Source organism: Myripristis murdjan, chromosome 17 (genome assembly GCF_902150065.1).
Source record: "Myripristis murdjan chromosome 17, fMyrMur1.1, whole genome shotgun sequence".
NCBI classification, from domain to species: domain Eukaryota; kingdom Metazoa; phylum Chordata; class Actinopteri; order Holocentriformes; family Holocentridae; genus Myripristis; species Myripristis murdjan.
The window spans coordinates 30,569,281-31,087,636 of record NC_043996.1 but is presented as its reverse complement, the minus strand read 5'-3'; the positions used below and the strand labels follow the sequence as shown (position 1 = coordinate 31,087,636).

At 41.8% G+C, this 518,356-nt stretch overlaps 3 protein-coding genes across 4 annotated transcripts in view; 2 read left to right on the top strand and 1 right to left on the bottom strand.

Annotated features, from left to right (window-relative positions):
• The window catches only part of kcnq3 (potassium voltage-gated channel, KQT-like subfamily, member 3), a 135,754-nt gene extending 35,176 nt beyond the window's left edge, over nt 1-100,578 (top strand). Inside the window, exons 2-15 of the mRNA XM_030074565.1 lie at nt 75,183-75,273; nt 76,484-76,610; nt 78,183-78,355; nt 80,342-80,515; nt 82,581-82,691; nt 83,314-83,409; nt 84,463-84,561; nt 86,767-86,789; nt 92,802-93,004; nt 94,071-94,176; nt 97,848-97,979; nt 98,097-98,192; nt 99,107-99,191; nt 99,793-100,578. Of these exons, the coding sequence (XP_029930425.1) occupies nt 75,183-75,273; nt 76,484-76,610; nt 78,183-78,355; nt 80,342-80,515; nt 82,581-82,691; nt 83,314-83,409; nt 84,463-84,561; nt 86,767-86,789; nt 92,802-93,004; nt 94,071-94,176; nt 97,848-97,979; nt 98,097-98,192; nt 99,107-99,191; nt 99,793-100,578 (2,302 nt within the window). The remainder of the gene's footprint in view (nt 1-75,182; nt 75,274-76,483; nt 76,611-78,182; nt 78,356-80,341; nt 80,516-82,580; nt 82,692-83,313; nt 83,410-84,462; nt 84,562-86,766; nt 86,790-92,801; nt 93,005-94,070; nt 94,177-97,847; nt 97,980-98,096; nt 98,193-99,106; nt 99,192-99,792) is intronic.
• Nucleotides 100,579-147,532: 46,954 nt separating this feature from the next.
• oc90 (otoconin 90) lies at nt 147,533-176,632 on the top strand. Its single transcript, XM_030074767.1, has 22 exons — nt 147,533-147,656; nt 148,759-148,827; nt 152,296-152,470; nt 153,040-153,146; nt 154,371-154,502; nt 155,981-156,028; nt 158,902-158,967; nt 161,471-161,581; nt 162,333-162,416; nt 162,672-162,767; nt 163,688-163,828; nt 163,901-163,951; nt 165,235-165,411; nt 167,333-167,449; nt 168,349-168,462; nt 168,569-168,736; nt 170,073-170,333; nt 170,781-170,900; nt 173,353-173,527; nt 174,534-174,640; nt 175,138-175,381; nt 176,162-176,632. Exons 1-22 carry the CDS (start codon nt 147,533-147,535, stop codon nt 176,418-176,420), a joined length of 2,946 nt encoding a protein of 981 aa, XP_029930627.1. The 3' UTR covers nt 176,421-176,632.
• A 53-nt stretch (nt 176,633-176,685) lies between these two features.
• On the bottom strand, nt 176,686-393,653 carry efr3a (EFR3 homolog A (S. cerevisiae)). 2 transcript variants are annotated; one of them, XM_030073685.1, is made up of 24 exons: nt 393,149-393,653; nt 314,423-314,499; nt 311,862-311,989; nt 307,783-307,933; nt 292,441-292,562; nt 282,882-283,031; nt 261,769-261,909; nt 238,340-238,418; nt 232,561-232,696; nt 227,626-227,793; nt 226,158-226,272; nt 219,140-219,191; nt 213,761-213,933; nt 212,469-212,544; nt 207,472-207,633; nt 203,612-203,743; nt 202,582-202,649; nt 199,655-199,782; nt 198,760-198,810; nt 189,002-189,081; nt 187,787-187,835; nt 185,959-186,062; nt 185,819-185,868; nt 176,686-184,788 (listed from the first exon to the last, which is right to left on the bottom strand). In XM_030073685.1, exons 1-24 carry the CDS (start codon nt 393,156-393,158, stop codon nt 184,683-184,685), a joined length of 2,508 nt encoding a protein of 835 aa, XP_029929545.1. In that variant the 5' UTR covers nt 393,159-393,653; the 3' UTR covers nt 176,686-184,682. The 2 variants fall into 2 exon arrangements, with proteins under 2 accessions (XP_029929545.1, XP_029929546.1); XM_030073686.1 differs by lacking the exon at nt 198,760-198,810 and having other exon boundaries at nt 189,002-189,087; nt 393,149-393,652.
• Nucleotides 393,654-518,356: the final 124,703 nt, after the last annotated feature.

Sequence of the window (518,356 nt, the reverse complement as noted above, 5' to 3'; positions counted from 1 at the left end):
GATTTTAAGCTTCATTGACTATTAAATATTATTTTTTCTTCATGTATGTTTTACAGTTTCTACTTTGGTCTGTTTATTGTCATTCATTTGGGTTTTTCTTTCCTCTGTCAGTGCGACGCCTCCTCTAGGCCTTGCATTTTTCTTTATTTATACTTTGTTTTCATTATAACTGATGTGCCCTCCAAACAGAGCTTTATGGTTATGTTGTGATTCTGGCCGTCCTGCTTTTACCTTGGAGCTCGTGGGGAAGGTGAGCCTCGGCTGCCCCGGGACCCAGGAGGCGTCGCGTTAGCGTGGAAATAGGGATCCTAAGTGGATCAGCGGTGGCAGGGAGGCTATATCCGGTAATATTTAACACATATTGAAGCCAAATCGCCGGCAAAGATGCTGGGCGGCGTGCGGCGCCTGAAGGGCGGCAGAGGACACAGCGGGAGGCGGGGAGAGGGATTGGGAGGATTGCTGACTTGACAAGTTGGATTTCTCAACTCCCAGCGTTCCTAAAGGGCAGCAGCAGCCGCGCTTTAGCAGGGAAACGGCTTTTAGAGAGGATCTGCTCTCCTCTGGTCTCTGGGATCAGGGCTGACGGTCTGAAGTTTGAGCCATCAGACGTGCGTGTCCTTCACTGAGGTCTGAAGTCCATGACGCCTCCTGCTTTTTCTTGTTTTTCGGCTGCAGCTGAACGTTTTGAGCGATGTTCCCCCCAAAAAACCAGCCAATCGAGCCCCAGCAGCACCCCGAGTCCCACCCAGCAGGTTTATCTGACTGATTATGAACGTCAGCAGAGGAGAGGAGCAGCGACGGCAGAGACGCTCAGTATCAATCATAAAAAGTTCAACCTTAACCTTCCTATTATGTTTGGGGAAAATTTGACCCCATTCACTGTTTAACGTCTCTAAATAAATGATTAACATCTTTTTTTTTTTTTTTTTGCTTCATATTTAATGAGTGTTCCTAATGTAATGGGCACTACCGGGTAAACATGAAATTCACATGATGATATGTTTTCAATGTCCTGTACACACTTTGTAACTCATCGGTTATAAATAACAAAAATCTGTACTTAGAAATAATATAAAGCCATTAAAACACCAAAAATTAATATTTCTTTCCAGTTTTAGGTCAATCAGTGAGATTTTATGGTGATTTGCATATTTTTCCATAGTGGCGTATAATAGGAATACTGGATGTATAAGTGGGGGTGGGGGGAGTTATGTTTTATTTAAACAAAGAAGCATAAAGTACCTGACACATAAACTTTGGTCACAATTTTAGTTATAATAATTTAGTGGAGGTTTAAACTGCTGGGATCAAATTGAGCCCAAACATAAAAGATGTTGGTAAATTTGATATAATTTTGAGATAACAGGAGGGTTCATGTTCGTTTCCGCCGTGCAGCGTTTGGTTCATCACTCGCCTCCCGCTCCATCTCAGCTGAGGATCAGCAGCAAATCATTTTAGTGTCCTCCTTCTCAGCTCCGTCCTCCTCCGCCGTGCGAGCCGCGCCTCCTCACGGCGTCCGGCCCGCCCGGCCCGTGATGGACGAGGGGCTCCAGGCGAGGCCGAGCACCCGTCCCGCTCCTGAGCCTTTAAGGGAGAATTTAAGGGATAATCAGATCTGAGGAACATGCAGACGTCCTCTTGTTTTTCTCACTCACATAATGAAATCTGCAGGACGGATGGTGGCTGCCTGTTTGTGCAGGTCAGCGAGGGTAGAAGAAGGAGAAGAAGAGGAAGAAGAGGAAGAAGGAGAAGAGGAGGAAGAATAAGAAGAGGAAGGAGAAGAAGAAGAAGAAGAAGAAGGAGAAGAAGAAGAGGAAGAAGAGGAAGGAGAAGAGGAAAGAGAAGAAGAAGAAGGAGAAGAAGAAGAAGAGGAAGGAGAAGAAGAAGAAGATGATGGAGAAGTTTTCTGTCAGTTGACTAAACAGTTAATTGGCTGATCATATTCAGTTATATTTTTACTTTCTTCAAGGTTCAAGTTGGAGATAAGAAGATAAACGAAGAAGGAGAATAAGAAGATGAAAGAAGGAGAAGAAGAAGATAACAGAAGGAGAAGAAAATGAAAGGAGAAGAGGAGGACAAAGATGATGATGAAGAAGAACAAGAAGTAGATGATGAAGAAAAGCAAAAGAAGACAAAGGAGAAGAATAAAAAGACAAATGATGGAGAAGAAAGAAGGAGGAGGAGACGCAGGAGGAGGAGGAGAAGAAGAAAAGGAGGAAGAGATGAAGGGAAGAAGGAGGAGGAGAAGACGAAGGTGTAGGAGGAGGAGGAGGAGGAGAAGAAGCAGAAGAGGAGGAAGAAGAAAAAGAAGAAGGAGGCTCCCGAGAGCAGAAAATTTGTGAATCCTGTTTTTCAGAGTTTTAATCTCAAATCCGCCTCAGACTCAGATCTGTGCAGATTATCGGTACCTGGCAGGGGCTTGTGGGTAAAGCCTCGTGACACGCCGCATCACCTGCTTATTGCCCCGCCCCCTTTCCCTCTGACAGGTGATTGATGGGAAACGAGCGGCGCCGTTACAACTCGTTTATCTCGTCCAATCAGAGCGAGGACGAGAACACCTCCGCTGCCAAGCCCTGTTCTCTCTCTCTCTGTGTGTGTGTGTGTGTGTGAGTGTGTGTGTGAGTGTGTGTGTGTGTGTGAGGCGCTGTGCTCTGAGCATGTGCAGAGCGCGCTGACATTTTGCAGGCTGCCCAGGCTCCTGAATAATTGATCACAGGCCTCACCTCTTCTGAGTCTGTCTGTGCTGGTAGCCCTCGAACGCTCTCTCTCTCTCTCTCTCCCTCTCTCTCTCTCTCTCTCTCTCTCTCTCTCATGGCCCACGCTCTGTGTGTTGCTCCCTGTGGGGAAACATTTTTATTTGACTGCATTTTCCTCTGAGCGTTTCTTCCTTTCCTCGTTTAGCCTCTTCTTAATTTACTTCTTTTTCTTTCTTTCTTTCTTTCTTTCTTTGTGTCTCCTGGTTCTCTCGGGGCTTTCTGAATTTCTCCAGGAGCCTCTGAAAGGTCATCTTCTGTGTCTGTCTGCTCTTTTATCAGCCGTCTGTTCCCCCTCTCTGCTCACTTTCTGCCACCAGCTGTCAAACGTCTCTCTCTCTCTCTCTCTCTCTCTCTCTCTCTCTCTCTCTCTCTCTGCCACCAGCCTCACATTTCTGCATCTCTTTCTTCTCCTCTGGCGTCTCACCACTCCCCGTGTTTGTTTTCTCTTCTTATTTCTCTGGCGGCTTCGCCCCCTCGTCTCCTGAAACCCCTAAATTCTGTCTTTGCTCCGTCGCCTTTCTCCGTTTTTCAGCCACGAGACATCAGACATGAACTCCTCCTCTTCCTCTCTCTCTGCTCTTCATCTTATTTTCTCTCTGTGTGGTTTTTGTTTGGTTTTTTTGGTTTTTTCTCGTCCACTCTCTCTCTCTCTCTTTAACTCGCCCTGTCATTAAGACGCCCGTGACCTCCTGCTGGTTTTCATGCTGATCGAGAGAGATGCTGAAAGTTTTGTCAGATTTCTGCGGTGATGCCCACACAGCATTATCACAGTTAAAGGACTCAAACTGCATTAAAAAGTCCCCGTCATTTCTAACCGTACAGCCAAACCCCAGTGTTATAGCTTTATTGCTGCAGCTTCTTCAATAAAGGCCCTGTGTTCCCTTCAGCTTTGGCGTCAGTATTCAGGTACGTTTTGAACCACGACGGCGTTTACGATGTCAGCTCGGGGAAAATCACATGCTTGTTTCGTTTGTATTTGCATGGAGGAACATTCAGAGTTTCGTGTTCGTTTGTGCATTTATTTCCCCCCCAGCTGACACTGTGAGCAGCGTGCTGTCGGAAATGGAAATGGGAATTACAAAGGCTGCGTGCAAGACGACGCATTACCATATATTATTTGCAAATATTCGCGGGGTGGACGACCTCGAGACGTGTTGGACATCCTGCCCCGGGCGAGAATTATCCACCTCCAAACCAAAACCCAAACACATCCGCCGAGCTTCATTTTCACGTTCCACAGCTTCATCAGGACTCTGCAGTAGGGATGGGCGTATCGACTCTGTGGTATCGATATATCGATACTCACACGCTACTCATTTGGCATCAATTTCCTTAAACAAATATCGATACTAACAAATAAGAATTGGGGGTGCGTGCATAACTTTCAGCTGTTTTCGATAGCTTCCTTCACTTCCTATGTGCCGACACACCCCTGAGCCTGGCGGCGTGTTGAGCCGGCCCGTGTCACGTGACGGCCCGTCAGCACAGCCAGCAAGAGCGGCTCGAATGCGGGAGCCAGAACACACAGAAAATAATGGCTGATCGGTCTTTTTTTCTTTGACAAGAAAAGTGCAAGAAAACAACAGTAACAGTGAAAATGTGCAATTTTTTTTCCATATTTAATTAATTTCATTCATATTTATGTTATTTATTTCAATTTTAGTTTTATTATGTATTGACCATAATAAATATGGTATAAATGGTCTGTATTTGTCATGTAATTTGTCTTAAATGTAATAATATTTTGAATGAAAAAAATTGCCAGTAACAAATTATCGGTATCGGTATCAGTATCAGTGAAAATACAAGAAAAAGTATCGGTATCGTATCGAATCCTAAAAGTGTGCTATCGCCCATCCCTACTCTGCAGGAGGATTTCAGAGGCTCACAGAATGTCGTGAAGCTCAAGAAGAAAAACATAAAAAAAAAAAAAAAAATTCCCAAACGTCGCTGCTTAAATCCACATGACTGACTGAACATGGAGCGTGATATTTCCTGTAATGTCTCTGAAAACACCGACACCAACACTGACTCCTGTGTCTCTGCTGTGATCATGATTGAAAATTTGAAAATTGCTCATATTGAACGGGTCTGTGATGGTTCTCTGCCCGTTATAATCCACTCATAAGCATTCCAGCTCCTCTCTCCTTTGTTCCTGCACATCAAGCACACCAGGTTTTTTTTTTTTTTTTTTTTTTTGGATTCTCTGGTTGATTCTGCTTGGCTGAACATCATGGCCGCCAGTTGGAGAGATGATGGAAAACACCAGACTCTGGTTTTCTCTGGTTTTTTCCATCTTCCGCCTGGCAGGGTGGCACAGGGTTTAGAGTTTGATTCCTGCAAGAGGGATTTTTTTTTTTTTTTTTTTAGGACCAATCAGAACGAGGCTGAGCTCCTCCTGAAGGTCACAGATGGAGACGAGTTGTTGAAAACTGCAGGATCAGAAAACGTGCAAAGAAGCAAAGCGGCGCGGCTGACATCACGGTTATTTTATTTATTTATTTTTAGTTTAGTGAATTTATTTCTGTCATTTTCAACTTGCAGAAATCAAATACACATATAAATAAACAATATCTTATACACATATTTTAAAACAATAAATAAATAATATTTAATTTCATTTCAGCACTAAAAAACCAAAACAAATCTATGATATATACAAATAAACACTGGCCGAAAAGGTACAGGCTGAAGCCTTAGCTTATGTTGCCTCTCCTTCTTACATTAATAAGCTTTCGTCAGCTCACTTAAAATAATAAAATAAAATAAAATGACCAAATTATCAAAGTTATCAGTCTGCTTCCTGCTTCCAGCCGCCGTCTCCTGCTCAAAGTCCAGAATCTTCCTTCTGGACGTCCCGCCTGAGAGCAGACGAGGACGAGGCTCCTCCTGTCTCTGCAGCATCAAACTGATGAGAGAACAGCCTGATGTGGACGTGTTAATCCTGGCGTACTGTGGATGCACACACACACACACACACACACACACACACGTGAAACAGTTGCTAAATTTTGCCGTGCATCGCACCGTGAAACTGCTAATTTCAACAGGAACTCACACTCACAATAATGAGGACGGCCGCGTGTCGGAGGCTGCGTGTCGGAGGCTGCGTGTCGGAGGCTGCGTGCGCTCAGGCAGGTTTTCAGCCGCCAAACTTTAAAGAGGAGAAACAATTTAGAAAAGCTTCTCAACACACCACAGGTAAACTGACTGATTTTGTCGTAGCTGATCCTGCCTTCATGAGCGGAGCTGGGCTCAAACACTCGGCCCTGTTGATGTTGAACGCCGTGTTTGCTGTCTAAGGTGTTTCAGCTTGTTAGACGTATTTCCTCCTTTACACTTTATTTCTGCCCTGCAAAAATGGCAGGCTGCAAAATTGCTGTCTTTTTTTAGTAAATAGTAGCCATGCTTTCGTCCGCTCTTGTCCGTGGCAGTTCTGGTTGAAAAGGTCCTTTATGTTAAATTTGTGGGACGCGGGAATATGAGGAATCGTTAAAGGAACTGATAATGATTCCGATGGATCGAGTCATTCTGGACCGGTTCTCGATTCCCAACCCTGGTCCCTAGCACACTACCTGACCCAGGACTCTGCTGTGGGGATAGAAACACAAGTAGATAGATAGATAGATAGATACTTTATTCATCCCGAAGGAAATTCACAGTTTTCAGCAGTATCCACAGAGTACAAGATTAAATAAATAAAAAATAAAGAATAAAAGATGACACTCGAGATCTAAAGATCTAAGTACCCAATGTGCAAAAAACAATGTGCAAAAAACCAAAAAAAACCAGTGTGCATCGATGTATACAATGTGCAAAGATGTGGGCAATGTGCAAATTTACAGTATAAACAGATGATAAATAGCAGCAAGCAGTATATACAACAAAAAGTTGGTAAATCTGAGAAAGTACCAGGAGGAAGAGAGGGACGAGGAGAGGAAGGCTTGTAAAAAAGATTTACGCGACCGTCTGGAAAACTGTAAATTTCCCGGTGTAACGGAGCGGCCACCACGCACGCATGAATCAGGGCCAGATCAAGCAGAGACGACAAAAAAACGACGGTGGCTGTGGTCGGGGCTGATTTTGTGCTTCTGACCAATTACAGAGCTGACTTGTGTCCCAGCAGAGAGCGAGGTGCAGCAAACACCTTAAAGCAGCCATGAACTCTGGTGTCGTGTTGCGCCGCCTGGCTCCCTGGGCGGCACGCCAGCCCGCACGGCGGCCAAACAACCTCATTAGCTGGCAACTGGGACTTTTTTTTTTGCTTTTAATATTGTCATAATCCGCTTTGTTCACCTTCATTTATGCGCTAAAAAGTGTTATTTGGGGAGCTGCTTTGCTGTGGAAGTGAATGGAGAGATGGAAATCCAGTGTTGTGGCTCAGCAGCCCAGGGGAGCGCGGAGCAGCTAATGAGGAGGTTTCAGCAGCATGTGGACTCACATCACAGCCAGGGAGCCAGACAGCACACACACACACACACACACACACACACACACACTACACCAGAGGACAGGTTTAGTTTTAGTTTTGGTTCTTTCTGCTTTATGTGCAACTTTAATTTCCAAGGAAAAAGAGAGAATTTCTTTATTCATTTATGAACATCTTGCACACTGCCACCTCGGTTTGAATCTGGCAACATGGCCGCTAAAGGGCTCAGTTTGAGAATGTGTGTGTGTGTGTGTGTGTGCAAAGAGCCTGAGACTGGATCTGGACTGGCGACTGGCATTTGAGCTGCTAGTCCAGATCGGTCCACATGTAACCAGATTTGCTGGGTTTGATCAAACGCGGCAGTCCAGACCGCAGATTTGCTGGAGCCTCACATTCTCTCTGCAGCCTGATGAAGTGTTTTTTTTAAATTCACAGAATGAAGGTTTTAACACGGTTACCAGCAGAGCCTTTTCATCCCAACGCTCATCCGCCGCCCCCTTGTGTTTTCATGCCAGAGGCTCCACCTGCCCGGCTCTCTTTTCATTATCCCGCCCTTTCACCTCTGTCCGCCGCTCTTCCAAAGCCTGCCTCCCCTCCTGCGAGCTCCCCACTGGCATCTGGACCAGCAGCGCCGGTTGCCAAGGGGAACCATGTGACTCGTTGCCACGGTAACCCCACTGGATGGCCAGGCGGGGGGCCTCGCTCCTCTCTCTCTGTGTGCTCTTCCTCTTGTTGAGGTTTGGTTTCGTTGGTTGGGTAGAGAAATGCTCCTCTTTGTGTTTGAAGTTTGGGTTTTTTTGTTTGTTTTTTTGGGACTTGTGAAAGGCGGTGGATGCCAGCAGCCGCCACGCAGGAAGGCGGGCGAAGCTGGCAGAGCATGTTTACACGTGATGCTGCTGCAAACAACAGAACCTGAAGAGGAAGTGGGGCAGCGGCGACGTGTTCATGCATAAAACACGTCGCTGTAACCCTCGGCTGCGCTTCCCCCGAGACAAAAAGAGTATGCTGACTCCATCAATGGTCGGCTATATTTAGCGTGTTGGTGGGTGTGCTTGCTTGCTCAGATTAGGGAGGGAGCGTGTGTGTGTGTGTGTCCATGTGTGTGTGTGTGCATTTGCTACAACACGATGACACAGCCATGTGCAACAAAGAGTCTCAGTTGCTAGGCGACGCCATCTAAAAACGCTCACTAACCAAAATGCAGCGTGCATGCGAGCAGCAGCGATCCGCTTCTCAGCTGGAAGGTTTTTGTCGAAGCCACAGACTGAATCTGTTTCTCGGCTCGGCTGTTTTGTCGACTTGAGACAGGTTGCCAGATATGGATATTTCTGAAAACCTAACGCTGCGTTTGCAAGCATATGTAAATGACGGAGTAATGGATGCCAACGGTCTGACTGTCAGGCGAACAAAACCTGATAAATGACTTGTACGTGCATGTCGAACCCACATTTACAGGCTATAGTCCAGTCATTTTAAGACTCAAGGTCGAACAAATTGCAACAGAAACAAACTCAACTGATTTTGTATCCTCAGTTTGTCCTGAGTGAGGGAAAAAAGCCCCGAAGAATCCCACTGGGGGAAAGTTTCAAAAAAGACCAAAATTTAGCCCATTCAAAAGCCTATTAACTTTTTTTCTCATGTCTATAGGGTAAAAATTTTAACCTTTAGGTATCACCATGAAAATTGCTGAGTTGATTACTTACCTTAAGACAAATAAAAAATGTATTGCAAGTTTGTTGAAATTTTTTATTGACATGAGCAAATGGTGCATATTTGAATTATGTACACACTAATTTGCATAAATGCTACAACAGATATAAACCTTGGGTGAAAATCTCATAATCAGTCCTGTTGACATGTAACAGTCAAATACTAAACATTAAGATCTGAATGGAACCCATTTAGGCTACCAATGAACATTAAGGAAGAAGGAGCTTACAACCAGTCTTTAGCAATTATCATTGCAGCATGTCATAACTGCTCCACTAAGGTGGTAGCAATCTTGAAAAATGGCAGCCATTTTGAAATTTCTAAGTGCTTACTTGTCAAGTGGCCCATGGAGACAGCTCATCCCAATTTTCATGCTAGTGTCATAAGAAGACCACTGTATATGCCCTCTGTAGTAAAGCTGTGGAGTTTATGCAAATTTATGCAAATTAGCTCATGTTACTAAACAATTTCAAAAAACTTGCAATACATTTTTTATTTGTCTTAAGGTAAGTAATCAACTCAGCAATTTTCATGGTGATACCTAGAGGTTAAAATTTTTACCCTATTCACATGAGAAAAAAAGTTAATAGGCGTTTGAATGGGCTATATTTTGGTCTTTTTTGAAACTTTCCCCCAGTGGGATTCTTTGGGGTTTTTTTTTCCCCTCACTCAGGACATGTCGAGGATACAAAATCAGTTGAGTTTGTTTCTGTTGCAATTTGTTTGACGTTGACCCCTTATTTGGCTTAAAATTACTGGACTAATGTCGAACCCAGATTTACAGGCTGTAGACTGATGCAAAAAGACATTAGATATATGGAAGTGTGCAGGCAGTGCAGGAAAATAAACTTTAAATGTACATTTTCCAACTGTAAACCAGAGAATGTAAGAAAGTGTTCACCTGGCAGCGACGAGGCATGTTAAGGCTGAGACACACAGGCTCAGATGATTCCTCAACGGCCTTGTTTGCATCTTGGAACGAAATGGATTTCTCTCTCTTCCTCTAATTTGCTGATAGTGTGCGAGTCTCCTGCCACCTCCTCTCTCTGCCGTCAGCTGAGACCCGCCTGCACGGCTTCATCTCACCCATTTATCTCTCATCTTACCCGGCGCCTAATGAGGCGCAGCACAGTAAAGCCATGAGGAAACATCATGTGTTCACCGCCACGCTAACTTTCTACTTTGTTCTTAATCTGGTTGGAGTGGCAGCAGAAACGCACTAACATTCCCTCCATTATGCTGTAAGTAACCGGTGAAGGTGAATTTACTGAGATAAAAGTGTCCTCGGTGGCTCTGATGCTCATGGCAGTGAGAAACGTTCAATCCTGAGGAAAGATTAAAAAGGAAAACGAGATCCGGTTTAATTACGCGTTCTCACCGTCTTCCTGCACATCAGAGTCGATGCACGGCTTTCAACATTTTCTCCTCAACGTGACCCGGTTAACCCCGGCAGACTGAATCAGTTCTGCAGAAAGGTGCTTCCTGTTATGTTCAAATTTACTAACTACTTACTAAACTTACTTACTGGCCAACAGAAAATCAAAAATCAAGGGTATATGACAAGCATATTTAATTAAGTAGTCTAATACACGTCAGAACCAACAATCATACACCAAATAATCCTAATAATCACACTCCAAATGCACTTAGTAAGTAGCACAAAATGCATATCGTCATTAAGAAAGCTGCTATTGCCAGGATGATGATTATCATAAATTCAATATATATACTAATGTGTTATTTAGCCTTCCTGTTCTGTTCAAATTTGTCTGCGGTCAATTTCATCCCAGCAGTTTAAACCTCCACAAAATTATTATAATTAAAATTGTTACCAAAGTTTATGTGTCAGGTACTTTATGTTTCTTTATTGACGACCTAAATAGCCCTTTAAATAAAACATAACCCCCCCCCCAGCCCCACTTATACATCCAGTATTCCTGTTACGCCACTATAGAAAAATATGCAAATCACCATAAAATCTCTCTGATTTACCTAAAATTGGAAAGAAATATAAATTTTTGGTGTTATAATGGCTTTATATTATTTCTAAGTACAGATTTTTGTTATTTATAACCGATGTGTTACAAAGTGTGTGCAGGACATTGAAAACATATCATCATGTGAATTTCATGTTTACCCGGTAGTGCCCATTACATTAGGCACACTCATTAAATATGAAGCAAAAAAAAAAAAAAAAAAAAAAAAAAAAGATGTTAATCATTTATTTAGAGACGTTAAACATTGACAAACATAATAGGAGGGTTAAAAAGTGTAGGGAAGTTTTATACAAGGAAAGAATAAAAATTGGGACCCGGCCCCCCATCCACAGAGCATGAGGGGCTCACTGAATGGTTTTATTTATTTATTTATTTATTCTTTATTTCATTCATTTATAAAAGAAAAGAGCAATTTAATATAAATACAAACGTTCCCAGATCTTGAATGAAAGGGAGCAGAAAGAAGAATAATCTTATTTAATCTGCCCCTTTATCCCAAGATGATGACGATGAGATGATGATGATGATGTAAATCCACCTGTGGGAGACTGTTGGACACCACCACCACCATCATCATCATCATCATCATCATCATCATCATCAAAACAACAAATGAGGGGAAATCCTCGGGAGGAATGGAGCTCCAGACACTTGGAGAATCTCTGGAGCTCTTTCTAGACCTTACTAAGACAATTTATGTTTGTTTTTTGTTTTTTTTTTTCCCTTTCATTTATCCCCCATCTGGATACATGTGCCATAAAACTCGTCATGGAGAACACGCTGAGAAAGTGAGGGCACTTTTAGGAGGTGAAACGTGGCTCCTGTCTCTCAGATGACCTCCAGAGGCTGGTGGCAGGAGTTCAAGTCATCCTCTGCCCCCAGAAGCTCTCCAGTTCCTCCCTGCGCCGCAGTTTGGGCCAAGTTGAGTAATTAGGCAGGGGAGGATGACCTTGGTTAATTACATAACTGGGAGCAGCGCAGCCGAGAAACTGCCTGTCCAGCGCTTCAGCATGCAGATCTGCCCTCAGAAGACGCCGCTTTCAGCTCTGAGAGGCTTCGAGCTGAATTTTTATGGGTGAAGATGACAGCAGACGGGTCAGATATCGCCACATGAATATTGATTAGTCACGGATTCTTTTTGAGTTTAACTCCTGGTGGTAAAGCAGAGGAGGCAAACGCAGCACACACATTTATAAAGCACTGACAGATGCATTTTAACACACAAAACCACACTTTTCCAGGGACATGAGCATATAAAGTGCGACTATACAGAAGCAAATGCAGGACAAATTAAATCAGTATTAAACACAGCACATGAACAACAGGCCAGTGGAGGAAAAATGCAATAAAATGGCTCGATACAGGCCTGGGAAGCAGAGTCCAGGTAAGCAGATTTGGACCCTGGAGGAAAAGGCCAAGGTTTTCCAAGAGGACAAACCTATCGGCGAGGAGGAGAACGCTGCCTGCTCTGGGAACCAAGAGACTCGAGGAAAGAGAGGGCAGAGGTCACCGGGTGGAGGAAATGGACCAGATGAGCGAGGACGCACGCGGGACAGAAGGATGATGCAGGCGTCCGGGGATTGAAATGGAAAAGAGCGGAAATGCAGGAGGACGTTTGGAGGCGAACGATGGAGATTTAAGCAGCTGAGAGTGAGTGCAAGTGGAGACGAGGGCTTTCGGAGGAACACGAGGATCAAGGCTTTGAGAGGAGAGAAAATTAGAAAGTAAAGCTCAAGCTCAAGGACAAAGAAAAATTTAAGAGAAAAGGCTGTCTTACCCTTTATAATGATAGGATTATGCAAAAACAACCACAGGGAAGTATTTGAGAGTTTAATTTGATTGAGTTTGACGGCCGTAACCCTCACAAACCCAGTGTTCTGTGAAAGGTGCCGGCGTCGTAGGTGTCTCGAAGCTGGCCGCGGTCCTCCGCTCGATAATGACAATGATAAGTCAACACTTCTGCCGTCAAATGATACAGTGCTCCGTCTAATCTACTGCTTATGTGGAGCTGACACGATCCTCCCCCCGCTGACACCCTCCTGACTCAGAGACTCTCCTCTCTCGCTGCCTCCTGCCCTTCAAAACCACACCGCTCTCACCTGCAGCAGCCTGCGCTTTGGAAAGGCTAGAGCAGACACTGAAGCCTCTGTCCGTGGATGTTTTTGCATCCATGTTCAGTTTCTGTACATTTTTATGCCAGTGAATGAATGAACGCATTAAATACATGTGTTACAGCACACAGAAGGCTTGAATAGATGGTAAGAGTCCAGATCCATGTGAGTCGCTGAGCTGCCTGTGTGTTTTCTCCATTTTTCAAACAAAACTCTCCTCCAGCAGAAAAACGACCCCCTACATCGTTTCTTCAGAAGCTTATTACAACCTTTAGTTTTGTTTTAAAGTGAAGCGACCTGGTGGACGGGACATTCAGAACGCGCTTCCCTCAGCCGACCCAAGTTCACATCCAAGCCACAGCAGTGATGGTTTTTACGTCTACAGGCAATATTAGGAAACGTTTGCTCATAATAGATAGATAACACGAGGTTACATTTTGAACCCTTAACCCTGACCTTTCCCTTACCTTAACCATTACGACAAACTGACCTTAATAACCATTTCCCTAACCCTAACCGAGTATTTTTCAACTTTAAATAACTCTGTGAATTTTATAGCCGCCAAAAAGAGCTTCTCCTGCACTGTGGTTGATTTTCAACAACAAAATGACGCCAACACGTTGAAAAAGCTGAACTGGTTTCTGCTCTCTCACATTGCGATTGTGATATGATGAGCGACTTTACTAGGAGTGGTAGTTTTTGGATCATATTTTTAATTTGCATAGAAAAACCACTGTCAGAACAATAACAACATGACTTTTTCTGGGGTGTATATCAAACGAGCATGCTTTCTTACACCTGGAAAATATAATTTGTGCATCAGGGCATCTCTGTAGCAGCATAATACTGTCACACATTTGACTTCAGTCAAACACCTGCATGTGATTATTAATGTGATTAACTGCTCAACCCCACCGCCGGCCTGCATGAGCACACATGACGCATCTGCAGGAGAAATCTGAGTGGCACATTTACCATCTGTTAAACTCTCAATAAGCAATTTACACACAGACTATATCTATTTCTGTCTATCTATCTGTCTAAAGCTATAGATATAGATATAGACATATCCATACAATCGTTCATACAAACATAATATGTGCTCACAATCATTTCAGGTTAAGATCTTACAATAGACAGTATTTTTTATATCTACTCAGTGATGTGGAGCAACTAGTTACATCTAATTAAACTACAAAATCAATGTAATCAGTTACAGTCACTGAGGAAAAAAAAGTAATTAAACAAATCTGAGCTTTGTTTATCTAGAAGTATGAACCCAAATTTTTAGTAATGTTTCTGATTGGTTCTCTCGTTTGAATTTGCCCCACCTCTCTCTCGTCAGCCAATCAAATCAAAGCGTGTGGCTCTAAACAGCCCGTCTGCCAGGTCTGAGACCAGCCGACCGCGTGAAGACGGCTTGTTGTTGTTTGTGATCTACAGACGTGGGATTTGTTTCAAAATCAATTTAAGTTTAGCTGAAGAACCTTGAATAAAAGTTTGACACTCTTTACACCGTTCAGCTTTATTGTCAGAAAAGTCAGCAAAAATTAATCAAATGTAATAAGTTACATTACATTGATGAAGTAATTACGATAGTTACATTGCTTATTCCATTTTTAACAGTAATCTGTAACTTATTACATTTCAACAGTAACCTTCCCAACACTGGCTCCACATTAAATAGCCCACTGTGTAATCAATCAAACAGCAGATCCATCATATCCATCATGTCTGAGGTAGACGGCGCCGACTGGACCAGATCTAATTCTTATTAAAAAGTCAGCATTTGCCTCATAAATCAGCTCTATGGATTAAAATTAAACTCTTTTGCTCTTTTCTCCATTTCCATGCATTGCAGGTTCTCGCACTGCCTCCCCTTTATGTTTCGCTCACTGTAAGAGCTCACACACACACACACACACACACACCACTCAGTCTCGTCTGACATCTCCATTTTCCTGTTCAGTCATTTGGATCGCGAGCAGCCCTGGCGAGAGTGGAAAAGATTAGCGCGGCGTATTGATGGCAGTGGAAACGCCGGGCGATCGCCTTGATGAGAGAAAGAAGACCTCCGTTAAGCCCCGGAGAGCTGCAGCTGACATCACTGTGAAGCTCCCCGTGGGCTCTGCACTGCAAAAAAAAAAAATGTCCACATTAAACAGCAATTTCATCCAATATTCAGATTTGCAATTTTATTTAACGACGGCAGAAAACCCCGGCAACTTAAGGGGTTTTACCAGAAAAGAAAAAGTCACCTGCCTTACATTGGACCAGCTGTCGGTTCCAAGATAGTAGTTTGCAAAATCACATTTAACGCTCATGTTTAAGGTGAGCTAGAGAGTCTTTACATCAGGAAACAGCTTGATTTGGTCATTTTAATCAGCTGTAGGCGCGCATGAGATGAATTCTGCCCTTTTTCATCTGTATAAAAGACCCACACGATGACATGATATACCGCTTTTTGAATTTATTTAATTTTTTTTTCAGATAAAGTAAATTTCTATGGGAATCCGAGATGTGATTATGTACGATCACAGCTCGGTGCTTTAAAAGTCACAAGAGTGCAATAAATAAGGTTAGAGAAGTAACCTGAGGGAATTCACTTGATTCCTTTAAAAAAAATATATGGCACAAAGGCGATGAGAAAACTGGCAAGAAATGATCCAGAATTTAGCAAGAAATTTGTTTAAAAATAAGAAAGAAAACATAAAACACACAATTAATAAAATATTTTAACCTAGATTCTTGTCTGTATGCTTGTGACATTCAAAGGGTTAATCCCCCCGCTATGCCTCTGGACTCTCAAGGCTGACAAGTACAAAGCTGCTGTGGTTTTGTCTCGTTTGCAAGAAGAAAAACGCTTTGAAGAAAAGAAAAGAAAAGAAAAGAAAAGAAAATGTTTTTGTCTCTGGCATCTGAAAGGAGCACTCTGGCATTGGTTGACAGTCTCAGTCTGTTATCAGCCTGTAGGCCACTGGGGGGCGCTCTGCAGGTGCAGCTCACCTGCATGAAGGAGAACTCCCTCCATGGTTACCGCTGCACGCTCGAACAAAATCAAATCAAGGCCAAAATCTGATCGAATGTCTTTACTGCTCTTTTTTTTTTTTTTGCAGAGCAGCGCTTCCAGGAGCCGCCCACGCCTCCTGAAGGCGGCGGCTGGAAGCGCGGTGGCGTCAGCGCGGCAGGAAGCAGTCAAACATGATAATGTATTCTGCTGTGACATTGGCCAAAGCCAGAAGGAAAAGCGGAACATATGGAGCCGTAGCAGAGATCAAGGCCGCTTTACGCTGGAGCTGCTGCAGCGGTGTGTGTGTGTGAGTGTGTGTGTGTGTGTGTCAAGAGGTCAGGATTTCCAGGCGTGAGGAAAATAGTGCTCGTTTTGTCACTCGTTCCCATGTATTTTCTGAAATTCCATAATGTGTTCTCACATCACATGTGTGTGGAAAGTGGGGCTGCAGCTCATGATTATTTTTATTGTCAGTGAAATGATAAAAATGATCAATTCAATTACAAATCAACAGAGCCCGAAATAATGTGTTCAGATGTTTCTTAATCTGATCAGACGCCAAAAAACCCAAAGAGTTCATTTTATAAAGACATCAACAGAGAAAAGGAAGACAGTCTGAGCACCTAGGTGATGTTTTTTTACTTTAGTACAATTGATTCAATTACTATTGATTGGCTAATTGATTAATCAACTAAAACTTTACAAGTAAAGGAAAATGAAATTGTCATTACAAGTTTTTTTTTTTTTTTTTTTTTTTTTTTTTTTTAACTAAAAGCCATGATACAGTGGGTGGCTATATGGCAGCGTGTGTGTGTGTGTGTGTGTGAGCTCCTGTGAGGAAGCCCGTGCTGCATCACGGTGTTTTTTATTCGGGGTTGAAGTGACTGAGCGATCAGACTCATCTCCTCCACCATCTGTTTGTCTCTGCAGCAGCCAGACTGCGTTTCTCTCCGAGCAGGTAACCTCTCCATCCCACACTCCCCACCTTCCCCGCTGATTCACTTTGATTTTCTTCCCACCGTTTTCATCTCAATTTGTCTCGTATGTCCCTCTATGGTTTTTTTCATGCTGTGTGTGTGCGTGTGTATGTGTATGTGCGCTTTCTTTGTGCGTCTCGCTGTAAAACTCGCCGTCATAAAGCCTTGAACTCGACAGAGAGAGATCGCAGTCGTCAGCAAAGAGTCGCATTAGCCTCCTCAATCTCACTTCTCCATCTGCCAGCTCAGCGCCGTGTGATGTCTGAGTTTTTCCTCCCTACCTGCCAGAGATGCTCCAGTACCTTTTTTTAAAATCTTCCCAATACCGATTCCAATACCTGGACCTGCATATCAGTCGATATCGAGTACCGATCCAATGCCGCTGCGTTAAAAAAAATTTATTTGTGTACGACCAACCCTGTATGGCTGTGATGGGACTGACTCTAAAACCTTGCATATCGTACACATTTCTTTTTTCCTGGTTGCACTTTCCAGTGTAAAATATTGCACAGTGAAAGCTGTTTTAGTCGTCTTTTTTTTTTTTTTTTACAGTGGTGAAAAATGAAAAATATGAAAAATGTAAGTGATTTCAGCCCCGTCACTCCCACATTTTTTGCAGTGTTGTGTTTCTCGTGTGTCAGATCTGCCGGCTGTTGACTTGCAGTGGGTAAACTTACAAAAAAAAAAAAAAAAAAAAAACAAAAAGGGTAAATAACGAGTGAGCTACACAGTGACTGAGGTAAGAAAGTGACTCACTGATACCCAATCCAGCATTTTAGGCATTTTGTATGGGAGGCATTTCTGATATTGGTGCCAGTATCGTAACAGACTGCTGCCGAGGCTCCAACACACAACAGTGAGACTGGAGGACAAGGAGAACGAGGCTCTCCCGGTTTGAAAATCTGCCGTTTGGTTTCTGTTCCAGCTAAAATGGACCGCGATCCAATTTTTGAACCTTTAAACCTTTCCCAGATTTGCCCCATTTGTACAGTACTACAGGCTCATTTTAAAGTGAATGTTGTAGAGGGTTGGATAGAGATTTTAAAGGGGTGGAGGCATTACAGAAGACAGTTTTTTTTTTCCCTCTAGTTTTGCAGTCTGGGTGTAATTTAAATGATGTTAAAAGATGGTGCTGGTACTCCTTGCTATTTAACGAGGTCAGAGGCAGGAAGGAAGGGAGACGCTTCATTTCACAGTCTGCTTCCCTAAGTATTTTTTTTTTTTTTTTTGGATAAAATAAGGACACTTCAACACTGAAACTTAATTAGACTGAATGGATTTTTTTTTTTTTTCCAGTTCAAGTCCATGAGTCTCATGTTTGAGCAAAATAATGTCTGATCTCAGCAACGTTGTGGCGTGTTAGATTCTGTCGTGTTGTAGATGTTTTAAAAAAACTATTTTCAACCTGTTGAACTCCGTCCCTCCCACAGGTGGCTTCATCATCGCTGCACAGCCGAGTTTTGTTCAAAGCCGCAGAACTTAATTTCAAATTCTAGCAGAGATCCTGAGGTTTCTAGAGATGCCAAAATGTGCTGCTGAATTGCAGGGAAATGTGTCTGAAATGATGCACAAGACATGCAGATATATTTTCTATTTGATGTGATGCTGCAGCCATAAAACAGCGGCATCTCGGTTTTGAATATCTCAGTAAAGTTACCACCAGTGGGGGTGTCTGCATTCGAAAGTGCGTCCTGTGTGGTCATGGCCTCCGTCCTTGCAGCGGTTAGCAGTTTTTCCATCTCTGGCTGTGACTTCCTCCTGCAGATGTTTGCACCTGTCGAGATTTGGTGGCTCTCCCTTGTGATTCGGTACAACCCTGAAGTGCTGTCGTGTGTTGGGACGCTCCTCCTGTCGCTATGACCTCAGGTGCACCGGGTCGTAAAATATAATCTGGACTTGGATTCTCTTTCCAGTGAACAATCTGATCATTTACAGCCGGTGTTCATATGCAAAATGTCTGTTCCCTGATGTTTCTCATTCAGTATTCACATATAAATCTTAAAAATATATTCAGTATCAACCTTAATTTAAACTTAAATAACAGTGGAGTTATTCAGGGCCCAACGATAATGAAATCCTCTCTGAATTTCTCTCAATGATGGAAACTTTGATCAAAAGACAGACTGGCACTGAAACACTTGGAGCCATCAGCCGCGCGACGCCTCAATAAACTCAACCCGAGCTAATCAATCGATCAGATGGTAATGGGACTGGAGCGTATGGATCCTGGATGATGAATCTGTCGGCCGAGCTGTGTTTGGCTCAGGGGTCGGGGGGTCGGGGCGGGCCGACGGCAAGTCGATGGGGTCGGGAGCGAAGTGTCTTCCCGTCCGGTGCTGCCTCTCTGACGGCTCATCCGGTTACCGGTCCTCTAAAATCATCAGGTTTTCAGCTCAGAAATAGAAGTATTTTATTTCTGACCACTATTTGCATGCAGGGAAGGCCTTTCCTCAGATTAGCGCCTCGTTCCAGGTCACAGCTGCTGGGCAGGAAGAATGTCAGTTCTGCTTAACAGTGAATTTATTCCAGTCCATTAGCCTGCCTGTTAGCGTAGAAACGTGTTGAAAGAACTCAAATACCCTGTGTACAACCTCATTTTCAATGAAATGTGATAGGACCGAGGACATTTTGATGCAGCTCACATTCACAGGTCGCTGTAGTGCTGCTCGTTTCTCACATTTAGCTCTTCTGTCCCGTTGTGGAGCGCAACATGAGGACGGAGATGTATGGAATAACCTCCTAACCCTAACTGGATAAGGATATTCATATTTATTCAAAATGAGAGTGGAAACTGTTTGAAAAATGAGTCGTCTGACAGACGATTAGCAGCATAAAACTGAAGTAATACTGAGGTCATCAGCCAGCCTGGCCTCTGCTTTTACCGAGGAAGTTTGACTTAATCTCAATTTTTTTTTTAATCGTGATTTTTCTCTTATTTAAATCTTTTTTGTTTTTTGTGTCAAAACCATCGCATTTTAATTTACAGAATTTGCTGTATTTAGACATTTTCCTGTTGCTCTGTCTTCCAGCAGCGTCTCTGTGCTGCTCAGATCTGCATGAAGCCGGTGGGAAGGAGGGTCATGTGACAGCGGAGAGGCGATTAACTTTCCAGACCAATCGACCTCAAGAGGGCGTGGCAGTGGGCAATGGGCGGGGCTTAACACAATCATGACATCACAAAACTCAGTCGGGATACTGGTCATGGGTCAACATTACATTCTTATTGGCGTCTTCGATGACAACAGTTTTGCCAAAACATGTTGTGGCTGTAACTGTGAGTTGTGACTTTGGCAGAGCTCTGATTTCCACTTCTGGGATTTAATGCATTGATTTGCCTATGAAACAAGAGCAAAGGCTGCAGTTTTACTTTTGCGAGAACTGTCCGTAATGCTGCCTTGTGGTTGGAGATACTTTGAGTGATGCAATGCAGAAAGAAAAGGGCAGGTAAACCAGGAGCTTCAGTAGACACACACACACACACATAAAAACACACCCATGTCAACAAGAATCAGTCATATTTTTAGAAAAGAAAAAAAAAAAGCATAACTCTATAAGCATCAGTGCGCTGTCACTTTAGGTGGTAAAGTTTCTGTCAGGCTGGAAGAAAGAAACAAACAAACCTGTGAACTCTTTTCCACAATTAAAAACTGCGATAACTGGCTTTTACCTTCCACTACATCTCTGATCTCAGCCAATCGGATCTCCCACTTCTTCTTCTTCTATAGTTTGAGTTTGTGCAGAGAGGCAATCCTCCAAAAGATCCAAACACTGAGAGAAAACTGCAGTCTCTCCAGTTCCGGTCGACTAAAAGCACTAATTACCATATTTACTCCCCGCCTGGCGAGCAGGTTGGTGCTCCAAAAATGACTGTGCTGCAGAGGCATAATGGGCAAAATGTTATTTCAGCCTGCCGAGTTTCCGTCGCCATGGAAACTGAAATGCCAAGCGCGCCGGCGCCTCGCTCCCAAGAAACGGCACACATCAGGAGGAGAAGAAAAAGACAACATTCCACTCAGAGGAGAGGAGCGCTGGCTTTTCAAAATAAAAGATCCGGGGACTGTCAAAGTGATTAGGATTCCAGGTGATGACTGATGGTTTTGTTACTTCCTCTGACGCAGGGTTTCCATAGTGATGGTAATGCAGACCAGGCAAAGTCAGCCACAACACAGTCACACACATTATGGACTTATTATTATGGACTCCAGAGCTGAGTCTGCATGGTTCTCATGCCGGGGTCTGCCGACTGACCATTAACATCCATCTTCAGGACGTTTAACTTTATCGAGGCTGAAGCTTCATGGCACATCACAGTTTCACCGGCTGCAGCTGTGAGCACTGCACTTTGATTTAGTTGCATCTGTTCAACACAACTGTGAACCAGTCAGTCAGCAGTAAACAGTCAGTCATCTTTATTTAAACATCCAGAATTTCCCTGGTTGGGATCAATAAAGTATATCTATCTATCTATCTATCTACAGGGTGACCAAAAAAAACGGGAATTTCTGAAGTGCGTATTGGCAGACATGAGCAAGTGGCAGCACAATTTTTAAAAAATGAAAATTCCATCATTGTTTCTTAAATGGCATGTTTTAAGGTTTCAATTACTATGAATAAAATATTTTTCTTCCATCACTCTTGGTTTTATTGGATTGCTAAAAAGTTCCCATTTTTTTGGGTCATCCTGTATCTATCTATCTATCTACATGGAGCCTGAAGAGCAACCAGCCGTCCAGCACAGAGGAAGCGTCCTGTTGAACTGAAACCAGCACCGCAACAACATGTTAGCTAAGGTTCTCCTATAGCTAACAGCAGGTCAGCTAATGTTGTCCTAGCTGACATAGCTGGAAACACATTAGTTTGCAGAAAGTTGACAGAACAGACTGACATCACGAGTGTCTCAGCTACGACCTGGAAGCACCTTGCCAGCCTTCACCTCCTCTGATAGAGTGACAGATTGTAAAATAATCCTCGGGGGGGGGGTTCTGCTCTCAATGGCAGTAAGAGCATTTGAATGTCTAGTTACAGATGTTAGACCTTCCCTTAAATGGACCTTTATTGATCTCTGTTGGTAGCTATCAGGAATCACAGCAACATGGACTGAGTCTCCACTGCTGCTGATCAAACCCTCTGACCTCCTGCAGGGATGTTATTGTCTCTTTGTCAAATCTTACGTAATGCCCCTTTAATTAAAGGGCAGGCAAACTGTGTTTCTACTTCAGGTGGACATTTCATGGCTCTGTCTCCGTCAACGCTCCCTCTCTCCATCCTCTGCTCCTTCGTTGCTCTTCATCGGCGTGTTGCCTTCACTGGCCCACCGCCAGTGGTCCGCCCGCCGCCGGCCGCCCCGTGTCTGCAGAGGTCAGGCGGGCCTGGAGCCGGGCGGCCGGCCAGGCGGTCTGAACGCTCCAGAGCCCAACAAGGTCCTGTTATCAGTGACGAGCCACGGCCAGTTCCCCTCCAAGAGCCGTGAGAAGTCGCCGCATCTCAATCAGCTGTGTGGCGAGGCGAGGCGAGGGGGGGCAAGGCGAGGCGAGGGGGGGGCGAGGCGAGGCTGTTTCTCTAGCGAGCGCTGAGCACGTGCAGCTCGCCCCGCCGCTCAGACCTAAAGCCTGGACTCCAGCAGAGCGGCCTAATTATGGGAAGAGCTCAGAGCCTCGGAGTGAGCTCTGATGTGGAGCCTTTTCATTTGTGATTATTACTTTACATTACATTTTTGCATTGCCATACACTGAATTTCAATACATCGCCCCATGCCTGCTGGAGACATTTCTAGGTTACTGGAAAGTGAAACCTTTGTGGCAAAAATCACAAATTCAGCAGGTGAAAAAAGGCTGATTTCTGTCTTGAGAGAAATGCACATCACAGATTACTGTTACAGCTCTGAGATCCTGAGAGATTTGATTTTGAAAACAGATTTAAATGTGCGTGTCGCTGCTGCTGGCAAGAAAGCAAAGCCTATAATCAAAGCAAACCATGAGTTATTACTCTCTACAAACAGGGGACATAACTCACTCACATTTACTTGTTACTGTAACTGAGTGGCTTTTTTTTTATATACATGTGCACTTTTGAGTATTTTTGAAGTGATTTTTCTTCAGTATACATGTCAAATCCCATCCATCAGAGTAGAGTGTGTGCAGATTGTGTAGGCCGTCCAAATTAAATTGTGGAGGCACCCACTATCAGCTGGCAGAGACGAGAGGAGGAATCTGGCTTCATTTTGTTGGACGTCTTTGTAATTTTCAATTAAACGGATCGACTTTCAAGTTTGGACTCTCGTCCGTTTAGAATTACACAGAGAAGATCACAACTCCTGAAAAGCAGCTTACGCTCTGAGTAATATTTTAAAGGGGGCGTATGCTTTTCCTTATTTTCTGTCATCTATGTAATGTTACAAAGTCAGGTGTTATTATACATGGCTGGAATAATAATAATAATAATAATGATGATGACGAGGTAAATAGAAGAAGCTCCGCCTTCACTCTGTGACTTCCAGAGAGAGAGAGAGAGAGCAGCGGTGGTCGAGCGAGCTAGAGAACAAACTGTAACGAGAACAAACCAGTGAATCAGAGAAATAAAATGTTGTTATTATTTATTATTTTGTGATTGTCTCATTGCAGTTACATTACATTTTTAATTACGTTCGTTCTCTCCAGCTTCTCCCTAACCCTAACCTTAACCAGAAGGTCAAAGCGACCAAACAAAACGTAAAAAATTCCTTCGTCCACCTCAGAAACTTTGGCGTGCCTTTCCTGAAGTTGACCAATCAGAAGAAAGTGGGCTTCCAGGGAGGCGGGCCTTAAAGAGACAGGCTTGTTTCAGACAGCGGCTGCACATAAACAAGTCCCAGAATAAAAATATAGATCTGGAAATGAATAAAATAGGCCTCATTTAAATGAGCTACTTTCACTTTCACTTGTTATTATTTTGCAGTACTGCTTCCAATGCTGCTGTAAAATATCAGCAAAGTACCAATACTTCTACTTAAGGAGCGATTTGTAATACTCTTCCCACTGCTGCCCAAAAGTCATTTTCAGACCTTTTCCTTTCACATTAAGAGCCTTTCATTTGGCAAAACAGAATTATAACACTTGGAAATGTTGACCAGTGGCTTTCAGGCATTCTGAAACAACAATAAAGTATTATTTATGACTGTCTGCACATATTCCTACATGATTAATGTCACTTGATGAAAGCAGTGTTTCTCATTCAGGACGGCGTCTGAGCTCCACTGAGTCCCATTAAAAAAACAAAAAAAAAACAACAACTCAGATTTTTATTTTTCAGCGTCGCCCCCCCGCTGCCGGCCTGCTGCTGCTGTGAAGTCAGCAGTTTCAGTCTCGAGGGTGAAAAAAAAATTTAAAAAAAAAGAGAAGCAAACCAACACCAGCCCAAAGGTGTGACTTTACGGAGCCACACCTGCGACGATGAAGCGTAAATGAAACGGCGTCGCTTCAGGATTTATTCTCCTTGTCTTCAGTCGTTCATTATTCCAAGTCGTCTCTCATCTTTTGTTGTTTGAACACATAAAAAAAAAAAAAAAAAATGGTTACTGGTGCAATCAGGAGCTCGTTTGTGTGTCAGTGACCCGGCGTTGATGTGGACGCTCAGGAGGGAGACGCGTGGCGAGCTGGAGGCCGGGCCTGTTGTTTTTCGGCGTCGGCGCGGCAGACTCGCTTCTTTCGCGTTGCATTATTTACGCCGGGAGCGTCCTCAGAGCGGCGCCGGGTGAACCATCAGCGCCCCGCTCACATTTTTGAGAGATTGGGGTCTGCTCCGGCTCCACTGAAGTGCTTAAGCATCACATGTGCCAGCGAACCTGTGCTGCTGCACTGTCAGGAATACAGACGATGAAAGCTGCAGCCCGTCTTTTGCTGAAAACACACTCTGGGTTTGATTCAGTTCATTATTCCAGACTGCTATTAGGTGGCTTTTTTTTTTTTTTTCCGGGCAGGGGAGTCGGCTTATTTTTATCTCCAGCATAATGCTCTTCTTGTGGAGTTACGCTCCTGGGCTTTTTTGATTTCTATCTATCGGGGTCAGACATTTTGGCAGAGAAAAAGCTCTCGACGTCAGCCTCCCTGAGGAATCCGATTTCCATGCGGGCAGAGCGGGAGCCGCTCGTGGCGGCGGCGGCGGCGGCGGCGGCTATGAATCACCACCCCATGTGTTATGCTAATCATCTGAGTCTAATGTGAGATCAATTAACTGTTTGCGGCGCCATTAACGCGCGAGGGGCGTTTATTTACGAGATGACACGATTTAGCCTGCGCCGCTCGCCTCTGAACTCTCATATCCAGAGCCATTTACAGCTGAATAATCTGTGCTCGCGGCGTGCTGCGCTCTTGTCCTGTTTTTGACATCAAAAGGCGACGCACGGCACCGAAAGCTGCAGCTGCAAAGATTGTAATTACTCACTAACAATTCATAAGACAGAGGAAGTCGAGACACGGCCGCACCTCAGCTCCCCGACACCAGAGGCTCGGGGGGGGGGTCTAGTTTTTTTTCTTCTTCCAGATCCAGAGCTGCATCTTCAAATCCAATATTAGTTTAAACTGGTTAGATTTCTTTTTTCCATCACCAGTGCAGGACAGATGCAGGGTAAAATGTATGAACGTGGACTTCAACACAACTGAAGCAGGATTATAAAGTCCAACATGTCACATGAAAACAGCAAAACCCCAGTCGGCAGATTGTCTCCTAATCTGAGCAGAATGAGCTGCTGATGAATATTTTCACCCACAGGAGGAGACAGGATCCCTTCATTTAAATGAAAAAAAAACAAAAAAACAACAACACATGGATTAAGAAAATTTTAAAATTAAATACAATAAATATGAATATAGTTTTCCTGTAATTTTAGATTAAGGTTCTTGTATTATTTTTTGCCATTTTTCAGGTAATTTTTTCCTTATTGTCTGGCGATCTGGTAATGTACTTATTTACATTTTCAGTTGTAATTATTTTATATTTTTTACTTTTTTGGGGGTTTTTTTTTGTATGTTTGTTTGTTTGTTTGTTTGTTTGTTTGTTTTTGGTAATTTGGTAATGTTTTGGGAGGAAATGAAGGGAATTTGTTCCGTTTCAGAGATTTTGTTCATGAAAACACATGAATCTGAGTTTTGACATTCAATTTTTTCAGCTGCTGAAAAACTGAAGTGAATACGACATTTTTAGGTGCATCATCTCAGGTTGCTGCTTAATTTTAAGTAGAAACATGGAGTTTAGTCCTGAAATACAAAACTCGAGGAGGGGTGTGTGTGTGTGTGTGTGTGTGTGTGTGTGTGTGTGTGTGTGTGTGTGTGTGATGAGGGGGAATATAAAGCAAAACAGAGGATGTATGAAGCGCTGTGTGTGTCGCAGTGATAGCTCCGTACTGCAGTTGTTACTAACTGGATAAATACACAGCAGATCCAACAGGAATAAGAACAGACCTTACTGGAAGCTGCTGTCTCACACACACACACACACACACACACAGCTGCACGTTAAGAGCAGCAGCCTCTTAAACTCCTGCTAAACAAGGCCGGGGTGAGAGGCTGAAGTGGGAAACATTAATTTGCAGTGAGGCTCCCAGTCGCTGTGCTGCTGGAACATGTAATTTATTACTAATACAACACTTAATAAATAATATAATAGAGGCCCACTGCTACTTGTGAATTACATTCCCAAAGACTCCCCTCCCCTCTGGTTTTGTTCCTAAGAGACGCCGAGAGCTGATCATCTCATCGCTGATCCAACTGACTGATTGTGTGTTTAGATCAGGATGAACAGGCGTCCCGGGACAGTTCCAGATTCAGATTCAGATTCAGATTCAGATTTATTACTCAAAGACCACATTTGTGGTGTGGAGTACAAGTTACATTATGTCTCAACAACCTAGTGGTAAAGACAAGAAAAAAGAAAAAAAAAAGCAATGGGCATATTCATTTGACCAATGGAAATACATTACAGAGAAAAGAGCCAAGTTTATACAATAGTTGTTGTTTGTTTGTAAAAGATCTACACATTTGACCATAGAAGGGTATTTAACATAATACTTAGGCAGGAATATTTTTCTGTAAGAGGAAATGGTTGGATGTTTACATTCAAAAAGTAAATGGAGTTCATCTCCTAGAAGGTTCCCTGTACACAAACTGCAGAACCGCCTGTTTCTCTCTATACCTTTATACCTCCCAGTTACCTTTGGTATTCTGTTGTTTGAGAGTCTGAGGTTACAAAAAGCTTGCCGGAGCTTCTGCTGGTTTGAGGCTTTGTCCCGGTCAGATCTGCTCCCTGTGACGTAAAGCCCTGCTGAGCTGTCGGACACGGCCGCTCAGCAAAACGTCTGTCTGAGGCTCTTTGTCTAAATCAAACGGAGCGACGCTGCATCTCACTGATTGATGCCGGAACAGGGAGCGTCCAGAGGAGCCGGGGGGTTTTACGACGTGCTGGAAATGTTGTGAGCAAATTTACATATCGCATTCCCTTTCCAAAAAGTCATTCATCATCCAGCATCACTGAAAAAATCCACTGTAGACTCAGCCAAGGTCCAGGCTGTCACTCTTTCAAAAGACCTGTTATCACTTAGTGTTGGATTCTTAGGTGTGTGTGTTGCATCCTCAGGTGTGTGTTTTGGATTCTCAGGTGTGTGTGTTGCATTCTCAGGTGTGTGTGTTGCATCCTCAGGTGTGTGTGTTGGATTCTCAGGTGTGTGTGTTGCATCCTCAGGTGTGTGTGTTGCATCCTCAGGTGTGTGTGTTGGATTCTCAGGTGTGTGTGTTGCATCCTCAGGTGTGTGTGTTGGATTCTCAGGTGTGTGTGTTGCATTCTCAGGTGTGTGTGTTGCATCCTCAGGTGTGTGTGTTGGATCCTGAATGTAATGTGTAGGGAAAGTTTATTTTGAGCTGGTTTAATGCTCTTCATAATCTCCACTTCTTTAACTCAGTTTCCATAAAATATACAAATTAATTGCAACTAAAAAAAAAAAAACTATGCTAAAAACTAAATTATTAGACTAAATTGTAAAAAATAATAAAAATACTTAAAAAAATTAAACAAAATTAATAAACACGCAAAAAAAATATGATAAATAAAAAATAAAATTAAGAAATAAAATAATAGGTATAAACACAGTAAAATAAAATTAAACAAATAAAAATCAAATAAATTAGGTTGTTCACCTGTCCGCTGCCTGCTGAGGTCAGAGGTCAAACTGCAGCTGCTCATGGGATTAAATCCTTTGTGCATTTTCTGTCAAATGTGTTTCTATCCCAAATTATCATATTTATTTTTTATTGGATTAAAAAGTTCCTCCACCTTAAGTGAGTGTATAAACTTGAAGTTGCATTTTGGGGTTTTATTCAACATTTGCTGTTTTTATCCAGCACACAGAGAGTTCATAGAAATGTTTTTCTTTTTTTTTCCTGAAGGTTAACAAACCCTCTGAGCTCTTCCTCATCTTCATCTTGAGTTTGTGCATTTCTTCCTTCCCCAGTTTTGGGTTTGGATAAAAAAAAGAAAAAAAAAACAACAACTAAAAACTAAAATCATGAGTCATGAGTCTGACACGACTCGTGTGTTTTGGCTCTGAGGACAGCTCAGTGTGTTTTTTCTATTCCCCTGATCCCTAAAACATCCAGACAGTGCTGTTGTTCTTCACCCAGGACACACACACACACACATAAACACACACACACACACACACACACTTAACACAACATCTATGAATTGGTTCCACCGCTGTGCCAAAACAACTGGCTGAGAGCTTTTCCAAGTCAGTCCTGCAGTCCCAGGGAGGAGGCTTACCACACGGGGACAACACACACACACACACACAGGGACAACACACACACACACACACACACACACACACACACACACATGGTGGTCTGCACATTCTGCCAGTCATTGCTGTGTCCCTCAGTGAAGTGAGTTCAGCCTCTTAGTAGCATAAAAACCCAAATGGCACATCAAACCTTATTTAACAAGCATTTATTAATATTGAATGGATAACATCTACTTGATTATTACTACAGACTGAGACCAGATGTTGGACACCAAGTCCACCTCTGGACGTCCAGTGGTTCACTTCCTATGGGTAGCATTTTATGTTAGCTTAGCATAAAGACTTGAAGTCTATGGGAGTCGTTAGCCTGTCAGATTTACACAGTGGATCAAGTGGATTTGAAATACACAGTTTGGGATTAAAAAACAAAACAAAACAAAACAAAAAACATGTCTTGGAATAAAAATAAATAAATAAAATGAATAAAAACTGGAATTGTTTGGGAAGTTAATTAGTGGTGGATCTTCCTCTACCTTCAGGATAAATGTGTTCAGTGGTTTCAGCTCCACCATCTAACTTTAAAAGAAATGGAGCTGTAAGGTTTAATTTTTCACTTTGACGGAGCCAGGCTAACAACTCCCATAGACTTCAAGTCTTTATGCTAAGCTAACAAGAAATGCTACCCATAAGAACTGAACCACTGGACGCCCAGAGGTGGAAATGGTGTCCAACATCTGGTCTCAGACTGGGAAAGTCGGGAAAAGGGGATTTTCCCCAAAATGTTGGAATATTCCTTTAAGGAGGAGGCTAAGGAACGATGCCTGGTGGGAGAGGATCCCACCGCAGTCATTAGGGGAGGTCACCTGCTTGACCACCTCAGAAGCTCTTTGAAATTTTGTAGGAACATAGAAGGATATTGAAGCTTTGCACACAAGTAGATAGATAGATAGATAGATAGATAGATAGATAGATAGATAGATAGATAGATGGATAGATAGATAGACTTTATTGATCCCAACCAGGGAAATTCTGGTGTTCCAGCAGCAACAGTAGAACATACAGTAAAGTTCAACCCACCCATGATTCAAGATGTCCATCTGGCCGTTTGGAAATTAATTACTTTTTTTTTACCTGTGTCAACTTTGATTGTCCATAACTCCCATTTCTACCAACATATGAACGCTTTCTAAGCATCGGTAATGTCATCAGATATTATTCTCACCAGTGCCGGCTTTACCTGTGTTGGCGCTCTAGACAAAATTACTCCCTTGCGCCCTTCCATGCCTATCCCCCCCCCCAACGCCAACAATATACCCCGACAATGTCGCGCCGGTCAACAATCCCGCTGTCGGCGCCCCTCTGCCCGCTAGCGGCGCCCCTCCAGCAGATGGCGCCCTAGGCAATTGCCTATATCACCTATGCCAAAAGCCGGCCCTGATTCTCACAATAACACGGATCAAACAGATCCTATCCTTTTTGAACAAAGCCTGAATTTGAGAAGTCTTAAGCAAAAAACTGAGGCTTGACTGCCAGAATTTGCTGCATTTTCTCCGTTGACCAGAACCTTCTGAACACCTCCTGAACATGTGATGAATGAGACTCTTCAAGAGATGTGGACATCTGAGAGTGGCATCTCGTTGAATTTCCTACTTGCAAGTGATTAATTTAAAAATTTGTATTGGGTAAAAAAATCCTGAAAATGTTGGGATTTCGGCTAAAAAATTGGCAGATGTCAGTCGTGATGCTTGTACACTGTGGACACACGGCACGTTTGATGACCTCCACACGCCCGTCAGTGTGTGTGAGCTGTGTGTGACGTCCAGATCCAGACTCCAGTTGAGCGTTGGGGGTGTAAACGGAGTCGGTAGTGTCAGTCGGGAGTCACATGGGAGTCACAGTTCAGCGGGCAGAGTGTGACGCCCAACGCCAACGTCGCCGCCAAACGCTGAATGGCAGCGACAGACTCTCCACGCTGAGGAGGTGGCGATGAAAACCAGAGGCAATGACGAAATGTCACGCTAGTCAAACATATTTTATCACCATATTTGCTGTGACCTACTTGAGGCATTGTGTGTTCTTTTCAAACTGCCGGCATGCTAATCTGCGAGCCCCTGGTGCGCCGCGAGCACGCCGGGAGGTGTCAGTCAAAATGCGACGCCCCCGATCTCAGGTGAGTCATCAGAACGTTCAGGCCGCTCCTCGTCACGGTGCATCACACGTTCAGCTCCACCACTTCAAATGAGAGGAGATCCGACTCACCTTTTTTTTTTTTTAATTTTGCAACATGATGAGCTCTTATCACTGTGGGGTCCCCAGAGAGCACCTGCCAATCAAACAGAGAGGGCGGGACTGAGACAGGGTTTTCTGCTGCGGCTGCATCAACAAGGAGATTTTTTTTTCTTTTTCTGTCCACATGAAGACAGTCGCTCTGGTCACCGATGAAGCAGCTTTTGGAAAATGTTCTGCGTTTTGAAGCGGCTTGGCTCTCACATTTTGTAGCTAAACTTTAACAAACTGCCGCTTCTCTGCACACGCTCAGATTAAAAAATAATAATAATAAATAAATAAATAAAAAGGGTGAAGTTGTGTTTTCCAAAAAGAATCTGTATCCATGTGGACTAGAGCGCGGATCGGGCTGCTTATTTTTATTTTTTTTTTATCCGAGCCCGACCCGAGCCCCAGATTTTGCTCGTCCTCCATCTCTAGGTTACGTTCACCGCCTGAAATAGCCTATTTGTTGCCTTCAGCGTCATCACGTAAACTCCAGCACTGTACAGAAAGCTGCCCAGAACAGACAGTAGATCCATTATTTTTTACTAAAATAACACTGACGTGACCGAACCCGACCTGCACCGGAACATGATCTCTAGATTTTTGTCCAATCTCGGCCCGACCCATCAATCAATCAGTCAATCAATCAAATTTTATTTATATAGCACCTTTCAAACAAATGCATGATATTCAAGGTGCTTTACATCTTGATTGACAAATAAGCATAAAATAAGAAGTGAAAGGACAAGGAGACCGATGCACGCTCATAAAATATGGTTAACTTAAAAAATAATAATAATAAAAAATAAAAAATAAATAAAAAAAATAATAAATAATAAAAATAAATAATAATAATAATAATAATAATAATAATAATAATAATAAATAAATAAATAAATCAATAAATCAATAAATAAATAAATCAATAAAATACTGAATAAAATAAAAAAAACAATATGGAACGATTTAAGGTCCCGTCAGGTTCAGGTCGGGCGTCTGTACTTTAATGTGGACCTGAGTTTCGAGTAGGTGGCGCTCTTTCCTCTCTCCGTTCAGCCACGTCCAGCCGAGTCACCCAGCTCTTCTTCTTCTTCTGTTTATTCCGAACAAACCAAAAACATAAAATGCATCACTTCCTGTGCAGCAGAGGATTTTTCGGATGTTTGGAGGAGGGAAAGAAAAAGATCTCAGGATGATGCAAAATAGACTTTTAATTATATGACAGAGTCGCAGATCACAACATCACAACATCTGGGCTCTTCAGAATAAAGCAACATGTGTGTTTTCATGTGTGTTTTCACCTTTTGCCACCTGATGAGTTAGATTTCTATGTGACTGTATGTCCCTGTGGTCAGCGGGCAGACCTGTCTGTCTCTCTGAGGTCCCGTGAGCCCGTCTGAGCCTCCCGCCGCCGCCTCGCCGGCCGCTACACGACTCCTGCATTAGGACGCGACGCTCACTCACACACGTCTGATGTGAGGCAGCCGCTGAGGGAACTCGACGGGCCGCACGCCTCGTGTGCACAGGAACATTTTCCAAGGCTGTCCCAGATTCTGGTGAAATATTTTACAAGCCTGAATAAAACTCACAGTTTTAACTGTTGATGGCAGTTCTCATCCCAAAAAGGCGTGGAACATTTTTACAATCTAACAAGCAGCTGTTTTCTGCTCTGTTAGTCGTTCATTTGGACTGAGAGCTGCAAACAGAACTGAAATCTGTGACCCCTGATCATTCAATAACAATAACAACAACAATACTAATAATACTAACGATAACGGTTACGACAACAGGAATAATGGTAATAATAACAATAATAATAATAATAATAATACGGTATTTAAAGTGCTTTACATACATAATATAGTTTAAATAATTAAAGATATGAGAAAATAGACAAAAATTGTGTCACAGAGGCAATTACAAATATAAATATAAAAACAAAAAATGAATAAAAAAATAAAAATTGAGGTTAAGATTAAATTAAAAATAAGAATAAGAATAAAAAAGAAAAATAAAAGCATCAGAATTGAGAATTAAAGGCAGTTTTGCACAAGTGTGTGTGTGTGTGAGCAGTAAGTCCCCATGCAATGACCTCACATGACCTCGACAGTGATGTCATCATCCTGCACCAGTGGCTGGAAATTTAAAATTTGAATCAATAAAATGTTCACAAATCTTTAGACACCCTCTCTCATCCGCCTCATCCCCTTCAAAATAAAAGCATGTTTCTCTCCCAGACTGAGAGGCTGTTGGTTTGCTCTTGTGAATGATGGTTTCAACAGGAAATACATCACATCTACAAAGTAAAAGTCCCTCTAAAAGAGATTCAGAAGGATTTAAACTGGAGCCAGGTGAGAGCCACGGCGGGCCGACTCTGTCCAGGTGTCCAGGTGTTTTAGCCGTCGCCCCGCCTCAGTCCGTCTGAACACAGGAAGTGGAGCTGGCGGCGGCGGCTCACGGCTCCGGCGCTCCGGTTTGGGCGGGGAGGAGAAAGCGATGTGAGATATCGCTGCCGTCACCGTTATTAGGAATTCTCTTTGATGAATTTTTAGAGCACTTCAAACAGCATTATCACACACACACACACTGCAATTAGGGATTTATTTCTTTGCGTGTTGGTGGGAGACACACGGCGGGGCGGCGGCGGCGGCGGGGGGTGAGGGGGCGGAGCCTGCGGCCGTCTGCGTGCAGGGTGGGGCCTGCAGCCTCCAGGCCTCCTGACCGCCTCGCTCCGGGTGTGTGTGTGTGTGTGTGTGTGTGTGTGTGTGTGATCCTCCTGCTGTGTGAGCGCTTCCCGGCGGGACGCGGGGCGCCAGGCCAGGATCTGAACCCGCATCTGATTAACCCAGATTCTCAGCCTGAGACGCAGCACTTGTCTTTTTTTGTTTTTTGTTTTGTGTTTTTGTGTTTTTGTCTCAGATGTGTGGAGATCCTCCCTGCAGGTCAAGCAGGAGACGAGTGAAGCAGCTTCACATCTCAGGCAGGACTCGCTCACAGGACTCGCTCACGGCCCCCAGCAGCGTCATGATGAACTCTGCAGGCCAAATTAAAACTCTGTCCTCAGATTTTCATGCACGTGTTGTTTTGAAGAACGCTCCACCATTCTCCTATGATAAAACAGTATTTATGGTTTGTGTCGTCTAGTGGTGCCAAGTGTTCTTCTACTTGGCATATCCTCCCCATCAGCATCAGACGGACTGAATGTAGATTTTGTTTAAAAAGCGACTAGAAGAAAATCTGATGAATTTCTCATGGATATTATTGAGTTTTTTTCTGTTTCAGAATTTTTTATTTCATTTTCTTCTAATTTTTTGCTTTTTCTTGTTGCTTATGTGACAATTTTGTTTTTGTTTTTGTATTGCATTGCAGCTCCCACTGTAGGTGACTATTTTTGTTTCATACATAGAGTTATTTTATTTTTGTAAAATAATTCAGGGAATTGGGTTAGGGCGAGGTTAGCGCTGCTGCCTCACAGCACGAAGGTCCTGGGTTTGATTCCCTGCCAGTCGGCCAAGGGAAGTCCTCTCTGTGTGGAGTGTGTTCACTGGGAGTTTTGGTTTCCTCCCACAGTGCAAACACAGACAGGTGAGCTGACAGGTGAGCTGACAGGTGAGCTGGAGAGACTAAACTGCCCCTCGGTGTGAATGTGTCTGTCCTGTGATGGACCAGTGACCTGTCCAGTGCCGTCCGCCCAGTGAGCACTGGGATGGGCTCCAGTATGTTTGGAAAATGACTGAATGAGTGTGTGTCCTTACCATCGCAACCAAACCCGTTTCCTGTCGCTGCTCCTCGTCTGTCTCTCGTCCTAACCCCGCTGCCTCGGCTCTTCAGATGTAAATCCTCCTCCAAACCAAACCCCACTGCTCCGTCTCAGGTCCTGTTTGTAGGAGACAAAGCGCCGCCTCAGGACACTCCGGCCGGTTAACTGGACTGTGGCGGTGAGGCGGGGGGAGGAGATCACAGCACAGATGACAGTGAGTGGCAGCGCCGCCGCCGCCGCCACACAGAGTCCGCTCAAACTTCAGAGGATGATGAGTCAGAGGTGGAGAGGAAGACTGAGAGATCTCACTGCAGACATACAGCCCTTTTCCATCACATCCCCTCTGCTCGCTGCCACGGCGCAGCGGGAGGGAGGACAAAATACACAGCCGGGAGGGGGGGGTATCCCAAGACAAGACCTTTCAAAATGCAAAAATATATTGATTTTTTTGATTTGATTGATTTTTTTGAAGTGTCATGCACCTTCTAGTGCCCAGCCCATATGGGCTTACAAGACACTAGATAACACAGAAACAAAGATGACCATATAACACATACTATTGTGGATACAATGTTCTCTGTCTTCGATGCCAGGCATCCTCCACAAAATTCACCAAAACAAAAATCTCCACATTAAAAAACCAACTCATCATATCAGCTTCGGACAGCCAAAACAAATCAGGATTTTTCATCTGGGCCCTTTCAAACAAAACATTTCTCAGATCACAGTATAAGGGGCAATGAAATACAAAATGAAATACATCCTCAACAACATTGAGATCACATGAAACACACAAACGTTGCTCCTCAGAAACACCTTTATATCTGCCTACCTCGATTGCCAGTGGTAAAGTCTCAGTTCTCAGCTGAGCACACAGGGATCTTTGCCTTCTTTGTAAATTTAATTTTACATATAATTCTGTGTGATAATCATCTTTAATTTGAATGTAATTCGTAAGTTTTGGTTTCATACAAATTTCCTTCTTCCATTGCTCTTTATAAATCTCAAATAGTTTTTGTTTTACTGTATTTATATTATACTGCAAGTTATTCCTATAAATATAATTCAAATCAGAGAGAGAAAATATTTCTCTCGACCAGGGATAGCTGTGTGCTTGATCCCAGTTAAAGATCTTTTTGGTCAGTCTCTCCTCTGGCAATTGAACAAGGCGGTTCCATAGTCTCAACATCTCACATCTCTGTTTTATCAGACATGGCAAAAATATAACTTCGAACAGCAATGCATTGCCAAAAAAAAAAAAAAAAAAAGGGAAGTCAAACAAAAAAAAAGGCCATGATCTCAGCAGCAGATATTCCAGGGAGTGGAGGAGGGGATGAAAGTCGATGCTGTAGGAAACAGCGTTCACTCTTGATCGGAGGTGTTCAGCGCAGAGGAACCTATCCCTTGGACCTGACTTTTCCTCCTACTAATTTAATACATTTTAAATTTTTTCCCCCGCCCCAAACATTCCTTCAGTTTCAAACAAGAAGTTTGAAGTATATGGGGGAAAGGTTAGGAAAAGTTAGTAATTTTTTTTTTTTTTTTTTCATGGGGCCCAAAATTCGTGGCGGCGCCCCTGAGCCCCACCCACAAAGGAAACCACCAGTCAACACAGACATGACCATAAACACATCTGCATAGGTTAGATTAGATTAGATTAGATGTTTATTGCCATTTGCACAAACACAAGAAAGCATATGTACGCTGGAATTTTTGTGCATTGCTCTTAGAGTCAGCTTTACAGATAAAAAAAAAAAAAAAATCAAAAAAATATCTCAAGTAGCTATATACAGAAGTAGAAAGAAGTGAAACAAGAAAAATAAATGCACATGAAAAAAAAGGATAAGGCATCTGAGAGAACATACTAATAAATAATGAATAAATAAACAAATATGTAACCAAGGTGACTTCAGTTACATGTCCTGAGAGAGTGGTTGAAGAGTAAGAATAAAAAAAGGTGTCAGTGTGTTTAGGTGAAAAGGCTGTTGGGATATCTGGAATATCTGGATAAAAAAATGACAAATGTAGGAAAATAATTGCAGCTTGTTGGGGTGATGCTTTGGTGCTGAATGAAGTCCCCGCCTCGGTGAACTCTGGGTAACCGCCGCTCTTTGGTTTGTCTTTAAACGCCAAGAGCAGCTCAATTAAAAACTGAAAAAACGCATGTCATGTGTCTCCACCAGGGTTGCCAAGTCCGCGTTTTTTCCGCCAAATTGGGCTACTTTTTAAGTGTTGCAGCGGGTAACAAATTTTGTCCGCAGGTTGGGCTTGGGCAGACATGAATAAAGATTCATATTTTGAATGCCCAATGTTTATACCCAAATCCTGTCAAACTGACTCCGGGCCAGATCAGCATATAAACTATCCACATATGTCACCTGCTCCACAGACAAATAATATGCCAATGCTGTGTGAGGCCACTCAGCACATGTCCAATCACATCATCAGCACCATATTATATTTTAAGTTCTGATATACTGTAAATTAAATAGGTGAAAGAACTGTTTCGGGAAATTGCCTTCAATGTTTATGGTGTTATTTTATGGATATTATAGTGCATTTTGCAATTATAGCAATGCTGTTGGACTTTAAAAGCAACATATATGGATTTTTATGGGCATATTTTGAGTTCTGGTGTTGGGCTGATTTTTGGGCCCTTTTTATACCAGGTTGGGCGGGTTTTGAGTTGCTGTTTGGCTGCTTTTGTCTCACAAACCTGGCAACCCTGGTGTCCACCGTGTCGCAGCTTTCACACCAGCTCTGACTCTGCAAGACTGACCGAGGAGGAGGTGTGCATCCCGCGGCTCGGACAGGTAGATCACAGAGCGAGTTCGTCTCTCAGAAAAGATGTGAGGACGTCAACGGAGCGCTCGCTCTCGTTTCCTCTGGGGAGGAAATTAGTGAGAGGAGGAGGCTGTAAGAGCGGCGGCGTGCTGCTTCAGGAGGTTATGCAGAGGAAGAAAGGTCTTCTCGGGTAAAAAAATAAAAAAAATAAAAAAGAGATGAGAGTAAATTGGGACAAAGATGAAAGCGCGTTCGCATCTGATTCAAGTCAGCGGGTCCACAGTTTTGAATGTTTCCTCACGTCTGCGGCCGCCTCACCGCTGCACATTAATCCGTGCAGCTCCAGCCGACCCAAACGCCGTCTTCTGCAGGAAGAAAAGGATCTACCAGCTGACTGTGCGCCATATTATTGTCAAACTAGCAACATCATAACCCTAACACAGTCATCTGCTTAAAAAAAAAAACATTAAAAGCAAAATTAAATTCGGGTCGTGTGCTCCGCAGGCTGAAATACCCTCACGTCTCGCTAATCCACAGCTGTATTTGTGTCGCTGCATTCACTCCTGTAGTGCCTTGCAGCTTCCACAGTCACACTTTAAGCACAGAAACCAACAGCAACAAAGAGGATTAGGACAATATAAAAAAAAAAACAACTAGTCCTGGTGCCAATTCTTTGAGGAGGTTAACCCTCTTCTGGTGATTTTCCTTTTTTTGAATTGGAAAGTAGCTCCACAGCTGCATGTAGCATCAGAAAGAACAACATAATCCACATGATATCCACATCCACATAATAACTTTGTGCCAGGAAGAAACAAGTTTATAATAGGAAATGTAATAAGTAAATAAGTAAATAATGGTAATTACCAGTAGGCTACTTGTTTTCTGTAAAATTACAGAATTAGATTCAGAAGAAGATGCTGAAAAACTGTATGTAAATCATGTTTGTTTCAAAATGTGGGAGCGAATACGAATTAAGCTCCAAGCTAAACCCACCTTGAACTTGACATTGCCGGTTTCCGAGGGTCGTATCGTCAAAAATAGAGGCCAGTTTGCTTAAACCTTGGCATTGTTTGATTCAGCAGAAAACGGTGAACAGTTTGAGGTACAACATGTCTGTGTTTGTGTAAAATTATGGGACTGAAAGCTGAAGTTTCTGCTGGTTTTGACATGGCAGACATGGCCTCGCTTAAGAAGCCTGTCAGGGGAAAAGCAGATGTCAGATTGCGTCGACCCGGGCATCATTAGATTCAGCAGATAACAGCGAACATTTTTGATGTGTAAGGTTTACATTTGCGGGATCAAACAGAAATAAAGAGCCACTCACGTCAAGGCTCTTCAAGGAACGCCTGATGATGTTGACATGGCAGAGCCGCCGTTTCGAAGCTTTTCACAGGAAAACTAAAGATGCAGTTGCTTGGACCCTGGCATCACTAGATTCAGTAGAAAATGTGGGAACGACCACAGACACAAAGTGTTTGTAGGACGTTCCTGAGGACGTAGTAGCTGCTAGCAAAACCTGTGAGCATGGCATCACCGGGTTTGGACGGTGCCAGCGCCCAAAGTAGGCGTCACTTTGTTTTGGACTTGGCCTGGCTAGCTTCAGAAGAAGACACCGATCGGTTTAATGTATGATATGTGCACGTTGGGTTCATATATCATGTGTACTGGCCATTTCTCGTTTGCAGTTGTTGTTCATTTGGCTAACTAACAAGCTAGCTGAGTCGCTGAAGTCTCTGCCTCGTTGCCTGAGATGTGAGGTGCCGTCGACCCCGAGTCGCGTGTCAGGAGTGGATCAACACACTCCTGCAAGAGAAATGTGTGTGTCTGATGTCATTTTGTGAGTCAAGTGATTTCTGGTTCCTTTTCTGAATGAGTGAAGCGGGACAATCGTCTTCCTCCGCCGGTCCCTGCTCTGAGCCGATCGAGGCGATACGATCTGCTGAAGGAGCTCACCTGGCGGCCCGCTCTGATCCCACCTGACGAAAACAGCTGTTTCCTCGGCTGAGCGACGAGCGAGGAATGTGTTCGCATACTGATTGATTATTATTTCAATTAATGGACTTAGTCATTTGTCAAGTAAAAAAAAAACCCAAAACAAAGTCTGATTCCAGCTTCACTAAGATCACTAAGACGCCGAGGCTGTCCTCCTTTTCTGCGTTCAGATCTTTATAAAATGAATACTTTGGGTCTTTTTGGCAGCTGGTTAGACTGAGGGAGACTTTTAAAGACTCGGATCACTTCCCATCACAGTTTGGCTTCATCATCCACACTTTAGTCACTACATTACTGTCAAAAGAGGAAAAGCAAAGAAAAAAATTGTTAGTTGCTGTTTACACGGGTCAAATTAGGACTGATCATAGTATTTTCCTCTGTTTTCACTCACAGTTTATGTCTCATGTTATAAGATTTCCATGCTTTTATATGGGTTTTCCCAAAGCGTGGTGTGCCTGAATGGTGTCCACAGTCTTACACCAGTGTTACCAGTTACCTGTTCAGCTGCTGTTTGGTTCCACCGTTCCTCCGCCCGCCGTGCCTTGCTCAGGGCGTTTTGCTGACATACATAAGACATACATACACAGATAACGTGAGCAGTCAGAGGTCATTACAAGCGACGGTTTTCACTGTGTTTACCTGCCGCTGCCCTTTCAAAGTGCAAATTTACACAGGCGGTCATCAGGAGGTTGGCTGCCATTTAGAAACAGACAGTTATAGACGTGTGAGGCGGCTGTTTGTCGAGTTAAAGCCGATAGGCAGCGCTCAGGTCGATGCTGCTGCCGCCACCACCATCACCACCGCGCCGACCGGAGGAGAAAACGTCGTTTGAAGGATGAGGCTGAAGAGGGAAGGTTGCTCTCGGTCGGCAGGGTTTTGAACACCTTTGCTCGGTGAGTAACGTCCAGCTGTCGAGGAATCTCTGAACGCTGTCGTTGTTTTTCCTCAGCGAAGTCCCCGCAGCACATCCCTGCACCTTCAGTGGACGCCGCTGCTTCAAGTCTCTGAAACCCAGGAGCCTGCCAGCCTTTTATTTTGAAAGGTTTCACTTAACCCCCTGGGAAAAAAAGACTTACTTTGGTGGATTTTTTTTTTTTTTTTTTTTTTTCACACAAAATTTTTCAGTAAGTTCTATAGTGTTTCTCTTGATATAATATTTCATTTCATTTTATTTATTACAAATGATGCGGTTATTTTGTGGTAAATTCATTGTAAATATATAATTACAATAATAATTTTTATTGTAATTTTTAAAACTTATTTTCTGCTAATTTGCCCTTTTTTCTTATGGTATAATATTTCATTTCATTTTATTTATTAAAAATGATGGGGTAATTTTGTAGTAAATTCTTTGTAAATATATAATTATAATAATTTTATTGTAATTTTTTAAAACTTATTTTCTGCTGATTTGCCCTTTTTTCATGTTTTTGAAAGACACAGTGCATCTGCTCGGGTTTCAGAGGGTTAAATGATGAAATCGCAGCTTCAGTCGAGGTTGATAGCAGAAAATGTGTCGGCGATCTAAAACAAAAGCCTCAAACGTCGCGTTTTGGTGTCGCTTCTTCAGAAAACAGGCAGGAAAACAAAAACGTGAATGACTGATTGATGAGGATCTGAGTTTTGTCACAGATGATATTACATGTCGTCCTGTCGGAAACAACCGCGTTTTATCGATTATTACAAAACAAACGATGCACCATTTATTAACAAACTCAGAGGTCTGCTGATAAATGTAATCCTGTCTGGATGGAAACGTCTCTAAGGATTTTCACAAACATTTTGAAAGCTAGAGATGCCAGTCTTTGTTTATTTAGCGTTGAATCGTCCTCGAGCAGGGCGGTCGGTACGGGACATTACACAGGTTTGAATCCCGTCCAGATGATTAACACTCCCAAAAATCCCATGTGAGCAGGGCTGTTTGTAACGTACACATGCAAGAGTAACATACATAACACAGCAGCGACACACCCACACCACCAGCATAAAAACACAAATCACACACACACACACACACACACACGGTAAAAAACCACTCCAGCAAATTTGACCTATTATAGATATTTCTTTTTATACTTGTTTCTCCTCCCTCGTCCTCCTCTCTTTTCTCTTCCCTTCTTTGAATTCCTAAGATAACCAACACGTGTAGACGCCCACATCCCGAAACATGAAAACACCCACATCCAGCTCCATCACGAGAGCAACCACAGGCTCAAAACACAGCCAACACGAGCAAAGAAAGGTGTGTGTGTGTGTGTGTGTGTGTTATTGCACAAGGTGAATAAAGCGATTCCAGTCTCAGGAGTGTGTGAGGCGAACACTCGATCTGCGACTGCCGACACGGATGTTTGGTGGCGCAGACGTGGGAATCATTTTGGGGAAAAAAAAAAAATAAATAAATAAAATCAGTGAGGAAGGCCATGAGGAGACACGGCTGCAGCCCGGGCTTGTGTTATTGATATCGATGCTTTCATTACTGCAATGAGATGACCATCGATTGGCCTGCTGACGCTGGGAAAGACGAACCTGTGTGGTCAACTGCTAATGCTGGGTACTGTCTTTTTTTATTGGTGGTTCCCAAGCTGTGGTGCGGGGACCTCCTGGGTCCCTCAGAGGGTCCAGCAGCCGCTCAGGGAAACAAGGAGGAGCAGAGTAATCTGATTACTCCAATCTGAGGAATGAACTGGAAGAAGGCGTTGCAGGAATGACTCAGTGGTTTGATTTTCTCTGCTGGTTTCTCCAACAGACGCAGCATTAAAGGTGCACTACGTACAAATGCCGAGGGTTGATTTAAATCAAACCTGTACTCTGCTGTAGTGTGTGTGTGTGTGTGTGTGTGTGTTGTCTGGCTCCCTGGCTGTGATGTGAGTCCACATGGAGGTGAAATCTCCTCATTAGCTGCAACACTGGATTTCTATCTCTCCATTCATTTCCACAGTAAAACAGCTCCCAAAATAAATAAATAAATATACATAAATGAAGGTGAACAAAGCAGATTATGACAATATAAAAAAAACAACAAATCCCGGTTCCTATTTTTTAGATTAAATTAAACCACTCTTGTCTTGTTAATTTCCTGTTTGAACTGGAAGGTAGATCCAGTCGGCAGCATCTGCAGGAAACTTCCAGACAGATAGACAGATAGATAGCTCTATAGATGGATAGATGGACTTATTGATCTCAAATCTGTAAATTTTTGTGTTCCAGCAGCAGGTTGTCCAGACATTGCACAGGAAGTAGTCGACACCAACCTCTCAACACTGGGAAAGAAATATATCTTTAGAAAAATAAAACACAAAAAGTGACAAAATAAAGTGGAAAAACTTTGCATATCCTATAAGAGTAATAAAACAGGAAGAACTGACCTGATGGGACTTTCACGGCTCCCAAAGTAACAGCAACAAACAGGATTATGACGTTTTAATAAACAAAAAGTCCTGGTTCCCATTTTTTTTTTTTTCATGTAATTACAGTTATTGGTGATGACGATGCTCTGATGAAGGTGTGATATCAAAACACATCAGCATTTTGGCCCCAAAAATTAAACTGGTGCCAAAGAAATGAACTGTCTCATTTCTTATTTATGATGTGTTGCTTTTTTTGGCTTTTTGATGGTCAGAATTTCAAAGTTCAGCATTCAAAGATATCGTAGCCTTTGGTGAGGAAGTGCACCTGCAAACGCTCCTACCATTTTCCAAAGTACTGTCGGGGTATTACTTCCTGGTACAAGGTTACCCTGTTTTCCATTGCCAAACAGCTCCAAAAATAGCATTTATAGCACAGAAATGATGACAATATAAGAAACAACAAGTCTTAGTATGATTTTTCCCCCGTGCAGTTATATTTATTTGTGAAAGTAATATTAGCTCATATCTTCCTGGCACAAGGTTATCATGTGGAAGTTTCTTGCAGATGCTACTTGCCGGATCTACTTTCCAACTTAAACAGGACGTTAACAAAACAAGAGTGGCTTAATCTCTTTAAAAAATGGGAACCGGGACTTGTTGTTTTTTATATTGTCATAATTTGTTGGTTTTGGTTTATGCACTGAAAGTGATATTGTGGGAGCTGCTCTGCTGTGGAAGTGAGATTTCACCACCATGTGGACTCACAACACACCCAGAGAACAAAACAACACACACACACACACGCACACACACACACACACACTGCAGCAGAGGGCAGGTGGGCTCTAAGTGAGGAACTTTTAGACTCAACTGACCAAAAACCTGCAATAAACATGAGCAGGGCTGATGATCAGAGGCATTTACACAAAAAAAACCTTCACGTAATTCAGTCTTCATCAGTTTTGCGTAGTGCACCTTTAACAGCAGTCACTCCATGTCTTCTTAAGCATTTTCCCAACTGGAAAATGTCTGCAAAATTCATTAAAGATGGAAAATAAGTTGCACTTTGACAGATTTTATGCTCCATATGAGATGCAGAACAGGCTCCCAGAGGGGAAAACCTCCGCTTGAAACAACTTGAAAACATGACTTTACATTTTTTTTAATGAATATTTAATTTACTTCAAGGTTGTCTGAGCCACAGATCTTTTTTTATGCTCGTGTTCAGATGAATTACCGCTCTACAAAATGAACGATACGACTAACTGTAAAGCAAGCTCGGCCGCGGCTAATATATGGCGTGCATGAGGCTGTTTCCTGGTGTAAATCAAAGCGAGGGCTGTGAAATGCTGCGATGGAGGTTTTATTGCAACACGCTTGTTACTTTCTGGCAGCGCTGCACTCCCTGAACTCAACACAGATTTACTGGTTTTACTTGGTTAACTCTAATCCTAAACTCAGGCCTGATTCCTAATCCTGACCTCACAGATGTGAAGGTTTGAAGATACACACTTTTTTAAAATTTTTATTTTGGCTGGGAAGTTAAAAACCGCAGCCCTCAGTGTAAAAACTTGACCTCAGCAGGCATTTGCATTTTCCTGCAGCGTATCAGGCGCTCAGCCGACCTTCTTATCTGAAGAGGCTGACAAGCAGGAGGCAAGTGGAGCAAATTTAAATCCCACCAACATCCAACATTACAAACGACCAGCCGTCAGAGGGGTGGAGGTGCAAGCCACGCTGCCACGGCGCCTCACGATAACACTTTGAAAAACCCACTGGGGCTGTGAGTGTGTGTGTGTGTGTGTGTGTGTGTGTGTGTGTGCGTGCGTGTGTGTGTACGAGTCAGGCCTGCACACAGGAGCTCCTCCTCTGTCTTCGCTGTTTTTCCCTCGACGTGTGGAAGAAGCTAATCCCATGTAGTTTCTGTGTGTGAGTTTGCACTTTGGAGTGTGTTTTGTAAAAGTCAGAAAGTGTGGTGTGTTTTTGCTGCAGCGTCACGCCTCACGCTCCGTGGTGAAGTCCCTCCACTCCAGAGGAGAGACTGAAGCATCTCAAAGTGACAAAATGTGTTTCCATCACCATGTAAACGTCACGTCATGTCTCACTCAGTGTGTTTACATGCATGGTTTTCCACTATTATTCCAAATATGATGATGTTCCTAATTTGTTACAGGTGTTTTCCGAATGCATTTTTCCCATTGAGACATGTGGGATATGGAGATATTACTCAGGTTTAGGGTGCATTCTCTGGTCATGTACGCAGCACATTCAGACTGTGTGTCTCAGTCATGTAACAGTGAATTAGGACCACTGCACTGCAAAAACTCAAAATCTTACCAAGATTATTTGTCTTATTTCAAGTCAAAAATGTCTTATTCCTAGTCAAAATATCTCATTACACTTAAAATAAGACATGATCACCTCAGAAGTAACTTGTTTTTAGACAACTGTCTCTTGTTCCAAGTGAAAATTTGCTTATTTCATTGGCAAAATCTGTTTCTTGTTTCTAGCTAATTTTCACTTATTTCAAGTGAATTTTCACTTTTTCCACTGGCAAATTTTGCCAATGAAACAAGCAAATTTTGCAAAAATTGTCTAAAAATTGTCTAAAAACAATTTACTTCCAAGGTGATCATGTCTTATTTTAAGTGTAATGAGATATTTTGACTAGAAATAAGACATTTTTGACTTGAAATAACACAAATAATCTTGGTAAGATTTTGCGTTTTTGCAGTGTGAAGAAGAAAAAAAAATGACGGAGCAAGAGGAGGGAGAGTAATTTTCTGAGAAAAAAAAAAATTCGGAATTTAAATCTGTGAAATTTACGAGAAAAAACTTGGATATTCTCTGAGATGAAAGTGGTTTGTGACTTTATAATCTCAGAATTTTTTTGTTTTTTTCTCATAAATTTGTGAGTTGCATCTTGTAAATTTATGACTTTATTCTTGGAATATTATGCCATGATTTTTTTCTCCCTACAGTGGCCCTAATGTGCCGTCATACGTTATGGGATTTATACCCCAGTTTGCCACACACGGCCTCTTGCCTGTCTTCTGTCATGTTAACGGACCGTTCCAGTTATTCTGAAGGCTTGGCCTGTTTACTGCAATTTCCACAGTGTTGGAAATGGCTGGCTGTGTAGTTTCTGAAAGTCTGAAGTCTCTGAAAGTTCATTTTCATGTCACAGTGGAATGAATGGAAACCAACGGCTGGAGGAAAAGGGAGGAAAAATGATATCTGAATTCTAAAATACCCGCTGCTCGCTTTGGGAGGCGATCAGCAGGAACCAAGTGAAGTTTATACATTTTGTGGATATTCCACTAAACATGCAAAATCACTGGGTCACTGGGTTATTTCTGCAACAGAGCCCCAGGACGTTTACTTTTACTTTTTTTACTGAAGAAAAACACCAGCAAAGCGGCAGAGCTTCAACTTGAGTGGGAGGTTTTAGTCTCCCTCCCCCCCGCCTCCACCTCCACCTCCGCCTGCTGAGCATCGGCGGCAGGAGAAATAAACCCTTTGCCGTTTCCTTTCCAACATATTCCTCCTGTCACCATGAAAATGAGCCCCCTCACCACACACACACACACACACAGAGAGAGAGAGAGAGAAACCCCCCCCCCCACATGCCAAAACACACCCGGTGGCGTCTTGGCTGCTGTGATATATGTGTGTGGATATCATGGGAAATAAACTGTTAAAAGCGGCAGAAATAGCTTTTTTCACAGACTGGATGTCGACTCATAAATCTGAGGCGTCGAGGTGAAGGCGAAGGCGAGGCGGAGGCGTCGCCGGGTCGCCAGCGAAGGTCTCACCGCGGCAGGAGCAGTTGGGTTTTTTATTTATGTGCGATGACACTCGAAAAATCCGACAGCCAAAATCAGGCCGAGCGGCTCGGCGGCCCGCTGGAGCAACACGCAAAATGAATATATTATCTCTCACCCCGGGATATTTTAAGTCTCTCGGTCAAATGAATCACACTTGATGAGAGCCTGGTTTGTGCTGCAGGGGAGCGTCGACACAAACAAACAGCTCATTTATAGTTTTCCGCCGAGATTTATTGTCTCGGGTTATTGTGCCGCGCGTCTCGTTGCTGATTTTAACGCAGACATAAAGGAGTGGAATTGTGATTTGCAGAGGCTTTTTATTTCCATCGGAGTTCAGAGTGAGGTAACGCACGCAAACGCAATTCAAGGCGGAGTATGAAAAGATGATTTTGTGTTGCGATGAAATGCCGTTTGATACGTATCGCAGGATGACCCGAGGCAAAGAGGTTTCCACGGATGCAGGAAAACAGGACAGAGCGTTTCTCCATTATGTTTTGATTATAAAATGTGATTTTGTGATGTGCAGAACTGACAGTTTGATATTCTCTGTAATGGACGTAATGGAGGATAATGGAAAAACATTCAGCCGTGTGCTGGAAGGGTACACTAAAAAAAAAAACAGACACTTTCTTCAGTGTTTTCCGCCTCACTCAGGCCGAGCCCAGCCTCCTCGTCGTCACGGCGACGCCGGCGGGGGAGACTCAGCACCTCTCGCCTCATTTTCCCAGAGTTCAGTTCAATAAGCTGGCAGGCCGAGGCGCTGAGAGCCCAGACTGCATCTGTCAGGGACGGAGACGTGGAGCTGGCGCGTCTGTGTCGCCACACACACACACACACACACACACACACACACACACACACAGACACACACACACACTCTGCAGCAGCAATGGCTTCTTTGGCCAAGAACAATGAACGTCCAGTAATGTGTCTCGGTCCCATCTTGACATTTGCGCAGACATATTGGAAATTAGCATAGTGAGATGAATAAATATGATTCACTGTAGCCAGAGCTAATAAAAAAAAAAAAAAAAAAAAAAAAAAATGAGTTTGCAGAAGCAGCATCACACACAACAGGGGACAAGATTCAGCATTAACAGCAGCACTGCGGGACGTCCCGCTGCCTCGGCCGGGACGGGACGGGGGGCCTCTCATTAAGGCAGGATCCTTAAAGCTGAGAGATGCAGCCTCCTTGTTTGTCCTCTGCTGCCACTGGGACGCATGTGTCATCATGTGACATCAGTCTGTTAAAATGAGTCTGTGTCTGATCAGGAATCTGGATTCACACGATATAATCCAGGAAATTTCAGAAGCTGTTTCCATAAGTCTTGTTGGAAGTGTTTTAACTTTTAATCCGCGGACACGGTGCAGACACCTGGGGTCCGAGGATAAAAATAGACTCTCCAGAATTAGAAGCACGGCCAGTCAAATTACTGCGAAAGAGCAGAGACAGCTGGGATGTATAAAATATCAAATGCAGGTGAAACAAAACGCCGGACAAACTGTGTGTGACCCTGTTCATCCCTCAGGAGGGCGCTACAGAGCCACTACAGCAACCAAGAACATTTACAACAAGTCTTTTATACCAAATGCAAGAATTTAACTAAACTCTGCTGAACTGGTGAACATTAGCCACACTGGAGCTGTGTCCGTCACTGTTGTCTGGACTCTGCAGGTTGTGTTCTTATGTATTTATGTATTATGATTTACTGTGATGTGAATGTGGCAAAGTTCCACATCTGCAGACAGTAACGTTTATCTTTTCTTACTGATCAGAAAAAAAATAGGGAATTAGTTAAAGGTTTGTATTCGACGATGAAGCCAATCCCAAATGAGCTTGTACTGACCCACAGAATAGAATAGAATAGCCTTTATTGTCATTGTACTACAAGTAGTTCCAACGAAATTGCATTAGCTATATGCGCCATATAAAACCATCAATAACAAAAAAAAAACAAAAAAAAACATCAATAACAAAAATTTGAGACGTATTTCTACTTGTGTTTGTGTTTCCAGTCGCTGGACTAACGCTGGAATATCTTATTTCTAGTCAAAATATCTCATTACACTTAAAATAAGACATGATCACCTCAGACGTAAATTGTTTTTAGACAATTGTCTCTTGTTTCGAGTGAAAATTTGCTTGTTTCATTGGCGAAATTTGTCTCTTGTTTCTAGCTAATTTTCACTTATTTCAAGTGAATTTTCACTTTTTCCACTGGCAAATTTTGCCAATAAAACAAGCAAATTTTCACGTGAAACAAGTGAAAATTGTCTAAAAACAAGTTACTTTTGAGGTGATCATGTCTTATTTTAAGTGTAATGAGATATTTTGACTAGAAATAAGACATTTTTGACTTGAAATAAGACAAATAATCTTGGTAAGATTTTGCCTTTTTGCAGTGCAAACCCTGGACCAAAAATCTGTCTCGTATTGTCCTTAGAGACTGAAGACAGAAAATAGAAAGTTTCTTACATTTTCCCCCGGACAACAATAAACACAAACAACAAAACTATATTTTCTGATCCGATTGGGTTGTCTGCTCTTTCGGCAGTGACGTGGTCGTGTCGGGACGCCGGCACAGAGTCGACTGCTCCTGTATTGATCACTGATATCTTTGACGAGGCAGTGATGGTTAGCTGGGCAGACGGCTAGCTAGCTAACACGCTGACGTCGAAACACAAAATCAATGAGGTGGACCGGGCACCAGCACTGTGATGAGTCAAACCCCCGGAGCACATGCAGCCCCCGGTGATCAGGTTCCCCCCCGACACCCCTCCAGCCGACTGGCAGCCGGCGGCCTCTCCAGGGGGTTTCCCTGACGGTGGCAGCAGATGTGTTTTCACGTTTCGTTCAGATGTAACCTCGACATAAAATTATGAAGCATTCCTCAATGACCATGGAGGGGCTGTAGCTCTTCTCCTCTGAGTTTTTTTTATTGTCTCCTCTCTCCCCTCACACATGCGCACACCTAAAAAGCCGATCAGAAATCAGTGTGAGGGTTAAAACGCCACAATAATCCGGTTTCTCCAGGAGGAGTCTCGCTGCCGTACTCGGGTTTCTCTTAATTCCTCACCCCGATTATGGAAATCGGCATATTGTTGACATGGAAATCAGATGAGTGCTCGAACGAGGCCGACTCACCCGGTTATGAAGGTGCGTTTAAACACAGCGAGCGGGGAAGTGATCAGTTCCAGACGTTTAGAAACACAGTCAGCGGGTTTCAGCCGGAGGATTTTCCACCTCTGGACGTAACACAGAGAGACAGGAGGCTGCACACACACACACACACACACACACGTACACACAGAGAGTTTACAGTACATCCGCCTGCTAACGTACAGTCAGCACTCCGTCTCTGGGGCTTTACGGTCTGCCCGCGGAGACGCCGTGACGACCGGTGACACCACGACAAAACCAGCCAATCACATCACCACCGTGGAGCTTGAACTCGTTGACTGCTTTTGGCCCCGGGGCACGGCTGTCAGGTGCATCGCCATGGAAACACAGATGGGATATGAGTGGTTTTCCCTGACAGGATTATGACAAGGAGAAAGAGTGGAAGGGGGGGGGGGGGGTGGCGAGGGAAGCGAGCAGGTGTCGCCATGGTGACGTGGAGACGGAGGGAAGCTCCGGCAGGAGCTGTTGTCATGGAGACACACAATGCATGTCATCAGCAGGGAAGGGCTCAGGGAAACCATGGAAGTGCAGTTTGGTGGTTTGTGTTATTTTTCTGTTCCAGACGAGTCAGTGTGACGGCCCTCAGAGCTGCTGAAACCTCACGGTGTCACTTCTGTTTTCTTTATATGTTTTATAAATCCATTCTAATGTTGTTGTCCTCCTCTGATGTGAGGCTCTAAGGACAGAGGATGTTGTCCTGCTGTAAAGCCCCTTGAGGCAAAATTGTAATTTGTGATCCTGGACAATACAAATGAAATTGGCTCGACTTGATTCCTGATAGATGCCCGTTGCAGAAACATGGGTTCAGTCCAACAACCACAGCGCTAGACGGGGGAGCCACGGCTGGCTGCACCATCAGATAAAGGACTTGTTTAGTCTCCCTGCTCTGTGGCCGAGCGGCTTCAGGTGTGTTTGACTGCATGAGAGCCGGCGTCGCTGGGAAAGAGCATGCACGCTCAGCAGGCCTCTGCCGGACCGATGAAGCTTGACATCTTCTGTCGTTCAACACAACACACCCTGACATTACGGCCCGTGTGTGTGTGTGTGTGTTCACAACCAACCCACATTTGACCGGTCGCCATGGCGACAGAGCTCGCTCACCGCGCTGAATGCCGAAACCACACGCCTGTGTTTCAAGTTGGTTAAGGACGACACAGTTTCAGTTCGTTTGTAAAAATCCTGAAATCCTCCAGAGTGAAAAGCTGCTGCTCGGGGAGATCATGTCACTGGCCACACTTAAATACCTCTCGAATGACATTATCCTTAAATAAATTGACTGTTTTTGTTTTTTCTTGCTTTAACTGCAGGTTTAAAGCTCACTTGAAGGTCTGTGAAATGCGTTCAGAATTTGATTTTTTTTTTTATTTGCCAGAGTTATTGCTTGCAGATGAACTTTTTTAATCGGATTATGTAGGTAAAGGTAGCACACCTGAGCCAACATGAGCCAGAAATTTTGCAGTAAACTAGTGAAAAAGTTACAAGAAAACAACCAGAAAATTAGCAAACAATAAGCAAAAATAAAGTGATTTTTATTCAGGGGGGTGAAATAAAACCTTTCAAAATAAAAGCCCATCTGCAGGCCGTTCAGTTCCAGAGGATTTAGAAAAATTATCTGTACCACAAAGGAAAAATTCAGTTCAGCTAGCTTTCTTTCATTGTATGCACTGACTGCACTGACTTCTCCCATGATTTTCTTTAAAATGTACAGTTTATCACAATTTATTTTATGGCTCTTTTTGTACTTTTTTGAACTGTAATGTCTTCCCCTGTAGTTTACGATTTGCAGTCCAGAGCGTGATTACATTATTTGATTCAGTGCACCAGTTCGTCATGTTTTCCACTTCTGTGTTAATCATCACCGTATTTCACAGTTGTTTTTTAGTCAAGATCATCTTCATTTCTGAGTCAAACACTTCAGAATGAATGAACCTCATCCCTTTTTTGGGGGGAGGCGGGGTTCTGGCCGTTTCCTCTGGGTGCAGCCGGCTCATCCCTCTCCACTGTACTCCATCAGAACAGGACTGCATGTCCACTGTGCCAGGATTAATGAGGTTGCCTCAGAGCGTCACCCATCCTGACCAGCCAAGGTCACAGCACGCTGATTTCCAGCACAATAAAGTGGAGTTGTTGCCTCTCTGATGTATAACGAGCCTCTGCTGTGCCAGAGTAAAACCTGGAAGGACTCAGCTTCTCACTGACATCAGCAGCTGCTGGCAGGAAATGTGGCTTCACTGATATTTTGCCCGTTAATGAGCCAATCTGAGTTTGCAGAGCCGGTGCCTCCTGAGGAAACGCTGCCCGCCGCCAACTTTATTCACATGGTGGTTTGTTGGAATCAAGACATTTTTCCACTGTGAAATCTACTGCCTGGGAGTTTGGCTCAAAGAAAGGCAGTGATAAAAGGGAACAGAAACACTAAAACATGTTTGCTGAGGTGAAAACTCATATCAAGGTGATGTTTGAGATAAAAGCAGTGATACTTTACCCCAACATCATCAGTTGAACTAATGATGCTGAAAGTGCTAAGTAAGTTCTTTTTTTCTGCCCAGGGTTAAAAAGTTAAAAGTAGGTGGATGTCATTGGATGATTGGCAGCCTAACTTTTTTTTAAAGATTATTTTTGGGGAATTTCTGCTTCATTAGGCAGTCACAGTGGACAGAGACAGGAAAGACAGGACAGAGAGAGGCAGTAAAGGGTCAAACTCAAGCTGCTTCGTCTTAGCCTCAGTATTACATGGTACACAGTCAACACAGTGAGCCACCGGGGCGCCGCTGGCAGTCCAACTTTTAATAAATGCGATCCACAGTTCAGCCCCGGGCATCAAAACAACTCAAGCAGTGACATTTCCGGGGAAAAGTCTGTCTGCTCAGAAACGCTTGTATGAATACGAGTTGGTGGAAATCCTTGAGGCAAGCGTGACCATTAACGATCCACTGCCTGTGTGTTTTTGGATTGTTAATGTTTGATTTGTCACTGCCTGATTTCCAGTCGGTGTTCAGGGCAACATTTCAAACTGTCCTGATAATTGCCAAACACCTTGTCCTAACAGGAAGTGTTACAGAACAGAAAGCTCCCATTAGGTTTAATAGACAGGTTGCAATTGTCAGCAGAAGCCAGGTGTCTGTTTCGATGTCTTGCATCACCTTTTTTCCATTACCACTCACCCATTTTGCCTTTGCGAAAGTCATTTAAATGGGATCTGCAGTCTGTTTTTGTCTTGACTTGACGCATGGACTTAATGTTTGTAGTTTCCACTGCTTTGGGTATATTTCAATAAAAACTAGTAATTGCTGCACTCTAATGACATCTTGTTAAGCCAGGTATATGCTGTGTGATTTCGGGCTGTCCCAGATGAGAGATGAAGACCAACCAATAGAAATGCAGCATAAAATGACACACTGATCAACACGACACTGGCGCTAAGCCCAGTGATGGAGGTCAAATAAATAAGAACAAATAGTTGGGATTTTAACAAAGAAGAAAACAACCAGTTCCACATTCTCCTACTCTTCCTCTTCTTTGGATTTTTGTCCAAACACATTGCTATCACCTAATATTAATAATTAATATTAATCCATTAACATCACTATTGCAAGGCTCCATTCTTGCTGAGCTTCACTGGTTACCTCTACAGATGGATGCAGATGGATCACGTACGCCGATGATGTTTTCTTGTATATTGATGTGCGTCGTAGCCCATAAGATTCAGGCGGTGTGATCATCGCACAGTCGACATACATCAAACTTGATGTCGTACCCAAGTTTATTAGATCCGTGTCGCACAGTGAAGCTTGCAATAAATCTCAGTCTGTAGGCAACATTACTGTCCGTCTCCAAGCTTTGCACTGAACTTGGCAAACGGGACTTTATGTTCTCTGTCTCTGCAGCCTGGAACCACTTGCAGACAGATTAGCAGATTAGCAGCTAGATGATCTGATCCTGATTAGTGCTTTTAAAGGAATACTCCAATGTCTCGGGTGAAATCCCAGAGACTTGAAGTTTATGGGAGTTGTTTGCCTGGCTCTGTCAAAGTGAAAAAATAAACTCTACAGCAACTCCAAAACTGTGTCAGTCTGGGTAATTCAGAAAAAGGGGATTTCGCCCAAAACATTGAACTATTCCTTTAATGTATTTTTTGTTTTTAATGTTGTATTGTTGCTGTCTTGGTCAGGGTTCCTTCAAAAAAAGAGATCTTGTAATCCCAACGGGACTCGTCTGATTAACTAAAGGTTAATTGTTGTGAGTTGCTAGGCTTGTAACACAAGTGTACTGTCAGTATACCAGTCACGTATTCCGGGTCATGAATGAATAGATATAATAATTTTCCAATCTGAGCACATATCCACATCCAGGACTGTAGTTTTGATGAGAGGAACGTGCCAACAAACTGTCATGTAACCTGACAGAGTGCAGGTCCTGATGTAGGCCGATCGATCTCTGATATGTTGCTGCTGCGCTCGCTGTGGTTTGGACACACATGATTACTCAGTACATTAGTGTGCTGGCTTGACGGCGGCGTCCCCATCCTCCATTAAAATAAACAGCATCTGTTTGCGTGAACATTATTTATTGGGATGATAGTAGAATCTATATGTTGCATCGGGGAAGAGGCTCTAATTTATCCGTGTAAGCCCCAAAAAATCAATATGTCGTATAAATAGACCATCATCCGTTGTTCTGCTGCTGATCTGGTCTTCCTGGAAACTACAGGAGCCTGACTCATTCCACGACTATTAACATCTGTCTCTACAGATGGACACGAGCTCCTCACACATTTTTATTTGCTCCGTTTTTTTTTTTATGTAATACAACTCATCAAATATAGGCTGCCTCTTGTTTTTGTTCATCTTGTAGCATTCAGCCAGAGTGCAACAGCTGTGGCTTAGTTTTGAATTAAATACTGCAAACTGGAAAAGTAATGTGGGCGAGTCTTCACCAGCAAAATGTTCTGCTGTGGATTTTTCCTGTGTTCCCTCAGCTTTATGTCTCTTACATTACCATTCACAGGAAAAAAAAGAAAAAAAAAAGTTTTTCGTTTTTTTTTTTGTTTTTGTTTTTTGGTTAAAGTTTGTTGAAGTACCATTTCTTCGTCATCAAATAACTTTTTTGATGGGTTTTTGAAGCACCTTTGGAGATTCTTTGAAGAACTAGAAATGGTCTGAAATGTTCTCGGTGGAACCAGAAATGGTGCTCCTGAAGCACTATTATAAAAAGCATGGGAAGAAATTGGCAAAAAATCATCACAACAAACAAAAACAAAAACAACAAAACAAAAATTTTCATATATGTAAATAAGAGCTCAGTGTGGCATTATATTTTTGTTGATGCCTTTCACGAGCATTTAAACTTCTCCTCATTTTGTTGAGGACCTCCTGGAAGCCCCTCAAGGACCCCTGATAGTGCCGGGACCACGTTTTGAAAACCACGGTCCCATGGCACCACTCTGAAGAGCTATTTTCAGTCCCAGCTGGCAGCTTCATTTTGCTGTGTGTGTGTTAAAGAGTAAGTTGAGGTGATACTCCGCGGCGGACACTCTTGTCTGTTTTGTCGGTCCTGGCCCCCCCCGGAGGCTCGGCGCTCGGCTCTGCCGCTGAAAACAGAGGCGTTTATCCTGCGACCGGAGCCGGCGAGCCGAGGCGTAGCACTGCTAATGAACACGGCGGCTGCCGGCGGGGTGACACTGATTGCTTCCCCCTCCTGTTGCCAGCGGCGTAATGGCTTCCCCGGCCTCAAGGGCACTCAGGTGACAAATTACAGTGTTTGGCAGGCGAAGCCCTCCGAGACCCGGCGGCTCTTTCTGCTGATCAGACGCAGCGAGGGAGAAGGTTCTGCCTCATTTGGGTTCAGCCCGCTCACACCGCTGTACTCTGGTGAAAACACACAGGACAGGTGGACTGTGATCTGGAAAAAAACCATGACACCTCCTCATGTGCGACTCCAGGCAGGAGAATAACAAAATAAAGTGCAATGAGTGAATGATAAAACGCAGACTTAAGTGCTTTTAGCCCTGTGCGACGTTTTTTGCTTCAAAAGCGTGTTTCCGTCGTGGCGTCTTGACGGTATCGTGATGAAAAGACGCCTCAGTGTCACACTTCACCGGCTGCTTTAAGGGGGAACGTGCACTCGAGAATACAAATCACCGCACGGCATCCCACTGTGAATGATACACTTGGAAGACAGCGAGAGAAAACAAAAGTCTTCCTGTTGATAAATGTGAATGTGTGTCTTTAATCCGCGGGATTTATCCGCAGCAATATGATTATATGAGGAGCTTTGATGCAAAATGAGAGGAAAATGACTGGGAGTAAAACCACTACCGACTGCTGCTGCAGATGTAAGCCATATTAAGACTTCTGCTTACAATACAGCAGCATTTGTGAGGATTGAATCAGCTGCATGTTTGATTTATCCGTGAATAACATGCGGCGTGTTCGCTCCGAAACGAAAGCCGCAGCACTTTGTTACGAAGCGCCTCAGCTGATGTGAGCTCCTCCAAGCTGAGGTCGCACTGCAAAAACGCAAAAACTCCAAGAATATTTGTCTTATTTCAAGTCAAAAATGTCTTATTTCTAGTCAAAATATCTCATCACACTTAAAATAAGACATGATCACCTCAGAAGTAAATTGTTTTTAGACAATTTTCACTTGTTTCAAGTGAAAATTCACTTGAAACAAGTGAAAATTAGCTAGAAACAAGAAACAAATTTTGCCAATGAAACAAGCAAATTTTCACTTGTTTCAAGCAAATTTTCACTTGAAACAAGAGAAAATTGTCTAAAAACAAGTTACTTCTGAGGTGATCATGTCTTATTTTAAGTGTAATGAGATATTTTGACTAGAAATAAGACATTTTTGACTTGAAATAAGACAAAAAATCTTGGTAAGATTTTGAGTTTTTGCAGTCCGAGGTAAGTCCGCACAGGCCGATCAGCGCCCACCACATCACATCCATTTCCATTTGCCTCACATGTGTGAAGAGGCAGCTGCCGGCGGTGACGCTCCCTCCATCCGGCAACAACGGCGGCGGATAATGATAATTCATTGTTCTGGAATTGGGTCAATAAGTCTGGTTTCGTAATGCCGAGTAAACAAACAAATGGCTGCTCATTAAAAGCGGCGTGAACGAGCGAGGACCTCTGCAGCTTCCCACAGGACGCCTAATAGCGTGATTTTTCATCATCAAGCCATTTTCCCCTTTAATAACTCCAAACAGGCCGCGGCGGTGACAGCCAGCCGCTGACTGATGAGCTGATGAAGGAGCCGCGCTGTCATCAGGAAAGTATTGATTGATGAGCGACTTCTGTCTTTCAGGCCTCAGCTCACGCTCGTCTCGACTTTATGGAGGTACGACCTCGGCGGCCATGTTTGTCCCGGCCTCGTCCGTCCTCTCTGTCCGTCACCGGAGGGGCAGAGACTGAGGCATTACTGGAACTCATTTCCTTTGGAATGACCCTAATTAGACGGCGAGGAAATTCGAGGTAATTAGCAGTCAGGATTTGAGATTCGGTTCCGCAACTCCCCGAAGACGAGGTCAGCGAGGTGCGTCCGGTTTCCCTGCAGCGCGAACTTGGGGGAGAGGTTCGTGTTCGGTTTGAGAGAAAAACAGCTGAGCGTCCTGAGTCACTTCATCGCCGCTGGAATCTGAAGCCGTTTGAGCTCCGAGCGTCGGTGACAGCAAACAGAGCAACCTGAGCTTAAAGACACTCCTCTGAAACAAAAAAAAAATCTCTCCATCATGACTTGTGAGCCACTGGCAGTGTGTGTTGGTGTGTGTGTGTGTGTGTGTGTGTGTGTTGGTGTGTCAGACCCTGCCCTCTGCCTGGGTTTTCTTGTTTTGCTGAGCTTGGGAATCTTGTACACCGCAAAAACTCCAAATCTTGCCAAGAATATTTGTCTTATTATTAAGTCAAAATGTCGTATTTCTAGTCAAAATGCCTCATTAGACACAAAAAATAAGACATGATCACCTCAGAAATAACTTGTTTTTAGACAATTTTCACTTGTTTCAAGATAAAATTTGCTTGAAAGAAGTGAAAATTGTCTAAAAACAAGTTACTTCTGAGGTGATCATGTCTTATTTTAAGTGTAATGAGATATTTTGATTAGAAATAAGACATTTTAACTTGAAATAAGACAAATATTCTTGTTAAGATTTGGAGTTTTTGCAGTGCAGCTCCCAGCCAATCACAGCGCAGGGCGGAATAAAGGAAAAAAAAGTGAATCAGGGGCTGAGGTTTCACCCGCTGGCACTGAGGGAGAGGAGGAGGATGAAGAGCGACGAGCTGCTGGCCTGGTTTGTGTTTTGTCTTTTTTTTTTTTTCTCAGAATAGTGAGGAAAATATTTTACGTTTCATTCCGTCGCCATCCTAGGAAACAAAAGCTGAAGCTGAAGAACGACTCAGAACCACTTTTTTTTTTAGCCCTTCATTTGAAAAAATTAAATTATAATGGTTGTCCATCGAAATAAATGACTATTCGGAAAAGTTCTTCACTTTCAAACTTTTTTAGAAACTTTCTTTCTTTCTTTCTTTCTTTTTCTTTCTGCATGACTGTCACCCTGTTTTATTACCTTCATTTTATCGTTCCATTTTCATTTTATTGATTTTTCTTGACCTTTATTCTTGATTGTGAGGTATTCTGTACCTCGGCAACTCCGTTTTGAACAGTGCCCTATAAATAAAGAATTTTATTTTTATTATTAGTTTGAGAATCCAGCACTTTTTTTTTTTTTTTTTGAGCCAGATATATTTTAAATGAAGAAAAAAAATCATTTAAAAGCTCTTCGACAGGCGTAGATCTCTGACATGTAGATTTAAGGTAAATTCCAGTCGACTTGCCGGTTGTGTTTGTGCCTTCAGCTCAACGTCTGTTACAGTTTTACCACAACACACACACACACACACACACACGCACACACGCACACACACACACTTTAATTGGATATATTTGATGTTTCTATAGGTTAATGCATACAGAAATGTCAAAAAATGTTGGAGGTGAGTGGTGGAGCTCGTACGTGATGATGAAGTGTGTGTGTGTGTGTGTGTGTGTGTGTGTGTGTGTGTGCACGCGTGTGCACCACCTGCTGCTGTGACTGCTGGAGCCTGATCAGCTCGATCGCAGACAGAAGCTGCAGCTCTGATTGATCTGTGTGTGCTGCTTCCATTTCGCCGGCTGTCACCTGCCCTCATCAGCAGGATGAAGTGAGGGGCCATGCAGAGACTCACACACACACACACGCACACACACACACACACACACACACACACACTCTTTCTGTCACAGTTCCACTTTAACACAGCCTCTGTCAGATGTGATCAGAGTGACGCTCAGCAGGTTCCAGCTCTTATTTAGTTAGAAAGTGATTTAATTCACTTTCTTCTTCCTTCATTTTCTGTCTTTCTGTCCAGATGAGGACAGATGTGGGTCCATATCAGATGTTAGACGTGCAAACAGATCAGGACTCACGCTTTAGAGTCAGGGATCAGATCGGTGTATGTTACACAGCGTGGATTATTACCTCAACATGCTCCTTAACTCACACACAGGAAAATAAAGGTGACAGTGGTTTTCAAAGTGCAGTCCGGGGACCCTCAGGGGTCCTTGAGGGGCCTCCAGGAGGTCCTCCTTAAATGAGGAGCAGTTTGAATGCCTGTGAAAGGCGTCTGAACGCAGCCTCTCGAGCTTTTAAACACCATGTAAATGCAGCCTCACTGATCACATGTTTAACTATATTAATTAATAATTATAACTTTCTTGTACATGGCAACAAGAACAAACAGGAGACTAATTGCCTGCAGCCTGAGGACAGTTTGTCTGTCAGTCGTTTATTTCCAGGCTCATGGCCTCGTCACCGCATGTCTGCACTGTTTTGTTTAGGAATTGGAACATATTGGATTGTAATGCAGTGACGATAAGAAATTTCTTTGGCATCTTCCTCTCTGTTGTAAAAATGTTTTTTTTTTTTTTTCTATTTTTTTTTTTCTATTTTGAGTTTCCATCATCATCAGTTTCTTTCTTTTCCTCATCAGCTGAAATCGCCACGGTAACAAGAGCAGCAGTGCATCGAAACTTCAACATCGTGAATTAGGGATTTACTTAAAATATACTACTTAAAATAAATAAATAAAATAAAATAATAATAATAATAATAATCCAGAAGATCAGGGAAAAAAAAGTGAAAATTTATTTCACCTCTATGTTGACACACACACACACACACACACACACACACACTACAGCAGAGGACAGGTTTGATCACTGTGGGAAAAAAAAAAAAAAAAAAACAGACAGAATGCCCCTTTAACACGATCAGCAACATGAGTCCAGATTGACCTCTGCATGTACCGATGAAGCTGTCAGCTGGTATGATGCCGACGTCAGACGTGGGAATACCCCCTCCCCCTCCCCCTCACACACACACACACACACGCACACACACACACACACACAGCTAGGGGTCAGGATGTGTTCGTCCGTTTTCTGCCTAATCAGCAAATCTCCGATCGCAGCCACAGCCTCCCACTGCCCCGCCCGCCTGGGGGGAGCTGGAGGAGATATCCATCACTCCCAACGCGCCTTCCTGCCCCGAGCGCTGCAAACGGCTGCAAATCTGAGCTCCTGTGGGACGGGAGGTCGGCTGTGTGTGTGTGTGTGTGTGTGTGTGTGTGTGTGGGGTTTCCTCAAGAGGCCGAGCAGAGGGAGAATTACCAGGAAGCTGACAGGGTGAGGGCGCCGCGCTCCGCCGTGTCGACTCATCAATAAAAGGTGAACCCCCCCCCCCCCACGCTGCGCCGCGAGTGTTTCTGCAGCGTCAGACAGGAGGCGCTCACGTCTTTGTCCTGCAACTGACAGGCCGCTTCGCAGGCCTCCGCTTCCTGTGTGTGTGTGTGTGTGTGTGTGTGTATCTGAGATGACAGGTGATAATCATCTGCTGAGGCGGCTACATGGTTTCATCAGCAGCTCGTGTGTGTGTGCTTACACACCGCAGCTCCAGCACCTCCCTCCGCCGCTCGCCACCGCTCGGCCTCCACGTCCCGAGCGCTTCAGAGTTTCTGCAAAAATACACGAGATGATAAGAAAGCTTTTTGTCACGGCCGGGCCCCCCCACACACAGCAGCTGATGCACAGAAAACAAGAAAACATAAAGCATCCCAGAGAGCAAAATGACTGAATTAATGTTGAAATGTGAAGCCCAACATTGAAATGATACAGAAAGTATTAACTCGCCTAGTCAAATAAAGGTTGATGATGATGATGATGATGACATGGGAATCGACATTAAAATTTTAGTTCATTATACATTGAAACAATGTTACTGAATCAATATGGATTCAACCATCATCTGATAGTAATCTACATTTTAGCTGATCAAATGTAAATGGACTGCATTTCTATAGCACTTTTCTAGTCTAGCTGTCCATCAGGAGCATGAGGGGTTCAGTGTCTTGCTCAAGGACACTTTGACACACTCTGGAGGAGCCGGGGATTGAACCGGGAACCACTCTACCTCCTGAGCCACGCCTCACCCAGAGCCCGCCCCCTGGCCAACGCCCCCCCAAGGCTATTTACTATACAGACTCAGCATTGATTCAGTGTTGTCCATTCAATCATTAAATTCAACCATAACTCAATGTTGATTCAACAACATCTGTTCAACCTGTCATCTTCTCAATGATTGATCCACCACTGATCTGTAACCCAAACCAAAAGTCAACCAAAAATCAACATTTCTGACCATAAATCAGTGTTGATTCAACAACTTTTGCTACCTGGGATCTTTACGTCTGTCATGGTCAGTGTTGGGACCAATTACTCACAAAACTAATAAGTTACAATTACTAATTACTTCTGTAAAAAAGTAATTTTGATTACTACTCAATTACTGCTGCAGAAGAGTAATTCAATTACTGGGGAAAGTAATTTTTATGATTACTTTTTTTCTTTTCTTAAATCCTCTTATTAATGCACATATTTTTGCGTTGCTGTTGCAGTGTGGACATTGCTGTCAAATTTCATCTCTCATTGTCAGTGTTGGGCACGTTACTTTGAAAAAGTCATTCATTATAGTTTAAAGTAGTGATGCCAGCTTGTCCAGGTGGGGAAAACTGCAAAGTCTGACCGGTTTGAAAATTGACACACCGCTTTCTCTCCACAAGACGCACATTTTTTGAAAAGGATAATAAAATAATAATAATTATTAGTAGTAAGTAACGGCTAGTAACAGCGCATTTTATTGTCAGTAACGGTAACGGCGTTATAACGGGGGAAACAGTCATTTCTTTGATTACTCGTTACTGATTAAAGTAACACCGTTAGTAACGTTGTTTCTTTGTAACGCCGTTACTCCCATCACTGGTCATGGTACGACGGAATTTGAGGGCCATTTTAGGGAGAGGAAAAAAATTACAGAGCCGGTGGAAGGTTGGAGAAAAAAACATATTTATGAGAGAAAAACTCGGAAATTGTAGTTTGACTTGATCCCCTCAGCAGATTCTACTCTGACATGGGATTCAGGAACAAGGAGATCCTGCTGATCTGAGCCCAGAATCAGCAGATTGTTTTCTTCTGAATCGGCCCAAGTCACAGCAACGTCTCTTCAGAGTCCAGATGCTGAGGAGGAGATTGGGGTTCTGGACTCAAACCAGCAGGATTTCCTTCTGACTGGATCCCACAGGAGGAGAAAAAATAGTTTTCAGTTTTTTCTTATAAATTTCTTGAAAATCCCATGTTTTTTTTCTCTGAACATTACACCCCCTCTCACAGCTTCATAATTTTTCTCCCCTAAAATGGCCCTAATGTGCCGTCATATCATCACTGCAAAAACTCAAAATCTTACCAAGAATATTTGTCTCGTTTCAAGTCAAAATGTCTTATTTCTAGTCAAAATATCTCATTACACTTAAAATAAGACATGATCACCTAAGAAATAACTTGCTTTTAGACAATCTTCACTTGTTTCAAGTGAATTTTCACTTGTTCCACTGACAAATTTTGCCAATGAAACAAGCGAATATTGTCTAAAATTGTCTAAAAACAAGTTTCTTCTGAGGTGATCATGATCATGAGGTGATCAGACAAATATTCTTGGTAAAATTTTGAATTTTTGCAGTGATGAGAGATGTAAGGATGCTTTATGTTTTCTTGTTTTCTGTGCAAATGTTTGTTTGACTCCTATTGGTTGGATCAAGTTTTACACCTGAGAAAAAAAAAAAATCAGAACCCAACCTGATCGCTTTTTGATGATACTGGACCTTTAAAAGGCGATGAAAAGACTTTCACAAGCTTCAAAACTCTGGCACGCGCCTCGTTGTCTTTTTGGTTTCTGATTTTTCTGTCTGATGATTATGATCGCACTTTATTATTAAGTCATTTTCCACTGATGTGAAGCTGCCGTGAAGCGAACGGCTCACTTTAATGTGACATCCGCCGTGATTTCTTCATCCCTCACATGTTTTAGAAGTCGTGAGTGTGTTCACATCATCAAGCCACGCCACAGATGTGTTTTGGCATGTTTTGATCAGGTTGACAGGCCTGATTTAAAGTGGCTCTCAGACCCAGGAGAGGGGGCGGTCGGTAACTTTTCGTGGCTCATGTTTTATCTCCACTTAGCGCTTTCACTTGCAAAAAAAGAAAATTCTGATTTGTCCCTGACAGACGTTGATTTCATCTTCAAATCAGCCGTCACAGAGTTGTCGTACAGTTTGGTTTGAGCGCGTTCAGGATTCCTGCGTCCATGTGCGGTTCGCCGTGACATCGCCGCAGCGTCAGTGCGGTGCGTCACACTCTCACACTCCTCTCCTGCGCCTGCCCGCTGGAAGCTGAAGAAACACTCAGAGACTCCTCTCATCTCGTCCTTGTGGCTGCGGTCGTTACGGCACGCCGGCGGTGTCCGCTCCATTCAGTGTTTGCATATCTCCGGGCAAATTAACAGTCAGAATTGCATCGTCTGCACTCCGGTTATTGAATCTTTCCGGCAAATTGGTTGTTAGGAAATCCCAGGGGGGGTTTCAGCAGCAGGGAGCCTGGCAGGGCCGAGCTTCCTCAGGACGGAGCGACGGAAAGTGGATTAGAGGAGAGAGACGAGGGTTTCCAGTCGGGAGGAACGGGCCAGAAGTTGCAGGTGACCTTCAGTTCAGGGTGAAACAACAAAAACAAAAAAAACAAACTAAGAAGAACATGAGGACGGCTCAGGTTCAGCTCAGTGTTGAGCTGTGTGGAGAAAACAAACACAAAAACAACAACAAAAAAGGATTTTGTGCACATGTTCTGATGTGTGACTGCAGGAGTCCACATCCAGCATCGTGTTCACTTTCTTTTTAATATAAAAGTCACTTAACAAACGACTCTGAAACACATTTCGGGTGAGAATCTCGACTTTGTGCCCCTGGCTGTCGGACGTGGTGAAGCCCAGCCGGCCTGCACCTCAGGCTAAACAAACTCACAAAAATAATTCATGGTTTATCTGTTCAGAAACAAAACCAAATGTTGTTTCGAGCTCGTGTTCTTGGGCTTGCTGTCGGTGGCTCTTCAGTGAATCACAGCTGCACTGGAGTGAAGGGGCCAGCTGGTGGAAACTGGTGTGCAGCTGCACGTTACTGAGGGTTTATCAGCTGATGTTTGCTCAGGACTCAGCAGACGTCCTCACCGTGTCGGGCGAACATACACGAGGAAGACCGCTCAGTAAGACGAGATGATAATTTTCCTGCTCCGCTGCTGGTCTCCAGGAAGATTTTATTTTATTTTATTTTACTATTTTTTTTTTTTATTTATAATTTATTTGATTTATTCTATTATTTTATTATTGTCTTTATTTTATTTTATTTTACTTTTTTTTAAATTTATAATTGATTTCATTTATTATATTATTTTATTGATGTCTTTTATTTTATTTTATTTTTTAATTATTTTCCTGCTCTGCTGTTGGCTGTTAGTCGCAATGCACCAGTATTTCATTTTATTTTATTTTTATTTTTATTGTTTTAATTTATTTCATTTTGCCTTTTTAAATTAATTGATTTAATATTTTATTTTATTATTTCAATTTATTTATTTTGTTAGTTTTACTTGTTTATTGTCCGTTTGGTTATTATTGTTTGTTTATTACTTTTTGTTCATTTTGTTCATTTTATTTATTTATTTATTTATGAGGATGATACCAATATCTGGAATCTTCCCATCATGGCCAGTATCTTGTGCGTTGTGGTGAACAGGTTCAGCTTTTCAGATGAGCCTGTCAACATTATTAAGTGTTCGTTTGTGGTTGTTTTTATTTATTTTACTCTGCTACTCCCGTTTGACAGTTATGATACTGGAAAGTGATGATAAGTGGTAAAAATACGGTAAAAATCCCACCCTCTGCCAAACACAAAGTGTCAAACTGGTGTTATACTGGTGCTGGTTTAGGGTGTGGGCTGACCCTGAGTCGGCCAGCCTCGCTGCAGCGGCCCTCAGACAAAGTCGTGCACATTTCGCCCGGTTGTGCCGTGACTGTCTCGACGGCTCGGAGGAGGCCCTGCTTCTTGTTTCTGATGATGTTTCTCTCCGAGTGTCTTCCTCTGGGAAGAGCCGGCAGACGCCGAGGGGAGCGAGTGGGTGTGAAACTGTGCTAGCTGCTCTCAGAAGTTGGCCGGGTTATTGGGTCAGCGGCACTCGCACAAAGATTGAAAGCTTTCATTCCCAAATGCTGTTTATCCACTTTGCAAAGAACATAGCTGCTGGGAATCATGACTCAGAGTTTCAGCACCAGGAATAATTACATGCAGTGAGCTGCCGACTCTGCTCAGCTCGCTGTGGAAACCTGCAGCGTTCTCCGAGCTGCACTTCAGCATCTGAAACCTGTCCTGAATCCACACAAAACCACGTTTATATCATGTTATCATGTTAGAAAAACCTTTAATGTTCCCACTGTCCGAGGATCCGACATGGAGACAGCTGCAGAACATAAATATCTCGGGATTTGCTTAGATGCCAAACTCACCCTCAGACTTCAGGTAGAGGGCCGTGGTTCGTAGGAAAAGGACTGTTGAAGCTGTTGTTCTCTGTTATGGATCATGGTGATGTCATTTATAGACATTTATAGACTTGTTGTCATCAGAAACTTTGGAATCTGCGCTGCCCTCTAGTGGATTTACTGTTGAACATCCATGCCGACGTAAAGGACACATGGAAGCATGTGGGCAGTGATGGTTACATCCTTTGAAATTTATTTTCACATGCAAAGGGAGTATAAAACAGCCGTAACAAAAAATACATGTGTTCTTATCTCATTTAAAAAAAAAAATTAATTCTTGCCTCGGGCGTCTTTAACGTTGATCTGCGATGTTTGTCATCAGTTTCCCAGCTTCCTCAGGAGTTTCCACCGGGACTGATGTGACATCATGTTGGGGAATCACTTCAGATGGAAATAATTAACAGTGGGTGCCAGAGTGTCAAGGTTTCCTGTTAGAATATAGACATGGCAGGACTCTGGGCACATGTATGTGTGTGTATGTGTGTGTGTGTGTGTGTGTGTGTGTGTGTGTGTGTGTGTGTGATCTGCTGCTGGTTCAGACAGAAACACCTCTCCCTGCTTCAAACCAAACACCAAACACTCCGGGCTGCTTTTCTGGCTCGATCCTGCAGCCAAAGCAGCCAGAAGCCTCTGAGCCGCTGCTCACTAGCAGCTACCGAACGGGATTCAAACCCACCGCAAACAAAGCTACCATCTCCAACAGCGAGTCCCACCGCTGTGAAGCCCCCTCTCTGCTAAAGACTCCTATTACCTTGGACAATTTTGCCCCAGACACGAGGTGCAATCCTGGAACCCGAGTGCTCTCCCTCGGCGGCCAATCGCCTTTTCCTTCACTCAGAGAAAATGGATTTCTGCTCTCCGGTGCGTCTCCAGAATCAGGTGGCCGTCTCTTACGAATTCCATGATTGCCAATCACGGCCGAGATTGCATTGCACGCCTCATTTATTTTGTCGAAGTTGCAGGTAATGGAGCGTTACAGCGGTGGCATCCGCCGGCGCTGCTCTGTGTCCAGACGCAGCACGTTGACACAGGACCCCCCCCCCCACCACCACCACCACCACCCCCACCCCCCCACGCAGGAGGGAGTCAGGTAACTTCAGGACAGGTTCCTGTGGATCACCTAACCTGACCAGACCGACTGAAAACGTACAGTTATTCTGTTGTTATGGGATGAAAATGGTTTAGCACAAACAGTTTCTCCGGTATTGATTTTAAAAAAAAATGCTAGGACGCTATACCGTTTGGTATTAACCTGTGTCTCAGGTGATCAGACAGCAATCAGATAGCACTTGCCCACATAAAAAATACACGTGCAAATTCACCGAAGATGCATTGAAGACAGATTTTCTGTCCAGCTGGCACACTGGTACACACCGTTATCACATTTAACAGAAGTACATTCGTTATATATTCTTTATTCTTTATTTGGATCCCAATTAGCTTCTGGAAAGTGGTCGCCAGTCCTCCTGGGGTCCCATGCTAAAACAGCAACAATAAAAAGAAGCTATAATTAAAATCAGTTCTGTATCAATAACACACAAAGACAAAAACACACAATAATAGTCCATTTACGTCAAGAAACCATTCAGCAAATCATGATTTCACAACGTGTAATCAAAATACCCTCAATTTACAAATTTGAGTTATTGGTTGAAACAGACACCTTATAATGTTCTGCATCTGCGGCTAAAGAGAGTCGTCAACATTCACAAACCACACAGCTGATAATTGCACATGTTTGCCCGGGGACTATTTTCCCTGGAGGATGAGGAGGAGGAGGAGGGAGCGTTTCAGTTTGAAAAAGTCCTGAAAAGCCAACAGTGCTGTTGCTTTTAGGAAAACTCCTGTGGAGGACTTTATTCCGCTGATGGAAAACTGGAGTGAAGAAAGTGTGAAGGCTCTGAAAGTTCATGTTCATATCGTCGTGGAATGAATGGAAACCAGCGGCTGGAGGAAAGGGAGGAGGAGTGATGTGGCAGCTCTGAAACCCCACTGCTCGCTCTGGGAGGAGATCAGCAGGAACATGACGTTTATATATTTTATAGATATTAGGCTAAACATGCAGAATCACCAGTGTGCTCTTTGAAAGCTGTGCTTGAGCCTGTATTTGGATTCTTGCTGTATTTGAGGGCATGAGCCCCGTTAATTCATGCACTAATTGATGAGTCTCACGTTTTGTTTTTTGGTTTTGTTTTTTTTTTCATTTGTTTGTTGTTGGTGATCGTGTGTTTGATGCGTCCACTCTTTGATTTCTGCCGGCTCCTATTGACGTGTCAGTTCTAATGGGCATCGACGTCGCTCTGTGTGTCTTATTGAACAAACTGTGTCAAGCCAAACAGGCAGCTGACCGGCTCGCAGATCAGTATCTGCTGTATTATATCGAATTAGGATCGACCTCGCCGCTCGCTCCGGGATTACCGCTGTCCTCTGGATAACTTTCAGGAGAAAATGTTGCTCTCACCCTGTGGAGCCCGAGAGGCCGTGGCTATTTTGAAATATTTTTTTTCACCTTTTTAAGAAAATTCACTTTATTTCTTTTTATTGTTAATTTTTGGGGGGGATTTTTTTTTGGTAGTTTTTTTTCCCTCATTAACTTTTTTTTGTGGTAATTTTGTGGAAATTTTCCTCTTTATTTTATTTTATTTTATTATTTTTTTTCTAGCTAATTTTCTTATTTATTTATTTATTTACTTACTTATTTACTTACTTACTAATTTCTTGCAAAGTTTTCGCTTAATTCAGCTTAATAGTTATTTTGCTCATCTTGTTTTGTTTCCCATGTTTTATGAGAACTCTCAATCCAGCTTCACTATGTATTTAATAATTATAATATAGTTTTAATTTAATTAATTAATTTATTTATTTATTTCAAATTTTTAGGTAAAAATGTGTGTGTGCTAATTTTCCAGTAATTTTGTGGCAATGTTTTGGGGTATTTTTATGGCAATTTTCTTTCTTTTCTTTCTTTTTAATTTTTTTTTAAAATTTTTTTTACTAATGTTCCAGTAATTTTTTTGCTGATTTCTTAATCGCTATTTTTCCCCTTTTTTTTTTTTTTTTTTTTTTTTTTTTTGGAAAGAAATCCAGTGAATTTTCTCAGGCTTCAAAGGGTTAAGGTGAAGGCATGACAATGTACCGTTTAGTGTCAATATACACAAAATACAAATACATATATGCATGTAACAAACCCAAAACACACAGCAGAGCCACGGTGCACACACACCGTCAGTCAAGCATTCTGCCAACCCGATCGTTTCCTAAAGGTGAATTATGTAAAACTCCCCGTCTGTTTGTGTGTGAAATATTCATGCTGTTATGGTTTCTCAGCACTTCAGAAACTTATCAGGGACGTCAACACCGCCTAATGGCAAGACAACAGGCCATGAATGATTTAGGCTCTGGAATCGGGAAGGAAAGCGCCGAGCATTAGAGAATTAGGCTGCAAGACGGAGCTCTCAGCTGAGGGCGGCCTCGCTGGAACCCGAGCCGTCTGGAGCGCGGTATCCAAAAACACACGCTCCATGTTGCTGTCCGGCACAATAAACAGACAGGGATTTGTCTTGCTGGCGTTGGTGGACGGAGATATGGACGGCCTGCTGAGGTTCACAGCAGAAAACAGACGGAGGAGACAGGACAGTGCGCTCCGGACGAGGACTGAGGAGTCGCATGGGACAGAAATGAAACCACAGCCTGCATGTGGCTCTCTGTCTCTGGGTGTAAAGAGGCTTTGGATCACAAAACCAGAAGCCACGTCTGGGGCCAGCATGGAGGTCCACTGCAGAAACGGCTCAACTAATGTCCACATACAGTAGATAACACCCAGGCTGGAGAAGCAGCTGTGTTAGGAAGCCTGCTGTGATGTGGCTGCAGATGAATGAAGTCACCGCTGGTTGATGGTCTTTCCCAGCAGGGGACTGTCACAGGAAGCCAGCTTATCCTCAGACTACAGCTGGACCGTCTCTATATTATATTGTTATTGTGATACATGACTAGATCTTGTTGGGGATTTTGGATATCGTCATCATAACATGGCATGAATGTTGTCTTTTCCTGAGTTTAGAGGTTGTTTTACAGTGAAGGGATGCAGTTTTCTGAACCTACCAGTCGGTTGTAGCTGTTGTGTTGTTTGCTTCAACCTGCTTGGTCATCATATCCACTTTACAATGACTGATCATCAAAAGTCTCATTGGGTAAATATTTAGTGAAAGGACCAATGGCCATCGCTGCAATATCGATATTGGAGTTATTCAGTCAAAGACAAATTTATTTGGATATTTCATTTGAGGCTTAGTGCCTTTCATCCTGGTAACTGCTCAAATGATCAGTAGTCATGGGGGTGGGGGTCGGGGGGCTTGCTGGGTAGAGTATGGATACCCGTCAGGTACAGTCAGGCTGGTTTTGGACAAAAATTATGCTTGGTTATGCTTGGGTTCAGGACGGACTCGGTCACCTCTGTTTTATTTTAGTGAAACTGTGAAATAAATAAAAAATATTGGATCTACTGTCTGTTCTGGGAAACTTCCTGAATAGTGCTGGAGTTTTCGTGACGACACTGAAGGCAACATGCAGGCTGTTTCAGGTGGTAAATGTTGATGGAGGACAGGCAAAATCTCGGACAAAAACATGTGGCCGGGTTCACACTCTTAGTCCGACGCCCGTTGTCTTTCATTCTTTCATTTCATTCATTCATTCATTTCATTCTTTAATAATTTCCCAGGTTGGGATCAGTAAAGTAAATCTATCTATCTTTCAGCGGCTGTGGCAGGCTCACTACTTAAGCCAGAAGAAAAAACTATACATCACATGAAACTACATGACCTAGGGAATCCTTTGTTGTCAGGTAAATCATGGTTTTCAGTGAGGCAGCTAAATATCACTCTAAATTTTGTCTATATTTTGGAGAGAGAAAACCTTATGTGTTCATTTCCAGCGGGGTCCCTTGACCTCTGACCTCCAGGTCTCTGAATGAAAATGGGTTCTCTGGGCAGCCACGGCTCTCCCCTTTGCAGACACGCCCACCTTCTGCTAATCCCATGCAGTTTGGGCCCCAAAGCCTGCAGTCCACATGTGTTCTTGTGGCCTGTTGTAAAATGGTGTGTGTGTGCAGACTGGGGCCTCAACAGTCTTGGAGCTGCATCAGTTGGCTTTGACTGGAAAGCTGAGACTCTTGTGGATTCAATGAGCCACATTTGATTCCTGTGTGATGATGTTGGCCCCCATAGTAGCCATTTCACTGCAGGCAGAGACTTTTGTCAAACTGGACGTCGCTGGAGAAAATGACCTCTAGTGACCTCTAGGAGAATCACAGCCTCATCAAACTTTACACACACAAACTAGAGAGCGAGGCCGTTCAGAGGAGCTCTGGGTTTCCAGGACGACTGACAATAAAGAACGAGTTTCTGAGCAATTTCCACAACAGAATGCTCGCCATCCAACCGTGGAAAAATACTGTTATAATTTGACTAAATGTTCTTCTGTTGGCCTAATATTCAATTCAATTGCCACTCTTGCTCAGCCATGGTGGCTCTTGCTGCTCATGCCATCAACCCAGCTCTTCTTCTTCTGTTTATTTCAATATAAATATCTATATATCCCCCTTCGATGCTTTAATAAGAGCTGCTTCCTGCCTTGCAGCTGATTTCCAGTCAGGTGTATCTGGTCCTTTAAAATCCACCACAGGTTGGGACTAGATGTGTGTCCTGGTGCTGATGAATGGGGTGTGGCTGCACACCAACCAAACAACCTTTCCAGAAAGGTGGTGGTGCAGAATACTGGGCAGGCGGTGTTGGATAAATGTTAATTGGCAGCGTCTGTGTGTGTGTGTGTGTGTGTGTGTGTGTGTGTGTGTGTGTGTGTGTGTGTGTGTGCCTGCGGGTGGTGGAGCTTATTCACTTTGGTTCTGGGTAATTTATCAGAGATGGGCAGTTTGGTTTAGATGGTCTGGAATAAGGCCAGGGTCTAATTTAGTGCACGGAGAAATGTAAGCGGGCAATTACATGAGCATGTCCACATGACTTAATTTCCAACAAGGCTGTATTTCCACTATAGAGGAGTAATTGCCTTAAGCTGGACTTTAAAATATCTTTAAAATATTACAGTAGATTTTTAAAAAATGCTGGAAACACCACATGGTTGTTAATGAACACACACTGCCTGTTACTGTGCTGTTTTTGACGGGGAACTCAGATCTCACCACCACTTAAATCTGATTTATTTTGCATTTAGACAATGTGTTGGGCAATATATCGATATCGGATCAGTATTGTGATATAAGAATAGATATCATAATATCGTGATATGACGTTAATGTTGTCTCTTCCTGGTTTTGAAGGCTGCTTTACGGTAAAGAGATGCAGTTTTCTGAACTTATCAGCTCTTCTATTATCTACTTAACATCCACATTAAAACTGTTTATCAAAAATATCAGTGTGTAGTATTTCGTTTTGTCATCACGACAATATCATTACAATATTGATATTGAGGTATTTGCTCAAAAATATTATGATTCTCAGTTTCTCCCAGGCCTTTTCACTTTTCACATTCATCACTGAACAGATCCAACATCACAGCACATGAAAAACTTTTTTCAGATGCTCCATTCATCTGTCTGCAGGGTCCATATCAGAGGTGGAAGTAACTAATTACATTTATCCATGTTACTGTAACATGAGTAGTGTACTTTGTGTACTTGGTACTTTTGAGTATTTTTAAAGTCAGAACTTTCCCTTTTACTTCAGTACATTTCCTGCTTGAGTTTTGTCCTTCACTTTATTTTAAATCAGGTCCATTACAGAGGACAAATCATCAATGACAGACTGGATTTCACAATAAAAGCTCAGTCAGCAAAGATGAGAAGAGTTACCGGTCCTACTTTGGTGGTTCCCCTTTGTGTCATTTCCAAATTTCACAATAAAATCTGATCAAAATCATGACCACTGAGACTCAACTGGCAAAAAAATGTGGAATAAATGTGGGGGGAAAGGGCAAAAATATCAGCAAGTTTGCCTGACGATGAGAACCATGTAGACTCAGCTATCAGATTATGTGCTTACTCCACATTTTGCCAGTTGAGTCTACAGGGTCCTCACTTCAGTTGAGTGTAATGCCCCTTTAAAAGCATGTAGTGTGCAGCGTGTTCTCTACTATATTACTTCTACTTCTACTGCAGTCACATACCAGCAGGGGAACAGTACTTCTACTTCTACTGCAGTCAGATACCAGCAGAGGAACAGTACTTCTACTTCTACTGCAGTCACATACCAGCAGGGGAACAGTACTTCTACTTCTACTGCAGTCACATACCAGCACAGTAACAGTACTTGTCCTGGAGGAGTAGTTTGCAGTACTCTTTCCACCTCTGTAGACAGTTTTTGATGACTTGAGGAAAGGTGAGCTGTGGCTGCTGGGAGATTCGTGACGCAGTAGGGAAGCCTCTGTGCTCTTGCTGTGCTGTAAACGACCGAACCGTGAAAAGAGAAAACCAAACGGGTCGCGGCAGAAAGATGCACGACCAGTCCTACAGTCTGCAGCACTAATTTTTTGCTATAATTAGTTATGAGCTGAGCAGATATGATGCATGAGTCAGCGCTAACCAGGCGCTCAGCCACAGCCTCCACCAGAGACGAGAGCAAACAACAACAGGGAGGCTAGTAAGCATGACTTTACATAATGTGACTTTTAAAAAATAGGATCTTCCTAAAAAAAAAAAATCGAAAAATACTTTCTTAAAACATCATTTAGTGTCTTTAACTTACAGAGGATAGAGACGGTTTAAGTTTCTTCATATTGCCAACAAGGGATCACAGCTATGCTTTCAAAAGTACCTAAATTTGTATTTTTTGTGAATTTTCTCAACATCAGGTGATATTTTATTTCCGTGACAGTGCACTAGGGCCGCTGCAGGGAGAAGAAAAAGTGGGTAATATTCCGAGAAAAGGAATTTTTGAGATTAAAGTCATAAATTTCAGAGAAAAAAAAAAAAGCTCGGTGCAGTGTTGATCCAAACTGGAGCAATGTGGGTCCTCTGTAATCATAAGTATACGAGTAGATATATGAAAAAAAAAAAAAAAAATCCTTATAAGACAGTAGTTTTCTAAGTTTTTTCTCATACTTTAATCTCAGAATTTTTTTCTTTTTTTGTTTTTAAGTATTACCACCCTTTTTTTTTTTTCGATCCACAATGGCACCAACATGCCGTCATATATTTCCTTGTTGCTCAGATGTCATTTTTTTAATTAAACCTTTTGCGTTCTGTGTTTAGTTTCATTGAGCTCCATTACAGGGGAGCGGGGGTGGAGGGGGGGAGGCTTCACCACAAGCAAGAATCCAAAGCTAATTTAATCCAAAGCTATTTAATTTTATAAAGCGGATAATCTCACGTAAAACCCCAGAACCTGCGGCCGGCGCTGCGTGGCGCTCCGTCGGGCCGCAGGCCTCCTGGATCCTGTTATCCTCTGTGGAATAATTTAACCTGCCGACTCCAAGTGCGCACACACACACGCACACACACACATCAGCCACACGTCTGGAAAGCTGTCTAGTGAAAGTGATAAATGGGTTATGTGGCTTTTTAATTTCCCTCTATGATGCATTATCCCTGTTAGCGGGCGATGTTTCCAGTGTTTTTGTTTGTTTTTTCATGGAGCCAGAGTGTTTAAGGAAATTGCTATTGATTCCGATATGAAGTAATACCAATTAATGTTTGATTTCTTTCAGCTTGATAATTCAGATGGAGCACAATGTTTACTTTAGTCTCCCAGCGCCTGGAGATCTGTTCTACAAAACAAAAGATATGAAGTGACATCAATAAACGGCTGATTTGTTGTGTATCCGTGTTTCCCGTGTGGTCCCGTGTTTAATGTTGGAGACTTTTGTTTGTTTGTTTGTTTGTTTTTGTTTTGCTTCAGCCTTTTGAGGCCACAGACATTTTGTTTCATGTGTGTGTTACTGTTCCCCAGAAGAGAGGAGGAACAGATTTCTAGATGTGATCACTGGAGGAAACTTGGCCTTGGCAGGCTCTCTGTTCACAGCAGAGGCGTGGCTCCACCTAGTGGCAGCTTCAGCACACTGCACTGAGCTGGAGCATGAGCAGGGCTGTGTGAGGTGTATTTATGTTCATTTGTGTTCATTCAGCTCCTGTCAGTGTCACCCACACAAACTGTCCTCTCCTCTTGCTGTGTTTAATCCTGGTAACCTGGACTTGTGCAGATAGGGATTCATTTCCTGTTTCTCTGTGTTTTGTGTCTGTGCAGGTTTTTAATCGTGCTGGGCTGTCTGATACTGGCCATACTGACAACATTCAAGGAGCATGAAAAAGTGTCTGCACACTGGCTTGTTATACTGGTAAGATGAGCGGGATGTATTTGTTGTGTAACAGTGTCTTTTCTGCTGAGCCCTTTGTCTTGTTGTTGCCCTTGTAAAGGACATTTGAGACAAATGTGGTGTAAAATAATGCTTTCGAATGAAATCAATCGATCAAGTTTGTTTCTGTATCAAATTCACCTCACTCACGGTGACTGGGGCTGTGCAATATGGCAATATATGATCGTGGAGTAGAGAAAAATATTTATCTATAGAGATTTCCCTGAGTCGTTTCTATTGCTGTTGTTGCAAAAGACGCTCCTAGTTGTCTTAAATGAAACATTTCGACAAACTGAACAATAAATATGGAGGAGAATGACGCAGAGTGAAACGTCCCACAGCAGGAGTCAGCCCGTCCAGACGAGGACGAAGACAAGGAACTTGCACCTAAAAATGAAATTACTTCTGTTGATGGGACGTTTGATTTGGTTTGATTTGGTTTGATTTGGTTCGATTGGGTTATTTACACGTATAAGAAACTTTGCAAACGATACAAAATATAATGAACAGAGAAATGTGAGGCAGAATTGCCTAAAAACCCTCAAGAGCCTTCACTGGAAATAAGTTTACAGAGTTTGTATGTGCCATACCAATCTTTAAAAGGAAATAAAAGAAAAAGAAACATAAAATAGCATAGCACTTTGACAACAATACATTCCACAAATAGGCCTACCTGTGTGTTACACAAAATACACACACACACGTACACACACATGAAGAACACACACTCATAAGACATGCAGGTATACCCAGCCGATCACTAACAAAGAACATGGCTTAGAGTTTCCATATGACAAGAAAGATAAAAGAAAGTAAACACAAACCATTTAAAAAAAAAAAAAAAAAAGATAGAACAAAGAAAAAAAACCTACTGGGAAAAAGATGCGAGGCAATGGAAGGCGAGCAAACCTCAGCTCTGTTCAGTGTCGCTTCCAAACAGAAAAGAAGAGAAAGAGCCTTTCATTTGTATTTAGGTCAAGTCATGACGTGTGTGGTTGTTTTGTCACGTACAGAAACACAGTGTATCGTGATGAGCATCGTTATCCAGGTATGAGATTATCCACGCTGTGATAGATGATGATGATTGTGTCCGTATCGCACAGCCCTGCTGGTCGTGATGAGAGTTTGTTGCTGCCGAGTGTCTCTAACCCTGCCTTTCTCCATTTGTTATATTCACGTTTTGTTTGCACAGGAAACCTTCACCATCTTCATCTTCGGAGCAGAGTTTGCACTGAGGATCTGGGCGGCCGGATGCTGCTGTCGCTACAAAGGATGGAGGGGGAGGCTCAAATTCGCCCGCAAACCCCTGTGTATTTTAGGTATGGAGGAGGAGCACCGTAAACGATAGGAACATTTAGCAAAATATGGCAGGACTGCAAAGTTAGGGCTCCTTTTTCCTGCAAAGCTGAACGGGTCATCCATCAAAATGCAAGCAGCATTTTAAACACCGGATCTGTGACTGGATTAAAGATACAGATGTGCATCTCATCCACTAAGACAGATCCAATACACATCTTGATACCTGATCAATGATTCAATGCATCTACATACATTTTAAGCCGCCAGTGATAATCCATAAACTTTACTTTATTCTTACCTTATTGTTCATAGTTATTCTTGAGGCTGGAGGTGGTGTCGCTCTCTCCTGAAGTGACTCCACGGCGTCTCTGGATTCAGGTCGGGAGATTTGTGGCTCCACCTGTGGCTCAAGACGTTTTGCAGCCACCTTTCTTAACTTATTCCACATTTGCGCTTCATGAACGTTTGGCGGTGCGATGTAAATTTCTTCATTCTGTCACCATGTTTGAGGAAATGAAGAGGAAAGACAGGAGAGGGCGAGAGGAGCGCTCCTGTTTGAGTGAAAAACAGCGGCAGTTAGTTGATGCCAAAGATAAAACATGGGCGTCATATCGAGATGCATTAGATTTGACTGATTAATTTTCATGCAGTTCACTTCCAACTTTTTACAGATAGAGGCTGTTTGAAGTGATGCAGCCACATCTTACACATTAAGCCCAACACATCTCGATGCACTGGTGAATCGTCACACCCCGAATTAAAGGAGAGCAGCACGCAGCTTGGCAAAGAAATACTGTACACAACACCTGCAAGGACACTGAATAATAATAAGGCACCAGGGCACCTAGTTAGGATCCGTTGGCAACCAGCAGGTGTTGCAGCAACATCGATCGAACTTGGCACGGCCCTACCAGTGACGGAAGCCAGTGAATGACAAAAATAATTAAATCCAGTTCAATAAAGTAGCTAAACAGAGTCGAGATCCAACAGAAATTGATCACAGAAATGCTGGAATAGCAACAGTTTGTTTTTTTTTTTGTTTTGTTTTGTTTTTTTGTAATAGCTTGAGGACAAGTTTTTTAGTCCTTGTAGCCGATGTGTTGAGATGTCTGTGGCTCGCTCGTATTGCTGGAAAAGACAGAAGCAGAGGGAGACTGGGATTGTCTTGAACCTCCAGTAGGCGAGCAGTTTTTGTTTTCATACCATTTTGAAACACAAATCTTAGCAGTGAGCCAAGGAGTCTCTCAGTTATTAGTGTTTCTTGTTATTTTGTGCTTTGGGACAGCAAACGTCTTCCTTGTTGCCTCTTTAAGTATGTACACTGCTGAGGGATTTGGATGAAAGCATCCACCAAATTGTGCTTGACGTGTTGCAGCCAAATCTCATTAACAGTACATTAACAATGTCCTCATGTGTAGTCAGCCCTCGTTAGGGCCTAATTCCATAACTCTTACAGACTTGTTCATCATCTCACAAAGCGCCTGATAACTTCTTGGGTCAGACTCATTACAGATAAGATGTAAGCCTCACAGCGCTGAGGAGTGATGCCACCCTGAATGCTCTGCTCTGTGTTTTTTTCTGCTGCGTGTCAGACATCTTTGTGCTGATTGCCTCGGTGCCGGTGGTGGCGGTGCGGAACCAGGGCAACGTGCTGGCCACGTCGCTGCGCAGCCTGCGCTTCCTGCAGATCCTGCGGATGCTGCGCATGGACCGGCGAGGAGGGACCTGGAAACTTCTGGGCTCCGCCATCTACGCACACAGCAAGGTAGGAACACATTAATTAATACCAGTGCTACTATGACTGGCACTGCTACTACTACAACACACCCAGCAAGGTAGGAGCTCATTTAAAACTGCTCCATGTAGCTCAACAGATGGTCCAAATGCAGGAGACTTGAAGCAGGCGGCTTGAAGTGATGAATATTTATTTCAGGTAACTGGAACTCAGGCAAACAGGATTCAGACATGAGGAACAAACAGGCAGAACTACAGTACAATGAGCCAACAAAGACAGAACTGCAAATAGGACTTAAATACTAACATGGAAAGACTAAGAAACTAATTAACAAAGACTAAAAAGGAAACAAGACACAACAAGACTGGAGAAAACAGAGGACTGGCTGAGTGAAACACTGGGGAGAGAACCCAACAATCTAATGAGTCTAAAGCCGGGTACACACTGTGCAATATAGGGCTGTCCCAGACGAAAGATGAGCAATGTGGAAGAAACGTGGTGATATCTTTGGTCATGGCTCCAAAACGGCAGTCCTGTCTTGCACTGCGAGAGAGGTTCAAAGATGGCCGTCGTCATGGTCTTGCAACCAAAGATAGCCCGGGGCGAAATTCTCAGAAATTTAGGAGAACCGTCTCTCTGTGACGTTTAGTAACCAACCAATAGCAATGCAGCATAACATGACACACTGATCAACACGCCACTGGCGCTCAACCCAGTGATGGAGGTAAAACGAGCAAAATGGCATGTTTGGGATTTGAACAAAGAAGGAAACGACCAGGTCCACATTCTCCTCCTCCTCTTCATTGGATTTTTGACGAAACACATATCACTTTACATTAACAATTAATATTAATACATTAATATCACTATTGCAAGGCTTCGCTTATTGCTTTACTTCATTGTTTACCAATGCAGCGGCACAGATGGATCATGTATGCTGATGATGTTTTCTTGTATATTGACTTGCGTTGTAGCTAATTAGATTCAGTCAGTGTGATTACTGTACAGTCGACATACATCAAACTTGATGTCGTACTCCAGTTTACGAGATCCATGTCGCACAGTGTGGCTTGCAATAAACTTACAAGGTTGCTGGGATCTCGCAGTCTGTAGGCGCCATAACTCGGAGGAGCTGTGGAGGGAAACAAGCTGGGCTGGTTTCCACACTGTAGACAAGATATTTTTTATACGCAAGTAGTCTTAAATTTCAATTAATAACGTCTTTGTTTCAAGAAATGTGTCTGTATAGTGTCATTTATCCAGCCATGCATCACATTTCTGCTGTTTTAAAACTCTCAGCCCACTGAACCTCATACTGTCTTAAATAACTGTTGCAGATAAAGCCAAGAAATCCAAGAAAGTCCTTGCACTCAGCTTTCACAAAAGTCAAAGTTATTGTGGACAACTGTGGAGTCCCTGTTAGATTTATTACACTTCATAGAGCCATCTTGTTAAGAATCAGTTGTATTCCTGACATCTGCACTGAACCAAATATATACTAATTGCCTTTACACTTAATGGTTAAGCTTATTTGAAGAAGTAAAATATTACTTGTCCAAAACTCATCTTTACATTTCATTACAGTTAGTCTTAAAAGTGTTTAATTTAACCTAGATACCTGTCATTTTTTGGATTATTTTAGGGATTTGGAGTGCTAAATTTGCCATATTACACACTTTGTTTTGTTTGTTTCGTCTGCAAGTCTGAAACACACAGGCATATGAAAATTCAACGGAGCGTCAGTCAGCACAATATTACAGCCATTAAAGGGAGGCAGGTATCATTTGTTTAAAAGTCACTCAACGAAAGGAAGCATCAATTCCTATCAGAGCACTATTGATCTCACTAATCTCTACTGGAAGTGTGTGTGTGTGTGTGTGTGTGTGTGTGTGTGTTTCCGGATGCATATGTGTGCATTTGTAATAATAATATAATACCATTTGGTTGCCATAGGCATTTGTAATGCAGTTCATTTAAGGGGAAGCAAATGAGACCTTTGATTGTGTGTTTGTGAAGGAGCTGATCACTGCTTGGTACATTGGCTTCCTGTCGCTGATCCTGGCTTCCTTCCTGGTCTACCTGGTGGAGAAGGACGATGTCTCCATGGACGTGTCCGACTCCGACAACCCCACGGCTCAGCCCAAGCCGCAGGACTTCGACACGTACGCAGACGCTCTGTGGTGGGGGCTGGTAAGTACACCAAGGACTTAGCGGGCACTACTGCTCTCAGACAGTGCTCTGACACAGCTGCAGACACCAGGAGGTAACACAAAGGCTGAAGAAATCCCAGACACTTCTGAACCACCAGGGCTTCTGCAGGTCAAAGTCAAAGTCTAAAATCCAATAATCTGAATTTTAGGGCTTTAAATGTCTTAAATACAATTTTGACAGGTATTAAAAACTTATTGGATTATGAAGTTAATGTTACTTTTATGAAGCTGCATTAACGTCAACCACTGCTTCTGTGGTTCAACATGGAGCCAATAACCGCTGATGCAAACTGGGCAGCCCAGTCAAACTGAACAGCCAGTGTGTCCTAATGTGGTGTGTGGGATAACGTGGTGTCTCAGAGGAATTTAGCCTACTTCTTGTACACACACACACACACATTACTCTAGTGTACACACAGTTCTGTAAAGTGTAAAGTCATGTTCAATTGAATGTTCATGTTGAATGTGAATAAATTAATTTACTTTGCAAGTCATTTCTGGGACTCTGGGATTTTCCGTCATATTCTTCATACTTTTTTGCCGATATGGACGTGAAATAGATCTTTAATTGCATCGAGGAAGGTCTTAAAATGGTCTTTAAAAGTCTTAAATTTATCTTGTTGAAACCTGCAGAGATCCTCAATACTGTCAACTGCAGTATGTGCAATTAGCACAGCCTGATGAGGGCCAGGAAACACATTTTTATTGATAAATCTGTAGGAAACTGGAAAGGTCCCAGTTTCCTAAAGGCACTGCAGCACAGACAGAGCATGAGCTGATCTTTCCCTTCATGTTTTCTCCGTTTTCAACCTTCCTGCTCCTTCATATCCTCTGCAGGCCCAGTAACAATAACATAAGCAATAACAAGGCTGAGCCGCAGAGTGTTGCAGAGTGTCTGCTCTTTGCCTCTTAACGAGTCACTGAAAAAGACAAAGATGGATGACTGGCGCCAAAAAGTCAACAACTTTGCCTGTCTGTCTCCTTCACACAACAGTTCCTCACAGCAGACGAGACAGAGATGTAGCTAAAGAAACAGTGGGCTTTATGAAGGAGTGAAACCAGTCCATATGGAGCATTTACAGCACTATTTTTGCTAGAGAAAAATGAATCTGAATGATGAGGTTTGGGAATCTAAGTCATCTCACAGTTCGATTTGATTTGATTTCATTCAGATAGCTACGATTTGATAACAAAGTGATTATCGATGTATTTCAATTGCTGATTAAAATAAATTATATGTTTTATCTGCTTTCCTCTTCCAATGTTGCAATGTCCAAATTCCCTGTACTATACTAAGTCCCCTTTGTCAATCAAATAAATACAAACAATCAGGTGAATTAACTCTCTTTGATACTATGGCCTCAGTGAATACTTAATTCTGATTGGTTGGAAGGTGTCCATTAAAACTTGATAACGGACTCAACTGCATAATTCCAACCAAACTGTCTGATCACCATTCTAAATTAAACTACTTAGGGAACTACATACTGCGGACTCACTCCGTAATATCCTTGGAACCAGCAGACAGGAGGGTCAGAGCTGAGGTGATTTGAAGACCAGCTCTACATCAGCGATATTGACATTAAACTGCCAGGCCTCTATTCAGCGCATCCTGATTCTAGTGACTTTCAATCAAACAAACAGTCTACTTAAATAAACCACTGAGGGGCGAACGGGTGAACTTGTTCTGACGCATGTTCTGCGGCTAAAAATAAACCAATGTCCAGGGTATATCTTTGGATTCGAGATCCATTTATTCACAGTGACGAATAAACATGCTCACCTTTGCACAGGTATAACGTAAGTCCATATCCAGTCCAAACATGAGAGCAAAAAACACAGAGATAATAAAAAAAAAAACCTGTCATCATCCAGAGCTTAACCGTATGCACTTCCTTAATTAATTCTCCCCGCTTGCATTCAATGTAGGAACTGCATGTACACACTTGTGGTCAGTGTTTCAGATGGATAAAGGAAGAGACAATTAGACAAACACAACACTACATTATGGCTCCAACACTGATCTTTGTCTGTCCTGCTTGCAGATCACGCTGACCACCATCGGTTACGGGGACAAAACCCCGAAGACGTGGGCGGGGAGACTGTTAGCCGGCACTTTTGCTCTGATCGGAGTGTCCTTCTTCGCTTTGCCTGCAGTGGGTATACTCCCGTCCTCACAGCACCACTGACTTCAGAATAAAACTCACATGCACTGACATTGTTTAGCAGTTTTTCAAAGCGGGCGTGATTGTAACTTTAAGGCCCGTGTCTGTGTGATTTGTCTGCCTCTTGTGGCTGTAAATTAAATCCTGGGTTCGGGTTGCTCAGGAAAAACTCCCTTCAGTCTTTATATACAGCAAAACTAGAATATACTAGAAGAGTAATGGTATCAAATGCTGACATCACCATAGATTCCGTTGATGTAAATATCATGAGGATTAAATTAACTAATGATTAACTAATGTGCATGCTGTTTGAAATACCTGTGTTTCAAACTATTATTGTGACTCTCATAACATAATGTGCTGCTTCCACCATCATCATCCCTCACTTCTGTTTTTAAACCAAGGACAGCACAAAATCAGCTGTGTGTATTAAATATGTGAGTTGTGACTTTACTAATACAGTGTAGCTACTCTCAGACGTCATGAGTATGTCCAACATGGCTGCCAGAGGGCACATTACGTCTCCTGAAGGCCTCTGTGACCCCAGGTGGCGTGCACAGTGTGTAATAACTGAGTGTAAGCGGTGGTGTCTGATGGCTGTTTGTGGCTGCAGGGGATTCTGGGTTCAGGCTTGGCTCTGAAGGTCCAGGAGCAGCACAGACAGAAGCACTTTGAGAAGCGTAGACATCCGGCCGCCGGGCTCATCCAGGTGACACATTCCTCAAAATATAAATATATTTGTCATGTTTTTTTTTTTAAGGGAACAATACTTACTGTAGTTGTAGTGCAAAAAAAAAAAAAAATGTGAATTTCCCAGTCTGGGATCAAGTATATCTATCTATCTATCTATCTATCTATCATCACCTTTTGTCTCCCCACTAGGTTTATTTACTTTTCAATTTATTGAATTAAAGACAGTATTCACCCTCAAATTGCCTTTCTCAGGCATTGATACAACGACTGATGGTTTGTGCCTGGCAGGAAAACATGCAGTAAGTCTATCTTGGAGATGTAAAGATTCACATGAGATCTTAAAGTGATAGTTTGGTTTCTGACCCATGTAGTGGTGTTTAATACTCGATATGAGTGTAATGGATCCTCCAAGTTTGACCCGTCAGTTCTGTGGCGAGAACGAGTATTTCACCAGGACGGTTCTTCTCCGACTTGAAAGAAGTGGATCTGGGCAAATAGACAGCACAATTTTGACCTGAAAACAATAATTTGAAGGATGCACAAACATTTTTTTCAGATCAAAACCGTGTTGTTTGTTGGTCCAAAATGTTTTAAAGGATACACAAACTGTTTTTCAGCTGTTTGCTGGTGAGAGCTGACAGCTGAATTAACAGAAACATAAGAATTTCAGGGGGGCAAGGACGGAGCCCTGTGGGACTCCTGTCAGGTTGAGGCATTATGTGAATACAAACACATCATTCATTCATTAATTTCCAAACTGCTGATCGTTATTAGGATTGTGGGTGAAAATTAAATTAAATCAAATTACAATTTACAGTTTTCCTCCTGTCTCCCTAAAATGACAATGTGAGATTTCTGTATTTAAACCAAGAGTCACACACAGACAGGAAGCTTGCTAGTTTTTTTCTGTTTATCTCAGCAACAAAGTCATGGAGATTTTGATTGTTTCTCCGTTAAAGAAACAACTGTATGGTACAATGTCAAAGCAGCCACCCAGCATTTCACTGCAATAACATTATTTGCTATGTTGCTGCCATCTGACCAGCATTTTTTTTTTTTCTTCTCACAGTCTGCATGGCGATACTATGCCACCAATCCAATCAGGGAAGATCTTATTGCCACATGGAGATTTTATGAAACAGTCATCTCCCTTCCCTGTTTCAGGCAAGTACCTCAAGATGGAAACTATACTGTATAAACCCCTTCTGCTGTGTCATGCCAGATGCCTCACTTTCACAGTTCCTCTGCATTGCATTTCTATAAGCTAGCTATACATGAATTATGATGGTTTGCGTTTGCTCTTTTGTTCTGTTATCCATTTACGTTGGTGCCAATCATGTTTGTTTCCAACTTTTTATTTGTTTTCTTTAGTTTGCATGCTTTTCATTAACGTGAACCGAAGTCATTTCCATGGAAAACTGGATGCTGGGAACCAAAACAGCATTTTATCTATGAGGTATAACTCATGTCATATGTTCATACCCGCTCCTGGTCTCCCAAAAGCATCTCAGGGGAAAAAAGAAATTCTTAACCTGCTGATTCAGCAGTGGACTGAGAGGCTTTTGGGAAACTGGACTTTGTCTTGTTTAGGCCAGTGGTTCACAACCTGAGGTCCTAGGACACCCTGCGGTCCTTGAGGAGGTTCCAGGGGGTCCAAAGAAAAATGGGGAATAATTTGATTTCACTATTATTTCACTGACTAGATTTTCGCCCAATGAGAGAATGTATAAGAATGACTATTCAGTTCAGAGGTTTCACACTCTTCACTGTTCGACAGTACAGACGGTCATGGAATAACTAAATCTCATCAGATGGAGATCCTAGCAAATACGTGTCCACGGCCTGATGTGTATTAATTTGGGGTCCTTGACACCAAAAAGGTTGAGAGCCACTGGTTTACATTGTAAATGTGTGATGTCGATGCAGATCTTTAATTTGGCGGGCTGGTCAAAAACTAATGAGCCAGTCACCGTAATTCATTTTAAGAGCTGCATTTCAAAACGAGATATCTGAACTGAAACAGTGTCCTTGTGTGAAATGTGTCAGTGTTGTCAAAATGGGTGACAACCACAGAACCTGAATGCAGTAGAACAGTCATTCCCATTCAAATCCCAATTCACCGTCCCGGGATGCTCGGAGTGTGGCGGCTATTTTTTTGTGTACCGTTGCCATCGTACCTTTGGGCTAATTTCCAAATAAACCGACGTGCAGCCAAGAACCGAAGCAGTGGAAGGACGCTTGTCTTTGTCACTTCTTCTTTTACAAGCTGCTGCTGCCTTTTTACGCAGGGTAGATTAGACGTTTTGACGTCTTTGACTGCTGAGTAGAAGTGGTTCTGGTTTGTTGCTGTTACTGTTGAGTTGATCTTCATTTCGAGAAATTGTACTTTACCCAATTAAACTCTTCTTCTTCACTGAAGTTGGGCTAACCTCCGACAGTTTGCGTCATGTCAGAGTTTATATTCAGTGACAGGTGTGTATGATGACGCTGAGCAGCAGGTTTGCTGGTTTGCAGATGTTTGACTGGAGGAGCAAACATGAGAAGCTCAGACTTTGATTGTTAGAGCCACTGTCAGGGCCGCGAGGTCAATAGGGCAGCTTAGGCAAATACTATAAGCACCATCATACCAGAGGACGCCAGGGAGTGAGGTTCTTTTTTTTTTCCATTGTGTTTAAACAAATTAGACAAGCACCGTGGTCCCTCACTTTTTTTTTTTTTTTTTTTTTTTTTTGGAGTCTCTTCGGGCTGCAGACTCAAAAGTCAGTGTATAATTTAGGACTCCAGGTGGAGACACTTTTTGCTTTGTATTTTGGCAGTTTATAAGATAAAAACCTGTGTATTTCTGCCTTGTTTATGCCGCATGGATGTTAATTAGTCTAGTTTGCAAGCTGTGGACGGCATGTGGAGTATTGGAGTCTTGGCAACACCATGAGTCAGCAAATTTACTTCCTGCTAAAATGGCAAAGAAGAAGGTTTTACTAGGATTATGTCACTACATTGATGATGTTCTGCTCATCTTGTCACTACACAGGACTTCTACTCATTTCTGCTGTAAATTGTCAACCAACAATAACTAACCCATAATCCCAATTTTATTCTGTAGCAGCCGAGCGACGACACCAAACTGTGCAATGACCGTTCTGCTCCATTCAAGTTCTGTGGCGACAACACAGCACCGAAATACATCGCAGTACTTTTTACAGGACAGTATGTGATGTAAATACTCAGCTGATCACAAAGACACCAGTAACCGTTTGAAGCGTGGCCGCCATCGAGTCAGTGGTTTTGACTTTTAGAGATTGCGGATTGCTCACTGCTTTGCCCTGTAAACTTTTAATTTTGTGTTTTTCTGTCTCCCTGCATCCAAAGGAAGGATAATTTGGAGGGTATGGCAAGGTGGGTCACTGTTCTTTGATCTCCAGCAGAGATAAATCACACCGCTCTGCCCAGGCTAAAGGCTTTCTGATGGCGTTGTAATTAGCTGCACAAGCTCAAAAGACTAATGAAGGTTTCCCAGAATATCCCCCATCCGCTTTTAAATAGCTTCCAGTATTAATTCACAACTCAAATAAATCTCTTGGCGAGGCGCGGCCTAATGGCTGTGGTAAATATGCGTTTCGTGATATAAAACTCCCACGTCTTGCTCTTTTATCCCGCTGCCTTTCGAATCAGCCACTTCCATGACATTTAGGTTGAGAGGTTTTTTTTAGAAACCTATTAGCAAGTCCATTAGTTATATTTCAATTATGAATGACAGTTTAGTGCGGGTAATTAGGATCCGAGATGAGGTCTTTTGAGTTGGTGATTTACTTTCGTCCATTGTGGCGAGGGATATTAATGTGTCTCTACATCAAATTATGTCATTAAAATCTGCAAGATGGATGATTGATTTGATAGCAGTTTATTTCATCTTCATGGGCTTCCGGGACGATGTGACTGGTCATCGCCTTCATTTTCACATTGGCCGCTGCAGGAACTGAACCGGCGAGAGGCAAACTTTCGAAATGCCGAGATGAATAAATGATTAAGATGTGTGCCCGCTGTGTTTTATTCAGCCGGGCTGGCGTGAAGGCGCTGTAAGGGGCTTTGTCGGTCGAGCTGAGCCGCGGGCGATCGAGGTAAAGCCTCAGCTGTCGCTCTCGTCGTCAGAGCCGCTCTGCTCCGACGCCTCGCCGAGCCACCGAGCCGTGCTCACCTGTTCAGCTCGCAGGATCCAGTTACTGCCGCTAAATGCTACTGAGCAGCAACAACAGAGAGCCTGAGTCTGATCCTGAGAGAGAGAGAGAGAGAGAGAGAGAGAGAGAGAGAGAGAGAGCTGATTACCTTCACTTACATGCTTTGGTAATGTTTGTTTTTTGAACTGCCAATGAAGCAAAGAAAGAAAGAAAGAAAGAAAGAAAGAAAGAGAGACAGCAAGGGAGAGAGTGAGGGAGGACAAAGCGAAGTAGAAAGAGAGAGAAAAGGAGAGAAAGCCCGAGGCAGAGAGTGACAGACAGTGAAGAAGAGAAAGAGTCAAAAGCACAAAAAGAGAGGAAGATAGCCAAGAGGCAGAACGGAAGACAGAGAGAGAGAGAGAGGGGGTAAGAAAGAAAAAGAGAATGAGAACGACAGAGAGAGAAACGGAAAGAAGAAGATGGAGAGAGGGAAAAAGAGGAAGTGACAGTGAGAGACACAGCAACAGAAGGAGAGGGAGAAAAATTACAAAGGGAAGACTAGAGCAACACAAGGACAGAGGAGAAGAGAAGAGTGAAAAACAGTGAAAAAGAAAAGGGGGGTGGGAGAAAAGGAGCGGATAGAGCAAGAGAGGACAGGAGAGAGAGAGAGAGAGAGAGAGAGAGAGAGAGAGAACTGATTACCTTCACTTACATCCTTTGGTAATGTTTGTTTTTTAAACTGCCAGTGAAGCAAAGAAAGAAAGAAAGAAAGGAGTGACAGTGAGAGAGAGAAAGGCAGAGAAAGCCCAAGGGAGAGAGTGACAGAGAAGAAGAGGAAGAGTCAAAAGCAGAAAAAGAGAAAGAAGGTAAGAAAAGCAAGAGGCAGAAAGGAAGACAGAGAGAAGACCGGTGAAAGAAAAGGGGGATGAGAAGGATGAGAAGGAAAAAATACAGAGAGGAAGAGGAAGTGACAGTGAGAGAAGAGGGAGAGAGAAAAAAATGACAAAGGAAAGAAAGAAAGCAAAGAGCAAGACAAGGACAGAGAGAGGAGGGAGCGAGAGAAACAGAGCGAGAAAGAAAAAGAGAGGGTGGGAGAAAAAGGAGAGATGATAGAAATACACAGAGCAAGAGAGGACAAGAGAGAGAGAGGGAGAGAGAGAGAGAGAGAGAGAGAGAGAGAGGGAGAGAGAGAGGGCATTCATACGATCAGAGGCTGGGAAATTAGCGGCCTGACATTATGTTGTTGGCTCTGAGCGACGCCGTGGACCCACGCCAGGAACAAGCACAGCTCTCATGTCCAACCAGAGGCCCATAACACACTCACACAGCATCGGGGTGTGTGTGTGTGTGTGTGTGTGTGTGTGTGTGTGTGAGTGTGTGTGTGTGTCCATTTTCCAACAACCAATCAGCATCGATTTCCACTCAAATGTGCAATTTTGGACCTTTTATCTAAACTCTCCACCGTTACTGTGAGCTCCGTGTGTGTGTGTGTGTGTGTGTGTGTGTGTGTGTGTGTGTGTGTCCCTTTGCAAGAGCCGGTTTTGAGTTTTGACATATGTAGCGAGAATATTTTTTTCACAAAGTCAGCTCAGATTCAGATTCGGGTTTAACTTTGAAATGCTGGAGCTCACGGACGGGCTTTTATTCTGAAAGGTTTTGTTTCACCCCCCCCTGAACAAAATTCACATTTTCATTGGTCATTTAATTTAAAATATATAATTGTAAATACAGTTTTTGTTGTTTGTTTGTTTGTTTGTTTGTTTTTTACCTTTTTTACAGACGTTTTCTTTTTTCTTTTCACTTTTTCTTCTTTTTTCTTCTTTCTTTTTTACTTTCCTGTTGTGTTTAGTTCATTTTCTTTGGATTATTTTGTAATTTTGTGGCAATTATAGCATTTTCATTTTAAAGATATAATGTTTTTTTTAAAGAAGTCAAGTGAATTTGCTCAGTTTTCAAGGAGTTACAGTCAATTAGAATTAGAATTAGCCATGTAATTACAAATATATACAAATAAAAATGAAAATGTAAAATGAACACAGAGAGTTCACTGGCTGCTGATTATACTGAGGAAGCGATCTGAGGATATCACTCTGTGTTAGTTTAGTTGTTAGGTGTTCAAATTTGGATTGAAAGTCAGGATTAGATGTGGGATTAAGTTTAGATCAGGGTAAATTTAGGTCTGTAATCTGAGTCCAGATAGAATAAAGGTAAGGGCAAAAGTCATAGTGAGAATAGGATTGGGGTTTGGGTTAAAGTTAAGGTAAAAAGTTAAAGTAAGGTAAGTGTTAACTGTGTGGTACGTGGGGTATTTAAAGATATACATCAGTGGCAGGTCCTCACATGGATAGTGAGCCAAGTGTGTGTGTGTGTGTGAGTGTGTGTGTTTTGGCAAGGCAGCGCTGTGGGAGTTAAGGAGCATTTTGTTTTTTCTCCTCCGTTGTGTTGCCTGGTTGACCGAGAGCCGCGGGATAATCGCGTCTAATTTTCTCGTCTTTATCCCATCTGAGGAGCGGTCCGAAAGAGATTCTCTCTCCTCTTAAAGCTTCCTATTCTCCGGGCTCTCAGCGCCGTAATCTGCCGTCCCATTCTGCCCCGAGACCACATAGAGGATCATATTGTCCTTCTGCTGTGGGAGCAAAGTCGCCGAGACCGCTCCACGTTTCAGAGGCCTTGTTCGGGCTGTTGTCGGCTCCAATTACCCCAGCGCTCTCCCTCTTCCAAGGCACACAGGAGTCTTATTTTACTCAGGGAGATCTCTCTTTGTGCCGCCAAATATTGTCAGCCATTGGACAATAATGGAGACCAATCTCCTCGCAGTTCTTTGAGGCCTCCTTACACTGGGGCGGTAGGATGGTGATTGTTTCCTCACAGCGGATTGTGAAGACTGTAACTCCTCAGGGAAGCCAGAACAAAGGCCAGTTGGGACTGAGACAAGGACGATTCCTGTATGGGATGCTGGTGTCATTTTGGCGTCCTTTTAAAATACAAGACAACCTGGGGGGAAAAAAAACAGGAAACTATATGCCTTCCATATATTTAATGCACATAAAGACATATAGGGAAAAAATCTAAAGAAAATGTCAAGCAGTTTGAAGCAGCGCTGCAAAATGTGCCACTCAGCTGCGTATTTTTACTTGCATGATGAAAAAAGGTAAGCTTCAGGAACAGGACTTGGCAAATCTAGTTTACCCGGACTGCCACTACAATATACATCACTGAAACTGAACATTTTATTGTCAGCAATGCCATGTTCTTAGAGTGTGTTTGTGTCTATGTGCACCACCACCAAATGGCATGAGGTCGAGCACGGGGCAGAGGCGACAGTTTCCTACCATCTGCTCTGATCAGGTTTATTTAAGCCCAGCAGACAGCCTCTCTGCAGCTCGGTGGCCTCCCTGCAGGACAGCAGAGGCCGGCATTGCTCGGTACATTCGGTTTGGTCAGAACCAGCAGTACAGTTGCGCTGGATCGAGGGCTGCAGGGCTGCAGGGCTCGCTTCGCCAAGCCGAGGCCACTGAGCTGCTGAGGTTTCCCCCCTGGAGCCGTGCAACCCTCCGTCCACCACACCTTCCATCTTCTCCCGGATCCCAGAACCCGAGTTTTATAGGAGCTTTTTAGTTTGGATGACTTGGCCTTGAGATCCTTCAAATCCTTCCCTGTCACAGGAACGAGAGCCTCACCAGGACTGTTCTGCTACAAAATGAACGAAGTAGAAAAATGAGATTATTTTGAGCGGTGCACTGCAAAAACTCAAAATCTTACCAAGAATATTTGTCTTATTTCTAGTCAAAATATCTCATTACACTTAAAATAAGACTTGATCACCTAAGAAATAACTTGTTTTTCGATAGTTTTCACTTGTTTCAAGTGAATTTTCACTTGAAAATTTGCTTGTTTCATTGGTAAATTTTGCCAATGAAACAAGCAAATTTTCAAGTGAAAATTGTCTAAAAACAAGTTACTTCTGAGGTGATCATGTCTTATTTTAAGTGTAATGAGATATTTTGACTAGAAATAAGACAAATATTCTTGGTAAGATTTTGAGTTTTTGCAGTGTGACACCAAGCTGAAAAACTGATTTAAAGGACATACAACAACACTCGATTGTTTTGGTTTCACTTTCATTTCTCTTTTCAGGCTCCCGGCTTCGGATATAGCAGAGTCGTAGCACTGCCGCTGTACCAGCATGTAGACTGACCGTGGGAGCAGAGCGCCGCTGTGTGGTGATACAGTGGCAGCGCTACGGCACAAAACAGTTCCACTATTTTAGAAGTCAGGGGGCTGAGAAGAGTGTTGAAAGTGAAATAAGTGTGTTGTTGTTGTTGTGCACCCTTCACAACAATTTTTCAGCTTTGTCTTGGCACCCAAAATCATTTTTTCTGTATGCACTTCATTCATTTTGGACCAGCACTGACACAGTGATTATGATGCCAATAATCATTTCAGTCATTTAGCTATTAAAATCCCAAGCATTTCACTAAAGTTAACACTAAACTAAGATTATCTTCCTCTTCTCAGCTCATATTATTATAAACTTAACACTGATACATCTGTAAAGTGGTGTGCTGATGAGAAAACTACGTAGAAGCAGCATCAAGACAGTCGAAACCCATGTTCAGACCAGAGACTCAGGACGAGACCAAACTGTTTTAGAACGATGCAGGGAGATTTTGCAGCGATGTGAACCGGCCCATCTCAGCCGGACTCAAGCCGGCTGGTGTTGCCGCCTGCGACTTGGCTTGTCGGGTCGCCAACGCTTTGTTTTAGAGCGAAAAGCACGTCACCTGTTTGAACAGCCAATGGAGTCGTAGCAAAGTCAGCTGTCAAGTCAGTTACGATGACGGAGCTGTTCCAGGAATAGACGGGATTAACTAACAAAAGAGAGGAGAGCTCGACCTAAATTCACATAAGCCCACTCGATATTCTGTTTAAGCGGCCATGGACAGCTCTAAATTCTCAACCCTCTCATTTTTATTTAAATGTTTTTGTTGTTTCATCAATACTTAAAATGCAACTGCAGCAAGTATCTCACTATCACTGTCCTCATTCATATTTAAAGACACTACAAATTATATTCAGCTACAAAAAACCCTGGAAAGCTGGCAGTTAAAGCAGAAGTACAGAGAGTTGTTGCGATACGTGCAAACTGACAGCTTCTAGATCGTTGCAGGTCTCTTTCTTTTGCAAATAGCTGCAAGTTTCAACTAAATCACCTGACCTCCACTTCCTGTCTTTCCTGTCTTTACCACTTCAGCCAAAAACTGAGTTTACTAGAGCGTGTTCGCCTTCCCAACACGCGGCCGTTGGTCGGGACGGGGAAGAAGCTCACTCCAGGAAACGCCGACTCCATCGAGGAAAGCCCCTCGAAGGACCCCAAACCTGCCGGCTTCAGTAACCGCGAACGCTTCCGCACCGCCTTCCGCATGAAGGCCTACACTCTCCGCCAGAGCTCTGAAGGTACGGAGGGGAACTCGCCCTCGGTTCTAGCCGGACTGCAGGGTTCGGCTTGTCTTACAGTAAATGTCTGTTATAGAGAAGATGTGTGATGCTGAGAACATTTTTAATCTTAAAGGTTTACCTGTGAGCCTGTATTTTCTGTGTAATAATGACTCTGTTCTGTGGATTTTTATTTTCTTCTTTCATAAATGTATACTGTTATACTGAAAGAGCATGCTGACAACATCCTGGCCGCTTAATGTGATGTGTTTTCTGGTAAAACCACAGTATGTGCAGGACATACTGGGAGGAGGGACCAAAATGCTGACCAATGGCATTTTTTAAAGAATTTGGTACTTTGGCATTTTCATGACTCACAGTGAAACTACAAAGTGTAGTTACCACTAAATATTTATTCTGTACAATTAGGACAAGAGTTAAAATCACAATTACTTTGGTTAACAGTGAAATCATGATTGTTTAACATAATTGTTTGTTTATTTTGGGAACTAACATTTTATTTTACTTTTCTAACAAACTGGTCCTTGTTAACAGTGAATGTCCAAGAACTTTAAAGTGTGTTTCTTGCTGCTCCATGTGAGTGTAATACATCCACCAAATTTGGTCCATTAACTTATTTTTTTTGGTTTTACTTTGAGAGCTCATTCAGCTGGTTTCATTAATTTTGGACCAAACTGGACCAAACTTAGTGGATGTATTACACTTACATGTACAAGCAAATACCACTATGAGTAAGTATCCAAACTATTACTTTAAATACAATCAGTTAGAGAAGTTATTTGTGTTTCCTTGGGGTGCAAACATGACCACACAAAAATAATTTTGTGATCCTCTGGTTTTCATGATTGCGGGAAGCCAAAATTGTAATTGAAAATAAAATTTGACACATTGGGCGGCCATATTGGTTCATGAATTGTTGAATTAGTGAGTGCCATAACAGGCAGAACGAGCTCCAAAAGTCATTTCAGTGCCATTTTCAACACAAGTAAGGATCTTGTTGGGAACACCACATGTTTCTCCTGGAAAGTGGGATCCCATGTCTTACGTTGGTGTGTTTTCCTGACAGATGCCGGAGCCCTGGCAGATCCAGCCTTAGAGGAGAGAGGTTTTCCCGCAGACATCCTGATGGAGGAGATGATCCCCACGCTGAAACTGGTCATCAGGGCAGTCAGGTCAGCAGCCTGAGGGCACACCTCGATACTAAGAGAAAATATCGATCCATATCATTCATCTTAGAGATACGCCTTTGTTTTGAAATCCCCGTGGCACGTCTGTGTCACCATTTCCATCCAAGCTCACCACCTTCTTAAACGTTCAGACAGAGCCAGGCAGAAAACTGCAGCAAGAAAAAGACGATCTAGTCCCTTCTCAGGAATAAATCAGCAGAGAAAAGACAGAACAGCTGACAAATTAAAAATGCCATGGGCAAACAATGCCAGCATCTCATATCAGTCGTGGGCCCTTCAATTAAATGGCATCAAAATCATAAAGTGACTGACTTTATGATATCGGTAAATATTGTATCTTTTACCAAAGGTTATTACGAGCTGTGGTTATGTTTTAAGGTTGAACGCCCTCTAGTGGTCCTGTAAAGAACAACACTGTGGTGTAGGGAGTGAAAAACTATGCATAAGAAGGTTAGCGGGGTGCTGGACGGGTAAATCAACATGACCTTCGCTCAGGTGACCTGGGTTTGATTCCAGGCTCAACAGTGTTTACTTTAAGGTAGCTAACGTTAGCCAGCTAATATTAGCAAATGCTCGTTAATGTTTGCTAGTTGTACTTGCACAAGTGTCAGTTTTAGTTAAACATTAAGCTGCTTAATATCACTTTTTCCCCAACCCTAAACCCTAACCTTGACAATAACATTTTCCTGCCCTTAAGCAAGTATTTTTAATGGCTTTTTTTTTAGTAGTTCAGGAAACACTGCTGTTGGTCATGTTAGATGGTGGGAACCCGTGTGGTCGTCTGGGTTGGAGGCTCTTTCTCTTCCTTTATACGATGTTATGTTACTGCTCTTTCATAAAACCCTGCATTTTTCACATCTCGGCAACACAAAACGTGACACTGACGCGCTTTCCTATGTTGGACTAGCAGGTCTACTACACGCTTTGCCTTGATGCCGGCCTGCACTGTCAAATCTGATCGTACTTATTCTTTCCCAGGCCCTGGAAAGTGTTGCTTATACACTTTTCCTGCCCTGTGCTCAAGCCTCATTTCAGTCACAAGTCTGTTTCTTTAACCTTTAGGCTACTTACACCCAGCAATACCGCTGAAGATAGATAAGAGGGTAAATCTTTGTACCCACTAATGGACTTGTTGAAACGAGCCCACTAAACTCGGTGGCTGGCTGAAACCTCATGAAAAACTTGGAAAAGCAGTTACTCTCTTATTTACAATCTGGACAATAAAAAAGTGTATAATAAAGTATCAGAGCACTGCATCAAGGTGATAGTCGAGGCTGTTTGTGAAAAAGCGTTTCCTAAATTTTCCCAGTTATTTCAGGGTTGAGAATAATTTTTTGTGGTATTCATTTCTAGGTCGCAAATTAAAACTGTCACTTGAAAATGGGTTGGTGAATTATCACTAATTTGGTCACAAATGAATGAAAAGTGAATGAGTTCTGGCTGAACACCTGAAGCAACCAGTTTGAATGTAAAGTGAATGGACTGGTAAGACGACTTAAACTCCTGTGCTGAAGCTAAGAAAATAAGCCAGCCAGCCATTTTCACCGAGTTGCTATGACATTATAGGCAGTGAACTGTTACTGCAGAAGCACATGTGATGTTGCTTGGTGAAGGGCAGCGGAAACCAGAGACTGGGAACGGCACTGTGCAGCCACACACACCCTGACAGTGTGCCGGTAAATCTATATGCCACACCTCTGACATAAAGCAGGAATCCAATCTGGCATGAGGGCCGACGAGATGAGTGACTGACCCTGTGAGAGTGTCGATCCGCTCCACGCCTTTATTTTGGACGTGAATGGATCTCTGAATGGGGATGCCCGCTTCTGGAGGGGTTTTTCTTTCAGGACAGAGCTCTCTCTGCGTCAGGAAGAGGCCGACGCCATGGGGGAGAGTCGAGCTCAAGTCGGCTAAGAGTAGGGCTCAGTGTCAAAGTGGACAAAAGAGCTGGCAGGCCGGCCGGTTAGAGGGACTTTCGCATCATCGAGATGTCAGGTTCGATCGCTGCATGAGTCCTGAGTGGAGTGTGTGTCCACCCGGCTGTCTAACCTCGCTGTCAAACAGTCCTTTAGCAGAGCGCTGTACCCCTGCTGGCTCAGTGGTTGTAGGTCACTGTGGCCAAGCTAAATAGAGCCACTCAAGGTACACGCTCTTCACTTCATCTTAAGTAGCTTTGATGTGGTGAAGCCGACCAGGAGCAGCTCAACCTCCTCCTCTGTCCATATGAACCTCTTGTTTTTATCCTTCCACTTCCTTCTCCCTACAGTTTTGGACGTTGTTAAGATGTTTGGAACCGGATTTGCTCTTGGAAGTAACTAATTACATTGACTCGCGCCACTGTAATTGAGTGGCTTTTTCATGTACTTGTACTTTAAGTCAGTCATTTTGCTTTTACCTCTAGTCCATTTTTTGCTTGAGGTTTGTCCTTCAGTGCATTTTAAATCAGATCCATCACAGAGAACAAATGATCACTGACAGATTGTGGAACCTTTCACAATAAAAGCTCAGTCAGCAACGATGAGAAGAGGAACCTGCTTCTATTTTGTTGGTTCCACTTTTTGTCACTTCCAAATTTTACAGCCACTCAACCATCACATCATATGCTTACTCCACATTTTGTCAGTTGAGTCTACAGGGTCCTCACTTCAGTTTGAGTGTAATGCCCCTTTAAAAGCATGTAGTGTGCAGCGTGTTCTCTCCTCCTTTTCTAACTGCATGGAAAAGATCCCAGCTAACACAGTTACTGTTTGGAAAAAGGAGCTCAGTCACTTTTACTGCCAGGACATTTGAAATGAGACACTTTGGACTTTTACTGCAGGACATTTTTACTGCACTACTTCTACTTCTACTGCAGTCACATACCAGCAGAGGAACAGTACTTCTACTTCTACTGCAGTCACATACCAGCAGAGGAACAGTACTTCTACTTCTACTGCAGTCAAAAACCAGCAGAGGAACAGTACTTCTACTTCTACTGCAGTCAGATACCAGCAGAGGAACAGTACTTCTACTTCTACTGCAGTCAGATACCAAGGCATTTTTGAGTTCTCGTTTACAGAGAAATTTTTGAAAGCATTCACATTTCCAGAAATATGAAAATATCTGTGTTTTAATTTATTATTGTTTTATACGTCATGTCACTGAAGATGCTTGAATGAATTTCCCAGGATAAATGAAGGTTAAACAGGGAAATGAATAAACGGTGGTGCTGGTGCCCGCATGAATGAATTGAAAAGTGCAACCTGTTATTCATAAATATCTTATCTTTTCTTACGTTGCATTAATTTTTGTTGACATTTCGGTCAGAAAGGCCTTTGAGAATCAGGCTTTAATGACAAAGATGTTGTGTAAATGCTCATATATTCCATTCATAACAGTAACCAACCACCTTGTATTTTACCACTGTGTGTGCAGCGCCTTTTCATTGTGGCTGTGCATCAGTTCCTGTGTGTTTATTGCACTTTGCTAATGATGAGATTATGGTTGTCCACTGATCTGTTTGTGCATCATTTAGCTGCCAGAATGCACCAGGTGATGAGCCAGCGATGAGAGGTTAAATTAGTTTAAATGTGAAAATTGATTGTGATGATGCTTTCCACTCCTGATTCTCTCGCTTTAAAGGCCAAAGTGCTGAATCTCGGTCCTCTGTCTCACAGGATCATGAAATTCCTCTTGAACAAGAAGCGGTTCAAGGAAACTCTGAGGCCTTATGATGTCAAGGACGTGATCGAGCAGTACTCTGCTGGCCACCTGGACATGCTCTGCAGAATCAAATACCTCCAGACGAGGTGAGCAGGGACAGCCGGGACCAGACGAGCGGGATCAGATTACCATCAGAGGGTGTAAAAACAAGCCGAGCAAAGTTTGGCTCATTCTTGTGTCTTTTGTGCTTCTTGCTTTTACAGAATCGACATGATTCTGGCCCCTGGACCCCCCCTCACCCCCAAACACAAGAAAACTCAGAAAACGCCCTTTGCCTATCCGCCCAATCAGTCACCCAGGTACCGTGAGCCGCCCGCAGAAACACACCATCCAAATAACACAGTAACTAACTACTTCTCACTACAGGAGGTGGAGCAGCTAGAGCAAAAAGTTAACTCTCTGAAAGGAACCGTTCTTCAAAATCACTACTTTTTTACACTGCCATAGTTTATTGAAGGAATCAATTTTGAATGCAGCACTTTCACTTTAAATGCATATTTTTTTTTACACTTGATACTTTTGCTTAAATAAAGGATTTGAGTGCCTTTTCCACACTGCAAAAAGTCCAAATCTTACCAAGATTATTTGTCTTATTTCAAGTAAAAATGTCTTATTTCATGACATGACATGATCAGCACAGAAATAACTTGTTTTTAGACGATTTTCACTTGTTTCGAGTGAAATTTTACTTGAAACAAGTGAAAATTAGCTTGAAACAAGAAACAAATGTTGCCAATGAAACAAGCAAATTTTCACTTGTTCACTTGTGTCACTAGTAAAAATTTGCTTGTTTCATTGGCAACATTTGTCCAAAGACAAGTTACTTCTGAGGTGATCATGTCTTATTTTAAGTGTAATGAGATATTTTGACTAGAAATAAGACATTTTTACTTGAAATAAGACAAATAATCTTGGTAAGATTTTCACTTTTTGCAGTGCACCAGTTTATTATGCACTACAACACTGCTAGAAATAATACTGCTAATAATATCCTCACACTTTACTGTTAATTTTTCTCCTTGTTATGGTATAAGTATTAGCATTACCGACACCATTAGCATTGTTGTATTGTATGTTTTATTTATTCCATAATATATTCTGTTACTGTTAATAAATAATTCAGGACTAACTGGCATCATTTCGTTCCAAAGCATTTTGTCTGTCCAGGTTAAATTTTTGCAGTCCAACGCTACTCAGTGTCGCTGTGTTGCAGGCATGAGTCCTACCTTGCCAAAGCCTCCATGCCAGATGCTGAAGACCAAAGCATGATGGGTAGATTTGTCAGAGTGGAGAGACAGGTGAGGACTGAGCGCGCTCACTGTGAGCCGCCGGCGCCGGCGTCGGTTTGTTTGTTCAGTTTGGTTCAGTCACGACGAACAACAGGGCAGCAAATGTTCACGTTTTCACATCTTCATCAGCGCCAGTGTACAGATAATAACGTCCATGGGTTGTTTAGGCTGCTGCAGTGTTTAATGTGTGATTTTTACCATTTGGGAGGCAATACAGTGATTACAAAAAAATATTTAATGGTTAGTTTTCTGTGTTTTTCTGACACAACAAACCTGAAATAAAATGAATACTTAATGCATCAATCATTTAACTCTCTGAAAGGAGTGTTACATTTTACATTTGATACTTTTGCTTAAATAAAGGAGTATTTTTACCACCAGTGTGTCATGCAGTGTAGCACTGGAAGAAATAATAATACTAATGACAATACTAATAACAATAAATTACCCAATTTCCCCTTTGGGATCAATATTTCTGATTCTGATGGTGTTACTGCCTAAAGTGAACGCAGTAAGCTCCACCCCTCTGACAGTGGAGGCCTCACACGCCAGCAGGTCGCCGCCTGCTGTGTCTGATCAGCTGTTCTGACGTAATGCGTCTGTCCTCTAGGTGGAGGACATGGAGAAGAAGCTGGACTTCCTGGTGGACATGCACATCCAGCACACCGAGCACCTGCAGGTGGACTCCGCCGGCGCCGCACACATGACCATGGAGCCCTGCGACCCCACGGTGGGCGCCGACATCCGCCGCGTCTTCTTCAACTACGCCGAGGCGTTTCCGCACATGACCTTCCAGGTGCCTGTCAGCAAGATGGGCTCCTACTACAGCTTCCACAAGGAGCCGGGCGCCGCCGCGAGAGGGGGAGGGGGAGGAGGAGGAGGAGAGGGGGCGGGGCTTCCAGGGGGAGGACGCGTACTTCCAGACCATCAGCTCCCACCATCGCACCTCCACCAGCCCATCCCCACCTACATGGAGCGTCCCACGGTGCTGCCGATCAGCTCGCTGCAGGACTTCCGGGCGGCCGGGTGCGGGGATGCGGGGGGGCGAGGCTACCTGGAGCACCTGGGGGTCGGGCCGGGCAGGACCACAGGGGGGCAGGGCGCTGACACGCCGCTCTCCATGCTCTCGGTGAACCACGAGGAGCTGGAGCGCTCGCCCAGCGGCTTCAGCATCTCCGGGGAGCGGGAGGGCGAGGGAGGGGGGCAGCTGTCCGCGGGGCCGGGCGGGGGGGCGATGGGCGAGGCCAGCTGGACGCGGGACAAAGCCAGGCCGAGCTACCTGGCGGAGGGGGAGACGGACACGGACACGGACCCGTTCACGCCCAGCGGGGGGGCGCTGCCGCTCTCGTCCACGGGGGAGGGATTCGCCGACGCCGTGTGGAACACGCCGCCCTGAACGCCCCGTCGCCGCGCAGAAAACCCCCGACTCTGAATTAATTTGAGCCCTTAAATCCGACACATGCCTCTAAGCCCAACTCGATTTGGGTCAAAGCAACGCCTCTGGACTGAAATAACAATTCTGAGGGGTCAAACCCGCCTCCATGTGCGGAGACGCTGCGAGGCCGCGACCCTCGGAGGCCGACTGTACGTATGTTCGCTTTCCACCACCGACCCACTGGCACCCAGAGAGAGAGCCATGGCACCAAGACTGCCCAGCACACACAGAAAAAAAAAGGGAAACCAGACAGACAGTTTGTATAGTAAAACTCTGTACAGCGCACTCTTCGCAAAAACTTAGCTAAAATACAAACATTAATATACATATATACACCCAAAAGCTTTATCGCTGCAAAGCAAACCGCACTGCATGTGACGCATGCGATTTTTAGTGTAGACACTGCAAAGGTCAGGATTATCAGGAAACGGAGAAGAGATTGAATGGATACATATAATTGCTATGCCATTTTTGTAACACTTATTTTTTTATATGAATACATTTTTATTGTTTTTTGCATGGTTTGCATGATAATGCACCATTTCGGGGTGGGGGGCGGGGGGGTCGGAGATGGATTTTGGAACCAAAAGTCTCCTGTCTCATTGTTTTGTATGCTGCGTGTCTCGTGTTGTCTGGTGTGTGTCGAGTGTGTGTTTCTGTGTGTGTGTGTGTGTGTGTGTGTTAGTGTGTGAAAGTGTGTGAGGAAGAGACAAAACAGTGCAGAGAGAAACACCGGGCGCTTGCTGGTTGTCGTTTCACCATCTTCTGCTTCTTCCATCTTGTTTGTTTTTTTAGAAGATTCGCCCTCAGATCAGCGTACCGATATTCCACTGTACATTTCTTAATTTTGCATATCGCTGTGTTTTTTGGGGCTTGTATGTCACAAATTTATGCATCGTAACTTTCCACTCCCACTGAACAAAAGCCAGAATTTGAAACACTAAATCTTGACTGTTTTGTCGGCACATGAATTCAGGGATATAAGACATAAACCACTGATGAAGTTATTTAATTTGTGATTTAATTGCTGCACAACAGATGCAACTCTTGAGTCCAGGTTAGCAGTCTCTTTAGCTCCTTGGATTTTACAAAAAGCAAATAGCAGCTAAAATTTTGTGCAAATGCTATTCTTTTTTTCTTTTTCTTTTTTTTTTAATGTATTTTCCTACATTCCTCAGCTGGACCGGGGTCAAAGAGTGTGCACAAATATCCTTTTGGGAATGAATTTAACCTGATTGTGCTGAATGGGTGGGATTTGCCACATCTGGAGTTTGATACGTATTGTACCTGTTGTCCTGTGTGCCAAACCCCGCCCACCTGGCACCTGTGGAGCTTACAACAGTCCATAAAAATATTTGAGAACACTGTTTGACCCATGTGTGCTCAAAAAAGAAAAAAAAAAAAAACTTAATGACAATGAAGTCTTATTGTAATCTCAAGTCAACAATCTCAATCCTTCACTATATTTTACAAAGCCTGACTCAAAGGTACAGCAAGGTTTCAAAAGTTCATAAATTTAACATGTAAACCTACAGGATATTTTGTTTTTCCTGCGAGAATGAATCCTGTTCAGTCCGAGTCTGTTTGAAAAAAATGCCTCAAAGCCGATCTGATGTTTCCTCGTCAGCGTGAAGCCGTGAAGCCACTGTACGCAGTGAAACGCTGCAGGGAGGGACATTTTGTCCAGACAAATCAGATGTACGGAGGCCTGGAGAGGACACGGCAACTTCTTGTTTTGTTTTTGTGCGCTCAAAACTCTGAATCGCACAGACCAAATACTTCATCGAGGTCACAAAATCGTAATTTGTGCTCATGATTTACTTTTTTTGCGCTCTTGATTTGACTTTTCATTTTGTTCTTTTCATAAAATCGGGCCCATGGTTTGGTTTGGTTTGGTGAGGCTGTATCCTGCTCTAAAGAAAACATGTCCATGATCTAAAGGACCGTCTGTGGTTCTGACTGTGGTGAAGGTGGATTTTGACATGTGACTGTTATCAGTGTCAGTACACACTGATTTGGATTCACCGTAAACTGCAATGCACACGGAGTTTAAAGGATGCTATCCAAATTTAATACCTTTAACTATCATTCTTATTGTCATGCAAATTCAAGTTAAATCCTCTCATTTCTTGTTAATTTAATTTAAAGAAAACAAATTTAGTGTCACAAAAAAAAAAGTAAATTGTGTGCACATTTTGAAATAACATGACCTCGATTTAGGATTTCATGAAATGAAAATTACAAAATTTCACAAAACAAATATATAAGCATTTCTGTGGGCTGTCTTACCACGGATAGTGTACTAGGAAAAAATTACAAAGCCGGGGGAGCAGTAATGTTCAGGGGGGGAAAAGTCAGAATTTCTGAGATTAAAGTCATAAATTTACAAGAAAAAAACTCAAAAATTCTGAGAGTAAAAAGTCACAAATTCATGAGAAAGAACTGCGAAAAATAGTTTATCTTTTACTTTTTTTTTTTTTTTTTTTTTTGGTCTAGGAACTGGATTCAGCAAAGTAAAGCAAAGTGGTTACTTGACAAAACTTTTTTTGAGTTTTTTTCTCATAAATTGGTGAGTTTTCTCTCCCGGCTCTGTAATGTTTTCCCTCCTACAGTGGCCCTAATATGCCGCCGTACTTTCTAGGACTCAAATGTGAGCAGCAAAGTCGATTAAAACATGACAGCCTGCACCCTAGATTATTTTTTTTTTTTTTTTAAGTATAAGATCTGCTGACGAGACTTGAAAAAGAGGTTTTAGTGGTGAGGGACGAAGCAGACGATACAGCTTCACTTCAGGCAGATGAAAACCGGTGAGGCAATTCTCTCTCATCTAAATTCCACGTAAACGTCTGTACTGTTCACCGCTGAGCTGCAAACCACTTTGAATGTCCGTCAATGTGCACAGACTCTGTTCACTCCGATAGCAACCACATGCTGCAGCGAGAGGCGGGACATGCAGCAGCGCCGGCACGTGATTGGCCGCTAATAGGCAATGTCACCTACAACCGCAATATGAATGGCCCTTACTTTGTATTCTTTTTATTTTCTATTTTTTCCTGTAGGATCCACAGTTGTAGCCTGAGCACCACTTCCTTTAGAGAAAAAGCTTTACAGATGATCACATATAGGCCTGAACAGCATTTACTACTTTAGAATTAGTACAACACTGATACTGAATGTAATATCTGACAACAAACTATATCTATACACATGAAATATTACACAATTATCGCATGTTAAGACACCTTCCAAGTCACGGAAATTTTAAAGTGGAGCAGCCGTGCCTGAGTTAAAGGGTAATCGCAGCAAAAGCTTGTATGGTTTGTTTTAGCCTGCGGAGGGCGCTGTCAACCTTTGTCTTGTGTTGATTTGAACCAGAGTTTTATTTGTTATGGATCACACTGCAAGCAAACCAAATCTAACGAGTCACAAGCAGCTCGCTCATTAAGACATCCTGATAGGAAACAGCATCAGCCCTTCACCGCGACAAAAAGCTGGCAATCAGGTGTCAGAGTTATTTTCCTTAAACCCATCATCCTTTGAATTCGAGGAACTTTGCTCCAGTTGTTTTGGATTCTGTTCTTGCAGACAGGAACATAAACTTACAAGCTACAGCACAGTTCTCATGTTGTGTTTACAGGCATCTCTGTATTTGCTGCCACCGGGGTTCAAATGACGGTCACTACGTTTGCATGCACAGCAGAAACCAGACTATCGTGAGTGACCGAGTTATGGCAGGAAATCGGGTAATGCGTTTACATGTGTTACCTTACTCTGATTAACCCCAGTTTACAGCAGAGAGCGGCGGACAGCCGGTGGTGGAAGGCAGCAGGGGCAGATGCCTTTTCTTGTCCTTGGAATTTCATCTGGGATTATGCTGACATTAAATTATGACCCATTCTTCAACAGGCGAAGTTATTCCTCTCCTAGCCGCTGTTGTACAGCAATGTCAGTTTCCTTATCTACTTTCTTTTCCTGCACATGCTCACGCGTAAAAAGCTGCAAAGAAACGATCAGGTTTCTCCAGCACAAATCCACCTGTGCTAACCGGCTTTCTCTTAATCTCTTAACCTGATTATGGAAGCCGGCTTTCTGTTTACACAGCAGTACAGATAACTTCCTGTATCTGGTGAATAATCTGATGACTACTGAGAGAATAAATCCTGTTTGATAAAAGTAGATGGCTTGTTCACACTGCAGCTAGAGATGTCACAAAGCCAATCTGATGTTTTCTCATCGGCGTGAATGCCACCTATCTGGGTTTATTGTGTTTATCCTGTCAGTTTCCTTATCCGCTCTGTTTTCCTGCACATGCTCACATGGAAAAAGCCACTCAGAAATGCTAGTAAAGGTTTCCACAATCCAGTGATCAGGTTTCTCCTGCAGAAATCCACCTGTGCTGACCAGCTTTCTCTTAATGCTTTAACCTGATTATGGAAACCGTCTTTCTGTTTACACGGAAATCAGATAATTGCCTGTGCAAAGCAAATAACCTGATCACTAAAGTGCATGTAAACGCAGTGATTGCTCTCATTTGGACAAAAACAAGCAAACTAACGGAGACTATAAAACGCTGCAACTGCGCTGCTCTGCTCATGCTGGCTGTGAATGCACCCTCACGTTCCAGGTGGGTGGGGTTTACCAGATTAGATTAACTTTCAGGCAGAAAAAAATATTCAAAATAAATTCAGTGTACATAGATATGTAATGGAAGTCCACCCACCTGACACGCGGACCAGGTTAAAACAAACAGCTTGGAGTTGAGTGTGGTGTGGAGAGATGAGCGAGGGGAAGCAAACAGTTATCTTATGATCTATTTATCTTAACGTATTACAGGAATTAGCGCTTAACTTAACTATTAATGAATCCCACACAATAATATATCTTGCAATGCAGACACAAATTGCCACAAACGATATGTTAGGAAACATGAAGATATCCCTGTCCTCATTCATTCATTCATTCATTGTGCCTCTGGAGCAAAAAGAAGAAGAAAAAACATACAAAAAAACAGTCCGCGACATCCAGAATGACATCACTCCTCCGTCATTCTCTGTTTAGTGTTTCAGTGCCAGAACATCTCAGTGCATACCAAACTGCTGGGGATTTATGAATGTGAATCCAGCTCCTTTCTGTAGTATATTGCCTTTTAAACTGACATACAGTTTTGCTTTTGTAACCTGCTGTTTGTAGCTGCGTCACGTGGAACAATGCTTTGGCTCACTGCAAAGAAATATAAGGGGTCGTACGTTTTTCATTGATATTTATCTATATATTTTTTTCTCTCCATCGCCAAAGTTTAAGTTTTGCATCCATCCACTGAGGAATTGTTCAGTGTTTTGCTTTTGCTCACGTTTGACGTCACTACAACACTTCCTTGTCGATGTGCACTGACCGTGCCGCCAGTTTTCCTGTTGACTTGCACTCACAAATCAAGTTCGATTTGCTCAAACGCGTTCCAACTCCTCTCATTGAATTCCTGTTGCATTGCTTCCTTTCTAAATTTACACACTCCTATCAGTTTAACAGTGCTGGTACTTTGGGAACCGTATGAGAAATGATCAAATAACTCTAGGACAATATTGGTACATTTATATTTGCACGGCGAATTACTGTTAAAACTAAGAGTTACCGATTTTTAAATTGTGAAATGCAGTTGTCTTCCAAGGGCAGTGCGATACACTGGAGAAAAAAAAATGCTAGCAGGCAGAAAGTTCCATCAGCCTTTGGTTAATTATTTCCACACACGAACCCCCAACACAATTTTCTCAGGAATTTAAGAAATGGTTATTTTGCCGTTGACACCCATGTATTTCTTACAATTTTACAATTATTCAGGCCTCACCAGGATAAAATATCACTGACATCTGGATTTACTTAAACAGCGTCACTCAAACTGTTCCCTCAAGATTTTAAAAGGAGCTAGCATTACTTTTTACAGTGTATACAGAATATTTCCTCTTTAAATACCTGTCCATGCAAATTATGTTAAAGAAATTAATAATTTGTCCTGTAAAGGTATCATTTGAGATTATGTTTTTATTATAACTGGCCAGCCATGACTGTATTATTGTCCTGTTCATGTTTTGTGTGATTTGTGGTCATGTCTTAATCCAGATTCTGTTCTTCAAGGCTTCTTCCAGTTGTGTCTTTATGTCAGCCTCTGACGCTGTAAGACGGGGAAAAAAATCTGTCAACACAGTTTCATTTGTTTGAAGCAAAAGTTTCACTTGCCTCTGATGTGAACCAGCTTGCTTGAAGAAAAAGGTGTAATCAGGTCACTTCAACCATCGTTTTTTTTTTTTTTCTTTCACTTGTTTGAAGTAAAATAACATTTAAGACCTAAGCTACAAATCCTGAATCGGTCACTTTAATCAAATGTGAAGAGAGGACTGACACAAGATTATGTCGCAGATGATTCTACACAGTGTACATGCTGGTGTTTTACAGAGCAGTATGTTAAAGGGCAAGTTCACTGTTTGGAAAAACCTAGGCCCTGTTTTCAGATGATCAGACATCAGCCTCAGACACAGAGACCGGGCCAGCAGAGCTTGGCTGCATAGGACTCTGCCGGCTGGGCAGGGTCTAGCTACAGCGCGGAAGGTTACAGATTGAAGGGTAGTGCGTTGGTTTGTGAAATAAAGTAGTCCTGTTCCAAAGGGAGCAGGTCTGTTGATTTAATAATCAGTTTGTGAACACACTGAGAGTATAAAACAAAGATTTCTATTTTGAAAAAGCAACGTTACCTTAATTTTTCAAAGACATTTATGATCGCCTCAGTGCAAGAAGAGCCTGCAGAGCCTGCAGTGCATCGATATCAGCATCAACACTGAAGCGACCGGACCAAAATGATGCTCTCTACGTCTGAGGATGCCAGATAATCTGTAAATAGGGCTGAGCTTCCAAAATAGCGAATTGCCCTTTAAGTGACTGTAGACAACAGGCAGAGATGTTCAGCTTCCGATGAGCTGGAAGAAGTTTTTCCACCTGTGTTGCCTTGTGAATCAGTATTCCTCTTCCAAGGTAAAACACTGACCAGCAGAGATCAGCAGCGACTGAGCACAAAACCTCCTCGTCTTGTTTGAATGAGCCGTTGAAACTGTACTGAGAGGCCGCCAGGTTTGGTTGAACATGCGGTTCTCTGCCTTTTTGGGGGGGCTCTGGATGTGATTCAGTGCTGCCTCTGTGATGGGAGCCAATAGAAATGAAGCGATGCCCTCTTGCGACCACCCGACCCTGCAGCCGTCACCACCATGGAAGAATTGATTTTTGCCATTTACAGTTTGAAATTTGATTAATTCATGTAAATAGAAATTGCAGAGGCTTTCCCCTTAGAGAACTACTGTATCAATGTAGTATTATACTTCCACTTCAGAGTTTTATTTCACTTTGACCCTTCAAATGCATCTCATGACCCTTGCAGAGGTTCCAGCCCCTAGGCTGAGAACTACGGGTCTCCTTGAGCCCTGTTTTTTTTTGGGATTGACCCTGAGCGAAACTTAATTTGACAATCAGTGGTTTGCTCTTTAGCTCACCATGCTCATATCCATGCGTTTGGACCTGATGTCCTGTTGCTGTCTATGTGCTGGTGGATTCATGCATTTGGTTTCCCATCACAAAAAAGGCCTGATCCTTTCTTCAGAGGTTTTTGGAGGTGTTTCGTCTAATTGTATCGTAGCAGCTGTGTTTGGTGGTTTGGTTCCACGTCCATTGATAATTAGCTCTTTGTTTTTGCTCTGGCGCGGGCTGCAGGTTCCTCAGAAACTCGACTCTGATGAAAAGCACTGTTTCTAAACACCCGTCTGTGCTTCTCCAAAAGGAAATCGAGCTAAAACATCAGTATTTGTTCATGTCACGTGTTCTCAGTCAGCGGTGGTGTTGTGTTGGCGGCGGCAACCCGACTGCTGCTGAATAAACAAAGAGGAAATCGCTGGTTCAGAGCTGCCGTATGCAGTGGAGGTCACCGTGCAGCCCGTTCATGCGTCTGTCCCGCAGGCTGCTCTTTCTTGAATGTAGAGCCAAATTAGTGTAATGGCAAAACAACACTTGAAGGTCACGCAGCCAGCCAGTCGCAACAGGTGGAGCACGCTCTTTTCCACTCCCACTTATCAGAACTAATTTCAGTTTTAATTTTCTCTAGATGGCTTACAGAAAAAAAACATTTTAAAGTCTTTAAAAGCCATAATCTGACCCTGAAGCCAAACATGCGTCTGAACAAAAACTAGCATCTCCATCACCTTCCTGCCCTCTGACGGGAAACACGTCTCTGTGTTTGGTTTACTTTCCCCCGGCATGCTGTGTGATGTGTCTGTATGTGCATCGATGCTTTCACATGAAAAGGAGCACTTTATGGCATCCACGGAGTCAGGAGGGCAGTACTGCTTGCTGTGATTAATCTTTCGTTATCCATCTGAAGTACGGTTGTATTCACTGTAACTGCATACCAAGCAATGCACTGATCCACACATTCTGCATAATCTGTAATTTTATGGACATTTTAACTGCTACAAATTATTTGTGCCTTGGCCTTTTACAGTACAATTTTCTTTTTTTTGTTTGTTTTTCTCAGTGTAATGGATCTGTTGTTTTTTTGGTCATGCTTTTCTTGCTGTAGCTGTCAAAGTGCAACTCAACACTGTCGGTAATACCGCCCTTTACACAGGCACAGATCATCTGACTTTTAACCCTGTGACAGATTTGACCTTTGCATGAATGTTGAAAAAAGAGAAGAAAAAACATCAGTGTTTACTGAATGAAATTACATTTTAGGAGTGTAGTTGCAGATGTTTTTTGTTGAATCTCAGATCTCGGAAAAAAAAAAACAAACCCTCACATCTGGTGCTGTAATGGAGGTCCACTGTGGATTTTTTAATGCCAATCATGCTAATTGAATAACAAAAGGAAGTGAAATATCAGGTAGGAAAACTGTAACGGTTTAAAAGTGAACAGTGTGATAAGATTTGCTTCCAAATGTCACTCACTGTGACCCAGGAAACTGCCCTGTCCTGAACACTGGAAGCTGTGAACCTGAACTATTTTTTATTTGGCTCATGAGGCTAATTTATTAATACAAATGATTCACTTTCACAGCAAAACAACTCCCAAAATAACACTTTTAGCACATAAATGAAGGTGAACAAAGTGGATTATGAACATATAAAAAACAACAAGTCCCGGTTCCCATTTTTTTTTTCCTGTGTAATTATGATTATTTGTGAACGATCATTTCTTCCTGGTGCAAGGTTACTCTGTGGAACAGACTCTACCTGCTGGATCTACTTTCCAATTCAAATGGGAAAATAACAATAGAGACACATTTAATTTTAATAATATTAACAGGGAAAACATTTTGGGAGCTTTTTTGCTATGGAAGTGTATAGAGAAATACAAATCCAGTGTTGTGGGTTAGCTACTGCTAACGCTAATTATGTTAACAAGGGTTAGGGTTATTCTAGGAAACTTCGGTCTAAATCCAGACACACACACACACACATTCTCTCTTTGGTAAGCAGTTTAATTTTCAACTTCTTCAACATGTGAAATTTAATTCCACTTGCTTTTTGGCAGGAAACCTAATCCGAAATGGGTATGTTAGCTAGCTAAGAAGCTGAAACACGACATCAATCAGATGTTTTAATGACAAATCGATCAGTTCCCGGTGTGAGACAGCACATAAATCAACCACACCTACACCTGTGGACCTGTGGACCTCCAACATTGCCACCGGAGAGGAAGTTACCTCACCTAAAGCACTGTAGAGGGGAAAAAATAAGAGCCAGGTTTGGACAGATGGAAACAAAACAAAAAAGGAGCATTTTTAGGGCAAGTTGAGAAAGAAAACCAGGAGCTCAGGTGTTAAAAGTCAGATGTGCTGTTCCTGTGGAAATGCAGTTGTTATATTTGGAGATGAAACTAATAAAAAAAAAAAAATAGTGACAGTGCTGTGTGAGCACGGAGACAGCAGCTTATTTGAGGTCAAAAACAGTTTTTGTGTTCTTGTGTTTTTTTGTTTATGGGAAGTTTGGACAAATTTACACTAGTGGCCTTCAGAGCTGTGCATCATTTTTCTCATTCCGATTTGAAAATAAAAAAAATGTCATTTCTATTCTGTACTAGACCACTTTGAATATTTTGATTTGATGATATAATATGCAAATGGTATTCTTACTTGATTTTTATTTTTGTCTTTTCAATTGCACCAGTTATTAATAAAGTATTGAACTGGAGAACGTATGCATGGACTTTGTTTGCCGTATGATATTGATGACGACTGATCGTGTGATATGAAGTGATTACAGTGATGCTTTCATTGATCTGACAGCAGCTTTAGAGGAGAAGACCTCAAAAGGCTTACAGTGCTGCAGTTTGACAGACGGTGGCAGCAAAGTTCAACATGAACCCACATGAGCTCAACATTTTCACAATACGCTGTCGCCGTAATGGGAAAAATTCAACCGAATGCAGCTTTGGAAATCTTTGGAACACAATATGTACGGTGGAATATCAGGGCCAAAAAAATTATTGAGCTGGGGAAGGGAGGCAGGTAATATTCAGGTAATTTCTTAGATTAAAGTCATAAATTTATGAGGAAAAAAATCACAAATTTATGAGAAAAAATTCTTATAAAGCCATAATATTGAATCACAGTCACAGTAATGTCTCTTCAAAGTCCAGATACTGATGAGAAGATTGTGATAATGATTCTGGGCTCAAATCACAAGGATCCCAGAACACTTCCATGATTTTTGTTGTCAGTTTGTGACTTTATAATCTCAGAAGTTTGTGATTTATATCTCGTAAATTTACCACTTTGTTCTCAGATAATATTCAAGTTTTTTCTCATAAAATTACAACTTTAATCTTGGAAAATCTGAGTTTGTTTCTCAGAATATTTACCCCCTTCCTCCAGCTCCAGATTTTTTCCTCTAGCTATAGTGGCCCTAATACGCCGTCATAGAATCAGATTTATTTAGATCCTGATTTTCAGGCAGCTGATGGATGAATATGAACCGTGCCTCAGCCTCTGCTGCTCCAAGATTGGTCCAACATCTAAACGTTCACCAAATTGATGCAATTCACAATCCTCAGGTGCCAAATCAGTGTGTATTCTGTAAGCGTTTCGATTTTGTTATATTTATTGATTGTTATGACGGTGTATTAGTGTCATTGCGGGAGAAAAATTCACACAACTGGGGAGGGGAGTAATGTTCCAAGAAAAAGTTTCTGAGATTAAAATTGAGGAAAAAAAATCTCACAAATTTATAAGAAAAAAAACCCTGAAAATTCTAAGATTTGTGAGACACAAATTTGTGAGAAAAAAACCTGAAATCCTGAGATTAAAATTGTAAATTTATAAGAAAAAAAACTCAGAACTTAATGGAAAAAAATACAAATTCAGAAATCATAAAGTGACAGATTTATGAGGAGAAAAACTCTGAAAAATAGTTATACTATCTATAACCTCATCAGATTCTACGTTGCAATCACATCTAGTAACAAGGAAATCACAGTGTGAGGTGAGGACTTGTGGCGTTAAGGTCCCTTAAAGAAAACAATTATTCATCTAATCTAATCAGGTATTATGAAATTTGCAGGGTTTGGTTGCCTTTACTTTATTTGTTTTTCTGAATTATTCATGCCTTTTATTGTATTTCTGTCCATTTTGAATTCTGAATATTGGCTCGGTAGAGATGTAAACCTTGTCCTGCAAAGTTTTGCCAGCAGCGATGTGGAACTGAGCGTGAAAGGCTGCAGGGATTGTTTTTTTTTTTTTTTTGTTTTTTTTTAAAAAGGAAGAATAGCCATAATCCATTTCAGTTTTGATGTGTTTGTGTTTCTGCAGTATTTTGGATTTCCTCTGCTGTGTGTTGTCAGAAATATACGTTAAATCGCCGTCTGCCGTTCCTCTGGGGAAGCCTTTCCCAGGCCCTCCCCGGCCTGGTTTCCCCGGCTGCCAGTTGCCTCCGTGTGAATGCCAGCTGACTTTAGTGCCCGCCGATCCCCCGTCATTAAAGACTCTCATTCACTCCCCTTATTCACTTGCTCTTCCCCGTGGCTCATATGTCACACCGGCAGCTTATTACCGCCATTTATTGCCACTGCAAAAAATGTCCCTGGACAAGTCACCTCCTGTGTTGCACTCTTTGCATCAGTTTCTTTAAAATATATATATATAAATATGTAAGAGAAAAAACGCCATCAAGGTGAGGTCATTTCACTTGTTTCCAATGAAAATTAACCGGCTTACTGTAATTTCACTGAAACTTAAACACAAGAAAGGCCGATGGGTTTGGGACGGGTATGTTTCATTCAACAGAGATAATAAAAATACATGCAGACGCAGATCAAGACTATGAGACCTATGCACCGGAAGCAGCTGGAAACAGACACATGGCTCAGAGGGAACGGAAGTGGATAAGTAATGTGAGAAAACACAAAAGTTATTATGAGGTAATGCAAAAAAAAAAAAAAAAAACTCACCATGACCCCTCAGGGGGTTCAGTAGCTTTACAATGAGACTAAAATAGAAAACGTGTAAAAAGGAAAAAGGTTAAACCAAGTATTAAATTCAAGATGAAATTAAGAAGTTAAGAGGAAATAAATAAAACCAGTAAAAACCGAATAAAACCATCAACAGCTTAAAACTCAATAAGAGGAGTTAGAGATGAATTAAGAATGGACTTGAGAAAAAAAAAACTTAAATTAACTAAAAGTGAGAGAAAAAAAAGTGTGTATTTAAATTTGATTTGAGAGGGTCCGCGGTGGGACGGGACAGACTTCAGGCCTGTGCTTCCACAAAGAAAAGATCCTCACCTGTAAATACCTGTACAACAAACAGCAGAAAGTCCCGCCCACGCTGTTTGATTGACAGGTGATCTCGGTTGCTAGGCGCTGTCGGCTGCAGTGTCTCCACTCTGCACCTCCCAGCGGTGCAGACAACAGGCGACCGCACGGCACCGGATCCACGTTGTTAGTTTTCCACTGGGCAAACAGTGGAACCATTTTTTTTTTTTTTTTTTTGGGTACCACCTCTGTTGACACTAAAATGTGACGTGGAAACAAAGCAGCTCACTGATTGGTTGGGGAGAGTGTGAACAGCTCTGCTTACAACCAGGAAATACCAAGGTGAGACTCGTGAAAATTGCATCGTAGTTGATTAATTTTTTCATCAAATATAGATTTTTTTTTTGTTTTAAGATTATTTTTGGGCATTTTTTTGCTTCATTTGACAGTTACAGCAGAGACAGACAGGAAAGACAGGAGAGAGTTAGTGGACGACCAGCTGCGAAGGCCCAGGTTTGGATTTGAACTCAGGAAACAGGCGTTGATTTTTGTGGAAATAAAATGCTCATGTGGGACTCTGGTAGAGAAAGAGAAGGGAGGAAAAACTATCCAACACGCCCACAAGTGACCGTCTGGGCCTCGCCGTGAGGAGATACCATCTCTCCTCTATCTGCAGTGGAAAACCAAACGCAGAAAAGCAAAGCGAGCAGAGTCGAGTTGAGTCGAGCAAAGTTGAGTCGAGCCGGTGCCTCGCAGTGGAAAAGCAAGAACGGCGCAACAATAAAGAAGCACAGGATCGTCTTCCTCATGATGTCAGATAAGAAGCAGCAAACAAAGAAAAAAATGCATTGCATGTTAGTTTTTCTGAGTTATTTTTGCACAAATTCTTTGAGTGAGTGACTTGCACACATGGACATTTTTTGCAGTGCAGCCGGCGGAGCGGGTTCAGGGATCAGTGCCCACCCTGCAGCCACACACACTGTTTTCCTCAGAGCTCAATAAGGTGCCAGTCTCCTGCCAGCCTCTGCTATTCTGTGGGGAAAACAGGCATCCAGGCCGGGCTGCAGGGCTTTAACCCAGCAGGTGACACCGGATGCGGCTGCAGGATTTCTTGTGTGGCTGAATTTGCAGCAGGATTCAAGGTAAGCTCTGATCTGCTGGGCTCTCTGAGAGGTAGAGGAGGCGAAAAAACAGCAAAATCATCATGAAATGAATGAAAGGTTTATATTTGTGTTATGGATAAAAGAGTGAAGTAAAGCTAAATCTATTTTTATAACACATTTAAAAAAAAAAAGAAGCAGCAAACAGAATGGATTAGTCAGGAGAATATGTGTTGATGCTGTAGCTTCATTTTGCTTTGACCCAACAAGCGATTTTCAGTTTTGTCATTAATGCATTAGAGGATTAGAGGATACACTGAAGGTTTTATTTACATTCAGAACAAAACTGAACAAAACATATTATTGCAGGAGGTATTTCTTACTCATCCCCCACCCCCCAAAAAAACAAAAAGGTAAAATTTAAAAAAAGGTATTTAAAAAAAAGAAAGAGAAAGAAAAACAAAAAGAGAAAGAAAACAGGGGCGTCCTCTACTCCCAACACTGTTCTGCTGTGTTGTGAATGCAGAGCTTTATACCAAAGGTGTGTATGTGTGTGTGTTTGTGTGTGTGTGTGTGTGTGTGTGTGTGTGTGGTGTGTGATAGACAGAGAAAGGCTGTTTGCTCTCTTTATCTGTTTTAGGATACAGGCAAGTGTTTGTGTATGTGTGTGTGTGTGTGTGTGTGCAGAGCTCCATTGATTTTGAGTGGTAGGGGACACATCCTGATGACATCATTGCATAAAGACCACAAAATGCTTCACACACACACACACACACACACACACACACACACACACACACACTACAATATCCTCTGAAGCCGTCCAATGACAGCATGTTTTCCTGCAACACAAAAACACCAGAGTCTGAGCCGAGAGCTGCGGCGCGGCCAGAAACAAGGAAAAACAAAAGAGGGCAGAGTGTGTGGAGCCGGTGTGTGTGTCGTGGCAGCAGCGAGCTCTCAGTGCCATGGCCGGCGTGTGGAGATCCAGACAGCGACTCTGCCTCTCCGTCTCCATCTGGGCCGCTTCGGCTCTGCTCCTGCTGCTGCTCAGCCAGGGTAGGTCCACTTTAACACAGCACACAGTGAGATGTCTCAAACATCTACTGAATCTAGTGTGCAAAACTGATTTAAATTAGCTTCTTTTACATGTGCAGTCATTAGTGAGGAGGTGTCATGTCTTTCAAAGGTGGGTTTCATTTCGCTTTGGATCATAATAGCAGGAGAAATCTGTGATTCTAAGTCTTCATACGTCCATGTGTTTCACAGCAGCTGCCAGGTGTCTGAGTGGAGCTTTGAATCTCACTCCTGAAGAGAGTTTGGATGCTCGTTCTGCTGGTCCAGACTCCTCTCAGACGCCTGTTTTTACCTCAACCTGCCCAAGCTGCTGTGTACTCTCTCTTCTCTCTCTCTGGTCTGTCGGTCTGCAAAATATCTCAAAAAGTTCCCAACAAATTTGGCTGAGATTGGGCAGACAGAATGCTCTCGGCCAGCCATCGATCAGCAGATTGGGGTTTCGGGTTGCGAGCCAGATCTGGGATTAATGTCCTTAAGATGATTTTTTGGGTTTTAATTGCAACAGTTATGATGCCTTCCCATGCTGGGTGTGAAGAATGAGACTTCATGACTTTCATCTTAGCTGCTAAACAGTGTGTGGTTCATGCTCCATCATTTCGAGAGGGTAAAACCAAACTCACCTGTTTTGGAGGCTGCAGCTTGAAGAGCTGTCCAGCGTACAGATTAGATCTCCGGTTTAACATAATGTTTAGGAATGAAAATTATGACTCTCGCCCCGTGTTGCAGTTGCAGATCTAATTGAAACGTCATTTTCCCTGCAGCGTTCAGACACAGGACGCAGGAGGTGAGGCAGCGACGAGATGTCATGGCCTCAACAGGTATTTCACCGCCGCTTGTTTCATGTTAGCGTGATGACATGTTTTATTTTAGGTTTCATTTTCAATCCGAACATGTATACAGCAACTCAGAGTGCATTCAGTAATCTTAATAATCTTACTTCCCTCCGAACATTAACAATAATACACAGATTTTTACAGAAATGTTCAAAAGTCACAGAAATGTGTTGAAAATGTTGTTTTAACAGTGTAACAGTTCTCGACGTCACTGGTTTGCCTACAGCACAGTTTACTACTTAATATTATGATATTACTCTATGAATTTTAAGTTGCTGTCACTATATAATTGTAAATTTTCAAGTTGCTGATTTTTGAAGTTTTGAAGGCCATTGCTGATGTTTTTGTACAGAAAGTGCAAATTCTTTATTTATTTAGAATAATTAATAACAGGCCAGTATCAGCACCTGTTACCACTCTGATCCTCATATTAACTAACACTGCAGCACACTGGGCTATTTTTACATCTACACTTTTTTTCATTATGATATATCCTGCATGCATTAGATATTATACATTGCGTTTTGCTGATGCTGCTAATAAATAAAGGTAATAATGGCAGGATCAGCTTCCAGTGACATTACTGTCTGCTTTTATTTCCCAGAAATCCCAGCAGAGTACATCGATCCAGCTGCCATAGATCTCACTCCCCTGGTCAATACTCTAATAAATTCAAGCCAAACGGGTACGTTGTCATAATATCATTCATGCAAAGATCAATTCTGAGCCGTAAATCTTTAATGGCTTCCGTCAAGTGCCTGCCGTGATTACAGCGCAGCAGATCTCATTTTGTGTTGAGCAAGAAAATCAGATCAAAGGTCTGGTAGAAGAGGCGAGATTAGAGGAGCCAGTTTTAAAAGTTTGAATGTCATTGACGAAAGGGGGATTAAATTAGCCGCGGACTCTCATTATTCTGCCTCTGGGCCTTTTCAGATTAGGTACATTTGCTTCGTTCCATGCCTGAGTCTGATTGCCTCTGCTCTGCCTTCCCCCGCTGTTCAGTTTTCACATTACCACTCGACCACAAGCATATCAGCTGTGTTCTTTAGTTGCATGCATCTTTTTTAAATTTATTTATTTGTATTTTAACTTCTGCAGCTGTCTGCACCGGCTCCGTGCATCCTTGCATTTCAATGACGTAACGATGACTTGAATTTAACACATTTACTCTTCAAGTTTATTTCCCTCTGTTTTACCTGCACAAAAACAGTCACTGTGGTTTGGGCTTCAAGTGTTTCCAAAATCCAGGTGACCTATACTCAACAGTGTACCTGAACGCCTCCTACTGCCCTTGCTAAATGTGCTGCTGTGTTAGATCTTCAATCTAGACACAAAGTAGTGATATCTGTGAAGGTTCTCAGTCACTCGGGTCACGGTTCTCCACACAGAGCTGAACCGAGGTCAGCTGGACTGTTTGCAGGTTCTTGAAGACGTTTTGCTTCTCATCCAAGAAGCTTCTTCAGTCCTGAAGCTTCTGAAGAGGCTTCAAGAATCTACAAACCGTCCAGCTGACCTTGATTCAGCTCGATGTGGAGAACAGGGTAGTACTGTTGTTCCGTACCCGAGTGCACTGCGTATCTCACACATACAGAGGGAGAGAGAGAGAGAGCAGCAGTGGACGAGCGAGCTAGAAGCTGAATGGGAGAGGGAACGGTCCACTCTTGTGTTTTGGTGCAGTCGTTTTGACACCTGATGTGAACCGTACCCGAGTGCACATGAAACGTGCTCGAGACCGAGGCTGCCTGTTGAAGTGGACGGTACACGGCGTTCACACCGATCAAACACACTGGACTTTGAGGTCAAGTGAACTCAGATCCAGGTCCGGGTCCCTGATGTGACTGATGTGGTGCTGTGTGCCTGTTTACTGGCAGTTAGAAACAGAGAGAGTGAATGTATACCTGTATTATTGTCATAGACAGTTGATGGGGTGTCTGAACCAAAGAAACCCTTGTGGCGGTTTCCTGCAGCCCTCTGTTTTTCCACATCTTCATCAAAGATTAATTGTTATACCATGGTCTGGGTGAATACTCGATTCTGATTGGCTGCAGGGTGTCCATTACAATGTGTTGTAGGACACTTATAAAAAATTTCAGGTCAAATAGCCTGATTGTTCTAAATTATTGCGCTGGCTCACACGCTAGTTGGTAACCGTGGCAACAGAAACTCAGAACATACGTTAACATACGTTATTTCACAGTTTATTTATCACAACGGCAAGACAGTAGACAAAACATGTGTGATTTTATAGTTTCCTTTAACCTATTTGGTGAATTTGATCATTTTGAAGACTGGGATGCAGAAGAAAAGAAAGAGAGAAGAGAATATAAGAAGAAGGAGATGCGACACAAGGAGGTGACACCGGAGGAATTGAACAATTTAGAGGATGACAAGGACGAGGTAAACACAAAGAAAACCACGATATGGGCAGTTAAAACATTAAGAGACTTCCTGGCTCAGAAAAACATGGACATCAACTTTGAGAGCTACACTGCCACTACCCTCAATGACATTTTGCGACTGTTTTTATGCGTCTGTCCAGTCGACTAAGGAAGGAGGAGAATACAGTGTTGCCAGTTTGAGGAGTTTGAGAGCCGGCATTAATCGCCACTTAAGAGACGTCAGCATCATTAGCGACACAGTGTTCAAGAGCAGTAATGCGGTTTTTAAGGCGATACTGAAGCGTTACAGAAAGAGTGGGAAAGACACCAGCTTCCACCATCCTCGTATCCCTGAGTCGGACCTTGAGATTATCAGATGTTCATCCGCGCTGTCTCCCGATGCGCCCCTCGGCCTCGTCAGAAAGGTGTGGCTTGACATCCAGCTGTGTTGGGCTCGGCGTGGCAGGGAGGGGAACCGTGAGCCGACCATGACATCTATTCAGCATCCAGAGAGACGAGGATGGCGTTGGATACGTCAGCCGAGCGCATAAACCTGACACTAAAAATCATAACGATCCAAACGACCCACACAAGCAAAATCTAAAAGATTTTATGTTCGCAAGGCCCGGGGATCCCCTGTGCCCAGTAAAAAAAAGTTTCAAGAAGTGTCCCCCAGACGCAAAATCTTTTTATCTGACTCCATCACCATGTGGTTACCTGGGAGACATGCTAAAAAAAAAAAAAAAAAAAAAAACGTTAAATCTCCGTCCTTCAAATGCCACTATGATGGACATGCCTTTTTGTCGTGCTTACCTTACTTACTTAGCCTACTTGTTTGATACACATTCAATGATCAGAGTGAATGGTGGATAATATTTATAAAAACGATTTAGGATAGACTTACTTGCTTGATACACATTTAGCCTAATGATCAGAGTGAATGGTGGATAATAGCCTATTTCTTGCAATAAAAACGATTTAGGAAACTATCTGTGGACTTGGATTCTTTGAAACAAAATTTCGCATCATCCTCTGGACACACACAAGTGGTAAAAGGTGCACTTGCCCTCTGAAATGATACTGTGTATCAGGTAACATAACGTTAAGCAGTCATCTCACTTCCCTCCACTGATTAGGCCTAATATAACAGCTGCGGCCGGCAGAGCTGCAGGTGCTGTGGCCAGAGCCGGTTACCTTGGCAACGCGTCACAACTAGAGATGTTAAATAGTCCACTCAGCCTCTTCTTATGAAAAACTTACGATTTTAACGGTAAAAAAAAAAAAAACAACATTAACGTATTAATAATTGATTTAATATTAAGTAAGTGACCATGGTATAAGCGGGATAATGCCCTTCGAGGTGTCCATTATCAGAAATGATAATGGACACCTCGTCGGGCATTAGGCTATCCCTTACTTGTAGCCTATTCCACATTGTTGTGCAGATTTCATTTTGATTGTACAAACTCGAGCTGAAACAATTAGTCAGTGAATCGTTTTGTGATTTATCCTCAGTTCATATCATTGAAATATTAATTTTTATTTTATTTATGCATTTTTTGGCCGTTGGTTAGACTAAAGAATCAATTTCGAGGCCTCCCTTTGGACTCTGTTGATGATTTAATCAGCCTCTTCATGAAACTACAGTATATTCTGCACACCTCTGCCTAATTATGAGAAGTTGAGGTTTAAATGCTACTGCAAACAAAAACAGCAGTGAAGCATCAAGCCTGCGCGCTGTCATGTTTTTCTGTCTCATTGTCTGACATTTTGTTTAAGGAACCTGGTCAGGATGTCAGCTGTGTGTCACATCTGATTAAATCAATAATATGCTTTCATTTAACAAAAAATAAGGGATATGGAGAAATTTCTGAGGCAGTGCTAAATGTGGAGGTTCAGATCCAAGTTGGCTGAAAAAAAAAAAAAAAAAAAAAATTCCAACAATGATTCCATGAAATGTCTTCTGCTTTCAGGCTCCCGGCAGCTGTTCTCTCTGCTGAGCGTGACGTCGCACAGCTCCCTGTCGCTCCACAAGCTCACCCTGCTCGTCTACAACAGTAAACACACTCTTACTGTACACACCTTTACATCCACATCCACATACCAGAGAGCTGATATGACGGCCTGCACCAGAAAACCACAACCATCATCATCATCATCATCATCATCATTTTATTTATCTGAAACCCCAGAAAACATAGACAGAACTAAAATCAAACAGCAGTAAAAGAAAAATACATGGCTATATCAATTACAAAAAAAGGTAAAATTAGCAACGCTGAGAAGTAAAAGTGTAGGAACTGATGATGAGATAAATAAATAACACAATAAGAACAATAAGAATAAGAAAAATGTAGAAAAACAAAGCACAGCTCCAGATTTAACAGCTTGTCATGTCGGTGTTTGTGCAGAGCTGCAACCTGCATCTCTTTCAAGCCAGTTATATTTTAAATGAATTTTTACTAGGCTGTAATATATTATGGATATTATGTGCTTGTTTTCTTGGTTGCTGTTAGCTGTCAGATGTGTGATGGGTTGAATCAACAGCATAGAAAAGAACAGACACTAAAAAAAATCTACATCTGAACATGTTAATGTTTTGTTTTTCTTCGAACAAGGCGAAAAATAGTATACATATAGTATAAATGTGTTGAAACAAGGCAGAATAAGGCAGATCAGCCCCACTGGGATCAAGAAAACGACACTTGACTCAAGAAAATTCTGGAAACAACTTGATTAGCTTTGGAAACAGGGATTATCTCATCCCGCTGGTGGATTTTTTTTTTTACTTTGTTTGAAGAAAACAAGATTTGAACGCTGGAGATGAGGCTGAGTGACTTGTTAAAATGACTTGTTGGTTGACCCAATGATGTGTGTGTCACAGCCCCAGGTCTCCTCAGCTGGCCAAAGCCCTGCTATAAACTTTGACTTCCTGCAGTTTGGGCTTTTCTCTCTTTCTTTCTGTCCTCTCGGTAAAAAGAAATCATACAGAAACCAAACTTCTGTTTTTCATCACTGAGCATTTGAAGAATCAGCACTGTTTCCCCCCTACTGACAGAGTCCTGTCAGTAGGGGGGAATCAGTTTAATATCTATATCATAACCTGTGGCAGTGCCTCCATCTAGTGGCTCAGATATGCAATTGCCTGTTACAGATATTTATGGTATTTCTCTCCTCTGGCTTCATTTCAGTGCATGAGGCTGTGTCTGTGCAGTCAGAGTGCGACAAGGACACAGTAATACTATTAAGGTTAACTGAATGGTTGAAAGACTGAAATTGAAAGGTTAATTAAAAGGTTAAATGTGATGAGATTCCAGGTTGTGGATCCAAAGTGCAGCTGCAAATTACAGACACAGTGTTACTGTGAATTAACATCACTTTCCGTGGGTCAGTACACTGGGAAGAGGCCGCTGTAAGTGAGACTGTACTGTATTCAGTTTTCCCGTGGGACATCAGGAGGTTTCAGAGGCAAACCCTGAAGTCTGGAGGAGCCTTAAGATGGCTGAGCTGAGGTGGAACATGTATTATTCTGTTAACTACAAAATACTAATCTTTCCCCAAAGCGAGCAGTGGGATTTCAGAGCTGCCACATCACTCCTCCTCCCTTTCCTCCAGCCGCTGGTTTCCATTCATTCCACGACGATATGAACATGAACTTTCAGAGCCTTCACACTTTCTTCACTCCAGTTTTCCATCAGCGGAATAAAGTCCTCCACATGAGTTTTCCTAAAAGCAGCAGCACTGTTGGCTTTTCAGGACTTTTTCACACTGAAACGCTCCCTCCTCCTCCTCCAGGGAAAATAGTCCCCTAGGAAACATTTTGCTTTCCACAGCCAATCATCAGCTGTGTGGTTTCTGACTTTATTAGCCGCAGAAGCAGAATATTATAAGGCGGCTGCTTCAACCGAAAATTCATACATAAAATTCAAGAAATTTTGATAATACTTTGGGAAATTGCCCGTGTGATTTACAGTTTGAAGCTGTGATGTGGTTTGTTTTCATTTTCTGAATAAAAGAAATAAAAGCTATGGTTTTGGTGAAAAGCATGGATTTCAGTCAGTTAGCTATTACTTTAAGTGACAGGCCTGGTGAGCGTTATACACACTGAATACAGCTGTACTCTTTATGTATGAGTGTGTATGTTATATGGAGTTTAGCTGTGGAAATAAGTGGAGCTGTGCCTTGGAGACAAAAAAGTTTGAAACCCGCTGTTTAGATATAACACCAAATATGACAGATCACCGGGTTGGTGCTGTGAAGTGTCAATGTTTTCCTATTACGCCGTGTCTGTGCTGTGTTTTGTAGTTTCCAGCATTAAGAGCATAGAGAGCAGCATGTTTCGGAGGAAGTACTGCTACTGCGTGACCAACGACACCAACGACCTCACAGGTGGGAAAACACAAATATCTGATCAAGTTGTCCATTGTGCGTGATGATACACATATTTATATATTTGACATCAGCTCAGTTTGCAGTACCTGAACAATCTCAGTCTTCACCTCAGCTTCGTAACGTTTCTGTCATTAGTGCCACTGCAGGAGAAAAGCAGGTCAACTTACTGAGCAAAAATGTCAAAAATAAAACTCCTCGACAGCTACTTTTCGAAATAACGTGAAATAAAATAAAATGAATGGAGCCGACATCAAGTGATTTGGCTGCGGCTGTCAGTAACCAGCTCCGTCGGCAGGAAAAAATGATGGTATTTTGCATTTCTGTGCTCCAAAAATATGCTAAAATTTAATTTTTTGTGATGTAGGTTAGTACAAAGTGAGCGAAAAACACAGCATTAAAAGGCAGGTGGACTGGTGGATGGAAAAATCAACTGTGCTTGATTACCATGTCAAGCGACAGCCATGTTTGTCTTTAGCTAATATTAATTAATATTAGTTAGCGTTTCAGAAGTTAACCACGACCCTTTCCTAACCTTAACCAAGTAGCTTTGGTGGCTAACAAAGCTGAGAGCAAATGAAAGTGGTTAAGTGGCTAACAAGCTAACGTTAGCTAGCGTTCAGGTGTGCGTGAACGTTTCCAGTCAGGTAATTTTGCTGCAGACTCCAGCACGTTGGCTCTAAGTCTAAATGTTGATATGCAACTGTAGGAAAAATAAAAATTATGGAATTGGGGAAGGGGGTGATTTTCCAAGACAAAAACTCAGCATTTATGAGATTAAAGTTGTAATTTAAGAGGAAGAAGCTCACAAATTTATGACAAAAGAAATTTGAAAATTCTGAGATTAGAAAGTTTTAAATTTATGAGAAAAAAAGCAATGTCTCCTCAAAGTCCGGATACAGTGCATCCGGAAAGTATTCACAGCGCTTCACTTTTTCCACATTATGTTATGTTACAGTCTTATTCCAAAATGGATTAAATTCATTTTTTTCCTCAAAATTCTACACACAACACCCCATAATGACAATGTGAAAAAAGTTTTTTTTTTTTTTTTTGAAATTTTTGTGAGGAACAGCTGTCACAAAGGTAAATCCAGTTTGCTTGACGGAGCTGTTGAGCAAATTGAGCTCCATAATTAACCCGAGCGCTGAGAGGTTTTTAACTCACTTATTTCTGATGTCTCCTCATGTGTCTGGTTTTCCACTCTCAGTCTTTTCTCTGTTTCTGTATTTCACCTTCATAAACTCCGCTCCAAATCTGTTTGATTGGGTTTTCCGTCAGACTTCACGGCCATCCTGCTGGATGAGATGGGAAACTCGACGACTTACCTCCACGAGCTCTTCAAGTCCTCCTCTATATTATCAGGTAGGTACAGCAGACTGACAGTGTTAGTCTTTAGAGTTATGTAACGATAAACACGTCTGACATCACAGCAGCACCATAAAAATGTTTGTCTTCCTCTCAGTGAGCCAGAGGAATAACTCGGGCTGCATTTACATCTGTGTGATGGCCGGCAGAATGGGTGAGTAGAGCTCGTCTGCAGCGGATCTGCTCTAAACAGATCTACACAGAGCAGATCTACAAACACATGTGCTTTAGCAGGAAGTTTGGATTTCTTGTTCAAATATTCAAATATTTGTAACCTTTAATTTTTTTCATCACCTCAAGTTTTCTGGTAACACTTTACTATAACAGTACAGCAATTAACGTTAGTTAATGCCGTAATAAACATTAAGTAACAGGTAATAAACATTAAGTAACAGTTAACTAACCGTTAACTAATGTGTCTAAGAATCATGTACTAATGCTGTTCATGCTAAGGTATTAATTTATATGTTATTTAAGGGTTATTGTAGATATTATTAACATTAGTAAATGTCATAATAATCATTAAATAACAGTTAATTAACCACTATGGCATTAACTAACATTAACTAACATTAACTAACGTTAATTGTTGTACTGTTATTGTTAAGTGTTACCAGTTTTCTTTCTGTAAGTATAATTTTCACTCCTCAGTCAAAGTAAGACAAAACATCTTTATTCATTTTTCCTTCATAATGTATGATTTTATTTATTTATATGCCATATATTGTAACTAACTATATATTTAATGAAGTTTACCCTTCTTTGATCCTGTCTCTGACAGTGATAATAATAACAATAATCTTTATTTATACGGCAGCTGTATAAATAAAGTGTACAAAGTGCTTTGACAGATGCAGCAGAGCAGAATAATAAGAAAGCAAAATAACAACAGAAGTCAAACAAGAGCAAAATAAAAATAAAATAAAAATAAGATTTAAGGTTAAAACAGGAAAACAAAAGATGCAAAACACAGCAGAGAGAAAACAGAGGGATTTTGAAAGATAAAGACGGTAAAACAGATAAGAGACAGTGTTTTTTATTCATATCTATCAGTCTATCTATGTGTACATGCATATATATAAAATAAAATAATTAAAAATAAAAAATAAAAATAGATAATTAATACTACAACTACAAGAATAAAAGCAACAACAAAGAAAGAAAAGAAAAAGATGATTAAAAGAGAATTAAAAGACAACATCACATAAAGGCAACTCATGAAATTCAAAAATAAAAGTAAAAATTTGTTTAAAGAAGTGATTTAAAAGAAGTGGCTGACTGTGTGTTTTCCCTCCTCAGGCGGGTCATTCTGGCTCTCCTTCTCTATAAACTTGCACTGTAAAATTACAACGTGTGTATTTGTACCTACAGATAGTAATACACTTGAAATTCAAAATTTAAAAACTTGTTAAGCTTTTTACCCGACAAGCATTTTGAAATAGCTGCATCAAGGCTGAAAAGCAGGGACATCGTCCTGGGCCGCCCAGCACTGTGCACCTGTGACAGAGTTCAGTTTTACAGGTGTGTTTGGTCAGGTCGGTGCAGGTGAGTGTGTGTGTGTGTGTGACGGTGGGTGTGTCTCCTGGCTGCAGGTAAAGAGCTGCCCCAGCTGTGGGAGGCCGGCTCCATCACGCCGCTCTTCAACCAGACCATCGTGGAGAGCCCACACCGAGGTTCGTCCTTCACCTTCAGCTCTCAGAGGAAAGAAAACCTCTGAGTGATGTCATGTGATCATGTGATCAGAGCGGGGAACGTGATCTCAGTTGAATAGAGCTGATGCCTGGAGGGGTCGTCCTTCTCTCTGGTGCCCTCCAAGATTTCCTCTTTTTTTTTTTTTTTTTTTTACCTTTTTTGGCTCTTTTTTTGGTGGGGGTAGGTTCAGGTCAAGGAGTGTAAAGGGCTCTATACAAACTTCAACTTCAACATGAACAGCATCACAGAATTTGACATAAATACCAATGGCATTCTCTGAAAAAACAGAAATCCTATTCAACGCACGTCTTTATTCAAATAGAAGTTTTTGAGGTGCTCCGCCGAGTGAAAGGCAGATTTGCAGATTTGCTTTATGAGGATTGACACGCTGTTATCATCTGAAGTATATCCAGATGTTTTGGTTTCCATTCCTCTTCTCAGAGAATCTTAGCAGAGGCCAAGGAGCAACTCTTCCAGCTGTAGTTTTGTTCTGCCGGTGCATCACATGACCGCAGAGTGACGAGTCAAGTTACAGATGTTGTCAAAATGCCAGTATTGGTGCTGTTTTACTTCAAAATGTTGGTACTGATTCTGGTGACATCCCTCGATTGGACTTCATGATTCTTGTGAGTCCACATGACGATGAAAATATCCCTTTTAGCACAGAAAACGAATGCAAACAAAGCAGGCTGTGACAAGCCTGATAATTGTTTTTTGTGTATAATTTCAATCATTAGTGAAATTAGCTAATGTCAGCTTTTTTTCCTGGTGCAAGGTTACTGTGTGCAACCTTCTTGCAGATGCTACCTGCCGGATCTACTTTCCAATTCAAATAGAAAAAATAACAAGAAAAGAAATGTTTAAATTCTTCAAAAAATGGGAACCGGGGCTTTCTGTTGTTCATGCTGGCAGTATCCACTTTGTCTGCATTCATTTGTGCACTAAAAGTGTTATTTTATTTTGGGAGTTGTTTTGCTGTGGAAATGAATGCAGCAAAACAAATCCACTGTTGTGGATTAGCAGCCCAGGGAAGTAGAAGTGGTTTCTGGGAGATCTGAGATGCAACTATAGAGCCTCTGCAACATTATCAGTAGCTTATAATTGGTATAAAAATCAACATTTGTGTCGGCAAAATACCTAAAATGTCATTTATCATATCAATTTATAGTAGTAAGTAAGTATAGTAAGTATCAGCTGTTGTTGTATCACATTTTTCTGAAATACTGACTTTTTTTCCCTCTTTTTTCTACTTTCATGAAAAGGTCAAATCTGTCACGGAGTTAAAAATCACGCGTTTTTTGTGTAAATGATGATATTACCAACAGTTTTGTTTTGCACTTTGAAGATCTTTGAAGGATATTTCACCACCATGCCAACTCATATCACACCCAGGGAGCCAGACAAGCACACAGCGCTAAACCAAAGTTCACTGTTCAAGTCCGGTGGTGTCAGGCTTTTTGCCTTAATTAGAGTTAATCTGTGATCAGCAGCTGGTCAGAAGTCAGCAGACTGTGTGTTCACATTTAGTCTGAGCACTGAGAGGAAACTGAAGAGACCTGAGACAGAATCTCAATCCAAACCCGGAGCTCAGAGGAGTAATGAGCTTCGAAAGCTTCTTGAGGTTGCTTGTGATAACCACAGTCCTCACCCAAAGTTATTTTATTTACCCAGAAGCTCAGAGGCTGAGACACATGGAGATAAGTGGAGACACAAAGTTGTCGAGGTTCTGCCTTTGATATCAGAAAGATTAAAAAAAGCCCTCGAGCTCAGAGGCGATACGACCTGGGGGCTCAAGTCGCTCAGACGGGGCGGTCTGTCTGCACGCTGTCCTGATCTGGTCTGAAACGTTAAAATATTTGTATCCAGGGCAGAGGAGTCGGAGTAATATTACATTTTATTTTTCAGAATGAAAAAAAAGGAAAATTCTGAGATCAGTGTTATCCACTAGTTAAATGCACTTTAAAATGTGTTACACAAATATTTTAAATTATAAATATTTTAAATTATAAATCACTGTTGTGCACATGTATTTATTTAATAGACTTTAGCAAAAGGGATGAAAATAATCAGCCTAAATTACTGAAAAATACATTAAATCTGACACGGGTCATTGTGTAGAGTTCACTTGTGCATCTAAGGGTTAAGAAGAGCCATTTTAGAGAGAGCTAGAAAGAGGTGTCGGATGTGAAAAAAGCCTTTTTCCTAGTTTGAAAAAAAAAACAAAACATGAAATGATGTGATGCTTTTGTCCCCGTCAGCTCCTGTCTCACCTCTCCCCTGTCTTCCCTCTTCAAGCAGGCAACATCTCCTCTGACAAAGTGCCTCTTGGTGAGTAAGTAAGCACCGACAAAACGCTCACTCCAGCATCTGTTGTAACCTTCAAGGCACTAACAGCGCCATTCGATTCTCCTCTACAAAAAAAAAAAAAAAAAAAAAAAATCTCTTCTGAAACGCAGGATGGCCGCAGGACGGCGGTCTGAGTCACATGTCGCCGTCTGGGACGAGCGGCGTCCTCACCAGCCGGGTCCTTCCTGCTGCTCATGGTGAGTCGCAGCAGGTGGTCACCTCCTTTCACTGGAGCCAGACACTCGCTGTTCAGTCTCACAAGTGAAATACAGTTTCTAATATTATCCAGAGTGACTTGTCGAGGTAAAGTATTACAAGCCAGCAGCAATAAGGAAATGAATGCACCCTGAATCTTCAGAGGAGACAGGCCTGTGGCAATTTTTGAATAACTAAAAAGCAACGCTATTGATTGTCAAGCAATAAATTGCATCAGGTAATCTGGGTGTGACTTTTACTGCAAAACAAGAGATGGAGCTGCCAGCCTATGCAAACAAAAGAGGGATTTATTTTGGTTGTTCCATAAAAAGAAACAGCCTGAGAATGGAACAACACGTTTCGCCTGAAGGATTTCTGACGCCTGAGGGAGCCTGTCAGCTGAAATGTGTTGTTCGTCTTTTGTGTATCACTTCCCAAGCCTTTTTCCTCATGCCTTTGGATTTTTGGGGACTTTAGGGGCTCTATTTTAATGATCTAACCGCATTATCTGCAGAGCACGGTGCAGGAGCATTCAGGGCGTGTCCAAGTCCACTTTTTCTATTTAAAGAAAACGCTGGTTGTTCAGGCTCCTGGTTCTAGAGGCTTGTACTGAGTCTCTTCATTAATCCTGGCTGTGTTTTGGGTGTAACATGCAGTAAACCAATCAGAGCGCCGTCTCCCGTCCCCTTTAAAAGCCAGGTGTGTCACACCTTGGTGGGCTGCTGTTCTAATGGAGGATTCTCCAGGTAAGAAGGAAGGCTTCTCTGCAGGTACTGCATTCGGTTAAAAATCAGTCTATCACAAAAAGCCCCAGTATTATCTCAATTAAATTTGTTTCACTTGATACTGACAAAAACTACTGTGATTTTCATGTATCCTTCGTTATAGGATCGTGTGTGCTAAATGCAATTCTTGAGTGTTACAGAAATAAACTGGAAGATTCATTCATTCATTCATTTTCTAAACCGCTTATCCTCACAAGGGTCGCGGGGTAAACTGGAAGATAATTTCTGAATTTACACGAGCTGCAGTTTTCTGCCAGCACTCTTCTCTGGCCTTATTTTCAGCCACAGTCATATTTTTTTGTCCTCCTCGTAGCTCTCCATGATGACACTTTGTCCCTCCTGAGTGAAGTAGGTTGCACGCGATTGGTCCATTTTGTGAAGGACAAGAGTCACATGACCAAACACCTCTTTTTATGTGAAGGTGCACAGAGCTCAGAGTGGAGAGCCGAGCTTCACAAAACGACTTGATAACCACCGTCCTGATAGCAGTGAACTCTAATCAGACTTCAGGTTTTGTCGTCAGGCCTCAGAGGCAGCTCGCTCAGTGAAGCTGGCCTTTCTCCAGACTGTAAAACCTTTTTTTTTTTTTTTAAGATAATTTATTTTGTTTGGTTTCAGTTTCTTCTACAGCCGTGGCAGGAACAACCGCAACAACACCAACGACCTCCGCCGCCCAGACACCAGCCACATCTCGACCACCCACAACCCCCGAGCCGCCGAGCCGAACAACGACCGGACACACACCGGCCACAACGGCACACACACACACACCGCCGGCCCACATGTCCACAAGAGCAAAACCAAGGACGTCAGCTGCGTTTCAGCCAATCACAGCCTCACGCCAGCCCGTCCCAACGACTGTGCCGGCTACTACAGCTGGATCTCCAACCACGGCGACCGTCCAATCAGCTGCAAGCACGGCAGTGACCACGGCAACGACCACAGCGTCAGTCACACCCACCATGTTCACACCAACACACCAAGCCACGCCCCGACCGACCGCAGCCACGACCCGACCGACCGTAGCCACGCCCCGACCGACCGCAGCCACGCCCCGACCGACCGTAGCCACGCCCCGACCGACCGCAGCCACGCCCCGACCGACCGCAGCCACATCCCGACCGACCGCAGCCACGCCCCGACCGACCATAGCCACGCCCCGACCGACCGCAGCCACGCCCCGACCAACTGTAGCCACGCCCCGACCGACCGCAGCCACACCCCGACCGACCGTAGCCACGCCCCGACCGACCGCAGCCACACCCCGACCGACCGTAGCCACGCCCCGACCGACCGCAGCCACACCCCGACCGACCGTAGCCACGCCCCGACCGACCACAAGCCAAACCACCGCAGCCACGCCCCGACTGACCACAGCCACGCCCCGACCAACTGTAGCCACGCCCCGACCAACTGTAGCCACGCCCCGTCCGACCACAGCCACGCCCCGACCGACCACAGCCACGCCCCGACCGACCACGACTGCAGCTCATCCAACCCTGATCCCACCGGCCCACCTGACCTTGCAGCCTCACCTGGTCACCTGGACCGCCAGGCCCTCCAGCACCTCCACTACCACCACCACCACCGAGTCTCCACTCACTGAGAAAGCAGGTAAACAAGGAGAATTTCCTCTTTAGCAAAGGGTCAGGGTTAGGTAGAGGTTAAAAAATATTTTATTCCATGAGTGCAGAGGCTGTGCTGCTGCATCCCAAACCTCCAGGTGAGTCTGGCTCCATCATGGACTTTTTGTTCTCAATTTCAGTTTAGTCTTAAATAGTTTCTGAAGCAGGATTCTTTTCTTCTTTGACATTTTTATTTCTTGAAGTTTATTTTAGTTTTTAATAGTTTCGATGTTAGTTGTTTTTTTGTTTGTTTGTTTTTTTGTAACATGGGGTAGAATCCAAAAAAGTCAGAAAAGTATTGTGTAATAAAAACTCTATACAAAATGAATTCACTGAGGACAGATGAACAACCAAATAACTTTACAAAAAACTAAAGATATTTTGTCAGTAATTTTCGTTTTGTTTAGTTAGTTTTATTAAACACAACACAGTTTCAGATAGTTATTGTTAAATTTTCTTTTTTTAATTTCAGTTAATGAAAAAGTCATCTAGTTTTTGTTAATTCTTTTAGTTTTTGTTAGTGTAGTGCTGGCTGAATAATGTATAAGCTGAAGAGGCTTGTTGTGTCACTGCTGTGGATCCACTCAGTAACGTTCCTACTAAAAGTGAACGGTGTGATGTGGAAGATGTGTTTCTAAATCTACAGACGAGTGACAAATTCAAGGAAAAAAGCCAACATAAAGTGTGATAGTGAGGTGATGAACAGCCTCAGAGATTCTCCAAGTGACTGGAACTCTCCTGGAGGGACGGAGCTCCGTTCTTCCAGAAGCTTTTCCCTCATTGATGATGATGATGATGATGGTGATGATGATGGTGATGGTGGTGGAGAGTCCAAAATCTCCGGCTCTGGCTTCTCGTGGTGGGCCGACACCTCACTAAGACACTTCATGTTGGTTTGTCTAATTTTTCACTCGTGTGTATCAGTTTCTTTATGTCCGACACAAGTTAAGCTATTATTAGAATCAGAATTATTGATGGGAGTCAAACCCATCAATGTGCTTGCTAGCAAAATGGATCAATAGTAAGGGCCATACATCATTATCAGCCGTATGTGATGACTGTGATAGCCAGCATACTCAGGTTTAGGTTGGAATTGAGTGTCGAAATTAATTTTAAGACAAAAAAAAAAAAAAAATCAGTGTAGAATGTAAAACTGTCTGAAGCAAAAGCCATACAGGACATCGGGATCCAGAGGAAAGTAAAAAAGCTTTCTCTCACACACGAGGCAGCTGGTATGAAAAAGACACAAACATGGGCTATAAATAAATCATTCATGGAGCTGTAAAAACTGTCTGCTCCAGCTACCACAGCGACTCTGCTGTAATTGGCTCCATTTCAGCATCAAGTCTCTCGAAACACTTCAGGTTTAGGTGTTAATGCGTTTTTAGATTTAGAGAGCGGAAAAAAAACAGTGGTAATGATGAAAATGAAACGACAACTAATAACTGATAGGATTTCTGGATTCATGGCAAATAATTGGAGTCGTTTGCTGAGCAACTGCTGTGCCTGGATCAGTGCAGCCGGGAGGAGCGCCGCCTCCTCGGCTCCGCTCTGACCGGCCGCAGACTGCAGCTCTAATCACATCAGCTCCGTTCTGTGTATCTCTGGATCGACCACGGCTAGTGATTCAATTTTAGCTTGGGGAAAGGTGTGTGTATATGTGTGTGTGTGTGTGTGAGAGAGAGAGGACAGGAGGCCGAGCGAGCCATGCAGAAGACTGAGATAGTAGCCATGGTAACCCAGGCACAGCCCCCGTTATGTGAGAGCGTTGATGGTTTTGAGCCACAAAGGTTAAAAGCAAATTAAGGCCATAGAGACACCGGACATATAGAGCCACGACTGTGTTCCTGCTGCGGCCAGCGGGAGGCGCCGCCGAGCCACCTGGCCGCAGGGCTGCAGGGGCTCACACTGCCTCGCACAGAGAAGTGAACCTCTGATCAAACTGTTGAAGGGCGAGGAAAACCTGAGAGCAAAAATACGCAAATATGTATAAACCCTAAACGAGCTCAATCAGTCCAGCTGAATTATCTAAACATCAAAAAGAGAAAGGGTTAATGGAGACGATTCATAATCTATTTTTGTTCACGTATGAAACAAGAAACATTACTAAAACGAAAACAAGAAAACAACTGCATGCTTTAACCCTTTGAAAACAGAGAGAATTCAACAAAACATTCATGGAAATAAATAAATAAATATAGATAAAAAATGTAAGTAAATAAATTTACAAGAGCATTGAATATATTGTATATATGAATATTATATATATTGAATATATTTAAGTACATTATATATAGAGAGAGAGAGTATGAAAGAGTCAGTGAGAAAGAAAAAGAGAGGGAGAGATTCATTTGTATTCAGTATAATCAGTGTTATAGTGTTATTGAATGGCTACTGTTGATTAACTATTAATTCATTTTTTTAATTAATAAAAAATGAATGCTTGTTATACCTGTGAAAGGTATCTGAATGCAGAATGAAGTGTGTGTGTGTGTGTGTGTGTGTGTGTGTGTGTGTTTTGGGGTGGTTGGGGGGACATTACATGGTCATTTGTAAAAGTGGTGTGTGTGTGTCCTCGGTCCCCCTCTGGGCTGTGATGCTGGTCCAGATTCGGTGTAACTCACATCAACAGGCCGTGCAGCGTTTCCACAGCAACACACTGCAGCGCTGCAGTGAACAGGACCGCCACTGGATGGCAGTGACATCTCAGTGTTGAAACGCGGACGCCGGCTCCTCCAGGAGTTCTGCCTGGCAACAAGCAGAGGGCCTGGCGGTGCCGAGCCGTTTGTCACCGAGTCATTAGCGTGCGCCGCCGACGCCCAGATCAACGAGCACAGCTGCACATTCACTATTTATGGTCAACTCTGCACTGAGCATCACGGCTGTGCCATCCCCGTGGCATTTCATAGATGGCCAGTGATGTTTCTCACACACACACACACACACACACACTGCTGGTGATAACCTGTGTTTCAGGTGGTGCAAATTGATTACCCGTGTCAGGTGTGTGCACACTTCACTTGCATGTCGGAGCTGAACAGCAGCATCACTGCGTCTGCGTCCCCTTTTGTTCAACTGGAGTCGCTCCACATTTACATGCTAATTTACCGCCGGTGAACCTGCCACCTGTTCTGCTGTGATTATAATCATGTATCATGTCTAATAAACACCAGTGTGTTTATTGGACATGTGTGAGAGGAATAAACCAGTTTGGAGGTGAAGATAAAGACCAGCATCTTCCTCTGGGAAACTCTAAACATCACAGGAGCTGCAAATGACCGGCAGCCACCAGGCAAACTCCCCCTCCTCCCTTCAGCCGGTGAGGTCGTCTGCTGCACTTTGACAGGGAACCAGCTGTTGTTGGGAAGTCATGCACTCATGCAAATCATCTTTTTGTGGTGAAATGGTGATTGTTGAAATCATCATCATCAGCCGTTGGAGGTGATGGAAAGGAAAGTGAGGAGAGAACTTTTAAATAAATAAGTGAAACAGCCTAACTGGGCACTGAATTTCTTACATGAATATGTATTTTATGTTAATTAGGGGCACCATGTACCTGCACTGCATTAATTAGAATTAGAATTCATCAGGGGATTTCATGTAATTTTTGCTATGTTTTTCTTTTCTTTTCATTTTTATATTATTTATATTTTTACATTATTATTTATTTTATTTTTTGTGGTAATTTTGTGGTCCTATTGTACCTTTTTTGGTAATTTTATTCATTATAAACTTTCTTGGAATTTAATTTAAAATTAATTCTGGTGTTTTTTTTGTTTGTTTGTTTTTACATTTTGCTAATTTTCAGGCACCTTTTTTGCTGATTTTTATTCAACTGTTTGGCTAATCTGATTATTTTTTTTTATTTTTATTTTTTTTACTGTCTTGCAGGTCATTTTCTTGTCTTTCATTTTATTTGGTGGTGATTTTCAATTTTCTACCAGTTTGTTGCTCATCTTCAGGTCATTTCTTGTTAATTTGCTCATCACCTGTAATGTGTTGCTGTCAGCAGTGCAGGTTTACTCCATAATTCAACTCAGGAGTGTTTTTGCTTTTTAATTATAATATCTCCTGGCTTATTTTAGCATAACTCTCCCTCTATAATTCTCTTCTTTCACCTCAAATGACTTGGTACTTCCTCTGGCTATGAGACAGAGCTCGTGTCTGCCTATGCCAAGTTTTATTGCTGTGCCCCAACAGGCGGCCAGTGTAAAGCTCCCTGCAGAAAGTGCTTGTTTATGACCAAAATGTCCTCCCTGTGTTGAGAGGTTGTCCTTGGAGAAGGCCGGAGCTGAGTGACAACTCCATTAGCAGCAGCAGCACCACCACCGTCAGCGCTCACAAGTTGCAACCCTGCGTCCTCGAGCTCTGCAAGTTCTACTCACAGTGCCTCTGTCGACCCTACAGCCACAGGACCCGCATGAAACGGTAAAACATCGTACACCTTCAACAGCTTAAAAAGGTTTAGTCTTAGGTTCAAGTAGATGATGTAAGATGACAAATAGGCAGGGTTTGAAATTAACTGCTTGTATCAGCAGCCAATGTGGCTACTAGATTTTAAAGTGATATTTGGGCTTCTTCCCCATACATAGTGGTATTTTTTCCTCCGTATGAGTGAACTAGATGCTCCGAGCTTGACCGTTCAGCTCCCTCCCTGCAGCGAGAAGGCTTCTCCAGGAGTGTTCTTCTCCAAAATGAATGATGTGTGATGCGATGTGGATCTAGCCCAGCAAAAAAATGAAAAAAGAAAAAAAAACTGGGGCAAAAGTCAGAAGAGACACAGCAGCCAGCCTGAAATTCTCCATTCACTCTTTTTGGAAGCGGCTGAGACTGTCACTGAAATAAGAATAGCTGGTCCACCTTAAGGGTCAGTCCACCTTAAGCGAGCCTGGTCAGGTTAGGCTAACCGAGTGTCATTAACCTCAAGGGTAACGCCCTTCACTTTAAGTCAAAAAAGCGTGACGTTAGCTTGGGTCTTGAGGAGCTGTAGCATTTATTCACTGACAGACAGAATCACCTGTACACATATTGCTATCTCCGCACTGAGCTATCCCTTATGGCATCTACAGACTGTGAGATTTCATCTTGTAAGTTTATTGCAAGCTACACTGTGCAACATGGATCTAATAATCCTGACTATGACATCAAGTTTGATGTTTGTTGACTCTACGATGCTCCCACCGACTGAATCTTATTGACTATGGTGCACGTCAGTATACAAGAAAACATCATCGGCGTACGTGATCCATCTGTAGTCGTAAACAATGAAGCTCAGTAAGAATGGAGTCTTGCAATAGTGATATTAATGTGTTAATATTAATTGTTAATGTTCAGTGATATTAATGTTTGGACAAGAAGAGGAGGAGGAGAATGTACACCTGGTCATTTCTTTGCTGGAATCCCAAACATTTCATTTTGCTCATTTTACCTCCATCTTTGGGTTTAGCACCAGCATCATGTTAATCAGTCATTTTAGGCTGTGATTTTATTGGTTGGTTAGTAGACGTACATCACAGCAGTGGTCACATTGTGAGACAGTTGTCCTAAATTTCTGAAACTGTCAGAATATTGTCCCACAGAGCGATGTAGGACCGCTGTTTTGTAGCTACGACTAAAGCTAATATTTCTTGCACGATGGTCCTTTTTAATCTGGGACAGCCCGAAATCACACAGCGTATACCAAGCTTTAAAGGTGCTATACCGCTTTCTCCCCCTACCCCCCACTTGCTAAAATATATAGTTGTCCAGACTCCCAAGCCTAGATCATACATGCTTTCTACAGTTTAGATTGTGACGGAAATGAAAGGTATTATATGGAGTTTCAAACAGGGGAAAGGGGAAACCAGGGGAAAGCTCAGTTTTTTGTTTGTTTTTTGTTTTTTAAGAGCATGGCGTAATTGCAGTTGTAACCAAAAGCAAAATACACTTCACTGAATCTCTACTTCAAAAATCACAGCGAGGAAAAATACAGAACAGGCGTCTGAGACAGAAATAACTGAAGGGACAGTTCCCGGTTCAGCTGGGGGACATGCCCCCTGTCTCGGCCCAAATATATGCTGATGTTTTGACACATGTGGCGTTTGATTGACATGGTGTTGCCTCACTCTGACCTTCCTGTTACAAAATGATCTGCCTAAACGCTTAGACCACCCTGCCGCTCCTGAGCCCATCATGAAAACCGTGTACTTCGTTTATAAAAAGGTTCTCACAGGAGATTTGAGCGCTAAAAGCCAAACCAAGCCGAAACAGGACGAGGTTATCTTGAAGTCAAGGGCAGCGGGTCGCAGTAATTTTCTTTATCTTGCAGATACTGCGATGACAGCCACCTCTGGTATGAAAAACACACTTCTGAGGTCTGCCGGCGGGTGAGGAGACTCTCCTTCTCAAGAAGTAAGTTGGACTAGAGGAAGGTACAATCGATAACAGCCGAGGTGAGGAACGCGGCTCCTCTGAAAGCGCTGTCAAAGCAAATCCACATCACCTGCCAGACAGTCTTTGCACTGGAGTCTTTCCATTTTTTGAAGCTGAACCCTCACTGAGGCTTCACAGATCAATGAGCTTTCTGAGAGCCTCGGGCTTCGGTCTCCAAGACAATCCACTGCAGTCGTAATTTGGGTTGAGAGACGTACAAGCGAGGTCAGACACAACACTGCATCACTGCTTCCCAGACTCTGCTCAAAGAGTGTTTCCAAACAGATCTCACTGTGTGTGTGTGTGTGTGTGTGTTTTCTTGTTTTGTGCATTGAGGCAGTGACGACAAGTGAGTAGACAACTCAGATCGTGTCTTGCAAGTCGCCAGTGAGAGAATTAATGAGATATGAAATTTACTCTGAAATGACTGTCTAGCCCTAAACACACCTCATCATGCACAATAAAATTAAGTATTGATGGACACTTTTAGAACAGAACAGCACAAGAATTGTGTGTGTGTGTGTGTGTGTGTGTGTGTGTGTGTGTGTGTGTGTGTGTGTGTGTGGGTGTGGGTGGGTGTGTGTGGAGTAAAAGTACTCTAGTACAAATTTAAATGAGAAACGTCTGAGAGAGAGAGAGTTACTGGTCAGTGTGAAATGCAGTAATATATGACGGCATATTATAAACTTGAATAATAATCTGAGATTAAAGTGGTAAATTTACAAGAAAAAAAAAACTTTTTCTTAAGTAAAACCACTACTGCTTCCCTTGGTTGCCTCTTGTTGACCTCTTCAAATTCTACTTTGCAATGGGATCCAGTCTGAAGGAAATCCTGATGGTTTGAGTCCAGAATCCCAATCTCCTCCTCAGCATCTGGACTCTGAAGAGACGTTGCTGTGACTTGGGCCGATTCAGAAGAAAACAACACACTAATGTTAAAGTTTTTTTCTCATAAATTTGTTAGTTTTGTTGTCATAAGTGTATTACTTTTATCACAGAGGATTTCTGAGATTTTTCCCCAAAAACTGTGACTTTATAATCTCAGAATTTGAGTTTTTTCTCAAAGAATATCCAAGTGTTATCTTGTAAATCTAAGACTTGAATCTCTGAATTGAATTTTTTCACTGAATTTAACCCCCCCCTCTACTGTTTTACCCTAAACTAGCCCTAATACACTGTCATATTGTCCACACAGACGTTTTTTTTTTAAATTGCAACTTTCAAACTCCTCCATCCTCCCTAAACAGGCAGTTCACTGTGTGTGAGGCAGGAATAACTGGGTGGTGTGGTTCATCCTCCACCTAATCCTGAGGAGGTCTTGTCACGCCACCCCCCCCTCACCGCACGCCGGTGTTTCTGCCGCTCACCATCAGAGCTCATTAGAGCAGCAGCTCTGCAGGAGCCGAGCGGCGGCGCTGAAACCTCCAGACTAATGGGCAGCAGAGGTCGAGAGGAGCCACCCCCCATGAGCCCCCACACAACCGGGCCGGGATGCCGCCGGGACCCCCTCTGGTCCCCCTGACCCCCCTCTGGCCCCAATTAGCCCCCATGTATTTTTAGACTGCATTTTGTTAGCAGTATTTCTGAAATGTATATAAAAAAGCAATGAGTGAGTGAATTAAGCTCAAAAGGTGAGCATGCAGGTGAGGCTGAAGCCCAGTAAGGTTTATTAAAGATCTCCTCCTTGGCAACAACACATTAAACAATATCTATGGACAAGAATTTACAGAAGAAACTAAATGAAGGACCAGATGGAGAGGATGGGAAAACCTTTTGCAGAGCTGCCAGATCTCAGATACTGTCGACATTCATCCCTCAGCAGGGCCTCTGGTGAAGCCCAGGGAGGCCATGTTGGGCAAACTCCCCTATCACACAGAAACAAGGTTAAAAATAAATGGTTCTACAAAGGCCATAAGCAAAAAAAAAGGTTCTTTAAAGAACCATATCTAAGAGAGTTCTTTGTGGGTCCAGCTGGTTCAGTAGAGAACAGTTTTTTAAAATGGTTCTTTAGTAATTTTACTAACAAAACCCTTTTCTCGTGACCCCGTCCCTCCCCTCCCCCACAGGTCTGAAACAGAGATGCCTTGCAAAGATGTGCAACAAACTGTGACCAGCAGCAGGATCCAGACACAAAGAGCTGTTCATCATCATCATCATCATCATCATCATCATCATGTGACAGCACGTGAGCCACACAACAACGGCCACTTACAGGTTTTCTTATGCAGGTCTGGAGTGTACGGCGGCATGTTAGGGCCATTGTAGGAAAAAAAAACTATAGGTAATATCCTGAGAAAAAAAAGTCAGAATTTTTGACATTAAAGACGTAAATTTATGAGGAAAAAAAGTCTGAATTTCTCTAGATTGAAGTGATACATTTCTGACAACAAAAAGCCTCGGACAGAAAGGAGAAGAAACTTTTTCAGAGTTTTTTTCTTCGTAAATTTGTGACTATAGTTTCAGACTTTTCAGGTTTTCCTCATAAATTTGTGAGTTTTTTCTTGTAAATCTACAGTTTTAATCTAGGAAATTCAGAGTTTTTTCCCTCAGAATATTGCCCCCTCCCCCGGCTCGATAATTTTTTTCCCCTACAGAGGCCTTAATGCACTGTCATATGAATGTCTGTAAAACAAAGAAGCTGATTGGGTAGAACCGGCATGGGCATTTGGTTCACAGCAAATCAGAGTGTTTCCAGGTGGTTCACGTTGCCATGGCAACAGCTGAAGGCATTCAGCTGTCGGCAGAAGAACCGATCACACCGTTAACAGAAACATGTTCTGTTTTCACAAGAAAATGAAAAAAAGTTGTGGAAATAAGCTCTTGAAAAAAACAACATTAGTTTTTGGAGGAGACGAGTCTTACCTGGTCGGTTGTTGGTGGTTTTGCCCAAACATTATTCAACAACTCTGTTTCCAACACAGCTAATTAGGATTAATTTAGCTCACATCTAATTAGCTAATATTAATAATAGCCTGAGAGGCTGTTAATTGGCTTAATAACTTTCTCAGCACACCGATGACTTTAACCCTCCTGTCACCTCCAGGGTCGACTGGACCCCATTAAGTGTTTTAACATCCCTAAATACAGGGTTAACATCGGGGTTTTGCTTCATATTTAATGACTTTTCTCTAATTTAACAGCTATAACTGGGTAAACATTGTTAAAAATGAACTTGATGACATGTTTTCAGTGTCCTGGACACAGTTTGTCTCCATCAGTGTTTGTATGGAGGTTATCTGACTCCAGCCTGGAGCTTGGCTTTGTCATGATGGAAGTTTCAATGAAGTTATACAAACAAACTCATCTGCCGACGTGGTGACATCAGTGAACGCTTCAGCTGTAGCCATGGCAACATGAATGACCAGGAAATATCGAGAAACACAGGCCCGGGGCGGTTCTGCCCAATTCAGTTTCCACAGTGGAAATAAACAGGAAGCTTTTGGTGATTCCCAAATGTTGGTAAGTTTGGAAACGGCACAAAGAGTTTGGAAAAGTACTGAAAAATGTTGTATTTTCACTTTATACAAACGACTGTACATTGTCTGTGGGTTTAGACGCCTTTCATCTGATATTATCTGATATTTATATGTGCTACGTATCTGATATTTGTGGGTGTGACAAATAATCCTGTGTACAGTGACACGATGTAGTTAGGAGGGGTGAGGCGACACCAAATCAAATAAAGAAATGTATTTCTGTAAAAAAGTAAAGACTTTTCAAGCTGAAACCGTCTCCGCGTTCACATTTCTTTTATTGAGTCTCATTTGATTTTTGTCTCATTTCAGTAAATATGTGTTTATCACCCCAGCGGTCCGTTCTCCATCCTCTGATCCTCCTGTGTGTTTGTACCCTCAAAGAAACGAGGATCACCACAGTAAAGCAGAGAGAAGGCGTTCACCAGAAAAGTTACCAGTCCTTTAATTAGACCCAAAGGAAAGCAGTGTCTTCAACATTATGCAACAGTTGCAATAACTACATGTTGGACCCAAAATCCATTACATTTTTTTAGTGTTAATTTTCAACAATATTGTTATTTTTACTGATTTCCATCTGATGACACTGATCCCTGCCACTGCTCTCCAATGGCAAATATGGCTGCAGCTAATGATTATTTTCATTGTCAGTTAATCTACTGATTATTTTTCAGATGGATTCAGGGATGCACCAACCTGTAATTTCGTTGCTGATTACAATAACCAATAATTACCTGTTTGCTTTGGTCAATACAGATCAAATTAAAACCCATAGAGAATCATGTAAATACTCCAAGTAAGCTAAGAAATAAAAATCACCAAGACTGGAAATTGAAGTTGATATCAAATGAATGTCCTCAGATTAGATATTTTTGTAGTACATTATTTGTGAATTTCCTTCGGGATGAATAAAGTATCTATCTATCTATTACTGGTTTGTGGCCACGCCATCCCGATACGCAGCTCCGCTCATGGTCTCTAAGTAAAACATCAGCTTGTCCGCCCCGTGCTCCTCCCCGGGAGATGAAGCTGTGCAGCTGTCCCACACAATACCCCGCTCTCTTCCCTTCACCCTCTTTCATTAAACTCACGGCCGCCGTGCTTCATTGACTCTCCACTGTTGGCAGCTCATTGATCTAAACTCCTGCGAGGATCAGATAAGGGTGGGTCGAACCCTCAGGTCATTGATCCGGCCCGGGCGGGACAAAGGCGACTCTGTGGGTCCCCTCGTCAGGAATCTGCCTCACCTGAACACTCCTGCCCGGTAGCTATGATGTGACCCCAGCAAGCACTAACCAAATACCTGGACAGGAACCAAACGATGATAAGCTCTTGTTCAGGCGTCACCTGATAGCCAGTGAGACATGCACTTAAGGGTCTGAAGGCAGGACCCCCCGAGCCAAAGGACTCAATAAAACAGAGGACTGTGAGGAGCTGGACACAAATACATTTCGGCCTCTGAGCGCCACTGAAAAGGCTTCCCTCTGTCTCCGTTCGCCGTGTGTGTGCACGCCGGCGAGGGCCAATCAGAGCCGAGCCTGGGTCACATACAATGCCACATGGTCCTCTTTCCAAAGTGTCAGTAAGGAGTGAAACCACACGACCGCAGCCGCAGCACCGCAGACAACAAGGTAAGATCTCCTTCACCGCTCACCGCCTTGACCAGCATTTTACCGCTTACCGTCTGCTGCCGCACTCGCAGCAAAATTCATATTTGCACCTAAACTTACAAACAGTAATGCACCATAACTTTGTGTGACGTTTCACGGTGCAAAGTAAAGGGAAAAAGGAGGCAGAGCTGATGTGACAAGGACTTTGACTTTGAAGCGGCCATGGCAGAATATACAGAAAGTCTGTGAAGTTTTTCTGATTTAACCAAAATGTTTTAGTTGTTTAAACCTTACCTTAAACCAAACCTGTCCTCTGGTGTAGTGTGTGTGTGTGTGTGTGTGTGTGTATGTGTGTGTTGTCTGGCTCCCTGGCTGTGAGTCCACATGGAGGTGAGATCTCCTCATCAGCTGCTGATCCACAACACTGCATTTGTATCTCTTCATTCACTTCCACAGCAAAACAGCTCCCAAAATAACACTTTTAGTGCATAAACTAGCACAAACAGTGGAATATGTCGATATATATATAAAAAAAAAAAGCCAAAAACTTCCAGTACCCATTTTTTTTTTTTTTTTAGCAAATTAAATGACTCTTTTACTGTTTGAATTCAAAAGTAAATCCGGCAGGTCACATAATAACCTGGCACCAGGAACAAACAACCTGATCGTACTTTCATGAATAATTGTAATGACACAGAAAAAAATGGGAACCAGGACTTGTAGTATTTTATATTGTCATAATATTGTCAGAAAGGTCCGAAAAAGTATTTTGTGATTAAAAAAAAAAAAAAAAAAAAAAACTCAGGACATTTCCTCTATAATTTTAGTTTATTTTAAACAGACAGTCCACTTTCAGTTTGTTGTCTTTTTAATTATTCATATTTCAGTTAACGGATGTTTTGTTTTTAAGCGATCTGATTGGTCGAGAGCCTCGCAGGAGACGCGTCACTGTTTCTGTGTCTGTATCACTCCGCTGATTGGCTGCCTGCGTACAGGTGGCTCTGCGGCTGTAAAACCAAAGTTGAATAAATAAGTTTTGCGTTGTCGTTTACTGAAAAATATTCACAGAGCCAGCGTCTCCTAAAATGTGATATAAGCACATTATATGATGGTGGAGTCTACATAGTTCTCATCGTCACTGATATTTCCCCGCTTTTCACACCTATTTTCCACATTTTTGACCAGTTGAGTCTAAATGGTCCTCGCTGCAGTTTTTCATGGTGCAGATTTTATTGTGAAATTTGGAAAATGACAAAAAGTAAAACCAGCAAAGCAGAAGCAGGTTCCTTTTCTCATCTTTGCTGACTGAGCTTTAATTGTGAAAGATCCCACAAGCTGCCATTGATCATTTATTTCTCTGTGCTAAAACTCTTATTTTGGGAGCTGTTTTGCTGCAGACGTTTCCTGCAGATGTTCCTGCCTGGATGTACTTCCTGATTCAAATAATAACAAGATGAAAGACACTGAATTTCCTAAAAAAAAAAAAAAAAAAAAAAAAAAAAGGGAACTGGGACTTGTCATTTCTTATAAAGTCATAAGCCTCTCTGTTTGCACTGGTTTCTGTGTTGGGAGCTGTTTTGTATGGAAGTGAATGAAGAGATACAAATCCAGTGTTGTGGATCAGCAGCTGATGAGGAAATTTCACCTCCATGTGGACTCACATCACACCCAGGGAGCCAGACAACACACACACACACACACACACACTCTTTCAAATGACATTAAAGACTAAATCTATTTCTAACCGTTTAAACGAGGGGCCTGACCTCCTGTGTGCTGCAGTGACATCAATAGCGCTGATTTCTCCTCCACTTTAAGAGGAATGTGCTGGAGGCAGGAACGGCGTGAACGACACATCTGACCAGTTCTTCACCTTGCTGAGCCGAACCGAGCCGAGCCGAGCCGCAGGTGGGCCGAGCTGCCGGCAGCCAAGACGGTGAAGCAGAGAGGAGAAAAGGTCGGCCGTCTCGTTTGGCTTTGCGGTAATGAGCGAGGCCACTCATGGAAATTCAGCTCATTATCATTAAATGAGTGAAATCATGATGTTTCTTATTCCTTGTGACAAACAGGGTTCTCTGTGTGATTTAGTTTAAAGGACCGCCCCACAGCTCCAGTATTTAGTCACTGTTTATATGTTTCCAGTCTCGGTTAACTTGTCCTTATGATAGAGAAAAAAACTATTAACCACCGCTTAATTAGTTCAATAATTTTTTTGTAAAAGAGGGATGTGGACTATTGTTTGTGCTTGGACAGTGCAATGTCTTTTCTGCCCGCGCCCTGCTGGAAGGTCAGTAGACAAAAACAAACAAACACACTTCAACAACAAGGCATTTGTGTCAAAACCGAAAGCAGAATTATTTCTGACTCAAGCCAGATGAAGCCATCTGCATTCACTGATTTCAAAAAAATGAGTGGAAAATGTGCAACTCTTCCAAAACACTGTTTGGTTTCTAAAAAGCTGGATTGAAATTTAACCAAAAGCAGAGCCGCCTGTGATGGGAAGCGACGTTTCTGTTGGACTTGCACTCAACAGTTAAACCCCAACAGTTTCCAATTTCTGTATGAAACTGTGGCAGTTTAATACTCAAAGAGAAGATTGTAAATCGATGTATTGATCCTTCTCAGGTCGGCATGGGCGATATGTCTAATATACTCAATGTACTGCAGATTGCTCTATGTGTGGTGCATTCATTTACAGATTGTTAATTGACAATATCATGAATATCAAATAAAAAAAGGTCTAGTGTTTTTTTATAAAGTCTCCCTTTTGCGTTTTGCTTCTCTCACAAAACGCCTGGTTTCCTCCCGGCACCAGATCACCTCCTCGTCATGAAGCCCACGTCACTGTGGCCGAGTCGCGGTAAAACCAGGAGTACCTGATGTGTGACGTTATGCTGGATATGATCAGTGCTACTGAACTGCGATTGCAGGGATCCTTTGAGTCAATAACTGGTCGCTCCTTCCAGCTCGATAATATGGGGAAAAGTTTCAGGATCAGAATCAGAATCTGAAATACTTTATTGATCCAAGACGAGAAACTGGATCAGTTGCAGTTACTAAAATTTTCACGAAAATAATTCAATTATAAGAAATAGAAATAAATATGAAATATGTGCCTTACAAATTTTAAAAAGTATGTGAATTATGTATAAACTGCATCAAAAATGTCTGGATTATGTGCGATATGTTTCATTAATGATGTGTACACGATGTAGGGGTGCACCGATCGATCGGCCCGACACCAGAACCGGACGATTTAAACTGCCCGAAAAAATTGTGGGATGAAAACCATTTGAATATCAACAGTGTTTGACCTCCTAACACTAACAGCTAATAGCTTATAGTGCATACAAATGTCAAGATTTTTTTTAGACTGAAGTAAATATTTACATAAAAATATGAGAATTTATATCTGAAGCTTTTTTTTTGGCTTTTTTTTTTTAACCATTATTAATGACTGTAAAAAAAGAAATTATCATGTAATTTTGGACGGTTTGCGACGACTTAGAGATGGTTAAAACTGTTTTACAGGGTGGTGGTGAAAAAAGTACCCTGCCATCACCACACTCGCTTTACAGGTACATTTTTTTTCATGTAGACTCTTGATCATATTAAATTAATGAAAATCAGAATCGGCTGGGATCGGTATCTGCAGGTCAGGTTTACAGAAAAATTAGCAATCGAAGCGGCCAAGAAAAACACAACTGGTGCATCACCTCACCTTAATGAGTTCAAAACAAAGACAGCACAGAGCAGCGTGAGAAGGATGTCGTGTGGGTGGATTGTGGCTTTAAAAATCGATGCATCATTAAAATTACAAGCAGCTAAAAATGGAGTGTTCAAGGGAAAAAATCTACAGCAAAGAATGAGTCTAATAAAAATAAAACACATGAAAATGAACTCAGAAATAACTGCTGAATGTTTCTTCCCAGTGTAAACTTTACAAGCCAACTGTCTGCAGCAATAATAATAATAACAGCTGCAGCTGATTGAAAGTTGGTAATTCAATAATAATAATAATAATAATAATAATAATTCTCCCTGTGTATGCAGGTACTGATCATGTTTCCGGCGTGGATCCTCCTGCTGTCTGCCGTGCCTCACGGTGAGGAAACTGCGTGCACGACAACACACTCACAACACAGCCACACGGGGGCGCTGTGCTCCGCTCAGACCAGGGGCGCAAACACACAAACTGACACTGGGTGGGTTTCCATCCACCTGTTTTTATTCGCATTTTCAATTTGCACATTAAAACCCTGAATGGAAACACTGAAAATTCGAAAAAAAAATCTACAAATACCGCAAAAAAAAAGTTTTTACGCTTAGGGGGTTGGCAAAGTTGGTGTATCGATAAAAGGAAAATGTGAATAAGTTGCTATGGAAACAGGTTTAGCGAATAAATGGTGACGTTAATGATCACGTGACTTCCGCTCCACTGGACGGAGGAAAAATGGCGGCAGACGACAACAACAGCTTGGACCAGAGAAGAGACTTTAACTTTTCTTGAGCTAAATAAAGAAAACAATATTAATGCAAACAACAAAGTTTTGATTTTTGACTGACGCGCCTGTAACACGTCATCACGTTATCAATTAGCGCCACCTATTTCTCACCTCGATGAACCAACTTCAAATATTTTTGTTTTGCCGATTTTCTGACAATTCGGTTAAAATTTGCGATGTATTTGGATGGAAACCCGACTAGTGATGACGTATTAAATGTTCAGTATGGACAACACGGGTAGTTGTAGTGTTTTTTCTGTAATATGGGGCAGTCGTTGCCCAGTCCTCATGCAGCCCCTGTCCATTTGAGGGCTTCATGCTGATTGGTTGAAACAGATCTACCTGAGCATGAAGGTGTGTGGACCTTACCTGGGTCAGGTGTGCAAGAGTAGAGCCAAAACCAAGACCTGCAGGATGGAGGGTCGTAAAGGTCTGGACCACTGCTATGGGGTGTTTGTCAAGATTCAAAAAGGTCCGAAAAGTCCGAAAAAGTATTTTGTGATAAAAAAAAAAAAAAAAAAAAAAAAAAAAACTCAGGACATTTCCTCTGTAATTTAGTTTATTTTAAACACACAGTCCACTTTCAGTTTGTTGTCTTTTTAATTATTCATATTTCAGTTAACGGATGTTTTGTTTTTAAGCGATCTGATTGGTCGAGAGCCTCGCAGGAGCCGCGTCACTGTTTCTGTGTCTGTGTCACTCCGCTGATTGGCTGCCACGTACAGGTGGCTCTGAGGCTGTAAAACCAACGTTGAATAAATAAGTTTTGCATAGTCGTTTACTGAAAAATATTCACAGAGCCAGCGTCTCCTAAAATGTGATATAAGCACATTATATGATGGTGGAGTCTACATAGTTCTCATCATCACGGATATTTTTTCCCCCTTTTCACACGTTTTTTCCACATTTTTGACCAGTTGAGTCTTAATGGTCCTCGCTGCAGTTTTTCATGTTGCAGATTTTATTGTGAAATTTGGAAAATGACAAAAAGTAGAACCAACAAAGCAGAAGCAGGTTCCTTTTCTCATTTTTGCTGCCTGAGCTTTTATTGTGAAAGGTCCCACAAGCTCCCATAAAATGGACTCTTACTTTGTTGATTTGATGTATTTCCTGTTGAAACAGGAAGTTTGGGTGGGACATGGTGCAGGGAAGGATCACTCAAACCATCAGGATCTGAGTTTGGCAGAGAAACATGATTTTACTTTGAAAGGATAAGGTGAATGAAAGAGGATGTATAAAGAGTTGTGAAGGTTTTTATTGGTTGAAATTGATGTTGCTAATTAAGGTACTCTGTTTTACAGGAAGTAGAGGTCGTGAGGTCATTTCATGGGGACTTAAAAAAAATACTCAAAGTACAAATACATGAAAAAGCTCCTCATTTATAGTAACTTGAGTAAATGTGATGAGTTACTTCCCTCTGTGGTTTGTAGTAAATAACATCCGGGCTGTGGTTTGGTGGCAGGTACAAACTGAAGGCCTGTCGTGGTGTTTTGCTTAATCATGTCTCAACACTGCTGAGTCATGGTCTGTGCCAGACGTGCTGTGATCTGTAACCTTTGTCTCCTCGTCCTCAGCGATCTCCACAAGCTCCATCTTCTGCCCCGACCCGGAGAGCGGCAGCCAGAACGCCGACGACCTCATCGGTGAGAATCAAACTTCATATAATCAACAACATCGTGAAATATGAACTGTTGAACTGCGAACTGTTTTTCTCTTTCGATTTTAATTTACCAATAACCCAAACAGGGCTGGTGATTTGTGAGTTCACTCCGTTCAAAAGACGAGTTGATGCGACTCCTGTAGGGAAATGATCTTTTCCCCGCACAGGAAGGTCAGACTGAAGGCCAGCTGCCCGATTCGCCACATCATCCAGCTGGCAGTGATGAAATATATCAATAATGATGACAGAGCCTTCATTTTTCATCATCTCCTAATAGAACTGACAAATTCTCAGTTTGTGCTCGCAGGAATTGCAATCAGGGTGTTCTTAAAAAAAAAAAAAAAGTTTGTGTTGGTGGAGGTTTGCAGTGTGTATACTGAGACACATGACAACCAAGGTTATTATAGGTCATTGAAACCAGGCTAAAAACTGTAGCTAGGTGTGGAAAAGGCATCTTAGAAATAAAAATAAAAACTAGACTTTAGACTTTGAAAAAAAAAGTAACTGAAATGATGTTGTGTGCTTACAAATCTGAGCAAAATAAAATATAAATGTGTATGAAAACTAACTCACACTCACTGACACTAAGAAAAAGTCAACTCCAACGAAACATTTTCAAACAAGAAAAACTCACCTGAGACCAGCAAACCCACTCTGGAGACTGAACTGAACTGAAAACAAAAATTTAAAGTGAAATAAAAATAAAAACTAATGAAAAATACAAAACTATGATAACTCTGATGACAACAGGTTTTTTCAATGCAATTCAAAGAGTCACTATTATCACAAATTATCTAGACTGAATATGGAAATGAACTTGACTAATTTGCCAAATTAATCAAGATTCTTCTTGTGTAAGCCAATATGGGAGACATAAATCAGGAGATATTGCTTGAATGTATTTATTAATGGTACATTTATTATATTTACTGGATATTGTATTAGTGTACTTACTCTTTGATGTTAATGTCGCTTGCATTCATTGACGTTATTACAAATTGACTTTGGTTACAGGTGCTGGAAGAAAATTTCTGGATGTCGATATTTCTGTATAGGAATTTACTGATCTCTGTCAATACTATACATTTATTTTAATGTCTTCTTTCTTAGATTTATTGTTTTATTTATTTCCACCGGGAGAGAAATGCCTCAGCTGTTTTTTCTGCTTACAGAAACTTTTACATTTTGTCTCATAAGCAGCTGTGATTTCTGTTCATGTTTAAATCTCAGCAACATCGGCTTTTCGTGGCGTTCATGTTATCATCAGAAACTGGTCGTGGCCACCATGTACGGATAAGTAAGCCGGCTCTGTAAGAGGTTTATTAGGGCGGTCGTTTGTGTCGGCCTGTAAGAATGCTCCACACTGATCACACCGCCAGCCACCAGACTAACTGAAGTCCAAGTTGAGATCACGTCATTTATTTCAGAAGCAAGCTGGCATGTAAAGAAAATGTAATGTCTAGCAAAGCAAATGATTAAATCCCTTTAGGCTGCACTCCAGCATCATGGACAGCCACAGCCCAGGACGTCACTACAGCCGCAGAGGTGGAGACAGAGCAGCACCAATAAGATTAAAACCAGAATAAAACCGATAAAAACAAGCAACGCACCTTTGACTGCAAATTGAAAAACCGGTGTCAGAGTAACCTGACCTGCCTTCAAGACCATGTCGGCTTAATTACTTTCCAAAATACTGCATTCATCTTATAAATAAAGAGGCTGCCTGGCCAGGCGGTGTGTTGTGGAGATATCACACTGTTTTTTTTTTTTTTCATTCTGAAGTGAGTCTGTCTGTCCAGAGTCCACTGGTCCTCAGTGACACGTCTGTGCCGCTGCACTGACATTCAAATCTAAATCTGGAGCTCGGTTGACCTCAGACTGATGCTCTAAAAATCCCTCAGCCCGCTCTGCTCTGGTGCCGCTGACCCAGGTATCAATGTGTAGAGTATTTTAAAACTCAGTGTCCGCTCTATCAGATCCACCTGTATAATCTAATCCAATCCAGTCCAGCCTATAATGCTCAGCTTGTCTTGTTGTCACGGTAACAGAGGTGTTCATTCACTTCTGTGTTTGGCATTGAGCTCATAGTTCGTGCTGCTGTTGGACTGGACTGCACTTTACTGAGAGCTGTTTCCACTATTCTGTCCCCACTCATTGTATATAAATACAGGAGGACAAAAAATCAGAAACACCTCTCAGTATAATGCAGTCCAGTAGCAGACCTCTGCAAACTACAACCTCAGTAATAAACACAGAATTAAAGTGACACATTCTCATTGGTCTTGTGTCCATGTTGCTCTAGTTTCTGTTTCATTCTGGTGAAATATCCTCATTAGTTACTCAGGGCTTCCCCTGGCAGCTGATCCAGAACGCTGTGTTTGAGTCTATTTATTTGCATGTTATTACAGTTATTTGTGAACGTACCATCAGGTTGTCTCTTCCTGGCACAAGGTTGCTTTCTATGTCTTAAAAAATCAGTTTAGTCAATATTATGCCTTAACATGCCTTCTCTAAATTAATTTATCCATATTATTATTATTATTATTATTATTATTATTATTATTTTATTCTTCTATACTCTATACTCTCATATACAACATTTACATGCACAAAAGGAACCAGATTATTCATTTTAGCATCTGCAGAGAGAAATATCCTTGGACTTACCTGTTCCAAGTTCTGTTAACATTTAATAGCTATAAATTAAAGTCTTGATTTTTTTTTTTTTTTTTTTTTTTACACCAGCAGCTTGCTATCTAAGCTAAAGGAGTCTGTTAGAGTCATGTAACCAAATATATTCCTGATTGAAACTGAGCTTGGCACAAGACCAAATGTATCGTACTTACCTTTACACTTACCTTTACACTTACCTTTACACTTACCTGCCTGCTCATTTGACAAAGGAAAAGTGTATATTGGGAGCAACAGTTTAGATTTAACATATCGGCACATGCAGATTATGCCCAGTCTCCATTTTTTTCATCCAGCAGCTAATATTTACCAAGTCACCTGCTCTTTTGCTGGCCGTCATGATGGCAGGGTCCCTTTTTCACCAACCAGCCACGTTATCAGTGAATCTTTGTGACATTTCCTGCCTTTGTTGACGTCCAAGGTCGACCGACTCAGAGCCGCTGATGTTCTGTGACACGTCGTCCTGATGCACACCGAGAGGACGCGTGGCATGTGGAGAGTTGTGGCCTAAATCATTTCCCGCACGGCATGCCTCTCTGGGCTCTGGTTATTGGAAAGGACCCTCCCAACAGGATTATCTATGATTAAATCACTCCACTCCCCACCTGCCGGAGCGAGGGAATCGAATTGGAAAACGTGAAAATGTTGGGGCTTGCTGTCTCCTGTGTTAGCGCCTCTGTTCCCTGGCAGAAGTGTGGCGGCGTTGTCGTTCGGGTGCCTCCCTGCTCGCTTTCAGTCTCATTTCTCCTCTTTCATGCAGATTGTCTCGGCCTGCGCTTCACGTGGCTCCACTCGGTCTTCGATAATTTCCCTTCGCTGCTGAATTTCGCTCTGAAGCTCCGCTGCGCGACGGGACTTTGTCCCCGCGATATGGAAGATTACGGCTGCTCCTGCAGATATGTGGCGGCGGGAAACCCCGTCGATCCTCTGGACACGTAAGTGAGATCCAGTCCAGATCACAGCAGGGGGCGCTTTCTGCTCTTATTCAGTTTAGCCTTGTTTTTTTTTTGTTTTTTTTTAAACTGAAATTGAAATCAGCGGGTGGAGCAGACGTGCAAAACGGCTTGGGATCTGAGACTCAGGTACACGGGGGGTTTTGTTGCAAAACAGCATATTGGGCTGGTAAATGAAATCTGAAAGGCAGAAATGTTTGAAATATAATCTTTGAGTCTCTGGGGTTAGAAAAAAAACACACCTTTCCCCTCTGACTTCAAATTAATTAAATTAATAAACTGCTTTTTATTTTCCCTTAACCTCCAAAAAGCTTCTGCAACATCCTGCAGGGAAACTGGAAGCAACTTAAATGTTCACTATATAGTATATACAGTATAAAAAGTGTGAAAACTTGATATTCTTGGGAAAAAGTTTATGTATAGTGCAGATACAAAACATGTCTTAATGAGCAAAATGGATGTTTAACATTTTGGAAAATTAAGTCTGGATTTTTATGATCAAGCTGTTGTCATTCCCTGTTTTTTTTCGCCTCTCTTGTTCTTTCCTGTAGCTGCTGCTCTGCTCACAGGCTGTGCTACCAGAGCGCTGCCCCCTGCAGGCAGGAGCTGGTACTCCTGTCCAACAACTTCACCTGCTCTGCGGCCAACAGCAGCTGTGGTAACACAACAACACAGCCTCTACATCCTAACTGTTCAATAGATGACATGGCGTCCTTAAAAGACAAAAAAAAAAAAAAAAAAAAAAATCAATTTTTTACTTGTTCCAGCGCCCCCTGTATATTCTTCACCGTAATGGTTAGCTGTATTATAAGAATAAAGACACTGAATTGGTTTTGTTTTTATTCCAGAAATAACGTTGTACTTCCTGAGGTTTTATTTTGAGTGTCCATGTATATTAGCTTTTTTTGAATGCCGACAGCTGTAGGCGTATTCTTTGCCTTTTAGTCCAGTAATTTTAGGCCAAAACTTGGGTCAACCTAGGACAAATTGCAAGAGAAGCAAACTCAACTGATTTTGTATCCTCAGTTTGTCCTGAGTGAGGGGAAAAAAAGTCCCAGGAAATCCCATTGGTGGAAAGTTTTGAAAATCACCTCTATATGACCACATATTACCAAAAAACACTGTTTTTAACACACAGGGGAAAGGGGTTCAAAATTTTACTTTCAGATATCACTATAAAAATTCACAAGTTGATTACACACACAAAGACAAGAAAAAAAGTCAATTACAAGTTCTTTGAATTATGATGTTTACACATGCATATCACACATTATCTGATTTGATATGCGCTAATAAGGAATATAAGGAATAAATGCCAGAACAGATATTTAAACAGTGAATTAAAAGGCTACTATATATACAGTAACCCTTTAATTCACTGTTATGTAGTAACCTTTTAATTCAAGGTTACTATATATATAGTAACCTTTTAATTCACTGTTTAAATGTCTCTTCTGGCATTTATTCCTTATATTCCAATTAGTGCATATCAAATCAGATAATGTGTGATATGCATGTGTAAACAGAATAATTCAAAGAACTTGTAATTGACTTTTTTTCCTGTCTTTGTGTGTGCAATCAACTTGTGAATTTTTATAGTGATATCTGAAAGTAAAATTTTGATCCCTTTCCCCTGTGTGTCAAAAACAGTGTTTTTTGGTAATATGTGGTCATAAATAGGTGATTTTCAAAACTTTCCACCAATGGGATTTCTTGGGACTTTTTTTCCCTCACTCAGGACAAACTGAGGATACAAAATCAGTTGAGTTTGCTTCTCTTGCAATTTGTCCTAGGTTTTTTCATAAAATGACTGGACTATTTTGTTTCCGCTCTCTCACAGTCACGTCACACACTCTGTCTCCTCTGGCCCTCTGTCTCCCAGATGCTGGCGACTGGTGCCAGCAGAGGCTTTGTGAATGTGACCAGGCTGCTGTCGACTGCTTCGCTCTCAGCTCCTACAACTCAGCCATGACGGGCCTGGCCGAGTCCCACTGCTCTGCTGCAGGACACACAGGTGTTCAGCTGCATCACATCACACTCACTGTGTTCAGTAATCACACCATTCTCCATGTACAGGCAGATATGTGAAGGCTGTTTTTCATCATCAGGTTACGAGATTAAGAGAAAGCCTGTTAGCACAGGTGGATTGCAGCTGGAGAAACCTGACCACTTACTTGCATTGCTGAACGCTTATTTTTTTTACATGTGCACATGTGCAGGAAAAGAGAATGGATAATGAAACTGATTGGACAATAAGCACACACTGTAAACCACTCAGAGAGGAAAAGCTTTCTGTTCTACATCCTCATTGCTTCATGACTTGATCTGGTGGAAACACATCTGCTGCCGCCTGCTTCCACCCTCCAGAGCACAAGTCCAAAGAACAGGCTGCAGCCAGAAAACAGTAACATCTGGGCTTTGAGTCTTACACCCAACACAAGTGTGATATATACAAGTGATATATAATCCTAACCCTGGATTTACAAAATCAGAGTCTTTAAGGGGTTAATACTTTTTTTTTTTCCTGTTGGCCAGACTATGGAAGCAATCTGAGGACATCACTCCCTCCCATGAGAATTTGTCATTATTTTTTACAGTTTATAAATAAAAAGTTATTCATGGAATAATAAATCAGTATTAACAAAGGCCACCTGGGATTACAAAAAAAAAAAAAAAAAAAAAAATCCATATTTTGGACACAGTTTCATTTTGTTCAAGGAGGCTAAAGTCCACTCAGAACCCACCAGATGGCGGTGTGACCCACACAAACAAAGATTGACTTCCGGGTCTCTGGCGTGGCACCATGGGAGTAAAGCCTGTCATCACAGGAATTAAAGACTGAAAGAAAAAAAAAACCCTCCACACATTAAACCAGAGGTCTGCAGGAACTGTGACTTTTATCATTTAGAAGGTAAAGATGAGTTGGACACGAGCAGGTTCAGGTTCTTCAGGAAAAAAACAACACAACACTTTTGTGTTTTGCTGCTTGCTCTCTGTGTTTAGGTCTGCAAGAAATGTTGAAAGCTCAAAGTCACTTTGACTGACGAGCTCATGATAATTGTCTTTGGAAAGATGAGTCAGCTGTTCTCCATAGTCCAGTGTTTAAAAAACAAAGGTATCTCAAATTGCACAATATCATGAAATCAAATTGAAATACATACTTTATCATATCTCATCCTCAGTATTAGCCTGTGTGCACAGTAATGCGGTTTAAGGATGTAAAGAAATGTGGAACAAAGTGTGATCAAACTGAGTAGAAGGCGTTGACCCTGCTCACTGAAGGGAACAGGGACTCAATAAGCTACAAACACTGAGTTCATTAAATCACATCAAAACAACTCACATCTGAGAGAGCGTGAACTGTGATGACACCGGCAGTTTGATCATCCAAAATGAAAACGTCTTCCATCTGTTGCACCACCTGACACTGGAGGCTAAATCTCATCTCAAACTTCTGCCTCTCATTACTTTGTCTCCGTCTTGTGTCAGCAGATCGGTTTAACGGCACCGCGGGGACCGCCGGAGCCTTCACAGGAACAGGTGAGCCGAGTGACGTCAATCCGCCCCGAACCAAAACCGTCACATCTCGCAATTAATGCCAAAGAGGAGCAGAGCATGAAAGCTGCCACGTCATTTTCTCCTCCTAAAACGGGAGGAGACGGTACGTCAGCCGCATCCCGAGCGGGTCGCCGATGTCAAATCAATTGATTGGGTAGAAAGGCAGACTGTTGAGTCACACCTCCGTGCTTCACAGCCAATTAAGACAATGACCTCTTGACGTTTAATTCTGCGGTTTCCTGCCCACGCACAGCTGCTGGAAAAAAAAATCGGTGGATTGTACAGTGTAGCTTTGATCTGCCAGGAACCAAATATAGACGCTGTGCCCTGCCCGAGCTGCTGTCAGTGTCTGAAATAACTAGAGGAGTCATAAGAACCAGAGGAGTCATGCTACAGGAGGCTATTAAAGTGCTGGAGCCAAGTTCAGAGGCTGCTGGAGGCTTGTCACGAAGTTAACTTACCTTTTTAATCAACAGTTACCGCTACCGCTGGCTTACAACTCAAAATTAAATGTTAACAGGCCGTACAGACTCCGACTGTTCACCAACCACAGGAGGAGGATCAGTAAGTGTAGTAGTAATTAGAAATATTAGTAACAGCACATGCATTAATTGTAATTGTTACCCTTTATAGGGCACTCGTTGAAATACATTGAAATTCAAAAAAACAACCCTAGACTGTTATTAGAGAACATGACAGGACTTTATTACTTTTATAAAATTTTTATAAAATTTTCATTTTCCTATAGAAAATCAAAGCCATTGAGATTGGTCAGATGCCACAATCATGTGACCTGGGATGTAGAGCGATCTTTGCTGATTGGCTGGGTGAAGACCAAATGATTATTGAACTAACTGAGACAGGGGATGGGCCTGATATGTAGGCTGATATGTAAAATAGTCACTTGCCTAATAAAGGGTTAACAGCACTGAAGCCAAACTCACAATACTAATAGTACTACTAGTAGTAGTAGTACTAATTGCAGCAGATTGATGTTGTAGTACTCGCATCATTAATATAAGCAGTACTAACATCAGCAGTAGTAGAACTGGGAGTAGTAAAAGCATTAGAACTAGAAATAAGTAGTTTAGCAGATCTACTAACAGGACTAGTAATAGTAATAGAAACTATAGTAATAGCACTAGTTCATATTATACTTACATTGGTTATTTCACAATATATAATGTATAACTGTGAATCTTTTGTTTATATGCAGTTAACGATGATAAAACAATATGGATCAGTTTATTTGCCCTTTCACACAAACACTGAACACTGCACGCTGTAGCGACATTAGCTGTGTGTGTGTGTGTGTGTGTGTGTGTGTGTGTGTGTGTGTGTGTTAACTGAGATGAGAGCACCAGCATGCAGCGAGTCCAGCTGTGAGTGGATCAGACACAGCGAGCGGGCGGACGTGTGTGTCCCGCCTCCTGCTCCATCTACCCCGACGGGTTTCCCTAAAGTTGGACATTCCTGGATCAATAACCCATAAGCGAAATATTAAAACACAAATAACGCCTCTTTCCTGTCACAGTAATGTAGACACACGAGCTGCAACGAGCTACAGGCTCATTTTCACCAAAATGAGCCGCCTCTCGACCCGCTCAGTCATAAATGTTGGTGTATATGTGAACAAAGGGAAGATAACAGAAGATAACAGCCCCTTGTTCTCTGTTTCCTCTGGTCATGCAGCACCAATTTCAACATTATTTGCGCCTTTCCTCTGCTCAGACGACCCAGTTTCATGAAGAGATCATTTTACAGCAGTGAAGGTTATTATTTTTAATTTTCCGTGTACGTTTAAGACCTTTTACAGCTTTTCAGCAGATTTCATTTTCAAAGGGAACTGATTATTTATTTGTTTATTTACTTTTTCATTCATTCATACAGGCACAGTGCACATTCATAAAGACTTCTCCAAATGTGCCAGTTTGACCATCTTGACTCATTTTCAGCGTCAGTCCGTGGGCAGATGTGAGGACAGGCACCGAGATAAAAGACTTAACACACTTCATAAAAACACTGAGGACAGCAAGACATGAAACACAGCATGAGTTTGGGAGTATGGTCACATAACTGATTGTCTTTTAACCATGATTTCAGGTTATTTCTAAAAGGATATGAAAAAATAGGAGTTGTTATCATAAACTATCATTATGAAGTAATGGATGTTTTACTTGATGTACATCATATTTATTTTTTAGTCTTTATCTGGATTCGCTTCCAGAAAGTCGTCCCTTATCTTCCTGGGGTCCCACGCAAAAACAACAACAATGAAAAGAAGCAATAATTAAAATCAGCACTTAGATAGATAGATAGATAGATACTTCATATTCATCCCGCAGGAAATTTGCAGTTTTTCAGCAGTATCCACAGATTACAGATTAAATAAATAAAAAAAGATAATAAATAAATAAATAAATAAATGAATAAAAAATTAAAAATTAAAAATAAAAAAATAAAAATAAAAATCATAAAAATAAAATAAAAAATAAATAAAAATAACAATAAAATAAAAATAAAAATTATCAATAAAACAAAGACAAAAACAAGCCAAATGTAAGGATCAGTAAAATAACTCTACGTATGAAACAAAAATAGTCACCTACAATAAAAAGAAAATGAAATTGTCAGATATGCAACAACATGAAGCAATATTTATTTTATATCTATGTTTATGAAGAATAAGGACAGTGTTAGTCATCAGTAGAGCTGTAGTGGAGCTTCCTTGTTGATTCCAGTGTGAAATCCTTCTGTCGGTGCAAACTAAAAGAGCAGTGTGCCTGATATGATCAATGCACTGATGCACAGAGTAAATCCATTCACGCCGTCTGTCCTTGCTCTCTCCTTCTCAGATGTGCTCTCAGCAGAAAATGAGTCTGGCAGCATCCTGCTCTCCAACTCGTCCCACCTGTCAGCAGGTAAAAGCCCTGTTTTGCGCTTGAGTTCAATTTGTCAGCCCTTCACCGCTGTGTCAGAGAAGAAAAGAAAAAAAAAAAAAAAAAAAAAAAACAGAACAGGAAAGTGCAATTTTGCCGTGTGACATTTCAGGACGCTCGGCCACGTGGGCCCTCGAAACCACTTAAAGCCTCATTGTAGGATTTCCGAGAGACTTGGGCTTCACTGAGAAAATAGCCTGAGCACACTCCTCTTTACTCCCTGAAAAAACAAACCCACACAGCCTCAGACAAGAGCGATACGAACCGAGTGAAGGTGAAACAAGAGGCAGCACGCCCTGTTCTCACCGCTGCCCGGCAGCACAGGTGAATTCTGGGTCGAGTGGCTGTCAGGAGAGGACGCACATTACTATCTTTTTTTTTTTTTTTTAATACTTTATTTGTAGCCATCATTTGCGTTTCATCTTTTTACATAGTTCTCTTGTCAAACAATGATGGCATATATATATAAGTGAAACACCCTGTGTCTGTTACAATACAAAACGTAATTAATGAGTAGGTCTAATAGAAATAATAATATCAAATTTAAACAAACATCCATCTTCACCATACATTTCATTACAACTTGACAAAGATCTTCTATTTCCCTAGACCTTTGCTAAAAGAGTGTATGGGAAGTAATTGACCTTACTCAAGCGTACAGATAGACAACAAAAGCAGAAAGTGTAAACAGAAATAAATAAATAATAAAAAAAAAAAAACAGCAGCAACAACAGCCCAAAGGTAAAACAAAACAAAACAAAAAATAAATAAATAAATAAATAAATAAATAAATAAATAAATGAAAATAAAATAAAAATAAATAAATAAAATTAGTGGGGTAAAGCAAGAGCAAAAAACAACAATAACAACAACAACAACAATGAGTAAACAGACAAATAAGAATAAAATAAAATAAAATAATAAATGAGTAGAGTACCAGCAGACACCAGTGAACGCTAGCACCACCTTCATATCTTCCTAAATCCTGGTACAAAGTGATACAGAACAAACAACAAACGAAAATCCACAAGGGAAGAGGAAAAAAAAAAAATTAAACAATAACATTACTATCTGCATTTTAACAATAACACTTGAGCGAATTTTGGGGGGGGGGGGGGGGGGGGGGGTTCTGCGTCCTGATTGGCTAAGGGACTGTAGACCATTGTCAATCAATCAATGTCTCCTGTACAGCACAGAATGCGTTCAGCTGGCCAAATTTACGTAAATCTTTGATCGCTTAGCAGTGTGACTCTGAAGTGCTGCATGTTTGCACGTTTTCTCCCCAACAAAACCCACAATGTCGACGAAACGTTCTGCACCGTCAAAGGCACCTGTGGTCGCACCCAAAAGGCAGAGGAACTGAAAAAAAAACAAACAACAAAAACTGAAAACAGGTTTTGATCTGTGGTTTCATTCTATAATACTGGACTTATTTTTCCACAAAGGTTTGAACTTTGAGAGTTTAAACAAGAGAGAAAAGTGAGAAAATGTTAATGCCTGTCTGAGAAAAGTGTATAAAGTGTGTAGTGAGGGGTTTTACAGCCTTAAAACATCTAGAATAATTGTAAAAAATAAAGCTGACTACTTCGCGGATTATTTTTAGAACGTAACTCCCGCGATAAACGAGGGACCGCTGTACTTGATAAACAGAGCAGAATACATGGCGCTCAATGGGGTTAAATGCTCTTAATGATCACTGCATCTCTACATTTGTTATGACTGATGTTGTTCCACGGCCCCAATATTTCTGCTGCAGACAGGATTATAAACTGAAATTATAATCCACGGCTGTGAAATGCTGTGAGTTTGAGCAGATTGAGGCTCTGTGCTGCTGACTGGCTGCAGAACCACAGGAGAACCAATCATCTGCTTCCTAAATGTTCCACGTTTCCTTCATCTGAGCTCAGAAAAATATGGCTCTCCTGAAGCAGCGGCTGTTCATTAGCCCAGGTTTACCCTCTACGTCGCCCCCTGGAGGTGGAATCACATTTTTTTTGGGGGTGTAATATCTCCTTACACTGCAAAAACGCAAAATCTTACCAAGATTATTTGTCTTATTTCAAGTCAAAAATGTCTTATTTCTAGTCAAAATATCTCATTACACTTAAAATAAGACATCACCTCAGAAGTAACTTGTTTATAGACAATTTTCACTTGTTTCAAGTAAAAATTCACTTGAAACAAGTGAAAATTTGCTTGTTTCATTGGCAAAATTTTCCAGTGGAAAAAGTGAAAATTTATTTGAAATAAGTGAAAATTAGCTAGAAACAAGAAACAAATTTTGCCAATGAAACAGGTGAGGTGATCATGTCTTATTTTAAGTGTAATGAGATATTTTGACTAGGAATAAGACATTTTTGACTTGAAATAAGACAAATAATCTTGGTAAGATTTTGAGTTTTTGCGGTGTGCTCTGTCTCTGGTTGTTCCCATAACTCCGACGGTCAAATGTTGGTCATGTTTTATTTCTCTGGATCCGTCACAGAGGTGGACTGGCTGATGAATGGCGGAGTGGAAAACCGGAGCGACGCGGCAGGGATGAGCGGTGACCTCATCACCCCCCCTCCCCTCCCCTCCCCCCAGTCCGCACTGGCAGGTACGCTCGCTTTAATTGGCCCCAGGTTACCGATTTATCACCATGACGACCAGAGGAGCCAAAAACGGCTGTTGGTCTGTTGGGCAGTAAAGCTGAGAGAGGCCGGGCCTGTTTGTTAAAGACACAAGGTTCACACACATACACTGCACACACACACACACACACACACACACACTGTGCACACACACACGGCTTATGTGATGTCTGTGTGTCTTGCCTGTGTGGTCCACATTGTAAAGCACGTGTTGTGTGTGAGCTGTCACTTTATCAAACACTAAAAAGGTTAAATTAGAGGGTTAAATTAAACACTTCAAAATAAAAGCCCATCCATGGCCTCCTCGGATTCAAATTAAAAGACTTACTTTGCTGTTGTAACTGACATTCAGCAACACAACATGTACCAGCTTTTATTATTTGTCACCACAGATTAGTGTTGAAATAATCAGCTGATTAATGAGTTTGACAGAAATTAATTCATGTAAAAACTCCAACCAGCATCCGACTGTCTTCCTTTTTTCCGTTCACATCTATAAAAAGTTAAAGAATTAATTTTTTCTTTTTTTTTCTTTTTTTTTGGCTGCTGGTCAGACTAATGAAGACATCTGACCTCATCACTTTGGGCTCTCCTCACTTCCCATCAGGCTTTGTGATAGTCAACCAAAAACCAATCAGTTACGGATAGGATCAATAGCTGCAGCTGTGTGTGTGTGTGTGTGTGTGTTTAATGTGCTTTGTGTGTGTTGTCATTTAGGGGAGTCAGAGGGAGGCCAACCTGTTGTAGAGCAGGAAGAGGAGTCAACACACACCTCCTCTAACGACGTGACCCTCACACACGGTACAGCAGCGTCATCTTCATCATCGTCTTCATCATCGTCTTCATCCTGATTAAAGCTGCATGTCAGCTCCTCGCACAGTGATGTGTTGTTGTTGTTGTTTTGCTGTTTGTTGTTGTTGTTTTTGCGGTGTGTCACCGCCATGGTCGTCGTGGTGACAGGCTGTTTGCTGACTCATTTCCCTCCTGTTGCTCGTGCTTGTGAGTCGCTCGGCTCCGGTGTTTCCCGCCCGTCTCTGACGTGTCGCCGCTTTGCAGATCTGACCGGCTCGGAGACGGAGGCGGAGGCGGCGCTCGGACACTCAGGGACAGATAAGGATCTGACTACCCACAATCCTCCAGCAGGCAGCCTGGGTGAGCTAACAACAGGTATCAGATTGAAAACAATGGCTGTGTCCCAATTCAGGGTCTGCATCCTTCGAAGTCCGCGGCCTTCGGACGACGCGTCCTCCCCGTCAACCAAATGAGACGGTCTAGCCTTCGGAGTATTTCCTGGTCGGGTAACCGCCGTTCCCATGACAACAAACTCTGGAGACAGAAAGATAACGTTTCTTTCTGTCAGACAAGACAAAACAGTAAAAAAAAAGTTTTGGTTCAATTCAATTCAATTTTATTTATTTGTATAGCCCAGAATCACAAATTACAAATTTGTCCCAAAGGGCTTTACAGAAAAATACAACATCCTCTGTCCTTAGACCCTCACATCGGATGAGGAACAACTCCCTAAAAAAACCCTTTAACAGGGAGAAACTGGTTTAACATGAATGGCGTTGGATGTTCAAATGAGTAAAAACCCAATATTTTATAATAGTGAAATCTGAATTTAGATGCCACCGTGGCCATTTCAGTTAACTTTTTTAGACTGAACAGCAGCACGCAAAGCATTTTGGGATACGGGAGCCCAAGAAGGATAGTCGCGGTGCATCCTCCGAATCGGCCACCAACGGCTGGAAAGGAGGAGCATTTGAAGGATCCTTGGACTTTGGATGAGTTGGGACAGGCCTTCGAGCAGTGTTGTGATTTAACTGGCCTTCAAATGCCGACTTCGAAGGATGCAGACCCTGAACTGGGACACAGCTGCAGGGTCTGGAAACTCCTTCCTGCTGCACAGGAAGTGATGCAGTTTGTTTGTTTGGAATAAACAGAAGAAGAAGAGCTGGGTCGCTGCCGAACAGAGAAACTCAGAGTCCATCAGCAGGAAATCCAAAGCAGCTTTAATATCCACAGAGCGTCGTTTCACACGACGCTGCGCTTTGTGACCTTCTCTGTTACAGGCTCAGCTTCTGTCGACCATGACAGAGAAACACTGATGATGATGATGACTACCCACAATCCACTGGGCTCTGCTGGTGAAAACATGCAGATCATGGAGGTGCTACCGCCACCGACATCACACACCTTTACAGCGTCTGCCAGCGAGCCGCCACCCGCTGTGGAGGACTCGTCTGAGGAGGAGGAGGAGGAGGAGGAGGAGGAGGAGGAGGAAGAGGAGGAGGATGATGATGAAGAGTTACTGTCATCAGATTTAGCCCCAGAAGGTGATAAAGGTTTTTGTTTTGTAGGTTTCATACAGTCGAGACATGGACGTGTCTGAAGGCCTGACGTGCAAACTGTGCTTTCAGTTTTACAAACTTCTCCCAGAGGCAGAAACAATCTCATTGGTCGATTTAAACCTCAGTGGGTGGAGCCAGAGAGCCACAGTTTTTCAACCTGCATGTTTGTTCAGTGGCTTTCAAAGTGGGGTCCGGGGACCTCCAGAGGTCCCTCCGGGGCTTCTGTGCCGTTCTCAGAAAAATAAAATGGAGTTGAGCTTAATTTGATTCACTAGAACTTTTACAAAACAGTGTGTGGTCTGTTTGAGTTTTAATGTCACTGTTTGGACTATTTGGCTGTTTGTCTGTGTTGAAGTATGGCAGTTAAATAATTTAATACTTAAAATAAAACTTTTCATATCAGGGTCCCTACAGCAGAATCACTTCATGTGAAGGTCCACAGCTAAACGAAGGTGAACCGGGGCTCCAGAACATGAACAAGATTTGAATAAAACAAACCCTGAATTAGTTAAACGGCAAATTTAAATGACAACGAAGGAACTCGGGTAAAAATATAAATGGCAATCAGATCTTTTCTTTCATTCATGATGTTGGAAGCTAACAGGCTAACAGGCTAACCTGTATGATGACTGTATTTTGCAGTCAGTGAAGTGGCCTTGGCTTCACCACATTAGCCTCTTCCTCACTTAACTCTTTTCTTTGTCACTGAGCTTCAGTCTGATTTTACTGTTTTACTGTTTCTTGGCTCCACCCACTGAGGTCTAGTTCAGCCAATGAGAAAAAGAGTAAAGCTCTGCCTACTGGAGCTCTTCCCCGTCCAGAAATTTGTGCCTGAACCAAAAAAAAAAAAAAGATCTGGATGTGCCAGAACCTGAACCCGGACCTGTCGGGGAGACTCAGACTCAATCAGCACTGACTTCACAGCTGATTGTTATTAACAAGTTACTTTTAATTTGCAAGTTTTCACAACTAAATTTCATGTTACTTAACGTTACGTTTGCAGCCGTCACTCAGGTTTAATCCACACAATAAGAAACAACAGATTGCTATAAAAAAAAGGCCTCCTGTAAAAGTCTTGAGGAGATTTAAAAGACGATGTGGAGTTTGCTAAGTTCAGTTCCTCAGGGAGGGCAGAAAACACTCAGCGTCCCTCTGTAATGAGGCGGGCTGTGGGGGTCCGACCTCAGGAAGGGTCAAAGGTCAAGTGTCTGTATGTTTTAGTGGAAATGTTGTTTTAGTTCATATGAAATCAGCTGATGTCTCTGCAGGTGCCGCTGACACAACCACATCACCGACGTCAGCAAAACCCCGTCCAACCCCCACGGAGCTGCCAGGTGATCCTGACCAGTCATCTGAGGGGGGCGGGGCCGAGGATCACGATGGTGATGATGATGATGATGATGATGATGATGGAGAGGAGGAGGAGGAGTTAGACAATGAGCATGGTGAGCGTCGGTGTAACCAGTCTCGCCTCATCCTGACAGTGAAGCGTATAAATTCAGAATAATGTGGTGTAGTTTTAAAGATAGAAAGATGGAACCACAGGAACAAACGAGATGCCACTCAGAACGTCCGATCAATCGATTTGTAAACTGATTATGGTTTTGTAGCCGGTCGAGGAGCTGATGGTGATGAGGTTCCTTCTGGTAACAGCAGATTCCACGAGAATTTAAAGGACATGTTCAGCAAATGACACAGAATGTTTACTGATTTGCAGGAGTGGAAGGAACTAATGACGTTTACTCACATTACTGTAATGAAGTACCTTTTCTTTACTTAAAAGTTAGAAATTTTACTTTTACATTTAGTCAGGTATTGTACTAAACTTCATGACGGCCGCCACAGAGAACAGATTCTACCTGTAAGCATCAGAAATGACAAGAGTCATCGTTTTTATTTTTTGGTGGATTGGATGCAAATTATTCCTTAGACCTTGAATTTCCAGATTTAATTTAAATTGAATTTTAAAAAAAAATCTAGTTTGAATTTTGTGCCCTCATCCTTTTAGATTTTCACTGGTAAACATCATCAAGCATCTCACAAAGTTACTGTTTCTAAAAAGTAACTTTTACTCTGACTACATCTGAAATGAGCTACTTTGTACTTTTTACTTGATTTTTACAGCAGAACTTTTCCTTCTTCTCAAGTAAAATATCAGCAAAGTAAGAAGCAGTGATTTCTAGTCCTCTTTCCAACATTATTGATTTACTCACATGAGACGTAAGAGTAATGCTTTACTACTAAACAGAGTAAGTTCATCCTAATGATGATGAGCACTTTGAGAGCTTAAAAGTACTTTTGACTTTATTAGTGGGCCAGCTGTCTGCTTGCACACTCACGTTATTCGTCTTTTTTATTTCTTTCTTTACCCCGTTTTTCGGCGCGTAACTCGTCCCGCAGCTTTCGGTTTAGGCCCACACAATGAATTGGGAAAATGTGCGGCCTGATTGGGAATAGTGTGCTATTACTTTTATAAGGAATCCGACTCACGGAATTCTCAAAATTCCAATTTTACGGAAAATTTCGGCCATCCGAAATGAATGGCCAAAATTTCAGAAGGCTCCAGGGCGCAGAGCTTTTGACCTGCGTCCTCGCACCAAATACAAAAAACGTGTGTCTTGTGGAGGAGAAGCGGTGCGTCGATTTTCAAGGCGCTCCGACTTTGCGTTTTTCCGCAATTCCAGTTTGAAGTTGGAATTTCGGACGCAATACTCACTAATGGCGGAATGTTCGGAGTGCCAGAGTGAGTGACATCACAGCTAGAGTGCAGCAGCCCTGAAAAATCGTCCAAAAATTTGGTCTTTAACTTGCTCTCCTGGCCACAATTTTTACTCCACATGCACAAATTCAGGTAAAGTAGTAGGAAAACTAGTTTTGCTTTGAAAAATGTAAATACAAAAGCAAAGTAGCTTCAACTTTTTAAACGGTGACACTTAACGAGGCAGGAGTGCCAGCTCTCTCCCCCATAGACTCCCATTATATCTAGAACCCAGAATCTGGAGAGAGAAGGAGAAACACACACTTTTTCAACTCGCTCCAGGGTGGGCATTTTTGGGAGTTGAAAAATAATTTTGACACAGTTTGAAAGCCCAAAGCCTTTCCTTTCTCATGATACATTTTATTTTCTGCTCGGAAACCACGTACCACGGTTACTCTTCCAGCTTGTCCACGCAGTTTCCCCAGAAACTGCACTTCTCTAGTTTATTTCACTGTGTAGAGGTTTACTGGCTGTGGAGGCAGACAGTCCCTCCACATGAGGCTCTGAGCGTTAAAAACAGAGGGAGCCCCTGGTCTTCATGCTGCTCTGGTCACACAGTCGGAGACATGAAAGGCCTGTTTTTTTTCTGTTCTGTCATTTCTGAGCAGTGAAGGAGCCTCTGGTGACCGCGGCTCCAGGCCCGGCCTCCGCAGCCACAGACGACTCCCGAGACACTGAAGAGACCTCAACGCTGCCAACCAGGAGGCCTTTACCTCCTCCGGCGGGTCAGCACACACACACACACACACACACACACACACACACACACACTCCTTTGAAGGAACTGTGGGACACATCGTTGTCAAAACAAGTCCATTTTTTCTGGAAATCACCAAATGAATGTTAGTCCTGTTGACTGGGGAACACAAGGTGTGATATCAAACAAAACACATTTAAAAAAAAAAAAAAAAAAAAAACTCCTTTAAATGATTCCTGAACACCGGCTGGGTTCATAATTGGACTCTCCTTCCGAAAACATCCTGCCGAGTGCTTTTGATTAAACTGATCCATCAAGTGACAAAGAAAATCGAACCTCAAATATCCCGCTGTGTTCTCCTGGGCCAGGTGCGTCTGCAAGTCCTAAGTCTCGTCTTAACTTGTATTTTACACATATCAGGTCTTAAAAGTCTTAAATTTGGGTTTAGAATTTAGAGTTAACATGTTATAAAACCCTGATCCTGCCTTGATGCTGACCTGCCTCAGCCGTCTCATACGGATATAACAGTCCATATAATCATCTAGTTAATAACAGACCATATTCCCACCTCTGCACTGAACCAAATATAGAGCCTGGTACTCATCGTGACGGCGACCTGCGATGCTCATGTGAAAAAGAACGAGATGATGTGTTCAAAAATGTCTTGGGTTTAATTAAAACTTGTCTTAAAAGGTCACAAGAGCATTAAATTGAACTCTGCGGTGCCACTGACAGCCTGCTGATGCCGGCCTGGTTCTGAAATTACGTCGTGAAGTTTTTCTAACTCATGAAACTCACTCAACTCACAGATGACCACATCGACTTTAAAATCAAAAGAAAAAAATAAGAGGGAGTTTTTTTGTTACCGCTCGGTGTGACTGGTAGGAACTTATATATATTTTTAAAGTGCTTCTGTTCTTCATCGAGGTGTGGAAGCTGTCACTTCTGCAGTTAAATCAGCCACACCGCTGACCTCAGATCAGAGTGCGGAGCAGGACGGCAGCCGGGAGGAAACAGCTTCTCCACGCGGGGCGACCGCAGGTCAGCACACTGATGCAAAAACATCATTATTTTCACCCAGAAGCCGGGATTATTTTGTGTTGTTCTGTAAGCCGTCGCTGAGCTGTGGTGTCGGCCGCCGTTCCAGGTCGGGAGGTCATCACCATGGCAACAACAAGGTCTTCAACGAGCCCGTCGCCCCGAGAAACCGAGCCAGTTAGATCCACTGTGGCGTCGGAGTCGCGTCCGACCGTGACCGAGGACTCGGCGGAGGAGGGTTTCACACCGACAACCTCTGCTGTTCACCTGAGCCGAGGTGAGCAGACGCACCTCAGCCTGAACTCTTTACTCAGTTAAACCTTTAAAACATCTCTATAATTTGCATCTGAGGGATCAATCAGCTGCTCATCCAGTGAGAACAAATAAAGCACTGATTCTTTGGAATTTGGATAAAACAGGTTTTAATTTTGAAAAAAAAAAAAAAGTGAGTTAAATTACAAAATCTGAAGGTATATCATTATAGGCCAAGGTCCTCATTTTGCATTTTTTTCATAAAATAGGCGTTTTTTCAGTTATTAGGCTACTTTGTTTTTGTCAACACCGTCACCGTAATGTTTTTTTTAATTTGAAAAACATATTTTTGTATTAAAGAGACTATTACTTTAATAACTCAACAGCACCAAAGAAACATATTGTAAGCATATTCATTTAAAACAAATATAACTGCCTCTGACGGTGGTGACACTAATCTGACGGTGGTGACAGTCGCCTCATTAAAACATACATTTCCAAAATTTTTACCACTCAAGTCAATACATATTATGATGTACTCTTTCATGTGATAAAGATATTATTCAATGAAATTATTACTTTTTGTTGTTTTAATCAAGTTGAAATGATTATCTCCTATCCGAGGACAACTGGTTTTGTAGGCCATGGGCCAACATATAATCATTAAATTAATACAAATTAAAAATAAACCTATAAAAGAACCTTACAAATGTGCAAAGGACCCCCTGATTATGCCCTTGATTCTTTTTATTCATTAAAATGTTGTAAATTTCCAACAGAAATAGCATTTTTCTTAGTGGGACGTGATTTATCCAAATTCTCAAGAATCAGTGAAAGAGAAGAGTCTGCAGCTCCGGGTTCAGCTGAACTCGAGGCAAATTATTTTCTTCCTGCCTCATGGAGCCGTGGACGGGAAGCAAATTAGCCTTCAGCCCTGATGTGACTGCACCAGAGGAGCTGCTGGGAACTATTTCCTGCCAAAGAACACCAGCAAGCTGTATCTGTCTGCCTTTAATTCATACTTGTTGGGGCGGATGGATACAGTTTGCTGATGTTGTTTGGCAGGAAATAGTTCCCAATGAATCTGTGTGTGTTTTTGAGTTTTTTTACATGTAACTTTTTATGGTTTGAGCTCCACAAAAAACAAATCACACAGAAACTGTCCGGATGGAGAGACTCACTTGGGCAGAAGTAGAAAACATAAATGTATAAATAATTTGTTGCACTGCGGGTGAACTAATACCTTTACCTTCAGGTAAATTCAAATTCAAATTCAAATCAAACAACAGCAGTTTATCTCCTGAGCAAAAGAAACACAGAGGCACTCGATGAAGTTAATCTGAAGGTTGATCTTCAAACAGGCCGGGGGCCGAGAACGTCGACCTCAGGGAGCCCCGCCCACCAGACCACACGGGCAGGACGGATCACCGCTTTCAAACCGAGATCAGAGACGGGCACGCCGACCACGCCGCCGCCTCCGAAGGCCTCATCACACACGACGGCTGAGGAGGCTTCTGAGGAAGAGGAGGAGCAGAGGGGGACGACTGCAGCAACAGACAAACCTCCATGTGAGCAGGAGGAGGAGGAGGAGGAGGACAGCTCGCAGGAAGGAGACGCAGCCGGTACACAGTTCTGATGTCTGAACACTGAAGAAATTAAAGCTCTGATCCTCTGTTTCACCAGTTAAATCCACCTCACTTATACAGGAAGCACTGAAAAAAAAAAAAAAAAAAAAAAAAAAATCTCCATCTTAAGTCATTCAGTCTGATCTTCAGAGTTTTTCTTCCAACAGTGTAAAAAAATCCACCAGTGGGATTAGATAATCCCACTTGTTTCCAGTGCAGTTTCAGCCTAAATGTGTTGAAACAGGCAGAGTGAGGCAGATCAGCCACCAGAAAAGAAACAAGTTGATTAGTGTTGGAGACAAGTGGGATTATCTCATCATGATCTCACTGTCAGATTTTTTTTTTTTCATCGTGAACATTGTGGCAGTGTGCTCAGTGTTTTCTCACTCAGTGGACATTTTCAGTTGGTGCTCCCTCCCTCACTGTAATATTATTTGTTTCCAGCGGCTCACGTGTCCGGCGGCCGGGCGGCGGAGGCTCAGAGGCGGGCGGTGCCGTTCTTCGCCTGGTCGCTGCTGGAGTCTGTCGGCCTGAGCGACATGCAGCTGCAGCCCGACAGCACAGGTGAGTCAGGTGACACCTCAGAGCCTCACCTGAGGGCTCGGCCAGGACGCCGCCGTCCAAAACGTCAAACCAACCAGACCAGAGAGTTCTGCTTCACCTGTCAGGAAGCTGTTTGACTGGGAACACCTCCTCCTCCTCCTCCTCCCCCTCCTCCTCCTCCTCCCCCTTATCAGTGTTTTCCTGCTTTCTGCCAGATATTTAAGACACTTTCCTGCCAGCCGCATGAGACTGTCATTTTCTGCTCTTTGAATTTCCCACAATGTTTTCTCATCTGGATTAACTGAAGTCTGACACCCTGCCAACATGAGCTAAACGTGGAAAAATCAGACTGTTTAAAAGGCAGAATATTCATCAGTTTAACAATACATGACAGAATTTGCTGAGTTTGGATTTTTTTTTTTTTTTTTGTACAGAACTTGTCTTGGCCAAATGTCATGATGTTTATTTCCTGGAAAACAGAGGATCTTTAACAGTGACGTCATCGCGAGCCAGTAGCTGTGAACAAAAAAGTTCAGCCCATGAAAATTAGATAAGTTTAGTTTTAGTTTATTCTTGCACCTATTAATGATACTGCTACTAATGACGATGATAATACGATCAAGATAATACTACTAGTAATAATAATAAACAAATACAAAAGTATATATAATACATGCAGAACATGGAGATGGGGAAGAGAAAACCGTAACCTAAGAAAAAATGTGCAGGAGGACCCAAAAAAACTGCACTACCAGTAAGTACTGGCACTTTATTGTCCACTACTGTGGGAATCTGTCTTTGGCGTCACCATGGCAACAGTTGATGCATGACAGGTATGAACAGATGAAACATTACTGGATAAAAATTCAACATGAACAGCAAAAGACAAGATTGTTGGGATAAAAGTGGATAAAAATCAACACTAAGAATTCTGTGTTGAATAGATTTATTTTAAAATCTTTGTTTTGAGGAGGATCACGTTTTGAGCCGTCACGCCCTTGTCTCCTAAACTGATCACCCATTGGTTTACACTGTTGACAGCTGCCTGTGTGTGAAGCCCCGCCCCTCTCTCTACCTGTCTGCCCATCTCTACCTGTCTCCACCTGTCTGTATCTGTCTGCCCCATCTCTACCTGTCTGTACCTGTCTGCCCATCTCTACCTGTCTGTACCTGTCTGCCCCATCTCTACCTGTCTGTACCTGTCTGCCCATCTCTACCTGTCTCCACCTGTCTGTACCTGTCTGCCCATCTCTACCTGTCTGTACCTGTCTGCCCCATCCTTACCTGTCTGTACCTGTCTGCCCCATCCTTACCTGTCTGTACCTGTCTGCCCATCTCTACCTGTCTCCACCTGTCTGTACCTGTCTGCCCATCTCTACCTGTCTGCCCATCTCTACCTGTCTCCACCTGTCTGTACCTGTCTGCCCATCTCTACCTGTCTGTACCTGTCTGCCCATCTCTACCTGTCTCCACCTGTCTGTACCTGTCTGCCCATCTCTACCTGTCTCCACCTGTCTGTACCTGTCTGCCCATCTCTACCTGTCTCCACCTATCTGTACCTGTCTGCCCATCTCTACCTGTCTGTACCTGTCTGCCCCATCCTTACCTGTCTGTACCTGTCTGTACCTGTCTGCCCATCTCTACCTGTCTGTACCTGTCTGCCCATCTCTACCTGTCTGTACCTGTCTGCCCCTGTCTGCCCATCTCTACCTGTCTGTACCTGTCTGCCCATCTCTACCTGTCTGTACCTGTCTGCCCATCTCTACCTGTCTGCCCATCTCTACCTGTCTCCACCTGTCTGTATCTGTCTGCCCCATCCTTACCTGTCTGTACCTGTCTGCCCATCTCTACCTGTCTGTACCTGTCTGCCCATCTCTACCTGTCTGTACCTGTCTGCCCCATCTCTACCTGTCTGTACCTGTCTGCCCATCTCTACCTGTCTCCACCTGTCTGTACCTGTCTGCCCATCTCTACCTGTCTGTACCTGTCTGCCCCATCCTTACCTGTCTGTACCTGTCTGCCCATCTCTACCTGTCTGTACCTGTCTGCCCCATCCTTACCTGTCTGTACCTGTCTGCCCATCTCTACCTGTCTGTACCTGTCTGCCCATCTCTACCTGTCTGCCCATCTCTACCTGTCTCCACCTGTCTGTACCTGTCTGCCCATCTCTACCTGTCTCCACCTGTCTGTACCTGTCTGCCCATCTCTACCTGTCTCCACCTGTCTGTACCTGTCTGCCCATCTCTACCTGTCTGCCCGTCTCCACCTGTCAGCCCATCTCTACTTGTCTCTACCTGTCTGCCCCTGTCTCCACCTGTCTGTACCTGTCTGTACCTGTCTGCCCATCTCTACCTGTCTCCACCTGTCTGCCTGTCTCCACCTGTCTCCACCTCTCTGCCCCTGTGTCTACCTGTCTGCCTGTCTCGTCCCTCAGTAGTTATTTAGTCTCTGTCTGGTGTTTTCACTCCGTCAGAGTGCTCTCCGTCCTTCACGCTGTACAGCGGCGCCGGCCGAGCCGTGCTGGAGCTGCCGGCGCTGGGCCAGATGCTTCACTGCCTGACGGGACGCTGCCCGCACGAGTACGAGATGTACGGCTGCTACTGCGGCCAGCAGGGCGGCGGCGGGCGGCCTCTGGACCAGCTGGACAGGTGAGCGTCTGCAGGACCGACCGGGTTCAGACCTGAGGGCGGCGAAGTCGAGGAGCGACACGTGAACGACCTCTGAACTCAAACTCTGGGCTCTGCAGCGTGGAGGGGTGAGGAGGCTATGGCCCCGCCCACTGCCCCGCCCCTTGAAGCTGATTGGGCCGGTCAGAATAACCATTCATTTTAAGATGTTAGAATCCTAATCATTCAAATTGAACATATGTAAAAAAGTATGTAGATCATAATTTCCCATTTAAAATGATAAAAATGTCACAAATTATTACAAAAGAAACACAAACCTCATCTTTTCTTCTTTGGCTTTTGGAGGGAAGGTGCTCAGCCGATCGCTTTGGTCCCACCTCAAACATTTGAATGACAGGAAACAGGAAGCAGGAAGCTCTGAGTCTGATGTAGGCAGCTGATGGGCTGACAGGAAGTGATGTAGTGCGAGGGGCGTGGCCAACCTGAGCCGTCACACAGCGGGACAGAGGGTTTTGTCCCGCTGGAAAACGCCATCCCGTCCATCAGTTCTGTAACTGTAAGCTCTGCTCTGCTGCCACCAACAGGCCAGACTCACCCTGCACACTGATACCTCTAAAAGGATTTTTTTATTGCCGGGAAATTTTGTGAAAGTGTTCATGTTTGCTAGACGATGGAACCTGGCAGTTTTGGTGACCCCATGACCTTCCCTCTACTGCCACCAGCTGGTCAATCTGTGCACCTGCATTAGAAATAACACACCTGTTGGTGGATATGGTTTGGGCCCCTGGGTCGGCTGGTCAGCTGATTAAATTCAAGTATAGAACAGCTTGAATTCAGATCTATAATCTAGATTTTGTATCAAAGTTAACTGAGATGTTCAGGACACAGAATGGCACAGAACTCAGTACTGGGACGGTGTTCTTCATCATTTACCTGTGATAAATACTGAATGTACATAAAGAAGCTGTTGTTTTTTCGTTGTGTGTGTGTCTGTGTGTGTGTGTGTGTGTGTGTGTGTGTGTGTCAGGTGTTGTTTCTTCCATCAGTGCTGCATGAAGCAGATCGGCTCCATGGGCTGCAGGCCGGACAGGAAGCTCAACGCTCAGATCTCCTGCGACAACGGGAAGGCGCGATGTGAGTGGATCTGCTGTCCTCACACTGATGTGTGTGTGTGTGTGTGTGTGTGTATCATGATACCGCACAAGCGATGTTCAGGAATGTGCTCTGTCCTTAGCAAATAAGTAAAAGTTACAACAAATCAGCTGTTTTCATGCTCCAGTGATGCACCAACCAATCAATCAGGAAGATGTTCCATTTTTTAAAAATACCTTTTACTTCTTCGTGGTTCCACCCAAACTCTTTCAGTGAGAAAAAAAAAAAAAAAGTCCAATCAGACACTCGCATCAAGAAAATGACACTTCATCTTTAAAAAGTCTTGAAATAAGTTGACTGGCAGTCTGAAATTATCTCTCACCATTCTTAGACTTTTTCTCCTTTTAAAGAAAAAACAGGAGATTAATCAGCTTTTTTGTGTTGCAGGCTTATAATCTGATCTTTAACCTCTTGTAACCCTTCGTCTAATCTCCCGTTGGCGTTCAATGGGTGACTAAGCAGGTGTGTTTCCTCCTCAGGTCAGGGTGTCAGTGTGTGTGACAAGCTGCAGTGTGTGTGTGACAAGGCGACAGCAGAGTGCATGGCAGCGGCTCGGTTTAACCACAGCCTGCCGTCGCAGCGGTGCAGCGGCCCCGCCCCGCCCTGCCGCCGCGCCAGCCGGCCCCCCAAACCGCGGCTTTCCCCTCAGTCCAGCGAGGAGAGCGGCGAGCAGCGGGGCGAGCCGACCAACACCCCGCCGCCGCCGCCTCAGCTCTCAGACAGGTGAGGTAAAGAACAGCTGATCATCCAGGAAACTGTGGAAGTCTCCAAAACAAAGTGATAAATCCAGACTGACAGACACATGTCAATCAAACATGTGAGTGGAAAAATTAAGCGATTTGATAAATCAGTGTCATTTGATTTCAGTTACCACTGAAATGACTGATTCGTTGATGGGCAGAAAATAAATTAGAATTTTTATAATAGTAGTTAAGCTGCCAAACATCTGATTGCAGCTTCACTTTGATGCCAAGACTGTCCTCCTTCTCTCTGTTCATGTTTGTAAAATACTTTGGTTTTTTGGCTGTTGGTCAAACTAATGGCGGTTTCATCTTGTAAGTGTGTTGCAAGCCACGCTGTGCGACATGGAGCTAATAAACTTTGGTACGACATCACGTTTTTATGTATGCTGACTCTACGATGATCACATGACTGAATCTTATTGGCTACGACGCACATCAATATAAAAGACAACATCATCAGCGTACGTGATCCATCTGTGGTGGTAAACAATGAAGCCTTGCAATAGTGATATTAATGTGTTAGTATTCATTTTTAGTATTAAGAACAAGAGGAGGAGGAGGACAATGTTTCAGCCTAAAATAAATATTGATGAAAATAAATGTAAATAATAAAACCTTTAAAATTGTAAAACATTACATGAAAGCCAGACTGAATAAGTAATGTAAAAAATCAATTAAATCTATGTGGTGCAGAGTTTTGCACCCGTTAAACAGCGATCGATGCGTCCGGTTCCACTGAGACAAACTTTTCCTCCTGCAGTGATGAAAGTGCTGAAGTGAAGGACGGCGAGGCGACGAAGCCCAAACCTCCAAACCCTCCGGCCGCCTCCAGCCAGGAGAGCGCCGAGCCCACGCCCGGCGGGACGCAAGCCCACAACCACAGGCCGGACCCGGGCCAGAGCCAAGCACCCCGACCTGCTGGGACACCAGGGGGCGCCAGAGAGGAAGAGGAAGAAGAGGAGGAGGAGGGAGGAGGTGAGGAAGAAGAGGAAGAGGAAGAAGAAGAAGAGGGAAACTGATGGAGAATGTGTTGAAGGATGATCAGCGGTTACCGTCTGGTGTTTGGAGCCATGAGGCGTCGTTATAAAAATTTCTTACATTCAATTTTGTATCTTCAAGCCAAAGTTGTAATTTATAGAGAACATTATGTTGATGTGAAATTTTACTGTTTGCATTGATGACAAGTTTTTATGCTTTTCAGTTTTTGTTTGAATACTGTTTGTTTTGTTGTGAGCTGATTAAAACCAAAGACCAAACCAGACACACGACACAGAGACTCCCTGCTGGATTTGATAGAAACAAGTTTATTTTAGTCTCATACATTAATTTTGATGCACAGTTCACTATCGAATAGAGGCTTTGTCACAAAGAGCGCCGAGACTCCGCCCCCTCTGCGGTTCCAGGAAGCTATTTAGCCAATCAGCATTCACCTCGAAGATTTCAGGAAGGCTTTCAGGCTGGTTCACTAAAGGTATAAATTCGTCCTTAAAATGTCAATTATTCAGAAACAAAGACGACGATGTTTTCAGAATTTGAATCATACATTTTTCAGTTATTTTGAGGTTTTGAGATTATTTTGAACCCAAAAATATGTTGGAGTTTTCTAGAGGAGCTTCTCAAAGTGAAAATGAAAATTAGCAAAACTGGAATTGTGAGGTTCCACTCACCTGTGACATTTTATTGGTTTCAAATTCAACTTACTGTCCTGATCCTCTCTGAATGAACAATATAAAGGAGTGGCTGCACACTCTTAAATACAATTCATCAGTTCATTAACAAATTGAGGTTTAATATCAGCAGCTAGAAAGTGAAGGACGTTTAGACACGCGGAGTCTTTATTGAACCTCTGAAAGCTGAAGCGCCTCCTGAACCCGCAGTGAGAGCCGAGCCTCGGCGCCGTCGAGTGGTTTCTGAATCATCAGTGTGTGTTGTTTGAAATAAGCCAAGCTGCAGCGGTTGAGCAGTTTTGAAAAAAATAACACAACGTTAAAGTCTCTGATTGTGACGGCTGAACACAGACGATAGACCTTTGCATCTCTAATAGAAACAGGCACAGAAATACTAACAGCTGCATCACAAACATGAACGAGACGGTCGGATCAGCCCAGTTCCTTGTTGTGGTCCCTTTGGTGCGGCGCTCACGCGAGACGCCGCCAGAAAATGTTCATCTGAAAAAGTTCTTTAGTCCTGCGCTCGGGCTCACAGTCACATTTTTCTTAACACAAGTGAAAATCGGGTGAACAATCGCTTTTTTTCCCCTCAAGAACCTCCTTGAATCCAGAGACAGCATCTTGAAATAAGGCCGATCACTTGTAGGAAGATTCTGCCGCTTTATTCAAGAAAGCTGTTGATCGTTAAAAAGTGAAACGATCTCACCTCATTGGCAGATTGTTTTCACTTGTCTTCAGAAAAATCAGACTGCGGGCATTAAAAGACAACGTTACGAGGGACATTTTCAGAGTTTTACAGATTTTGTTCTTTAAGAAAACATCACAGTACCCGCCAAAACCCTGAACACTGGAAGGAAAAATCCCCTAATGATCCATCGGTGCCGACGGCTGAACTGAACGCCAGAGCTGAGTCAGATCTGCAGGTACATCGTGATCAAAGTGCAAGTACAATTTCATTCTTTTTAATTATTGTAACAGAATCATTCAGCATTTATTTTGCCTCATATTCACTATAAAACCCCTCTAGCCACTGCTGGATATTCAATTCAGTAATCAGATTAATCGCTAAAACTCTTATAAGCTGTATCTCAATGTGTATTATTCACTATTTATCAAATCAGAAGTTGCAGAGACGATTGATTCACAGATTCCTGCAGCCTCAGTTGGCTTTAATCCCCTTTGTACATATTGATAATAATATACACTAATTTAAGCTCATAAGTCGGCTCAGCACGGAGGAAGGAAAAGGTTCAGTTTGAGAGACGTCGGACGCTCAGAGGCTCAGAGACTCTCCTCCAGATTCACCGCCGCTCTGTGCCGCGAGCAGCTTCATCACCACGGCGAGCAGAGAGGAGACGTGGTTCAAAAAATAATTCTTATGGAAACCACAGGCGATGAGTCTTGATTAGGCCGTGTAGCAGCAGTATGGGGCTGAGGTGCGTGTAGAGGATTGTTTGAGTGCAGATCCACACGGCGACCCTGAGCTCACATCGTCAAAACAATGAACCCGTGAGCCGATCTGGGCCTGGTTTACAAATCTATATATGTACCAACCGAACAGCAACGCAGACGCATTCAAAACGAGGACAGCAGCTTCGTTTTGACTGTTTTTACGTTGTGGTGTTCACGAGGCAGGTCTCTGGACTTTCCCCCTGAGAGTGCAGTGAAGCATTGTGGGAAAACTACAGGCACCGTGCGCAGTTTTCACCGAGTTCTGCTCATTTTGTTAAAACTGAACTGAGGACCGTTTGTGTGCCAGACTGTGGATTTAAAAATACGACTTGGGAACAAGGTGAGAGGCGACTTGAGGTGCAGCGTCACATACAGCTGCTGAGCTCTGAATACATGCAGTAGCAATAATTAATCAATTCATTAAACAATGAATTTGCAAAGGAGATGTATCATAACTGAATGTGTTTTGAACAAACTGGTATAGAAACTTTAAGCTTGGATTTCGGCCCTTGAACCAAAAAGGTCCATAAAGCGAACCCTTGAATCACAAATTTTTCATGTCCAATCTGTGACATTGTGCAGCATCAGCCAGGAAAGTCCAGTTGATCTAGATTTACAGATTTACAGACGTTTAATGTCAATAATCTGAGTGTTGGAGTCTTCTCATTCTCCGGCTTTAGTCTGAAGGTGTGGATTTGTGCAGGTTTCTGAACGGCGCAGACTCGCTCATGGATTTATTTTGTTGCACACTGCGCCCCCGGGGAGGTTTTGCGCCGACAAAACTCTGCGCTCTCAGCTCAGGCGGCACATGAACGAGCAAATCCCCCACGTGGCCGAGGCGGCGGTGAATCTGGACCTGAGAGTCTGAAGGATCGTCTCTGTCTCGAGTGCCCGCAAAAGCGTCTTCGGCTCAAACTCTTTTCCCCCAAATCGAATCCTGATGCCAAAGTCTGTAAGTTGCATTGATTGACTTTGCTTGTTTCATATGCAAAAAAATAAATTCTATCATTTACGGAGGCTATATAAATAATTTTTATTCGTTTTTTGTCACTGAATTTGAAATGACGACACAGTGGAATCGAGGATCAGGTCCAACACTTTTATAAATCAGAGCGTTCTCCTGGAGTTTGTGTGTACCAGCGCTGATATGAAGTGAACGAGCCCCTAAAACCCTGAACTCTGACGACGTGTCAAAGAAAAAAAAAAGAAAAATCCTAAAAAAAAAAAACCAACAAGAACCCAGCACTCTCCTTCACTTTGTTAAAACGTGACAGACAAGAAGAATCTCCCAATCTCTACCAGGCAACAAGTCGACGACACACGACGCAGAATCTTTACAAAAATAATTATATATATATGATATGCTGCTATAATGACACATTCATAGAGGAAATGATATTGTGTTCCAGCTACATCTAAACAAGTCTTTTCATCTGGAATTCAGTGCCAGGATCTTTTTTTTTTTTTTTTTCTCTCCAAACAAATGAAAAAAGTAAAAGCTGCAGACGGGTTCAGATCATTTCACTTGTTTTCCGTTTGAAATTCAACTCATTTCAACGTTTCCCAAAGTCTCCTGATGTCTCCAAAGTTCAAAGTACAAAGAAAAAAGTGAAATTCTCCCACGGCTGATATGTGGCAGATTTTTTTTTTTTCATTCATTTGGAGAAAAAAAAAAAAAAAAAAATCCGGTTTAGAGACTCAAGAACTTGTTTGGATGGAAGTTTTTGCTGCATAAATTTCCAGCTGTGCACTACCAGATATTACTCTAGGCGTCATGCAATGTATTCATAAGTAATGCATGTTTTTCAACAGCTCGTATTAAATCACAAGAAAAAGAATCTGCATTTTAAAGGTAAGATGTTGGGTGCTGCAGGTGTGCACGCTTCATGATCAATAGAATTACAAGCTTGTGATGTTAGATTAAATGCAATAATGAATTATTTCTATATAGCAGATAAAACCCCCCTCCATCCAGCAATACAATCAAAGGGATTTTTCATTAAATTCATGCTGCTCTGGTATCATTTCATCATTCCTTCTTCAAAACATTGGCACACAATCCAGCTAACACCTCTTCCTCCTGACGGTGGATTGCAAACTCCACAAGTCCAACCATCAGGACACTGAAACGACTTTTTCAGCCATCGCTCTCCGCGGATGGTTGAAAATCACCAGACGTCCTCAGTTTTCTACAGATCAAATCTATCAGAGCTGTAAGAGAAGAAGAGCGCCGCCGCTTTCAACGTTTCTGAACCAGCCGGAGGAAGAATCCATCAGCTCTCGGCTGGCGGAGAAAAAAAGAAGAAAAATACAAAAAAAAAAAAAAGTTGACCAGACCACCGAACGTCTCTCTGGAACCCGACCAACATTCATCAACTTTAACATACTAATCCACCTCAAACATACAAAACCACAGAAACCAGCGAGAGCCCGACCCGGCTCACAGCACCTTCCTCCTCTCTTTTCCCTCTCGTCTGTTTTGTCGTGCTCTCACGCCGCCCGACGCTTCGTCTGGACTCTGAGCGAGTCCTCTGGAAAGATACCAGAGAGAGAGACCCGGGCTCAATCAGACTGACCTTCGTCTCTCTCCGCTGATTGGCCGGTTGGTTAACTACTGAGGAAACCCACGAAAACAAACCAGTTAAGACTGAGCAAAGGGAAACGGCTGACCTTTGACCTCGGCTGCAGCAGCAGGGTCGTGCACGGAGCAGCTGCTCAGACCAGGTGATGGTGGCAGGTATCCACCGCAGACAGGAGGGATTTCTTCCTCTTTTTTTTTTTTTTTTTACAGTGAGGCAGTTTACAGATCAGAGGAAACAGCGATAACCATCTGTTATTACAGAGCGCAGCTGCAGGTCCGCTCAGCGCCGCCACATACCAGGGCTTTCAGTCCAAAACGCCACCCGTGTCCCTTTTGAAAACAAAATATGGCCTCGTGGTAATCGTCGTTGGAAAAGCTCGGATGATTACATCCTCCAGAGCGTCCCCATGTTCAGCTGAATGGCTGAAGATGGTGAATAACTTCAATAATATTCAAAAGGGAGTTTTACTCATCGTGCCAACAAATCATTTCCAAGGTGTCGGCTGGTGGCGATGCCTCGTTTCTGGAGTGAAACTCTTCACACGGCTCTTTGCGGGACGCTGGCTCCTTTTCCATTTACTGACTATTAAGACATTTTGAGAGGAGGAAGGACGGGGGGAAAAACAACTTCTCTCTTTGGCAACGAAAGTGTTTTGGTTTTTCTAGATGCTGCCAACAGAGCTGTGAAGGAAAAGTCCTGCCGCTCGGGTTGGAGACGCCCGCGGCGAACCATCCCAACCGCGCGCGGCACAGGAGAGTCACCAAGTCACGACGCACGACTACATCTAATTCCACGAGAAGCAGAGGCCTTTACAGTATCGCCAGGAGAGATCTGGAGCTAAAACGCAAACGGTAACAAGCTCTGCCACTAGCACTACGCATGACGACATGAACATCTGAACCACCCGCTACTACAAACTACCACGTGAAGCCAAAGTGCACGTACAGCCAAACACTGGAGAAAGAAATGTCATATGTGGGAAAAAGTCCCTCTGATGCAGCTGAAATCCCTCAGCGAGAATTAAAGCTGTGCTGTGTTACGCTGTACAAAAACCCACTCAGTATTTTTTGTGCTCATATTTCATATAAACCTGCTGGTTCTGAGAGTTTCTGAAGGACAGGGACATTCACATTTCATCTGAATCCTCTGTCCTAAGGTCACGATTTAAAGGGTTTCATTCCAAATCTCAGAGTCCAACGCTGAAGGTTTCTGTTCCTACGCTCTCAGCGTGCAGATCAAAGACAAACTTAGCCCGAGTCAATATGAAATAAAGTAGACCCAGGCTGCAGAATGTCATGTTTTTTGTTGTTTCTGTCCGCTGTGCATCAGTTGGTCAGGATCTTTCATTTCATGGTAGAGATCTTATTTTTTTTGGAAACAATTCTTTAAATATTTAAAGTGATGGAGCCTTTTTTAGCTAATAACTTCATTATTATTCTGCAGGGAGCTTTATTTTTATGCTAGCAATCACTTAGATTTTAGATTTGTCAAATGTGAATGCATCATTTTGGAACTGAATTTATTTCTACGTCTGCTTCAGCATCAACGTCTTTAAAACAAACCAAACAGCAAAACTGATGGACATAACCTGCTGACTGTCCTCAATAAAAATGATAATAACAACAAGAAACACAGTTTGTGAATTTCGTGCTGTTTCTTCTTCTCTGTTTGGAATGAAACTCTTTAATTCGTGTTTTTCTTCCTGAATCATGTCGGTGCTGAGGAAAACCTCAACATTTTCACAAAAGTTTTTTATTCAACACGGCTTCCTGAAAAACGTCAAACACGAAAGCTCCAAAATTTCCGCCAAAGCATTTTGACCGGTTTCTTTTGCCTGGTTGGGACACGGCTCTGCCGGCCGGGCGGCGGCAGGCTGACAGCACCGCGTCCGACGAAACATCAGATTTTGGTTTTTGAAATTCAACTGCAAAGAGAGCAAGAAAAATGCTGCGTTCCAGTACAACTCAGAAACTTGGAAATTCCCCCAGAATTCACCTCAGTGTGTTCCTGTGCTCCAACCTGGAAAAAAACACCATCTTCCATCATGTTTTGGTGCTCAGACGTTCATCGGGCCGTCTGAAGACAACCTGATGAACGTCTTAGGACCAAAACCATGTTGGATAAATATTTTTCATATTTTTTCAAAGTAAAGAAGACAGTCTAAAAGAGTCCCTGTGTTTCTTGTTGAAGGCTTTTAGTCTTCCACCTGACACAATCTGTTTCTGCTGCATGTTTCTAAGCAAAAAGTCTGAATTTCCAAATTCCCAGCATCTCTGGAACACAGCATGACGTGACGACCAACCAAGAGCGAGTCTCTGCTGTTGAGTGGTGTTTTAGTTAAATGAATGTTTCTTCTCGTTTGCTCATCTTTTGGAGTCTTGATGCCATGCAGTACATGACCTAGTGTCCACAGCACAGTATTGCTATCACTTCATCTCCCTAACATGAGACTAGGCTGGTTGCTGCACACTAAGAGCTAATGTCCTATACCTGTGTTCTTTTAAATAGCATTTGGATCGAACCGGCGGGCGAAGCACACGGGGTTGTGGCTGGTCACGGGCTAATAGAGGCTGAAATGCATCACATTAGCCAGACACTAATCTGCCTTCTACCACCAATGAGAATGTGTCACTTTTTCTAGCTGGCAGCTAAAATAGATTTCCTCTAATTAGTGAGTGCACTGAGGCCGAGTGCTCGATACGACAAAAGGCATAAGCTGGCTCTTACAGGCATGAGGGCCGCAGCCGAAACCAGCTCCAGGGGTGACGTCTGAACACGGGTTTGGTCATTTCTGCACGGGTTCAGTTCTCAGACTACAGTGTATGTACAAGGTGTGTCGCTTTGGCTAGAACAGAGATTACAGAGTAAAGTTTATGCCGGTAAAGCCAGCTGGGTCACGGTCATGCTGAGCAGCAACTCCGGACTGAATCGGATTCAGGATTAAAATACTGTGACGTCTGAGTGGAAGCTGTTCGATTTTTGTTTTTGTTCATGGCGACTCGAAGTCAAGTTTAGTTTCAAGGCTGTGATTTAGGAAACAAAGTGTGGCGATGTGGAGTTTTGGTTCATTATCGCTGGTTAGATTTTGCTCTAGAAAGCCAAAGCAGGAGGAGGATCTTACTAAGAGACGAGTATTTAGGAGGAACAGGTTCATCGCGGGTGAGAAGATTTCTGAAAATGTGGAAATGTTGTGTTTGGATTCACAAGTCGTGTCTCCACTTTTGGAAACGAGCGCACCTCAGCGGGAGATGCACTGGAGAATCTTCAGGAGTTTGGGAGCGGTGGATGTGATTATGAGCGCACCAAACAGACAAGATTTTTCAGACGTGAAGAAATCATGTTTTCACCTTTCACCTATCGATCAATTCCAATTATAAATCGCCGTTATTTTTGCTGCATTTTTGTGTTCTGAGTTACATCCCTCTTATCGATCTGAAATGGAAAAGACTGCAGCACGCATCAGGGATGTAATTTTATGAAAAAAAAAAAAAAAAAAATCAGCATGTTTGTTTGCATCCCAGCGATTAGTGGCGGTGTGTTTTGTGTGGACTCAGGCGTCGTGGGGTGTGTCCGGCCGTCAGTAGACACACAGGTCAGGGAACTTCATCTCGTAGACGGGGACCGACTGGTGCTGCGTGTGTCCCGCCGAGATGGAGACCACTCCGGACGGGCTGGGAGGAGGCCTGCGCACAAAACAACCACGAGCGGGAAACTCAGATTTAGACGCCGTCTGATGTAAAAATGAGGCTTTTATCAGCTGATAATAATAATAATAATAATAATAATAATAATATTAATAATGAAATCCTTGTGATCCTGTCATGAAAACAAACCCTTTACTGTAATAAATAACAAAACAATAGACATTTTTTACAGCATTTTCATATTTTTTCATATAGTATTTTTCTACATTCCTTGTTTATAATGTTTATATTGCTCTTTAGTACTTATTATCTGTTTACACTGTTTATAGTGTAAATTATGCTTCATATCTTGCTATCCACTTTGCTGCTGTAATACGTGAAATTTCCCCACCGTGGGACTAATAACGGAATATCTTATCTTATCTTATTTTGACATGAAATAGCAGGTAATGGCAGGCTACAAGTAGATGGAGCCGATTTTATAGCAGCAACGCATTTTTCATGTCAACAGACCGTTCTGCAAATCATGCGGAGATTTTTAAGATTTCACCTCAGAATCAAAATCCCTTCATTTTCAAATCAAATTTTTTGGTTGAAACAGCTGCACTGTAATTGTTCTATTAAGTCCTCAACATTCAGAAACCACACAGCTGATAATTGGCTGTGGAAAGCAAAACGCTTCCCGGGGACTATTTTCCCTGGCGGAGGAGGAGGAGGAGGGAGCGTTTCAGTGTGAAAAAGTCCTGAAAACACAACAGTGCTGCTGCTTTTAGGAAAACTCATGAGGACTTTATTCCGATCAGCAGGAATGTGAAGTTTATACATTTTTGATAATTTCATTCAGTTTAAATGTGATGTTAAGTCATTGCTAAGAAATTCAGGACATTTACAGTTTTAATGACACTGTCATAAACCCAAAATGTAGAGTTTATGACAGAGAATAACTTAAAGCAGTGTTGTGGAAAAGTCACAAAAGCCTTTTGTTACATGAGTCAGAGGGCAGAAAGATTAACTTTCATTAACTTTCAACATAAAAAAAACCAAAAAAAAAAAAAACAAAGCCACTTACCGAATTGTAAGCTCAAAGATTTGGGCCAGCCGGTCGTGCAGCATGTTTGCCTGGAAAAATAAAACATTCAAGTTGAGTGACTTTTCTAAAATGTGCTTGTGGAGGTTTCGGTGTTCAGGTGCCGACGCTCAGCTCCTCACCTTGGACTCGCAGTGCGCGGCGATCTCTTCAAACGGAGCTTTCTGGAACTTCTCCATCACCTGACGCCTCTTCTCCCTCTCCTGCTCCTCCAGGCCCGTCGTATCTGAAACAAGGCAGAGTCGACCTCACTCAATAAACTGCGGATTAAAACCTGGATTTCACCTCATTCAGGTTTAATCCGAAGCAGAATGAAGCAGAAACACTCTGATTCTCCTCCCCTCGCGTGTCTCTGATCTGATGTTTTATGATCTGTGTCAGAAGCAAAAAGCTGCGTGGAGACACTTTTTTATATATATATATTTTTTTTGCTATATCATACTCTGTATTTGGACACTCCTATTTTGTCAGTGTTGCCATGGCGATAAGTAAATCTTCCGCCATTACCTTGAGACAGCTGTCATAATCTTGACAGTTCAGCCGAGCGGCGGAGGCATGAGAACGGGAGAGGAAGCCGAGCAGCCGAGTCGATCGGTGTTTGGAGAGGCTCAGTTAAGGCCAAGCGGGCCGGGTGGAGAGGGCCGTGTGTGTGTGTGTGTGTGTGTGTGTGTGTTTTTGCTCTCCGGTCACACCGGGCTTTTTCAACAAGTTTCCCATCTACAGCAGTTATGTTTCCATCCAAAACGTTAAGGCATATTTTAAGTGTTTTTTGATACTCAACAGCATTGAAGCAGTTTGATTGGTGCCATTAAAGTGTCTAAGTTTGACACTCAGCCTGATGCATCAGATAATGGCAGTCATGCAGCTGAACGCATAAAATCAGACAAAAGCAGCCAGATTTTTTTTTCTTACTTAACAAATTAAAAACAAACCAATGAGCACAAGTCATTTTTGATGTTGGCTAACGCCTAAATGCAGTCACATGCCTGTCACACGCTCACGTTTTCCTCATCCACATTCCAACACTAGACCGGCATTTAAAAATGTAACCACTTTGGCCCTCCAGTTAATTTTAATTTGCCCTCCAATTAATTTTAATTTTAATATGTACCTGCCTACTTATGTATGTTTGTGTACTTATGTATGTATGCATGTATAGATATGTTTACACATTTTCCCCTGTTGAATCTGTTTAAGTGCTTTCTTTGTGTGCTCCAACCCTAACCATAGTCACTCATTGTTGAAGGTGTATACGGGTGTGGGATGGATGGGTGGGTGGGGGGTCTTGAGTGTGTTATGTTATATATATTATTTATTTTTTATTTCTTTTTTTTTATTGACTTAATTATTTATTTACTTATTATACTTTTATTTATTTATTTATTTGTTTTTATTTTTTAGCTTATTATGTATTATCCCACTTACTGTGTATAATTATATGTTAAATTGTACTTATATACGAGTTCGGTACTGTTGCTGTTATCACTTACTGTTTTTGTTATCACGATTATTTTTTTTTAAATTTTTAAATTTTTTTTTTTTTTAAAATTTATTTATTATTTTTTGTTTTTGTTATTCTGTAAATTTTGAAAACTTGCAGAACATAATGTAAGTATTGGAATACAATGTACATCACCCTTCTGCAATAAAAAGAATTATCAAAAATGTAACCACTTTGGACGGTGTATTTCAAAATGTCCATTTTTGGTGGTTGGTAGGCTGTTTTAGTGTGGATGGAGGGCCGAAACAGAGGAAAAAGACATGTTGTCAGGTTTACCTAGCTTAGCATTAGTATCAGATCCTGGTTACATCCTAAATATGAACAGCTGTGCACTAAATAAACAAATAAAGCATAAAAAAAAAACATATGTGCAGCATTTTGGAGCCCTCAGTGTGAACAGAGCCGCGTGGCGTGTTGAGTGTGTGTGTGTTACCTCTGTGTTATCTTACCTATGGCCTTCTTCAGGGTCTCGAACGTGATCTCCTCCGCCAGCTGGGACTGCAGAGGGGGGTGAAAACACAGGAGGATCAATCAGGGCGATCCCTGACAAGGCGGTGTCACGCGGCTGTCAACGTGGCCCGCGGCGCCACCGAAATAGCGGCGGCGCTAACCCGTGGTTACTGAGAAAATGAGTGTTAAGCTGTCACTGAACACGGGACGTCATGTGGGGGACGGCAGGTTGGCGTGGACGGTAAATCAGCGACGGGACGCCCGGCAGTCACCTTCAAGTGTGAAGCTCCGTCGTTATTCTGAGGAAACCAGCTGAGATTAAATCCAGCTGACTGGTGCAGAAGTTACCAAGCAAACTACACCTGACCGTCTCATTTGTGTGTTTTGGAGGCTTCTCATGAGTGTACATTTTGCTATATTTGGCTGCTGTCAACAACCGGTAATGCTAACAGGCGTGAGGAGACATGTTAGCATCGTTAGCCTATTAGCTGAACCCTGAAAGTCCCCGGAGGCCGAAGAGCAGCGAGGAAACTCAGCTCACCTCGGCTCACCTCCTGGGTTATTTACGGAGGAGTTTGAATCCCCCCTGTTTCGGCTGGCAGGGGTTACATAACGCTCAGTCACAGTGCACCTCCCTGCAGGTGGCACCAAACTGGAGTAAACCGTATGAGCACCGGGTCTCTTATGGAGCAGGTTTTCATGATCTGAAGCCCCATGTTGACTCTCATTCAGCCCTGGACCCCCCATTTAGAAAAGCAATAAGCAAATTTAAATTAAAATTTAAAATAAATTTAAATTAAATAAAAAGACATAAAATAAAATAAAATAAAATATTGGAAAATGAATTTAAAAAAAAAAGTCAAATTAATACTGGAAAAAACCCAAAAAAATACCAGATCATAAAAAAAAAAAAAAAGTAAAAAATAACCACACTGTCAGGAAAAAATTACCTGAACTTTAGTACAAAATCAATAAATAAAATAAAATAGCAAAAAAGTACCAAATAGAAAAGTACTTTTTTTTTTTTTTTTTTTTTTCAAGAAAACTATATTTGTAATCCCCACCTTAATACAGCTGTGTTGAGGGACAAAAAGCATAGATTATTGTTTTTATCAAGATATAACTGATTTTATATTGGTGGTTCTAGTGTTTATGACAGACAGACCCTCCTGAGTTTGGATGGACAGAGAGCGGCTGAGGGGCGTCACACTGACCTTGTCCGGCAGGTTGTTGGACACGATGTCCACCTGCAGGGAGATGGTGTCCACAAAACTCTTCCTCCTGGTCAGACGGTCTTCATCTGAGGAGCAACAAGGTCAACCAGAACACGTCAAACTGGGAGGTCACGGACCCAGGAACATGTCAGTCTTTACATGGACCATCTTAAAACAACATTTCAGAAATTACTTACTCAACATGTACCATCAGAGATTATTTCCAAATATAACATTTTCAGTGTAAAAATATTTCATTAAGGCAACATTTTGTCTGTCTTATTATAATGAGAGAACATATTTTCAGTTTGAAAAATGTTATTGAAGGAACAAAGCACTCTGGGAGCACACATCCTTTACAGAGTCTACCTTTAACTAACCGATGCAAGCTGTGCACGTGTCCGGTTCATTACTTATCTTGCCTTAATTGCACAAAACACACCACGGGACTTAAAAGTGGCTACTACAAAGAAAAAAGCACCAACTCAAAAAGCGACGCGCGTCCCTGCAGAGACACAAAGTCTGAATTCTGTGGCTCAAAGCTGTTTGTTTCAGGCAGAGGCACTAGATGAAAACACGGCTAAATGAACAGCTACGAATGCAGAGTGGTGGTTCCTGGTGTAAAGAGAAAGCAGAAAGCCGCGGTGGTGGCCAGCTGGCTCCTCCTGCAGCTGCCAGCGCCTGTTGACGGACGCGAGCTGCCGACCAGCTGAGTGTGACAGACACACATCGGACCGCAGCGCTTCTTGTCACGGCTAATCAGAGGCGAAGCGACGAGGGAGGTTGTCAAGTTCTGGTGCCAACGTCCAAAAATATCAGAAATGCCCGTCTTCCTCTGAGCTGTGCATCGTGCACGCTCGGTGTGTTCAAAAGGACAAACGGAGACACGTCTTCTTTTAAAATTTTACATTTAGTCCAGTCATTTTATGAAAAAACCTAGGACAAATTGCAAGAGAAGCAAACTCAACTGATTCTGTATCCTCAGTTTGTCCTGAGTGAGGGGAAAAAAAGTCCCAAGGAATCCCATTGGTGGAAAGTTTTGAAAATCACCTCTATATGACCATATAATACCAAAAAACACTGTTTTTAACACACAGGGGAAAGGGGTTCAACATTTTACTTTCAGATATCACTATAAAAATTCACAAGATGATTACACACACAAAGACAAGAAAAAAAGTCAATCACAAGTTCTTTGAATTATTCTGTTTACACATGCATATCACACATTATCTGATTTGATATGCACTAATAAGGAATATAAGGAATTAATGCCAGAACAGACATTTAAACAGTGAATTAAAAGGTTACTATATATACAGTAACCTTTTAAATTTACTGTTATATAGTAACCTTTTAATTCAAGGTTACTTTATATATAGTAACTTTTTAATTCACTGTTTAAATATCTGTTCTGGCATTTATTCCTTATATTCCTTATTAGCGCATATCAAATCAGATTATGTGTGATATGCATGTGTAAACAGAATAATTCAAAGAACTTGTAATTGACTTTTTTTCTTGTCTTTGTGTGTGTAATCAGCTTGTGAATTTTTATAGTGATATCTGAAAGTAAAATTTTGAACCCCTTTCCCCTGTGTGTTAAAAACAGTGTTTTTTGGTGTTATATGGTCATAAATAGGTGATTGCTTCTCTTGCAGTTTGTCCTAGGTTGACCCCAATTTTGGCCTAAAATTACTGGACTAATTTTACTGAGGACGCTTCAATGTCCCACTGAAGGTCACGAGTGTCTTGTGGAGAAATGGTTTGCAACCTCGGGTTCATTTATCGTCTCAAAGAGCCTTACTTAACACAAAGAGCTCTGGAGGAGGACAATGTGCTCATGAGCAAACACTGAGATGCACTGGAACAAGTGTCTCGGTCCACTGGACTCATCAGTTGTTCTGGATGTTTGTTGTTCTTCATTCTCAAAGCAGGCTCCTACCTCACCTCTTCTGTCAAACCATGTTTCCAGACTTATTTTCAGCCTCATTTATTAATATAACAAGGGATAGATGATAGATGATCATGTGGACCGAGAAACTTTAAGCCATCTAAACACTGAGACAGGCAGCACCTCTTCACTGTGTTCTGCGTTAATCCACATTTTATTTGTAAAACAAAACTGAATATATCATTCCATTACTCGTATTCCTCTCTAAATTGAAACAGAAGCGGCCTGTACGTCCTCAACCTCCGGGGAGCAAACGTTACGTGTCAAGGTCATTTAACCAGAAACAAACCGTTAAGATCAGATGAGGAAAAACTGAAAAAAGAAGGCAAAATTGTTTTAACCGTTAACCTTAAAACACCTCTTGATAACTGCAATTTGCCCGAGTCTGAGTGACCTTTGCTGCACACTTTGAACAGGTGTGATTAACCAGCCAGGCAGAAGGGACTAATGAGGAAACAGATATGAATAGACAAGAGGTGGAAGACCAGGACAGAGAGCCGTGTGTTTGCATTTCCATTATATTTTTGGCATTTAGCTGAAACCGTTATCTGCACCGAGAAAACAATAGGAGCAGGTCTGATTTCCCCAAGTGACCGAAAGTAATGAGCGCAAAGACCAGAGGCTCAGCGCCCGGGAAGAAGATTTACGACTTTGATTTACGATTTGCGTCACAAATCTCCAAGCAACCACATCTGGCACCATCACCGCGCTCAATAAGGACTCCGCTGTGCACGTACGTCAATTCACAATCATTATGAGTAAAAGTGCATCGTGTGATGAGGCAGATTTGGGACTGAATGTGTCTCACCGTGACTCAGTAAACTGTCTTGGCTTTAGCCCGAGTCTCTACTCCAAAACATGAAGACAGTCAGCTGAGCTAACCTGAACTGACCTGTTGGTTTCTGGTCTCTGGCAGCACTGAGCAAACTGAGACCCACAAAGCAATCTGATCGGCTGCAGGGACATAAATCATAATTCACAACCGAATCCAATCACACTGCTGAATACACGTTTGAAGGACCACGGATTGTTTGGTTGTTGCTGCTGTTCATATGGAAAGAGCGGGAAACGTGGATCAAACCGGTCGTCTGGTAATTAGAAGGTCCCTGGTTCGATCCCCAGCTCCAGAGTGTGTCAAAGTGTCCTTGAGCAAGACACTGAACCCCTGACCTGATGGGCAGCTTGGCACCTTGCATGGTAGTCTCTGCCATCAGTGTGTGAATGTGTGTGTGAATGGGTCAGTGTGAGGCAAACATTGTGAAGCTCTTTAGAAATGCAGTCCATTTACCAAAAGGAAAAGATACTGTGGTACATGCTTGAGTATATTTTGAAGCAAAATGCACTGGTAAAGAAACCTGTCAAGTCAATTATATTCGTATTGTAAATGATTTGTAAATAAACTGAAACTGAATCTTCGTATTGCCCAATATCACAAATTACACATTTGCCTTAAGGGGCTTTATAGCAGTACATCTTCTGTCCTTAGAGCCTCACATCGGAGGAGGAACGACTCCCTAGAAGACTGTGACTGCGGAGAGAAAAGACACTGACTGTTGTTTTTTTCTATGCAGGAACGTAATAAACTGTAAACCTGGAGCGTAGCCCCTCACCTGGCCTTTAAAACTCCACCTGGCCCTCGAGCCAACAACCTGTGCCCAGCCCTGAACCAGGACATCAGGTGGGGATCACGCCGTTCAATCGTACTGTTGTACTTGAACAGCCGGTTTCAGCGGGTGTTGCTTCCTGGTCCGGCTGGTTGCTAGGAAACGAGTGACTCTTCAGTTCCCGAATCCCTTCTACATGTTGCTGCTGATGCTACAAGTCCCGTTTTGTTAGAGTCTGAAATCTTTGATCAGTCAGGTGATGCTGAAGTGAGATTATCTAGCGTATCACTTCAGAACGAACGCTCGGCTCTCAGGTCTGTTGAGGAACGCACCGCTTCCAAACCAGGCGAAAAAAAAGGGAATTAAGCTGCTTCCTCCATTGATTGTCAGTTAACCAGCACTAACACTGACTTCAACCAGATACATGAACTAGTGAGAAAAACCATGCGCTGTTGTCAAGATGCTCCCAGCAGCTCTAGGGATTTGAGCTTGTAATCTTTTGGTTATAATACTCTGGACTTTCTGTAGGTCAAGACTAAATGCTCTCACTCTTCATCCATCCTCCAGATTCACCCTCAAATACATGACTGACTGACTATCCAGCCGAAACAGATCAGATATCTGAGAAACAGATCTGAGAACTGATATAAGAACTTAGTGCAGGTGATGTGCTGAGTTGCAAAGTCACATCTCAAACTAGATGCACAACTCTGCAGAAACAGCCCGCTCGTGCTTCAACCAAATCCCTGCTCCTTATCTGTGTGTATGGACTGACGCTGGCAGCCCTGTGGTGAAAGTAATTGTTCTCAGTGTGACGTTAAGGACATGAGCTCGTCCCCCCCCGAAAAATCCTCTTGACCTCCTGCTGGAAACCGACTCGGCCTCCGAGGGGAAACCGAGCCACGTCGACGAATAAAAACACCAAACTTGTGTGCTCAGACGGATCAGCGGGGTGTGAAGTTCACTGTTTCGCTGGCCAGCAGCAGGGAGCGGAGGATGCAGGAGAAGCTGTACGTTCTTGTTTTTTTAGCCGCTGGCAGCTTTCTGTTGTACACCGGAGAAGACGTGCAGCGGACGGTGCGGGGGTTCATGCAGATTCAGACAAAAATGTCTCTTTTCACAGGGATTTGGATCTCTGACAGCAGCAGAAAAAAGAACGGTTCATTTTGATTTTCATGGGTCATAATTTACCAAAATCTGCTGAACAGAAATAATAAATCAATCGCTATAGCCCTGCATGGACTATATGTGATGTTATGAACATTTTGATGGATATTTTAAAAGTGTGTCTTAAAGCACAGACAAATTCAACAGACATTTATCCTAAATATGACCATAACATACTGAGCTCTGCAAGAATGACTTTAGCATTGTTACAGGCTGGGATTTTACTGCAGCTTTCTTTCACCTTGTGATATCAGTAGAAATCCACTGTATGGGTACACACTGCACCTGCCACCTTTACATTCAGAGATTAAAAAAATCAACTAAAACCTTTGCAGCTAGCTATATGCTCTTTCTTAATAAATACTAGACACTTCCAAACTCTCTCCCTCTGTTAAACAATGAGCGTTTAAAAGATATTTAAGTGAACTTAATGTATAAATGTTATCAATACTGAAGTTATTGTTAAATGAGAAGCCACAGCTTGAACACAGCTCATTTTAATTGATGACAGTCTATTCAACCCTTCCTTACTTTCCTTACTTTAATCCAACAAAATGATGTGACTTGAACGGTACAGCTGGCTCCAAAAAAATTGGTTATGTTTTTCCCTCGGTTAAATGAGAACCCCTCGTTCATGTGACCCTGCAGTTTAAATGGTAAAAGGACTGTGTTTCTGGTGTTTTTGTAGTGTACCGGCCTCAGAAAGCGCTTTACAATGTCTACAATTTTTAAATAATACAGACATGAATGTCTGCAAATAAGCAGGATTTAAGCTATATTTAAGTGTTAGTTACTTACACTGAAAAAACTTCTGTGTGGATTTGTCCGCATGCTTTCATTTATTTAATTATTTAAATCTTTATTAGGTGTTTTTTTTTGCATATACCCTTTGCATTTTGCATGTCACCCTTAATATCTTCCCACTAGCGAGGTCTGCAGCCCGGCGGACTCTCCGGACGACCACATGGAAGTCAACATGAGCCTCTTTGGACTTAATGAACCAAACAAACTTTCAGATTTAACAGAAATTAAATCACACTAAAGTCTGACAGTCTGCCTGAGCGGGGAAGTCTGGACAGAGGAATGTTCGTTCAGATTCACTAATGAATGAAAAAAATGATCAACCTCCCATGTGAACACGCAAACACACACACAGCTCTTAAAGAAAAAAAAATAATAATGAGGAACTGAATAATGGTTATTATTTTCAACATGTGGTGTCAGTCCTATGTCTTGGTGTTTCTTTGCTGTGTTTTGGAAGCTGCATTTCACATAGAAAAAAAAAAAAAAAAAAAAAAAAAAAAAAACTACCTCTACAGCCTGTCCAGACACACTGCTACACTATTCACAGTCTACATGGGTACTCTAGAGATTGCCAACATGTTAACATGTACTCACCGTCACAAACGTCCAAATGCGAGCAGCACAGCAGCACAAATCATCAAACAACATGCATAAGATATGAGATATCTACAGCTACTGAGCCATCACTTCAAATACGAACAGATATGCAAAATACTAAAACTGCTATGCTATGAAAATCCAACCTAGGTTGGTGTGATGTACAGTGTATGACTAACATAAAAGTTGCTCTTGATGAAATGCAAATGTCTGTCAGAGAACCTGGGTCGTCCTGTCTAGCTAAAAGGAAAGAGAGTGCTGAGCTCTGAATGACTCCTGGATACACATCACACAGGACACATTTTAGCAGCACAGGGCAGCTATTTCTGTTTGTTTTTAATGTGGGCGATCAATTTACTCCTGTAATCAATCAAATCGATCAAACAAGGAGGAACAACCAGAGCCTGAGGACTTCATGCAATCAGAAAGAACTGCTGGCTGAAGAAAAATGAGCTCTCTGTTTCGAATTTTGGGGACTGTGTACCATGAATTTTTACTATTCATGGCTGTAAGTGCATATTGGAGGCGTTCTTTATTGTATCTATGAGTTGGTAGAACGCTCCCTTCAAAAGTCGTAATTACAAGTGGGAAATTTGGAAACATCGGAGTTGTGAAGTTTCATGACGGCAAACATTAAATCCTTCCCTGTCACGAGAACGAGAGCTTCACCCGGAGTGTACTGCTCCAAAATGAGTGAAGCGGATACAGAGTGGGGGAAAAAAAACCTGAATTTGAGGTTGAATCTGCAGGTTGAATATGGGACCGGAGCAGCACTGCGCGGTGATGCGGTGGCAGAGCTACGGCAGAAAAAAGATCCACCACTTTGGAAACCAGCTCGCTGAAAAGAGCGTTGAAAGTTGTTGTTGTGCCTCACTCAAAACAATTTTTCAACTTTAAATAATCGCTCAAAATCGTGTTGTTTTCCGCTCTCGACAGGGAACGGACCAAACTTGGACACTTGCTGATGACAGTGACAGAACACATGCATGGTTGATCTGAAATTTGGAGTTTATCTGCAGAATTTGATGTTTCAAAGACGGCGTGAATGAAGCTGACATGTCGAGCGGTTAAAGAGGAGGAGCTTTTTCTCAGGGCGATAGAGAAATTTAGAAATCTAGGAAATAACAACAGGCGGGCTGTACGATGAACAGACCTATAGCGATGACTCTCACTTCACAAGGGCTCATTTTACTGGGAAAAATATTTCTTAATGTAGCTTTAACAAACCATACCTACACATAAACTGCTTATCATTAACCGGTCAAGCTGATGGATGACTTGATTCTGGTTTCCTAGCAACATAAAACGGGCTGCTCTGCTCTGTAGCCTTCAATAATAAAAAAAAGAGCAGTGCACCCACCAATCTATAATATATTTTTGTTTTAATTATAGATCAGCGAGTGTGCTGTGATTTGAATTATTCTGTCTTTCAAATGTGTCCGGTGTGATTGGGCCCAGAGGCTTTTCAAATTTGGGTAAAAAAAAAGTCAAACAAATGGAAACTTTAAACCTGCCAATTTTTTTTGTTGTTGTTGTTGTTGTTGTTGATGGGAAAGACAGCAGATGGTTTCAGAAGCCGTTTCTGAAACTCTCTTCTCTTTTTATGCGATTATCGCTGTGAAGGCATTGCCATTGGCTAAAATCACTGCCTCAGACCTCAAACACTAACTATTCCTGGCGCCTCATGAGATGAAGGGAGTTTCTCCAACTGACTAAACTAGTTCTGGATAGAATTTGCTTTTCCGTCATTTGGAAGACAGGATTGACAGTGAATACTCCAACCAATGTTTTTTTTTATACTTTAAAAAAAAAAGTGTGTTTTGTATTACCTCTTCAAATCTTTACTTTTTATACTCAGGCTGGTCTGTGGTCTGTCTATTATCCGTCTCTCTATAAATCTGCAAACATACCGATCTATTCATCTGCCTTGAACACAACTTCCACAATGATTTACTGTCTGAGGACCGAGGCTGGGGTCACCTCTTTTTCAGTTCCATCAATACAGGAAGTAACCTGGACTCTATATTCAGACGGGAAACTGTGAGATCAAAAGGTTTTGCCTTTATACATTTAAAAAAAAAAAATGAGAATGAAGGTTCTGTTATAATTATAAACTGCAGTTTTCTGTGTGAGACGGAAAAGAGCCCGACCGTGGAGGAATCTCTGCTGTGGCGCTGCCTTTATTCAGCCCATGTAGGCTTTAACACAGGACAGGAAACAGGGAGCAGCGAGAAAACTTCTTCTTGTCCTTCTAACACTGAGGGTCATCTACAGCGGTGGTTTCCAGTCATGTGCCACTGAAGCCCGTGTCTGCACAGGTTTTCATTCAAACCAAACTCCACAGCAGCTCATTATTAGCTCTTCTTCTTGTCCCGCTGAAGGTCTGCACCTTGGGCTTTGCTCAGACTGAAGGTAAAACGAATGTGTCTCATGCATCAGATCTTTAAGACAGTCTGCACGTAAAAGGCAGTTTGAAATCTTTTTTTAGTGTCCAGGGCATCCAGACTGAGACACACCTGTAGAAATCTGTTTCTTTTCACTTCAAGCCAACTCCAGATGTGGTTTGGATCTGATTTGGAGAAATCACATTTCATGTGGTTAATTAGCTGTCCAGACTTTCTTAAATCAATCTGGATACAATCTGAATATGATGATGCGGTTTTGGGCTGGCAGTCTGAACAAGGCCTTGGTGAAATCAGCTGCTGTGATGCTGGCTTGCTGTTCCACCCTGCAGACTTCTGGGCCTTGATGGAAACGTAACTGAGAACCACTGATCTACGGGTCAGTGATCTCCAGCCATGTGACTCAGCTACGTTTTAGGTCAGTCTTTTTGATAAATATATATTAAGAAAGTCCACTAAGTAGGTTTAAAAAAGGTTCAATGCATATAAAAGTCCCCATTTCTCCCAGTTCTGAGAGTTCACAAGGGGAGAGAGGGCAAGACCATCAGCTGAAGATGCAGTTTGTACCTTGACTGGAAAGTTTATTTTGCTGCTAGCTACACGTTGCTAATCCTCTGGCTAAACGATGACAAAGATTGCAGAACATCAAGCATTTCTTTTAGTGGCTGATTCAGATGCCAGAGATCAGAGATTTCTGACAGTCAAGCTGAATTATGTATCTCAATTTTTATTTATTTGCTGTTGAATCAATCTAGGAATCCAACATCTATTCATCTAATTATCTATCACCCATCTGTCCACTGGTTTTTTTACACTATCTGATCCACTGGGTCAAAGCAGTGCTCTGTGAAGCCTGGCAATTTATCGAGAAGCTTCAGTTACTGAATTCTCTCAAGTCGCAATAGCAAATTAGCATTAATTCAATGTTTGATATGTTCCAAACTGCATCTTCAGTGGTTGTTTTTTCTCCAGTGGGTGGATAATCTATCAGTATTTTTGCCCAAAGCATTTTTAGCAGCTCTGATATGTATAAATTGAAAATAAAATCGTTGTCAGTGTTACAACAAAGGCTGCTGGCCATGAAATGTATTTGTGTTTAATATTGCAGCTTTGCCACTTGCTTGGCTAGATTGTAGCTAAACCCAAATCCCATGGCTAGAGGTCAGTGACAGCAGGGAACTGTGTCTAGGTCCTAATCAGGCTGGTCGGAGACTCTACACTGGCTTTTACCTCTGGATGTCTGCTTGCACCTGTGGATGATCTTGCCTACTGTGTAAAGCACTGATTTTAAATGAGAAGCATGGCAAAGAAAAGAAAACAAAGGCATGGGGTTTGTTAGATTAAAAAGAAAAGAATCAACCTACAGACAAATTTCTCTCTGATTATGTGTTTGATTTGGCAAACTAACTCATGAATTAGTTGCTGTTGCTTTGTTCATGAACAGTATGATGTTTATGAGTCATGTATGAAAATGGGCTAAAGTACAAGGACAATTCCTAAGGCTGGATTTGGAGAAATGAAAGAAAAAGAATTGGGGAAGGGATTACAGATCTGTAAAAAAAAGCTGCTATTAGTGGTTGACTTCATGAAATCCTACAACAACATCCATGTTGTTCTGGTGTGAGCTACGGCTTTAAATGAGGTTTGAATTAATGATTTTTTCCCCCCTCCAATTTTCTACATGCTGTGCAATTCTTTAAGCTGTTAATCTCTTGAAGCCTTTTCGACTCATCTTTACTAGGATTGCCAATAATTCTGCAGTCACTACACTTCTGAAGAGGGAGAATAAAAGATAACAGATGGCAAAAATGCCTGTTTAGTCATTTAGTCTAATGCTGACTCTTATATTCTGCTTATAAAGAAGTAATAAATCTGCAAAACTTTCAGTAGAATTGCTCATTTCAATTTTTTTTTTTTTTTTTAAATAAGTGAAAACTCTGATTCAACCTCTAAATGTCAGATGCTGCAGGCAAACTGCATTTGGAAAGGCTGATGTAACTGAAGGACTTTTCTACTTGTTTTAAAAAACTAGGACTTCTGTTTTAAAACACCAAACTGGATAAAAAAGTTAACTTGTTACATAGAACGATTCTGACTGTTTGTGCGGAGAAGTGGCTGGTCTCACCTGTGACCTGGGGCACATAGGGGATGGAGAGTCTCTCTGCGTTGTATCCTGGACCGGCCAAGCACTCTGCCATGTCGGCTGTCTGGAAGTACAAGACTCTGTCCTCCTTATCCAGGGATTCAGGGAGCCTGGGTGGACGAGGAGGATGTTGAAGGCATGATACATCTCCAAGTTCTCCAAAAGTATTTCACACAATTTCCAGAAATAATACCTTCGAGCTGATTTTCCCATGATTTGGTAAATGAACTGTGATAAATGTGAGGGTTGCCCAGATAGATAAACACAGAATGAAGCAGAAATGAGTTGAACCTCTAAACCTCTCATGCCGGGGTCTTAATTCAACCATCAAAAATCCCTACATCTTTCACTGCAGGGGGCAAGCTCTGAAAGTGGCTCCATAATCAGAAATACGGGCTGGTTCGCATAATCAGGTCATCTGGTATCTGTGACAGTCAATTCCTTCCAGTTTTGTTTGGAATATTTAATTCAAACTTGGCAGCTTTTACTCTTTTAGTTCGTCAACCCAGGTGAGCATGATCATTACCTGGCCCCAAATAACTTGAAAATGTGGCCTCAGCTGTAACATAATCAGAACTACATGAAACGACCTCATAACACACGATTGTGTGTGTATAAGGATGCAGATGTCGATAATTCCCCATGCTGGGAAAGTCTGGCATGACAACACAAACCAAGGGCAACCCTCAGTCTAGAGGCTTTGATTGATATGAACACCAGAGGAGGGAAATTAGAGCAAAAAGCAAAGACAAGTTGATCACACAGAGCTTAAGTTTGAAGAAATTTGTTTGAACCTCTTGAAGCCAAAATGTGATCTGGCAAGCTGACAGATTAGAGAAACCTCTGGCCCAGATTTACTGAAACCATTCACGGATACTACAATGTTTTCAGTGTTAAAAGTCAGAACTATGACCCAACATTGGTGCAAGGCAATCGTCTTAACCAGTCAGGGGTTACATCTTTGGTTTTGGTCACGCTACAAGACGTTAAAGGCTTTAGTAAATCAGGGTTTCTGTGTTATTCATGAGGCACCTGTAAGGCCAAGGTTTGTTTACAACCTCCGGTGTGCTTGTAACCGGGCAGTTTAAACCTAGATGAATCAAATGCAGACATGCAACCACATGCTGACCAAAGAAAATGAGGTTTGTGACTGGACGACCACCAGTTGGGAAAATCTTCCCTCCCCCAGCAGCTACCTTGAGAAAGGCATTGGCACTGCTCAGTGGCCAGCGGTAGCATCTCTTTTCCAGCAGACAGATGCCGGTGCTGGTGCCAGCTCTGCCCCGGCCCACATTTCAACAGGTTTCAGATCTGAATGTTATGTCGCAGAAGATAGATAGAATTTTTGTGGAGGCCCAGAGTGCCAACAAAACCTCATTCATTTTTAAGAAGGCTAATGCTGTTGCTTTCTCCCATGGTTTATGAATATGCCGGCGTACTGGACGCCACATCTGGGGAATTTCTTGCGGTAGCCTGTCCCATAGCCACTGACATCAGTGGACATCCAAATTCTGCACCGGCATTTTTGTGGAGCCACACCGGCACCTGTATTTTTTCAGTTCTAGATTTGGCACCAGCACCATGTTTATCAGAAAAGAGACAGAAGACTGTGGTTATACTGGGCAGTGAATGTGATGAGCCGTGTGAATGTCAAGCAGGATGGTGCTGAAAACACAACAGCCAGATATTTAAGGCTGTAGCTGAAGATTCGGAACATGCCAGTCATTTTTATTTCGCCTTTGGCTCTGAGCTGTCGCTGCCATGTTTTCATGAGAGTCTGATGTTATTTTCAAAACTAAATCTTCAAAAATCTCCCCCCGAAGGCATGTGATTCATTTGCCAGTAAATCTCTTCTTTAGATCAGAGATATTTTTGTAATGGATGCAAATTGTTCTTTTCGGAGGCATAAAAAAATTAACTACAAGTGGAAAGACGGTGACTTTGATCTTAAACTGGTGAATATGTGGAACAGAGAGCTCTCGCAAATAGGACTCAGGGGCTTGAAAAGCTGTTCTAGAAGCAACAAAGGAAAAGATGTCTCTGGAGTCTTTCCTGCTATTTGATGTAACAGCAGACAACGATCATAAAGACTTTTCATGGTTTTTCTGAGGGCCAGAATTCCCCTCTGCCTAACTTTGATGAAGCTGTACTCCCTCAACCCTATGGCCAGTTTTCAGTGACCGCATATATAGAATTCAGTAACAGTTTAGAAAAAACAAAACAAAACACAAAAAACAAAACTTTTGAGATAACAGACTGTGATTCATATTTAAGGGGAGAGAGAAGACAGTGACACAGAACGATGAAAGCAACTGGCTGGCAGGCATCTGTCTGAGAAAATAAACCAATTCAGAAAGATTTGCCCCTTTTCAAAGGGGAACAAGAAGTACCAATCACACATGATGCCCAGTAAAGTATATCTCCAAAACTTTTGTGCTGTATATCCATCACAGACTACACTACCTGAAAGAGTTATTACTGTGTCCACAATGTTTCATTTTCAAGTTGATTCAGTTTTAGAAAAAAAAAAATGGTTTTAATGTTGTACGATGTTGTACATGCAGGTGTCATTTTTGTTCAAAAGGATTGTAAGGTTTGATTTAGTTGACATGGACATCGCAGTAACACTGGAACTTCACCACGTTAAGCACAAACAACAGATTCATTCTTGAAGCGTTTGTAGCAAAATGCTAATTCACAGCACAACAGATGAACATGTCATTTTTTAAACAAAGCTCATCCAAAGAACAAACAGCACTCATAACTGAGTCTTCCACTGCATCGCTCTGTTTATATATCAATTCAAAAGGCAACGAACAAAGTATTTTCAGTTAAATAAACATTTCCTCAAAGGCAGAAATAATAATTTCAGAAATAATAATAATGGAATAGACTCGAGGGTCACTTACGGACACTTGTCTCTGAAGATGTGTTCTGGCAGCAGGTATGGGGCATCCATGTTCCTCAGCTCGATCACCTGCGGATGGAGGACAACCAATAAAAACAAAGAAACAATATGACAGAGAACACAAATTAAAAAGGATTAAACAATAACTGAAAAGCACTCTTCTCGATTATCTTGGAAGAACTAAAACTAGAATCAGCACGTGAGTAGCTCCTTCTGTCTCACTGGGGCTTACAGCCAAATAAAGCTGTGTATCATCAGCATAGTGATGAATTAGATAGTATCTCTCCAATGTCTTTGACAAAGTGAGGGTAAGTTACAGGGTGTTATAAAATAAAATGTCTACTCAATTTTAAGGCCACTGAGACGTCCAGTGTCCATCATCACATTGAGGGCAAAATCTGATGCTAACTGTTCCTAAAGGCTAACATCGTACTAATGAGAGAAACAGAAAAAAAGACCAGTTACATTTTTGTAATTTGACCTGCGTATTCCCCTATCGACTGCTGCATAAAATTTACATTTTAATGAAAATATAGAAATGTGAAAAGTAAATAAATAAAATGTACATATCTCTTTAGTTTTTACTTGTCTTACTCCTGTTTCCCACACTTCTCCATCTTAAATGATTGTTCTTGAGTGAATAAAAGATTTTCTCAGTTGTCAGGACATTGTGGCTACCTGACTGTTGACCTTCTTACTGTTTCCTGCTTGTAATGAAATAAATGAACCTGCTATTGTAGTCAGTGTAAGTCAACAGCACCAGGTAAATGACAAAGATGAAAAAAAAATGTACAAGTCAGCAAAATGTAACTCCCAAATTAAAAAAAAAAAGACACTATTTCTCTTAACTGACTTGTGCTTTTGAAATTGTACAGCAGGGTCTCTTTCATGTTTCAATGACCTAACAGTCATGAAATTCACTGAACACATGGATGATCTTGCCAACAAACCTTAAACTGTCATGACACTTTAATCAGCGAGATATGATAACATCACAGTAGAGTATGGGTGAGTGAAGTCTGATGATGCACCTTGCTGACGTGCTGACAGAACGGCGGGTTGGCGATCATCTGGCTGAGGAAGTTGAGGTAAGCTGCCACCAAGGCCATGATGCCACAGCGGATAAACATCGGCATGTTCTCCTCGTTCACCAGAGCCATTTCCTGCAGAAACCAGCCACACCACAACGTTAGCATGGGAGACCTCGAGTATCATGAGGACAAACAGTCATCTTCAGCTGAACTCATTTTAAAGCTACAGTAAGCTATGTCTGACCACTAGAGGGTGTGGAGAACACACAGAGCCACTCCTGCCTTCCACAATTTGCTTGTACAAATGAAAGTAAAAAGAAAAAATGTTTTGTTTCTGGATGGAAATGAGGGCTACATTTGACTTTCACAAGACTCCTGGTTTATTTAAATTATTTTGTCTCTGAGCTCCAATTTGAAAACTTTGGTGAGGCTGCAGACTTTCAGCTGCAAGGTAAGCTGCTTTGAGTGAACCTTTTCTGTGGAGGCTGTGCTGACCGCAGCCACAGAGGCGCTCACATCACTGATCTGCAATTTCAATATGCTTATGTGCAAAATGTGAAGCTTTGGATGAAGTTGAAGCATCAACAGCCTTAAGCAGAGGGTAAAGGAAGAGCTTCTCATTGGGCTGATGTACAAATGTAGAAAGCTAAAGCCAGAAAATAAAATAAACAGAAATAAACAGACAGAGAACATCCTTGATTTGTGCAAAATATCTATATATTTCTAGAGGTATGGCACATTCTTGTTTGGTTGTTGGCTTGTTTGATTGTTTACCAGTGGTACAAAGATTACCTGGTGCTGATACGGGTTCAATTTTAACATGAATGCAGTATCACAGAAAAAAGTCAATAGTCAAGGCCTTGGGTTGCATTTTAGGGAAAAGTAACTGCAGCATAATTAGCATTATTCTATTCTAATCTATTCTATTCATATTTGTGCATATTCACAGCTGTTTTTAAGCTGCCTGACTTGTACATAGAAACAAACACTTTCTGGCAATTTCTCAAACTCTTCACATCATATTTTAAAACACCAGGAAGACAGTATTTCCACAGGGGGGCGCCATACTGCAGGTGCAGACTGGACCTTTAAACCTGCGAGTGCCATTACTTATTCCATCATTTACCATCCAAACCCAGCAGACATCCTGTACAGTACAAGCAACGCTGACATGCAACTCATCGTAGTAACCCCCCTGCACCCCTTTCCCTTTGCTGTGTCATCCCGGGGTCATTACCATGGCAACGACCTTTTAACCCGCAGCGTGAGAACAGATACTGCAAACAGTCTTCACTTTGATCTCTGAAAAGGCCAGAAGCAATCCTCCTGAACTCCATAAAGCCCTTCACTTGGATTAAGATGGCTATCGTAATACCAGCAAGAGGATTCAGTATGGAGGAGGTGTGTGTGTGTGTGTGTGTGTGTGTGTGTGTGTGTGAGAAAAAGAGAGTGTGTGTGTGTTCTTGTATTTCTGTATTAACGACGATCAAATGTCTTTGTGCGTACATAAAGTTGAGGAACATCCAAAGTGAGTCCTGCACATTTTGTTGCTCCTCACTCCTCGCTGGGCTTCAGATTAAAGGAACAGTTCACCAAAAACTAAAAATTTTTGTCGTGTCGGCTTAAACGCTGCTCAGGTCTGCACTACATGTCACTGTAAAACACGGTTGGCTTCACTTCATCCTTCTGTTTGTAGCGGTGCACCAAGCTTCCTCATTTCATCCTGTTTCTCTGGAGGTCCAGAAAGGTAAAAAAAAAAAAAAAAAAAAAGAAAGCTAGAAAAGCGATCCCATCCCTTGTGATGTTCAGTTCTTATCAGGTATGAATCTACGCCGTACAAGATACAAGAAACTTCCTTAGCACTGTTTTTTTTTAATTAACATTTTAATTTGCTATGTGTCCTGGTCAAAGCAGGCCATATCATATATTCCTTTCATATCCATCTGATCTCAAACTGAACATCAGAAATTTCCAGCAGACATCCTAAAAGCTAAATTATGGTCAGCGTCATTTTTAAAAGAGCTGCTGTTGTGATCGCATCTCGACTCGTCGGTTGATTTCAAATTGTTTGGAAAGTTTGGATCATGCTGGATCTGGATCTACTGCTGCACAACATGTGTGCCCAATATACCTCTGCGTTAAATGCTGAGCAAATCTCCGCCAAAACGCTATGGGCCGCGTTTTTTTTTTTCTGCAGACCTACTTAGACCCTGTGGCATAAGGTCGCTGCTCTTTATTAAAATATTATTAATAAAATGAATAATCTGTTCATGGTGTCACTTTCATAAACCTACACACACACACACACACACACACACACACACACACACACACACACTCTTCACCAGAGCTTCATGGTGAGGGAATAACAACAAAATTTGGATTTGGGTGAACTATTCCTTTAAGATTCTAATTCGGATTAGATTTAATTTAGGGTTGTGAGAAGCAGAATGAAGGTACACACATGGATAGTAATACATATATAAAGTTGTGTGTGTGTGTGTGTGTGTGTGTGTGTTAAGCTCTTGTCTAGTGTGACATTTACAAATGATAAGATCTCAGTGTGACAGAGAAAGGAACAGCTGGCGTGTGTGTGTGTGTGTGTGTGTGTGTGTGTGTGTGACTGTACCTGCCTGTGCTCTGCAGTCTAATGACATTAAGGGCTTGTTGTTGAGAGCGCCTGTGACACCTGCGCTCCCAGATAACAGAGCGCCGCCACACTGAGCGCACTGCGGCTCAGAGCGCCATCAAGACTGTTTACATCGAGTGTGAAGAGCTTCCTGTGTCAACACCAGCTCACACACACACACACACACACACACACACACACACACACACCCCAAACCCTGACAACTCCCAAGACAATTACCAGTTTCCTTTCCATCTAATTTTATCAAGACTATATATACTGCAGTTATTTGCATGTATTTGCAGTTCATCTGTTTCTCATTCATTCATTCATTCATTCATTCATTCATTCATCCATTCATTCATTCATTCATTCATTGCCAAACTGCTTCTCCATATTAGTCGCACATCAGATGGAAGGCAGGGAAACACCATGGACAGGTTCGCTAGGCCATTGCAGCCTAATTAATTCATTATTTATGACAAATTATGAATATTTATTTATTATTTATAATGCAGCTTTTTTGTGGCTAAATGTCAAAACACGGCCCACAAATACCCAACCTTATTTTCTGTCTTCATGTTAGCTTTGAGTTTTTTTTTTTTTTATGTAAATGACAGTATTTTTTTTTTTTTTTTGAGTAATTTCAACATTCAGCATTCTTATTGTTTTAATGTTATACCTGGCGAATGCATACTGCTGGGTTTGAGCTGTTTCATAAGTTCCTCGGCTGTATTGTTGTTCACCTCAAAATATTTGTGTAATTTTGTTTTCTACAGCTCACTAGACATCTTTAAAAGAAGATTAAAGACCCACCTTTTCACTCTGGCCTTTAACTAGCTCCTATTTTATTCCACACTGTTGTCTTTTATTGTTTTATTTGCATCTTTTGTTTTATTTCAGGTCTTATTTCAATTTTTAGCCTTTTCTTTTTAATTCCACCCTGTGCTGTGTTTTATTCTTTTTAATGTTTTATTTAATGCTTTTTATTGTGAAGCACTTTGAGCTGCAATTCTTGTATGAAAGGTGCTATACAAATAAAGTTTTATTTATTATTATTATTACTTTATTCCAAAGTATTTTATCATGGTGTTTTGATTCATAAGTGTGCAAAAACCAAATCAAAGGGCTGCTGTTACCGTGCAGCACTTTCCTAATATCATGAAGGAATCTGGGTCTGCTAACCTCTTCGCTGGCCGGAGGCGTGTGTGAGTGATGGCTGAGCTTTTACCTGGAGAGCGATGGCGAGCCGGATGAGGTCGATGACCACCTCCTCGTTGGCCAGCTCGATGGTCAGGACGGCCAGCGTGGTGAAGAGCAGCTCAAAGTTCTTATGGACGTTATCCTCCTCCTTGGAGCCGAGATAGATGTGGCGGTAGAGCTGCTGACCGTGCTGGAGACAGGAAAGAGGAGAGAGGAAGAGAGAAAACAGAAGCGAGATGCAAGGAAGAGAGAAGACGGAGGGGAAAATGGAGAAAATCTTAACAAATGCATTTAAAAGAAGGCGCTCCAGCTGGCATTTAAACCTCAAATCATCATTTAGCCACTGATATGACTCCCATAAACAAATGAGACCACAGCTGGACAAACTGTCAGGGATCCGTCGGGAAATCTGTTGCTTTACGGCACAAAACAGGCAGGGGGCGCTGTTCTTCCAGAGCAAACAGAGCTAAAGCTTTCAGAGCTTCTGGAAGCTTCTGCCAGATGATGGAGGGAGCGAAAGACTGATGAAAAAATGTTGATCCTCCACAGTTAGGAAATTTTTTCACCCCAGTATGGCGACGGAAGCCACAACCAACCAAACAATAAGCCAAAATGTGGATGCTGTGAATTTTTTTTTGTTTGAGGTGGAGGAAGGGTGGGGAAGGGGGCTGATGGGAAATGTGGTCTCACAGTGAATGTGCATCTGAGTCAGAAAAACGTGAGATGCACCACGCAACCTTCTTTTGTATTTATGAGGTTCTTCCCAAAGTGCCGGAGGAGTCCTTTTGTTGCTAGGTATCCATCCTCCACGCCTGTCTATTACTTGTCAAGTAGCATTTTGGTTTATTTTAACAGAAACTGAAGTCTTATTTGCCAAAAACACACAAGCTAGAGAGAGAGCGACAAAAACAAGAGCTGAAAAAACAAACGGAGAGAAAAAAAATCCATCTGGGTCCATGAAACTGTCAAGAGGATAAAACAGAAGGGGAGCATCACCAACTCATCCATGAGCTTCAGTCCAGTAAAATTCTAGGATGAGCAAAGATCGGTCCAAAAATCAACTTTTATCTATAGCACCGGTTCTCAAATGGGGTTCAAATGGGGCAGATATATTTTAAACTGCAAAATGAACCCTTGTTGCTGTTATTTCTTTTTCAGATCCTGTTGGTATGTCACTGTATTTTCATTCTATAGCCATGATATTTTAGGGGGAGGTCCACTTCCTAAGCCTTCAGCTACTTGGCCTCTTCTGGTTGTTTATTTGTTCATTTTAGTCCTTGTCTTAATTTATGTCAGTAAAGCTACAGATACATCTGAGAGCGGAGACTGAACTTCATCTCAGCATGTTCCTCTGCCTGTGAGGAGCCACCAAGGCTCAGGTCACCTGGGCTCCATTCAAAGTGACCCTGGGAGAAATAAAATGGGCAGCGATTAAAGTTGCAAGTAATGCTTTTATCACCAGCCGGACAAAATGGAGGCAGTTCCAGGATCTGCAAATTGTCCAGGATTTCATTTTTATTACAGCCGATAACAGGAAATAATCCCTCAGAACTGATTGCACGGCATTGGCACAAAGACTTGAGGGGGGTGAGGGGTGGTGGGGGTGAAATTGTCCAATTTCCGATATATCCTTCTTGTGCAATTCATTATAATAAATGAGCACAGGGGAAGTCATTACAGCAGCTGCACATCATGCATGTGGTATAGAACAGTACAGCAGTGACATTTTCCTCTGTAATGTAGCTGGATGGATGGTCATGTAGCAGTTGGAGAAAAAAAAAATAGTAAACTGTGAAACAAAACTTGCACCTTGCAAAGAGGCGGTTGAAAAATATTTCACTGTGATGAGTTTTACAAGCAAGTGTGAATAATAAAAAAAAACAACAACAAAAAACAGGACTTGTACAATCAACATGATGGAAATGAAAAATTAATTGCACTGTGAAACGTGAATGCAAATGTGATTGTGCTGTCCAATGAAAAGGTTAATCGCATTAGCTTTGAATCGACCTATAAATAACCCTCTGTGAGCCGTCGTCCTGGCAGAGAAAAAAAAAAAAAAAAAAAACACACCACTGATGATAACAGTAATACACAGGGGCTTGTAGGTAGCCTGTCAATGGCTTCCTTATGCGTTCATATGCTTGATGTGGGGCCTAATGGAAAGTGAAGGCATTTCACATGCTGATGACTCCTATTCACCACTAATGAATACAATTAGACACCATTAATTACATTTGACAGCAGCGGAGGGTGTGAGTTCACTGGGCGGCTTCGTCGGCTGCAGCTTCCTAATGAGAGGCCGGACGGAGATAAGAGCCAACGCCGACGCCGAGACAGTGAGAAGCATTAACTCACAGAGATGCTTCCTGCCTCTGCTCGCCCCCAAGGTGGCCACGCCAAGGGGGAACCACAGCATGTGACTTCTCATCAGAAAGCTTTTATTGTGTAAAGACCGTGTTTCAGTACAAGAGGAGCTGAAGCCCAGCAGGCCTGCAGATTAAAACTCAGTTTATTACAGTGAGTGACTGTAGTGTAACTCTGAATTAGAAAATATGCATTTTAACTGGGTTTACCATTTACCATGATTGATTGAATTTTTATTTAAGTGTCGTGCACTCAAGGTGCCCAACCCGCATGGGCTTATAAGACACTAAACATGACAAACAGCATTGCATAGTGAGTAACCAGATAAACAAAACAGCAACAGATAAACAAAAATAAAGAAAAACATACATACACTTATACCTGCACATATGGACTACATACTGTATATATTACCAAATTCAAATCAAATGTACAGCACATTTTTTCTCTTTTCCGGCGCTTTACAAATCAAGTTAGCTGTATGAAAAACTCCTATTCTGAAACATAATTCAAGTTTTTTTTTACAATCATCCAGGTAAAAGAAACCATTGAATAACAATCTCATTTTTTCAAAAAATACACGTCTAAGCTCATCGTACAGAGGACAAAGGAACATAAAATGAATCTCATTTTCAATCTGTTCTAAATCACAGCCATGTGAGGTGAAGACGCGATTCAACCATCAAGAACTTAAGGCCTGAAAAACTTTTAGGCTGTTTTAAAATGGATTTATATTTCAAATCAGGCACAACTTTCTGACCCGTTCATCTCAAAGTATGAATTAAAGATTTTGGTGATCAAACAGGGGGATTGAGAGAAATGACATGTTTTTAACCTTAATTTATCCAGGGAAGGTTTCACTGAGCGCGCTCGCTCGGGCTCATTCCCCCCCCGAGACCTCAGCTCCTAAAGCAGGTGGTTTACTTCCCTTCACTGTTTTCTGCACCGTGTGAACCATCATTCTGAAGATGCATTTTGCTTTTTCATGAAAACGTGAATCCAGAAAGGTCCTCGAAGGTTGAGCTTGTTCCGCTTCCTTATTAAAATCCGTAAACACTTACCGGCCAACAGTAGCTGTGATTACGTGTGTGATTATGGTGAGTTTAGCGCCTCACTAAGCCTCCACCTGCACTCTGTTGTCTTTGCATGTGGATATCAAAGACGTCAGAGGCCACAAACTGTAGAGCTGCTTATAGATAGATAGATAATTTTTATTTAAGTGCCCTGCATACAATAATGCCCAGCGCCCATGGGCTCATAAGACACTCCCAACAAAAGCAAATAAATACATGCATCAGTTCATACATGCGGGTATAGCTGTCTCCACCGCAGCTGCCACGCTTTCTCCAAGAATTTACCCAAAGCAAATACCTCTTCTTCAAACAGCCATCTTAGCATATTAAATTTGGACAACCAAAACAAATCAGGATTCCTGGTTTGTACTTTTTCAAATAAAATATTTCTTAGGCTGGCATACAGTGGACAATGAAAAACAAAATGTAACTCGTCCTCTACATTTCCTAGATCGCATAAAGTACACAAACTCTGTTCTTCTGGTATCCCTTGATACCTACCCACCTCAACTGCCAGAAGCAAATACCTGCTTATAAAACACTCTCACAGGTCACAGCAGTTTTATAGCTCGCATGTGTAAATCTTTACATGTGTGTTTAGTGGTGTGTGTTTGGCATGTCTGGAGCGCTTCATTTGAACTCTGCAGCATTTCCTCCTTCAGTTTGGTTCATTCGCTCAGGTGAGTATGATGCCATTCGAGCTCCGTGGCACCAAATAACCTGAAAATGACTCAAACTGCAAAGAGATTCATGTTCCCGAGTCATTCAGTCTCATCCTCAGTGCTCAAATCTTGTTTTTCTTCAAACAAGGTAAAAAAAAAATGTCCTGAGATCGTTTCCGACGCTAATCAACAGATCGATGATGGTGGTGGATCGAGGTCAGATATCCTGAGTGTAAATGTTCAGATGCCTTTCACAAACTTTGAAGTTAAAGGGAAAATAAACGAGTCCTCATTTTTCTGAAGACATCAGGGAAGACTCTCAAAAGGACCCTGAAGAACCCCACTTTGAAAAGTTCAAATGGATCAAACACAAAAGCACATGAAAGTAATCTTCTCCTCTGCAGTTCAGGCGAAAGCAAATAAACTTCAGCCGTGATGACACCTTAAAGACTTTCCGAGCCCGGAGCCGATGCACTTTGCAGAGTGTTTTATAGTCTCTGCATGACAACCGCAAGACCCGTCTTGTGCAAAGCAAGGACAGACATCAAACACTAAAAATAACCCGGCGTGGTGGTGGTGGTATCTCTCGTGATAACAGGGTTAGAGGGTTTGCAGTCAGCTCGGAGGTAGAGCACACTTTACCTGTTGATGCAGAAAAAACTGATGGTACGCTGCGATGCTGGAGCGCGAGATACACGTCTGAATTATGATTCGGCAAGGTGGGTCACCTCAGGTAAGAAAGTTACAGGGAATAAGTTGCGGCGGAGGAGCAGTTTGGGGACGTGCAGTTTTTCTTAACAAGTCAGACAGACCTTATTCCAGTTTTTTTTTTTTTTTTTTTTTTTTTTTTTTTTTAAGACGCTAGTGAATCATTCAGACAGATTGCAGATAGATTAAAAAAAGATTATAGCAGTGGTTCCTACCTTTTTCATGAACGCAACATCTTGCTTGGAAATTTTCTCTCTCTTGATCTTCAATGCGGCGACATTTGGGATGATTCTGAAAAAAAAACAAAAAAAACCCAAAACATTTTAATTATCTGTGAAGAGACCAATTATTTGACAAAAACATTTCACAACAAGAACGCACTAAGTACAACACAGACGTCCAATCAAGCTTGCAGCTGGACGGCCCTGTGTGCGCTAAGCCACACCCCCTTTTCACAAAGGACACACCCCTTTTGGCCAATCAGCACAGCGAGTTGGTGCCACCTTGACCGATGATCTGTCTCCCCACTGGGTTGCATGATATTACTTGGGTTGCAGCCAAAAACAGAGTGCAGTTCAGTGTTTTCTCCACCGGGGGCAGCACTGAGCAGAGCAGCACTGCAAAAACGCAAAATCTTACCAAGATTATTTGTTTTATTTCAAGTCAAAATGTCTTATTTCTAGTCAAAATATCTCATTACACTTAAAATAAGACATGATCACCTCAGAAGTAAATTGTTTTTAGACAATTGTCTCTTGTTTCAAGTGAAAATTCACTTGAAACAAGTGAAAATTTGCTTGTTTCATTGGCAAAATTTGCCAGTGGAAAAAGTGAAAATTCACTTGAAATAAGTGAAAATTAGCTAGAAACCAGAAACAAATTTTGCCAATGAAACAAGCAAATTTTCACTTGTTTCAAGCAAATTTTCACTTGAAACAAGAGACAATTGTCTAAAAACTTCTGAGGTTACTTCTGAGGTGATCATGTCTTATTTTAAGTGTAATGAGATATTTTGACTAGGAATAAGACATTTTTGACTTGAAATAAGACAAATAATCTTGGTAAGATTTTGAGTTTTTGCAGTGAGAATATGTGGCTAAATGCTCTAAACTGATCAGTCCATTTGATTCCAGATGTTGATCAGTAGCTGGGCTGTTCCTGTCAATATTTCACCAACGCACAGGAGGAAAAAAAAAAAAAAAAAAAACATTTAGAGAGCTGATTTTCTGGAAAAGTCCCACTGACTGCTGTTCATTTGACTCTGTTTAGCCCAGTCTTAGGGCTCTACAGCGCCCTCTGGAGGTGGAAACACATTTTTGGAGGTGGAATATCTTCCTGGGACGATCATATCAACCCCATGCCAGGGGTTTCTCCTCCTGATTGGAGGTAAAACAAATCTACTGTTAAACTGAAGAGTCATATCTGTGCTTTACTGTCCACGTGCAGAACGATGAACGCCATCTGCAGTCTACAGATGCCGACGTTGTGGTGTGTCACCTGTTCTTACCTGATGCCGCGGAGTTTGGCGCGGTTGTCATGGCGGTCGATGATGTTGTGCAGGATCTCGAGCACCAGCTGCCTCAGCTCGCTGTCCTCCATCAGAGAAATGGAGAAGAGAGGGTCCAGGAAGGGAGGAGGCAACGCAGCCGCCATCGTCTTGGACTTGAAGCCGGAGGTTACCTGAGGTTGGGGAGAGAGAGAGTCGTGTTATCACAGCTGATGAGTTAATCCGCAGGCTGGAGAGAAACACGGCGGCTGAAGGGGTCAGAGGTTATGTTCACACGGCAGCCGGCAGCGCCCAGGACTCAGACCTTTTCACTCTCCTGTGACACACATCGATGTTTTCAAATCCGTTTGAGCCGCAAAAATTAAAATTCTCATCTGTCACATTAACACATGCTGCAAAACTGGACCCTGTGTGAAAACATACTCAGGATCCCTCAGGATGCTATCACTGCTGACATGACAACAGGTACACTTTAGGAGAAAACTGTCTTCATTTTGGTGCTGAAGGACAATGACAGCCGGAGAAATGACAAGCCAAATGTCAAGTGAACTGGGTTGAAACAAGTCTAACAAATGGTTTACACACTGAAACTTAAAGTACAGCTTTAGGCAAAGATACAGTCAGCAATGTGTTTGACTGAAACATGTAAGTGAACCATGAGAGCATGGTTTACATAAAAAAGCAAAACAGCCGATTATCCAATTTTTCTGTGCCGTCAGTCTTATGGCACGGTGCAACTACTCATTATGTTTTGGAGCTAAAATGTTTGAGGGTAAGAAAGAGAGAATGTGATTTAGAGATAGATAGTTTGACGACAGCATTAATTTTGGTGAGGAAAAATGATGGTTAAATGCCAATAAGTCTTTTGCAGATATTGCAAAATATTGTTTAAGTTGTATTTTACGATCAGAGTCCTTCTCTGTCTGAGCACTTTGTATATTTATATATTTTCTTTACTACTTTTTATCTCACCTATTGGAGACAGGTGTCCCTGGTCGCTGGATGTGAGGTGGTGAAAGTCTTAAAAAGGCTATTCATCTTTTTAGTTTTTCCTTTTTTTTTTACTGTCTGCTGAATTTGTGACAGACTCCCTGTTTCACTGTAAAATATCAACAAATAAAAAATTCTTCAGCTTTCAAAAGCAATCTGTTGTTGTTTCACTGTTTTATTGAAACACCTTAATTAACTTTTGCCTGAACCTTTATCAAAATCAGACTGACTTTAACATTAGAAAGTGAATTTTGGAGTGTAAACAGGATTTTAAAGAGAGTCATAACTGAGAGGGAAGCAGGGATGTGAAACTATTTAACTTGACTCAAGACTGTCGACTCTTATCCCTGCTTACTTCTGTCTGATAAGAGTCAACAGACGTAAATCCTCTCTGTCTGAGCTGACTGACAGGTGGAGGGCCAGTCAGGACATCAGACTCTCTCAGTCTCAGAGTAAACATCGGCCTCCCGCTGCAGACGTTTGGGTTTGTGTCTGGTCGTCCGAGCTGAGCGACAGACTGTGAAGTGTGGATCCAGAGCAGGAGGAGCCCGACCCTGACCTTCATGCTGCCACGTTCACTGAGATGAGGTATGAAGCCCGAGATGAAGCCTTTGACTGCACGATTCACACCACCACTTATAGATATATATATATATAAGTCTATATACACTACTCACAAAAAGTTAGGGATATTTGGCTTTCGGGTGAAATTTCAGCATGAACTTAAAATGCATTCTAACCTTTACAGGTGAACTTAATGTGACCTTCTGTAAACTTTTGAATGCACATGTCCAACTGTTCAGTGTTTCAGTACTTTTTGCACAAGTTGCTGTTCTCTAACAAGGAGTTTAACGGCAAAATTCACATCAGGTGTTTGATGCTCCAGCTCATCGAGGTCGTATCATTAGGGAACGGTTGCTGGAGACTGGGGTACCTCAAATGGAGTGGCCTGCACTTTCTCAGACCTGAATCCCATAGAAAACCTATGGGATCAGCTGAGTCGCCGTGTAGAGGCTCGGAGCTCTGTACCCCAGAACCTCAATGTCCTGAGGGCCGCCCTTCAAGAAGAGTGGGATGCCATGCCTCAGCAGACAATAAGTCGACTTGTGAACAGCATGAGACGTCGTTGTCAAGCTGTAATTGATGCTCAAGGGCACATGACAAGTTATTGACACTGACATTTTTTGTTGTGGTATATCCACCACTGCTGTTGGCTTTTGTTTCAAGAAATTGTTTGAGATGAGGAAATCACCAGTGTATGCTTCTACTTAAATGCCCTACTTTCATGATATAATATCACTGTAGCATGAACTTTTTACATTTTCCATAAATTTCACCCAAAAGCCGAATATCCCTAACTTTTTGTGAGTAGTGTATAGATATATATATGATAAATATATATGAAAGATGATGGGCCCTATCTTGTGCCACCCGCTATCCGCTGCCACTACCCGCTACCCGCAAATTGCGGATTTAGGAGCTTCCGCTATCCCTAAACGGTATCTTGCGCCACCTGCTACCCGCTATCCGTTATGCCGACTGCATCATTTGCGCCTGGAGGTGTGTCCGTGGGTGTGTTTCATGCGCTTTCCCTAAAGTTGCTATCTTGCGCACACACTTTAGGGATAGCGGATAGCGGGTGGTCCTGACCACCCGCTATCCGCTATCCCTAAAGTTTGGCCTGTTACGAGAGCGCGCCCAGGCGGCTTCAATGCGCGCCCCGACGGAGCCTCGCCACGCACACGGTCGGACTGATACCGGGACGCCGCCGAGATGGACTGAGTATATTACTCATATAGACTGTTTAGAGGAAAGACTGTTTTAATTGGACACTTACGCCAGCACGTTTTATTGTTTTATCATAAGCCAGCAGCTGTGCTATATTTTTATTTTTAATATTTTATTTGCCCAATCTACCTTGTCAATAAATTAGTTTACACATAGTTCCACCTCTGCCTCTTGTGTGTGTGTGTGGTGTGACCCGGGGATTTTACTCAATCAGTACAACCTTGTGACACGTCCACTTGGACACATGTGGCTCCACCTCCCGAATTAACTCGACTATAATATAATATATAATATGTATATAAAGCCAACTTGCTTTAGCCTCAGTAGAAGCCCTGAGAAAATCTACCTCCCTCTCTCCATCGCGGGTTTAGGATTTAGGATTTAGGATTTAGGATAGCGCAGCCTGCCCTTAAAGGCAATGGCACCTGGCACCCTGATTGGTTTAACTGGCGTAACGCCCAAAATACGCCTATACATAATATAGCGGGTAGTGGAGGTGTTTTGCGGATAGTGGGAGGTGCACAAGATAGCAATTTTTACGGGGGAACGCCTCTTCCTAAATCCTAAATAGCGGGTTTAGAGAGTCTGGCGCAAGATAGGGCCCGATGAGTTTATGTGTTGCAGCAGCTAACAAATATCAAAGGTTCACACCAGTGATGTTACCTACATTTTACATGCCAACAAACCATTTATCAAATCCTCGTGCTAAAGATTTCACAACACAGATTCAAAATGTGAATGTTCACTAAAATTAGCTGACAAACTAAAAACTAAAAGACATCCGCTAAAAACAAAGCTGGCTCCCACTTGACATGGGACTAGAGCGCCGGTCTTGTTGATTGTACCATCCGCCGCTCCACCTGCCTGCTAACACGGTGGTTTTCACTCGCTTTAAATTACGACACGAATCTGGAAAACGGGACATTTCAGCATCTCCTTGGTTTGCAGAAACGGAAAATACCAACATTTTCCCCCTGGCGACCGGACTGTCGTTTCACGCTGCCCCGATTTCAAAAAGTCTCTCTCTTTGGGAAACGTGCAGTTTAGACATTTTGCAGATGTTACGCTGCAGATGCAGAGTGACTGGGATGGTCCTGTAACCCTGACAGCCCGCGCACGCGCGGGTGTCACCCCGACAGCCTGCACACACGCGGGCGTCACCCTGACAGCCTGCACACACGCGGGCGTCACCCCGACAGCGTGCACACACGCGGGCGTCACCCTGACAGCCTGCAGCGTCAGAGAGGACTGCACCCCGACGCCCCGCTCAGCCCCCACTCAGCCCCATCTGCATGCTGTTAAAAATACTTTAACCTTTAACCCTTCCTCCAGCTGCACGGAGAAGCCAGGTGGCAGCGAGGGGGGGTGGGGTGTGTGTGTGTGTGTGTGTGTGTGTTGGAGGGGGTGGGTGAGATGAGGACAGGCTGACTTGGTAATAAACTGCACCGTGAGCGTGCACGACTCCATCGCCGTACATGAGGATGCTGCAGGAAAGAAAAGGAAAAGGAAATGTGTGTGTATGTGTCGCTCTGGCACATGTGGGTTCCTGTGTGTGTGTGTGTGTGTGTGTGTGTGCGCGCAGCGTCACTGCTGGGTGTGTTTTTGCCACCTGTGCCTCCTCGTCACCGTGAGATGCGGATCTCTCACAGAAGGAGTCGATGACGGAGGGGCCGATGTTTTTATGACCCTCAAGATCCTCGTTTTTTATTCATTTATTTACTTTTGATTTATTCTGGAAACGTTTCTGTCACTCGGCCTCAGCTCTGCACCCTGAAATCACCTGTCAATCAAACAGTGTGGGCGGGGCTTGGGTTTCCCATTGATGGAGTTTGAGTTTCTCTAGTTCACTGCAATAAAAATGAAAATGAGGCTTTACCAAAAAAGTAACTGACTGAAACTGTACAGTGTGTTTACAAACTAACTAAAACAAAAAATAAACTTTTTTTTTTGTTTCCCAACGCTGCAATGTTTTGTTGAGGTTTTATTGCACAACATGTTCTCTGACCTTTTGGAATTTTGCCCTGGACAAATACCCCATATTACCAAAACAAACAAACAAACAAAAAAAGACTAAAACTAACACTGAAACTAATAAAATCAAAACTAAAATGAAGCATTTTCAAAAAACAAAAATTAAACCCAGCACATTTGGAGCACATTTCCTGCGAGCCGTCCCCCTTCCTCGTCAGATCTCTCTGTGCGACGCTGAGCCGAGAGAGCGTCGCTAAAATCAGCAGAGAAATGCACCGCTCGCTGAGGGGAGCTGAACTAACGAAAAACTAAAACAAAGTGTGAAAAAACATCAGTTTGAGAAAATTGGAATAAAAATAAAAACTAGACTTTAGACTAGACGGTTTGGATTAGAATACATATTCTGACAAACACGCCCCATATTAGATTTAAAAAAGCAAACTTGCTCTGGAAACTAACTGAACCTAAGCTGAACTGAAAACAAAAATTTAAAACAAAAATAAAAAACTAATGAAAAATGCAAAACTATAAGAGCTCTGGTTCACGTCGCTCTGATGTGATGAGTGGAGCCATGTGCTGACGTCCCACAGCTGCTTGGAAAAGAGATAAAAAGAAAGGAACAGGCCTCACCATGATGAGGGAGCTGAGCAGCATGGTCTGGATGCGCTTGGTGCCGTGATGCCTGAGGAGGAAACAAACAGCCGGTCAGGAGACAGGAGGACGGAGGAGAGAACATCAGGAGTCAGTCTGAGGAGTTTGGTCAGAGCGAGGTCGGGCGTCTGCTCCTGTCACTGTGCTTTCACTTTTCTGAAGGTGGGACTTTTTGAGGTGTGTGTGTTTGACTCCAGGTGTTTGCTGCTTCTCAGATTTGGACATATAGATAGATAGATATACTTCACTGATCCCAACCAGGGAAATTCTGGTGTTCCAGCAGCAACAGTAGAAACATATAATAATGTTAAATAAAATAGAATAAAAGCTAAATACATATACACTTGGTGGGCGTGGCCCCTCCTGATGATTGACAGCTGGGCTGTGTTGGGAATCTCCCACTAACATAAGATTCGTACTCAGTTTGACGTCAGACTGAGTCTGCAGAGCGTTCCAGCTGCAGAGTTTGTGGTTTTTGTGACGCAAAAAAAGCCCGGATGTAAACTAGATTCATAAGATTTTTTTTTTGCTTACTGGTTATATTCAACTTCCCCAGAATGCATTGCATCACATCAGACTGTGTGATGGCGGACGGTCATGACGGCGAGCGGCTGCGATGCTGTGAAGTGAAGCTGCTCACATCACATTAATATGCTGGTCTGCCTTCAAAACAAAAGCACTGCTATTGTTTATTATGTATTTGTACAAGTTATTTGTGAATAAAGCTTTTATTTTGTAAACAACAGGAAGTGTGCTTATTTTGCACCGTGGCGAGCTCGAGAGTTGTTTGGCGTCTCCGAAAACATCAGAGCAGATTTCCAAACAGGCGTTGTTTGGATAAACCGATCACATCTTGGTCTGCTGTGTCGACTTAATTTTTAAAAACTTCTTAAAGTGACAGATTTACAGTGTTAGAAGTACAGCAGCTTTTAGAGCCTGGTTTAAAGTCCAGACGGGCCCTATCTTGCGCCAGACTCCCTAAAACCGTTATTTGGGGATTTAGCATGGCGTAAGAGGCGTTCCCCCCGTAAAAGTTGCTATCTTGTGCACCTCCCGCTATCCGCAAAACACCTGCGCTACCCGCTATATTATGTATAGGTGTGTTTTGGGCGTTACGCCAGTTACACCAATCAGTGTGCCAGGTGCCATTGCCTTTAAGGGCAGGATGCGCTATCCTAAATCCTAAATCCTAAACCCACGATGGAGAGAGGGAGGTAGATTTTCTCAGGGCTTCTACTGAGGCTAAAGCAAGTTGGCTTCATATATATATTATATATTATATTATAGGCGAGTTAATTCGGGAGATGGAGCCACATGTGTCCAAGTGGACGTGTCACAAGGTTGTACTGATTGAGTAAAATCCCCGGCCACACACACACACACACAAGAGGCAGAGGTGGAACTATGTGTAAACTAATTTATTGACAAGGTAGATTGGGCAAATAAAATATTAAAAATAAAAATATAGCACAGCTGCTGGCTTATGATAAAACAATAAAACGTGCTGGCGTAAGTGTCCAATTAAAACAGTCTTTCCTCTAAACAGTCTATGTGAGTAATATACTCAGTCCATTCCGGCGGCGTCCCGGTATCAGTCCGACCGTGTGCGTGGAGAGGCTCCGTCGGGGCGCGCATTGAAGCCGCCTGGGCGCACTTTCGTAAAAGTCCTAAAGTGTGTGCGCAAGATAGCAACTTTAGGGATAGCGCATAAAAACACACCCACGGACACACCTCCAGGCGCAAATAACGGAGTCGGCATAATGGATAGCGGGTAGCGTGGGCGCAAGATACCGTTTAGGGATAGTGGAAGCTCCTAAATGCGCAATTCACGGGTAGCGGGTGGCACAAGATAGGGCCTGACGTGCCAGTTGGTGTGAAATGCATTCTGGGAAACTTAGCAATATACTCCAGCACCAACATGGTGGTGCTTATGGAGATTTGATTAAGAAAACAGTTCGGCTAAATGTGTTTCTTTAAACATCTGAGGCAGAAATAAACCCTGCAGCTGCTGAATCCTCCTTCAGGTCGACCGCGGTCAGTTTAAAGTTTCTCGGGAGTTTCCAGAGGCGTCGAGTCGCACAGGATCCCCGTAAATTTGCATCAAGTAGCTCAGACCTCAACTTTATGCAGACGAGGAGACGCCGACGTGACATCCTGCCTCTGGAAACGCTGCCAGAATGCATCGCACAGCTGCTCAGATAGATAATTGTTGTGTCTCAAATCGCGCACTTCTGCACTTACACTGAGTATTTTGAGTGCATAAGTGCGTTCACACTGAAAATACTAACAAAATGCAGTGCACTGCAAATACCCGGATGTACACTCAAAACGGTCAAACAGTTGAGTGTGGAACGATGGACACTTCTCACCCTCACGGCACCACTGACTGGAAGGAGCTCCCTAAAAAAGCTGAGATTACTTTTTGTTTTACGACTGTTAATATGTCACTTTATTAAGTTTTAATTTTTTTTCAGGCGAGAAAGTAACCACGTAGATTCCAAATATGTGGTCAGTTTGTCCAAATAACGTCTGTTTTGAAAATTGCTTCGACGTTTTCGGATAACTCTCAAGCTAGCGGTTCTGCAAAGTACAGTCACTTCCGGTTGTTTACAAAAATAAAACTCTAATACCTTAGAAGCAGTGGTGATGCTTTTATTTTGAAGATAGGATGTGTACACGTCTACTTCTGGAGAACTTTACCACCGAAAACCAAAGCTCCAGTCGACATTAGACGGACCAGCCGCGGCTCCGGTCAGCATCAGGCGGGCCGGCCGCGGCTCCGGTCGGTACCGCGCCCACCCGGTCAGGTCTGCTGGATCTGACAGGTGAGCGGCCTGATGCCGCAGTCGGCTCGCCTGATGCTGACTGTGGTGATCGTCATTTCCGGTAAGTGCACAACGGGAAGTGCGCCAATTGAGACACCCTTCACTGTTGAAATTCGCGCACTGTGCCGGTAAGTGTCAGCTAAGTGTACTTACAGGCAGTGCACTAACGGAAGTGCACGATTTGAGACACACCAAATGACTGGGAAGCGTGGAAAAGACTGATCCTGCAATATCGTTTTTTTTTTTTTTGTTGTTGTTTGTTTGTCACATTTCTCATTTTTCCATTTCAGAGAATCGAGTTGGATCTCGGTGCTCTCCTGCTTTTACAGTCACATGGGAAAAAAAAAATCACACGTTCTCTTTTCTAAAACCTCTTTCAACGGCTTTTATAGCCACTAGATTTTGAATCACGAGCTCTTTACTGCATTTTTACGCCAGCACTTTTCCTGCAGTGGAGGAAAACATGGGCACCGTCACAGAGAGAACTGAACTCATCACTGCTTCTCCCCGAACGGCAGGTTTTTACTTTTTTTCATTTTTTTTTGTTTTAACTTTGAGTTCATGCTTACAGATTTCTTGTAGAGGGAATCTGAGTGGGAAGATGATACGACCGACTTCAGAGCAGCCACAGCCCGAGGATTTGAAAGTTTTTTGGTGTGTGTGTGTGTGTGTGTGTGTGTGTGTGTGTTTTAAACATGCAGCTCACATTCATTTCTTTTTTTTTTTTCTTTTTTTTTTTGTTTTTGGAGTTCCTCTTAATCTCTGAAAGATCCAAGTATAAGTAGTTTTTTTTAAGGTGTTTCTTCAAGTTATTTATTTCTTTTTTTTTTTTCTTTTTTTTTTTTTGACATACAGCTCATGTTCATTTCCTGTGTTCCACTTTTCATCTCAGACATCTAAGTGTATGTTTTTGATTTTTTTTTTTTTTTTTTTTTTAACACGCGGCTCATTTTCTCCAGATTCAGCTGATTTCTCTTCCTGCGCTCGTCCTTTTCATCTCAGAGATCCAAGTGTGTGTTTTCTGGGTCATTAAGATGCATCTGAACCTGCGCTGGCAGCTGTGATCGCTCCGCTGGCTTCCTCTCCACCGAAAACATGGAAATAACATGTAAGCATAAACCGACAGCCGTGACACGCCCTGATGAGCTGCGTGACACGGCACCGCACATCCGTCAGAAAACGATGGTTTTTATTCAGCGAGAGATTAAGACTGCGAGCTCGTCGGCTAACACAAGACATGGACGTGCAGCCATTATGGGTCAAACTGCTTGCTGTGTCTCAAATCGCGCACTTCTGCACTTACACTGAGTATTTTGAGTGCATAAGTGCGTTCACACTGAAAACACTAACAAAATGCAGTGCACTGCAAATACCTGGATGTACACTCAAAACGGTCAAAAAGTTGAGTGTGGAACGATGGACACTTCTCACCCTGACGGCACCACTGACCGGAAGGAGCTCCCTAAAAAAGCTGAGTTTACTGTTAATATGTCACTTTATTAAGCTTTAATTTTTTTTCAGGCGAGAAAGTAACCACGTAGACTCCAAATGTGTGGTCAGTTTGTCCAAATAACGTCTGTTTTGAAGATTGCTTTGACGTTTTCGGATAACTCTCAAGCTAGCAATTGTGCAAAGTACAGTCACTTCCGGTTGTTTACAAAAATAAAACTCTAATACCTTAGAAGCAGTGGTGATGCTTTTATTTTGAAGATAGGATGTGTACAAGTCTACTTCTGGATAACTTTACCACCGAAAACCAAAGCCGGCCGCGGCTCCGGTCGGCATCAGGCGGGCCGGCCGCGGCACCGGCTGGTACCACCACCCGGTCAGGTCTGCCGGATCTGACAGGTGAGCGGCTCGCCTGATGCCGACTTTGGCGATCGTCATTTCCGGTAAGTGCACAACGGGAAGTGCGCCAATTGAGACACCTTTCACTGTGGAAATTCGCGCACTGTGCCGGTAAGTGTACTGTCAGCTAAGTGTACTTACAGACAGTGCACTAATGGAAGTGCACGATTTGAGACACACCAAATATTTTGTGCGAAAACTGATCAGTTTCATAATAATGCTTTCCTTGAGATTTTTATTCTCTGTGTACGTCATGCTAACTCTCCTTATCTATACAATCATGTATATACTTCAAATCCATCTGTATATTTCACATCTCATATCTCTTTTTCTTAGGTTAGCCCTTATTGTATAATTTTAGTTTTTAGCCTTTCTAGTCTTTATTGTATATATTTAGCTTTTATTCTATTTTATTTAACTTTATTATATGTTTCTACTGTTGCTGCTGGAACACCAGAATTTCCCTGGTTGGGATCAATAAAGTATATCTATCTATCTATCTATCTATCTATCTATCTATCTATCTATCTATCTATCTATCTATCTATCTATCTATCTGTTTATCTATATAATCACATGGATCCATTTTTACAAATTTTTGAAAATATCTTGGTACTAAAAGACCCCACTTCTTGCTGGTTACCTTTCACTCCACACAAGATTTAGCTCATATATTCTTCAGAGTGTACAGTTTGCGCTGCCCTGAAAACTTTAATGATTATTTTATCTTCCATCTGCTGGAAACCCGGGGAGAAGAATTCAACAAGCCCGGACGCAAGTCAGTCAGTCATTTTATTCACAGAGCAGCTCTCGAGAAGCAGACGTCACAGGAAATAAACTGAAACACAACAGACACAAACGGCTCTGCGTTTCTGTTTGTTACCGCATTTTTAAAGAAACAGACATGACGTACATCAAAACCGTTTGTTGTTTCCTGCTGAATCAAAAGATTTTCCCACCTTTTCAAGCAATCTGACGTCTACTTTTATAATATGACCCTCAGAAATCAGGTTTAGCGAGCAGCTCAGGCCACACAAACGTCTTTATTTCTGCATTCGCTCACACGTTTTTAAACAAACATCCACCTGTAATGTTTCAGCGTCTTCTCCTGAATCTGCCCGTGTCACGGTTCAAGTCACCGCACCGCTACTTTTTTCATGACAACTTCAAGAAATGATGAAAGATGGCCACTCCCTGGTTGTCATGGAAAATGAAGTGAAGACATCAGTCTGACCTTGAAGTGACTCTGAGGTTTAAAATGCTGTGAACGTTCTGCGATGTTGGCCGGGCCGAGAGACAGAGAGAGAGAGAGAGAGAGAGAGAGGAGGAGGAGGAGGAGGAGGAGGAGGAGGAGGTGAGCGTTCGTTTGATTTGGGATTATCTGTGCTTGCACTCGCGGCCTGCGGGATTAACTCGTTTTTTTTTTTTTGTTTTGTTTGTTGTTTTCTGAAAGAAAGCCCAGAGTCCTTTTGGTGACCCGGGAGCCAAACGCACCGCGGGGCGTTCAGGGTCAACAGAGGACAGCCCGACACACTGCTCACTCTACAGGGGCTCAGAGTGTGTGTGTGTGTGTGTGCTTAGTGCACTAACTGTGTGTTGTTTAGGTTTATGTGCTGTGTGTGTGTGTGTGTTGGTGCACGTGTGTATGAGTTTAGCTTTATACTGAAGGAATATACGTACTATGCACATGAATGTGTGTGTGTTGTGTGTAGCATGCTTGTACATGTTACATGTGTGTTGACTGAGTGTGTGAGTGTGTGTGTCTGTGTGTGTGTGTTATGTTGTGTTTGAGCCGTGTGGGTGCTCTTTCTTGGCTCATGACTAATTGAAGAGCTCATTTGCAAAAACAGATATCTCCATTTGAATTTATTAAACCTTTTTAAACTTTTTTGAATTTTATTAAAATTGACTTTATATTTATTTCTATTTTTTATATGTTTATTTAGCCTGGCATAATGTTTATTATCCTAAATCATGCTTTGTGTGTGTGTGTGTGTGTGTGTATGTGTGTGTGTACTCCAAGCAGTATCAGTGAAAAAGGTGTATTCATTTTAAGAATGGCTTTTATCTGTTTTTGCAAATGAACTCTATTGTTCCACCGAATTTGGATTAAATTATGGAACGAAAGTGTTAAAATTCATATCAGTTATCGATCCACCTGAAGTGTCTTTAAATAAAATAATAAAATAAAATAAGATGGATTCACTACCTGCAGAGGTGGGACGTTCAGGGGGCTGAGCTGATTGGCTGTCGTGTCGGGGCGGGGGGGAGGGGGAGGGGCACCCTGAGGTCCCCGAGTCATGAACGTGTGACTCACGACTCACCCGATTTTGACGGTGTCCAACGTGTGGCAGGGGGTCCCGTAGACCGGCACCTTGCCCATGATGAACATCATGACCTCGGCCCGCTGGTAGTCTGGCAGGTTTCCTCCGAAGAAGCCTGGCAGCAGGATGAGACGCAGGTGAGAGGAGCGCCGGCATCGAACAGGCGAGCAAATCTTTATTTTCACAGCTGATCATTACACTCACTGTCCATTAATACAGAAATTATGGCCTCAATCTCTGGATTAATCATTTAGCGTATAAAGCAGAGGTTTTACTCAAATCGAGTTTGAGCATAAGACAAAAAAAAGTTGTTATAATTCATATTTTTAGTATTTTATGACTGGTTTAGTGTTGTTTAGATGCTGCACTAGAGTTCTCATCGGGCTTGAAAATTAAGACCCGACCCGAACCGGGCCCGACTGGGCCAGCCCGAGGCCGGACCCGACCCGACTAATTAGCCAAACTTTAGGCCCGACAGCCCGATAAAGCCCGATAAAGCCCCTCAAAAATGTCTTAAAATATCTCATTACACTTAAAATAAGACATGATCACCAACAAGTGAAAATTTGCTTGTTTCATTGGCAAAAATTGTTTCTTGTTTCTAGCTAATTTTCACTTATTTCAAGTGAATTTTCACTTTTTCCACTGACAAATTTTGCCAATGAAACAAGCAAATTTTCACTTGTTTCAAGTGAATTTTCACTTGAAACAAGTGAAAATTGTCTAAAAACAAGTTACTTCTGAGGTGATCATGTCTTATTTTAAGTGTAATGAGATATTTTGACTAGGAATAAGACATTTTTGACTTGAAATAAGACAAATAATCTTGGTAAGATTTTGCGTTTTTGCAGTGCAGTCAGCATCAGGCGAGCCGGCCGCGGCACCGGCCAGCATCAGGCAACTCACCTGTCAGATCCGGCAGACCTGACCGGGTGGGCGCGGTATCGGACGGTGCCGCGGCCGGCCCGCCTGATGCCGACTGATGGCGCTGCGGCATGTGCGGGTCAATACTAGAAAACTGGCGATTTTTTTTTTTCTTGTGCGCCCCCAAGTAGATTGCGCCCTGGGCAGTTGCACTGCCCATAGCAGAAACCGTCCCTGCTGCCGAGTCTGCCAGCACAGCGGGATACTGCTGCAACTCTCTCTCACTTGTTTGCACTGCGCTCGCACAGCTGGTTGTCTGTCTGTCACTGAAAGTTTAGCCTCCAAATCCAATCCAGTCTCTCACTCTCTCCACCAGTCACATAAAAATGAAACGTCATAATCAATAACAGAACACATAATTCTATTTTTTTATTTTAAAAAAAAAAAAAAAAAAATTCCCCACAGAACCCGAAGCCCGACCCGACCCACCCAATTCACGTAAATTTTAGGCCCGACCCGACCCGAAAATGTCGGGTGGGATCAGGGCCGGGTTGGTTTCGGGCAGAATATGAGAACTCTATGCTGCACGTTGCAGTTTTGGTACCGATGGTCTGGATGATGGCGTTCTGCACGATGCGCTCCTCGCTCTCCTTGGAGCGGCCAGACGAGACGCTGGAGGCGGAGTTTCGTCTGGAGCTTTCGCCCAGCTCAAAGTCCACGCTCATCCTGAGGTGTTTCAGGAGGGTGTTAAACACCTCGAGCACCGTGGGGCCTGAAACACACACACACACACACACACACACACACAGAGAAAAAGATCAAACATGAAACATGAAACAGGGCATGTGCAGTCCGCCTTCCCCCGGAGAGGAAACGCTGATAAAAATATTGTATGTGATTCATTCCTTCTGTGGGCTCATCCTGTCTGGACCTGCGCTCTTTATTCTCCGCCTCGTAAAAATCTCACTGTTCTTTGAGGTTCAGATCTGAGAGGAGTCTTTCGAGATGCCTGGAAAACCCAAACATCAGACAAATGCATTTTCACAGAGACAACAGCTTTATCTGCGCCGCGTGTCTCCTCTGGTCCGCTCGCCCTAATTCGCTGTGTCACAGAAAGCAACACCTCGGATTATGACAAAGTCAGTTCTGCCCACCGAGCCCGTGTGCCTGTGGGACACCGGAGCCTTGACCCATTTAAACAAACCAAAAAATAAAGAACTGCATAAACAAATAAAAGGGTCGTAATGCTGGGTATATTCTTTCCAAAATACTTAAGATCCATTTTTTATCCATTTTAGAAAAAATCATTTTAAAACAACAACATCCTGAACTGCAGGACGGGTGAGAGTGAATGTTCTGTGAAGAGGTCATTTCAAGGACATTCACTGCACCAATGATGTTTTGAAAGAATTTTTGCTTTCCACAGACATTATTTTCCTGTAATTTACTTTTACCCGCAGCAAAGAGCATCCTCGAGGATATCATGACTTTTGAGCAACAATTATATGCACACAGTCTAAATCATGACCTTCATAATAAAGCAAATATTGGAATTATCTGCACTATGAATGGCTGTTTGAGCTGTTTGAGCATTTCCTTCCTTATCCTCCTGAGACCCAGCCTACACTGCAAAAACTCAAAATCTTACCAGGATTATTTGTCTTATTTCAAGTCAAAAATGTCTTATTCCTAGTCAAAATATCTCATTACACTTAAAATAAGACATGATCACCAGTAACCTGTTTTTAGACAATTGTCTCTTGTTTCAAGTGAAAATTTGCTTGAAACAAGTGAAAATTTGCTTGTTTCATTGGCAAAATTTGTTTCTTGTTTCTAGCTAATTTTCACTTATTTCAAATGAATTTTCACTTTTTCCACTGGAAAATTTTGCCAAAACAATTTGCTAAAAACAATTTACTTCTGAGGTGATCATGTCTTATTTTAAGTGTAATGAGATATTTTGACTAGGAATAAGAAATTTTTGACTTGAAATAAGACAAATAATCTTGGTAAGATTTAGCATTTTTGCAGTGTATTCAATTATGTCCTCTGTCGTGGACATCAATTGATCGTCTATATCCTTTTACTCATTTGAGCTACCCTATCAAGTCCTGGTGTACAGAGGACATCCAGGCCTTTCCAACGATATCTCATGTGATAAGGTGGGATGAGGGAAACACCCACTTTCTATTGAGCCAAAATGGCAGCTGCAGAAAAACGCACATGTCGTGAAAAAAGAAACAGGAAGTCAAATATTGTTTAGCTATTGTTTTTTACATATGAAAATTATATATTTTATCGTTAATGGCATTGATTGTCTGTAATTGATTATCTGTGGTTATCTGATTGTTTTTTTTTTTTTTTATTTTATTTATTATCTGTTTTTTACAGTAAAATCCACTACAGTGGACGTACTGTAAAATCTAAAATAAAAATGAAGAGTTCATTTGCAAAAAAAGATAAAAGCCATTCTTAAAATGAATACACCTTTTTCACTGATACTGCTTGGAGTACACACACACACACATATATATACACACACACACACACACAAAGCATTATGTCAGACTAAATAAACATATAAAAAATAGAAATAAATATAAAGTAAATTTAAAAAAAAAATTCAAAAAAGTTTAAAAAGGTTTAATAAATTGAAATGGAGATATCTGTTTTTGCAAATGAACTCTTCAAATATTTTTGTGAAGTTCTAAATTGTGAGTTGTTGTTTTAATGCTAAATAGACAAGAAATCATAAAAAAAGTTAAATTGGAAGACACTTTTTTTCCTTGGGTCTCAGGAGGATATAAAATATATTAGACTGGCTGAAAAACTGAAATTTGTTACTGAGCAAGGAAAGAGAATGCAATTTTTTAAAAAGTACAAACATATCTTAAATATTCCAGTTTGACATGAAATGCATGCCAGCCCAGTGACAGACTGATATATAGATATATATATTTAAAATCTACTTTCAGTTTAATTTTTAATCTGCACGACTACAGTGAGGCACAGACAGCTGGACTGAGGATCACGTCACCGTCCTACTCCACAGCACCGTCACGATCACAGACTTCACTCAGCTACAGAAACACAGCGAGACACCAAATCAAAACTTCGCCCACGTCGGACCACAAACCACAGATGTGCGGATGCAGGTGTGAATTATTTTCACAAAGACAGAAGCAGCCCCAGTGACGGCCAACTGCCTGTGGTGCTCCGTCCCAGTGTTTTTAATGCAAACTGGCATGAACACGCATCTTGTATCGAAATACAGGGTTGAACTAAAGGACAGAGCCACCAAACCTGATGACATTCACCGACTTTTGATTTTTAACCTTTTAGTTCCTGCAACACTGGCAGTTCAACATCTACACTTGTCTGTGGAGGTTAACGCCTCATATTACTGTCTTCTATCTCAATTAACACGTCATAACATGTTTGTGTTTCTAGTGTGTGAATGAAATCAGATTACCCAAGATGCTTGCTAATGCCAGGTCAGAGGATGGGACAAGCCTGTTGAAACTTTTTTTTTTTTTTTTTTTTTCTCAATCCAATGGACGAAGTTTCACTTGGTGCTGCTACCTCTAACCACACCGACATACCAAGCCAGAGATTAGGAGAGTTTTCGTTTTCAAAGCTGGGTGGTTCATTTCTTTTGGACTCTTGGATCATTCCTATCAAAAGGACATTTTTTTCCCCTCAATAAATGCAGGAAAAGGCAGTGAAAAAAAAAAAAAAACAGAGTTTTGAGGAGATCAATACAAACACAGAGACAGTTCAGCATGTTGTAAACCTGTTTGAAAGTTTCTCTTGAAGTTCACGGGCCAGCTGCCTCCTTCTTTTTCTGACTGAAACGTCTGACAGAAAGAGTCGGGGGCTGATTTTACACATGAGCTGAGCAAATCGAGGACGAGGCAACAGGCGCCGCCGTACAAGATTTGGGGAAACCACGCTTTAAAAGACAAACAAAGGACAGGACTTCAGGCATTTACTGGAGGAGAGGATGTTTTTGCTTTTTTGCTCCATGGTTGGTGAAGAAAGTTAAACGTGAAAAACATCCATCCTTTGGTGGCGTTAATGGAGACACAAATCCATTATTATTGGTAATGACTGGAGTCTGGATGGGAGTTGGGACTCAAAGACATCACTGACGGAGCTTTTATGATTGTTTTTGGTAGCGTGGAGACATGGTGGCCTCTCGCCTCACGAGGCAGCCGAATCTTAAAGTTATGCACATATTTTAAACACATATTTTCGCCAAATCATACACAACGGCGTCTGTTTCCTCGTCGACCATTAGTTCACCGACTGAAACGAGTGATATGCTCAGTGACAAAGCTGATTAATCTGTCTGAATCTGAATCTTCCTCGAAATGCTACCAAAGTCAGAAGTGACATCATCTGGAATACCACCACCTGTTTCACGAAAACGTCGCCTGGTTCAAGAAATAAACTGAAGCGAGGTGACTTGGACTGGAAGCAAGTGAAATTATCTCAACCCAGTGGTGGATTTTTTTTTTTCACCTCCATTTAAAGACTGAATTCAAGCTGAAATGATTTCTTTGAGTTAACATTTTGCAGCGGGTGATTTGTTTAATTGCTATTCTGCTCTTGTCACACTGCGTCAACCTTGTCATTCAGAAGAAGCGCCTCGAATAGATTTCATGCTCAATTAATTGTGGAGCAATTAGCACATACCATCCATTTCACTCAGGAAATGAAAAAAAAAAAAAATCAAAGAAAACACATTAGCAGAATGAAACCACAAGATCGGTTTGAACAGAAAATGATGAGACTGAAATGAATCAGCGAATGAACATTTATCGGTCGTGGTCCGTCCATCCAAACCACAAACCTCACTTCTTGGAACACGGTTTCAAGCAAGTTTCCACTCTGATAGCTCTGCAGACTTAGGTAAATGTAACATCACAACTGGCATCCAATAAGAAGAGAGCGAAGAAACCGAATACTGTGACCAGAAACCAACAACAACAACAAAAAACACCTCCACAAGACCCTCCACAGCTCTGGAGCGGCAGAATTTACGTTTGAAAACTCAGAGCAACAACAGAATGCAACACCAATGGTGCTGAAAGTTTGTGTTGTTTATAAATCTGTTGAATAGAATAAATCTGTTGAAACAGGACAGATCAGCTGTTAGGATCAAGAAAAAGACACTTGATTCAAGAAAATTCAAGTGGGATTATCTCATCCCACTGCCTGAGTTTCTACCTTGTTTGAGGAAAAACAAGATTTGAGTACTGAAAATGAGACTAAATAAGGTTCAATCTCCACTGGAAACACCAAAGGGCTGAGGGGACACCCCTGCCTTTTCACACAAAATGACTTTTGATTCAAGAAAACATGGAAACAAGTTAACAAGTGTTGGAAAAACACTGGCAGATTTTTTTTTTACTTTGAGGAAAAGATTTGAACACCAAAGACTGGACTAAATAGCTTGTTAAGATGAATGTATTAGTGCAGCAGCCTGTTAGTCATAAACCCGGCCGTGGGAGGCAGAAGGAGAGCGATCACTCACCCACGGAGCCTTTGGCGGCGATGGCGACCGTCTCCAGAAGGACCTGGACGATGCCGGCTCGAACCCGCGGCGTGTTCTTGTTGTGGGCGTCCAAGTGGCCCAAAACCTGCTGGATGACGTGGTGGGAATGCTGAGCCTGCAAAAGAGAGAGAGAGAGAGAGAGAGAGAGAGAGAGAGAGAGAGGGAGAGAGATGGAATGAAATGTCACAAATAATGACAAATACTCACCACAAGCGAGCACAGCCCAGACTGTTCCATATTCATATTGCGTCTTTAGTCTGCCAAAAAAAATCTCTAGTATATTCATCTCAGAACAACATAAAATGTAAGAAAGAAAGCAAATCTGAAAATCAGCAAATATTTGGATTTTTCTGAATATGACTAAAACTATCAATTGATAATCAGAATTAGAATTATTTTTCAGTTAATGAACTGAGTCATTTTTTCATCACTGTTAAAACCCTACATACGGTACATGTGTTTCTGATGATGCACAGTGTGTCATATTTTAAAACTGATTCAGAATTGGTAATAATTATTGGTTCTGATTTTACTGAAATAAGTGCTGCTTGGCAGATTAGAAATACCTCAGACTTTACTTTTGGATGCTGCCAATTCTTTTTTTTTTAAAGATGTTTTTTGCCATTTCTGCTTTATTTGACAGTGACAGCAGAGAGAGAGACAGGAAAGAGAGGGGAGAGAGAGGGGACGACGTGAAGCAAAGGGCCTGAGGTGGGATTCAAACCCACGACGCTGCGATCAGGACCCAGCCTTAACAAGTGGTACACGCTCTACCAGGTGAGCTACCGGAGTTTATTTTGATATGACTGTCTCCCACATGCAGAGAGTTTGCAGGGACTTACAGTGGTGGAAAAAAGTTTTCGAATACCCCATGCATTTGTGAAATACTGCATAAACAAATCACTCTTAGGTCTTCAAGTGCAATTTCTTTTAGTACAGTCACAGCCAAAATACTAAACAAATCCTAAAAAAGCCATTAAAAACTTAAAATTGATTGGTTCCATAAAAATACATAAGAAATTTTGAGTATTGGGTCATTTTGGTACCAGTGATGAAGGTCGTTCTTTTTATTAAAAGACACAATTTTTGTTGCCAAGCTTGGTGTCTATATAAAGGCAGCACATCTGAAAGTTCTTCAGACACAAAAATGGCTAAAACAAGGAACCTAACGCAGGAAACACGCCTGAAGATAAAGATTAAACTGTCAAGAATTTAGTTTGGTTAGTTTTTCGTGTAAACAATAAACAAAAAAAAATAATTTGCATTTGTATCTGTCTAATGCAGCCACACCTTTTGAAACACAAAAAAGATTTTTCCACAAATATTTCATGATAATATTTGAGATTGTGAGATTGTATAAAATTTTAAGGGTGTCCAAAAACGTTTTTCCACCACTGTATAATGTGAAAGTGTTTAACTCCTTTAGCTCAATTAATCTGCAGTGAGAACAGTGCTGGTCAAACTGCAGTGTGAGTCAGCTGGAGTGAGATTATAATCCAGACCAGCTACAGGAAACCACCTCTGCAGGCTTTGAGACGACCCAGGCCGCCGCGGTGAGGACTGAGCCCCGGACCAGGTGAGCCACCGGGGCGAAACCAGCCTGGACCAGGTGAGCCACCGGGGAGAAACCAGCCCGGACCAGGTGAGCCACCGGGGCGAAACCAGCCCGGACCAGGTGAGCCACCGGGGCGAAACCAGCCCGGACCAGGTGAGCCACCGGGGAGAAACCAGCCCGGACCAGGTGAGCCACCGGGGCGAAACCAGCCCGGACCAGGTGAGCCACCGGGGCGAAACCAGCCCGGACCAGGTGAGCCACCGGGGCGAAACCAGCCCGGACCAGGTGAGCCACCGGGGAGAAACCATCCCGGACCAGGTGAGCCACCGGGGAGAAACCAGCTGAAACATGTTCTGACATCAAACTCCACGTCTCCTCGTCAGAAGAAACAGAAGACACTCCTGGACGGACACTGTTTTTTTTTCCCTAAAATCTTTTAAATCTTTGAGGTTTTCTACAGACGCCGGTCCCAATGTGGCTCCTCGTCACCGCTGGACGGACCCGGGGTGTGTTTGTTTTTCGTCACTGGGATCAAACAGACAGGCGCCTGTCGCTGTCTGCTGGCAGACAGACACAAACCCCCCAGACAGATCAGAGAAACCAGGCTGAAACTAAACTCTGCAAGTCCTGACTGACACACACACACACACACACACACACACACACGACACACACACACACGACACATGCACAGAGGGCACACACAAGGAACACAGAAAAAGACACATACACACAAACCAAAAACGACCTCCTGCCACACACACACACACAAATACACACAGAAAGAAGCAAAGACTCACATAAATGTAAGAAAGCAACACACATACACACACACACACACACACACACACACACACACACACAACTAGACAGCCCCATCGATTGTGTCTTATCTCTGGCAGCACCTCAGGGTCACCTGGGAACTTCTGGACGAGCGACCAATTAAAACAGACAGAGGAGAGAGAGAGAGACGGATGGATGTATGTCTTGGCAGGGCCAGAGTCGGGGACAGTGTGTGTGTGTGTGTGTGTGTGTGTGTGTGTAAAAAGTACATATTGTATAGCTGGATGGAAAGCTGAGGCGAGAGAGAGGCAGAGCGACTGAAACCACCAGCAGTATACACACCGGCAGCTGGTAGTGCACTGTGAGTGTGTGTGTGTGTGTGTGTGTGTGTGTGTGTGTGTGTGTGCGCACGCGCGTGTGTGAGAGAGAGAATAATATCTCAGGGGCCTGGACTTCAAAGAGCTATGAGTCACATCTTCTCTCACACACACACACACACACACACACACACACACGCACACACACACACCGAACAGCCAAATGTTTTCCAGAACAGAAACTTTTGGCTGGTTCCACCGTTCTCTCTCTCCTCTCCGTGCTTCGGGCGAGCGGCTGCGTATCGAGAGCGGCTTCACATTAATTCAGTCCTGATTTAAAAAAAAGAAAAAAAAAAAAAAAAAAAAGAAAGAAAAAAACCCCGCCAAACTCACAAATTAACCGCTGCACACCGCCTCGCCTGCGGTGAGATGTTTACTGTGACCTTTCGGTGCTGGACCTTCATCGGGCCGATCTACCCGCCAAATTCACCAGGACCAACGAGCTGCGACGCATCTTACTGATCCTGAAAAGTGCTGAACAGCTGGGAGCTCGAGGAGCGGCGGATCAGCAGACGTTACCGCAGACTGTTTACTTTAGAAATCACATGAATGTCCTCCAAACGGTATGAAACACGTGTCACAGCTCACTGATTCTTGAGAATTTGGATAAATCACGTCCCACTAAGAAAAATGCTATTTCTGTTGGAAATTGACAACATTTTAATGAATAAAAAGAATCAAGGGCATCATCAGGGGGTCCTTTGCACATTTGTAAGGTTCTTTTATAGGTTTATTTTTAATTTGTATTAATTTAATGATTATATGTTGGCCCATGGCCTACAAAAGATAATCATTTCAACTTGATTAAAACAACAAAAAGTAATAATTTCATTGAATAATATCTTTACCACATGAAAGAGTACATCATAATATGTATTAAAAACTACAAACGATGGGTTTTGAACAATATTTACTATTATTTTGTGGTTGCTCAAAATGTGTCCCAGATATTTGTCACCACCATCAGATATTTATTTAAAAAATAATAATAAAAAAACTACAAGGTCAATTACATTCCTGAGGAGCCCTTTTCAAACCTTCAGCTCTACTGCATGCTTCAAGACCACTCAGGCTCCTGGAAGTTGTTATATAAGTTCATATTTTTGGACACTGCTACTGTCACAACCATAACATGTCAACACCGTCACTTCTGTATAAAAAATATTAGATTAGATTATGGAATAAAAGTATACCACCGTCAGGTTTTCTGTGTGACGGTGATGACTGAAGTCTGAAAAATGAATATGCTTACAATATGTTTCTTTGGTGCTGTTGAGTTATTAAAGTAATAGTCTCTTTAATACAAAAATATGTTTTTCAAATTAAAAAAAAAAAAAAAAAAACATTACGGTGACGGTGTTGACAAAAACAAAGTAGCCTAATAACTGGAAAAACCTATTTTATGACAAAAATGCAAAATGAGGAGGTTGCACCGGTACATTGCTGAACAGCCAAGACCTTGGCCTATAATGATATACCTTCAGATTTTGAAATTTAACGTAGCTTTTTTTTTTTTTTTCAAAATTAAAACCTGTTTTATCCAAATTCCCAAGAATCAGTGGGGTGTGACCGTGCAGTGGCACAGTCTGATGTTATACACATGGTAGAGAAAAGGCTGGTTTTTAATGTAACTAAATTCTTCAGAAATACTGTGTTTTCTGTTCAGCCCATTTTCTTATATAAACAAATTGTTCGGTGCGACCTGGTTCATTCTCACTTGACTAGATCAGCTGATGACGACCAGATAATGTTACCGCGCCCAAAATCAAATTTTTTTTTAAAGAGAACAGTTATTTATCGTGCCATCAACCTTTGGAATAATTGCCCACTGAATATACGAAAGCTGAACAGCAAAATATCTTTCAAGTACCACTTAAGACTGTATCATTTAAATCCGTGAGTGGGAATGAACATATTTACTGTATGAATGTAATAATGTTATAATTTATTCTGAATAATTTTTGATGTTTATAATGTTGTCTGCAATGTTTTACTGCTTTTACATCGCTACTGTTATGTGATTTATTTTTTCTTTTCTTTCCCGTGTGGACCCCAGGAAGACTAGCTCGTCCTACTTTTGTGACAGCTGATGGGGATCCTTTTAACAATAAACAATAAACGACGGTGAGCAGATGCTGCGTTCAAATGCCATTGGAAAGACTGTGATTACGGAAACAGCACACTGGAAAGACACAACGCAGTGACAAATCTGAATGTTTACTGTTCATGTGTTTGTTCATGTGTCGGCTCCCGTCTCTTTCATTCAGCCTTGGAAGGGGCGAACTCGTCTCGGTGCCCAATTTGAATGTTATCACACCACAGTTTGGTCGTTACACCACGCCCTCGCAATGACAAGATGGAGAGCAGCACAATAATCCGTTTATCTTGATTATCTTGTTGCAGAGGTCTGCATAACCTCACAGTTGTTCATTTTTTTTTTGTCCAAATCCAACCAGAGAATGAGATATAAATGCATAAAAGATAAAAAAAAAAAAATCAAGTTAAACTGAGGAAATGTAGCTCAGATAACAGCCTGAATTTCATAAGCCAAAAAAACAAATCACCAATCCCGACCCAAGCTCAACATCTACTGAAGAAAATGAGGCCGAACGCGGCTCGAATCCTCTCACAGGATCAGATCTCGTTGGGCTTGAGGCAGGTAGCAGACGTCTGAAATAAAGTTAACACGACCGCAGCTACATGGTCTCTTATCTCTGATATGCTGACATTCTGAAGTCTTGAAATTTCACAAAAATGAGCAAAATCAGGCTGGAAATGAGTGTAGCATGCCACACACACAGAAAGAAAGAAATAAGGAGACTGTCGACAGGACGAGACGAGAGAGGGAATAGGAAATTAAGGAACAGGAACAGGAATTCTTAAGTTTTTAACAGCAGAAGAACACGTTCACATCATCCACATCCACAACACACAGCTGTGCACTTCAGAGTTTGTGCTCATTTCCCTGAAACAACTTTGGAGGAACAATCAACTGGGGAAAAAAAAACGAATCCAGAGTAATGTTTGCTGGACGTCTGCGTACCTGGATGGAGTACATGATGATCCTGAAGCAGGAGACGGCGAACTCGTTCGGATCCCAGAGCCGGTGGTTGTCCAGGTGACTGCACAGGGAAGCAAACACCTCAGGTTAGTATCGCTAAATTTTATTTCTTTAAAAAACACACACCTCAAAACGACTGAGGATAAACGTAACTGAGGAATTTGCCGGTTTTTGTCCGAGCCACATCGAAGCTCCTGCGGCGTTTGGTTGGACTGAAAACCTGCAGATGGTCGGGGGTTTGTGAACGCCGGTTGACTTCCACTGTATTTAAACTGCGGCTATTATTTTGAAAAAATAGATGTCACCAATTATTTGGGGGTTTTAAGTAGCAATGCCAAACAAAACATTCATAAAAATCCTGATTCTCATGTCTTAGCTTTTTTAAGACTTCAAAAACTGAAAAGTCATTTTAATACCAATTAAGGCCTTCTTTTTAGATTAATAATCTCAACGCCATGAAAGACTTTTTAAAGGATCCGCGGGAACCCTGTCCAGGTAAGCCCCGGTTAGGGCTGCCGGCTTGTTGTGGGCGTTACTGTAGAGTCATAATAGCAACAAAACATAGAAGACAGAGGATAAATTCATGAGAGGATGTGGGGAAAAACATTGCTCATGGTCACCACGCCAGTTCTACCAGTGTGAGAGCTCCTAACAAACAGGGAATTTAGCATCAGTGACAATAAACCGCTCGGTTTCATGTTATCTCTGCCTGTAAAGCCTGTGAAGTGAAAGAGGACTGGTGAGACTTGAGCTGAGCTGTAGTTGTGGAGTTGATGCTGGACGGATCAAAGCAGACGTCTAACTTTCATTGCTCCACACTGTCCGTGACTGGAATACAGAGACTTCTGAAAACACGAACCTACGCTTTAATACTGTCATACTGTACATGTTTTATGACAAATCAGGATATCCACAGCTGCTTTTGAACACTCAGTATGAATCAAAACAATTACATGATGCGGGGAGGGAATCAGCAACTTGAAAAGCTTGAAAATGCAGGAAAATTTGTTTTATGATGCTTCTACTGCTGCTATTCACAAAGGACAGAATATGTTTTCATTTCTAAATTAATTCAACGCTCCCTGCATGTTATTGTACCTGTGTGTGTATTACTATGACGTTATGTCGTTTCATGGCTAGAGGTGAAATGCAACTCCTGAACTTCAGTCCTGTTCTGAGGTTTTGTCTCTTTACTTGGTTGTTTCTATTCAGGGAGACTTTCTACATTTCAGGGGGGGATCTTGTACTTTTTCCTGCTCTACATTTATCTGACAGCTGGAGATACAGAGGAAGCTTTTCCATGCAAATCATCAAAATGTGCCTCATAGTTAGAGTGTAAACCAGCCAACAGGATATGGAGCAGCTCCAACGTTAAAATACTTCTCACAGGTTTATGCATCAAGGCTTTAACTCTATGAACAGAAACCGTTCTACTTTTACTTTTCACTGCATTTTACTGATAATGCTGCTGCACTTTTACCGAAGGAACATTTGGATTGCAGGATGCTTTCCGTCAGTATTTTTCAATTACGGTGTTGCTGCTTTTACTTGAATAAGTAGTATATGAAGGCTTTTTCCCCCATCACTGATGCTGCCAAGAGCAAAAACACATCGGCAATCCAAACTGCACTTCAGCCTCTGTTTACAATAAATTCTTCAACTCAGTGTGTGTTCAAAGGAAGCCTGAACTTCCCTTCACTGATCACCGGAGCCTGGGGGGGTGGGGGGGCGAATCCGCACATTTACATCTGAACTTTAAACTCCACCTGAAGGGTCGAACACTTTGTGAGCGTGGGCGTTGAAGATACGCAGATAAATCTAAACAGCAGATGGAGGGCGAGTAAGACTGCTCGTGTGTTGGAGGTGGAGACCGACCTGCTGGAGCTATATATTAAATGAATCTATAAGTCACATCTGCTGTTTATTTCTGCTGCTTGCTGCTCAACACGCGGGCAGGAGGATGACTTTTTCACCAGAGAAATTCATTGATGACTTTTTGGCCTCCAAGCAGCATGTTGGCTTTACAGAGCAAACACCGGCTCGCTGTCTGCGGCCCTACAGGCTGGCAAACGTGCCAACCGACTTTTATCAATATTTATCTGGCAGCTGGTGATGATCTCTCACCCAGATACACTCTTACACACCTCTGTGCATCACCAAAAACAGCCGGTTACACTTGATGTCTCCTGCACGATGACTTAAGATTGAAAACTGACGATCTCTGATAGGGGACATTTGGGTCAAACTACGTAAACTCGAGTTGGAGAAGCTCCAGAAGCTGTTCAACACCTTGCTAGCAAACTTTACGTTGGTTTTCCCTTTAATCTGTGACCCGTCCGTAGCTCCAAGTTAAACCCTCCACCCCTGAGGCCGGTGGATTATGTCGAGTATCAGTGTCGTTGTTGCTGAATGGTTGAAAGCCTTGGAGAGGGTCTCTGGCTGAAAAAAAAAGCTTAAAAATGCTTTAAAAAATAAGATAACATGCTCATTCCCCTTGTATCTACAAGTACATTTTTTTTTAGTTCATTAGATTACACAGAAATGCTCTGCATGGACAGACTGCAGTAAAGAGAAGTGGGAAAATATCTGTTGTTTTTTTTGTATTTTGGGTGAACTGTTCCTTTAAGAGCACTGCAGTCTTCATTGCTTTCAATAGTTTAGTTGACAGCAAAGAGATTGAGGTCTGCTCTCAGTGTCATTCAATACACAACTGAAGACACAGGTGCTTTAAATATGGACATCAAATGACGTCATCACACAAAAAAACATGAATTCATTAATTCACAGAGAATTATTCAGTCAGCAGGATGAAATACCACTGACACACCCAGGACAGCCTCAGTTCACATCCCACAAAGAAACCAATGACTTAGAGATCTGTAAAATATTCTTGTCACAATAAAAGTCCTTGCAAGTTCAGTTTCCTGTCAGTAACAGTGCCGAGGTCGAACTTTCCTGTGAACCTGGTCTGAGCTGGAGGATGACACGGCGTTCTTCTAAAATCAGCAGCCAAATCTTCTGTTTTTGAGTCATTCAACTTGAAGAAATGCCGGCTACAGCACTGAAAAACCCTGTCGACCGCAGGCCCACGTGGCGTCTCTGACCTGCGGCTGGCTCATAATGACCCTGCTGAGTTTTGGTGGCACACACAGGGAAAACGCCATGACCAAGGAAGTTTGTGCAACTGCTAAAGTGAAATATCATCCAGTTGTGTATTTAAAGGACCATGCCAGTGATTGTCAACGTTTGGCCCATTTACTGCAATTTTACGTTTTACATGTCAACAAACCAGTTTGCCAATCATGTGGGCCAACGATATACCAACAACAGGATCCAAATACCAAACCCAGTTACACCAGTAGTTGTTAATTTGTGCAGTTTATATTGCAACAAACTATTTTTCAGATCAATGTGAGTTTTTGGTTGAAGCAGCCGCCTTACACTGCAAAAACTCAAAATCTTACCAAGATTATTTGTCTTATTTCAAGCCAAAAATGTCTTATTACTTGTCAAAATATCTCATTACACTTAAAATAAGACATGATCACCTCAGAAGTAACTTGTTTTTAGACAGCTGTCTCTTGTTTCAAGTGAAAATTTGCTTGAAACAAGTAAATATTTGCTTGTTTCATTGGCAAAATTTGTTTCTTGTTTCTAGCTAATTTTCACTTATTTCAAGTGAATTTTCACTTTTTCCACTGTCAAATTTTGCCAATGAAACAAGCAAATTTTCACTTGTTTCAAGTGAAAATTCACTTGAAACAAGTGAAAATTGTCTAAAAACAATTTACTTCTGAGGTGATCATGTCTTATTTTAAGTGTAATGAGATATTTTGACTAGAAATAAGACATTTTTGACTTGAAATAAGACAAATAATCTTGGTAAGATTTTGCGTTTTTGCAGTGTATAATGTTCTGCTTCTGCGGCTAATAAAGTCAGAAACTACACAGCTGATGATTGGCTGTGGAAAGCAAAACGCTTCCCCGCTTAGGGACTATTTTCCCTGGCGGAGGAGTCCTTAAGTCCTGAAAAGCCAACAGTGCTGCTGCTTTTAGGAAAACTCCTGTGGAGGACTTTATTGGGCTGATGGAAAACTGGAGTGAAGAAAGTGTGAAGGCTCTGAAAGTTCATGTTCATATCGTCGTGGAATGAATGGAAACCAGCGGCTGGAGGAAAGGGAGGAGGAGTGATGTGGCAGCTCTGAAACCCCACTGCTCGCTCTGGGAGGAGATCAGCAGGAACATGAAGGCTCTTCCTCACATTGATGTTGCAGAGGAAAGAACAGAAATGGGAGCAAAACGCACACACAAGACGAGCCCCGGTGAGGTTATTTCTTTGGATTTGAATACGTCTCCAGACTTCCCAGCAGGCGAGTCTCTCTCTCGGCTCGGTGACCTCCTCCAGCCTTCGACAAGCTCTTCATCACATCCACACTGAACTACCACCACCTCCAACCTTGACTTCAACCAGGTTGTTTTATTTTTTTGTTTCTGCTTCTCCACTTTCTCCCCGTATCTCCCGGGTCATTTGTTGCCCGGCGGCGTCTCGGCCTGATTGGACGGCGGCCGCGGTGGCGTGATGATTTTTCAGGTCGACTCCCACACAGAGCTGCGGTCAGACTCCACATCGGCCCGCGGGTTAAAAGCAGCGCTCGTAAAAGTGATCGATAGCTGCTTACAGCGCAGGAAAGGAGGGAGAGGAGGAGTGAGGAAGGGATGGGATGGGAAAGAAGAAGGATGGAGAGACCTGGAGGGAGGGAGAGAGAGAGAGAGAGAGAAAGAGAGAGGAGAAGAGCTCAAGATGGCTGACAAGAGAAAGTTTTCGCGGCAGGTTGGGTCAGATTTTCAGCCTCAGGCTTCAGATGTTAAGTTTTTAAGTTTTTCCTAATTATTTAAACTTTTAATAGATACTGGACGTATGTTGTCTTAAGGCGCTGACTGATAAAAGAATTTGTTCAAGTGGTAACTCAAAACTTCAAACTTGGGCCAAGTTGGATTGGAGTGGATTTTAAACTGATACAGCGTCTTAAATTTACATTTGCAATCCAGAACCTTACTTTTTAATGAAACTGCAGATGTTACTTGTAAAATGTAAGCCTGCAACTGTTCCGTTCAATATGAACAGTTGTGGCACTCAAGAAAAAAAAAAAAAAAACATGTTCATCTCTTATTTATTTTTCAGCGTGACGTGCACGATATGCAGCCAGACGTTTCGGCTTCAGTCGCGGCTTCGCATCAACGCTGGCCGCTCGGTTTTTAATGTACTGGATTTCTGAACGAACAAATCATAAGAAAAAGTATGACCACTGCTTCCTTATAGTCCAGTCATTTTATGACTCAAGGTCAAACAAATTGCAACAGAAGCAAACTCAACTGATTTTGTATCCTCAGTATGTCCTGAGTGAGGGAAAAAAGCCCCGAAGAATCCCACTGGGGGAAAGTTTCAAAAAAGACCAAAATACAGCCCATTCAAACGCCTATTAACTTTTTTTCTCATGTGAATAGGGTAAAAATTTTAACCTTTAGGTATCACCATGAAAATTGCTGAGTTGATTATTTACATATAGACAAATAAAAAATGTATTGCAAGTTTTTTGAAATTGTTTACTGACATGAGCAAATGGTGTTTATTTGAATTATGTACACACTAATGTACATAAATGCTACAACAGATATAAACCTTGGGTATAGCCAGGTGAAAATCTCATAATCAATCCTGTTGACATATAACAAATACTAAACATTAAGGTCTGAATGGAACCCATTTAGGCGACCAATGAACATTAAGGAAGAAGGAGCTTAAAACCAGTCTTTAGCAATTATCACTGCAACATGTCAGAACTGCTCCACTAAGGTGGTAGCAATCTTGAAAAATGGCAGCCATTTTGAAATTTCTAAGTGGTTACTTGTCAAGTGGCCCATGGAGACAGCTCATCCCCATTTTCATGCTGGTATCATAAGAAGACCACTGTATATGCCCTCTGTAGTAAAGCTGTGGAGTTTATGCAAATTTATGCAAATTAGCTCATGTTACTAAACAATTTCAAAAAACTTGCAATACATTTTTTATTTGTCTATATGTAAGTAATCAACTCAGCAATTTTCATGGTGATACCTAAAGGTTAAAATTTTTACCCTATTCACATGAGGAAAAAAGTTAATAGGCGTTTGAATGGGCTATATTTTGGTCTTTTTTGAAACTTTCCCCCAGTGGGATTCTTCGGGGCTTTTTTTTCCCTCACTCAGGACATACTGAGGATACAAAATCAATTGAGTTTGTTTCTGTTGCAATTTGTTTGACGTTGACCCCTTATTTGGCTTAAAATTACTGGACTATTATGTGATCCTCTGACTCGTGTTTGTAATTTGCTCATATTTAAGTCAGGACTGTGTTTCTGAGAGCCGACTGTGAGCGCAGTACACGTGAACTCGCCGTGACAACCAGAAAATCATTGTTGTGTAAGGATATCGACTCACGCCGAGCTCAGGAACATAAACAGGATAACGTTTTACGACACAGACATGCTGCTTTACGTTTTCCCCAAACGAGGCATCAAGACGTACAGAATGAGCTTCGTTCCACCTGCTTGGACGCCATCGCCTCATTTTTTTAACGAAAGTCATGGTGACAGCGTGGGGTTGCATGAATCACTGTGTTGTGTCTAATGTACTCCTTTGTGTTTTATCGTATTTACAGAGTCTGTTGTTGCTGGACTACAAGGTCAGTAAAGATCGACTCTACCTGACTTTATTAATTTATTAAGACGACTACAGCAAAGACTGCAGCTAATGAAGGGAGAGATTTTCAGGGATCTGTCTGGGACGGGTCGGGTTCAAAATATCAAGCTTTACACGGGACAGAGAACGGAGAGAGAGAAAGGAAGAGATGAGGTAAAGAAAGAGCAGATAGAGAGAGAGAGGTATACAAGCAAGAAAGAGAGAGAGAGTGACAGAGAGACAGGAGAGAGAGACAGGGATGTGGGCGAGAGAGAAAATGAGCAGGGAAGAGGGAGAGAGAAGAAAAGAGAGAGAGAGAGAGAGAGAGAGAGAGGAGAGGACTGCAGGCTGGCTGGATGCTGAAAGCCTCCGTCTACCAGCGTGACGTCAATCCAACCAGCCCTCCTCTTCCTCCTCCTCTTCATCCTCCTGTTCTCCTGTTTTTTCTTCATCCTCCTCCTTCACTTATTCCTCCTTGCCTTCCTCTTCCTCCTCGCTCTCTCCCTCCGTTAACCCCAAATCCCTGCTATTTTTAGCCTACCCCCCCTCTCTTCTCCTCTCCTCCTCCTCCTGTCTTCCTCCTCCTCTCTGCTAGAGGAGCGCTTGTTTCCACATCTCACACAGGAGGCAACACAACGGCTGCACTGACAGTCCAGAGCAAACAGACACAAGAAATCCAAACTGGATTATCATTGATCACGATGCAGGCGCTCAGGTTGGACATAATTTCAGATTATCGGCTGCAGTGGAGCTGAACTAACACCGACAACGCAGATTATTCATTCATTCATCATTAATCTGTCTCATAAAACTGTGGTATCGTTGTCTTTGTGCTGACAAACGACATTTTTAATTGGATTAATGAACACTTGCAGCTGCTGTACATTCTTACACTGACAGACCACTACACACAAACACACACACACACACACACACACACACACTGGCCTTCACATTTGTCGCATTTACACACTCCTCAGTCAAACAGTTCTTTAAATATGTAACACATGGTGCAGAATTCCTCAGAAATGGCATCTGAATGTTTGATAGAGATAGATACTTTATTCATCCCGAAGGAAATTCACAGTTTTCAGCAGTATCCACAGAGTACAAGATTAAGTAAATTAAAAATAAAGAATAATAAAAAATAAATAAAATAAAAAATAAATAAAATAAAAAAAAATAAATAAAGAATAATAAAAAATAAAGAAAATAAAAAATAAAAAAATAAAGAATAATAAAAAATAAAGAAAATAAAAAATAAAGAATAATAAAAATAAAGAAAATAAAAAATAAAAAAAATAAAGAATAATAAAAAATAAAGAAAATAAAAAATAAAGAATAAAAGATGACACTCGAGATCTAAAGATCTAAGTACCCAATGTGCAAAAAACAATGTGCAAAAAACAACAACAAAAAAAAAAAAAAACAGTGTGCACGATGCACACTGCGGGTCCATTTAAAAGTTAGTGTGTTTGCAAAATTCCCTTTTTCCGCCCCGTTAGTTTCACACTAACTCCAGGAAACGCATCACGCCCGGTCCTGATTGGCTCCCTGGCTGACGACTCACTGAAACCCACCCAATCAGGTCAGTTTGACGTTTTTTACACTGATTCAACCACCCAAGGCTTTCATCAGACTTTCATCTGTCTCTTCCATCCCTCTCACATTTTCTGCACATAAATAAATAAAAAAAACAAAAACAAACATCATAAGCCAGTGATGCCACAGCAGCAGTGTCACATGACGCGGCTGCTGTGGCGCAGGGCGGCCTGCAGATGGCGCCGGCGGCCAGCGTGTGAGCTGCAGGGGAGCGTGCACTCTGCAGAGAACGACACACTGCACAGACAGGACAAGAAAAACAAACCAAAAAAAACAAAAACACAAACAAAACTCCAAACAACATATTTGCTCAGGCCGTGCTGAACAGAACCGGTCGTGTCTGGTTCAGTTCGTCACAGCGGTGGTGCCGCCTGTGGCCAGCAGAGGGCGTCCCGAGCGCTGACTCAAACCAGCAGGTAATCAATAAACACACACACACACACACACACACACACAGCAGCAGCTTGTTATGTAAGTGTTTCAGATCTGATTTACACACCTTATTATGAAAATCTGCATTGCTTCTGTGCTTTTTTAAATAAATGCAGTCAGATGTTTTTTGACTTTCTGACTTTTCTGGTTGAGATATTTTAATATTAATTTGTCATATTAGTCATCAGTGTGTTGTTTGTGTGTGTGTGTGTGTGTGTGTGTGTGTTTCTTATTTAGCAGCCAAAACTGAACATAGCAGCTCCAGATATGCCTTTTAATTTTTAAATAACAAAATAAAGGTGTTGTTGGTGTCAATTTACATGTAGGTTTGGCACTCACACCCTTGTATTTATTTGTGTGTGTTTCTGTGTGTGTGTGTGTGTTTCTGTGTGTGTGTGTGTGAGAGAGAGAGAGAGAAGGAGAGAAGCAATGAAAACCTGACATTTGTCACGAGATAATCTGTTCAGAATAGTTTGGATATCATTCAGTTCTCCTGCTTCACGTGTGTCACCACTACCTTTTAACCCTCAAGCTCATTTGAATTGAACTGAACTGAACTGAGTGTGTGTGTGTGTGTGTGTGTGTGTGTGTGTGTGTGTGTGTGCTGGCATTCTCGGATATGCATGGATGGCGTGTGTGTGTTCCCGTGTGCGTCTCGGCATGTGCATGCTTCTTCTGTCCTCGTGTGATGCTCTCTCTCTCTCTCTCTCTGTGTGTGTGTGTGTGTGAGTGTGTGTGTGTGTGTCGGGTGCTTGACCTGAGATGGGAGCTGACTGGGTGTCAGCAGGCAGGACGGGAGGCAGCGCTGGAGGAAACAAAGGATTGTGGGATTGTCCAGATGGGACGACTCACCACGGAAACACATTTCACTCTGATACAGCTGGACTGACACACACACACACACACACACACACACACTCCTCCTCGTTCAGTTAAGCGCAGGGCTTGATGTGTTATTTGGTCAGTTGCACGGTGTCAGAGCGAGTCAAGCCCGTCTGGTGACTCAGTAAATAAACTCATGAATAAAACTCTGCTGCTGCTGCCTTCTCCTCGTTGGTGGGACTGTTTCTTTTGGTAAACACTCCTATCCTGAGAAAAAAAAAAAAAAAAAAAACAGCCCTTCACTCATTTTCTTTGCCGGAACTGAGCAAGACGACGAAGCATTTACGTCCACTGCCTTTCATAAGCAAAAACTAAGAGCAGGTTTTTGTGGAAACACTGGCCTGAATGTAAACCGAGCAGACGGGTGGACGGCCAGTTTGGCTAATCTCAGCTTTTCTGCTGTTTTCTTATTTAGGGAGGAAAGTCCCACTGTGTGTTGCTGTTACGGTCCCCTCCTTTTTCATCGCTTATTTTTCGTTCATAAATTCATTGCATGTTTAATAGGGGTGGTGAAAAAAATCGATGATCGATTAATCACGATTATGTTGTGGATGATTATGAATCGATTATTAAATTTTTAAGAATCGATTATTTGGTGACACTGTTCTTCGCGCTTCACCAAGCCGATCAACGATTCGCGCTCGATCCCCTCGCAAGAGGTTAGACAAACACCGCGAGACAGCAGAGGAAAGACACAGACGAGAAGGAGCGCGGTAATTGAGAATCGCTAATAATCGAAAATCGGTTGTTAATCGAATCGGGACCTCAATAATCGTAATCGAATCGAATCGTGAAATCACACAGATTAACCACCCCTAATGTTTAATACATTCGCTGCCTTGTTTAGTTTCTGTTCATCCTGGTAAGTTTTCTGTGTTAGTTGTAATTTTGTGAATGACGCCCTCCGGTGCTGTTGCCTCCGCTGCCCACCTGCTGGTTGCTCCGCCTCCCAATTGCCCGCTGGACCAATCCACAGGACGAATCCACCGCTCCCGGCAGATACAAGCGTTTCCGTGACAGCCACCGGGGCGGCTGTGATTTAATGTGAGCAGTTCGCCTCGGTAGTTCGTGTTCGCATTTGTACTTCGTTTGTTGTGTAAATTTCCACGTGGGTTTTTTGCAGTTAAGAGCAGGATAGTGTGGTGTTTTCTGTGTATATTTTCCTCTGTATTGTATTTGTTCCCCTGCTTTTCCCCTAATGTGTTATTCATTTACCCTGCCGTACTGCAAATAAAACGGCTGTACACGCCTGTACATCCATCTTTGTTGCTTCCCTAATTCCCTCGACACATTTCCATCTTTAGGGTTGTAACAGTTGCTTTCTGTTTATTTTGTTAGATGACAATATTTCCATCCAAAGTATTTAGACGGCTTTGGTTTATTATTTTGGCCTCTGTCCACCTCAAAGCCGTTAGTCATCACCAGAAGCTTTTACTCTCATCTAGTGTTGCAAAATTCCCGGAATTTTCAAAGTCGGAAAATTTCCATGGGAATTTTTTGGAAATTAACGGGAATAAATGGGAATAAACGGGAATTTTCGGGAATTTATATTCACTGCATTCACCTGGTCATACACATGTATACATAATAAATATTTGGGTTTGTTATAAGCAGATATGCATGCAAACATGTTACATTATAATGAATTTCCAGGGAATTTTCGGGAATTTTCATAACTGGCAATGAGTCTTTTACATTGTTGTGGAGGAATTTTGGCCCACTCCTTTTTACAGAAATGTTTTAATTCAGCCAAACTGGAGGGTTTTCGAGCATGAAAGGCCTGTTTAAGGTCATGCCACAGCATCTCAACTGGATTTAAGTCTGGACTTTGATCAGGCCACTCCAAAACCTTCATTTTTTTTTTTTTTTTTTTTTTAAAGCCGTTCAGAGGTGGACTTGCTGGTGCATTACTTTTTCACATAGGGCCAGGTAGGTTTTGATAGCCTTTTTCCCTGAATAAACAAAATCATAATTTAAAAACTGTATTTTATATTTACTCGGGTTATCTTTGTCTAATATCAGAATTTGTTTGATGATCTGAAACATTTAAGTGTGACAAATATGCAAAAATATATGAAATCAGGAACGGGGCAAATACTTTTTCACAGCACTGTATGCCCCCCTCAGCAACTAAAAAAAGTGGTGATATTGATGCTGACATTCATTTTATTGATTATTGTTTATTTTTTCCCCATTCACCTTAACAACAACAAAAATGAAAATTTCCAAATTTCCCAAGCTTAAATTTCCATGGAAATTTTTTAAACACCTCATTCAAATGGATAACAAGAAAAAAAAAAAAAAAAAAAATCCCAAAATTCCCAAGCTGAATATTCCTGGGAATTTTCTGAAAAATTGGAAAAGAGTGAAAGCAAAAATCTCCTGAAAATTTCCAATATTCCAGAATGAAAATTCCCACGGGAATCTTCGGAAACTTTCCGGGAAATTTACCGGAAACTTTCCACCCCTTTGCAACACTACTCTCATCACATTTATCATTTTAAACGCGTCCATTCTGGTACATAAATATGCCACTCTGTGCTACGACTGTGTTGAGCTTCTTGAATCCCAGTTATTAGTGATGGTAGGTTTGACCTGCTAACTGTGGCTAGCCTCTAGGTCTGGTCTAAAAGCGTTTGTTGGGTAGATATTCAGTTTTCAGTTTTGTAATTTGGATGTAAAGTCACCGTCTTAGGGAACAAAAATGGCCTGGCAGCACCTTCCTGTCCAGAAGTTTTCCAACAGTTATTTTACCGTTTTAGTCTTGCCTTCAACTGAATAGTATTTATTTTATTTACTTTTATTTATTTATTTATTTATTTATTTTTATTGATATTTACTGAATTTTAATCTTTAATATGGATTATCTTCTCTCTAGTGTTTCCTCACTTCGAAGTGGCGAGTGTAGGATAGCGTTTCCTCAGTGTTTTTTTTAATTCCTTAGTGTTTTTAAATTTGTGTGTGTGTGTGTGCGTGTGTGTGTGTGTGTGTGTATTTATGTGTGGGAGAAGGGGGGGGATACATCTCGTGTCTATTGTTTGTTGTATTGTTTTTATGTGTTGCATTGTTTTTATTGTTTTTATGTGTTTTTCTGTAAAGCACTTTGGGCTGCTCCTTTGGCATGAAACGTGCTCTATAAATAAAGTTTGATTTGATTTGAACAGAGAACAGGGCAGCGTCTCTGCAGACACACACACCAACACACACACACACACCAACACACACTGCCAGTGGCTCAGGATAGTGAAGATAGAGAGGGATTTTTTTGTATTTCTGAGTCTATGCATTGTTTCATATGAAAATCCTGCTCGCTCTGCCTTTAAAGAAAGGCTAAATGAATAAAAATAAAACTAAAGACAGGAGACAGAGGGGGGAGAGGTGCTTAAGAGGGAAAGGGAGAGCCGCTACTATAAACAAATCGCATTAATTGTCAAATGACGGAAAATCTGATGATGAAAAAAACAGAGCTCGACTTTGTGAGGCTCAAAGGCCGAGCGGAGGCCGTCGAAAAGGCAAAGCGTTAATGACGGAGACGAGACGCGCGTGAGGTCAGCGCAGGCCGTTTTCAAGACGAAGAAAAAAGGAAGATGGAGAAGAAAGAGGAGAAAAGACGGCAAAGCTTGAGCAAATTATGTGAAGAAGCTTCAAGGCAAAAGCAGAAGAAGAAAGTGATCAAGCCGGGTGGCGGAGGGCAGAGAGAGAAATATGATTAAATGGAGCCGTGTTTCTGAAGAGCCTGTAGTCACAGTAATGCGCAGATTAATTGGTAATAGCAGCATTAAGAGGAACGCTCCCTGATTGATTTTCTAAGTGTCTTCCTGTGAGCAAAAAGGAGTCACGATTGCTTTAAAAGAGGCTGCATCTCCAAAGGCAAAAATACACCATGATTGGATGTTTTCAGCTCTTCCTTTCTTAACACCCTATTTGCACTGGACTGGCGTTACCCAGGGAGCTCATGTGATTTAGGAAATTATTGAATTTGCATCCAAAATGCTGTCAAAACCTTCATTTATAATTTCCTCTGCAGTCTCGGGAAAGAGGCAGGAAAAAAGGCACAGAGGAACCATAAAAACCTTGCTAAAATTAAAAAAACAAAACAAATTGAGATACTGATTCACATGGTACTTGTGGCAGCTGATTTGCACTGGAATTTTTACTTTACAAATTACGGACACGGCCGATTCACACGGGATTAAGATCACAGATGACCTCCGAAATTATTACAAAATACTAGCGGTCCCAAGGTCAGGCCAGTCCCGTGCAAACAGGGCTTTATACGGCACCAAACAAACACCTTGATATTTCTCAAAGTGCGACCAGTTCAGGATTTCACGGGTTCACGGGTTCAGGGTTCAGGGTTCAGGGTTCAGGGTTGAGGATGCGAACCCAGCCTGCAGGTCTCGGGGTTCAGGGTAAAAATCTAAACGCACAAGCTTCTTATTACATGTAAAGCCCAACACAGACCGGCAACGCAGCGTCGCGGTGCGTCAGGTGACGCGCATCACCTGACGCACCCGACACAAACTGGAGGCGTCGCGCTGTAGAACGTCAGTAACCTTCCTCATGTGAAACTCCCCTGCTGACCTGCTGTGCCAGCTGTGGACGTCTGTAATTAAGGATATATGATAAGGATCCAACGCCCAGTTTTCATTGTATCACCTGGAGTTCAACACGTTTTATCTTTAAAAAAATTATATGACCAACATAATTCATTACATTTCATTTATTTATTATACATGAAAATAATTAAACACAACGTTTTAGTTCTATGTAAAACTGCCATGACTCATTTAAAAACGGATTTACAGCAAAGTGAAGACAGTAACGTTTTAAATTCATGTGTTGACACCCGGTAACGTTACTGAAACTGGATTTCTCACCTGAAGAGCCGATCTCCAGAGCTACAGCTCGCTATAGCTCGAAAATACAGGAAAGTGCCACAGAAGCAGAGAAGAAGAGCAGCTACGGAAGCTGGGACGGACATCCAGAAGGGAGAAAATACGCTTTTTCAGGTGCGGCGACGCTGGAAATAGGACAGTGGCGTGAAAGGTAGCGGCGCGTCGACACGCGTCTAGCCACCGCCGGTGTGCAGACATACATAAATACATTTTTGCCGGACTTTTGTCGCTGCCAGGACATTCTGGAGGACGCCGAGGCTGCAGGGCCGCCGCCTCCCAGCATTTTCCAGCGCCAGGTCCATGGCGAACACGGGATGACGAACTGTGCTTGCACATCCAACAAGTGTTTCCGTGACTGTTGCATTTTTTCTGATATCAGAGACATGGCTGCAGCCATCTATTACTGGACTTGGCTATTCAACTAGCAGAATGCACGATGCTTTCTATTCTCCCCTGCACCGAAAGGACTGAGCCCTAATTTCGTTGCATTATTATACGTATATGATTGTGCAATGACAATAAAAATCTATCTATCTATCTATCTATCTATCTATCTATACATAGAAAATAATGGGGCGGCTGTTTGACACGCGTCATACGCCGCTGGTGTGTGTTGGGTTTAAGTCTATTTAGGAATGAGTTCAAATTCAGGTTTATAATAGTGGCCACACCCACAGGCTGCCGAGTCCGGCACCGTTCCAGTTTTTCACACTCGTGTCTGAACCGAGCCTGGAATTTTCTCAAACTCAATTCTAGAGCCGACCTGTTAATGCAAGACCCGCCCGACGCCTGACCCGTCCCCGCTGTCTAACACAGCTCCGAACTCCGTTTACAAAGGAGTTTATTTTCAACTTAAGTTTGTCTGTCAGTCACTTCTGTTGTTATTTTGTTTGACGCAGCTGGTAAGACAGTCGAACCACACAAGCGACTGTAACTTGGGATGTTGGCGTTCATTTAAATTGATGTTCACCGGAACTCTGTTTCACCCACACGCACACATATAATTAATCGCTGTACCTGTAAATTATCATCATCATTATTTTGTCACCTGTTACACACACATCTGGAGGGTTACCTGTGGTGCAGGACTCCGCCACAGACCTCAATTACCCAGATGGTAAAAGTTAAAATGAGGCACGAGGTTGTCTGCTGACCTCGGTCACATACTGTTTGTTTTTCATACCCATTTATCCTCTGGAGTTAAAGAATAATAATGCCGACTGATTGGCAAGCATCCAGCCTAATGAAGGTGCTGTGAGCAGATTCTTGCACAAGACGAGTGAAAAAATAATCACCCCCGGTGCATCTGTTATTTTTCTGTAATGCGCCGAGACGCCGAGGCTGTCTGTTTAATTTATGAATTCCTGCAGGGAATTTCAAACCGAGTTGGAGGTAACCGAGCACACAGGCATGTATTGTGGTAAAACTGGCTCTCGTATGTAATTTACTACAGTATTTATAAAGAGCGCAAACCACATTTAAGGTCGAATGCTTGTCAAGGCTGCCATTATTTCAAATGAGGCAGTGGGGAGGCGATGTTATGTAATCTGAAGCACTGCCTCCTACGTCAGAACCGAACCACCGGCTCTGGTTCAAACTGCTGAATCTGAATTTCTTCAGGAGGGGAGTACAGGTGAAGAATGCAGCTGTGACTTCCCTTAATCCTTTCAAATCTGATTTTCACAGGCTAATTTTTGCCTTAAGTTGCTTCAAAGTTAGATTTTTTTTTTTTTTTTTCCAAATGCTGCAGGACTGAGTCTCCTCCATGTTGTGTCTCTGCTGAAGCTCCATCACTCTGATGCTGAGTGAAATATTCAGAGCCAAGATGCTGTTGTTGTTTAACAGCCACAGAATCACATCAGATAGAAAAGATCTGCATGTCTCGTGCATCATTTTAGACACATTTCGCTGGAATTCAGCAGCTCGTGTTTGGCATCTTTGGAAACCTCAGGATCTCTGCTAGAATTAAAAATAAAGTTCTTTAGGTGTGAACAAAGCAGCGTGTTAAAGACTTTAACAACCAAACTGTGTAGACCAGTGGTGGAATCACTGGATAACCATGATATGATACTATCGTGATATTTTATCCACAACATCGATGGTATCACGATACAAGCGATTCTGTGATATGCGATGTATCGTAAGATAATCAGCGATGATACATCAAGATATCTGAAAACAGTCAAAATCTTTTTTCCAATAAGCAGGAATGACTTGTGATTTTCAGTGTTTTAATATTAATCTGCACAGCGACTGCCACATGAACCTGACAGAACAGTACTTGTCAAAATACTGAAATATAATCTTGTCAAAATAAATATAATCAAAATATCAAAATACCTAAATATCTATCTGCGGCTCATAGGAAGTCAAATGTGCCACCTGTGCAAATTAGGTTGAAAATTCAAACACTGATACCTGGCATATCTGTATCAATAATACAGGGTGTCCACAAAGTCTCTTCACAATTTAAAAAGTCTATTACAAAAGCAACTGATGAGATATGTTAATCAGATTTGTTCTATGTAATCAGTGGTTATCAAAGTTTTTAAATCACACTGGACATCAACGACCTGAAGCAAAAGAGGCTCTGCTGCAGCGAACACGGCAAGAAATCGAGTCGCGTCTTGATGAGAATTTCCCAGTTTGGGATCAATAAAGTAAATCTATCTATCTATGTGCTTCGTGCAGCTGATGGTGCCCATATAGAGGTGTATTAAATGAGGCAAAAAAAAAACAAAAAAAAACTTCAACATCTGCTCCTCATTTTGTAATAATTTCCATAGATTTGTCTATTCATTTGCTTTTGTAATAAATTTGTTAAATTGTAAAGAGACTTTATGGACACCCTGTATACCACCAGAGGGAGTATCACGATGTATCGATACAACGATATTTCAATATTTTGGCTAAAACCTAGTGGAGACTTTAAGGGAACGAGCTCCAATGGAAAGTGATGACTGCATTTAGTTCCAGAGTTTATTGAGCCATTTATGAAGCCAGTAAATCGCACCTCACTTCTTGATTTTGTGTATTTCCTGTTAAAACAGGATGCTGGGGCGGGACATAACATGAGGAGGGGCTATTGTGAAGAGTAAACCAACAAGACATCAGTTAGGATGAGAAACACAGTTTTATCTGATGGATGGAGGGGCGGGTTTGTCCAAAGGTTTGTGAGGGCTGCACTGTTTGGGGGTTTTATTTCCTCCTACCGGTGCAGCATCAGGTCACTGTGCCTTGCTCACTTTGGCAGCACAGGTGGCTGCTGGGAGTTTCTGATTCCAACAACGTCTGTCTAACCAGCATGCCGCCAAACCACGAAATGTCACCAGGTTAGACGGAACCTCAGACCCAGGAACACACAGCGGACAGAGCTACAGATTTTTAGTGTTTCCTAAAAAATAAAGCTTGAGATCAGATCCATCAAAGCTCTCCGGAGAATTAATTAGCAACAGTCATGGCGGGCCAAAAGACTGAAGCAAAGAGCTTAAAACTGGTGCATGAAACCGACTGCTCCCGTAAGCTGTGTTAATAACACCGCCAGTCTGCATCATCACCAGCTAAAACAGAAACGCTCCAAAATAATCCGATTCCCACGACAATCCCCGCATCGTCTTGACAGCGACACCAGGAAAAAATCTGAATGCCGACTCAAACATCCATCAGCACAGATTACGCTGCCATACAACGGCTTCCAATCAGAAACCCACGTTGCTTTAAGGATTTTAACGACACCAACACAATATTTTAAGGCCTCAGAGGCAAAACCGCTCAGTAAAAATCCAATCTGCATCACCGCGTCCTAATTCGAGGGCCGCCTCCTTCAAATGTCGCTCGACGAGGCCGTCCTGAGTGTCCTCCACACTCGGCCCAGATCTGCAGCTTTCTGTTAGCAGAGTTTTGGAGACACGACTCATGCGCCCTTTGATGTCCTCCGTATCCCAAGATGCATTCTGCACAGCGGCTATAGAGTGGTGAAGTCCCGCCCCTTCCGGTGGGCCCCCATGGGACCTTTCGGAGCGAAAAAAATGAATGGTGTTCAATGGACAGAAAATAATTATTTTCTGGTCCCCCCGTCGTAATGCCTTGGATTACACAAATGTTGTTTATCGGCTTAAATGATCATTTTTCATGTCAAGAGTTTGACCGTTTATTGCGCCATTGTTCAGTTAAATGCTGTTTAGAAAACACAATTAGAAAGACTACATGCTGTGTCGCGTATGTGACGTCACGTCATCGCCGTTTCCCTCCATCCAGATTCAAGTCAAGATGCCGGTGTGTTTTGTTCCTGATTGCCGGCCCGGCGCTCCGTCGGGCCGGGCCGGGCGGGCGGACCCCGCCGTCGGGCGGAAAAACTCGGAACCTCAAAAACTCAGTGCAGAGCAGAGAAATGGCCATGTCTGTTGTAGGCTTCCAGTGTGGGTGGTGACGTATATCATTCACGTCGAGAGCAGCGAAGAGTTGTCGGTCACAAAGCGGCTCACACAAAACCTAACATTATCAATATTCTTGGCGCTAAATTGTAGTCTTCTTTGCGTGAAAAATGATCTTTAAATATCACAAACAACATATGTGAAATCCATGGCACAATTCAAACGGGACCAGAAAATAATTTTTATCTACCCATTGGATCGCATTCATGATTTTTTGCTTTTGAGGACCCATGTACCGGAAGTGGGTGGGCGGGACTTCACCACTCTATAGTGGCGGCAAGCGGAACGGAAAAACGAAAACGGCATAAAATTGCAATGCAACTGTAAGTGCAAGTTACAAGTAATGTTGGCCACATTAATTTAGAATAATGCGATATTTAAAATAATAAAATCGTTACTTCATCTAATATATGAACCTAGAAAAACTGAAAGTTAATGAAAGTAGGAATTATAACGATTATTAAAAGCCAAATGCCAAAGATTGCAAAGTCGTCAGCTTCACTAACATGCTAGCATTGCCTTCCTTTTCTCTGTTCATTTTTTTTTTTAATTAATTTAATAATTTTTTTGGCTGTTGCTCAGACTAAAGCAGCAATTTGAAAACATCAAACTTGGGGCTCTCATCACTTGCCATCAGACTTGATCATTATTGTCTGTATAATGTAATTTCTCAAGTATCGGGGAACAAATTTTTGCAGATAATCTTATCCGGACTCAATTACAACAAGTGGGAAACAGGTAGGTGTTCAGTTACTTGCTCAAGGACACTTCAAAAGGAATAATCGTCTATTTCAGGCATCAGAGCTTCACTTTATGTAACAGTCTGTGGATCCTCGAGGTCTGATCGCGCCGCGGGTCTGTTTCAAACGCAGCGGCAGCTCATCAGGGCCTCGGCTCATAACCACCGCGGTAACGATTCATTGAAGGAACTATAAAGCGCCTTTGCAATTAATTTAGCGGCACTCGAATCACGAAATCCCACGCAGAATCATTACAAAGAGTAAAGCACAAGGGGAGGGACGGGCAATTTCTGAACCACTCAAACGGCGTGTGAAGAGATTTAAGAGTATGCATGTGCGTGTGTGTGTGTTTCGAATTTCACTTCAGGTCTGCGTGTGTGTGCGTGTGTGTGTGTGTGTGTTCCAATTTTCCTGAGTGCACATGAGCGTTAAAGCGAGGCTGAGAGGAATGAGAGCAATATCTCTGCAGTTGGATGCAGAAAAGGCCCCTGGGAGCCCGTGGTGTTAACGCTGATAATGACTCCTCAGCTAAAACGGCCCCCAGTGGCTTTGACACTGTCGCTTTGTCTCTCGCTCTCTGACACACGCACACACACACACACACACACACACACACACACACACACACACACTCATCCTCTTTGCTCATCTTCCCTTTTTCTTTCCCCCCGTTCTGATTCAGTGTCATCAGTGCAGCTCCTGTGATTAGCACTGCTACTGTTACCGCCGCTAACAATATAAAAATACAGTTAAACAAGAAATAAAGACTAAGAGAAATAAAAAAAAAAAATGGTGCACAAACATGAATAACCATTGTCCACAAATTAACAGCATTTACCCTCCAAATGATGGTACATTCTGGGTTTGGTGGGTGAAGAAATTGGGGTCACCAGCCAAGTGGCCCCTAAATAAATAAATAAATAATAACCTCGAGGGCAAAGAGAGAAGCCTCAGAGTTCTGCGTTCTTGGGAGAAAGATCGTCTGAATGACGCAGAGCCGCGAGATCCGGGCTAAAATATGAAGCTCAAATGCTCAGGGTGTAAATAACGCATGATGCAGTTTTATGGCTGGTCACAAAATATATTTGGCTCGTAATTTTTCTCTGTTTTAGCTGCCATTGGTCGATGAGAATAAGGTTAATTTTGGAGCCTGGCCGCTGTCGGCTGATGAGCCGCCGTTTAAATTTTCAAACGGTCTTTTGTTCAATAATATCAAAGAAAAATTCTCCCCTAAAACACAGGTACACGGTTTAAAACCAGGGGCTGGGGACGTGCAGTGTGTTTCTGGTGTCGTCTCATTATTTTAGTGTGTTACACATTAATATAACAACTGTACTAGCCTTCAAAAATGTAATATATTTTCCTTCATTCTGACACCTGCGTTTAATAACTTTGTAAATGCATTTTTTTTTTTTTTAATCACTATGGCTGTTACACCATTAAGCTAACGTAGGAGTTGCACATTTTATTTTTGACCAATACAGATTTTTTTGTGTGCGTGTACATCAAATGCCACACATTATTATGTACTGAAACAGAATGAGAGTGCAGTAAATTTCACCTTTTTTTTAAAGAATACAACTGAAAACTTCCAGAATGTAAAACAGATCCTTGTGACACACGCCCACATGGGTACAAGACACACACACACACACCAGTCCAAGAAGTGCTTCGTTAACAACTATTTCACATTAAACAAACACATTCAGACAGACTGCACTAGGGTAGGTGGAAAAATACTTTTGGGTGGCAGCGAAAACTAAATACTGCTCAGATGTTGGCATTTTAGGCCAGCATCCGTTCCAACAGGCTGTGAAATGTGATTTTTTATCATGACATGCCAAGACACCGTCCTTTATATCCAGTACACAGGCCAAATATATTTTTCAATAACTGCATTTCTTTTTTTTTTTTTTAACGGGAACTTTTGAAAGAGGTTTTTTTTTTAACTGATGTCACATGACTATTACAACCACTAAGTCAAATAGTTCTGACAGCCAGATCATCTAATAATAATCAGACTGGTCAACTAGCAGCAGCCAAAAAAATCTGTTTCATGTCATCTAGTTTACAATAAAACAGCTGCTTAGGCCACCATGGTGTGTGTCGGTATTGCAGTCAAATTGGGAAATTCTACTGTAGCGGTTCATTACTATGAGAGAAATCTACTCAAAAGTAGTGCATAATGCATCGCTGTGCACTTGATTTGTTCAGGTTTTTCAAAATAAAGTATTTTTCTATTCTATTTCTATTCTAAAACATTAAAAGGAGCTGTCATAGCAATTTGGAGTACATTTAAATTGAATGTACTTTGTATATTTTTGCCCTTTGAATAACAAGTTTTGTGTCGTTCACTACAGCCGCATGTGACCTTGAACATAACACCAACAACAGCAACAACAATACTACTACTACTACTACTACTACTACTACTAATAATAATAATGATAGCAATGATAAAGATAAAATACGTCTGGTGTCAGAATGGTACTTGGTATCAGCTGATAACCAATCACACTGGAGCTGGAAAAACGCTGATCGGTTCATCCATATTACTGCTAAAAATACTGCTTTTTCTAATACTACTACAACTGCTAGTACTGCAACTGCTACTGCTAAAACTAATAATATTACTACTACTATTGCAGCCACTACTACTTCTGGATTACATCCATCTACAGCTACTTTTACTGCCTCAATACTTTAAATAATTTCAGCAGTGTTAAAAAAAAACACATTTGAATTTGCATCACGGTCTTCTTATCAAGCGGCTGTAAAAATGAGAGCAGGAGGGCTGAAACGCAGCGGAGCAGAAACACACTGTGACAGTACGATCCCCGCCGGGCTCGGCCGCTCTCGCTGAAATTGGCCAATTTAGGCGAGCGGAGCCGAGTGGCGGGCGCGGCGGCCAATAGGAGCGGGGGGCAGTTTGGCGGCCGAAACCCCAGGAGGCTGAGCCGCCGCCGCCGCCTCCCTCATGACAAATGAGCTATTTTATTTCCTCTGTGTGCTGGCAGCTAACACACCTCTGTCTGCAGGGAGGTGTGTGTGTGTGTGTGTGTGTGTGTGTGTGTGAGATAGAGAGAGAGTCCAAGATGCAATAAAGGCTGATTCTGGCCTCTCCCCTCTGACTGGGTGGAAATGTTAAGCAAGCTGTTTCTCCTGGTGTGAACGAGATGGTCTTATCGGACGTCCGGCTGATATAAAGCTGTGAGAGTGAAGCCGCGTTCATGACCATCGTGTTTCAGACCGCTCAGTCGAGTTGGTGAAAACGACGTAATCTGAGCCTGAAAACATCTCTCTCTCCTCTAACAAGAGAGCTGTGGTGGGAATTTAATCCAGCCGGCGACACGAAATAAAAGCAGCCCAAATGAACCTGGAATGAGGCTCATATTCAGCCGTGTCTTCTTCACTGGTATGAATGAACACCACAGAAGAAGAGACACACAAGACCATCACAGGAAGTGGTGTCATGTTTGGTTTTCCTGGTTGGCTTGTGATTGGTCAGTGTGAACCAAAAGAAACTGAGATACAAAAATGCATGAAAACTACAAATCACAAGCTCATAGTGCATGAAGGCAACGTGGAAATATGTGACTTGACATATATCTGAGAATACAACTGAGCCAATCGATAATCAATAAATGCTGAGGATAACCTAAACCTTGTGTGATTGTGTGTGTGTGTGTGTAAGTGTGTAAACTCACACCAACACGGGCCGCACGGCGTTGTTCATGTTGCCGTAGGCGGCTCGGCCCAGCAGCTCCCTGAAGCAGCTCTCCGCCAGCGCCGCCGGGTTCTCCTCGCCATCCTGCCCCGCCCCCGAGGGCGAGCTGGGGTGGCCCGCCCTGAGGGGGAGAGAGAGAGAGAGGGAGAGAGGGAGAGAGAGAGATGTTGTGTCATTAACTGTTTATTCATTTGTTTATTTTATTAATATTATTATTATTACCACTGTTATTTGCTTTGGCAATATAAGCACTGCCTTGTCATGCCAATAAAGCTAATTAAACTGAAAAAAAAATTGACAGAGAGGGAGGGAGAGAGAGAGAGAGAGAGAGAGAGAGAGAGGTTATTTGAAGTGGGAAGCTGAAAGTTTCTTGCTAATCTTTCCTCTCTGTGTTTTTTCTGCACTTCCCAGACATCACCTGTCAATCAAACAGTGTGTGGGCGGGACTTGGGTTTCCTGCTGATGTCGTTTGACTTTCACTTTTCTTAGTGTGTTGAGTCATGGTGGCTCTCGCTGCTCCTGCTAGGGATGGCGAAAATGGAAAATTTTCTTGGTCGACCACCGGGCCTCATTAATCGGTTTATTTCGGTTAACCGAGAATATTATTTTACTGTCTGTAAACCATAAAAGAATAACCGCAACAAATAGAAGCTAGCAGCACTAGCACCGGCGCCATTGTCTTGCCCCGGACGCATACCACTACGTCCGCGACAAACATAAGCTTGGCTCGTTTCTCCCGTAGATATCTATAATATCTATAATATAATTATAATATACTATAATGTAATTATTATCGATATCTATGGTTTCTCCGGTCTGTCTCTACCGAGCTGAGCTCTGTGCGTAATGACGTCATCGAAACCCGGCAGAGCGTCCCGTCGCCATGTTTACCGTATTAAACTGTATGTAAGCGCAAGAGCAACTTCTCCGCCTTCAGGAACAGTTGGAATTTTTCGATCGATAAAACCTTACAGTAGTTACGGTATTTACAATCTGACATGTGCATTTGTGTCGGCGACGACACGTTCGGACTAGAGTGCCTGTAGAGAGAGAGGCGACAACTCCGTTCACTCCAACGGTTCAGTTTTTTCACAGCAATGGCGGCGTAAGGAGACCCTCTCTCTACAGGCACTCTAGTTCAGGCTTAAAGGGTTTTTAACCGACAAGATTATTCGGTTAAAGTTCAAACGGTCAACAACCGGTCAAACGGCCACCGGTTAGCATCCCTAGCTCCTGCTAACCACCCAGTTAGAGAGTGGACACGCGACTGGAGCCCGTCCGGCCGGGTTCGGACAAAAATATAGAAATTATGTTCGCGTTCAGCTCGGCTTCTGCAATCTAGGCTTTTATTTATTTATTTATTTATTTTGGTTAGTGGAAACAGATGGATCCACTGTCTCTTCTGGACAACTTCCTGTACAGTGCTGGAGTTTACGTGACGGGACAGATCCAGACCAAAATATGTGGCCCGGTCCACACTCTGTACCCAGCTGCAGATGCTGACACCGATAGGCTACATGCACATATTTTCAAGTCTTAACATTTTATTAAGAACGCTCTTATTGTGCAGGCCCACTGGCAGCTGCAGACAAAAAACACAAAGCTTTTCAAAATGTTCACCTTCACTGGGCAAAGTAAGACACGTACTTCAACTAAGGTTGTATAAATATGCCATTTTTATTTTGATATATAAGATTTTCTTTCAAACACAACTGTACGATTCATCCTACTGAAACAGGTTTGGATGATGCTCGAGTTTGACCTGTTCCTCGTATTGGCTTGTCATATCAGGAGTTTTTTTTTTTTTTTTTTGGGACGATGCTGATATCTAATTTTAAGGCTGATATCAGCCGATGATGATGACGAGTCAATATTATGGTGCATCCCTAGAAAAGATGATAGAAAAGATTCACGAACTGAATAAAGACCGGATCACTTCATACCTCTTGGCAACAGAGAATGGGAAAACTAGAATTTAGTTAATATGGAAATTAAATTAGACGTTCTCAAAGTAACTTCGAGCAAATGAGCTGACCAAAACGGCTGAATAACCAAATCAACAAGAAACGTCTTCTCAGAGAGTTTCACTTGTTTCAGTCCAGTTTCAAACAAGTTCACTTTCCTAAAAACAGCAAAATAATCTGCAAGTCGAGACTAAAAACTCATTTGATTTTAAAACAAAAAAGCTTGACAAATCTGCAGACAGGCAACTGACCGAGCTTCATTTTTTATTTCAAAAAGCAAATTCATCGGGATGAAAGCTGCAAGAGAGACAAATGAGAAAGAGAGTGCAATAACAATTTAGAGGAAAACAGAAAAGCGAGCCTTGGGGATATCAGGGAGATGGACGGAGAGAATGAAGAATGATGAGCGGGGGATGGAGGGGAGACGGAGGAGAAATCAATCAGAGCAGCTGAGGGAAAAAAAAAAGGAGAAATCAAATGAAAGAGTATTGATTATCAGGAGGGCGGGGGCGGGGCCCAATCAGTCCACATCAGGAGATCAACACACTGCAAGAAACGCCGGCCAACGCATTTTTACCTCTTTTTTTTTACGTTATCAAACTTATTCTGAGGGTTAGTTCAGTGTGTCTCAGTTTATTAGGAGATAAATCTGCTATTTTCTGATTTTCAGGATTCAGGCCAGTGTTTGAGGAGCTTTGCTCGACATGTGGCTGTCGACAACCAGACTGTAGACAACCAGTCCCGTTTCCATGATTTTTTCGCTCTTCATCATGTGTACCAACACTTTGATTATACATGGGCTACTATATTATTTATCATAATATAAATTAACCTCATACAGATGTGTGTCAGCCTGAAAAAGTGACGTTAAGTCTTTCCTGCAGATACAAAGAGTCTAAAATATGTTGAGACACACAAACAAATCTCCATCTTTAACAACCATTCAGTCTCATCTTCAGGGTTCACATTTTATTTTTCTTCTAACAAGGTAAGAAATAAAAATCTGACATTTGTCCCATTTGTTTCCAATGCAGTTTCACTCATTTCAGGGTTTTTCTGCACTGCAAAAAAATCTCCACTTGCAGAAGTATTCAGCCTCCTTTTCAGTCTTAAAATCTTGTTTCCAATGCAGGTTACTTGTTTTTTTTTTTTTTTCTGGAGGCAAGTCTAAATGTGCTGAAACAAGGCAGAATAAGGCAGATCAGCCACTAGGATCAAGAAAATGACACTTGATTCAAGAATATTCCAGAAACAAGTGGATTGGCGTTGGAAACAGATTTGTGACCTGGTTTGAAGAAAAACAAAGATTTGCTTACTGAAAGTGAGACTGAATATCTTGGAAACACATTTTTGCTGTTGTTGTTTTTTGCAGTGTCGTCTATTTGAGACTTCAAATTAAAAGCCTGTTGCTTCCTCCGGTGCAGCTGCGTCTCTGCAGGCCTCCGTCCTCAGCGCCGAGCGACCCGGCCCCCCCGTTATGTGTAATATTGATAAAATAATGCAAAGCTAAATCATGTCCCGGCCACAGATGGACTGCAGGCTGCGGGTCTCGGGTGGGGGGACAATGAAATTATTGCAGGCCCACACACAGGCGGTTCAGGGGAAATTAAATGCTTATTGGTTGTTAGAAGCAGGGAAATGAGAGACAAAAATGAAAAATTACTCCCAAGTCGGAAGTCTGGGTGGTGATTTTTAATCGAGGGGCCAGCACAAACTCGACAAAGAGGAGGAACGGCTCGGAGGTTCATTTGGCAGAGAATAAAATGTTGGCTTAAGTTGTTAGTTTGTCAGTTTTGGTTGTTAGAAGCAGGGAAGTGAGAAGATTAGTGATGGAGCAGATTTGCGGCCTGTTTTTGCAATCTTTAATCAGCCTGCCAGCTCATTCATCATGAAAAAAAAAAGTCCAGTCTGTGTTATTCTGAATCAGTTAACCATGTCATCCAACCAAAAACATCAAAAAATAAATAAATAAATAAATAAATAAAATAAAATAAAACTGCTAATTTAAGGGAAGTCCAATCTGTCATCAGTTAACCATCTCAAAATAATAATAAAAAAAATTATGTGGTTTATGTTTATTAGTTGAAGATATAAAAACAAAAATGACAAAGAAATAAAGTTGATGAATCGCTGGAGATAGATCATAAATAAAATATAATGAGCTGACACAAAGAAAATTGTGTATGTAAAGGAAGTCCAGTCTGTGTTTTATAATCAGTTGAACCAGTTAAAATAAGTGAAAATTAGTTTATTAGTCATTACTGTATCTATTTATCAAGTATTACAGCTGTCCCTCGCTATAACGCGGTTCACCTTTCACGGCCTTGCAGTTTCGCAGTGCAATTTTGCATGCTTTTTTTTTTTTTTTTTTTTAACAGCGCATTGTGTTCTGCGTCCTGATTGGCTAAGGGACTGTAGACCATTGTCAATCAATCTCCTCCGTGCCGTGTCTCCTGTACAGTACAGAATGCGTTCAGCTTGCCTAAAGTGTGTAGTGAGGGGTTTTACAGCCTTAAAACATCTAGAATAATTGTAAAAAATAAAGCTGACTACTTTGCGGATTTCGCCTATTGCGGGTTATTTTTAGAACGTAACCCCTGCAATTAACAAGGGACCACCATTTTTATTTGATAGGGACTGATACAAGGGTTTTACGTTAAAACAAGAGCTTTAAAAAAATTGTAACAATATTTAATTTTTTTTATTGTTATTGGTTACATGAGAGAAAGAAGATTACTTAAGATAATTACTTCTTTATAACTCAGCTCATATCTACATGCTTAGAAATCAGACACCATATTCAAAACAGGTTTTAAAAAAAAATCTGCTGTGTGTGACGGCGGTGATGAGGGCAGTAAAAAATAAAAACCTCTCTTTTTGTGCTAAATGCCCATGTGGCAAATGCTTAGCAGTCAAAGTTGCTCTCAAGGTGGCTGCCTTGATATTAAAGAGTGTGTGTGTGTGTGTGTGTGTGTGTGTGTGTGTAAGCAGATAATTGGGAGACAGGGAGACTCTCTGGTCTCACGGCGGAGTCATTACGGAGCGGCTGCCTCTGCTTTCTGCACGCCGCCCACGTCTTCGCTCCCCAACAAGCAATTAACAGAATCAAACGCCCTTGACCGCGGCTCTCCCGCTCGCCGCCGCGGGGCTGACCGGCCGCGATGCTGCTTGGGAACCACAGACTGAGTTTGTGTTTGGAGGGGGACAAGAAAGAAATTAAAAACTAAGAGAGGATTTAAACAAGAAAAAAAAAAAAAAAAAAAACAACAGCTCGTCCCTGTGCGTCCGCTGAGTCACGCGGCCGGACTGACGCCCGTCGTGTTTGGCAGGAGGCCGCTGGACGGCGCCGCTGCGACGTGGCTCTGGGCAGGAAGGTCAGCCTCAGGACGGCCTGCGCGCCGCACCGCCGTCTTAGCAGTAAACACACGTGCCACGCAGCGGAGGAGTTCGCCCACAGGACTGCTGGTGTGTGTGTGTGTGTGTGTGTGTGTGGTGGGAACAGAAACCCTGACGCTGCACGAGTTAGCACTTTGCTCTACCTGATGAAACAAGATTATCAGTTCCAATCAATTATCAGGGACAATATTCTGAATTTTTCAGTAATTAGTAGACTGATGTAATTCTGGTTGACATGATGGCCACTCAGACGCCACATCTGGGTGAAAAACAGCAGCCGGTGGGCGGGGCAACATCTCCAATAATAACTTTCTTTTTCCTTTCCACTGGATTTGTATTTAATTTAGTTTTACAGAAAGACAAAAGCACCTGCCTTAAGGACGGACGGACTACAGGTTTGTTTCAGTTTTACAGAATTTAAATGCGTCTTTTCACAGGTGTTTCCACACAAATCTAAAGTCAATTCAGCAACAGATATCTGATGTGAAATTTTATCATTTTAATACTTATGAATACACTTTTCTTTTTTTTCTTCTAATTTTCTTCTAATTTTCTGTTTTTTTTATTTTATAGAAATTTCTTGCCATTTTTTTCCTTATTTTAAGCAAGGACAGCGGTAGCAGTTGTTATACAGCAAATTTCACTGCAAATGAATATCAGTTACATGAGTCCTGAGTTACTAACAATCAGTATCTGTGGTGGGTGTGACGAATCCATTTTAGTCGATCTCTAGTTGAAACTGCACCACCGCTGCAGCGCTGACAAAGTGCGTCCCCGTCAGAGTGGATGCCACTCAGTTGCTCCGACATGACAAACTGCTGCTCGAAAAGTCGCGGCGACCCGAGGCTCGAGGCGCTGAGGCTTCCAGAAGAGTCATTTCCTCTTAACTGTCACTGCTGCTATTTTGATTGAAAATAAACTGGTGCAAGGAAACGTCAGGAGGATCACAGCAGTGGGAGAACAGTACTCGCGGTGGCGCAAGAGAAAAGGTTATGAGGTCACCAAAGTGGACAGGGTTCGTCCTTTAGGGAGCGTGGGCGTATGTTAGAAATTTCATGGCAAACAATGCAAAATGTCCGATTTGACATTTTCATCTAAAGGTGGCACGGGACGAAAGGAGATAGCAACACTAAAATTGCGAGGGCTCATCCTCTGAAGCATGAAAACACTCAGAGAATGACCTGGCAGCCTGTCCACGACACTGAAAGATATGCTGTGTGCAAGTCAGATGTTTGGCGCTAGAGGAAAGGTCGCAGGGTCAGCTAAACCAAGAGGAATCTTCCTTTGGGGAGCATGAATGCACTCACCAAACACCATGATAATCCTCTAACTACCTCCACCAACAGAAGAGGGCGGGAGTTGTGAATCTGCCGCCAAGTGGGGCATGGCACTGGGCGTGGCCTCACATAAAAACATAAAACTTTCAGACGGACAAACAAAACCACATGAAACTGGCTGGTCATGTGACAAGGAAGAACAGATTGGCTTTTCACACCAAATGGCCAAAGACAGTATGGCAGTGGGTGTGATTAAACTGAACGCTGTCTACTTGCATTTTGTGATATCTTGTGTGGGCAAAGCTGATACTTTGGCCTGACGGTGGCGCTAGAGGAAAGGTCAGGTGCTCACCAAAGTTGACAGAGTTCATTCTCTGAGGAGTATGAATGTGCTCATCAAATTTCATGGCAACCTGCCCTACAGATTTTGAGATGTGGTGCCTTGGAATGAGATGCTGGATGCAAATGTCTCATTAAATGTGTTCAAGGAACGGACATGTAAAAGAAAAGGACATTATGCCACTGTGTTGGTGTGAGAATCCAAAGGCTGTTTGAGGGAATTACAAAACAAATCATGAATTTCATGTTTAAAATGTCTACCAGTGTGACAGAGGATCCTGAGTTGGATTTTCCTCTTAAACTGGTGGAGGTCAAATCGTTGCTGGACCAGCCAGAGGAATCACACAACCAATGTGCAAGAAACATTTTTTTTTTCCATTTCAGGACAACCCGCTTGCTGAATGGTGACTTCAACAGTGTGATTGCGGACATTTAAACTGTGCCACTTGACAGTGTGATGTATGGTCCCTGATTACAGATGACAATGCTGATTACTACGTGTTTCGGACTGCGCTCTTTCCTCTGATGACTGTCAGATGATGTATTGTCTGAAATCATGTTCTGAAAGAAATTCATCACCGAAAATCAGAAGCAACCTCACAGGTGTGGCACACTGCAAAAAAAAAAAAAAAAAATCCATGTTACCAAGTAGGGCTGGGTACCGAAACACGGTGCCAATAGGGTATCGGTTCCGACGTAAACGGTAGTAACGAGACCGAACAAGAACGAACATTTCGGTGCCTCGTTTCGGTGCCGCCCCTTGGTGTTCCGGCGTCAACTTGCGGGTGTTGAACGTGACGTCAGAGCAGCTGCTCCGCACACTTGTTGATCAGAACCGATAGTAAGAGGATCAATAAAGATGCCGAAGGCAAAACGTTCCAAGGTTTGGCTCCATTTCACGCCTGAGGAGGACGCAGACTGTGACGTGCAAGAGATGCATTAAAGCAATGTCATGCAAGGGAGGTAACACGTCGAATTTAATGAAATATCTGGCACACATGCAGTTTATTTCAATGCCGAACAATGCACCGTGTTTGATAATCTACGTCAGTGGTCCCCAACCTTCGGTCCGTGGACCGGTACCAGGTCGCGAGACATTCCCGACCGGGCCATGCAGCCTGACTGTAACCCCTCCACCCCCGCGGCTGTGCACAAATGGCACAAGTTTATTAGTACCATGTGTTACTTGTATTTATATTGTTTTTAAATATTTAAGTTAATATTGTGTTCAATTTGGCCCTGGAAATAAAAGGGTAGGCTATTGTTTTTTGACAAAGTGTGCGCGTTTTCGTTTTTTTAAGTACTGGTTCGAGAACCGTTTAAGCACCGGAACCGTTTAAAAAATACCGAGTAGGCACCGGTATCGGATAAAACCCAACCGATACCCAACCCTATTACCAAGTCAGTTTCTCACGTTCAGTGTTCAAATCTTGTCTTCAACCAAGATTAAAAAAAAAAAAAAAAAAAATGTGTCAGTGGGATTAGATAATCCCACTTGTTTCCAGAATTTTTTTGAATAAAGGATCATTTTCTTGATTCTAGTGGCTGATCTGCCTTGTTTTGCTGTATTTCAACAGATTTATACTTATTTCCATGAAAATAATAACCCTGAAACAGGTGATACTGCACTAGAAACAAGATTGTAAGACTGAATAGGAGGATTAATACTTTTTTTTGCAGTGTAAGTATTCAAAGTTCGAAGGTAAATCAACACAACATCCTCAGTGTTACAGTATATAACCTAATTACCCATTCAAGTGAAGCTCATGATTGAATTTCTCTGCATATGATTAAATGTGTTGATGTTTTTATTGTCATCATCCTGGAAACACCAAACCAGCAGTTTTCCTGAGGATTAATATCTGATTTTCCCATTTACCGTCCAAGTTACTGTCCCATTTATTTTCAGAAAGCAGACCCAGAATTGTGGCCTGAAAGCCCTCAGCTGTGACCTGTAACGATCCCACATGAGGATAAATGACATCCAGGTATTCATCCTGGATTTCCGTCTAATTTCGACGTTCAGCACTTAACGAATAAATCAATAAAGCGTGTTGCATGTGCTTCACCCTGATATCTGACAGCCATGATCGCTCACAGCATGGCCCATAATGCTCACTTTGAATAACAGAGCAGTCTATATTCAGAGTGTTTTATCTGAAAGGGCAACGTGCCTCCACCTGACACTGTGACATCCTGATATTGATCAGCTCGTCAGCAACAGATTTCCAATATTATTCCCAATATAATCGCCCATATGTCTTGCAAGACCAGAAAAACGAAATTACCTCTTCATCACGGCGAGATGCTGTTGCCGTATGACAACCTCATGAATGCAAATTTTTCATTTTCATGTTTCCATGTCAACTGAACACTTCAAACTCCATCTTGACACATCGTTTGGTTTCATATTCGGTGCTCAAATCTTGCTGTGCAGTGCAATTTCACTTGTTTGAGGCGTTTTTATGGGCTCAAGTGTAAATATGTTGAAATGAAATGAGGCAGATCAGCCACTACAATCACGAAAATGACACCTGATTCAAGAAAATTCTGGCAACAAGTTGATTAGAGTTGGAAACAAGTGGGATTATCTCATCTCACTGGCTGATTTTTTTCTACCTTGTTGGAAGAGAAACACGATTTGAACCCTGAAGACGAGGCTGAATGACTTGGTGAGACGGGGATATTGTCTGCACTGAGGGATTCCTTGTTCCTTTACATTCCACAACCCTTCGGCTTTTGAAATCCTCATGTTAAATCCTCATAAAATCAGCTCACGTCAATTCATAACCTGAACTGTTCTGCGCAAAGCCTGAAAAGCTGACATTTTGTGCGATGCGGGATTTTCACCAGAAAGAAGATAAACGGTTTTCACAGAGAACAGAGGAGAGACTCTGTTGTTAACTCAAGCCGGTGGATTGATGCAGGTGATTTTTTTATTTTATTTTCACTGCCGTTAACCATCAAATTTATTTCACTCAATCTCTACATTTTGACGAGTTTATTTTGTCTTCTCTCTTTTATTTCTTTCCTTTAACTTTAATCTTCTCTGTATTCTGTTACTTGTAATTCTGTTTCTTCTCCCAGGTAAAGTACACTGCATTTTAATGTATGAAATGGGCTATCTGAATAAAACTTAATTGATTTGGGACTTTGGCATGTTGGCATCACAAACTGATCCATATCAGACCACTGATGCCAGTTAATAAAGTTGAATATTTTGTCGTGTTGAACACTATTGGATGAGTTTTTTTTCAAAGTCTCCATGAAATGACCTCACATGACTTCTACTTCCTGTAAAGCATCTTAAACAGTGACACTATCCTGCACTAGTGGCTGTAATTTAAAATTTAAACCAATAAAACAAACCTTTGCAATTATTTAAACATCTTCTGTCATCAACCTGTCCCTTCAAATAAAATAGTCTTTCTTCCAAACTGAGATCCTGTTGGTTTGCTCTTGTGAATGATCCTTCCCTGCACCATGTCCCGCCCATAAAATGAAGAAAGTAAGAGCCCATTTCAAGGAGTCTTTAACTATTAACGTGGCTACATCACCTAAAGCTGTAGGTGAGACGATACCATCACGGAGGAGAGTGAAACGTGAAACCGAAACGGTCACTCTTATAGATGAACTCATTGCGCCGACTTCCAGAGAGTGAATAATAAAAGCGAATGTCTTTGGACCTTTGCAACTGCCTCAAGGACCTCCGGCGGTCCCCAGACTCCACTTTGGACACCACCACTGAAAGTTGTGAATGGGAATCAGAAAGCCTTCCCAGGATGTCAGCAGGCAGTAAAATGGCTTTCCCCGCCCTTCAGCTCTCTTGTACAGTTTTAAATCAGCTGTTAATTAACCAGCCAAGTTACCTAAGAACACATTTGAGCACATTAATGAATGAAACTTCGATCGATTTCCTCGGGGGCAACTGGGCTGCTCCAGCACTGGAAGTAATAAGACAGGGAAGAAAAACGGAAGATATAACCGGTCGCTGCCTTGCTCCAGGGCACTTCAGCAGCCGTTGTTCTGCTTGCGTTGCATTAGCACAGTGAGACAAGGCAGCCAGACAGTGAGACTCGTGGCATTTGACCATGACAAAACACACAACACAAGGAAAACACTAAGTGTGCAGGATAGGGTGCGAGACATCATGTCCACGAGGCTTTTTACTTGTTCAGCAGAGCGGAGACACTCTGAGGTGCTGCTTCATCAACACACACACACACACACACACACATTTGTATAGCTATACTTTTGAGGACTTTGTGTTTACTACACTCTTTTTCCAACCCCAACCCATGACTTTAATCCAGTCCTGGTCCTCAGATGACCTTAAAGGAATATTCAGGTTTTTGAGAATCACTGGTCCTTTTTTTTTTAATAACCCTTGAAATCATGACTGATGTTTAAATTATTTTGACTCACAGGCACACGGAGAAGATGAAGACCATTGTGGAGTCAGTGGCAGGCTGTGTTATAATGGACAGCATGAGGCAACCTCACAGAAATGTTTTAACAAGTTCAGTTCAGTCCACTTCCCACAGCCCACCATTAATTTTGAGTAAAAACGACACTGAAGTTGACGTTGCTGTTCATCCCACTGCACAACTAATTCCTCATGTAATTCCAACAAGTGTTTTCAAACGCATAGATAGCTCATTCCAATGAAAAATAATGCTGATTTTTTTGGACAAATCATCATTTTAAGCATTACAGGTAAGTATAAAGGTACGTACTCTCTATATGGTCCAGGTCATAGGTCAATCGGAGGCAGCAATGTGGTCGACTATTAACTAGGTGACTGTATGAACTGTATGAATTATATGTTTTATTTAAGTTACACAGCAAGTTGCAGGACTTTTTTCCAGGTAAGTCCCAAAGATTTACCTGTATTTCTCTCGGGTAAGCAACATTTCAACCACATTAGCTTCCTACATTTTAGGAAACTTTCTTCCTTTTTGTTTTCTTTTTTTGTTTTCTGCTGTTGTAATTCAGCCTCAAACACTGGATCGAATGTTTCACGTTCCCCAAATAAATTCTGAAAGCGATATCCATGTTGTAGTGACTTTTTGGCTCCAGCAGGTGTCACTGTTAGCTGGTGTGACTAACAGTGGTAAACGGGCCAGACTCTCTGTACCGAGCGATATGTCAAAACTGCTTGAGGAGACCATCTGCCGGTCATTATTCACTGCAGAATGCCATAATTGACCAATCAGAATTGAGAATTCCACAGCGCAGTGTAAAAAATTAAATCTGATCAAACATTTATGCTGAGACCTGGACCTAAAAAATACAAATTTTAGTCTTTTTAATGACCTTTAAGGTCTAACACTGAATTTAAGACCTTTTAAGACTTTCTGAAGACCCTGTGAGCCAGATTTTAAAGTTTTAAGTCATATCCTTCCTACCTAACCTCAAGCATCCTTCCCTTCCTCCTTCACCACACACACACTCAGCTCCTCTGGCCTCAGACATCTCTGAGATCGCTGCTCATTAAGCTGAAGGAAGAGCGTCAAAAGCTGCCTTTAACACAGAGAGGTTCCCTGGGGTGAAGAACATGCCAGGAATGAGAGAAAATGAAGGCGAGGCGCTGACCGTGACTGACATCTCCTCTCCAGATAAGATGCATAATTAACTACTGAGTATGTAAAGGCTGTCTCTCCTAAAGTATGATGGAAAATTGGCTCTGGCCACTGGACTGGCACAGACACAATAACAGGGGAAGGCATAAAAATAAAATATTCAGAATAAGAACAAGAGTTATATTTTTCATCAGCTGTCCAGTTCAAAATGAGGAACAAAGAGAGCGCAGACCCGGGATTTTATTTTTCTCTTGTGTGTTAATTTTCATGTGTTAATGTGGAAAGGTTGTTTCAAGGTGGTTTCTTTGATGCAGAGAAAGGCTCCGTTAAAAAATGGGACGGTGGCCATTCAGGTAACTGTAAGTAAAAGAGAACAGACTCTTTTTTTTTTTTTTTTATGAGAGAATACTTTATATTCACTTTCACGCACAGACAAGTTACATTTTCTTGCATTAGGATACTGCATATCTACATTTTTAATGTTATTCTGCTCTATTGACAACATAAACTTTCACATACAAACACATACTGAATTGATTTTTATGTATTTTTATGTATTCTTTAATTTGATTGGCTGGTTCAAATCATCCCAGTCAACAGTTATCATTTAGCTCATGTAAAACTTAATTTAAGGGCAATGAACTAATGTTTATATTAACTAGTTCCATTAAACTAAGCTAACTATGCTAGCCACTGATAGCCATTAGCCACCCTGTCCCATTTATGGCCGACATGATCGAAGGTCAAAGAGGGGACCGTGGATTAGACCCTGACCGGGGCCAACTGGCCCTTCACAGCGCCACCAACAGGCCAACAGGGCCATGAGTTTCACACTCAATTTCTCCGACAGCACCGTGTCGAATTTGATCAACCTTTGGCGAACGATGTGTTTTTACATTGATATTCAGTATCCACAAAATGAAGCTAACTGGCCCACCACAGCGCCACCAACAGGCGAAAAAGTCGCCAAGTGTCAAGCAACAGTGTTTCAGACGATGCACAGCAGAAAAGTGATTATGCCCAAGGTGACCGGCACCGTCATGGTCACTGTTGGCTGGTTAAAACTTGAAAGCCAGTCTGCGTTGTTGTGCAAAAGATGCAATATCGTGTTTGCCACTTTATCATGAATCATTTCTGGCTTTCATACTTTCCTGAGATTGGCTAAATGTTACATCATCTACTGCATTATCCAGAGAGGAAAAAAAAAAACACCCAAAACATGGCATCTAAGAAGAGCAAGGCCAAATATGAACACTTGTAAATATCATTTCACCTGTACTACAGGTGTTTATGAGAGCAAGAGCAGATAAATCAAAGGCCAGAGGCGCTGGGACGTCGTTGTCCTTGGGTTTCCTGTCGATGGAGTTTGAGTTTTCTTTTTCTTTGTCTGTTTAGCCGTGGTGGCTATAGCTGCCCATGCTAACTAGCCAGTTCTTCTTCTGTTTACTCCAAACAAACTGGAAAATGCATCACTTTCTGGGCAGCCGGGAGGAGTGACCAAACACAGGCTGGATCACTGTTGTGCTATGGCAGCCACATAAAGCACAACGAGAATTAACTGAATGAAAATGCAAGATTGTTCCTTAAACCCTCAGGCGGTATATTATTGTGAACTAATATGCTTCTGTATGTTTTAATACACTGGAATGAAGCCACTGTCACGTATTATCATCTCTTCTTTCTGTGCAGTGAAAAGGCCCAGACACACAGCGCACCAGATGAGTTTTCGGTGTTGTATAAGCGAGCGGCGGAGCATGACTGACTGCAATTTGCTGTCGCACGAGGATTGCCAGATGCATTCAGGGTTTTTGGGGAAGCGCCTCGCTTTATTGCCCACGGGCGTCATCACCTGGGACGGGAGCGCTAACGTGTCCAAATCACGAGAGTGAGACACCGGCGGGGGGAAGGATCACATTGTAACCCCTTAATTCCTCGGTGTGCGATGGAAGACAGCCGCCGGTGTTCGCAGGGTTTTAGGAGGATAGCAGAAAGGAGGGAAAACAAGAGACGAAAAAAAAAAAATAATGAAACAAGGAGGAATTAAAAAAAAAAAAAAAAAAAAAAAAAAAAAAAAAGTACAGGCTCCAAAAATAGCTTTTTGTTCACATGGAAACCACCCAGAGGGAAGGAGAGGAGGGAGGAGGCATCAGCGGGTGTGAGGAGGAGGAGAGGAGGAGAGGGAAGGAGGGAAAAGAGAGGAAGATGTGGAGGAGGAGGAGCAGAAGATGAAAGCATAAAGAAGTAGGAGGACGACAGGAGCGGAGAAGAGAAAGGAGAGGAGGAAGATAGAGGAGAGAAGGGAAAGGAGGGGAAGAGTAGGAGACAGGAGATAAGAGGAGGGAGGAAAAGAGAAGAGAGAAAAGGATGGAGGAAAGGAGGAAAAGGAGGAGGGAAATGAAAAGGAGAGCAGATAAGAAAGAAGTGGAAGGAGTAGGAGGGAAGAGGTGGCAGCGTTGAGAGGAGAGAAGAATGAGGAGATGAGAGGAGGGAGAGGAGATAAGAAAAGGTGGGAGGGAAAGGGAGAAAGGAAAAGGGGAAGAAATGGAGGGACAGGAGAGGAGAGGTAAAAAAAAACAATGAAGGAAGATAAGCAAGAAAATATGAGGACAAAAAGAAATGCTGAGGGGAGAGGAGACGAATACAGGAGACAAAATTAAGATGATGAAAGAGGAGAGGGGAGGAGAAGAGGAAAAAAGATAAAATAAAGGCGTAACGGTTAATAGAGGAGAGAAACGAGTGGTAGAGGAGGATAAGAAGATTTTGAGGTGACAAGCAGAGATGAAAAGAGTCAAAAAAGGTAAAAAAGAAGAGGAGAGGAGACCTAAAAAAATCAGAATGAGGGAGAAGAGGAAAAAGAGGAGAAAGCAGAGGATGATGAGAGGAGGGAAGACGATACAAGAGGAGGGGGAGGAGTGCAGAGGATGGGTAGAGTGATGATAAAGGAGAGAGAAGTGATGCAAGGAACAAGGAGACGAGTGGGAATGCAAAAGAAAATGTGGAGAAGAGGAGGAGAGAACTGGACAAAGGGAGGGAGTAGGAGAGTAGAGAGGAGAAGAGGGAGAACATCAGAACAGAGGGAGAAGATAAGTGAGGAGCTGAGAGAGAAGACAAGAAGAGCTGCACTGCAAAAACTCAAAATCTTACCAAGATTATTTGTCTTATTTCTAGTCAAAATATCTCATTTCACTTAAAATAAGACATGATCACCTCAGAAGTAACTTGTTTTTAGACAATTTTCACTTGTTTCAAGTGAAAATTTGCTTGTTTCATTGGCAAAATTTGTCTCTTGTTTCTAGCTAATTTTCACTTATTTCAAGTGAATTTTCACTTTTTCCACTGGCAAATTTTGCCAATGAAACAAGCAGAGCGGTGATGAACTCCCTCTGCTGCCTCGCTGATCTCGGCTGTCAATCTCAGAGGCCTTAGAGGAGGAACCTGAGCGCTGCACTTGATCCCCTCTGTTTCTCCTCTGAGAGCGAGGAGGCACAGAGAACACCTCCTCCTCCTCCTCCTCCTCCTCCTGCAGGATGAGCCTGGATTTGAACCTGGACTGGCAGTAACGACCCCTCGTAACAGGAGGAGGCAGGAGGAGCGAGCGGAGGGAGTGCAGTGATTCAGTGTTTCTATCTGTTTTATCCACAGTTCCCCCTTTTTTCCACCAGGCCTGGTTCAGAGCCGGTGCCTGACTTAGCACCAGTTTTTTGTTTTCCCACCGCCCAAGCACCAGCCAAACTGGTCCCAAACTGGTTCCAGGCAACCACCAACGGCGAGCAGGGGCTAAACAGGAGCCAGAGAAAGAACCGATGACGCGGCCCACCATGTCATTGGTGGGCGGGGTTACAGATCCAAACGGGAGCAGCGATCGCTATAAACATAAAGCTAAACATAGTCACCGTTCGTTCCGACCACAAATACGACGGCAATAATTGCGTTTTTCGCCTCTGGACCGCAATGTAGGCTTGTAAAGACACGAGCAGTATTTGCATCGCTACGATGGGTCGTCCATGTTTGTTGTTGTGATTCCGAGCGAGCGTCTCACACACCCACGTGATCACGTCTTACGATGACGTCATGACGTGGCTCTGACTCGGCTCCGCTTGGCTCTTGGCCGGTGGAAAAGCAAACCGGTTCTTTGTTGGCACCAGTTCAGCACCGGCTCTAGCACCAGCACCGAACCAGCACCAGGTGCTTTTTGGTGGAAAAGGGGGCAAGTGAGGTCCGCTGCTGCTTCTGCCATGTGGACCGAAGGTGGGAAACCCTGAGGACGCCCCTCCAGCCCCAAAATCTCTAGTTATTAAATAAGTGTTTCATATGTTTATTCCACTTTTTTTTTTTTAATAAACAACCAAAAATGTCCGGAAAGCATTTCTACTTCCTTCCATTGAGTATGCAAGAACATATGAGCATGCAAATTTAAATCGTGAGCTATAGTAACTGATCGTATCAGCGTATCACTGAATTATTTATTTATTTATTTTTTTGTGAAAAGGACTAAAAATAATTTCAAATCAAAAAGAAAGGACTGAAAAGCTTTATAATTTCTTGTGAAAAAAAAACACCTTGAGTTGCATTTTTTTGTTGTATTTTGTAAATATATTTATTTCTCTGTTTGAAACAAAATGTGTTGGTTTCCTTGATTCCCTCTTACCAGTGTATTCCTTGTTGGGTTGTTGAGTTTTATTCTGAAACATCCTTTGGGTTGGGTTTTTTGGAGTGAAGGTTCTTTTTATTTTCTGACTGTGACTAATCAACAAAATAGTACAAGTAAATTGTCAGGCTTGCTACCTGACTGGCACCCCAATAACCACCCTCACTCAGAAATAAATTATTTATCAAAATCTTCCTCCAATAAGAAAACTGTCACAGTATGTCTGGTTTGTGTCGGTCGTATCTTTGATTTTACCATTTGTTTTTTTTTGAAGCTCCTCCTGACTTGGAGGAATGTGAAAACAGTGGTGCTGCAGATTTGGCTCTAATATCAGGCTGTAAAGTCAGAGCATTCAAACTAAAAGAAAACTTGTTTTTGTTTTGAGTGGAGAGGGTCTTTAAATCCGCATTTCTGCCGCACATCATCACACTCAAACTCTGTTTAGTTGTTTGTTTCAGGAAAATCTGTTGCTTCTGATGCGACTGCTTTTATAATTGTATATTTTAATTCATACATTTTCTGCTTCATTAACATGAGTGCATGACTCGAGTATATTTTATTCTTCTCTCCTCCATCCTGTTGCTATGCTACTGTTTCTTCACAGGGATCATCTAACCTAATCTAGGCAGGGATAACAGGGATGTGTCACCGAGTCAAAGTGTGTGTGTGTGTGTGTGTGTGTGTGTGTGTGTGGACGGGTTCAGACCATATATTGCCATCAGGGGGTTTATTGCACACAGTGACACTGATGCTAAAAGTGGAGGTTGTGGCCTTAAATTGAGCTCAGAGATCATAGAGCAGCAGACACTGGAGGGATTTGGGTGCTGTTTCCATTTAGTCCACACACACACACACACACACACACACACACACACACAGACACACACACACACACACGGTCCCTCAGGATTTACGGGAGGAAGAGAAAATGGAGTGAGGTGTGAAAAGGAGACAGAGAGCATTATGGGGCAGAGAACCGCGCTGGTCTGCTTTCTGAACCTCACACTCGTCTGACTTTTAACTTTGCTTTTACCTTTTAATATGATTTTACCCTTTAATATGATTTTACCTTTTAATATGATTTTGCCTTTGAATATGATTTAATTTTTAATATGATTTTACCTTTTAACATGATTTTGCCTTTTAATATGATTTAATTTTTAATATGATTTTACCTTTTAACATGATTTTGCCTTTTAATATGATTTTGCCTTTTAATATGATTTAATTTTTAATATGATTTTACCTTTTAATATGATTTTGCCTTTTAACATGATTTTGCCTTTTAATATGATTTTGCCTTTTAATATGATTTAATTTTTAATATGATTTTACCTTTTAATATGATTTTACCTTTTAACATGATTTTGCCTTTTAATATGATTTAACTTTTAATGTGATTTTACCTTTTAATATGATTTTACCTATGACTACAGACCGACTCACTGTTAGTCACACAGGACGAATGTCACTGAGCCTAACCCAGGTTTAAACCCCGTGCCACTGAGAGAGTCAAGAAAACGCAAATGCAAAAGCAAATACAGGTTGTACACTTATTTTTATGGCTCTGTTTAATCCTAATTAATCTTAAACCCAGTCATGTGACATCATTTGGGAGATCATCCCTGAATTGAATTTACTGTGAATCTGCCTGTGATTTGTAAGTTTCTGCTGTTTACAAAAAAATCCCAGTGAATAGTAACTATATTGTATTTTTATGGCAGTGTATTGCTGCCACAGTGAAAACACACACACACACACACACACACACACACAGTCACAGCGTGCTCTGTTTGCTCTGTGTTTTGTTTGATGTTAAAAACTGTCTAAATGTCGCCTTTCTAATCGCTTCTGTCAGAAAATGTTTTGTGCAGGTGTGGGATGAGCTTGAGCGGGGTTTTTGGAGATTATGGGCTTACGCTGAATAAAAATCATGCAGGTACTTTCATATAAATACTTGGGTGTAATGACTGATCATCTGCTACCCTGAAAAGAGACTACAACAAATTTGTCTGCAAAAAGGCTGAACAAAGAATTCATTTTCTCCGTCGTCTCAGGTCTTTTGCTGCTGGTAAGGAAATTCTGCTCTTTTTTTTTTTTATTTTATCTTCCGTGATTACGAGTGTCATACAGTATTGTGATGCTACTTTAAAATCTTGCACTTCAAAATCTAAATTGCTTCACCAAATGAAAATATGCTCAAAGATTGTAGGAGAACCTGTTGAGAAACTTTATGAATGAACACACTGAGGCTCTCTCTCTGAAGCCCGGCCTTGTTCTGCACAGTGAATATGCTATATATACTGTATATACTGTATATACTGTATATCCATATTCACACAGGGGTTCATGTTCCAGCAGGGTGAGACTGAAACACTGTTTTGTGCATCAGTGAGTCCTAAAGTGAAGTGAGGAGCGTGGTCCCAGATGAAACACCTTGATATCTGCACGACATGTTGTCCTCAGTGACTGTAAAGTCATGCAAATGGAGGAATCTGTGTTTCCTGTTATGTGCTGTTGATGTACAAAACACTTCAACCCCGGCTGGCAAAGTGTAAATCATCAGTCATCATAAATAAAATAAATAAAATATAAAAGAAGAAACAAGCAAACCGGCTCAGACACTATCCTCAGACACTTTTCCGGTTGTATCAAGATACTAGCTGGATTTCCATCCAAATATATCGAAATTTTTGAGCGAATTTTGTCAAAATGCGCAAAAGAAAATGCGAATTTATGCCTGTTTCCATTAGTTTTGTTTTGCAATTATTGAGAGGAGAGTGCGCCGTGAGATGACGCCATAAGATAGCGTTCGCAAAACCTGTTTCCACAGCAGAAAGTCACATTTTCTTTTATCGATATGCTGAGAAATCCACCCCCTCCAAGCGTAAAAACTTTTTTGCGAATTTTCAGCCTTTTTATTGTTTATCATAAGCCAGCAGCTGTGCTATATTTTTATTTTTAATATTTTATTTGCCCAATCTACCTTGTCAATAAATTAGTTTACACATAGTTCCACCTCTGCCTCTTGTGTGTGTGTGTGGTGTGACCCGGGGATTTTACTCAATCAGTACAACCTTGTGACGCGGTCCACTTGGACACATGTGGCTCCACCTCCCGAATTAACTCGCCTATAATATAATATATAATATGTATATAAAGCCACCTTGCTTTAGCCTCAGTAGAAGCCCTGAGAAAATCTACCTCCCTCTCTCCATCGCGGGTTTAGGATTTAGGATTTAGGATAGCGCATCCTGCCCTTAAAGGCAATGGCACCTGGCACACTGATTGGTTTAACTGGCGTAACGCCCAAAACACGCCTATGCATAATATAGCGGGTAGCGCAGGTGTTTTGCGGATAGCGGGAGGTGCACAAGATAGCAACTTTTACGGGGGAACGCCTCTTCCTAAATCCGAATAGAAATAGGTGGATGGAAACCCAGCAACTGTCACATTAACAGAGAAACCTCCACCAGCCCATCTCGTTATGTCATGAAATGTTTTCCCTTTAAGTTCTCTGGATGATAATCAACTCTCCTCTTAATGGGAAAAAGATGCAGTCGTATACAGAAAACAGAAAAGTAGGATGATCTTAAAATTTCAGTGGCAACAGCAAATGTTTTGTTGTGTTTGTTTGACATTTTGACTAAATGACCAAATGACCAAAAATGACTGCTGATCAAAATTAGAATTATTTTTTCTGCTGATCAACTAACAAATACATTTGACTGCTTGCTGTAGCAATGACAATAGTTTTAATTTATGAACATTTATATTTATGTTTCAGGTGTTAAACAGCAGCCCTCAAACAGAACTGAGCATGTTGAGGTTCAGCAGTGAAATGTGCATGTGTGTGTGTGTGTGTGTGTGTGTGTGTGTGTGTGTACCTGTCCAGGTCGTCTGCGTCCTGCATGTTGAACAGCATGGACGGGATCAGTTTGTCCATGTGCTGCGGCTCCCAGATGATCGCCTGCAGCTCGTCGTTCACCGTCTTCCTCACCACGCCCTGCAGGCCCTTAATGCCCGCCACCCGGATCCTGCACACACACACACACACACACACACACACACAAACACACACACACATACACACGCACAAAATATATCCCAATTATTTGTCGTGCTGTAGGTAGCACGCTAACATAAGGCACTGGCCACAACAGCAGTAACCTCTTTTCTTTTATTACAAAAACATCAGAAATAACCAGAAATCTTGTTAAAAAAAAAAAGTAAAAGTAAAAAAATTACAGGACAATAACTGTAAAATTGAAAAAAAATGAAAAAGAAAAAAAGAAAATAACCGGGGAAAAAGATATCTTTAACTATTATGATTGTATAATTAAAATTAAATTACAAAAAAAAAAAAAAAAAAAAATTGCAAGAAATTTACTAAAAAATTCCCCCTAAAAATGAAAAAAAAAAAGGACTGAAGTGAATTTTGTTCAGATGGTGAAACAAAACCTTTCAGAATAAAAGCGTTATCATCCCCGGGCTCAAAAGGGTTAAACCCAGGGACTGCAGATGTTTCTGCACACATCCTTTGGGATTATATTGGCTGTGGGGCCTCATGTGGCCCCGGGGCCGGACTTGGAGTGTCTCAGTCAGGTTGTTGGATGTTTAATGTGCAGCCTCAGTTTGAGATTGAAACCTAATCCCAGCTCTACTGTTAACCCTGAAGCAAAATCCTAATCCTCAACAAACCTCCTCTCAGAAATCATCCTCACAGGGAAACACATACAGCAAGAACCAACAGTGGGGCTGGATTCTCTCTCTCTCTCTCTCTCTCTCTCTCTCTCTCTCTCTCTCTCTCTCTCTCTCTCTCACACACACACAGACACACACACACACACACACACGCTGGTCTGTGGGTCAGCTGTTCTGGGAAGATAAAAACGCCTCGACAAAGTCTGGAGCGTCGGATGGCGGCGAGTCTGACTCCAGATTGCTTTCTGCTATTTCTGTCTCCCCTGTGTTGCGTTCACAAACAACTTTATGAGCAATAATATGAGAAGCGGGGCGGCTGACCTCGCTGGAGGCCTAATCCAATAACCGTCGCAGAAATTCTATTTGGGAATTCCTCTCCACCTACGGCCGAACGCCGTCAAACTGAATAATGAAATCAGGGAGAGAGAGAGAGAAAAAAAAAAAAAAACGATGTGAGAAGTCAGACTGAACGGAGGTGTGGAGCCCAACTGGAAATAATCCCAGCATCCCCGGCCTCACACACACACATAAATATATATATATATATATACACATGGTACTCTACACACATACTGTTACACACCAGAAAAGCAGTTCGTGATTATTTTCACTGTCGATGAATCTGTTATTTTTTTAATTAATCATTTAATCATTTAGTGTATGAATTGTGAAAAAAGAAGCTAAAGTCCCAGAGTGATGTCTTTAACTGTCTCCCTTCATCTGATCGGCAGCCAAAAATCCCAGAGTATTAATTTTTATAAAGATATAAACCAAGAGAAGGAAGGCAATCTGAGCTTCTTAGTGATCTTCATGAAGCTGGAATCAGACGACGTTTGGTGTTTTTATTTGATAAATGACTAAAAGGATTAACTGATTATGACAAATTTAATTGGCTACAGTAGAATTCCATCTTTTTGCAACTTGGGTCTTTTGTTTGCAAATCTGACCAACATTTTTTATCAGTTACAGAAACTTCCTGCTGACCAAAACCGATGCACTCGGGCACACAGCTGGACACAGCTTCAGAATAAAAGTCCTCTTGAGCCTCAGCTAAACTGAACACAATGTTTGCCATCAGCCTGACCAATCCAAGTAGCTTTCCACTGGGTACTAACTTACTCAGCGGAGGAATACATAGTTTATATAATGTGTGTATGATATTGGCCGGTAGCAGGCTACCTAACACTTGCAGCAAGCATCAGTGAGTGGTGCTGCTTTGGGTTAAAAAAAAAAAAAAAAAAATAGGCATAAAATGCAAAACTTTCAAGTTTAAGTAACACTACTAGCGTTGGGGATCACCAGAGGCCCCACGATACACAATATTATCATGATACTTGAGTCATGATACAATAGTATTGTGATTTAAACATTTTGCAATAAGCTGAGTGTTGCGACACCATGTCTTGTAATATATTGTTATTATTATTGTTTTGTTTTGTTTTTTTACTGAAAATTCTGTCCCCAAGGGAAAACTTTGTCAACATCTGTTTTATCAAACAAGATAAAGTTTTCATTCTATTCATCTCACTATTATCATTTTTACTGCAGCAAAATGGGACAGACTGACCAACTCTGCCATAAAAAGCTGTCATGAATGTTGAATCAATTCTTGGCGTCTGTATATCGATACAATACAGCCACACAAAATATCGCTGTCGATTTTTACCCCACCCCTAATCGCCAACCACTGTGGATTTTTTTTCTCAGTTCCATCCGGGGAAAGAGCACAAAAGAAGTAAACTCCCCTCTCTGTAAAGTGACTCGTTCCCATTTTTGTGAGTTTGTGACTCTTTTGGATCACGGCATTTTTAAAGGTGATGTTTGGAAATCGCTCGCTTGCCTCTGATGTGAGTTAGGGGTCAAGTTGCTTACCGACCTCACCCTTACATTGACAGATGGGTTGGGATCTCTAAGCATCACTGCAAATGAACTGGTTTGCTTGCATGTAAGTAAATTGACTCCAAAAGCTCTGACAAATAATAACGGAAAATAATGTGATTTTTTATATAATAATGTCTTCTCACTTAAACACATCTGACTTTGCACATTCAAATAAGACTTGCAGTAAGACTTACATCAACCCTGTCTGAAGCTGGCGTGTGTGTTGTGATGCTGAATGTGGATGTGCTTTCAAGCCAAAGTTATGAAAATAACACCGCGGGTATAAAAAGCTGGAATTTTCCTTTAATGTTCCATCAATCAGTGAATGAACTACTTGTGTCAGCGCAAAGACACTCATTCGCATAACTGCAGAGATTCATGTGCAGACCCAAACTCATGCACATGCATAAACAGAGTCGAGCATGCACACACACACACACACACTCATGCAAACAGTACACATGAATTCAAATGAGTCCTCAGCTGCTGCAGTGACATTTTTGTAAATTGCTGCAGCGATCCCGGTGATGGGGGAGTGACAGACAGGCAGGGAGGCTTCAGGTATTGTTTTAATACATTCCTGCGCTTTATTAGATTCACGGGGTGGGCGTCTCGGTGGGATCTCAGTGTCACAGCCCTGTCTCTGCTGCCGAGCTATTTTTACCTCCAGAATGAGTCGGCTGGCAGGCAGAGAGAGTTTCTGCTCCTTCATAAGGCGGAGAAAATCTGTTTGTCTGACTTCAGGCTTTCCTAAACACACTCATTATTCTCTGATTAGAAATACAAGTGGGTTTCTCGTCTGAAAGTTGGGCAATTTGCTGGATATAAATTGCTGTGCACGCACTGTGAATAATGTGCCTGTATAAGAGCTTGGTACTTTGCGCTAAAGACGTTTACGCCTGGCTCGCTGCTATTTCATTAATACAGAATGCCACAAGTCATTATGTAACGTAACACTCGGTTTGCTGGGTTTCTATGGGAGTCCATTGAGATGCTGTGACATTTTGACGCCTCAGTGGAGGGCACCTGCATCGGCAGTGGGGCAGCATGTGTGACGGCCTTAGGCCTGAGGCTGGTATATCTGCTGGCCTCCCTCTGCTTCCGTTGCTGTACAGGTTCCTCCCTGATGGTCTGGCCCCTCCTCTCCCATTGAGGGACTGGTGTTGCCTGCCTGGAGCCTTTATAAGCCGGGTGGTTCAAAGATGGCTCCCTCCCTCTGCCTCCTGGAGGGCTGGTGCCATTCAGGCATCCACCTTGGTTTTGTTTGGGTTTTTGTGTTTGTGTAACCTTGGTTTCTGTTCAGAGCAGTTAGCATTCATAGTTTCTTAGTTTGCACTATCCCTTATTCATTACTGGCACATGTTTTTACTTCTATTTATCTAATCTTAATCTTATCTTTAATAAATTATTTGTTTCTTTGAGACATTACTGTTATGTGCTTAGAGCGAGCTGGGCATAACACATGATTCTAGCTGTCGTCTCTGTTCTATAAATTAGTTGGCCCCCACCCCCCGCCAGGATTAAAAGTGTCTTCTCTATCACATCTTATCATATGATACATGTTGGAAGAATCAAAATTTCACATCTTCAGCAGTCTTGATCCCATTACCTTTAAGGATAATTCCGACATTTTTTTTTATTTTTCAACACATTTTCAACTTTCTGAATCCTGTATCCTTGGATCCTTTGCATAATGTTATCAAAGACTTTTAACAGCAATCTGAGTCTGTCAGTGGCAAAGACAAGCACTTTTAGTGGACGCAATTTGATGGGTGAACTTACCCCGTGTGATTACATTGCAGGCCGGTTCGTGGCTGCCAGCTGAAGTGCGCTCGCTCAACACTGGACAAATGTCAAAATTTGTTGTCCCTGTTACTCATTTGGACCCCAAAAGGTGGAAAAATGGGGCCTAGGTTGAAAAATACCAGAACTATCCTTGAACTATAAGTTGTATTTGTGACTGGATTGGCAGGCCATTTGCATTTTTTAAAATTTAATACATTAAAATACCTTGAAGCAGAAAACATCATATTTCACTTTATACCAGACACCTGAGTTTCTGAACAAATGTAGCTTTAGTGGCAGTGGTAATGTCTGTGTATGATAAGTTATTAATTTACATTAATCAATAACACAACCTTCCTTTAAAATCCATTTTGGTAAAAACAGAAACAGCCATCAGGCCCAAAGAGCCAACATGAGATGAGACTGACATGATGATTGTTTCTGTATGGGTGAGTCCAAAGACGTGTTTTGGGTTCTTCTGGGGTTCATTTTTGGAGAGCGCACCAGTCCATGAGCACTATATGGGAGAGTCGACCCAGGTAAGTAAAATGTTTGTGGCTCTACTGTAAAACTGATGAGATTTTGGTTAGAAATGATTGGTAGGATGGAAAACGATCAGAAAATAGAGCCCTGCACAGAAGTGGCTGGATTCCCCATTTGATTCACTTTACGACCCCAAAAAGTCAAAGTGCAAAAATCTGCTTGTGGGGTGAGATAATCCCTTTTGTTTAAAATACGGTTTCACTTGTTTCAGGAATTCGTCTGGGAAGAATAAATATGTTGAAAAAAGGCAGAATAAACCAGATCTGCCCACTAGGCTCAAGAAAATTAAAGAACAATCTGGACACAAGTCGATTACAAAGGAGTTCTTGGTGGTGGACTCAGACGTTTGAACCACACTTTGTGCCGCATTTTGATTTGTTATCTTATAAACAGCCCAATTTCTCTGCAAGGCTGAAAGAGTCTCATCTTATCTCAGCGGCACTGAGATAAGACACATTTTTAACACGGGAGCGGCAGAGTTAATCCCACCTATAACTCTCACAGTGCCGGTGCAGGGCTGTGTTTCAGAGCGTTTAAAGTCCTGCTGTACTATAACATTACAAATCACCATCAGTGGCTCTCGTATTCCACCGGAGCGAGCGGAGGGGAAGTCTCCTGCGGTGGTGTTAGTGAGGTTTGTGGTCTCTGTGGGAGGTAATGGCCATGAAATATGAATCAGGCGGAGATATATTTAATACCGTGTTCACTGGATTCAAGCGGAGTGAAACCTCCACCGGCAGGGATAATATTACACACACACACACACACACACGTCCATACACACACCACCCCCCAACCCTCCCACAGGAAACGATGTCTGCAGGATTCACCACTGCATTAAAAGAAGAGGATATTTCTGACAGGTGGATTAAATGTCTTCATACTGATCATAAATGATGTAACACTGATACCATTTTTTTTTGGTAACTGATGATAATCCATTAGTCTATCAATTACCTCAATGTCAATTCATCGATTATTTAGACCTGGTTTCCATCTGGTATTAACATCTGTCATGAGCGATCCGATCACCGGCTGAAAGCTCTCAGTTCAGGTGGAAACAGCAGCAGTGTGTCCTCAGTGTGTCTTGAGATCGGATCTCAGGACGCATTCGGAGGCCCGGGACGCTTTTGTCCTCATTGCAGTAGAGGTGTGAACAGACAGGTGACCCATGACGCAGTGAAGGACCGCCCACTCACCTGACGTCCTCTGTCTGGTCCAGCCCAACACCCCGACACCGGCCAGACGGTCACTTTTCCAACAGAGAAAATCTCTTCCCTGACTCTGGCCGGCAGCTGAACTGTCAGCTGACGGATCAAATGCAAACTGAAGTGCAGCTCGGCTATAAAGCAGCTGCTTCATGAAGAAAAACACAAACTGTCTACCTGCAGGGGGCGCTACAGGGGAGCTCCTCTTAATAAGACATGAGCTCCCCTAAAAACAACAAAAATTTGGTGGGGTCTCTAAAATACACTCCTGATCAAAATCTTAAGACCAGTTGAGAAATTGCAAGAATTTACATTTTGCACTGTTGGATCTTAAAAAGGTTCTAAGTAGAGCTTCAAAATGCAAAAACAAGAAATGGGAGTGAGACAAAAAAAAATTGAGTAAGCAATTTATTGCAAACAACCATTAAACTGAAATAGGCTGTTCATCAGCTGATCAAAAGTTTAAGACCACAGCCTTTAAAAGCCCAAATCTTGGCAAAAATGTGGATTCAGTGTCATTTTCTTTTTATTGTCTCACTCCCATTTCTTCTTTTTGCATTCTGAAGCTCTACTTAGAACCTTTTTAAGATACAACAGTGCAAAATGTAAATTCTTGCAATTTCTCAACTGGTCTTTGATCAGGAGTGTATGTATTAACAGTATGCAGGGTTTTTTCTTCCACGTAAATTTCAGAGGCAGCAGCCTCTCTTTAATTTCGTGCCCCGGCCTGATTAAACACATTCTTTCTAACGTTAGACGTGATAGAGTTACTATAGGAAGACCACAGAAATATTATAGCGGCCGTGTGTATGTGTGCGTTGTAGTTACTACAGGAATACCACAGAAATATTACAGGTTGATTTATCCTCCTCAGCAGAGAACCCGACCCTCTCTAACAAAGTAAGAATCTCATTGTACAGTGTGACTGTCTGTTTTCCTGTGCATATGACAATCACAATCTCTCTCTCTCTCTCTCTCTCTCTCCCTCCCTCCCTCCCTCCCTCCCTCCCTGTCTCTGATACATGTTTATTTGCATAAAGAGCGGGAAAATGAGATCTGATCACAGGTGGGCAGCCGAGACTCAGGTGGAGATGCGTTCTAATGCCAGATGTGAACTGACGGACTGACAGCTGTTCACATGTGTTCAAATCACCAAAGACGCACTTTAATACCTGGTGGGAACAGAGCCGGAGTGTATTAAGTGTGACAGATAAAGCCTAAATCTGATGGGAAACTATCAGAGTCCAAAGTGACGTCTTCAAATGTCTTCCTTAGTCTGACTAGCAGCTGAAAAAACAGCCAAAGTATTAATTTTATTCTTGCAGTTGTAGTTATGAATTAATTAATCAAGTTATTTATTTAGTTTTTTTTTTTTTTTACTGCCCTTTTATCTCTTGTACCGTCTTTTTATCTTTCAACATCCTTCTGTTTTCTCTCTGCCGTGTTTTACATCTTTTTGTTTTTCTGTTTTAACCAGATCTTGACTTTACCTTCATTTTGTCTTGCTCTTTTTTGGTCTTTCTGTACAGCTTTCTGTTGTTCTTCTGTTTCTGAGTATTCTGCTTTTGCTGTGTCTGTCAAAGCACTTTGTTTTTAAAGGTCAGGAGACAAGAAAGACACTGTTAGCATCTTTAATCACGATCTATTAAATTTCCATCAAGTCTTTCAACCCATACAACCACAGAGGTCGTTTGTTCCTACCCTCTAATACAACCCACAGGAGCGTTTCCTAAATTAGCGCCCCCTACCAACAGCAGGAAATATGCCACAAGCTGTGGTGCGTACTCAGTTAAGGTTAGGGTAAGGTTGAGGTTGAGGTTGGAGGACTGTCATCGTCATGGTGACAGTAATAAACGCTCAGAAACAGACAAAACAAAAGGTTTAGAGTCCTGTGTCAGGGTGACCCATCCACCCCCTCCAACCACCTCCCAATGTGGATTTTAGGGCTTATTAAACTACGATGTGTCACTTCCTGACACGTCACTGAAGACGTGTTATTTAAATGTTATGTTATTTAAGTGACCACCAGAGGTCGCTTACCTTTATAACTAACTATAGGTAGTGTTGCAAAGGGGTGGAAAGTTTGCGGTAAATTCCACTCTGGAATATTGGAAATTTTCAGAAGATTTTTGCTGTCACTTTTTTTTCAATTTTTCTGAAAATTCCCGGGAAAATTCGGCTCGGGAATTTGGGGAATTTTCGTTTTTTTTCTTGTCATCAATTTGAATAAGGTTTTTAAAAAGTTTCCATGGAAATTTAAGCTTGGGAATTTTGGAAATTTTTGGTTTTGTTGTTGTTAACTTAAGGTGAATGGGGCAAAAATAAACAATAATCGATAAAATGAATGTCAACATCAATATCACCATTTTGGAAATGGAAACCCTAATCTCCTGAACTCAGGACTCACCTCTAACCCAGAGGCCACAATGCCAGCATACTGTAAAATCATCATCCCCATACCCAAGTGTGTGAAATAAAACTTAAATATAAAACTTAAATATAAACAGTCAACTTTGCATTTTGGTGGAAACAAATATGTTGCATGATTCAATGCAAATTCAACTGTGCACCATGATTCACATATGCAAATAATTTTGAGCACATTGGATCATCATCAATCAGTAGCCTATACTCCACTAGGCTACAGCACTTCCACTGAGACAGACGATCATCACATCAGCATCACGATTCAATTTCCTGCATTTCTATGCATTTTAATGGGTAGTTTGAACCACTTCATATGCACACCTTAACAATAGTACTGCACACAGTCCTATGCCTGAATTAACACAGTTTGACTCAACTAGGGAAAATTCCCAAAAATTCCCTGGAAATTCATTATAATGTAACATGTTTGCATGCATATCTGCTTATAACAAACCAAAATGTTTATTATGTATACATGTATATGACCGGGTGAATGCAGTGAATATAAATTCCCCAAAATTCCCGTTTATTCCCGTTAATTCCTGTTAATTTCCAAAAATTCCCATGGAAATTTTCCAACTTTGAAAATTCCAGGAATTTTGCAACACTAACTATAGGTGGTAATAAGCTGCTTGTAACAAAAAACGACCTATGGGGTCATGTTTTGGTGGACGACACTCTAATTTTCTGCTCATCAACTAATCAATTCATCGACTAATCATTTAAACACTGGTCAGACAAGATCAGATCGGTGGTGTCTGACTCATACATGATGAATGAATGAAAGAGAATTCACTCAGAGTCTCCCTACCTGCCATTTTTATCATTGGGAACAATCAAAGCAAATCAATACTGATCAATGTACACCACATAAGAGTGACCGAGAGTCCCATCTTACCTGGTCCGGGTCTCGGTGTCTTCGTGAGTCGAGTGGCACATGGCGCTGAACTGGGAGACGAAGAAGTCGTAGCGGCGGTGGTAGGACGGCGTGTCCTCCTCGATGTTGGCAAACTTGACAAACTAGAGACAGGACAGGACAGGGAATTGTGGGAAAAGTTTGTTAGCTTTTTCTCTCAGGACTTTTGAGAGAGATTTGGCGTGGAGGTGAGACATACTGATCGGACACTCTTTGTAGCCGTAGAGTCATTACAGTTAATTCTTGACCATCTCATCTCCTTTGCTGCCACCAAAGAGTTTTGGGAAACATCACTTAGGCCGAGCTCAGGCTACAGGAGTTCTAGGACGATTTAACCCCGATTCAAACCTCCCAGCACTCGGAAGAGACATTCAGTCGGTACCAATCTTTTCGCCCAGATTATCTAGTGATGTGAGAGATTTACAGATCCAATATTACCTCCCAACTGTTTCATTGGATCACAAGGGCAATGAGCTTAAATACTCAGTTTTATCCATAAACTGTATGTACTTGATTTGGTCCAGGATTATCCATGCAAAATAGTGTTTTTGATATTAAGTCCTGCAACCAGAAATACAGCAACAACAGCAAATGGCATGGCACTGTAGCATCATCTCCAGCACACAACATTTAAAATCCTAACAAATTAGACTGTGTGTGTTATGCTGATCTTTAAAGATTTTATGGCAGATTGTGGCAGATTATGGCAGCCTAAATTTTGGATTCACTTACCCAAAGTCAATGAAGACACAATCTGCAGCAAAGTACCTTTACCAACTGTGTGTTGGGGCCACAAGCTCTATGCTAAAACCTCTACCCTTGTAGCGCCAAATAAAGATGAATGAGAGGAGAATTTTTTGAGAATTTGAGGACTCCGCCTCAACTTCCTGGTGCGACCAGTTCAACATGGAGCTACACAGCAAAAGGTAGCACTTTATTTAATGCTGCCTTCAATTAAGACTTTTGGTTTTTAAATAGGACATTTACAGTTTGTTGTTTTACGTAACACTTGTGAAAGCCATTTTGTTACAGCAGAGTGCATTAAAAACATCACCTACTGTACTTTAAAAGTACGTAACTGCCTTTTACCCACCAACAATTTATCTAAAGAAACTGAATAATGGATTCAAAAGATTAGATGAGAAGGTCTGATAAGGGATTCAAATTTGATAAAAAGCTTTCAAACTCCAACCTGAAGTGAAACCTAAGCTCGACGGGCTGGCTCTCACCTCCTAACAAAGGCAAGATAAAAACACAGAGCGGCTTTATTGAAGCTCTACAGTGGCACAAAGCTTGATTAATGTGACATGCCGAATGCTTCCAGCCACTTACAGCGGGGGAGAAAAAAAAAAAAAAAAAAAACATGGAGCCATATGCCCACAAGAGCATGTATTAGGTATGATGATCTTCCATGGGAATAATGACAATAACCGTTACTGAGCCACCCCTTTCACACAGGGTCCCCTGAAGCCCCCCTCCCCCCTCCCCCCGTACACTCAGCCACTTTCAAGTACCACAGATATAATCTGCTCCACTTGCCCAGCTTCCTGCGACCATATCATTGGCCATTGCAGCAATTTGCCTGTGTGCAGCTCAGCACGGGTGACAAAAAGCCGGTTCGCCTACCTGGTAATTTCCTTCCATTCCCGACCTAACCTCTGCTGGGGGTAATGGCAGAGATGGAGAGAGGTACGCCGGCAGCTGCCGCACAATAAAGCAGCTTCCCCTCTGCGACCACACGCCATTATTGCATTACTAGGGAAGAGGAGGGGACCCAGGCCTCAGAAATAGCGCAGGGTCTAATTACTGGGTCGTTCTGATGTCGTGCTGAGGTTGGACCGTGGTCACGAGGCGAGCTCGGTTTGGCACGGTGCTGCTGAATGGTTTTATTGAGCGCTAGCGCTGCGGTGTCAGGGAGCAGAACGGGAAAATCTGTGGACCTTGATTTGTGCACCAAGGTCATTTTCACCAGTTGGCCTAGTGACAAAAAGTGAAGGCCATTGTGACCTGGTCAGTTCTTTGCAGCTGTAATCCAAGAGCACAAGAGATTTGCAGCCATTAAAAGACCAGAGCACACAGTTCATACAGTTATTGCACAGTATCTCCTCATCTTCAAATATCTTCATAAAAGCGTCCTTTTATTGCCAATCTTATCTATAATACTGGTGTGATTTTAGTCTTATTTAATATTGATTCTTATATATTGTTCATATATATTTCATTATTTATCTAAAGTTCCCCTCCAGTCATTTATTTAGCCCTGATAAAACCCCTAAAAATAACCTGTTCATCAATATTACATATCTATAATTTTTTTCCAATGTAAAAACATCCCTTTGTGCCTTAAGTGTAGCTCTAAATCTTGCTCTCATTAAAAATGTGCAGATCTATGAATATGCAGATAGGCCCCGCCCACATCCCTGCCTGCTGGTGCAGCGGCTCGTAACCAGAGCTCTGTTCACACAACCAGGAAGTCCCGTCCCGCCACCATTCTGAATATTGTGCTGTATTTCATCATCAACCATGAAAAAAAAATCAGTGAGGTGTGAAAAGACCTCTCTACTGACAAACTTTGACTAGATACAAATCATTACAGTTGTCCCTCGCTATAATGCGGTTCACCTTTCGTGGCCTCGCAGTTTCGCGGATTTTTTTTAGCGCAATTTTGCATGCTTTTTTTTTTTTTACTGGACTTATTATTCTAGGAAGGTTTGAACTTTGAGAGTTTAAACGAGAGAGAAAAGTGAGAAAATGTTAATGCCTGTCTGAGAAAAGTGTATAAAGTGTGTAGTGAGGGGTTTTACAGCCTTAAAACATCTAGAATAATTGTAAAAAATAAAGCTGACTACTTCGCGGATTTCGCCTATTGCGGGTTATTTTAAGAACGTAACTCCCGCGATAAACGAGGGACCACTGTAGAGTCAAGGTCACACATTTTAGGAAACAGAAACATTTTTGAGAGGAGGGGGATTGTAATATATGCCCCGTTGGGAGGCTACATGTCACCATGTTGGTCAGTGGGTCGGTTGGTAGTCAGGTCCAGAGGGTCAAATCACAAAATCTGTGTTCATGTCCCAGATAAAAAAAAAAAATAAATAATAATAATAACAATCCTTTTGTAGTACAATGAAAACTGCTTTTGGTTAAAAGCTCAGGTCTAAAAATGCAAATGACACTCGAGCACAAACTGACAGGCTTCATGTGTCACCGATGCCCACTGGCAAGGCAAAGTGTGCTTAGGATTTTATGCGGTAAGAAAAACAAGATGATACAGATCAATTTGTTTTGGTTCTCTTGGGCTATTTTGAGGAGCCCAATTAAAAAAAAAAAAAAAAAGCATCATTAAAATGTACCGTTCTTGTGCAGTCATGTTTTCACAGGGATTATATAACAAGGGGCAAAGAGCAGTCATTCAGCCAGAACAGACAAGGCACTTGGGTAAAAGGAGATGAAAATCCATCGCTGTTTAGATCTCAGAAACAGAAACAGAGACAGAAAAAGGAGGCATGTGGTGCACAGGAAGGTCTTTGATCTTCATAGGCAAAGATCAGGCTTTGTGAATGAATCCAACTGTTGTCCATTAATTATAAGTGGAAAAAAGCCAAATATCATCCACTATGGTGCTGCAAAGCTTCAACGGAGCTATATATTACTCCAGCAACAGGAGGAGGAGATGAGACACGGCTGTTTTTAGTGAGTTTACTCAGCTCTGTAGTGGCTGGACTTTTATCCATAGTGCCATCCAAGGGGTGCTGTCTGGCTTCAACAGGGATGCCAATAAAAAAAAAAAAAAGATCAACACCGGGGTCAGTGTCACGTCCTACAGTTTTTGTTTTTTGTTTTTTTTTACTGCACGATGCATTTTAAGAGTGGAGCTTAACCCCCTGAACCCCAAACCCGCCGGCGGGATAGAAAGACATGTATTTTTTAAAAAATCGCCAAAATTCAATCGTTTATCATAGCTGGAAGCTTTAAAAACCTATTTTTGAATTTGAATTTTCCGACGGTCCCTGAATGCAACATGTCCGACTTCCGTTTAGCGGTAGAAAAAAGGACGAAACTAAGCCTAAAAAAGTGATTTTTCATTCGAATCATTTTATTACACGTGCTTCATTCAACAATTCGTCAAAAAATAGTCGTTTACTCAATCCAGATCATTCAAAAAACAGAAAATTCTGCGGTCTTCAGCAGATCTGAGACATCTTGATTGATTCAGGTGAGTCCACCAGTCGCGTGACAAAAATTCACTGAATTTCAGTGTGAAGGCAGCAGTAGTAACATGGAAGGGCTCAAGGCAGTAAAAACGCCTAAGTTTATACAGGTTGGAAAAATGTTAATATTTCAGGAAATAAATCATGTGAAGCCCTACTTTTTTTTTCCTGGATCAGTGACACTTGTGGGCACCTGAAAAAATGTTCTGTACATTTATTCCAATGTTTCTCGAATTTTGTAAAATAAATTATCCAAAAAAATCAGTTCGCCTTTTTTATTTTTTTATTATTTATGGCACTATAACTCTTTCATACTGTGTGAAAGACATTTTTAATGGCACTTGTAATTGCAGTGAAAAACAAGCCCACAGTGAGCCAAAATGTGAGGGGAGCAGAAAACACCCAAACACTGCTTGGGGTTCAGAGGGTTAAAGTTAACAAAAAAATTATACAACAGTTACTCCCAGAGGTATTCCATGGGTGCTGATATACAGTCTAACAGCACTCTGTCATTTTGCTGTTCAGTATCACACAATAATTCAGTAATTCAGTAATAACTGTTAATTGCATTAACACCTGGGATTTACGCTGTAACATTAACAAACTTTGCACCGCACGGGCATAAAGACGGACACATTTCTAAAAATAAATGCTGATGTGTGAGGACAGAAGTGTGGATACCAGAGGCTGTTTAGTTTTTTGCCCCTCTCTGTTGCCGCTGCCTCCCAGGCTGTAGTTTTGGTTTTGGTGCGGGCTCAGGAAGCTGCATTACAGGCGGTTTTCAGGGCAAGAAAGTAGCATGAGCAGGTAATACGCTGGAAACCTCCAGGCAAGCTAGCATATGGTTGGGAAAGTGTTTATGTTCATTTCAGTTGCTGCCATTCATTGATTAAATGAGTAAATCATAATCTGTTGTTTCTTATTACCGTTATTTGATGGATGCTGCTGTGTAAAACTGATGTATCAAAGCAATATCACCCTCAAAGACTGTGCTGTTACACTGAATATCAGCACGGCTGCAATTATCCTCAGCACTTGGCCTGCGGCCCCGTGGGTACAACCGAATCACAGCCGTGCTCATACGCAGTATAACAGCACTCCCTCTCGTGTGACACTGCTTGAGCACGGATCAGTTTTTGAAAAGAAAGTCTCCAGAATCAGATAACTCTGAATGAGTCACCAACATCATCCAGCAGCTCAGCAGCCGAGGCCAACAGCAAGGCGAAGAAAAGACAGAACGGTGACAGCTACTGCCGTATGGTTTCATCTTCACCGGGACCCGTCGTGCCCTCTCCCCGTGTGCCTGGTGGTATGAAACTGTCAAACCAGGCAAAGAATCCCAGCAAACTTAAGACACCTGGCGACAAATCATCCATCACAAGCCGGCAAGGATGCCGAGTATTTTATTTGTTTGAAAAGTCGACAGAGCCGACCGGAGCAAGTGATGATGAAGTGTGTCCAAGTGTCAGAGAGGGCGCCGGAGGCTAGCTGTCCATTCAAACAGCAGGACGGTTTCTGCCCTCATCGCTCAGCATCTGAAACTTCTCAGAGAGATTAAGTCTGGTATTTTCAGTCAGAATCTTCTGCACAGTTTGACTTTGGTCCGCGACCCCTGGAGTTGATAGGCACTTGAAAGCTAAAAAGACGTTCCACTGCTGGAACAGGGGCAACCGGCAGAGATCAGGGAAGACTGCACATTAAAAATAAAATTTCAAGACACAGTTTTGGATATCAATGGAAGCAATTCACATCCAGTGTCAAGAAGCACCACTGCAATTCTCTACGATGGATTTGTGAAAAACTGGGCTTTTTGAGCTCAACTTACATCAAGAAGGAGCACAGCGAGCGACTGACCAGGAGCTCCATGTCTGCCTCTTCTCCATCCCTGCCTCAACAGGGCGGATGTGTGCAGACTCAGGTTTCCCACTGATCGTAAGTGTGTGTGTGAGTGTGTGTGTGTGTGTGTGTTGGCTGTCAGAGGGATGCAGATTGTACGCTTTCTCATACATTTTAGACTGGAGTGACTCAGGATTTTGCATGTTTTGAAAATTTGCTCTGACTGAAAAAAAAAAAAAAAAAAAAAAACATTTGAGAAATGCTGCTGTAAAATGACAAAAACCTAATGGTCTGAATTTTTATTGTTGCCTTTAATGTACTTTAGTTACTCATGCTCAAAGTTGTGTTTAAAATGAGCATTTTAATAACGTACAGTAAGGTGAATAGTTCTTAAAAATAGTTGATACATGTTCCGAGGCCAGGGTTAGAAATTATCTTTTTTTTTCCGAGGATTATTTTCCTGCTTGATTTGATGTCGGCATAATTTTACTAAAGTATAGGCAAAATAATCTGGTCCACTAAGTTTTGTTTAATTCAATCACACAGCCTGTCTCTTGCTTTTTTCCCCACTCAATACTGGAAACTGAATACAGGCCTTATGGCAGAGGATGGTGCTGTTTTCCCTTCTGTGTTCCCAACAGGTCTACTGCTCACTCCTCCACTGTTCTCTTTTTAATGATATTGGCGGATATTAATTATACAGATGCAATGGTTTGCGGGATGTCAACATTTTCTACGGCTTTCGACTGACAACTCATTTATTTTCTGATCAAAAACACTCCAGTTCTCTTGCCCAGAACTCATTGGACAGAAGCTCACAGTCACACACTCCCTACGGGGGGCAGCAGTCGAATTTATGCACGAATATTTGACGGCTCAACAAATACAACGTGAGGAGGATGAAATGCAAGAAAGGGGAACCTGTAACACTTGAAATTATCAAGGTCATTTTCCTCGTTTTTAATTACACTGGCATTTTCTAAACTTTCAGGAACATTTTCACCTATAGGGCTCTATCTTGTGCCACCCGCTATCCGCTGCCACGACCCGCTACCCGCAAATTGCGGATTTAGGAACTTCCGCTATCCCTAAACGGTATCTTGCGCCACCCGCTACCCGCTCTCCGTTATGCCGACTGCATCATTTGCGCCTGGAGGTGCGTCGTGGGCGTGTTTCATGCGCTATCCCTAAAGTTGCTATCTTGCGCACACACTTTAGGGAAAGCGGATAGCGGGTGGTCCTGACCACCCGCTATCCGCTATCCCTAAAGTTTGGGCTGTTAGGAGAGCGCGCCCAGACGGCTTCAATGCGCGCCCCAACGGAGCCTCACCACACACACGGTCGGACTGATACCGGGACGCCGCCGGAATGGACTGAGTATATTACTCATATAGACTGTTTAGAGGAAAGACTGTTTTAATTGGACACTTACGCCAGCACGTTTTATTGTTTTATCATAAGCCAACAGCTATGCTATATTTTTATTTTTAATATTTTATTTGCCCAATCTACCTTGTCAATAAATTAGTTTACACATAGTTCCACCTCTGCCTCTTGTGTGTGTGTGTTGTGGCCGAGGATTTTACTCAATCAGTACAACCTTGTGACACGTCCACTTGGACACATGTGGCTCCACCTCCCGAATTAACTCGCCTATAATATAATATATCATATGTATATAGCCACCTTGCTTTAGCCTCAGTAGAAGCCCTGAGAAAATCTACCTCCCTCTCTTCATCGCGGGTTTAGGATTTAGGATTTAGGATAGCGCATCCTGCCCTTAAAGGCAATGGCACCTGGCACACTGATTGGTTTAACTGGCGTAACGCCCAAAACATGCCTATGCATAATATAGCGGGTAGCGGAGGTGTTTTGCGGATAGCGGGAGGTGCACAAGATAGCAACTTTTACGGGGGAACGCCTCTTCCCAAATCCTAAATCCGCAAATAACGGGTTTAGGGAGTCTGGCGCAAGATAGGGCCCATAGTCTCTGTTAATTTATGACCCAGCTGGGATTTGAAGACGACCAGCAGATGGGGAGGAGGGCGGGACTCACATTACACGGAGCTGAGCCACAAAAAAAGCTGCAAACTGTGGCTTTTTGTAAGTGCACACTATGGTACAGGGCCAAAATGAATACTTAATATATTATTGATCAGTATTTATTTTTTCTTTGATTTATTTAGTGTGAAAAATAATGGCAAAGTCTCACAGGCTTCATGACAGTCTCCAGTAAAAGACTCTCCTCGCACCAGTGGGTCCTGGATAATGTTTGTCATGACACAATACCGTAAAGTACACAATCATTTAGAAGCCATATCTAACTATCAGTGATCCGCAGCCTCCACTAAACACTGTATTCCAGGGAAGTGTGTGTGTGTGTGTGTGTGTGTGTGTCTTCTGTAGCTGACTGTGGGGTAACTGGCCGCCGCCCCCAGAGTCCTGACTCAGGTAATGATGACAAAGACCTGCCGGTGTTTTAACTGGAGGACTGGGACTTTGTTCCCCCTCACGCCTCGTTTCTGCTGAACACACACCAGACCTCTGCAGCTGCTGCAACACACTGCCGTCTGAACACACACCGCCACGGAAACAGGAGGCCGTTTCTGTACAGTTGCTGAGTACGTTATATATCAAAATTCAATACATCACAATGCAGAAATGTGACAAGACGTCCTTCATTCAGTTCTCTATTGAAAATATATTACCGGCACTTTTGTCATGACAACATGTTTGGGTCGCAGCCACTGCTAGAAAATCTTGTGGCTCAGAAATAAACATGACTCTGCACGTCTTACTGTGCTTGTTCTGAATCACAAAGCCCAAATCATGTATTGAACTATATCATGAGGTAAGTATGTCGTTCCAGTGGCTATCAGGTTTCTTAGATGTCGATTCATTGCAGCGCTCCATACCTCGCATGAATGGCACCAAGGAAACTCTGACCGCTTTGACATATCCGTAACTATCAGTGTTAAATTTGGCAGCTGATTTTGATTTAGTGTTAGTCTTAGTGTTTTGACAAAAATGCATAGTAGTTTTAGCCACATTGGATTTATCTGAATTATTGTTCGTTTTGTTCCAATTTTAGTCGACTAAACATTATAATTTCATATATACACTACTCACAAAAAGTTAGGGATATTCGGCTTTCGGGTGAAATTTCAGGATGAACCTAAAATGCATTCTAACCTTTACAGGTGAACTTAATGTGACCTTCTGTAAACTTTTGAATGCACATGTCCAGCTGTTCAATGTTTCAGTACTTTTTGCACAAGTTGCTGTTCTCTAACAAGGAGTTTAACGGCAAAATTCACATCAGGTGTTTGATGCTCCAGCTCATCGAGGTCGTATCATTAGGGAACGGCTGCTGGAGACTGGGGTACCTCAGATGGAGTGGCCTGCACTTTCTCCAGACCTGAATCCCATAGAAAACCTATGGGATCAGCTGAGTGGCCGTGTAGAGGCTCGGAGCTCTGTACCCCAGAACCTCAATGTCCTGAGGGCCGCCCTTCAAGAAGAGTGGGATGCCATGCCTCAGCAGACAATAAGTCGACTTGTGAACAGCATGAGACGTCGCTGTCAAGCTGTAATTGATGCTCAAGGGCACATGACAAGTTATTGACACTGACATTTTTTGTTGTGGTATATCCACCACTGTTGTTGGCTTTTGATTCAAGAAATTGTTTGAGATGAGGAAATCACCAGTGTATGCTTCTACTTAAATGCCCTACTTTCATGATATAATATCACTGTAGCGTGAACTTTTTACATTTTCCATAAATTTCACCCAAAAGCCAAATATCCCTAACTTTTTGTGAGTAGTGTAATTTTAGGCAGGGCAGCACACTGAACTTCAGCCAGCGGCAGGGCGGCACACTGCGAGGTTATATTTTGAGAGATGCACCAAACGGAGGAATTTTGAACGTCTGACAGTCGACTAATAACATTTTGGTCTCGTCAACAAAAACCAAACGTACGTGTCCTCGCAGCTGTTATTATCTACGATCTATTTTTAGCGTTTCTCGTTTCGTCTTGTTTCATCATCATCATCATCATCTTGTTTCATCTTCACTGATGAAATTAAAGATTTGAAGGCATCTGATCACTTCGCATCAGACTCTGGCTTCATGTTCCACACTTTGTGCACTAAAATGAGTCACTGAACACTAACTTACAGACTGAATCAACAGTTGCTAAGTTGCTTTGGATAAAAGTGCGTACCGCGTTATGTCCATCTATTGTGAATTTCATGGCTTGCTCTGTATGTGACCTGCGTTTTCACTGCCGAGCGTTTCGTTGTGTGTTACGGTGCTTCAGTCACGCAGACACATTCCCTTACACTTGGCAATTAAAGAGCCTCTGATTCTGTATGAGCTTTCCACTTAATTACATTCACATATTTCCTCTCTCTCTCTCTCTCTGCACGCAGGAAAACAAAGACGTCACTGTTGAATAATGAAGGCTCTTCTGTTGGGAGAGGGCCGGCCCTCACCGGCCATCTGCACACTGACAATAATGTGTGACTGCTGAAACAATAAAAGGACAGCCTGGCCATTAAACACAAGATAGACCGTCTGATACTGTAACCAGCGCAGTATAACCCTTTTACACCTGGGAGTTTTTTCCATTTCCGTGACAATCTCCATCACCGCAGAGGCAGAATCAGACCGGGTCGCTAAACCTAAGCAGAGCGAGCATCAAAGCCACAGAGCCTTTAACAAAGAAAGTACCTCTGACTGGGGGAAGGATGCAAAATCTATTTTTGAAGGTAATTGGCTTGTGGTTCGGTTGGGTACAAACGGGTGGAAATGAAAGGAGGAGGGGGGAGGAAAATAATAAAAAAAAAAAAAAAAAAATCAGGTTATTCCATCTAATTAGGTTAATTTCCATGTTGCTTTGATTCCAAAACTTTCATTTAAAAGCTGAGGAATCCAGATCCCAGACTTTAAAATGGATAGAAAAAGAAAATGGACTGAAAACAAGACAGCTGGATAAATATGTAGGTGACACAGACAGACATATGAAGGCTGACTGGTTGGTGAAGAAATAAAACAAAAAAAAAAAACAGGTCTTTTAAAGAACCACTTTAAAGAAAGATCTTCGTGGACCCAACTGGTTTCACTGGTTCTTTAGTAATTTTTCAGAATAAAATGTTCTTTGAGCGTTTTAAATCAAATGACTGTGTTCAGGTTGAAAACCAACATGAACGTGTTGTTGGCCGTTCCTCCACGTTCCTTGTTCCTTCATCGGGTTCCAGACGAGCTGTTAAAAATGTCAGCTGAGACGTTTTCTGATGGTTTATAGAGCGAGACATTAATCCATTCACTGAGGAAATAATCTGCACATTAATCCATTCACTGAGGAAATAATCTGCACATTAATCCATTCACTGAGGAAATAATCTGCATTCTAATTCTAACTGTTAGCTGCTGCCGCCACCAAATAACTCCAATAAACATGAAGAACCTTTAGCACTTTAAAGAACCACAGAAAGTGTGTGAAGAACCAACCCCTAAATAAAGAGGTTCTTCAGCTGCTGATGGTTCTTTGGAGAACGAGAGAGCGTTTTGATGAACCATTTAAGATCCAGTATTTTTTCTGAGAGTGCAAAGTGGAGCCATGTGGTTCTTTTATACGAGTTAGGAAAGAAAAGTGTAAGACAAAGTCAGATTTTTTTCTTGCAAATTTACGAGTTTTTTCCAGAATATCTCAGTTGTGACCCTCTTACGCCGTCGTACAAACCTGGACGCTTCTTCTTTTTTTTTTTTTTTTCTTTTGTATTCCTGACACAGAGCCGGCCGTGCCCGTGACACAGCCGACCCCCGAGGCTATAAATAGTGTCCCCTGTGAGTCTGAGTCAGCGGCCGAGTGTGTCGGCCCGCTGAGCGTCTTCTCTGCTGAGACGGACCGTCTGCCAGCCTCTCCCGGTACAACTTCACTGGCACGTGGATTTGGAGACAGGAAAACATTCTGCTGTGTGTGTGTCGCCTGTTAAGTGACACACACACACACTGACATGTCAGTAACACACTCGCTTGCAGTGTGAAAGCAGGAAACTGAACGTCTGACATGAAAGGATTTATAACATCACTGTACCGCTGCTGCAGGAAACTGTTTTTTTATTTTTGTTGTTGTTGTTTTTTTTAAACAGATGTTGATGGTCGTCCTCGCTGTTGGGCTTGTTGTGGGCAGTGATGTCACCAGAGATAAGCCAATCAGAAGAAAGATCAATTAGTTATACTTATTTTATTGTTGTTGTTTTCTTGTATTTTGGTTTGTTTTTTGTTGTCCTGTTTTATTGATTGATTGATTTACTTACTCACTTTATTTAGTCCTGATTTCCTCTGTCCTGATTATCTCGGTTTATTTTGTCTCTGTTAGCTTCTCCGTCCAAGGTCATATTACATATTTTTCAGTTTTTTTCGTTCTTTTTGACTTTTTGTTTTCAAATTCAGTTCAGTTTTAATTCATTTTTAAAAACAGCTTTGCTAGTTTCGTTTCCTTTTTTGTTTTTTGTTTTTTGAAAAGCCTTAGTTTTACTTTAGCTTTTATTAGTTTCAGTGTCAGTTTTTGTCTTTTTCTTTACTTTTTGTAATATGGTGTTCTTGTCGGGGCGAGCTTCAGAAAAGTCAGAAAAAGTTTTGTGTGACAAAAAAATCAGACCGTTTAAAAAAAATGTATTCACAGAGGACAGATGACCAACCAAATAAATTGACAAAAACTTAAGAAATGTTCTCTTTGTAAACAGTTTTTTTTTTTTTTTTTGTTTTTTTTTTTTTTTGTAAAGCCTCGTTTTTAACAAAAATGCTTTGGGATGCTTTCATCCTCTAGGATAATTATACTGTATGTCTCTCAGTTTATGTGCTAATGATTTATTAATGTAATTAAAGTTGAAGTGCCTTTAAGCAGAACATGACGAGGAAAAAAGTGTTTTCCACCGTCCCTCTCTGGCCTGAGCGCTTCATCATCTGTGCTCATGTCAGGGTCAGAGGTCAGGTTCATTTGCGTCTAGGTGTCCTGACCTTTGACCTGCTTATTATCATTTCCTGTCGTGCTGGTGCTTTGGTCGGTGCCGCTCCACTCGCCGCGCGGCGCTCTGGGTAAGAGCAGCTTCTAAGTACAAAATGCAAATACTGGAGAGGAGAGGAGCTCCAGTTTCTGCTAATTAGTGACTGTCTGCAGAGTTCCCACTGAAACCGGCCGGCCCGCTTTAAACGCTCTTTTTCAAATAAAACGGCTGTAATTTGTTGTGCTTGGTGTTCTCGCTCTTATGTGGACATCTCAAACAAAACTCGTTAGACTGATAATTACCCAGCAGAACAGACAGAGGAGCCTCATCTTCCTCGGCTAAGATGCAAAACGTGTTTTCAAGCGTGCACCAAAATTAAATGGCGGGCCTCGGCTTTGTAGCCGGCACCATGAGGGAAATTTAATTAACATGGCTCTCACCTCAAGGCGGTCTGTTCCCCCCTCCCAGCCATCTCAACTACCTGCCTCCGCACCCCCCACCTCTGCCACTGTCTAAATACCACATATAAATAATGCAGAGGCCTTTGCATCTAAACCACCGGCTCTGTTTCCTGCCAACAATGGGAAGGGAAAACAACCTTGAAATAGGAAGTGTGAGATGAAAAAAAAAAAAAAAAAAACTCTTTCAGGTTCACCTTCAGAAGACTTGGAAGGAGAAACAGCTGGCATTTGCCCGTGGCTTTAGAGGCTAATGCTAATTAGTTGAGGCTGACAAGTTTCACCCAATAGATTAGAGGGCCATTTCCACTGCCAATATAAAAGTAAATTAGGTATTTAACTGCCAGCATCAACCTGCAGGCTGTCGCTGACTGATGTCTGCTGTCTGTTTTATGTGTCTGACGTCACCACGCGGGTCAGGGCAAACTGGGCTGTTACAACGGCCGCCTGCATCCGTTTCAAAAAAAAAAAAAAAAATCTTCTACATCCACAGCCAGCATTTTGATGTCACGCTGCAGGCTGCACCGGCGTCGAAAACCTAAATAAAAACAGCCCCGAAATCAAAGTTGTGATAAAGTCTGTCGTCCACAGCTGCTACCTGAATCTTCTGAAGGAATCCAAACTGAGGTTTCTTTCTGATGTAAGCCGGATCCGGTTTCCAAAGCTGTTTCAATGTGTTTTTTTTTTTTTCCCGTTTTCAATTTCATGCTAGTTTGGTTCAGCGTTGAAGCCGCTCCCTGCTGAAGTCTCTCCTGTGTCGCTGCACTTGGTGAATAAAGTGATCGTGATGAAGTAAAAACGAGTCAGTAAAACGAGGCGGCCGTTACAGAAACAGCGACTTCTCTTCTTCGTGCTTCTTTTTCCACTTTCGACTTCTCTCTGCTGCCCTGCACACGTCACTAGAGACATTTCCCTCCACGGTTCATTGTAATGCACATGTCATTACATAAAACGGCAAAACCGTGAATACAATCTGACGATCTATTTTTCTGATACAGAATGAAACATGGAAGCTGTTTGAGGTTGTAATTAATTTTGCAATGATTTACTGATAACAAACACAAATCTCTTAAATGTAGCCCCGAAACTTAATGTACATTTACTTACATTTTACAGCTAAATATAATACACACATAAGGGAAAGTGGTATTAAATGCCAGACAGTAAATGTAATGTCTGTGACCACCTGTTGGAAATGATCCGATTCAGAAATCAGAAATAGATTATTGATCCTGAGGGGAAACTGGGTCAGCTACAGATGCTCAAATTCTCAAGAGAAAAATTAAATAGAAAATAGAAAGAAAGAGAAATAGAAAGACATAAGAAATATAAAATATGTGCCTTACAATTAAAAAAAAAACAAAAACATGTGCATTATGTATAAGGTTTTATCAAAAGTATGTGCATTAAGCCTAAATATGTAAATTTAACCCACAAAATATAACAATAAAAATACAGAAATATAATATTGAGCATATAAAAAAGTATACCTAAATATCCCAGATATAAACGAGGATACTGCACTGTTGAATTGTTGCCAAGTCCTACAGGTATAAACTATTGCACAGTTAAAAAAAATAAATAAATAAAAAATCAGGGCGTGTCTTTCCAATACTTTGTGTAAATCAGACGGCCTCAGAGCTGCTGTGAGGTTTATTTTTTCACTTTGGTACGGAGCCTTTACACTGAAGCTTTTGTGTTTCCGTGTTGATGTGCGTGTCGTTGAGCTGCCGTGCACAGACATCAGTTTGCATGCACACAGGCTTTTTTCTCATCAAAGTGTAACAGTGTGCAGTTTGCCTCTTACCGAGTTTGTTCCCAGCACCTGCAGGTCCGGCTCTCTGGACTCCAGCAGCTTGGCCACCATGTGGAGGAAACTCTCCACGAAGGGCTTGATGCTCTGGGAGTGGCAGGCCATCAGCAGCTGGTCCAGAGCCTCCATGGCGATCACCACGTACCTGCAGACAGGTGAGCACACCCATCCACTCATCAGCTGATCACATCTGTTTTTGCCTCTTTAAAGTGTGCCGATCTCTGAGCCCATCAGCTGATTTTAGCCTCTGGGGGGATGATGATCAATTTTTCAGGTTTAACTGGAAACAAGCCAGAAACCACTTCTGAAAACACTTTTTTTCTTCTATGACGAGAGTCAAACGTTACTCAAACAATACACAAACATACTTTTTGGAGGTGTTTTAGGTCTAGAGGACATTTCAGCCAATTATTGTGCCTCTTCATAAAACCAATGCAACTACAAACAACAACTACCCCGACTACACCGGAAACAGAAGTGGAAACCAGAACACTTCAGATACCTAAATCTTCCTTCTTACCTGGAAAATCCACCATTATAACAGCAATCCACCAAGGTGTGACACACCTGGCTTTTAAGGGGGACGGGAGACGGCACTCTGATTGGTTTACTGCATGTTATCCCCAACCAGCCTTTTTTTCCCCACCATTAAAATGGTAAAAGTGGACTCGGATGCACCCTGACTGCACGTGTACGATGCTCTGCACACCATGCGCTTAGATCACTAAAACAGAGCATTTTAACTCAATAAGAATTAAGGGCGAGGAAATTCTCATTTTCAGATTTGTTTTGGGAAAACAAACTCCAGCTGGCTACAAACACCAAATCATCAGTCCAGCGATATCGTTATTAACGCTCCAACACCCCACGCTGGTCGGACCAAACTTTAAATCACAAGGATGTTTCAAGACTCCCGAAACCACCGACAGCTGGGTGAACTGACCTAAAAGTGAACCGCCTTCAAGGACTCCACATGTTTATGCAGATGAGTTTCAGTAAGTGAGAAACAGCAGGGAATGAAGGCTGTGTGCTTGGCCTTACATGGCCTAAAAGTCGGAGGAGCGGCCGCGTTACTGCCGTGTCAAATCCCCGAACCCGCTGGGAAATGCCTGATCGAATGAGTGACGCTCTCTCCTGCTGATGTCAAGGTGCTGCATGTTTAGTTAAAGATAAGCAATGCAGGGAAAAAAAAAAAAAAAAAAACATGGACTCCCCATCCCCAGATAAGTGAGGTTTGAATATTTGGTACAGCAGGATGATCAGTCTGGGTGAACCGTAGGAATGGGATTATGTATCAAAATTCAATTTATTGCAGTGCAAAAATGTGACAGTACAAATCGTGGTGGTAATAAAAATGAGCCGGCTCACTCGTCACAATTTCAGTCAAATCATATCATGAGGTAAAAATAGCGCACCGTTGTTATGGACAGTGTGTGTGTGTGTGTGTGTGTGTGTGAGTGTGTGCGTGTGTGTGCAGCCTGAATGTTCTTCCCAACTTTTTCATGTCAACTCTCATTAAGCCCCACTTGATTAGTGATTTAGCCCTTGGGACCAATGTCTTGTGAATTAAACCTTTGAAAACCTGGCAAATTCACTTGATTTCTTTGAAAAAGGTGGAAAAAGGCGATTTACAAGTTAGCGCGAAATTACCGGAAACATAAATTTTAAAAAAAATTAGAAAATAGATAGAGAAAATAGAGAAAATTAGAGAAAATGGACAAAAAAAAAAACTCCCAGAAAATTTGGAAAACAACAATAACAACAACAATAATAATAATATGAATAATAATAATAATTTTTTAATGTATCTTAATGTTTTAATGAATAAAATAAAATATATGTATTCAATGGAAATATAGCAAAATAAATTCAGAATTATTAAAATTATGTATTTAAACATAATTTCTTGTGTTTACATTTTTTATTGCATTTTTATTTCCTTAGCATCACCTTTTTATACTGATTATATATATTTATATTTATATTGTTTTATTACCATCTACTGTATTTTTATTTCTTTGAATCGCATTTGTATATTGTTTTATTAGCTTTGAGCATTTGTATTTTTAACATGTAAAGCACTTTGTGAGTTCTCTCTGTGAAAAGCGCTATATAAATAAATTTTACTTTACTTACTTACTTACTGTTTAAATGGCTGTGAGAGGCATGAGAGTCTGTGCTCAGACGCCTTTAAATAAATTAAAGTGAAATTAAACTATTCCTTTTCCTTTTCATGTTCTGATAAGCTCTGCTCTACGGTGAGAAGCTGTAAGATGCAGAGACGGACTTCCAACAGACGCCTCCGTCCGGGAAGCATTCGACTCGACGAAGCCGCCACACAGCCTCGAGCAGGGCTGACATAACAAGCCCAGCAGGCCGCCGACCAAATGGATCTGGCGTTTCTTTCAGTGGCAAATGTGCCTCCGGCGATGCCAAGTGGTTTGGTAAGAACACATGGAAGATTTGCAAATGGAAAAAGCGAGGCAAATGCTTCTGCTCTGTGTCCCCTTCCTCTTTGTCTATCCAGAGGTTCTCCTCGCTGCCTGGCTTGTCACCCCGAGGAGGAAATAAATAATTAATTAAATAAATAAATAAATCACAATTACCTGCCATTTCATCCATTATACTCGCTGTACTGATTTGGCACTATACTGTCACTCTTCTTTCACAAAATACCTGAAGGACGCTGTCTTTTTTGGGCCCACGACCCTTTTTAATTACTTCAGAGAAGGCATTTTCTCTCCACACGTTAGATCAGAATCAGATATTTCAGAGGGACAGAAGCAGAAAAGGATATTTAACATCACAAGCGCTGTTCTGATGAGTTTACAGACAGCCTTGGTCCACTACTTACTGTGTCACTAAGGACAAAACTGCAGCTTTTTCCTGTCCTTGTGCCGCGTGTCTGTTTCTACTGTGAAGCACTGAGCCGTCGCGCGGCGCTAACAACACAAACTCGGCTAAATTCATTCTTTTTTTGTGAACACGAGGATTGCAGCTGCGATTCTTCTCCTGCAATTTAGTCTTCATCTATCGCGTCTTGTATCGAGTCAGTGGAAGAAACTGATGTATCTTCATTATCAAAGACCTGATTCTCCTGACCTTCAGCCAAAGCGGAAACAGGTCCGTTTCCATAGCAACGTTATCTCAAGCTCCCCTCTCTCTCTCCTCTCGCCTCCTGACTAAAAGCCTGTATAGTTTTACACCTTGGACAACTTGCTTTTTCCACGATGTAATGCTTTTCTCTCTGAGCGAAACCCAGGAGCCTGTAGGAGGTCTTTTAATTTGAAAGGTTTTATCAACAAAATTCAGTTTATGTCTTGTCATTTTTAATTTAATTAAAAAAGTAGGATTTTTTTTTTTTGGCCTAATATCTTTTTTTTTTTTTTTTTTTAAACAATTTTTGGGGGAATATTTTGGTAATTTTCTTTTAATTTTCTGGTCATTTAACTTTAAACAATTTTTGTTTTTACAATAATCATAAACAGTTTTCCTGTATTTTTTTTTTTATCTCTTTTTTGTTAAGAGGCATTGGTTACAAACACTTTGTTTTAATCAATTTTCTGGTAATTTTTACTGTTAATGTTTCTTTATTTTTTACCAAAATATATTTTTTCTAATTTCTTGCTAATTTTCAAGTCATTTCATGCTAATCGCCTATTTCGTCGTGTTTTTGAGGGAAATCAAGTGAAACTGCTCAGGTTTCAAAAGTTTAAAAGCTTGTGAAAGACGCCTTTCAGAAGCATTTAAACATAAGAAAATCTGAAGTTGTTTCAGCATCACTGATATGTTTAAATACATATTTCTAACATTTCATAATCATTTTTTATACTTGGAGTTTTTTTTTATTGCAAATTTTCATGTAGTGTTTTTTTTTTTGTTGCAAATTTTCATATATTTTTCTTGCAACTGGTTTGAGTAATTTTTCTCTAATTTCTCTAATTGCCTTTTCCCTTTTGAAAGAAATCAAGTGAATGTGCACTGGCTTCACAGTGCTAAACTTCTGTTTGTTTGATGAGAGCTTCTCCTGAACAAACGGAGCAGGTCGAGGTGAAAGGTCACGGCCGGCTCACCCGTAGCGGTGTCGCACCACGTCTCGGCTCAGCCTCTCTGCCAGGTACGCTCCGATCCTGTCCAGCTTCTCTGGAGCCGACACGGCATAGAAGGTCAGCTTCTCCATGTCCGACTTACTCAGGCCATCCTGCGGGGGAGGAGGTGAAAACTCAGGTATTGAACAATGTTTCAAATCCATACTGATGTTTCAGCAGGAAAGAACACCTATTGCAAGGCAGCAATAAAAACAGTTTCCAGGTTGTTTTATATCGGATGTGATCAGCGAGTAAAGTAGCTGGTTTGGTTTCACAGCCTGAATTTGAAAACTGAACTTGAAACCTTGGGCCTTCGGGGGCTTGAAACCAACAGCCAATTAACAAGATAAACAATATTTTCAAGCCAAGACCAAATCTGAGTAACTAAGTGCAAAATTTTAGCATCATCCAATCTGTCTCTGTTGGGTCAACTAGAATCCTGTGGCTTTGGCCATAAACGCCAAGATCTGACTACTAGTTTCTACATGTTTTCCCTGCACGTCATACTGTCGCTACAACTAATAAGAACCTGGAGCCCAGTGGATTTTTTCATGTGCCATCATGGCCCAAAGGTCTGCAGGTTTTCCTTTCAACCAAACACTACAGCAGCAGCACTTGTCAGTAAAATGTGGAACCACAGCAACATAAAGTCACAGAGTGGGGTCCCGGAGCGCTGAGGCTCATAGTGCGTAAAAGTGGCCGACGCTCTGCCGCCTCAGTACCTGCAGAGCTCCAAACCTCCTCTGGCATCAACATCAGCACAGAAACTGAGCACTGGGAGCTTCATGGCCGAGCGGCCGCATGCGAGCCTCACAGCACAGAGCATAGCGATGTAAAGCACGCTGCCGCCGGACTCTGGAGCGGTGGAAACGTGTTCTCTATGTGGCGGTCTGATGACTGTAAAGTTTGCTGGAGAAGGGGGGTAATGCTATGGGCTGGTTTTTCTGGGCTCCCACAGACACACTGCAACATCTGGTAGAAAGCCTCCCAGAGGAGTGGAAGCTGTTCTAGCTGCAAACTCCATATTAATGCCTGGGGATTTAGAATGGGATCTTAGAAAACCTCCTGTAGGTGTAATGTGGAGGTCGACCAGTACTTTTGTCCATACAGTATATTTTGCCAATTCATGGGATTTCGCCCAAAACATTGGAGTATTTCTTCGTCGAATCTTACTTCTCTTGAAGATTTAATCTCAATATATTTTCCAGTTAGCTGCACGAATACCATTATAATACTGCTCATATTCTATGTAATCTATAACATTTCTCTACTAACTACTAAACTTACTTGAGTCTAATTCCACTGTAAAGTTTCCGAGGACGGGGAAAATAAGTCCAAATTTAGGCCTAGATGTACTCACCTGAATGTTAAGACATTTCTTGCATATAAAATGACTTCATATGAACTTCTAGTGTCAATGAACACTAATGTTATGGAGTAAAGCTGATTCAAAATGTGCCACCGGGCTATTTTGAGACAGACTGTCCCCCGGAGTGTTTTCAGCACCTAAAGCTCTCAGCACGTGATAATTAATTCGACAAGGTCTCGGTCATTTGAGCATTTCGATTTCCCGCTGCACCTGTTTGCTTACACTAAAGGCCCGTGAGATTGGAGAGAGGACAGGAGGACAAATAGAACCTTCGTTTTTTTTTTTTTTTTAGTTAATTATTCCCTTGTGTACGAGATGACCCTGTGTACACATTTAGCTTTTTTTAATTAACAGGGGCTGGAGGAATCCAATTGTGTGGCCAGGTTATCAAAGCACCGTCACATTCAATAACTGGATATGTCAAACTGTAATGCCTCCAATCTGGTGCCAGGTAGGGCAATTATTTTTGTTTTGCGGCTGGGAGGATTTGTCATGACGGAGGCGTCGCAGGTTCTCCACAGCAATCTGAGGCGACGTGTTAACAACTGTGGCTGCACGGTGTTAAAACCACCGCTAAAGACTCAGCAGTGTGCAGACGGCTGCCCAGTCACATGCACTGTCTGCAAACCCTCCAGTATTTATTTATTTATTTCTTATTTTTTGGGCACAGCAGCATACAAAATGCATGCATCAGCCCTTGGCCTTCTTTTTCTGTGAACTGGCACAGAAAAAGGGGTCACATATTGCCAAGTTAAATATTGGACAAATAATACTGCTTTGTCCTTGCATTTTAGGATGAATTCAAAGTGCTGCTTGCTTGTAGCCTCCAATATTGATCAGCTGCATTCTCCAGAAATAAACTGGAAAGTAAGCTTCAGTTTTGCTTTCAACTACGAAAAAGCAAATGACAAAGGAGTACTATTTCTGCAGCATTCGGCTTGGTAATACATGATCCTTTTCATTCTTTTGGATTTTGCTCTGATCAGCGACCACCATGTCCCTGTGGTGAAAATATTAAGGTCAGTTACAGGCTCATCTCTGCCAGACGGCCGTCGATGCTGCGGTCCCTTCCTTTCTGAAAGAGGTCGATAAAAGTCACGGATCACTTGATTCCCCTTTAACCTACTTGGAGGAATTCACATTTGACTCAGGATGAATTTCACTGAGAGTTACTCACTTTGGGGTCCTCGGGGAAGATGTTGTCCACCAGGCGTTTGTACCTCGGCCTCAGCGGCCCACAGCAGCCACACACTCCTGCAAAAAACAACACAGACACACACACACACATCAGCAAGGTTTCCTCCAGCAGATTCCAGTTCTGTTCTGTCCTTCAATCAGCCCAACGTCTTCTGCAGGGGGAATCCTGCGTGGAACTAAGGACAGCAGCGTAGAGATCAAAGAATCAGGCTTCAGGCTGCTGCGAGTTCTTGGGAATCTGTGAAACTCTGACCTCCAAAAAACTAATGATGACAAACTCCTCCAGTGGTGCTGCTCACTGGGCAAGAGCAGCTGCTTCCATCGAGCCATGTTTTGCAAAATTTGAAATTTCAAATTGTAAAACAGTTAATGGAAAAGTAGATCGCATGCCACCACCGACACTATGCACTTATCCAGATGCAAGTTCCACAGGTTGGATATTCACCAAAAGGTCACAACCATGTCCACTGCCTTTTTTATGTGAGGCCTCACCCCACTTTGGCCAATCAGTGTCAAAAGTGAATAACTTCTTCCTTCCATGGCCACCATTCAGCCACATTTCATGCAAATCTGTTCATATGTTCTCAAGATATCCTGCTTACAAATAAACAAAGACAAACAGACATGTCATGGGGAGAAAACAAACCATCGTCCAAGGAGGTAAACACTGCAAAAACATTTTCATGTTTGACTGGAGTGGATTTTCTGGTGTGTCGAGAAGCTATCTGAAAAACTGCAATGGAACCATATATTGCGAAGTAATGATTAGCTGGAGATGACCTCACGTGCCTGTTATCTGGGTTGGAGACTATCTGAATTGTTTTATGCGTCTTTGTTCCCACATGTACAGCCCAGAATGAACATGAAGAAAACATGAAAAAATATATTATTTCACCAATGGCAAGCCTGCTCTGTTTTTACATGGTAAGATATGTTAATACCGTAGGATCTCACACACACACACACACACACACACACACACACACACAGTGAGGCCTTAATCACTTAACAGACGCTGATGGAAACCACCTCATTCACATTTGAACATTGTCTGCTTTAAAAAGTTTGTTTGTAAATTGTGCACAAACTGAATGGAAACTCATGTTAAAACTGAGGGCAGATCCAAGATTTGAATGCACACCGGTCAACTCTCCTTGAAAAATAAAGGTTGAAAAAAAAACAAAAAAAAAACACAGAAGCCACAGAGCACCATGATTCAACCGTTTCAAAAATAATTGTATTCTTTCCAAGCGCACAAATGATGAGCTGTGGGAAGGGCAGAGCCACAGCGCTGAAAACCACAACCTGCCTCTAGATCCTGCAAGTCATTGTCGACAGGTCATCGCCTATTGATTAACATGCATTAGTATTACCGAGCAACATCCCAGTCTGAGTCAGTGGGAAGTGATGAGTCATCAGAGTCCTGGGCTTTGCAGTGCAGGGCGAAGAAAGTCAAAGCATAATCACTGCACAGTGGAAACAATTAAAAAGCAGCCAGGCCGGTCAGAACATCAGGAAATTGCAAATTACCTCATGCGGAGTGTTTTAATGTGTCGGCGTTCACCTGCATATGTTTTCATGAAATATCAAAGAAAGAGCGGGACTGTTAAGAGCAGATGAAAACTCGATTCTGAACCAGTTCACGTCGGTGAAGCCTGAGCTACCTGAAGCAGGTAGCAAGCCAAGCATGCACAACTAGTCCACTGATGCAAGTCAAGCTTCTCGTGTTTAATTCACAGAATTAGATGTGTATCTTTGTTTACTCGGTCTAAAGTTTCAGGGTAGGGAAAGTTTTGGTGGCCGACAAAGCTTGAGGTGGAAAAACACGAGGGATCTTAAAGAGTAATCTGGAAAAAAAGGTGCAGCTTCGCCACGTTGTCACCAGATTCAGTCGCATATCTAGCACATTGAGTAATTTCATTTTTCAAAAGCAATCAAAACCACAGGGCAAAAAAACTTCAAATGAGAGTCCACAGGATAATCAAAGTCAACTAGGGGTCCAAAATGAGACTGCACGATATGGACAAAATTTCACACCTCGCAATTTATGTTGAATATCTTGATAGCGATACGATATACAATAAGACTACAGGTTCACTTTTTTGAAATTTTAAGTGTAGCAACAGTGAAAATTAAGGATCCTTTAAAAAAAAAAAAAAAAAAAAAAAATTAACATAATACCACCAACTGGATGGAAATATGTTATTGATCAGAACTGACAGATCACTGCCTTAGGCAAACCCTAACCCTAAATTTGATGTAATCCAAACCGTTCCCTTTTGAGATATTAATATTCTAGTCCAAAACATGAAAATGTCTGAAAACGCCTGCACAACACTAATATGAGTGGTGAAATCGAACTTATATTTCACTCTAATGGCATTAAAAAGCCCGGTGAACACTGGCACTGCACTTACACGCGCAGGGGCGTCCACTTACAGCCATGTGCATGCTGGGAAAAGACGTGCGTGCGTGTGTGTGTGTGTCTGTACCGTATGTGCATGCTACTTCCCCGTCCACCATCATGCCGGTCAGTGAAATGCCAGAGCCGAGGTGTTTTTGTGCCTGAGGAGCGGCAGACAGCAGCTAAAGGTCACAGCAGCAGTCTGCTCTTCTGACAGAGAATCAATGAAGACACCCGCTTAGCATCGGATGCCAAACTTCACCCCAAACACTTCAACACGCACTCGACCGGTGTGGAGCAAACAGCACTGACGATGTACAAGCAGAACCTGCAACGTGTGACGGCTGCAGAGGCATGACAACAAGATATTTAAGGAAGCAATAAAGCCATGTACCTGGAAGTGAGCCGACGTCTAATTAACACGTTTCACAGTGATGCTGCAGCATATGTAAGTCTGAGAGCAGCCGTCTGCAGGGCTCCACACACACTGAATATGAATAAGTCAGGAAATACAGAGACACTCTTGCACCTTCTTTTTAAGAGCAAATTAATTATCTTACAAAAATGCAAGATTAGAAAGTAAAAGAAATGGGAGGGAAACTGTCTTGAAAGTTTGTCGTTAAGCACTTCTAAAGTATCGATTGAGGATGCTATAGGACTGCGAATAATGATGATTTTAATTGAGCATTATCGAGTAATGATTAGTTAGATTTATCAGCCTCTGAAACATCAAAAAGCTCACAAGAAACGATCAGAGCCTGAAGTGATGTCTTCACCAGCACCCAAAAAAACCTTAAGTATTAATTTTATCTATGAACAGAGAAAACTAAGACAATTTTAGTAATGTTAAAGCTGTAATCACATCATGATAAATGACTGATGAATGGTCATCTTTTTGGCACTAACTATCTTTTGTTTTACCATTTTGTCAGCCAAGGATCAAGATATCTACCACCCATCCATGTTTTCTGTGCAGTGCTGCCCCTTGTTTGTAGGAGTAACACCCTCTTATGAGTATTTACGAGCATGTCAGGCGAGGAGCCGCGTGATAAAATGGTGCAGACATCATTTCACATGTCACAGGAAGCCTGAACCCAAAGCTGCGACTCAACCGCCATCTGCCGCTTCCTGAGACTGAGGGGAAGCGATGTGCGAGGACTGGAGGTGCCGCTAGACGCTGTTCATCTTCATTATCTCTCCCGGCATCCCCCCTCTGACAAACGACCACCACTCTGACTCACCAAAATGAACTTTCCAACTTCATTCAAGACGCAGGACTTCATTTCCCAGGTGCCCCGGCTCAGACAGGCGGCCGACTCCCCGGTGGAGACCTTCGTGTTACAAATAGGAAACTTGCAAGGTGAAGTCAGGTCACTTTAACACCTCGCCCGTTATTTATTCCTCATGCACGGCGGAGCTTGTCGGCTGCCCCCAGGAGCCTGGAGATTAATAAACTTCATTAAGGCTCGTATAAACCGCCTGTCGTCGTGGCAACCTTTGCCAAGCCCCAGCTCTAAAGCATTCATTACGGATCCCGCAATTACCTGCCGCATTAAGGCGCATGGTGTCAGCGCCATACATTAGTGTAATCAGCCGAGGTTAATGGGATTCATTTCTATATGTGGAGGCTGGACAAACAGGCTCGACTGTGTGGCGTCTGAGACTCAAACAGCAGAGAACAGAGGAGGACTCTTCGCTGTCCATTCACAAAATGACCCTGTACACAGGAGAACTTGTGTTTCACATTCAAGGGTCAGACATGACCGTCGAACAGATCGAGGGATCTGGCAACAGTGTATGACGTCACCTTACGTTCACGGAGGTGGAGAGAGGACTACTCCAGCTGCCCCCTCCAAACACACCGCCATTAGTGTGCACTGCTTCCCAAAAACTTCACTTAAACTGCAATTGCAAAAAATCCGTGAGTCGGACCCATTCATTTATAAACGGCAAAAATTGTTGTTTAACTGGAATTGCCAAAAAAAAAAAATCGGTAAGTCAGATCAATTAGAGAAATAATAACACTTCAGGTCGCATTCGTTTTTGTTTTTTTGTTTTTAAATTCTTGTTTGTTTTTGATATGTGGGAGTTGGACGAGTAAAGTGCCAAATTGTAAGGAATATATAATAAGAAATATCGAAGAAAATAACAAGAACATAGTTACTACTCAAGTAGAAGTACTTTTCCTCTGCTGGTATGTGACTGCAGTAGAAGTAGAAGTACTGTTCCTCTGCTGGTATGTGACTGCAGTAGAAGTAGAAGTACTGTTCCTCTGCTGGTATGTGACTGCAGTAGAAGTAGAAGTACTGTTCCTCTGCTGGTATGTGACTGCAGTAGAAGTAGAAGTAGTGCAGTAAAAATCTCCTGCAGTAAAAGTCCAAAGTGTCTCATGTCAAATGTCCTGGCAGTAAAAGTGACTGAGCTCCTTTTTCCAAACAGTAACTGTGTTAGCTGGTATCTGTTCCATGCAGTTAGAAAAGGAGGAGAGAACACGCTGCACACTACATCCTTTTAAAGGGGCATTACACTAAAACTGAAGTGAGGACCCTGTAGACTCAACTGACATGTGGAATAAACACATGATCTACAGGGTCCTCACCTGTTTTTCATGGTGCAGCTTTTATTGTAAAATTTGGAAAATTACAAAATCTGTCTCTGTAATTGATCAGATTTAAAATGTGGTGAAGGACAAAATGCAAGCAAAAATGTACTGAAGTAAATGGAAAATTACTGACTTTAAAAAATACTCACAAAAAAGCTACCCAGTTACAGTAAAGTGAGTAAATATGATCAGTTACTTCCACCAGAGCCGTCAAGCGCCAGCAGCTACCTGAAATTCCCATCATGTGTCGATTGATGCGCTTAAAGTTGAGTGAAACAAGTGAAGCTGTATCTGAAACATGGGATTATCTCAGAGATATCAGAGTAGTGCAGATTTTTCTAACTTCTTTGAGGAAAAACAAGATTTTAACACTGAATATGAGACTAAACGGCTTGTTAAGACAAAGATTTCTGCAGCGATTCACCACAAGAACAAGGCAGATGACAGATTGTTTAGTGCAGGAGAGACAAACACAATAATTCAACATTAGTGATGCTGTGTTGCAACTGTATTATGTAAAGTAGAGACAGTGATTGCTCTTTTTTCCAAAAATGTAAACATAAAGGGTTTGTGGAGCTTGGAAAACTACCTGGTCACACATCAAAGCTTTAACATCCTTGAAGGCAAACATTTCATGCAGCGCGTAGGCCTCAAAATGATTTATTCCAGCTTATCAGAAAGACCTTAGAGAGAAAATACATCAGATTGCTGAAAATCCTTTGGATAGTGAGCATTTGATGGTAAATCAGGTGTTTCCCAGCACTCTGACAAGGCGTCCTGACACTGACACTGCCGCGCCACATGTCTCGCAAAGCCACATTAAGTCTCCTCCTTAATTAGACAAGATGATAACGATGCCCCGTGCCTGCTGCAGAGATTATTATGTTCTACAATTAGTCTGGTAAATGATGCTGCGCTGCATGCTAATACAACCCAAAACAGAAGAGTGGTCTAATGTAGTCCAAGGCTGAGGAGTTAAAAATGTGTAAACACATTAATACAGAGCTTGGAATAAAAGCCTCTACCAAATGTCTTATGTTATTCATTTATTTATTTATGTATTTATTTATTTTACATTTGGCGTAGTTTGTTTGTTATTCATTTCATTTAATTAGGATGACAAATTGAGATCAAGATCTCATTTGCAAGTGACGAGTACATGAGTAGAAATAAAATATTAGATATAAAAGTTTAAAATTAAATTTCCAATAGGCAATTTTGCTCCAGGCAGCCATTATGACGCTGTTTTAGGAGTCTGTACTGACACCTAGTGGCTTGACGGGGTGCAGCCTCTATGTCCGCATAATATTGTGCTGAGTCATGTTATCAAAAACACAGCGGCTTCTAAGGCGACCTACACTACCTACAATATCTTTTTTCTAAGCCTGCAAAACATTTTGAATTATTATTCAGTCAATAAATACAAATAACACAATAAATGAATAAATTAGTAAATAAATACTCATTACACAAGAATTTCCCAATTTGGGATCAATAAGGTACATCCATCTATCTATCTATCTATCCATTGGTCTGAACATCGCTAATTGGTCCTTAAAATATAAATTCTATCTAAATAAATTCTCAACATGAGGATATAGAGTATATAATAGAATCAATCACATCTAAAATCAATTAAACCAAATTTCTGAATGGGCTTAATGGAATGAACACATTTCAATCAGCTCCGTAAATAACACTAATCTCGATAAGACGCCATTCAGACATTTTGTGCTGTTTAGTTTGGAAACATTTGGTGTTTAAAGCTTCATTTTTTGTTTCCAACAAAGACCACATGGCAAGTTAGGTTGTAATTTATTTAATTCTAACCTGAATGAGCCAATCAGAGACAGAGCTGAGCAGGCAGAGAAAAGTTGTTTCTATTTCAGTTCCTGCTGTCGCCAGTAGAGGGCAGATTACTGAACCGCACAGCCAACAAACAGCCAGTGCTGTTTACAGCTCTGAGATGACATTGGCTGCAGTTATCTCAATTAATAAAAGACACATTTGTATTCACACTGTGTGCTTTCTAACTGACACATAACTAGATAAGAGCATTCATAAGGGCTGCGCAGATTTTCTTGTCTCAGCAGGGGGGAAAACCCTTAGAGCAAGGTCATGCTCATTTGTGCTTGTTAAGATCTCACACACACACACACACACACACACACACACACACACACACACACACACACACACACACACACACTTCACTATGACCTCCAAACACAGAGGGGTTTGCTCTGGTAAAAATGTACATCAGACCAAGTGCGTCAATTATTCTCAACAACACAGGCTGGAATAACATGAGTGGCATTACATAAAATGAAAAAAAAAATATATATATATATTTCTAATGCTGATGCCCCACTGGGCCTGCTGGTGGCGCTAGAGGGACCATCACAGAGTCACTCACATGGCCAGATTTCATCCTCTAGCCTGGTGGTTCCCAACCCAGTCCTCAAGGACCCCTGTCCTGCAGGTTTTTGTTCCAGATTGACTCTTCCACACCTGATCCATCTGAGGGCTTCATGCTGATTGGCTGAGACAGATCTACCTGAACAGGGCGTGCATGAAGGTGCTTGGGCCTTCACTGGGTCAGGTGTGCAAGAGTAGAGCTGGGACAAAAATCTGCAGGACAGGAGGTCCTCGAGGACTAGGTTGGGAACCACTGCTCTAGCAAGCACTTGCCAAAACTCAGAAAAATCAAGTTACAATTAGAGTTCAAATGATTCTGTGGTAGATCAGAGCGAGGGTGTTCAAATTTTTCATGTTTCGGACCCCAAGGTTGACTTTCATCAGGCCACGGAACCCCATTTGAGGTGGTTTTGCCCTTGGTGTCCTGACATGAAACACTGACAAATAGATTTAAAGTGATGAGAATAAAAAAATGTTTGATGATGATTTTCCCCATGGAATGAAAACAGAATATCTTTACTAGTTTAAACCAATAAAACCTTGGAACAATGTTGCTCCTCTACGTACCCCTTCAAATAAAATGATAACTCTCTGCCGATCTGATATCTTCCAAATCGGCCCAAGTCACAGAAATGTCTCTTCAATGTCCCGATGCTGATAAGAATACTGTAATTATGGCATGAAACGTGTTCCTTCATTTCTTTATATTCATGTGAAAGATCCCCACGCCTCATCCTGTGCCTTGCAATCATCTGGGACACCAAGTCTGTTAGACTGCTCCTTTCTTTATTTACCGGCAGCTCCATTTCTCTTTTCTTTGTGAGTTTTTTGCCCCTGAGCACCACTGCAATATATCTCCAGTCTTTTGAGAACGCTATCAGAGCCTTGAAAAATGCAGAAAAGCACAGCATAACATGCAGTTTGGTGGATTTTCATGAATTGAGGTGCCTCACAGTGCCATGACTGCATATATTTTATTATCAGGGGAACCAAACCCCTATATCTAAACCTGAACCCAAAGTTTATTCCGTTCAACCCCGCCACCACCACCTCCCTGCAGGATAATGTGAGTGTTTTTTCTGCATTTGCAAACCCAGCTCTCAATCTTTTTTAAATCAAAACCTTTCCAGACCTGGATGCTCAGATAAACACTGGATTGTATCTTGAAAGTATTTAGGAAACTCGGGACCAGCTTGGCTCGGCGCTGCCTGCCACACGCGGCTAATTAGATGAGAGCACCGGCACAGGAAATAGCTGAAATGTGAGCAGCTCTCCAGCACAACAATAACAGCACAACCTATCCATCTGACAACACGGTGTAGCTTTACATGAAACAGAAAAGAGCTTCCTACGTCATCTGTAGCCGGTCCTGTCAACACAGACTAATGGCATTCAACCACAAACTAACAAAAACAAAACAAAACAAAACAAAAAAAGAGACTTTCTTTCAGTGTTCCTGCAACACCGAGGCACTTTGTTTACTGGAAAAATATTTAATTGATCTACAGTGGTGGAAAAAAGTTTTCGTACACCCCCTGCATTTGTGAAATATTGCATTAAGAATCACTCTTAGGTCTTCAAGTGCAATTTCTTTTAGTACAGTCACAGCCAAAATACTAAACAAATCATAAAAAAGCCATTAAAAACTTCAAACTGATTGGTTCCATAAAAATACAGAAGAAATTTTGAGTATTGGGTCATTTTGGTACCAGTGATGAAGGTCGTTCTTTTTATTAAAAGACACAGTTTTTGTTGCCAAGCTTCGTGTCTATATAAAGGCAGCACATTTGAAAGTTCTTCAGACACAAAAATGGCTAAAACAAGGAACCTAACGCAGGAAACACGCCTGAAGATGAAGATTCTCCGCCAGGAAGGGTACAGCTGCCGCCAGATAGCCAGGAAGTGCAGATGCAGTCCTTCAGCAGTTGGATCCACTCTGCAGAAATACAGACGAACCAACAGCTTGGAAGACAAACCAAGATCTGGGTGTCCAAGGGTTTCTTCAGCAAGAAATGACCGCATCCTGATCCACATGTGCGGGAAAAACCACCGAATGACATCACAGGAGCTTCAGCAGCAGCGGTCAAACCAAACTGGTGTCCAGTGTTCCACCCACACTGTACGTGGCCGACTTTTAGATCATGGCTTAAGGTCCTACAAGGTTATCAAGAAGCCCCTGATCAATGAGAGACAGAGGCTAGCCCGGCGTCGTCGAGCCCAGGGACACAAGAACTGGACAGCCAGGAACTGGAAGAAGATTCTGTGTGTTAAACTGTCAAGAATTTAGTTTTGTTAGTTTTTCTTGTAAACAATAAACAAAAAAATATAATTTGTATTTGTTTCTACCTGTCTAATGCAGCCACACCTTTTGAAACACAAAAAAGATTTTTCCACAAATATTTCATGATAATATTTGAGATTGTGTAAAATTTTAAGGGTGTCCGAAAACTTTTTTCCACCACTGTATATTCATTGTAGTTGCTGAATAATCATACAGTTCATTGTTGTCGGGGCTCTGGTGGTTCTTAGAGCTGCTTCAGTCTCTGTGGAAATCGTTCAAACATCACATTCTGCTAAAAATGTTGAAATGGAACAGTGTTTGCCATTCACTTCAATGGAAAGTAGTTGATGGTTGTTCAGATGATGTCATACGCTAACATCGCTCCCCCACAGCTGTTTGCAATGGGCATGGCTACACTGATTAGATCAGACTACTTTGGAAAGGCATACAGCGCAAATTGGCATCAACCAGATTGTTTTGCTGCCAAAAGGCTTTCAAAGCCAGAACAATAACATTTTCCCAAAGGTCCAAAAGAGAAAAAAAAAAAAAAAGTCACCAGTCACCAGTTTTTTCTATTAGTTGCTTTTGCGAAATAAAGTTGCCAAGGGCATCTGGAAAGTCGTTCAGTGCGGTGACCAAGTTGCCAAGTCTGCCACAGTGAAAGGTAAGGACACAGGGTGGAGGATATCTTATTCGAGGCGTCTTGCTGCCCATGTTTTGCTGCAGCGACCTCATGGAAACCCGAGCTGCTCATTTACAACTTAATGGCCTTCGTAGGAAAATGTGAAGGCACGACTTGAGAAAGCGGGGATGCAAAGGTGGATGGAAACACACAAGAAAAACACAGAGCGCTCGCAGAACGGCGTCGGCGTTTGGTGCTGGCAGACCGGACCGGTCCAGATCAAAGATCAAGTGTGAACAGCTGAGAGCGTGCGGCGCAGCGGGGCGTTCAGGGCCGCCGCTCGGATCAGCCCGAGGCCTGAGCTGTGGAGACGGAGTTGATAGGACTGCGGTCTATTTCCATCCTCATTATTCTGCCTGCGACTCGCTCCTCCACAGCCGCTGAGGGTGAAAATGAACGGTTGTAAGTGGTGGCAGAGTGTGAGGGTGTGACAGCATGTGTAGGTGTGTGTGTGTGTGTGTGTGTGTGTGCGATGGAGGTTCCTCTCCGCACAAGCTGGTGGGGATTACACCGTGAGCAACCTGCAAAACAACTGGCAGGGTGCTGGGATTATCTGCCCTGCAGCCAAGAGATCAGCATATTTTCTGTTTAAGTGTCCTTAACACCAAGAAATTATTTCTGTAGGTGTACTTTTTTAATGCACCTAGTAGTCATTACTAATAGCATGTTTTTTTTTTTTATTTTTGAGTGAACCAACTTTTAAAAAAGCAACCTCTACCAAATGGCTGACATTTTGAAAACATTTTTGTCGATAACACACTGAAAAGAGGATGAAATTAAATTGTATTGCTGTGAAATTTGGCAGTATTCTTAAAATTTAATTTTTAATTTAAGTTTATTATTACATTTCTTCTTTTTACTCTTATTATTACAATTATAATAATTTATTTATTATTTATATCGTTATTTATTTATGTAGAATTTTTTCTGCAAATTTTTCTCATTTTTATTTAATTTTTTTTATTTATTTTTTTTTCCCCCACTATTGTTTGGCTAATTTGTCTTGGTATAAACCTAACAAGCTAATAAACCTGACGAGCTCATTTAAAGCTTTTGGTGTACCACCTAGACACATGGGGGGGAAAATGAACAAAGCAATGAATAATAATGAAATTAAGTAAAAAAAAAAAAAAAAAAAAAAACAGTGGAGTGGTGATGTCTCAGTTCTCTTCAGTTCAGCATTGCGAGTTCAGCCTGCATTATTCAAGAAGTAAGTCAGAGTCAAAATGCGATATCAGTTGGCAGAAATAACCATTAAAGGGTTCAGCAAAATACAGATTTATTTAAGTTGCTCTGGGTAAGAGTCAGCGTTAACGTATGACATATAAAAACAATACTGAGGAGTTAACAAAATTGAGCCCGGTCAGACTGTTTATCTGTGTGAGGTGTCCAGAAAATAAATGGCAGAGGCTATTTATTATATTACACCCATTCTGGATAAGAAAGCCATGGCTTCAATACTGTAATAGAGGCAATGCATCACTCTGAACGCCCCGCTATCGGTCTGGAGAGAAGGCCGCATAATCACACATACACACACACACACACACACACACACACACTGCAGAGAAAGGGGCTCAGATTAAAGTGTTTGTGGTGGTCACGGTGACTGATGAACTGCATGCTTACACAACAAACTTGCCTATCTTCTGGAGGGGGGGAGGGCATTTCAAAAGCTAAAATCGATCAACCCCCACCGACGTAATCCAAGTGCGGCGAGTGATTAATAAACTGTAATAACGCCCCTCATCCGGCCACACACTGACACAACATCGTAAAACACCACAAGCAAACGATGCATTTTGCCTCCTGTTTCCATTTTCGCCACTCTTTCTTTGCCATTCTAATGCAACCAGAAGAGGACAAACATGTTTGTTTTTTTTATTGATCTCCACAGAAGAAAGAGAGGCCAACTAGTGCACACAACAGGATAACATGGTGGAAAAAAGGAGATAAACTTGTCTGTTGTCCACTTAAACACAACCTAGGTTGGACTATTTATCTGTAGTACAAGCATAATCCCTGATAAGATGGACAGTTAATATTAATCTGCAGATCTGTGTCATTGTTTTGTGAGCCCTCTCGGAAACAAAGCTTAATGCACATTATTGGATAATACATTTAGAGAGTTAACTCCCTAAACATATCATTTCCTCTTCACTTGGACACTGCTAGAAAATTCAAGACAATATCTGCTTGCACAAGAGCTGGTAATCCATGGCTAAACATCTTTCTGATATCAGTCAAAAAAAACTGAATTCTATTTTGGTGTGAATGTAAAAATGCCATACCACTTTATTTCGAAAGCTTTATGTGTTTGTGTGTTGACGTTGAATCTGCACATTAAGGTCAAATGTTAATTCAAGAGACTGAACAGGTGATGGTTGTGCTTTCTTTTATTACCATATTGACTGTTGTTATTTTTTAAGTTTACTTTTTGGGCATGTTCGCTTTATTCAAGAGCAATAGAGACAAGAAAGAGAGAGAGGAGGCATGACATGCAGTCAAGGGCTGCGTACGAACTCAAACCTCAAGGTCGAACCACGGTACACACTCTACCAGCTGAGCTGCCAGGGGGCCTTGTATTGATCATGTTTTGATCAACAGCTTAATCTTTTTGTCTAAAAAATGTAATGCCAAGAGGAAAAATTACAAATCCGTGACCTGATACCTTCAAATTGCTTCTTTAGTCTGACTAGCAGCCAAAAAACCCCCAAAAAACTCCAAAGCACAAATTCTAAAATGACAAGAACAAGAGGAACGTAAGCAAATCAACTGTTTGGTATCTTGCTCTATCAAACTATTAATTGATCAACTGTCAAATTTCTGATAAATTTTCTAAATGAACCTTTCTTAAACGACTCATTGTTGCAACACTGAGGCTTTGATGGTTTGGTTTGTCCGTGTATGTCCCAAACCGCTGGGCATTTGTCACAAAGTGCAATAACACCAAAACCTGTAAACATTCACAGGGTGCTTTAAAGAAATATTTCTGAAACACACACACACACCAGATACAGTCATCTGGATGTAGTAAATCCCCAGTGACCTGGTACATTTACAATTTCAAAACAAATCTGGAAATCACCAATGTGGACTAATTACACCACTGCGACTGAAGCGCCCAAATAGACAGAAATAACGTGGCTATTATGTGACCCAGCATCTACATGTGACCTACCACAGTCCAGCAAGGAGCTCCGGTTCGAGGCTCGTCTGTAAGAGAAGGCGCCATCGGCTTCAGTCCGAGGAACCTGCCGGTAGCTCCTCACGATCCCTCTTCTCAGGGAAACACAAGAGAACGGCATCGCTCGGTGATACTTGCTGCGTTCGTCCTTATAACAAACGGGAGTCGCTTCAGTTTCCTTGTTAACCGTGGTCTTCACAGGTCACGCATCTCCAGAGCGGCCTACGAAAACCCTTCTCGAAGACAATATGAGGTTCAAAGGTCAGTCGTGGCTTCCCGAGTCTTTTCAGGTTGATTCTTCAAAAACATTTACAAACTCCTGCACGGATAAAATGTTTAAAGTGCAAAAGAAAAGGCTCAGATGATACGTGGTTTCAAGAGGTTCCTCAGGCAGTCACAATGTCCTCTCTATCTTAACAATCCCCGTCCACCTGAAGCAAGTCTGGCATGAGGTTGATCCCGTCCGCAGAGCTGAGGGAGTGTTTCTCGAATCTACAGTACCTCACCAGGTGTGACCAAGCAGAGACTCTTACGTGCTACATCGCAGCTTCACCTCTGAACCTGCTCTCCCTGCCACAGGTTCTTCAGAAAGCTTGTCTCTTTAATGGGGAAACAGCTCAGCCAATGGGACAGCAGCTGAGGCCGTCTGTTCGTCAACACCTGGGATTTACCGCCGTCATTCTGACAGAGAGAAGACGACACGCCGTTGGGTTTTCTTATCTGGGCCTGTCTGCACCGGCTCAAGTTACAATGCCTCTCTCTCTCTCTCTCTCTCTCTCTGCACGGCAATTGAGAGGATAAGGTGACCCAACAGAGAGATGAAGGGAAAAAAACCTGGACGGAGAAGAGCCAAGAGGATTCTGATGGGAAGAAACAGTGCAGGGCTTCGTTTATGAAAGCATTCTTTGACTTTGTGGCGCAAGCAACTGATAATGTACGAGCATGTGCTAAAAGAAACACAACTGGAAACTGATATCTGCTGCTTTCATACCCTGAACACCCTGATAGAATTACCTGTAGCTGCTCACAGACAGACATAAAGCTGTAGGAAATCAATTTAACTATGACTTTAGCAACAAAATTTGCCTTGAATTTGAATGCAAGAACATTTTTGGTAAAACAAAATCACAGAAAAAGAGGGAAGGAGGTTATGTTATGCAATGCAAATTTATTTACTGTTGCTTTAATACTGATATAGGCCTACACGGTCATTCTAGATGCATAGGAAGATCTGTTGCATCTACTGTTTGGCTTTGTGCGATGCAGTCCTCACTATCTGTTGCTGGTGATGTTGACAGGTTTGCCAACCTTAAACATACCGGTGCACTCCTTGTAAATCGCTCTAAATTAGCGTGCCAAAAATGTAAATGTAATGCAACAAATGGTGCTGCTTTTAGCTCAAGTCCACTCCCTACACACCTGCTATGGTCTTCCTGATGTGAATGACAAGAGCCCAGTCTTTCTAATAGTAATGACTTCTTTTTTTTTTTAAGACTTTTAAAGACCCATGAAATAGACTCTTACTATCTTGATTTGATGTATTTCCTGTTGAAACAGGAAGTTTGGGGCAGGACAAGGTGCAGAGACAGATCAAGTGCAAATCAACAGGATCTCAGTTTGGGAGAGAGACAATTTTATTTGAAGGGACAGGTGGATGAAAGAGGATGTTTAAAGATTTGTGAAGGATTTATTGGTTGAAATTTTAATTTACACCCACCAGTGTAGGATGATAATGTCACTGATGATGTGACTTTCCCTGGGATCAAATCAGAGACTGGGCGTGGTTCTCGATTGAGAATGTAACATGTGACTTCTACGAGTCTCGGTGGAGCCACGTGACAAACATCTACATCAGATGAAACTTGCAGCAATCGTCTTACCATTGATAACAAACTGCATGAAGCGAATTTTCACGTTGGTGTAGATACTGACAGTTAATGCTTCAACATTTCCCATCTTTTCTCCAACTAAAAGCAACCCTCAGACACACACATACACAAAAACACACACACACACACACAGCAGATCTCACCTCCTGAACCGCTGCGTACTTTAATCTACACCTAAACCGTCTGCGAGGCCCGTAATCTACAAGATTAAAGAGCGCCCCTCAGCCTTCCTGATTAATTCCCTGGCCTTTGACAAGGAGATGAAAGCCATAATGTCTTTCTCATGCCACGGTGCCACTCTGCTGCCAAACAACCTCATTCTTCCACCGCCCTCGTATCACTGACGGTTTCAGGGTCGTCGAGGAGGAAGCAGCTTGGAAACAGGCCGCACGTCGCCGCCTCTCGTTCACAGGTACGGAGCTGTCCTTGGAGATAGCGTGATGAGCAAATTAATGAAAAGTCAAGAGAGCAGTCCTCAGAGTGAAGTCTGAATTGCACGAGGTCTAAACAAAGCTCGAGAAAGAATACACAGAATAATGGGCTGGCAAATTTTCAGTTTTTCAAGTTCAGCTTTTCTAACTGCCTGAGAAAACTGAGGCAGGGAAGATGAACAAGTCACACCATCTTGATGAAAAAAAGTGCTGCCAAGGCGCCAGGCATCAAAGCACTGGAAATAAAAGGAAACATCAAACATCTTCCCAATTCTCAGGTAAATCGACTTGCCAAGATGATGATGGTTATTAATCTCCATGACTTTAGGGATACATCATTCCATTCCATGACTTTTCCAGGATTTTCACAAGCGTAGAAACCCTGTGCAGTGTTAGGATCTGATCCCGGCTTTATGCTTCGTCCAATCTGACATGAACGCAGCATTATCACTGTGTCCAACAGCAGAAAACCAGAGGAACCAGGAGAAGAACAGGAGAAGCAGGTAGCAGGAATGTGTGGATCTTAATGGATACAAAGCAGAGAAAGGTGCTGAAAACATGTATGCTCAAAAAACAGCACACCTAGATGAAATTATGGTTAAATTAAAACTGCTCAAACCAATGAGAAATTCATTCATGATCTGATTATTAGCAATCACAAAAGGTTGCCCAATTACTTTTGGTTGCCCAGAGACTTTTGACATAATTTCTTCCCCCATAGAGATACTGAAGAGACCCACTAGATGCAAGATTTTCAGAGGCAAAACAAGCCTAAAACAACAGAACCATCAAACAAGAGACTGACTTCGTATCAAAAAAGACAGCCATTTCCAAATCTACCTCCAACATGGTAAGAGGAATCACTAATTCTAAAACGGTAACTCCTCTATATCAATTCTATATCCTCCAAATAAAACATTCAGAGTGATAGACAACAACCAAAGAAATTGCAGGATGTGTCTATTATGATGAAATGTCTGTTTTGTAATTGCGACGGTGTTTGAATGTCTTGAAACACATGGCAGCAAATGGCCGGCCAGACAAATGATTTGCACTCCCGTGTCCTGCTTCTGGACCTTGAAGGGCGCTCGCTAAACAAAACAAGAAGGAAAGAAAAAAGAAAAAAAAAAAAAAAAAACAGATGATGACCCATAAATTTGCAGCCTCCCCATCGCTCCTACGTGCTCCTGGCCAGATGGATATCTAAATTTATACCGCCCAAGTCTGTTTTTGGCCAAGTTCAGCGATCTGTAAGCAAGGTTATCTGACTGGACGGAGGAATTCTGAGCAAGGAAACAAAAACAAAAAAATCTCCTCAAGGTCTGTTTTTAAGAGGCTGACTGGCCACGCAGCTGTCCTGCAGAAACACCTGGTTTACGACTCACACAGACACACTCCAGTATTCGCAGCACTGGAGCTGCTGGGTTCACTCTGGTCGTTTTTAACTTACATAATTTTTCTCCAAGTTTTTCCATTATAACAATCAATTCTGACAAAATCACGCTTCAAAGCCCACGTCTTATTTGTCCTGGATTGCAGCTCTAATGGTCTTGTAAGCCCACTGCACTAAAAACAACCCCAAAAGCAACAGAAGTATGTGTGTTTTTTCGTAGATTGACACTGATAAACTTAAGAAAAAATGCGACCAGTAAAAACTCAACAGAGACGCCTTTCAAACCCAAATGCTTGTCAGATAACATCAGTTTACCTGCAGAGATTTGGCTGAGAATAAATGTATATGATGACAAAAGATGAAAAAAAAAGCGTCCAGGTCCAAAACAGTCACAGTTATGATCTGAATGCCAGACTCAGGAGCACTGAAACCATGTTGGGTTCTCAATCCCAGATTTTCTCCGTTTCAAACAGACAACCTTCTGATCACAAGCTGCTTCTCCGACTCTCAGACGACCGCCGTCCCGCCTGAGGGTGGATCCTGAATCTCCCTGAAAAGGCCTCTTGCATCAAATCCCACATTCACAGCTTGGGCCTGTTTGATTATGCTTACATCACTCACAGGGCGATGAACTGAAATTCAATACATCGCAATGCAAAAATGTGACGACACGTATCGCGGGTCAGAAAAATGGACCATGTTATTCTGCTGTAGTGATCACAAATGAGACGACTCGACCATCAGCTTCAAAAATTCTCCATCCAAAATATATCATATATATCCTTAGTAATGACACTTTAAAACTGTTTACATTCTAGCAGCCTGATGCCTTTTGTAGAAATATTTGCAGCTCAGAAAAAAAAAACATAATTCTGCACAATCAGGCTCACTGATATTTTATTTATTAGGCTACATGATTTCATGAGAAAAGCACACCGCCCCTCATTTACATTTCATTCGATTCAGGCATGATGCTCCTACCCAGCCTGACTGACATGACTAAGCGGGTCAGGGTTCAGCGTCTTGCTCAAGGACACGTTGGAGGGATCAAACTAGCGACCTTCTGGTTACTGGACAATGCCTTTAACCGCAAGGCCACCGCCATGCTGCCCGAGAGCTCGGTGTGTGTATGTGTGTGGCTTTAGAAGGGACACAATTAAATTATTCTGGACCACGGCCTGTGCATGCGTGTGTGTGTGTGTGTGTGTGTGTGTGTGTGTGTGTGTGTGTGGCCTGTTTGTATTCCATCCCAGAGGCAGCTTGGTGTTCACCTGATGTCTCAGCACCATCTGCTTGTCATGAACACATTACAATCCTCGGCCTCTGTGTAAAGCGTTGAAATCCAACATTGGGGGACAAAAAAAAAAAAAAAAAAATACAACATGAAATCTGATAAAGATACATTTCACAACCACAGATTGACCAAAAACAAAGAACACACAATACTTTCCTCAACTGACCTCTAACTCTAACACTAAAAACCACAAAGCGCCTTACTTTCAAGCCGGTATTATTTTCCAAGACGACATTTGGACTTCTTCAAACAGCGACTCTCCGTTTCACTTTGAACCACATGTAGAGGTTATTCGCTGCCTTTTCCCATTACTCATACAGTTGGACAATTTAAACTAGATTCGAGGGCATCAGATTACATCTCTTTATGCACATTTGTCTTTTCCCGCTGCACTGCCTTATAAAACATTTAACCAGCGGCCAACAAACACTCGGCGCCTCGTGATAAATGTGTTACGTTCATATTGAGTTATGATCGCGCTGTAGATAGTGGATATGCTACGGAGGCGGTGGAAGCTCGCTGCTCCCTCATTTAAATATTCATGTAGGACAGACAAAGGCAGGAAATGGAAACTGACTCGGATTAAATCCCAGGGTTCACGTTCCCCTGACCGAAAAAAAAAAAAAAACGAGGAGAGGAGGGCGTCGCAAGAAACCTGAGCTTGCCGGAGAGACTCCGGTGGGCGGGTAAGGGGAGGCGTGACGCACGCTCAAAAATCTCTTCACAGCAAAACAGAGAAAAGATGTGTTCTCCCCACAGTGCAGATTGATTTCCCTCTAAAAAACATGTGTACTTCTATCTGAGAAGAGAGAAAATGGAGAGTGTTTCCACTGTGAAGTGTTTTTTTTACGGTGTGGAGTTGCTGCGGGATGACAAAAACAAAAAAAAAAAAAAAAAAAAAGATTATTTCATGCAGTTTGGTGTGTGAAAGCTGCTGGAAACTGCTGTTTTTTGGGGGTTTTTTTAAATCGTTATAAAAGTTTGCTTTGCTTTCTAATTGTATTTGAAATTTGTTACCTGGATAACATCTCGTTCAAAACAGATTTAATTCCAAAGAACCACTTTTTAGCACTGGAAACAGCAGCAACACAAATGTCTCTGAGGAGCTCGGGCACAGAAAAACAACGGAAAAAGTACATCAGTGTGCCGCCGCCGCCGCCGCCGCTGCTCTCACAAAGGCTTTATTTAAATGCTCTGTGTTGAAGTAAAGTATGTTAAATTAGGCAAAAGTTAATTATTCTCTGCGTGGTGCTTTTCTAAACTGGATCAGATCGCAGGCACAGGCTCGACTTCAACACGCTTCACCCAATTCACCCAGTTTAAAATTCAGTATTTCCTCCAGGTTTCCCCAAAGGTCTCAAATGTGTGTGTTTGTGGTTTAAATCTGTTGCCCTGGTCGTCAAGCGAGGACCTTAGTTCAAGACAAAAAAAAATCCAGAAAACTGATTAGGGGTTGAAGCGTAGCAGCGATTCAGCTGGAAACAAGGAGGAAGAAGAGAAGAAGAAGCAGAAACAGAAACAACAGAATCTCCTCAGTATCAGGTTGTGGTTTCACACACTGATGGAGCTGGAGTTGGCTTGGACCACTTTATCAGGGCTTTTTCCTGCCAATTTTTTTTTTTTTTTTTTTTGTGCACTGGTCAGGGGCAACTTGGCTGAAAAAATATTTCAAAGGGGGAACATTACTGAAGAAAGTTTGAGAACCACAGCTTTGTCAGACAGATAGATAGGAGAGAGAGAGAGAGAGAGAGAGAGAGAGAGAGAGGGTGAACGGCATGCATCAAAGGGCCCGAGCCGGGATCAAATCCACGGCCGCTGCAATAACACGTGGTACGCGCTCTACCATGTGAGACACCTGTAATACAGGGTGACCCAAAAAAACAGGAACTTTTTAACAATCCAATTAAACCAAGAGTGATGGAAGAAAAATATTTTATTCATAGTAACTGAAACCTGAAAACATGCCATTTAAGAAACAATGATGGAATTTTCATTTTTTAAAAAATTGTGCTGCCACTTGCTCATGTCTGCCAATACGCACTTCAAAGATTCACGTTTTTTTGGGTCACCCTGTATTTGCAGCTGAAGCCGAAACTCTGAGGAGAATACTTCCCCTTGTAAAAGCAGATGTAAGCGAGAGCGGCCCGTCTCTGAGGCCGTTTCTTCAGTTCAGCTGAAGCCGAGCCTGCAGATCCATCAGACCAGCGGGGGGGGCGGCGGGGGCGGGGGCGGGGGGGGACTCTGCAGCGCCAGTCCATCCATCTCAGTCTGAATTACAGCCACCATAAGGGACAGATCAACCAAAGGAAGGAGGAGGAGACAGACGGAAGAAAGATGGAGGGATGAAGGAAGGAGATAAGGTGGGAGGAAAAATGAAAAAAAAAAAAGGAGCTGATAAGGAGGGGAAAAAAATCCCCATCTTAACAAGTCAGTCGGTCTCATCTTCAGTGTTCAAATCCTGGGTTTTCTTCAAACAAGGTGTAAAATCTGCCGGTGAGATAATCCCACTTGTTTCTGACGCTGGCCAACTTGTTTCCACTGTCATTTTCTTGATCCTAGTGGCTGATCTGCCTTATTCTGCCTTCTTGCAACAGATTTATACCTGTTTCCAAAAAAAAAAAAAAAAAAAAAAAAACAAGCAGGATGATCTCACCCCACTTGTTTGATTTTTTTTTTTTTTTTTACCTTGTTGGAAGAAAGAAACAGATTTGAAGAGTGAGGGAGGAAAAGCAAAGGAAAAAAGGAAGGGGAAGGAAGGAAGGAAGGAGGGATGAAGGGAGGGCACATGGAGGGAGGATGAGACAGACGGAGCGTAGGAGGAAGAGAGGGAGGGTGGGAGGGAGGACAGAAAAAGGAAAGCGGGAGCAAATAAGGGAAGCAGGCAGATGGGATTGAAGAGGAGACCGAAGGAAGGAGCGAGGGAGGAAATTGGAAGGAGGCAGAAGAGGTAAGAGGGGACAAAAGGAGGGATGGATGGAGGAGGAGAGGAGGCGGGTGACAAATGAGCTCGGTGTAAAGCCTCGGCCTCCCTTCCACCTCCACAATATGAATCTCTGAGGAGGCCGCTGAAAGACGGGGCATCGATCAGAGCACTGCCGCCGCCGCCGCCGCCGCTGTTGTCCAGAAAAAAAAGAAAAAAAAAATCAATGCCTTTTTCCTCCATCGACACCCGTGTATTTTTGAAATCACACAATGGGGCTGTAACGGGCTTGACGGGGCCCGAGGGGGCGAGGAGCTCACTGAGGCTCATGAATGGCCGTGGAAACTTTCAATTTAAGTGAGAGAAAAAGAAAAGTGAAGCTCCACGTTTTTTCTTTTTCTTCTTCTTCTTCTTCTTTTTTTTTTCCCACGGCGATGTGGCGAGGAGCAGGAGCTGATAAAGCCGCCGCGGTGGGCGTCCGGGGGAGGGAAGTGCTACGAACCGAGCCGAGACGCAATTACCTGTCCAAGCCTTAATCAGCGGACGGAGACAGGAGGAGAGGATTTTACTGCAGATCCCCTATCAGAAATCCTCGGAGATCTCCGAAAGCTTCAGCGGCGTGAGGGCTTTCAGGGTTTACAGGCCTCCTGCTTCCACCACGCCTCGCACTTCTTCATCATCTGCAGGATGAAGGTACAGAATATACACCGAGGGCCCGAGGGCTCGCCCACGGAGAGTGTAACACGCAAAAACAAATTGAAAAGGTTTAATATGAAACTGTGAAATTGCAATGAATACCAATAAAATGAGAGTTAATTATGTTCTCTCTGCGGATGCGGCTGACCTTGGCTCGGAGTATATCATCACGAAATCCTGCGCAATCTGGTTTGAAAACATTACTCGGGTAATTCCACCTAAAACTCATGTTTCCAATAGCCTAATTTAAATTAACGTAGTAAAATTACATTTTTAAAAAAATCACTAAAATTACCTTAAAACCACAGATAGCCCTCAGTAGAGTGCATACCAACTCTATGCCACATCCACGTGATGGATATTCAAAGTTAATGACACCCACTGCCAAGTTTTCATGCAAATCCCTTCATAACCTGTTGAGCAGGGATGAGTCATGACTGTTGAATTTTCAATTTGTCACCCAAAAAAAAACAAAAAAAAAACAAAAAACTGAATATTCTCGGAGACTAAAGTGGTAAATTTGCAAGAAAAAATTGATGACTTTCTCTGAATTTTAAGTTTTTTCTCATGAATCTGTGTTTTTTCTTGTAAATTTACATTTTAAATCTTGTGGACAAGTTATTAAATAGTTCCCTGTGATTATCCAACAGCAATATTTTTGCAATATTTATGCCTGTAATGCCTACTTCTTAGTGTTGAGACAGTAACAAACATTCCGCTAACAAACAAACAAACAAACATACATAACTGGAATGGGGCCAACAGAAAAACCCATCCAACTCTGTCGGTAGAGATAATTAAAACTGATAGTACCTCAAAATCTAAATTACCTTAAAAAAAAACTGAAAATGACTAAAATTAGCTTTCTTTGAAGTGACTTTTGAGTGATTTTATGCCTTTAAATCTGCTATTTCTACAACATGTAAACCAAAAAATTCTGTCTAAAGGAAGATTTTAAATGAATTCTCAGGAAAAAAAGTTTTCCATCACTGTGAATAAAGTGACAGACTGTAAAATCTTGACCGTGTGCGCGCCGACAGGCAACACACACAATTATACGAGTCAGTGAACAATACGGGCTGCAATTAAATACAGATCATGAAATATGATGCGATAGATTGAATTCAATTAAATTTGTGTAAGAGACTGAATTCAGTTAAATTAAAACCAACTCTGATTTCTGATTCACAAATCTTTTTTGTAGCGATCACACCGGCTTCTTTGAATGCAGATGAGCACTGTTTAAAAACTTCATTACAAAATGAAACTATCTATTAGTAATATTAATTTTTCCAACCCATGATATGGAACGTCACATTTCTGCATTTTGATATATTGAATTCATCGTTTATTTAACCACTTTACTGCATGCATCCAGTGAAAAGGCGTTTCCAGAAACACAGAGGTTGGGTTCATTAACTGCATGTCAAAAAATATTTTCCGTCCAATAAATCAGTGTGTGATCAGAGTGTTGGTGTCAGCAGGGGGCAGCAGACTGACTTCATGTTCTCACAGCATCTCAGATCACCATGGAGACCCGGCGACTCGGCCGTGATGAGAACGCTTTCCGCCGCCGAGACGAAGATAATTGGACCGCCGTGGAACAACGCCGCGGCGCTGCAGTTTGACAGATCTACTTATCGGATACGACGCGGCTTTGACGACTCAGACACAATAACTCATTATCCCCCGTCTGAATCCTCGACCTCTGGTAATTAAAGTGCTGTCTTACACACCAGACGTCCGCTGCCAGCCTCTGTCTTCCCGTGTAATTTACCGAGGACACGTCGGATCCTGGAAAGGCCAGGGACTCGATTATTGCTGCGTGATGTGCTTTTTCTGTTCGCAAAAAAAAAAAAAAAAATTCAAATTTGTCATTTTAGGCGTCCGACAGCGTGATGCATGATGTGATCGATGTAAAGTGGATTGGACAGGATTTGAGGAAAAACAAAACCCACCAAGTGTCAACTTCCTCAGCTCCACCTGTCCAGTCTAATGCAGGTCAGCTCAGCAGCTCTGCAGTAATTTCTGCCTTTTAACAAAGTTTATAATGTTCAGTTTGTGTTGACGTTGTGCGGAATGTGTCACTTTAATTCTGTGTTTATTACTGAGGTTGTAGTTTGCAGAGGTCTGCTACTGGACTGCATTATGTTGAGAGGTGTTTCTAATTTTTTGTCCTCCCCTATTTATATACATGAAGGGGGACAGAATAGTGGAAACAGCTGTCAGTAAAGTGCAGTCCAACAAGACAAGCTGGGCATTATAGGCAGCAGGAGACAAAACTTTATTGCAGAACAGCTGGATTGGATTGGCCACTGAGTGTATGTACATTCAGGTACATATAGGTTCTGACATGTTCATATATAGCATGCCATTTAAGATTAAAATGCCACCAATTTTAAGTTATGGCCATAGGCGGAGTTTGAAATTTGCGCTGGGGGGGGCAAACATTTTTTTAAATTATTATTTTATTTATTACAATACCAAACATAATGTAATTCAGATTTATTTCTGAAAATAATCTCATTTTATTGCATTGCTTAAATGTTTATAGATATATATACACAGGAAAAAAAAAAAATTGGACCTATTTTTGACTCAATGTAGTGACACATTTCAGACGCTAGGGGGGGCAATACCCCACCTGCCCCCCCGCAAACTCCGCCTATGGTTATGGCACTTTATTATTTTTTTTTTACTAGTAGATACACCAATCCAAGACCACTGTGAAGCAATTATTACTAGTCATTAGAAAAACATGCATTTTTCTTTACTGGTAAAAAGGTAATTGTAGATCTCTCTAACTTATCTTTCTACTCATGAAAACTGAACAGTACTTACAGAAGAATAAGAGAATAAAAATGAAAATATCATGGACTTGGAAAAATTATGAACATGTCGCCCTGGCATTATGACTAGTCAAAATCACGTCATGGATGCAGATTTAACTGGGAAAAACTGCACTGTAGGCAGCTTGAATCAGATTTTCTAATAGTGAAATAATTTCATATTTAAATTGCCTGCAGGTTTGTCCAAGTGGAATGATTATTGGTAAAAACTGAGCTATGACTTGTAAAACTTGAGGTATTTAGAGCTAATATGCCATGAATTTATATGAAAAGGCACCAGGATATCACTTTAACAACAGTCAGTCACAACTGTTTGTCACACATCATTTACCCAGAAGCCTGTGCGGTCTCTCTATACATTAAGTTCAGTCACTGTACATCACCGTGAGTCACAGAAACAGAAGGCTCAGTGGCTTCACACACACACACACTAACGGCGTCCTAACTGTTGTCTGCCACCGGGGGCAGTGTGGTCTCTTCCTCTTCATCACTGGCTTGAATTAAACCTTCTTGACATTTTCAATATTAATTTGTTTTTCTAATCTTCCTCTGAGAATACACTGAGATGTTTTATTTGTGTCGATGCTGTGATAAACTTTGAGCTCCTCCGATACAACAGAGAGAGAGAGAGACGATCACAAGGGTGCACCTGTACATCATCTCGTTCTCTCTCTCACACGCACACACACACACACACACACACACACACACACACAAACACTCTTCAGTGAAGCGTGAAACATCCAGCAGAGATATATGAGTGGCACAGTAATGACTTTTCTCTGACATTTGCCGAGTGCAGAGACTCGATATCCATCTGAAACCTCCCAGTCGATAGCGGTGCAGCAGCAGTCGGCCGCGGATACCTGCACATGTGCAAACGAATGTGTGTGTGTGTGTGTGTGTGCGCATGTGATGTGCATGAATGTGTGTGTGTGTGTTAGGTTTGTCTTTTCAGCATGTGTGAAGGTGCAGACCCATATGTGCCTGCATCTGCGTATGCCTGTCTTTGCAGGTGCTTGTGTGTGTGTGTGCGTGTGTGTGTGTGTGTGTGTGTGTGAGCTGTCAGGCCAGCATTAATGACACTTGCCATCATCTCGCAGGTGAACAGAGAGTCTGAGATAGCGGCGATGAGAGGAGTTACATCTAACGAAGACGTCCTCAAGTGTTCACTGGACTGTTACACACACACACACACACACACACACACACACACACACACACACACACACACACAGCCATTTAAATGAAAGACAACAGTGAGGAAGGCGACTTATTTCCCGGGCTCCTCTTTCACTTAGCAGCTAGCAAGCCTTTAGCAGCATCATAAATAAAATAATGAATAATAAATAATAAAATGATAACAGGGTTTCCGCTACATGTAATTGATCGTGGCGCACCGCCACGGCAAAATAAAAGCCGCCACGCCTTTGGAATGATGATTTTTATTTATTTATTTTTTTTTTTAGATGTTAAAACAATGGATATATACACACATATATATAGCCTATATTTGCGCACATATACTTACTATAATCAGAGTTTGAAATGATAATTTAAATATCATGAAATGTTACACTACACTAAACTTTATTTTGAAAAATGAACACCACCCGAGTCATCATCCGCCTGTTTGATTCTACTGGAGAGAAACGGGCAAGAGAAAAGTACCTAGGCAATCCAGTTTTTTGTTCAAGCCTGTGAAAACAACCCTAATATTAATGTTAACATTGTAGGGCCCTATAATTTCAGCGATCACAGAATCGTGGACGGAATTGCGGAATTAGCCAAATAAAACGGAATCTATTTTTAACGTGGAATATCGCGGAATTTGACATAATTTGAATGATTTTTTTTTTTTTTTTTTTTTTTGGTGGAATATGAAAGTACTGAAAGTTTCGGCCCCCACAGTTTAAAAAAATCCAGGAGGAAACCCTGGATTATCTGATTTATAGCAGACAATCTCCAAAGAAAAGGGACTTTAAAATTTGAAAAACAAATGATCAAAAATCGGAGCTGCGAGTTTCATGCTGGCGGTGTCCGACCATCGAGAACGTTGTGATTTAAAGGCGGTGTCAGACCCTGGACACACAGAACAGACAGTCAAACACGCCGTGAGGAAATATTCACTAAATTCTTTGCCTCAAATATCAACGATCTTTCTCCGGAATGGCTCACTCCACCTTTAAAATCAGAGAGCAAACACAGTCTATTAAGTCATCATAACGGTGAAATGTCTCCTCACTTTTAAATGATGTCTTCCCAACTACAACTGCCGTGCATGGCCTGCAGGTTTGGGGTTCAACACGAGCTAAAAGGCACGCAGGTAATCCGTGACGCGCACACATGCAGTCCCTGTAAATGTGTGTTGGTGCACTGTGACGATGGGCTGAAAGAAGAAGAAGGTGTTTATTTGGTTTTTGCTGAAAAGGTGAAGAGCGTATGAGAGGAAGTGGAGCGCTCTGACTCAGAGGGAGGCGTAATGTGGAAGTTCTGTCTCTGTTTGAGGAAGTTTGCTAAGAAAATCCTTCCCGTCAGGCCCGTGATGAAATCCAAGCTGCACTGAGGACAAAACTCACCAAAACCCATCGACTGATCAAAGTCATTTCCCTACACAAAAATCACTGTATGTTAAAAAAAAAAAAAAAAAAAGTGGCTGATTTTGATCAATCTTCATAGCAGTTACTGCGTGCCAAAAAAAAAAAAAAAAAAAAACCTAGAAACACAAAATACTCAAGAAGAAAGAAAAGATGTATTTTTCAGAATAACAGTGACGTTTTAAATGGACAATTAATCCAAAATTCAAAACATCACCAAAGAACACCTGCAAACTGTATCAATCCGCCTCTCAATCATAGTCACTGGAGGCGGATGCATACAGTTTGATAAGGTTCTTCAGCAGGAAATAGTTCCTAATGAAACTCAATGCCGGTTATCTGTGTCAATGTTTTTGGAAATCGCTGGTGGTGTTGAGGTTCAGCATGTTAACCCCCTGGACCCCAAACCCGCCGGTGGGATAGAAAGACATGTAATTTTTAAAAAATCGCCAAAATTCAATCGTTTCTCATAGCTGGAAGCTTTAATTTGAATTTTCCGACGGTCCCTGAATGCAACATGTCCGACTTCCTTTTAGCGGTAGAAAAAAAGGACGAAACTAAGCCTAAAAAAGTGATTTTTCATTCAAATCATTTTATTATACATGCTTCATTCAGCAATTCGCCAAAAAATAGTCGTTTACTCAATCCAGATCATTCAAAAAACAGAAAATTCTGCGGTCTTCAGCGGATCTGAGACGTCTTGATTGATTCAGGTGAGCCCAACAGTCACGTGACAAAAATTCACTGAATTTCAGTGTGTAGGCAGCAGTAGTAACATGGAAGGGCACAAGGCAGTAAAAACGCCTAAGTTTATACAGGTTGGAAAAATGTTAATATTTCAGGAAATAAATCATGTGAAGCCCTACTTTCTTTTTTCCTGGATCAGTGACACTTATGGGCACCTGAAAAAATGTTCTGTACATTTATTCCAATGTTTCTTGATTTTTGTAAAATAAATTATCAAAAAAAATCAGTTTGCCTTTTTTATTTTTTTTTTTTAATTATTTATGGCACTATAACTCTTTCATACTGTGTGAAAGACATTTTTGAATGGCTTCAGGTGATAGCCACAGCTGTGCTGTTTCCATAGAGGTGCAGCACTTGTAATTGCAGTGAAAAACAAGCCCACAGTGAGCCAAAATGTGAGGGGAGCAGAAAACACTCAAACACTACTTGGGGTTCAGAGGGTTAAGTTCTGAGACTGGAAACCAAATCACACAAACAGTCTGGACGGACAGGCCGCACAAAGGGTACGTGGGAAAATACCTCCTCTTGCATTTTGGGTGAACTGTTCCTTTACTAGGCTTTACCAGGTCCTGACACCCATGTATATGTTTATCTAAACTTTCGATTCAAGGAGGAAAAGTGCCTCCTTGCTGGCAGATTTCCCCTGAGAGCGGTGATATACTGCAGAATAAGACTGCAATTTCCCTAAGCCGAGGCGTCGCGTCTTTAAATCCAGCACATTTCACAGGGGAAAAACATTAAGGAAAACAAACAGCCTCTGCTGATAATAAGTTGAGCAGCAGTGTTTAGGCTTTTATGGCCCCCGGACTCTATTATCCCTGATGAGCCTATTAAAACGTCGAGCCCGGTGATTAACGTCGACTCTCGGACACTTCTGCTCCGAGTTCAGGACCAGGAGGCCCCGAATCCACCTGAAGCCTCCTCGCGCTGTAATCCGTTTTCTCCTTTAATGCCTTGTGCCGCCGTCTGCTGGGAAATTACACGCAGTATTTCATAAAGCAAATAAAAGCTACTTAGTGAACTTCCTGATTTTAATGTGAAAACAGGATGAACGTTCAGCAAACCTTTCCTGGATTAACATATTTATTTAAATGGATAGGAAACTAAAACATGTCATTTTTATTAAATTCTCATTCTCTGCAGAGAGAAGCCTATCAGCTGATTTCTCTCTGAGTCTGACTTTCACACGTCAGAGTGCAGCGAGCCAATCAGAACACAGCTCAGGTTTTATTCCTCCCACCCCCGTTTGTGCTGCTTCAGGTAACTTTCACACATCACATAACTCTTCTACTAAATCAAATCAAAATAAATCATGTCACATTTGGTCACTTAACTATAATATACACAAATGTAAAGATGATTGAAAATATCGGGTGCTTGCTCCTCAACAATGTGTCTGTAGGCCTAAATAACAGACACAACCCAATAACAACCGTGAAAAAGTCCGGAAAACTGTAAAAGTAACAGGAATAAGCCTCCAAAGTTTATGTTTTTAGAAGCATTAAGCATTACACAAACATTAGCTAACATGTTCAACCTTTCAACCTTTATTTATATAGCACCTTTCATGCATAAAACAAATCACCCACCCCCTCATACTCACCCACACACGCACACACACACAAGTACAACATATTTCACGCATGCATACAATCCATACACTCCACACCCCAGCCCACCCCAACCCCACCCAAAGATAAAATGAAACATGGCTGAGCACTAAGGGACCAGCACTAAGGAAACACCATTCATTCTTTGGGAGCCATCCACACCGGGAGGCGTCCCAGCCCACGACTACAGGGGGCGCCACCACAGACACAGCTCCCGGTGTGGAGGGCCCCCATGAGGAAAACACTGGGGCTAAAAACTAAAAGATAACAGAGTAAAAAAAAAATGTTGTTAGCTTGTAAAATCGTGAGGCAGCTGAAAGTGTCTGAGCAGCAAACAGCAGCTCTGAGGTCAGTGCTGCAGGTCTCTCTGTTATCTGAAGCTCATCATCAGACAGTGATGGTGGCCTCCATAGGGGGCGCCGGCGAGCGTCCGCTCTGCTTGTCCCACACACAGGGCAGGGACGCTGCTTCACCTCAGGGAGCTCAGATGGAGTCCTGATCTGCTCGGGAGCTTTCACTCCGTCTCCTTCCTTCTTACCTGGAGAATCATCCATTAGAACAGCAGCCCACCAAGGTGGGACTCACCTGGCTGTTAGAGGGGACGGGAGACGGCGCTCTGATTGGTTCACTGCATGTTACGCCCAAAACACAGCCAGGATTCATGAAGAGACTCAGGACAAGCCTTTAGAGCCAGGAGCCTGGAGCAAACAGACTTTTTTCTGCTGTTAAAACAGTAAAAGTGGACGTGGACCGGGAGCTCAGATCGTTAAAACAGAGCTCTGAGACACATTTGTCATTTTAAATACGTCGACCCCAAGAGCAGGAACAACGTCGCCGTATCACCGCAGGTTAAAAAAAACGAGAAAGCCTGCACTCGTTCGTCTCTCCAGCACATTTCAGCGGTTCAGAGTCGATGGGGTTCGGCCCCGCCGCTGCACTGATGACAGTAAACCGGCATCAAAAAGCCCTCGCCCATTTTCTGTCTGCCAAGCTTTCAATTTCGTGTCAGTTCAGGAGGCAGGTGGTGGGAGGGGAGGGGAGGGGAGGGGAGGGGAGGGGTGGGGGGCGGGCAGCCAGAGAGATGAAGGCTCAGCGCCACACTGGGAGCATCAAAAACTTCTGGAAGAAAGAGGATGAAAACCTCGCTTTGCTTTTTCCCCGCGGAGCTGAGGAATCTGTCTGTCAGGCGACAAGAGGAACAGGTTTTCAGGATCTGTCGCTCCGATCGGTGCAGCCGAGTCGAGCTTGTAAACCTCGCGCTGCTCCGTCCGACTCCAACAAACACGCTGCTTACCGAGCAAGAGCACACTTCTGACGAGCAGACTTCATCAAGACAACTGGAGGACCGAGAGAGGAATTCTGTAGACTGAGACAGAATCCGCTTTGTAGTTTTGTAGAACGTTCAGAACGAGCATTTTTAATTTTTTTAAACAAGATTTTTGATAAGGGTCTGACTTTTTATTGTTGTTGGATTTATTTTTAAGGTAATATCAACAAATATTTTCATTCTGAGGTGGCCAAAAGCCAAATTTGATATTTTTATGCCTTTTTACTACTTTGTGTTTTTGTGGCGGCCGGTCAGACTGAGGAAGACACTTTTTTCCTTTTGTATTGCTTTAACTGCTCTATTTGTCGCAAGTGTACACAAAAAAATAGAAATGCACAGGAATCCAATCCAATCCAATCCACTTTATTTATATAGCACATTTCGAAAACATAAAAAGTTTATCAAAGTGCTGCACAGTCATTTACAATAAAAGACACAATGGTTAAGAAAATGAGGATTAAAATGAGGATACAGATAAAAACAGGTTTAAAAGAAGACAACAGATTAAAAAAAAAAAAAAAGAAGACAAACAGGGCACAGAGATCACACAAGAACAGAGGTCACATAACTCTCACGCTGAGTTAAAAGCCAATGAATAAAAGTAAGTTTTAAGACGTGATTTAAAAGTAGGTAGGGTGGGGGACAACCTTATTTTTAGTGGTAGCTCGTTCCATAATTTAGGGGCCGCCACAGGAAAATCCCTTGTGCATCAGATGTATTGGATGATGAAGGACAACAGGTTCTCGTATAAAGTGTGAGGGAGCAGCGCGAGACATAAAACAGACACTTTACAGTGCGACTGCCGCTCTGCACTCACCATATAATTACCGCACAGAATATGATTTGTGTCAGCCTGACATGTAATTACACCGAGGACGGAGAAACGCATGACGTCGGACCTTCAGGATGCATGGATGTTCAATAACTTCTGTAGCTGAGGTGAAGCAAAAAAAAAAAAAGAAAACTGTGCAGAAACGCTGACTGAATATTCCTGCCTCTAAAAATATTCAGTCAATTAATTTATGCAATAATAAAGGTCAGCGGTCCACTGCAGGATCGAAGTTGTGCGCTTTAATATCGAGCGTAGAAATGCTATTTAACAGCAGAGCATCATTTTAAAAAAATAATATATCAACGCAAGTATCATCAAATATGGAGATATTACTTGCGATAACACAGAATTGGCACATGTTTACAACACTGATTCATGTGTTAACGTGATGGGACAGGCTGGAACAGGCCATGGGTTTAATATAGCAGAGATTTAAATAACAGTAACAAATAATAAGTGGCAGGCAAGACAGTATGTGAATCAGAAAAATTAGTTTTCTAAGGGACGATCCATTTTCTGCAGCCTAATGATGAAAGACTCTTTAGCCTTTAGCTTCTGCAGGAGCTGCTGATGTTCATTTAACTTTGTAACAGGACTATAACTATTAGTGATCTTAATTAGCAGTGGATTACCTTTGTCAATTAATCATTTAGTGTATAAAATGTGCAGACTAATGCCAAAGTGTCATGGGAATTTAGCCAATAAGCGATATCTTGAGCTAAAAAAAAAAAAAAAAAAAACACCCCAAAGTATTAACTTCATAATGAAATGAACAGAAAAAAGTAGGACACTCTCTGGATCTTAACCTGAAATCGATTCGTTGATCGATCAATTGGTAGAATAACAGAAAATCAATCAATTATGATTTTGACAATCAAGTGAAAATACTTAAAATTTGCTGCTTACAGCTCCCCTGATATACAATATGACCTCTGGGTTTATTTTAGTGACTGGTCAGACTAAAGAAGCAAATTTAACTTTTTTTAACTTTCTTTTTTCTTTTTTTTTTTTTGTTATCTTGTGATGGTCATTTCTTATCATTTCTGAGTGGTTAATTGCAAAAATAATCAACAGATTAATCGTCAATGGAAATAATCATTTGCCGCAGCTCGACAGAACATCTCAGTGATCTTCATGAAGCTGCAATCAGCAAATGTTTGGCATTTTTAATTGATGAGTGGCTCAGATGACCGATCAATTCATCAATCGGTTACAACCAAACATATCAATCCGACATCATCATTCCCCGCAGCTCGTTGTGCGCGTTGTAGGTGTGATCCCTTTGCTTTCTGAGGTGTAAGAAAACCTCCTCCCTGTGCTCATTACAGCCATTTCTAAAAAAGGGTGTATTTTTGGAGATCACTGGTGCTGCAAATCAGCGGGTAGACGAATATTTCAAGTCAGAGAAAAACACACCTAAATAATACGAAGGTCTGATTCTCGTCTAAGAAAATCGCGCCACAGGATCCACAGCGTGTCGTCCCTCAATATTAAAATTCGGAGCGCTGTAGAAGACGGTTAAATGGGTTTCTGGGCGGAACAACCGAGCGGGTGTAATGAGCTGTGATCGCTGAAAAGCTTTTATCTGCTGAAATAAAAAAAAAAAAAAAAAACAAGTTGAGCTGGTGTTCTGGCACAACTTCACACACACACACACACAAGGAGAAAGAGGCTTTTTGGATTTATTGTTTAGGAGTTTATTCCCAGTGGCTCTGAACAAATGCTTTTGTCAAGTTTGTTGATCTTTAGTAATGTCTGTTTATAAAGTTTGTTTCTGTATGACATGTTATTTTATTTTGTGGATTCAAGTCACACCTCTCGCCTGTTTCAATCAGACTTGAAAAGGGACTTAAAACAAACCTTAAGCCAAAAGATAATAATTTTGTACCTTTCAGTGACCCTGATTTGTCTTGAATGTCTTACAGAAAAGGTTTTAGTCTCATGCCTGACAGAGAACAAAACCTCCAAAATCTGTCGGCAAGAGCTTCATCAGCAAACAAGCAAACAGCAACATAAAGGAAATGAAAACGCCTTGTCGTAAAAAACAAAAATTACCCGAAAATTTTCAAAAAAAAGAAAAAAAAAATTAAAAATACACATAAATACGAAAAACTATACTTATAGTGATTAAATAATATAATTTAAAACAAAATATTTCTTATGCTGAATGTTAAAACTTTTTTTTTTTTTTTTGGTAATAATTTCTATTGAATTTGAACTGAGGAGTCCCTGCAAGCGCCTCGAGGACCCCTGGCGGCTTTTAAATTTGATGTCCTGCGACTTTAACGGGCAGGGAAGAAGCAATTAAGTGGGACTGAACCTGAATGGATCTCTATCAGCGATCAAATCTCCTCGACTTGCCAGCAACTGAATTAAACTAATCACGTTAAGACTTCAACCGCTGGCATATCAATTAATCCTGCAGGGAAAAAACATAGGCATTCCAGGAAATCTGTATTCTGGGAAGCGCACCAGTCTCATCCGGCCCGATTTAATTTGTAAGTCTGAGGTAAGACCCTCTGCTTTAAATACACACCTCTTAGTCGAGCGGCCTGAGCTTAAGCGGTGCAGCTCACAGAGCAAAGTGTTATCTGGAATCAAAAGCTCACAGAGATGTGGCTTCTCGTCGTTCAGCGTATTCATGCTTTGTCTTTCAGTCTTAAATCTTACTTAAACATCTTAAGCTTTAACACTTTGAAACCTGCACAAATTCATTTGATTTCTTTGAAAAACACGGGGAAGAAGGCAACTAGCGAATAGGAAAAACATACCAGAACATAAGCCAGAAATTACAAAAATAAATTAAATTAAATTAAATTAAACTAAATTAAATTAAAAATGTTAAGAATTAATAAAAATGTAAAAAAAATTTCAAGTAATCTTGCTGATAAAATTCAGATCAGTGATGCTGGATAAATGTCAGATTTCTGGTTTAGATTTCTTTAAAAAAAAAAAAAAGAAAAAAAAAGAGATGATGAGCAAGAAATTATGTGAAAATTAGCAAGAAATTATTTTGAAAAATGATTTTGAAAATTAAAATTAAAAAACAGGCCGTGAATTTACCAAACAACACCCCCCACACACACATAGAAAAGGGGAGTTCATGAAGAGTCAAAAAACCTTTCAAAATAAAAGCCCACCCATATGCTCCTATGTTTCAAAAAGCTAGAAATGACTAAAAAAGCATGAAAATGACTTGAGTGCGCATTCAGAGAGTTAAAAAAAAAAAAAACCCAAATCCACAAGATTCATGATGTTCATTCACTGCAGGAAACAAAGGACAAGCAAAACATCAGGCCGGCCAATCAGGGAACAGTTTGGGTCAGGCGGCTGCACCAATCACAGTCCAGAATCTGACTGAGGTGGGATGTGAGGGGGGGGGGGGGGGGGGGGGGGGGGGGGGCTAAAAGGCAGACTGGGTCATTCCTCTCAACTTTTCATCATCATCATCATTCAGAAAAGCCTGGGCAATCAGAGCATGCACACACACACACACACACACACACACACACAGAATTATGCAAACCAATCAACTCATAAGCAGCCCTTCATAACTCAGCGCTGCTCCATGTGAGCCAGTGAGCCATTATTGATTCAGCCAGGCTTCATTTTCTCCCTGTAAGTCTGCATTTTCAAATATTCATAATTAAAAAGCTGGGATTAAACCCACACACACACATACACACACACACACACACAAACACACACACTCCTCCCCTTTTCATTTTGCGCTGCCTCGTTAAAGTAATTTGTGGCGCTGGCTGTCTGAACTGAGCTCATGTTGGGTTTTTTGTGGCGAAATGTGAGGAAAGTGGAGCTCGGCTTTAGAGAGGTGTGAGTCCAGCAGGGGGCGGGGCGGCGTGGTGGGACACACACACGTTCATCTCACCTATTCAGAAATGTATTTGGTACAACCACACACTTTCTTCTGGTTCCTATACTTTTATATCACCACTGCTATGAGCTGTGTTTCCGTCTGTCTTGTCCGTGCATCAACAAAATGAAATCTCAAGTCAAATAATGTCCTCTTCATAGAGAGGTTTCCATCATACTTTAAGTTTTATCCACAGAGGTAATTCATTTATATAAAGCTAAAAGCTAGACCTTAATGTGATAGTTGAGGTTCTTATGTTGCGTTTAGAGTGAATCACCTTGACAGCATGTAGTCGGCAGACGAGCCCGTCAGATTATGCCGGCAACACTAACGGTAGACGGCACTGTTGTCCAAAGTTAAAGTCCCCATGATAGGGACTTTTACCAGAGCCCGTCTACGATGAGCCTTGCCACTCTCCATTAACCCCTGTTGTATTGAACATGGTTGCAGTTCCACCATAATTCCACTGGGGGTGATCGCGGGCGAGTGCAGAATGAATGGGGCTCTATGGAGCTAAACGGCTAAATTTGTCTCTTACTCCTGTTTATGGTTGAAAAATCGCAAATACTGTTGCAGTTTCTGAAAGTTCGATATGGATTATAGGTTAAAAGTGAAATTAGCGAGAACTTATATCCTTTCAGTTTCCTACAGTTTGGGCTGTTGTTGGCCATAACACGCTAGCATTTGCTAATGAATGCTGATTGGTCAGTGACGGACTTGCGGCTGTTTACGACGAGGGATCCCACCTGATGGCACCCAAAGACCAAGAGAAACGGGAAACCCCACTCTTAAGGAGGACTTTTCCATCAAAGTTGATATTTGTGTGTACAGAGAATGTCTAATATAGCACAGACGGGCTCTCTCGAGTGTCTCCGTCTGCTCTCCGGAGACGGGCTCTGGAAATCGCCGTAAAGCAGCACCTCTTGCGATATGAAACGTGTGACGTCATCACACTTTTTGAACGGCTTTTTAGAACAGATAGGTGAACTTAAAAAATCCAATATTCAGCTGAGTGTATTTTTTTAGCCCCCCCTTTTGAAAACAGTATTCAAATTACTTGACAAAAAATTATTTCCAGAGAAAAGTGGGTTTTTAGGGGTGTAGCCCCATAGACTCCCATTCATTCTGCACTCGCCCGCGAGCGCCCTCACATGGACAGAGACGTGTTTCCGAGACCCGGAAGTCAGACGGGAGTGCCACTTCTCCCTATATTAGACATTCTCTGCTTTTACTTTCTTGATTTGAGGTATTTCCTGCTGAAACAGGAAGTTTGGGCGGAACATGGTGCAGGGAAGGATCATTCACAAGTGCGAACCAACAGGATGTCAGCCTGGGAGAGAAACAAGCTTTTATTTTGAAGGGATAAGGTGGATGAGAGAGAGGATGTTCAAAGATTTGTGATGGTTTTACTGGTTTACATTTCAATTTACAGCCACGAGTGCAGGGTGATGATGTGCTCTGCTTTACAACAAGTAGAAGTCATGTGAGGTCACTTCATGGGACTTTAAAATATTTTATCTTTTTTCCATCCTCTGCAACGACATTTACGACCGGATGCAATGCAGCACATCACAAAAAAACAAACAAACAAACACAAAAGAGATGCCAGGATGATAATCCAGGCAGAAAAAACCTGAATTATACAACCAGCATCCGAAATCCTGGAGAAACAAACACTAATTTGCAACTGCGGGTGATGTTGATATTTAATACATATATCATTTTCTGCAATATATAATTTTATAGCTACATTTCAGTACTACTGAATACAATTAAGACAAAAAACGTAATTTGACAGATTTTTTTTTAACAATACATCACCGTAGCAAGCCATGTGCCTGAAGTGATTTTTGCCATTCTGACGCTGTTTGTTGTTTTTCCTCAGTTTTTTCAGATTCCATTTTTCTCCATACAAATGTAATAGATCCTATTAGACAGAAGCGAGAACAGGCTCTTCACCGGTACTGTTCTTCTCCAAAAGGAAAAAAAAATGAATGAAATGGATCTGGATCATAAAAAAAAAATTTTGAGATGATTTTGAGATGAAAAAATGTTTTGAAGGATGAACAACACATGTTTGTGATTCATTATCGAAGCTCTTTTCCAGCCCTCTTGCTTGCTAACTCTGTTTCTGTGTCACTACACGGCAGCTGCTGAAGTGCAGAAAAAACAAACAAACACTGATTTAGCACTAATATTGAAATATCAAGGCGCCAGCACCAGTACAGGCCCTGAAATATTTGGAACAAGCGAGGAACTCAGCCGGCCCAGGTGGAGAGACGCCGCCAGGTAACCAAAAGGACACAGGTTTGACCCCCTTAGTTCTGCAGTGACGGCCACGGGACCCGTACGGACCACGACCGGCTCGCACGGCGCGAGTCACTTTGGGTATAAAAGGCCCAAAAAAGAAAGGCAGCTGTCAGCTGAATGTCTCCAAGTGCAAGTGAAACGTCAGCAGGATGTCTGGAAATGTAAAATATGAGTCAGTGTGGGGGGAGAGGGGAAGAAAAAGGTGCAGGAGGAGGAATTCCTGCTGAATCTGAGCAAAGGTTTGTTGGCTGAGCTTTTGTTACGGTCAGACTTCATCACATGGAGAGTTGACGAGACAGAAATGTCCAGCCGGTAAGTGAAACAAGAATTGTTCGGAGCGTGCAGGGATCTTCCTCGGTGCCCGTCTGGCTCAGGTTTGGGTCACACGGAGGTTAGAAAAGGACACTAAGATTTCCTGGCTGTCCAAGTTACGTGAGACTGAAACCATTTCTTGCCAATCTTGAATCCCCAGCACGGTCCTGATGTTAAACACCACGACTTTTCCTAATTTTGTTAAAATATTCCCTCCAAGGTTTGCTACTGTTTTGCAAACCGTCTTCAACCAAAGCTAGAAAAGCCATCTTTGTCTAAAGTAGGGATGGCGAAAATGGAAAATTTTCTTGGTCGACCACCGGGCCTCATTAATCGGTTTATTTCGGTGAACTGAGAATATTATTTTACTGTCTGTAAACCATAAAAGAATAACCGCAACAAATAGAAGCTAGCAGCACTAGCACCGACGCCATTGTCTTGCCCCGGACGCATACCACTACGTCCGCGACAAACAGAAGCTTGGCTCGTTTCTCCCGTAGATATCTATAATATCTATAATATAATTATAATATACTGTAATATAATTATTATCGATATCTATGGTTTCTCCGGTCTGTCTCTACCGAGCTGAGCTCTGTGCGTAATGACATCATCGAAACCCGGCAGAGCGTCCCGTCGCCATGTTTACCGTATTAAACTGTATGTAAGCGCAAGAGCAACTTCTCCGCCTTCAGGAACAGTTGGAATTTTTCGATCGATAAAACCTTACAGTAGTTACGGTATTTACAATCTGACATGCGCATTTGTGTCGGCGACGACACGTTCGGACTAGAGTGCCTGTAGAGAGAAAGAGAGGCGACAACTCCGTTCACTCCAACGGTTCCGTTTTTTCACAGCAGTGGCGGCGTAAGGAGACCCTCTCTCTACAGGCACTCTAGTTCGGGCTTAAAGGGTTTTTAACCGACAAGATTATTCGGTTAAAGTTCAAACGGTCAACAACCGGTCAAACGGCCACCGGTTAGCATCCCTTGTCTAAAGCAGCTCCTAATGCAAATTCCATGATCTTCCCTAATTTCCCTGGAGAATTTAGCCAATTTCCAGATGTTCATTTCTCAAAATTTTCAAAAAATTCCAGGCAATCCAAACCTGCAGGCCACTCTGAAAAACAGCATCAAAAAAAAAAAAAAATGCCCAAAAATGTGAAATTTGCATTTCATCTTGTTGCATGGACATCCTTCCACATTTTACCTTACGCACCTTAGCTTAAAAAAAGTGTGTGTGTGTGTGTGTGTGTGTGTGTGTGTGTGGATATTCTACATGATAACGGTCAAGGAGGAAAGTAATTTCAGTGATGAGAGACTAAAGCCCTGTTCAGACAGGATTAATTTTTCCAGGGTAGATTCAGTAAATTGTAATTATAAGTTGAGCTACTCAGCAATTTTAATCCAACATGGAGCGATCAAACCGGTGATTTCCCCCCCCCCCCTCGAACCCGGCTTTCATTTCACCTCCCAATTACTGTTTTCCAGCGAACCTGTAGGTGGGCTGACATTTCCGGTCTGGTCCGGAGAGAAAGCGCTGTGTCTGAGCTCATCTTCAGGGGTCGGTCATTCTGCCTCCGGGAGAGCAAAAAGGGCACAATTTAATTTTTGCCTGTGGAAGGGAGGATTGGAAACAGTGGGTTAAATCACTGAAAGCCTCCTAAAACACTTTGAGTTGGCCCGTCTTGTCGTCTCAGCAAACTGTGCTCTCTCTGGCTATCAGTCGAAATCATCAGGAAACACGATGCAACACAAAGTTTCCTCTACGCGGGGGACTGCAATGATCAGACCGCCTACAAGGTGTCTGCAGGTCAAAGCTCATTTTAAGACTTTTTAACAACTTTGTAAAGGAAATGAAAATGGAAAATGAACATGAAACATGGAAGCAACTGCAGAGCTGTCAAGAGCCAAACTCTGCAGGACCCGGTTCCCTTCTTCTTCAAAGAAACCACAACGTTTACGCTCTCTTAAATGAGATTATTTGAGATTTGAAATGCTATAAATATCTGTAGTAAAGCCCTATTTGAGGCCTTGGGGCACCCTGAAAAACAAGTAACTGGAGATGGGCTGAGAGAGGGGGAACATCTCCAAAAATGAACAGACTTAAACAAAAAAAAAATAGCTGCAGTCAGTCAGCAGAGAAGAGGAATCTGCTGTCATTTTGTTTGTCACTCTCTCTATTCGGCCATTTCTCATTTTTCCACTTCAGAGAACCTGGTTTGAACTCTGCGCTCTCCTCCTTTTAGAGGCACATGTTCTCCTTTCTAAAAACTAACTCAACTACTTTTACTGCCACTGCATTTTAAATCACACACTCTTTACTGCCACTGAAGCAGCTTTTTTACGCCGGGCCTTTAGTTGAGTAAATTATCAGAAGAGTAACAGGACTTCTGCTTGAGCAGGACGGTTTAGTTTTCTTTCCATGACACTAATATTTTATTAAACTCGTTATCTGTAACTCTTATCCTGTCCAAACGGGGTTTAAACGGGGGAAAGTGTTTATGTTGAATGCACTGTGAGTATTTCAGCATCTCTCTGCAGTGTGTGTGTGTGTGTGTGTGTGTGTGTGTGTGTGTGTGAGAGTGAAAAGAAAAGCCTGGCTGCTCAGTATTGTTGCAGTCAGCTATTCTGCCAGAGTGATTGGCTGTGTTTGTGTGTGTGTGTTTTGTGTCTAAGCGTGTGTGTACAGTATATCTTGCTGTCAGCTATTCTACCAGAATGACTGTGTGTGTGTGTGTGAGTGTGTGTGACGCAGGCTATCTGTGCCTCTCTGTGTCTATGTATTGTGTGTGCCTGAGGTGTGGGTTAGTCTTTATGCATCTATGTACGTGTGTGTGTGTGTGTGTGTGTGTGTGTGTCTTGCAGCGGGTGGGAGGGAGTAATTGAGCATGAAAGACAACAGATGACCTCTGATGCTGCGGCGCTGCCGCCAACCAAACATCTGCCAGCCCGAGGCTGAAGGACGGCCACAAACCACCAAAACACCAAAAACACACAGACAGTCCTTCACGCTCAATGAACCTGCGCACGTGCACACACACACACACACACACACACACACAGCAGCCCCACTGATACTGGACTGTCACTGACGGTACGCTCGACATCACAAACTCATCAGCCATCATGGAGGTCCGGTGGTGAGCCGTCTGCACGCGAGTAAAGCATGAATGAAGAGAACATGCAGACATGTGACGGCATCGCAGCGATAATCTGGACTAAAACAACGACGGAAAGTATTTGACACTTTTTTCAAGACAAAAATTAGATGAAAACACATAAAAACTTGGCTAACAAAAACTACGATAAAATATTGTGACATTTTCATCCAATAAAAAAATATGAAAATGCCAAAACATAGATGAGCTATTAGTTAATGATGAGTTATTACAACTACAGTACTGACTGGATAATGAATTAGCCTATTTTTCATATCCACAAATCTACAAAACTTATTTAATTTCAAGCCTACTCAACCACAGCCTACAAAATAAATTCTACCTTAAATTAATATTTTCCTACTTATTTATTTAGTTAGTAATTCATTCATTCATTGTATTTAGCCAAAGACTGTCTCCTGGTATTCTACATTAACATTTAGAGGAAACGGTGCATATCTGTGTCTTTGCATATCTGTATCGTCTCTGCTCCAAAACATGAAGAGAATCAGCTCAGCTAACCTGAACTCAGTTAGCTAGCTAACTAGCAGGCAGACTAATCATGTTACTGTTAACTAGAGCAGCAACTAACAACTATTCTGATAGGCGACTATTTCTGAAACAATTAGTCACCTCATCGGATAGCTAACTGCACAACTACCAAATGGCTCTTATTTAGCTATCAAGCTTTTAAATTTACTTTAAGATTAATTTAAGCATGTACTAAATAACAATAAAGACAATATACACTCAGTGGCCACTTTATCAAGTCCACCTGCATAGTCTAATCTAATCCAGTCCAGCTGTTGTGCCATAAAGTTTCCTCTCCTGCTGCCTGTAATGCTCAGCTTGTCTTGTTGTCACGGTAACAGAGGTGTTCATTCACTTCTGTGTTTGGCATTGAGCTCATAGTTAGTGCTGCTGTTGGACTGGACTGCACTTTACTGGCAGCTGTTTCCACTATTCTGTCCCTCCTCATGCATATAAATACAGAGGGGACAAAAAATGAGAAACACATCTCAGTATAATGTAGTCCAGTACAAGACCTCTGGAAAATACAACCTTAATCATAAACACAGAATCAAACTGACACATTCTCCACAATGTCAACACAAACTGAACATTATAAATTTTGTTAAAAGGTAGAATTTACTGCAGAGCTGCTGAGATGAACTGCATCAGGCTGGACAGGTGGAGCTGAGGAATTGGACACTGAGTGTATATGACTTAGCCACTGCTAATACAAAAGATGAAAAAAAAAAAAAAAAAACAGAAACAAAATGTCCATTTAAAATTAATAGCTAAAAGGTATTTGTTCAGTAAATTAATTAATTAATTCAATTAACTGCCCAATTCTAAACAGGAAACAGGTTGAGAGTTAACCGGCATTATGCCAATGTCTCTAGTTGTACCAGAGAATCTCTAATACAGGGAGAAGTGGCACTCTCGTCTAACTTCCGGGTCTCTGAAACACGCCTCTGTCCATGTGAGGGCGCTCGCGGGCGAGTGCAGAATGAATGGGAGTCTATGGGGCTACACCCCTAAAAATCCACTTTTCTCTGGAAATAATTTTTTGTCAAGTAATTTGAATACTGTTTTCAAAAGTTGGGGTTAAAAAAATACACTCAGCTGAATATTGGATTTTTTAAGTTCACCTATCTGTTCTAAAAAGCCGTTCAAAAAGTGTGATGACGTCACACATTGAGAGGCGCTGCTTTACGGTGATTTCCAGAGCCCGTCTCCGGAGAGCAGACGGAGACACTCGAGAGAGCCCGTCTGTGCTCTATTAGACATTCTCTGTATGCACAAATATCAACTTTGATGGAAAAGTCCTCCTTAACAGTGGTGTTTCTCGTTTCTCTTGGTCTTCAGGTGCCATCAGGTGGGATCCCTCATCGTAAACAGCCGCATGTCTGTCACTGACCAATCAGCATTCATTAGCAAATGCTAGTGTGTTATGGCCAACAACAGCCCAAACTGTAGGAAACTGAAAGGATATAAGTTCTCGCTAATTTCACTTTTAACCTATAATCCATATTGAACTTTCAGAAACTACAACAGTATTTGTGATTTTTCAAGCATAAACAGGAGTAAGAGACAAATTTAGCCGTTTAGCTCCATAGAGCCCCATTCATTCTGCACTCGCCCGCCATCACCCCCAGTGGAATTACGGTGGAACTGCAACCAAGTTCGATACAATGGGAGTTAATGGAGAGTGGCAAGGCTCGTCTTAGACGGGCTCTGTTCCCGCTCACTGTTTGCCCCGCCTACTCTCAGCAAAGATAGTACTGATTCAAGACGACTCACTCCTCAGGAACTCATAACTAAATTCGTCAGCAGCTAATTTTGTTATCGATTTTTGCCGACAGTGTCACTAATCGTTGCACCCGCGTGTTAACTTGAACACGCTGTTAGCTGCTATTGTTAGCTAGTGTGCTGATCAGATAACAGCTGAGCAGATTCTTACAAGCGAGACAAACTTGAGACATTTTCTAAACACAAAACAGACGTAGCAAACAGATTTGTAGATATTTATCGTACTCTGGTTTAACGTGATCCTGAATCATTTGTTCTTTTGTTTAAATGTCAAAAAACTTGTAGCGTCAGGTTACCATATCTTATGGAGTTGTTCATCGATATACTTTTCATGTTTTAATCTACAGCAAACTGAGACCAAGAGCTTAATTTCATTCAATAAACACACTGATATCACAAATACTGCAGTTTGCTTACTGGAAGGGCCAGTTCTTCTTCACAGGAACAGATGTTTCAGACAAATTCCTCTGCAGGCCGTTTTGCTGATGTTGTGTGCAACAAACCCAGCCAACACTGAAATAAAAAATCTTTCATTTTATCCACACCAAGTAAAGCCGAAACGTTTACATGACACTCAGCAAAATCTAATTATACCCCACGACCTGACCAACAATTCAATAAAAACATTTCAGAATGAACTGCATGTGAAATTAGGAAAAGCATAGCTCATACATGCCAATATTGTATAATGTATTAATGTTTGTAACTACAAAACTAAAAATATTTATATGAGTTATCAGTGAGTACAATGGGAAATTTAGGTTAAAACTGCAAAAATGAAAAAACAATGACAACTAGGGCTGTCCTTTCCCTGTTGACTAGTGGCTGTTAGTTCAAGCTATTAGTCGACTAGTCGTTGCATGTTTATCATATTAATTAATTATTTAAATATATTTTTGGTGGGACATCAGAAAATGGGCTGAGTTTCAGGGCTGAGAAAGTGTTAGAAGTAACACTCTGTGCTACATTACAGAGAAACACAAAACCATAATAATGAGCCTTCAGCATATAAATATTACAAGTGCATGCACACAGCAAACCACCCGTTAACACCACCAGCTAAAACAGTAATGGTTTCTAATGAGTTTAACGAGAATAATAGGGCTGGGCAATAAATCGATTACGTCAGTTAATTCGAGTTAATGTTTTCAATCAATACACAAAAAAAGTCTGAATTGTAAACATGTACACAGAACATGCATGCCCAGAAAATCACGCATGAATCACTAGTCCTATAATCATGAAAAACAAGAAAAACCAAGATTTATGTTGAGTAAAGTACAGCAACATATAGTGAGGTAATTTAGCTACCCCAGCCCCCACAAACACCTGGATAAGAATAATAGCACATATGATTATACATTTCCTGGATAATGTTCGGCTACTTTAATGTTTCAGATGATAAGTCGTGTTTAAGGTCGACGAATGATTGATGAATCTCTGCCTGCCGAGTTGCCTCCTTCTTGGGGTCGTCCTTTTCCTTCTCTTCTTCCTGATCTGCCACTTCCTGTGTCTCTCATTTCACATTAAAAGCCCTCTAGCGTTTCACACACGGACCGTACGCGTTTTTGTTTGGCCGACTGAGACTCTTCTCATTGACAAACGTTTGGTCTGCAGCATCCCGTCACCTCTTAAAAGCCCCATTTAAATGGCACACACATTGTAAACAGGGTTTTTCCTGCATATAAAATTACGCGGCGGCCGCCTCCGCCTAATTTCGTGCCGCCCCCGGCTCTCAAAACTCTGACGTCGGGAAAATTGTTATTTTTTGACAAGCGTTGTGGTAGATGGATGTCATTTTAACTGCAGTTGCAGCATTGCGCCGATGTGGTGGCGCTGTATCAACAAGAGTGCACCGGAAGTCGCTGCCAAAACTGCCAAAGAGGAAGAGCAGAGCCGAGAAATTCCCTTCCTGGAGGATTTTGTTTTGTGTTTCGGTTTCTTCGCCAGTGTGTGTGTTAATCGGCATCCTGGTAGTGGAAGTGAAAATGCAGCTTAGTTTGACTGCTATATGATGATATACGATGAGCTCACACACGCTGCCGATCTGTGCGGCGTGTGTGTTTGCCCGCTCACGTGTGAATTAAAGGATCATGTCAAACCAACCGACCTCTCTCGAATTTCCACTTTCCCAGCCCTCCTCTTAGCTAGCTGTTTGTTTTTAAAACACAGTTCAGTAAGTTCAGTAAGTTAAAAAAAAAAAAAAAAAAAAACTGCCAATGGAACAAGGAAAATGATCCTGAAACAAGTGAAAGTCTAAAAACAAGTTACTTTTTAGGCGACTGTCTTATTTTACCAGGATTTCCAGGCTACAGCAGTGCACTGACATAGATTGTGTAACAAAGTGAAGAGTTGCCACTCCGCTCTATTTTCACTGGCTAACAGCAGCAAACTAGCGTAGCTTGTCTATTCAGAGAAGAGGTATCACTTCGGCTTATTTTTTTTCAATCTATGTTATCACAGGCATACTACTGCTCATTCATTGGTAGTTGAATTGTTAGGTCTGTTTGATAAGTAATTTACATTTTTAAAACAAATAATAATTTAACATATTGTTCAATTATTGGAGTCAAGCTCATAAACATACACTAACACTACATACGGAGTGTTTGAGCAACATATCTCCTCTGTCCAACAAAAGATCCGTGGTAAAAAGTAAGCCCTCCCCCCGCATGATCAGGATGGTACCACCTCTGCCTCAATTTGAGCCAGGAAAAACCCTGGTAAACGAACAAAAAAACAACAACCAGTTCAAGTTAAGAACAGTAACGCACTACGAACAGGAAGTCTGCCAGGACTCTTTAATGAAATATATTTGACATAAACACACAAATGAAAACAGCTGTAGACCTCCGGTGCTTAGAGTGACCAACATTTTGACCTCTAAAAATGGATTAATGAATTAAATGCTTTATTTTACTGAATTCAGCACTTGTTTGAGATGTTTTTTGAAGCATTTTAAGTCTTTTTTCAGGAGAGTAAACGCCCTGCATGAGTGAGCAAACCACACTGACACTGATGAAGTTCATGTGACACGATGAGCATTAAATCATAATACAACAACCTTTATGTAACACGTCCCATCATCATCATCATCGGTCATCATCACAGCGCGGCCCGCCCCTCACTGATATCGTCAAATCCTTGCCCTCGCATCGGTTGGCCGGGAGGCGTGTCAATCAGCGGGAGCCGGGCGGCTGATTGGACGGTGGGGACGAGTGGGCTCGCTAATTCAGACACAGAGCAGATCAATGGCCGCGGTGCAATCTTGTTCAACACGATGTAGCCGCTACGAGCCGGAGTGTATCAGCCTCGCTTCGTCACTGTCACATGCACGTGCGCGCACACACACACACACACACACACACACACACACACACACACACAGAGGAGGAGTCACAAATTGAAAAACAGCACCCTACCAGACTCGTTGTTCTCTGAATCCATCTTGTTGGAGGCTCAGCAGAGGACGGCCTGCCAGGTGGACCTGCACGCCTCCGCCTCTCTCTCTCCCTCTCTCCCTCTCTCTCTCTCTCCCTCTGTGTGTTTGCTCCCTCACTCGCTCGCTCGCTCGCTCGCTCTCCCCCCCGTCACACACCGGCTCTCATGTCTGACCTTGCCGTGTTGTTCTGTGTTTCTGCTGAAGGCTGCAGGTGAAGCTGCAGCGGCGAGGCGAGGCGAGGCGAGCCGGACGACGAGCACGCGAAAAACACCCGGTCGCTCCCCCGACTGTTCCCTGGTGGGTTGTAGGGGGAATACGCTGAGCACACACACACACACACACACACACACAAACACGAGATCATGCACACACACAAACGCAAATGAAATCACACAAATGAGGAGAGGTTGCGTAGTTGCTCTGTGTGTTTTGGGGGGGTGAATTTGTGTGTGTGTGTATATGTGTGTGTGTGTGTGTGTTGGGTTGAAGGTGTTTTAATCATCCTGATTGGAGAGTAATTATGCAGATTTACTGACAGACAGACATAGAGACACTGCTGCTGAAGGAATTTAGTATTTTCACAATGTGTGTGTGTGTGTGTGTGTGTGTGTGTGTGTGTGTGTGTGTGTGTGTGTGTGTGTGTGAGTGCTCCTTTTTTGTATGCAAGTGTGTGTCCGTCTGCGTACATTTCTGTATGTGTGTCTTTTGTTTTGGGTCTGTGTGTCCCTGTGTGTGTGTGTGCCTGTCTCTTTTTGTGTCTGTGTGAGTGTGTTGCTATTCCTGTGTGTGTGTGTGTGTGTGTGTGTGTGTGTGTGTAAAACAGTCACAGATGGCAGAGCAGATACCATCCCATGCCACAGACTAGTCAGACAGCTCAGATACTAATTTTAGAGTCTGGCTGCACATTTTTGATGAAAACACACACTGGACTAACAGAAATCATAACAATATTTTAAAAAAAAATAAATAAAATAAAAAAAAAATTCAACTGCAATTTCTCTTCCACCAATGATCTAATTTACCACAGCCTGGTCGATATAATTTCCATTACAGCGCATAATGAAATGTTCCTAAATAACTCGTGCAGAGAATGAGCCACGCTGGAAAAACAAAACAGAACAAGTGGAGCTGAGCCAAGAGGGACTCGTTTCTACTGCAGATCCAACTGTTTCAGAGACATTTAAAAAAAGACTTCATACTGGATGAATGACTTGTTATTAGTGCTGGGCGATATGACCAAAAATTCATGTCACGGTATAAATTGCATCCCTCGCGGTAACGGTATATATCGCGGTATAAATGTTGCAGTGTAAAACTTATCATGGACGTGTTTCTAAATGGGTTTTTTTAGACCCTTTGCAAGGCTAAATTGTTTTAAAAACAATAACAACAACAAAAAAAGCAAAGATATAATGTAATTTTTTGAGCATTTATTGTGCAAAAGAACAAGAGAGGTACGGATTTAGAAGTACAAAAATTCTCACAAAAATAAAGTGAATATTGTAAACAGTTCTCTTGTGCAAAAAAGTGTCACAGAACATTTGGTTTAAGATTTAAAATTAGCTGCAAACATAAACACTGAACTTTGGTTCCTCTAGTCCAAAGTGCAAAATTTTGGCCTAGAGGACTTTGGGGGGTTACGACGGATCTTTTGTAGCACAGAGGAGATACGTTGCTCAAACACTCGATATGTAGTATTATGAGTTGTAGAACATAATAAGTTATCTTGCAGGAGTAGATGTTTACCAGTAAGCTTGACTCCAATAATTTAACAATATGTTAAATTATTATTTGTTTTAAAAATGTATATTACTTATCAAACAGACCTAACAATTCAACTACCAATGAATGAGCAGGAGTATGCCTGTGATAACACAGATTGAATATGAAAAATAAGCCAAAGTGATACCTCTTCTCTAAATAGACAAGCTAAGCCAGTGTGCTGCTGTTAGCCAGTGAAACTACAGCAGAGTGGCACCTCTTCGCTTTGTTACACAATCTATGTCAGTGCGCTGCTGTAGCTGGAAAGTTTCTCTGCCTTTTGGCTCGTGTGGTGCCGGTGCGGTTGTTATTATGTCAAATTCCGAGTTAAAAATAGATTCCGTTTTATTTGGCTAATTCTGCAATTCCATGATCGATAAGTTGACGATACCATGGTAGAGCACAAATCTCTACCGTGGCTCAATTTATATCGTTTCTACCATCATACCGTGTATACCGCGCAGCACTACTTGTTATGATACATATTTTTGCACTGTAAGGCCAACACCTTTCCTGCATAACAACAGTCACCTTCTATATATTTAATAAATCCTGTATGTGCTGATTGTTTTGCTTTTCTTATTTACCATGAACCTTGGGGAGCACATTCATTCATTCATGCTCCCCACAGGATGAACCCTGTCAACTCTGATATCATCACTTTTCCTCTAGCGCCACCCTCAGGCCACAATGTCACACTTGATATTTCACAATCTATTGTGCAGGTTGACATTAAAGCTGCAGTGAGTGATTTCTGATCACTAGGGGGCGCTGGGAGCTCAAACTAACTCTGTTGTGAAGCTAACCAAAACGAGGCTCGGTCTCATGGAGGTGCACAGGGTTCATGCTCCCCGGAGGATGAACCCTGTCAGTTTCAGGGACTTTGTTAACTTTCCTGTAGCGCCACCCTCAAGGGAATGTAAGCAGTGGGAAAAAGTATTTTTGTATATTTTTGTCTGACATCGTTATATTCCTAAAATACCTCATTGCGTTAGATGTAATGTGTTGTCCTGTGTGATATTGTATTTTCATTATGTTTATTACATTTGTATGTACTCTAGTATATTATATTATTTTACCCTTTTACATATTTGTATATTCATATTTACATATGTATTTATCTATACATTTATTATTTCATCTGTTTTATATCAATGTATATTCTATATATACTTATATGTTGCATTGCACATATTATATAAATGCATTACATAAGTCTGACAGTCTCTGCCACCCAGCACCGGGCATCAGGGACTGCCACATGGAATTTTTAAGTTTTACATTATGATTATACATCTGTCCTATATACACATATTCCATTCTCTATGTATTTTTAAGATATATTTCATTATACATGTAGTCTATGCAAAGGTTTAAAAGGTTAAAAGGCTATAGATATTACATAGAAATATTTTAGTTTTTTTTTTGTTTTTAACTACTCTTACAGGGTATGCAAAGCCTTTTCTTTTTTTCTTGTATTCTTTGCATTGATCCACTTTATTTATTTTGCTATTTGTTGTGTTTTATTTTTCTCTGTGAGGTCCACTATTGTTCCTGTTCAATGTCAGGACAACCTGCTTCTGCCACACAAGAATTTCCCAATTAGGGATCAATAAAGTCCATCCATCCATCCATCCATCCCTCCATCCGACATGCACCGAGCCACCGGAGGGTCTGTGCTTCTTTTGGCTGCTGGTCAGATAAAGGAAGCAATCTGAAGACACCAGTTTGGGCTCTGCTAACTTCACACCAACACCTGTCATTATTTTGATTAATCAGTTAATCAAAACAAAAAAAAGAAAGAAAGGAAACAAAAGAGTGCTTAATAGGCCGTTAATCAATTAGACTGAACAGGCTGAGGGAGCGCCAGGACGCACAAAATAAGCAGCGAGTGTTGAACAGGACACACGTTATCTGTCAGCTCTCATCAGCGCGACATGCAGAGCCACAGCATGATAAGACTTGAACTTGTGCTCATTATTGTTGCTTAGAGGGTTGAGTCCCATACATTTAGCTCTGTTTGAGCAGCTAACAGCATCGATCCCAAACTGCCAAGCAAATCGAAAGTAATTTAAAAGACCTTGTCCTCCTTGATCAAATCAATTACGGAGAAAATTGAGGAAAACACAACTTGCACTTGCGCTTAACTCCAAACTCGAGAGCAAACCGACTGTAAAGTGAAGCCTGACGGGAAGCTGGAAAGTTAAATTTAGCGTTGCTGCCGTCGAAAGCTTTGTATCCTCAAACGGAAACTTTTCGGGAGCTAAAGAAAAAACACAGCCGTGTGTTTAAGCGTTTGTAGAGTTTCTCCACTGGGATTTTGAAAGGGTTCCATTTGCAACAATGATCACAGATCTGCTTTTGTTCATACAGGAGCGTCTGCACCCTCTGCCCCCCCATTAATGCATGATCAAATCCTTTTATGAACAGGCTTTCACTAAGTGCTCATGCTTTTTAAATGTAAAGAGCACTCAGCTCCTATCACATATTTACAGTCAGTTTTCAGCTAACCCACACCATTTCTTCAAAAACAGTACTTACTCATTTGTAATAACAGTTCCCATTCTTGAAAATACATGTATATAATGCTGTATACTGTGTCTTCAACAACCACGATGCACAGTTTGGCACATTTTGATTGATTTTGTCACCAAAAAAACAGACCCAGAGATGCATGACTTACAAAATGCCCCACAGAATTTGAATAGTTTCACCAAATCTCCTACTGTTTTTTTTTTTTTTTTTTAGGTAGGAAGGGAGCTTGCGAACCTGAAAGGTAAAGTTCTCATACTTTTGTCACCCAGAGATCCGCGGCCAGATTCTCCAAAAAGTTCTTACTAATAATCTTAAGACGTTTCGTAAGAGGAAAAAATGAGAAGTTCATAAGAATGTTCTCAAGTGCTATTCCCCATTATTTTCTTAAGAACTGCACATTATCTTAAGAACTTCTTAATTTTTTCCACTTACGAACTTCTCAACTATCTACCTTTATGTAAACAAACAGCCTCGAGCTGCAACCCACAGCAGTTCCATCTAAAATCCAACAAAACAATATCCAATATTAACTTTGATTTGATGTTATAAAAGTGTTTTCTCAAAAATTGAGATACATACTTTGTATTGGACAGCGACGATATTACTAACCTGTTAGTTAATGGAATCTAAATATAATTGACACATGAATGGTGACTGGTAGCTAAACAAAATGTCCTCATATTGACTCAGAAACAATAGCTATGTGTCTAAATACTGGCTTAGATATTAGGCTGAATTACAGTTTAGATAACGATTATCACTATGTTAACATATACAATGTAAAATTATTAAGGTATTAGCCTGCTACATTAATCTATGTTATATAATCAAATTTGGCTCTAAATTAATCAAAGATGTTTGAAAAATAGCTCACCTTCACACAGCATGTGGTTACTTAAGACGACCTTTACCTGTCTTAAAGTTACGATACTATTTAAGAAAAATAGTAAGATAATTTCTTTCAAGAATCCCATTTAGTCTTAAGAAAAATCTTAAGAATAAAGTTGAGAACATTCTTAAGATCTTTTGTTTGGATTCTTAAGATATTTTGTTTGTGAATTCGAAAATATCTTAAGATTCTTCTTAAACCCAAACTTAAGAAAAAAAGTGGAACTTAAGAAGAAATTTAATCTTAAGAACCTTTGGAGAATCCGGCCCCCGATGTAAAATTTATGAAAGAGAGAGAAAAAAGAAACAAACACTTTTTTTTGTTTCTTATGTTCCAAATCACAAATCTATTAGTAAATGATGGAAAAAAAATAAGACACAAATTTATGAGGCAGACATTTTTATATTTCTTTCTTTCTCTATGTCTTATAATCGAATTCTTCTCCTGAGATTTTAAGCAACTGCAACCGACCCGGTTTCCCCGCGGGGATCAGTGAAGTACTTCAGATTCTGTTATTTTTGGCTGATGGCTGTGTGATGTAAAACATTAAAGTAATTAAACATCACACGCTGCCATTAAAAAACAGGCAGTCATGGACCAAAACTGCCTCCTGCGTCAGGGGGTTGATGCCTCTGCTTGTATTTCCCGGGTCCTGGGAGGTTTTCACATGACAGCAGCAATATGCTGTTTCTCCATCAAACAGTAGCTGTGGCTCTGCTCGCAGTCCAACTCATAAATGTTCAAAAACACTGTGATGACTGGCCTGAATCTGCCCAGAGTTTACTGACAGCCTGGCACGTTTTCACCAAACAGCAAACAGACCGCGGCATTTTCAACATTTTGTCCTGGCAGATGCATCCATCTCATCTGCAAAAAAATAGCCATTTGGTATCTTTTCTTTGTGTGTTTTCTTATCACTTTTGGTTCTGTTTTATTTCTGGGGTGGCAAAGTAAACGAGAATAAACTAGAGCAGAGCCACAGAATCTGCCATGCCTGCCATCTGCTTCTGGAAAACACTCAGTGTGTCGGTGTGTTTGGAAATTCTTTCCACGGACTCAAACAGCGTCCGAGGTCCAAAAAAGGACAAGGAGGAGAAGGAGAAGAAGAAGAACAGCCGCTGCGGTTTTAATCCTGTGCTCTGAAAATAAGTTCATTATTCAACGGGGTGAACAAGGTCAGCTTGGGATTCACAGCAGGGCCCCGACACTTTTCCTCTCTCTGTCACAGATCAGGCTTTTTAATTTCCTCATTTTGCTCTTAAATTCTCGATTTAAGGAAGGGGAGAATTTTAAGATTGCAATCTGTGGGGACAACTAAAATGAAAAATGGCCTGGAAGCTTCGTCTTACAAAAAAAAAAAAGGTGGTGGTAAAGAGCATTGCAGGAAATGAAGTCATATGGGTGGGTTACAGTGGGGTTTTAGATAATGTATGAGCCTTAAACACTTAATTAATGATGATGTTATTAGCATGAGTTATGAGTTGCACTGGGCAGCAATATTTCAAACTAGGCACAGAGATGTCCTGATAATCACTTTTAAGTGATATCTCAAGTTAAATCTCAAGTTAAATCGGGAAGATATTTTTTCACCACCACTAATAGGCTAATGGATGTTGGTCACTGACCACAGCTACAGCTACAGTCCAGAAATCCTGAAATTACATTTGATTTTGTCACTGAAAACCTGTCATTAATTTGTCCAAACACTTAAAGCATTAAAAAATGATATTTCTGATTTACCTGGTGAAGGAAAATCTGAGGACAAACACATATGATCCACCTGGTCAAGTTAAAACGATACTTCAGAGTATTTTATTGTCAGATGTTGTGATCACAGTTATTTGGTATAATTAACTATCTGTGGAAAAACATTATTTCATTGCATTTTCTGCAATTCCTGCTACCAACGCTTCAGAGCTACTGAAGTGTCTCATAGTTATGCACTCTGCTGCACTTCGTAATGGATTGTAAAGTTGATGAATGGTAAAAGGGAGAGGTCAAGTTCGCGATGAAGACAAAGAGCCTGATCCTGCACACAAAACTGCACTGAAAATGAGTGGTTATACATTTAGATAAAAAGTGCATACTGACTATTTTGTCCTGTGAAAATTGCGCTTGTAAAGTTGGGGTGGGGGGGGTTGTTTTTGTTTTTTTACCGGAGGAAAAGTTCATTTTGGATGCTGCACTGCACTAGTGGTTAAACTTAGTCCATCGACCGAGAATGAATCCATTATAATTTTGATCATCCATGAATCCTTTTAGTCATTTATGAAGTATGAAGTAAAAACACCAACCACTGTCTGATTCCAGCCTCGCAAAGATGATGAAATTCGGTTGCTCGGTTGCTCCAATAATGTGAGCTTGTCCGGCAAAATTTGGTCATGTAGCTTACGCCTCGCAAAAGACACTCAGATTGTCCTCCTTTTCTCTGATCATTGCATGGTGAATTAATTTGGGATTATTTTGGCTGCTGGTCAGACTAAGGAAGCAATTTGAGGACATTTCTTTAGGCTCTGATCATTTCCCCACCAGACTTTGGTTTTATTTCTTCATTAGTACCACTGCATGTGCAGTGTGACCCTCTATTGTCCAGAGCACTGGCGTTATTTTTCACAACTTATACATCATCATAGAAAAAAACTGACTTGACTGAAAATGAAAATAATCATTAGTTGCAACCCTGATTTGCACATTTAAAGAAGTTATTCCATTTCCATGCAGTTCTTCTGAATCAGTACATCATAATCTGCATGAAAGCACTTGGATGAAAACACAGATTTGAAAAATATCAGTTTAAACAGGTTAATTGGCAGATGGGAGGCGTGCTGTGTGTCTTATGTAACTTGTAGCATCTCAACACAAACAGACAGGTGGTCGACTGAAGAAACGCTGCTGCCTCCAGCTCAGCTCTTTCACTTCACTGTTACACTGCTACTGCACCACTCTGCACCAACATGCGCACACACACACACACACACACACACACACACACGCACACACACACACACACAGCCTCCCACAAAACAGGCCGAGGGAAAGTCTAAAATCCCTGCAAAATCTCCAGAAAAGCAGTGAGCAGAGCACCACACAAGCAGAGATAAAAGCCTCTCTCTCTCTCTCCTTCTCTCCTTCTCTCCCTCCCTCTCTCTCTCCCTCCCTCACTCTCTCCTTCTCTCTCTCCCTCCCTCTCTCTCTCCCTCCCTCCCTCTCTCCCTCTCCCTCTGCAAAGATGCGAGCGGCAGGAGAAACAGAGGGAGGCGCGTCTCCTTTGAAGTTATATTTAGGCCCAAATCCTCCTCTGCAGAACAAACCATCTTCCGTTATGCATACAAATTCACAGGCAGAGAAATGAAACGAGGGAGGAAGCACTCTGCGGCACAGGAACCGACCACAACCTGCAATTAACCAGCGGAGCATCAAAACAACACAGGCCGGCTTAATGGGTCTGACTGAATCAAAGCTGCTTTCCACCTGCATTCACATTCACGCTGTATGACCGCATTGTGAACGCACCGAGCGCCGAGGCGGCAGTAAACGCGTCATCCCTCATGAATGACTAAATCCTCATCTGGGCCAATCAGGACCAAGCATGTCCCCTAGTTTTCAGCTTTGGAGCACTGAGATCCATCAATCAGTCTCACCAGGTGTGCAATAATATCTGAATAATCCCCTCCAAATTCACATCATAGCCTATACCCTAACAACTGACTAGAACCCTCAACAACAACCTAGTACCCTCTAGCAACTGCCCAAACAACCACCTAGACATAACTTAGCAACCATGTAGTGCACCAAAGCAACCAACATGTACACCTTTGCAGCCATGTACAAATACCCTAGCAACCACCTGGAAAAACCTTTGCAAATGTACACTGTAACTACTAGGGTTGGGAATCTCTGGCATGAGGCCGATTCGATACATATCTAGATACACGGGTTACGATTCGATACAGAAACGATATATTTTTAATAGAGAACGATTCGGTACGATTCGATACAGTTTAAGAACGATACGATTCGATACGGTTTAAGAACGATACGATTTGATATGGTTTAAGAACAATACGATTCGATACAACCCTAAAAACAATACGATAGTTAACATTTGTTGATGTAGACTGGGCATCACCAAATGATGGACTGCGGTCCGGGCTTGGAACCAGTGGCGGTTCTGTCCAGACCCGTGACAACAAGAGAGCACTTTTTACTTCAGATCTTTTGTAGCACAGAGGAAATATGCTTCTCAAACACTCACTATTTAGTGTTAGTGTATGATTATGAGTTGTAGAACATAATAAATTATCTTGAAGGAGTAGATGTTTACCAGTAAGTTTGACTCCAATAATTTAACAATATGTTAAATAATTTAACAATATGTTAAATTATTATTTGTTTTAAAAATGTAAATTACTTATCAAACAGACCTAACAATTCAACAATGAATGAGCAGGAGCATTCCTGTGATAACATAGATTGAATATGAAAAATAAGCCAAAGTGATACCTCTTCTCTGAATAAACAAGCTAAGCCAGTGTGCTGCTGTCAGCCCGTGAAAATACAGCAGAGTGGCACCTCTTCACTTTGTTTCACAATCTATGTCAGTGCGCTGCTGTAGCTGGAAAGTTTCTTTGCTTTTGGACTCGTACGGTGCCGGTGCAGTTGTTGTAAATTTTTTTCTTGGTGGTGCAGGTGCAGGTGAAACCACTGGAGGGGTTGTGCCACCCAGATTTGACCTCACAGGGCGCGAACCAGCTCCGCGCTGCGCCCTTCTCGGACGGGTGCGCCCTCGCGTCCCGCGATCACATACACAATGAATGGCTGTGGTGGCCGAGGTCTGCGCCGAGCACGCGCTATGTGAAAGCCCCTTAACGTTACGGAGCATGCGGGAGAGTCCTTTCGTGAGCTCTCGCGTTGTTTAGAGATGAAAACTGTAAAGCCTCAGGCAACCGATTCATAGTCTCGCGATATCCGATCCACAACTCTACAATCGATTCATCTAAGGATTCATGGCGGATTTCGTATCGATTGAGGAGTCTGCTACCGATACAGCCGTATCTCTCGCCCGTAAAATCGGTTATCCGGTCGCATCGGTGTATCGGACCCAACCCTAGTAACTACTAAAAAAATAAACACGCAAGCAATCACTTAGAAACACCCTAACCACCACCTAGACATAACCTAGCAGCTAGCTAGTGTACCATAGCAACCGCCAAGTACACCCTGGTAACCATTTAGAAAACCCTACCAACTGCCAAGAACCACCCTTGCAACTACTTTGTACATCCTAGCAACCACCAAGTACACCTTAGCAACTGCCACGAAACATCTTAGCAATTACCAAGTACACCTCAGCAACCACCTTGTGCATCCAAGCAACTACCAAGCACAGCTTAGCAACTTCCAAGAAACATCCTAGCAACTACAAAGTAAAGCCTAGAAACCACCTTGTGCATCCAAACAACTACCAAGTAGACCCTAGCAACTGCTTAGAAACACCCTAGCAACTAATTAGAAATATCCTAGCAACCACCAAGTGCACCCGAGCAACCATCAAGTACACCCCTGCAACAACCTACAATATCCTAGCAACCACCTACAAACACCCTAGCAACTACTTTGTACATCCTAGTGATCACTTAGAAATGCCCTAATAACCACTAAGTACACCTTGCAACCACCTACAACACCCTAGCAACCGCCTAGAAAAACCCAAGCAACTACTTTGTAGACCCTAGCAAACATAACAACCTGGCAACCACCTAATGCACCCAAGCAACACCAGAACACCAGAAACTACCTAAAACCACCCCAGGAAGTACTCTGAAAACCCTAGCAACCACCTAGAAACACCTTTGGCTTTGGGCTGGAGATTTGTGCTGGACCTGGACTTTGTCAAAATGTGGTGAGTGAGATCTCAGGATGATGAAGGGGTTCTGTTTTATGAGTGATTTATCTTCTAAACATCGACCATGACTGGCAAAGGAAGGAATGAGGTGGCGGTGATCCTCCTCGGCCATCATCTCTCCGTTCACAGAAAACAATCAGACTTTCTGTTTCTCTCACTGCTGACAAAGTGAACACATGGTCGGCAGAGCTTTCTTTAGACGGGTTATAACGTCATGACAGCTTCTACGGAGAGACCGAACGATGGAGCTACAGCAGAAGATCACGTTTTCACACCAGAATTATAACAGACTCGAGCGAAATCTAGCGAAAAATCGACCCTTCGAGGCAAATCACACGACGCCGGCATGCAGCCAGAGCTTCCCAGCGGGAGAGAGAGAAACATTTGATACAATTCAACCTGCTTGGTCCATCTGTCTTCGGCAGATTTAGCTTTTGTCTGGAAGTAAGTGCATGGAGAAAATGTGTAAATGCAAAATTAAGGTTAGTGGGAAAATACTGCTGAAAAAATAAGTCAATTAATTGATCAGTCAACTGGCGGTTTTAGTGAGTTGAACAGCAGCAGGCTTTATCCTGAAATGACCTGCATCTTCAATGACACCTGGTGACTTTGGCCCACCCGTGCAGGACTGTATTTTCTTAGCCCAATCTGCATTCAAATATAGAAAAATGTCCCATATTTATATTTCTGACATTGAATACAAAGGTAATTTTTGTAATGATGATCGTGAATCTGTAACGTACGGTGGCCGAGAACCGCCAACGCTGCAAATTAAAAAAAACGCTGCAAATAAAAAAAAAAACGCTGCAAATAAAAAAAAAACGCTGCAAATAAAAAAACGCTGCAAATAAAAAAAACAACGCTGCAAATAAAAAAAAAAAACGCTGCAAATAAAAAAAAAAACAACGCTGCAAATAAAAAAGAAAAGCGCTGCAAATAAAAAAAAACCCCACAACGGAAGTGAACCGAGGAATGTTATTACCGATGCACAGGTGTGTTTTTGTGTGAGAGAAGAAGAAGAAGAAGAAGAAGAAGAAGAAGAAGAAGAAGAAGAAGAAGAAACAAACGCAAACGCACTACGCAAAACAAGTAGAAAAACGACTGCAAAAGTAAGTGAAATAAGTGTTATTTATCTTGCAGTCACCGCTGTGACTTCGGGCTGCACCGAGTTGATACGGAGGACGCATGTTGCAAATGTACAGTTAGTTACTCGGTTATTCCATGTTACTACTCCTACACCCTTCCCCCCCGGGAGCGCCGGCACCGCCGCCACCCAGGTGACTTTAAAAAAATGCACATATATCTATCTCTCTCTATGGATATAGATACATCTATCTATTTATCTATCTATCCACCATATCTATCTATCTGTCTACCGATGCACAGGTGTGTTTTTTGTGTGAGAGAAGAAGAAGAAGAAGAAAAGGAGACGACGACCGAAAAAGTAAGTGATTTATTATTATTATTATTTTATTAAAGTGTTATTAATGTCGCTACGTGACTGTAGTTTTCAATGTGTTATATAGTTTGGCCATGTAGCCCCGGGTTTGGGACTTGTCTTGCCCTAGATAGTCCTTGTGTTGAGCCAGCATTACACTGAAAGTAGTACTGATTAATCTTTCCAAATGTTGTGTTATTTAAAAATGTTCATGCAATTGAAGTGCAAAGCAACCTAATAATACTTGTTTTGTTTTGTTGCAGATCCTCTTTTGGACACTTATAGTGCCTTCAAAGCCAACATGGACTTTGGCATCAAGAATTCCCCTGGTTTTGGATGCCCATAGACAGCTTTACAACTTGTGGTTGTAGACTAGTGAATGAGAGGTGTATGTGTGTTTTTTCATCTGTTTTTGTTATATTTCATTGTACATTTGTAATTTTATAAGTTAAGTTGCACATTCCTCCAGAGGTTTCCCTCTTTTGTTTTAAAAGTTACAGTTTACAAAGAAGTTGTACTGCTTAAACTGCAGTAGCCATGTACTTGTTTGATATTTTGATTTGTAATTCTAATATGTGGTCTGTTTTGACACCACATATTTTTGTTGTATTATTATGTACTGCACAGGAATGGGCTTGCAACTTCAGTTTGCTTCTATAATAAAAATACAGAACTACAGACTTTTTTTCAGGCGTAGACACCTTTATTTGAGACAGGAAGTGATAGGAGAGAGAGGGAAATGACATACGGCAAATATTACACAAATTATCAATTTTTTTTTTGAAAAAAAAAAAAAAAAAAAAAAAAGCCAAATATGTCCCTAAAAGGCTTAAAGACCAGCCATGCTTTTCAGGGTGATGTAGTTCTCCACAGCTGATTCCCACTGCAAAGGAGCTCTTAGACCACTCTGTCTTTGCAGTTCTGTGAAGAGAGTTTCATGCTCATCCCCATCAGGAGTTGCTGGCACTGGCATGATGCTGGTGATGTTGTTCAGGGTTTGGGCAGATGCTGGGAAACCGCAATTCCTCCCATCAAATCTAGGAGCAAGTACGGGAAAGTGTCCACATTGAGCAACACATCAAGAAAGTTTAGCTTTCCTGTTTTAAGTTTTAGTTTCATGGTCATTCTAATTATCTCCAGAGATTCTTACAGGACATGGATGCAGAGACCCAAAGACCAGCAATCATCATTTAAACTAAGTATCAAATATTAGAGAAAAGCACTATGCATGAGGGAAGAATTTATTGTGAATTTTATTTTTTATAATCAAAATGTTAAAAAATATTTTCAAGTGCATTCAAGTACACAAGTTTTAGAGCACCACATTATTTCAGTTTTTATTTACTTAACATTATTAAATGTGTCAATGTAAAATTAGAGACCGGATGTGTATATTTATATAACTTAATCCAAAATATTGTAAGTAAAGATCATTCATCAATACTCACCTGTGAGGCACGTGATACATTGCCTCTGGTTTACCAGATGGGCACCGGGATTGGTGGACAGGACGGATGGTGTGAGTGTTCCAGTACAGCTTGTATTCATCCAGCTCTTTCTGCAGGACTCCCAGGAAGCAGTATCGTACCAGCTTTGTGTGTGCAGGGCTACCATTGAAGAGATGCCTCTCCCTCAAGTCACTGAACAGATCCATCCAAAATTGGCTCCTGGATAGAACACACACATTTTATTCATCAAGGTCATCATTTTGCAAAAGGTGTAGATTGATCTACACGTACACTTGCTACTGACTCAATGCCTTTTGGAGATTTCACTACAATATACCTTTTCCTTTAAAAACCACAGCAATATATATAGGATTTGAGAAATAATATAAATGCATACAGCAAACACATAAATCCACAGTCAAGTAAAGCATAAATGAATTCAACACCTTTGTTTCCGAAAGTAGGACCACCAGCTTTCAATCCTCTGGTTGGATGTTGAAGTGCCATACATGTGGCTTTTAGCTCCCGCAAAGTCATCTGTATGCTCTGATCTCAAGGTACAGTGAAGTGCTGCCATTACTCCATTTTCTGTGCCACAATCTGTGCGAAGCCGCTTTGGAAAAACTCCATGCTCAGCTACACAGTTGATATAGTTTTGAGCAATAACTGAAGGATCATTGTTGGACTTTCCACAATTCAGCCACATGATTTTTCTGGAGAAGCCATCAATACAGCCACTTATGGCAATTCCAAAAGGTTTTAATTTGTCATAGCCATCAACATGCCAGATTTCATTTGGTCCCGCTGAATGATATGCCCTTCGAACAAATCTGCGTCTGGAGCGAATCTCTGTTCCACATGGATCCAGCTCTGCCATTAGGCGCATCACATCATCTCTTCTGACTACAAGACAGTATTTCTGTTTCAGAATCTGCCACATTGCTCTATAACCTAAAAGCTGGCCTGATCCTTTCAGCTCCTCAGAAATGGCTGCCTGCACAGTTGCAATCGGAGTGTAGTTGATCCTCCTGGTCAGGCCTGCATCTTTTAGTCTTCTTTCCAGATCACGAAGACTAACTGATATGTTGTGTTTTGTTTTCAGCAAATCAACTATTATTTCGTAACTATGGCCCTCTGTGAAATATTTTTGGATTAGTTCATCCATTGTTGTAGCTTCAGGACCTGAGGGGTAGAAAGGAGGACTCTATATTAGATACTAAATACTGTACGGCATTATAACTGTTTTCAATTTTTACAGACAGGTGAATAAATAAGATTGTTTAAATTAGCATGTGTGGGTGACATGGTAGTTAGTGATTGGAATTATGGAGGAATCAAGCTATTCAGTGCACTTGTTATAATTAATTACTTCAAAATGTCTTTATGTTAAAGTAGCACACTGCAAAAAATTCTAAATTGTTGCATAGGACAGATTACTTTTACACAATTATTATAATTGTCACTAAGGGAATAACTTATTAACTTGACGATGAGAGATTGTTTACAGGGATCAGTACTAGACTAAGATGCTTTCTTAATTTTCCATGTCTTGGCCTCTGATGTGTGGGCCAAGAAATGGTATCTAGATAGTAATTTCTAGTATCATTATAACACTACCTCCAAGGAGGGTGTAATGGCTGACACATGTTGGAATTTGTGAAATATCCTACTTTTCACATTCATTGCATTCCACATGCCTCTTGTTATGGATTTCAACATATGAAGTGGTATATTCATGACTAACACACAGTATATTCTCTGAAAAAAGATTAGCAATCCATCATTTTAAGAACCTCATTAACTGTCAGAAAAAATGCACCTTCATCTTGAAGACTCCTTAGAAAACTGACATTTCTACTACATGAGCCACAATAAACCAGGACGGTTTGGAGGTTCACTCCACAGAAGGGACAAAACATGACCTGGTAAATGACAAAGCAAAGAGAGAAAAGTTTAGGATTCAATGACATTATGGTACTTTCTCAAATCCCCCCCCCACCCCACACAGCTTTAAAGTCACATTCAAATAACGCATCCTCTCCAGATGAGCTTTATATCATACCCGGGGCTACATGGCCAAACTATATAACACATTGAAAACTACAGTCACGTAGCGACATTAATAACACTTTAATAAAATAATAATAATAATAAATCACTTACTTTTTCGGTCGTCGTCTCCTTTTCTTCTTCTTCTTCTTCTTCTCTCACACAAAAAACACACCTGTGCATCGGTAGACAGATAGATAGATATGGTGGATAGATAGATAAATAGATAGATGTATCTATATCCATAGAGAGAGATAGATATATGTGCATTTTTTTAAAGTCACGTGGGTGGCGGCGGTGCCGGCGCTCCCGGGGGGGAAGGGTGTAGGAGTAGTAACATGGAATAACCGAGTAACTAACTGTACATTTGCAACATGCGTCCTCCGTATCAACTCGGTGCAGCCCGCAGTCACAGCGGTGACTGCAAGATAAATAACACTTATTTCACTTACTTTTGCAGTCGTTTTTCTACTTGTTTTGCGTAGTGCGTTTGCGTTTGTTTCTTCTTCTTCTTCTTCTTCTTCTTCTTCTTCTTCTTCTTCTTCTTCTTCTCTCACACAAAAACACACCTGTGCATCGGTAATAACATTCCTCGGTTCACTTCCGTTGTGGGTTTTTTTTATTTGCAGCGCTTTTCTTTTTTATTTGCAGCGTTGTTTTTTTTTTATTTGCAGCGTTTTTTTTTATTTGCAGCGTTGTTTTTTTTTTATTTGCAGCGTTTTTTTTATTATTTGCAGCGTTTTTTTATTTGCAGCGGTTTTTTTTTATTTGCAGCGTTTTTTTTTTATTTGCAGCGTTTTTTTTATTTGCAGCGTTGGCGGTTCTCGGCCACCGTAGTAACGCATTTATTTTACCATTGTCTATATTCAGTTGCTTTTGTCTCAAGTGGAAGAAAAAATACGGTGTAAAACAAGTCATAATGTTAAAATTGAAAGTAAAAATGTCATTACTTATTGTAAACATGGTAACCCCAATACTGAGTTCATGGTAAACCTGTTAGGCTAAGTCTGCATGGCAAATTTCACATACATAAATGCAGGATAACAAAGGTTACCTCCAATTTCATTTTTTTTGTGTGTGAGTGTGAATTTATAGAAAATATAAAAACTAGACACTAAAAAAAGTAATAAAACAGTCAACCTATACTGTGAAAACTTTAAAGAGGAACAACTTATGTATTGTATTTTTTTCTATACTGATTTTATGTTGTTTATGGATTTTTCCCAATACTGTTTTTATTAGAATTTTTATTTTACAATTTATTTTACTTCATAACTTTATCTTGAACCAGTATAAGACTGTATTAAGTATGGCTGCCCCTGGCAATGACATCATTCAGTTGCCCCACAATGCAAAGCGTCTGGCAGATCCTCTATTGCTGTTCGCTTACATCAGAACTAACTTGAGCGTCACTATTCTCCATTATTTAACTTTAACTGCATGAAGTTTGTGTGAGTGTTTGTGTGTGTGTGTGTGTGTGTGTGTGTGAGTGTGTGTCTTAAGGCACGGGAGGAGCTGGGTGAGCATATTGAGTGAAAACTCTGTCTGCTGTAAATTCATTTTCATTCAAGTTTTAACTCAAACTGAAGCATTGCACATTCCTCTGCAGCCTGAGAAACTTGTACAGGCTTCTAAAAACCCTTTTCAATCCCAGTGGTAAAGATTAGAAAAAAAAAAAAATCCAAAATGAGGCTATTTTTCTTACCGCCTAAGAAACTGACATGTTGGAGGCTTTCCCCCAAAAGAGACAAATACTGAATAAACCAGCTGCTAATTGCCTGTACGGTTACTTCTACTGATAACGGCCACTCACATTATGTTTATGTGCGTTTGAGTTAATTGGAAATGGACAAATTGGCAGCAACGGGGAGAGAGAGGGAGAGAAATTGGACAAACATGCAGCAGTTTGGCACAGAGCTGCATTTAGAGTTAGTGCTATTAATAATCGACTCTGATTTCCTGTGTGTGTATGTGTGTGTGTGTGTGTGTGTGTGTGCGCGCTGCTCCAGTTTGAGCTCTCTCTGCGGGTGTGTGTTGTGGTCTGGAGGCTCTCATTATCCTGAATTTGTTAACCACCTCAATTAAGTCATTATGTAGGACAAACCGACCTCGTTCCTTCACTCTGTGAGGCTGCTCTGTGCTTTTCCACAGGACGGAGACACAAAGAGCCCAGAGACACGGCCACAAACGCCCTCCGCACTCTGACCAGCAGCCACACAAATCAAGTGTTCATTTTATAAAGATATGAAAAGAGAAAAGCAAGACAGTCTTATCATCTCAGTGATCTTAGTAAACCTGGAATCAGTCGATATAAGCCTCTGAAACCCACAAGCAGGTTATCATTTTGAAAATGTATTCATAAAACTAGCTTACTATTTAAAATTATATATATATAGATATAGATAGATCGATAGATAGATCGATAGAGAGACAGAGTGATAGACAGATATAGGAAGGGAGGGAAAGAGATAGATAAAGAGATAGGATAGGATTATAGTTGTTTATTTACATATTTATTTTTACATTTTTGGATGAGACTGTTTTCGAAAACTGCAAAAACTGCATTTTTTATTTAAATATGAGTTAAAATAATTTATTTTTTAAAAGAAAAAAGAAAGGGAGTTTTGTGGACGGGGTTAAAAAAAAATGTGTGTGAAAATAAAAGCCCAGGCCTCTGGGTTTCAGAGGGTAAATGATTCTCAAAAATCATTTTCTGTCAACTGGCTGATCGATTAATGGACTAATTGTTTCTCCACTGGTCCAATTCACTGCTCCGCGCACACACACACACACACACACACACACACACACACACAGGCTCATAGCAGATCGATGCAGAGGGCATCATATTGCTGCTAATGCAGTCAGCTGACAGAGGAGCAGAGTAATTATAGCCGATGAGGCGGCAGCGATGGAGAGTCCTTGAGGAATCAGATGCCGTCTGAAACACAACTTCACCCAGAAGATTCCACAAGCCTCTCTGTTACTGGGATTTTACAAAGAGGTGGACACAAACTTTCTGTGGCCCTCAAACGCAGGGCGACACATGTCGACCTCACAGAAAACATTCAGCCTTTTAAAACTCGTCTTAAAACCCATTTTTATTCCTAACCCTAACCCCACATGAGACTCTGCTTCTGTTTTAGTGTTTTATGGTTTGTTTTATTTATTGTTTTATTTGTTTTTTATTTGTTTTATTGTGTTTAAATTGTTTTTATTGTTTTTAAGTTGTCTTAGAAACATTAAAAACAATTATTTATTATTATATATTTATTTATTTTCCTGTTATTGCCTATTTTTGTACAGCACTTTGTTGCAGCTGTGGTTGTTTTAAAGGGCTTTATAAATAAAGTTGAGTTGAGCCTGCAGTGTTTCTGCCTCGCCGCTGAAATGTGGGGATGACTCTGCTCTCGCTGTCGCTGTGTCGGCCTGCCGTCATGTGTCCCAATCTGCTGCAAAAACCCCAACCAGGACGTCACATGACCTTCCTAATCTGCCCTTCAATAACTCAATATGTCTTAATCCGAGTGTTGCTTACTCCGACTGTGACCTCGCTCAAGGTGAAGGTGATAAGAAAATGCTGTTTACATGGACATTTCTTATCCCACACACTGTCTTATTTGGGTTAATACTGGAATACAGCAGCCCAGGTACAGGTGGATGATTCACTGTTCTGCTGGCCAGCTGGGTTTTTGAGAAAGAGGAGGGCTTGTGATGATAACAGTGACACTAATAATGACAATTATAGTCATAACGATAATAATCTTTAGCGCGTTTCAAAATCAACGTTACAAAGTGCTTCACAAAGGCTGCAAAAAAATAAAATAAACCAATAAAAGACAGTTCAATGAAAACGAAAACTGGAGAGGCTCTCTGATAAAAATATGTTTTAAGAAGGACTAAAGAGAAACGTCTGATCTTAGTGAATGACAGCACAGAACAGAAAGGATCCACCAGCTCTTCATACACACTATTCAAGGCTATTAGTAGTAGTAGTAGTAGTAGTAGTAGTATTTTGGTACTGTTGAGATACATGTAGCTGGTGAGTGAAAGTTATGTTTTTTGCAGTTTTTTCTACATCTTTCATGCCAGTTTGTAATGTAATTTTGAGTGTATCTCATGACTTTTATCCAGCATTCTGCATCACAGGGTTATGTCTGTGTGTCCATGTCTGTTTTTTTAATGGCTGACAAACCAAACTGCTCCTCAGGGACTATAAAGCTGTAATGAACTGACATAATAACATGTTATATCTTGATCATTATTTTTTTATGGAAGCCAAAGTTCAATGTGTTGCAGATCCTGGCTGTTTTAAATCCGCCCATCACGCATGTAAAACACATTATCATGCAGAAACTGAGCCCAACACTGCAGGTTCATGTTTAACATGTTAACAGTTCCATGAATCCCAGTCCCGGGCATCAGGTTCTGTGGCTTGGTCCATTCTATATTACACTGTTTATATTATTTATATATATATATATATATATATATATATATATATATATATATATATATATATATATATATATATATATATATATATATACTGTCTATATTTACATAGGCTGTTTATATTTTTCTCTATATTTTTATATTTACTGCTTATATATATATATATTATATTTATTATTTATTACACATATACTACTTACTTATATATAGGCTGTTTATTTATACTTATTATATATATACTATTTATATTTTTATTTATAGTTTTATTTATATTCTTATTTACATTTATATATGCTGTTTACATTTATTTACATATACTGTTTATAGTTTACACACATACTGTCTATATATAGTTTATACCTATATATATATCTATATATGTATGTATATATCTATATATATATCTATATATATATATATTATGGCAAGCCGTTTAGGAAAATATTATATATATGGAATGAAAGTCTGAATATATGGAATGAAAGTCTGAATATATGGAATGAAACTTGAATATTTTGAATGAAAGTCTGAATATTTTGAATGAAACTTGAATATATGGAATGAAACTTGAATATATGGAATGAAAGTCTGAATATTTTGAATGACACTTGAATATATGGAATGAAAGTCTGAATATATGGAATGAAACTTGAATATTTTGAATGAAAGTCTGAATATTTTGAATGAAACTTGAATATATGGAATGAAAGTCTGAATATATGGAATGAAAGTCTGAATATATGGAATGAAACTTGAATATTTTGAATGAAACTTGAATATATGGAATGAAACTTGAATATATGGAATGAATCATTCCATAGATTCAAATTTTCATTCCATATATTCAAGTTTCATTCCATAAATTCAGACTTTCATTCCATATATTCATGTTTCATTCCATAAATTCAGACTTTCATTCAAAATATTCAAGTTTCATTCCATATATTCAGACTTTCATTCCATATATTCAGACTTTCATTCAAAGTACTCCAGACTTTCCACATTTTTTTTCCACGGCGCACCGGTGGCCGACTGGATAAGCGCATGTACAACAAAGTAGAGCGGAACTGCGATATCCTGGGTTCGAACCTGGCTTGGCTAGCCTAGCCCTCCTTCCACGCAAAAACTAAAACTAAAAAGCCATTTAACAGGCAGATGACATTTAACCAAAGGGGACATTCAAGCCTCATTTTAATGCAGCTGTCAATCACTGAAGACGTATCTCACATCTTTTATATACTTGACCTGATCACGTTCAGGCACAGAATATTTAATTTTTCCAGCGGGTCCGAGAGGGTCGAGCTCCGTTTTGGTGGATAAATCAACCAGTAAAATTTCTGTGGTGTTCCTGTTATAACTGCAGCGCGAACATTCACGTAGTGGCCTATGATATTTCTATAATAACTGTATCGCGTCTATAGTGAATAGAAAGAATGCGTTTAATCGCGCCGGGGCACAAAATGTAAGAAAAGCTGGCGCCTCCGAATTGTATATGGAAGAAGAAATCCTGCATACTGTTAATACATATTTTAGAGACCTCCCAAAATTTATTGCATCATGTTTTTAGCGGAGTTCATGTGTTATTAGGCTAAGGGAAGATGAGCTCCTCCTGCCTCCCCTGTCGTTCCCACCCTCCAGGTAGACAGTTTGTGTTTTTATTCATTAACCAGCTGCTTTATAGCCGACCTGCACTCCAGTTTGCATTTGGCCCACCAGCATATTCAGACTTTCATTCCATGTAGACTTTCATTCAAGTTTCATTCCATAAATTCAGACTTTCATTCAAAATATTCAAGTTTCATTCCATATATTCAGACTTTCATTCAAAATATTCAAGTTTCATTCCATATATTCAGACTTTCATTCCATATATTCAGACTTTCATTCAAAATATTCGAGTTTCATTCCATATATTCAGACTTTCATTCAAAATATTCAAGTTTCATTCCATATATTCAGACTTTCATTCCATATATTCAGACTTTCATTCCATATATTCAGACTTTCATTCAAAATATTCGAGTTTTATTCCATATATTCAGACTTTCATTCCATATATTCAAGTTTCATTCCATATATTCAAGTTTCATTCAAAATATTCAGACTTTCATTCCATATATTCAGACTTTCATTCAAAATATTCAAGTTTCATTCCATATATTCAGACTTTCATTCCATATATTCAGACTTTCATTCAAAATATTCGAGTTTCATTCCATATATTCAGACTTTCATTCAAAATATTCAAGTTTCATTCCATATATTCAGACTTTCATTCCATATATTCAGACTTTCATTCCATATATTCAGACTTTCATTCAAAATATTCGAGTTTCATTCCATATATTCAGACTTTCATTCCATATATTCAAGTTTCATTCCATATATTCAAGTTTCATTCAAAATATTCAGACTTTCATTCCATATATTCAGACTTTCATTCCATATATTCAAGTTTCATTCCATATATTCAAGTTTCATTCCATATATTCAGACTTTCATTCAAAATATTCAAGTTTCATTCCATATATTCAAGTTTCATTCCATATATTCAGACTTTCATTCAAAATATTCAAGTTTCATTCCATATATTCAGACTTTCATTCCATATATTCAGACTTTCATTCCATATATATAATATTTTCCTAAACGGCTTGCCATAATATATATATATATATAGATATATATATAGATATATACACTATATTACCAAAAGTATTCGCTCACCCATTCAAATGATCAGAATCAGGTGTCCTAATCACTTAGCCTGGCCACAGGTGTATAAAATCAAGCACTCAGGCATGCAGACTGTGAAACAAGACATTTGTGAAAGAATGGGCCGCTCTCAGGAGCTCAGTGAATTCCAGCGTGGAACTGTCATAGGATGCCACCTGTGCAACAAATCCAGTCGTGAAATTTCCTCGCTCCTAAATATTCCACAGTCAACTGTCAGCTCTATTATAACAAAATGGAAGCGTTTGGGAAAAACAGCAACTCAGCCACGAAGTGGTAGGCCACGTAAAGTGACGGAGAGGGGTCAGCGGATGCTGAAGCGCATAGTGCAAAGAGGTCGCCGACTTTCTGCACAGTCAATTGCTACAGAGCTACAAACTTCATGTGACCTTCAGATTAGCCCAAGTACAGTACGCAGAGAGCTTCATGGAATGGGTTTCCATGGCCGAGCAGCTGCAGCCAAGCCACACATCACCAAGTGCAATGCAAAGCGTCGGATGCAATGGTGTAAAGCACGCCGCCACTGGCCTCTAGAGCAGTGGAGACGCGTTCTCTGGAGTGATGAATCACGCTTTTCCATCTGGCAATCTGATGGACGAGTCTGGGTTTGGAGGTTGCCAGGAGAACGGTACATTTCAGACTGCATTGTGCCGACTGTGAAATTTGGTGGAGGAGGAATTATGGTGTGGGGTTGTTTTTCAGGAGCTGGGCTTGGCCCCTTAGTTCCAGTGAAAGGAACTTTGAATGCTTCAGGATACCAAAACATTTTGGACAATTCCATGCTCCCAACCTTGTGGGAACAGTTTGGAGCGGGCCCCTTCCTCTTCCAACATGACTGTGCACCAGTGCACAAAGCAAGGTCCATAAAGACATGGATGACAGAGTCTGGTGTGGATGAACTTGACTGGCCTGCACAGAGTCCTGACCTGAACCCGATGGAACACCTTTGGGATGAATTAGAGCGGAGACTGAGAGCCAGGCCTTCTCGACCAACATCAGTGTGTGACCTCACCAATGCGCTTTTGGAAGAATGGTCAAAAATTCCTATAAACACTCTCCTCAACCTTGTGGACAGTCTTCCCAGAAGAGTTGAAGCTGTAATAGCTGCAAAAGGTGGACCGACATCATATTGAACTCTATGGGTTAGGAATGGGATGGCACCTCAGTTCATAGTATGAGTAAAGGCAGGTGAGCGAATACTTTTGGTAATATAGTGTATATATAGATATATATATACTGTTATATATCTTATATTCTATATTTACACTTCTTTTTCTGGTCTTTTTTTCGGGGGGGGGTTTTAGCTTATACCGGGACCTGAGTGCTAATTTCGTACCACTAGCATGTAAATGTGAACTGGTATGACAATAAAGTTCCTTGAATCCTTGAATCCTTGAATCCTTTAACACAAAGACAGGAACAGACGACAGGGACGTTTTTGACACTTATCTCTGACCCATTTCTTAATTTAAGGAGAAACTGAAGAGGCACATTAGGATCCTTAAGCCCAGCTGCTTTAATTACAGGCTTTTTTGAGACCGACTTTCAAACTTTTTCATGCCCGAGATCCACAAGATGACATTCATCGAACCTCAGACCCCCATCTGAGGTGATGTTGCCTTTTGGTCCCTCGAGATAATTTGGTTTTGTGTGAAGTTTTAAATTGTTCAGGTGTCTTGTTAGAGCACTGAGATTACAAGCTAACGGTAAAATAATCACTTTGCATCATAACACAACAACATTACTGGTGCCATGAAATTAATAGAAAAAAATCCCATTAATTTGACAATCAGAAATCGATTCTTAAAATCTTAAAATTGATTTTCTGATGACTTTTTTCAGTGATTTTTGCTGAATGTAAGTTGTGGGGTGCCTCCTGTCCCACAGACGTCGTCTGGACTTCCAGCCTACGGAAACTCAGTTGGCCAAATGACTTGTTTTGAACAAATAAACGAGCAGCGGCAGGAGCTCAGAGGCTGAAGCCAGCGTCAGCGAGCCCACGGGCAGACGCCTCAACGCAGCTACCAAACTGAATCAGGTGATCGCAGCCAAATCCCAGCCCTAGAAATAAAACTGTTCCTCATTTGGCCCCTAAAGGACGCCTAGGCAAACCACTGGAATAATAAGCTAATCACTGAAACAACAAACCGACTCGCTAAACTTTGGTAAAAGTCGCAGTGACACGTCTGAAACCTGCCGATGCTGACAGCGCCGTCCAACCCGCCTTGAAACAGAAGCGCAGCTGAACAGTTCGTCGTGATTTCACGCCGCTCGTTAATTTACACTCAGCACCGCCAAGATTAAAAGGAGGTAACGTAAGCCTGGGGATTAGAGACGACGGTGACAGAAACAGAAGCACGAGCGGAAACGGCGTCGAGGGCGGCGGAGCGAGCGTGAAGCTGTTTGATCCGACCTGAGGGAGCAGAGATCCTCACACGGGCTCGACGTGTCTGCCTGGCTTTGTGTTCACTCAGGAGAGGAGATGGGAAATATGTGCATGCCGAATAAGATGAATTTGAATAAAATATCACACAATATCCACAAACAACCTGCCTGTATACTGCCGGCTGTGATCAAAAGGTTTGCTCTCACCCCCAGAACAGAAAACCAACGTAAACACACTCAGATTTTGGGATTTATAAATGGAAGTTTGTATTAGAGACGGTTTCCATTGTCATTTACTTTTCTGATTAACTGATGAATCATTTAGTTTACAAAGTGTGAAAAATAAACTTCCTCAGTCTGACCAGCAGCCAAAATAAAACTGAAGTGTTAATTTTATAAAGATATGAGCGGAGAAAAGGAAGATAATCCTAGAATGGCTGGCAATTTCACTTGATCAATGACTAAAAAGATGAATCAATTATCAAAATGATAATCTATCCTCTGTTGACTGACTAATTGTTTCAGCACTAGCTTGTAGGTAACGTAAAGCACAAAACACTTTCAGAGTATTTCAGAGTTATGGAAAAAAAATTCTCCCCGCCTGTTGTTTCCTTTATTGATGTATTTGTAAAATCTCGGTTTCCAGTCAGATTTCCACTCCAGCCGGGAAGGAAAAGGTCCTGATATTCCCACAACTTTCCCAAAAAATTCCTCAACTTCCCTGGCTTTTTCCGCCTGGGATAATCCAGGAAATCCGTGCCGGGTGGGAAACTGTGCCGGCTGCAGGTCGGAGCGGTTGCATTTCATTCTCCGTGTTAAATATGTTGGGATTTAGATTTTCTGTGCCGCGCGGTCACGCAGTGCTTTAACCCGCAAACGGCCTCAGATTTACCACGATCAGCGGCTGGATTTGACACTGGCGCCGAGAAAAGAGGAGCAAGATTCAGTTTCAGTGCCCAGAATGAAAATCAGCTTCTTTGGTCGAGTCAGTTTGCAGATACGAGGAATATAATTTGTCCGTTTGCTGCTGCGGGCCTCATTACGTATGAAACAACACAAGTTATCATTAAGACAATAGTGCATATTGAGTTAAAAGGCCGTTACATGGCAGTAAAATCGTGGTGACATTAAACGCACCACTGAGTTTACACGTTTGTCCCGACTTCCATCTTCAGAGCAATTACAGTGACAGTAAACGCAACAGTCTTAAAACGCCTGTGCAATTCTTAGTTTGTCTTCAACACACTTTCTCTCTCACACACACACACACACACACACACAGTCACAGTAATCACATCACTGAAGTATTTTCCCACTCTTCAGAATGAGTGGTTTTCCTGTTTCAACACACACACACTCACACCCACAAACATGCACAGCGTTCGCCGACACTGAAATACATTTGTCCAGTGTCTTGTTGTGTCCTACACACAGCTGGTGACAGTAAATGTAACACTTCGCCTGTGTAAACCCTCCCACAACTGCAACACACATATTCACACAGCCGCAGGGTCAGTAAACGCAGCACCGAGTGTGTGTTTGCTTCATTCTTCACAAGGAATCCGAACAGTGACCATGAACGCAACACTGACTGAACCTATAAATATATTTGCAATGAATCATGTGTCTTCAACACACACACACACCCATACACACACACACACCCAAGCAGTGTCAGTGAACGCAGCACTGACCTTTAACCCATTTGTCACGTTGTTTGTGTGTCCTGTTCAGCGACTCTTCACACCACAGTCAGCGAACGCCTCAAGCTCTTATTACAGTCCTGCAGTTTGCATTCGCTTTTATTTTTAATTCATCAGTTCGTTTTTATTACTTTCAGTGTTGCTTTTCATCTGTTTTTTGTAATATGAGGTGTTTGTCAGGAACGAAAAAGTTTTGTGTGATAAAAACTCAACGCAACTTCATTCCATCTTAGAAAAAGTATTCGCTTACGACAGATCAGCAAGCAAATAAACAAACAAACTGACCGAGAGGAAAACTAAGGACATTTTCCTCTACAGGTTTAGTTTATTTTAGTTAGTTTTGTAAACACACTACAGTTTCAGTGAGTTTCCATTTTTTGTAAAGCCTTGTTTTTATTTTATTTTTATTTCACTTCACGAAAATGTTTCTTCACATCTAGTTTTCGGTATTTTGTTATATTTTGTTAACAGTAATTAAAATTGGCTAAGAGCTCCATCAGCCCGGGGCTAACTGGCTTTTCACACATGCACCTTAGAAAATGGGACATTCCTGCTTTTAGCCCGGGGCTGACTAAACCCTAACCCTGACGGTTCAGGTCTGAGGTGTGACTCAAGGTCAGAGCCAAGACTACAACAAAAGCCTCAGGATGTCTGCTCTCCAGTCAAACCAGTGCTCCCAGTGCTCTGAAAATACCTGATTGGACTGGAAGGGAAGGGGTGAGTCCAAAAGGCTCAAGTCTGACAGGTCCTGAATCCCAGTACGGGGCGTCGGGTTCTGTCACTTGGTCTCATGGTTTCACACCAACCCTGAACCTCCGTCGGAGCGTGTTGTTCCCCAGGTTTAGGTTATTTCTGCTGTTTAAACGGTTCATATTGCTATTTTTTATATATTCCTCGTTTATAGAGTATATATTGCTTGCTGCTATTTATCATCTGTTTATACTGTGAATTTGGACATTGCCCACATCTATGCACATTGTATACATCGATGCACATGGTTTTATTGTTTTTTTGCACATTGTTTTTTTGCACATTGTTTTTTTTTTTTTTTTTTTTTTTTGCACATTGGGTACTTAGATCTTAGATCTCGAGGGTCATCTTTTATTCTTTATTTTTGATTTACTTATTCTTTATTTTTGATTTACTTAATCTTGTACTCTGTGGATACTGCTGAAAACTGTGAATTTCCTTCGGGATGAATAAAGTATCTATCTATCTATCTATCTATCTATCTATCTATCTATCTATCTATCTATCTGATCCTCAGGTGTGAATCGCTCTGCAGCCCCGGGGCGAAATGTTTGGCCCGAGTTAACAAGTCCAAGTGTGACTCCACAAAAGAGCTACACACGTTTGAGCACACACACTGACACACACAAACACAACCAGCGACAGTGAACGCAGCACCGGCCTTTAACGCATTTGTCCACCTCACCTTCACAAACTGAATGTCAGTGAACGCACCACCGAGCTATTCGTCCAGTTCTGCTTGTGTCCTCGACGTAACTGGTGACGACAGTGACCTCAAACGCACCACTTTGCCTGTGTAAGTGTAGCTCTTTCTATGTCTTGAGCACACACACACACACACACACACACACACACACACACACACACACACACACACACACATAAAATAAGTGCCAGTGAATGCAACACTGACCTTTTAAAACATTTGTCCATTTCTAGTTTAACACAGTTCTGTTTCATCACGCCTCCAGATGACATGAAACACATCGAGCTAGACAAGTTTGTGTGTGTGTGTGCAGCCTACACACACACACACACACACACACACACACACACAAAATCAGTGCCAGTAAATGCAGCGTTGACCTTGAATACATTTGTCTGGTTCCATTTGTGTCCATAACACAACAGTGACAGCGAATGCAACACGAAGCTTGCCTATATGTTTGGACAATTCTTCCAATCTCTTCAACACACACACTCACTCGTACACACACACACACACACACACACACACACACACACACAACCAATGTCAGTAAATGCAGCAGAACTACTTGTCAAGTTGTTCTTGTGTCCCCAACTCAACTAGTGAACAGCGAACGCAGCACAAAGCCAGCACATATGATCGTACATTTATTGCTATGTCTTTAATACACACACACACACACACACACACACACACACACACACACACACACAGACACACACACACACACACACACATGTACTCAAGCAGTGTCACTAAGCACTAGGCCTGTCCGTTATCTGGGCTCCGGTGATTCGGTGTCTCTGATTATCAGAAACTACTCGTCATGTTAGTTTTACATTTTTTGTACAATTTTTTTTACAGTGTTGTGTTTCTCATGTGTCATATCTGCACACTGTAAAAACAAACAAACAAGCAAACAAACAAACAAACAAAACAGCCTTCACTGTTCCTTATGCCAGCAGACAGAGGAAGATGATCTGAGTCTGAAAACTGAAATCTGAATACCAAACTAATGAATATCTGAGCAGCCTGTAAACACACCTTTAACCTTTAACACGTCTTTTTCATTTTCCACCCAGTCGCCACTATAAAAATGTTGTCAACGCTAACCAACAAATGGGTTGAAATGTCGATGTTTCCTTAGCAAATATATGATGCATATCAACATTTACAGCCACAGCCAAGGTGGTGGAGCCGGCGTCAACATTACATGACTGCTGACATTAGCCTGTTAGCTGCTTTAGCCTAATTCTGCCCACTTTGTTAGCCTCGTTAGCCTCCAGGTTAGGGTTAGGAAGAAAAGGTATGACATGACCTTTTCTTCCTAACCTTAACCTTTGACCTTTAACCTTTAAGGTTAAGTGACGTTTCAAAGTGTTAGTTAAAACTAACATACTAACATTCATACTTCTGTTTAAATTGTTCATATTTCTATTTTTTTTTATATAATCCTTGTTCATAGTGTTTATATTGCTTACTGCTGTTTATCATGTGTATTCTGTATATTTCTTCTAAATTTGCACATTGACCTACCTCTATGCACATTTTATACACCCATGCACACGGTTTTTTCTGTTTGTTTTTTTTTTGTTGCACATTGGTTTTTGCACACTGGGTTGTACTTATTTTTTTTTTTTTTTTTTTTTTTTTTATTGACTTATTTAATCTGTAATCTGTGGATACTGCTGAAAACCTACGAATTTCCTGCGGGATGAATAAAGTATCTATCTATAGCTGGCTAATGTTCACTAAAAACACATGCAGCTCTGGCTTTACCTCCTAATGTTGTGTTTTTTGCTCATTATATAAATATATATATTAAAAAAAAAAACTTAGAAAACAGAAAATACCAACATTTTTTTTTTATCTGTCTGTTTATACACAATAAAGTGTCAGTAAACACAACATTTAGCCTGGGTGTATCTGCGTTTCCTTCTATTCTACGTCTTTAACACACACACACACACACACACACACACACACACACACACACACACACACACACACACACTCACAGAGTCATGTCAGTGAACGCAGCACGGAGGTGTGTGCTCAAAACAACAAGTGACCGCAAACGCACCAGTTAGCCTGTGTGTACATGTTGATGCAGTCTGCCCATACCTGCTACACACACACACACACACACACACACACACACACACACACACAGAGTCATGTCAGTGAACGCAGCACGGAGGTGTGTGTTCAAAACAACAAGTGACCGCAAACGCACCAGTTAGCCTGTGTGTGTACATGTTGATGCAGTCTGCCTATACCTGCTACTCACACACACACACACACACACACACACACACACACACACACACACACACACACACACACACACACACACACACACACACAGCTTACCGGCTGGCATTGTCGGGCTGTGCCGCAGTTCCTGTGTGTTCCGGTGGGTTAGTTAGTGAGCTGGTTAGCTGGTTAGTTGGTTAGCGAGCCTCCATGCGGCGGGTCCGGCTCTGTGGCTCCTGAAGGCGGCTCGGCTCGGCTCGGCTCGGCTCGGCTGGGGTCCCGGTCCCGGTCCCGGTGCCCGAGGCTGGGTGTCACACAGCGGTCAGTCCTCCGAGCTGAAGCCGCAGCTCCGCTCCTGTCAGCGGCTACACACACACACACACACTCACACACACACACACACTGTCACACACACCGTTAGCCGCTGCTGTGTCCGGCTCGCAGCAGCAGTCCGCACATTGCGTTAACCCGGGGCGTCAGATGATCGGCTGCGGGGCCACCTGGAGCCGCGCGGACGCAGATTACAGCCTCCAGATTACGCGGCGCCTGCTTCCTGTTTCTCGGCGCTGCTCCCTGCCAACGGGACAAACACGGAAGTGCGAGTGTGAACCGCCTCGCTTTGAACGACATATGCTGCCTGCTGTCATGGCGACGAGGCGGCGCGACCTGCACAGGTGTGACACGGCTGTCACGCTTTCAGTAGAGGTCACGTGTCGCTGCTGAGGAAAGGTAATGCAGCAGAGATCATCATCATCATCATCATCATCATCAGATTCAAAACAGAGCCACAACAGTAATAAAAAAAAAAAAAAAAAAAAAAAAAAAAAAAAGATAAATAAATAATAAAATAAAAATAAAATAAAATAATAAAAATAAAATAATAAATAAACACAAATAAATAAAAAATATAGAAATATATTAAATCAATTAATACGAATCAAATTAACCACATAAATGTCCATAAAAATTAAAAAATAATAAATAAAAATAAAAATCAATGAAAGACAGAAGGAAAATCAGTGAAAGATAAAATACGAAGGTCAATAAAAAATCTGATGAAGCAAAGGTGTTAGAGATAACAGTAAAGGTTGAAAAAAAGACAATAACATGAAAAATGTAATTTATTTTTATTGTATTTTATTTCTGTCTTTTACATATATTGGCTGAAAATGTCAAAATAGTAATTAGATGAATATTTATTTTACCTTTTTCATTTTTAAAAGTGTTACTGAATGATTTAAGATGAGTATTTCTTTATAATGATAATAAAAATAAAAATAATAATAATAATAATTATTATTATTATTATTATTATTATTATTATTGTTGTTGGAATATATTAATTAATTTATTTATATTTATTCATTCTCATGTGTGCCTTTAGTGTCATCACGTAAACTCCAGCACCATACAGGAAGTTAACCAGAACAGATAGTAGGGCCATCGTTTTTATTTACTTTACACTAGAGTTTCACTAAAATAACGCCGCGGTGACCGAACCCGACACAAACCTGAACAACATTTTAAATTTCTCAGTTTGGCACTTTTATTTTGAAGGGATGAGGTGGATGAGAGAGAAAGATTGAAGATTTGTGAAGGTTTTATCGGTTGAAATTTTAATTTTACAGCCACTCCTGCAGGATGATGTCACTGTTAAAGATGCTCTGCTTGACAGGCAGTAGAGGTCATGTGAGGTCATTTCATGGAGACTTTAAAATCCCCACTCTGGAGCTGCTTGAGATTTGCATCTAACCCTGTTTACCTTTAACCTTCACCTTCGTACAACTCTTAAAAGCATGTGCACTTCAGTTGTTGGGCTAACCCTCTGGAAAAGCCTTGAAGTGGCCATAAAAATTTGCAATAACATTTTTTAAAAAATTCAAATTTAGCTACAAACAATTATGAATGGACAAGTATAACATGGAGGAACTCAAAAAGTCGAAAAAAAAAATGTGTGTGTAAAAAATATGTATGTTTTTTTCTCCTCTCCTCTATTTTTGCTGTCGCCAATATTTTTTTGCTAAAAGTTTTTATTTTATTTCTTTATTTATTTATTGTAATATAGAGTGATTTGATATTATAAAGAAGGGCCCGGACCAGAGCAGCTCTTTGCCTCCTTCTGCCCCGTCTCCAAAGCATCATGTGTGTTTTCTACATGTTAACTACATGTTTATGTATTTGTTATTGAGATATTTCTGTATCTTACATTTGGTGATCTATTTGTTTTTCAAATCGAAAATGAAATCAGTGACTGACGGAGTCGAACGCTGATGGAGGTCAGCAGACGGCGGGCGTCCAGACAAACAGGCGAGTTACTGGGAACTTTCTTGAAATAACTGCCAGTGTTTATGTTTAAAGTGTGCGAAAGTGCACTGTGCCTGTATATGTGTGTGTGTGTGTGTGTGTGCATGTGTGCGTGTGTGTGTGTCGGTGCTTTCTTAAGCCCTTAAGGGTCTTTGCTGTTTGCCGTTGCTCAGCGGCCTCAGAGCTGATTAAGAGCTTTTGGCCTGCAGATGGTGGAGCAGGCGACTGACAACGGCCAGCGGCACGAAATGATCCTATTCTGCAATTAATCTGCAGCAGGGGACACTCACATGTCACTACTGTGTGTGTGTGTGTGTGTGTGTGTGTGTGTGTGTGTGTGTGTGTGTGTGTGGCGGGACATGCTGTCATTAGTGAGCAAACACAAACAGATTTAGCAGAGCATCTCAGTGCTGAGCGAGTACAGGAGCCATGAAGGGACAATATTACTTAACTGTTACTTACTGCTGATTTAATGATTACTGAACCAGTGAAGGGTTTTTTTTCCTGAGCGTCTTTAGAGCTGATAAGGATGCTGGTGCTGGTTTGATGTTGGCCCAGTGGAGGGTTTTTTTTTTTTTTTTTTTTTTTTTTTTTTTGAGGAGGGGATTAAGTAGACTGTGCCCTCTTTTCTAACCTGATTTTCCCTTAAATTCCCCCTTAAATTCCCCTCTAAAGTCTTCCTCAAATTGTTTGCTCCATATTACAGGACAGAGTCTCCTCCATGTTGTGTCTCTTCAGCTGCAGCTGCATTGAAGCTCCGTCACACTGATATTGAGTGAAATATTCAAAGCCAAGATGTCATTTTATGGCTGCAGCATCACATCAAACAGAAAAGATCTATCTGCATGTCTGCTGCATCATTTCTGGAATTCAGCAGCTCATGTTTGGGATCTTTGGAAACCTCAGGATCTCCACTAGAATTTAAAATAAAGCTGTGTGGGTTTGAAGAGAGCTCGGCCAGGCAGCAGTGACGAACCCACCCGTGGGATGGGATGATTTTGTTTTTACACATTTGTTGGGTTTGTGTCTGGGCCTGGAGCTGGACTAGAGGAGGAGGAGGAGGAGGTCTGCAGCGCTTCGTGCCAACCCATGTAGGGCTCTGAAAAAAGGACTTAAAGAACCTTAAAATCACTTATGTAGACATGTCGGATGAGCTGCAGACGGGGCAAGCCTGACTGACTGACTCCAACATGAAGAGCGTTACAAAAGTCCAAAAGAAGAGATAAAACATTGTAAAGCTGCTTCCAGATCCATGAGAGAGAGAGAGAGAGAGAGAGAGAGAGAGAGAGAGAGAGAGAGAGAGAGAGAGAGGATTTTATTTGAGCAACAGACCTGAGACTGAAGAAGCTGCTGCTGACCACCAAGCTGATTGGTTTATCACATTTTAAGGCAGAAGAAAACTCCTTTCTTAGACTTCGCTGATGCAGCTGATGACATGATCAAATTCTACTTTGCAATTGGATTCAGGAACAAGGAAATCCTATTTATTTTAGCCCAGAATCACAAGGTTGTTTTCTTCTCCATCGGCCCAAGTCACAGCAACAGACTCAAACCAGCAGGATTTCCTTCTGACTGAATCCAATAGGAGAGGAAAAACTAGTTTCACTGTTTTTTTCCTCATAAATTTGTGGCTTTATAATCGCAGACTTTGAGTTTTTGTTTCACAAATTTACAACTTTTTATCTCAGAGTTTTTTTTTTCTCATAATATTACCCCCCTCCCCCGGCTCTGTATTTATTTATTTATTTATTTTTGTCTCCCTACAACACCTTAAATCAGACAATCCCCAAGATATTTACATCAAAAGAATATATGACACAGTTCTCATTCATTTTTGAGTTTTTGTCATAAATTCACAACTTCACATCTCATAATTTCTCATTTTTTTTTCTCCCAAATTTGTGAGTTTTTTTTTTCTTGTAAATTTATCATGTTAATCTCGTAAATTTTAATCTCACGTTTTTTTTTTTTTGTTGTTGTTTGTTTTTTTTTTTGTAGCAATACCCCATAGGTGAAATTATAAGAAATCGAAAAGGAAATTATGAAATATAACAACATGTGCTCTAGAAATTTGTAAAAATTGAGTCCAACAAGAATATTACAGCAACATATACAGAAATAAGAAATTGAGAATATATACACATAATCCACATTGAACTACTGCACAGCTCTACAGTTATTGAGTATATTGCACAGTTCAGTAGTTACATATACATTTAAATAGAGTACTTTTATGCTGTCCTCTGTTTTACTTTCATTTAGCAGCAAGAAGTTTTTAAGGCATCCAACTTTTAACGTCCTCAAGGCAATCAAGAAGCCAGAGATGCAGGAACCAGATTTGGCTCATTGCTGTGCACAGGATGTTTTTTCTTCAGGGACGAAAATGGATGAATAAAATAAAATTAAAAACGTCTTTCTCTGCTTTGACTACGAGTCTCCTGGAATTCCAACTGGCCAGAAACTCCAAGTAACTCCTGACACAGCAATATTTAATATTTATTAACAACCAGCCCCCACAGATGGACGACGTGATTTATGCAACGAGGAGGCAAAAATCCTCACAACCCCCCGTCTTTAAAACATCACCAGCCAGGCCGGTAAGAGGTGCAGTTTTAACATCGGCTCTCATCTGTGAGTCAAAGAGGAACCAGCTGAGACTCTGTGAACTGTCCCAGCTCAGAGAAATGAGTAATATTCAGTGATATTTCCTGCTGTGTGAGTGAGAGGAGGCACCGATGCCCAGCACGACACTGATCTACAAGCAGGACGAGCCAATACATCGGTGATCGGGTGCTGGTTTCTCAGCAGCTGGAGGACGGAGACTCCAGCTGCTCTGAGCTCTGGGGTTTGTTTTGCTGCAGGAAGTCAGAACTCGTCTGAATATTGACGAGGAGATTTTTGTCTCATGATTGATGAATATCGACGAGGGAGGGAGCTGTGAATCGGTGTTTGTCCGTCTGTCCATTCATCACATCGTGGAGTAACGTCCAAATGAATGCACGGATTTCCATGAAATATGAAGCAAAGGAAGAAGTGCCGAACTTTACACACTCTGGGCCCTATCTTGTGCCACCCGCTATCCGCTGCCACTACCCGCTACCCGCAAATTGCGGATTTAGGAGCTTCCGCTATCCCTAAACGGTATCTTGCGCCACCCGCTACCCGCTATCCGCTATGCCGACTCGTCATTTGCGCCTGGAGGTGTGTTCGTGGGCGTGTTTCATGCGCTATCCCTAAAGTTTGGGCTGTTACGAGAGCGCGCCCAGGCGGCTTCAATGCGCGCCCCGACGGAGCCTCGCCTCGCACACGGTCGGACTGATACCGGGACGTCGCCGGAATGGACTGAGTATATTACTCATATAGACTGTTTAGAGGAAAGACTGTTTTAATTGGACACTTACGCCAGCACGTTTTATTGTTTTATCATAAGCCAGCAGCTGTGCTATATTTTTATTTTTTATATTTTATTTGCCCAATCTACCTTGTCAATAAATTAGTTTACACATAGTTCCACCTCTGCCTCTTGTGTGTGTGTGGTGTGACCCGGGGATTTTACTCAATCAGTACAACCTTGTGACACGTCCACTTGGACACATGTGGCTCCACCTCCCGAATTAACTCGCCTATAATAAAATATATAATATGTATATAAAGCCAACTTGCTTTAGCCTCAGTAGAACCCCTGAGAAAATCTACCTCCCTCTCTCCATCGCGGGTTTAGGATTTAGGATTTAGGATAGCGCAGCCTGCCCTTAAAGGCAATGGCACCTGGCACACTGATTGGTGTAACTGCCGTAACGCCCAAAACACGCCTATTCATAATATAGCGGGTAGCGGAGGTGTTTTGCGGATAGCGGGAGGTGCACAAGATAGCAACTTTTACGGGGGAACGCCTCTTCCTAAATCCTAAATCCGCAAATAGCGGGTTTAGGGAGTCTGGCGCAAGATAGGGCCCTCCATGTCCAAAAAGTGGGCGTGGCCGTGGGTGTGGCAGAAGAGCAGAGGGCTGTTTCTCTGTAGGAGCTGCTCGACAAAATCTGAAGCCACAATTAGAGATCACTGCTATCAAGTCGCTTTCTGAAGCCCGGCTCTCTCCTCTGAGCTCTGAGCGCCTTCACATTAAAAGCGGCGTTTGGTCATGTGACTCTTCTTCTGCACAAAATGGACCAATCACGTGCCGCCAGCTTCACTCAAGAGGAACAAACTGTCATCAAGGAGAGCAAAAAAAAAAAAAATATATTACTGTGGCTGCAAATGAGGCTAGAGAAGAGTGTTCGTACAAGTTATCTTCCAGTTTATTTCTATTAATTAAACATAACACTCAAGAATTGCATTTAAAACTCACATGAAAGTGCTGAGCAAAGAAGGATGATATTATAATTTATCAGGAAGGTATGAGCAACAACTGTCAGCAGCATATTTAAGATCAAAACAATAAATAAAATTTTTAATTCAACACACCCACAACAACAGCAATAATGATAATAATAAAAACAGCAATAATGATAATAATAAAATAATAATAAAAATAAAATAAAGATAAATAATAAAATTCTAATCAAATTAATAGTAATAATAACAACCGCAATAATTATAATATTATAAAAAAAAATCTTAAAATCAAAATGTATTCATAACATTATTTTATATTTTCAAGTATTTTTAAAAGTTAGATTAAAAAATGACCTGTATTTTTTTTTTTTTTTTAAATGAATGCAAGCAAGCAAACATTTGAGTCAGAATATAAATTGTACACAATTAAGTGTGAGGTTAAGTTTTTCCCTGCACATGCACACACGCACACACACACACACACACACACACTTCTGAATTGTTTCCCATGTTATGCTCTCACATTAAAGTGATGAAGTCTTGTGTGACATAAAAGAGAATAGATGATTTTTATATTTCACAGCAAACACACAAGTACAAATCAATCAGCCTGTCTCTCTCTCTGCAGACACACACACACACACACAGGCACACACATGCACACACACACACAGCGTCCCAGCAGCCGGGGCTGGAGGTGCAGAGAGCTCAGAGCCTCAGTTTGCACTTCAAAGCAGCCGGGAGAGGCAGACCGCTGATGAAGGCTCCACCTGCTGAAGGTGAACTTCCTCCTCCTCCTCTCGCCACGTCGGCCGGGTCGCACCTGAGCAGGATCATCTCAGCGCCCGTCACGCTCCATCTTCAGCACTTTGGAAATTAGCCTTTTATTTAAAACCGAGGCGAGGACGCACATGCCCCTTTTCCACCAAAAAGCACCTGGTTCTAGTTCGGTGCTGGTGCTAGAGCCGGTGCTTAACTGGTTCCAACAAAGAACCGGTTTGCTTTTCCATCGGCCAACAGCCAAGCGGAGCCAAGTCAGAGCCACGTCATGACGTCATCGTAAAACGTGATCACGTGGGTGTGCGAGACGCTCGCTGGAATCACAGCAACAAACATGGACGAGCCACCGTAGCGATGCAAATACTGCTCGTGTCTTTACAAGCCTAAAAAAAAAAAAAAAAAAAAAAAAGCCAGAATTTCCCTGGTTGGGATCAATAAAGTATACCTATCTATCTATCTATCTATCTATCTATATCTATTGCGATCCAGAGGCGAAAAACGCATTTATCGCTGGCTACCTGTCGTATTCGTGGTCAGAACGAACGGTGACTATGTTTAGCTTTACGTTTATAGCGATCGCTGCTCCCGTTTGGGTCTATAACCCCGCCCACCAATGACGTGGTGGGTCACGTCATCGGTTCTTTCTCTGGCTCCTGTTCAGCCCCTGCTTGAAGTCGGTGCTTGCCGTCACCAGTTTGGAACCAGTTTGGCCGGTGCTTGGGCGCTGGCAAAACAAAGAACCGGTGCTAAGTCAGGCACGGGCTCCGAACCAGCCCTGGAACCGCTTTGGTGGAAAAGGGTTAACAGAGCCACAGGTGTGAGGCACCAACCTTTATTCCACCAGCGCCGCCCCTCCATCACCCCTGCACCGCAAAAACTCCTCATCTAACCAAGACTCACACTCTTACATCTAGCAATAAAGTCTCTTTGATCTTTTTTTGAGAATAATATACTATGCAAGAGCAGATTGGGTAAGATTTGTAAGCTTATTTTAAGAATTCTTGTCTTTTTTTCTGACTTAGTAAATCTTAAAGGCAGTGTTTTTACATAAAAATCAAGATAAAATACTGTCCGAGACTGTTTGAGGCCAGATCGTGTCTTTAAGACTCTTTTTAGCTGTAACAACCCAGTACCAACCGTACACAAGCACTGCAGAAATTAACCATCCGAACATAACAAATAAATACTTAATTTGAGAAATAAATTAAATTATGTGTCAGTGCATTAAGATCATTTCACTTGGTAAGATTTCTCGAAATAAGAAAACATATCTAGGTTTTACAAAAGTCAGATATCTCTTGAAGTCAGTAGTAAAACACTCTAAGTTGAGTATGAAGTCAATAAACTCAAAACGAGCTTGTCAGTTCTCTCTTGATCTGAGGGAAAATATCTCAAAAGCAGAGCCACTAAACAAGATTATTTTTCATAATTCAGCAGTCGTCATCATTAGCTGTTCTGTCAACATGAGACAAAGCATTAACACTAAAATGAAATCAAGCAGACAGAATTGACAGTGTCAGTTATTTATTCAACTTAATTGCTTTCTGAAAGATTGTGATGACTGAAGGAGAACAGGCAGGGACTCAAAAGCACAACTTAACACCGGATAAAATTAAACTCCGTCTTTAACTGCAGATCAGCTGCAACAGTCACAGGCAAGGCAACAGGTCCGGTCAGGTCTCTGTATTTAGATAATTTAGTTAATTTTTGCAGCGTGCCATGACTTGGGCCGATTCAGAAGAAAACAGTCTTGTGATTCTGGGCTAAAATCTCCATGATTTCCTTGTTACTGAATCCCACTGCAAAGGCAGATTTGATGCAGTCATCAGCTGCAGGCCTGATAAGTCAACACATGTGGAGCCTGGGACAGAAAAGGAAAAGAAAAACTATTTATCCAAGTTTTCTCGTAAATTTGTGACTTTATCATCTCAGAATTTGTGAGTTTTTCTTCCTCAAAAAGTTGTGAATTTTATCTTGTAAATTTACGACTTCAATCTCTGAATATTACGTTCCCTCCCCCGGCTCAATATACACTACTCACAAAAAGTCAGGGATATTTGGCTTTTGGGTGAAATTTATGGAAAATGTAAAAAGTTCACGCTGCAGTGATATTATATCATGAAAGTAGGGCATTTAAGTAGAAACATACACTGACTTCCTCATCTCAAACAATTTCTTGAAACAAAAGCCAACAACAGTGGTGGATATACCACAACAAAAAATGTCAGTGTCAATAACTTGTCATGTGCCCTTGAGCATCAATTACAGCTTGCCAGCGACGTCTCATGCTGTTCACAAGTCGACTTATTGTCTGCTGAGGCATGGCATCCCACTCTTCTTGAAGGGCGGCCCTCAGGACATTGAGGTTCTGGGGTACAGAGCTCCGAGCCTCTACATGGCGACTCAGCTGATCCCATAGGTTTTCTATGGGATTCAGGTCTGAGAAAGTGCAGGCCACTCCATCTGAGGTACCCCAGTCTCCAGCAGCCGTTCCCTAATGATACGACCTCGATGAGCTGGAGCATCAAACACCTGATGTGAATTTTGCCGTTAAACTCCTTGTTAGAGAACAGCAACTTGTGCAAAAAGTACTGAAACACTGAACAGTTGGACATGTGCATTCAAAAGTTTACAGAAGGTCACATTAAGTTCACCTGTAAAGGTTATAATGCATTTTAGGTTCATCCTGAAATTTCACCCGAAAGCCGAATATCCCTAACTTTTTGTGAGTAGTGTATATATTTTTTTCCTACAGTGGCACCAATATGCCACCGTATTACACAACAGATAACAAATTAAAATCTTCTCTAAAGGCGCTACCAAAGGCAGCAGTCAGAGATATTTAAGCAGCCAAATCTGTTGAAATCCTGACTAAACCGAGGGAGAGATGGCTGCTGACTGAGTGTGACACAAGACTCCCTCATTATCAGTTTAAACTTGCACTGTTTCAGCTGTAATTCAGCTGTAATTTGCAGTGAGCTCCAGCAGGAGATGTTACAGAGCGGTGTGTGTGTGTGTGTGTGTGTGTGTGTGTGTGTGTGTGGGCCCTGCTGATCTGCTGAAACCCGCCTTTAATGGCCCACACCACGCGGGAAACTTCAGGCATAAAATATGTATGACAAAGAAAAAAAAAAAAGTTCTTTTCTGTAGCCGATGCCGGGGCTGTTATTTCGTTTTGTCTCAGATGTGAAAGGTGTCACCGCCTCTTGCCTCCGCCGCTCCTCTTTCCTCATCGCCGGGACAAGAATAGCACCGTTTAGATCAAGGTGAGAGACGAGAGAGGTGCCGCGATGAAAGCCCGGAGAAGTTTTGAATGTACCTGCGCCAGGGAGATTAATGTTTCTGCGAGGAGGAAAGTTGGAGAAGAAGGAGCGTAATGGCTGCCGCGTCGCAGGCAGGCGGTGATGGAGGATGCGGGAAAGTGCAGCCGATCAATTTGAGCCCTGCACACAAACTCCGCTGACTTTTCCATTTTAACAACCTGGTCTCTTTAAAAAGTTTCTCTTCCTCTTTCTCTGCCTTGTTATGATGCTGCTTTTCTGGTTTTCTCTCGGTGGCTGGCTTTTTTTTTTTTTTTCCTTTATCATCATGACCCTGAATGGTTCTTCAGTCTAGATTAGGGCCACAGCTAATGACCGTTTCCATTCCTGATTACGTTTTCAGTGATTTGATTAGTCGTGTGGTGTATAAAGTGTGGAAAAACAAAGCCAAAGTTTTATGGGAAGAGATCAGATGTGATAAGCAGCCAAAAAAAAAACCCTTAAGTATTATTTTTTAAGATAAAATGATAATGCATAAAAAGGGAGATATTCTTGGCATTTTAGCGAAGCTGGAATCAGACACTGGTTGGTGTTTTTACTTGATAAACCCTCAACTCCAAACTACCTCCATCCTCGGCAGCTGCAGACTTTTTTCCGGCTCTCTGGCAGGACTTTGCGAGCGCTGCAGAGTCCGCGGGGCAGCCAGCTCCATCAGGCCAGGAGTGTGTAATCAGTGCTTTAATTATGCTCTTGAACTTATTTATGCTGCTTTGCAATAAAAAAAAAAAAAAAAAAAAAATCCAACTTGTTCCAACAAATTAGATTTGCAGCAAAATGATTAAAACATCATCTGAAGCGAGGAACTCCAGCCTCGCGCGGTAAGTCGATGCTGTCGCAGCAAAACAGCCCGGCTCTCGGCGCCTCTCCGAACTCCTCCTCGGGGTCAGATGTTCGCCTTTCATTAAAAAAACGGGAGGAGATGCAGCAGCGTGAGCCGGAGCTGCAGTACCAAGCAGTGTCAGTGCTTACACACATCAGCCCTGACACATGTAAAATTCTGGGAGACTCTTAATATTTATGATTTTTTCCCTCATCATCTCAATCTCAGCAGCTTAAATCTAAAATGTAGCTCCAAGTGTCATACAGGTAAGGCTAGCAGTAACAGTGAAGAGCTGCGAGTGGCCAATAGTGTGGCTCATATCTGTGATAAAACAGTGGCAAAAACTCCAGTTCACAGTTAGTGTGAATATATGAAATGAAGAAGGAGCCGTGTGATGCTGGGGATCAAAAAGGTTTTACTGGTAAGTAAAACGTGGCTCATCAATATAGCAGCTGCATCACCAAGCCACTTTATTGTGTTGTGTTTTGTGCTTTAAAGTGCTCTTCACTTTTGTACGGTGGTGTATCGGGGCCTTTGTAGACAAAAAAAAAAACATGCAGTGCTGTGGAAGGGGGGTAATATTCTGAGTCTGAATCTCAGAATTTCCAAAATTAAAACTGTAAATTTGCAAGTTTTTCCTTTTACTTTCTTTTTTTCCGGTCCAGGCTCCACATGTGCTGACTCTGAGCAAATTCTGCTTTACAACGGGATTTAGGAACAAGGAGATCCTGCTGATTTTGGCTGACATTGCCGTGCGTTGGCCCTATTCAGAAGAAAACAACACGATCATTTTCAAGTTTTTTTCTCCTGTATTTGTGCGGTTTTTGTGGCCTCATAATCTAAGACTTTTCAAGTTTTTTTTCTCATAAATTTACCACTTTTATCTCAGAGAGTATTGGAGTTTTTTTTCGCACAAATCTATGACTTTAATCTCAGAAATTCTGAGTTGTTCTTTTTTTTTTGGTCGGAATAATACCCCTTGCTCTATTTATTTATTTTTTTTTGTTTGTTGTTGTTTATTTGTTTTGCAATGGCCCTAATATGCTGTCATAGTTTTGAGCACTAAAATTAGCGAATCAAAAATTTCTGCTCTCCAGCAGATTGGTTGACACTGCATGCCAAAAATACCAAAAATACCAAAAATACCTGGATCTGTGGTGTAAAATTTTACACTAAAGCAATGATACCACACCAGGCGATTTTCCGCACCAAGAACTACAGGAAATAGGAACAGACGAACATGTTCTCCTGTATTTCTTGTTCCAGGTGTTGATGAAGGTCCACAGTCCTTTGTTAAGGTTGTGGTTCTGTGGTGAGAACCAGGCTAGCCCATACACTGTACGACCAAAACACACAGAGCCACCTGGAGCTGTAGCCCCACCTGGTGGAGAAGTCACGCCACTGATGAGCACATAATTGGAAGAGTCAACATGGTTCACATTCAGTCGGTCCGACTCACTGATGGATTACCTGTTTATTCCATGTTTTTTTCTCAGTTGATAAGTTCTTCACTTCAGCAGATCTTTGCTAATTTTGCAAGGCAACTACATAAGAGAAATTCAAAGAAAAAAAGTGGCTGTTGTTGCAAGTTTGACCTGATGGTGGTGCTGTAGAGCATCGAATATGGTCTGACACACTTTTGGGTGATAAGCGGAGCCATGGTCATTTTAGCTAAAAATGGCTCTGAAGCAGACAAATTATTTACTGCAGACCACAGATCCTTAACTTGAGCAAACCTGCACCTTGTATTTTCTAAAAAAAAAAAAATAAATAAAAAATAAATTAATTAATTAAAAACCCTGGTCTAAAAGTGTTGGTGTAAAACTACACATGCAGCAGTCACAGCTTGACGATAAAATTTGAAAATGCAAAATGACACAAAAACAGCAGAAATTCATGTCAGAAATCAGAGGTTTTCTGGTGAAAACATAAAGTTGCTTGGCACAGCGCCACCATCTGGCTGATTGCTGTAATTTTTTGTTGCCTGAGCAGTGCAGTTTAAATGCTCTGGGGCTAAAAGTCTCCAAAGTCACAGATCATTACGGTGAACGCTCGGTTATACCTGCGTTAGTTACCGGCCTCCTCGGTGGAGATCTGCTGTGTGACTGTGAGCAGCCGCTGAGTCTGCAGGCCGGTCGGTAACGAAACGGCAGAGGAGACGAGCAGGAACGCCGGCTGAAATAACCCGAGAGCCATCGATGCGTTTCAGAGCCGAGGGGGAAGTCGCAGGAATGAGTCACTCTGAGAGGGGAGGGAGGAAACGAGGGCCGGTGTTCCACTGTCAGTGTGTGTGTGTGTGTGTGTGTGTGTGTGTGTGTGTGCACTCCATGGATTCTGTTTTATTCATGTGGAGTTAAAAAAAACAAAAAAAAAACATATAACCTGTAGGAATCCCTGCTGGGATTTCAGTCCCATCAAACAGGAACTCAGATGTCTCCTGCTTTGTTTTGGCCGCAGCGCAGCGATGATTCATTGTCGAGGCAATTCACTTACACTGATGGAATAAGCCAGAAAACAAATAAATAAATAAATAAATAAATAAAGGCAATAATAAAAATGAACCGTACAGGCCCAGTAAAATCCTGATCAACAAATGTGATGCACCCTAAATATTTTGGTATTGCTGTAGATATCGGTGTTTTTTTTAAATTAGAATGATAGTAGTTGGTCTTTTGGTATTGATGTGCTATATTAGTATTTTTTCTTGTTTTATTTTATCTATATTTTATTATACTTTTTAAATATTATTTTATTTTTATTTTTATGATGTGGTTGGTGACATTTCAGACTTTTTTGTGAATTTATATTTGTTTTTTTTGTTTGTTTTTTTGGTGTTGTTTTTTTTCCGCGTTGCAGTGATTTTTATTGCTCCTTGGTTAGATATGATTTCTCAGCTGAAGCCTCGTGTTTTGACCTCCAGCAGAAGTTCAGTTCAGTATAGCTCAGAAAATAAAAAAAAAAGAAAGAAAGAAAGAAAGAAAGAAAGAAAGACAAGGAATTACAAAAATGAAATACTAAAATACAAAAATGAAAAAACAACTAAATATAATGAAAAAATAAGTTAAATATCTTCTGACATAGAAAACTTATACAAAAACAAACAAACTGTTAAAGTCATATAATTCTTTTCCATTCAGGCAAGCTGCCAAATATCCAGTTTGTGCAAATACAATGAAAGCATACAAGGTACATAAAAATGATATAAAAAAATATATAAAAGTAAAAACCATAACAGCAGATCAAAAACAATTAATATCAGATGATAACAAGCCTATAAAATGAACAGATAGATGACAGAGAGACAGACAGAGTTCATGTTTCCCACCGTAGGGGGCAGAGTTGAGCTGCTGTCCTGCTGAGAGCTGCAGCACTCAGTCACACACACACACACACACACACAGACAGAGACGTAGCAGAGGTCTGAAGTGTGTGAGGATTAGATGAAAACTGGGGCATGATGGGAAGGTTTTAGCGCAGAGTGAGGCGGGGAGGAGGGAGCCTTCAGACGGCTGAACAATGAGCCGACACACAGGAGGCAGAGCAGCCGCCTCCCCCCCGCCACCCCCCCACCCCGCCCCGCCCCCCTGCACTGAGGAGCGACCAAAACAGCAGCAAACAGACAGACTGAGCCACGTTACGTCTCCATCAGCGTCTCAGAGGCTCGTCCCACAAACCTCAGCACAACAGGACACCGTACACACCTGACGCCAACATGCATCTCCACGTGTGTCTCACCTGTCCACCTGGGATCTGATCTCACTTTCCCGCCCTGCATGCAAATAACATCATCATCATGTCATTTCAGAGAGAGAGAGAGAGAGAGAGAGAGAGAGAGAGAGAGAGAGAGAGAGAGAGAGAGAGAGAGAGAGAGAGAGAGTCCCCGCTTTGCTTGGCCTCCTTCCACGCAAAAAAAACAAAAATAAACTGGCATGAAACAGGCAGCAGGTATTAAACAAAAGCACTACGGCCTCATTTTAATGCAGCTGTCAATCACTCGAGGCAACACTGACACAACACGCTGTGTGCAAGCAACGCCGGTACGAGATAAGATCCTCGAGACACGACCCTCACGCCGAGGTTGGTTCAGTTTAGCTGTTTTGTGAGCTGAATGCAAGACGAGTCAAGATTTTTATGTGTCACATGCATGAATGTACAAGCACAGCAGCAGTGAAATGTGATGGCAACAACTCCAGCACCGTGCAAGTAAAATAAGATAAAAATAAAAATAAAATACAAAGTATATATATATATATATATATATATATATATATATATATATATATATATATATATACAGGGTGACCCAAAAAAACGGGAATTTTTGAAGTGCGTATTGGCAGACTTGAGCAAGTGGCAGCACAATTTTTAAAAAATGAAAATTCCATCATTGTTTCTTAAATGGCAGGTTTTCAGGTTTCAATTACTATGAATAAAATATTTTTCTTCCATCACTCTTGGTTTTATTGGATTGTTAAAAAGTTCCCGTTTTTTTGGGTCACCCTGTATATACACTCCTATATACAATCCTACATACAATATACAATTATGGACATTAAATGTGCAGTAATATAATAAATAGAAAGTAAGGGAAGTGTCAGCCTTATGGAGTCACCCCTTCCCCTCCAGTCTTTACGTGTTGCAAAAATAAATAAAGGCCCTTGTGCTGTTACTAAATAGGGCTTATGTACATTTATGTGCTGGGTTTATGTCCATAGAAAAGAGATACCAGTAGTGCAGTGTAACAGTTGCAGTCCAGTGCACAGCGACTAAACGTGTTCATGAGAATATGGTATCGTCTGATATCGATCGCAGAACCCCGAATCAAATCGAAATGGCATCGTGGCAGACTTTGTAATATCGGCAAACACCGTATCGTTGCACAAAGAGTCGATATATCGTCGTATCGTGGTGAGGCCTGTGAGTTTCACCCCTAACAGATGGAGGAGCTGCTCGACTGCATGATGAACTCTGAGCAGAGCAAATGAAGAACAGCTTCAGCAGGTGGATGGGGAGTGTTTTCTCTAAGCAAAGGGCACAAAAACAGAGGGCTGATTTTTTTATCCGCAGATAAAAGGCCTCTCACGCGGTGTTGGTTGTGTACGGTGGTGATGGTAGTATATGGTTTATTGTTATTGTACAGGGGGTTGGGGGTTTCGGGACTGGGCTGGGGTGGCTGAGGAGCATGGGTGATGGGCGGGCTCTGCGCTCTCTCTGCTGCCCTACCTGGCCTTGTCCCTCAACACTATCCTCAATATCAATATCATATTATACACTTGAACAATTAGTCCAGTCATTTTATGAAAAAACCTAGGACAAATTGCAAGAGAAGCAAACTCAACTGATTTTGGATCCTCAGTTTGTCCTGAGTGAGGGGGAAAAAAGTCCCAAGAAATCCCATTGGTGGAAAGTTTTGAAAATCACCTATTTATGACCACATATTACCAAAAAACACTGTTTTTAACACACAGGGGAAAGGGGTTCAAAATTTTACTTTCAGATATCACTATAAAAATTCACAAGTTGATTACACACACAAAGACAAGAAAAAAAGTCAATTACAAGTTCTTTGAATTATTCTGTTTACACATGCATATCACACATCATCTGATTTGATATGCGCTAATAAGGAATATAAGGAATAAATGCCAGAAGAGACATTTAAACAGTGGATTAAAAGGTTACTGTATATATAGTAAAATATATATAGTAAAAATAGATTATGAATCAAGACACTATTGCTATCATGCGACTGCCATTACCACTCTCACACCGCTATACTATTATTATTATTATTATTATTATTATTATTATTACTATCATACCATTATTAGTTAGATTTAACATATTGTCACCATAGTATTTTATGCCATTTATTATTCCATTCTACACTATGTTAACACATTAACACAAGAAAAAAGGGAAGGGAAAAGAAGAGGGAAAAAAAGAAAAGGAAAAAAGTACACACACACACACACACACACATACACACTCACACTCTCTCTCTCTCTCTCTCACACACACACACACACACACACACACACACACACACACACACCCCTTTATGCTACTACTGTTTTACGTTTTGGTCTTGTCTGTATTTGTATTGTATTTGTACTCACCATCACTGCTCTTGTCTTGTATTGTTGTTTATGTGTCACAAGCAAAATAAAAAAAATAAATAAATAAAAATAAATAAATAAATAAAAGGCCTCTGACGCGGCGTGACTCGGGGAGGCGGGTCATCTGTACGCCTCCCTGCTGCTGTGACTCCTTCGTGTCTGTTCTGCTGTGCCGAATCAATTCTTGATGAACAAGCGATTCTTATTCTGGTCTCGTCTCGTCTGGCCTGCTGCTGAGTGTAAACGCCTGATCCTGCAGATGTGACGGGGATCAAACTCACGGCAAAACTCGAGCTCTGAGCCTGAACACAGGGCGAACACCTTCCTCTCGCTCTTCATTTCATTTGATATTCTTTTGATTGTTTCTGCACATCAAACACAGGCAGCAGAGTCTCTTAATTCTCAGCTTCTCAGCTCTCTGCTCTCCTCTGTGGCTGTTTTGTGTTTTTTTTCCAGCGTTAAAACATGAAATATTAAACATCTGCATCTGACATTTCAGTCATTCTTATATTTGGAACAAAATACAGTGAGTGATGATGGCCTCGTCTTGTCTTGGATTTCGTTTTCACCTCAAGTCTCGTGTCAGAGGACGGAGATGTTTTCAGGTTGAGCTACAGGCACACGACACAGAGCTCTGTGTCACACCCAGTGCAAGGCTTTTCCCCATCCAGCGCCCCCTTGTGGAAACAGCAAAGTGTCTTATGTCCATCTGAGCTCCATGTGTGTGTTGCTCTTAAAATGAGCTGAGCTCAGCTGCAGTGTTGCTGCTGAAAGTGACTGAGCAACAAACCGCAGCTCTGAGGTCAGTGCTGCAGGTTTCTCTGATGTTTGAAGCTCATTATCAGACAGTGATGGTGGCCTCCATAGGGGGCGCCGGCGAGCGTCCGCTCTGCTTGTCCCACACACAGGGACGCTGCTTCACCTCAGGGAGCTCAGATGGAGTCCTGATCTGCTCGGGAGCTTTCACTCCGTCTCCTTCCTTCTTACCTGGAGAATCCTCCATTAGAACAGCAGCCCACCAAGGTGGGACTCACCTGGCTGTTAGAGGGGACGGGAGACGGCGCTCTGATTGGTTTACTGCATGTTACGCCCAAAACACAGCCAGGATTACTGAAGAGACTCAGGACAAGCCTTTAGAGCCAGGAGCCTGGAGCAAAGCCTTTTTTCTGCCGTTAAAACAGTAAAAGTGGACATCAGGACATTAGACATTTGTCAAGATACTGAATTCCATCTTGCATCAGAGCAGCGCCTCATTTTAGGTTTAAGTGACAAGGCGAGTTCACTCATACGACAAGACAGTGGCCACAACAATGGCCACCGTTTTGGAACAGGCGCTGATTTGATTGGCTGATGAGAGAGAGGCGGGGCAAATCCAAACAAGAGAGCCAATCAGAAACAACGATCAGACTTTGAGGGCATCCTGCCAGATGAGCGGAGTCTGTCTGGACGTAGAGACGCTCCTGTTGATGCTGTCGAACTCAAATGTGTCCCAACGCCTCGTCTGGGAATCTGCCACAAGACGACGTTCCTGCACCGAGAAAAGACGCAAAGCAACATATCTGCATATCAGCTTTGTACCAAAAAGGATATATTCCCCTTTGTGTTGCTATTTTTTCTTTGTAACTAACTTCCAATCACGTTTATTCTGAAATGTAATTGTGTGTAAGTAGTTTCTGTCCGCTGCCTCGTTCAGGCTGCAGGAAAATCAGATTTGTCTCTCCAGTCGGATCTTTAAGACGGACTGTGATCAGATCAGATTCGTGTCTCCAGACATCACCAAGCTATCTGCAGAGGTTGCTACGGTAACGACGGTAACATGCGCTGGTGATGCTGCTTTCCGACGTGGAGGCAGGAGAAGCGTCCGGAAGCTGCCGGCAGACGGTTTATTTATCTCAGCGTCTGTGTCGTCCTCCACGTCGCTCTGCAGGGATTCTGCTCAGCCTCCCTGCTGAGACTCAGGATTTGACGTCGTCGCCGTCTGTGGCGATGCGAGAGACGTAAGAGGCGGCTTGAAACCCTTTTCTTGAGCGTCCGGACTGAGACAACCACCTCCAGATCTGATTCGCAAAAAATCGCATTTCACATATTTTTTTTTCTTGCTGTCCAGACTCCCTAAAATCAATCTGGTTACAATCTGAATATGATGAAAAAAATGATTTGTCCTGGCAGTCTGAACAAGGCCATAGATATCTGAGTTGTTTTTTTTTTTTTTTTAAACTCATTTTCCCCCAGCCTCGTTCACTGCAAAAAGTCAAAATCTTACCAAGATTATTTGTCTTATTTCAAGTCAAAATGTCTTATTTCTAGTCAAAATATCTCATTACACTTAAAATAAGACATGATCAGCTCAGAAATAACTTGTTTTTAGACAATTTTCACCTGTTTCAAGTGAAAATTAGCTTGAAACAAGAAACAAATTTTACCAATGAAACAAGCAAATTTTTATGTTTCATTGGCAAAATTTGTTTCTTGTTTCAAGCTAATTTTCACTTGTTTCAAGTAAATTTTCACTTGAAACAAGTTGAAACAAGTGAAAATTGTCTAAAGACAAGTAATTTCTGAGCTGATCATGTCTTATTTTAAGTGTAATGAGATATTTTGACTAGAAATAAGACATTTTTACTTCAAATAAGACAAATAATCTTGGTAAGATTTTGACTTTTTGCAGTGTTGCGCTGACTTTCTGCTGCACGTCGTGTTCAAGCGATTTAAAGTTTGGTTGGAAAAAGTTGGCCGAGCGTTCCCTCATCACCAACATCTCCACAGTCTCTCTCTCTCTTTTTTCATTTTTTTTTTTTTTTTTTTTTTTTGCCCGGTGTGAAAGCAAAGTAAAACAAAAGTTCCTCCGGAAGCCGAGCACAGAGCCCAGCATCAGTCTTGCCGCTGCCTCCTCCTCCTCCGTTCAGCTCCTTGACATTATGAGGCCGCGCCGGCGTCCTGACAGCCCGTCAATGCCATAGATTATTCCCCCGGCTGCTTTCTAAAGACAGCGGCGGCTCTGCGGACACGGCTCCCGGGGATTTTCACACTTTCTCTAAGTCAGTCTGCATTTTTAGGGTGGGGTGGGGGGGGCGCGTGGGGCAGAGAAATCGATATGTTTTTATTATTTTTCCCCGTCCTTTTTAATTCTTTGTCACCCAGACGCTCGTGGTTTGGCTGCAGCCGGGCGGAGAGCGCGCCTTTGATTTCTCATCCCTGAGCTAGTTGACATTTATTTCACAAACACTTGACATTTGGAAATGGGCTCCCTATGCGATCAGGGTGTATGTGTGTGTGTGTGTGCAGACTTGTACAGCACCGTCGACCCCTCCACTTGACACACACACACATGCGCACACACACACCATAAGCCATTAGGAGCCATTGTACAAAGCAGCTGGATTGTCAGGCCGTCTGGAAGCTTCAAAAAAAAAAAAAAAAAAAAAAAAATGGGAGTTTGGCTGCAGACAGACTGAATGTAAACTGTCGGCTGGAACATCGTCTGTCTGCCAAATAAATCAATAAATTCTGATCGGCTCTAACATTTGTAAGAGAGGCTTTTTCTCCTGTACTTTTAAAGATTTTTCTCTGTTTGACATGAACTCAAAGGTGAGGTCGTTTTCATGTGTGATGATCATCACACAGCCCTCAGACCTGCTGAATCCTCACCCAGGTGGCACCGAGAAAATAAAATTCATCTTTTTATTACAAGAAAACTCACTTTTCTCAGCAAAATGAGGCCCTCAGTTAATTTCACTGCAATTTAACTCATTAGAATCTGTGAATGTCTGAGTGGTTGTTTTTAACTTTGTTTTGATATTACCACTTTGATTTAGTATGACATCTGAAATTGTTTCAATATATTTCCCACAAATAATTCTTGAAAATACAATGTAAGCATGTGGGATGCAGACTGAGATTTTTTTTTTTTTTTTTTTTTTTTTTTACAGTGTACTTCCATGCAAATTGCAAAAAAATGCAAAAAAAAAAATCGTCCTTTCTTTTACAGACAAATTTAAACCAGAGTTGCATTTCAGATTTCACATTTTTGTCATTCCAGCTGAAGTTCTTGTTTTGCTGAAGGATCAAACCCGTGACATTTGATCTGTCTGATCCCCAAACGCAGGTCCTGACCTTTTTTGGCCAGGATTTGGAGCCTCATGCTGATTAAAAAAAAAAAAAAAAAAAAAAGAGAGAGAGAGAGAGAGAGAGAGAGAGACGCTGTGCAGGTTCACACGTTGGACCGTCAGAGTAAACAGTCCCAGCTGCTCCGTCACAGGAGTTTTGGACAGATGATTTTCCATTTCAAAACTTTTTCCATTTCAAATGTGACCACCTAGGTGTTGGGCTGGAGGTGTGTGTGTGTGTGTGTGTGTATCCTTTAAACACTAAATATTTAGTTGCTACGTAGCTGCAGAAAATAGAAAATGCAGAGCCACCTCTACCGTAATGTCTGGTATATGAGCGCACACAGGATTTCCCCCATTTTTTCCCCATATCACCATGCAGCAAAGATCGATCTGCTTCGCCTGAACTTTTTCAAGGCCACAAGCGATGACAGGTGACAATCCTGGACATGATAATCTGGGATTGGGAGGTTGGGTTGGTGCACGTAAAACTCTGAATATGATGATCAAATGCTCAAACGAGGCAAAGTCAAACTGAACTGGCACTGCGTGGTGTCTCTGCTTCAGATATTGAAAAAGAGAAGTCATTCAAGGTGACAAAGGCAGGTAGAAAATCCACGGCAGATGAAGCGGCTGCAGATTCTCCTTTTGTGTCCTCATCCAGCCGGATATTCACCAGATTTTCTCGACTTGTTCTCAGCTGGGGCCGAATTACAGAAACCTCCTATCTTTTTTGGATTATTCCCAATTTGGTATTACAGAAGTAAATCCAAACAAGTTTTAGGAAACCCATGTTAACTTACTTCATCGTGTCCTATCTCAGGTTAGGAAATCCTAAATACTCAATACTACCTAGCATTTTTTTTTCTACAATATCTTTTTTCCAGTTCAGTGAAGCCATGCAAAACTTTACATTTATACAATTTTCCGACTTACAGCTCATCAAAGTTCATATGGGTAGGTCCAATTTTTTTTTTTTTTTTATTCACAACATGTTTTTTTTTTTTGTTTGTTTTTTTTCATTTTTGAGCCCTCGTAACTTCATTCCTAATAGAAACTGCCACATGAAATTTTCAGGGCTGAAAAACACTCTTGAGCTCTGTTCAAAACTGCAACCAAGTCAGTTTTACTGTAATAGGTGTTGCTTTCTTAAACCCAAATCTGATTTTTCTGTAACACAATTTTTTTTTCTGTAACCACCTTTAAGCATCAATATCTTCGGAAAAATAAAACTTCTTCAGAGAAAACTGGAAAAAGTGCATTTTGGGAAAACTTTCAAGGGTCCTACCAGCATGTGGGACAGGTGGCTGGTTAAAACAAATAGTGGCAGATGAAAAGTCTCAGTTTTAGCCACAAATTGAGACCAGGCCCATGTGCTAGCCACAATTCAGTCTGTCAAAATGATCTTTTAAAATAGACCTTTGTAAATTGTATTTTCGCCCCCTGAGCGCCTCATTCTTTCTTTTTTTGCTCCTCTCAGATAAAGTCATCAGGCGTCGGCCGCAAAACGCCTCACATCCATTTTGTTAAAGTCAAAAAAACAAAAACAGAACATAACGCTGACGTTCCCCCGGTCAGTATCTCAGTACATCATTTATTCAAACAAGGACTCGGGCTCCCTCGACCCTGTGATTCGGTGTTATCGCTCAGTTTTATACGACAAGCCGTCACTTTGCATGAATTGTTTTGCATCCCAAGTCCGAGCCTGTGCAGCGTCACAGCGATCACCAGCGAGCGCGGCCCAACCGGCAGCAGCAACATGTAAATCAGGTCTTCCCTCTGAGGTGGCGGCTCGTCTCAAGCGCCTTATTAACTTTCGGGAGGAACAGGCTCGCTCGATCACAGGGAAAAGTGCTGCGTCTGTGCTCTCGGAAAGTGAGAGATGGCAAAATTGCGTTTGAAGTGATGCTTTCATTAACAAGATCTGACTTCTTTTTTTTTTTTTTTTTTTTTTCAAAGGGTGATATCGCAGAAAGGCAGAAAAAGACTTGATGGTGCTTCAGCAGACATAACAGAAGTGAATGGAAAATGGAAAAAGACCTGAATGTATTAGAGAAAAGTAAAAAGCATGAGCAATGACAAAACTCCTGCCACAAAGTCATGCATACGGTGAAGATATTCTAACTTAGACTCCAATCTGTTAGTAAATCCTTGACGCTATGCATATGAAAATATACAGTAATGATAATCTTAATCTATCCTCTCAGGAAAATGACATGAGCCACAGATAGAAAGTTTGCCTGAACATCATATTTTACATTCATTTGTTAATGCAAAATTAAATTAGGACTGTATACGATGCTGCAGTACAGTGTTTAATGTAGGCTGTCCTCACACACACACACACACACACACACACACACACACACACACACACGCTGCCTCCATGTCCGTGTAATGTAACAGACTTCTACTACTGTATTTTACAATAATATCATTCTATTTAGGTGACGTGAAATTCAAGAAAAAAATTCCCAGGCCCATTGGATGATCCAGCCCAGATGCCATTCTCTCTTAACAATTATGTGAACTGCACCTTTAATGCTTTGGTCGTGGTTAAATAAAGCTGAACTTCCTCGCAGTAGAAAAGGTGTCACACTGTCTTGTGTTAGTAATTGACATTTACTTTGATTTATCTGAGTCAAAAGCAAAAATTTTCACCCAAATTCTCCTCCCTGACCCTCCACTCTCTTACTTTTGTTTTTCATACATGCGGCGTGGATTTGCATCGTGCTTATTCAACATTTTGGAGATTTCTCAACACTATGCCTGGTATAATGAACCTTCACTGCAAATTCTTTCTGTTTTTCTTCCAACAAGATCAAAAATCTGCCAGTGGGATGAGATAATCCCATTTGTTTCGGCGCTCATCGACTTGTTTCCAGAATTTTCCTCTTGAATCAAGAGTCATTTTCTCGATCCTGGTGGCTGATCTGCCTTATTCTGCCTCGTTTCAACAGATTTATACTAAAAAAAAAAAAAAAAAAAAAAAAAAAAAATCCTGACACTGCCTTGGAAACAAGTGGGATTATTTCATCCCATTGGCAGATTTTTATATACCTTGTTTTAAGAATATGATTAAGATTAAAACCCAATTTTTAGACTGAATCTGAGACTAAAGGACTTGATTGAGTTTTCCGCGGTGGATATCGTTTCGTAAAGACTTGAGCTGCTGTTTGAAGAGCTCCTTCCTCCTCCTCCTCTGGTTCCCACCGGGCACGGCGTCTGTATTTCTGTTCTTGGCATTGCTGATATCATCCATTCGCCACAGGAACATATAAGCAAAAGCATTTTATCCCAGCAGTACGGCCATGCGATTACATAATCAGTTTGAGATCATAAATGCATCAGAGTCAAAAGAAGACCCCCGGGGGGCAAAACAAGCCGACGTTTCGCAGCACAAAACTCCAAACTCGTCTCCGAGCCTCGGAAACATTTCGCCTCCCGGGGCTTCAGTCACCAGCTTTATGGCGGCGCTGACAATATCAGAAAACCCTGCAGACATCGAGTCCAGGGACTCAAACCTGGAAGTACATCCTTTCCCCCCCTCCCATGCGGCGCTGTTGCACGCGAGCCCGAGGCCTTCGAAGCTCCGATATGCGACCCAGTGCAAAACCAATCCTCGGCTGCGGAAAATGGCACCTCAAATCATGTCAGCGAAAAGATAAAGCCAGGGGCTGAGGGGGTGAACAGCGAGCGTGTGTGTGTTTGTTTCTATACGCTGATATTTACATTCATGGTGTGCGGTTGGTTATGCACCAGTGCAGCTGAAGATGAAAAGCCGATATGTGTCGGCGCCGTCGTGGCTGTCGACTGTTTGCCTTCAGGTTTGTGTTCGCGCTGCGGAGGAATCAGCCGCTCTCTGGCTCATAATCCTGAGTGAAACGCCTCTGGTGCCGCAATTATATAACCTTTTTAAAGAGAAATCAGACTCATAATACATTTTTTCTTTTTTTCTCCTGAATGCTTTAAACGCTATCAGTGATTCTTGAAGCTCCGTCTCTGAAACCTTCAGCACCTGCAAACGATGCTTTTAACAGGTCAAACTGAACGCATGTCCTTGGCTTTACACTCAGTTTGCACTGCAAAAACTCAAAATCTTACCAAGAATAAATTTGCTTGTTTCACTGGCAAATTTTGCCAATGAAACAAACAAATTTTCAAGTGAAAATTTGCTTGAAACAAGTGAAAATTGTCTAAAAACAAGTTATTTCTTAGGTGATCATGTCTTATTTTAAGTGTAATGAGATATTTTGACTAGAAATAAGACAAATATTCTTGGTAAGATTTTGAGTTTTTGCAGTGTGTCTTTTTATAACTGTAACACACTTTTGGAAAAACTGTAACACTGCTCTGTACATCGCTGCACTGTTTTACCAACTGCCTTTCCACATTTAGACATTAAAAAAAAAAAAAAAAAAACTTAACCAAAGCCAAAACCAAATAACGAGTTCTCTTACAAATCAGAGCCGGAGCCACAGGTAAACATCTGGTTTGGACAACAATGGAGCTCGATGCTGGACAGAGAGGAAGAGGAGGAGGAGGACGAAGAGGTGAAGTAAGTCTAGATTCAGAAAGAAGAGATTTTGCCTGATTTTTTTGTCTTTTTTTTCTAGCACGTGTTTTTTTTTTTTTCCCTCAACTGTGATTTTTTTTTTTAGTTGTTTTTTGAGGAGAGATACAGTCGTACATTTTGGAAAAAAAAACAACTTTTTCCCCTTATTTGCTCTGAAAAAAAGAATAATCCAAGTGTTTTTCATTTCCACCATCAGTGCGTAGTTTGTGCCTCTTGTGCTCATTCAAATGATGGCTCGTGTGCTGTGTGTTGACGCTAAAACACCATGTTTAAGAGTCTGATGAGTCAGACTTTCACTCAGTTAGTCACCGGTTACTTTGCAGGAGAAGCTTTTCCATGCAGAACATCAGACGAGCTGCTGTTAGAGAGGAAACCAGCCAACAGGATGTGGAGCTGCTAGAGCTGCAACAGGAAAACACTTCGTACAGGTTCATGCAGAAATAATTTCACTCTCTGAAAGGAGCCGTTCTTCAAAATGAACGTCTTTTACTGAAAATGCTGCTGTATTTTTACTGATTTTGAATGCAGGACTTTTACTGCTGTCTGACATCACGACTGATCTGTCAACCTGCTCCCGTCCTCCGGCTGATACGGACACTCTAACGATTACTGTGGGAGAACGGGTTTCAATGGGTTTCAATGGGTTTCAATTTTTCTTAAACAATCGACATACCAACGTATCCACCTAGATCTCTAAACGTCATTTTAGGTCAACACTAGGGTTGGGTACCGAAACACGGTGCCATTAGGGCACAGATTCCGATGTAAACGGTAGTAACGAGACCAAATAAGAACGAACATTTCGGTGCCGCCCCCTGGTGTTCCGGCGTCAACTTGCGGTTGTTGAACGTGATGTCAGCGCTGCTACTCCGCACACTTGTTGATCAGAACCGATAGTGAGAGGATCAATAAAGATGCTGAAGGCAAAACGTTCCAAGGTTTGGCTCCATTTCAAGTCTAAGGAGGATGCAGACTGCGACGTGCAACAGATGCCTGAAAGCAACGCCATGCAAGGGAGGTAACACGTCAAATTTAATGAAACATCTGGCACACATGCAGTTTATTTCAAAGCCGAACAATGCACTGTGTTTGATAATCTACGTCAGCGGTCCCCAACCACCGGTCCGCAGACTGGTACCAGGCCGTGAGACATTCCCGACCGGGCCGTGCAGCCCGACTGTAACCCCTCCTCCCCTGCGGTTGCGCACAAATGGCATGAGATTATTAGTACATATGTTACTTGTATTTATATTGTTTAAATATTTATGTTAATATTGTGTTCAATTTGGCCCTGGAAATAAAAGGGTATTGTTTTTTGTGTGTGTGTGCGTTTTCGTTTTTTTAAGTACCTTTTCGAGAACCGTTTAAGCACCGGAACCGTGTAAAAAATACCGAGTAGGCACCGGTATCGGATAAAATCCAACCGATACCCAACCCTAGTCAACACTGAGGCGTTGCCATGCCAACAAACTGATCTTAAGAGTGCAACAAAGTAAAAACTGCATTGTCAGGCGATATTGAGAAGACATGCCGTCTGTGTAAGATAAAGTTGTAGATCAAGGCGGGTATTTTATCATCCATTTTCTCCTGTTAGCTCATCCGCTCTGTGGCTCTCAGTTTCTGGCACAGCTTGATGACGTCGACAGCGTTTGTCCTGCCGACACAGCTTTGGTTGATTTCAGTTGACTTTGTTATGTGAGATTATCTTTTGTGAAAAAGCCACGGTTATGTTTTTGACATTAAGAATAAAATAAAATACATATTTTGTATTACAACCATTAAATCTGTGTCTGTATTGCATATTCAAACCTTAATATCATTCCATAACAGATTGATGGATACTTCCAATGACTGGAAATTCTGTAGAAAAATTTAATCGACTAAAATCTGCTAATATTGGTCTACTAAAACTAGACTAAGACTAAAAGACTTAAGACTAGACTAAAACTAAAACTCTTATGATATTTAGTCAACTAAAACTAGACTAAGACTAAAAGATTTCAGATGACTAAAATATGACTAAAACTAAATGGTGTGTTATTCAAAAGACTGAGACTAAATCAGAATTTGCTGTCAAAATTAACACTGACAGCATTTGGCTTGTTTGGTTTTTCGATGGAGAAGTCACAGTTGAACTGAGCAGCAGCAGACCTGCAGAATCGCCGGAGACTCGTGTGATTCACCAGACTGTCTAATTTGAATGCAGGATGTTTCCACCGTGATGCTGTTATTTATATTTAAGTAAAAGATTTGGCCACTTTTTATGTGTCTACCACTGATGCATGCTGGTAATCCAACGCTAACATGAGTTACTGCTGTAAGAATCACTCAGGATTGGCTTTGCAGGGGAGGTGTGGTGATGTAATCTTACCTGCACAGTGTGTGTGTGTGTAGTTTTAGTGCCTGTGCTCCAGCTGCAGTAAAGAGACGCTCAGGTACAGCGAGTCCCGTCTGAGACTTTGGCTGAATACTCTGAATACTTTTCTGTGGAAAATGACCTGCTGTTCAAATTGCACTTGAAAGCAGCTTCTAGCCCAAACTGACATCAGAGCTTAAACCGACGCTGTCTGTTTTTTTGTTTGTTTGTTTTTGTTTGTTTGTTTGTTTGTTTTGTTTATTTGGGGGTGGCTTTAATAGACGCAGTCAGGATCTACTTGCTTACTTGATCGCGGCATCACCTACTGTGTAAGCTTCATGACGTCTGGTGTGTTTTTGGTGCGGTGATGGAGACACTTCCGTCTTTCCAAAATGAGACGCTGATCACAGAGATCTCTGATCCGTTAACACACACTCACTGAAATACCGAGCCACACACACACACACACACACACACATAAAGAGCTGCAGACTGGTTATCTTAACCAGAGGAAGCTCACAATCAGTGATTTCACACCTTGATTTTTTATCTTGATTATTCACAGTTTCAAACTATATGAATATGAAATGTGCACATGAAAAGCTAGGGAAACTACAGTACCAAGAGTGTGTGAAATGAAGTATTATTATTGATGATAACATAGTATTTAAAAAAGGAAATTATTGATATCATGATAATAATGTGCAAATGATAATATAATGTGACTAATTTAGTGCCTGTTAAATCATTTCTGTGTCTTTCCATTCACGTTTTGTCTCCCTCCACTCTTGCCAAACACACACAAACACACACACACCTGACGTTTTACACTCTCTCTCAACCTCCATACACCATACACCATACACCTCCATATATTTTGAGTGTAATTCATTTGCCAAAAAAGACACAAATCGCAGAATAAACAACATTAAAGATGAATTTAACTGATAGTGTTATTTTTTCTGATTTTCTGCAGATATTGTGAGATTATTATCATGGATTTCTCATAATAAGATCATGTGTAGTGAAATTCAGGCATTGTGCGGCGACAAATGAACTTTCATCTGAGTGTTGATGAGTCGTGTTGAGCATTTTTTTTTTTTTTCAGTCATCATAGGAGGAATGAGACAGGAAAGGGTTTACACGATGGAATTAGATTTGTCCACATAAGTTTTATTGAGCGTTAACGAGCTTCTAACATGCTTTCAAACGCTGCTCCCCTGCCCCTCTTGAATGGAGATGTGAAAAACCAAGCGGATCCATTAGCCGCCGCGACTCCGAGGCGGCAGGGCTCGCGACGGACAGCTAATGCATCTTTTCTTTTCCACGCCAGAGTGCTGCACGTCCATGTTTTTATTTGCTTCATGCTCTGACTTGTGTAACCTGCTGCCTCCACGCTTCACCCATTAAGAAGCACTGAGGACTGATCGCCTGCAGCAGCAAATACATGAAGAACTCTCACATTAAAATCCTCTACGCCGACGATGACGATGCCTACGTTGATAATTATGTGTGTGTGTGTGTATGTAATTCTGATATTATGTGGCACTTAGCTACAGTGAAGACCTTTATAACCTCACTTCCAACACACACACACACACACACACACACACACACACACACACACACACACACACAATGTACCACTTTCAGACAACAAACCTGTCGGTTAAACACCAGGATGCCCACTAACACCCATTTCATTCAGCCTCTTCTTCTAATTCTGCCGCACATTCCTCTGCTCAAAGCAACACCCTCCCTCCCTGCTTCCTCTTCTTCTTCCTCCTCTTCTTCTTCTTCCTCTCCTCCTTCTTCTTCTTCTTCCTCTTCTTCTGCACCTGCTGTGCAGCTGGTACTCTGGCGCCGGATCAGGATGGAGCGGCGGGGCCTTCATAGGCGGTCGCTGGTGTCTGCATCAGTCTTCATCTAATTCTCTCTCTCTGGCTGGCTGTCCCTCACAGCCCCTACCCCAAACACACTCGCGCACACACACACACACACACACACACACACACACACACACACACACACACACACACACACTCCATGCTGGTTGAGCTGCCACATGCCATCTGCTCCCATCAGGAGACGGTGATTGATGCACTGCCCATTAAAAAGGTACAGGATGAGTCATCGACTCCCCGCCGCGGCGGCTGGTGCTGGGTGAGGCGCTCGCTTCTGTTTTTTTTTTTTGTTTTGTTTTTGATTTGTTTGTTTTTTTGGTCTGTTGTTGTACAGTAGACTACAGGAAACACATCATCACACTCCTGCTCTCTCCCACATCCTCCTCATACAGTCACTTCTTCTTATATGAAGGTGTATAAGTAAAGTTTTGCTGTTCTGTATTGTAAGAATGACTCAGCGATTTCTGGGCCAGGTGAAAATTTCTCTCTCCTGTTGTTTTCTCAGTGACGGTTATAAAGCAGGAAAGTTGGTAAGCCATCGCTGGTTATTCTCACTTCTTTCCAATAGTTTCCTTCTTCACAGGTCATTTACAGTCATACTCCTACGCGTTAAAATCTTGTTCTTCTTTCAGTTTTTTTTTTCCTAGGAATAAGTGTAAATACAAGGCAGATCATCCAAGAAAATGATACTTGATTCAAGGAAATGAATCTGGGAACGATTTGATCAAGCGTTGGAAACAAGTGGGATTATCTCATCCCACTGGCAGATTTTTTTTTGACCTCGTTTGCAGAGAAAAACCTGAAGAAAACACAATTTTAACTAATATGAGACTACATGACTTAAAGTGGAGATTTTTACGGTGCTGTTGGAGGACTGAGACATTTTCATGTTAGTGCCACCAGAGTTCAGATGACATTGTTCTCACCTGGACAAATGAACTAAACGGAAAGAGGAAAAACGGAGGAAGAGGAAGAACGTGCTGATTGTGAACGCCCCTTTGGTTTAATCAGGTGCTGCTTCAAGGTTTTACCCACTGAGGCACCCCTCTCTCTCTCTCTCTCTCTTTCTCTCTCTGCCTCTTCTCTCTCTTCAATTTGTTTTGCATCCCAGACATATTTTCATATCTGAAAGCAGCGGCCCGGCAGCCTGATATTACGCTCTTGCGTCTGAATGCGAGCTGTGATCAAACTGCTCATTGAGATGCAGATGAAGGGCCGACTCGACTCAAAGCTCACATCGTGGCTTTGCAGGCAGCCGGCGAGGGCGTTTGTTCTCCCCTGCGTGATTTTTAACACGTCATCCGGTGCGAGGCGCTGCGTGTCGGACCAGATCTCCTCCTCCCACTTTTTCAGAAGCAGCTGCGGCGGCACTTTAGCGCTCAATGGCCTTATTGTCGCGGATGAACCTGCGTGTGAAACTCCGGCGAGTGGAGGCGCACAATAACACTGTGGTGGTACATAATCTCCCTGTTGCAGAGTGTTTGCAAGTGTTTAAAGGCACAAAAAAACATAATGCAGTGAAATAAATACAGCTTGTAAGCTTGCACAACACATGAAGTCGTTTTATTTTTTTCTGATGCACTTGCATGTAATTATGGTTTACTTGTGATACTTTTTCTGAGGGAAATACACTGGGATCAGACCAGACTTGCTTTCAGTAGCTAGAGATGTTATTTTCTAATGATTTTCAACAGGGATGAAGTGCTGAAGCTTCACATTTGTTTGCTCAGGCAATTTGTTTTGGAGGAAGAGCTGGAAGTGATCCGACTTTGATGAGCTCCCTTGCGTTACACATCTGTCGTCCTCTGTCCAATCAGATTAAAATAAAGGTGGGTCTTGGTTTGAAAATGTCTCTGCCCACTTGGAGCTCTATGATTTCACAAACAGTGAGTTTTAAGATAAAAAGAAGCAGCAGAAAGCATCACTGTAGACCAAGACGCTGGAACCATTGATCGTCAAAATGAAGCTCTTGGATTAGTCGGTGCTTCTCTCCTTCACGGACCTAGATAAAGTTCTTTCCTTTGCTGTGTTTGTTTATGTCGCTCTCTCTCCAAAAGAGCCAAGTGCTCATGTGTTTTTGGCAAACAAGACACCAGGTTCTGGTAAAAATAAATAAATAAATAAATAAAAAAGAGCTACAACAAGAGACTCCCACATGCTGTCCACTTCACGTGCAGTCAAAGATATTTCTTAACAACATTTCGGTACAGAGACCTTCATCAAGTTACTTTACAGACAAAAGGAGAGATCATCTTAAATAGGTCGGCTGACCCATGTGGACCAATCAGGTCTCACTACAGACTGACATCACTCATTAAAACAATCAAGTGTTGTGGCGTCCTGGTAGCTTACCTGGTAGAACACGTACCACTTACCAAAGCTGAGTCCTGAACGAACGCAGCGTCTTGGGTTCGAATCCGAGCTCTGGCCCTTTGTTGCATGTTATCCCTCTCTCTTTACTGCATTTCATGTCTCTCTCTACTGTGGATGTTAAATAAAGCAGAAACGCCCAAAAATAATAACAATAATAATAAAAAAAACAACATACAAGTATCATATATGATCACACCATGGTGCCGCAGGCCTACAATATGAAACTGAAAAAATATGTGACCTCACATCCTAAATATATTTTAAGTAGAATAGTCATTATGATAAATATTTAAAACGTGATTCAAATCTACCCTTTTGTCTGTGAAATGAACTGATGAGGGTCTCTGTACTGAATGAACTTGCTTGTTTTTTTCTTTTTATCAACCAGCTCCTACCCTGCTGGTGATCCAGAGGTGTGCAAAAGCACTGCTCTTGATTGGCAGGAATGAGCTGAAATGCTGTTTGACCAGTAACATGAGGAGGAAGAAGCCTCCAGCGTCTCAGTGACATTTATGATGCTGCTTTCAATTTCCAGATTGCTGCCAAATTTCTGTGCACACACAACTGAGGTCTGATCACAATGTGAGGAGGATCTGTACCTCGCAGCCGGAGTGAGATGGCTGATTGTTTGCCTCAAGGTCGAGTTGAAAAAAACAGTCAACAGATGCAATTTCCTTTACCACCCGCGCCACCAGTCATGAGAAATCAGCTTTAGTGGCTCATCTGAATGGATTTCCAGTCCCTCCTCCTGTATTTTCATGGACCAACATCAGAACACCGGCCGCGTTTGTAATGCACGCCATTTGCAGCGGTGCCACTTTTTTCCTCATTTCAGCCGCAGCACCTTGGGAAATAAAGACGGACACTGTTTGTCTCATTTGCACTTGAAGAAGCCGTGCAAATGCTTGATAAATCCGCCTCTGGTTGCCCCTTTAAGTCGCTGGGTCCAGTTTTGTATCTGCATCATCAGCCCAGCTGTATCTGGCACTGCTCACAGGACACAGGACATCCCCGCACGGTAAATAGACTGTAAAATCTAATTCATGCCTTTAAAGGCTTCATTTAGCATGTACAGGAGGAGCGGCGGCGTGCGCAGCCTCGAGGCCGCCGCATTGTGCCGGCTTAATGACGTGCACGTGCCACAAAACGGCTCCTCGTCTTCAGAGGAGGCCATACGTTCCCCTTTCAAAGGCCCTCGGAGCCATTTACATTCGTGTTTCTCTCCGGCTAAGTGGAAAACACAAAGTGCAATCGATGGAAAAACTGTGGCCTCCGTGCCTCAGACCGCCGTTTGGCTTTAAATGGAGACTCGGCGGGTCTTTGTGCTGATCTATTTGTGCTAAAATGAGGATATGAAAGGAGAAAGAGAAGAAAAAAAGAGTAGAAGCCGAGTTAATTGATTCCAGCTTTCAGACGGGGAGCTTATGAATGACCCATGCAGCCTTATATTGTGCAGTTTGATTAATCAGCATGTGTCCTTGACCTGCTTATTGACTGTAATTCATTGTGGATGTGAGCATCAGCTTAACCCTTTAAACTCTTATTCTCTACGCATAAAGGCCCATTTTGACTGCAGGAACTTTCCCCGCGGATGAGGAACCTTTTGAGGAACCGTCTGCGTTTCCACCGCAGGAACCAGGGTCCATATGTAGTGACACACACACACATAGACACACACACACACACACATGCAAAGTTGGAGGACTTTTCTCCTATAGGCAGGAGAAAGCAGATCTTCTTGGAAAAGGAAAAACGCTGTAAAAATGTGTCAGTAATCCGTCAACAAGGTGGTTAAATAAGTCAAATACCCTGATCAAGTCTAACAGTTCCTGAATCCCAGTACCGGGCGTCGGGTTCTGTCACTTGGTCTCATGGTTTCACACTAACTCTGAACCTCCGTCGGAGCGTGTTGTTCCTCAGGTTTAGGTTATTTTCCTCTGCTGTTTAAATTGTTCATATTTCTATTTTTTATATATTCCTTGTTTATAGTGTTTATATTGCTTGCTGCTATTTAGCATCTGTTTATACTGTAAATTTCTTTCTAAATTTGCACATTGCCTACATCTATGCACACGGTTTTTTGCACATTGTATATTTAGATCTCTAGTGTCATATTTTATTCTTTATTTTTTTATTTATTTAATCTTGTAATCTGTGGATACTGCTGAAAACTGTTAATTTCCTTTGAATAAAGTATCTATCTATCTATCTATCTATCTATCTATCTATCTATCTGATGCTTCATGACTGTAAAAACTTGCTGTTTCATATGTCAGCGGACTAATTTGCCTCATCTTCGTGGGCCTTTAGGTGGAAATGCAGAAGCAACAGGATGAAGGAATCTTAGTTTCTTGAAAAGTTACCCTGGTAATTAGTTACCTGGGTAATTTGGCTGGAAAAACACCTTCAGCAGCTGTAAAATTGGAAAACTCTGTTCCCATACAATAGGCCAGTAGCTGTGTCCTTCATAATAAAAGCCCAAACAGAATAAAAATGCCTCATGTAACCGCCTCAATCGGAAGAGACCGGTCCAATCGTGTTGAAAGTGGTGGTGTAAACCTTTGATAATCCATTCAATAGGAAAATATTAGAATCTAATAACCATGCAAACTCTTAATCTGCTGGTTTCTCTCTGGTTGGAATAAATCTGTTCTTTCTGCTCATGTTTGCCCAACGTGGCTCATAACAACATTTTTTTTTGTTGTAATCTCTTGAAAGGATTGTTGACCATCGAGCAAATCAAAAAGCTGCTGGAGAAGATCGAAGGCTTCCTGTTACAAGAATAAAAGTCCAAATCAGTCTGATGGACGACCTGATGGGGGCGCCACCACCGGCCAACATGACTTAGTCTCAGATTACATTTAGAATTTATATTATATTATATTATATTATATTTGTAGCAGATTAGACACTTCCCAGTAGGTGGAGCCACTGTGCACATGTTAAAGAAGTTAAAATCTGATTAAAAGCTTTGGAGCATGTAAACACACATCTTATCCGATCACTTTATTCGGCCTCCATGAAAAACGGTGAAGCTGGAGTCTGTGATCAGGATGATTTCAGTCGGGTTGAAGAAATAAGGTCCACCTAGTGGTCACGTCCATGTTGCGTCTCCGTGGCTTCATTTAGGCTCCATCACTCTGATACTGAGGGAAATATTCAAAGCCAAGATGCCGTTGTATTATGGCTGCAGAATCACATCGAGTACAGAAGAGAGCTATGAGAATAATATGAGAATAATAAATAAATCTGATTATTATGAGCCGACTAATAAATTATTAATTAAATATAACACTCTCAAATTCTAGTAGCTCAGAAAACAGTTTTAGTAGCTTTTAAAGCACAGAAAAAAAAAATGCTTCCAAGCTGCATTCAGGAATTGTTACGGATAAAAGAAAACCGCTGTGAGCTGAGACATGAGTACACTCATGTTCAAAATGATCACAGCAAGAACAAACATTAAACGGAGATGTACATCGGTCAAGGCAAGAGAAACAAGGAATAGTTGTGATAACGACCTAAAAATGTGCAGGTCAATCTATAGTTTCAAGAAAATGTAGAAAGATAAAACAATTAATAAATATAGAACTTTAGTATAAATATTAAATTATTATTTCTAGAAAGTGAAGCAACCAAATTCATTCTCTCTTTCTTTTACCTGTGTTTGGTTTATCTTATTGTTTTGTCATTGTTTGTTTGTAATCTAAGTTGAGTCAAAAGGGTAGGCAAATATAAGCTACGGCTTCAGCCTACGCCCTTTCGGTCCAAGTATTTTTATTTATTTTTTTTTCTTCCTTGTAATGGTTATGGTGAGGAGAAAAGGAAGAGAAGGGAAAGAAAAAAAAATCCTGTATGATTTAAGACCGAAATAAACTTATTCATTCATTCATTCATTCATTCATTCACATCAAACAGAAAAGATCTACATGTCTCGTGCATCATTTTAGACACATTTCCCTGAAATCCAGCGGCTCATGTTTTGGATCTTTGGAAACCTCAGGATCTCCACTAGAATTTACAGTAAAGTTCTTTGGGTTTAAACAAAGCTGGAGAGGTTAAAATGACCAAAATGCTCAGATGAAAACCGTCCCGCTTGTCACCGCGTGCATGCTGAGTCAGTGCTGCGCTGTGTGGCTCCTTCCCCAAGAGGAAAAGTTTGGAAAGGTGAGGTTTATAGCTCCTGCTTCAGCTCACGGGCGCTGTGTGATCGCTGCAGGAGTTGGCGGAGAGACGTCGGCGTTTTGAACAATCTGCTGATTTTGTTTCTCGCTGCCTTCAAGAGCTGCTGACTCTAAAGTGATGCCATCAGTCCGAGTTTTACCTTCAGTCCCATGATGCTGTCAGTGTTTCCACCCTGACGACGGTACATTTCTGAGGGACTTTCTGAACTACTGTAACTTTTGGGGAGAATGAAAATGGTAGAAATTGGATGCTGTTGAATATCAGCACAAAATATCAACTCTGAGCCGTTAGAAAATATCAGCACAGGCCTCCACACGGCTGAGCTGCAGCTCTCATGCCAGTTAGCATGAACTACCTGCTCTGTTTTTCTCCACGTGATAATTATTGGCTGCAGTGAACAATTTATTGTCCCTCGCAAAAGATATCCATTGTCTTTTTTTTTTTTTTTTTTTTTTTCAGTTTTAATATCACCAACACATATTTCAAACTACCCAGAGTGTGACCCCAGCCTGTTGTATCGGGTTTTATCTGCTTTTCACACTCGGTGAAGCTGATAATTAAAGCCTGCATGACGCAAATAATGAGTGCACTGCAACAAATAAATGGAAAAATATGAATAAAATAAATAAATACATAAATAAATAATACAATAAAAATAAAATAGAAAAATTATTCAGTTAAAATTACATTAAAAACATAAAAAATAAAATATAATAAACATTCAATAATAATAATAATAATAATAATAATAATAATAAATCTTGATTTTCTTCAAACGACACTAATCGACACTAAACCAGCTATTTTTTTTGTGTGTGTGTGTGTATGTCTGTGTGAAGGCTTGTGCGATCCCACAGATCTGCTTTTATACTTCCTGTTCCCTGCTAACAGAGGTCAAGGGAAGGTCAAACAGCACGTAATGCTCCTTTAATAAAAGCTCTATGTGTGTTATGTTACACTCTGGTGTGTGTGTGTCATACCTCATCCTCATGGTCGATTTAAAAAAAAAAAAAAAAGCTTTGTTTTGGTGATGGATGGGGGCAGTGCTCAGCCTTGGAGCTATAAAATAACATTTTCCTTTACACACACACACACACGCACACACACACACAGCAGGTTTATATATCACTGCTACTTGCTCTCGTGTGTTTTCTCTTTTTCCTGAAGATGGAAACCCTCTCACCTTCTCTCAGCTCTTATTTCCTCGTCCACCGGCCCCCTCTCAGCTTGCACGGATATTTATTACATCTCTTCTCTCTGGACGGCTGCGACCTTTGACCTCCTTGCCACCGGCTGCTTGTTGCGCTGCACGTCCAGTGAAAGTGAGGCTGATGATGATGATGATGATGATGATGATGTGTCGCTGAACGCCTCCCTCGACCGTAAACTAATCTGTGATATTCAGCTCGTGCCACGGCACTGCGGGCGCTGATGTGAAATTTAGACTTAATTAGCATTTCTTAGTTACATGTAACACTTCAAACCTTTGAGCGAGCGTGGATAATCACAATTAGGATCAGCCGCTCGTTCTGTGGCGAGGGAAAAAAAAAAAAAAATGCAAATGTACGGGAATTTGCTTTTGATGGCAGGAGAACAGAGAAATGTCAGCGCCGCACACACGGCAAGACATACGGCACCGAAAAATGTTCTGTATTTATCCATTTTGGGAGCAGAATTTTTAACGTCTTCACAGTTTATATGAGTTTATAGGATCTTAAAGCTTCAAGCCTCTCAGAGTTCCTCGCAGCAGAACAGTGATGACACTTATGACTCGACATCCTCGGCCACCTCCTGCCTCAACATCAGAGAACAGACAAGACGGAGAGATTATGACTTGATTTCCTTCATTTTACTTTGTGATGTTATTCATTCATTTTTCTTATTTTCCTTTCTCTATTAGGGTTAGTGAGTGTATAGTTAGATTCCTGATCCATACAGTAATGCAGCAAAATGTTGTCTGCTCTTTCTCTCTCCCTCTTTCTCAACCCCTCCAGCTGCCTTGTCCTTGCTCTCGGGGGAGATTTTGCTCCATGGATTTGCCCGATATATCTGTCAGGTTTCTGCAAAGCGCCTTGAGAGAACTTTTGTTATGATTTGACGCCGAAATGAATCTGAATTGAACTGAAAAATCAAGAAGGCGGCGAAGGAGAACAAGGAGAAGAGGCGCTACGTCTTGTCTCTGATGAATTTGCTCCCTGTATGTGGTTAAATTTTACATTTTGTGGGTCTGAGGTGTTTTACTGACTGTGCAGAGTGTGTGTGTGTGTGTGTGTGTGTGTATAAAGCGGGCCATGTTGTTGTGAGAGATTTAAAAAAACGGCCATGATGCTTTGCAAATGCATGTACAGTTCATTTTGCCTTTGACTTTGCAGTTTCACACTCTACATCAATCATTTATGAAAAACTTGCTAGAATGAAGAGTAACTGTATTTTTCATCCTCAGTTTTTCTTCTTTTTTTTTTATTTCATAGATAAAACACACCTATCTATGTGTCTATCTCTATTTTTTTTTTTTTTAACTTTTCATCACAAGTGTAGGTCATTTACAGTGTGGAAAAAATCAGACTGTGAGCCGCTCACACACACACACGGCGGCTGTCGCTGGTTTGCCTCTGACCTCCACAAACCGTCTTCCAGTCTGCACCGGCGGTCTGCACTCGGCATCGCTCGCCCTTTTATCCGCGGCCGGGCGCCTGATCGTGACAGTAAACAGCGAGGAAACTTCCTCAACAAGCGGCGTCGGTGCGAGCCGTGTTGCTCCGCGAGGCGAGGAGGCGTCTTATCAGCCGCTAACAGGTGTACCGGGCTCCCGCCGATTCAGCGGGCTGGAGTGTTTAACCTTTCTCAGATTGACTGCCTCCACGCCGCGTCTGTCATTTGAAGAGGGAATTGTTTCTTTGTTCTGCTGAATAAAAATATCACGGCCGCGTGCTCCTCGCCGCCGCTCCCATAATTAGGCCGGCGGCGGCTGTTTTGACACCTCATGACTTCACTTCACCTGGAGCCTCGTGCCGAACTGCGCCAGGAGGAAGGCCCGCGTCACATCCTCCTCACGGCGTTTCCCAAAGCTTTGGAAAATTAATATGCTTATTGATAACGAGGCCGGTAAGAGAGTTATTCTGAATTATTCTGAATGAAAAACTTCAGCTTTCTCTGGAAGTCACTGAGCGCATTATAAATCAGTGTGACAGGATAAAAATGTCCAAAAACCCTCCTCCTCTGAACTTTTCATTCCTACATAATAATCATCATCAGTTGCTAGGCAGATCAGACACAGCAGCTAAAGCCCCACCCCCCTCATTTTAGGGCCCCGACCAGTGAGACTTTTATTTCTTTCTTTAATTTTTTAAGCTCAATCAACTCTTTGAAGGGTGAAACGTGCATAAAAAATTAATAAAGTGGATCCAGTATTGTGGATTCCCATCTCTAGAAATGTGATTGGAGTTGCGTTTCGGGGCTTGCATCCAATCTGAAAAATTGTGTTTCATGTTGTTGTTGTTTTTTTCTGGATATTTCCTGGCAGTCAGATCAAGGTCTTAATCTTAATCTAAGGTCTTTTTTCTTAATGTGCCACATCTTTTCCAGTGGCATCAGTCCAGTCTTGATATTAACTTGTAAGAATTAGAAATGATTAGAAAAGCACAAAATCCAATAGGCCAGCTCATGCAAAAAAAAAAAAAAAAAAAAAAAGAAAGAAAGAAAGAGGAATATGTAGTTGTGTATGACGGTGTATAAGGGCCATTGTAAGGAAAGTGCTATACAACACACTGACTCTTGATTTTTTTTTTCTCATAAATTTACAATTTAAATCTCAGAGCATTTCTCAGATTTCTCTTGCAAATTTGTGACTATGATCTCAGAGTTTTTTTCTTTTTCTTTTTTCTTTTTCTTTTTCTTTTCTTTTTTTTTTTTTTTTTTTTTTTGGAAATTTACCACTTTAATCTGAGAGTTTTTTCTCTCATAGATCTGGCCCTCATTAGTTAAAGTTGTAAAAAATAGAGCACAACACAAAAAAATGAGCCAAACTGGTAATGCAAATTTTTGTGTGTGACTTTTTTTCATACATTATTAATCATATAATATCGGTTTTTGCACGCAGAGTCAAAATGTTACATCTATATGTCACATTATTCAGTTCAATGACTTTACTCCTTATTAGAAGTACTTATTATTAGAATTATTAAATATTCCACCCTAAAAAAAAGCATTTTCATAACACTTTTCCTCTTAAAATGGGAATCCATCAGTACAAACATGTCCAAGCAGAGGAAGTAGAAAAGTTCACAGACATTTATTTTCAACAAACAGAACAGACACAGAGACTCCCTTGTATTTTTTATTTTTTTTATTTTTTTTTTAGTCTTTTAAAAGGAACACAGTGAGTTTCAGCGGCGGGCTGCGGGCCGCGCACCACGCGCCGCCCCCGGTCCGCCGTTTTGATGTTAATCACGTTGAAGTGTGTGTGCCTGCGGGCCGGCTCGTCCAGCGGCCCGGCCGACACACAGCAGCTCGCCGGGGTCTAAACACACCAGACAAGCCGCTCGGGGTTCCTCTCTGTTTGCTGCTATTTCTGACCGGATGGCTTTCCTGCACCGCTCACAGACGCTGCTTTGCTTCTCCGCTCTCTGCAGTGGAGATTAAACACTAAATGTGCAGCTTCCTCTCTGCATGTGAAGGCGGATTCTGCTGATAATCAAGCGGCTCATCATTACAGAATTCACTTTTTTATGGTTTTCATTCTGTGTGTTGATATTGTGATAGCGAGTTGGTAGCTACACATCACACAGTCGTAATTACATGCTAATGAAGGACTGGACACTGTTTTTAATATTTTAAGTAAATGTATTTCCAAAGCTCCTTCTGCATCTACTGGAGTTTAGAGATTATCAAACACGTCTCCCCTCCCGTCGGGCACAACGTATCATTTTCGCTAAGCATTTGTGACCCCCAGCCCACCTCCTTTACAAATTCATTATCCGCTCCATTATACACTGTGACACTTGGAGCCTCAGGAAAGGTCAGGATTTTTTTTTTCTCCCCCCCCCCACGTAAACATATGGTTGTAAAATTCCATCTCGTTCTGAGACATGAGACGTGTTCGTATCCCACACACAGCAGCGCTTACAGGCAGCATTTTGGATTTTTTACATGGCACCGGTGAGTCACGGTCCACCCGCTTCGGTTCCAGTTCAAGGTCAGTGCTTTTTACTGGTTTGTCGGCACGGCTGATGGGCCGCCGTGTGAGGGCAGATGGCAGCAGACCGACAATAACAGGCATTTTAAAACAAAAACACACGGCTGCATTGGCTCCTCAGGACGTAAAGGGAATTAAAGTGCTCAATTTGCAAAAAGTGGTAAATTTGCAAAAAAAAAAAAAAACAAAAAAAAACTGAGATAATAGTCACAAATTTGCAAGAGAAATCTTGCAAACATATAGATGTAACATTTTGACTCTGCGTGCAAAAACCGATATTATATGATTAATAATGTATGAAAAAAAGTCACACACAAAAATTTGCATTACAAGTTTGGCTCTTTTTTTTTTTTGTTGTGCTCTATTTTTTTTGCAACTTTAACTAATGAGGGCCAGATCTATGAGAGAAAAACTCTCAGATTAAAGTGGTAAATTTGCAAAAAAAAAAAAAAAAAAGAAAAAGAAAAAAGAAAGAAAGAAAGAAAGAAAGAAAGAAAGAAAAAGAAAAAAATTCTGAGATCATAGTCACAAATTTGCAAGAGAAATCTGAGAAATCCTCTGAGATTTAAATTGTAAATTTATGAGAAAAAAAAATCAAGAGTCAGTGTGTTGTATAGCACTTTCCTTACAATGGCCCTTACACACCGTCATACACAACTACATATTCCTCTTTCTTTCTTTTTTCTTTTTCTTTTTTTTTGCATGAGCTGGCCTATTGGATCATGATGAAAGTGCTTGTTATCTAATGGCTGCCGCAGACGTGCAGCAAGGTGCAAGTGCGTCGCTGGTTCTGCACGTCAGACTGAGGCTACATCCTTTTATTTTGAAAGTGCATAACTTCTGCTGCGTTTGCACCGAGTGTCCACGCGACTTTGGCCGACCGAGCACCCAAAACGGAGCCGACGGCGTTTTATTTTTGCGTCATAGTGTGGACGGAGGCGTTTCAGCGAAGCATTGACAAGCAAAAACATGATCGCTTGGCCTGCATACGGTTTGTGATTTCATCCTCCTTGCGTGTGAACTCCTCTCCCATTGCCATGGCTTCCTCCGGCGATGGATTATGCTCTCGTCTCTTCAGGTGTCACACGTCCCCACCTTTGCTTTTGCCACATATATATATTTTTTTATTTATATTAACCTTTATTTAACCAAGAAAATCCCAGTGACAATGCAACATGCAGCAGCAGTTCCAACATGAGACACAACAAGCAAGTGAAGAACAAACATTACAGAACATAAAAAACAAAACGTGAAATATATTTGGCTAAGAAGGAACGCAGTTACGAACTCCAGCAGATTCAGCCTCCACATCTTGTTCTGTTTTTATTTTATTTTATTTATTTTATTCAATTTATAAAGGACAGTGTGCACTTTCATTAGCTATTCAAAGGAATAAAAAGATGAGTGCACCAGATTTAGCAAGAAAGCTAATTTCCATCTGTAGTCCTTACAAATAACAATAAAACAATCAACACAGTAAAACAAACATTAAATAATCAACACAGTAAAACAAACATTAAAACAAACAGACCTGCACCTATCACATACCAATACACACAACATAAGCACTACAGGCAGGCCATACATATATAAATAAACAACCTAACCATTCCTAATGTAAAGTGCAGTGTAAAAAATGCCAGTTAGGTAGTAGAAATTATTATTGCATACTTAAAGTGCCAATGTAGAATACTGTAAACCTATTAGCATTATAATGTAAAGTGCCATTGCAGAATATTGAAGACATGAGGTTATTGGTATCATCAGATGTGATTGCAGATATTTTAAATACCAACCATGGTAATTCAGAACTACAGAGTTACAATGAGGAAATACCAACAATGGTAATAGACAAATACAAGATGGTTCTTGTAAGGTTTTTCAAAAGCCCTAAGCAAGACCATGTGACGGAGCTGTGGATCAGTCTGCAGGTGGTTCCCGGCGGCGGCGGCGGCACAGAATTTGAAAGCTTTTTTTTGCCAAGTTCAGTGTGAACCTCAGGAAGACATAAGACAGAAGAAGCTTTACTGTCATTGTGCTACTGAGGACAGCATACAACGAAATTGAGTTGGTGCATCCCTGAGAAAAATTAAAGGTAAGAAAATATATAACAAATTTAAAGAAATAGAAATATGTATATTACATAATAAATAAGATAAACAAGATAAAAAAAAATAGATCACTTATTGCACTGAAACAAGGAACAGCCAATGGCAGAGAGTCGGTGGAGCGCAGGCTGTAAAACGCTCGTTATAACTGAGATACACACACAGATGAAAGTGGGGAGCAGAACAAGAGTGGACTTAGAGATAATAATAATAATAATAATAATAGTAATAATAATACATTTTATTTGTTATGGCGCCTTTCATGGCACTCAAGGTTGCCTTACAGTAAAAATAAATACAAAATACAGCAACAACAGAAAAAAACACAGCATAAAAAAAACATCATAGAGAAATACTTCATTAGACATTGTGACACCCACCCCACAATATAAACTACAACAACTATTAATTCACACTTACAGACCCATGTTTGATCACGACCACTGATAATAAAGGATTCTGTAATGGAAGTCGCCTGTTGGTCATATCTTTTACATTATCTTAAAAAAAAAAAAAAAAAAAAAAAATGAATGGAACAAAGCAGTTAGGGGAGACTGGGGTAAGTTGAGCCAAAGGGTAAGTTGAGCCACCCCCTGTTGCTAGGAAACAGTAAAAAATATTGATCATGTGACCAAATATTTAGGAGGAAGGCATAATTTCATGGAGTCTGTGAAGGTAAGAACCACATGGGTAAAGCGGTTAGACATTTATTTCCAAAAAAACATTTTTTACTCTTGAAAGTGAATTTAGTCTATCATAAGTTTCATGAGAATTGTGTTAAAACCAAAATAGATCATTTTAAATTTGTTTTATACATCAGTTGTGGTATCTATGAGCTACAATATGAGGTCACAAACCTAGCATAAAAGTGCACCATTTTAGCTGTGGGGACTAAAAAAGTCAAAATGGTAGCTCTGGGGTAAGTTGAGCCATTTGGCCAGGGGTAAGTTGAGCCACCAGCTCGGGCCGTTTTGACCCCTTAAGCCTTTACGAGGGTTAAATATTAAATCTCTAAAACTCCCCAAACCTCACAGAGTTGGTGGCACAGCAAGGAGGTCCGAGCAATTTGTATTCCCCTGCAACCTCAACAGGTGGAATATTGAGTGAAAGCCAGGGGCGGAGCTATGTGGTGGCCAATGGTGGCCGCGACCACCAAATGTGTTACATTTATATGTTCATAACTGACCTTACTGTCAGCAAGGACACCAAGAATCTAGTGTTCTGGTGTTTTCTTTCCAAAAACACAGCTGTTAATGTTCTCTTCCCAAGCGCACTTTAAGGCATGTTAAAACAGCTGTTTATTGTACCTGTTGAATTGTGTTTAAAAAATAAAAATACACATGAATGTGAAGAAGTGACTGTTATTTAGGGAGGGAGAAGGTGAGGGAGGGGTGGGATGGAGGTAGGGAGGAAGGTTGGGGGGAGTAGGGATACGGCTCAACTTACCCCGCTCCTATGCTCAACTTACCCCATACACGGGGTAAGTTGTGCCACGAGACCACTTTTTTTGGACATGCTATATTATGGAAACAGTTATGTTTACACTCATTCTGTTTGTTTGAAGAGATGCACAACATCCTGAAATATATGCAGATATATTAGTTAGTGACAAAACTATGATTGCCTTGATGTAGTGATCCTAAATATGAAAAATGGCTCATCTTACCCCAGTCTCCCCTACAGAGAGTAGGCTATCTTGAACAGGTGAGTTTTGAGTCTGGATTTGAACAAAGGAAGAGAGTCAATGTTACGGATGTCAGCGGCGAAATCGATACAACGGTCGCATTTTTCTTTTGGGTTGTTTGTGTTGTCAAGGCGACGGTCTGTATCGGCTGTAAACGAATGCCATGAACGGACCAGCTGTTCTCTCATTGGTCAGAAATCCTGGAGCGGAAAAATCCCGGGAAAAACAGCAACCATGGAACATCACCGGCGTGTGTGGCTCGTTTGTTTTGGTGTGTTTCTATGGTTACTATACCGGTGTTCGGTAAATGAAGAAAATATCCAGTTCTACCAGGAATCCAGACTGCAGCTGTGTCCCAGTTCAGGGTCTGCATCCTTCAAAGTCCACATTTGAAGGCCAGTTACGTCACAACACTGCACGAAGGCCTGTCCCAATTCATCCAAAGTCCAAGGATCCTTCAAATGCGTCCTCCTTTTCAGACTATCCTTCTTGGGCTCCCGTATCCCAAGATACTTTGTGTGCTGCTGCTCAGTTGAAAAAAGTTAACTGAAATGGCGACGGCGGCATCTAAATTCAGATTTCACTATTATAAAATATTCAGTTTTTACTCATTTGAACATCCAACGCCATATATGTTAAACCAAAACCCCTTTCTTTACTGTTCTGTCTTGTCTGACGGAAAGAAACGTTATCTTTCTGTCTCCAGAGTTTGTTGTCATGGGAACGGCGGTTACCCGACCAGGAAATACTCCGAAGGCTAGACCGTCCCATTTGGTTGACGGGGAGGACGCGTCGTCCGAAGTCCAGACTGCACTTCGAAGGATGCAGACCCTGAATTGGGACACAGCTCGCGCTTTGAAAATAATGTCCTACTGCATCTACTTCTTCTTCTTCTTCTGCTGTTTCTTTTTTTTTTGTTTGTTTTTTTTTTGGTTGACAGTTGGCAGCCGGGTGCAGTACTGCCCCCCCTCTGTTGGAGGGTGAACCACAGTTCTGAGTCAGTTGTGTCGGATGCTGTGTCGGTTCAGTTCTCACTGCAGACGAGTCGCTCCAGGGCTCGAGAAGAAGGACCAGCCCTTCTAGGTGACCTCGGTCCACTTATTTCATCCAGCATCTGAGTGCAATCTCTGTGTTCACATATTTCCAAATGAACCCATCTTTAGGGGGAAAATGCTCCCTGTCCTCCCTGCAGTGTGTATGTCCACCTACTGCTGCCCCGGTAGGACTTTATGTGTATATGTACATGCAATATTATTATTATGATATACCACATATTTAGCAGGTAAGTGTTTAGTAGACAGGGCACTGCGAAAGGATCACCTAATTCAATTCAATTTCAATTCAATTTTATTTATTTGTATAGCCCAGAATCACAAATTACAAATTTGTCCCACAGGGCTTTACAGAAAAATACAACATCCTCTGTCCTTAGACCCTCACATCGGATGAGGAACAACTCCCTAAAAAACCCTTTAACAGGGAGAAAAATAGGAAGAAAACTAATCATGTGCACCGTCAGTCTGTGATCTTCATAATTATTATTATTATTATTATTATTAAAATGGTCTAAAAAGGGGATTTACAGGAGAAGTTAGTTTAGCGCTCACCACACGACTCAGTGCACACTCTCGTGGCTTCATGACTTACATCTCCACCATGTTTGTTAGCAGATGTATATTCAGAAACAGATGAAGTGTGTAGTATTTAACATGTCTCAATATATTTTAAAGCCCCTCCACCCCCACCCTTCTCTTTTTCTTTTGTTTCTGTTTCCTAAAATGTGACCTTGACTCTGCTAAGTGTGTCTGCTCTCAGACTGTCAGTGGAGAGGTGTTTTCACACTCCTCTGCTCAAGGTGGAGGTGTGTGTGTGTGTGTGTGTGTGTGTGTGTGTGTGTGTGTGTGTGTGAGATTCAGACTCTGGGCCAATCAGCCGTCAGCTGATGGGGCGCTGATTTGCATATCATCAGCAGCAGCTCTGCCTGGACTGCCGCTCGAGTTTTGTTTTTAAGAAAAACAACAGTAGCATCAGGATGATGATGCTGAGTGTTAATGTGACTGGCAGATTCACTGAGGAAATATATTTTTTCTTGGTTAGATTATGAGATTATGAAATACGGCACAGTTTCCATGAGTGTCTCGGGTCGGGACGTCCTGGTTGTGTGAACAGAGCTCTGGTTACGAGTAGACGGGGAGGTGGGCGGGGCCTATTTACATATTCATACATCTGTGCATTTTTAATGAGTGTGTTATTATGCAGGGCCTGGATGGGGACTTAGAGGAGGAAATCATCGGCAAAGTGGAGTCAGAAACCCTGTTCGCTTTTGTTTGTCTGGTCACTTTGACGCTTCAACTCGTGAGCAGGAAGCTGTTTGCAAAAAAAAAAAAAAAAAAAAAAAAAAAACTGTATCTGTCTTAACACAGTGAGGGCAGTGGACTGATTCCTCTTTCTTTTGTTTTGTTTTTTAAACAAAAAACATCAGCATCACCCACTGTGTTCTCCTCGCCACACACACACACACACACACACACACACACACACGCACGCACACACACACACACACACCCTCCCCCCGGGGCAGCTCTCCTGGATCAGTATTATCACATCTGGTCGAGCGCTGAGTAAATCCCTTCCATATTTTTTTCAAGCTGGGGGAGGAAGTGAATGAGAAAGACGATTAGTGAGAATAAGCCACTCACTGCAGCGGTACACTGTGTGTGTGTGTGTGTGTGTGTGTGTGTGTGTTGTGGATTGTCAGATGAAATAGCCTGGCATTTCCATGTTTATCAGTGTTTGTGTGTGTGTACGTGCACATTTCTGTGTATGCATGTTGTGTGTCTGTGTGTGTGAGTGTGTTAGATGGGAAAATGTGAATGTGTGTGATTGCACTGTGTGTATGTATTGGGCAGTAGCATGTTTGCATATTTGTGTGTGTGTATGTGTGTGTGTGTGTGTTTGTGTGTGTGTGTGTGTGAGGTTGTTTGTGGCCATATGTGCGCGTACATGCATGTCGGTGTGTTTCTGTGTGTGTGTGTGTGTGTGTGCACTTGGCTGTGTGTGTTCATGAAAGCGTGTGTGTTCTTGTGTTGGTGTGTGTGTGTGTGTGTGTGTGTGTGACGGCATGCAGGCTGACATCACTGGGTCGTGGCAGCTGGCCAGCAGCAGTCAGAGCTGTTCCATTGTGCCGACTGGAAACAAACAAACAAACAAAACAAAACAAAACCAAAAGCAAACAAAAGGCGGCGGCTCGGCCTCCTGTCTCGCTCTCGGCCTCCTGTCTCACTCTCGGCAGCTCCACCCCCCACCTGGTTATTTACAAACACACACCTTAATACACACCTTACACTGGACCCCTGTGTATTTCTGTGTGTTAGATTGAACTGGTGTTTAGATTACACACTGCAAAAAAAAAAAAAAAAAAAAAAGCCATATCTTAATACAGTAAGTAATTTAGTCTTTTTTTTAGTCTTAGTTTTTTTTTTTTTGTTTTTTTAAATGAGGTAAAAAAAAAAAATCTGTGAGTGGGATTAGATAATCCCACTTGTTTCCAATGCAGTGTCACTCGTTTCAGGAACATGTAAGAAATGTAACACGTTGTCAACATCTGTAATGAAAGGAAAGAGCGACCGGACCGGGTGCTAAGAACAGACGATGGAAAATAAATCTCCAATCTTAACAACATGAGATCTCTTCTTCAGGGTTCAAATCTTGTTTTTCTTCCAATAAGGTAAAAAAAAAAAAAAAAAAAAATCAGCCAGTGGGATGAGATAATCCCACTTGTTTTTTTTGTTTTTTTTTCTGGGAACACTTTAAAATATGCAGAAACAAGGCAGCACAAGGCAGATCAGCCACGAGGATCAAGACGACGATGCTTGATTTGAGAAACTTCTAGAGACAAGTCAATTAGCGTTAGAAACATGTGGGATTATCTAATCCCACTGGCAGATTTATTTACTGCGGTCAGAGGTCACAGGGAGCAGAGCGATCCTGTAAGAGAGAAGAGCTCGCAAAACAGATGAGAAACAGGAGCAGTGAAGTGAAGGAAATGCACTGGAAAATGGATGCAAACAAACACAGAATTTGAGATTAGCATATTGCACGCGGCACAGGGTGTGTGTGTGTTTATTCCCCAGCGGCACCACAACACAACATCAGGATTATTATTACCAGGGATAATCTGAGACAAATATTCTCAGCCTTTCTTTAGACTTCAGTCTGGGCCAAATATTACTCAGCCTCCTCGTCTTATTTTGGCCTCGCTTTTTCTGTCGTTTTATCTTTCATTTGGCCCTCTTTCATCCCTCCCTCTCCCTCCCTCCCTCTCTCTCTCTCTCTCTCTCTCTCTCTCTCTCTCTCTCTCTCTCTCTCTCTCTGTCTTTCTCTGTGCTGTTTTTAGCCTCGTCCTTGTGTGGTCTAAATAAAGACCGTGGGTCATCAGATATTCTCTGAGGAAGATCATCGGCTTTAAGGAGTTTCATTTAACCTCCCCAGTATGTGTGTGTGTGTGTGTGTGTGTGTGTGTGTGAGTGTGTGAGTGTGTGAGAACTCAGATACACACACAAATAGTGGGAGTGTTGGAGTAATGCAATATAGGCATCACTGTAGCATCAACATTACCTCTCATCTCTGGACACACGCCCAACAGAAAAGTGAAAAAAAAAAATTCAATAAAAGTTCATTAAAATCAATCAAAACGCCGTTTTTCATGTTTCACTTTAAAATTCACAGTTTAATATTTGGGGTGTTTGGATGATATTTTAATCCACAGTGAATTATGATGAAAGTGAGACGCGAATTATCATACAGAGAGAGATAACAAAGCAGAATTCAAAATGATAATTCATAATATTTTTGCTCATTGTCACTTATAAAGATAAGAATAATTATATTAATCAAGTCATAAACTGAAGCACTTAGATTATCTATATATAAAAAATATGTGTGAAATATCAAAATTTGGGATTTTAAGTGATAAATGGAAATTCTGGCATTTTAGGTGATAGCCGATTTTTAATATCTAACCAAAATATGCTCTAAATTGAGGATGGAGTGAGTAAGATGGTGTGTCCCTCCATAATTTTTATGGGTCTGTTTAAAGTTTATGATGGAGTTTAATGTCATGCGGGATCTCATTCCAGATTTTATGTAGGTATGAAAAAACAATCTCTGACCCTAGTTTTTTTTTTTTTTGGAAGGAAAGTCATTGCTTTGGATCTGAAAGCAGAATTTAGATTAGATTAGATTAGAATTTTTCTGCATTGCTCTTAGAGTCAGCTTTACAGATTAAAAAAAATCCAAAAAATATCTCTTAAGTATATACAGAAGTAGAAAAGTGAAACAAACAAACAAAAAAAAAAAATGCACATGGAAAAAAAAAAGGATAAGGCATCTGAGAGAAAATGCTAATAAATAATAATTTAATGGCTCGATTCTTGGTGTAAATCTGAGATTTTACAAAGTGAGAGTGCAGTGCAGTGGGGAGTCTTCTGTGGTTTATTCTTACTGTTGGTTCAGTGGTTTCCTTCGTGGTGAGGGACCAAACTGGGAGGCAGCAGGATGTTGTTGAAAGAATGATGGCATGTAGATATGTTTGTGAGATCATCTCGGTGGGATATGGGCTGATCTTGTTATAAACCTTGCCTCTATTTCAGTACAGCTTCTGCTTGAGCTTGCTTGTTAAATTCTGAATGTGAGGTGTGAAGCGTGAAATACTCCGAGATACCTGTGGGTTTCTGTGATGGTTCAATCAGGAGGGACTTCTTACAGGAGTGAGAGAACCAGAGAAGAAGTAGAGTTTTATTGTGAACGGGGGAAATCGTCTCTGGTGCTCAGACCCCGGCAGGAAGTAGACCGCCGTGGGAGGCGATCCCATGGAAGAGGAGCCTCCAGATGTGAGAGAACTTCCCCCACGGAGCCTCGATGATGGGATGCCTTCATGAGAGGGAAGTTCTGCTCGGAGGATTTGAGGATTTGGAGACGGGCCAGGCTTCCACAGACGAGGTGGTGAGACGTCAGCAGAGAGAAAACACTTTTAAAGTTGGACAGCTCACATTTTATTGGCTAAAGGCAATGACCTGGTGAAGCCCTGTGATTCTGTATATCAATCTTTTTATGATAAAGCGGGTTGGTCTTCTCTGGAAGAAAAGTGTAAAAGTCGCTGGTTTCTATTTATTTGCAAGGTTATTATGGAAAAACTGCCTCCCTTTCTTACCTCAATCCTGGTTTGGACTTCCTGGTCCCGAGAGTAAATACTAATTTAGGAAAAACATCTTTCCATTTTAATGCCCCTGCTTCAACAACCTCCAACACACTTTATGAATAAACCATCTGCCACCATATGGTCAATTTAAATCCACGATCAAACACCTCAGTATCTCAAAGACAGCATGTAACTGTTTTAACTGATGTTATGGATTTGGTTGTGCCTGTAATTCAGTGCTTTTAATCTGTACTCTGTAATCTCAGCATCACTGAAATGAGGGCTACCATCAATGTATTTCCCAGAATAAATAAAGGTAAAGAAGAAGAGGAAGATGACAGGAAACTGTGTTTGTGACTTGTGGGCACGCACAAGGACGCGGTCTCTCTGACTGAACTTTCACCAAGCTTCATGTGTTTAATTTGGAAAATGGACAGGATGGAAATACATACATTGATAGTGACAGTTAGATGATTTGATTCTAATCAGCCATGTAAACAGTGGAGATCAGAAGAGTGTTTTGAGTTTAAGACGTCAGGGTCTGTATCAGAAACAGAAATGACAGAGTCGTCGGCATATCGGCATTTAGAAATACAATCGAAGCAGAAGAACTGAGCAGCGATAGCCACCACGGCTGAACAGACAGAGAATAGAGAAACTCAGACTTCATCAACAGGACAGCCAGGTCCCGCCCACGTGGTTTGATTGACAGGTGATCTCAGAGAAGTGCAGAAAGACCACAGTGAAAAGCACTTAGCAGCGATCAGGAACACAGGACTCTGCCCACCCCATGTACAGTATGTTCTGCAGTTCTATTTATATGTGCATCTATGTGCTCCTGTGTGTGTGTGTGTGTGTGTGTGTGTGTGTGTGTGTGTGTGTGTGCAGAGATAAAAGCAAGGTTACAGCTCTGTCCTGGCTCTGCAGCAGGCAGGAATCTGTTTTCATGCTGCTACAACATCGATAACCAGCGAGACACTCGAGAGCCGAGCCGCCTCAGCACCAGACTCAATTATTCATCACAAACCTGCTTTGTCCCCAATTAACAGATCAATAGCTGCTATAATCTGCCTTCACTGAGGGACACAGGTGAGAGAGGCGTCACACAACTGGAGTGTATATATATACACACACACCATACGTCACGTAGTGTTTCATCTTATTGCATTTTTGTCCTCTTGGTTTCATTCTGTTGTAAACTGTAAACACCTGATACAGTGAGATGCTCTCATGAGTCAGGAGGCAGCAGTTTAATCGATAATTTTACATTTTCAGCATCAAGCTGACCGTCTCATTCAGAGTGGCAGCAGTGGAATAAGCTCCAATTAATTAGTAATTGAAGTCTGCAATCAATCAATGTACAACAGCCAATGAAATCAGACATTAATCATTGCTCTATTTGTTTTTTTTCCCTCTTTTATATGTATTTCTTTTACTTGTTATTTATGGATTTTTGACGTGACTTCTTTCTCTTTTTTAAGGTTTGAAAGACCTGGAGAAAATTATGCAAGATGATACCACTAAAGTACAAACCTTGGAGACAGAGCGTTCATTTACATTTTTTTTTTTTATTAATTCATATTATTTCACTTCCAAGTTTCAATTTGTCACTTGGTGTGCAGAGAAAAACTCTCCCACCAGTGACCTAAGTGGCAGCAGAAATTTAATCTCCACAAACAGCGAGAATCTACAGCGGCTCAGTGGACGCTAAACCTTTTGTTTACTACCCTGATTTTTATATTAAAAAATTGCTTCTTGCAGCTTTTATATTCCATTTGTTGTTTTGGGTAATCTTGTTTTACATGCCCAGATGGGTTTCTCTGTCTCATCCAGACACTTTGCAGGCTCCTCTCTCTATTTTTGCGCAACCAAACAAAACCTAAATCTAAATCTCCAGAGACCGGCTTCAACCTGATAACTGATTTCATATGGATCTTTAAATTTAACTGTTTCTTGTCAGTTAAAAACAAAACACTGGAAATATTTTGTGTTTCCCAGGGTTTTTTATTCTTGTTCAGAATCACAGAATCACAAAAAGGGTTTAAATCTCCTGAACACTCCTACTTTTAAGACTAAAACTGGTTTTATTTAGTGTGTACCAAAGTGGGGGTGTTATCTATGTCGGGATTTTTAGTTCTTCCCAATCAGGGCTCTCAAGTTGCTCGTTTACTGGACAACTGTTTTCTTGGAGACCTGTCACTCTGCCAGGTAAGAGCAAAGAGGATTCAGGACAAGGAAAGAGGTGTAACTCAGGTCCAAATGAGCGACAGGTGATGTTGCTAAAGTTAGCTGAAACCCATAGTAACAAGTCCTCCAATTCCAACTAAAGGACCGTTTCCTGAGCGAGCTAAACATTTGCGAATGAACGCACACTAACTAGTCAGGTAGTCACTAAAACTACTTGGTTAAGGTTAGGAAAAGGTTACTCTTAAGACTCGGGAGAGGTTTGTCAAAATGGTTAAGGTTAGGAAAAGTTCAGGGTAAATGTTACAAAATGCTGGCTAATGTTCACTGATATTAGTTAGGTAATGTTTGTCACCAAAAGGCTCATTTATGCTCAGCGTTAATTATGGATACAGATACGGATAAAGCCCTCTGTCCATACTCTGCGTTCGTTTCAACATTATGTGTGAGAGTCAGATGTTGATTTTTAATGGTGTAAAAAGTTTCTCACTGACTGTGAAGAGAAAAAGGGCCGGAGGAGTCAAACCTTTACCTCCAAACACGAGCATCAGTCCACACTTTCTCCTGTGCACACTTCAGGAGGCCATTCACAATTTGATGTCACCACTGGGTGTAGTATCGTATTTTTCTGTGTGTTTTGAACTGTGTGGATGTTTATGATGTTGGCTGTCATTTCTTTGTGCAGGTCGAAGTGTCTCTCTTCTTCACGGCCCTGAACGGTTTGGATTTTATTGTTGCAGGAGATCTGCTGTATCAATAAAACCTGATTTGAAGAGTTTTTTGATCTGCTCTGAAACACAACGGACGTCCTCGGCCTCCACAATCCCGCTAATAGTTTTACTTGTAGGGCCAACGCTTCCTGCAGCAGAGGGAATATTAATCCTATATGCCGCCGAGGAGCTTCTCTGTCCCTCCCTCGCCGCACTTTTTTCCACTAGATTTGGTCTATAAGCTGAAAATCCGTTTGCTTAATAAAACTCCAGAGAATGATACTTGGCCGGTGTTAAGCCTCTTAGCCGAGATCCCGGTTTGCAAGCGTGACCTTAAAATGTCTCTGGTTCCTATATGTTCCTGCTGTGCGTAGATTTGAGGGGAAAACGCTGCGGAATCGGAATAACTCTGTTCAAGAAAATGCACATTAATTCACCCTGGTGATACGTAACAGTACACAGTGCAGAGAAACAGGATAATGCACATTTCATATTCTGACAGTTCTTGTCGTGTCAGGGTTTTATAGAAGAAATAACAGGCAAGGCTGGTCCACAGGACGTCTGCAGGTCCTGGAAAAGCCCTGAAATGTCTTCAGTTTGATAAATATTTGGCATTAAAAGAGGCATTAGTCTTGAATTTATGAGGTGCTTGTTTTCAGCGTTTCATCTAATTTAATTTAGCCAACTGTTTCTGTGTGTCAAAATCCAAAAGTCAAGTCCTTTGAATCAAGTCAGTGTTTGTTGACCGATTTTATAAAACACCTCCTAACCTACTGAATCTAATACTTCCTTAAAGCCAGACCAAGATTACAGGAGATTTTTTTTTTTTAAAGCCATTTTACATCTGACTTTCCCCTCCTGACAATCGGTGGAAAAATCCTGATCTGGGCGTCTGTTCCAGATGTTCGGCATGTGAACATTTAAAAATAACATTTTAAACATCCTGAGCTGTTCATCACAGTATCAAGGCATCCCGATCATTTCTAACTGCTTTGATATTTGTGAATTAAAATCAGGACACTTAACATCATGACTCTGTATGGAAGTGAAGCGGGCAGTGGGAGACAAGACTAAAACGAGGAAAGATGAGTCGAAATGTGAAAATATGACATTTCATCCAAAATCCAAATCACAGCTGCACAGATAAAGAGGAGAGAAACAGCCTCATTGTAGAGTTTACCAGGTAAACAGAGTGTATTCTGTCCTGAAAGTGACCTCTGACCTGGACCAAGCACGCACTGCAAACCTTGATATTTACCTGCAATGCTGATTTCAACCAGGAAAAGATCATTTATCAAAAAATCATTAAAATTTGTAGTATTAAATTATTTAAAAACCATCAAACAAACAGTCGAGTGTAGACTCATACAGGCCATCCAGGACCTCCCTTCATATCAGCTGCATTGTTAGCAGTTTGCACCATTTTACAGATGGATCAAGGAATTAACCACTGAATGATATAAAGGTTAATATATTTGTTAATGCACTCCAGTGTCTCTGAGATAATGCATCATATGGCTAGAGCATATGGTGAATAATAATTATTATAATATCATGTGTCACTGCATTTTGTGACGCTGCACAGTTGCTGGGTTATATGTTGACATTTAAATTCATGCACCTTTTTATCATATTACAATTTTTTTTTAGACAGATGTTTCTTTAAAAGCACTTGCATTTCACAATTTCAGTGGTGAAATGCACCATCCATATCAAACAAATAAAAGAGACACATTAGTGATGTCAAATTGCACCCTGACATAAAACCTAAAATAAAAATTCCTCATCAAACTAAAATGAGTCGGCTCAAGTCGGTCTGGAGTGAAGAGAGGGGGAATCTGCCATCACTTTTCTTCTCATTTCTCATCTTTCCACCTCAGAGGATCGAGCCTGAGCTCTGCGCTGTCGTGCTTTTAGAGTCACACAGAAAAACCAACTCAACAAGTTTAAGCCACACAGTTTTTACTGTGACTGAAGCTGAATTTTTACATGAGCGCTGTCACTCTGGGCGATTTTCCATCACGTACAATCTGCTCTGCTCGCTTTTGGTTCCACAGTTGTAAAAATAAATAAGTACACCACAAAATGGCCTCTTCACATGAGCAACAGTAGTGTAGCGAAGTGATTTGGAGAAAAAAAAATACACATTTACATGGATGGATTATCCAATATTGACACAATTTTCTCACTTTTTCTATTTCTTGGTTGTGAGCGGCGAGAGGTGGGGCTTCACTCCTCAATTTCTCTCTGACCAATCAGCGATCTGCGTTGTTTTTCGACACGTTTTAGTATCGGCTCGGCTCGTTTTGGCTCGCTTTGAACCTAAAGAGACGTGATGCCAAACATAATATCTGCTAAAGGCCCTTTTCCTCGAGTAAAACACGCAAAACAAGCAAAGTAACCGCTCTTCTCTTCCGTTTGAGCAGGATGTCTTTCACTGCTGCCACCAGATAATCCCATCATTTTCTGAAGCCAAGACCTTCATCTTTCCCTTTCACAACTTCCTGCATCCGAGAGTTCAAAGGTCAAATCCCCTGCAGCTCTCTTCGTGCTTTTTTTTTTTCTCCTTCCCCCTCTTTACCCTGAGCCGCTCTTTCATTTCCATCTTAAAAAATGCCTGGATTCCCGTCGGAGCGCCGCTAAGTAATTTAAAAGCTAATGAGAGAAAATTAAAATGACACAGTGTTTCACTGGCGAGACGTCCCGCTTTGATCGAGTGGCCCAATTAAAAGTGAGGGGGACATCGGAAAGATAAAGAGACTTGAGGGAAGCTCGCTCTTTGTGCGCTTTCGTCTGCTGGATTAAGGTGCGGCTCGGCTTGAATGGGAGAGCAGAAAATTGCATTGCCATTCAAATTGGATCCGGAAGTCTGTGGATTTTTTTTTTTTTTTTTTATAGCAGAGAATACTGATTACTGAAACGTGGAGGGGATGACAATGCGTCTTCTCGGTGCTGCAGTGAGTGCAGCTCAGGCTGTATAATATAATGCAGATTACACCGTAACGCAATTTCTGGGTTCCAGTCAGCTGCATTTTGGATTTCACGCTGGTGAGCATCCCTGAATCCAAGTGCAAGACGTTGTGTAAGTCTCTAATGCGGACATACGGGGGTCAGAGGATCCGGCTGTTTTAGACCGGAGGTAGCGACGGGCATCTCCAGCAAAAGCAGGCATACAAAAGAAAAAAGACCCATTCATAATTTCCACAACGCTGTTTATATTGATGTTAAACCCTTTTAAACACAGGGCATCATGAACTGTGCCACTTCCTTCCCGATAAAACACACACTGTTTCTCCTCCACAGGACAGGAGACTCAGGTTCAGTCTGTCATATTACAGCTCGGTATGTTTAAGGCAGGGCCACTCAATTTAAGACGGCTCAGGGGCCACTCAGCAAAATTCAGCTGTGTTTGAGGGCCACAAGCTAAAAACATGTCTGTCCTATTTTGGACGTTTAAACAATAATCGTGTCACAGGCTACATGACTAGTCTAAAAAATTACTGAAACATACAGAAAACAGCTACATTTCCATCCACGGCCAAACCTCCCTGAATAAAAGATTGTCATGCAATGATTAATGATGAAATGATCAAGATGATCAAGTTACAACAAAATGAGGCTTCATTCCCAAAATGTGAACAGAATGGGCAGCTTGCTCAGAGGTTAATACTGAAATTAGGCCACATCACACTCCCTGGGAACATTATAAAATAAACAGGCTTCATTCACAAAATGTTAGTGATAGAAATGGTTTGTCCACAGACTGAACGTTAAAAATTAGATCGAATAATAATACTTTTATTATATGACAGTGGCGGTCCAAGGCAATGTGGTCCTGACTCTTCAGATCTAGCAAAAGATGACAATGAACATCCTAAACCGCAGGCAAATGAGGGAAAATGACATTTATTTCTGTATTTCACACACAGCAATCGATGGAGGTGTGCAGGCGAAACGCGCTGCTTGTGTTTGTTTTTATCTCTTCTGTCAGTTTTCCAACACGTCAAAACTCTGAACATACCTCAGTGACATGAACGTCAATCTTTAAAACGTCCGTCTTCAGAAGGCTAATCTGAGCAACTGTTCAGGCCTATAAGCCGCGCCTATTGTCATATTTTTATTTTTAAAAAATGAGCATGTGCACATGGTCGGTATGGAGACGGGAGGGCAGTCGGTTTACAAGAAGCCCTGCTGTTGGAAATACTCTCTCTGACGGCACAGACACACAGGTGATGATTTCACCTGGCAGGGATATTTGTTTTTGTTGGTTTTTAAATTTTTATTATTTAATGACTATTCTAAAATTTGAAAATCGGATTTTGACACCCTCCAATCTCTCCACCCCTCCTTCCCTTTCTTTTAATCTTATTTTATTTATTTATTTATTTATTTATTTATTTATTTATTATTATTATTTATTTATTTATTTTTAATTTTTTTTAAATTATTACATATATACCATATGTTGTTGTTTTGTATTTTTTTAATTGTTGAAAATTTTCAATAAAAATATAAAATGAAAAAATAAAAAATAAAAGTGAAAATCATCATCCATCCCTAGTCTGGACCAGCTCCAGATTAATGGGTTTAGGAGCTCAGAGAAGCTCCTGCAGGTGGACCAGGACCTGGGAGACCTCACACTGTCCCCTCTCTGTTTTTGGTGACACTTCCTGTTGTTTTCCTGCAGTGTGTGTGTGTGTGTGTGTGTGTGTGTGTGTGTGTGTGTGTGATGTATGAAGTGACACTGATGTGGATTTCCACCAGAGCCACTGAGACAAACTCCCAGCATGCATCACTGTGGAGGAAATCTCAGATTACACGGAGCGAGCTGCAGATTTGTCATCACGTCCACCGTCGAGTCTGTCTGATGATCTGCTGCCGTCTCGTGTGTCTCTTCGTGTGTGTGTGCGTGTGTGTGTGTGTGTGTGTGTGTGTATGTGTGTGTGTGTCTCACGGTTTTACAAAGCAGAAAGAAGAAACTGTGAAGAAACTAATTGAGTTTATTCATTTTTCTGTGTTCTTTTTTCTTTCTGAATATTTCAGGATTTAGCAGGAGTGCTTTTAATCATTTTGAATTGATCACAGGACTTTGTTTTACTGTTTTCACTGTTTTTGAACACTGTGGTTGGAGTGATGGTTGAATAAAGGTTGAAAATGTTTATTAATGTTGCTCCGTCTGTAAATGATCAAATAAACAGAAGGGCACTAAGTAGAGTGTAGATCTCTGCCAAGGTTGCAGGTGGAGGTTACAGCCCTTTTGACATCACTGTTGTTCAAGGAAAACTCCTTTTCCCGACTCCCCCAGACTGGGACCAGATGTTGGACACCAATTTTCATCAATTTCCATTTTACAGTTCCATCTTGTCTCAGTCTGGACAAGCAGGAAAAAGGACTTTTTGCCCAAAATGGTGGAGAACTCCAGGACCGACCTCCCCAACAGGTTTCATGACGTTATGTGTGACAGCTTAGGAAACTCCGCCCACTGCCACGCCTCCTTGAGGCTGATTGGCCTGAAAAGTTACTCAGTTCTTCATCAGCCCACGACCAGCCTCACCACAGAGTTTCATGCTAATCTGAGCAGTACGTCTTCAATTATCCCTCAAGATGGACAGATGGACAGACAGGGTCGAGGGAATTAACAACAACAGTGATGATGATGATGATGATGATGATGATAATAATATTTGTTTGTAAAGCTATACAACTATGACCAGAGGTATCACATAAAGTTCAGTATGAAGACATTTTAAGTTGTGCTGAGACAGTTAATTGATTACTTAATCAACAGAAAATCAACCAATTCTAATTTCTGATTTTCTAATTTATTGTTTTAGTCATTTATGAAGTAAAAACACCAAACGCCTGATGTCAGCGTCACTAACATCACGAAGCTTTGCTCGGATCGTAACGCCGTGACGTCAGCCCTCGTTCTCTGTCTGACCTCGAGAGGAGCCCTGACTCCGCCCCCTCTGACCGACGTGTGTGTGTGTGTGTGTGTGTGTGTGTTATGACTGAGTTTTGAACACCTGGCTCGCCACTGTGTCAGCCGCACACAGGACCGTCTGTCTAACATGAGGAAGCAGCAACATGAACCGTATTGATCGTGGCCTCGGCTCGGCTGATGTCCAATCGATGAGGCGGGGGCGTCATCGACGAATTGAAACTGGAACAGGAAGTGGGAGGTTTGCAGGTGGAGGTCGGGGTCGCTGCGGCGTCGACTCCCTGTCACCTGATGGCCGAGCGGCGATGCGATGGACGTTTCCAGACAAAATGCTGCTGGTGATCCGTCTCCGAGTCGGTCTGCGCTGATCACTGCAGCCCAAAGAGAAACCGCCTCCAAAACACCTGCAGCTGCAGAGGAAGCTCAGGGAGGCTCGATGTCACTGGAAACCTACGACGACATGCTGAAAAAAATGATGGAGCCGAGGGAGGAGGGGTAATGATCAGAGAAAAAAAAACTTTCGGGAAAATAGTTTTTCTTTTTCTTTTTTCTTTTTTCTTTTTTTTTGTTCAAGGAAGCTCGCGGCTTCACGTCACCAAACTCTACTTTGCAATGGGATCCAGTCAAAAGGAGATCCTGCTGGTTTGAGTCCAGAATCTCCTCCTCAGCCTCTGGACTCTGAAGAGACGCTGCTGTGACTTGGACCTTCTCTGAGGAAAACAGCACACTTTGAGTTTTTTCCTCATTCCTTTCCAGCTTTAATCTCAGGGAATTTCTGAGTTTCTTTTTCCCCCAAATTTGTGACTTTATGATCTGTGATTTTTTATTTTTCTTCCTCATGAATTTGATTTTTTTTTTTTTTCATAAATTAACCACTTTGTGTGTGATTACACACACAAAGACAAGAAAAAAAGTCAATTACAAGTTCTTTGAATTATTCTGTTTACACATGCATATCACACATTATCTGATCTGATATGCGCTAATAAGGAATATAAGGAATAAATGCCAGAACAGATATTTAAACAGTGAATTAAAAGGTTACTATATATAAAGTAACCTTGAATTAAAAGTTTACTATATAACAGTGAATTAAAAGGTTACTGGACTGAAACTAAAAGGTTACTGACTGGACTAAGAGGAAAGGCAAATGCTTTTAGTTCTGGCGGTTTGAGGTCCGACTCAAAGACAGAACTAGCTGGCAGTGGCACGACGATGGAAAAACGTCTGATTGCTGCATTTCGCGCTGCTGTCAGAAGCGAACGAGGTCGAACCACACACACTGTCCTGAGTGTGTACGTCCTGTATACATACAGCACATACATACACATCTATTTTATTGCAGCTATCGTTCCTATTTTATTTATTTTATTTTTTTTACGTACTTTTCTGATGCACAGGTATTTAAGGAAATGCTTCTCTTTCACACAAGCTACATTCCCTCGTGCTGCTGCTGCGTCAAACTGAATTTCCCCAACGATATATCAATAAAAATCCTCACTTCTCTTCACTTTTCTTCTCCTCAAGTCTTTTGAGGTTTTTCCTGTCTGACTGTGGCTTCCTGACCTGCTTCCAGCCACACGGCAAGCCTATTAATTAAAAAATAAAGAAATCACCGAGAGACTGGGTCACACAATATTAAGTCCGTGGAGAGTGATGGCGTGTCTTCCCCTCAGGGGTGGGCGGGGCTTATTTGCTGTCTTTCTATTGGTCAATTTCCTGCTGTAAATTAAAGCTCAAAATACCCACAGACTCACGTGCACGACTCTGCACACTCATGCATACACACATATGTGCACACACATGTGCATGCAAATACACACGGTATATAGGCATGAACACACACACACACACACACACACACACACACACACACACACACACGCAGGTTGCAGGTCATAAGGAAACGATGCTGTGCTGTCAGTCGGCTCAGTGAAGTGCAGAAATCACAGATGAAGGCTGCTGGTTGAGTGTGAAAGCATCCAAGCAGCCCCTCAACACACACACACACACACACACACACACACACACACACACGCACACACACACACACACGCTGCAGACCCCCCTTCTTGTATGCCCTCACTTCCAATAGCTGTCTCTCACAGTCATCACCCTCCCTGACACACACTCACACTCGCTGTCTTGCTATCTCTCTCTCTCATGCACACACACACACACACACACACACACACACACACACACACACACAGCCCCTCCCCCTTCGCGCTCCTCGTCTCGTCTCATCCTCCAAAAGCAGCCTTTTCTCTCCGCTGCCAGAAATAGCACCGGTGTTTCTCTCCGTCTCGCGCTTTCCGCACCATAAAATGATAAAATACACTCCCAGCAGCCACACACACACACACACACACACACACCAGGGACAGCTTAATGTAGATATTTCAAGGCTCACAGTGACACCTCCATTGTTGCATTAAAACTGAGTCATATTTTTTTTTCGTTTAAACTGGACCATGCCAGATAAGAAGAGACATTTTCCTCCAATTATGAAGTTAATGCATTAATTTACAAAAGCACTTAATGTTGAAATCAGTGAAGGAATAACTAAAATACACCCAGAGGATAACATCATGTCAGGTTTTCCAGTGTGGTGAAAAAAAAAAGGTGGACAAAACAGGCTGATAGAGTCTCGATATCAGGAAATATTGATCTATTTGAATCTATTTGTCTTTACTTAAATGCAAAATTCAGTTTATTTTCCTCATCAAGAGCCGGATCAGACTCTTGGCTTCACATCCAGGTCTAGAAAGCGAGGCGGAGAGAGAGCGAACACATTAATTTCTCATGTCCTTCCTCCTCAGTTCAACACACCAGAAGCCCCAGGCCCCTTTTTTCTTTTTTTTTTTTTTTTTTTTTTAATATATATATTTTTTAAATTTTCGAGCGCTGAGCTGTGTGGGTGTTGATTTTCTTTAACAAAAAAAAAAAAAAAAAAAAAGAAATAAAAAGAGGGGAAAAGCATTTTGCGGCAAAGCTTTTCCACCCGAGAGAGGCGGCGGATGTGTCAGCGTCTCCTCTAACCTCACAGTTTAAGTCGGGCAAAAAAAAAAAAAAAAAAAAAAGACTCACAAAATGGGAAAAGGGGCCAACCTCTCGTTCTACTCCGGCGGAGCGATTTTCGAAAAGCCGGCGCTCCTCGAGGTCGGCCCGCCGCTCCCTTTACACCGAACAGCCATTATCAAGCTCTCAGCCTCGCCGGCAGCTAAAAGCCCTCGCCCCCGGCCTCGACCTACTTTTTATTTCATTCATTTTTATTTATTTTTTTATTTTATTTTGTTTTTTCCGACCAGCCGTTTTGGATGTAGGGGTCACGGGTCCAGCTGTTCAGGGTGCGAGGAACCAATCGAACCGGAGCGGGAACCAGATCGAGGGCAGGTGTGAGCGGGACGGACGCAGGAAGACGCTCACTAGGGATGGGCGTATCGATCCTGTGGTATCGATATATTGATACTCACATGCTACTCATTTGGCATCAATTTCCTTAAACAAATATCGATACTAACAAATAAGAATTGGGGGTGCATGCGTAACTTTCAGCTGTTTTAGATAGCTTCCTTCACTTCCTATGTGCCGACACACCCCTGTGCCTGGCGGCGTATTGAAAATAATGGCAGATCGGTCTTTTTTTCCTTTTTTTTGACAAGAAAAGTGAAAATGTGAAAATTTTTGTTCATATTTAACTTATTTCATTCATATTTATGTTATTTATTTTAATTTTAGTTTTATTATGCATTGACCATAATAAATATGGTATAAATGGTCTGTATTTGTCATGTAATTTGTCTTAAATGTAATAATATTTTGAATGAAAAAAATTGCCAGTAACAAATTATCAGTATCGGTATTGGTATCGATGAAAATGCAAGAAAAAGTATCGGTATCATATCGAATCCTATAAGTGTGGTATCGCCCGTCCCCAACGCTCACCTGTCCGATCACAAAGCCTCCTCTGGAAAAACAAAACCCAGAGCGAGAGTCGGTCCAAAAACAGCTCCGGTTCCTCTTCTAAGGAGCATTTTTTCTCATTTATGATGTTTCCATTTGTCCCTGTGAGCTGAAATGAATCTTTGTGCTTCATTTTTTCCATCCTCTGTGCAGCTTTCTGTCGTTGTGTTCTGCTTTTGCCGAGTCGCTCGGAGCTTCTGACCTCACGTGACCTCGACCTCCTGTCAAACGTCTCAAACAGTGACATCATCATCCTGCGCCAGTGGCTGTAAATTCAAATTTCAACCAGTAAAACCATCACACACCTCTAAACGTCCCCTCTCATCCACCTCATCCCTTCAAAATAAAAGCGTGTTTCTCTCCCAGACTGAGATCCTGTTGGTTTGCACTGGTGAATGTGAATATTGACTCCTTTTTTTATTATTTAATTTTTTTTTTTTTAATTTATACATTTTATATAGCTGCAATGAAACATATTAGATACCCGCACTGAACACACTTTTATTGTATTTTATCTGGGCTCACATTTTATGGATTGATCTGTGTATTATGTGTATTGTGTATTTTATGTGAATTGTGTATTTCTTATGTACTGTATGTATTATACTGTGAGCTATGAGATTCTTAAAATTTCCCTGAGGGGATAAATAAAGTATCTATCTATCTATCTATCTATCTATCTATCTATCTATCTATCTATCTATCTATCTAGCCTTCCCTGCACCATGTGTCGCCCAAACTTCCTGTTTCAGCAGGAAATACATCAAATCAACAAAGTAAGAGTCCCTTTCGTGGGGTCTTTAAAGGCGCTATATATAAATAAAAATTGTCATTAAACATATTTCCACACACTCAACATCCCAAGTTTCATCACTGCACCAAAGGTCAGATGGGCTTTAAATTCACTTGGTTGAATATATGAAGAGAGTCATTTCAAAATAAAATACCTGCTGATTTGGATTTTAAAAAAAAAAAAAAAAAAAGTGGGACCTCTCGTTAACTGTAACAGGAATTTTAAGGCGGCCTTTGGTGGCTCACTTGTTTCAGGAATTTTTGTGAAATTCTGTGAATTTTTCTCAGAAGTTTTTATTTTGGTCCTTAAGAATTTACTGGAACTTTTACTTTTATTTTAGTGTTTTCATCAGGCGACGGTTTTGTCGATGTTGCCAAGGTTTAATCGATTGTCAGAGTAACTTGTGGCTGGGAAACGTGAGAGAAGACAATCAAAATGTAAAAACAAACAAACAAACAAACAAACATCAAGGATAACTGCACAAAAACCAACACTCACTGCCACAAAGACTCATTTTCTCTCATCTTCAGTGTTCAAATCTTGTTTTTCTTCAAATGAGGAAAAAAAATTGAGATAATCCCACTTGCTTCCAGTGCAGTTTGACTTGTTTCAGGATATTTATTTTTTTTCTCTGGGAACAGGTATAAATGTGTTGAAACAAAGCAGAATAAGGCAGATCAGCCGTGAGGATCGAGAAAATGACACTTGATTCAAGAAAAAGGCAAATATGATTTGAGAGATGTTTGTGAGTTTAGTGAGCAAAAAACTGAAAGAAAGGGATTAAACAGAGATTTCTAATGTTGGGGTTAAATTATGGACCAGTGCTATATAATATGAATTTCAAACGGCTTTTTGTTCTCAGAAGAATGGTTTATAAAGCTATTGTTGAAGTTACAAGTGTGAATGATTTTTGACTTAATTTGTGTTTCTGAAAGGCAGCTTTAATCGATTACAGTGCACCTTCTCATTCTTCAAGACTCTGTTTACTGTCTAGACTCTTCATATTTATTGTATGTTAGACTGTATTTTGTATATACTGCCTCTACTTGTGTTGTGTGTGATGACTGAATAAAAATTCAAGTTGATCAGCGTTGGAGACAAGTGGGATTATCTCATCCAACTGGCAGATTTTTTCTCGAGTTCCAGAGAAAACCAGGATTTGAACACGAAGATGAGACTAAATGACTCGTTAAGACGGAGATTTAATTGCGGCTCAGTCGCGTGAAATTCTGCGTAAGGTCAATATTTTGCCATCTGTCACGTCTTCGTTCGGGAAAAGCAGCAGCTGAAGTTTCCCCCCGCGGCGCCTCCGTTATTCCATGATGGATGGAGGGTGGAAATCGTGCATTTAGAAGAGAATGAATCAAGAAAGTGACACTAAAATGAAAATGAGAAATCAAAAGCGACTCCCGGCGCTGCAAATTGATCATCTTAAAGAGTCGGTCGGCACTCAATCACACGGAGCAGAAAACTTCAGGCACGGCGTTCCCCCAGCGAGCAGTGGCGTTTCAGAGCTGCCACATCACTCCTCCTCCCTTTCCTCCAGCCGCTGGTTTCCATTCATTCCACGACGATATGAACATGAACTTTCAGAGCCTTCACACTTTCTTCACTCCAGTTTTTCCATCAGCCCAATAAAGTCCTCCACATGAGTTTTCCTCAAAGCAGCAGCACTGTTGGCTTTTCAGGACTTTTTCAGATTAGGGGTGGAGTGATACGCGCCTTCCTCCACCGGGGAAAATAGTCCCCGGTGAAACATTTTGCTTATCAGCTGTGTGGTTTCTGAATGTTGAGGACTTTGTTGGCTGCAGAAGCAGGACTGCAGATTGGCAGAAACCATGAACAGACTAGTTGTTCTTATACATTCTCTCACTGAGCTAACTTCTAGTCAATGAAATAATAATGAAATTAAAATATTCCCCATTTTTCTGGGGGCCCTCTGGACCCCCCTGAAGGACCCCTGGTTGTCCCCGAACCTCAGGTTTAGAACCACTGGTCCAGGGTGGCTACATGCTGCTCTTTCACTTTATTCACTGTCTAGCTCGCTCTTTTTTTTTTATCCAATCATGGCCGTGTTTACTTTCACGTTCACTCCAATTGTGGGTAAAAAAAAAAAAAAATAAATAAATAAATAAACACTGTAAGAAATAAATCAGGTCACACAGCCTGATGCTTTACGACTGTAAAAAACGACAAGTAAAACAGACATCACTGTTTCTTAGGTCTTAGATTACTTGCCTAATCTTTAGTGTGTGTGTGTGTGTTTGTTTGTGTGTGAGAGAGAGACCTTAGGTAACAATTTTGAATTTTGCTGTTTTGCTGTTTCAAACTAATCCTCTCTCTGATATCTGTAGGTTTAGTGTTCCACTGTTTTGTTGCTGCAATCGAAAAATCGATTCAAGCAAACTGTGTCGGGCGATGTTTTCTTTTTAGTCGTCAGTTGTGAAATCTTCAGTTCCCCTGCATGATCTGCAAAATGCTTTGTTGCGGTGCAAAATGTGGGGAAAGTGCGCTAACTGGTGCAAACATTCACAATGACTAGCATGGTCCTGTAATATTATCCAACAACAGGCAGAACGAGGAGGTCATTTTTTTTTTAGGCGCAGATTTCATCAGGTAATATCTGTTAGTAATATCGCCCTCAGTGCTCTTTGTGCTCTCGGGTTTTGTCACAGAAATTCAAACCACACTGAACTAGCTCCTGACTGACTGGTTCACTGGTACAGAGATAAGAAACAGGCAGTTTGAGTTCAGCATCTGGTTGTGAGGTCAGTCGGTGCGATCTCTCTTCCCGACAGACGGACAGACTTTCAGATCCCCGTCTGTCTGAATCTGTCTCTGTGATCCGGCCGCTCGGCGTTCCTCATTTCTAAACAGCTCCGTCTCTCTGCTGCAGGAACCTTAACATTCAGAGGACGCTGTGGTGACAAAACCCCAGGAAAACCTCTCTTTTTCATTTTAGCAGGATGTAAAGTTTCTGACTCGTGGTTTTGCCCAGACTGCAAATCTCCACCTGCCGTCCACAGCTTGCAAACTTGACTAAATGAGGCAGGAATAAGAGGTGAAAATACATGGGTTTTATCTTATAAACTGCCAAAATACAAAACAAAAAGTGTCTGTTCCTGGAGTCCTATATTATACAATCACTTTTGAGTCTGTAGCCTGAAGGGACTCAACAAAAACCCACTGAAAGAACGACCAAATAAAGTAAAGTACAGAAAACTGTCAATCTACAATCCTCCACCAGCAGGACAGACTAATGGAGCACAGATAAAACCAATGCAACATGATAGAGCACATTAACTTAAACTAAACACCATTTCCTCAATCAATTTAAAATATGTTAAATGATAACATAAACTGAAATAGTCACAAAATATCCAACTACTGCAACTACACAATAAGTGAAAATACTATTATACATCGTGGCTCAAAATGAACCCGGCAGCCCCCCATATTCCCCGCTGCCCTGCCCGCCGGGCCGTGTGCCTCCGTCTCGGCGGTGGCGAGCAGGTGGCTGACTGTCAGACAGATGAAGGCGACAGGCTGCACAGCCAGCGAGTGGGAAGACGGGCTTTTGGAGCAAACAGTCGGAGCGCACGTGAAGAAACAAACAGGGGTGTGTGTGAGCCGGGAGCATCAGCAGATCTGTGTGTTTGAGCCGGACGAGCCGCAGAGCAAACAGCCGCGAGGACGGAGGAGAGGCGACGCGACGAGCTCTCAAAGTTAGGAGACGATGCTCTGCAGAGTGTGGTCGCAGTCGCGATGCCGCTGAGAGGATCCAGTTATGATTTTTTCCTTAACATGTGACTCACGTCTGATGTTTTCTAATCAGCAAAAACCTTCACAGAGTTCATAAAAAACAGAAAAAAAAAATCCCATCCAGATCACATTGATCCATGATCCAAAACTGGATCCCAAAGCTCGGGATGTTTTTACTTTCAGCTGCGTCAACACAATAAATAGAGGACATATTCAGTATATTATAGAAGATTTATCAGTAACACTTTATAATAATCATCAATAATGAATGGAAAATGATGACAGCCATATTATCCAGGAGTATTATGGTTAATATAAAATACTAGCCACCCAAATACTGTTTATAGATGGTTTATAAACCAGTTATTACCCATTAACATGAAAATAAAATAAATGTTTTACCAATGATCTCTTGAAGGACAAATACACAAATACTTAATATAGCACATAAACTTATAATGGGTGCAACAATAAACTGTTAATAAATAGTTTACTGTGTGATAAGTAAACATTATTAATTATCATTTCATTATTGTTAACTGTATAATAACTTTAAACTAGCAATTTGCCAGTCATTCATCACAGTTATTACAAGGTGTTACTGATTTATCCCACAGTTGAGCTTTATCTTTTCAGTTCAGTGGCACTCTGAGCGATCCTTGTTTTTCCTGTTTGGAATATTGTCGGTGAATTAAAAAAAATCAAAAGTTCAAACTCAGAGACACAAAATGAAAGCGAAACGCGCAGAAACACAAGGGAGGCGCGTCGGTGTAAAAACAGAAGAGACGACTTCTGTTGCTGTGGCTCCGCATGCATCTTCTCTACAGCTGTAATGATAGTGATCGATTGCTGATAAATCGATCATTTCTTTTGTTTTGACTGACTGATCGAGTATGAAAAATGAAGCTCAAGAGACCGGGATCCAGAGTGACGTTTTCCTTAGTCTGACCATCTCACTGATCTTAGTGAAGCTGGAATCTTTACTAGATCAATGACTGCAACAAGTGATTATCAATAAATGTGCTGCCCTAATCGGAGGGGTAATTTCCTCACCAGAAAGCCATAATTTTATACTTGCCGAATATGGATTCAGATTCAGGCTCATCCCTACAAAGCATCAACTTTTTCTTACGAGAGATGTGAAATTGTCCTTTCCTATAAATCAGAGAGTGAAGTCGAGTTAACATATAATCTTTAGTTCCCCTTTATAACTTGTAATATTGTGTTGAAACAATGGAGTCCCAGCAGCTGTATCAACATTTTCAACTTGAGTTTTTAAGCTGAAACAAATTATACTCTTAAGTGGGTTTTACTGATGATCTTACGGCAGCAGGGAAACTGCAGTTTTTGAGTTGAACTGCCTTGAATTTTTTTTTTTTTGCAGTGTTCAGATATGAGATATGAGCAATTATCCCTCCAAAAATCAGACAAAAAGCGGCGCTGCAGAAGCACGACGGGCGGCAGCATGAAGCCAAAGAGGATAGAAACAGTTCCAGTGGAGGAGTCTCACTCTGAATATTAAAAACACCGGGGAAAAGACTCTCACTCGTCACACAACTCTCTGCACCAAAAAAAAAACCTTTCTGTCCCCTCCAGCGACTGAGACGGCACATTGGAAAGTTGCGGCATCAAATCCCAGCTGGGGAATCCAAGAGGGGAACAGAATGAATTATCCTCGTCCGTCCTTCAGCACAGAGACGAGGCGCTCGCGCTGCGTTCAAGTTCCCGCCGAGGAAACAGTGGAACTGGATGACGGAGATTCGATGTATAAGACGAGTTTGAGGTCACTTCTTACCAGATATGGGGACTTGAGTCATTGCGACTTGGACTCGAGTCGACTCAAGTCGCTGTTTTAATGACTTGTGACTTGACTTGACAAAAAATAAAAAACTTGAGACTTGACTTGGACTTGGAAGTTAAGACTTGGGACTTGACTCGACTTGAGACACGATGACTGGAATGACTTGATTGTTGTTCATTTCATGTTTTCAGTTTGAATATAAAATATAAAATAAATATCTCTAGCCTGTAATATTACCCGGTATACCAGCGCACGCTGGGAATGGTGTTGTAATGACTGGATAATGACCCTGTCAATCATTCATGCCCTCTCTACTACCTACCTTATGTTTTGGAGAAACACGCCCCTCATATCAGACGGTCATCATCATGTCGGCGGTCCATCATTTGAAGAGTAATTCTGCCGAGTAAGTGCTTGTAAATTAGCTGATAGCCTATTAACCTCTTAGTCGATACTTAGCTTAGCTAACATTAACTTGATACAAGCATGGGTACGAGATGGTTTGCGTGTGATTTATAGTCGCTCACTGACTATTGGCGAGTTAGTGCATGACATGTAGGGCCTGATTGACGCTAGGAAAGCAGATCAATAAAACAGAGCAATAAAGCAAAAAGTCATTTTTTAAACAGGTTAACTAAATTGGCCGATAATATTATTTGATAGTTAATAATATCTTATATTTTCTCTTTATTAAGACCGGATTCTGCAGGTAAGATTGTAATAATGTGACTTGACTTGGACTTGACTTGATCTATTACAGGACTTGACTTGACTTGACCAAGAAAAAATTACTTGGGACTTACTTGAGACTTGTGGGTTAAGACTTGAGACTTACTTGAGACTTGCACATGGGTGACTTGATCCCATCTCTGCTGCTTACCGTCAATCTTAATCTCTTACCGTTGTTGTATGTTCATACACACTTAATAAAGCTGATTCTGATTGTGACTCTGAAACATGTTGGTTGGTTTCACATCAGCCGTGAAAAAAATCAAGATTCTGCTCGCTTTTTGTCAGTAGATGTACGACAGCGTATTAGGGCCATTATAGGGAGAAAAAAATAAATTACAGAGCCGGAGGGGGGATGGAAATATTCTGAGAAAGAAACTCAGAATTTTCAAGATTAAAGTTGTTAATTTACAAGAAAAATCTCAGATATTCTCTCAGGTTAAACTGGTAAATTTATAAGAAAACACACAAATTTATGAGGAGAAAAAAAATTACATTCTGAGATTTTTTTTCCTCATAAATATACAACTTTAATCTCAAAAATGTTGTGCTTTTTTTCTCTGAATATTACTCCCCTCCATTGGCCCTAATAAGCCGTCACAGTAGATGTGACTGGATTACTGTGACAGTTACTTTGAATAATAGTGAAGTTTTTTTTTTCATAAATTTTCTCATAAGTTGTACATTTACGAGAAAACAAATTGTGTAATTTTCTCATAAATTTGTGAGTTTTTTTCTCATACATTTAACACTTTGAACTAAGAGAATATCTGAGGTTTTTTTTTTTTTTTTTTTTTTTTGGTAAATTTATCACTTTAATCTCAGAAATTCTGAGTTTTTATCCCAAAATATTACCTCCACTCCCCAGGCTCTGTCATTTTTTTTCTCATTATAATGGGCTCTAATACAACAGTAGATGTGATTGGATTACTGTGAAAGTAACCATTAACTTAGATTTTTATGACCTTGGATCGCTGACGTTGATGAGTTCAGTGTCCTGGTGGCTGGATGCGTTGACTCGGTGAAACCAGGGCCTGCAAAAACAAACAAACAAACAAACAAACAAACAAACAAACAAACAAACAGGAGTCTTACCTGTAATTAAGACTTGGACATGAACGCAGCATCAACCACTCTGAGCTGCGTTCTCTGCATGAAAAACACCGTCTCACTCCTTCACACTCACTCCATCCCTGCTCTCCGTTTCACTGATGATTTTTTTATTTTTTTCTCCACATGCATCAATTTACAGGCAACAACATTTTTCTCTTAAATGAGAATAATTTTACTTCAATACGGCACTAAATTGCTGTTGTAATTCTGACGTCTCCTGGTTTCAAAACCAACGGGAGGAAATCCGTTGTGTGTGTGTGTGTGTGTGTGTGTGTGTGTTCTCATTCCAGCAGCTGGATAAAAGTCTCACACACACTTGCCGACTCTGTAATGGATCCAAACTGGATTGATCCGGTGACATTTTGCTTCCAGGACGGTCTTTCCAGCAACACGTCTGTCCTCGACACACAGTGAGACGCTGGCTCCTCTGTGGCCGCAGTAAAGGGCTATTCCACCTCTTCTGGGTCTGACGCTGTCCTCCGTCACGACCCTTCACCTTTGTTTTCCATGCAGGCCAGAACGAAATGCACCTCAGAAATAATAATAATAATAATAATAATAATACTAAAACAGGGGCCAACCAGTCCAGCGTAAGTTTTAGTTATTTATTGATGCACATTAGCCTGTTTTCCATTTCTGTCTATCCTTTTATTGTCTCGCTTGTTTCATTTTCAAACCCTGCTTTCTATTTTTCTGCCTTTACTCACTTCTCTGCATGTCCTCTCTTCTAGTATTTTATCATATTATCTTTGCTTCTTGACCGTTTATTTACTTTTTATCAACTGTTTGGAGCTTTTATTTATGTTTCTTTTAGATTAGTTTTTTTTTTATTTTCTTTTTCTTTCTTTACTTGCTTTTCATATCTTACTCCTTTTATTACTACTTTTATTTTTTGCTATTTTGAGTTTTGTTTGTTTCTTATTGGTCTTCACATCATCCTGCCTCTGGTGGTTCCTCAGTGCAAATGGATGAGATTTATGACAGACCTTTTTTTAGGGGGTTGGGTGAGGGTAGAGGTGTTTGGGGGTGGTGTATTGTTATACTGTGTTTTAGTGTGTGTTACATATACTTGTAGGAAAAGTGCAATATAAATAAAGTCTGACTGATTGACCAGCAGCAGTGACCGTAAGAGCTGTCCGTAAGAGCAGAGCAACGTTTTGACTTCACTTCCAAACATCGCCCAGCTTTACACGGGCCTACATGCCCATCTGCTGTTCTCATGATTGCAATAACTGTAAAATTTTCTTCCTCAGCAACAGTTTCCGGTCGATGTCAAGTGGCTCTTCCTCATCTGTGCTCTCCTCTGACAAACACCGTACAAATACTGCAGACCGTGGCTTCTCCTGAAGATTCATCCAAAGCAAGGCTGAAACTTCTCAGCCCTGCTTTACATTTCTCAGGATCTGTTTGCACCCACCTGGAGAAGAGCAGCCCTGGGCTTACCTCAGGCACACTGACACAATGTCAGATATGGAATTGGCACAGAAATGTTATGAATTATATTGCGTTGAAGGGTACCATGACAATTCTCACCACTACGCAGTATCGTTTCCAAAGAAAGATACAAAAATGCACTAGTGGGGCCACAATTAAATGTTGATACTGATTTCTAGTGTTGTCAATTTTTTTAAATTGCAGTAGAAATCCTAAGGGTACCAATACCTTGCACAGGTGCAGCACAGCACTATAAAAAAAAAAAAAAGTGTGTTAAGGTCAACAGCTGCATCAGATCCAGTGCAGGACAGGTTGATCTAAGCTGCTCTGTGCATGTTTGTTGGGTTACAGCTACATATGCAATCTGCAAAAACAGATTAAAATCATGCATGCCCTGCACAATGAAATTAAAGCCGCTACTGACAACCTATAGCCGCTTCAGAGCAGTGAAATCTGCCCTGACGCACATGAGTCAGTGCATAATCGGCGCTGTGCACGTCTGACTCACGCAGAGCGCCCATGTGACAAGTCTGAAGATGGGTGCTGACATTCTGGTGCTGTTTCCGAGATTTGTAATGCATCTGCTGTGTTTTCTAGCCTCCGTGTCACGTTCCACTTTCCCATCCATCACCTTTTCGATGGCGTTTATGGGCAATGAGTAGAAGAGCTGCAGCCAGCCGTCCTGCTGGCCTGTGACGCCAGCCAGTCTAATTATATGGGCCAATAAATCTGCTGTTGAGGAAATGTCAGTGGACAATAGCTCTGGAGGGCTGTTACAGAGCAGCGGCTGCGGCTGCCAACTGTACCGTCTGAAAAACCAGCAGTTCCCACAGGGAGCGCCTCCAAGATCCTAAGGCCTTGCTCAGACTGCCGGCCCAAATCCATCTTTTTGTCATGTCCAGATTGTGTCCAGGTTAATTTTACAAAGCCTGGAACGCAAATAAACACATAGAATGCATTTTTTGGCAAATCAGATCCGAACCACATCTGGAGGAGGTTTGAAATGCGATTCCAATCAGATTTGGACACATGCGTCTCAGTCGGGACGTTCTGGATGCTCAAATAGGATTTCAACGCGACACACAACCACAACGTCAGTTCAAAGTGACGGAAGTGCATGATAGCAGCTGCTGTTACCATGGAAACTTTAATTAACGTCAACCTCCTCCGTCACTGAATTCGTCCAGAGCGACAGAGATGTTCTTCAGAGCGACCTGATGGATCTCCGTTCCTCACGCCTCCGTGATGATAAACTGCGTCTCCAGCGTGTAGAAACTGACGCCTACGACGTTACCATAGCAACCCATGCAGATACATTGCATTGGTGATGTCTGGACCACACAAATCTGACCTGATCACTTGCAAATAAACAGTCTGTCTTAAAGATCTGACTGGAGCAATAAATCGATTTGTCGGTATTGTGAAAAAGATCCCACGAGAACCAAGAACTGCAACGGAAAAACCTTCAAGGGTTCACTGACCAACCTGAGGAACCTTTCTCAGGGAGAGAATTAAATGATAAGAAATATAAAAAAAGAAATATAAAAAAAAGTATGTGCATTATGTATAAAGTTATGTCAAAAGCATATAAATTAATCTTACGAAAACATATTGGTGATGAATTCAGAGGAATGTAAGTTCACAGTCAGACAGCCTCACCTCCTTTCCGTCTGTCTGGTCCCTGCTCAGGTAGATCTGTTTCAGCCAATCAGCATGAAGCCTTTAATTAGATCAGGTGTGCAAAAAAAGGACTGGAGCAAAGCCTTGCAGGACGAGCGGTACTTCTGCACCTGTGCCTTAAAAATGTCTCTTCAAAGTCCAGATGCTGAGGAGAAGATTGTGATTCTGGCCTCAAACCACCAGGATTTCCTTCTGACTGAATCCCAGAATAAAAAAAAAATCAATTCCCCAATTTTGTACATTTTGTTTTCCCTAATTCCAGGTCATACGACAAGACTTTAGCCCTGATTGATCTGTCTTCATTCTGAAAGTTGTGGATCCCCTGGACCAGATCCTAGAGATCCTGAATGGGGAACTTCAGGAAAACCATCTCCTCCTTCCCTCCCAAATGAATGTGTAATGTTATGGAACAGAACTCCTCAAATTGGAGCCATAAAAGTAATCAGAGAAGAGCTCGGCGCTGTGTTAATGATAGAAGGATTTATAGGCTTTTAACAGAATTGGGGTGGCAGAAGGTCACGGGAGCTTCAGTCTGGTCCAGTGGTCTTCCACCGGCGTAAAAATAACCACAAGAACAGCAATCAGAGCGACGGTGAGTCATGTTAGTCCCATAAAACCTGTTGATCCTCCCACCATTTTATTTTAAGCATCTAACACCACGTTGAAATGATCAGTTATGGTTAAGTTTTATGACTGATTTCATTATGTTTTTTTTTTTTTTTTTTTTTTGTTAAAAGACAACACAATCACAGATTCGCAGCGTTATGCCAAAAGTGAAGCGTCACAAGTCATTATGCAAATGTGAAGCCTGTCCTTCATGCCTCTGTGAATGTGAACTCAGACGAGCTCCGCTTTCCGTCCTTCGGATTCAAAATCCGTCGCTGCAAATTACAGGCTGCTCGCTGCTGAAAATCCACTGAAATAGATTCCATGCGGCGTCGGTGGATATTGTTCTGTTTCTGCCCTACATGAGCATTTTTAATGGAACCATCTGTGCAAGTCTTTGTCATCGTTTTTTTTTTGTTTTTTTTTTCATTTTGTAAAGAAAAGAGATGATACAACGCTCCCATACAGTGAATGGCACGAACACTGCTGTGATTCAGGGTTCAACTCATACATGACATTTAAGAGCCCATTATGGCACTATAAAGCAGTTTCAGATATACGCTTCCACCAAATGGCGTATATGAAATGAAAAGTAATATCTAGCATGAATCGACTTCCTCTCGAGACTCCTCACCGTCACCGTGAGCGATGTCTGCTTTTGAACTTTGACAATTTGCAAGGGCCCTGATTCAATTCTCACGTCTGGGAGGGAGGAGGAGGGTGGGGTGGGGGGGACGGGGGGATTTTAAAGCCCCCCTGCGGTGACAGTCTTCTTCATTTAGCTGATTTAGTGCCACTCGTATCCAGGAGAGACAGCCGGCCACGCCGACGCCGCCTCATTAGGAGAGCTGGTGAGTCTGATCAAAGGAAAAAGTGCTGTTATCCAGCAGACTTAATCAACTATTTCCTGGAGATTTAACCTCAGCAGACAGCCGTTACCGAGGCTTCGCGCGTCGGACAAAGAATGCATACAGAAACTCTTGAAGATAACCAGAGGTGGGAAGTAACGAGGTGCGTTTAGTTCTGATGTACAGTAACTTGACTATTTCCAATTAGTGAGACTTTCCTCTTTTCCTGCACCACATTGCAGAGGTACATCTTGTACTTCTTCCTGTCGGCTGCAGTTACCAGTTACTCTGCAGAAGCAGCTTCTCCATGCAAAACATCAGATGTGCTGCTGTTAGAGTGTAAACCAGACAACAGGATGTGGAGCCACAACGTTGAAATGCTTCTTACAGGTGAATGCAGCGATCATTTACCTCTCTGAAAGGAACCGTTCTTCACAATGAGTTACTGAGAATACTTTAACTTAAGTCAAATTTGCAGTATCAAACCCTTCTGTATACCATGTGGTGCACCATACTGCACCACAAACTGTTGGTTTATGACCTTGTGACCCTCATGTCCCAAAAACCAGAAGATGTCTACTTATGAGCCCCATCACAGGAGTGCCAACACCTAATATTGTGTCCGAGTCACAAGGTTAGGTCTAGGCCACAAAATCACTTGGTTGAGGTTAGGGAAAGGTTAGGTTTAGGCAACAAAACGGAAATATGGACACGATCTTGGTCACACACAAAAAGTGTCATTGGAAACAAGAATATAACTTGGACCTTTTGTGTGAAGGTCCTCAGTCTTATACCATCACCGCCATCCACCCCGATCCTTCCCTTCGTGGACTTTGTCGCTCTTTATGCTACGTCACCATCGCCTCATGTCCCATACAGACGGCAGAGGATGTGTTTGGCTTCTAATGCATTGGGCATCGCTATCAGATGTGAATAGGCTGTGACCAGAATGTGGTATTTGACGCCTTGGGAATGAGAATGGGCTGGAAGTGCACATTCAGAAGTGAACAGTTTCACAAAAAAAGAAGGAAATCTGGTTATCACAGAAAGTTGAAGACTATCCAGTATTTTGCAAGGAAAAATGGAAAAATTGAAAGGGGGAAAAAACAACATATAATAATAAAAAATAAATTTGCACACTGTATCTCAGGTCATCTCATAAGGTGAGCATATTATTTCACAATCAACAAGTTGAGCACCACTGCCACATATACCATGTATAACAGCATATACCATACAAATTACCACACCATAACTCTAACCACATCACTTACCATGCCAATTAAAATGCCAATTAGCAATTACTATACCATACTGTACCAATTACCAAACAATATCATACCAAATACCAATTTTCAGACTATACCAGACTGGTTACTGTACCATGCCACACCTTGGACTACCAGTTACCATATCATGCCATATAAATAACTGCCCTATACCATTTACTATACCACATAAATCACCATACTAATTGCCATCAAAGGGAAAACACGCTCCCCTTACCTCTGTGCAGTCAGTATTTAAAGCACAGTATCTGTTTGTCAGGTTCATAATCAGACGCCACCAGCTAGAAAGAAAAACAATCCGCGGTGGAGAGCCTCGCACTCGGAGGATAATTCATTCATAATATGCACGTCAATCAAAAGTCTTGTTCCTCTCACTGCATTAAGTCCCCAAGTTTAATAAGGAGGTCACCGGCAGCAGCCCTGACGGAGAGCTTGTCCTATCAGCAGAGCTTAGCACACTCAGAATTAGACTGACGTTAATGGCTGAGTGGAGCCAGTGTACTGGGTTTTTTCTGCTCGACATTGGTGCAGAGATGTATTGGCGTACATACTGCAGGTACCAACATGGCAACACCTCAGTGACATGTATGCTTCAAGGACAACCGCCGACACAAACAAGAATGAGGAAAACACAGCCATACAGATGTTTTTTTTTCTTTTTTTCTGTCATTAATGGATTCTATCTTCCGACACCTTAAATCTGTTTGAAACCACAAACCAGTTCATCATTTGGTCTCTGAAAAACCAGAAGATCCAGTTCATAAAGGTTTTGTCATTTGGAAACAAGAGAATAAGAGGTACATTTAATCATGTTACTGTAATTGAGTAGTGTTAATTGTTTGCTTGGGTTTTGTCCTTCACCGCATTTTAAATCAGATCCATTACAGAGAACAGATGATCGATGACGGGTTGTGGAACCTTTCACAATAAAAGCTCAGTCTGGAAAGATGAGAAGAAGAACCTGCTTCTGCTTTGTTGGTTCTACCTTTGGTCGTTTCACAATAAAAGCTGCACCACGAAAAACTGCAGGGAGGACCATTTAGACTCAACTTGCAAAAGCTGTGGAGTAAGTGTGGACGATGAGAGCCATGTAGACTCAGTGCTTACTCCACATTTTGTCAGTTGTGTCTACAGGGTCCTCACTTCAGTTTTAGCGTAATGCCCCTTTAAAAGCATGCAGTGTGCAGCGTGTTCTCTCCTCCTTTTCTAACTGCATGGAAAAGATCCCAGCTAACACAGTTACTGTTTGGAAAAAGGAGCTCAGTCACTTTTACTGCCAGGACATTTTAAATGAGACACTTTGGACTTTTACTGCAGGACATTTTTACTGCACTACTTCTACTTCTACTGCAGTCACATACCAGCAGAGGAACAGTACTTCTACTTCTACTGCAGTCACATACCAGCAGAGGAACAGTACTTCTACTTCTACTGCAGTCACATACCAGCAGAGGAACAGTACTTCTACTTCTACTGCAGTCGCATACCAGCAGAGGAACAGTACTTCTACTTCTACTGCAGTCGCATACCAGCAGAGGAACAGTACTTCTACATCTACTGCAGTCACATACCAGCAGAGGAACAGTACTTCTACTGCAGTCACATACCAGCAGAGGAACAGTACTTCTACTTCTACTGCAGTCAGATAACAGCAGAGGGACAGTACTTCTCCTGGAGTAGTAATTTGTAGTACTCTTTCCACTCCTCTTGCTCAGAAAGTGCCATAGGTGGTTGGTACGTTTCTTATTTTGGCGTCAAACTCTTGTCTTGATTTTTTATTGCAGCTCAGCGTCTCGTACCAAAGTGACGCCGCAGTTTTTGTTGGACGTCCCAACCTCGTCACCTGCCACTGACTTCTGCTGTCGAGGCCGTGATGCATTCGAGTGCTCCCAGGCAGCGACAGTTGACGGCCACCTTAGATTACGCGTCAGAGAGGTCAAAAGGTCACTGGAACAGCTGTCCTGATTGCATCGAGCCTCTTCCTCCTCCCCTCTGCATTGTTTTGGAGGCTCTAATTAAAGAAATGACATTTGAAATGACGCCTCGGGTCGCTGGAGAATCAAGACGCCTCCATCTCCTCCGCCGACTCATCCCGAGCAGCGACCCCCCCCCCCCTTCCCTCTTCACTCTTCCTCTTCCTCTTTACTGTGCGGCTTCGTGGACCCATCCAACCGGGACGCTCGCGGTGTGCAGCAATCTCATGTCGGGCCGTCCCTCGGGGGTGGTGTTTTTTTTTTTTTTTTTTGCACTGTGAATGTCAGATGGCCCGGTAATGAGTTGTTGTTGCGGCGTTCGATGCGCACACGCCTTCGCGGTGATCTCGGGTCACCGGGAGGATAATGTAACATTGATCGCGCAATCGACGGCTCACAGGAGGAGCCGCGGGGTCGAACCGGCGACGACACCCATCATCGTGTCCTTATTGCCTTCACAGCCTCGCTGCGCATGTTAAGTGTGACATTGGGCCCGCCGATGCCGTCGCCGGGTCGTCGAGCTGGCGAGCGGTTTGATGAGACGGAGCGAGGAGGGGCGGGACGGGCGGGACACATTTAGCTTTAATGTCACGCTTAGAGAGTCGCGTTTGTGTTAACACACGCGGCGAGTTCAGCGGGTGGTTAGTGAGGTCACCCGGTTAAGGAAAGGTCACGAGTTCAGCCGCTGTCTCGCTGTGTGTGTCAAAGTGCCCTTGAGCATGACGCTGAACCTGCCAACCGACCTCTGACCCCTCTGGTAGACAATGGACTTTTTTTTTTTTTTAATGAGATGGAGATATCAAGAAATTTCTAATTACTCAGAATAGAAATAAAGTGCTTCAAATAAAATATTACATGGATCAAAAAAAAAAAAGACAATTATGACATGATTTTATTTTGTATCCCTGTTAGTTATTAAAAGGGATACATTATAGAATTATTAAGCTAATTAAAAGATATTTTCAGTCAAATTATCCAACTGCACAGTCAGAAATGTTCTCAGTAAATGTAACTGTTTCAGATTAAAGTGGCTGTTTGGGGAAATCTGCCTGTACTAAGGGAAATTGTGTAAAATTTTGACTTTTTTTTTTGAGATTTTGATGTGGATAAAATGGAATCTGCTGATATTTGACACAAATATCCTAAAGGACGGTTTATTTTCAAAATCAGTGTACAAGATGAAATCTATCACCAAGCTTCTTTCTGTTTTTTTTTTTTTTTTTTTTTTTTTTTTTCCAAGATACAGATGTTTGTTTGTTGCCTGTTTTTAGTTCAGGCCGAACCAAAAAACTGCACTTTTTGGGTAACAAGTGAGTTAACAAAATGGTAAACTTGAAAGACTGTGTCCAGGTCCACCACGTCGAATTTAAGACCTTTAAGAGGTTTTTAGGAGCCCCCAGAAGGCAGTTTAAGTCACAGCCGTTTCCCAGGATCGGCTGTAAATAAGAACAACATGCACTCGACTCCATCCACATATCGTTAAAATTACACTCTTCCAATAATATACCATTAACCTAGTGTTTACACTGTGTACAAATAAGGGATGAAAAAAAAAACAGGCCATATTGAAGAATAAAAGAGAGGAAAAATTGCAACTCAAATCAAATTACAGCAGTAACCCCATCATCCAGTCAGTTTTTAAGACCTGTGATGTTATTGTTTAACATTTTTGGACCTTTTTAGGCCTAAAATTCAAGACGTTTGTTGAGTTTTTAAGGACCTGCAGGAAAACTACATAAACAAACTGTGATCAGAATATGAAGATGCCTTTCATGACCGTGGCATTTTTGCATTTTTAAAGGTTAGTGCTGGCCAAATAGAGATTTTTTTTTTTTTTTTTTTTTTTTCAAATCTACCTAGCTTCCTCCTCCCTTGTCTTTGTCACGGAGCTTCAGTCGAACGTGGCTGTGGTTCTCTGAGGTTTGGCTCGTCCTTCGTGTCTCTCTGTCATCAGACGCTCAAAACGCCCGGGACGTCGGTGACGGTGAGGCGGCGAGCGGAGGGCAAAGGCCAAAGGTCACGTCATCTTATTTACCCTCCTGTCACTGACTCACAGGATGGCTTGCTGTGTGTGTGTGTGTGCCAAGAGCCTGTACACACACACACACACACACACACACAGCCTTACTTAGGCCAGATCATCCAGTACAAATGCATCATATCAAGGCATTTATAGACTATTTTTCTTAAATTTTGGTTTATTTGGTTCTATTTTAAGTCAAAGTAGAATATTGTAGTATTAATTTTCTGTGCAGCATTTCCTTTCTTACTGCGTGTTAAAGTGATCGTTGTGGCTGTTACAAATATTGTGATATTTCCTCCCGCCAGCTGCCTCCCTGCGGTGAGAGTGAGTGTTTCACCGCGGCTTCGTTCCTCTTTTCAAACATGGAGGTTTCCAGCCCTTTGGCCACAGAGCCGTTCAACAATCCTCTAAAGACTTTAACCTTTACAGCAAAAAAGTTGTTATCAGCCCCAGAGCAGATGTGTTTGGGTGTTTCTGTCCCTCCTGGAAACTCGTAGATTTATTCCACTTAGAGAGAAACCTGCAGATTATGAGTCTACATGGTTATTAGGTGCTGATATTTTCTTACTGAATAGATTTTTTTTTTTTTTTTGTCTGATTTGTGTTTTACTCTGGTTATTAGTGGAATATAAACTATAAAACCTCTACAGTTTGCTGTGCGGTCAGATGCAGGCTGTGGTTGGACTCATGTGACCCGGCGTCCCGTTCCAGCCTCAGCTCTGCTCCTGTCTCTATCAGAGGAGGATGGTCGGGGGGTTGTGAGGCGTTCAGGTGTCATCCCTCCACACTGTGGCTGCTGACCCATGGCGGGTGTCAGTGAACACATCGTCCTGAATCAGCCCCGCTGTCGCCCGCCTCGTCACTCCGCTCACCCAGAACGTGGTGCGGCTCGGCTGCAGCCCGCCGTCCCAGCAGTGACGGGACTCCCTCGGCTCCGCCTGCTGCACTGAGGAAACCTCCGTCCCAACACGCCGCGCAGCCTCGGCATCACTGCTGGAGGCAAACAAGGGAAAAAAAACAAACAAATCTGCCAGTGGAATGACATAATCCCACTTTTTTACTTTACAAAGTTTCATGACTGGGAATGAATATAAATACACTGAAAAAAGGCAGAATAAATCAGATCAAGAAGGTGACACTGGATTCAAGAAAATTCAGGAAACCAGCTGATTAGAGCTGGAAACAAGTGGGATTAGCTCATCCCATTGGCAGATTTTCATTTATTATTATTATTTTGATTACCTTGTAAATTAATTTGAGCAAGTTTAGTGAATCTGTAACATCTCAAATAGAAGACGTGTTTTTCTATAACCACTTTGTGACTCACTTAATTTAGCTTTAAAATAACTTTTGAGTGTGTTGCTTTTGTTTAGTCTCCATCTCTGCAGATCACCTGTCAATCAAACCATGTGACTGGGATTTCCTGTAGATGGAGTTTGACTTTTTCTTCTTCTTATTATTATTTTTTGAACAAACCGGAAACATAAAACGCATCACGTCATGAGAGCTTCCAGCGATAATTATTATTACTATTTGTAATATTATCATTAGAATAGACGATGGCCCAGCTTCATGAAGTTGATATCGACTGAATCAGCGCTGTCTTATAGCAACAACCCAGAGGCAATAACAAAACAAGCATTTAGTTTTTATGTAAAACTCTGAAAGTTAAAGGACTTTTTGTTCTTTTTGTTGAAGTAAACGTCGTCTCTGCCGTGTTTCCAGGCGGGGGATGGGGGCCGACTTCCTGTCTGCCGGCTGGACGTCGAACGCTGCTCTAAAAGGTCAGCGCATGCAAAATGTTTTTTTTTTTTTTTTTTTTTAATTCTTCCATTTGGGTTTATTTATATTTCTCTACCTTTTCCTCCTCCTGTCTTCCTCCCACTCCAACATGGAAAAGATGAACGGAGGTAAAGAACTGAATGGAGAAGCTGAATTGATTGTTTCTCTATTGCATTACTGCTGATAACACTGACATTTATTCATTTCTGTCCAATTACCACGGGACATTTTTTTCTCTCTCTCTCTGCTATTCCACCTCAATTGAAACTGCACTGCTTTGGTGACATATAGCTTTCCTCTGCTCAGGCCAGTAAAACGGATTTGAATTGAACTGAACCGAGAATGAGAGAGAGAGAGAGAGAGCAGAAAAATGGACGGAGAGAGCAGAGGAATGAGAGGGTTGGCGAAAGCAGAGGATGGAGAGACTGAGGGGAGACGGAGAGAGAGAACTAGAGGGAGAGAGAATTAATTAAAATGAGAGATGAGGAGTGGAACAGCAGAGATGGCGAGCGAACGAGAAAGAGGAGGAAACAAGTGGAGGAGAAAGAGAGTGAACGAGCAAGGGAGAGAACCTGGGATGGAGGGAGAAAAAGAGGAGGGAAAAGACGACTTGAGGCTAAAAAAAAAAAAAAAAGAGAGTGACAGAGGAGGAAGTTATGAGGAATATGCAGGAATAAGTTTTGTGTTTGTTATGAAACGTGAGGAATTTGTACGGCCTCTCAACAAATGAAGGCTCACAGGAGACCGAAATATAAAAGATGCCACAACCGCTGAGGAATAAGGAAAAACAAGTAGTTATTAAAACGAAAAAAAAGTGCAAAAAAAACTAATTAAAAAAAAAAAAAAAAAAACTCCTCCGTAAGGCACCAAAAAAGGCCAAAATTCCTGTGTTAAAGTCACATAGAAAAACAAATCTGGCCAGTTAGACAGTCACATACACAGCCATACCGCCGGAGGATTTTTCTCTACTGGGTTTATGAATCATATTCCCACAGGGAGCCATTTTTTCTAAAACCTGCATTACACTTTGGGAGGGAAACTAACCGGAAAAACGAGAATAGCCCAGCTTTGTCCAGGATACACATTAATACACATTTATCATTTTTATTTATAGGTTAACTTAGCAGCGACAGCAGGCAAATACGTGACCTCCCCCCGTGCAGAGTTAGCAAACATGCCCACTTCTGCAGCCCACTCAGGTGAACGCTGTGTATAACACAGTAACACAAGTACAAACGGTGACGATTAGACATAAATATATCCTAATTTAATGCTGTTTTTATCATGCATGTTTTTTTTTTTAAACCAACAAACCAAGCCCGCCTGTCATAAAACAGAGCACAATCTGCCTTTTTCCATATAGACTTGAAAAACTATAACATTCAAGACACAACTTTATGACCTCCACCTTCCTTCCCACAGGACATGAATGCAACATAAGGTCATCATACCTATAATCCCAGTAAATTAAAAAAAAAATCTGTCGGGTATTATTGCCATAATTCATGTGCTGTGTGCTCGCCTGCTAAAAGATTCAGGGGCTGCGACGGAAACAAATCACATCTTTTTTTCCCCTTTTTTTTCCTGACATCCTCAGAATATGTTGGAATAATGTATTTTGATTTACCAAATAAATTCAGCCAATCAGCCCTCCCTCCCTCTTGTCTCTCCGCGATCTTTTCATCCAGCCATCCATCCATGTTTAATCCACTGCGAGCGGCGGATGATAAGTGACTCATCTGGGGCTTCATTGTCGAGCCGCCCTGCTTCTCTATTCACTTCAGTTCAAAGAGCAGCGCTGGCATGGTGAGGCCTCCGGAGCCACGGACACACACACACACACGATGCATGGAGACCAACAGCTCAACTTCAACCTTTTAACACGCAGCCACACCTCAGTTTGATTATTAAAAAATAAAAAATAAAAAATAAAAACGTCCTGCACAAAAAGGTGCAATATTTAACGAACATGTTTTAAAGTTTTGCAGTTCCTTCAGGTAGAGCTTCGTAATAGCTCCTTTGGCTCCCTTTGCAATATTACAGAGGTGTAAGGTTATTACTAAGCAGACCGTTCTCATTCCCACCATGTTTTATGCCTAAACCCTGACCTCATCCTCACCAAAAGGCGCCCTTTGGGCATCGGCACTGGGAGCTCTTGCATTTCAGACGTGAGCTGCTGTGAGAAATAATCCGTGTTTGCCACCCCGGGAGTGGGAATTTGTCTCAATAAGATGATTAATGGGTGCGTTTATGAAATGTGGCGTTCAGTGATGAGACCATCAGACTGATTCAAGCCTGGCGTTAACCTCCTGCTCTGTCTGGTGGTGCTTTCTACTCCATTACGGGCGTGTGACTCTGTAATGTTGGTATTCTGCTTTATATTTGCTGATGATACTCTTCTCTATGTGGTGCTTTATTTCACTGTATACGGGTGGTGTTGTACTGTTGTGGTTTGTGCAGAGGTGGACCCTCATGCACGACTCAGGGAGGTCAGATGGTGGGTAAAACTGTGAGGGTTTGTGGGTGTGGACGGATGATGGCGGTGAGGTGAGGATGAGGATGAGGATGAGGCGGGGCAGATGGACGATGCAGAGAGGCTGCAGCGTCGGCATCAGTTAGATATGGGAAGCTATGGAAGCTGCCAGACCTCGGATTCAAATTTATACACACGGTCTGCTCTAATTGAGGCTAATTGGTCCATGAGAAGAAAACAGAGCTCTGATTGGTCCGTGCATACGAATGTCAGCGGGTGAACTTGAAATCAGCCTGTGTGGTCGGGCCTTATAGTATTTTGAAATCACAATAAAATTGCTTATTTTGTGCCAAATTTTCCTTTCTGTTTTGCTGTTTTAAACACCCCTTGGTTACCTAACATGAAATTCATTGCATTTCTTTATTTTCTGTGGTTTCAGCAAATGACTCGTGATGATGAGCTGCTCTCTGTCCATGCTGCTGAAATATGAGCCGAAATACAAACAATTAAAGCCGTTTCCTCTGCTCTCTCTGAGTCGCCCATCACATTCAAACGTCAGACGCTGTGAATGTGACAGAGAGCTCGATGTCTGTTAAGTCACTTTTCAACAGAAAATCAGCTCCTTTTGCTTGAGTCCTGTAGTAAAACCTTAAAACAAAAATAAAATTTTTTTTTTTTTTTTAATCAATGTTACCCTTTTTAATCTGCAATTTATTACATTTTTGATCATTTTAATGGCTCAATGAATTCTAATAACCTTGAAATGATGACAGAAACATATAAAATAAACATCCTTTCTCTATCATATTCTACTGTATCGTCTGCTATTCTACTGTAAATTGGTATCCTTATTAGAGTGTATATAGTTGGTATGTAGGAGTAATTAACCTGAATCTGGTGCTATTTTACCTCATATGGAGTGGTTTCTACTGTATTCTACTGGGTGCTGATGGTGCTCTATGGTACATTATGGATTTTGTACTGTGTGTTGATATTATTTTGCTGCATGTTGGTGGTAATTTATGGCATGTTTTTGGTATTTTTTAACACAAGCTGGTACGTTTCTGTTGTTTACCAGGGGCCTCGCTCCAGATTCTACTGTATCTGCTGGGATTCTACTGTGGAGTGGTGGTGTTGGATGGTATCTGGGTGCTGTTGTACTGTGTGTTGGTGGTAAATGACGGTGAACTCTCCCAGGAGGTGAGGATGAGGAGATGAGGAGAGCTTTTTCTGGGTGAGCAGGAACAGGAGGAGGTGGAAAAATAACTGGGGTGTGAAACAGAATTAGAGGATCAGTTATGCTAATGCATCAATCAAAACAAATGGGTTCGACCTGCCGTTGGTTCACAGGAACCCGCAGACAGCAGCAGTGACCTGAAGAGACAGGAGGAATCAAAACCTTTCATTATACACTATCAGATAAAAATAAATAAATAAATGAATGAATAAATAAATAAATAAATAAATAAATAAATAAAGCTCTCACTTCCTCAGCTCCACCTCTCTAGTCTGATGCAGCTCAGGTCAACAGCTCTGCCATAAATTCCACCTTTTAACAAAGTTTATAATGTCTAGTTTGTGTTGACATTGTGGAGAATGTGTCACTTTAATTCTCTGTTTATTACTGAGGTTGTAGTTTGCAGAGGTCTGCTACTGGACTACAGCCAAAAGAGAGATGCTGTCCATTAACTTGGGGAAACTGGCTCCCAGGATTAAATCTGAGGTTACAAGTCTTGGCATTGTATTGGATCCAGATCTTAGTTTCAAGTCCCACATTAATAAGGTGACGAAGCTAAGGCTAAAGCTAAGTTTCTAAGGTTCTTCCACCTTAGAAACATCGCTAAAGTGCGACCATTTATAAATCAAAAAGATGCTGAAAAACTGATACATGCCTTTGTCTCAAGCAGACTCGACTACTGTAACGTACTTTTTACCGGCCTCCCAAAGAAAACCACTGACAGACTTCAGCTCATCCAAAACTCTGCTGCTCGCTTATTAAGCAGAACCAGCTGCCCTACACTGGCTCCCTGTAACATTTAGAGTTGACTTTAAGGTTCTCCTACTTGTATACAAAGCACTTCATGGGCTGGGACCGAGCTACATTGCCAACTCCCTTATTGGCTATGCACCCCAAAGAGCACTGCGATCGTCTGCTGCTGGCTATTGGTTCCCAACAACAGTCGAACGAAAATTGGGGATGCCGCCATTGTTACTTACGCCCCTACGCTTTGGAACACACTACCTTTTAGTCCAGTAATTTTAGGCCAAAATTGGGGTCAACCTAGGACAAACTGCAAGAGAAGCAAACTCAACTGATTTTGTGTCCTCAGTTTGTCCTGAGGGAGGGGAAAAAGTCCCAAGAAATCCCATTGGTGGAAAGTTTTGAAAATCACCTATATATGACCATATAATACCAAAAAACACTGTTTTTAACACACAGGGGAAAGGGGTTCAAAATTTTACTTTCAGATATCACTATAAAAATTCACAAGTTGATTACACACACAAAGACAAGAAAAAAAGTCAATTACAAGTTCTTTGAATTATTCTGTTTACACATGCAGATCACACATTATCTGACAATGACATCACATTTTACAATATATGTAATATTATATTGGTGTTAACAGAGCTTTAGTGTGTAATATGAGGTGAGGCGGCGCTGAGTTGTGGAATTCTCCAAAACATTATAGCTGTGTCCCAATTCAGGGTCTGCATCCTTCGAAGTCCGGGTCCTCCGAAGTCCGCGGCCTTCGGACGACGCGTTCTCCCCGTCCTCCCTGTCCTCCCCGTCAATCAAATGGGACAGTCTAGCCTTCAGAGTATTTCCTGGTCACGTAACCGCCGTTACCATGACAACAAACTCCGGAGACAGAAAGATAACGTTTCTTTCCGTCAGACAAGACAAAACAGTAAAGAAAGGGGTTTTGGTTTAACATATATGGCGTTGGATGTTCAAATGAGTCCATATTGAGGCGATTTTAAAGACGTTTATGAACTGACATAGAAGAAGAATAGAAGAAAAATAGAAACTTTATTGTCTGTTCGTCAGTAAAAACAGAAAAACAGAAATTTGTCTTTGACACGGCTTCATCACAAATTAAAAAACACACTTACAAACACATTCACACACAACAACAGAGAAGAACAGTACAGCCTGTTTTGTGCTATTTAAAACAGTCATTGCAGAGGGGATGAATGATTTCTTGTCGATGTTTTTCCGGGCCAGTGGGTTCGAAATGTCAACATTTCCAGTGTAGCTTTGCTCGTTTCATGAATTTTTCAGGGAACAAGCACAGATGTGTTAAAACAAGGCAGAACTGGGCAGACCAGCCTTGCTCCTGCAGTCAAGAAAAAGACACTTGATTGAAGAAAATCCTGGAAACGAGTTGATTTACGTTGGAAACAAGTCGGATTATCTCATCTCACGCGTTGATTTTTCATTTTGTTTGAAGAAAAAACAGGATTTTAACGTCCAGATGGGACTAAATGACTTGTGAAGATGGGGATTCCTGCAGTGTAGTTAATAATAAATAAGTCATGTCCCATATTCATGTGCAAACCTCTACCTGGCTGTGTGTGAGGGTGTCTGCCGTGGTAAATATGAGGTATTTGTGCTTCTGACTGGTTTGCTGAAGCTGACACGGCAAACCCCTGAGGCTGCAGTGCTGTGTGTTACCTGGACAGAAATATGCCGGCTCGCTGTCTATTTATACACTCTGCTGGAGTCCAGACAGACGCCTGACCCAGCTCTTTGTCCGACACGCTCCACCCTCACCTCTCAGTCAGGTGTGCAAAAACCAACAGGCCCTTTTCTTGAAAAACATGCAGGAAACATTTCAGCCAGGTGGGAAGATTTCCCTCGTTTCCAAACCAAATCCTGACAAGTTTTATTTTGTAATTAAATGATGACGCTTCGGCTCACAACACAGTGACACTAAGTGAAGTTCTCTAAGTCCACTGGCTCATTTCTGACAGGTCTGAAGAAAAAAAAAATAGATTTAAATATCAAGAGGTTTCTTCCAAAAGAGACATCATTCTTTCGGCATGTGACCGCTGGTTTGAAATAACGCCAGAAAGCACAAAATATAAAACAAATTATAATATTCTGAAGGGCAGCTGAAAGGAGAAGGGCAGACAAGTTAAAAAAAAAAAAGAACAAACATTTTAAAGACATAAACAAAGACTTTTTAAATTATGACATTCTTGATTTATTTATTTGGTTAGTTATGTATTTGTGTCTGCATGTATGTATGTTTTTATTTATTCCCCAAAATGGTTGATAGCCCTTTGGCACCAGATATTTTGCTGGTTCATTAAGTTATTTTTCTTTCCATGAAACTGCCATATTCCTCTTTTCATATGCAAATGAGTGTTGAAAGATCTGACATGAAAACAAATGAAAAATTTTGTTTTATTGCTGTTATGGACTTCAGATGTATGGTGATTGTAATGAGCGATATGAGATGAGAGGAGGTCATTCAGTTCAATATTTGCCTGAAAGCATTTGATTCTGTACAGTCAGAGCACCACTGTCACATAGCTGATGCAAACGTGAATGAAATAAGTTAATCAAGTTATTAATAAGCAATTAAATAAGTTATAAATAAGTAAATACATCAGTAAATAAGTTGAGTCATTTACTAAACTCCAAAAATAATCTCTGTTCATCACTATTACATCACTATAGTAAGTTTTTTTTTTTTTTTACCATAAAAAACATCATTTAGTGCCTTAAAATGGCTTAAATGTAACTCTGAATCCTCATTAAAATTCATAATAAATATGGATATGCAAATAGGCCCCGCCCACCCCTGCCTGCCCACACGCTGTTCATGAAAATTGTGTCGTATTTGATAATCTAACCATGGATTTTTTTTTTCATTGAATCTCTTATTCTTCAGGTGAAGCAGCCATTTCCAGTTGCTGTTTTTTTTTTTTTTTTGTTTGTTTGTTTGTTTGAAAATCAAAATCTCAAGTGACCGGGGCAGCTGCAGCTAATGATATGCAAATCATATGGGGTTTGTGATTTTTTGTTGCGTGCACACACACACCTCCACCTGCAGCAGAGGAGTGTGAAAACAAACTGAGAGCAGAGTCAAGATCAGGTGATCGGGTGTTTTCGAGGACAGAAGCAGGAGAAAACACATTTCTGAGCAGGAGGGGGGCTTTAATTAACATTTTGTGTTTCGCTTTCAGGAGGTCGCCGTCACTTCCTTTGGGCCACCAGACTGACCCCTGAACTTCATCTGGGCCAACGTTTCAGTCACTGCTGATGAGACGCTGCGCTCTGTTGCTGCCTCATTCTGTCATTTAGGCTGATAAAAAAAAAAGTGTGTATTTTTAGACAAAAATCTGACTGCGTAGTGCCGCTTTAATTAGCTTCTGTTAGGAGCCGCCTCTATCCTGTCCCTGTCAGTTTGTTTTCCCTCTGCCGTTGCCGTGCCGTGCCGTGCCGTGTTGAACCATCTGCTCCCTCTTACCGGCTGGTTTTTGATATAAAGTCAGTTGGAAAACTTTGCTTGTACCGGATGCGGTGCGGAGTCACAGTCTTAACACACACACACACACCACTTACACACATACATTAGCTGAACACACAAAGTACATTATTATTTGTATTTTATTTTGGCTGCATGCACTGAGAGTCTGGCACTTTCTCACTGTAGTTCATAAAAAAATAAATATAGCAGTAGTATAAATATTACAAATTAAGCTATATATATACACACACATGCACTCTCTCTCTCTCTCTCTAGTTCTTCATAATTGCCTACTGCATGTGTTGTATTAATTGATGCACTTAAGAATATATTCATGTTCTGTTTATAAAAAACTTGTTCTTATAGTTCATGTACTATTGTGATCAAAAACATTGATCTGAAGCTCCATTCTGAGGCTGTTCTTTAAATAGTAGTAGTAGTAGTTTCTAATAAACAATAAATATAGCAACTTCTGATCAACCCATATCAATTTCAGGCTTAAAATAACATACCGGTTAAGCCCCACCCATTTCCAGTCAAACTCAGCCAACTTCCAGGTTAGGCTCCGAGTACGGATACAGATAATGTAGATGGTTAAACAGATACAGGTACAGATACAGAAAGTGGTGTACTCGCTCATCCCTAGTGGTAACTACTCGGCTCCTTGGAGGCCCTTTGCTATATCTCTAGCTCTGTATTTTTTGTAACTCTGGATTTTATCCCTGTGCCTCTAGACCCTGCCTGCTGCGTCCAGCCTCGTCGGTGGATCTCCATTGTCTCTGTCTATTTTTGTGCCATCTGGCCTTTTATTAAAGTGCTTTCTGATTGTACCACCGACTCTGCATTGTGGGTTCAGTTTTGTTCGAAAGCCTCGGCTTAACAGCTTCCTGCGTCACAACATGTGCTGCACAGAATGCGTTCTCCTTCTTATTCCCACCGTCTGCAATTTAACGGCGAAGGGAACAAGCGATTAGCATTCTGCCGTGACAGCCGGCTGGAAAACCGGAGAGAAATCCTGACAAGTGTGACCTTGGAGAGTGCACGTTCACTCAGCGAAGCTCAGGCTCCAGACAGCTCCATCCCACAGGAGTTATGTGTGTGAAGAGCAAGGCACTAACACAGCCGCATCGAGGGGTTCTATTCCCACCGGGGGACCCCCAGGACTGAAAACACATCCAGAAACCCCGGGGCCCCAAGCTGAGGGACTCTCATGTTCCTCAGCCTCCCTGGTTCAATTCCAAAAATGTAAAGAGTCCTTGAAATGACTTGTAAGGCGATTTAAAAAAAAAAAGAAAAAGAAAAAAAAGAAATAAATTTTTGTCAGCAGCCGCCCTCATATTCTGCATCAGAGGCGCTGACCAGAGGGTTTTGGGGGAAAAAACAGTTTCTTATTGCTCATTGTGATCAGACAGCGGATAAAAGAAGTCACTGTTCATTTTTTCTGAAAGGTTTAACTTCAACTGAAAAAAAAAAAAAAAAAAAAAAACACTTTCTACGACGGCGTATTAGGGCCATTGTAGGGAAAAAAATTAAAATTATGGAGCTGGGAGGAGATGATGTGATATTCTGACAAGAAAACTCAGAATTCCCTGAGATTTAAAGTCGTAAATTTTTGAGAAAATAAGGAAAATTCTGACATTATAAAGTCACAAATTTACAAGAAAATAAAAACACAATTTTTTCTATAAAGGCTCTTTTTATTTATTTATTTATTTTTTTACATCTTTTTTTAGAACAACCTCTTTCTGAGGTCTCATTCAACGTTCAAATTTTCTAGTTTATTCCTTTAGTTTTGTCATAACATGACTGCATTATTAATGAAATACGTGGTAGTCTCATGAAGCTTTCTATGCTTTTTAATCTCTATAATCCTTTGATAATTTTGTTACTTCCTCTTGTTTAGGTCTTTGTGTATTTTCCTACAACCAAACAATTTGTGGAGGTCTTATTAATTTAATTTTCATTTACACTATGACGAGTTTTCTAACAAGCAGAGGAAATGGGAGTTCATGTCATGGAGACTTTCCAAGCCGTTTCCAAGGGAACGTGCACAACTTTGTTAAGATGCAGGAAAAAAATGATGAATGTCAAATAATTATCAGAGAATGAATAAGCCGAATTCTTTTACCCATCATAACCTAGAATAAAAGCTTCATTTTTGTTTTGATGGACATGTGATATCGAACACATATGGTGTGAAGTTCTGTCAGGTTTTTCATGTGTTTTATTTTGTTAAGTCTTCTCCTTGTGTTTTTTCCTACTTTTACTTCCTGTGTTGTTGAGTGCCTCGTGTTTTACCTGTGCCTCGCTTCACTCACCTGTATTCTGTTTGTATTATTATATTATTATATTGAAATCTCGCTGTTTCACCTGTTAAGTTGTCAGATTGTCTCCTTGTGTGTCCGTGCTCTCCACAGTTTTTCTTTTTCCTTGTGCCTGGTTTTGGACTCTGCCTGTGTTTATGCACTTTGGTTTTTGTGTGATTCCTCTGTATGGATTTTGATGCCTTCACTGACCGCCTTCCTGTGTATGACCTCTGAACGCTTTTCTCTGCATCCCCCGTTTTTGTACGGGATGCAGGATCGTCACACGCGGGTTATCAGCCTTGGCGTCCAGAGCTCACACTGTGAACCTGAGGGTTTTTATCCTCCCTCAAACTCATTTTTTACATTAATAAACAAAAATGGTGAGCCCTCCTCTTTCAAACTGCATCGTCTGCCTTGAAACATAAATCCAGCGTCATAAATAAATAAATGATCAAATGTGGCTCTCGGGCTGCAAACGAGGTGGTTTTGTGAGAAGCTGACCGGTCGGAGATGTGAGGATTTCACTGGACGGCGGCGGCGACACGCTCGTAAGACGCTTCGCATGAAAGCGCCGCCCGCGAACGCCAGACGTGACGAACACAACAAAACAAAAACAAAAAGAAACTTTGGGCTCTTTGGGCTACAAACGCCAATCAGTCTCCAAACTCTTCAGCTACTTTCAGGCGATTTCAAGTTTCAAGTTTTTGAAATTTTTGTGCATTTTAAGTTTAACGTCATTTTTTTCTTTCCTAATAGGAATGAATGGCAGAATTCCCAACCAACCGATCAGCTTCCCTCTTTGTGATTCAAGACCGCCACTTGGCAAACCGGCGGTGCGTTCGCGTGTTGCCGTGGTGCGTTCGCTAACTCATAACATAGTAAATTTCTGAATTTGCCGGCTGAAACTTGCATCAATCACCTGGTAAAGCAATAAATACAGGTCAACAGTACAGCTGAGTGTATTAGTTGTGGGCATCACCGAGACACGTGTACAACTTGAAAACAATGAACCAGGTCATTAAAAAGAATTAATATAACTCGTTTTATTTGATTTTAATGTGTGTAAACGATTGTGACAATGATCGGTCCAATCAGTAAGCAGGATATAGATAGATAAATGTACTTTATTGATTCCAACCTATATCCAAACCTATATGACCTAAATACTTCACTTCTGGTGTTTTTTTGTTTACATCTGTCAGTAAATGATGTCATTGGTAAGCAGATAGATAAATAAATAGATCAATATGTCCTTCCAGCAGCTTAAAAGCACACTGCAGACCGGCTCAGCTGCTCTGTTGGCTCGGGCACATTGTTCCTCACGCAGCCCAAGCCTTTAATTACAGCAGCGAATTCACAGTTTCGATAGCAGTGCTTTGGCGCTCGCCGACATCCCAACTGTCAGCTTAATCACAGAGCGGGGCCCGGGCGCACCAGCCGGGCCACCGCTCGTCCCACACTGCAAAAAATATTCGTCTTGACAAGTCGTTTAACCCCGAAGGCGCGCAACCTTTCAGCTCGCACTTCCCCCAGTCAGAGTCCACGGCAGTGTCAGTGCATCTGGATGGGTTACAGCGTTATGAGACACAGTCAGGATCCTAAGACACATTAGAGACACTCTCTCCATGAATCCAGGTAAAGCCTTTCCTTATTAAAACCGTACAAATAAATCAAGATGTACACTCTAAAAACACTTGGGTTATTTCTTTAACCCGATTCCTGCGTTACTTATGTTGGGTTACATTTCTGGGTTATTTTTCCAGAGCCATAATCATTTCTTGGGTTATAAGGATTTTATTTTGACCCAATTTGTGGGTTTTTCGAGTTGGGTAATATTTCTGGGTTATTTTTTCTGAGAGTAACCCATTGTTGGGTCAGAGACTTGGGTTTGATTGATTGATTGCTTATTGATTGATTCAATGAATACTTTACAAGCAGTTTGTGTAACAAAGAGCTCTTCATTACTAGTGACTGATAGCTTTGCTTGTAAATATTGCACAACATGGTTGGTAGAAAATGCACTTTAAACAGACAACTTAACTATGCACTTTAATAATGCACTTGGCACTTTAGTCGCAATATTTGCACTTTATTATTGGTTTGCACAGAATATTTGCATATTGCATATTTGCACATTTTATACAGACTATTTATTGTCTATTTATTGAATAATTTACAACTTGATAACAGTGTAAAACCGTGAGTGATGTATGTCTTCGGGCTTGGGTTGTAGTCAGGGCTTGGCTCCACCTGCGGACATGTATGTGATTGCTTATTCAGAATTGAATAGCGTTATGTGTGTTAGCGTCTGTAACACTGTGTGGAAACAGTAAAATCATATAAATGTGGAAGTGCTTGATTAGAAAGAATACTGTGTGAAAGTTTTAGCCCATTCAACTTTTGGGTTGAGTGGGCTAAATGAATATGACCTATAAGTTGGGTTATATTGACTACAATCCTGGGTCATGTTAAAAGAAAAATTGGGTTATTTATTTAACCCAGATTATGGGTCAAAATGCATAACCCAGTTTCTTGAGTCAAAATAACACAGCAAGTAGTTGGACCCTTTTTGACCCAGGGGCTGGGTTAAAGTTGGGTTATTTTTTTAACCCAGCAGTTTTTAGTGTGTAGATAAAGAGCAGGATATGAGTCAGAGAATGACTTTTGTGGTTTGTGCAAAATGAGCTCCGACTCTATTCAGCGCTTTTCCCCCCATAAAACAGTCAATCGCCTAAATGTCTCGTGCATTGTGTCCATTGTGCTCCGATCATAATCGTTTTAATGCACTCACAATGTGCTTGTCAAGCGCTCGTGCTTCGTGACGCCGCTTTACGAGCCCCGCTCCTCGTAATGGAAGTGCTTCTTAAAAACAAACCGCTCTTCTTATTCCGGTCTGACTTCCAGGCTGAAAGACGGAGGAAAGCCCCGGTGCAGACGGACGCCTCCTGCAGGGTCCGACATGAGCCTTTGTGGTTTGATGAACCCAAAAAGACATACACAGCGCTGCTCCATGTGTGCTGTGATGCATCACCAACACATTGTAACCACGTCAGGAGCACAGATTAGATTTCCTCAGAAAATAATAATCCAACAAACATCACTACACCACAGTCAAATCCACAAAATAACGGTATGTTGCGTTTAATATTACCATGCACTGATTGCAGGTGACTGTATGATTGATTATGTGCAGTGACTGAAGGTAATGTTCGTGCATACGCAAACGCTCTGTTTGAGCTGATACCTGGCGGCTCAGGCTCCTGTGTGTCGTAACACCTGAGTGACGCAAAACGTGACACTGACACGCTCTCCTCTGGTGGGCCAGCGGCTCTGTTACACGCTGTGGCACGATATCAAGTTGGTTGAATTGAGATGAATTTTTTATTTGTCTCAAACAGTTCAACATATCCGTTGACAAATTAACTGTACAGTCAACTAATTCATAACACGTTCATTTACTAAACACCATATTATATGTCTGAGAAGGGACAGAAAGAAGCCGTGCTTATCTAGTCCTGCCCTTCCTTACTATTTCATTAGATTAAGTTTAAATAAGAGCCGCTTTACACTGCAAAACAAATACAAATAGCAAACCAACTTAATGCCCCAAAAAATAAAGTATACTAAGTATGTACAATTCTCATTTTTCAAGCTCTCTCTTACACATCCATGATTGATTGTTTATGAATGCTTTTGAATTTTCTTATATGATTACTCCTTTTGGTCATTTCGTCCAAGCCGTTCCAAAGCAGCACCCCCCAAACACAGATGCACATGCTTTTTCGAGTTGTGCGAACCTCTGGTTGTTTTAAATTCAATGATCCTCTTAAACTGTAACCCCCGTCTCTGCTAGAGAACATGTTGAGTACGGTTTCTGGAATCATCTCGCTAATTACTTTAAACATAATTTGCCCAGTTTTATATCTGACCATATCCGTGAATTTCATTGTGTGAGATTTTAAAAACAGACTGTTTGTATGTTCTAGAAAGGTTGCAAACATATTTATCTGCGGACGTGATTGTCACGATTGTCTCTGATTATTCTGAGAACAAATGGCCAGTCCATTTAAACAACATAACCCGGCTGTTTAAATGGACTGGCCCCACAAGTGATGTCTCAGATCTTTAAAAAAACAGACGACTCTAGGACAATGACAAGGAGCAGGACCAAGCAGAACTGTCAAACTCCAAGATGCAGGACAACATTTGGCCAATCATCCCTCTCAGTGCAAAGTACACACCTATGGAATTCCTTACCATCGGAAATTAAATCCCAAACAGAACTAAAGAGGTTTGGCTTGAAAGTTAAACATTGGCTCAAGCAGCAGCAGAAATGTGAACATTAATTTCCTACTAAGCCATTATCAACATAATAGCACTTTCCTAATGTTTAATGTCAAATTCAACTCGTGTTTTTATCTGTAATTGACAACTGCAATTGTGTTTATTTATCTATTGTATTATTCACTGCATTTGTATCATTTATTTATTATTATTTATTTTTTCTGTATTCAGTATATCTCATTGTATTCTAAAAGCCTGACCAGGGACAAAGACTGCAAATTAGCTGAAGCTAGACGTCTTATATACGTCACATTTTCCCTTTTTTGTGGCAATGTTGTATGTATCGCCCGTGTCAAATAAATATTAAATAAATAAATATAAACTGGGGTTTAGGAGTTGGCAGATTTCCTGTCTTAACCCGGTTCCTCTCAATAATCTGTTTTCTTGTGTGCAGGTAGAAAGTCAAACATAGCGGCTGTGCTGCTGGTCTCATCAGATCCAGCTCTGAGCTAAACTCTCAACTCAGGACTAGGGTTGGGAATCTCTGGCATGAGGCCGATTCGATGCATATCCAGATACACGGGTTACGATTCGATTAAAAAACGATATATTTTTAACACAGAACGATTCAATACGGTGTAAAAACAATACGATAGTTAACATTTGTTGATGTAGACGTTAATTATAAAGAAGCCAGTTCTACAAAATGCCATTCTTACAGTATTTTCAAACATGTAAAAGAGCACGTATCCCCGAGCATTGTTGCTTTATGGCACTGTCAAAAATAAACAACAACAAAATCCCATGTCAGTGTATTTATTTTTAGACATGCACAAAAAAAGACTTGATGAATGAACATCATTTTGTTGGATGGGATCAGAAAATTATTGTTTGTTTATCGTTCCCAGCCCTACTCAGGACGTCATTTGGAGTGTTTACCGAGCCTCAGCGTCAAAGTGACAGAGATATCCAGCGACTACGGGAAAAACAAACCTTCGAAAGAATAATAATAATGACCCCAATCCATCGACATCTCTGCTTGTAATAAACTGCATGGCATGAACTGCAGCTTGAAACTAAACACGTGAAACTTGTAAAAACATCTCATACTGGCAGTAAAACTTCAATGTTGTGTTCCACATGTATAGTTCCCATAAATAATTAGCAAACACGGCGGCTCATAAACAACGTGTCTGACAAGGCGTCTGCGATGGATGGAGAACTGGAAGCAGGAAGTGATGCAAAACTGTCAAAATAAAGTGCCAGCAGGGGTTCCAACAAACACACCAACACCTGCACACGTTGAAAGGATGGATTAGTGGTGGAACAGCGCTGACAAACCATGGTTTTTGGACTGTTTTTCCCAGTTTCCCATATATTACAAAGATTTTTTTACAGGCAAATTTTTTGGGTTGACACCTATACTGCATTAAAACCACGCTTCCTGCATGCAGAGCTGCTTCCTCCCGGCTGTGCAGCTCCCAGCCTGCAGGAGCCGACGCGAGTAAAGACACTAAAATACGGCGAGGACGCGACGGGAGCTCCCTTTTGTTTGTTTTGCTCGGGGTTCAGGTTTGCTTTTGTGCAATTTGCAGTTGGTTTTTCAAAGACGGCTCGCTGTTCTTGGAGGGTTTGTGCTGTGGCTTTGTTTCTCCACACACACACACACGGACACACACACACACAAACAGAGCCGACATGCCCGGTGACACATCAGAAGTGCGGTCTGAATTTCGAAAAGCTCATTAATGGTCCATTTTTGTCCGCGCTGATTTGATGTGCCACCCGCTCCCGTGTAGTCACAGCAAATACGACATCCTGTCCTAGAGAGGGTCGAAAATAGCTGCTCATTAACTGGCTTCTGCTCCACACACACACACACATGCACGCACAAACACACACCCACACACACACACACACACACAGATATAGACACAGAGGCACGTACACTCAGAGACACACAGTTATTTTGAGATGTATACTGTGGACACGCTGCACACTTACACATGCATGTAGAAATGCATTTTAGCACACACACACACACACACATGCAGATACACATGCACACACAAAGATACACATTATTTGCACAGATGCACATTAATTAAATTTTTTTTGTAGTTTTCAGTGCATGTGTACATTAGATATAAACAGAACCGCAGATGTACACACACACACACACACACACACAGAGTTAAGATTGTCATTATAGCTTAAACACGCATGCACACATCTGCAGACATACACACACGTACCTAGAAATACGTTCTTGCACTCACACACACACACACACACACACACACACTCATACACATGCACACGCACACACACACTAATAATTTGTTCCTGCAGAGACATGACTCATTATTCACTCCTGGAAAGCCTTGACATGTCAATAACATGCCCATAAACACACACACACACGCACACACACACACACACACACGCACACACACAGCTGTCTGCCTGTCTGCTTTCTTGTTTCTAATAAAGCTGGACTGACAGTCTCTAAAGCAGAAATATTTGGTTGTTTTCCAGCGTCGGGCGAGACGGGGCGGAGCCGACGAGCTGTCCGTCACCGACTCGCCTGACGTTTGATCAGCAGGCGACTCAAAGCGAGAACCGAGACGGCGCTCACGGCTGATTTTAGCCAAAGAAATGTTCCTCTGTCTGAAAATGAGGTGCGTGATCGGGCGTGGCGGGACGTTAAAGGCAGAATGAGCAGATTCGTCGCTGTCGTTTGCAATCACAACATTCAAATTTGGCCCCGCCTCCCCGGCTGAGCCAATCGCCGGCTGTGAGTCCTCGTGTCCCAGGATGGTGACGGAATGAACGCAGTCGCCATCGTCCAACAGAAAACACGCCGTTTCTCGTCCTCGCTAGATTTCCTTTTCTCCTCGGTCCACGCGCGTGACATTCGCAGCTTCCTATTGGATGTGGTGCTGTCGATCTGGCACGGTGCTGCGCTGTGATTGGCTGGGAGCTACACCAACCAAAGGTCGACGCCCAGAAGAGTCCCAAACTAACCAAAAGACAAAAATCCACACACACATGCACACTGGCAGTGGCTCACAGTCGTGATGGAGAGGATTATTTCTGCATGAGTCTTTATGTTGTTGTTTTTTTTTCTAGGAACGTCCACTCTCTCCCTTTAACAGTACATTCCTCCAATTTTATGTGATTTTAAAATAATTTTTCTCGTGTTGTTTCATTGTTTTCTTGCTGAAGCTCATTGTTCTCTTATAACCTCTCAACTGATGCAATTTGCAGTTCTTAAGTTTGCATTTCCAACCGTTTTGTCAGAGCAGGTGTCCCTCTGTTCACATGATGGGTCTTTTATTTTGAAGGAAAGCTCCATTCATGTATTGTGAAACCCAGCGAAGAAGTAGAAGAAGAGGAAGAACCTGGAGAGGCTGTTGTCATTGTTTTTGGCGATGACCGTCAACCTGTGTGTGTGTGTATGTGTGTGTGTGTGTGTGTGTGTGTGATCCTGACGCTGTGCTCTGCAGTGAAAATGAATGAGTGAGGAGCTTCATTCTTGTACTTTATTTATTTTTAGTGGCATTTACAAAGGAGGGAATAAACAACGCCAGCGAAGACATCACCACGTGAGAAGAGGAAGTGTGTGAAGCGTTCAGGTTTTATGGCGTGATTTAAAACACGATGTTGACTTTAACTGGATCCTGAAGGAGGAAGTTTATCAGTTTATCTCCAGGTTCTCGTGTGGGAACAGACTGACAGGCTGCAGCTCTCAGGATCTGTTTACGCTGATCAGAGCTGAAACACTGACGCTTACATAAGCACAATTAATGGAAATTATAGCCGGATTATTTTAATTATAGCTGGTTACAAAACATAGAGGTGGAACATTTTCACTGTTTTAGCTTCTTGGTTAAGTAAAGGATGAACCCCATTTCCCCTCGGGGATCAATAAAGTATTTCTGATTGATTCTGAAGATGATTTTATGTGCAGTATCGCTCTTTCTTGTTTGGAATAAACAAAAGAAGAAGAACTGGGAAGTTAACGTGAGCAATATATTTTTTATATCAGGGTCGTGCACATGTACATGAATGATGATTGATTTTTTTTAATTAAAATAAATAAAACTACTGATTAACAGGTGATCTCAGTGCAGAATCGCCGTGGCAACAGAGACGGAGATGCAGACGGAGATCGGAGAATGTTGTCGGTCATGAGCTGAGCCGAGTCGTGCGGTCGAGTCGTACCGAGCGCCGCTCTCTGCAGCCGCCTCAGATTAAATAATCTGCAGCCCATTGCGTCGGCGGCTGCTGGCCCTGATGAGTGCAGCTCGTTTGTGTTGCCTTGGAAACCGGCGACTCGTGGGAATCACAGGTGACGGCGGCATTGACGGACATCGTCACGGGGTTAAGGTTTGAGCGGCGGCCACTCGCTGCTGCAGAATAAATCCTCAGACAGACTTTCAAAATAAGAGCTCGACCATCCGAGGAATGTCACCTCAAGTCCCAGATTTAGTGAAACCACTAGCGGTTATAAGAAGCAGCTTTTTATTATTATTATGCAACACAGACCTGGAATATTAGACAAGACAAACTCTGACTGCTTTAAAGTAAAAGTTAAAAATTTTCCGATTTCACACTGTCAACCCTACCCAGTTATGACTATAACCATATTCTATCAGCTTAGTTTTTAAATAACCTTTATTTAAGAGTATTTTTTATGTTTTTAATTTAGAATTTGCTATGTTCTTTTATCTTTTTTCACTTGATTTAAACTGCATAAGTTAATATTTTAATCCTTTATCTCTTGTATACCTCGCTTGTACTTTTGCACTTTGACTTGTAAACTGTTTGCTGTATTTCTGTTTCTCTGTAAAGCACCCTGAGCTGCCGTGCTCTATGAAATGTGCTACATAAATAAAATTGCCTTGCCTTGTGCTAAAACATTTTCCGTGTAAAAAGTTAGCACCAAGACTTAGCACCACAAAACACTAACAATGGCAATGGAATGATTTATGTTTTCAGCCATAACTGAGACTGGAGTCTGAATTTCAAGTAATCAATTTCATAGCCAAGAACAAGAAAACAAAAAAGAAAAGTGGAAGTGGATGGGAAACAGTTAAAGCCAAATCAAGATCCAAGATGATGCAAAGGTTTTAATCTTAATTAATTATTTTGTTAAATATCATGATCAGTTATTAATCCAGATGATGCATCTTCAACTTGTCATGCACTTACATCTTACTGCATATCAGCATCTTGACCATTTTTAGCTGCAGACTAAAGTAGTTCCATAGACGTTTTAGTTCCATAGAAAATAAATATTTCAGTATGGCCGATATACCAATATAGTGTGTGATTATTTACATGATCACACATGATTTCATGGTGCAGCTCTGAACCAAACAAGCCGACCAACAAAAACCAGCAGCCAAAGCAGCACTGAGCACGGCGGATTACAGGCGAGGCACTGGAGGAATGTGGAACAGCCAGAAGAAGCAGAGAGGAGGGGAAAAAAAAAGAAAGAGAGAAAGAGAAGAGAGAAAAAGTCCTGCGGATGACTCATCCCCTCAGGCTGCCTCTCAGATATGCTGCCAAGAAAGTCGGTTATTTGCAGCAGGCTGAAACCGCCGCGTTATTCCCAGAGATGATCATTTAGAGAGCTTTCCGCTGCCTCCTGTGAAACCGGTGGCCGCAGCCTCCAGAGCTTCACTGCACCAACTGGTAAGAGCAAAAAAAAAAAAAAAAAAAAAAAAAATCCAAAACGCTGAAAGTCATTTAATCCTGTGTGTATGGAGGATTAAAACCTTATTTTACTGAGAACAAGCGAGGGAGAGACTCAGTGGGGTGGGATAACGTCATTGAGTTTCAGTGCAAAGCAACTTCGCTCCGTCTTCTTGGCTTCTGCAGCGTGACCTTTTCACACCAGTGGTGCAAAAGTTATACCAGATTATAGAGGAGGGACTTCTGTTGCTGTTTGGGTTTATGATGGCCAAATTTTCAAACTAGTGTCCAGATATGAGTTGCTCTTGTTCATTGTCAGTTGATCTTAGAGGTCAGGCTGCGACGGCCAGAAGTATGTGGATCATTAATTTCAAAACCGTGGACATTAACAAGAAGTCCTCCAACCCGTTTGTTTGAACCCTCAAATACGACCCACAGGATTGTCTCAACGTCCTCGTTTAGCCAACCTGAATCTGTTGTCTGGCACATCCAGAATGTACCCAGACTGATTTAAGAAAGTCTGGACAGCCATAATCAAATCCGATCCAAACCACCTAGAAATCTGGTTTGAGTGCAGCTCCGATCAGATTTCTGCAGAAGCATCCGGATGCTCTGGATGCTCGAGTCGGGTTTCGACATCTTGACAGACAGCGACGACGTCACATCCAGAGTGACGGGACAACATCAGAGCTGCTGCTCCGAGCAGAGCGGCATGGAGGAACAACGGACACTGAAATAAACTGTCTGCTGGCACTTTGGGGGGGAGGCTTCTGTATATTTCTTCCTCTTAGAAAACCACATCATCAGCGTACGTAGTTACTGAAGCTGATGTTGTTACCACAGCAACGCATGCAAATAAGGTCAGTGATGTCTGGACACACAAATTCAACCTGATCACTTTCAAATAACACTGTGGACAGTCAGTTAAGGCTTGGAAATGGTTATGGTTAAGGTTAGGGAAAGGTTTGTCATAAGGTTAGGAAAAGGTCAGGGTTATGGGGTGGATCCACCTTGTTGGCATGGGCTGGCAGCTGCCACCCTAAAAACAGGCCTCGCCACTCCAGCAGAAATTTGTGTTGTTTGTTCATTAGCAAAAGTGATTTACATCTATCTATCTATCTATCTATCTATCTATCTATCTGCCACCCTGTAAAATTTCCATGCCACCCTTTAGCCCTTTCCATGACTATTTTTCTAAATATTGTGGAGAGGAACGGATTTAAAAAAAAAAAAAAACTATATTGATTATATATATTTATATTTATATTGTTTTATTGCCATCTATTGTATTTTTATTTCTTTGAATCGCATTTGTATATTGTTTTATTAGCTTTGAGCATTTGCATTTTTAACTTGTAAAGCGCTATATAAATAAATTTTTACTTACTTTTTTACTTTTAAGGTGTGCCTAAATATTTTTTTGTACAGAAATGTGATGTATTCGCGGTTGTTTTCGAACTTAGTCATAAAACTTCATATAGTCTTTATTATTTCCTCCTTTCTAAATTGGCCATTTTTGTTGTCATCTAGCATCACAACTCAAACTCGGGTGTCATATTTTTTCTTTTCCTGATAATGTTTCCTAATAATTTGCTCGTAAACACAGTAAATACAAGGCTTCCGATGAGCACTTGAAGGCAGCCTTGCAGTTTTAGCTGCGAGGAATTTTGAAAATGCAAATTGAAACCACAATAAAAACCAAATCAAATTGCCCACACCATCTGCATCATCATGTGTGATGAAATATGTGTGTATAAATGGACCAGAATGTGATTTCCTGGAATAGGACTCTTAAGAGACGGAGGGTCATCTGTACAGCGATGGTATGCATCACATGAACATTATATTACTGAGCATCTTTTATTGCATTTTATTACTCCAAGAATGGCAAACAGCCTTTTTAGCAGTGCAGTATTCTTATTTTTATGAGCGATGTCATGTAAGCTGGTGGGCTTCCTTTTGCTTCTGGCTACAAGGACACACACACACACACACACACACACACACACACACACACACACACACCAGTTTCCTGCTGTTATCTCCATGAATAAATACATTCTTCACCGCTGCCGGCGCGACACGCGGAACCAATCTGTCCTGCCATGTTCCCATGCATTTATCTTTCACACCACACACTCAAAACATGTATGTACACACACACACACACACACACACACACACACACATGCAGGCACAGATACACACTCGTATGCATTCTCATGGAGCAACTTTGACACAAGGCCATACAGGCTTATTCACACTAATCAAGTACACACAGTTTTACATAAACAGTTGAATATTTTCACATGCGCACACACACACATGAAGAAATGTGTGTGTGCAACCAGCTAATTAGCATATACACACTCATATACATGCACGCTTTGATACACGCACACTGTACATTTGTGAACCAAGGAATTTGACTCCGGTAAACTTTGTTCTCTCTTAATTTACATAAATTAAATAACAAAAGAGAAAACAGAAAAAAGGGCGATAAAATAAAAGAGTACACAAGTAAAGAGTGCAAATAGAAAAGTAAACAGTGCAAATAGACATAAACAACAAAAGAGAAAACAGAAGGGGCGAGAAAAAATAAACAGGTAAACGAACAAACTTCACTCTCACTCAGAGTCTCTACCCTCTCCATCCCCTCATCCCCTCATCCCTCCATCCCTCATCCTTGCCCTCAGACCATCAATACATCATCTCATTTCTCCATCATGCAGTAAAACTATGGATGGATCTTTTCCGTTTTTATAAAAGCCGCTTCAGCCTCTAGAAGCACGAGTGGCCCGAACGCCGTCAGCAGACACCGTGAACGCAAAACGGAGGCTTAAACCGGCCTCAGCGCTCAGCCAATCACGAGCCACGCAGCAGCCAGGGCTCACGCTGCGAGGCACGAGGCGGCGGCGTGAAGACACCGACATGCAGGACGAACGCCGCGCAGCAGGAAGAGGAACAAGACACAACCACCACAACATCACAAACCGCAGCCAAACACTTCCAGTTATGTCATTTACCTAATTCCTACAACATTAAATTATGTAATTCATCGCTCCACACCATGGAAGTACACTTTAGATGGAAAACAGCATTTTAGCTATTTAAGATATTTAAATACCATTTTAATTGAAATTGAAATGCAACTTTAAAGCATCAAGAAAACCTTAATTAAAGCAAAGACTTGAGATTCCCTGGAATATTTTGGCGTCTGCTGTGTTTTCAGGTAAAACGAAGGACACACTGAAGGTTTTGTGTTTCAGAGTGGTACACCTGCACACACACACACACACACACACACACACACACACACACACACACACACACATACACACACACACACTTTTAACACACCAGTGGCAGGCTGACGGCGGCGTGGCTGATCGGTGGCGGCATGTGATGTGCAGGTGAGCGTGGCGGATGGAGGTGGGAAGGGTTGGGGTGGGGGATGGAAAGGTGTGTGTGTGTGTGTGTGTGTGCGCGCACAGCGGATGATAGGACTCCTGCGGCATCTCATTTCCTCGCCCACATCCTGCCTCTGATTTGTCAGATAAGCGCGGGCTGGTCTGAGGTCTGCTCTCTGTCACACAGACGAGGCGCCGCGCCGGCCTCATGCGCCGCCGCTTTAAAGGGATAATCCGCCACTTTTTCATAGGAATAAACGCCTGAGTATTCTCTGTGGCTGATTTTATGTAACCCGGCGATGAGTCAGCTCCTCCATCGTGTGTTCTGAACGCTCGCCGTCTGCTGCACAGGAAGTGATGCGTTTTTACGTTTCTGCTTTGTTTAGAATAAACACAAGAAGAAGAACGGGCTAACTAGTGAAATGGCGATAGACTACACACTGAATACTACATCTGCCATTAGTAGATGTTCACACTGAAGTATGTTGCTAAGTATCCCAGAATGCATTTTGCACTGACCGGCGTGCAGTCTGGACTTTAAGCCAGGCTCTAAAAGCTGCTGTACTTTTCGCTCTAATGCTGTAAATCTGTCACTTTAATATGTTTTTAAAAATTAAGTCGCCACAGCAGCTGGATCACCAAAATGTGAGCCGTTTATCCAAATAACGCCTGTTTGGAAATTTGCTCTGATGTTTTCGGAGACGCCGAACAACTCTCAAGCGAGCCAGGGTACAAAATAACTCCCTTTTTATCTTCTTTTTTTAATCAGATTTTTTAGTCTTAGTGTATCTGTGTATCTATGTGCTCTTATTTTTTATGTATTTGTTTTTATTGTATTTTTTGTATTACTGTTTTTTGTATTATATGCATTTGCATTATTTTGTATTATTGTATGTAAAGCACCTCGCAAGCCCTGTTTTAGAAAGGTGCTATACAAATAAAGCATATCATTATTATTATTATTATTATTATTATTATTATAGATCTCTAAGTAAAGTAGCTTGCATGCTAACTTTCCAACATCATGAATGCCTTGGTCATGAAATATAGTCATGGTCTTGCCCATGATCTTGTAACAGTCTTGTCCATGTATATTTTTCTTTCAGGTGTTAATAAGAGTTTCCTCTTGAACTGTGATTCATGTGTTTTGACTCCATTTTGACTCCATTTTGCCTGTGAACACGCCATTTTGTTTTTCCACTGTGTATTCGTGTGCGTGGCGGTTGGGGACAGTGCCTCTGGAGTGGCAGACCGGGGTGGTGGTCCCTCTTTTTAAAAGGGAGGACCGGAGGGTGTGTTCCAACTACAGGGGGATCACACTTCTCAGCCTATCTGGGAAGGTCTACGCCAGGGTACTGAAGAGGAGGATTCGGCCGATAGTCGAACCTCGGATTCAGGAGGAACAATGTGGTTTTCGTCCCGGCCGTTGAACACTGGACAAGCTCTATACCCTCCGGAGGGTGCTCGAGGGTTCATGGGAGTTTGCCCAACCAGTCCACATGTGTTTTGTGGATCTGGAGAAGGCATTCGACCGTGTCCCTCGTGGTGCCCTGTGGGGAGTGCTCTGGGAGTATGGCCCTTTGCTAAGGGCTGTTCGGTCCCTGTACGACCGGAGCAGGAGCTTGGTTCGCATTGCCGGCAATAAGTCAGACCTGTTCCCGGTGCATGTTGGACTCTGGCAGGGCTGCCCTTTATCACCGGTTCTGTTCAAAATCTTTATGGACAGAATTTCTAGGCGCAGCCGGGGGCCGGAGGGAGTCCTGTTTGGGAGTCACAGGATTTCATCGCTGCTTTTCGCGGATGATGTTGTCCTGTTGGCTCCTTCGAGGCAGGACCTTCAGCAGGCACTGGGGCGGTTTGCAGCCGAGTGTGAAGCGGTTGGGATGAGAATCAGCACCTCCAAGTCCGAGGGCATGGTTCTCGACCGGAAAAAGGTGGCATGCCCTCTCCGGGTTGGTGGAGAAGTCCTGCCTCAAGTGGAGGAGTTCAAGTATCTCGGGATGTTGTTCACGAGTGAGGGAAGGATGGAGCGTGAGATTGACATGCGGATCGGTGCAGCCTCTGCAGTGATGCGGTCGGTGTACTGATCTGTCGTGGTGAAGAAGGAGCTGAGCCGAAAGGCGAAGCTCTCGATTTACCAGTCAATCTACGTTCCTACTGATGTGGATGAGTTCTTGTCCAGATCAGGCCAGATTGGCTGCAAAAATTCTCTTTAGCTTCGTACCAAAAAACACCATTAAAGAGTCTTGAAGTCTTCAAAAATAGAGTCTTGAATCAGGCAGAGTTTCGAGCGTACAAGTTTATTTGCGTTTGAGATCTCAAATCAAACAAACAGGGAGTCATGCAGCATAGACAAAACGACTGACTTTCTTTGTCTCAACTTCTGTTTTTATAGCGTAAAACTTGGCAAGTCAGCATTCAAGATCATAAGGAGTGCGGCACCTTACGTCATGCTAGCTGGGAGATCATAAGGGTGCCGGTGCTTACATAATACCAACTGGGGGGTTAGGGACTTTCTGAGTGGCCGCAAGTTGTCTCTGATGTGCAGCTGTTTGGCTTCAACCCATGTAGTAGGGTGTTTCATGTAGGCCGAGCTACGTGTCTGGCACTTGCTTCAAGTGTGAAGCCGCCCAACGCGTGCCAGGCACGTGCCTCGGCTTCGATTCAAACTGTGGGGTCATGTAAAGTTTACTAAGCGAGTGCAACTGAGGACATGAGCGCACGTTAGGCTGGGCTTGTACAATGAGTTCAACTGAGGATATCGGTGCACGTAATGCTGGGCTTGTACAGTAAGTTCAACTGAGGACATGGGTGCACAGAATACAGGGCTACTACAAGAGGCATAGTGAGTTTTTGTGTTAAAACGAAATCCATCTAATGGCTAAACCAATAATTCAAAGTTTTATAGGGATAGTGCTTTCTGGGTGATGTTGAGTATTGTTGTTCATTCTGAGCTTTCTTATCTTGTTACTCCCTACAATGTTGAGACTCATTCACAGTCAGAATTTCCTCCACACTACCCTCACCTATGGTCATGAGCTTTGGGTAATGACCGAAAGGAAAAGATCGTGGCTACAAGCGGCCAAAATGAGTTTCCTTCACATGGTGGCTGGGTGCTCCCTTAGAGATAGGGTGAGGAGCTCGGTCACTCGGGAGGAGCTCGGAGTAGAGCCGCTGCTCCTCCGCATCGAGAGGAACCAGTTGAGGTGGCTCGGGCATCTGTCTCGGATGCCCCCTGGACGAGTCCCTGGGGAGGTGTTCCGGGCATGCCCCACCGGGAGGAGGCCCCGGGGAAGACCCAGTACACGCTGGAGGGACTATGTCTCTTGGCTGGCCTGGGAATGCCTTGGTGTTCCTCCTGAGGAGCTGGCGGAAGTGTCTGGGGAGAGGGAGGTCTGGGTGTCCCTGCTTAGAGTGCTTAGAAAAGATGGATGGATGGATGGATGGTGTTCATGTCCTGAACGCTCTGTGATATGAGGGAGGCCTTTAGCAAAATTAAACCTGAACATAAAAACACATTTTATTGACAGAGACCTCGGCTGGATTTTATTTTTTTTAACTTAAGTGTGATTGAACTCGTCAGCCTGTGCAGTTTGTTGTCATTGCTGTTTCTAATGTTGCCTTTTATATTGTATTTTTCATGAATGTGAAGCTCTTTGGGATTTAGTATCTGTGAGAAGTGATAAAGACATAACCTTTACTCACTCTGTTCAGCATAGTTGCTCTTAACAATTGATTATCTGATCTCGTTCATATTTTGTTACTGTTTATTTGCTGATTATTGATTATTTTACTTTATCTTATTGTACTTTCTTACTCCTCCTCATATGAAACACACTTTGCTTTCACATTTTCACCTAATGTTGGATAACCAAGTGTTTTTAAATTGTTCTTACCGTTGTTTGTCTACCATTTTTTATTTTTGTCTTGGAAAGCCCCTTGAACTTTGTTTTTAAAAAGTGCTGCAGAAATAAAGTTTATTATTAAAAGTTATTACTCACTCTGAGGTCCATATCATTTGCCTGTGTGCTGTATAATGTGGTGATTTAATGAGTTTTGGTTTTGTGTTTGCCTTTTTATTCTAAACTTTTTTTTTTTTCCTGGCAGTACAATAAGTCGTTTCAACCTTGATCATGTTTGGCCCAGATTCACATTCAGTCAGTATTGCATCAGAAAATAAAACATGCTTATTATTTTCCTCTTTTTTCCTTGAGTCTCGCGCTGATGAATGGTTATTTTGAGGCGGGTGAAAAAAAAAAAAAAGACGTGAGCCTCCAGTTCAACTGAGTTTCCACAGATCTGATCATTTGCCTCAATAAATGTCTCGGTATCCTTCATCTGAGATTCACGTCTAACCCAGATGGATGAGGAGCCGGTTCAGAGCCGCCGGAGCATTTCTCTGTGTAATTATTAACCTTTATTTGAGCAGGGAAAGTTGACTGAGCATGCACGCTCTTTTTCCAGTGACGCTCTCCTTCACTTTCACACGCTCACACACATTAGGAGCGGGGTGCTGCCCAGCGCAAACACACTCCTTCAGCCATCGGGAGCTGACGTCTGTTTTGCATATAAACCCAAAATATTCATGTCTTCTCTTAGACCTGCTTTCTCTGCAAACCAGTGTTGGTGTTTATTTGGCTGATTTTCAGGAACAAATTCATTCAGGATTATAAGACACCAACACAAACACAATATAGTTAAGGTCACCAAATGCTGCACGGTGAACAGTTTGCACTGTTTTATATCACATGGATCAAATTAATAAATGAAAAAAGACAAAAGGTGTTAGACTGAAATCAGACAAATGTTCACTTTTCACACTAGGGGAGAGTGGGGTAAATAGTGCCAATTTTTACTTAAAGTGCCTTTAAAGCGAGGGGATTACAGTAATGCCTCCAACTAAAATATGCACATATAGTTTAGGATGTTGTGCATCCCTGGGAACAATCACTTTGGATCTTATATAAACTGTTTGAGAAATATAGCTTTCGAAAAAAAAGTGGTTTTGTGCACAACTTGCCCCCGGTGCGGGGTAAATTGTGCCATTAGAGAGAATACACTGGGGTAAATTGTGCCATTGATAATTGAAGAAAAACAGATAATTTGAATCTCACAAATGATAATGTTATATGAAAGCAAAACAAATTCAATATAAAATTATTTATTTAACATTTATTTATTATTTTAACAAGATCACAGGCCACTTTTCTATAACGAGGCCGAGCGCCACATGAACACATACCCAGAACAAAATAAAAATTCCAAAATGAGCACCTGCAAATCATCTTCATCTGAATCTGAATAGTTTTAGTGATCAAAGGTAAGAAGACAATGTACAATAACAATAAAATACAATAAAGTAATATATAGTATATAATCACAAGTTTTGCCACTGGCACAATTTACCCCAGGCCCTTTGGCACAAATTACCCCAAGCCCACCATTTTGAAAAAAATGCATCCCCTAGCTGTTTTGAGCTAACATCATGCTAACTGTATAGACTCATGGTGTAGCTTACTAAAGTACTAAAACCTGTGTGAACTGTTTTCAAAGTTTTCTATAATTGTTCAAACACAGCAATCAAAAAACCTTGATCATGGAAATTTTACTTTGGAGGGCAAAAAAAGTTTTTTTGAACTTAAATGTGCTTACCTCTCAAGCCATGTGTCTCCCTTCTTTGCAGGATGAGTGAAATGGATGCCAGGGGTGGTACTACTTGCCCCTTGGCACAAATTACCCCACTCTCCTCTATACTTTTCTCTAGGTGGGTGCTAAAAATATGTAATGTGATTTGAAAGTTTATCTGATGTATATTCTGACGTGTTGAATAATTACAAACACACCTTGTTACAAAAGGGACAGTAAAACATAAAATTCAAGTCTCATTTGGGGGTCACAGTGGTCGGAGAGCCAGTCTTCCTCGATACTCCCATGATCCCAAAGAAATAGTAGCTCTAATTTATACTTGAACTGACAGCTTTTTCGGTCTTGTTTCAGACCCCCAAGGCCACCACGCTGTCTCGTATTAAGGGGCAATAATTTTTTTTTTTACTGACCTAGCCACAGTGTGTCTTGCTGCTTTTGTGTCCAGCACTGGATCTGTGAGCTTTCCAAGTCCATCGGTTTTGAATGAAAAAGTGCAAGCTCCTCATCTTTTTCCTCACTACCCTACTCTCTAATTTTATTACAAGGACAATGAGCAAGGCAATTTTGTCCACATTATTTGGTTTGGGATTCATCCACCCTAGCGAGTATCTTTTGCTATTAAATCCTGCAACTGTAAATACAAAAGCAATGCAGAAAATGGGCAGGGTGCATCAAGTCATTTGCACAAAAGTACCATATTATATCTGTGGGGATCAATAGGGTTGTTGATCAATACTAATGACTGAACGTCATTTCACCAGCTGATGACATTTCTGTCTTTCCAAACTCACCTTCCGGGTTTGTTTTCGAGCAAAAATTCCTTATCCACCATTTGAAAAACAACCAGAGAGCTGAGCATTGGAGGAGTTCAGATCTGTCAGTGTTGATCAAGGTAAAGATAAAGGTCATACGTTAGCTGATGCCTTGCTCAAGGGCATCTTGATGGTGGGAGGGAAGTGAGGGAAAAGCACTCCTCACTCACTGCACCTCCCCTCTTACTTATGTAATTAACTGGAGTGTTTCTACCTGGGAAAATGCAGGAGTAAGATTTAAAAGTTGCCTTGGAGATCGAAGGGACCAGAGCAAATGGACCAGAAACGGACCTGCCAGAGGAATTAATAAGGTTATTACTCATGTTTAATACCCCAAAGAACAACATGGATCGAGCAAACACAAATATGCAGAGCAGAATAAATTACCATGCGGGAAGGGAAATTGCGATTGCTTAAATGTGAGACATCGGCGGCTCGATTGGTCAGACAAATGAGATGGAGAACGACCTTCACAGCGGGCGGCTCCGCTGCAGGCGATTGGTTGGGATGGAGACTCAGGCCTTGTTAGGCTCAGTGGCTCGAACACGCTAATAACACCAGTTAGGAATCAAGGTTTCCACCAGGAGCCTCTCATTCTCAAAATGTGATGCACTGAGGAGCTTTGGGTGAAAATGTCCGCTAAGCTGGACATACAACCCAGTGTCGTGGTCCAGTTCTTCATCCTGCAGTTAGTGGGACTTCTCATCATTAGTGAGCAGAGAGATTAAAGATTATGTGTTGCCAGATGCTGATGGAAATAGGGGAAAGTTTGTGAAAAGACAGAGTGAGTAATCTGAGTAAACCGGAGCAAATTAAAGCTACGATCTGCAATTTTTTGTGCTATTAGTCCCGCCTTTTCCCCATCAGGTTTTTAAGTTCTGCCCTCCCAACACCTGTCGCTTACCTGTTTGATGTTGTCCCGTCACGTTTGTCCTTCCTCTGGCTCGTCCCTCCCTGTCGCTTGTCTCCAACCGGGAAGTAACTTGAAAGAAGTGAGGAAAGGAAAGGAGGAACGTGATGGAACTTATTTGAAGGAATTACTACCACCTAGTGTCGAGTTTAGGTAGTGCACTTTTCACCCAGGATGCTAACCCTAACCCTAACCTTAACCTTAACCAACCCTAACCTTAACCTTAACCAACCTAACCAGCGAAGGCAACGATTCCTCACCAGTCAGAGGAAGAGTAGGGCAGATACGCAGGCCCAGCAAGTCAATTTAGTCTCTCCACTGCTACGTAACAGGAAGTAGTATTCTTCCTTTCCTGTTTTGTGACAAGATGGCTCTGTTTCACTGGAGTGAGTGTGCAATTTTGTCAATATCCATCCTACATTTTATGACTTCGAGGCGAGGGTTCGCTTGTTTCCAACAGTGTCACGACAAAATCAGTTTCCAGGTCACAAAGGAAAGCAGGAGGCATTTTAAGGCTAACGGGACAGTCCCACATGTAAAGGCCGTGACACACCAAGCTAATGGTCGGCTGGTGGCCAATATTCGGCAGTTGGTGAGCATCCGTGGTCCTTGTTTTCGCGGTGTGTCCCACTCTGTTGGCACTAGTCAGATCCTGTTGCCGGCTTTTTGGCCGATTGAACATGGTGAATCGATGGCAGAGTGGTCAGGCGATGTGCTGCGATGCAAAGGTCGACCTCTGTCGCTTGCCGGTGCTTTGATGTCGGTTTGGTCTACCGTTGTTTAGTTTCGCTCCTCCTTCTGCTCTTCGTGCTTTCCTTTACTGATTTTGTTGTTGTTGTGACTTGCTGATCTGTGGCTCCTCAGCCTTGATGAAGCTCTTCAGTCTCTTTGGACTTCTAGAAATCTCAGCTGGAGAGAATTTTGCGGTGTCTGCTGTTGCCCAGAAAAACACAAGGCAGTGAAGGCGAAATACAAGCCGTGGGCTCTTAGAGGACATATTCAATCAATCGCCTGAAGAGACTTGACGAGACTCAACTCAAGATGCAGGTTGACATGATGCATTCCCTGTTCACATTTGGACAATGGGTAGATCTTATTAGTGAGGGGCCACTCCCTCCCCTTTCCCTACAGTTGTGGAAAGAGGGAGAATTGCTCACAACAACATGAAACATTGGAGAGGAAAAGGTTAATGCCCTCAAAATGTCCCCAAAAGCCAGTTTCAGGCAAACGGTGACTTGGGCATGAACATACCGACTGATGCTGAATGTCCTTTTTTATTTACTGATATTTCAATGTGAGAAAAGATGCATATCGCATGTTTACCGAGTCCCAGTGCAGCTTCCCTCAGCTGCAGCCGTGCAGGCTCCCTGGAGCGTTCTCTGTAAGGTCCTGTGAGCCATACTTGTGTGGAAAAGCTATATAAATAAATCAGCTTGAACTTCACTTAACCTGCAGTTGCCCGTGGCAGTACTGGACATTTCCTAGATATATTTGTGTGCGCGTGTTTGTGTGTGTGTGTGTGTGTGTGTGTGTGTATGCATGTTTGTTTTTTCAGTCTACTTACCTGGTGAGAGAAGTGTAAAAATAGAAACTGATTGAACATAAAAAGTGAACAAGCGGAGAGGGACCGATGGCAGTGATTCCCAGGAGGAAGCTGGAAAACTAGTCCATGCTTGTATTTCCAGTCGGCTCGACGACTGTAACGCGCTGCTCACAGGAAATCCCTCGACTGCAGCCGCTCCACAATGCAGCTGCTGGAGTTTTAACTAGAATCAGGAAACACGACCGTATAACACCTGTGCTAGCTTCCACTAAATCATAAAATTCATTTAAAAATTTTAATGCTTGTTTTAAGGCTCTACATGGTTTGGCATCCCAGCCAAGTATCAAGGCAAAGCATGTCATAGACCCGCCGGCCCACCATGGGAAAGCATGTCATGTCACGCTTTGTGTTGCGAAGGTGTGAAAAATATACAGTTTTATGAATGAGCAGTAATTTGACATTATTTTTAACATGTTTGTTAATGTTAGTATTTTAGCTAACATTATCTAATGAGCTAATCTAATTAACTAACAAACTAACGAGTAGCTAACAAGCTAACGTTCATGCATGCACTACTACTACGCTTGACCTGCTAACTGGCAGCTGAGGCTCCTGTGTGCAATTTTTAACGTTTTTTTTTTTTTTTTTTTTTTTTTAACTCTGATGTCTTATTTTTTATAGATCCATTACCGGTCTTAATTGTTATTTGATCAAATTAAATTTTATTCCTACTTTTTCAATGATTTTAATGCACATGTCTTATTTTATTTTTAGCACTGGTCAGTTGCTGGTGGTCAGTAGCAACCTCCCAGATACCACAGCAACTGCCTAGCAACACCCTAGCAACTACTCACAACACTATAGCAACTGTCTAACAACCACTTGGAACACCATAGTAACCGCCTACCAACACTTTAGAAATCACTCAGACAATCATAGCAGCTGCCTAGCAACCACCCCATATGATACAAGAATGCCATACAGAACCCCTGTGCAACCACCCTTAACACCTTTGCAACCTCCTACAAATCACTTAGCAACCACTCTGAATGACATAGCAACATCGTAGCAAACAACAAGCAAACACAGTGTACGCCATAGCAACCATTTATTAAACCACCACCAACCAAACACACAACCACCTACCACCAGCACCATGAAGGGATGCTGGTTGTAGGTGGTTGCCGGTTCAGCGCTCGGCCACACTGCTGGCACTTCAGACAAGCAGATTTAAAGTTTCTTCAAAAACTTTCGCCAATTCTAGTTTTATTGTATTATATACAGGGTGACACAAAAAAACGGGAACTTTTTAACAATCTAATAAAACCAAGAGTGATGGAAGAAAAATATGTTATTCATAGTAATTGAAACCTTAAAACATGCCATTTAGGAAACAATGATGGAATATTCATTTTTTAAAAATTGTGCTGCCACTTGCTCATGTCTGTCAATATGCACTTCAAAAATTCCCGTTTTTTTGGGTCACCCTGTATTTGCATTCTTACTTCTCAGTGGTTTTTAACTCAAAGGTATTATTTATGTGTATTATGTGTATTAAGCTATTCTGTGTTTATTTATGTCTAATGTTTTATTTTATACGCTACCCACATAGTTTTGTGGCTGCAACTCCCGTGGGAGCTGACGCTCTGTGAAGCACATTGTGCTGCCACCTGGAATGAAATGTGCTATATAAAGAAGGTTTCGCTTGCTTGCTTGCTAATTGAAGGTCGTCGTCCTGGCGGGTCAAAACCTCCAGCAGTGACAAACGATGACCATAAAAGCCCAAGAAAAGCTGTTGCTGAGCTAAAAAACCCTGGCATGTCTCTCTGTGTTATTGAAGGTAAGACCTATTTTTGTTCCCCAGCTGGCCTCGGGGCTCGGCCCGTCTGAGGATTGCAGCCTGGACACGCAGTCAGATGAGGAGGGACACATTCGCCCTTGTTCCTGCGCTGGCTGTCGTTAAGCCCTCTGCATGTGAACGCAGGGCCAACACTCCTCATTTCCTGTCGTCTTGTGGCTGAAACCTCAAATTACGCAGCCATGGAATTGATGAGCTGTCAGGCGCGGCCCTGCGGAGCTGTCAGGGGCCTGACACCCTGAATGAGCGGCATCAGGGCGAAATGGCAAACAGCTTAATTTCGGAGGGGCCACGTGCACTGAGGCACTTCACATAATGTATGCAGGATTTAATGTGACCGTGGAAAATATGGAAAGGGCTCGTTCCAAAATGCTACACATCCAATTACAAATGTCACCTGATTTTCATGACTTATTATAACAAGTAAATGCTGAAAAAAAAAACCTCTAAAATCTTCCTGGTTTCAATGAATCAAATCATATAGAGTAATGAGCCTGAGCAGGATCTGTCAAACAGTGGAAGAAACCTGTGTAAATGTAAAAAAAAAATGAGACACATGCTGGATCTGTTTGGTCTCTCCTTGACAAGAAGCATGAATAAAGTGTGATGCTGAAATGTCACAGCAAGACAGGAGATGCCACATCTGACTCGGTCACTATGCTCAGATGCTGTGAAAAAATCTGGGGATGAAAAAATGCCCCAAAGGTGCAGTGAGACGAGGGGAGGCAGGTACAGCAGGCAGCGGCATCACGGAGCGGTGCATCCTGCAGTAAAAGCGCAGGAACCGACGCGGTTTATTTCTAAAATCCTACACACTAAATGCAAATAATAATCGCGACTGATGTTTGTTTCTCTATATTCACATCATTTTGTCGGGGCTGGTGTCACAGTTTCCACGAGCTTCAGATGTGATGCAGGAGGAGCACTCTTCACGCAGCACAGCACACAGGCACCGTGTCATTAGCCGAGGTTGGTGAAGTTTGTTTGACAGATGTTTGGCATTTATCTGGTGCTGTGAAGTGCAGAGAGTGATCCGTGCGGGTTGGTGTTGATATGAATTTAAATGAGGAGTAACGCAGGTGTCACAGGAAGCCTCGCGTGGTGATGACTGAGCCGTCTCAGTTATGAAAGCCATACGGACAGGGCTCTGGAGAAGACCTTGGTGCAGCTGTCAGTGTAATAACTAACAAACCACTACTGTTATAACTAGGGGTGTAACGGTGCATGTATTCATATTAAAAATTTTCGATGCAGGGTGTTCAGTTCGGTACAGGACGTTGGGTTCGGTGCAGAGGTGTGCAGCACGGGTGAGTTACCACATGAGTACAATAGGTGGCGGAACATAAGTTTCGTTTTCATTTATCCATATCCACCTGCAGCTACATGTGCGAAACGCCATGAAAGCGTCTAGTCTCTTGCAGAAGAAGCATAATAAGCTACACCTGAAGCCTGACCTGAAGCCTGAGCACTGTTGTCATGGCTACGACTAACGCTACCAAAACCGGCACCAGCGAGAAACTAGAGCATGAAGAGCGCCCCCTGTCGTTAAAATCTCCTGTTTGGGAACACTTCGGCTTCCTGGTCAAATATTGCAACGGATAAAGACAAGTGGATAAAACGAAGGCAGAGTGCCGACATTGCTCAGCTGAGGTTGGGTACATTCATGGCAACACAACAAACAGGCTATTTCATTTGAAACAGCGTCATCTCAGTGTGAATATCTCTGGGACAAGAAAAAAAAAAAAAAAAAAAAAAACACCCTAGTGCAGCTGACTACGGCATTCAAGCAGCCTCTGCCCAGCAATTCAGATCGGGCCAAAGCTATAACAACTGCCAGAGTTTTTATAAATATATATTTTATATATATTTTGTTTATTTGAGAATATTTTATTTATTGGAAAACTTATTTTATATATATTTTTGTTTATTTGAGAAAATTTTATCTATTGGAAAACTTATTTTATATATAGCCTATTTTGTTTCTAATAATAATATTTTATTTAGTGGGAAAGTTATTACCAGCACTTGGCAGCAGTATTCTATTTTTTTTTTTTTTTATTTCTGTATTTTGTATAATGTTACAATAAAGTCCCTAATAAACAAGCAATTTTATGTTTTGCATATTGTTCCCATACTGTGCCGAAAATGAACCGAACCGAGACCTCAAAACCGAGGTACGTACGAACTGTGATTTTTGTGTATCGTTACACCCCTAGTTATAACAATATGCACTGTATCACAAAATAATCCAGTTAATGTAATAAATACCCTGCAAATGTAATAAACGGCACTTAACATGAGTGTCACATGTTTTTTTTCTTGTTACTATGTTATTATGCAAGTCAAGTCACTACTGATGACCTGAAACCAAAGGCACCCTTTGGTGTCAGTTTGAGATGTGGGGGGGTGGAAGCGACTTGACCTTCACGCACAAGATGCGAATTCGAGCCCCGGAAACGGGAGGCGGGATGCCTGACGAGACGCCTCGCTTCACACACACGGGAGCGAGACGTTTTGGAGTGTGACAGCGTGCCGGTATTTGATGTTTTATTGTTTATTTGTCAAGCTCCTCGTCCTTCACAGTGAAATCCTAAGCAGAAACAACGCATCATGTTAAAACACCTAAGGCACACACTGCACAGGGCTGCACAGTGCTCGTGTTTTCCTGCACAGGGCTTCAAAAATACCCCAAAAAAAGGAAATATTAGATGTCTGGGTTTGCTGGGTGTGAAGGAGCGGACGAGTTCCTCTGAGGTGAAACTTCATTTGCAGGCCAGACATGCAGCACCTTGTTTAGGCAGCCGCCGCAGCAGCAGCTCCACTGGCAGCGCTGCAATTTCAACATTTCCCTCCATCAGTCGTGCTGCCCTACTTATGAGGACAAATAAAGGACGTGCTGAATAAAACGTCACACTCACTTTGTGCTTGATATCATTCAGTGAGGTTGGGGTGGGGGGTGGAGTGAGAAGTTTTCAGGGTGGTGGTGGTGTGTGTGTGTTTGCGTGTGTGTGTGTGTGTGTGTGTGTGTGTGAGAAGGAGGGGGCTTTCAGTAATACCCATTTCCTGGGAATCAGCAGAAAGAAATACAGTAGAGAGAGACAGACGAAAGGAAGGTAAAAATAGACTGAATAGCAATGAGGCAACTTCCCTCTCGCCTGGAGCCATGTGTGAGTCAAAGGGGAGTCGCTGCTCCTCACGAGGAGCATGTGGCTCCTCAAGGTTTAAGAGGGAATAATTTTTACCCAATCTAATCCAAGTCCAGCGAGCTCTGACAAGCCTTGGCAAGTCTGCTTCTGTGGGATAAGGAAAAGTGGGCCAAGAAACCCAGACGCAGCGGGGGGATGATGGAGCATCTCTGTGCTTATTTCCCTCTCCAATATCCTACATTCTGGGCATTTTTCTGACACTCTGAGTTAATACCGCCTTAACCAGAGTTCCCACCGGCGAGACAATGAGAGGAGTTGTGTGCTTACAGATTGGGAAAACATCTCTGGGGAGCTTTGCTTTCATTATTAATTTGAAGTTTACTGTTTGGAATAAACATGAGAGGGCCTGCGAGCCACCGATTAGATGTGTGGTGAAGTTACACGGCCGAGAATATCATTTACATTTCAGCTGCTGAGCTGATGCCCTTACTCAGGCTGGCTTACAACCACTGCAACAGCAGAATAAGCATCACTTTTTTAAAGATTACTGACGATATGAGTAAGCAGAGAGGACTGTCACAGCCACAGTGGCCTGAAAACACAAGTAAAAATATCCCTGTGCTCCCAGAATGATCCTGCATTACAGAAAGGAGCCGGCTGTTGAAAATACACCTTAAATGATTTGGCCGCTGCGCTCGATTGACAAATTTAGATGCACATCGGTTGAAATTCAATCCTTCCCGTTCGGTAAAAAGCTCATTTCTAAACTCTTTGCTGGGAGAGGCTGAGGCTGACCTCCAGTCTGCCAACTGCACTCTCATCAGGGGAGTTAACTCCTCAGGTCAGAGCTGTATAGAACAGACGGCGATGAATTTTTCAACAGTGTGCTGTAGTTGGAGATATACTCTGCCTGGAAGATTTCACAGCCCCCCTGTGAACACGTTGACTTCATCTTAACTCGACAGATTTGTGCCATGACAGCGTTTGACAGCTGTTATGTATCTGAATATGAATCTGTTTTTAAGATAAAATCAAACTTTACTGATTCCTCTGAGGAAATCAAGCATCTGTCAGTTTGTTTTGGGTGAACTTAACAGGAGTGAACGGCAAACACTCATCAAAATAAAGGTTTTGGTTTGTTAGAAACAGTAATAAACAGTAACTATGCATCTGAAAATGAAGATAAATTCCTTCCCTCCTGAATTTAAGCTGTGCCATTATGACTACACCAACAAATGAAAACTGAAATCAGAATTACGATGCAAAATGTTTCACTCTGTCATACGGAACACCACTAACAAATACGCACACATCATCTGCATATGTGAGCATTTAAATGGGAATTTAGAGCGGTGGTGAATGGGCTTATGGGGTAAAACATTTTGTGTAGAGATGGGATGATATGAAAATTCAACATCACCATTATCGTCACCAAATTTATCACAGTTTTCAGTGTTATCACTGTATTGTTAAAATTCTTCACCATTACATCATGTTTCATATTGAAATTCACAACTTATTATTGAAAATTATTAATACAACGAAGCGTTTGCATTTGAATAATAACACAACCAATGCTAACATAAAAAACACAAGAACCTTGAGTGTATTATGGATGGCGCGGATGGCAAGGCATTTCTCCTTGTACGTTCCCTGTAGTGCAGATTTAAAAGAGCACATCCATATGGAAACAGATGAAATGTGCGTTATATGTATGAGCGAGAAACAGCATAAACAATCAGATGTAAACAATTCAAATGTCCACTGTCCATGTCAGAACAACTCAACAGGAGCAGTAATGAGTCCTGACACTTAGGCTACTTATACTAAAAGAAACGTGACTCTATATAAAAGTGTCAATCATAGTCACTTTGAAAACTAAAATTTGACACAGTGAGAATAATCATCTGATATTTTATCATAATTTATAGTAACACTGGTAACCACTCCATCCCCAGCTGTGGGTTCAAGTCCCAAAACAGGCCTGACATTAAAGATCATTACAGTGATTTTGTTTCAGTCAGTTTCATGCTGATTTATGACTCATTAAGTGTTTTTTTTCCCCAGTTTTGGATGGTCAGATGGTACAAAACCTTCAGCAGTGAGAGCAGGATTCCTGTTTGGGTTTGTTCTTTTTGGAATAGTCATTCGGGATTCCTCGTGAAAACAAAATGGGTCGCCCTGGAAAGACTTAATTCACTCCTAGTGGCAGACAGAAAACATTTTCAGCTTTAGCAACGCAGCCACCACAATAAAATGACACCGTTTTACATTACTGCAAACCAACATCATCAGGGAATGCACCGGTGTGTGTGAGCACAGTCACTTCCAAAATGCTTAAATAGCTCATTAACTGTATGCAGACTCTTGACCAATCAGGATTCATTAAGACCTGGGTGCATATGACATCACTTTTACCAGGAAGTAGATTGGACTGCTAAATCTGTCTGACTGTGTTGACATCCAGAGGAGAGTTTTTCACATTTCCACACCACTGACCGTTATAACTCAGTGAACTTCACATCAAAAAACGTTTTGTTAAATTGCACTGTGAACCTGAGATGTGCAGTTTTCTCTGAAGTGCACCTTTAACCCCTGCAGCTGACTGGAGCTGATGGTGCTGTTTGGAGGTGAGTTTCTCACCTGATTGCTCAGGTTCAGCTTGAAATCACCGCTGAAAAACCCCTGTCACTTTGGATTTAGCGCTTGGAAATTGATAAGAAAGTCGGGGCTTTAACTGGGATTTGGGCCCAAAAACAC

Bases quoted from the DNA above. Each gene is read 5' to 3' on its own strand.
- oc90 (XM_030074767.1), top strand. From the start codon at position 147,533: ATGAAGGTGTGTGGACCTTACCTGGGTCAGGTGTGCAAGAGTAGAGCC. The intron at 162,417-162,671 runs GTACAGCAGCGT...GCCGCTTTGCAG, and splicing joins CGACGTGACCCTCACACACG to ATCTGACCGGCTCGGAGACG. The intron at 170,334-170,780 runs GTACACAGTTCT...ATTTGTTTCCAG, and splicing joins GCAGGAAGGAGACGCAGCCG to CGGCTCACGTGTCCGGCGGC.
- efr3a (XM_030073685.1), bottom strand. The intron at 311,990-314,422 runs GTGAGTAACTCT...CCTCCCCCGCAG, and splicing joins TCTTCCCCGAGGACCCCAAA to GATGGCCTGAGTAAGTCGGA. The intron at 283,032-292,440 runs GTAAGATGGGAC...GTGTGTGTGCAG, and splicing joins GACACCGAGACCCGGACCAG to GATCCGGGTGGCGGGCATTA.